Here is a 450,272-nt window from a genome sequence, read left to right as displayed (position 1 = left end):
GGCATGCAAAGCACCCTGTGAATCGTGCCGTTTACTTATTTATTTATTAGTTATAGTGGGTTTTTTGCGTTGATAGCTCCATAACCGGGGAACGCGTTTTAAGATCCGTCAGAGGGCGTTTTTGTACGCGACTTGGACGGGTTCTGTATTCTGTACAGGACTTGGGACAGGTTCTGTATTTTGTACAGGACGTGGGACAGGTTCTGTATTCTGTACAGGACTTGGGACGGGTTCTGTATTCTGTACAGGACTTGGGACGGATTCTGTATTCTGTAAAGGACTTGGGACAGGTTCTGTATTTCATACAGGACTTGGGACAGGTTCTGTATTTTGTACAGGACTTGGGACGGGTTCTGTATTCTGTACAGGACTTGGGACAGGTTCTGTATTTTGTACAAGACTTGGGACAGGTTCTGTATTTTATACAGGACATGAGACAGGTTCTGTATTTTGTACAAGAATTGGGACAGGTTCTGTATTCTGTACAGGACTTGGGACAGGTTCTGTATTCTGTACAGGAGTTGGGACAGGTTCTGTATTCTGTACAGGACTTGGGACAGGTTCTGTATTTTGTACAGGAATTGAGACAGGTTCTGTATTCTGTACAGGACTTGGGACAGGTTCTGTATTTTATACAGGACTTGGGACAGGTTCTGCATTTTATACAGGACTTGGGACAGGTTCTGTATTCTGTACAGGACTTGGGAAAGGTTCTGTTCTGTATTTTATACAGGACATGAGACAGGTTCTGTATTTTGTACAAGAATTGGGACAGGTTATGTATTCTGTACAGGACTTGGGACAGGTTCTGTATTCTGTACAGGACTTGGGACAGGTTCTGTATTCTGTACAGGACTTGGGACAGGTTCTGTATTCTGTACAGGACTTGGGACAGGTTCTGTATTCTGTACAGGACTTGAGACAGGTTCTGTATTCTGTACAGGACTTGGGACAGGTTCTGTATTTTATACAGGACTTGGGACAGGTTCTGTATTTTATACAGGACTTGAGACAGGCTCTGTATTCTGTAGAGGACTTGAGACAGATTCTGTATTTTGTACAGGACTTCGGACAGGTTCTGTATTTTGTACAGGAATTGAGACAGGTTTTGTATTCTATACAGGACTTGGAACAGGTTCTGTATTTTGTACAGGACTTGGGACAGGTTCTGTATTTCATACAGGACTTGGGACAGGTTCTGTATTTTATACAGGACTTGGGACAGGTTCTGTATTTCATACAGGACTTGGGACAGGTTCTGTATTCTGTACAGGACTTGGGACGGGTTCTGTATTCTGTACAGGACTTGGGACAGGTTCTGTATTTTGTGCAGAACTTGGGACAGGTTCTGTATTCTGTACATGACTTGGGACAGGTTCTGTATTATGTACAGGACTTGAGAGAGGTTCTGTATTCTGTACAGGATTTGGGACAGGTTCTGTATTTGTACAGGACTTCGGACAGGTCCTGTATTTTGTACAGAACTTGAGACAGGTTCTGTATTCTGTACAGGACTTGGGACAGGTTTTGTATTCTGTACAGGACTTGGGGCAGGTTCTGTATTCTGTACAGGACTTGGGACAGGTTCTGTATTTTGTACAGGATTTGGGACAGGTTCTGTATTTCATACAGGACTTGGGACAGGTTCTGTATTCTGTACAGGACTTGGGACAGGTCCTGTATTCTGTACAGGACTTGAGACAGGTTCTGTATTCTGTACAGGACTTGGGACAGGTTCTGTATTTTATACAGGACTTGGGACAGGTTCTGTATTCTGTACAGGACTTGGGAAAGGTTCTGTTCTGTATTTTATACAGGACATGAGACAGGTTCTGTATTTTGTACAAGAATTGGGACAGGTTATGTATTCTGTACAGGACTTGGGACAGGTTCTTTATTCTGTACAGGACTTGAGACAGGTTTTGTATTCTATACAGGACTTGGGACAGGTTCTGTATTTTGTACAGGACTTGGGACAGGTTCTGTATTTTATACAGGACTTGGGACAGGTTCTGTATTTCATACAGGACTTGGGACAGGTTCTGTATTTTGTACAGGACTTGGGACGGGTTCTGTATTCTGTACAGAACTTGGGACAGGTTCTATATTTTGTGCAGAACTTGGGACAGGTTCTGTATTCTGTACATGACTTGGGACAGGTTCTGTATTATGTACATGACTTGAGAGAGGTTCTGTATTCTGTACAGGATTTGGGACAGGTTCTGTATTTGTACAGGACTTCGGACAGGTCCTGTATTTTGTACAGAACTTGAGACAGGTTCTGTATTCTGTACAGGACTTGGGACAGGTTTTGTATTCTGTACAGGACTTGGGGCAGGTTCTGTATTCTGTACAGGACTTGGGACAGGTTCTGTATTCTGTACAGGACTTGGGACAGGTTCTGAATTTTGTACAGGATCTGGGACAGGTTCAGTATTTTGTACAGGACTTGAGACAGGTTCTGTATTCTGTACAGGACTTGGGACAGGTTCTGTATTTGTACAGGATTTGGGACAGGTTCTGTATTTTATACAGGACTTGGGTCAGGTTCTGTATTCTGTACAGGACTTGGGACAGGTTCTGTATTCTGTACAGGACTTGAGACAGGTTCTGTATTCTGTACAGGACTTGGGACAGGTTCTGTATTTTATACAGGACTTGGGACAGGTTCTGTATTTTATACAGGAATTGAGGCAGGTTCTGTTTCCTGTAGAGGACTTGAGACAGATTCTGTATTTTGTACAGGACTTGGGACAGGTTCTGTATTTTGTACAGGACTTGAGACAGGTTCTGTATTCTGTACTGGACTTGGGACAGGTTCTGTATTTTGTACAGGACTTGGGACAGGTTCTATATTTTGTGCAGAACTTGGGACAGGTTCTGTATTCTGTACAGGACTTGAGACAGGTTCTGTATTCTGTACAGGATTTGGGACAGGTTCTGTATTCTGTACAGGACTTGGGACAGGTTCTGTATTCTGTACAGGACTTGGGACAGGTTCTGTATTCTGTACAGGAATTGGGACAGGTTCTGTATTCAGTACAGGACTTGGGACAGGTTCTGTATTCTGTACAGGACTTGGGACGGGTTCTGTATTTTGTACAGGATTTGGGACAGGTTCTGTATTTTGTACAGGACTTGGGACAGGTCCTGTATTTTGTATAGAACTTGAGACAGGTTCTGTATTCTGTATAGGACTTGAGACAGGTTCTGTATTCTATACAGGACTTGGGACAGGTTCTGTATTCTGTACAGGACTTGGGACAGGTTCTGTATTCTGTACAGGAATTGGGACAGGTTCTGTATTATGTACAGGACTTGGGACAGGTTCTGTATTCTGTACAGGAATTGGGACAGGTTCTGTATTATGTACAGGATTTGGGACAGGTTCTGTATTCTGTACAGGACTTGGGACAGGCTCTGTATTCTGTACAGGACTTGGGACAGGTTCTGTATTTTGTACAGGATTTGGGACAGGTTCTGTATTTTGTACAGGACTTGAGACAGGTTCTGTATTCTGTGCAGGACTTGGGACAGGTTCTGTATTTTGTACAGGATTTGGGACAGGTTCTGTATTTTGTACAGGACTTGAGACAGGTTCTGTATTCTGTACAGGACTTGGGACAGATTCTGTATTTTGTACAGGACTTGGGACAGGTTCTGTATTTTGTACAGAACTTGAGACAGGTTCTGCATTCTGTACAGGACTTGAGACAGGTTCTGTATTCTGTACAGGACTTGGGACAGGTTCTGTATTCTGTACAGAACTTGGGACAGGTTCTGTATTTTGTACATGATTGGGACAGGTTATGTATTCTGTACATGACTTGGGACAGATTCTGTATTATGTACAGGACTTGGGATGGGTTCTCTCTTTATGAGCGGTGTGAAAAAGCCACCCTGGTTGTTGTCTGCGAGATTAAAATAAAACGAAATGAAATAATAAAAGCCTGCTCGATACCGAATTGGAATCCACGCGTTGGCGAGACGGCCCCTTCCCCACCAAGCTTGAAAATGAGAACTTCCTTATTTATCTATCTATAGGAGAGCCACAGTGAGTCGTATGACTCTTTTTACAGGAGGGTCCTGCCGCTGCTTTGTTGTTGTTTTTTAGTTTTAACAGAGAGAACCATAGACTCACATAGAGACCCATAGACTCACACAGAGACACATAGACTCACACAGAGACCCATCGACTCATACAGAGACCCATAACCTCACGCAGAGACACATAGACTCACACAGAGACCCATCGACTCACACAGAGACCCATCGACTCATAAAGAGACCCATAACCTCACGCAGAGACACATAGACTCACACAGAGACCCATCGACTCACACAGAGACCCATAGACTCACACAGAGACCCATAGACTCACACAGAGACCCATAGACTCATACAGAGACCCATCGACTCACACAGAGACCCATAGACTCACACAGAGACCCATAGACTCACACAGAGACCCATAGACTCACACAGAGACCCATAGACTCACACAGAGACCCATAGACTCACACAGAGACCCATCGACTCACACAGAAACACATAGACTCACACAGAGACCTATAGACTCACACAGAGACCCATAGACTCACACAGAGACCCATAGACTCATACAGAGACCCATCACCTCACGCAGAGACACATAGACTCACACAGAGACCCATAGACTCACACAGAGACCCATAGACTCACACAGAGACCCATCGACTCACACAGAAACACATAGACTCACACAGAGACCTATAGACTCACACAGAGACCCATAGACTCACACAGAGACCCATAGACTCACACAGAGACACATAGACTCATACAGAGACCCATCGACTCATACAGAGACCCATAGACTCATACAGAGACCCATCACCTCACGCAGAGACACATAGACTCACACAGAGACCCATCGACTCATACAGAGACCCATCACCTCACACAGAGACACATAGACTCACCAGAGACCCATCGACTCATACAGAGACCCATCACCTCACGCAGAGACACATAGATTCACACAGAGACCTATAGACTCATACAGAGAACCATAACCTCACGCAGAGACACATAGACACACGCAGAGACCCATCGACTCATACAGAGACCCATAACCTCACGCAGAGACACATAGACTCACACAGAGACACATAGACTCACACAGAGACCCATCGACTCATACAGAGACCCATAACCTCACGCAGAGACACATAGACTCACACAGAGACCCATCGACTCACACAGAGACCCATCGACTCATAACAGAGACCCATAACCTCACGCAGAGACACATAGACTCACACAGAGACCCATCGACTCACACAGAGACCCATAGACTCACACAGAGACCCATAGACTCACACAGAGACCCATAGACTCACACAGAGACCCATAGACTCACGCAGAGACCCATAGACTCACACAGAGACACATAGCCTCACACAGAGACCCATCGACTCATACAGAGACCCATAACCTCACGCAGAGACACATAGACTCACACAGAGCCCCATCGACTCATACAGAGACCCATAACCTCACGCAGAGACACATAGACTCACGCAGAGACCCATCGACTCATACACAGACACATAGACTCACGCAGATACACATAGACTCACGCAGAAACACATAGACTCACGCAGATACACATAGGCTAACGCAGAGACCCATAGACTCACACAAAGATCCATATACTCATACAGAGACCCATAGACTCACGCAGAGACCCATAGACTCACGCAGCGACCCATAGACTCACACAGAGACCCATAGACTCACACAGAGACCCCCACCACAGACTTATACGGAGATGATATGACCGATAAACCCACGTGGACTGCCTGAGTTTGAATCAAACCGGGATCTCAAGCTTAGCGAGTAGATGGTCGAAGTCCGGTCACCATTGGCATAGATAGAGAGACTCAGTCATACACGCAAAGGCCCACCGACTCACAACTAGACCTATCGACTCACACAGAGACCAACAAACTCACGTAGAGGCCCATCACAACCACCTCCTCGCCATTCATTTTGGCGAACCTTCCAAAAAGACGGTCACCGCATTGCGCGCTTCCAGGTGCGCTTCTGCGGCCGTCTGGAACGCTCTTTCCTTCCGATAGTCGGATGCCACTGGAGCTATGCACTTTTAAATCTTGTAGATTTAAAACTAATTTCTTTTGAACTATTTTTTGTGTTTAGTTTGTTGTCCTTCCCCCGCACCTCCGATTAGCGCGTTTGGCTACGTACGGTGTGAAAGAAGTTCAACGTACATACACTGCCCATCACTTTCCGGCCGGGTATTAATCCCATCCCACAGGTTGCGTCTCCTCGTCTGTGCCTCTCCATCTTGCACCATGCGCCCCATCCACCACAACCTCCTCCTCCGCATTACACCTCACACTGCTTTCCGGCCGCGATTCAATGCCCAGCCTCCAATCTGCCAACCCGGGGTTCTTCATTGCAAGGCCCTGCGTGCCCCTGGTGGCCCCTGTGGCCTTTAGTGCGCCCCCCCCCCCACGACAATACACAAAGAGTGAAAACGCCCCCCCCCCATCATCATCATCATCATCGTCGTGCTGCTGTGAAACCCCCACTGGTTTCAAATGGCGTGGCGGCCCTCGCACCGGCGATGTCTTATCGGCGAAGGTGGCTCCTGCCCTCTGAAAACGAGTGAAGAAAGCTGCGCGCTGAGCCCCTACCTTGCGCAGATTTGGATTGGCACGACGAGCAGAGTTCGTCGTGCCAATCCAAATCGGCGCAATCAGTCCGCGGGCCACGCCGATTGCGCACAGATAAGGACAGCCCGGAGGGTGTCCGCTGCAAATGTCTGCACGTGATGAATGTGGCGCGGAGAGCCGCGGCGTCCACTCGGATGTATGGGCGCCCGTCAATCGGCCGCTGTATCTCAACAACAACAACAACAACATCAGGAGGACCCAAAGGCGCAGGGTGCACGCTTGGTCGCGGCCGTTATAATAAATTATGCAGGGGAAAAAAAAAATGTATCGCCCTCCGCTAAAAGCCGCCTTATCTGCATTGACGTTCAACGAGCGAGACGGAGAGAGAGAGAAGAGGCGGCAGATGGGGGGAGGGGGGGAGGCTGAGTGCGCATTGAACGGCAGGCGGTGGCATCGCCGCGTAGATGCGGAGTGCGCTGGGGGTCCCAGGCACCCGGGGGGGGGGGGGGGGATGCAGTCGCCGGTGTCGGAGATGAAATTGGACAGAAGCCCCCTCACCCCTCCCCCATTGTATTCCTTGCACCAGGACCCATGCCACCCACGCTATTGCACTGGGGGGGGGGGGGGTGTCTTTGTGAGTCTGTCCGTCTCTCTGCGTGCGTGTGTGCGAGTGTCCCACACTCACACACGCGCACATAGAGAGAGACACGAAAAGGAACACGCAGACTCACATAGAGAGCTGCCGTGTCGTCATGGCTAGGTGGGCATGGATCTCGGTGCAAGGAATAATGAAATGGGGCCCCCCTCTCCAAATTCACCCCACCCCAGCCTCCACTCTTCATAGCCCGGCGCCTGAGTTCTTCCGGCGAGCTGTCGCCAGTTGCACCGGCGAGCTGTCGCCGGTGCAGTTGCACCGCCTGCACACTCGACAGCGGCGTCACCGGCCCGCAGCCGCCGTGGTGGGCCCTGTTCTTGTGGTCGCGGATTCGCAGGGCGTCAATGGAGGCAATCGCCAGTGGCTGGTGCAGATGAGCGGCCACCTGGGCTGGGTGCAATTTGTCTGCGTGGGAGGGGGAGGCGGGTGGAAGGTGGCTGGGGGGGGGGGGCAACACAGCTCCGTGATTAATACTCGAGGGGGGCTGTTCTCTGTGGTGCGAATGCCGTGATTATATGCGTGCGTGTGCATGCCTGTGTGTGCCTGTGTGTAGGGGAGCGGTCGTGTAGCGCTTGGCGCGCTGCGCTACGCACCCGGCCACCCGAGTTCGATTCCCACTCACGGCCAACACCCATCGACGATTGTCTGAGCGGTTGCTGGTCCTCTTCTAGGTCGACTGAGCCTCAAATAAGTACCTGGTGCGGTGTGTAAACATCGCCGCTGGGGAGACAAAGGCGGCCGGGCGTGGTTCTGGTCATCCTTCCCTTCGTGTGCCGTGCCGGCCTTCAAAGGTGCTCGCTAACAGCACTTGCCCCAACAGTCTATTAAGGCTGTACGGGGGATATTTGTGTCTGTGCCTACAATCCAGCATGGGTTTAACCAGACTGGATTGTGTGAGCAGCTCAAAGGTCCTTGAGAGATCTGGACACGGTACCATCGGTGAGCTCCTCCGGCATGTCCAAGCAGCTTCTGTATTGGCGGATAGAGGGGGCTTAACTGCAGCGGCACGGACCACACAGGAGATGGAGCTGATGCCATACAGAAGGATGTGGAGGTGAGTGGACTTGCCGATGACTGGTATCAGCGATGTCAAGCTCGGCCTCTGTAGAGGAGGTTCGTGAAGGGCACTACTGGGCACTTGGAGGCAGTCGCCCTCCGGCAACAACGGAGGGCAGAAGAGCGACTCTCACAACAACGAGCAGAGCGCCAGTCGGATAAAAAGAAGAAAGTTGGCATCGTGGGGAGCGCAGTTGGTGCATCTGCCATTTACCCCAGTCGGCTAACCCATGGCACCTGGGTCTGTTCCGTGACCTCCTTCCAGCCACTTCACGTGGCCTCAAAGTGCACCTTGCCTGGCACCCCCACTTAGTGGCGGCCGGCGGTAGATGTTATTGTTGTGTATGTGCTCAAGGCACTTGCCCTAAAATTCAAAGCCAATATGGGGGAGCTTTGTTTTGTCTTTGTATGTGTGGGGAGTGGTGGTGCAGTGGTTAGCGCGCTGCGCTACGAACGCTGTGACTCCCGAGTTTCTATTCCCGCTCTCCTGGGTCGAATCGACCTCAAATGTGGGTATATGAGTCTCTGTCATGTAAACATCAGCACGGGGAAGACAAAGGCGCCCGGGCGTGGTGTTGGCCACCCCCCCACCCCTCGCGTCGAGCCGTGCCCGGCCTTCATTAGCTGCTACTCGCTAACAGCACTTGCCCCAGCAGCCTACTCGGCCTATTCGGGGGATCTTTGTCTTTATTGTGTTGAAGGAGACAAGAGAAGTGGGGGGTGGGGTGGTGGTGGGTGGGGGGGGGGGGGGTTCGTTTGGTCTGAGCTACCAGCTCATCACAATAAGTGTTGGGGATGTTTCATCCGCCAATTTGCGGCCGGAACCTGGCTCCAGCGGAAACAAGAACACGCATCCGAACAAAATGCCCCGCAGAGGTGTAACCCTTTGTGATACCCACAAGTGGGGAGCCACGGTGGCTAGGAGATGTTAACTACCTCGCCCGGTATACAGGAAGGTCGTGGGTTCGATCCCGACCCTGACGACTGCTGCGTATTTGGAGATTGCGTGTCTCTCTCTCTCTCTCAGCCCCCCGTGGCCGTGTGGATTTCCTCCGGGTCCTTCGATTTTTTTACCCTCCACATTTACAATGTACATCACACTTTTAGAGTATTTGGCTGCTGTACATTTTCACGTGATAAGCCACTTCGTTGAGCTATAATTTGCATCCATGTCGCTTCTGAAAAAGAGCTTTGTAGCTAAGTGGGCCTTACCTGCTAAGATGAAAATTGTTGAATCGTTTGTTAATAGTTTATTACGTCCAACGCCACCACTGGTGCATTGATGGCTACGCAAGTGGCTTGTCATCCAGTACTGTGGAGGCTAGGGTTAGTGAATCACCACACAGATGTTGTGAATCTCTAGTCCCATGAGCGTCTAGAAGGTCCCATACCCTGGGCTCGCCAGGAGAAAGCAGTACAGTGAAGTGCGGACTAATCCCTGTCTGTGTCCATCTGTAGTGGGATTGAGCATTGCCCCCTCGCACAGGCACTCCACTTTCCTCCCACGTGTAGAATAATAATGATAAAAAAACGCATTATCAAAGGTCTCAGTGGGCCTTACCTGGTAAAATAAAAAAAATATATAGTTTTAGTTCTCAGTGGCCATCACATGGTAAGATATTTTTTGTAGTTTTTGGTCTACGAGGGACATTCGTCATCATCGACATCATCAGCCATGGTTTATCCACTGCTGAATGAAGGCCTACTGAACCCCGTCGCCATCCCGTCACGGTGCTGTGATGCAACAATCACGAGTTGATGATATTGCTCAATCTCTGCGATAGACGTCCGCTTACTGGGGCGAATTCCCCTCCTTTGGCTGCCGCTCCGTTGTTAGTCTCGACCACTGACCATTGTCCCTTCCAGAGTTCCAGTGACGTGTTTTTTCCAAGGCCGCGATATGTCAATTACCTCGCCTGGTCTACAGGAGGTCGTGGGTTCGATCCCGATCCAGACGCCTGCTATATATTTGGAGTTTGCGTGTCTCTCTCCCAGTGGTCGCGTGGATTTTTCTCCGGGTCCTCCGGTTTTTCCCTCCACGTTTAGAAACACGCGTTTAGAGTATTTGGCTGCTATAAATGTCCACGTGATGAGCCACTTCGCTGAGCTATCATTTGTGGCCAAGTCGATTCTGATAAAGAGCATAACTCAGCGGGCCTTGTCTGGCAATTTATTTATTTATTTTGGTTTCAAATAGTTTTTAGTTTACTTTTCTTAACAATCAATAGTCTTGATTTAAAGCTTTCGTGACTGCAGTAATTCATATTCTTAGTTTTTTCGGTAAAGTCACGTTGAAGAGAAACAACAAAATAACAAAATATATATAAAACAATAAAAAAAAAATTCTCACGACGTTTCGACCATAACTCAAACGGTCATCATCAGGTGTGTCGGTTTGCATAAATTTATTTTGAAAACGGCATATTTATTTATATATATAAAAATAACGTTTGCGTCACGCGCAACGATGGCAGTTTGCCAGGACTAGTCCATCTATTTTTTTTGAAAAGAGGAGGGGGGAGACGAAATTTGTTTTTATGTATGCTGTCTGAAAGGCACTGTAAGCGTGAACAATCAATCAAGAACTGAAATGATTTATCAAATCTTTCCAATGATTGCTAAGATAGAATCCATCTTCTCGGTTGAAATTGTCTCTGTGTTTGTATATGTGGATAGCCTCATGAACGAATCTCTCATGGAAGCCAGATGGCTTACAAAGAACCTCCGTCTTGGAAAAGTCAATGGCATGTGAGCCTACTGAATTAGAACAATGATCTGCTACGGCCGAGGTGTTGGTCCTACCGTGTTTAAGGTCTGCTTTATGTTCACGAATGCGGTCCGAGATATGGCGTTTGGTTTCTCCAATGTAACTACTACCACAGAGGCAACTTAGTTTGTAGACACCAGGGTATTGTATGTCCGGAATCACATCTTTTACAGACGGAACCAGATCACGGATTTTATGTAATGTGTTGAAACGGACCTGGATCTTGTGTTTATTCAAGATTTTGGAGATCTTTTTTGTGATCCCAGCAATGTAGGGTAAAGTGATGGTTTTGAAAGGCTCCTCAAGAGGGTTCTTCTTCATGGTTTGAGTGATAGCTTTGCGGATTGTATAGTCGGAGTAACCATTAGCCCTAAGAGCTTGGTGTACGTGCTTGAGTTCACTGCTTATGTGTTCCTGGTCGGATATGCATTGGGCTCTATGATACAGAGTCTTGATGAGAGAATTCTTCTGTGATGGATGGTGGTGGGAATCCGGTTTCAGATAAGCATCCGTATGGGTAGCTTTCCTGTAGACAGAGTGGCTCATTGAACCATCAGGTCTCTTTTTAATTAGGACATCCAAAAAAGGTATCTTGCCATCTATTTCGACTTCCATGGTAAATCTGATGGCTGGGTGTATGGAATTGATGTGGTCGAAGAATTTGTCTAGAGCAGGCCGGCCATGTGGCCAGATGACAAAAGTGTCATCCACGTACCTCTTCCATAAGGTTGGGCGCAGAGTGGCAGTCTGGATGGCGTCAGTCTCAAATTTCTCCATGAAAATGTTAGCTATAACTGGAGAAAGGGGGGAGCCCATTGGGGTGCCCTCAGTTTGTTTGTAGAAAGTTCCATTCCAAGTGAAGTATGTATTGGTTAAACAGTGTCTCACCAGGGGGGGTACCTCAGTGTTTAGTCCTTGATGAACCAAGTCTTCAATGATTGCAATGGTGTCAGGTACAGGAACCTTGGTGAATAAGGAAACTACATCAAAACTGACAAGCAGGTCGTCTGGGGACAGGGAAATACCCTTGATTGTTGATACCAGGTGAGTAGAATTTTGTACCGCAGAGGTGGTCTTTCCAGTGAAAGGACGCAGGATTTCAGACAAAAAACGAGCTAGTTTGTAGGTGGGGGAGCTGATAGTAGAGACTATGGGACGAAGAGGTGTATCAACTTTATGTATTTTTGGTAAGCCGTATAATCTTGGTGGCCTGGCAGCAGAAGGTTTCAACAAAAACTGTTTAGATTGATCAATTAATGCGGTTGAATCAGAAATTATTTTGTTGGTTTGTGTGACGAGGCTGTTGGTGGGATCTCTTTTTATTTTTGTATAACTACCATCGTCGAGTAATTCTTTAATTTTGTTGTTGTATTCTATTTTATCCATGATAACAGTAGCATTGCCTTTGTCAGCTGAGAGAACTACAATATCATTCCTCTTTTTTAATTTATATAATTCAAAACGCTCATCTTTGCTGAGGTTGCTAGCTGGCATCTTAGCGTTTTTGAGGGTTGCAGCGATTTCAGATCTTGCTACGTCTGCAGCGATGTGACCCAGGCCCCTGAGAGCAACGTCTACTTGGGCAATTATATCATTAACTGGTATGTGTTTAGGTGTGACTGCAAAGTTTAGACCTTTAGCTAAAACGGATTTCAGACCATCGGAAATAGAACTGTTACTGCGATTAATTACGACTTTATTAACGTCTAACTTTTTGGTGTGTGGGTCCGGTCTTTTGTTTAAGAGGAGGTTAAATTTGGAAATCAGGTTTTCCTTACATTTGGTCGACATAGTAGCAGCTGAAGAGGCAGTCATATTGTCTACATGTTCCCAATCCGATGTGGACATTATTGCCGTCAATGATAAGTGTGATTTGTAGAGTGTCTTGTCTAACTGATCTAGTTCTGTGCGTATAAGTCTGATTTTTTCTGAGATAAGAGCTAAGCTAGTTTTGAAAAGAATTCGTTTCGCATTAGAAGAAGTTACAGTAGCAGAGGTGAGTGTAAATGCGATTGGTATTACCCCAGAGTCGCGGCATCTCTTCAGGAAGGTGAGAGACTCGATCAGCTGAGCTTTCTTATCCCGGAGTTTGTTGAAAGATCTTCTATTTCCGATGGTCTGAAATCCGTTTTAGCTAAAGGTCTAAACTTTGCAGTCACACCTAAACACATACCAGTTAATGATATAATTGCCCAAGTAGACGTTGCTCTCAGGGGCCTGGGTCACATCGCTGCAGACGTAGCAAGATCTGAAATCGCTGCAACCCTCAAAAACGCTAAGATGCCAGCTAGCAACCTCAGCAAAGATGAGCGTTTTGAATTATATAAATTAAAAAAGAGGAATGATATTGTAGTTCTCTCAGCTGACAAAGGCAATGCTACTGTTATCATGGATAAAATAGAATACAACAACAAAATTAAAGAATTACTCGACGATGGTAGTTATACAAAAATAAAAAGAGATCCCACCAACAGCCTCGTCACACAAACCAACAAAATAATTTCTGATTCAACCGCATTAATTGATCAATCTAAACAGTTTTTGTTGAAACCTTCTGCTGCCAGGCCACCAAGATTATACGGCTTACCAAAAATACATAAAGTTGATACACCTCTTCGTCCCATAGTCTCTACTATCAGCTCCCCCACCTACAAACTAGCTCGTTTTTTGTCTGAAATCCTGCGTCCTTTCACTGGAAAGACCACCTCTGCGGTACAAAATTCTACTCACCTGGTATCAACAATCAAGGGTATTTCCCTGTCCCCAGACGACCTGCTTGTCAGTTTTGATGTAGTTTCCTTATTCACCAAGGTTCCTGTACCTGACACCATTGCAATCATTGAAGACTTGGTTCATCAAGGACTAAACACTGAGGTACCCCCCCTGGTGAGACACTGTTTAACCAATACATACTTCACTTGGAATGGAACTTTCTACAAACAAACTGAGGGCACCCCAATGGGCTCCCCCCTTTCTCCAGTTATAGCTAACATTTTCATGGAGAAATTTGAGACTGACGCCATCCAGACTGCCACTCTGCGCCCAACCTTATGGAAGAGGTACGTGGATGACACTTTTGTCATCTGGCCACATGGCCGGCCTGCTCTAGACAAATTCTTCGACCACATCAATTCCATACACCCAGCCATCAGATTTACCATGGAAGTCGAAATAGATGGCAAGATACCTTTTTTGGATGTCCTAATTAAAAAGAGACCTGATGGTTCAATGAGCCACTCTGTCTACAGGAAAGCTACCCATACGGATGCTTATCTGAAACCGGATTCCCACCACCATCCATCACAGAAGAATTCTCTCATCAAGACTCTGTATCATAGAGCCCAATGCATATCCGACCAGGAACACATAAGCAGTGAACTCAAGCACGTACACCAAGCTCTTAGGGCTAATGGTTACTCCGACTATACAATCCGCAAAGCTATCACTCAAACCATGAAGAAGAACCCTCTTGAGGAGCCTTTCAAAACCATCACTTTACCCTACATTGCTGGGATCACAAAAAAGATCTCCAAAATCTTGAATAAACACAAGATCCAGGTCCGTTTCAACACATTACATAAAATCCGTGATCTGGTTCCGTCTGTAAAAGATGTGATTCCGGACATACAATACCCTGGTGTCTACAAACTAAGTTGCCTCTGTGGTAGTAGTTACATTGGAGAAACCAAACGCCATATCTCGGACCGCATTCGTGAACATAAAGCAGACCTTAAACACGGTAGGACCAACACCTCGGCCGTAGCAGATCATTGTTCTAATTCAGTAGGCTCACATGCCATTGACTTTTCCAAGACGGAGGTTCTTTGTAAGCCATCTGGCTTCCATGAGAGATTCGTTCATGAGGCTATCCACATATACAAACACAGAGACAATTTCAACCGAGAAGATGGATTCTATCTTAGCAATCATTGGAAAGATTTGATAAATCATTTCAGTTCTTGATTGATTGTTCACGCTTACAGTGCCTTTCAGACAGCATACATAAAAACAAATTTCGTCTCCCCCCTCCTCTTTTCAAAAAAAATAGATGGACTAGTCCTGGCAAACTGCCATCGTTGCGCGTGACGCAAACGTTATTTTTATATATATAAATAAATATGCCGTTTTCAAAATAAATTTATGCAAACCGACACACCTGATGATGACCGTTTGAGTTATGGTCGAAACGTCGTGAGAATTTTTTATTGTTTTATATATATTTTGTTATTTTGTTGTTTCTCTTCAACGTGACTTTACCGAAAAAACTAAGAATATAATCAATAGTCTGTTTTGTGATCCACGTGTTCATCTTTCTGTCTTTCCGTGTAATGTCAGGCGTGCACATATCCCGTGCGGTTTTGCGTAAGTCTCCGCTTTTCTTCTATTACATCTGTCAGTGCCCATGTATTTGACCCATACATCATAGCGTGTAATATGCACTGATTGAAAACGTTGTCCTTTAGACACAGTGCTTTCTGCTTTTCATTGTCAGTGCCAGTTTTTCCCCCCTCCAAAGTATTTACAACCTGCTTGCGCTTCACTAAAATGTACGAAATAATTGTCAAGATATTCGTTGGGGTTAATGAAGACGAAAGATGACTGGTCTGGAAATACCACGGACTGATGGGCTGAAACATATTGCATTTATATATGGAGAGATGAACGGAGATAGTTTTTTTATTATTATACAATTATCTTCTCTGTTGCCAATTCTCTTCCTCTTGCCTCTCCTCGCACCTCCCAATAGTTCATAGTTCATTTATTTGGTATAGCCCTGTGAGCCATTCGGCTCTTGAATCGGGTGCAACCGCAACAAACAAAAAACATGAACAAGAAAACATCTTAAAGTGATTATGTGACTGTGCAAACAGAAAATACAGGAAAAAAATATCAAAATATTCCTGAAATAGCACCGTACACCAACGCTGTGTGCAAAAATCCCAGTGGGATGCAAGTCAAATAACAACAACAACCACAAGACAACTAAGATTAAAGCCATCAGTCTAACTCCGTACTACAATAAACAAAAACATGGACAAAACAAAAAAACTTTTCGAAATCACCAAAATAAAAGCCATAAATCCAATGTAACAGTGATCATAGGGACTGTGACCGAATTTTTAACAATAAACTACATAAATAAATTATAACACCAAAATCTAGAGCCATATTTTAGGCCACTGGATAGTAGTGGCAGCTAGGGTTGTACAACTCCTCTAGAGCAGTTTTGAGTGAAGATCTCATAGGTAGTGATTCAAGTTGCAGTTTACTGGCAATAGCATTCCAGACCCTGGGGGCATCAATAGCAAAGGCCCTTCCTCCAGTTTTTGTACGGCAATAGGGAATGTGAAGCTAGTAAATGAGCGAAGACCTGAGGTCAATGCCTCCCGTGCCTCCCCGAAAGCCCTTTCGTGATCCCTAAGTTCCTCGCAATTGCTGTCACTCGTTCCTCAATCATACACATACGCCATTGCCATCTAAATAATTCTACACTGTGAGCACGTTCTTTGTTGTTGTAAACTATGTCGATGCGATCACCACGGTTGGCTACGTGTACGGTGCGAAAGACGTTCAACATACATAGAGGCGTTCAGCATACACACGAGCTGCCTTGAGAGACGGCGCCCTCGAAATATAACATCGGATTCGATGAGAAGTGAGCATCCACGACAGCGCACAACGGGTTGTCTATCCGTCGACGGCGAATCGCAGTGACGCGCAGCGCGGCTGGCATGGTCGATGTAGCCCTGGTGCAAGGAATGAAATAGGGGGGGGCACCCGGGGGGGGGTAGATGGGGGGGGTCGGGGGGGTGCACCCCTTCGCAATGTCCTCCCCTCTCAGTGGCTCGGCGCCCCCCCCCCCCCTCCGGCTTCTCCGGCCCGCGGAACCCCCGGTGCAGTTGCACCGCCTGCACACTCTACAGCAGTGCTTCTTAACCTGGGGTGCGAGACGTGGGCAGATTGTTTTTTGAAGGTAAAATCAAATAAGGCACGGGCACGTAAGTACAACTTACTGCGTTTCATCAGACCCCTAGGTATTTCAGAATAAAGGTTTTTGGGTGAGATCGCGTTATTTATAAATGTGTCGCAACCCTCCACCACCCGACACGGCCAAACAGTAAACAATGTGTCACGTTTACAAAGGACAAAATAGTTCACTACCGTAGCCCACCGGTGTGTTGAAGAGTGAATCAACACCATTTTAAATTGAGCAAGACGTTTCGCTGGTAATTACATCCAGCATCATCGGGCAATTTGCCAGAATGAATAATATTGGTTCAAGCCCCTATGTATTTATGAACATTATATTTTTTTTACTCTTCAGAACCAAAGGGGTACAAGGCTGCAGGAAAGGTGAAGAACCACAGCTCCGTAGCTAGGCCACGGGTTCAGGTGAGTAATGCGAACTCACGGTGTTGATAACCAAGCCCTCGAGCCTGCATTCACTTCACTATAGCTCTGGACTGCGGAATGAAGGGTGAGGAGTGAATTAATATGCCGGGGTCTCGACACGCATTGTAGTACAGAGCCATGCGCGATGCCAGGAAACCACTTTCATCGGAGAGCGAGGAGACTTAATTAATTCAGAAACGGCCACACGTACAGAAAGTTGAGCATGGGGGCTTTTAAATCAGTGGGTGCCTCTCAGACGAACGAGGCAGACACACGCACACACGCGCGCACACACGCACGCACACACACGCACACACACGCACACACACACACGCATACACACACACGCGCCTGCAGCACGATAACAAAACGAATTCATGCCACGTGTGTCATTGACGCTGCCTCACAAAGCGGTGAGCCGTGACCAGGAATCGAATCGAGGTCGTTGTCGTCGTCGGGATTTGAGCGAAGGTGCGCTGAGCTGCCAAGCCAATCAGCGCTGCCGATCCGGACAATGGGCCTTTTGCACGGTCGAGAGAGCTGGCGAGGGATCGACTCACCGCTGGCACAATGTGCCCCATACCAGGGCGTTGCAGCCTTGAGCTGCGAGGTGGCCAGCAGGTTGGTTTCATCCCACACGAAGCCAACACACTCATTCGTAGAACTGACCAAACATCCCAATGCAGGGCCATTTGTATATATCAACACATCTGAATACTCGATGAGGATTTTTTTGTTAACGGGCAAATATGCATTTTTTATTGACCAGCGAAACATATTGGGGGTGGAGCGGTGGTGGAGTGGTTAGCGCGCTGCGCGATGAACTTGCCAGCCTGAGTGTGATTCCCAGCCGTAGCCACCTCCCACTCGCACTGACCAGCGTGCTGAAGTATGGTCAAACAACAACCTACTAGATAAACACAGATGGGGGTGGCCGTCATCCTGCAGTGGATTGACAAAAGGGGCTTATCTATAATTTTCCGTCCTTCCCCGCAGCTCCGATCAGCACGGTTGGCTACTTACGGTGCGAAAGAAGTTTAACGTACAGTACATACATTATAAACACCCAGAGAAACACGAGGCCGCAACTACGTGGACAAATAAAGAGCCATTGTGTCTCAATTCACACAGCCGCGCAGTGCACGTTACCGCCCCCATCTACCACGCCCACCCCCCATCAACTCATCACGGACCACATCATCACTCTCACCGTCTCATCTCTGCCTCGGAGATGTCGCTTGCAGCAGCCCTCCTCGCCACCCCGCCCCTGGCTTACCCCTCCCCTCCCCCCAGAGTCACTCAGCCCTCCCCCAGGGTGAAAAGGGACAAAGGAACAGATCCCCCCTCTAGCCTTAACTAAAACCGATGGGGCAAGTGCTGCTAGCGAGTAGTAGCACCTATGAAGGCCGGAACGGCACACGAGGGGGTGGGTGGCCAGAACCACGTCCGGCCGCCTTTGTCTCCCCAGTGGCGATGTTTACGACACACCGCGCCAGGGACTCATTTTTGAGTCGGCTCAGGACCGGGTTTAGATAATCGTCAATGAGTGTCCGCCGTGAGAGGGAATCGAACTCGGGTGGGCAGGGTTGGTCACCCATCATCAATTCACTCATCTCATTTCTGTCTTCGTTGATTCCACACGTCGTCACCACCACCATCACCACATTTCGCACAAATATGCCATCGACTCATCTCGTTTAATCTCGCCAACCATCTTGTACTATCATCGTTAGTTCCCAGTACATCGCCTTGGTTAAGGCGCTCTTTAAATGTATACGATGAGACAATCAGCGCAGCGCGCTAACCGATGCGCCACCGCTTCCCGTTGAAAGCACACGAAGCACCACCAGCAACCCCTCCCCCACAGCCACCTCCAGCCACCACCGCACAACACTCAGGGCGTCACCACAGCTTCCACTACCACCACCACCATCCCCTACGGCGACACAACAACCACCACCACCACCCCAGGGAGACTCCGCGTCCCAAAATTCAATCTCAACCACCCCCATCACCCCCCAACCTGACCCCCCCCCTCCCCCACCAAATGCCGCACCACCACCACGCCCCAGGCACATCAACATCTGCTCGCAAATGAGGCGAGCGAGCGAGCGAGCGATGGCGAAGCGTGGAGGTGAACCGCGCGACCGCCCATTACGAAGCCTTTTGAGCGCATTGGCGCGCTGCGTCATTGACCCAGACCCACCTGAGTTCGACTCCGCGCCACGGACGACGTCGACTGATGTGTGAACCGGTTCTGAGCGGAAGCCACCCCCCCCCCGCCGCTCGCGACACAAATTCACCAAACCCGGTAACTCTCGAGCGGTACTGAAGTGTGGACAAACAACCCCCCACGGTCTCGAGATGTTAACTCCCTCGCCTGGTATGCAAGGAGGTCGTCGGTTCGAACCCGACCCTGACGCCTGCTGTGTATGTTTGGAGTTTGCGTGTCTCTCTTTCTCTCCCCGTGGTCGCGTGGATTTTACTCCGGGTTTCCCGTCTTCATTTAGAATCAACACCACGCGTTTAGAGTATTCGGCTGCTGTGAATGTCCACACGATGATTTCAAGCCACTTCGTTGAGCTACCATTTGTGGCCAGGTTGCTTCTGTAAAAAGAGCTGCATCGCTCAGTGGGCCTTACCTGGTATAATAACAAACAACATTTTCCAAACGACACGGAGTGGGGAGGCCTTCATCCAACAAGATCAAGAAAATGTCGCCACCACACCCCGTCAAAGCCTTCCGTCCATCATTTAGCAGTCGACCTTATGTGCTCGCACTCGTTACACACGGAGTGCTCGCCACAAATCAACTGCAACACCTTGGCGATCTCGTCAAGGAGCGTCAACAATCACGCGACACTCCGGTCATCCTCGCAGCGGCGTCTTGTGGCTCGGCACCGGACAAAGACGGTGGCCACCACATCGCGCTGCGCTTTCCGATCCGCTTCTGTCGCCGTCTGAAATGTTCTTCCTTCCGATATTAATAGGGAGCTATGGACTTTTAAATCATCGAGATTGAAAACTCGTTTCTTTCGAACTGCTTTTTGTTTTTATGTTGTTGTCCTTTCTCCTACACCTCCGATGAGCGTGGTTGCCTTCGTACGGCGCGAAAGAAGTTCAACATACATAGCAGCCGTTGACAAATGGCTATTAATCATAATTTACGATGCCAATTATTTATCCACCAAATCCCCTCACCGAGTCTCAACACTATGCTTGCAGGAGTGTCCCGGGATGTTTGGCCAATGCCACGAATGAGAGTTTGGCTTCATGTGGAAGTTAATCGAAGAAACCCGGCCACCGCCTAGCCACGCATCGCAAGCCCCGCACCTGCGCAAGCCACAGTTGCCCACCCATTACGGCTCGCGAAGCGTGGATAGGAGGTGGCCGTTGCTGAAATTATTATCGTTTCCTCCTCCTCCTCCTCTCGCCGCCGCAAGAGAGTTTCCCCAAGTATCGTCGATTGTGGGCAAAAAAACGTATGGCGGGGTTTGTTTCGTGAAATATTAAAATAAAATGAGCCAGGCTGAAATCCGGCTTAGCTTCAGAGGTCTGTCGAGATCGGACGCATTCAAATGATGATTGGATTCGAGAGTGGACTTGAATCGACTCCCCCCCCACCCCCCAAGATTTGTTTTCTCCGATTCGATTCACGCGCCGAATATTTTGCCACTGAGATTTTAATGAACGGTGTTTGCGGGCTGCGGGATTTCCATGAACGTGTAGGAATGCCATGAAACAATCAGTTCTGTGCCGCGGCCGCCCCAAACCCTTACGATTCGCGGGTTGTGATTACTCATGGGGCAAGGTCAGCCTTAAGTTCTGGTTCAGTGAACAGAGTAATTTGCCTCCTGATGCTAACACTCAAGAACCTCAGGGCTGTAATTTTGGCGACCCGGTAATATAAATGTGATAGATTAATTGAAAGCGCATACTGGTTTATGGGAAACCATCACTAATTCATTATCACGCCATCCAATGCACAGATAGTCGTAATAATCAATTTCGATATTCATCTTGATATGCCTCCAGTACTTCACAAAGGTCAAGAATTGACCCACTGACTCACTGACAAAAATCCCCCGTATAGCCTCAATAGACGTTTGGGGCAAGTGCTGTTAGTGGCACACGCGGGGGTGGGTGGCCAGTACCACGCCCGGCCGCCTTTGTCTCCTCAGTGGCGATGTTTACACACCGCACCAGGTACTCATTGAAGGCCGAGTCGACCTAGGGGAGGCCCAGGACCGGCGAAGATAATCGTCACCGGCGTTGGTCGTCAGCGGGAATCGAACTCGGGTTACCGGGCTCGTCGCGAAGTGCGCTAACCACTACACCACCGCTCCCCGCTGATTCACCCACCCACTCGCTCACCCACACGCTCACCCACTCGCTCACCCACACGCTCACCCACTCGCTCACCCACACGCTCACCCACTCGCTCACCCACACGCTCACCCACTCGCTCACCCACACGCTCACCCACTCGCTCACCCACACGCTCACCCACTCGCTCACCCACACGCTCACCCACTCGCTCACCCACACGCTCACCCACTCGCTCACCCACACGCGCAAAATTACCAAAGACAAAGATCCCCCGTGTAGCCTTTCACCGCTCGTTGGGGGCAAGTGCAGTTAGCCAGCACCCATTAAGAGTAATGAGACTTAGTGAGGCCTTCCTGGGTAAACAAACAAAATAATAAAGTAATAAGGCGAGGTAGGCAGTGTGGCCAGCATCACGCCCGGCCGCCTTTGTCTCACCGATGTGCTGTTCTTTTCACGTGGAACCAAGGTGTTCATTGAAAAGACCGAGCCGATCTCGAGGAAGCTCGGAACCGAGGTCAGATATCGCACGCCACTGATGTTAGCCGTGACCGACCGGGGACTCGAACTCAGTGTGACGCCTGCATGGGATCCCGCAAGCGCTGTGCGCTAACCACTGCGCCACCGCTCCACCGCGGCGTGCAAACAGCGCGCTGGAACCAGACCATCATCCATCGGAGGCGACGGTGGTCATTTAAGTGAGCGCACCTCAATTAGGCGGCTATAAAAAGGCTCACCCCACAATTACACGCGCTGTGTCAGCCGCACAACGGCTGTTACGTTCATTGTCAATGTTGTTGTTGGTGGTGATGATGATGATGCGAGGGGAGCGGTGGTGCAGCGGTTAGCGCTGCGTTGCGCGATGAACCCGGCGACCCCGAGTTCGATTCCCGCTCACGGACAACGCGAGTGACGATTATCTGAACCGGTCCTGGGCGTCCCATAGGTCGACTCAGACTCAAATGAGTACCTGGTGCGGTGTGTAAAACATCGCCACTCGGGAGACAAAGGCGGTCGGGCGTGATGCTGGCCATCCACAGCCTTGTGTGCCGTGCCAGCCTTCATAGGTGCTGCTTGCTAACAGTGCTTGCCGCAACAGTCTTTTAAGGGGCAATGTGTGACGAGGGGGGGTGAGAAATGTGACGTCACATCAAAATGCGCAACTTTAAATAAATATAGAATTGTTATAACACTAATAAAATTTTGCTTTAAAGCTTTCGTGACTGCAGGGATTCATATTCTTGGTTATTTTGGTAAAGTCACGTAGAAGAGAATTTTATTGTTTTATATTTTTATATTGTTTCCCTTCTACGTGACTTTACCGAAAGAACCAAGAATACAACACTAATTGTTATAACACTCCTACAACATCAGAGTGCAGCGCCACATTAAAAGCGCACTACAATGACAATAGTTTAAAGCGATTTGAATCATGTATTATTTTCAAAATGCAAATATGGTTTGGGGGGTGGAGGGGGGTAGAGCTTTGTGACGTCATATTTGAGGGGGGTATGATTTTTTGTGAAGCCGTGACGAGGGGGGGTCAAAAATCGTCCAAAATCGCGTGACGTCATTTATGGACGGTCCCTAAGGCGACACGGGGAATCTTTGTCTGAGTGGTTTTGACGATGCGAAGGAGCTCCCGGTTAAACTGAGTGCTTCACAAAAATGTTAACACTTACATGGGACCATCGTTTTTATGGTAAAAGAATCGATAATACACTAACGTGATAACAAATGTAATTTTGATTTAAAGCTTTCGTGACTGCAGAGATTCATATTCTTGGTTCTTTCGGTAAAGTCACGTAGAAGGGAAACAATAAAATAATATAAAACAATAAAATTCTCACGACGTTTCGACTGCAACACAAGCAATCATCATCAGGTGTGAAAACCACTTTTTTCAAATTTTCTTGTGGTTTTCACACCTGATGACGATTGCTTGTGTTGCAGCCGACACGTCGTGAGAATTTAATTTTTTATATTTTTATTATTTTATTGTTTCCCTTCTACGTGACTTTACCGAAAGAACCAAGAATAACAAATGTAATGTTAATAGCTTCAAAAAGTCAGAGCCTCCACTTGTTCGCCATCGTTGTCAACAACACGTGGCCTGGAATCTTCTCTAGGTGGTCTCCAGGCACATCTCTTGTGTTATTGTTACAAATTCTCGGAAGTGTTAACATTTTTTGAAGCACCCTGTATAAATATATAAACACCCAGGTCTGTCATTGTGATTAACGCGGCACGGATTGGTTGAAGTGCGTTCCTCACTAACATGTACTTGCCAAGGGAGTGCCCAGCACCGTTTTCTTTCAGACGTCACTGAACACCGATTGTTAACCGTGGCTGGGAATTGAACTCGGGTTCGCTCGAGTTTGTACCGTAGGTGCAAGAACGCACTAAAAATATATATAATGTGATCGGCGTGACGTGAGTCAATTCGCGACTGGTCGCATTCAACATAAACATATAGATCTAGGCTTTTTTTTATTGGTTCCCTATCTGCCCGGTCTATGGAGGCTTCAAGGTGAAACGCATCTCGCAAAAACCACCGTGAACCCATCACCATCACGCAGCATTCGACGCTCTGGAACTTTGACAACGGAACAAAACGAATGATAATCACCACGAGATAACCTTCCGAGAACACCACACACGACTTGCGTATATATCTGATTGTCCCATAAAAAAATATGTATAAAAAAGTTCCTTCTTAGTTTAAAACATGTTTTGAACGCGACAACAAAACACTGCCAACGCCCCTCCCCCCATCCCCGAGTGATAACAAAAAACCGGTCGCGAGATTTTACCTCGCTTGCTTCATGACTTTACACGCAGTTGGCTGTGATGCAGACAGGCCCTGGGTACCGGGGGGGGGGGTCACAATGGCCTTGTCAGAAAGAGGTGACTGCTGCTGCCGCTGCTACAGCCCTCCCACTCGGCTGTGGTTCCTCCTCGCGCCTGAGTGGTGCTTTCTCGCTCCGAGTCATCCTCTCTCCGTCATCTCACACTCCCCGTGTCGTTCTCTCTTTGAGTCATCTCGCACTCCCCGTGTCGTTCTCTCTCTTCGAGTCATCTCGCACTCCCCGTGTCGTTCTCTCGAGTCGTCCTCTCTCAGTCGTCCCCTCTCTCCCCGAGTCATCTCGCTCTCTCAGAGTCGTCCTCTCTCTGTCGTTCTCTCTCCGAGAGCGAGCGAATTTCCGTGCTGTGCGGCGCCTTACAAGTTGAATCCAGCAATCAGCCGCAAGTGGTTGAACCGGGTTCGCAAGTTTTACCGAAATAACGGCAAATCTCAACACCGGTCAGCAACGAGTGCACCAACAACCACCCGTCGCATTAACGATTTGTGCTTGCCACTTACTCCTGCGGCTAAACTCGTGATAACGGGATGTCTTAAATTCAACGATCCCGCATGCAAATCCCATTGTGGGGGGCCGTTTTCTGCCCATCGGGGGTGGTGAGAATGATGCACCGGGAAGCTCCAAGGGTTTCCGAACAGGAGCGCACAACCTGGAATGACGGTGAACATTTAAGCAACAACGTTTTAATCGACTCCAATCACAACACAACGGGAGTTTACACAAAAAAATTCCTCCTTGCAGATGATGGCTCAAACCGCGGGCGATATGCGCCCGCCGCAATTACTAACACAGCAGCCTGCACTGTATATATTTTTACTCATTCGGCCGTAGCTGAAACTGGATAACGTTTAACTTGTTGGTAAATACTACCATTCATTCCTAAGCAACAAAGCAACCACCCGGATCCGTTTGACTTAGGTAAACAATGGAAACCAGGTAGACTAGACAAACACAATGGGTTTCCAATTACCCCGTTTTTAATTTAAATCAAAAACCGTCGTTTTTGTACAAGTATAAAAAGGGCTTTGGAAAATGTGTACACACATGTGCGTGCGTGCTGAACTTCATTCGCATCGTACGTAGCAAACCGTCCGAGCCGAGAGGTGCAGGGGAAGGACACCAGACCAAACAAACATCAAAAGAATGGATAGCATAATCCTTCTTCCAAAATACGATCACAAAGCCAGGACATATTTAAATGTACGGTATATATTTTCTTCTCCAATGCAGATGTGCGAGGGGGGGAGGAGTGGTGGCACAGTGGTTAACACGCCGCATTTTAAAAATCAGCAGCAAACGGTATTTGAAGCAGTTCTGCCCCCACCTGCACTGACCAGTGTGGTGAAGTATGGTCAAATATCCACGCCTGTTACCAGCACTTGGGGGAGGGGGGGGGGAGTGGGGCACTTCGACGATCGAATTGACAAAGAGGCCGTAAAAATGCACTTCAGGACGCAGCAAATGAGAATATATATTTTTTTTATTCTTAAAAGTGAAGAAATTTCTCATCATGGGTGGAAACCCAGCAAGAAAAGGTAACGACGATCGTGACAGCCTGAAAATCGCGTCAAGGCACAGCACACTCAACAGTCAACAATGTTATTCCACAACCGAGGCAGCACATTTAACTTACATCGTGTGCGCAGAGACTCGACTCCCGTAATAATAGTGCGAACAAGCGGGCCCCCCCCTCCGCATTGTGCGCTCCGTGTTTCCAAGATTCTCATCATCGTTCCCGAGATGTGCCGGTCGCAAGTTAGAAACCATGGATCCAGTGTGACATCAACATCATCGTCGTCATCGTCGCAATGAGTACAACGAAAAGGCTCATCACGTTTGAAAAGCGGCACGTGTGTACTCTACGTATTATTATGCCCGGGCAAAGATTGTAGATCACATGACATGAGGTGCTCATCATGACTACACAGACACGCGCATATAAATAAACTGTACAGATTTCATTGCCGCACTGCCTCTTACAGCCTCTATTAAAAAAAAATCGTCCGAACGCGGCGCAACGCCTGCTTGCTACATACGTGTGGGGTAATGCACTTACACAGTTGACCGCAATCACAATTGAAATTGATCGTTAAAATCGAGTCCACATCCCACCGCCCTGATGGAGTAACCAAGAGTGTTGCCGACTGGCAAAAGAAATAGAAATCGGCTTAAACATTTCAAGAGAAAAATCTACAGCGGGGGGGGGGGGGGGGGGTAGATGCTATGTTTTTTTTACTTTATCTGGGACTCACTCGTCTGACATATAAACTGGTGGCAAAGATTTGTACAGAGTAACAATAAACCCAGCCACGTGATGTGGGGCCACAGCAAATCACGGCGGCGATATTAACTGCCTCGCCTGGTATACAGGAGGTCGTGGGTTCAATCCCGACCCTGACGCTGCTGTATATTTCGGAGTTTGCGGTCTCTCCCCCCGCCCCCTCCCCTGTCGTCACGTGGATTTTTCTCCAAGCCCTCCGGTTTTCCCTCGACATTTAGAAACATGCGTTTATATTATTTGGCTGCTAATAAATTTCCATGTGAAAGGCCACTTAGTTGAGCTATCATTTGTGGCCAGGTCGCTTCTGAAAAAGGGCCGTATAGCTCAGTGGGCCTTACCTGGTAAAATAAAATATATTTTAAATCAGCTTTCGCTTGACACTTTCACGGGGAACCTTTGCAATGGGGTCCCAGAAGCCGTATTTTTGCACGAAAACTCGCGCGATCACACGGAGGTTGCCGAACTAGATTTGGGCTGCAAATGAATTTGAAAAAGTATAACGATCAATGGCAAAAAAAAAAAACGAGCAATATCTGGTTACCAGTTAAACAAGGAAGGCTTCATTAAACGGCAGACAAAGTGTGCAGGGTTGCTTCTCTTGACTGTCACTGGCGTACCCAAGTGTCTGCAAAGGCGTACTGATGAACGCGGACGGTACCATGCCGCCCCCTTGTGGACACGCATCTGCGGTGTGTAGAACCCTTTCGCACCGTACATGGCCAACCGTGCTCATCGGAGGCGCGATCTTTCACCAGCCCCCCGCCCCACTCTCGTCGTTACCCTCGCACACTGCCGCGGAATCCCTCCGACCTTTTGTGTGCGAGGAATCGACAAAAAGCGAGGGGGGCCCGCCGTTGCGTTCGCCGCGCACACCACGACGAGAAGTGGCAAGCGGCTCACAGAGCGGCACCCCCACCCGTCAGCCCAAGAAAGCCATGTAAACCCAAGACTGCCCCTTAACCCCCTACACACCTAAGGTTTTTACTTGATATTAGCAGGTCTCGCACGGAGCTGATTGAAAGCGATCGCCGTGTGTTCACAGCGAGCCCGTGCCCAGAAAGTCAATCAATCAATCACCCGTCGTGTCCGTCCTGGAAAATAAAGTGCACTGCAGCTAACGAGACTTTTGGAAAGCGACATCGGGACAGCAACTACTGTCCCGTAGTCAATGTGGCCGACCGCTTGACTTTGTATTTTTTAAAACGAATAACGACATTAACGAGTCGGTGTTAATTTGTCCGAGCATGACACAATCTTAAATATGATTAGGCTTTGTCGCAGCAAACTAATACAACACCATTTAAGCAATTAAGAGAAAGTTCTAGTAATGGATAACGTCATTATCTGTTGATGTAACACAACTTTACATTTCCTCTGGCAAATCTTGCTGATTCTTCGAGTGTACATATATATGAAATGTATTAACTGGAACGTTACTTTTTTAATCAATCGTCTGTAATCGTGTGCAGACACTTCTGAAATAAGTCCTGTGGTGGTGACAATATAAACCGCATCACGCCAAGGCATAAAGTAGGCCCAAACCACCGATGTTAGTTACTCCGAAACAACTGACGAATCAGACGAAACGACGAGCCCGTGCATTAACGTAGCAGCCTTCACACGCCACCGCTGTCCGTTACCTCCGTAAAGTAAAACAGAGAAACGTGTTCAAGATATGAGGTAATACCAAAGCTCGCATGCCACGGCCCACTTTTGCAAAATTAACATTCTAATTTAATTTTACAGTTCAATGCTTTTGTTAGTGGGGTGTATAGAGTTCCATTGCATTAGCAAGCAGGGATTGAAAAAAACATGCAACAAACATTTCCTGACAAACTAAATAACATGGCCTTCCCACTGTAAATGAAGCAAGGCTAGTAATGCATCGAGGCCAAATTATAATAGTGATCAACCATCGACAAAACGAAACTGTGGTTTAGTTTACAGTTTGCATGGTTTAGTGGACATCGCATATTTTAAGGTCAACCAAATCTTTACAACGCAATTTGGATTTACATAGTCGCATTTAAATGCGACCACATTCTCACGAGGCCGTAGAGAAACAGTGGGAACGTTAATTTGAAAGAGTATATAGAGGCGGTCTTAAACCTGAACTTTAACAGGTGCATGGAGCTCTTTAATGAGCTGCGAAGAGCTGGTGTGTACCACTTGCACCCACAGCGGTGGCAAACACTCTGGGAACCCCGTTTTATTTCGAGCGGGCAATGATGGGCACAGGTGGTGGCACAACTATCTCCTGTGCAGACGATGCAACTGCAACAGGGCACACGTGGCCAAGGAGGCCACGTGTAGACCGTTGCCCTTCTATAAAGGGCATAGGCTCCCAGCTAAAAAAACCCCTTAAAGTCACTCTTTAGCTTATGAAGATTGGTTGCCGACACTGTACCGACAATGTAATTTCTCACACTTGGTCAAAGGGCGCAACACAATTATCTTACAAAGCAACCGATTGGCCCGAGTTTTTCATGAACCCTGCTACACTTTGCACTTCACAACCTTGTCAGCTCCTCCTGCTACGAATTTGTTAAAGTTTACACATCGACCCAAAACAATTACTTTGTGAACAAAAGTAATTTTTTACATGTGGGCTTTCGCGACCAATATCATCCATAATAGTGGTTTTTGGGTTAGATCGCGTAAATATATAAATGTGTCGTTAAACCCGCCACCACCCGACATAGCCAACTAGTAAGGGTTGTCACGTAAACAGAACGTGGCCAATTCGTCACTAGTAGAGCACGCCGGTGTGTTGGAGAGCCAGCACACCGGTGTGCTGTACTAGTGACGAATTGGCATCTTGTGTTTACGTGACAACCCTTACTAGTTGGCTGTGTCGGGTGGTGGCCGGGTTTAACGACACATTTATATATTGACGCGATCTAACTCAAAAACCTCTATTATGTAAATAAAAGTAAAAATTCGAAATCCGTTTAATCAACAACACTGACCCCACAATCCTTCCACAATACTGTGAAAACGCCTCAAAAAGCAAAAAAAAACCCCTGAATAACAGCCCTAACGCACAAGACCAACTCAACACATCAAAGAGGAAACAGGTTATAGCAGCTGTTTATGTTTGACCCTGAGAATGATCATTACTCCCGTCACCTGTTCCTCATCCTGCAGACCATTGTACCCACGCCACCCACTGGCCTGGCCTGCCTATCGACTGAGTCGCTCACGTCACGACGCTGGAGGCACGGCCAGAGTCAATGGGCCGTATAATATGGGCAGGGTGATACAAGTCTGTAAAACACCCAACCAACCAACCAACACCAGGTGGGGCAGAGGTGGGCAAATGCATTCAAATTACAATTTCTCAGAGGAAATGTAACTACCGTGGAGATAACTTTAGAGGTGTCCAATGTGGACATTAATTACACATGTGTGAAATAAAATAACTGCAAATGATTTAGATACTGCCGATATTTTCCTTGAGGTAACCACCGTTAATGTAAGTGAATTACCAACGTTAATATTAATGGGAATAAGCAGGCGTCCTTATAGATCACAATTGGGCTACATCACGCTGCATATAATTACGCGTTGCATGTCGTCGTTGTGATCCAACTGTGAACGTGTAAAAAATAGGTGAAAATGTAATTACAATCAAATGATTGTTTGACCGTCATGTTAAGAACACAACATTCTCTATGGCAGAGTGGGTGTAGGAAAGTGCAGCCCCTCCCCCACCCCTACTAGCCTAGAGGTGACGTGAACAAGGGAATGTCGGGATGTAGTTTTGTGATATCCACTTCCATGAGCTGTCCTCTCACGTGAACGGGTTGTGCAAAGCTCTGCATGACATCCGATATAGACAGTCTTGTGACATGAGAGAGCTATAGCACGAGCAGAACAATATTTTTGTGTTTAGTTTGTTGTCAATCCCCACCCCCCACACCTCCGATTAGCAATGGTTGGCGACGTACGGTGCGAAAGAAGTTCAACATACATATGTAAATGAATACAAGAGAAAAAATATTTTTTTGGATGAAAAAAAAGGAATTGACAGAGGGGGGGGGGGGGTTGAAAGTAATGCAATTTACACGATTAGTAACCGTGCTTTGTCAGTGTCCCTTATCACCGGTCTCAAAGTATTGAAAATTCTATCATCATTGAGATCAGTTAATCGTTAACACTGGGTAAGCGGGCGGACGCATTTAAAAACTCGGGCATTCTGTAAACATGCACAAAACTGTGCTTTTCGTGTGAAGGCTTGTGTTAGGAGACCACGGGGGTTGTTCTTGCGAAGCAACTATGAACTTTGCGAGTAGGACTCGGGTTAAATTCGCGGCGGCATTGCAACGAACTGCAGCCACTCGAGCGTCGGATTTTCTGCTCACCGTTGCCACTTCAGAGACCGACAGACGGTCCAAGCCCGCAATATTTCGAGTGACATTTGGCACCTTTCTCACACGTTTACCAAAATGTTCACACTTTCCCCGACACCTGTTCCTTGCACCCCTCGGGACACGAGTGGCTGAAAAAAAGAATAATCTAATTTCATCTGCAGTAAATAATTTACCGCACTTTTAATCTTTCAAAACCATGCATTTCCTGAGGGCACTTATGCGGCGTGTAAATTTGTGTGCTCGCAATTGTGTGTAATGTCAATTTTATCACGACTCCCAATCAGCCACCATAGTAGCAAGTTGGGCAGCCACCAGAAAATGACACCCCACCCACCTTATCACAGTGCGGGGTCTCTCGCTCTCCTCTTGGTGTCAACCAGTTAACCCTGTAGGTCTCTTTGAAGTAACCAAAAGCACTGTCATTTCGCCCTCCCCTCCATATCTTTCCATAGGCACCTTCTATAAAAATAAGCAAAAAAAAAGGCCTTTTCAGACAAGAAAAACGTCATAAAACGCCAAGCGGCTCGTAAAACTGCAGGCCGCACCGCAAGCTGCCGGAAACGCCGTCGCTCGCTCTCGCGGAAGAATTTACAGAAGCACCACGCGTTTGTTGCATTCGCCAGCACTTACACCTGCTTGTCCGTTTTGGCAACACCGCAGCTACCGTCAAGCACGTGGCAAGCGGAGTGAGCAGCGGGGGACTTCCGCCGTCTCCTTTGCTATGCGTCGACCACCCACCCCATGCCCCCCTCCCCACACCCGGTTGTGAATGAGCGAGGCTGCTGCTTTGTCTTGCATCAGAGCAGGCTTCTGTCCTCCTGTGCCAGTTCCCAGGCAGAAATCTGCACTACAAGGTTATTATTTTTTCACCTGCTTCAGTTTTTGTTGAGGGTCTGTGTAAAAGTCGACATTTTTTTTCCCTCCCAACCAAAAGGCGATGAGGAAATGAGTGGTCTGCCTCGAGGAATATTAGCAGATTACAATGCCCTGCTTAAATAGGCCTGTCTTGATTTTTTTTAAAACCTTATTTGGAATAACAAAATATTGGAAGAGAATTATACCTACGCTAATGGCCATGAAGCATATAACTTGGCACAGAATTAAAGTGGTCAAACTGGAATTACAGGATGGTTAAGGTAACTTGTGATGTACAGTAAATGAAAAAGATCAAACATATTCGTATAGTTACATCAAACATGTCTAGTATTAATAATACTTGGGGAAACTTTTATAAAAAAATTAGAAAATAAAGTCACAGTACCATGGAAGGGCTGAAAAGAATTTACGCAGAATTTGTTTTGCAAGCTGCAAATTAGCGCGACGCCGATGCAACCCTTTCTCACAAACGGAGTGGCTACAACTTCTGCGAAACTACTTGTGCCACTTTGCGGGAGAGCTCCGCTCCCTTTACGGGCGATTGAAGATGACGCCCTTGATGTACTGGATGAGGTCCGCGCGGGACAGCATGCTGACGTGTTCCGCGCCGGGCAGCTCTCTCAGCAGGACGGGCTGTGGCTGGCGGCCGGCCCACTCCCGGCAGAGCAGCGCGCTGGCCAAGCTCACCGTGCCGTCGCCGTCCGCCGTGATGACGCGCGTTGGGTCGTGGTCCGGGAACGACTTGTCGTACACGAACGAGTCCGGGGTGGCCACGCCCGTGCCATAGAGGCAGTGCACCGGCACGCCTGCGCACAATCGAGCGGTGCGGGGCAAACCGCCGCAAGGACGCACGTGCACACAAAGACAAAGATCCCCAGTACAGGCTTAACAGACTGTTGGGGCAAGTGCTGTTAGCGAACACCTATGAAGGACGGCACGGCACACGAGGGGGTGGGTGGCCGGTATCACGCCCGGCCGGCTTTGTCTCCCGAGTGGCGATGTTTACACACCGCACCCAGGTACTTATTTGGGGCTCAGTTGACCTAGGGGAGACCCGGGACCGGTTCAGATAATCGTCACTGTGTTGATGGGTGAGCGGGGAACGAACCCAGGTTGTCGGGTTCATAGCGCAGAGCGCTAACCGCACACACACGGGATGGGATAACACACACACACACGGAAGGGAATGTGTTATTTTAATTCAGGTCATTATCACCGGCTTCATTATTTTCTGAGCGGCCCCACATCCTTCATGAATGGAAAATTAAAGACGAGTCAGAGCGTGCAATTGTGGCCACGCAACCCAAACTATGGACCGTACGGTAAACCACGTCTTCACTCCTTCAATGGCAGAGGACGAGCGAAACTACACAAGCTCTCTCCTGACGCCCTCTCGTGGCTTGCCTGGATAGTGCTTGGATGGATGACCAATGTGCACTGCAGGTTGTTATAGGCTGCTGTGGTGCTACATCGTGGGTAGCACAGGGCAGCCATGATCCACTGCTGGACTGTATTTATATGACCAATAGTGTGGAGCAGACTTTGTTCAGCGGCGGATTGATAGAATTCTGCAAGTTAATTGTTCGTTAATAATCAATATTCTTCATTGAATTGATGAATCGTTACACACCCCTGCTTTCTATAGTCTCAAGGTAAATCTTTAAAAAATATATATCAGAACTTAAACAAGAGGGGAATTTATTTATATATTAGTTTGGTAAAGTATATGCCTGAAACAGGATAAATAAAGATTCTGATTCTTAATAATAATAATCATAATTTCAGTTTTATATAACGTCATTTATGCAATTGCATCACAACGCTGTACAATATATACATGAAATTAAGGGCTAAATACAAGTTATAGCAATTATTAAGTAAATACCAATTTACAATGTTAATCTACTGCTAGAAGAAGAGGCCTCTCGATTCTGTGCCAGCCACGGGGTTGCTTTTGACAGCAATGGGTGAAGCTGCCACCTTGCCAACGATGTTAGCTGCGGTTGGAAACTGAACTTGGGGTCACTGCGCATAGTGTGCTGGGCTCATGGTGCAATAGGAGTTAGCTTAACATTTTTCAAACAAATAAATAAGTATAACATCAACCCCGCACCGCGGACATCACGGGATGTTGTGTCCGTACGAATGCGCAACTCGCAGTGACGGAGAGTTCCCTCTCCGGAGACGAAGACCGCAGGCGGTGACACGACACGCGGCTGAGGGGGTAACCGCGTTTGCCGCTCGTTGCAGAGACTCGCCGTTCAAGTCCAAAGGCCATCGAGGTTAATACTCCCGGCTGTGTAACCCGTGTAAAGAAAAAGGGAGCACACTATTCGCTTCACGCCGGGACGTAAACAAATCTTGTGAGATTCACCCAACGTTCCTGCTGTGGGTTTTTGTTCATGTGTAGAGCAAAAAAAAAAATCTAATGATAATTAAAAAACAAATCTTGTCAGATTCTTTTGGGAAAAAAAGGTCACAACACGTGCCGGCAACGTCTGCCAAATTTGAAAACTTAGTCGAAAATTGACTTGGCAACCGCCGCCTCCTTTCGCGCAAAACTTAGCAGGACCCTCTTATAACAAAAGCGTCTTGAGATTTGGGAGGCTTTCCTGGGTAAACAAACGCTGTAATCATATCAGTTCTGATAAATCTCCCTCCCATCTCCTCACCTGGCAGGGGCTGCCCGTACAAGTACGACTCCGTGTCCTGGCGCATCAGCCATCCCTCGGGGTAGCCGATGTCGTTGTAGAAGTCGCGGTAGTCACGGTTGGTGTAGTTGCGCTTGGGCGTGGACACCAGCACTTTGTCGGGAGGCCACGAGGTGTTGTAGGGCAGCAGCCAGCTGGTGGACACAGCCGTTCGCTGCTGAGCGCGGATCTTGAGCGTGCTGATCACAGGGATGCCGTTATTGTCTCCTGTTCGTGCGCGACAAAGACGAAGGTTCAGTGTTTACGATGCGAAACTCGGGTCTTGTACCGCGCCGTTAAGTTTTGGATGCCAGTTTAACCAAGCGTGGGTGGGTGCAGCCTGTACGTCAAGTCACGCTTTATACAGGTGCCGCAATAAATGTACTGCTCGAGGCAGTTTTTTACGGGTACACTCGTGTGCTTCGTTTACACGCGCCATGGGGTAGGGCAGTGTGGCATCTAAGGATTTACAAAACCAGACCCTCCACACAAGGCCCTTTAATTGTTTGCTCATGAGACCACTCACAAAAGGGCCGCCCTACTAGAGGGCGCTCCAGACAGCTCCCTCGTGGGCATTTTGGCCTACTCTTCCTTGGGAGAAGTGGGATTACCCCACACTTACACCCATCATACGCCACCTTCCAACTGATTAAATGTGGCATACCCATTCGTATTGATGGATGGAAAGAAGCGGCGGTGGCGGGGTGATTTAAGTAACTAACTGATTGATTCAACCGTCACGCTGGGAGATCGAACCGGCAACCTCTGCACCGCAAGTGCAGTGTGCTGCAAACCATTACCACCGATTAGCACGGTTGGCTACGTACGGCGCAAAAGAAGTTCAACAAACATACATGCTTTATACAATGGCAGCATCCTCCAGATCGCCCACACATCAACTAAAAACACCAAAACCTGAGATAAGCAAATGGGTCCCATCGCCCACTCCAAGGGGGTTCGAGCGGGGAGTCGTGGGGGCAGCGGTCACACACCGGACGTGAGCACACGTAGCGTCTTGGCGGCACCGCCCCAGGGTGGCCCCAGTGCTACGAAGCTGTGGATGAACTTGTCCTTCCACGCCTGGCTCTGCTGTCCGAGGAAGTAGCGCATGTAAGGGTTGCCCATGCTGTGAGCCACCAGGACGACAGGTGACCAGTAGGTGGCATACATCTCCTCGATCATGTTCTTCAGATTCGTCAAGTACTCCCCGTTCTCATCTGCGACACCGGACGACGCGGATAGGGTGGCGGACGCAAGGGAACGGGTGCCGTTGTTATTGCTATAAGATAAAAGTGGATTGATCAGTATGGCGGTGAGCAAACTGTACCGTTAACCCGAGACCTGAGTTTTACTCCGTGCCACATGTAATAATATCAGTTGTGAGTCAGATCCAAACTAATTCGCTGGGTCCTCCTCCCTTCGTCAACGGTTAAGGTCGCATAAACCCTTACCGTGACCGACACAGAAGTTTGGAGGTCTACTTGCAGCAACAATTTTCCAAAAGGTTCTATAATTTACTTATTTATTATGTAGTACGTACTTAATGCCGCAGTGACAGCTACAACATTGCTGAAAAAAATACTAGAAAGCCTTGTTACTCACGAATGAAGATTGAAATTAGTTTTGGACGACCCGGAACATAGCCCTCACACCTATCTACATGACGACAGATGGCTATTTTTTGGGCCGTACCATCATTTAAACTCCATCATGCACGAGACTTGACTTTCCCCCCCCCCCCCCCGTTGCAATGGACTCCACAAGCAACACCTGCGATGATTAGCACGGGTGGCTCATGTACGGTGTGAAAGAAGTCTCGACATACATACGTAAAGAACTACAGTACACGTAAGTTCAAACAAGGATTTCAGGCCGCAGCATCTGCACAGAAAAAAATGTGACGACTCCGTTCATTATGAAGGGGGGGGGGGGGCGGGATGAGTGGGCGCCACTCACTGGGGGCTTTTCTCCAGTCATAGGGGGCCCCGCGAATGTCCTGGTTTCTCTTGTAGCCCCATCCCTCCATGGCTTCCACCAGCGTGTGGAAGTAACTTCCTGTGAGGCGACAGCATAGAGCACGCGCGCTTAGCATCCACTCGAATGACGTCGACACCGGAGATTGTCTCTCCGATTGGTTAGGTAATAGATTAAACTCTTAAGGGTAAATGGATCGATTAGCGTAACTAATCGGACAGAGCGAAAATTATTCTCACCCCTTATTCCCACGTGTGCCGTTGTTACGGGGCTTGGTGATGTCATCGGCATCATCAGCCTTATCACGGTGGGCTTGGCTTGTAGGGGGGCTGGGTTTCCTGCCTTCATGAGGCAAGGTTGTAGCGTCAATTGGCATGTATTTTTTATTTCATTAAAGAGGAATGAGATACATTTTTCATAAAACCTTTTTAGCATAAATGCAAATTATTTGTGACCAGCAGGCATGTGTACCAAGTTACATGGGATCCACCAATGCATCGATGAATTTCCAAAATTGGGAATCACAACTCGATTGAAGAATCAATGTATTTTTCTCGTTTTTATCGTCTGATCTGTAATATTCTTCAACGTCTCTCATTCGTAGTTTTTTTTCGCTGCCATTGATATAAATGATCATATTAGCATAGCGTTTACACATAATTTAGATGACTTATTAAATTACATATTCCTACACGCAAGATTCCATGCGTGCATGAACATAAGCATCTATCGCAATATAACCTAAGCACTGTTACACGCCTACCTGGGATGAAACCCAAGTATGGACATCGTAAACTCCTTCAAGATTTCCACCATTCCCCTCCCCTTGTGCAACCAGGGCCAGTACTGTGGGTTTTCCATCAAGCAGCTGAGATGAAGTGGGTGCCGACCCCCAATCATCACACACTCCCCTTTACCTGAAGAGCTTTCATTTTGGAATTGCAGTATAGCGGTTGGACCACTAAGACCCCCCCCCCCCATTCACCAACCCGAACTGACCATTGTGGTGAAGTATGGTCAAACAACCCTGATGACCTACGCCACTTGAGGACATTTTCACCGGTGACGAAAGGCTGCGTGTGTGTAGTATAGTGCATGCGCAAGCTTATTTTAGTTTACAAATATGCATACGAATATTTCTGAGCTTGTTTTTGCTGACAAAGGCATTTTCATTCCATCAAAACGTGTGTTGTTCTCCTGCCTCTACGAGACGACACTCTAAAAATACTCGAGGCAAATGTTTCCTCAACCGCCCCCCCCCCAACAACAAAGGAACGTTGTATGATAGAGCAAGACGAACGTTACGAGGCATGCGGCAGAAAGCCAGAAATCGCTGACCCAGCAAATAGAATTTTGTACATGTACACTCTGCCGATTAACACAACACAATTTCACACAGGAACCCACAAACCGCCTGACCGAGCATCCAGAAACGGTTGTTTATACTTCACCGAAAAATTATTATCATGAGATTAAAGCGAGTTAAAGCATTCAGACGTATGCTTACCAACGGACACATTGCTGGGATCCAGGAATTCCACCGGGAATGTTTTTCCAAAGTCGGGAACTCGCACTTGGACCCCGTTGGGGCTGGATGTGGCGCGAGTGGTCAGGTTATACTCCAGCCTGCACCGGGTAGCAACACACCCAGGCAGTGAGTAGCCACACATACAAGCCGGAGCACTCAATTGGCACGACTGACATCCTGGTTTCAAATACTGGCAGCCGACTGTGATTGAACCTGGGTTCTCAAGTGTAGGGAGTTCTCAGCCTTGTTGCCAATGACTGTATATATAACAAAAAACACCACATCAGATTCGGTTTTGCACTTATTTTAGCTCAGTTCTAGCTCCTGATCATGAAAAATATTTGGTTTTACTACCCTTCCAAGAACAGTTCTCTCATATGGCAAAGCGGATGGGGATGTTCTGACAGCTTCTATTGGCAGCAGAGATCGCTTAAAGGGAAGTGACACTGCGATATTCACTTCAATTGGCTTTATATAACACTCAGGCGTTGCAACTGCTTTGCGAGATATCAGAGTGAATTCTTAAAACTCATGACGCGACTCGGATAGCACATTTGGGGGGAAAAACTGGGGAAAAATACAAATTATCAAGTAGCCGTACATAACAAGTCACATCGGTTCAAGGTTCCTCCTTGCAATGTCTCAACCGCCACGATAAACCCAAACTTTCAAAAAATATAATGACTTGGACAAATTCTGAAATTGCGACGTTTACAACCTGGCAGATAAGTCACGTAACACATGCCCCATGTTATAAAAGCAGGTGCGCATCGTTAAAAAAAAATAATCAGTATGCCAAGACATCCCATTAACACTCATGTTCATCGTAAAATATAGTCTTACATTTTATTGCATTGTGTTCAACTGCTTTGTTGTTAACAGATTACACGGGCTAACACGTAGGCTTTCGCGACCAATATTATTCATAATAAAGGTTTTTGGGTTAGATCGCGATGATGCTGGATTTAATTACTAGCGAAACGTGGTACTCAAAAATTGTAAATGCTGTGGATTCGCTGGTAATTACATCCAGCATCATCGGGAAATTCTGGCGAATCGCAATTCTGGCGAATTGCCCGATGATGCTGGATGTAATTACAAGCGAAATGTCGTACTCAAAAGTGGATTCACTCTTCAACACACCGGTGGGCTAAAGTAATGAACTATTTGTCTTTTGTCAACGTGACACATTTTTACTGTTTGGCCGTGTTGGGTGGTGTAAGGTTACAACACATTTATAAATAACGCGATCTAACCCAAAAACCTTTTATTATGAATATAGGGATAAATTGGTTTAGTTGGGCACACACTCTTGTTTATATTTTCATAAGATTTCTTTGGAAATAAGTTTCAAGCATCGACAGCACTTAAAACGGGAACATTCATTCACATTCATTACCCCCCCCCCCATAAAAAATGCAGTCAAACCGGACCTATTAACAAAGGCAAGAACAAAAACGTGCTAAGCCAAAAACATCAGGCCTCTTATCTCTTTTGGAAACCCCCCCTCCCAAAAAAATATATATCAGCGCTTTTTGTTCGAAAGCATCAGAAGCAGAAGTGGACAGATAAACACTAAGTTGCAACAAGCAAAGGAATGAAAAATAATAATAGGTTTTACCCTTTCTGGAAATAAAGCAGGTGTTAGATGTCCAAAAATAGAAACCTTTTGCAAGCAATTAAGTCCTGCACATACTTGTCGAGAACACGCAAACAAACTGTGATAATACAGTAAAACCTTGGATGGCGAGTAACTTGGTCTCTGCGAGTGTTTTGCAAGACGAGCAAAAATGTAAAATAAATATGAATTTGATAAACGAGCGAGAGTCTTGCAACACGAGTAGTACGTACGCGCTTTGTACTGCCGAGCGTCACGTGATCACAACTGATACACGAGTGCTTTGATATACGAGTGCTTTGGATCACAAACAAGGTTTTACTGTGTATGCATTGCCCTTGAAACGGATTTGCCTACGCCAGAGACAGTCTTCTTAATGGCCTAGTCTCACCAGTGTCAGACCACAGAACGACACCAAAAGGAAACTATCCAAATATTCCACTTTTTTTAAATCAGAAAAGAAACAATCATATCATATGCCACGGCCAAGGGAGGCCCTTCTCCCAGTTGTATTTTCACTTGATGTATAGCTGCTCACCCCGAGCTATAAATCCTCTAATACGTGCACTGTCTTTGTACAGTTCGTCTTTTGGCGTTCTCTGGTCTGGCACTGGTGAGACTAGGCCATCAAGAAGGCCGTCTCTAGCGTAGGCAAATCAGTTTAAAAGACAATGCCCATATATTATCAGCGTTTGTTTGCATGTTCACCACAGGCAAAAGAAGTGAAAAGCCCACTTCGGTAAAAACACGTGTTATGAACTTCAACATCAAATCGTGCTCAGTAACACACTGCTGTCACAACCAGCATCACCGTAAACTAGTCACGTAGGCTTGTTTAATAGTTCTCAAAGAATGTCACAACGAAACAGAAGCATAAGATCGTTCTTAGTTCGCGAATACACACTTAGGTCATGTTGAAGGCATGTGAAGATATGTCATAGATGCGAAAAAATGATTTAAAAGTTATGTTCAGGCATGCTGCAATGGCAGTTTAGTTACGCCACCACGGCAACGAATTAAAAGGTACACTAGCCACACAGCTAAAAAAGTCGCTAGTGCTCTGGTGGCACACTTGAAATTCAATTTAAGGTCTTCTTATTATTGATGATTCAATATCATGTTGGACAGTGTAGGACAAGCAGCATAGATAATACGAATCTCCAATGCCTACTTTTTTGTCTGGGGCTGCATTTCCAGTAAAAAAACTAAAACGTTACGAAATGTCACCGGCGTTTTGTCATTTGGTTATTTCCCGGCTGACGTGGTAGGGATACGTAAAGGAATATCCTGTTTCTCAATTGCCTTGCATTATTGTAAGCAAACGTGGACCACAATATCTTGGGCAACAAGGCTAAACTTCACACATATCGCTATTTATTGGCTAGCCTAGTGGTGACAGACTTAAGGTCCTTTAAAGTCGACTATATGAATAGGCTAATCGCGAAAGATGCCATGGATGAAATTTCACAAATGTTAAATTTAACTCAATTTCTTTTTTATAGATAAATATCTTTCCATAAGACAGAAAAAAAACATTATAAGATTGTCATGTGCATCAGACTATTCTGTCTATTCATCAGCATTCATTCTTATGACCAAATCAGACTGAACAGCTCCAATTATATACAATCTCAGCAGCTAAAGAAAATTGTATCTGGCTCGTACATGAATAGGCGACCGCTTGGAAATACCAAGTATTGTAGGATTTGGCTGCGCGGTGGGACCAGGAAATTGCAGGAAAGCAATGGATTCTTGAATCTATCTGTGAGGTTTAGGCGTTATTCCCACATATGCGTACTCCCGCACACCAAACACTCTATTAATTAACTCGATTAATTAACTCGATTAATTAACCAAATTGGTCAAATGTCCCAGTGCGGGACCCTCCTGAAACGACGCTTTGACTTTCAGTAAGCCTCTCCTGGTCAAATAAAGGCCGTTTTATTTGTATTATTTAAAATTCACCACTAAAATCTTGAGGAGATTTGATTCCTCATATCATTCGACTCTTCCCCACTTCCCAAACCGGCCTTAGATTCAGACTCGGATGCCCTGCAGATAGCGAATGTAGCAGGCTGAATGAAATTATCTTAATATTTACATTCCTACAGTTTCTCTCCCCCTGTCTACCCCCCCCCCCCCCAACACGATTAAAACAATTCTGTAACATCTCACCTAATGGCAGACATTAGTATTATTTGTTACGCGAGCAAACACAAACGCAGTGGCGTTTTCGGTGGTTCAGTGTATGATTTTATTCCAATGTTACGAGAAATATATTTTATATATCAGAAAAGATTCACTGATGGAAGTGCGACATATCGGCCCTCTGGGTACCGCATGTTGTCGATCCAGCAGTCGATCACCAGCGGGACGAGGAGCTCAAGGTTGAGCCACAGCGTGAAGTAGTAGTCGGTCTTTTTTGTGCACAGGTAGTGGACGACGGCAGGCTTATCCAGACGAGCCTCCAGCTGATTTCCCAGGTCACCTGGAACTGAAGACAGAGTGGGGGGGTGAGATGGGCAGGGTGTTGCAGTTGGTGGACGGCGCAGTTGTCTCTTACACCAATGGACTATCAAGAATAACCCACAGGGGCGACTGCGGCCACTAATCTCAAACCGTGGACCACGTCGTGAACAATATTCCACCTCTAGATTTAAAGCTTTCGTGACTGCTAGGATCCATACTCTTTGGTTCTATTGGGTAAAGTCACGTAGGTGAAAATAAAATAACAAAAAATCACGACGTTTCGGCCACAACACAAGCGGCCTTCATCAGGTGAAGGGACGAGACTGTCTGCGCTGTCCTCCAGACAGTCTCGTCCCTTCACCTGATGAAGGCTGCTTGTGTTGTGGCCGAAACGTTGTGATTTTTTGTTATTTTATTTTCACCTACGTGACTTTACCCAATAGAATCAAAGAGTATAATATTCCACCTCACAAAAAGTCAATGGAAAATGATCCAATTGGAATATACAAAGTAATTATCATCCCAAATACAAAAGCTTGGCAAGACCCTCCGGAAAAAAGAGTCACGAGACTCTGTGAGGCTTTCCTGGATAAACAAGCGTAATTACATTCAATTGTTCGCTGGCAGCATTTCCCATATTCATGGGTTTACACCTGCAGCTATCCACAGACTCGCCAACCTCAATACAAACATAAAATTGTAGCAGATCCATTGCCCCCACTGCACAAAACAAGTGGGAAAGAACACAAGCTGTGAGCATTTAACAGTCAACAGGTTGCACAATCAATTGAATCCCCACATCTTGGGCTGGGCACAATGAAAAATTGGTCACCATGGATATGTTTAAATCGCCTTCGGATGGGAGCCGGTAGGGCACGAGTCAACATGCGGAAGTGGGGGCTTACTCTTAACGACAGTGAACCATGTGACTGTGGTGAAACTCAGAGAGCATGGAGCATGTCTTGGACCATCAGCACCTCCAGGAGTTGTGCGCTACGGAGGACCTCTCAACAGGGGCTACAGACCGGGCCACGGCATCGTCACATGCCCGATACTGGATGAACATATGACTTGCGGTGCAGCAGGACAAGAGAAGAGGAAGAAGACGTGGCAGATCTGCCAACCCACCTTCATGAGTGGAAATTCACATAGAGCCCGAGTGGGATTTTGCAGAAGCACCGACCACAGCATATACCACAAAGTGAAGAAACGAACAATGACAATTCCAAAACAGCATTTTAAGAGATCCATTTCACAGAAACCAAAGTAATTTTACAGCTCAAACTCATAAGTTGACATTCTTCAAGCCACAGGCAAGAGAGAATGGCCACTGTGTGTTGTGTGTACACAACCTGTTGACAAAATGTGGTTTAGAGAGCATCTGACATTATAAAGCAAGTTAGAACCAAAGATAAGGGATATTTGAGGAACACACGTGGGTACAGAGGTCAGGGTACAAACAAACAGGGGAAATACATGCATAGAAAGGGAAATAAAAACAGGGGTGAAGAACAGATTGCTACAGGGTTAAAGGGGAGGCATGCAAGTGAGAACAGAAACAACATTGATATAATTCTCAGCATATCCCCGTTTAACTTACTAGTCCCTTGGAACTTAACGGTGCGTCGATTCGAGTAAATTATTATGCTCATGACATATACATTGAATTGTGTTTCTGTGTGTATGTTGAGGCTAATGGAGTTAACAAAACTGTACAATCAAGACAAACAAAATTAGAACCAATAACCATTAAGTCAGTTTAAAAAAATCATCATTGAAGAACATCGTCATCCTGATTTGTGACAATTTACTGAAACTACCGGGGGGGGGGAGGGGGATGAATGAAAACTTGCCTACTGATCACAATAATCACTTGCTTTTATAATCGAAATCTAATATCAAGAAACGAGCCCAGTACTCTATAAAAAAAACCGACATTCCAATCGATCCAACTGTGCCTTCCACACAACATTTGAAAGCGACAGAGGAATCAGGATGGAGGGTAGAGAGTGGGGAGCACACACATGGGCACGCACACCTTACGTGTTGTGGGTGTAGTGGCCTCTTTGAATGGGTGGGAGGCCTTTTGAGAAAGAAAAAACCTCAACACCAACGAATCGCCAAAGGCAACAAGACTTTTAAGTTCATGCATTTGGCAAAAGATAAAAACTGTATTTACAGAGAGTTTTGGATAAGGAACTGTAACGCACACAATGTAAAAAAGCACAATTCTGTTTAATTTGGCAAGATTTAAAAAGCGAGATTTGGCATTGCCAATTGGTGTAAGCCCTGCCAGACATTCATGGTTTGTGTCAATACAATCACGCTCAAAGAAGCTTTAATCTGAACGCTGTTCTATTTGAGTTACAAAAGACAGGTACCAATAGTATTGATGAAACGTTAATATTCATCTATTGAAATCGTTTACTTCCCAGTGAAATAAAATGGACGATTATGACACGGAACTGATAAAAGTATATCATTGATTGAAGTAATATCGTATGGTGTAAAACATAAACATATGTATCTGCACTTTGCATAGTCATGAGGAACTACTGTGGGTGAGACAATAAAAAAAATCCTGTTTTTAGATTACATTTAATTAATGCTAGGGTAGCAACTATTCAAATATTCCACTTTTTTATTGATCAGAAAGGAAAATAATCATATGCCACGGGCAAAGGAGGCCTTCTCCCAGTTGTATTCTCACTCTAACACTTTGTACAAAGACAACAATGTTCCGTAGCCTTCAACACACTGTTGGGGCAGGTGCTGTTTGAGAGCACATAATAAGGCCAACACAGTGCATGATGTGTGCGGGGTGGGTGACTAGCACCAGATACATGTACAAACGGCAGCTTGGCGTTGTTATGTTAACCGTTTATAATTCTTAGAAATGTGCACACCCCCCCCCATCCAATGATTAATCTCTTTACCGAGAAGGCGTTCACCTCATCATGGCAGCAAGCGCCAGGGGCTGCTGACATTATCAGCTGTTACAAAACCAGAGGATCATAAACCTGTCTTTCTCTGCTCTGTTTACTTTGAAGTGGGCAATAGGTGTGGATAATAGGAATGCCATAAAGGACATTATTATAGATTGCTTTTGGCTAAGAATGCTATTGGGCTTCTGGGCAGTGCAGTGTTGTTAACTGACCGAGTTCGAAATAGCCTGGCCATTCGCGTCCTACCTAATGCCTAGCAGCAATGAGTGAGTGGCAATTTTTTTGTCAAATAACCTGTGCGTCTTAAGTGTATCAAGAACACACCGCCGTGTACTTTTTACAATAGAACCACTGTCTGTACTATTTTATGAAAGTATAATCCACACATTCAGACCGTAACAATACAGTAATATATATAGCTTACTCAAAAGCTTAATAACAAACACGAGGTGTCATGTACCAGAAAGTTTTTTCATGTTACAATTTACACTCGTTAAAATGGTTTTGTGGGCAAGCATCCCAATACAGGAAGTTTCTGAAAAGAGTTCAGATATTTTCTTTCCTAGAACATACATTACGATAATGTGAATACTGTATTACCACATATTATTAAATGTACTTGGTTATATATTCCCGTACTATTACTCGCCAAATTGGCACTGCTCAGCGTGACGTATAGGCCACACTATGCCCATAGCCAAATAGGTGTGGGGATACTTTCATCATAGAGATCTGTAAATTAATAACCATCAGCAGCCATCATCTATCCACTGCTGGATGAAGGCTTCCCCAAGTTGTCACCATCCCTTAAATATGTAAGTTAAACTTCTTTCGCACCGTACGTAGCCAACCGTGCTAATCGGAGGTGCGCGGGGGGTGAAAGGACACCAAACTAAACACAAAAAGCAGTTTTAAATGAGTTTTAAATGTAGAGGTTACTTTGGCGACGTGTCCTGCCGAAGCACACTTAACTCTTAACAGTCGGAATTAAATCTCTAAGCATTCGCACCTTCTCCGATCCTCTGTCTCTTGGGGTCATTCCCGGCATACATATTCGCTGTGCTTAGTTGCGTGCTCGTCAGCTGTTCCATGTTGTCAGTGTCCATGTTCCCCCCAATGTGTTAAATGTGAGTAATGTTACGGCGATATTAACATTACCCTATTACCGTATCTACACTTACTGTGACACTAACGAAGAATTGCAATATTGGTATTAATATTGCTCTATTTCCCACAGGGCGCGGGGGAGGCCTTCATCCAGCAGTTTATCGACAAAGGGCTGTAATTTATCATTAATGTATCATATTAATACAATTACTGTTATACATTATCATGGCAATAGTACAACAGCAAGTGATGCATCACACCGAAAATTTAAATGTACCCTCGAGTTCTCATAACATGCATATCATATTTTCTCTTTCTCCTGCTACATGAGGGGCTCCCCACACAGCGCAGAACGTGGGGGGGGGGGGGGGTTACTCGACCATACTTCACCACGCCGGTCTGTGCGAGTTGATACAAGTCTCAAACATGGATATGACACATTCTAGAAGAGTTGGCCTTCGGCTGTTACTGTTGAAGTTAAATTAATTTTGCAAATAAAATACGGATACAACTATTGGTAATTGCAAGTAAATGATGAATGATGAAGAGATGATATGTATGCATAACTGGAGGAAATCCGATGAGCTATAAAGCTCTTTTTCACAGACATCCAATAGGGGCGAGTCAGAACGTTACGACAAACAAACCAACAAATACGATAGGAGTGCACGGTAATGGAAATATAAACAAATAACTTAAATATACAAAAAAAACTCAATTAAAAAATATATATACGATCGGGTAAAGCCAACCGAGAGCTATTAGCTTCTTTTTCAGAAGCAACCTTTCCGTAAACGATTAGCTCAACGATTGAAACATAATACAATTTACAGTCACAATCAGTAATACAGGTTTAGCGATATTTTGGGTGAGTTTAGTAGGTGTAAGTCTCCGACACAAGTACTCTGGTCACAAATTGGCCACGTCCTGTTTACGTGACAAACCTTACTACTACTACTGAGGCTCTGTCGGGTGGTGGAGGGTTTAACGACACATTTATATGTACGCGCCCTCACCCAACCCGCACCCCCCCCCCCCCACCACCCTGTATTATGGATGATATTGGTCGTGAAAGCCCTACACTACGTGTTAAACTAACTAAACTAACACGTAGTGTATAACTGTATACAGTATGTCGCGGGCGCTTTAACACTGAAAATTGGAAATCCAAAGTAACATTCGCGTCTTTTTAAACCGTAGCGCGGATAGGCGACTCGGCCACCTGAGCGCCCTCGCGTGATTGGCCACCGCGGCAGCCCCTGGCCACACCCCCTCTCGTCGGCAACCAATCGCCTCTCGCGGACGGTCGCCGGTGGGGGGGGGCGCGTTCCGGGCTACGAATTACAAAACGCCGACGCTATAACGCGAGAACAAAGGGGGGCTCGTGCCCCCCGCGGTCGCCTGCTCCTCCAGCTCCTCTCTTCCTCGGGGTTTGTATCCCGTCGGGCGAGGCGAGGGGCGGCGTGGCTCCGTCAAAGAGGCGCGGCCGCCCTTTTGCCTCCCTAGCACCGCGGGCGATGTTCTCTCTCAACACTGGACGGACACATTTTTAATGCGTCGAGTCACAAAGCCGAGACACCCCCCTCCTCCCCTCCCCCCCGAGAGCCCATGAGAACGTGGTCGTTATCCCTAATCGAACTCTGCTCACCGATGCGCCACCGCTCCCGAACAACAACAAACACCCAAACAACACCCGCCGTCCGTCCAGGCAGGCAGGCGACGACGTACCCAACACGACGGGGACGCCTCCGTGACTCGGCCCGTACCGCTGCTGCTGCCGCCTCTGCTGCTGCTGGGATTGCAGGGGCGTCGCGAAGGCGAGCAGGGCCACGAGGAGCGGCGTCAGTGGGGACGCCAAGGCCATCATCCTCGACGCGAGAGACAAACGACGAAAAGAGGAAGGGGGGGGGTTGGTGGAGCGCGAGAGAGTCGCTCCTCCCGCTCGCGAGCGTGAAACTTTCAGTCGTACTCAAAGCGACAAGAGAAAAAAATCCCACAACCACCACAACAAGCGCGCGCCTCCGCTATTTATCAACTTCTCCGCCGACGTCAGAGTTGCATTCCGTAGTCCGTATTAGGGCGGTGCCGGCAAAAATTTGTTGCCGCGCGATCCGATTGGATCAAGAGAGCTTCTCGACGGCGCTGGCTCGCGATCCGATTGGTCCAGAGAGCTTTTCGGCGGCGCTGGCTCGCGATCCGATTGGTCCAATCGCAACGCCTCCGCCTCTCGCGCGTCGCCGCCCACCCCACCCCGGCTGCTCATGCGCGCTATGAAATATGGAAGCGGTGGGAGTTCACGTGACCGCGTGTGGGCGTGGCGTTACGTAAGCATGGAGCACGTGGCTGTTTTTTTTACTCCAGAATCATAAGCAACTTGGTGTGAACAAAGGTCGTGGTCCGAAACGTCGCCTATTTATTTATTTAAAAGCTACAGTGATGTTGACGAATGTGCTGAGGTTTTATTTGTACTCATACCAAGTTGATTATTTGTGCTTGTGTGCCACTGCCAACGAACGGCGCATCTCCAAATAATGTTCAATTGTAAACAGAATCACAATATTTATTTTATACTGGAGGAATCCTATGAGCGATAAGCTCTTTTTTCACAGATGTTCAGTAGGGACACGGGGTCATAACGTCACAACAACAAATACTACAAAAACACGATAGGAGTGCAAAGTATAAAGTATATAAAGGTAAACAAAATGATTAAAATAAAACTAAACCACTTGTATCTTACTAGAAAACACGTGCGTTGTATGACCGTTGTTGCCATCGTTGATTTAAGTGCCTGATTAGCAATACTGCACATGGTTTCAATATATCAAACACATGTTCAACATTCAGACATTTAAGCAAACATACTAATCCACAAATATTCCAAATACGTCCACGTGTGGGCAATGTGGATATTAATATATTTAAAAAAAACATTCCTCTACACTGACTTAAAAAAAAACAATAGGCGACGTTTCGGGCAATGGCCCTTCGTGAATATAGTGTATATGTTAAGGCGAACGTGTTTCGGTGTTTTTTTTTGGCTGTGCCACACTGCCAACACGGTATCGCCAACCGATATGTACACGTGCAGCCCTTTTCTCAATCCACTGCTGGATGAGGGCCTCCCCATCCATGTCGTGTCGGCCGCCGTGGTGGGGTTATTGAGCGACACTTCATCCGGGTGAAGACGAACAGGACATAGGTGGAATCATAGTACAGTACAATTTCTTTTTTTCCGGCCTACCCTCTACTCCCCACCACTCGTTATATAAGCCGAATTGAGACAATATGCCTGACATGACCGTATTCTCTCGACTATGAAATGCCCCGGCAAGTTAGAAGCATCCCAAACTTGTGGCAAGTGTCAATAAAGTTATACACATCTTGTTATACGCACAGACACTAAGGGGCCGTCCATAAATGACGTCACGCAATTTTGGACGATTTTTTGACCCCCCCCCTTCGTCACACGGTGTCACAAAAAGTCAGACCCCCCCTCAAATATGACGTCACAAAGCTCTACCCCCCCCCACAAAATAAAACATGCTTCAAATCGCTTTAAACTAGTGTAATTGTCGTGCGTATTTAACGTGGCGCTGCACTCTGATGTTGTAGGAGAAAAATATATTAAAAAGTCTATTTAATTAAGTATAACGTATTCTTGGTTCTTTCGGTAAAGTCACGTAGAAGGGAAACAAAACAATAAAACAAATATATATAAAACAATAAAATTATCACGACGTTTCGACTGCAACCCAAGCAATCATCATCAGGTGTGCAAACCACAGCAAGAAAATTTGAAAAAAGTAGCGGTTCTTTTTAACGTTAGCACCACGGAGAGCGATTTGGCAGTTATTCAGATGGACGAGTCCATCTATGTTCGGAAAAGAGGAGGGGGGAGACGAAAATAATGGATGCGGTCTGAAAGCCACCGTAAGCGTGAACAACCAATTAAGACCCGAAATGGTTTATCAAATCCTTCCAATGATTGCTAAGCTTTAATCCATCTTCTCGGTTGAAATTGTCTCTGTGTTTGTATATGTGGATAGCCTCATGAACGAATCTCTCATGGTAGCCAGATGGCTTTTTATTGTTTCCCTTCTACGTGACTTTACCGAAAGAACCAAGAATATGAATCCCTGCAGTCACGAAAGCTTTAAATCAAATTTAAGTAGAACGTGTTGTCTATATTTATTTAAAGTTGCGCATTTTGATACGTCACATATCTAACCCCCCCCCCCCCCATCGTCACAAATGTCTGACCCCCCCCCCCCAGGTGCGTGACGTCATTTATGGACGGCCCCTAACGTATTATAGGATGCACTCTCAACTTTTGTCTTAAAATACTGTACACGGAAAAAGGTGGTCTTATAACCTGGATAATACGGAAAAATTAGACCTGCAGTTCTGAGAGTGATGGGAATTCCACGTTCCAATGCCCGGGAGAAGTATATCAACACGGCAAGACACGTGCTGATATCCCACAAATTACTACTTTTATCTACCCCTCTCGGGAAGATGTGCTGACCGTCTTGGGTCGCCCATCAAGGTTCACTGTACAGTAATTGAAGGCTTTAAATCACAAATGGCATTGATCTATCCACTGCTGAATGGACACCTCCCCAGCTTGGCGATAGTAAGATCCATCCGGCGCCTGTATCGAGCTGATCCCATCGCTCCATCTCTGTGGAAGACGAACTCTCGGCTGTGTTTTCTCCTTTGGCTGCCACTCCATGATTAGTATCGACCATCTGTCATCATCCCTTCCAGCGACGTGCCCTGCCCGGCATGTTTTTAAACATGACAAGAAAACGTTGCTATTTAATATTCTTATTTGTGCGTAAATTAAAAAAAATCTAAGTGTTACATGCTTTTTTCCACGTAAGGATATGTGGTTTTCTGCGCAATTAGGTCCTGGCTTTGGTTATTAAAGGTCATCTGTCTTGTACACGACCCAACGTTCTCGGAATGTAGAATTTCCACTGCTAACTTTGTGTTTTTGCCGAAAGAGATGGGCACCGCCCATCGTGTGTTTAAATGCGGAGACTGCTTGACGTGTCAGCGCATAAATTGCTTACACCAGAGGTTGCAAAAGTTTAGTGGTACCAATATTTGTCTTAAATAGTTCAAGACAATACTGCAATGAGAACCTTCTAATTTGGTCTTCATTGAAGCATCGATGTCAAAACGAAGTAAAAAAAATATCTCAATATTGTCCCGTCTATGGTAAGATAATCTAATATATACAGTAAAACCTTGGATTGCGAGCATAAATCGTTCCGGAAACGTGTTTGTAATCCAAAGCACTCGTATACCAGTTGTGATCACGTGACGCTCGGCAGTCAAAGCGTATACGTACACTACTCGTATTGCAATACCTCGCTCGTTTATCAAATTAATATTTATTTAAACATTTTGCTCGTCTTGCAAAACACTCGCAGACCAAGTTACTCGCAATCCAAGGTTTTACTGTATAACCCTTTGTCAAGACCGCTGCATTGAAGGCCTCCCCACTCAACGTGTCGTCCATGGAGATTAGTTTACCATACCTCACCACGCCGACCTGTGCGGGTTAGTGAATAGGAGGTCCCAGGACCTGTTCACATATCGCCTGTTAGTGACGTTAGTTGTGGCATGGAATCGAACCCAGGTATTCGGGCTGCATGGTTATCGGTCTCAAAAAATCTCACTGGCCAGATGTCTTCGGATACTTTGAGTTCATCAATGTTTTAAGATCTGATCTACAGTAGGTGGATTCATACTCTTAGTTTTTTCGGTAAAGTCACGTTGAAGAGAAACAACAAAATATATATAAAACAATAAAAAATTCTCACGACGTTTCGACCATAACTCAAACGGTCATCATCAGGTGATGACCGTATGGTCGAAACGTCGTGAGAATTTTTTATTGTTTTATATATATTTTGTTATTTTGTTGTTTCTCTTCAACGTGACTTTACCGAAAAAAACTAAGAGTATGAATTACTGCAGTCACGAAAGCTTTAAATCAAAAAAGTAGGTGGATTCTTATACTTTATTAATTGGCACACGTTTCGGTTTTATGCATTAAATTATATTCGTAAAGTTGTATTTCCCTTTGTCAATATTTTATTTCACAGCAGCAATAGCTTGATCTTTATAGTTTTCAGGATACATTTTAATTCTAAAACACCGTATAATCCAACGGAAAGTAGTTTGGTTCATTAACCGTGCGTACGTTCACTGTGTACTTTGTGTCGATTGCAGTGATCGGCAAACCAAAACACATTATTACGTCACGAAGCCACGTGGCTGCCGCCCCCTGGTCTATTGTCTCCAAGTAAAACAAAAAAGCCCCGCATTGACCAGTGTGGTGAAGTATGGTCAGAGAGCCCAGATGGCCGACACAAGCGTGGGGAGATCCTGATCGAGCGGTGGATTGTACGTGTGTACATTTTTTTAGTGCAGCCCTGAAAGTATTTGTTAACGCAGCTGCTGGTGGAAAAGGCTCCACTCGAAGGAGCTCTCGAGGGCATTCTGCCGACTCGTCCACACTGGCCAGACGTCTTGGAAGAGGTAGGAGTACACCCACAGTTTGCCCCACCGTTCACGACCTTCCTTTGCGACACGAAGCTACGTAGACAGCTGGTGGCGGTGGCATGAATAAACTCGCAGCATTGCTTCAACGACCACGCCGGGAGATAGGGATCGAACCAGCCAACCTCTGGGTTGCAAGTTGAATGTGCTTGTTAACCATTCATAATAGAGGTTTTGGGGTTAGATCGCGTAAGTGCAAATGTGTCGTAACCCCCACCACCCGACACAGCCAGTAAGGTGTGTCACGTAAACAAAACGTGCCAATTAGTTACTACTTCAGCCCACCGGTGTGTTGGAGAGTAAATCCTCAACATTTAATTGGCACGTTTTGTTTACGTGACAAACCTTGCTGTCTGTGTCGGGTGGTGAAGGGTTACGACACATTTTATACTAGCGCGATCTAACCCAAACATCTTAATTTATGAATAATATTGGTCGCGATAGCCGACGTGTTAAACTGGTTAACCATTACACCGGGGTTAGAATCCCAGCATTGTGTGTAAACTTTATGCTTCATGGGTGTTACTCATTTACATCGGATGTTTTTTTTTGTTTCTGCGAAGAGCGCATCAAAAGAGCAACAACAACGTCCATTTGATTGGCGCCAGGCCACAGTGAGCTCATCCACGGTGTCTGTTACAAATTACATTTCATTATGAACGCGTCACGGGACTCACTGCGCAGTTGACTCGCGTGTTGTTGTTGCTGGGCATATGAGCACTGGGGGGGGTCCCACAAGCTAAGACGTGAGGGGGGAAATTGGACAAGGTACCCCTCCTCCCTACCCATTTAATTTCCGACGTCTGCTGTATATTTGGAGTTTGTGTGTGTGTCTTCCTCTCCCGGTGGTCGCGTGGATTTTTCTCCGGATCCTCCGGGTTTTCCCCTCCACATTTAGAATCAACACGCGTTTTATAATTGTTTGGCTGCTATAAATATCCACGCGGTAAGCCACTTCATTGAGCTATCATTTGTGATAGCCAGGTCGCTTCTGAATTTTTTTTTAGCTCTACAGCTCAGTGGGCCTTACCTGTTGAAATAAAAACAAGTTTAAACAAATTCCATGCACCATGGGCCAGGCCAGCTATTGAACCAATGGTTACCCCGTGACCCTCTCCGCCCTCCAACCCCGCATACTACGTTGTTATGCGTATGTTTGTGTACATGTCTCCCGTGTGCTTGCGTGTTATCTATATGCACAGGTAAAGGTGCAGCACTGCAATTGCTTGCCCATGCCACTACCCGCGGAAGGGCCTCTACGAGAGGGAGCGCTAGAGATTCAGTAAACGTGGAACGTTGGGCCAACAGATTCCTCCAACGTTGGATCAACATTGGTGTGTTTACTGCGGAATTGAATGATGCTGTGATGCATCTCAGACAATCGACAGGAGGTACAAGAACAATGGGCTTGCATAATGTACGTTGAGTACCATTTAAATCACCCAAACGGCAATGAATACCCATCGTCATTTATATGCATTCATTAACCCCCCCCCACTTCTCGCAAGAAGGGCACACAAGTGACGTCATCACATCTCTCCCTCTATTTAAGGAACGAAACAGGAGGACTTCTCCACACATCTGGATGTCGCCTGATGAAGCAAGTTGTAATTACTGGCAAAACGTCGTACTCGGATTGTAAATGTTGTGGCTTGGCTCTCCAACACACCGGTGTGCAGTACTAGTAACGAATTGGCATGTTCTGTTCACGTGACAAACCTTACTAGTTGGCTGTGCTGGGTGGTGGCGGGTTTAATGACACTTTTATATATTTACGCGATCTAACCGCCCAAAAAACCCTGTATTATGGATACATCTCATGATCGTTTCAATTATGTTATAAATATGAATGCTGACAAAAATAGAAATCACAGTCCTCCGTCAATGCATTACTGGATGAAGGCCTTCCTCACTCTTGTTTTGACCATACTTCACCACGCAGGTTAGTGTGGGCAGGTGAAGTGGGAAGCAAGCCCAGGGACTGGTTGAGATATCACTCGCCACTGATGTTACCCCTGGCTGGGAAGCGAAATGTGGTAGTTGGGGTTTGAGTGCAGTGTGCTAACCACAAAAACCACCCACTTCTCTTACCTGCTCTCGAAAGGCGTGCGTGATAAACAAAACAACCCAGCAAACCAGTCCACCGAGAGAGCAAAATAAAACATTCGCAATCGCCACAGGCGCAAGCCGAAGGATGTAGACACATCAGTAGGGTCTGTCAAAGTGTGCCAAAAGTCACCACTCCAAAGAAGAGCTTGTAACCCCTGCTTGAGTCAAAACTTTGTCGTTTAAAAACACCCCCAAGAACCAGGAGGTAGGAGCGGTGGCACAGTGGTGAGTGCACTACGCTGTGAACCAGGCTATCTGAGTTATTTTACATGCCACGGCAAACATCATTGTTAAGTGAGATCTGGACCCAGCTCTGGGACTTCCCCTCTGCTCCAACCCCCCCCCCTCCATCCCTTCACAAACATGCGCCGACCCAGCGAGGTGAAGTATGGTTATACGTACACCAAGGCCGTAGCCATGGAGTCAACGTTGGGGGTGGACCAAATCTCCCAGGGGGTCTGGGGGTGTTCCCCCAGAAAAAAAGATCTAAATTTGAAAACGAATTTCCTGCCTAAAATATAAAAAAATCACTCACTTTTATTTTTACAATAATGTCTAATAGTGTATTGTATTACATTGCTCTGTTTTTACTGTTTTACCTTTTCTTGTTTCATTCTATGTAATGGCAGAGATTAATAAAGTACAACCATAACCACAATCATATAAACATAAAAATATTTTATAGCAATATATTAGGGGGGGCATTTTGAGCATATTTGAATATTGGGGGGATGTGTGGGGATGTGTTCCCCCCAATATATTATAATTACGGTCTTGACGTACACCACTGCCGATACGGCGCGGGGAGGCCTTCATCCAGCAGTGGATCGACAAGATGTTAAACCGTCGGTAGCGAGGGAAAGCGAATTTGAACGTCCGTGCGATGCGCGTGAACAGCCACCAGATGGCGACAATCACCAAGATTTGGGTGCCAAACATTAAATACAGGTTACTAAAATTTTTTTTTAACACTTATATGAGACTATCTTTTGTAATGGAAAAAGAACGGATAATACAACACCGTAACGTGATAACAAATGTAATGTTAATAGCTTCAAAAAGTCAAAGAGTCTCCACTTGTTCGCCATCGTTGTCAACACGTCGCCTGGAATCTTCTGCTGGTGGTCTCCAGAGCCCGGAGGCACGTTTCTTGTGGCGTTGTTGCAAATTCGCTGAAGTGTTAACATTTTTTGAAGCGCCCTGCACTTTGTTATTTGTGATACTGCGTTGGTGCTCAAAGTTCAAACAAACAAAAAAGAGACTGGTTCTCCTTTTTGTTTAATAACGCTGCTATCAATGGAGATATAAAATCGGTGAATTAAAAAAAAAGAATCGGTGATTTTATAAATGGAGATATAAAAACTCCATTTATAAATACAATCTACATTTATAAAATGCCCATTTATAAAATTTCAATTTTAAAACGGAGATATAACATTTTAAATGGAAATATAAAATCGGTGATTTATCGGGCAATGGTCCTTCTCCATAGCAGAGAGATGGAGAGGACCGTTGATGTTCGAAGTTGACCAAGAGACGTAGCCAAACACTGGTGCTCTTAATGGGACCCCGGTGGCAAGGTGAAACGCTTGTTGGATTATTCGATTAAAGAGGTAGGCTGCTGATATCTGACGTCTTTGACCAGAAGCCGATATCCAAACTGCGTCAAAAAGATTCCCTAATAGTTTTAAGCATTTCGATTCAGCTTAAAAAAAACAGGTACGGAGTAAAAATGGGTTTAAAAAGTAAGCAACCTATCACTCACTTCAGTCGGATTGGTAAGTATGTAAGGGACAATAACCGACTATGCACGTAACTATGGATCAGTTAATCGCTTCAAATCAATGTTTGCGATCGAAATACAAGCCTGGAAGCATGCGTGTGAGAAACGACTATTTACGATTGTCGCCGGTTATACGCGCGCGATGTGTCGACGTGACATTTTGGCTAATGAATCGTGCAAAGGCGTACGAGAGGGATGAATGAATTATAAACAATATGAACGAGCCGGTAAAATAAAAAAAACGAGGCGAGATTCTCGCATTGCATCGCAAACTGGCGCGTTCCCATCCACTCTGCTGCGAGATGGTCGCACAACAGCAAACGTTTAATCGTCAACGTTTAATCAGAACTGAAATGTAGCCACAGGTAAGTGACATTTTTTATACATTATTTGTTTTTGTTCCTCGTCCAATCGGTGGTAACTGGACTATGACCAACAAATCACGACGCTACTTCAGAACCCGGTTTAATCACGGGCGTCCGAGAGCCGGGATTCGAACCCAGGTGCGACTCAACGCTCTGACCTCTGGGCCACACGGCCGCTTCGGACCCCTGTTTTTCTTCTATCGCGTTCGACATTCTGAGAAAGAACGAGAGAGGTCATTGACAACTTGTGCTCAAAGCCAGTGGTGGTGGTGAGACGGCGGAACCTGTAGGCAGTGGCGTAAGCCATGGAGCGTGTAGGCGGCGCAACTGCAGAGGAACGGCAAACCGCACCACGGCTTCCTTTTTTGTAAGATTTAAACATTTCACTACACTTTCCATTCAGCATAACTTATTTATCTGTGTGGTTTACTGTTTGTAAGTGCCCTTTAGAGCCCACGAAAAGTGCCCTACATTTTGCCGCAAAATGTGTATAAATTAATAAAGTGGGACGAAATAAAAGAAAGGGACTGCTGGAGAAAAAGGAGGGGGGGGAGTGGTGGGGCGCACATGCACGCGCACGCGCGCGCACGCACGCGCGGGCACACGCACGCACACACAAAAAATATATTTTTTTCCGAAAAAGAGCAGACGGGGGCTTTCTAATGAGATGTGGCTCCATGCCACGTCCTGTGCACTCGGGTCCCGGAAACAATTCTGGTTCAGTAGCTGTCAGAGTCTTTGGGAGAAGACGTGTTTGTCTTGGAGAGCGAGCCGAGTGGGATCTTGTAGTGATCATCGTGCGGCATCGTCTTACCGGGCCGCAGCTGGCAGGCCGCCTCTCCGCCGCCCCCCCCCTCCCCAACTACTTAAACCCACCCTGGTGTCAACGTGAACACGCAGATGGGTTACGCGCACTTGTGACTCTGTCGCGCGCACGGGGGCGTGCGCGAGGCTCGTCGAGCCAGACGGTGGCCGCGCTCGCAGGGCCACTGGGGAAGAGGCAGAGGCCGGGCGGATTTTTGTTTGTTAGCGAATGGCTTAGTGGGCAGGACACGTGGCGAGGTGGGACGGCGACGGTCGATGAGAGAGACGGCGACGGAGGTGGCGGCCAAAGCGGACGCTTCCAAGAGAGCGACCGCCGTGGAAAAACGGAGCAATGAGATCAGGCTCACGCGCAAGGGTGAGATGGACGGGGCTGATGGCATGCGGAGGTCTACATCCAGCAGTGGATAGACAGTGGCTGATGACGACGATGACGATGTACGAGCGCTCGGCCCGAATTTCCACGGTAGCCTTCCCGGGGCAAAATAAAATAAAAACCCAGCACCAACTGTGCCGTGGAGTCCGCTTTTAAAGGGGCGCATGTGTCTCATTTGCGCAGGCACCCAACCACAATAGCGAACGTGTGGCCAGGATTTCGTTTGTTATGAAGCGTGGACGATGTGAATGGCATTGGTGTGGTGCACGTGCGAAGGCTGAACGACAACATATGAGAAGTGGATAACTTTCTCCCAGTCTTACGACGATCTGTTGCATGTGTGTCTATGTGTGTGTATCTATGTGTGTGTCTGTGTGTGTATCTATGTGTGTGTGTCTATGTGTGTGTGTCTATGTGTGTGTATCTATGTGTGTGTGTGTCTATGTGTGTGTATCTATGTGTGTGTGTCTATGTGTGTGTGTCTATGTATGCGTATCTATGTGTGTGTATCTATGTATGTGTGTATCTATGTGTGTGTGTGTGTCTATGTGTGCGTGTGTCTTCTGTGTGTCTGTCTGGTAGGACACTCCAGCGCTGGAGTGTCCTACCAGACAGTCTCGTCCCTTCACCTGATGAAGGCCGCTTGTGTTGTGGCCGAAACGTCGTGAGAATATTATTGTGTTATTTTATTTTATCAATTTATTATTTTATTCTCATTCTACGTGACTTTACCGAAAGAACCAAAGAAGATGAATCATTGTAGTCACGAAAGCTTTAAATTGAAATTTGACACCTTTTTTACAAGGAGTCATGTTTACATTGACCACAATACCTGCGGTCGGAACGCAAACAAAAAATAACAACTCTGATAATGCATGCACTATCCTTGAAATTGATTGGTCCACACCCGATACAGCTTGTTGCCAGATTCCCGCTCACGGCCAACACCAGTGACGATTATCTGAACCGGTCCTGGGCCTCCCCTAGGTCGACTCAGCCTCAAATGAGTACCTGGTGCGATGTGTCAACATCGTCACTAGGGAGACAAAGGCGGTCGGGCGTGGTGCTGGCCACCCTCCCCCTCGTGTGCCGTTCCGGTCTTCATAGGTGCTCGCTAACAGCACTTGCCCCAACAGTCTGTTAAGGCTATACGGGGGATCTTTGTCTTTGTATATAATGTTAAATAACAATAACCGATGTATGTCACGATCAGGATACTCGGGGAGCTCGGCTCATGGTGCGCTGCGTCAAGTTGCACTTCGTTGTTGCTGCACGACACGGACGCCTTCTTCTCTACCTAACGAGACGAGACAGAGAGCACAGCAGGCATGGAGGCAATGTTCTGCGGGGTTAGGGTTGGTGGGACACGCGCCAAGGCTGCCCCGAACCCAGCCACATGCACGCACGCACGCTGCAGTAACTCACTGCAGTAACTCCAAGTCACTGCAGTAACTCCAAACTCACTGCAGTAACTCCAAACTCACTGCAGTAACTCCAAACTCACTGCAGTAACTCCAAACTCACTGCAGTAACTCCAAACGCACTGCAGTAACTCCAAACGCACTGCAGTAACTCCAAACTCACTGCAGTAAGTCCAAACTCACTGCAGTAAGTCCAAACTCACTGCAGTAACTCCATACTCACTGCAGTAACTCCCAACTCACTGCAGTAAGTCCAAACTCACTGCAGTAACTCCAAACTCACTGCAGTAAGTCCAAACTCACTGCAGTAACTCCATACTCACTGCAGTAACTCCAAACGCACTGCAGTAACTCCAAACGCACTGCAGTATCTTCAAACTCACTGCAGTAACTCCAAACGCACTGCAGTAACTCCAACTCACTGCAGTAACTCCCAACTCACTGCAATAACTCCAAACTCACTGCAGTAACTCCAAACTCACTGCAGTAACTCCAACTCACTGCAGTAACTCCAAACTCACTGCAGTAACTCCAAACTCACTGCAGTAACTCCAAACGCACTGCAGTAACTCCAAGTCACTGCAGTAACTCCAAACTCACTGCAGTAACTCCAAACGCACTGCAGTAACTCCAAACGCACTGCAGTAACTCCAACTCACTGCAGTAACTCCCAACTCACTGCAATAACTCCAGACTCACTGCAGGAGTAATCACGCGCCCCCCCCCCTGCCCCGCGTGACAAGGTAGTGTACTGAACGGATCCCATCTGCCTGAAGCATTCTCCCCTTCCCATCGCGAATCCCTGGCGTGCGTGCGTGCTGCTGCTGCTGTGCACGGCTCAACTTCTCCACTTAGCGAGACGCCACCGCACAAGCCCCGGCCGTCTGCCTTTTGTCAAAACGGGAACCGCCGTCGCGAGCAATCTGCTGCATGCTCCGCTTGAGAAATGAGCAATGCCACGCGTGACTCGGGGAGTCTGGGATAATGAGTTGGTGTTTTAGGCCGACGGTCCTGCACCGTCGGAGTTTACCAGACGCTGTTGATGAACGCTGGATACCGACTCGTTAATAAAAATAATATAATCGTGATATACGGACGTTTGTCAACTCACTGCCGCAGGAAAGCCCCCCTAAGGGCGTGAGCCGTGGGGGTCCTTTGACCGCGTTTCACCAACACGGTTTTAGCGCGCGCTGGGGCGGGACGTAGCGAACCTGGACCGGCTCAAGACATCACACGCCACTTGGATGTTAACCGTGCCTGGGAATCTAACTCATTCCTTCTCGGGAGCGCCTTTGGCCCTGTCCCCACCGCGTGGAATCTCAATCTGGCTTCGCGGCGATGGGCACCGTGGGATTGCAGCGCAAATAAACAAATAATTAAACACGAGGGATGAGCGTCCCCGGCTCTCCGGGTCGCAATCGACATTCATGATTTCGGTGGTTATTTATCTTTTTTAAAAATGTACTTGGCGGCACATTAATTGGTAGGCTTAGGGGTGGCGGTGGTAGATTTATTGGCCTCCCTTCCTGCTTTACAGCTGAGTTGGGCGAAGATTGTGCCTCATTTCAGCCGCGTGTGTCCGCGTCTAGATCCTTGAATCCTCCACCGCCTCCACCGCCTCTCCCCACCCAGCAGTATACATGGATGCGTCGCAGTTCAGTTGATCGGCAGGTCGCGCGCCTGGTGGGGCAAAGTGTGGCTTACCCCCACCTCTTGCAACATCATTGAAGACGAGGTCAGAAATATCCTTTAGTTTAGAGGGGTTCTCTAGAACTGCCCCTGCCCCCCCCCCCCCCCCCCAGAGCGGAGGCCCTTCCGTCAGCAGTGGCGTGGGCAAGTAATTTCAGGGGCTGCGCCTTTACTTGTCTCGGACGGTGACCCGTAAAACACGTCCGCGCCCGGCACACCACGTCCAGCGCGAGCCTCTCACTACGACCGCCGTGGCTGCTAGTCACGTGGTGCTGCCCACTCTAGAATCTCGTGGCGAGCCGGGAAATATCGAGTGGGGAAATGAAGCCGTGGGGACGGCGGCGGGGGCGATTGGCACGTTTCACGCACCGAGCGAGATTAGGGCGAAAACGCTCGCCAGAAAAGTGTTTGGTTCGTCAGCATGTTTTTTTTTAGTTTTCTTGTTGTTGTTGTTGTTGTTGCGATAACAACAAAAATCGCGACGCATTCGCAAAATATTGCGGCTCTACGGTCCACGCGGCGCGTGAAACGCTTCGGCGCTATCAGCCCACCTCCGACGCGGCGATACGGTGGCTCATGCAATGGGAGCGCACGGGCGAGATTCACATTGTCACATAATCTTCCCCATCCAGGTGCGACGGGGATGATTTGGAGCTGGGCACGGCGGCGGTGCCGTATGCCTGCGGTGCGGCGCTCGGCAGGCGGGGAGGGCTGCTGGAGTCCAGCCAGCAATAGGCTCGGTGCTCCCATCGTGTCGTGCGTGATGCCTGTCGCGTCCGTCCAGTCGTGTCCGTCCGGTGCTCGCCGAGCTGCATTGCCTTCCGGTTGCCGAACGAATACATCGCTGTAAGGTCCGTCTCACGAAACACAACGTGCCTGCCACAAATTGACCACAGTACCACCGCTGATCTCGTCAAAGAGGATAAACCCATCACGCGAACTCCCGTCATCCTCGTTGCGGCTTCTGGCTGGCCATCGAACAAAGGCGACCACCGCATCGCGCGCTTCCAGATGCGCTTCTAGCGGCCGTCTGGAACGCTCTCCATTCCGATATTAGGAAGCTACTGGAGCGTTGCACTTTTGAATCATCAAGAACGGCTTTGTGTGTTTAGTTTGTTGTCCTTCGCCCGCAACTCCGATTAGCACGGTTGGCTATGTACGGTGCAAAACAAGTTCAATATACACACATACATACGCATGTTACTTAACATCATCATACCGGGTATGCGATAACGCACGCAGCCTTGAGTTCGACCAGCAATTCAAAAGAGGTCTAAACTGCGGCCGCGTTATTCCCGACTGCAGTAGGACAACGGAGACGACCTTGTTCCAATGTCATCCTCGTTAGAAATCATCGGTGCAGCACAGCCATCGCTGCAGTAGCACCCTGCTCTGCCCTGTCCCTCTGGGGGCCTCTGTGTGGACCTTGCTCATCGTGTGGGGGGGGGGGGTTGGCACTCGCTGCCCGAGGGCGACAATAAACCAACAAACCAACGAGAAACGCGTTACTCATTATTAGTTTCCAGGAGACAAGCACGTGTCTGCCATACGGGTTTCTAATTTTGTTTTACAGAAAGCGTTAAGAGCGTTGGTTGGTTGATGGTTGGTAGATTCCGCAGATTCATAAATAACTCATCAGCGACCACACAATCCTCCAACCAGGATCTGACCTACCCAAGAAGACGTGGTCCTCCTTGAACCGGATGCGGACACTCCATGGAAGATGTGGACATTTTATCCTCAAATTAGAAAGTTAACTAGAGTTCAGCTTGTGACTGTGGTGGTGCGACACATCGCGAACGACTGCCCAATCGGATCATCTAAAACAAGGCCGTAATTATAATATATATGGGGACACCCCCCCCCCAATATATACACATCCCCCCCCCAATATTCAAATATGCTCAAAATGCCCCCCCCCCCCAATAAATCGCTAGAAAATAAATGTCTGTTTATATGATTGTGGTTATGGTTGTACTTTATGAATCCCTAATCTCTGCCATTACATACAAAGAAAAGGTAAAAAAAGAAAAAAACAGAGCAATGTAATACAATACACTCTTAGACATTATTGTAAAAAATAAAAATCCCATGTGTTAGTGAATTTTGAAATATTTCAGGCAGGAAATTCGTTTTCAAATTTCGATTTTTTTCTGGGGGGGGGGACCCCCGGACTCCCTGGAAGAGTTGGTCCCCCCCAATGTTGACTCCATGGCTTTGGCCTTGATCTGAAACAAATCCACGCGGCTACTCATGAAGCAGTCGAAAGCAATATCAAATCTGGACATCAATTTGTCATCTGTTGCAATCCCCAAAAATTCCATACGAAAGAAGTTAAATAACTCTAAAAAAGTTGAGGCTGAGATGCGCAGGTGCAGTACAGCAAGATGGTTTTTGCAATACATCTGTGTGGAGCTATGAGTGTTGTGCGAGAGCTACCTCTGGGTTTCCTCCCACATGAATCCAAACACCGATAAATGAAGGTGATAAAACTTTCCGCAGTGATGCAGGACCCACATGAAAAAGTCTTAAGACTTTAGTGAGGCTTTTATTTTTGGGCAAAGTTTGTTCCTAAATGTCCAAACATGGTGTCATTAATATCTACTCGGGGTGGAGCGGTGGCGCAGTGGTTAGCTTCGTACGGCGCTATGAACCTGGCAGGCGGAGTTTGATTCCCGGCTACGGCAAACATCGGTGATGAGTGACCTGTCCTGGACTCTGTAAACGTTTTCCTGGATAAGCAACGGATATTATCATGTTTACCATTGTTCCTAAAATGTAGAAGTTTTGAAGGGTGAGTAGTCATGGGAGGCCAGTTTTGTTCAACCAAAGGGGTGAATGAAAGCTAAAGGGGGGCCTTTTGGGCTTGCCGAGGGGCTCAGATACCTATTTCAACGGGGGGGGGGGGGGGCGGGGCTATGCAAGATCCCACTGTGCCCCCCCCCCCCCGCTTTCTCCCGACTCACTTTTACTGAAATAGCTAAGGATGTTTTTTTAACCCCGTATACAATGTGTAGATTATAACATATATATAATATATAACTACATATATTGTTTTAAGTTGCACCGTGTACAGTATTGGATGCAGAGGAAGGCAGTCTCACAGTGACAGTATTAATAATAACAAAAATATTTAAAGATAACAGTACTCACAATGAAGTTACCGTGCATCTTGCTGTCATGCCGGCCCATCGGTCCAGGATTTCCTCAAAAGGGGGTGGGATCGCCCAACTTTATGCTGCTCGATTAATACGAAAGCCAGATGCGTTACTCGGGTTTGGTCCATGGCAGACCGCAGGTAATTTTTCATGAATACAAAAAAAACACGTGAATAATTTCTCTTACCATTTTTTAAAACTTGTTTATCCGTTTATTCGGGGCCCTCCTTTGTGGCCAACTGGGCCCCTATGGGTCGCATAATACTGCCACTTACACCCACCCATAGTTGCGCCCCTGGGCTTGCCACCCTGTCCAAGAGTTGGACGGCAAGTTTTGGCCATGCCCGCGGCAATGTCGTCTGCAGCGCACGCCATGATGACCGATGGTCAAGAACGATGGTAACTGTCTGCGCGCGGAACGTGACGGCATCCGAGGCGACGTCCACCCTATCGAGGAGATGTAATCGATGGAATGAGCTCGTGCGCAAGGCGCTCAGGCGGACTGTTGCATCGCAGGAGCACGAGGGATGGCGGCGGTGTGGGGAGGTCTTCATCCAGCAATGGATTGATCACGGCTGATGGTGATGATCGATGACAGGGGTAGGCTATACATTTTTGTGAAGCTCCTACTCAGTTCCTCTCGACGTGCCCTCAAATCCCGTCTCCATTTCCCCTCGCATGCCACGCGCGTTCATCCCCCACCCACCCCCCACCGGTTCGCAACCCATCCCAGTAATGTATCCCCCGTACATTTTGCTTAAATGTTTAGAATATTTTGGAGGAAAAAAAACCTTACGTTTCTTAAGAACAGTTTTAGCAATGCACAAAAATGACCCTTTAACTTCATGAATAATTAAAATAATAATTTACCGTCCTTAGTCAATTCATTACAGGACGAAGGCCTCCCTATGGGTGTGTGCCGAGGAGGTTATTCGACCACACTCTAACATGTAAGAAGTTCGTGCAAGTTGACGAAGGGGGGTGGGACGAACGGTACTGGTTCACATTTCAGACGCCACCGACGTTAACCGTGGCGAGGAATTAAACTTGGGTGGGTAGCAGCTGGGTTCGTAGCGCAGTGCGCTAACCACCACTCCAACACTGCGCCCCATAGCCATTAAGTTGAATCAAAACTTTGACGTATAGTAGCGAGTATTTGCCTCCCCCCCCCCCCAGATGGGGTCAAATGGGAGGAAACTAATTATTAAGAGGTGACCGTGTGCCAAGAGGAGCCCTCTGCTGTTCCCGTGAGGGTCCAACCTGCCACGCAGACCCGTCAAGCATTTCAAGAAATAGGTCACAAAGGTCACGCGGAAATTTACTGGAGGTACTTATTGAACTTCGGAAATCCTACGGAGACCTGCTTCTCCAGCCCCTTTAAGCCGTGCGGCGATCGGCCGGCATTTTTCTACAAATCCTGAGTTTATTTTCACGAGTGTACACTCATTATATATGGACATATACAGGGTGTCTCTAATGTCAGGATGCAGAGGGTTATTGAATGTATTTGAACACTTGTATATATTTTTTATTGTTCATTCTTTCAGTTAATATTTGTATCCATGATCATCATTATTTATCTATTTCTCATCTTCCTTATCAGATGACATTTACACAACTCGCCCAAGAACCCTGAATGAATTGAGACAAAACAGAATTGGCGAACGTCCAAATATTACATCTGAATTTTTTTTTTTACAAACGTCCTATGATTAATTTCAAAAGAGAATTCATGCGTGCATTAATGTGAATGCAAGTCAATTTGACGTTAAAATAAATTAAATAACCCTTCGTGATTAGTTTAAAAATAAGTAATATTTAAAAATACTTTTTTTTTTAAATACGCTTTAATGAAATGTACCGTACGAGTAGTGGCAGAATTTCACGACTCCAGGAAGTGGCCACGAAGCTTTCCATAACGTAAGGGACCGTGGTGATTTACAGCTAACGTGAGTTGAGCGTGGACAATTAGACCCAAACCGAAACATAAGATATAAAAAAGATTGCTTAAAAATATATATATTTATTATTAATGACAGAATATAGTATTGTCATGGGTATGACATACGTATACCAAGTTTGCAGTCGATACGACATTGGGAAGTGGGTTAAAATTGAGTTACAAGATTTTAGGATACAACAACAGAGTTGATACAACAGAGTGAGTTAAATTAAAGCGTGTAAATATAACCGACTTTTGGGCCACCCTGTACGAGTGTATACTCAAATATATGTACATGTGTGCGGCCGAGTTGGGGACATCCTCTCTTGAACCAACCACAACCCCGTACCCTGCAGTACTTTCTCCCAACACACTTCCTGTATTTTATGTTTTTCATGCGACGTCCGTAGACGTTTGTATGACCAAAACGGAGCTGTGAAAGCAGGATGAAGTACATTTTGCAATGCAGACTCTTAAGCAGGATGTCGATTGGAGGTGGTGGCGCACTATGCGATGAACCTGCCGACCCATGTCGCATTGGCGTGGCTAACGTTCGTGGCGAGTGATATCTGGACAGGGTCATGGGCCACCTCTTTCACTAACCAGACGGATTGAAATTAGTACATTTAGCTGGCGCTGTGCTTAAACATATAACTTGGGTCGCCGGGTTCGTAGCGCAGTGTGCTTAACACTGTGACCTCAACAATAACAACAGCCGCCATTCGCCACTAAGTAGTGGTGCCGTCACCACGGCGGCTGTGCCAGGCCAGGTGCACTTTGAGACCACGTGAAGTGTCGAAGGCTCGCTGACAGGAGGTCGCGGGGCAGACCCAGGTGCCATGGGTTGATTGAGATGACTGGCCGATGCACTACCTGTGCCCCCCTACTGTGCCAACTTGCTGCACTTTAGACGCTCCGCTTGTTGTTGTGAGCGTCATTCATCTGCCCCTACTCACAGACACACACACACCATACATACACGCGGCGTACATGTCAAAGGGTACGGGCACTCGCGTTCCAACACAGATCTCCACGTCTCTTCTGTGCTCAAAGTTAAAATGAAATATAATCATAACTGCATTCTGCGTCTCCACATGTCAATAAAATCTAGTTGAGTCCATTGGCCGACTGGCATTCCACACCAATATTATCCAGCCAGCAGCTTGTATGTTAAGCGATCAAACTCTGGACTGGTTTCCACCTTCCGGGTGTCATCAGCAGAGTTGTGTTTCACGAATGCTTTCCGCTGGGTTACCTACCTAATGTTATTGGCAAGAGTACCCCACCTAAACTCCGGGGCAGGGGCTCAAGTTAACGGGGGACTGCTCGTACGCAGGCTGCGAAAAATTGTGGGGGGTCAGCCTCTGACAGCAGATAGTATCCCCGCAGACTTCGGGTGCTGGCACGTGGCCAACGCGGCCTCCACTGGGGGAAATTAAACTTGTAGCTCCTTTGACTTCTCTTTCTGGAAATGTAATTTACACAAGACTGCAAATCCAACGGGCTAATAGAGAGAGTGGGAAGCTAGAGCGGTGGGGGCTCACCGGGCCGGGCAGCGCTTGCCGCTTGCTGTTGCCGTTAATGTGCGTCGAGTGTAGACCACGTGTAGACCACGCGTCGAGTGTAGACCGCGTGTAGACCACGCGACGTGTGTAGACCACGTGTAGAACGAGTGACGTGTGTAGACCACGTGTAGACCGAGTGACGTGTGTAGACCGAGTGACGTGTGTAGACCACGTGTAGACCGAGTGACGTGTGTAGACCGCGTGTAGATCACGCGTCATGTGTAGACTACGTGTAGACCGAGTGACGTGTGTAGACCATGTGTAGACCACGCGTCGTGTGTAGACTACGTGTAGACCACGCGTCGTGTGTAGACTACGTGTAGACCGAGTGACGTGTGTAGACCACGTGTAGATCACGCGTCATGTGTAGACCACGTGTAGATCACGCGTCATGTGTAGACCACGTGTAGACCGAGTGACGTGTGTTGACCACGTGTAGACCGAGTGACGTGTGTAGACCACGTGTAGACCACGCGTCGTGTGTAGATTACGTGTAGACCGAGTGACGTGTGTAGACCGCGTGTAGATCACGCGTCGTGTGTAGACCACGTGTAGACCACGCGTCGTGTGTAGACCACGTGTAGACCACGCGTCGTGTGTAGACCACGTGTAGACCGAGTGACGTGTGTAGACCACGTGTAGACCGAGTGACGTGTGTAGACCACGTGTAGACCGAGTGACGTGTGTAGACCACGTGTAGACCACGCGTCGTGTGTAGACCACGTGTAGACCGAGTGACGTGTGTAGACCACGTGTAGACCGAGTGACGTGTGTAGACCACGTGTAGACCGAGTGACGTGTGTAGACCACGTGTAGACCGAGTGACGTGTGTAGACCACGTGTAGACCGAGTGACGTGTGTAGACCACGTGTAGACCACGCGTCGTGTGTAGACTGCGTGTAGACCGGGCGTCATGTGTAGACTGGGTGTAGACCAGGCGTTGAGTGTAGACCACGTGTAGACCGGGTGTGGTGTGTAGACCACGTGTAGACCACGCGTCGTGTGTAGACCACGTGTTAACCGGGTGTGGTGTGTAGACCACGTGTAGACCGGGTGTGGTGTGTAGACCACGTGTAGACCTAGTGTGGTGTGTAGACCACGTGTAGACCGAGTGACGTGTGTAGACCACGTGTAGACCGAGTGTCGTGTGTAGACCACGTGTAGACCACGCGTCGTGTGTAGACTGCGTGTAGACCGAGTGACGTGTGTAGACCACGTGTAGACCGAGTGACGTGTGTAGACCACGTGTAGACCGAGTGACGTGTGTTGACCACGTGTAGACCACGCGTCGTGTGTAGACTGCGTGTAGACCGGGCGTCATGTGTAGACTGGGTGTAGACCAGGCGTTGAGTGTAGACCACGTGTAGACCGGGTGTGGTGTGTAGACCACGTGTAGACCGGCTGTGGTGTGTAGACCACGTGTTAACCGGGTGTGGTGTGTAGACCACGTGTAGACCGGGTGTGGTGTGTAGACCACGTGTAGACCTAGTGTGGTGTGTAGACCACGTGTAGACCGAGTGACGTGTGTAGACCACGTGTAGACCGAGTGTCGTGTGTAGACCACGTGTAGACCACGCGTCGTGTGTAGACTGCGTGTAGACCGGGTGTGGTGTTTAGACCACGTGTAGACCACGCGTCGTGTGTAGACCGGGCGTGGTGTGAAGACTGCGTGTAGACCGGGCGTGGTGTGTAGACCACGTGTAGACCGGGCGTGGTGTGTAGACTGCGTGTAGACCGGGCGTGGTGTGTAGACCACGTGTAGACCACGCGTCTTGTGTAGACCACGTGTAGGCCGGGCGTGGTGTGTAGACCACGTGTAGACCACGCGTCTTGTGTAGACCACGTGTAGACCGGGCGTGGTGTGTAGACTGCGTGTAGACCAGGCGTTGAGTGATGGCCATCTGGGCACGGCTCACGCCGGGCTCGGCAACTTTATGCTGGATACTGGCAAAAAGTATGGCAGCTCGATCCGAGCAATAAGTGTTCTGATACTTGCCGTTGTCTTTGTACTGTTCATCTTTTGGCGTTCTCCGGTCTAACTGGTGATTTGAGACAAGGCCAATCAGTTTCAAAGACAACGCATGCATTATTATCACATCATATTTGTTTGTATGTTTTTCCACAAGTATGTGTGGTTAATGCCTTGCAAAACGCGGCTATTTGGTGTTTGAGCATCTTAGCGCCTCCTGTTTTATTGCCAGAAAGGGTAAAACTTATTCTTGTGTTTCATCAGCTTCACGCTGCCGCATGCGGCCGGTGGCAGGGCCAGGATTTGTTATTTGTTCAGGAAGGGAGAGCTACGGGGTGGGTGGGGGGGGATCATGTGTTGCTCTTATAGTCGCCTATGGGATTGAACGCGTCCCGTAGGACGTCCGCCGTGGAGATGGAGCGACGAATCAGTGCGTGTGCAGGAGCCGAGCGGATTATTGCATCGTGGCGGTTTGGGTGGGGATGACCTTCATCCAGCATTAGATTGACCATGGCTGGTGATGATCATAGCCATGCATTGCCTACCATGTGAGTGTGGAAGAGTATGCCAATACACTTTCTTTTCTCTATAACTCCCTCTAGTGGAGACTCTTCCACGAGCAGTGGCGTGTGCAAGGAATTGCAGGGCTGCACCCAGTTTGGGCATCTCAGGACCGGCACGGCCTTCATCCAACAGCGGCTAGATCATGGCTGATAATGATGTCGATGACGGTTACGAACCACCAGTGGTTGGCTCAAGTAGTGGTGATGCAGAACAAGTGCATGTATACCAGAGAATATGACACAGTGTAGGTTTGTACGAAGTAAAACCCAATAACTTTAAAAGGGATAATAATTTGTATGTTTTCTGCGTGCAAGGACGAATGTTATTTGAAGGAGGTCACTCGGTCGAATCATCAAGGCTGATTTCCAATTCGCGAGCGAAATTATTTCTTGTATTTTGCTCTTAATTTATGTATTTTAATGAACCTATTCATAATCGCTGAGGCAGCAACCATTTAATTACGTGTCCACCGTTTACAGCTACACATACAAACACACATTTGCCTTGATGTAGCTCAGGTTGCCCTTGCAAAAGAAGAACCAATGCTCGGGAATAATATTTTACCTCCGGGTTAAATTAAGTGCACAATACAAAGCGGAGACCCGAGTTCAATTACCGCTCACGACCGACACCAGTGATGAATATCTGAACCGGTCCTGGGCCCCCTCCCGTAGGTCGACTCGGCTTCAAATGAGGATCTGGTGCGGGAGACAAAGGCGGCCGGGCGTGGTGTTGGCCACCCACCCCCTCGTGTGTACCATGCCGGCCTAACAGCACTTGTCCAAACAGGCTGTGAAGGCTATACGGGGGATCTTTGTCTTATGTATACGGTACCCAGGGTTGCCAATTCAGAGGAACAAACTCCCAGGTCATATTCATGGTAAAAATAACTCCTCACGGTTCCACGAGAAGGGAGTAACTACAGCGGAATGCGTAGTCTTGAGTGGTATACTGCATTGATTCGTCGTAACTGACAACACGCTGGGAATACTTTTTAAATTTTTAAATTTTACCAGGTAAGGCCCACTGAGCTATATATATAGTTATTTTTCAGAAGCGACCCGTCCATCACAAGTGATAGCTCAACGAAAGTGGCTTATCACGTGGACCTTTACAGCAGGAAATGTTACTCTAAAACGTGCGTTGACCACGGGGCGAGAGAGAGAGAAACATGAAAACTCCAAATATACAGCAGGCATCGTCAGAGTCGAGATCGATGCCCACGCTCTCCAGCATACCAGGCGAGGTAGTTAACATCTCGCCACCCTGGCTACATTGGCGATACTGCGTTGGCATCGGCGCACGAAGAACAGAAAATAAACTCAACGCATTCTTCAATAAGGCTGCCTTAAAATGATAAACGTACGGGCCGAGGATTCGGGCAATGTGCCACTTAAATCTAAACAACGTACATGTGCTAGTAACTATTCATGTGCCACGAAGTAGCGAGGCCATGGCCCAAAATGTCACCAATTTTTTGTTTGTTTCTCCCTTTGAGGGGAGTGTTATTGAGGAGTGTTAGCGTTATTGACGAGTGTGAAGGGAGTGTTATTGAGGAGTGTTAGGGGAGTGTTATTGACGATTGTGAAGGGAGTGTTATTGAGGAGTGTTAGGGGAGTGTTATTGAGGAGTGTGAGTGTTATTGACGAGTGTGAAGGGAGTGTTATTAAGGAGTGTGAGGGGAGTGTTATTGACGAGTGTGAGGGGAGTGTTATTGAGGAGTGTTAGGGGAGTGTTATTGACGAGTGTGAGGGGAGTGTTATTGACGAGTGTGAGGGGAGTGTTAGTTGTGTCATCATAACAATCATAATCACGCACCACTCACGACGATGCATTCCCATGCAGTTCTCTCCTCTTATGGTATTGTGAGATATTGTTCTCACCATGATATGTCCTGCTGTGCTTTTTTTTGTGTACAGGTGTTGCAACCCCTTGCCCAGCTTCGACACTGCATAGAAATCAACCATCGGCAATTTTTTTCTTTATTTAAGTAAATAAAAAAACATAATATATTCATGTTAATAATATAAATCAAACATATAATATGAATTATATATTTGATTAAAGCAAAAAAATACTTCCCACCAAATATTATCCCAAGTGTGCATGTGGAAGACTTCCATTCGAAAGTATCGCATCCTCGCAGAGAAGCGCAGCATCCCGCTTGCGTTCGCGAATGTTCCGCGGCAAATCGCAATCACCGAGGTTACTTCTGGAGATACCAAGGAGCCGATTTGCACCTAAATTAAGCGCAGAACCAATTTTTGTTTTGTTTTTACGTGATGCCTTTTTATCACGCGGTCATCACTGCTCACTGTGCCGAGACCCGCCGACTCGCTGCGCTCGAGAAACCTCGGCTTTTGAATCGTTTGTTGGCTGAAACATGGATTAGAACCGCAGGGCCCATGAGCGGTTGCCGGATCTTTGAGTCTCTCGGCCACATCCTGAGCCGGCAGTTTTCTGGTGAGGCTGTGGCTTCGTGGTGATGTGGCTGGCACAGCTTTGCTGTTATCTGGAGTTGCGCGGGACGAACGGCACCCCGGGGCCGGGATGGTTTTTGTCCTAGATTTGAAGCTTTCGTGGCTGCAAGGATCCATACTCTTTGGTTCTATTCGGTAAAGTCACGTAGGTAAAAATAAAATAACAAAAAAAATCACGACGTTTCGGCCACAATACAAGTGGCCTTCATCAGGTGAAGGGACCGGACTGTCCAGAGGACAGCGTTAGAGTGAAGACAGCCAAGCCCAGGTCGCGTCCTTTAAGCTTGTTGTCGAGGCATCTTTTGAGGAAGGTCAGCGTCTCGATGAGCTTTGACCTCTTGTCCCGTTGTCTGTTGAAAGCTCTAACAGATAGGTGAAAGCCCTCCCCGTAGAGGTTATCAATTCTAGATTTGAAGCTTTCGTGACTGCAAGGATCCATACTCTTTGGTTCGATTCGGTGTTGTGGCCGAAACGTCGTGATTTTTGTGTTATTTTATTTTTACCTACGTGACTTTACCGAATAAAACCAAAGTATGGTTTTAGTCCTCTGCTCCCAGCAGTCACTGTCCCGTGCCCATCAACCCGACAATTGATTTTGCAATGCGTTTTCACTATTATATTTTACAATAGCTCTCTCTCTCTCTCATTCTCTTTCGAGTCATGGCGCCTGCATCACACTTGTGTTCTCAAATAACTGGGCCATGAATGAGAAGCAGTGTCACGACGCTCGCGAGCAACCTCGCGATGAGATAATGCACAAGCCCCCCCCCCTCCCCGTAACAAACGATTTCTCCTCCCACCCCCCCACCCCTTCCCTTACAAAACGTTGAATGGAAATTACAAAACCATTTTTTGTTTCAACCTCATAATATAATGTGGAGAGGGGGACGACATGCGTTGAGAGAGAAGGAGAAGCAGCCCTTTAGAAACCAAACTCGCGTGACAACGGCCGCTTGAAGGTAAATATATTCACCCTCAGTCTGCATTTTGGAGTTTGAACAAAAGCAAAGCGCGTCTGGCTGTCGAACCCGGCGACCCGAGTTCGATTCCTGCTCACGGCCAAACACCAGGGATGATTTTTCGAACCGGTCCCTAGGTCGACTTAGCCTCAGATGAGTGCCTGATGCGGTGTGGAAACATCGCCGCTGGGGAGACAAAGGCGGTCGGGCGTGGTTCTGGCCACCCCCGCCCCCCCTCGTGTGTGCCGTGCCCGGCTTTCATGGGTGCTCGCTAACAGCACTTGCCCCAAAAGTCTGTGAAGGCTACACGGGGAATCTTTGTCTTACGTGTTGTCTTCGGGAACCTTTTCTACACACGGCCGGTCATCGTCCCACTTCTTGGACAAACATGCGCAATTTTTTTTATTGTGTCTCGGCTTCACTCAACAACAACAAACAACAATAAGCAAGCCAATTTCTGGCAGCCGTGACGTGCCGCCGCGCAGAATGCAACGGTGAGGCCCGGGGGCCCTTAACGCACAGCGGAGCCTTATCTCCCTGGCAGCCCGAGCAGACGGCTCAGGCGATTGGGCCCCTCCATCCCCGAAAGCCGCCGAGGTTGGAGTGACCCACGCATCGTCTCCTGGACGCGGTCCCACGCCGAGCACCCTCGCTTTTTGAGCGAGCACACGAGAGGGAGGAGGAGGCGGAGAGAACGCAGACAGAGAAAATGAGACTAATTTTTCTTCTGTCTTGGTTAAGGGGTGTTATTTTTTTCTATCACTTCCACCCCTCCCCCACAGCCGCCACCTCTTCCAATTTTATTACATTTTTCCTTTTAACGAAAATGTTTCCAGAATGATTTGGTACACCCCCCTCCCTCTTTTTGTTTGCCCAGTAACAGGCTGCCTTTGCTCGCGCGTGCAAGGAAGAGAGAGAGAGAGAGAGCGGTCATTATCTTTTTGCTGTTTTTTCCTGGATTTTTCTGTTTGCGTATAGTCACTTAAAGATGTTTTCTTGTTCATGTTTTTGTTTTGTTCTTTGTTGCCGATGCGAATGGCTCACAGGGATATACCAAATAAATGAAACTGAAAACTGAAATTCTCTGGGCCGACTCGTGCCTCCGCTGCTCAGGAGCCCAGCGGAGGCTACAGCGAGGAGGTTTTTGGGACCGTGTCTGTAACAGGGGGAGGGTTGCCGGGGTCGTGGGATGCGAGGTGGCGTGGTGCCATTGGGTTTGAGATAAGGAAGATGTTCCTCCCGTGGGTTGGAGTGATGATACTGGGGGGGGGGGGGGGGGGGGGGGGAGTGAGGGGGGTAGTGAAAATCGGGCCCTCGATAAGAATGTCAGGTCACATGAGGAGTGAGATTTGGAAATGGGGTGGGGTGGAGGGGTTTGTCAGTTTCAGAGTCAGGAGCCAGGTTTTCGGTTTGGCTTGGTGATCAGAGGAGAAGGTGATCTGGGGATTGAACAGCAGAGGACCTTAGGGGTAAAATTTTATCGTATATATAATTAAGCAAAGTGTGGAGCAGATAATTTGTGAACGAAACAAAAAAAGGAGTTGCCATTCGTCTCATTTACTGATAAACACGCATACAAATAATGCCAAACACTCAATCAGAATCTTGATTTACACTGGGGGAATCCGATGACCTATGAAGCATATTTTTTCACAGATGTCCATAAGGGGCGGATCAGCGAGTTACAACCACAAACAAAACAAATACACGATAGGAGTGCACAACAGAGACAATGTAAGCGAGTCACTATGGATAAATATAATTAATGGAATTGGCCAAAAACCTCAATGTAGGATGTTTGAAAATGAAAGCGGAGGGGGGGGGGCTATAAAAAGCAACGTCGCCAAGTCCACTCAGCCTTTTTTTGTTGATGCACAGCGGTGGGTGCACGAGACTCGGTCTTGAGATTTCACAATCGCAAAGTGACACCAAGGGACCTGCAATCGCAAACGTCCGGAAGGGATCGGTGGTGAGGGCGGGCACCGTCTTTGGCGCTGATGCACGGAGACGACCCCCCACGCCCCCACCTGCTGAACGCCCCCCCCTGTCCCCCCATCCCAAGTGTTTGGCTTCATGCGAGAGGAAACCAGAATAGCCAGAGAAACACCGCACATGCGAGGGGGGGGGGGGGAAACACCTGATGGTGTATTTTTCTGTTCTGCCATTTACTTGGCCACACAACAGCCCGAAACCGACAACAACAAACAACAACAACTTGGTATTCTGGAGCAGTCTCCCGACCAAGTGTTACCCCAGGCTCAATCGCTGCTTAGCTTCTCCCATCAAGACAATCGTACGCGCGACGTAAAGTTTGACACCGGCTTCACCGCCGACACGGCAAGACGCGCGCATCTCCCCCCCGACCGACCCCCACCCACCACCTCCCTATCCCCCCACCCACCCCCCACCACCTCCCTATCCCCCCACCACCGCACGCGTCGATGGAACTCAAAACGCCGCGCCGGCCGTGCTGGCGTCTCCCGCCCACGGGGTCCCACGTGTCGCCCACGCCACGCGTCTGGTCTCGCGGAGGGTCGCCACCGCACGCGGTGATGTCCTCACCACCCACGTGAGACCCACGCCGGCCCCTGGCCACGGCCATCTGCCGCCACTCGCCCGCCCGTCCGCTCGTTCGTCCGCCCGCTCGTGCTTTAATCATGCGCGCTCGACGCGCTGCTCTGCAAAAATGTTATTGAAAAAATTCAATTTTCAGTTTCATGCCAATCGAGGCCATCAACTGATTACACTTTAAGAACCCGGGTTTCTCCCTCCACGTTTAGAATCAACATGCGCTTAACAGTATTTGACTGCTATAAAATGTCCACGTGAAAGGCCACTTCGTTGAGCTGTAATTTGTGTTGGCCAGGTCGCTTCTGAAAAAGAGCTATGTAGCTCAGCGGGCCTTACCTGGTAAAATAAAAAAGTGTGTTTACAGTTTTTAATCATGGGGTGGCTGAAAACCTGGATTCAAAACTGGGATCCTAATGGTGCGAGCTCAGCGGTCTGTACATGTATGCATTTTGAACTTCCTTCGCACCGTACGTGGCCAACCGTGCTCATCGGAGGTGTAACGTGGCATCGAAGCGTCGTGCCCAGGAGCTGGGTGGATTATTTTTTCACCGCAGGACCGCGAGAGGCGAATGGAGGCGCGGGGAGGACTTCATCCAGCAGTGGACAGCTCCCAGCTGCATCAGTTAATCGTCGTTGTTTGTTGTTGTCTGGACACAACCCGGCCAAGGGAATGAAATGTACGAATGCGGTCTTCGTGGTGGCATGTCTCTGATGTGGGCTTCAGGAATACGAACAAAGGAGGCTGGCCCGGTCGACTCGGGATTGCAAGCCAGCAACCGTTGCGATTCCGAGTTCAAGTCTTGGGCCCAAAATTCCACTTGCAGATGCAGTTGTTTTTTTTTTGGGGGGGGGCCCTCTTTGTAAATACAAGACTCTTTTACCATCACCCATGCCCGATGATGAAGCTAAGCACTCCATTGTTATTCACCTTGGTTATTGCGATTATATGCGCTTAAATGTATTGTAGGTATTGCAACGCTGAATCAAAGTTACAAATAACAAAACTATGTCAATTTGGACACATACGTAGGTAGTAATACGCATAGCGACGCTCTGCCTTTGCGAACAATGACCTTCATTTACCAGTGAAGTCTCACTAAAATACTCTTTTTTCAGGAGCGTCCTGCATTAAGATGTTTGGCCAAAACCCATGAATGAGTGTTTGGCTTCGTGTGGGAAGACATCGGAACATTCACAGAAAACGCATGCATACGGGGGCATACAGACACGTGCATGTTGCTAGCAATGCTATGGCTGGCGAGGTTAAGCAATTCGGAAGTCTGGAAAAGGAAGATGATGTAGCGATGGGTGCTGTGTAGGTTGGAGGGTGGCAGGTTACCAAGAACCGGGATTGGAGTGGTACCCAGAGGCTGGCAACCAAGGGGACGACTTCAAAGCAGATGGTTGTGAAACGGTAAGAATGGTCCATCGGGGTGAGCCATTGATTGCAACATGTCGACGATGTGAAGCCACGTAGCGTGCCACCTGGCGTTGCAACAACTGCGACCGAGCAAATGTAAGGACGCAACAGGGCGAGGTGTGTCGCCATACCGTCTGCAACGATGACCCCCCTTGACCTTGGCCTTGAACAACAACGAAACGCTCACCGCTAGAGGCGACCATCTGAAGCAGCGGCGGTGGGTGAGCGGCAGAGCAAACGAATCCTTTTAGCCACGCGGCCGCCTCACGCCGGAGACAAACTCGCAGCCGTCAACGTCCAAGCGGGAAAACGACATTCTGCTTCCTCGTGCGAATTTGAACGATTCACCCAACTCACCCAACTCAACGACGACGGAGCAAACCCGCGGGCCCCCCCCCCAAACCTCCCCCTCCTCCCTCTTCTTCAGCAGCGACAAGTGGTGGGGGGACGGGGGGGGACGGGGGGAGACGGGGGGGACGGGGGGGCGGGGGGGACGGGGGGGGGACGGGGGGGTGACCCAACGGGGAACGGCACCAAGAGCTGACCCCCCTCCGCTCCCCCCGAGAGCTGACCCCCCCGCCCCCCACGAGTGCTGACCCCCCTCGCCCCCCACGAGAGCTGACCCCCCCACCCCCCACGACAGCTGACCCCCCTCCGCCCCCCACGAGAGCTGACCCCCCCTCACTCCCCCCCGCCCCCCCCCCCCGCCCCACTTCGGCGACACGGCGGCGAATCTGACTGGCGGGGCTTGCGAGTGTTATGGGGGGGGGGGGGAGGTGCAAGGCCGCTCCGGAGAGACGGGGCGAGCGATGGACGAGCGGAGGGAGGCTGACGGCTCATTTCAGCTCGGCGGCGGCGGCGGTGGCTCGCTCGGCTATCTCGTGACTATCTGTGGACACGGCGGGCGGGTACAGATACTTCCTACCCTGACCCCGTATCGACTTAAGGAATTAATCTTTATCCCCAGGTTAATTAAGCGGGTTAATCACGTATTAAATAATTAACTTTGCCTAGCATGCGTGCAGCTGATAGCCCAGACCCTTGTTAGTCGCCTCAGCAAGTTTCGCAGATGCCCCTCCCAAAAAGTGAAAAAAATATCGCTCCTCGACAATCGGGTTGGCTGTCAAGTGCCAAAACAAAGTCGTTCCGCGTTAACTTCAGAAAAAATATACGTCCCTGCGGCTTTGTGACTTAGATTCATCTAAACCTCCCTTACCTTGCCAAAAAAGACTGATTAAATGGCTCCAATGCTCTAATCAGTAGACCGGTCTTTTCAAGAACGATCTGCTAATTGTGTTCCCTTGATATTGGCCCGAGCAACAAAAAAACAAACTAAACCAGGCATTCAGGTATAAAGTCTGGGAGCACATTTATTCGAACTGCATTACAAACCTGGACTATTGCTGTGGCACGCACGTGCAAATTGCACGTGAATATGATATCAACATTACTGACAAACACATGATGATGATGATGATGATCGTCATGATCTTGAGTCGTAATATATCCACCGCTGGATGAAGACCTTCCAAAGCTGTCACCATCCCTCAAGGTCACCCAATTGAACAATTCATCCGGTTCCTGCACACGCGACGATCTCATCACTCCATCTCCCGGCCGGTCGGTCCTCTCTGGAGCATTCCCTCTGGACAACCGGCCGAGTTCATGCCGCCTTTATTGATACAGATACGTCCAACTTCTTTTTAAAAATGTAGATCAAAGGCTACAACATAAACACTCACTTTCGATTCGACAAATTGTCCCCTTCTCCAACACAATGTGGCCGATTCAATCTGTTCAGAGAAACTACACACGGATAGATGTACCACCGGCACTTCACGAGGACAGACGTACCAGCACTACATGCTTACGCATGGAGAGACCGTACCAGCATCACAGACTACACACAGACAGAAACACCAGCGCGACAGAGCAACTACACACAGACACGTGTTCCAGCGGTACAACAACACTCTCCCCTCCGCTCTCCGAGGAGAGAAGATTGCAAACAGCGGTTAACGAGGGGAGACTCGGGGCAGGCGAAGGGTTAATGACGGCTCGCCGAGGCTCAAGATACACGTGGAGTGTGGGGAGGAGGCGGGGGGGGGAGGGCTGCAGCGACGCGCCCGTCTCGGCCCGCGCTATATCTGGGGCTTGGCAGCAAATCTTTTGGGCCCCCCACAACCCCACCCCGGGTTGGCTTATCTTGTCACGGGTGGCACGGGTGTAATTTTCACGTTAATCTCGCGCGGCTCTCATCTAGCGCTGTAATGGAAGCTCGTAAGGAAAAGGGGCCGCTCCCGAACACTGATTAATTGGGCTGAGTGTGCAGGAATGTTGTTAGATATTAGCTACGTTTGTAATTGAGAGCTCACCAGGGGGTGGGTGTGTGGGGTAGTGGCTGTGGTGGCGGTGATGGAGGGGAGGTGGTGAATGAGAAAGCAGAGGGGGCGAGGGGGGGGGGTGGACCCCTTCCTATTGCTCCGTCTTCTCCTTTTTCTCTAGCCCCCCCCCACTTCCCCGTGGCTCCCCAGCATAATACCCCCCCCCACACCCCACCGTTCAGCCCTCCCAATGTCCCACTCGCAGCCAGACCCCCCCAAATCCTTTATCCTTTCTTGCACAATTCCCACCCCACCACACTCACCAACACCCCCCTCCACAGCCACAAACCCAATCATGCGGTCTATTAGCGGCAATACCGCACCAGTGCACCAGAATCTAGCAACGACGCGCGAGGTTCGTAGCGCGTGCGCACGCCACACACACACACACACGCCACACACACACACGCCACACACACACACGCCACACACACACACACACACGCCACGCACACACACACGCCACACACACACACACGCCACACACACGCCACACACACACACACGCCACACACACACGCCACACACGCCACACACACACGCCACACACACACGCCACACACACACACGCCACACACACACCCCACACACACACACGCCACACACACACACACGCCACACACACACGCACGCACGGGGGTATGCGATGTGGCTGTAAAGCACTGTGGCCTAAATGGCAATACGCGCAGCGCGACGCGACGCTTGGCAGGAATACCTCCTTGTAAACACGCTGCTCGCCGGTTAACTTAACGGGCTCACTTTGTAAGAGAGCTGTGCCGCTTTTAACTGTCGGTGTTCATGCGCGCGCACACGCACAACGCGCGGACAATAAAGCGTAACCAGCGGTAGCCTCCTGCGTCGAATTGGGACCTGTATCTAACGGAGCAGGACCCCCTCGGCATATCAACCTCTGCCAAGTTTGCCAGCGTTGGCTCAAGCAAGCCTGACTGCTCATGTGTGTGTGCATCGAACGTCTTTCGCACCGTACGTAGCTGACCGTGCTAATTGAGAGACGTTGAATGTCGAAAAGGGGGTCCAAGGGGGGTTTGCTTGCGTTGAGCCAATGCTGCTGACTGTTCGCACTCCCCAGAAAGGCCATGTGGCTGATGGGATGTGTAAAATAACGTATTTATTTTTACTTCCAGGGACAGATGTGAACAGGAGGGTTATTGCTCGCTTGTCTATTTTGTTGCAGTACCGTGATGCAGCTTTTTTTGTCCTCTTGTTTGACGATTGTGCCGCACCGCTCCGTGTTGTGAGTTTTCTGGTTTGCAGCGCATGAGGTTAGGGATGGCGTCAGACGTCAGGCGCTGGGAGAGAGACGGAACGACAACAACGCGATGCGCAACCCGAAATCACACACAAATAAACGACTAAACGATTTTTATTTTATTTTACCACGTAGGGCCCTACTGAGCTCTGTAGCTTTTTATCAGAAGCGACTTGGCCACAAATGACAGCTCAACGAAGTGGCTCATCGCGTGGCAATGTCCAGCAGCCAAATACCCCGAACGCGTGACGTTGATTCTAAATGTGGAGGGAAAAACCGGAGGACTCGGAGAAAAATCCACGCGACCACCGGAAAAAAAAATAAGACATGCAAACTCCAAATATACAGCATCCGTCAGAGTCGGGATCAAACCTACGACCTCCTGTGTACCAGGCGAGGTAGTTAGCATCTCTATCTGAGAATCAACGGCACCCAATGTTAAATTCAACTGCCGGGATTGCATGGGCAGCGGTGCTTGCGCGAGGAAAGAATGATGTTTGCTTGGCCAACCTCGAGCATAATGTGTTCACGTGGCGATCTGCTGCCACTAGAGGCCGCCCGCTATATTCACCAGCGTGGAGGGGGGGGGGGGGTGATTCTTGAATGGAATCGTGACAATTCACGGAATCATAATGTGGGGCGAGGAGGGGCATAATATTGTTACACACTTAATATTATTTTTACGAATAAAATTAACCCAAATTTCGCATCAGTGCGCACTATTTTATGTGACCAAGAGAGGAGATAACAAACCTATTAAGAAAATCACATCCAACAATATAACCCCCCCCCCCCCCCCAAACATTTCACAGTCTTCATAAATAAATTAAACGCCATCTCTTCTGCAAGGGGTGCTCAAAGATAGGCAGGCGTGTATTTACATTTCACATAAAATGCGGGGCATCAACCGAGTTAATGAATGGGAATAGATGCTTGTGTGCATCTTTAATGCTGCTTGCTTGTCTTATTTTAACCCTTTACAACGTATGTTGAAGGTTTATTATGCATTAATTGGATTTGTCCGTCCGTCCCTCCATCCGTCTGTAACGTGGCAGCACAACAACTCTGGGAAACGATGATCCGATACGAATTACACTTCAGTTTGAAGTTGTGTTGCCCTTACGGATGTCGTTTAAAAAAATAAAATGATCAAAGGCTTGCTCAGAAGTAGGAGACACACACCAGAGCAATAAACTTCTGGCAATTATTGCATTCGCGATTTGGCCCGACAGCTCCCCGCCGGCTTGCCGAACTGCGAATGAAACACACTTCCAAAAACAAGTGCACATTGGGGAGCGTTTCAGAATCCATGCGTACGCACGATTTTTCTCCGACTTGTTTATTACTTTCTTGGTGTCATCACGAGCATTGAGGCATTGGTGCTCATGTCCTGCTTACAGTGGTGTTCATTCCACATTCCTATGGCAGGGACGAGTATCTCCCTAGGGCAACCGTTGTTGACTTACTCTTTGGTTCTTTCGTTGCTGACTCCCCCACGAAGCGGTGCCTATTGTATCGGCCCCGTAAAGATTGAAGGCGCGAGTCAATCACCAACCTGGCTGGATCGCTTGCCATAAGATTATGGTTTACTGCAACTTTTTATCTGGGGACTAACTCCGTTCAAGATGAGCGTTTCACTCGGAAGCCTCGTGGGCAATGATAAGATAAAAAGTGAGATTAACTTCCCAGCAAATCACGTGATTTCATACCCACAACTTCGGTGTGCGAAAAACTGCTGCGTGAATGACTAAAACAACAATAGATCAACCCTCCACTGCCCCCCCCCCCCGCTATTCCACATGGGATTAGCAACAACATATTTACACATCTCACATCACTGGCCATTAAAAACGGGAGGGGGTGGGGGGGGGGGCAGCGGTGAGGTGCTCCGGGTGGCACAGAGCTGGCATCGCCGATATCGCGGATCCCAATCCAGGCAGCGGAATCCATACTCTTTGGTTCTTTCGGTAAAGTCACGTAGGTATAAAATAACATAAAGGTTTGTTATCTATCCCTTCATTTTTCCCTCCCCATATGAGCTGTCTTGTTCTCGCTCGAGGTCTCCACCTGGGTGGGGCAGAGAGCCCGAATGCACCACCCCCCTTCCGTCAGCTCTGGCGTCCCCGATCCCTGGGATTTGTTGCTCGGCAGAGTTGCCGCTCCCCCCTCGTCTGTTGTGATCGGTGCTTTGTACTGGGCTCGTGTAGATTCCCATTAATAATAAAAAGACCCGGTTCTCAAGCGTAGTGAGTTGATTATTATAATCTCAGCAGCTGTCGCCAAATGACTGTAAAAACAAAGATCCCACGTATAGCCTGAACAGACTGTAGGGGCAAGTGCTTTTAGTGAGCACCTATGAAGGCCGGCACGGCACACGAGGGGGTGGGTGGCCAGCACCACGCCCGGCCGCCTTTGTCTACATAGTGGCGATGAGTACCAAATACTCATTTGAGACTGAGTCGATCTAGAGGAGGCCCAGTGCCGGTTCAGATAATCGTCACTGGTGTTGGCCGTGAGCGCTAATCGAAATCGGGTCACCGGGTTCGTAACGCAGTGCGCTAAATGCTACACTACCGCTCGCCAAATGACTGCACACACACAAACAATATACAGCATTACTTTTGGTTCTACACTTAGATTGGATAAATTCCCTTCATTAAAGTTAAAACTTCCAGATTGACTGTCTATATGATGAACTTTACTTTGGAGTGGCAGTGCCGGTGGGTGAAGTGCTCCTCTCTTAGTTTATTGACCAGAGGTCACTTGAAGGGATTTCAGAGGCAGCTCTGTGAGTTTAACACGTGGGCTTTCACGACCAATATCATCCATAATACAGGTTTTTTTGGGTTGGATCACGTAAATATAAATGTGTCGTTAAAACCCGCCACCACCCGACACAGCCAATTAGTAAGGTTTGTCACGTAAACAGAACACGCCAATCCGTCACTAGTACAGCACACCAGTGTGTTGGAGAGCAAAGCCACAACATTTACAATCTGAGTACGACGTTTCACCAGTAATAACAACTAGCTTGATGAAGCTAGTTATAATTACTGGCGAAACTAGCTTGATGGTCAACGGGCAATCAGGAGGTCCGTACAAGATTTATTGAGAGTTCCGAAAAGACGAAACTGAGAATAAAGGAACGTTCACCAGCGCGCCGCCGAAAGGTCCAAAACTCGAGAGAGTTTGTGTGTCTTAAAGTGATACGAGGCGGCATGAACGCCGTCGTCGGGTGCAGACTCACAAGTCGGCCAAGCCCGGCAAATGTGAAGCGTTCGCGGCCAGAGTTACCGAGACGACGTTGAACGGCGTCGTCTCCAGCGGGGGCCGGCAGCCGCGTGAGCGTCGTCCTGTACCCTCGGGCTTGCCAGACTGCGGTGGTCAGCTTTGGCGAGGAGGGGACTAGGCGACACGTCGACTCGGCTGAATCCTGCCGAGTTTTGGAAAATTGGTTTTGATCAAAGTTCCCCCCGCTCGCGCGCGCGCGAGCGCGCGCGAGCGGGTTTTCCAAGTTTCAGCACCTCCGAAGGAGAGGCGATCCGCTTGCGAATTAAAATTAATAAACGCGAACCCGCTTCGGTCAGCTTAAATGCGTTTAATTGAAATGAATAATTAAGGAGATGTTTTTTTTTTTTTACCCGGCAATTATTGGCCCGTGCATCGCTTTGATTCTTTATTTTGCGTCAGCCGAGGACACGACATTTTTTTTTCTTTCGCTTCGCAACTTCCACGACGCATTAGCGCTTCGTGGGTTTCTAAAATCCCCCCGGTACGTTTTCAGGTCGTGCCGCACGTTGTTCGGCACGATGTTCCGACGTTTCGCTCCACCTGCTGGATGCTTCTTTGGGAAGTGCGATCCGTAGTGTAGTTCTTAGAAGAAGAAAACTTATAACACTGTGTGACATTCTTTTCGTTCCTGGGTAGTATTTCCTTAATCTAAGTTTTCTTGTTGCTGTTGTTGTTGTTTGACTTGCATCCCACTGGGATTTTTTTGCACACAGCGTTGGTGTACGGTGCTATTTCAGGAATATTTTGATGTTTTTTTTTTCCTGGATTTTCTGTTTGCACATGCACAAAGTCACTTTAAGATGTTTTCTTGTTCATGTTTTAGTTTTTTTGTTTGTTGCGGTTGCACCCGATTCAAGAGCCGAATGGCTCACAGGGCTATACCAAATAAATGAAACTATGAAACTAATTGCTTATGCCTAAAAAGTACAGAAAATGGCTATTAATTCCCCACAAACTTTGCTTTTGTGACCAGGACAGTGATATTTTGAAATGTACCTATTTTCCAGAACATTCCAGATAGATTCAGTGCTGAGTAAACTTGGAGTAACTTCTAGAACATTCTAGAACTTTTCAGTAATATAAATAGTAGTATAAATACAGGGGCCTTAAGCCCACTGGTTCAGTTTAGTTCCAGCTGCCTTTGTAAATACATATCTGCATTTTTCTGACACGGCATCAAGAGGCTGCAAGCATCCGGCAGACGCATTTTGCTCTGTCTGCAGCCAATTTATCAAGACAAGAGCGAAAAAAGTACTCTGTGGAAGCATCTGCTAAGATGTGTGAGGCCTACAAGGCATATTTCGGCATGCCTGTCGGGGACCAAGTCAAACCCTGGGCACCTTATTTCACCTGCAAGCAATGCAAAAAAAACTCTGGAAGGTAAGATGGACAATTGTTCCTCGGAATTTTATGTTATAAAATTTGTTACAACTTTTAATAAAAAAAATGTTTTACAATTTTGAAAGTTATTGCAAAAAATATATATAATAAATGAAAAATGTTGGGAGAATTTCTTGCACATTAGTTATGGGTGAAATTAATTGATTTTTTGTAGGATGGTACAGAGGGGAAAAGAGAGCCATGAAGTTCGCTATCCCAATAATTTGGGAGGAACTCACTGATCACTCAAGCAACTGCTACTTCTGCGTGGTGGACCCTTCCAAACGTCGGACTGGCAAGAATGCACCTGCTATCACGTATCTGGACCTTCCTTCATCCATCGCCCCGGTGCCACACTGCCATGAGCTCCCTGTACCCACTCCTCCAGAGAGAGAGCAGCCGTCTTTAGAAGAGAGCAGCAAGTCAGAGAGCGAGGAAGACGTTGTAGATCCAGATGACAATTTCAGAGGTGGAGCTGAGGAGAGAAACCCACACTACCCCAACCAAAAAGACCTCAACGACTTGATCAGAGATCTTGGTTTCACCAAATCCAATGCCGAGCTTTTGACGTCTAGGCTCAAGCAGTAGAACTTGTTGGATAAAAGTGTGCAAGTCGCAGATCAGAGGAAGCGTCACCAACCTTTTTGCAGCTTCTTCATCCGTCAAGATGGGCTCTGCTTCTGCCACAATGTGACCAGTCTGTTCAGAATCGCCTGTAACCATAATGAGTGTCGCCTCTTCATTGACAGCTCATCCAGGAGCCTCAAAGCCATGCTGCTGCATAATGGTAACAAGTACCCGTCTCTTCCCCTGGCTCACACGGTGCACCTCAAAGAGGATTACAACAGCATCAAGACCTTGCTGGACGCCTTGAAGTATTATGAGTACGGTTGGAAGGTCATCAGAGACTTAAAAATGGTGGCATTCCTGATGGGTCTCCAAGGCGGTTTTACCAAGTTTCCCTGCTATCTTTGAATTTGGGACAGCAGGGACACCAAGGCGCACTACCACAGGTGGGACTGGCCACAGCGGACTGAGTTCTCTGTGGGGAGCCACTGGTGGACCCCCAGAAGGTGCTGATGCCACCACTGCACGTAAAATTGGGCCTTATGAAACAATTTCTCAGAGCTGTAGATAAGGAGTCGGCAGCCTTCAAGTACCTTCAAGACTTTTTCCCAAAGCTGTCTGAGGCAAAGGTCAAAGTCGGTGTCTTCGTCAGACCACAGATATAGAAGATCTTGGAGTGCAATACATTCCCCAAGAAGCTCATTAGTAAGGAGAAAACGGCTTGGAACAACTTTGTCGCAGTGGTTCGTGGCTTCCTGGGCAATCACAAGGTCGAAAACTACGTGGAGCTGGTTGAGACTGGTTAAGAACTACGGCACAATGGGTTGTAAGATGTCCCTCAAAGTCCATATCCTTGATGCTCATCTTTATAAATTCAAGGAAAACATGGGAGCAAGGCGAGTGCTTCCACCAGGATATATTGGACTTTGAACGCCGCTACCAAGGACAATATAACGAGAACATGATGGGAGACGACATTTGGGGGCTGATTCGTGAAAGTGATTACAGTATAATCGTAAATCTCGAAAAACTACTCACTTATAAATCTTTTGTAGGCATTTTAGTATTACTTCAGTATAAATACATGGCAATTTTGATTCATATGTTGTTTTTTCTGACTTATGTGAGACAAATTCGCCAGTTTTCTCATTAAAAATAGGTACATTTCAAAATATCACTGTCCTGGTCACAAAAGCAAAGTTTGTGGGGAATAATAGCCATTTTCTATACTTTTTAGGCATACGCAAATTACAAAATAACACTTACTACCCAGGAACAAAAATTGTGTTACGTAGTGTTATAGGAATGCAAATTATAAATGCACACAATATCTCTCGGACAAAAGTGACCGCAACTCTTGGGTCGCGGTGCCAAGGAGCAGTGTTGCTTGAAAGCCAGGTGAAATAGGCGGGGCCTTTAAGAAAGACGTGGACCTTTAAGAAAGAGGTGGGGCAATTTAAGAAAGACGTGGACCTTTAAGAGACAGGGCCTTTAAGAAAGAGGTGGGGCCTTTAATAGAGAGGTGGGCCCTTAAGAGGTGGACCTTTAAAAGGTGGGCCTTTAAGAAAGAGGTGGAGTATTTAAGAAATGGGTGGAGCCTTTAAGAGGTGAGGACCTTTAAATAGGATGTGAACCTTTAAGAGGTGGACCTTTAAAAGGTGGGCCTTTAAGAAAGAAGTGAGGCCTTTAAGAAAGAGGTTGGCCTTTAAACGTCTCTCCAAAGTCAGTGTAGGTCGATGTGCAGCGCGATGGCGTTCCAGACAGCTGCACGGAGAGACGATGCCTCGCAGTGACCATGGTCTCCTGCTCCTCGATGTACAGAGGACGACGAGGAGGATGAGAAGGACGAGGAGGTTGTGAGTCGCTCTGCCTCTGTAGGAGAGTTCCACCGTGAGCTGTGCAGGGTGACAGCGGCGCAGAGAGATACGGTGGACGACACTAAATTTCGGCCTCCACGCACGTGGCTGCTCCAAGCCTATTTTGAAAGCAGTCAAAACTACGGTGCAAGTTCCCACCCAGGAGCCTGCTCGTAGTCGACTGGCAGATCGTCTGGCCAGCGTGTAGGCTATGTACACTCTTGAGGGGCTCTCTGGAGCTCCCTCGAGTGTAGGCCCTGATTAAACAAAACCCAAAGTGAGGCCGCTAAGATGCCGGCACAGGAGACGAGTGAACAGCTCAAATGACGGTTCATGGCCCATTGACGATACCTGCTGGGCCCTAAAAATGCTCATAGCACTCCCGGGGAGTGTGATTCGAGGAGGTTAAAAACCCACACTCCCCTGGTGGAAAATTACTCTTCAAAAAAAATCTAGTAATGGCAGAATAATTTTTCGAGGAGCACATTCGCTCAAAAAAAATGTTCACACAGCCAGCGGTTTGCCAATAGGAAGCCCCCTTCAATTGGCTGCTTGCATCGTAGGGGTTAAGGACATGCGAATGAAGCCCCCAGTTGTGTTTAATTTCCCCGCAAGAAGTGACAGATAAAAAAAAAATCTATTTGGAAATTTGCATTTGAGAGTCGAAAATAAACACGTTTACGCGGCAGTGTGCCGGGATCACTGACCCGGTTCCAACCTTTCAAATATTGGCTCACAGCGGTTGGGACGGTTCGCACCCCCCGCGGCAAATCTGGCATTTCGTTAATATATCAGCGGCGATATCGCGCTCAAATGTAAACACATAAAGAGCTAAACGACCATTAAATTCCCGCATTCATTTGCGGCGGGCGCGGCGATTTCCTCCCGTTCCGCGAGGAGCACGGGCGGGAAGCTAATCGTGGCGAGCGGCGATTATGATGAGCTCGAGTAATTAAATTCAGTTTCCGATGGGACGCGCGCGCGCGGACGCACGCAAGGCCCCGCTGGCCGGTAATGGCCTCGCTGTCGCTTGGGGGCGGCCGGCGGTGGTGGCCGTGGCGCGTGGGGGAGGCGATGGTGTTGGGGAGAGGGAGGGGCAGCCGTGAATGCGGCGGTGCGTCCATCGCGCCATTAAGGCCTCAATAAACTGGATCGGTCTCAGCGAGGGGTGCGCGCGTGGGAGTTATCCCCCGCCATTTCATACAGTCAGTAAAAAAAAAAACGGAATCTAAGTGAATGTAAGTGATTCTTGCGGGCATTAAATACCCGTTATTATGCGATTTGCCCAATAAAGCTTTATTGGGACAGCGGACGACCTTAGCTTTTAAAATGACGGATGCGTCGGGGTGCGCGGGTCTCTGTCCTCGATGATCTTCCCCGTGCGTGCTTTTGTCAGTGTTGTTGCTAAGTTATGCAAATGATTTGAGCGAATGTGTGGCATTAAAATGCACGCACAGGTATCACCTGCGCGTGTGGGGGGTGTTTGTTTTTATTTTTCACGCAGCGTTCCGCAAATGGCCAAATGACCCGATCTGGTCAGCTCTCGGAAGCTTAAGTGGCTAGGCTAGGCAAGCTCTTGAATGTGCGTACACCGGTGCACAACGCAGGCTGCCGTAGACGGCGAGCGGGCCTGCCGTTGCAGGCTGGAGGCGGCAGTGCAGCGAGTTTGTTGTTTGTTGTTGGACCGCACTGCGCTCCAATGCCTACGCTCCCCGCCTTCGCCAACACGCGCCGATCACCGGGGAGAAGTACGCTCAAATAACCTCCACCAGCTTCACGGCGTGTGTGCCGAGTGCCTCATCCAGCAGCGGATGGACGCAAGACGGCTCTGTACGTGTACATTCCTGCACCGTGCTAGGTGGCTGCGGTGGCGAGATGTTAACTACCTCGCCTGGTGCACAGGAGATTGTGGGATCGATCCCGACCCTGACGCCTGCTGTATATTTGGAGTTTGCGTGTCTCTCTCTCCCCGTGGTCACGTGGATTTGTGTTCGGGTCCTCCGGTTTTTCCCTCCTCATTTAGAATCGACGTGCACTGAAGAGCATTTGTTCACTATAAATTTCCACTTGATAAGCCACTTCGTTGAGCTATTGCATGCGATGGTCAGGTCTGCTTCTGATTAAAAAAAAAGCTACACAGAGCTCAGCGGGGCCTCACCTGGTAAAAGAAAATATTGTTGAGTAGTGGCATCATTTTTTTTCTCCCCCCAGCGCAGCCGCACGCACACTTGCTCCCAGTCTGCAGTCCGAGGTTCGTCTCGTGCTGGGGGGGGGGGGCAGGGAACTGACAAACCGTATGGGGCTAGGCGCTGGCACGTCTGCGCCACGGCATTTTAGAGCCTCACTGTTAAAGTTTTAGCGGCGCTTGGGGGCACTGGGAAAATGGGGCGGGGAGGGGGTAAGGTTACGGGAACAATGCTAACCGCGCGAACCGGCTATACAGTGTCAGCGCTAGACACAGCGCAAGCGCTATTGCGGAGGAGCCAGTGACGGCGATATAGGACGCGAGGTGGCAAGCCCTTCGGAGAGTGTGCGCTAAACAAAGCGGGCTGGTGGCTGCCGCTAACTGTACATCCGCGACTTATAAGTCCGGGATTTGAGGGCGTACGTTTGGTTGTTCGCTGGGTGAACACTCTCCAAGGTGCATTTGTTGTCCCCGTAAGTGCATTAACCCCTGGGACAGACCAAATATATGCACGTTAGAATGTGTATATATCTGGTTTATCGCGGGCTTAAAACGTGGAGGGGCTCATCTAATTGGTGAATTGGACGCGAAAAGCATTGCCGCACGTCCACGATTGAAGTCTAGCTTACGAGCGTCTCCTTTCTAATTTAATTTCTCGGATTTTTAACGCCGTAATCACTCTTGGTTTCAAATTTTTTTTTTTACCTTTTATTTGTATGCTTCAAAGTCGTTTGTTTCAGCCAAAGTGATTATGAAGGCACGCACACTTTACGAAACATTTTTTTCCCCCATATTTTCCCCGCCGCCTTTCAGCTGTCACTTCTTTTTTTTTAGGGGTAGCGCGTTTCTACAACGCGCGCAGCCAATTTAGCCGAAGTTATTCCGGAAGAACCACAACACCTAAATTAATATTTAAGAGCCCTGTTGGGAAGCCACAAACCAATCATCGAGTCCCTGACCATTTAAAAACAAACTTAGAAATTTCATCTCGAGGCGTTATATATTTTTTTCCTCCTCTCTCTCTCTCTCTCACTCGCAGTGGAATTACTCATCATTGTGCCATAACGCGCCAGCATCAATTTGGCTGCGTGCGCCGTGCGGGTCCCTTGACAAGCGCGAGCGGGCGGGCGCAAGCGCCGCTCTCATCCCGCCTCGTAAATTAGCCGGGGCGGCCGCAGTTTGTTATTTTATGTTTTTTTTTTTTGCTGCGAGCACGTTTATTGGCGGTCCCAGTCGTGCAATCGCGCTTTTAGTACGACAAAACGGCATACTTCGCCGGGAAACATTAAACCACCCCGCTCCTACCCCCCCCCCCCTTCCCCCCGGCTCTCTGGGCCATTCGTCAAGCGAGCCCCTTCTCACCGCCACTGCCGCCGCAGCCGCCACTGCCGCCGCTTGCAACTACCACAGAAAAACCTGCCTGCAGGTTAGGGCCGGGGCATTTCAATCAACTGCGGTTTGTTTCCAAGATGCGGTCTAAGGGGGCCTCGAGTCGCCCCCCCCCGCAAACTCACCCATTCCCAGGCCCGCCACCCCCTCGGCAGTGAGATTGGCTGGTGGGGGCCTCCAGCCGCCACGGTTCATACATTTCTAAAATATTTTGGTACGTACGCACGCGCGTGCACGCGCACGCACACACACACTCTCTCTCGCCCGCTCTCTCTTGCTCAACGTATGCGTGGCTTATGCGTGCAGTACAAACAACACCGCGGGTGAGATTTACGCCTTACCGAAAATCAGCCGGGATGCAGCGCCTTGGCGGTTTGCGCCGGCATCGGTGGCGATGGAGATGCGTCGGCGGGATTGTGCCAGGATTCTGATGGAAAGGGGACATTGGCCGCCAACACGTGAATTATTTTTTTGTGTTTGAAGCTTCTCATGCATGTGGATCATTGCCCAAATGAGTAACACATACCCTCAGAGGAGCACGTTTTCTGAAGGGCTAGTGGAGCTGACATTTTGCACAAATATCGGCGATGCTACGCTGACCAAAAACGTTCAAATCTTGGCGCCCAAACATTCCGGCGCGGAGTTCAATTGGTTTTCCTCTACACTGCTTTAGGTCTTGCACTGAACTATTAGTACAAAAATACGATCCCAATCATCAATGAACTAAGCAAGTCACCTCCCATGAAGTTAGACACTGGAGCAGATCAAAATCTGGCAAGGCCCACTGCAAGTTGTGAGTGTGAACGTACCACACTGCACGCGCATATGCACATCAATGCATAGCAATTTTGTTTTGCTGGCTGTAACTGTTTATTCCAACAACAATAAAAAACGACGGGCGAGTAAGATTCACGTCGGTATACACCTGTCCGTGCATAGGTCAACAAGCTCAGAGGGCCTCCCCCCTTGCACTAATGGCCACAGTCTTTGACAACGGTGGTGGTGGTGTGTGGCACAGTTCTCCACTTGGTCCTCATCCCCAGTGTTTACCCCCCCCCCCCTCTCGCACCATCACCACCACCACCATCATCATTACCACCACTATCATTACCATCATCATCATTATCATCACCATCATCACCACCGCCATCATTACCACCATCATCACCACCACCCTCACCATCATCACCACCATCATCACCAACACCACCACCGTCATCACCACCACCATCCCCGCCATCATCACCACCATTGTCATCAACATTACCATCACTACCATCACCACCACCACCATCATCACCGCCACCACCACCACCACCATCATCATGGCTACCATCACCACCACCACTGTCGTCACGAGCGCTAATTCGCGCGTCTCGTCTCGTCTCGTACGCCGGTCGTGCGCTCGCGGACGCGTGGCACGCTCCCGCGAGCGCACGCTGCAAACAGTCGCATCTCCGACGGGCGCCGCCCACGTCAACTCTGCACGCTGGAGGCCGTGCAGTGCTCGGCAGCTGAGTGAGTGAGCGAGCGAGCGCCAAATTCGAGGAGTGCACCGCTTCGCTAAATCACGGGAAACGTAACTAATTTCACCCGCGGTCGGGGCCGTGCCGTGCCGGCGGCCGGCGGCCGGAGATGTTCGAGGTGGCCGCGATCGTTTTCGCAGCCGCTCGTAACGCACCTGCGGCTCCGTCGTGTTGGGCCGCACCGTTCAGTTTCTCTTCGCCCCAGAAGCTTTCGCCGTGCACTGCTTGTGGCAAGCGTCTTCACGAGTCGAGTGAAGATCCTGTCAACCTACCGCCGATCGAGGACCTCCCCACACCGTGCAGGTCGTGGGGGCGGGCTCTGGAACATACTTCACCACGCTGGCCAGCGTGAGTTGATGAAGGCGGGGAGCGTAGAGGTAAAGTACAACACTCGAGTGCGCTGCACTTCCCTCTGCTGCCCGTAACGTAATCCCCGCGAGCTATCACAACCGGCGGTGCATGGTGGCATCGCGCAAGATTTCACCGCGGCGGGCATCTTCAGCTCGTGACAACGCCGGCAGTGGTGGTTCGCAGTCGTGACATTATCAGCGTGTGGCCTAACCCAGAGGACCGCACGTGGACATTAAGGACGGTTTGGATTTACCTCCGTAGCAGTGTCTCGCTCAAGCAAAGTGAGATAGGGGAAGTTGCCAGCGTACGAGATGCCGGGCTACGAGAGGAAAGGCCTTGTACGTACGTACGTACGTTGAACTTCTTTCGCACCCTACGTAGCGAACCGTGCTCATCGGAGGTGCGGAAAGCGGATGGGGGACCCGATTCCGTTGATTCCATCAGGGACCCTCGTCGCCAACCGCGTAGCCGGTCGGCAACCGCCGCCGCCAGGGTGCGCGATGACGCCCGGATGCGTGAACCGCCCCAACCTGCCCAATTAGCTCGGCGTGTAAAAAAATAAATATATATTGGTGAGCCCGCCGTTGTGCGTCGCTAAGGGGCCCACGCCACCTCGCGTCACGCAGGCACGGGGTTTTTATGGCAAGCTGAGCACCCGCCGTGGGGGTCATGGGTTAACCCCGGGTGCTGCACGCAGCCAGCTTCCGATGATGATGATGATTTACACAGCTCCCCATCCACCCCACCGTCAGATGAGGGCGTGCGTTCAATTTCCTTTCATCTTTTTTTCGCCGAGTAAAGATTTTTTAAATTTCTCGCGAGCCGTTTTCGCGCCCCGCAACCCCCGAGCAGACGGTCGAAAGGGGCTGCTGGTCTCCTGCGTACGTACCGAAGCTGAAAGGGTGCAAAAGAAGCGTGGCCGAAGGCACTACCACTAGAGTACAGGGTACACCTGTACATCAACAATCTCATACAACTGAATCCTATATTCGTATACTGAGAGACAGGGAGGGGAATGTGCGGATTAGAGAGCATACGTACGTGTGGCTTCTATGTAACAGCGATGATGACCATTGGATTGGCGCATACCTATCCATTGCTACCTCGCTCTCACAATACCTTCACAGGGCTCGGTCACGGTTGGTAAGCACGCGATACGTTGAACTCCCAGCGATTCGAAGCGTCGTCTCTGTTCAAGTAAAAATAATTATCGTCTCATTATTTTTTGCTGTACCATTAACATTGCTTCTTCTTTTCTTCTGTCTCCCTTACGGGGTTAGCTCTGCCACGTGAGCACAAATGGAACATCGGAGCACCGTTTGCCGACAGCTTGCACGCCGCTAACTGACTCGAGCTCCCTAAAGAAGCTCCCCACACGCGGACTGAAACGTCGGACAAGGTGCCGAACAACGCGCGTTACAGCCCGGAAACCCGTGGGGGGGGGGGGGGGGGGGCGGAGGTCATCATTTGCACGGATCGTGACGAATCTATTTCCAACGCGCACAACCCAACCGACTATGAGCGTCAGAATCCACTGCAATCGACCAATCGACGCATCGTCACACGCGTGAACGTGCCTGGGTCTCTTCATGCGGAAGTCCATTTTTCGTTTGGAACCCATCGCGTATTTTCTTCCCACAGTGGCGCCACAGTGCAGTGACCTGGCTGCCATCCCTCTGGCCTGCGCGTGCCCCCCACACTCACAACCGCCCCCCCACCTCCTCCCCCCCCCCCTCCCACAATGCCCGTTCTCGTCCCTCACTTCCCCTCCCCCCGGTAATCGCTGGGAATTTACTGCGCCGTGGACGCGCTCTGTCCAGCCCGCATTCCAAAACGAGAACTCCCAAGGCTGGGATTCATAACTCGGTGGAGAATTGCAAATGAAGGCTGCCGTTGAAAGTAAAAAAAAAAACACACAAAGGCCGAAAATATTAAATAAAACACAACAGCGTCGGCAAAGCGGTGGGGGGGGCGAGGGGAACGGTGTCTGTGGGTGGCCCTCCGTAGCCAGCGGGGCACCGGGCACCAACCACAGGCATCGCGTCGTAACAGCCCCCGTAACTGGATATCAAAACAGGATAGCTTTGTATAAATGAGCCTAATTTGCACCAGACTCGGTATCTGTTGTTGTAAATATACACACGAGCTCGCTCCACGCAGCGGCCGGACGGAAGTTCGGCGAAAACGCCCGCTGTGGCAGCGGCCGCAAAGTGTGCGATCTGGCTCCCTCGGGACACGGTGGGGGGGGGGGGCGGGTGGGAGCGGGGGGGGGGGCGCACCGCCGTGGGGGTCACCGAGGGCGATTGTGTGTGTTTTTATGAACAGATTCCTCACAAATTTGCTACCGTACATGGAATGCGCACACAGGGCTCGGTATCAATAACCCTGAAACATCATCGATTAATTTATCAAGCGCCGACAGCTCCAGCAGCCCCTTTTGACTGGATTTTAACTATCCTGCTCGGTATACAGGAGGTCGTGGGTTCGATCCCGACCCTGACGCCTGCTGTATATTTGGAGTTTTCATGTCTTTCTCCCCGTGGTCGCGTGGATTTTTCTCCGGGTCCTCCAGGTTCTTCCCTTCACATTTGGAATCAACGTCGCGCGTTTGGAGTATTTGGCTGCTATAAATGTGCGTGTGATGAGCCACTTCGTGGAGCTAACATTTGTGGCCAAGTCGCTTCTGAAAAAGAGCTACATCGCTCAGTGGGCATTACCTGGTAAAATAAAAAATAGTTTGACGAATGGTGCTGCAAGAAGCAGCTCCGTTGCCCCCGCGAGAAGTTCACTTCTATCGCGCCGTACATAGCCAACCGCGTTAATGGAAGGTGCGGTGGGGGGGGAGAAGGATAACAAACTAAACACAAAAAGCAGTCTAACACGTAGGCTTTCGCGACCAGTATCACCCATAACATAGCTTTTTGGGTTAGATCGCGTAAATAGGAGCTCTAAAGAAATGAGCTTGTCAATCTCGATGATTTAAAAGTGCACAGCTCCAGTGGCTTCCTAACATCGGGCGGAGGAGCGTTCCAGACGGCCGCAGAAGCGCACCCGGAGACTTGGCAGCACGCGGCGTCGGTCATAAACGCGCGGCGGGGAGCGCGACCGCGTAGAGTTTATATTCTTTTTTTTATCACCATTACCAATTGCTTACATTTTATTTGCGCTTAATTTTTATGGCGAAGAAGGAGAAGAAGGCGAACGAGAGGGAATAAAGTTGACGGTAATCTTTATCGCGGTGAGCGCGTGCGTCGGGCGCAAAAGGATAAACGAGCGATTAAATTTGTTACCGCGCTCGGGCCAATCTGCATTGCTCCGGCTTGTCAAGGGAAGAACCCCCTCCAAAACGCGCGCGAGAGCCATCTCTGCCCCCCTTCAGACGCGGGAATGACGTTGCTTGCCCTTGGACGCGTCCGCCCGAACGGGAGACAGAATTCTGCGATCCCGACACATGGGGACGGCTTCAAGGCACCTGCGTCAGGCACTGACCCGGACTCGTCGCACCAAAAGAGTAGCGCAAGAAGGTCAAAGTGATTTCTTGCTCAAATTCGAGCGCTGATCTTCCGGGCGCACGTTTCTTCTTCGCAGCCCCGAGCCAGTGTCGTTGGAAATTCCTAATTGAAGGGGGTGGGGGCAGCTGAGTCTCTTCGTACGACAACCCGCTGTTGACTTCCTCGCTTAATGCCGAGCTAAAATTGTTCGCTTGTTGCGAACCCTGGAGAAAGAGCCCCACATTTGAACCCGCGTGCAAATTGGCGCATTGCACAGTTTTCCCATCGGCGACGGGCACTCGCCGCCGGTCATCGCCGGTCATCGCCGTGCTTCGGGGCCACGCGCCGATCGCCGCGCACTGAAAATCGTGACCATCCATCGAATTTCCGGCGTGGCAAAGTACGGCGAGATTCCCCGTTTACTTTGCTGCTGTGGGAGACTATTTTGTGTGTGTGCGTGTGTGCATGTTGCTCTTTTGTGTGTGTGTGTGCGTGCGTGTGCACATGTTGTTAGTTTGTGTGTGTGCATGTTGCTATTGCTACAAGCCTAAAAGCTTGCGTAGCGTTGAGTCACTGCTCGAGCCAATCTGCCTCCCTGCTCATGTTCTTCCCGCCCGTTCTTGTAGCGCCCTCTCTCTCGACTGGATGCGCCCTCTCGGGCAGCTTCCTTGCCAGTGCCCGAGAAGGGGCATTGCGTCCTCACACTGAAGCTGATCGCAATTCAGTGCCGCTCCCTCGCTCTCATCTGCCTCGCTGCTGCGTTCTATCACCACAACAAAGACAAAGATCCCCCGTGTAGCCTTAGCGAGCACCTATGAAGGCCGGCACGGCAAACGAGAGGGGGGTGGGTGGCCAACGCCACGCCCGGCCGCCTTTGTCTCCCCGGTGGCGATGTTTACACACCGCACCAGGTACTCATTTGAGACTGAGTCGCCGAGGACTTGTTCAGATAATCGTCACCGGTGTTGATATCCGTGAGCGGGAATCGAACTCGGGTCGCCGGGTCCGTTGGCGCAGTGCCGCTAACCGTTACGCCACCGCTCCCCGACCGAACGACCGACAGACACACGCAAAACAAAACGTGGGGGCCACAGGACACAAAAACGAGTGTCCATGTTTCTCTTCGTCCGCAATAAAACATGGCAGCGTTGATCGTCGTCAGAACGAGATCAAAAGCAGAGACAATGGAACGAGAGGGAGAACTCCTCACGGGGCGACGCTGCGACAGATCATCGCTCCGCGAAAATAGGCAAAAGCTTACGAATGTGTTTCAATCTCGCCGTTCGCAATGCCCGCCGCTCGCATCGCTCGTAGCAGCACATTAAACTTACACCGCGTTTTATATATATGCTGTATATATGAAGGGGTTGCAGCCAGATTAAGCTGTACCCCAACACAATACTTGAATAAATACATTTGAGGTGACATGCCACCATCTTCTTCGCCTTCCTGGCATTATTCCCACTCGCACGGGGATCCGATTTTCCGGTCCATCTCTCTCCACTCACCCCTTGTCCCAGGTCATCATCTCCCCGTCCTTTCCACCAGTCTATTACATCCCTGGTTCGCCACCTCAACCCACCACTTTCTATGTGTGTATGTACAGTATGTTGAGCCTCTTACGCACCATACGTCGCCAACCGCGCAAATCGGGGGCCAAGGATGGGTACCACCACCACTCTCAACCTTCCTGCTCCACGTCTCTTCATTTGCGACCACGGTCAAGTCACGTGACCCCTGAGATCGAGCCACGTGACCCCTGAGAGTCCCAACGTTCAGATCCGTGTCTCAACACTCCGCTTGGCTTGCGCTCCACATGGCATGCCACTGTTTTTTTTTAAGAACGACAACAGTGAAAGTTACCCTCACGTAGCATATAATGTTCAAACAAATACAAACGTTCCGTTGTAGGTGTTATCCTCTCGTTGTCAATCACAAAGAAGATAGCCATGCCGCGTTCTCACAACCGCTGGGGAGCGAGCTGGTCCGGATTGAGAGTTAGCTAAGTGAGCAGTCCTAGGGTAAGTAAATCCAGTTAACTACCATAGTGTTTCTTTGTCTTCTTTTGACATTTTCTACCGGTTCCTTATTCCTGTAACAAGTAATACATGTACCGATACTTGTTGTTTGTATCGCGAGCAATGTAACGATGATTGCAAGCTAACATCTGTACTCTATAATATCTGTACTGTCGCAGAGTGCCCATGAAATAATAAGAGGCCAGCAGCATACTGGGCCCTGAAATAAATAAAATCTGAAACATGAAAAAAAAATCACACATTAGGTCTAATACTTCATGGCGGCGGCCTGCATGTACGTTGAACTTCTTTCACACCGTACATAAGCCAACTGCACTAATTGTAGGTGTGGTTCAAGGGCTGTTGGTAGAGGACATACTTCAGTAATGTGCAACTCGCGAGGGGTTGCGTGAGTGTTCGCGTCAACTTGGCTCACTCTGTCGCGAGCAACACAACGCAGCGCAGCACACGCAAATGCACGCGACAAACACGAGGTGCGTGCACTGCAGACGAACCAGCGACTCGCACCGAAACACCGCCCGCTGAACACAGTGATAACATCATTAGGGTTAAGGGTTGCTTCAGAACACACGCTAATCGTGTTATTACAAGTGGAAACACGTGAGTTTTTTTTGTAGATGGGTGGGAGGGGTCGTGATGGGGAGTGATAAAAAAAAACATTTTCTTTCAACTGCACCAGCGTGTGCATAACTTGCGAACGTGAGTTCGCGAGCGCACGCGTGCACGCGTGCGTGATAAATCAATCGCGCTGCCATCACCATCGCGTGCTCTTACGCTCGCACACCCCAGAGCTCTCCCGCCCCCACCCTCCCACCGCTCTGCCAGTGACCGACACCTTCAGCTCCGTCGCTCGGGCCCGCTGAGCGCAAGCCGCACACGAGTGTGCGCAACACGCCGGAACACTTCAGCGTTCAAACTCAGCCCGTGGGCCGCGCCGAGCGACATGTGACCGGCATCCATTAGGGGACCCCACACCACCAACCCCCCCCCCTACCCCCCTCTCGTTAACCCTCGCAGCCCAACCTGGGCCACATGGGGTAACGGCTGAGGAATAGCGGGAGGATGAGGGGGGGTGGGCGGGCGGGCGGGCGGGAGGGAGGGACGTGCCGATGACACGAAGCTGCGTACGTAGTACGAGCGCACGCGCGTTTGTGTGCGTTGTGGAATTTAAAAGAGAAGTGGAATGCAGCTAAAGTAGCAGTGGTAGTAGGGGGACTTTTTTATACCAATACCAGCCATGATCGATCCACTGCTGGTTGAAGGTCCTCCGCAACAAAATAAATTTAACACTTTTTATTTTATTTTACCAGGTAAGACCCACTTGAGCTATATGGCTTTTTTTTCCAGCCATATAGTCACAAATGATAGCTCAACAAAGTGTCTTATCACGAGGACATGTATAGCAGCCAAATACTCGAAACGCACGTTGATTCTAAATGTGGAGGGAAAAAGCGGAGGACCCAGAGAAAAATTCACGCGGCCAAGGGGAAACATGCAAACTCCAAATATACAGGTGCCAGGGTCGGGATGGAACCCACGACCACCTGCACACCAGGCAAGGTAGTTAACATCTCGCCACCGCAAGCCATCGCCATCTCTCATGGGCTTGCGACGTGACAGGCACATCTGGTACATGCACACGGGCTGTGATGCCGTAGCTCTGTCCGCATCACAGATGTCCTCCCAAGCATGCGCCTTCCATCGGTGGAGACTGTCTCTCTTTTGAAAGGCTGACCTAGACCAGTGGCCGGCAATAAAAAAAGGAGCATAGCCATTTGTTTTGTTATCGAATTCGATACGCGCAAAAAAAATATTAGCGACAATGCGGTGTGAATACGAGAGACGGTGGTCCTTAATAAATAACGTCATGAAGCGGTCTTTAAAAACGCCGCATGCGGCTCCGGAGGTGGAAGTAGCTGACCCCTGACCCAGGCCAAAAGATGACAACAAGTACAAACGCAACGATGACATTTCAGGGGAATAGGTGAACATCACGCAATTGAATGGCGACATTTGATGCTCTTTTTTCAAACGACAATAAGCATCGTCAGAAGCGGTCACATGTCGATGCCGCTTAAATCCACGTTGTACTGTACAGTACAGAGTCGCACAGAAAATCGCAGACTCACGTAAAGACCCACAGGCTAAGGGAGACCCACGGACTCACACAGAGACCCACATACATAAAAAAACCCACGGACTCGCAGAAACCCATAGACTCGCGGAAACCCACAGACTCACGTAGAGATCCATAGACTCGCATAAGAGACCCGCAGAGTGACCCAAAGAGTTCCCCGATTCTCTTCAGGTCCACGCTCAAAATGTTCCTTCCACCCGCCCTCTGCCTAAGACTGACTGCCTATCTCTGTAAGGCAAACATCGACTGCTTCTGTGCAGCGTCTCAAGGATGCGGCCACAATGCCGATGCCGTCGCACTGCGTTGCCCTGTGCCGTTTTTTTGTTTGTTTCTTCTACAATGCACGTTGGAGCCTCCCGAGGTGAGCGCGTCGGTCGTGACTGCGAGCGGAGGGCAACGCGGCCCGGGACGGGAGGACGCGGGGCGGCGGGCGGGGGGGGGGCAGGGGGGTGGGGTGGTGGGAGCAGGAACGCAGGGAGGGGATCTAACAGATGGGGGAGGGGGATAGGGAGGGGGGGGGGGTTTCCCTTTGGGACCGCGGCGTCCGGCGAGGACGGGGTTAATGGACCCCTCGTCGGGGGGGGGGGGGGGGGAAGACGCTCGGTTGCCGCTCCTGGGGGAAGAGTTCCCTAAATAAAACATGCCGCGTGCGATGTTTAAAAAGTTTTATTGCCACATTGAGAAGCTGCCATCGCTCAAGTGGCAGGCAGGAAGTGTACATATTTAATATACCGTGAATGCGGCGACAACACGTCAGCACGGTGCGTTAGGGGTGGCCGTTAAAGCCCGATGTTTTGAGCCCCCCCCCCCCACCGCCTTCCACCTCCACCCCTGCCGCGATATGCACAGAGCGGGGAGGGAGTGGGCACCTTCCCCACTGCTGCGTCGTCGTCGCCGTCGCCGCCGCCGCCGCCGCCGCCGCCGCCGCATTCAAACTCATTGGTGTCCGCGCGGCTCGGCACCCGCGGGGACCGCACGAGACGTACGGTGGACGCCCGCCTGCCCGCCTGCCTGCCCGCTTGCCCGCCCGCCCGCCCGTCCGTCCGCGGGCAGACGCGGGAAGTCGAGAGGTGGTGACAACCGCAGCTCTTTTCTGCGCTTGACATTTTGCTGTCGTCGTCGGCGACGTCGTCGCTTTCAAACTCCGTTTGCCCAACGTTGGCCTGATTGCAGCGCTATCGGCGTCGCGTCAATTGGAATGTCGAGAGGAGCAAGAGGCTGCAGGGGGGGGGGGGGGTGTGAGGGCAACGCTCGAGTTTGTTCAAGAAGTAGCCTCTTGTCTACAAAGAAGTGGGCAGCCCCCCCCCTCCGCCCTGTCATAGCGAGTAATGCTCGTCGCGCGACCGTCTATCCGATATTTTGAGTTCTCCGAGCCGCGATCGGAATCGCGTGAGGTGCGGAAACAAATTTCCACGCGGTCATCCGTGACTGAGCTGAGGACACCCAAGTCGCTACCGCACGTTTGAGAGTCCGGTGTCATCACGAGCGGCGGGCCTGGGATTCAAACCCAGGTGCTCAGATTGTGCCAGCTCAGCACTCTGACCTCTTGACCCACTTTGGCCACCTCGACGACGACCAGAATGTTAAACGCCAACCCGATTAAATGCAGAGGAATTCAGTACAGTGTTTTAATGACGAGTGTGCCGAAAATATTTCCACGCGAAATTTCTCTTCTTGTCAGTTGCTGATAAAGGGAGAAAAAATAAAATGTTTTTCGTCGGATTGGCCTCCTTCAAGGACAGAGGAGACAGCATTCCTGCATATTTTTTTTATTTAATTTGAGAACTTGTAACTTAATACCAATGTGCACTCGCAGTGGCAGATTGCCTGACGCACAATCTGCAGGTCAATAGTTTAAATTCCGCCTGAGGGTTGGATATCAGCCCATCATCCCCCCCTCCCGCCCCTCCTTCAGTATGGCTAAATTGAGCAAAACTTTGTTCCTACAGCAATTGTTCCCTGGTCCCCGACATGAAGCATAAAAAGAATGTGGAGTTACGCAACTGGATCATGTCGACCATTGGAGATGACGATATTGATGTATCCAGGAAAGCCTCAATTAAGTATATAGATTACATTGAGATGTTTTGGAACCGGTTTCATTCGTCAACGGCGTTTGGGGTGAGAGCAAACCGTGGTTACCCAGAGAAAAGCCACCGCGCACGTGAGGCGGTGGCGACACTCAAGTACTCCATACAGATGCATTCAATAAATCCACTGCTGCACTGCCATAGTTTTGTCACCTCGCAGCTTCATGGCCTACAAAACCGAGGGTTCCGAAGCAGCCTTCCCATCCAGGTGCAAACCGGGCTGCAAACCCTGCTTGGTTTCTGACATCCGACGCTGATCAGGTCATTCGGCGGACGGGGGGGGCGGGGGATAATCTGTACTTGGGCCTCTACGTATTAACATGATAATTATAGTCTTCATTCAGCCAGCAAGGAGAGAGCGAGCGGTCACACCACCTACGAAAATGCCACTGGAACATCAGCTGGGCGAGAACTGAACGTTCGGAACACAGCGTAGGGCTCTCTGGGGCCTGTGACGAGCCGACCACGGGAGAGAAACCGCAAACGCGCGCGCACGGGGTCAGCTACGTTGCACCGCGATCCGCGCGTCTCTCAAGCGCCGTTACGTAACGTCGGCCTCGGCAGCCCCGCACGTTGTGGCGTTCCTCCTTTGCTCTTACTTCTACGTACTCGTTCTGCCCGTTCGCGAATTAACGCTGTTAATTTCCGCAAGTTTTATATATATTTTCTGAAACTAGACCCAGGCCCGTTACAGAGACTCGTACGACTGCCAATGCAGCGGTACCATCCGACAGGTGTGGGGGGGGGAGGGGGTAGCTTAGAGTTAGGGGGCGCCGCCATCCCGTTCAGTAGGGAGCCTCGAGGAGGGGAGAGGGCGCAATTTGCAATTTATTTTTAAGGTCGGGAAGCGCTTTTCTTTGATGCCATATTTGCAAACCGTTTGAGATGGGCTTGCACGCACGAGCACGCGACTTGGGTCATTTGCCCAAAGTTGTACATTGATGGTGACCCTAAAAGACGGGAGGACGACAATGCAATTCTTCACGAATCAGCCGATTGGTTTCTTGCACGAAGCACAAAGGCCGAGAGTGATTTTGCACGCACGTCTGTGCGTCGTTGGAAACGTACGGGTTTTATGGCGTGCATTATTTTCCCGTTGGGATGAGTTTGTCGCACCGTTCACATATTTAAATTTGATTTGACGGTTCGGCTCATATTTTTTTGCCTTCCTCAAACCGCTGCACTGCTGGATGCAGGCCTTCCAAAGCAGTGTCGACCATGGGTGGTTGTTTGACCATGCCTCACCACGCCGGTCAGTGTAGGCTGGTGAACGTGGAGCGGGCCCGGAACGAGTTTCCGACATCACTTCCCACTAATCCCACCGCACGAGTTTTCACGGCTGTGCTGCGTAGCTCTCCCGAGTGTTTTCGGGTTGTTCCCCCCGTGTTGCTCGGGATGACGCCCACACACATTGGGGAGCTTCACCCAGAACCTCACTGAAGAAGTTCCCCAGCAGGGCGTGGCAGCGCGATGTGGGATACCGTGCGTGGAACGACGCAAATGCGCGGAGCAACCCACAGACACACGGGAGGACCCCTGCTCACCACCGATGTTGGCCACGGCCGGGAATCAAACTCGGCTCTCCAAGTTTACACTTGCATCGCATGAACCGCTGCGTCACCGCTCGTGCGTTTGTTTTGTTACGGAACATTGCCATTTCTGTTTCGCTTGCAGCTGGCGAACTTGGCTCCGAGAGCAGCGTCCGTGTGCCGGTTTACAGGGCCCGGTGCCCAGGCTCTTGACGTCAAGCAGCGGTACTTTTACTTTCACTACAAAGACGAATTATGAGCGTCGTTGTTATTAATTATAACAATAAACAGTGAGCGCAGCAAAGAGTGGAGCCGCGCGCGAAACGCAATACGGTTATGCGCTGCTGAGCCGCGGCTTCCTGCGGTCGCAGTCACAACTGGTTAATCAAACCCATGATGCCCGCGCTTCGTTTAGTTACGGTTTTAAGTTTTTTTTTTTTCAGATGGAATCACCTCCGGGCCACGGCCATATGTCCACGGTCAGGATGGGTTTTAGTCACTCCGCGCGACAAACCTTGCACCGCTGACCCGCCGCTTGCTGGCATCGCCTACTGCCTTTTCGCGCGTCAACCCTGCACATCTGGCGTGGGTGGCCAGTAATAATAATACGTAATATTAATCACAATAACGTGGTTTGTTTATTCGGGAAAAGCCACACCGAGCCCCCGCGATTATTTTGCGGGCTTTGGGTCGCGTTACCGCTTTGGGATGTTTGGCCGATTGCATCGAGGAGCGGTTCGGCTTCGTGACGTTAGGAAACCGAAGAACCCGGAGAAAATCCACCTTGCAAAGCGAGCTTCCTAAAAAAATGTCAAACCTCCACGCTCCGCACCGATGGATCCGGCAAAATCCATGAACGCACTGCCAACTATTGGCCACCTCACAATGCAAGCCCTGAAAACACCTCGTATTCCCAGACAGTCTCCCATACAAGTACTTACCAAGCTCTGAACTGCTTAACTTGCGATTAGAGGCACATCCCGTCCAACAACAGCAGCTTCCTGCAATCTTGGGCCCGGTGACCCGTGTTCGACTCTCTGCCGTGGCGAACCTAAAGTGGCGAGTGATATCTGAATCGGTCCTGGGCCACCCCCCTTTCACCAATACCAAGCCACGCTGACCCCAACGCGGTGAAGTAGGCCCTAAACAATGCCCAGAGCCGACATGGCAGGCGAGTTCCTCCCTTCCTTCCTCCAGCAGCGGACTGACAAAGAACTGTAACTTGACTAAACGAATTTTTATAATAACTACTCAGCCGTGCACTTCGCTTCGCGCGGCAGTAGCCCGGCTTTCTTCGGGGCTATAAAGCACGTGGAAGCTGCGCCGGCGTACACTGGTTCTCAGGACTCGCGCTTTGATGTTATCGTCACGCGGGCTTAGGAAATATGAATTCTGACAGTGGGGAGACACACAGCCCGAAGACAAATCGACTGGGACTCAACAGAGTCATCTGCTCCCCCCGGCGACTCTTTAGTTCCTGGTTAACAGCGTTTCCATCAACTTCCCCCGGCTGACACGCCCGCTCGCTCTCTCGCTCGCACACGCTCGCTCGTTCATCCTACTTCCAGGAGCTCAGGAATGTGTCGAGAGATCCATCACTTCCCTCCCCTGTGACGACAGCGAACACGGGAAGCAAGGCTCGCGATCGAGAGCGGCGCGACGGTTTTGATGTCGAACGACGCAAGCGCGGTACGGGGATGCCATGAAAGATGGGGGGTGCGTTTCTGAAAAATTTGCTTTGCTCGTGCCGCTGTTGGCGGAGGGGCCTCCTCCGGAGGGTACTTTTGGCCAACTCTTCCACGCTCGCCGGGCATCTTGGCGAGTGCCTACGTGTGTTGAACTGCTTTCGCACCGTACGTAGCCAACCGTGCTGATCGGAGCAGCGGACAAGGGCAACAACGCTAGACACGAAAAAGCAGTTCTAAAATAATTAGCGAGGTGGGAAATACCCACACTTTACTCCACCCCACGCGACTTGCCGACCGAGTAACCGTGCACACCCTTTGCAAACGAGTCGCTCCACCTCAAGGGATTTTTACGGGTAATAAAAATGTTTCATTCTTAAAACAAAAAGTCGACAACAACTGTGCGGTGGTGTCCACACGACACGCCGCTGGGTGGACAGAGGCGGGGGAGACATCGCCACTGTTTCAACTGCCTCGCCTGTCAATAACCAAGATCCCCCCGTGTAGCCATAACAGACTGTTGGGGCAAGTGCTGTTAGCGAGCACCTGTGAAGTGCGGCGCGGCACACACGGCCGCCTTTGTCTCCCTAGTGGCGATGTTAACACACTGCAACCAGTTAACTCATTTGAAGCTCAGTCGACCTAGGGGAGCCCCAGGACCGGTTCAGATATTCGTCACTGGTGTTATCCGTGAGCGGAAATCGAATTCGGGTCGCTGGGTTCCTAGCGCAGCGCGCTAACCGCTGCTCCGCCGCTCCCCACTACCGTGCAGACGTACACGCACAATCGCATATTCGCACGCGCACACGCGCGTATGTGTGTGTACACACGCGCGTATGTGTGTGTACAGACGCGTGTATGTGTGTGTACACACAGACGTATATACGCACACACGCACGCACATGGGAGAGAGGCCCCAGGCTCAGCGAGGAGGAGCTGGCAGCACAGCTGGCGCTGGATCAGGCGCCGTCACTGCTGTCTCGTCTAATTAACCCTCGCGTGTCCGGCCTGGCCCAGCCCCTCCCGGCCCCTCCCTGCCCCCGCACCCCCCCATGCCCTGCTCCACCGCGCTCACCTGGTGAGTCCCCCCAACTCCTTAACCCTCCCCTCCGTGCCCCTCAAGCAGAAAGTTTCGCCAATCCCTCTTCCCCGAGACGAACGGAGACGCAAGCCCATCGCCGCTCACCATTGACGAGCCGCGATCCATCCGCCGTCGGCACATCTGTGAAAAATAACTTCACAGCTCATCAGATTCCTCCAGTGTAATACATGTCCTGATTCCGATTCTTGGCCTCCTGAACACGCCTCCACCGATTAGCAGGGCTGGCTGCGTACGGTGCGAAATAAGTTCAACATACGTACGTGCATACAACACGAGCCCATGTCATTGGTCGCACAGGGCTTCCCTTACCACCTAAGTGGTGCAGGTGGCACGTGACTGACAGCGGCCATGGCCACGGCCGAGAGGTATACTGGACGCGGTGCGCGCTGGGTACATTTTTTGGTTCGCCAAACCCGAAGAGCCCCAGCCGAAATAAAAAGGCCCCCCTTTTTCCTCCGTTGCTCTCACACATGACCGAGACTCCGGCTCACTGGGAGGTGGTGGGGAGGTGGGGAGGGTGATGTTTCAGAAGGGCACGTGCGGACGATTGTGTTTCCGTAAAACGACCAGCGGTGCAACATGCGCCGCTCGAGCGCCGGACACGGAGGGGACGCGTGCGACGCGACTTGGGAGCACTACGAGAGCCGTCGCGCAATCGCCAAGTACTGCCCGTACTCAGCAAACACGCATCAACGAACGCCGGACCAAGTGACGGTGCGAGGGGGGGGGAGCTGACCGGGGGGTGGTGGCCTTTGGTCGTGGCCACTGAAACCTGCTGACTGTTCAAACGGTGCCAGGGCACCGGCCCAGACTTCTCCTCGCTCTCCCCGCGGTTTTAATTGTGGCTCTGTGTACGGAGGAGACCACTTTGCAGTCCCTGACTTTTGTTAAATCCCATGCTGGACAGACATCGGCGCATGTGACTGATTAGATCGCGAAAGTCGCATTACTTTTATACGGATTTTGTATTCCTTTTTTTCCCCCATTTGCTTCCATTTTAACGTTTTAATGCTGTTCAGGTTCAATCGTTACGTTACTTCAGTGCATTAGTGAGCTTCTACTCAGGGAGGCAGAAGAGATGCCAGTGCCTTCCATGCAAGCACAGCTCTGCTCAATCATCCATCGAGCTGCTCCCTTCATGCAGCAGTAAGAGCAGGGCCCAGTCAGCCAAGCATGAAGAGGATAAAGATTTATATTTATGAATGGCGGCGGCGAACGGGTGGTCGTGGTCCACTGCGGAGGCGATGGTTAGTCGATCCGCACCTCCCATTAGCACGGTTGGCGACGTACGGTGCGAAAGAAGTTTAACGTACATACACACGATCACGAACATGTTGTGAAACTCCTTTCCCGTGGGAGTGGAGGTGGTGCCAGATCCTGGATAATCTCCATCGGTGACGCCCCTATACAGGGATACAGTGTTGCCCCCTCGCACATGTGGGTCTTTTCCGGGTATTCCGGTTTCTTTCCACGTCTATCAGCACTCATTGGCAGGACCCTTCTGAAATATAGTCCTTGGAGTAAGCGTGGTTTCCCTGGATGAAGATAATTTTTCATTATTAGAATTATATATGCCAGAGGATGTCAAAGTGACTTATAAACATGTAGGAAATGCAATACGCATCAGAGAAAAAATAGGGGAAGAGATCGAGGGGAAAACAAAAGATAAGACAGATCAACGGCAGAGCAACAAGTCCGATGCAGGGAGACAAAAGTGATGCTTGCGCGTGGAGTTATCGTGAGTCTCAGTCTCACCGGTCCCAAGGCAGCCCAGGCAACATGACGTGTGCAGCTGTGTGCAGGAGCGAGATAGATATGCTGGATCGTAGGACCGCGAGATTTGGCCGCGGCTCCGTAAGGCCTTCATCCAGCAGTGCATAGATCACGGCTGACAATCACGACGATCACGAGGACGGTTCCCGGGCTTAAGGTTAGTTCCGTGAATTTTCTGCCCGCGTTGTGTTTTTTTAAAACGAATTGCAAACCGCGAAGGCCGAGGCCAACGTGAGCGAGGGGGATGCATTGCCAACCGCCGGGCATCTCCTCTCTCCGAGCCGTCACTGCGCGACGTCGAGGACGCCCCATGCGCCGAAAGCGGCGAGGCGAGTCACGACGACCCGCTAAGGGCAAGGCCCAGTAAGGGTTGACGCTGGAAACGAGGGCTTCGTCCACTCGCCCAGCCCACTATTTTTATTTTACCAAGTACTGCAAAGCCCACGGGACTGTATGGCTCTTTTTCTTTCCAGAAGGCCACAAATGATAGCTCAACGAAGTTGCTTATTGCGTGGAAATTTATAGCATCCAAATACTCTAAAGGCACGTTGATGTTAAACGTTGAGGGGACCCAGAGAATAATGCACGGAACCACAGAGCACACAAACATCAAATATACAGCCGGCATCAGGGTCGGGATCGAACCCACGGCCTCCTGCATACGAGGCGGGGCAGTTAATGTCTCGCCACCGTGGCGGCCAACTCTTCAGTGGTCACGCAGAGGTGGAATCGGAAAGTGCCGTTCGTGATCTGGTGGCAGACGACGGGAGAAGCTAACGAGCGTGTGAACATTCATTTATCTTTATGCAGGGGGCTCCCTGCCCTTCTCCTCCCCCGTACCCAGGACTTTAAGACACGGGCAGAATTTTTTTTTTACTTCGTTAGCGGGCGATATGTTGATCATATTAAAGCTATTTATCTTACGTGAGAAAAAATCTATTGCTTTTGATTTCCTGTGTCACTTTTATTTAAAGTCTCGTTTAAACTAACGCTGCAGCTGGGTTTGATGAATGGCTTGGGGTGCAAATCAACATTAATATAATACACGGCGAGGGCTTGGTAACAGCTGTGATAGAGTGGGCTGGGAGCTGGGTGTGGAGATTGCAGGGCACTGCAGACCGATGCTTGAAACATTGCCTTGTAAAAAAAGTAAATTTTATAAAAAAAATCGGGACAATATAAATATTGGGACAATAAAAAGTTGCTGTCTGCTCAAACATGAGCATCGTGTGTGGTCCTCACCTCCTCTTTACAGCCCTGAGCCAACTGGGGAAATTCCACATTCCTATGACAGGGGTGAGTCGTGAAAAAGGAAAACCACGGTTGATTTCCCCACAAAGTGCGATATATTTTATCGACCGCAAAAGGTTGATGGGATTAACCTCCGATCAGGATTTGAACTCATCGCCTTATGATTGCGAGCCCTTTACTCAACCGCTGGGTCACCTGACCAGATTTAGAAAAACCGACATAAAACACAACGGCAGGGTCGTTTTTTTGGCGGAGGGGGGAGGGTGTGGAAATGAAATAAAATATCTAAAGCTGTTCACCGTGAACTGTAAATTTAGCAGCACACAAAAGGAAAAGTGGAATGAAATGGATGCGAATGAAAAGAAAGCGCGTTTCTGAAATTAGCGGCAAATTGAAGATAATTAATCCTCGTTTAAAAAAATAAAAAAATTATCACCCGAGTCTGGGTTCTTCCGTTTAATGGCTGGGGTATTGATTTTGAACGCCTGCCCGCTGCGGCCCCCAGCTCTCCTCCCCCCCACACCACTCGAGATGTGCGGCGGTCTCCGTCGCCTCTTTTAATTTAGAGCCTTTTGCATTTTATCGGCGCGCCAGCAGAGAGTGAGGAATCTCTGCTTTCTCGGAAGCCCCCGACATCAAGATTGCCGCATCTCACCGTGCAGTGCCGGCGCTAATCGCAGGGAGAGCCTTCAGCTGAAACAACCTTCAAAGGTGCCCCGGCTCTACACAGCGACGGGGGTTTTCTCTATTCACGCCGCGTATAAAAACCCCTGTATACTCTTGGTCGGGGTGGAGGTGGGGGGTGGTTAGCCTGGGATTCAATCCCAGAATCCCATTGGTGTTGGCTCAGCGCTCTGGCGCAGACAAAAGCACCCACGATCATCCGACTAGCACGAGTGAAATCCTACAAGGCCTCTCTGCAGCAGGGGGTGGGACGATTCAGGCCACTGGTGGGTGATGCACCATTTTGTCACAATTCAGGTGTCGCGGCTCGACCGAAAAAGGGAATGTTCTATCGCGGTGAATGGGGTTGTGCCTCTAGGCCACCCCTTTGGTTCTCAATCGTAACAAAAAACATGTAAAAATGTGATAAATACATAGGTTTGATGAAAGAAAGTAGTTGGATTTTGATTTAAAGCTTTCGTGACTGCAGTAATTCATATTCTTAGCTCTTTCGCCGCATCTCACCGTGCAGTGAGATAAAATTGTTTTATATATATTTTATTATTTCCCTTCAACGTGACTTTACCGAAAGAGCTAAGAATATAAAGTAGTTGGACTTACGTGCCTGTGCTTAATTTGTGTTTCGATGATTTACCTTCTGAAAATAATCTGGCCATATCTCGCACCCCCAGAAAGGGCATCTTGAACCCCCTCAGGGTGTTTGTGAACCCCAGGTTAAGAAGCGCCACTGATCTAGTGTCTGCAGGGGTGACCTGAACCCATCGTATACAACATTTGTAACGATGTCCAGGCCTTTATCAATCCGCTGCTGGACGGGGCCCTCGGCACGCCGGTCATGGGGGGCTGCTTGAGCAATAGGTTAGCGCGTCGGTGACTGGCGTGGGAAGGACCGCGGTCCAATATCGCTCGCCACCCATGTCAGCCGTGGCCAGGAATCGCATTCAGTTGGCACGGGGTTCGTAGCGCGGCACGCTAACCACAGCGGCATCGCTCCCCGATACAAGACGTAGGAATGAAAATATATTGATTTCGTACACACTCCGCTCGATGAATGTTTCCTGAGATTAGGAATCAATGTTGGTTTATTTATGCATCGTTCTAGCCCTACTGTAGGGCACCGTTAACACCTCAACGGTTTTCGAAGAAATCCCCACCGGAGTTAAGCATTACATACTTAACTATATACACACATATGTATGTAAAAAATTACACCAGCATACTGCATTCAAATTACAGCGCAAGAAAACGCCGTCATCGCTGTGACTCATGTGCAAGACGGAGGGGGATAGGTCTCATAATGGGGCATGGCAGGAGACTGTGTGTGTGTGCGTTTAACTTATTTCGCACCATGCGTGGGCAACCGTGCTAGTCGGAGGCGCGTGGGAAGGACAACAAATTAAACACAAAAAAAGCAGTTCTAAAGTAATGACTTTTAAATTTCGATTATTTAAAAGTGCATCGCTCCAGTGGCTTCCTAATATCAGCAGAGTGGTCCAGACGGCCGCAGAAGCGCATCTGAAAGCGCGCGATGCGGTGACCGCCTTTGTTCGATGGCCAGCCAGAAGCCGCCGCTGCGAGGATGACCGGAGTTCACTTGATGGTGCATGATCTTTGACGAGATCATCACGGTACTGTGGTTCATTAGTGGCGTGCACTTTGCCTGTAACGAGCGCGACCTTCTACCGTATTCGTTCGGCGAACGGGAGGCAATGCTGCTCGGCGAGCACTGGACGGGACGCTGTCGGATCTTGCAGTGCCCAATCACGACACGTGCCAGAGAACGTTGCGCACGCTTCCTGCCTGGCGATGTGAATGGAGCATGGCAGGAAAGTGCTGCGAACGTGATCAGGGAGAGGAAGTGGGGAAGAGTGGAGCGGGTGAAGGAGGGCAGGCGAGCGAGGGACGGGCGTTGCTTGCGGTGGCGCCCGGAGACGAGCGGCCCAAGACCCTGAAGCCGTACGATGAAGGTGGCATCGCGCAGAGAGAATCTCGGGGCCAAGAGTCGCACGGAGGGACGTGACGGAGAGGGTCGTGGTGGCATCAACGAAGCGTCAGTCGCGGTGACCCTGGAGGTGAACGGAAACACACGTGGGGGGGGGGGGGGGGGGGGGGGTTCTTCCCTGCTCCTTTGTCCAAAACGTTGATGGCATCGCGCGGACTTTTAAACGAAGCGCCGCAATAACGCGGCAATAACGCGGCAATAACGCGTTCACGAACTTCTCCGGCGTTTCGCGGACGACGGAATGATGTTCACGACCAAAAAAAACAAACAGAAAGCTGCATCACAGGGAAAAAACTAAATAAATGTAAATGCAGAGTGATCCAGATTAGGTTGCAAAGCTAAACCCTATATCGCTTTTGCCGAGTGAATAGCATCACTGTCAGGCACATCATAATAATTTTATTTTAGCCTTTCCCACATCCTTCGAATTGTTTTCAAAAACCACAGAATTATTGCATTTGGACAAAATTTCTTATTTTATTCCATTTATTAAATGTCTTTTCTCCTTCAGATTCCCCCCCCCTCCCCCCCATCGCATTCACACTCTCTCCCTCACACTCTCTCCCTCACACTCTCTCCCTCACACTCTCCCTCACACTCTCTCTCCCTCACACTCTCTCCCTCACACTCTCCCTCTCCCTCACACTCTCTCCCTCACACTCACTCCCTCACACTCTCTCTCTCCCTCACACTCTCTCTCTCTCTCTCCCTCACACTCTCTCCCTCACACTCTCTCCCTCGCACTCTCTCCCTCGCACTCTCTCCCTCACACTCTCTCCCTCACACTCTCTCCCTCACACTCTCTCCCTCACACTCTCTCCCTCGCACTCTCTCTCCCTCACACTCACTCTCTCCCTCACACTCTCTCCCTCACACTCTCTCTCTCCCTCACACTCTCTCCCTCGCACTCTCTCCCTCGCACTCTCTCCCTCGCACTCTCTCCCTCACACACACTCTCTCCCTCACACTCTCTCCCTCACACCCTCTCTCTCTCCCTCACACTCTCTCCCTCACACTCTCTCTCCCTCACACTCTCTCTCCCTCACACTCTCTCCCTCACACTCTCTCCCTCACACTCTCTCCCTCACACTCACTCTCTCTCTCACACTCTCCCTCACACTCTCTCCCTCACACACACTCTCTCCCTCACACTCTCTCCCTCACTCTCTCTCTCCCTCACACTCTCTCCCTCACACTCTCTCCCTCACACTCTCTCTCTCTCTCTCCCTCACACTCTCTCCCTCACACTCTCTCCCTCACACTATCTCTCTCTCTCCCTCACACTCTCTCTCCCTCACACTCTCTCCCTCACACTCTCTCCCTCACACTCTCTCTCCCTCAGACTCTCTCCCTCACACTCTCTCCCTCACACTCTCTCTCTCTCTCCCTCACACTCTCTCCCTCACACTCTCTCCCTCACACTCTCTCCCTCACACTCTCTCTCCCTCAGACTCTCTCCCTCACACTCTCTCCCTCACACTCTCTCTCTCTCCCTCACACTCTCTCCCTCACACTCTCTCCCTCACACTCTCTCCCACTCCCTGCTACCATTCTGCGGTGCACTGCATGCCGATATCGCCCAGTCCACTATTGCAGGCCGACCCGCGATAAGGTTCCCTTATTTTGTTAGCGTTTAACCAAATGAGACAAAATAACTTGCCGCGCATTCCTCTCGCCGGCCTCCCATCAGTTCGCCGGCAAACGCAATAAAGCGCGCTTCGCCGGGGAGTAGATACGGCGAGCACTGCGCTTCATCTCCGGCGGGTTATCCCCTCCACGGCTCCCTTTAATCACCGATAACAAAAACGATTCGGGTGCGGATGACCAGCACACCGGACTTGCAATCCACGGGGCGTACGTACGTACGATGTTGAACTTCTTTCGCACCATACGCAGCCAACCGTGCTGATCGATTGGATCTCCCGGCATGGCAATATGAAACAAATTTTGATTTAAAGCTTTCGTTGACTGCAGGGATTCATATTCCTGCTTCTTTGGGTAAAGTCACCACGTAGAAGGGAAACAATAAAATAATAAAAAAATAATAAACATATATTTTTTTATTAAATGTATTCTTTCCCTTCTACGTGACTTTACCGAAAGAACCAAGAATATAATATGAAACAAGTTTATTAAATTCCCCCCCCCCACCCTCCTCTGCCCCCCCGAACCCCAACCCCCCCTTCCCCGCCAACTCTGTCCTCCCCACGGTATAATAAGCGAGTCACCGGTGTTTTCGGCCCTCGAGCGTGGGTACTGCCACCTCTTCAAAGGAGCATGGGCCAGTGCGGGAGAGTTGCTCAAAGCGCTAACGAGAGGGGACCTCTTCGAACTCCCTCGAGGGGAAGGACCTTTTGGCAGCAGTGGCGGGGGGGCAAAGCAATAGCAGGGCTGGCAACGTGACCTTGCAGCGTCCACGAACGAAATGCTGGGCGAATATTTCGGAATGGCGGCCTTGCGAATATCGAAGAACGGCATTGCCGCTATGCGCCTTCACCGGCGGGTTTTCCGGACCGTGACTGCGGACCTAACGCTGGCCGTTGAGGAACGACACACGCCAAAAGCAACTGGTTTGCAAGACTGTCGTCGGCTTGTTACCAAAACAGGCAACGTTGCCGCACTGATAACGAGGAATCTGGCACGAGTGGGGGGGTGTCGCGTGCGGAATATTAAGTGTCCGCAAGCGACGAAATTTCTCTCCCAAATGAACCTCCTCATCCTGCCTACTTCCCACTTCCCCACCTGCACCCCCCCCCACTCCCGCGCCCCCCCCCCTCCTCCCACTCATTTCACCCATGTAAAAATTACGTGCTGGAAACTGCTTTGATGTTCCAAAATTAACATTATCTGTAATTTTCATGTAAAAAGATGAAAATGAATTTGGATGTTTTAATATTCAAGGTACGGTGAGTACACTTCAAAATGTCACGAAAGTTGCAGCATCTGTTTTGCGGAGTGAATTTGAATAAAATACAAACTTGTAAAAGAAAAAAGAAACCCCTCAAAATAAAATAAAAACATGTAAGCGAAATAAATAAGTTAGCGCGCACACACCTCCGACCAGTTTTCGTTTGCTGTTCTACTGGCCGTTGCAAGATAAAAGGAGAATACAGGAACCTTTTTTCTCTCACTGTGATAAATATTAGATAGAAGCAAGGGGTTGCTATGGGTGGGTTTTGATACGGGAGCGAGTGATTACGGAAAATGCTGCAGTCGTGTAAATGATTTATGGAGCCCGTTCATCCTTTTCCTTTTCCGCTGTCTCTCCTGTCATCGTGCGCCCGTCACATGACAGAAAAATATTCGATACAAAATGGAAAAAAGCTCTCCGCTTTCTTGAATAAATGATGAGGCGTCAAAGGAGCCCTTTAGAAGTAAAACGGGGGAAAAATAATTTGTAGGAATAATGCGAACAGATAGATGTATGCCGGCTACGGGAGGGCATAACGGTTGCTTTGTTGGAGAGAGAAAAAAAATCTCATAATGATTTAACCCACGCAGCCCCAGAGCCCGCAAACAGGCGTTGCCGTGTTCACATAACAGCGGACCGGAACTTATCTTTCTCCCAAGCGTCACAACAATAAAAAAGAAAACCCAAGCCCGACGCAGATGCATCGACCGCAAGAAGCCCCCGTGCCGAAAAGAACGATGTAACCACCCCAAAAATCAAAATAAAAACGTTTGCCGTTAATTTTTTGCAAATTGGCGACCATTGCGTCAATCGCTGGCGGCAACGAAAAAAACGTGGGCATGCACGCGCGTGGCTGACGGGAGGGTTAAGTGCACGGAGTGCCATTCCTCCCGGTCGAAGTGATGTGATGTTTGAATCCATCCGGCGGCCGAGGCGTGCGACTGTCACGTTCGGCACACGCCGGTAATAAACCACGGGGCCTAATGTCTCGTTTGCATGCCCGTGTTTTTGCTTGATGCTTCACTCTCCCAGTGTTAGGGCCCCCAAGGGGGTTCCTGTGCGCGGTGGTGTGTAGGGGGGGCGATACGAGTGCAACACCACTCCCCCACTCTACCCATCGCCATGGAATTGACCCCTGACCTTTCCCCTCCTATCCCACAGGTACTGCCGCCACCTTCCAGAGTCCAGAGCGACTCGACCTCAACTCGAAGCCTCAACCGCCCCGGACCATAAAGTCTAAAAAATATCTCTTCATTAGCGCGAGCAACGAGGTGTCCTTCCATGCATTTAATTACGCAACATCCGATCGATAGGCAAGGGATGTCAGTCCTTTGGTGGAGCCCGAGGCTTACACTTTACGACAGGCGCCTCTCGGCGCCAACTCGAGGTGTCGTCTTTGGCCGCTCGACAACGACGATTAAAGGGGGTCTGCTGCGCTGGCTGTGCCGCCGTGCTCTCGTCGAGCCGACGCCGGTAATTCACCGGCGCGATCGCCGTTTTTTTTTTAACGCGGTTTCAGACCGCGGCACTCGAGGAATTTTTTTTCTCTTAACTTTTTTTCTTCACAGCCCAGGGTGCCCCTCGCCGGCCACCGAGACCCAGGGCACTGATCGCTCTGTTCCCGATCGCTCTGCTGGCTCAATGCTGGCATGTCTGAGCCAGGGGGGTTGCGTGGACCACCTTTACGGTTTGCTCCACAGAGTCGAGCGGCGCATCTTTGTACGTACGTACGTTGAACTTCTTTCGCACCGCACGTAGCCCATCGTGCTACTCGGAGGTGCGCGGGAAGGACAATAAACTAAACACAATAAAAGCAGTTCTAAAGAAATGGGTTTTCAATCGAGATGATTTCAAAGTGCACAACTCCAGCGGCTTCCTAATATCGGAAGGAAGAGCGTTTCGGATGGCCGCAGAAGTACATCTGAAAGCGTAGCGCTATGCGGCGACCGTCTTTGTCTGATGGCGAGCCTAAATCCGCTGCGAGGTGTTGCTGCTGACTGGGGTGGTGGTGGGGGGGTTGGTGTCTGTGGTGGTGGGGGCAGTAGTGCAATGGTTAGCATGCGCTGTTTCGGCAAACCCGGCGAGCCGAGTTCGATTCCCACTCACGACCAGCATCAGTGAAGATGATATGAAACGGTCCAGGGCCTCTCCCCTCGGTCGACTCAGCCTCAAATGAGTTTCTGGCGCGATGTACAAACATCGCTACTGTGGAGACAAAGGCTGCCGTGAGTGGAGTTGGCCACTCAACCCCTTCGCCAGGTTCTTGCTAACAGCACTTGCCCAAACAGTCTGCTAAGGCTGTACGGTGGATGTTTATCCTTGCGGATGTGTGTGCGTGAGTGGGGATGTGTGTGTGCGCGCGTGCGTGCGTGTGCGGTAGGGGACAGTCACACCCGCACGGCCTTGATTTTTTCACGAACACAGAACGTCGGATTGTATGACCGAGGAGAGTGCACTGTGCGTAAGGGAGGAGAGCGGTGGGGTAGGGGGGAGGTAGTGGGGAGGGGGGGGGGCGCGACGGGGTGGGGTGGGAAGTAAAAGAGCTTTGAAAGTGGGAGTGAGCGCAGCAGATTTCGTAGAGGCGGACATCTATTGGGCAAACATTGCCAAACGCTGACGCTCCATTCATTTTGTCTCACAGCCGCGCGCCACGTTGAAACCACATGTCGGTGGTGGTGGGATTAAGGGGCGAAAGTCCCCTTGTTTAATAATCCCCCCCGGATGAGCCACTGACGACAGTGACGAGTTTTCAATTTGCGGTGCGAATATTTTTTTCACGCCGCGCCCAGAATGGGATAACACTCGAAGCGCGCGACGCCAAAACGTGTTGGCACGTGCGAGTTAAATTGCGCGCGCGCGCGTGCTTCCTCTTAATTCATTTATTTAAAAAAAAAATCAACTAAATTCTTAGTTGGCCGTGGAGCACCGCAGCTATTATCACACGTGAGGCCAGGTGTGATTAGCCGTGTTCCGCCGCGCCGGCTGCGCGCGCAACGGAGCACGGCTGATATGTGCGCTGGTCACATGCAAGCTGCGGTATTAATAGCTCGGTGTGGATGAATGAATGAATGAGGCTCAATCGGCCGAAGGTGAAAACGGCGAAGGCGGCAATTTGCGCCCGACACTCACCACGCCGCTTGACCGTGCGAGCTGTTTCACACTTGCCATTTTGAGACTTTGGCCCTTGCGCTCGGCAAATGTGACGGTAACAAAGATAAAAGCAAAACCCACAATTCCGTCTGCGGCGAGCAACTCCTCGACAACTGCGCAATTCGTACACAACGCGCAAAACAACGTTTAAACAAAACACGCCGGACTGCTGCTCTCACACTCGGTCGTGGGATCTGCAGCGGGCGATGCGAACTTAAATTTCGCGCTGCAGATTAGCGCCGTTGAGCTGGAGGAACGTGGCGTCACGCACGCGCACGTGCTCGAGACGGTGACGCGGTCGTACGCTGCCTTGGGAGCGGGCCGTGCGTGTGGAACGTGGGCCGACCGGTGCCGGATTTATGCTAGGAGCAAAAGTAGCTACACATGCTACAGGCCCCGCACTTTCAAGGGCCCCGCGCTAAATGCTCTCAAGCTATCAATTCCGGTTCAGTGATTCTGCACTTGCTCTATTACTAGAGTACTATACCACCTTCAAATTTTATGAACGACTGGGTGTTTAAGGTTCGCGATTTGTCTTATTATCTGGCTGTATAGCAAATGAAAAAAGTAATTTTTTTGTGTTTTAATATGTACGTGTTTAGGGCCCCTTTATAACATAAGCTACAGGCCCCGCACTAGCTTAATCCGGCACTGGGTCCTACGCTGACCTGGGAGCGAGCCGTGCGTGTGGGACGCGGTCGTACGCTGCCCACGCGATGTGCTACCGCCGAGGGGTCGGAATCAGAATCTTTTATTTAGACTGGATTAAGCCGATGAGCTATGAATCTTTTGTTCGCAGTTGTCCAGCGAGCGTTATGTCCTCAGCTCGCCGCCCCTTATAGGGTTAAGCACAAGCACGCATTTGTTTTCTCCGAGCACGCTTTCGAAACAGAGCTGATAATAAGAGCATTATCTTTCACCAGAAACTATTTATTTCCACGCGTCAAGGTCTAGGGACGTGCATTTAAATATTTCCGCTCGAGCTTGGCCCAGATTGTTGGCGTTATCAAATGTAAAAAAAAAGTTTGTTTTCTACGCCTGTACAAGCGTCTGGCACTGTTTTTTTTGCGAAAATATGGCAAAAGGTATTGGAAGAAGCTGTGCAGTGTGATTTGTATGTATGTAGAACTTCTTTCGCACCCTACGTAGCCAACCGTGCTAAGGGGCCATCCATTTAGTACGTACGCATGGAGGGGGGAGGGGGGGTGGGGTGAAGCCTCGATAATAATTTGTCGACATTGGCCTTCTAATGAGTTAGACAGTCCGGCGGTGGACTATCTGTTTGCTTAAAACATTAAAATTATTATTAATCCTTGATCGTTTCTGCGTGGATTAAATATCGGATTCGGGGGGGGGGGTGCGTCCAGCGTACGTACGCAGGTGGGGGGGAGGGTGTAAAAATCCGCGTGCGTACAGGGAGGGGGGGAAGGGGTCAGGTTTTGACAGATTTTTGCGTACCTACTAAATGGATGGCCCCTAATCGGAGCGGATGAAGGAAAAAAATATATAACACAAAAAGCAGTTCAAAAGAAATGAAATTTTAAATCTGGATAATTTAAAGTGCATAGCTCCAGTGGCTTCTTAATATCGGAAGAAAGCGCTTTCCAGACGGCCGCATAAGCGCATCTGAAAGCGCGCGATGCGGTGACCACCGTCTTTGTTCGATGGCCAGCCAAAAGCCGCTGCTGCTAGGATGGCCAGAGCTCACGTGCTACTCGTGTATGCTACTTGACGAGATCAGCAAGGTATTGGGGTTCATTTGTGGCGTGCACTGTGTGCAATACGTGCGACGCGTCTGCCATTCAGCCGTCCTCCTCGGCACGCCGGGAGCTTCCGCACAGATCGAACCGAGCCGGACGGTCGAAGCTCCTGGTACGGGGGGGGGGGGGGGTGGGGGGGGGGGTTGGCGGGGGGGAGGGGAGACCAAAACGTCAGGGGGTACGCACGTGCCTAACAGCGCCACGGTGGGACCGTCGGCCAAGCCCCACGGCAAAACGGGAAGCTGCGCGGTCGGCGATCGGCCTCCCGTGCCGTCGTCACGTTACTCAGCCAAGCAGCTCGAAACAAATAAATAAATAAAAAAGGGAGCGATTTAAGGCGCACGGACATCGGAGACGGCGGCACAACTCGATGCCACGTCTGTACGGCGTGCTGCCACCGCAGGGGTCAGATTGTATTACCTGCATCTTGGGAGGTCGGCCGATGTGCCGCTCATGACGTGTAATCTGGCTCCTATGACGACGCGTGCACACCGATCAGTTTCTCCGCACGAGGCAGCCCGGCAGGGGCTCCTCGACAGGGGCACCGAGCCAGGGAACTGAACCACCTCGGACGGCGTGGACGAGTGGCGTCTATCAACTGTTCGCCAGTCCGTCTGTTCGTGCGAACAATGCACGGCCCTTCGTCAGGCAATGCTGCACGAAAGGCCTTCCTGTTCCGTGTCAGTCATCATGTGGATCGCTTGGCCGCACCTTCGCCGGTCCGGTTCATGAGGAAAGTGGAGAGCGCAGGTGTGGTGCGCCTGGAAGTACAGTTTCAACAATGGAATGTTCTGAAATTGCGCTCCGCTGCCCATAATGCAGCTCCACAGCAGCATATAACAACCTGATGTGTATGCTGGTCACCCGTGCGAGCCCTATCCAGGCTCAGCCCTGCTGATCTTGCGGGATCCGCCGAGCTCGGACGCTTTCTGGGCAATGTGGTCATCGGCGATGAACTTGACCGATCAGCCGTTCACGAATCAGACTGTTCTGTTTTCGCTGTATTGTACTATACGCATATTAACAACCACAATGACGACTTGTGATTGTCTAAATACAAGGACATATTAAGGGGCTGCACGAGGCAACCAAACAAACAAAATCAGTGGAGACAAACAAAAACATAAATCTCATCAAAAAAACACAAAACCCAATTCAACGTTATCAAGTGCAGACGGAATTCCGATTGGGCGGTGTTCTGAAAATGTCCAGAAGGATGAAACAACAAAATCATAAAATGTGAAATTTAACTGGCGAGTATTGGTAAATGACGTGTTCATTTTACAATGCACACACCAGTGCGGCTACAATAATCGATTATTTTACAATCCGCCCAAGCCGGTGATGACCAACACGATACGTGGATTGCGATCGCACGGTTGGACAATAGTAAAAGATGTTTTTTTAGATGTGGATCTCAGGACAGACCGGAACCAATGCTGACATTAGCCGACAACAATTTTCGTTCCGGCTGATGGAAAATAAAAAATCCGCGACCCAAAGAATTTGTGCGATAAAAAAAACCAACTTCTACCAACAGATGGCGGAATTACTTTATGTCTATACCCTACAGTGGTAACTGTTGGGGTCATTGCTTTTTTGGTGAATAGCGGACCTGGGGTTGAGATCCACCAGAATGGATGGAAGTGTGTGTTGGTGTATTGTGAAAGGCTAGGGACCGACTCCCGTTCTCTGCAATGCTTTCAAATGGCTCCTGCAGCCACTTGAGACGCGAAATGCATTACACAAAGGTAAAATTAAGAACAGATTCTTGAATCGAATCATGGTTCCAAATATTAAAATCCAACCACTCGCGAACAGCTACACGTCAAAATATACGGGGAAGGTACAACTGCAATCTAAATATGGAAAACACCCCGACAAACCTCTGTTAATCCCGTGGTGGATGAAGACCCCCCCACGTTTGACCGTACTTCACCACGCTTGCCAAGTTCGGGTTGAAGGGCGGTGGAGGCAGCGGTGGTGGCGGGGGAGTGGCAGCGCAGCAAATCAGCTCGACTTGAATCTGCAAATGGCGAGAGAACCCCATCATAACAGAATTTTTTTTGTTTAAATGACAGTAAAATAAGCTGCCGATAAAACGTGAAACTGGGTCACGCAGTCTCACACCGTCCGATCCTCAACCGTGAACCCTAGATGGCCTAGGGTGAACAGGCCAGGCACAGCCTGGCATGAACCTGAACTTTCCGCTCACAGGCTGGGATGAACCTGAACATGCCGGACACAGGCTGGCATGTACCTAAACAGGCAGGACACAGGCTGGGATGAACATGAACATGCCGGATACAGGCTGAGATGAACCTGAACATGCCGGACACAGGCTGAGATGAACCTGAACATGCCGGGCACAGGCTGGGATGAACATGAACATGCCGGATACAGGCTGAGATGAACCTGAACATGCCGGACACAGGCTGAGATGAACCTGAACAGGCAGGACACAGGCTGAGATGAACCTGAACATTCCGGACACAAGCTGAGATGAACCTGAACATGCCGGGCACAGGCTGGGATGAACCTGAACATGCCGGACACAGGCTGAGATGAACCTGAACAGGCAGGACACAGGCTCGGATGAACCTGAACATGCCGAACACAGGCTGGGATGAACCTGAACATGCCGGGCACAGGCTGGGATGAACATGAACATGCCGGATACAGGCTGAGATGAACCTGAACATGCCGGACACAGGCTGAGATGAACCTGAACAGGCAGGACACAGGCTGAGATGAACCTGAACATTCCGGACACAAGCTGGGATGAACCTGAACATGCCGGGCACAGGCTGGGATGAACCTGAACATGCCGGACACAGGCTGAGATGAACCTGAACAGGCAGGACACAGGCTCGGATGAACCTGAACATGCCGAACACAGGCTGGGATGAACCTGAACATACCGGACACAGGCTGAGATGAACCTGAACATGCCGGGCACAGGCTGGGATGAACCTGAACATGCCGGACACAGGCTGGGATAAACCTGAACATACCGGACACAGGCTGAGATGAACCTAAACTTATTGGGCACAGGCTGGGATGAACCTGAACATTCCGGACACAAGCTGGGATTAACCTGAACATGCCGGGCACAGGCTGGGATGAACCTGAACATGCCGGACACAGGCTGAGATGAACCTGAACAGGCAGGACACAGGCTCGGATGAACCTGAACATGCCGAACACAGGCTGGGATGAACCTGAACATGCCGGGCACAGGCTGGGATGAACATGAACATGCCGGATACAGGCTGAGATGAACCTGAACATGCCAGACACAGGCTGAGATGAACCTGAACAGGCAGGACACAGGCTGAGATGAACCTGAACATTCCGGACACAAGCTGGGATGAACCTGAACATGCCGGGCACAGGCTGGGATGAACCTGAACATGCCGGACACAGGCTGAGATGAACCTGAACAGGCAGGACACAGGCTCGGATGAACCTGAACATGCCGAACACAGGCTGGGATGAACCTGAACATACCGGACACAGGCTGAGATGAACCTGAACATGCCGGGCACAGGCTGGGATGAACCTGAACATGTCGGACACAGGCTGGGATAAACCTGAACATACCGGACACAGGCTGAGATGAACCTAAACTTATTGGGCACAGGCTGGGATGAACCTGAAAATTCCGGACACAAGTTGGGATGAACCTGAACATGCCGGGCACAGGCTGGGATGAACCTGAACATGCCAGACACAGGCTGAGATGAACCTGAACAGGCAGGACACAGGCTCGGATGAACCTGAACATGCCGAACACAGGCTGGGATGAACCTGAACATACCGGACACAGGCTGAGATGAACCTGAACATGCCGGGCACAGGCTGGGATGAACCTGAACATGCCGGACACAGGCTGGGATAAACCTGAACATACCGGACACAGGCTGAGATGAACCTAAACTTATTGGGCACAGGCTGGGATGAACCTGAACATTCCGGACACAGGCTGGCATGTACTTGAACATGCCGAACACAGGCTGGGATTAACCTGAACATGCTGGACACAGCATGACATGTACCTGAAAATTCCGGACACAGGCTGGCATGTACCTGAACATTCCGGACACAGGCTGAGATGAACCTGAACAGGCAGGACACAGGCTGGGATGAAACCTGAGCATTCCGGACACAGGCTGGCATGTACCTGAACATTCCGGACACAGGCTGAGATGAACCTGAACAGGCAGGACACAGGCTGGGATGAACCTGAACATTCCGGACACAGGCTGGGATGAACCTGAACATTCCAGACACATGCTGGCATGTACTTGAACATGCCGGACACAGGCTGGGATGAACCTGAACATTCCGGACACAGGATGAGATGAACCTGAACATTCCGGACACAGGCTGGGATGAACCTGGCCGGTGAGGGGCGTTGCCACCTCCAAGGTACAACAACAACAACATGAACCCGCACCAGGACACACCAGCGGACGAACAACGTCTCACGATGCCCGATTGATGAGTCGCGTCGAGCGGTGTGCATTACCGGACAGCTGACAAAAAAAAAAACTTGACACGTCCAACAACGTGACGGGGGAGACGTACGAAATTTCCCAGGACAGGGAAAGCTCTCGGTCGGTGCAAGAGGGTGAACTCGGGGGGGGGGGGGGAATCCATCAGGGCAGGTGGCAACCCCATCGGGCGAGCGATCCGTTCCACCGCCAACCCGCCCCCCCAGTGGGGGGCAAGGCTCGCCTCGCCGCCACCTCGCTCGGCATCAGCAGGTGGCGTAGTCTCGCTGCGGATGCGCCGCGGTTGGGAACCGCGCGTGTGGCGCGAGACAAGGACGAGGGCACGCTCGGCTACAGCACCAGCCCCCCCCATCTTTTGTGGGCACACAGAGGCAAGGGTGGTTGGGTTGGGGGGCAAAGGTTGAATGATAAACCAGCGGAAGAGACCGAACAGCAGGAACAACACCGCACCCACCACCCCCACTTCCCAGGCAGCGAGAGAAGCAAGCTCGAGCAATCGAGGAGAGGCGTCGACGCATCCCAAACACAACGACGGCGAGTCTCGTTTAGAAATTCGTTTCCGAACGTTTGTTTAGAAATGCCTCCGTGAAGAATGGATCTGCGCTTCAGGCCGTGCACACTGAACTCATACATTCATTATTATTTTGTCCTGTTTGCCCCCCACCCCCAACACCACCACCACCACCACCACCCCCTCTTCGGTTCCATCACATGGCCCCCTTCCAACGCTAATTGACGCGAGCCCAGACCCCCGACTTACCCACCCCGCCCCCACCACCACCACGGTCATCGCTTTCCCCCTGGCCCCACGCGAACAGTGCGATTACAATCCACGTGAGCACCCCCAACTGCAAAACTATTAATCCATCCATTAAAGCTATCGACCACGTGTCACGCAGGGACACTGGGAAAAGGGCCCAGCGTTGTGCCTCCCTCCGCCGTCCAATAGCACAGAAGTCTCGTGGGTTCGACAAATGGCCCTCGTTGTGGTGTAAACACTTAGCAGGGGATCTACGTACAAACGTTACGGGGGGGGGGTGTTTAACCATACTTCACCACACCGGTCAGTGTTGGGTTGCTGAGCAAGGTATAATTCCCTTTTGCGTAATTTTACTTTGCATATAAATGTTACGCATTGGTTACAAATTAAGTGCAGTCTCTCTACCCTATGCCCTATAAAAAGAAGGGTCATTGCCCGAAACGTCGTATTTTGTGTATATATTTTCTTCTATTAAGGCCACAAACTTTTTGCTTTATTGACGAATGTGTTGTTGAGTTAATTTCAGACCGAGCCCGTCAGAGGGAGCGCTGGCACAGTGGCTGGGATTGCTGCGTTGTGAATCCGGCGACCTAAGTTAAATTCCCAGCCAGGGCCAACATCAGTGGCGAGCGATATCTAAACCGGTCCTGGGCTCCCACCCTCTCTTGCCCCCATTCCACTTCACCATCTCGCACTGACCAGCGGCGTGGTGAAGTATGGTCAAACAACCGCCATGACGGACATGGCGTGGAGGAGGCCTTCATCCAGCAAGCGGATTGACAACGGGCCTGCCAATGATTGCTATTACGCAACACCTTTGGAAGGGATGAAAATCTAAGTGAGACGGGGGTTGAAAATGAATGCGCGATGGATGAACGTTCTGGAGTGGTTGTTCCAAGCGAGTTCAACGCTGCAACAGCGGACGGTCAGGATCGCAACGAATACAAACCAGCAAACTGCCTCGCGGCGAGATGATGGCAGCCCACGATGGTTCATCCCCCACCCCTCGTGTACGGCAGACGCAGGGAAGCTGCGGCCCCGTGGGGCCCAACTCGGCCCCGCGACTTCACTTCACCGAGCCTGCAGGCCAACACGAGGACCGCCCCCCCCCCGCCACTCACCCCGTTGAAGCGAACCCGCACGCAAACGATCACCTCCCTCTGTCACTGCGAACATCGTGGCCCTACTAATCGGGTAATAGAGGGGGCGGGAGGGGGGGGGTCATACTATATTGCAGACCTGGCGACAACTGTGTGCATAATCTTGAGCGCGTTCAGTCACTGCGAGGGCCTCGTTATACAGTGCCTGGTCGATACGCACGCCACGTCTCCCGCTGCTAATGGGCGCACTGCTGAAGGTGTTTCATGCGTGGCATGCCGAAGGCACCCAAGTCCTGTCCTGCCCTCGGTAAGGACAACGCTCCGTAACCCCCTAGCCTACTGGGTCCTTAAGAGTTAACGGCCGCTACCGTGGTGGTGACGGTAAGCGCGCCGGACTTGGAAGGGCCCATCACAGGACCCCTTCCAATGCCACCGTCCCTTTCTCAACACCCAAAACCGTGCAAGTCTATGGCAGCCTCCCTTGCCTTCTACAGAACACGTGTATGTACCCCCCCCCCCCCTTCCACCAGCTTTATCTCTGTTTGAAAAGCCACGCACGGCACCTCAGTGTGAAGGGTAAGAAAGGTTCCACGAACCCAGGTTTACGGGGGCTTTTTGTTGTTGTTGTTGTTGTTTTTACAAACTGAGCGCATTTCTCAAAAAAGCGCCGCACTACTCGAGAAGACTGAGGCAGCTTAACACTCGCAGGGCCCCATGGGGGACTGGGTTTGGCGGGTGGGGAGGGTGGCCGGGGAGTAGGCAGTGGGTTGGGGTGGCGGGTTAGGCCTGTGACTGATCGTTAGAGCCTTCCTTTGCACCCCCCCCCCCCCTCCCCACACTCCAAGCACTGCCGGAGGGAGGGGGGGGGAATGGGGGGCTGAACACCGTGGAGACGCAAAATCCATCAAGTAACTGCAACTCGTTTAGCAGCCGGCGCAGACACTCCACAGCTCCCGCGTTCGCCCGAATGGATCCGCAGGAATTTCTGAGCTCCACCGCTGAAGGAAAAAAAAATAACTTAAAAAAATAAAATCACATCACTCCCCAGGAAAATGACAGCGGCCCGGCCGAGACGAACCGATAACGACGATAAGAACGGACACCGATGATCGGCCACAGTTAGAGGTGAATTTACTACAATCTGGAGACATTCCTTGTTATATGTATAAAATTAAATTCAGAAACTCTTGGATAGAGTCGTGCACACACCCCCACCTGTGATCAAAAACGGCCTTGGAAAAAAATATTCACGGAACTACTACTCGTAAGCCACTGCCCTTGGCTTTGCTACCTATAGCAGGGGCACACCTCTGAATGCTCTGCCACGTGTTTGTTGCGTGTCAATTAAACAACATTTTCATTCTCAAAAAAGCTGGACTTTAGCCAATTTAGGTGAAAAAAATATATTCTTTTATGACATGGGATTGTTTTGCACGGGCATTGTTGGCCGGGCTGAGACTAGACTTCAGAACCCAGTTTAATCACGTGATGTGGATTTGAACCCAGGTTCTCAGTGGTTGCCGGCTGAGCGTCTCTGATCCCAAGAACCACCGGGCAATCCTCAAGATTGCCAAACGTCCCACTTTTCAACTGACCGCAAAAACACGACAAGCCGACGGGCATATCGGCAGCAACCTTCAACGAGACAAACACAATGAGTGGTCGAAGAGAAGTGATCCATCTGGCACAGAAAGAGAAATGATCCATCTGACACAGAAAGAGAAGTGATCCATCTGACACAGAAAGCAACGTGCCCCCTCCACCCGTCCCCCGTGGAGGGGGGGGGGGCAGGGTATAGAATGGCAGCCCAGGACCCGGCGGGGCCACGCAAAGTGAGTGGCTGTGCAGGTGTCTCTGCTGATTAATTCACCTTTGGGGAATCCGCGCAGGTGTCGGAGCAACGTGACCACTGGGACTCTGCGTTGTCGTCAACTCCGCCGTGGACCCGCGAATGCTTTGCGTGCACATTTGCCGCCCCCCACCACGGCCCTTCTCCATCCCCAATGGATTATTACACCCCACACACACCGCTCACATCTTGCATTGGCACCCCCCCCCCCCTTTAGGTGAAGCCCTTACCCCCACTATGCCGCCCATTGCCTGACGGTCCCCAGGCACCCCACCCATCACCACCGCCCCCCCCCCCCCCCCTGTGGCATTGAGAGGGCTTGTGGATTTCAGCTGGTGGCATGCATCATGTCAGACTGCACCCCTTATTCGCTGGCCCAAAGCGGTGTTGTTTTTTAAATGTTTCTCCGCCATGCTGCACGCAGGTGTTCTCGGTAATCTAAAACAAAAGGAAATGCTGGCTGTGGCCGGTTGATTTTGTTATAGTGTGTTGAGGGGGGGGGGGTAAGGTGGGGGATGGGGGGCGTGTAGGGGGTGGGGGCCTGGGAGCAGGGTGGGGGGCTGGGTGGGAGATGTGCAGAACAAAAAAGAATTGGCCGCTGCTCAGAAACTTCCAGAGAAGAATATCGCGGACAAAACGCTGCACGGGCCGGATTGGTATTTCAGTTGAGACTAATTTAATGTGTTTTATGTGACGTTTGACATTTCGCAACATATTTATGGATAATGGAGCCGAGTTGGTAGGGTAAATGGTAAATTCACACGAGCGTGTTTTATGTAATACCCAGAGCTGCAAACTCGGAGAAGAGAATTAGGAGAGTGCAACCCAGCACAAAAAAATGCTAATGATGTATCTGTAACATTTCAGAAACCTGGCTGAATAAATATGAAGTCCTTTCACGAGGCTTTATAGTTCTTGGGCAGTGCCCACTTTTACGAGAGCGCGATTCCACACGCAAGCGACGGTGCACTAATCCGGTCACGTGCCACCGCTACGGTCCCGATCGTCACCCGACTCGGCAAATGCAGCAACGTGGATGCAAGAAAAAACGCCGCCGCCAATGCAGCCGGGAGCAAAGGTGCTACGCTAGGTTGGGACATTCAATAATACGCTTGGGGGTGGGGGGGGGTGATCAGTGACACAGCGGTCAGCGCGCTGCACCTATGAACCCTGTGACCCCGACTGATTTCCACCAGATCTGGAGGGGGCAGAGCAAGCGTGTACATGGAAACGACGTGCCAGGCATTCACCAGCAAACACTCACATGAGCATTAATAAAAAAAATGCCTTTATCTCATCCAGGAAAGCCTCACTGAGCCTCGAGGCTCTTTTTTTCACGAGCGTCCTGCTAAATTGGAACATTTCATCGATTCCCATCGTGAGCGTTTGGCGCGCGCGCGAGGACACCGGAGGAGACGGGAGGGGAGCTCGTCGCGTGCAGAGTGGGGTGACCGCGCAAAAAGCTCCACACGGCCTAGAAGAGATTTGGAAAAGTCGCGGAGAAGCAAACCGTCGAGTCCTGACCGCCGCGACGTCAGGCGGTCTCTCATCCGTCCGAGCGCTTAACCAGGCTCCGAAACCCGCTTAGCTTGCGAGATCCGGGGCGAGCTCTTCACGAGCGTCCGCGCTTCGCAGCGACCGCTCGTTCCGTCGCGGTCCCGGCCCCGGCCCCGTCGACCGGCCTCCGCGTGACCGGGAATCTCCGTTCGGCCGAGAGGTCATCGGCCCTTTGTGATTCCACTCCCGAGTTCGCGAGGCACTTTCCTGCTGTCAGTTACACCGCACAGACCCACCGCAGCATCGGCAGAAGCAAGGGTATCCTATGCCCCGTTATAGTCATCCCCCTGCTCTGGTGTGGTACATAATGGTCAGAAGCGTTGCCCCATGGGGCTCGATGCAGGCTAGAGGCACTCACTGCCTTATAAGAACCCATTCCGGTTAAATCCCATGGGAATCTATGTCAGAGGTACCATCCCGTAAGAATACATAACAAATGGCGGCATTGCCCTATGTAATGTACACTGGTTGGCGACACTTCCCTATGGAATTTAGACTGGTTAGCAGCATTGCCCTATGGAATCCATAGTCACATTGTTCTATAGAATCTGAACTGGTTAGTATTATTTTATATTGTCATATGGAAACTATACTGACTTGCACAATTGTGTTGCATATTGCTTTACGGAATGTACACTGGTCAGCAGCACTAAATATTATTGAATGGAATCTATTCTGGTTATCTGTACTACATACTATTTTATGGAATTAATGCTGGTTGGCAGTTAGTGTATGGTATCACATATATTCCTATGAGATCTATGCTGATAGCACCAGCGCCCTGTTGAATCTCTAACGATTAGTGGTATTGTCCTATGGAATCTGTACCAATTAGCGGCGCACGCTCCAATGCTGGTGGGAATTTTGGAATTTCCGTAGGCCGCCCACAAAATCCTTGCAGGCCCGTTCTTGGCAATCCGGCGAGAGACAAATAATCCGTTTGTGCCGTACGGAAACGTGATTATACTCGGGACAGAACCACAGTCGTGCATTAACTTGTTACGGAGAAATTTTTGTTCCTAATAGGGTTTTTGCGCGAATTTGATCCACCCTAGTGCTTTTATTGAATCTTTCAGCTGTTTAGGCCACCGTGCCCACGGAGTATTTAAACAATGTCAATATTTCAGCTGGACATAATGTCGCATAACAGTCTCGCGTTGCTCGGGGCACAGCCGCATTAGTATCGTCTCGAAGACATTTCAAGAAGCGGATAATGAAAGAGGAATGGGGTGGGTGGGGGGGGGTGGGGTGGGGAGAGAACAAATAAATATAAAATAAAAGGAAATAAAGTGGAAGGAGCCACCGCTCGGGAAATTGGCAGATTAAACCCTCACCGTGTTTGGCGTTGGGCGCAGTGTGCGCGTTAAAATTTGCCGACGCGCCATCAATCATTCAGCGGCTGCCTTCGGGCGCTCGGGCTGGCGCTCGGTTCGTTGCGAGCGCTCTGCGCGTCGCACCCCCGCGACGGAGAACGAGCCGGGCAAGGGTAACGCGCGTGTGCTCGCTCGCTCGCTCGTTCGCTCACGCGCACGCACGCGCAAAATATGCAACTTTCATGCGACAGCAAACAAACACGCGCCAGCCTGCTAATGTTTATGTACAAAAAAAAAAACAATTACACGCCGATTTTCTTTTTGGGAAGGGGGGGGGGGAGGATTGTGGGGGGGCAAACAGGTAAAGGTGCAGCCCCTTAAATTTCTTGCTCATGCTACCGCTGGTGGAAGGGCCTCCAACCTGTCGAGGGTATTTTTAGTCTGCCCTTGCACGCTGACGTGGCATTGCGGAAGAGCTGCGAGCGGAGTGCTCACACTTTACCCCACCACGCGCGACCTGCTGGTCGGCTAACTGCAGTGCGCCCGTTTATACTGCGGTGGTGGGGGGGGGGGGGCAGGGAGGATTTAAGAAACGAGTTGCCATTGTTCGAATCGAACTGGCGACCTCTGGACTTGCAAGTCCAGCGCGCTGACCATTTAAAAAAGGACAGAGCATTCCTTCTGTCAAAACGTGTGGACCGGCGGCGGGGAACCCTTTTTCTGACCGGGGGGGGACAACAGGGCGTTCAAAAACCGTTAGCGCGCACAACCACAGATGAACCACAGGTGAACGCGCTCACACCTCAGCGTTGTACAACGACGACCACTCCGCGGCTAAAGACGCGTGGGTGTCAAAAACTGCTCCGCGCGATTCTTTGCTCGGCGATTACGTTTTTTTTTTTGTCGTCGTCATCGTTTGTTTGCTTGTGCCGGCGTCTCGCGTTCCGTGAGGCTGCTCGTGTTTGCAGGGGCGCTTTGCCCGAGACATCGGTCGCCTCTGACGGCGCAATCTGCCCAGCGGCGGTGCTGGCACGGACGGACGGATGGACGTCGGGGCATTACGCCCGCCCGCCCGCCCGCCCGCCCGCCCTGCCACGGATGTGTCGAGTGAAGTGCCCCGCCGTGGAGCGCGACGTTCCATCTTTATTAGTCCCGGCGCGTTTTTTTTTTTTACCACCACCAAGCACCCGCGTTCCGCCTCACGTGAGTGCAGAGCGACGGGAAAAGTCGCGCGCTGATGTATCGCTTTATGTGGCGGATTGGGCGTGACATAAACATACACTTTTTACATGCGCACATATATTATGCTTGAGCGGGGGGGGGGAAGGAGGAAAATCCAAAGGACACACCTGAATTATTTAGTATCTTGTTTAAACATATTTTTTGGGTATCTCAGCCAGCCCTAATTTTAAACCAGGGTAAGAAGCCACCTTTGTGTTGGTTCAAGAACACTGCCCTGTTTCTGCTGAGTGAGATGTTAAAACGAGCCTCGCTCTGCTGATGAGTTTCACAAAAGTGGAAACCCGGTCCCAGGCTTCAACACCTTTCTTCTCAAAATACGTAAAATTGCATTTGTTCACCTCTGCTTGCTCCAGTCATGCACGTGTCCTGCTGCATCGTACACCGTGTCGAGAAGCTGTTTCATTTGGGATGCTCTAATATGAATCCACACCCCGCTCTGCACGTTGCTTTCGATTACGTAAAACCATACGTTGGTCAAAGCTGTTAAACGTGATGTGGAAATGCTACGTTTTTAAAGGCAAGGCTTTGGAAAGCTGTCCACTCGACGGGCAGCTTCCACGCTTCTGGCTTTTAATGGCAAGGCATGGGGAGTAAAAAAAAAATGTATTCAAATATGTGGCATTCACAGAGACGTGCTGGGAACGAGAGAGAGAGAGAAGGAGCGTGCGTATGGACCCAAAAACACGGGCGACACATATGACATGACGGTCAACATTTTTGCTTGACGTGTTTCACTCACCCGGAATGTGCCCAATCTCATCAGATCTCAGAAGCTAAGCAGGACTGAGATGACAATTTTCACTCTAAGCCAAGGGCGTGGTGGTGGTGGTAGTACTGGTTGGGGAGGCAACTTTTATTGAACCGAGGGTCGAACGGAGCTCTCCACCAGCGTTGGGCGGGCCACCCGTCAGCACAAGCCTCGGCGTTTCTCCGACACGGACGCGAAGTGTCGACCGAGGGCAATGGGGCCCTTGTGGTGGCGGAAAACGGCTGAGCGTGCTAAATTAGACACACGTACGTACGCACGTACGCCTGTTGAACTTCTTTCGCACCGTACGTCGCCAACCGTGCCAATCGGAGGTGCGGGCAAGGACGAGAGTGTCGTTGGACGGAAATACTCCCCCCGTCTAGTGCCTGATTAGTGTGGCTAAGATGCTCGGGGTGACGGCTATACATATATGTCTAAAAAAATAAATATAATTTGCGGGCCTTTTCGAAGAGGTAGGCCTCGTGCTGCCAACGGACCGTTCGAAATCAAGTGGACGGACCCCATCCGGCCCACCGTCCTTGCTCTACGAGGTTTTGCTAAACGGACCGTCGCGCTTTCTCAGGGCGAAGGAGTTTTGCCGGCGACAAATTGCCGGCAAACGCTTTGTCGTAAAATTGCCCCGACCGAGACGGGGGTCGCACGCGGCGTCAGCCTCTCCCTTCAAGGGCACGGGCTCGAAGTGCCGCGCTGTGGGGCAAAATTAATAACCACCCGCAGTAAAGACGTAATGTACCCAGAGGGTAATTATTATTAGAAAACGGAGATACCTAATAAGTAAGGAAGCGGGAGCGAGCGAAAGCGAAAATATAGAGGGGAGGAAAGGGAGAAAAAAAACCTGAGCCAGACTAATGGAGATGTTCTATTTATATATTACTAAATAATAAATTGTACCCTTGCCAAAGCCACAGTTCCCTGCTCCCAAGTTCGACTCAAGATTCATCTTTAATGAACGGGTTAAGCCCAAGGGTACGAAGTTTAGCGGATTTCCGGCTCCGACTTTGGCAAGGAGCAAAACCGCGACAACGTGTAAACAAAATTAACAATGATAGCACTTAGGCGCGAGTCACGGGGGGACGCTTTAAATTGAGCGCTATCATCCAGGAACCTGTGGAAAGCTGGGCCACTGTGGACCGAACACCTGTCAATTATACCTCCTGCTTGCACGGCACGTCGACGGAGCGGGCTGTGCAGTATGGCCACACGCACGTGCACATGCACACACCAGCACGCACATGTATGCACACACATGCGTGTACGCACATCCACCACAAGCACATGCGTGTACGCACATCCACCACACGTACGCACATGCAACGCACATGCGTGTACGCACATCCACCACACGCACGTGAACACGCACGAATGCATGTTCACGGTGCAGCCACAAACTCAAAGATCCTGCGTTATGGTGTTGGCACAAGTGCTGTTAGCGAGCGCCTATGAAGGCCAACATGGCACACGAGATGGTGTGGCCAGGACCACACCCGGGTCGCCCTCGTCTCCCTAGTGGCGATGTTGACACTTCGCTACCATTTTAGACTGAGTCGACCTAGGGGAGGCCCAGGACCGGTTCAGATAATCGTCACTGCTGTTGGCCATGAGCGGGAATTGAACTCGGGTCGCCGGGTTCGTGGCGCATCCCGCTAACCGCTTCACTGCCGCTCCCCACATACAAAACCTCACACACACTGACAACCACCCCAATTTCCCCCAATATACACACGTGCAGTGAATCTTGAGAAGACTGATATGACAATGAAAACAGAAAAGAGACTTTGCTAATTTGAGTGGCCAGCACCACACCCCGGGCGCCTTTGTCTCCCTCGTAGCGATGTTGACACATCTTACCAGGTACTCATTTGATGCTGAGTCGACCTAGGGGAGGCCCAGGAGCGGTTCAGATTATCGTCCACTGGTGTCGGCCCGTGAACAGGAATCGAACTGGGGCCGCCGGGTTCGTAGCGTGGCGCGCCGACCACTGCGCCACCGCTCCCCGCGCACACGGTGGCGGCGACGGCGACGGCCCCCCGCAAGGTCTCACCCCGTCAAAGCGCCCTTACAAAACCAAGCGGGCAGCACCAAAGCACAAAAAACATCGGGATCAATAAGTCCTCCCAATACGAGGGTGGCAATCAAGAAGCTGGCGCACGCCGGCTGGGGTTTTGAGCGAGAGCGAGCAGAAAAAGAAAAGGAGATTGAGAGAGAAAATGAATCGTGCCACCAGAGTGACGGTGGCGGTGCCACCCAGTCCACCTGCGGAAATAATTCGTCACGTGACTACGTACGTGGGCATGCTGAACTTCTTTCGCGCCGTACGTAGCTAGCCGCGCTCGTCAGAGTTGCGGGGGAAGGACAACAAACTAAACGCAAAAAGCAGTTTTAAAGAAATGAGTTTTCAATCGAGATGATTTAAAAGCGCACAGCTCCAGCGGCTTCATAATATCGGAAGGAAGAGGGCGTTCCAGACGGCCGCCAAAGCGCATCCGAAAGCACGCGATGCGGTAACCGTCGCTTTGTTCGTTGGCCAACCAAAAGAAATAAATCTTATACGATGGACGTGCGCTGGCATGACTTAATCGCAACTCGGATCGCGTGAGAGGATTAAGGGAATACAAATTATGTCGCGGCAAGCGCGTTAGCAGTGGGGCACGTGCGCAAACAATAACAAACAAAAAGCATCACGTTGGTCACCGCAACATTGCCCTGGACGGATAAAATATACAAGAGGCAACAGTGTGGGCGGGCAGTGTTGCCCTTTCGTTACAGCGGAGAGATTGAATCGAATTATTTTAATCCTACCTATGGGAGATTTTTTTTTTTTGCAGTATCACAACGATGCTACGAGGGCAATGTGATTTATTTATTTTTTGATAAGGATCTGCGTTGAAGCTGATATTCGGCGCGTGTCGCTGTATATTTTTACTTACGAATCTGTGGCCCATCGACTGCTTTGGGGGGGGGGGTGGGAGGCTGAACCTTTTTGCTTCCGTTTGCTTTGTTCCATCACCCGTCGATACCTCAACTATCACGCAACGTTGGCGGGGAGGAACGCGGGAGGCCAATCGCGGAACGGGATGCCCACCGCGGAACGGGATGCCGTCCCCGCGGTGTCGAGTACAGCGCGAGCGGCGTCCTCGCTTCGAGTAAACAAAAAAACTCGTGATTGTGCCTTCACCCCCCCCCCCCCCCCCCCCCCCGGCCACACTCGCAGCAACCGCCCCCTCGAAAACAAAAACAAGACTCGATTGTTAGCAGATGTTCAATTAAGCCAAACAAAGGAGGCAGGGGTTCCAGCGGTCAAGTGGAGAAATGAGCGACGCCGTTATTAATAAGCCACGCGGGTCGTCGCCCGCTCGCTCTCTCGCTCGCTCTCTCTCGCGTGCACCCCGGCTGGAGGTTGTGAATTGAGGAATCGACGTCGCTCTGAGAGAGGTGGGGGAGAGTTGGCGGGGGGGGGGGGGCGGCAGGTGGCCGCAGAGGTCGGAGCGCTGAGACGGCACCGCCGAGATCCTGGGTTCCAATCCGGGTTTCGGTCACCCACAGCCACGGCGATCACGCCGGGTTCTCGAGTGCAGCGAGGTTTCATTTTTGGCAAACATTTCTTAGGGACGAAACTAATTTCCTCGCGACCAAATTCCATCTCTGAGAACGTTAAACACCGGTTCTATTGCCGCGCGACGAACGACGCTCTGCAAGCGGCGCAGCGGGTGGGAAGGTGCTGCCCTCAACTGTGGAGCATAAACCATCACGCGAAACCCGGTCATCGTCGCAGCAGCGGCGGCGGCGGCTTTCGGCCAGCCCCATCGAACAGAGACGGTGGTCACCGCATCGCGCGACGCTTCCAGATGCGCTCCTGCGGCCGTCTGGAACGCTCTTCCTTCCGATATTAGGAAGTCACTGGGAGCTGCGCACTTTTAAATCATCGTCTAGATGGGAAAACTAATTTATTTAGAACTCTGATTAGCACGGTTGGCTTTGCAGTTCAACGTAAATGCATACATAGAGGTCACTTGAGAAATCCGCTTCCACGTGTCGTTCTCTAACACGAAAGGGTCGTACCGCCCTGCCAGATGTCCCATGGGGTTCTTGGTCTAATGGGCTTGATGCCAATAGCAAGTCGTAGAAAAATAAAAAAAAATTACGAGAAAAACGACCATGGTTATTAAACGGGAACTGTCAAACCAGAAACCGTTTCAAGAATTGATTACCGATTCTCAAAGCCAGGAACGAGTAAATAAATTTCAGTTAAATATTCGTTGGAAGAGGCGGTCGTACCCACACTTAATCCCACAACACACGAACCTGCTGATTACAGACGAACTGCGGTGTACCCATATATACTACTGGGTGGACAGAGGCGGTGGTGTGGATTTAAAAAACTTGCCCCATTGTTTCAACTCGCCATGCTGGGAGATGGAATCGAACTTGTGATCCTCTGGATTGCAAGTCCAGTGCGCCAACCATCACGGAATGGCAACTCCCTTCGTTTGTCAAGTTAACATGGTAAACAATCGCTTGATTTAATGGTCGAGACATTTCCTTATACGTGGGAAACTTGTAACCATTTTTGTCGTCCTTCCCCAGCATCTCCGATTTGCGCGGTTGGCTACATTACAGTGCGAAAGAATTGCAACATATGTACGCACATATGTACCGGTTTTCCCGTGCGGTTACCGATAATGCAAATATACAAAAAAATAGAGGCAGGTGAGATTTGAGATACTGCACTTATCCTGATCCATAATTATTGTCCGACAGCGGTGGCAGATCCTGGGAGACAACGCACGTGTGTGAGTTGAACTTCTTTGGCACCGTTCTCGTTCAACACGCGGCGGTGACTCGTCGGCCAAATTATTGCCAAGGGAACCAAACTGGGGTTACTGGGTTCATATCGCACTGAGCTACCCGCCGTGTACTTTAACGTACGATACGTTTTGTATTCTTAGCTCTTTCGGTAAAGTCACGTTGAAGGGAAACAATAAAATAATAAAATATATAAAACAATAAAAATTCTCACGACGTTTCGACCATAACACAAAAGGTCGTCATCAGGTGTGTCGGTTTGCATTAATTTTTTTTTTAAACGGTGTATTTGTTTATAAAAAACGACACACCTGATGACGACCGTTTGTGTTATGGTCGAAACGTCGTGAGAATTTTTATTGTTTTATATATATTTTATTATTTTATTGTTTCCCTTCAACGTGACTTTACCGAAAGAGCTAAGAATATGAATTACTGCAGTCACGAAAGCTTTAAATCAAAATTTGATACGTTTTGTGTTTAATAGCAGCAATAATAATGGGATCTTTTAAATATATTGTACGTTAAAGTCTCCAGATGTCGTATAGCATCAACTATTCATGTCAAATAATAATCACTGAAACATCAAGTGTCATGGAAACTTGCTACAGCGATCTGGGGCACAAATGACAGTAAAACGTAAAATGATATCGAGATAGACTGGAAAAAATATCAAAACCAAAACCAACTATGGGCATGAACGATTCAAATACCATCAAATAACATCCAGCACAATTACAAGAAAAATAACAGCCTGTTGAGGCAAGTGCTGTTAGCGAGCACCTATGAAGGCCAACAAGGCACATGAGGGGGTGGGTGGCCAACACCACAGTGCTGATGTTTCACACTGCACCAGGTACTCATTGAGGCTGATTCGACCAAGAGGAGGCCCAGGACCGGTTCAGATAATCGTCACTGGTGTTGGCCGTGAGCGGGAATCGAACTCGGGTCGCTGGGTTCGTAGCACAGCACGCTAACCGCTACACTACCGCTCCCCACAATAACAGGCACCCACACGCGCGGCAGGCATAGCTCTTACTGTTAAGATTAAGTCCACTGGTTCCCTTCTATCCGCGATAATCATTTTAGCGGCGGCTAAAAATTTGCAATCGGATTGATCCTGAAGTAAATCACTGAAGGGTGGGCATCAGGGGTGATGATGTGCAGTAGGAAGCCTGGTTTTTGAAATATTTAAATAACTACATACACAAGGAAACGAAATAAAACATTCATTCCTCCCACCCCATGTCCGCCGAGAACTCTTTAATTATCCCCTGCCTACCCCCTCCCCCCCACTAAGTTACTGCAAATAATATTTTTTTTGTTAAATTTGTATATGCTCTGGAAACATTGGCAAATATAAAAAAAAATGCGTCCGATTCAATAAAAATTACTATTTACGGAATTAATTTGGTTACAACGAAGTAGAAAAAAGTAAAACGTCGCTGTTTGGCCGGCACCGCGTGGGACGCTCCGACAACCCCCTGGCACTCCGCCGTCGATGCCGACCGTCTTGTTTTACGTCGTTACCTTTCAATCTTCACGTCGTTATGGTTTTCACGAGATCCTTAGGCCGTCGTGGCCCGGTCGCGCAAAGGCCAACATGTTGACGTGTCTAGGCAGTGAATCCTCACGCCGAGTGCCAGGGCCGCGATCAATCCTTCACGCCTGCCGCCCGCGCTGGCGCAATGTAAATCTGAACGGAACGGGGGAAATTAAATTTATTGGCGGTGTTCTCAAGTGCGGACAGAGTTGAAGGCGTCAGCCCGGCTAAGCGTTGACTGCACGCGGGAAAAAAATAAAAATATCTCACCCATCAAATTCAATTTGCGTTTTCACTTCATCGTCACCATCGCGTTATCCTCATCCGCGAGCAATCCGCTGCTGGATGGGAGGCCTTCCTGAGCCGCAGTCGCCGCCTCTCACGATTCCGCGATTAGGACGATCCACCCGAGCCCCGTTAACACGGGCTGATTTCATCGCTCCATCTCCTCGGTGGGTTTTCGCTTAATTTGTATAAAAGGCGCCCCTCGGGATTAAAATGATCAGTTTAGCTGCCACGCGACGGGCATTTCTCTCCGTGGTGGGGGGTTGCGAGCACGTGCATTAAAAAAAAATCATTTGAAGGTATCTCAGAAGCAGTTCTTGAATAATCTATACCTCGACGGGCCATTCTGTAGCACACTGCTTGGTGAAAGTTCTGAATGCATTCGCTGTCTCATGACGTGATATCGATAGCACATTCGAAACAGAATTGTGGATAAAGAGTCCCAATTATTGATGGTGGAGGAATCAAACCATGAAGAAGGACCCTCTTGAGGAGCCTTTCAAAACCATCACTTTACCCTACATTGCAGGGATCACAAAAAAAATCTCCAAAATATTGAATAAACACAAGTTCCAGGTCCGTTTCAACACATTACATAAAATCCGTGATCTGGTTCCATCTGTAAAATATGTGATTCCGGACATACAGTACCCTGCTGTCTACAAACTAAGTTGCCTCTGTGGTAGTAGTTACATTGGAGAAACCAAACGCCATGTCTCGGACCGCATTCGTGAACACAAAGCAGACCTTAAACACGGTAGGACCAACACCTCGGCCGTGGCAGATCATTGTTATAATTCAGTAGGCTCACATGACATTGACTTTTCCAAGACAGAGGTTCTTTGTAAGCCATCTGGCTACCATGAGAGATTCGTTCATGAGGCTATCCACATATACAAGCACAGAAACAATTTCAACCGAGAAGATGGATTCTGGCTTAGCAATCATTGGAAGGATTTGATAAACCATTTCAGGTCTTAATTGATTGTTCATGCTTACGGTGGCTTTCAGACAGCATACATTAATTTTTCGTCTCCCCCCTCCTCTTTTCAGAACATAGATGGACTAGTCCTTCTAAATAAACTGCCAAATCGCTGCGCGTGGCGCTGACGTTTTTTTTAATAAATAAATACACTGTTTAAAAATAAATAAATTAGTGCAAACCGACACTTCTTTCAAATGTTTCTTGCCGTTGCTTTTCACACCTGATGACGACCGTTTGTGTTATGGTCGAAACGTCGTGAGAAATTTTTTAAACATATTTTATTATTTTATTGTTTCCCTTCAACGTGACTTTACCGAAAGAGCTAAGAATACGTGTGTGTCTGTGCGTGTGGTGGGGAGCGGTGGCGCAGTGGTCAGCACGTTACGCTGCGAACACGGCAACCCGAGTTCGATTCCCGCACACGGCCAACATCAGCGATGATTATCCGAGCCAGTCCTAGGCATCCCGTAGATTGACCCACCCTTAAATGCGTAGCTGGTGAGGTGTGTAACATTCACTACTTGGTAGTCTTAGTCCCGTGTAATGCCGCAGGAGCACCAATTCAGATGAATTATTTTCTCTACGTCAGTTGGGATGTGCTTAACAATCATCAACAACTTCATCTGCCATCGGTGAACACCGGCGAACACGGGTAGACCAATCACGCTGGGCCGCGAGGACTGGAGTTTGGCGAAGCGTGCTCCGTAGAAACTCGAACGATCTTTGTCTCCCGTTATGCGTTCTGCGCAATTGACGTCGTTATGGTGCCTGAGATTCCACTTCCACGGAGCTCGCAGGATTGCCTCGGATCAGGCCCTGATTTACCTCTGCCGTGTGTTTTCCGGGTTGCACCGACCGACATTTCCCCCTTGACGCGCCGTGGAGCCTCAACGAGAACTCGGAAGCTCCCCCCCCCCCTGGCACGCGCGGGGTGAGCGGACAACGTCGGCACGCCGTGCCGTACGACGAGCGTAAATGAGCCAGGGAGCCGCACAGCAGCGTGGCCGCGATGAACCTCCTCGGAGCGGTGCGGCCGGTTTGGTTACGCCCCCTCCGTGTGACTGCCCTGCCGGCCACCAAACAGCCGTCCACATTAAACGCAACTAAAAAAACTAAACGCATTTTATTTTACCAGGTAAGGCCCACTGAGCTATACAGCTTCTTTTTCAGAAGTGACCTGGCTCTCGTAAACGATAGCTCAACGAAGTGGCTTATCGTCGTTTGGAAATTTTTAGCAGCCAAATACTCTTAAGCGCACGTTGATTCTGAAGGTGGATTGAAAAACCGGAGGATCTGAAGAAAAATCCACGTGACCACAGAGAGACGCGCAAACTCACAAATATACATCAGTCGGGATCAAACCCACGACCTCCTGTGTACCAGGCGAGGAAGTTAACATCTCGCCACCGTGGCGCCCGCGTGGTTGAGGACCCAACTTTAAGGTGGGCTGCTCGTGGGGCGGGTGAACCGAAGTCGTTGATTGAACTCAACGACGCGGCCATCAGGGCGGTTGAGCAATTTCGACATCGACCCGCGACAGCGAACGCTCAAAACCATGTGGCAGCAGCAGATTACGCGGTTAAACTTGACGCCGACGTCGATGCGCCGACGGGAAAACTAAAAAAAACCTGGAAGGAAAGCGCGCGGAGACTGTGGTCACCACCCAGGACAGACCACGTGACTTAAAACAATGACTCGATGCCCGATTCACGTGTACACGATCCGTGACGCAGATCACTCCTGACGCGATGATCCGGCTCAGTGCGAAATTACAGCTGTTGCTCTTCGTCAACAACTCGGCGATACGAAGCAGGGAGAAGAATCAAACACGGGAAGAAGTTCGGCTCGCCGAGCCTTGCCAACGAATCCTGAGGATCGCGAGAAGCGGTGAGGGGGGGGGGGGCGGGGGGGGGAGGGGGGGCAGGGGGGGGCGGGGGCGGAAGGCTTGACGCAAGCTCCGGGGAAACCGGGTCGCAGGCTTTACGGCTCTCGCTTCAGGACCCAAAGAGACAGCGCGGAACGGCGCGCGCGAAGTTTACAACGCCAGTGGCCGTTTTGGTGCCAAAAGCACATTTTTTAACAGCACCCTTAACATTGGGGCACATTTAATGTCCTTTTTATGTTTTGCTTACCTTGGCATTTAATCGACTGCGTTACGCGGCTGGCATCATTAGGATCAGTGTCTGCCCGTAATAATGGTCCCTTAATTAGGTTCGCAGTGGGAAGCCCGAGATTTCCCAGCCAACTAATGCCGCCGCTTTCCCGCGATTAAACCTCAATGATCCTGCCTCTTGAATTTATCCCTCGCGAACATTTCTCCCGTACAAGCAGTTTGGCAACGGGGGGGGGGGGGGGGGGCGTTTCGCTGGCACCGATCGGAATGCGAGAGTGTGGGTGGGAAAGAAGACGAAAACAAAAGACAAAATGTAAAAAACGAGAAACGGGGATGGGCCAATGACGTTGATTTTACATAAATACAGGCGCGTCGTTGTTCCAGGCCGAGCTTTTTCGTTCCGCGCTTTGGTACCACGTAAAAAAAAAACACAAAAAATTCAGAACTCCCGTTGTCGGAGCGGTTGGCTGGGATTAGGCGGGATCACGGGGAATCTTATGACAATGCTTAACGGGCTCACGATCGTTACCTGCAATTAGGTTGGCGAGCGGTGATGGCCGATTCATTGGAAGGTGTCATTCTTAATCGTCTCCGGCAATTAATAATGTCTAAAAATAACAAAAAGTAAAAAAAAAATGTCCACGAGCCCGAATGTGTTACATCCAGTGGCGGCGCTGGGCATACACAAAGCAGACAAGCAAAGGCTTGTGGTGCCTAAGTAGCTCAAGGGGCCCTGGCTTCATGAAAAGAAATGCGCACGAAACAAGATCAGATTCAAAACTCAACAAAACAAGCTACTTAACGTTAATCAACATTAAAAGGCAATTAATCTAATCACGATCTTACCTGCCTCTTGTCACCACACCACCGTCTCTACGTCACTCCACATTTCTCTAATCTCACTACATCTCGATCTCTTGTGCACGGCTCTTCTTTCATCTCAGCAGGATTCCATAATTTAAAGGGGGGCACCACCACCACCCCTGCCTCCCCCCTTGCTCGCACAAAAAAAATACATTCTGCTTAGAGCCCCCCAGTGAAATAGCACCAGCACCGGCTCCATCATTGGCCCTGTGAGGACTCGCACGCTACTCACGTAGGAAAATCTAGTGCGGCGGGAGGGGGGGGGGGGGCGCACCCCCACATAATATAATCTCTTTCCCACGCTCAAGTGGGTGTGGGGTTTACGCAGTAATACGCAGCGCCTGACTGTAACGGTGGTGACGTCTCTATTCAGCAGGTTTTTTTTTGTTACTATTCATTTTTGAAATTTACGTAAAAAAAAAAATCCAATTCCGCCCACGCTCTGGAGGATGAAGAGACAACAAGCCTCGCTGGTCAGCGCGGACGCGCGGTGCGACAGATCAGGGAACGCTCCCCGCCCGCATCGACAGACGGGCAAGTTTAGCGTCACAGATAAATTCCTGTCATCCCCCGGCCGCGATACATCACACTGCCCGGGCTCACACCGTGGCGGAGTCCATTGATTTCTCCGCTTCCCGGGGGTCGCGCACGCGCGTCCGTGTGTGAGCGTGCGCGCGACGATGCGAGTGAGTGCGGGCGCGAGTTGGCGCGCACGCGTGCACACTCGCTCGCACTCGCTCACGACGACAGCAGCGGCCGCCATTCACCACTAAGCGATGACGCTTGTATTCAGGCGAGATGCGCCTCTCAGGGCTGCGTGAAGTGTCAAAGGCTCGCGGGCAGGAGGTGACGGGGCAGACCCGAGTGTCATGGGTTGACTGAGATGACTGGCAGATGCACACCACCTGTGATCTCCACTGCGTGTTGATGCACATACACTCAACGACAAAGATTATCCTCATATAGCCAACACAGGGTGTTGGGGAAGTGCTGTTAACAAGCGCATATGAAGGCAGGCATGACGCACGACGGAGTGGTGTGGCGAGCTCCACTCCCAGCCACCTTTGTCTCCCCGCTGCGGATGCTCAAACACGGCACCAGGTGCTCATTTAAGAGTGTGCTGGCCCATGGGAGGTGCAGAACCGGTGCAGTTAATCACCACTGATGTTATCGGTCGATGGAAAACGAACTTGATGCGCGAGCCACTATGCCACCGCTCCCCACCCACAAACACACGCACAGACACATACGCACGCGCACATGAAGCATGTTCGAACAAGCTGGGCCTGTACAAACAGACACTCGCGTTGTTCAGACGAAGCAAAAGCAACTGGGCACCAACAATTATGATAACACGCAAACGCACACACAGAGCGGCACACGGGGGTCACGACGCACGCGATCCAATGATGCACGCGTGCGGCACTCCGTGGTGGGGATGGGGTGGTGAGGGTGAGGGGGGGGGTGCATACGAGACAATGGGGGGGGGGGGCACAACGTGGGTCAACGTGAAACAAACTTTAAATAAACCTTCTACGCTAACGAGAACGGGTGACGACGCGACTCTGCCCTTGCGTCCATCACGAATTCTGCTCGCGCCCTCGCCGCCTCTGCCCATGAGTGGACGTCCGCAATGGCCGCACACCGAATTGACGACGATAATTTGATCTGGGGGGTGCTAGAGATGGACACTGCTACACAATTGCTGCTGAGCCTACAATGGGAACTCCTTCTCTCGTCCCTTGCCCCTCTCCCCTCTCCGCTGTCTCCGCACAAAGACAAAGGTCTCCCCCTGTACTGACTGTCGGGGCAAGTGCTGTTAGCGAGCACCTATGAAGGCCGGCGCGGCACACGACGGGGTGGGTAGTGAACACCAAGCCCGGCCAACACCACGCCCGGCCGCCTTTGTCTCCCCCAGTGGCGATGTTGATACACCGCAGTGGGTACAGCACTCATTTGAGGCTGAGTCGACGGAGGGAAGGCCAACCAAGAACCGGTTCAGATAATCGCCACCGGTGAGCAGGAATCGAACTCGGGTTTGTCGGGTTCAGCTGTGCCTCACCGCCCCCTTACCATCGCCACACCCACCACACCACATTCACCACACCAAACCAACTCCACCACACCAACCCCACCACCCTCCACCACACCAACCCCACCACACCACACCCCAGCCTAGCCTGCTCTGAACCACCCTCCCCGCTCTCCCCCTCCCATTGGTGCGTTTCACTGTTGGGTCACGTTATTACAGCCCTTTAAGTTTCGTCTTCCAGATTTAATTAAAGCTGCAGCACTGGCAGTTTTGTTGCTGTTGCTGCTGCTGCAGTAGATTGCCTCGCAGTTCCCTGGCCGCAACGCGTACCTGGTATCGCCACGCGACGAGCATGCCCCGCACTATGCAAATTCAAGGGGAGCTTATTAAAGTTAAATAATTTACCACTTGTAATGATGAATTTCACTTTTTCTAATTACACCCGCAGATACACAGCTTCCCCCCCCCCCTTCTTTTCTCCTATTACTCGTCGCATTCCATTGCTTTTAAACATTCACACTTTGCTTGCAGGGGGTGAAGCATTATCCCCCTCCCCCCCCCGGTCGATTCGAGATTAAATTAATTGTGGCGATTCAACGTCGTGATTCAATTCAAGAACTAATCATTTTTCAAATAAATAATACGCTGAATGGTAGCGCCTCTGGCGGCCGCAAGGATCGTATAAACACACTGCGTAGAACATATCTGGATATCTAAATCAGCTCAAGCCTGCAGCGATTCACGTGACTTGTGTGTGACCACCACCTACTCTGAAACCCTCCCCTCTCCCCGCCCCCTTTGAAAACAGACGCCGCTCCATGCGGCAGCAGCAACACCGAGGCCCTGATGCAGCCTCTTCCTCTCGATCCTCGTCTCTCCTCGCCACGTTTCTCTCCTTTCTCGGTTCCTTTTCCTCTGACTTCCAATTCTTGTTTTCGTCTCTCCTTCCTTTCCCATTCCTTTGTCTCTCCTCCACACAATACATCATTGACTGTGCTCCCCTACCCGATGGTTTCACGGGTAAAATACTCCTAGTCACACGGAACGAATAGAAACGAAGCAAACATTGATGATTGCACGCACAATTCTCTACAGGTACCGTGAAGGTAATTGTCGAGAATGATCAATGTTCATCGACGGTCGTCGTCGTCCTTGTGCAACTGCTTCATTTGCGTTCTTCGTCCCGACTTGCACGCCAATTTACCAGCCCGGGGGGAGAGATTCTCTCAAAGGTTGGGGAGAGAACGTTGCGTTAGGTGGATTACGCTGTGCTAATGGACAGTTGATGACATTTTTGGGAGGTGCTCTCCCATTCCCAGAGTGCCACGTGTGATTGCCGTGCGTGCACGAGAAGAGCTCTTTGTCCTAGTGTGGAAAAGCACGGAATGCGCTTGAAATATGAAGGCGCGCATTACACGGATCGAATTTTGGTGCATTAAAGAGTTACCGTTAAGGAAATATAACCGTTTGAAAGAATCGATGCCTTTACAAAGTTGTACAAATCTTATAATAATTTTTTTCAGAGATAAAAAAAACATCTAAAGCCTGAGTAAAAGTTATTTAATGTACCATCACGGGATTACTACATTAATATGAAATACATTTTTCTCCATAAAAATGTCCCAACCGAGGAAAAAAAAAGTCGAACCCTCCCCCCTCCTCCCCCTGCACTTCCAATAATTTGTGGAGTTTGCGTCAGCCGCTGATGTATCGTTTAGCTGCGTGCCATTTTTATAAGAGTCTGTTATCGTTTTAAAATTCATTAGTCCTAAAGCTGTCTGCAAGGTACCCCGACCAAATGCTGCCACAAATTTTGGAGGGACTCAGAACCTGCCCATCCATCACTCCAACGCCGGTAATAGCTGCAGCAATTAAGAGCTTCAAGCGCACGAAGATTCAAACGGCACAATAAATTAACTGGCACGAGCGCGGGGGCCGCTTTTGTCTCAAACTCTTTTTTTTTTAGATCTCATCTGCCCAACGGTCTGCCTCTCACCTTTTCACGTCGACGCTGGGTTTAATGCGCGCGGAGTAAATTAGCGGGGATTGCACGCTAAAAGAAGGGGGGCCAGACTGGAGGCAATGAATAACCATCCACAACACCCACTATCCCAGCTCCACAACTCCATCACACGCAACCCCCCCCCACCATCCCGTTAAAACCCCTCGGCCGACACAAAATCTGCCATCTGGGCTGGAATACTGACCGAGAAGCCGGTTTCCTGAAAATCATAATTTTTTGGCCACGCGAACATACATAATAGCGCCGTTATTTATTACCGCTGTAATGTTATTACTATTGCTATTATGTTTTTTTTTTTACCTGACTATACATTACCTAACACCGAGGTTGTTAGAGAAAAGGTTATATCTCAGGTCGTGGTGTAATGAAACATCTTAATGTTTTTAATTCGCAAGCTCACAGATTTGCACGCAGTAGCATTTTGTTACTCGTGCGTATATATATATATTTCGTCCGGGCTCCAAGTAGGAGGCGTGGGAGTTTGTGAACATCGCACGGATTTTTGGGGTAGTGGGAGGTCAGAGGTCATCCGCGTGGGATGGCATGGGGGCCCCATAATGTACGGGATCGAGGTGGCGGTGTCCATCCATCGCCTGTCACACCCTCAGTGCATGTTTAACAACTGCCTTGAAATGCCGACGTTACGTCCCAAACGTAAATAGACGATTTGCAAAGTGTTCCATCTACCACTGCGCTGCCACGATATTGCATCTCGCCAACGTTTACCGGACATCTGTGAAAAAGAGCTGCAAAGCTCATCGGATTCCTCCAGTACAAATATTCTGATGCTGTTTACGTTCACGCACCGTTCCCTCACTGCTGTGTCGACCGCTCGAGGTCCCTTGAAGGTTCTGCATTTGCGAAGTAGCTATGTGGTATCTGCTTCCTGCGAACTGTTCTGCAGCAAAGGGTCGCGCTGTTCTGCGAGCGAGAGCCGAGCGGATTCTCCATCTCATCACTTTGACACCGACAGCACAATTGGGATAGGATTGGGGGAAAACACGATTTAGAAACCACATTCTCTCCCGGGTGGGGTTTAATGGGCCAGTGGAATCACTGCTTCGACAATATGAACACGCAAGTGCATTTGAACAATAATTCGCAGCTCGCCAAAATGTTCAGTTCTCATTGAAACTTGAAACCGCCTCGTTTTGTTTTCATGCTTAGTGTTATGCACGAGTTTCAGGGGCAGCTTTGCAAAGTCTGCAACCACCGCAGTCGAAATTAAAACAACATCTGAGCAACATAAAGAGTCCTCAACAGTTGTCAGCATGCGCACGCCACGAGACATTCATAGCGGACAATGATGGTTTAATAGCAGACAATGATAGTTTGTTGTTGATAAGGGTTTGGTTGTGACGCAGAGTTGGCGATAGCGACAACATCGACAACACAGAGCCTTTACGTGTACGTGGCCTTGTTTAAATGTGGGGGCGGAGGGGGGGCACAACACAGTCAACATTAAACAAAGTTTAGAAAAAAAATTGTTAAACGCTAAACAGACTGAGTAACGATGCGATCTGCTGCCTGTGTTTGTCGTGCATTTGCGTCCGGAAACCTCTCCAAAGATTGCGGGCAAATTCGTGTGTCAAATTGAAGAGCCGGCCTACTCTTTAGCAGGGGAAGAGAGGGGGTGCGGTGGTGGGGGGGTCAGCCCCCTGTAGCCAAAGGGGGCGACATTCATGGTTTTAGATGGGGGGTTGCCCCTTCTTTAATAGCACTGTGGGAGCCATGGTGGGGAGATGTTAACTACCTCGCCTGGTACGCAAGGGGTCGTGGGTTCGATCCCGACCCTGACGCCTGCTCTATATTTGGAGTTTGCGTGTCTCTCTCTCCCCGCGGTCGCGTGGATTTCCCTCCGGGTCCTCCGGTTTTTCCCTCCACAGAGTATTTGGCTGCTATACATTTCCACAGGATAAGCAACTTAATTGAGCTATCATTTGTGGCGGCCAGGTTTGCTTCTGAAAAAGAGCTGTACAGCTTAGCGGGCGCCTTACCTGGTAAAATAAAATTGTGGAAATTTTTGTTGTTGTTGTGCCACTGCTTACTCGGCTCCCCACCCCACCGGTCCACGCCCCCCCCCACCCCCACACGCTATGGGGCTGCAACGACGGTGGCAAAGCTCATGCAAGGGGGTGCAGCTATCGCACGCGCCACCGCTCCATTTCAGCGACGCACTCGGGAAACTGGCGGTATTCCTTATTCCGAGTCGCTTCTCCACCACACGCCCGCCCGCCTCCCTCTGGCAACCTCCCCTCCCCCCGCTAGCCTAAAAAATGTGATAGATTGCACCTATTAAAGAGTCTGCAATTGTACTAACTGAGCATATGTTTTGGCGATAAGGGCTCATTATGTGCGAGGCTCCAGATCGACCGATGCGTTAGTGTCTGTGCGAGTAGCTGCGAGCTCTCGTCACGGCGCTCCCAGCTGTTTGTCATAATTAATATTGTAACGAATGCCATACATAAATGTGCTAATGCGCAAACGGAAGAGGGGGAGGGGGGGTAGCGTAGCGCGGCACGTGGAACCCCCCCGCCCCCCCCCCACGTGCCCCCCCCCTCCCCACGTGCGGAAGAAAGAATGACTGCGCGGGACCAACGACAACCGCGTATCTCGCGCCCGCGCTCATACCCACGGGTACCCCCGGTGCGATGGCATTGGGAAGCTGCGGCGGTGCAATGGTTTGTCGAAGGCGAGTCCAACAGACTGGGCTTGGGACCCAGTGGCAGGCCAGTTCGATGCGGTCCCCTGCTGCGGTAGTTTGAAACAATGGGGCACAGTACGTTCCTAAACCCACCCCACTCACCCCCTTCCACACTGGTCAATGGGGGGGGCGGGGGGGGGGGAGGTTGCCAGTGGCTAGTGTGGAAGATTAGGCCAAACACCCTCTAGAGGAGCTCTCGAGAACTCCCTCTCACGGAGGGACCTTCCGTACGCAGCGGTAACGGGCTGCTGCGGCTTTACCGGTGGCGCCTCTCGCCCCAGCTGTTGTTAAACAGAGGGGCAAGCCCACACCGTCAAGCCCTCTTCCCGCTTATGATGTCTCGTGAAATTTTAACAACGGGTTAGAGAAACCACTTAGGCAATGTGTGTGTGTGTGTGTGGATTTTATATTGCGCGGCGAGTGAGTTAAGGCTCACGTTGAGGCGGGATGAAAGGGACACAGATTGAGTGAGGCAGGGATTTGAAGAGCCACACATCGGGGGGGGGGTCTGACGGGAGGTTTGGTCAGTCCCGAGGTGGCCGCTTGGCTCAGCTGGACACAGCAGCATTGAGCTGAGATCCTGGATTCGAAATTGGTCAGTCCGCGTGTGATTAAGGCTGAACTCTCAAGTGTAGCGAGTCGATGGCTTTTAGCCACATCAACGGTGCCTGCGCACACGCAAAAAAAAATATAAAGATGCCATCATGTTACAGCTCTGACAATTGACAATATTAATCGTAGTAGTAATAATCATGAACTCGGTTTCATAAGGCACCTTCCACAAGAGCAACCGGCGCGTGGCGATGTCAGCGCGGAGTGTGTGGGAAAGCGTGACCCCTTGCTGCGTCAAAGAGGCCGCTTGAAGGATTTGCCTTCGGGAGAAATGTACGTACGTTGAACTTCTTTCGCACCGTACGTAGCCAACCGTGCACATCGGAGGTGCGGGGGAAAGGACAACAAACCAAAATCCCGTGAGCAGTCCCTTTCTCCCGCGGCCTTTCGCTTCACGGCCACACTCTGCGCGATTTTTTCCCGAATGGATACGTCAACACGCGACGCGACACTGGTTACCCACCGCTCGAGTAAATGGGCATGCAGTCAGTTCCCATGTAACGCCACATGTAGTTCTCATGGCGCGAATTGGATATGTAACGCGACGACTCTATTAGGGAACACGTTTTTTTTTACAACGCGGAATTCGAATTGGATACATAACGCGATCGAGTTAACGGAAACTCCGCCGTGCGAGTGGGAACGAGCGGTCGTGCGGCTGCCTCCGCGTAGCGTCGTCGCACGAGGCATCGGGATGCTGCTGGATGCTTCTAGACGTCGCCCACGCGCCTCGGTCATTGTTCGTCCTGCGGTACGCATCTCACAGTGTTATCGCGGACTGTGCTTTACCCCTACGTTATTTATTATAAACACAATTTTTCCAATACGCGGTGTTCTTGAGGAACGCAACTACTACCGCATTATAACTAAAGAGGTGGGTCAGTCCCAACACCGACCTCCATCGCTGGCAGCGGGTTTGGTGGTCATCGTTACTCGCAAAGGCCGTTTGGAACAAGGCAACGTTCCGTTCTCCTATAACACGGTGGTAGTCACGTTCCCGAAAAACACCGCACTGTGTAAACATTGCGTTATAATAAATAGTAAATAACAGAGGGTAAAGCACAGTCCGTGATAACGCGCGAGATGCGTAACACAGGCCGAAACAAAAGACCGATTGCCCATGGGTAGCGTCTAGAAGCATCCAGCAGCATCCCGCCTCGTGCGATGATGCTACGCAGAGGGCAGCCGCACGACCGCCTGTGCGCGGACGTTGTTCCGTTCACTCAATCACGTGATGTGTCCGATTCGCATTCCGCGTTATATATAAAAAAAAACGCGTCCCCCAGTACATTCATCATTGCGTTGTGTATCCAATTCGCGTTGTTGAAAACAGCGCGGGGCGTTGTAGTACAACGGACCGGAGTGACACGGACCGTGCTGACACGGCCGCGCCGGGAGAGCGCAGGCCGAGCGCGAACGCCGGCCCCGCGGTTCCCCCTCCCCCGCGTCGCCTGCTGGCAACTTCCGGGGGATCTTTTTTTTTGTATGCCGGCGCCGCGACCCGCCCGGCAAAGGGGTTCCCCACCGGCTCGCGCGCGCGTCCCGTTGGGAGGGAGCGACAAATCGAGCGTGTCGCGTCAATTTCACAGCTCCGCCTCGGGGCCCCCGCCGTGCCACTCCCGTGGGGGTTGAGCCCGTCCCTCCCCCGGTCCCGGTGCCGGATTCCGGGGCACCCTTCCTAACCCCCCCCCCACCCCCCCCCCCCCCGGTTCTCTCTCGACGCGCGGCGCCGGGAGCACGGTGCGTTCGTTTTGCAACCTTTTAAAATCGCCGCTTATTTTTTTGTCGCGTGAGCATTCCTATACACGTGGGTGTCTGTGCGCGTGCCGTGCGGAGCTGGCGGAAGCGGTGGCACAGCGGTTAGCACGCCGCGCTACGAATCCGGCGTCTCGAGTTCCACGGCCAACACCGTTGGCGGTTATCTGAACCAGGTCGTAGGCCTCCCCGCAGGTCGACTCAGCCTAAAAAAAAAGTGTACCAGGTGCGGTTCGCAATCCTCGCCACTCGGGAGACAAAGGCGACATGGCGTGGTGCTGGCCGCCCACCCCCGTCGTGTGCCGTGCCGGCGTTCAAAGGCGCTCGCTAACAGCACTTCTTTTGATGTGGGGCTGGGCGCTCATCAACAGCGCCTCTGCCCCAGCAGCCCGTGTAGGCTATATGGGAGATATTTGTCTTTATAGCGGGCAGTGGTGGTGCAGCGGTCAGTGCACTGTGCTATGACCTCTGAGTTTGATTCCTGCCCGCGGCTAACATCAGTTGGGGCGAAGATGTCCACCACGGAGACGGAGCGACGATACCAAATCGCGCGCAGGAGTTGGACGGATGGTTGCATCACAAGACCGGAAAAGATTATATAATGGCTTGGGGAGGCTTTCATCCAGCAGTGGAGAGATCACGGGGCCGGCGACGATGATTAATGGCGCGAACTTGTATTTCAATACAAAATAGCTTTTTAAAACGATTTCTGCGGTAGACGACGCACACAAAAATATCCCAACACTCCACCGTATTCCACGGACGCGGCATTGGTGCAATGACACAATGAGCAGCTCCCTGGATCGGCCACATGCTTGGGCACCGGTGCACGAATGGGGAGAAAACTCAGCCAACGGCTAAACGGCACCGAACTTCTAAATACCTCGCACGTCTTTGAGAAAAGAGTTCCATAGATCATGACACGGACCGTAAAATTGTAAAAAGATCGCTCGTGATAACAGACTAATGTTAGCAGCGACCGGGATAAAAAAAAAAACGCTTTTCAAAATATATATATTTTTTAACTCAGCGTGCCTGATGTCATTGGTAAAACAAGCATGTGCATTGGCGTTGCCTTAGCCAAATTAATTTCCCCGATGACACGTAATCAGTTTCTGATTAATAGCAGCCTCACGTTGCAGAAAATTCAAGTCCCGGGGCCATGCAGTCGCGCGGCGGAGTTCGTTAAAGGGGACGGTCCTTGGACAGAGCCCCAGCGAAACGGAGCCAGCAACGCAGCGTGACACTCACAACATTTGCAGCGCTCCCCAGAAAACTTGGGCCACGGCTGCCCTGCCGACGCGCCCCCCCCCAATCTCCCAAACTCCGTTCCCATTCGCTCCCGGTCAAACGATCTAACAACAAGGGCGGGGGGGGGGTAGGCACGAGATGTGATAAACTGCCCACCCATAACTACCACCACCAGGGTCCGAACGACGACGCTGACGACGACAGCGGCAACCATTTTGTTTTCATCATTGCAAAATGAGACGATCCCAGTCTCTTGCGTTCTCACCTCGTTACAGAAAATAAACTCACAGACGGAGTTTCACTCATATATTTGAGGGAAGGGGGTTCGCTGTGTCCCTTATATTAGGAAGCATGGGTTCATATAATTGATTAAATGTTCATATTAATTGTAAATTACTGCAAATAAATCAGTGAAGGCGTCTAGTTTGGCGTTGCCCCCCCCCCCCCACAAACTCCACCCATGAATCAACTCAAATCAAAACCAGAGCGTCTGTACAAAGCCAGCGAAGGGCCAAGAATTCGAACCCGCCACCATTCCTCCTCTCCACAATGTGGATGGGCCACACCTGTCACACAGATTGCCAGAGCAAATTTGAATGTCCTCACAACAACAACAACAAAACGTATTGTGCTCACGCCCATAAATGCCGAGTCCCTGAAACTTATTAGTTTTCCGAAGTCAAGGTCGAGATCAGGGTCAGCTCCCAAGGATGTCATCGTGACTTAATAATCTAACGCTCCGATCTAATGATACACTCGCGGGAAATGATGGGCATGACCGAATGTTCCCAAAAAGGTGGAGGAAAAACCTCTCCGGGGGGCCGTGTTTCGGAACACAACAAAATAGATCTCTCCACTTTATTTTGTCTTTCTCCGTATTTTTAAAGTTTCGTCACCGGTCTCCGACCGTCTCTCCGCCGTATATTCTGTTCGTACACGAGGATCGTCCTCGCAGGAGCGGCATTTTGGCCGGCCATCAAACAAAGACGGTCGCCGCATCACGCGTTTTTTCACGTGCGCTTCTGCGGCCGTCTGGAACGCTCTTCCTTCCGACATTAGGAAACCACTGGGAGCTGCGCATTTTGAAATCATCAAGATTGAAGACTCATTTCTTTAGAGCTGCTTTTTTTGTGTTTAGTTTGTTGTCCATACCCCGCACCTCCGATTAGAACGGTTGGCTATGTACGGTGGGAAACATGTTCAACATACATACACACGTGAGCAGTTACTTTCTCCATTTGCTTTTCTCTGCAGTCAGCCAATTACTGACCTTGGCGTGGCATGACGAGGGTAGGCCCTCCGCGCGCCGTGGGACATCGGCTGCGTGGGCGCACGTACGCACGCGGTCAAGCCGACAGACGAGCCCGGCTGGGTGAGCCTTGAGCGAGCATTCACGTGGAGTGGAGCGGACGTGCCCTCCATCTAACAAGCGAGCGGCAAGATCCTCCTGAAATCTTCGCTCAGGCAGGCCTCCAACGGCTATATTGGGTCTAACCGATACGCAGTTGGTATACAGGAGGTCGTGGGTTCGATCCCGACCCTGACGACGCCTGCTGTATATTTGGAGTTTGCGTGTCTCTCTCGCTCTCTCCCCGTGGATCGTGTGGATTTTTCTCTGGGTCCTCCGGTTTTTCCCTCCGCATTTAGAATCGACAACATCGCGCCTTTGGGGTCATTTGGCTGCTGCAAAAAATGTCCGCGTCATCAGCCGCTACATTGAGCTGTCATCTGCGATGGTCACGTCGCTTCTGAAAGAAGAGCTACATCGTGGGGGCTTACCTGGCACGATAAAACATTTAGCTTTTTGTAGTTTTATGTTGTTATATATATTAAAATGTGATTCGCGTTAAAAAGGAAATGCTGCTGCGATCACTTTGCTCGCGACGCTGGTGGCGGAAGGGACTCCGCTCGAGCGAGCTCCAGAGGGTACTTGGTCTACCCTTCCACGTTGATGAGATACGAGACATCGACCAACGGTGCCGTACCCACTTACACTGCAAGGCGCACAGAGGTTGGGGGGGGGGCGCCGGGGGAAGGGGATTTGAAAAAATCTTGGCAATGGTTTCAACGGCTTCTTCTTCTTCTTTCCTATGGCCTAGGGAGAGCAACTATTTGAGCGAGATTCAGCTGCGAGTGATTTAGCCGTTCGATTGCTTTGTTTCATCTGCTCTACCGGTAGGTGAGCGCGCGCTGAACTTGCAATCCAGAGGTCGCGAGTTCGGTTCCATCTGCCAACTGCTGTCACGGCAGACGGAATCGAACCGACGACCTCTGAATTTCAAGTACGGTGTGTTAACCATCAGACCATGTACGTATGTAGGTTTTTTTTATTATCCTGATGGTATTCTAGTTGTCGGCTGTAAAGGGTGAGCTTTTGCGAGCGGAAGAGCTTCGAAGATGTGCCGAGAGAGAGGGAATGGCCCCAAGCAGGAAACGGTGAAAAGTCTGACGAGAAGGAAGGTGGATTGTGTTGGACACATCCAAAGGGGGAGATAGACCAGGGGTGGAGATTTCACGAAGATGATTCTGCATGGGAGGAAAGAAGAGGAGGAGGAAGTAAACGGATCGGCTGGTGGGACACTGTGAGACGTTGGACAGGACTCTCTCTCTCGCGCGAGTGAGAGAGAGAGACGCCCAAGATCGTAAGAGGTGGAAAGCATCTGTCACGCGCATCAACCCTCTGTTATGAGGATGACACTCGACAGATATAATCCAGTTGTGCTGTCAGCGTCATGCGATGGGACAAAGGAATCTACGTGAGGAACGCTGTAGGAAAGGGACCCGGAAGATGATGTCACCAGAACCGCTGCTGAAGTCACCTCGAATCAACCTCTTCATCCACACGAGGGAAATACACGTTATAATCCAAGCAAAGAATATTTGTCACGTGCCAATCAAGCTGGACTTTTCGACTATCATCGCTGATAGGCGAAGAAGCAAACTGTAATCTGCGACGAGGCTGATTTCACACGCTCAATTGCACTTGGGAACCCCGCATACTCACGGGTGGCATTGTGACCGCCAGATTCAAACCCAATGCTTTTGGCAGCGCCAGCTTAGCACGATGGACCTCCCGAGTCACTCGGCCCACCTCTTGGCATACAGACGCAGTTAATAAAGCAGTAGACGCCCAGACAGACAGACAGGGATATGAACCGCACGTGTAGGGACTCATACTTCACCGAAATCCCAGCCAGCGCGAGCCCACGAGTGGCGGACCAAAAGGAGTCCAACGGCGGCGCTGCCAACGTCAAAAATGCAAAATAAAACAAAATCATAAATTAGCTGACAGACTGACGGGTCTCATGGCATAGCGACCCCCCGGGGGGGGGGGTCGTCGGGTGCGTTGGGACGGGGGCAGGCGGCCAGATTCCGGCCACTTGCCCCCCCCCCGCCCCCCCTCAATCGGTGGGGGCGAACCGAGCGTGCGGGCCCAACTTGGCACCACGACGGCGAGACACGGGACACAGCTTTAAATCAGTTTGCGGGCTGTAAATCAACTCATCCCCCGTAAATACACGCGGCACAAAGAGCTCCACAGGAACACTCCCCCCCCCCTCCAAACTGCCATCGAGCGGCGCGCACGTCGCCAATGATGATGGAAGCCGGGGCGGATGGTGTGCCCGGGAGAAAAATAGCCGGTAATGCATTGCCGTAATAATCAAATGTGATCGGAAGAACCTGTATCGGATGGTCATCCTTATTTCATTACCATGCAAAGTGCACATAGTGCGCATTACAAAACTGTTGACCAGGCACGCGCAGCAGAGGTAGCATTTACAAATAAATGGAATGTGGGCCGATGGCTGCGGGTTGTATATTTACCCCTCGGTGGGACACTTTTTTTTCTTTCTATATTTCGCTTTTGATTTAGGCTCACCTGAAGGATATTCCGCAGATCCGTCCCCAAACCTACCACGGAGGTGCGCGGCGTTTCCGCGTGACCCCCACGCAAACTTCCCCCAGGCCTTGGGCCGCAATGCACCCCCCGCCACCCCCCCAAACCAACTCTCGCCGCTGTTCTTTCCCAACCAAAGCACTCCCCCCCCAACCCACCACCCGCCTCCCAGGCTCTCATTCACCCCTGTCCATCGCCACAGCCAATAATCGGCGGCACGCCTGGCCCGGATTTTACCCACAAACGCCTACCGCCCCCCATCACTCCCCCCCCCCCCCACCCAGTCCGCCTCCCCTTTACTTATTCGCAAGCCACCTCCATTCCAAAGAAAATCAAATTTAACAGACCCAGCGGAATGCTGCTCATTCCGTTTCGGAAATCGCATAACGCCACAGCGCCACACCGGCACTTGCTGCCTTACTGACACGCGTCAGACTGCATCAAGTCAATGAGGAAAAGGGGCCTGATTTAATTTTAGTTCTGGTATTTTGAATAGATGGCTTTCGTTACATTTTATGGTATCATTATTTTATATATTTATTGTTACTATTATTTCTATTTATCTAGGTTTTTTTGTATCTCTTTGATATCCTTAGCTTTATTTATTTTTTCTTGTTTATACCGGCACATACGGAAAAAAAAAGTTTGCAATACATCTTTTTCTATATATATACATTATGTTTGCATGTTCTGAAATTGCTGGCTTTTATTGAGTCAGAGAAAGGCTACTGGGAAATCTGTGCGGATGCTGATTGGATTCAATTTTTCGTGTTGACTTTCAGTGTCATCCGCTGCATTCAGATTCGACTTCCGACCAGCCACAGACGTGCCACGGAGTAATTTACCTGAGAGTGCTCCGTAATTATTCATTACGGAATATAATAATGGAGCGGGGGAGGGGGGAGAAAAAAAGTTCAATCGCGAGATGGAATTTAGTCAGGGAGCCAGAGAGGACGTACATTTGTTTCATGGTTAAATCAAGGAACGTTAATAACCAGCTCATCGCTTCGTAAAATTGCGGAAAATATTACGGGTGGCGGCAGCGGTGTTGTTTTAAAGCGAGCTCCGAGAACACGAACGGTTTTATTTTATTTATTTCGCGAGTAATTGTCACCACGACCCGGACTGCAGGTGAAACATTATATGAAAAGTAAGGAAGCTCTCCTGCAGTCGCTTAGCAACAGCCACGGGCCTGCGCAGGGATTCGTACCTCCAGGGCCCCGGCTCCCAGACGATGCCGGTAACCCACGTGGGCCGGCCGGCCAGCTGGCCGGCCGGCTGGTCGGCCGGCCACGAGACCGCGTCGAGAGTTAACGGACAAAACCGCGAGATTATTTTAGGCCCCGTTTCCTTTATTGCGTTTCCCTTCCGAGAGGCACAATGGCGCAAGCCACTGTTGCATTCATCCCCCGACACAAATTGACGGAAATGGAAAGACCCGAGTGTCCAGAGACATCCGCCAAAAGCGGTAATTGTTATGACGTGGGCCTTTATTGACAGCGGCCCGTTGGCAGTTATGATATTCCTGCCAGATTTTGAGGTGCCCCGGCACTCAGCACCTACATTAAAAAAGGTAAAAGGTGCAGCCCTGAAATTTCTTCCACACTCCGCTGCTAATCGGTGGCGTCAAGGTTTCGAGATGTTGACTACCTCACCTGGTATACAGGAGGTCGTGGTTTCGATCCCGACCCTGATGCATGTACATTTGGAATTTGCATGTTCTCCCTGTGATTGCATGAATTTTCCCCTGGGTCCTCCAGTTTTTCCCTCCACATTTAGAAGCATGCGTTTAGAGTATTTGGCTGCTTTAAATTTCCACATGATACTTTGTTCAGCTAAAATGTGTGGCCAGGTCTCTTTAAAAAATAATAATAGTAAGCTCAGTGGGCTTAACCTGTGCTCAGCACGGTTGGCTATGTACGGTGCGAAAGAAGTTCAACGTACTGTACACACATATATATACAATGACCTCCGTAAGACACAGCTGCAGATAGCTCCTCTCAAGACGGAGTTTGGCCTAAACTCCCACGCTGCCAAGACATCTCGGACGAGGTGACAGTGCTCACACCATTATCCACGGTTCACGCAACCTGCCGATCGACCAACCGGTGTACCCATGTATACTGCCGCATGCACAGGCGGGTGGAGATAAAAAAAAAATCGCCAATTGTTACAACTGCCACGCCGGGAGATTGAATCAAACCGGCGACCTCCGAGCTGCAATGCCCGGAGCGCCAACTTTTACACCGCGGCAACATCGCAATTGATGCGAGGTGGCCATTACTGACCGAGCCTTCGTCGGCGATGATATTACTGACTTAAAACTTTCGTGACTGCAGGAATTCGTATTATTGGTTTCTTTCGGTGAAGTCACGTAGATAGAAAATAAAAATATAAGTAAAATAAAATAGAAAAATTAATTAAAACTTAAAATAAAAGCAAAAAACCACAACGTTTACGATCGCAACACAAGCGATCTTTATTTTTTATTTTCTATCAACTTGACTTTACCGAAAGAACCAAGAAGATGATATTACTGCCAGGTTTGAGGTGCCCTGGCACCCCTAACCCAACATGTGCTTACGTACACAGCGTGTTTCGGTGGAACACAATGGGCGCCCATCTCTTCCCTCCCCGGGAAACGCACGGCAATCCTCACCCAAGGCAGACGGTGATGCATTAGCAGAGAGAGAAAGAGAAAAAAACCGAAAAAAATTACGTGCCTCATCAGTTTTCACCCCAGTTTATTGAAATCGACTTGGGCGCAGCGCCGCAATTTCCTGCTCACGCCACTGCTAGCGGAAGGGCCTCCCGCTGGAGGTGGCCCGAGAAGGTATTTTATGTTCAGAGTCGTTGGCTTGCTGCTGTAAATTTCCACATGGTAAGCCATTTCGTTCAGCTATCATTTGTGGCCAGGTTACTTCTGAAAAATAACTAATATCTTATTGTGATTTGCTTACCTTTCCTACACTGTGCACTCCTATCGTGTTTCTGTATTGTTTGTTGTTATTGTAACTTTCTGGACATCTGTGAAAAAGAGCTTCCTATTTTTGTTTCGATCTACGTGACTTTACCGAATGACCCAAAGAATAGAGCTTCACAGCTCATCGGATTTCTCCAGGATAATCAAGGATTTGGGCCACTTTCCCATGCTGGACAGACGTCTTGGAAGAGATCGTTCATCGACCCACACTTTGCCCCACCACATGTGACCTGCCGATCTACTTAACCATGGTGAACCTGTTGATGTTGCTGCTGGGTGGACAGAGGCAGAGGGATTTGGTAAACTTACACACCAGGAGATCAAATCGAACCGCCGACCTCTGGATTACAAGTCCAGTGTTGCTCACCATTACATCATAGCAGCGTCACCAATTGCCACGACATGGCCATTAGTTATTGACGGGCCTTTGGCAGTTAAAAGTGAGGGAAAAAAGTATTTGATCCCCTTCTGATTTTGTACGTTTGCCCACACACAAAGAAATGATCAGTCTATAATTTTAATGGTAGGTATATTTGAACAGTGAGAGACAGAATAACAACAACAAAATCCAGAAAAACGCATGTCAAAAATGTTATAAATTGATTTGCATTTTAATGAGGGAAATAAGTATTTGACCCCCTCTCAATCAGAAAGATTTCTGGCTCCCAGGTGTCTTTTATACAGGTAACGAGCTGAGATTAGGAGCACACTCTAAAAGGGAGTGCTCCTGTCCACAGAAGCAATCAATCAATCAGATTCCAAACTCTCCACCATGGCCAAGACCAAAGAACTCTCCAAGGATGTCAGGGACAAGATTGTAGACCTACACAAGGCTGGAATGGGCTACAAGACCATTGCCAAGCAGCTTGTGAGAAGGTGACAACAGTTGGTGCGATTATTCGCAAATGGAAGAAACACAAAATAACTGTCAAACTCCCTCGGTCTGGGCTCCATGCAAGATCTCACATCGTGGAGTTGCAATGATCATGAGAACGGTGAGGAATCAGCCCAGAACTACACGGGAGGATCTTGTCAATGATCTCAAGGCAGCTGGGACCATAGTCACCAAGAAAAAATTGGTAACACACTACGCCGTGAAGGACTGAAATCCCGCAGCGCCCGCAAGGTCCCTCTGCTCAAGAAAGCACATATACATACCCGTCTGAAGTTTTCCAATGAACATCTGAATGATTCAGAGGACAACTGGGTGAAAGTGTTGTGGTCAGATGAGACCAAAATGGAGCTCTATGGCATCAACTCAACTCGCCGTGTTTGGAGGAGGAGGAATGCTGCCTATGACCCCAAGAACACCATCCCCACCGTCAAACATGGAGGTGGAAACATTATGCTTTGGGGGTGTTTTTCTGCTAAGGGGATAGGCCAACTTCACCTCATCAAAGGGACGATGGACGGGACCATGTACCACCAAATCTTGAGTGAGAACCTCCTTCCCTCAGCCAGGGCATTGAAAATGGGTCATGGATGGGTATTCCAGCATGACAATGACCTATAACACACGGCGAAGGCAACAAAGGAGTGGCTCAAGAAGAAGCACATTAAGGTCCTGGAGTAGCCCAGCCAGTCTCCAGACCTTAATCCCATAGAAAATCTGTGGAGGGAGCTGAAGGTTCGAGTTGCAAAACGTCAGCCTCGAAACCTTAATGACTTGGAGAAGATCTGCAAAGAGGAGTGGGACAAAATCCCTCCTGAGATGTGTGCAAACCTGGTGGCCAATTTCAAGAAACGTCTGACCTCTGTGATTGCCAACCAGGGTTTTGCCACCAAGTACTAAGTCATGTTTTGCAGAGGGGTCAAATACTTATTTCCCTCATTAAAATGCAAATCAATTTATAACATTTTTGACATGCGTTTTTCTGGATTTTTTTGTTGTTATTCTGTCTCTCACAGTTGAAATAAACCTACCATTAAAATTATAGACTGATCATTTCTTTGTCAGTGGACAAACGTACAAAATCAGCAGGGGATCAAATACTTTTTTTCCCTCACTGTATATTACTTCCAGATGTGTGGTGCCCCAGCACTGCACCCACGTGTAAATATGCATGTATACAAGGCTTGATTTCCTCATTAAACATTTTCTGGAGCTCAGCCCGGTCACCAGCTCCGGCCGTAATCGAGCCCTCTCTATACGCAGCGTGTCGGGGAGGGACGCAACGGACGCCCATCTCGTCACTCATCAGGAATCGCGCGATAATCCTCACCCAAGGCAAGGCCGCGGTGCGTTCCCGTGAAAGTGAAAAAAAAAGAGGTGCCTCATCAGTTTCCATCCCGGTTTATTGAAATCAACTTAATTTAAAACAAATTACGCCAATATGTCCACTCGACAGAGCTTCCTGAGCCACATACAACCGAGCTCGCCGCCAGCCTCAAATGAGCCAGACGGCATTGTGTAGCAGGCTGTGCTCGCCTTTGTAGGCTACTGATCCGAAGCTGAAACAGACTGCAATAAACAACTTTCCCTCCTGGATACTGCCGCAAAAATCTGACCCGCTCCACCCCCACCCCGTTCCACCCACACTACCTCCCCACACACACACACACACCCGCTCTTATTTTAAAAGGCGCCACAGTAATTAATCTGGGCACGAAATATTTGATATACGACTGTTGTCAAAACAAAACCCTCTGCCATTAATTTTCGGCGTAATTACCCAAGAAATATGGAAGCGCGCCCACTGACACGACAGAGACAGGTGTGAAATACGACGATAATTGGATCTTCACATGAGTGACCACGGCTAGAGTGTGCTCGCGAGTGTGTGCGATCAGCAAATGTCGTGCAGAACGTGTGCAGATGCGAGCGCGGAAGGTGGAGGAGGGGGGGGGGTGTGGTGAAGGGGGTTGGGGGGGGGGCATCTGCTTAACCCCAACGTGGGTCTGGTACAACCTCGCCGTGAACCTGCGAAGCTTAACCCTTTGTGCGACGCGTTCCCCCGCCCCCACCGCAGCCCCCTGAGGTCGGGAGATGTTAATTGGCGCGGCGAGAAAGTTACGGGATGGAGTCCTCCGCCCGGCGCGGCCGTACGGCGGGCTGGGCGGCCCCGGCTTACACCGCGGTGTCATATTTTATCCGCGCGCAGTGGACTGCGTGACGGCTTTATATTTTTTCTACTTACTTTAATGACTTAAATTGTGGGGGGGGGGGGGGGGAGAGTGGTTGGGCAATTGTTCCCTTAATTAATGATATTATTTAACGATAAATTGTTTAGGTGGTGGTGGTGGTGGGGGGGGGCGTGCGAGTAAACGCGTGTTTTCGTCTTTTTTTTAACGCAGGCTCTGAGTGCGACTTCAGCCCTCGTGGGCCCTGCACAGTCGAGCCTCCTCGCCTTGGCCAATATTTCCCGCACGTCCCGCACGGACCGACTGCCCAGCGGTTTCCAACGACGCAGCCGCTTGGATTTCTTGATTTATTTTATTTAAATCGCGGTCGCTGAGCACAGGGCCCAAAGGCCACAAAACGCCACCGGCCAGCAACAAACAGCACCATTCAAGGCGAGACCTTGTCATAGTGAACTCCAATTGTATGCTGGTGTCAATAACAAAAATAGTGTGCGGCTGCTTGTCAATCCACTGCAAGACGAGGGCTCTCGCTAACAGGCTCATAGGTGCCGCTACTCGCTAATAGCACTTGCCTCTAGAGGCGTTACCATTCACCGTACTATTTCATAAAATAATGCAATCAACGCGGCAAATCGTCGAATCGTTTGGGAGTGGATGCGGGGGGCGGCGGCTAAATCGTTACACGCCCATCGATTAAAATCCCCCTCTCTCGGCAATTATATTTTTTGCGCGACTTTTCTCAAATACATTTAATTGAATTCCCATGCGAGTGGTGGACCTGGGGGGGGGGGGGGACCGAGGTGGCGGAGTTTGGCCGCCGTCCAGGAGCGAGATCCGTCCGGAGCATCGAGGACGGAGCCTTTCGTGCGGCGGGAGGTGGCGAGGATTTGTCTTTTTTCGTTACTTTAACCTCGCTCTGAGCTCCCCTGCCACCCCCGCCCCCGCCACCGCCCCCATCACCAACCGCCCGGCCTCGACTCCACACGCTCGGTCGGGCAAATCCGCGGGCGAACCGAAATCCACCAGCAAGGAGTTGGCACAGCAGCATCGGTGGCGGCGTCCAATTTGCCAGGCACACAACGTAAGCCCTGGCAGAGTGAGGCTGGCGCAGTCCCAGGTGCACTTTGACCTTTGCGATGTTTGTTTGATGCCAGGCACCCCCCCTAACCCCCAAACACCCCGCCCCTCCAACGCCCCCCCCACCACCACCACCACCACCCCCTCCTCAGCCAAAACTTTTCTCTCCGCCTGATGAAGACCGCTTGTGTTGCAATCGAAACGTCGTGGGGTTTTTTTGCAAAATTTTTATTATTGGAAATTTATTTATTTATTTTTATTTTCCATCTACGTGACTTTACCACTCGTGACTGGTGGCAAGAAACTCGCCCGCGACAGGGGGAATGGCAAGCGATGTGGGCATGAGCCAGATGATGAAGCCTGGCGGTGCGCTGCGCTTCTATGCTAGCGAAAACGCATGCAATAATCCGTCGATGGCATCCGTAAAAAAAGAAAGAGACCGATTAATTCGCTCGCGATGCATGCATCGGATCGTGCGTGTCCGAAAAGTGGTTTTCCGCGTGTTATGCAGATTATGATGTCCGGCCAAATCGACCGATCTCGTCAGATCTTAGAAACCAAAAATGCGCTGCACCTGCTTACGTGCCTCAGTTGGGTTGCTACCATGCACAGACAGGTGAGCCGTAGGGCCGCGGGGCGTACCTCGTGGGCAGAGGGAGACAGAGCAATGTGCACAAGGCAGACACCGCAAGACTGTGGGGGAATGGTGACAGCGGTGGAGAGGGCTTCATCCAGCAGCTGATAGAGCGTGGCTGATGATGACATAGAGTATGCGCTGGATATGAAAGTCAGAAACTTTGAAATGCGTGAAAATTTAAAATACAGTAAAACCTTGGATTGCGAGCATAATTCGTTCCGTAAACGTGTTTGTAATTCAAAGCACTCGTATATCAAAGCACTCGTACATCAGTTGTGAACACGTGACGCTCGGCAGACAGAGCATATACGTGCTCCTCGTATTGCAAGACCTATCAAATTAGTATTTATTTAAAATTTTTGCTCGTCTTGCAAAACACTCGCAGACCAAGTTACTCGCAATCCAAGGTTTTACTGTAATTCTGTATAAACAGACGCAATCTTAATTACGATAATCATTGAAAGCCCTAAGTTAATATGAGACTAACTGAAGGCATCTCAATGCCATATCAGCCATAGGGGTTGTTTGACCATACTTCACCACACTGGTGAGTATGGGTTTGTGAATGGGGGTCTGGGACAGGTACAGACATCACACGCTACTGATGTTAACCATGGCCAGGAATTCAACCCAGGCCGGTGCCGGGTTCGAAGTGCAGTGCCCAATGCACTGCGCCACCACGACCCCCACACAAAAGACAACGCCTCCCCTATCGAGCCTTTAAAGACTGTTGGGGCAAGTGTCAGGAGCGAGAGCCTATCGAGATCAGGACGGCACACGAGGCAGTGGGTGGCCAGCACCACGCCCGGCCACCTTTGTCTCCCCTGTGGTGATGTTTACACACCGCACCAGGTACTCATTTCAGGCTGAGTCGACCTAGGGGATGCCCAGGACCAGTTCAGATAATCGTCGCTGGTATTGGCCATGAGCGGGCATCGATCTCTGGACGCCAGGTTCGTAGCCGCAACGCGATAACCGCTGCACTACCGCTCCCCACAAGTGTACCAATACGCACGCGAACACGCAGTCACCTCGGAAAACATTGACAAAGGTTCACCGTAAAATCACAGACAGACTGTCGGGGCAAGTGCTGTAAAGCGAGCGCCTACGAAGGCCGGCACGGCACACGAGTGGTGTGGCCAGTAACCGTGCCTGGCCTCTTTTGTCTCCCCCCCAAGCGCTAATGAGCGCGTGTGCGTGCGGCAGGAATAACGCGCGCGCAACGCGCGACAATGCCCGTGTCGTATTTCACCCCCACGACTGTGACACGGCAGGCGTGGGTCAGCTCGATCCTGAGCGGGCCGTGGGTGGCTCGCGCAGGCACAGACGATTCGTATCAGCACACAGACAGTTTACATTCTGTTATTTACTTGACCAGAAAAAAATATTTCTAGCGGCAAATTTACAAGCGCTGGAGAATGGTGTTTCGCAAGTCACCGGGACAAACAAAGATAATGGCCTTGCCGCAGCCAGCCCTGGTTCACGAATAACCCAGCGGTTAACGACCAGCGTGGGAGTCACTCACTAGACATTACCAGCAAGATAGCTCAACCTGCAAGTGTAGAAGTCACCCACTAGACACTAACAGCAAGATAGCTCAGCCTAAAAGTGTGGAAGTCACCCACTACACACTACCAGCAAGATAGCTCAACCTGCCAGTGTGGAAGTCACCCACTACACACTACCAGCAAGATAGCTCAACCTGCCAGTGTGGAAGTCACCCACTAGACACTACCAGCAAGATAGCTCAGCCTGCCAGTGTGAAAGTCACCCACTAGACAATACCAGCAAGATACCTCAACCTGCCAGTGTGGAAGTCACCCACTACACACGTACAGCAAGATAGCTCAGCCTGCAAGTGTGAAAGGCATCCACTAGACACTACTAGCAAGATAGCTCATCCTGCCAGTGTGGAAGTCACCCACTACACACGTACAGCAAGATAGCTCAACCTGCCAGCCCTCTAAGAGCTGGGCTGGTTGTAGGTCACCTCGTGCCCTAGTTGTCTGCAGAAATATCGTTGTAATAATATTCATGCCGTTTGTTTGCTCAGGACGAGCCTCTTTGTCCGGAGGTTCCTATATTGTAAGTTTGGATAATAACATTGATCTTGTGCGTTGAGTCTTTCAGCTCACCGTCCACCCTAAACCGCATCCACTGCACAAACCATGACACTAGATGCTGATACCTGATGCACAAATAGGTTTAATTAAAAACGCTCCAGTCGTAGTGGTGCTACTGTGGTCATCCAGAGCAGACCGTAACAACGTATAACGACGGAATGCCCGATCCACAAATACGAAGGAGACATCGCAGCGACGATGCAACTCCGCTGCTCCCGACGCGGTTATCTGTGGCTTGACCACCTGCATGTGACATTGCAGTCGTCGCTGTGCGTCTACATGAGCAGTACGAAAGAAGAGGATTACATTGATGAGTGTCTGGGATACGAGGGGATGACAAAGCTCCGTGCAGATAGATTCAAGAATCCATTGATACCCTTGATTCTCCTGGCCACCTCACAGTTCACGACTACAATAATTGGTATTCCCCAGGCAGTCTCCCATCCAAGTACTCACCGGGTTCAAATCTGCTTAGCTTCAAAGATCTGACAATTTCAGGCAGTTAACCTATATCACCGACTCCTGATGCTGAGCTGCCTTTCAAGCATCTGGTAGAAAGAGGCAGCCTTTGCGGAAGCTATCAAAACAACCGGTGAAATAGCGAAGCCGACAAACAAGAAAACGATTCAATCTGCAAACTGCGGGCTATGTGGAGACCAGGAGATGACAGTACGTCTATGGATTATTCAATGCATTGGCGTGGAATTTTGTTTTCCACCCGTATCGACAGTATATTGCTCGCCTCCCAGAAGCCAAACCCTTACGTGAATGGACTCGGCCAAACATCCCAGTGCAGGACCCCCATGGCACGGAGGCTTGAGACGCTTTTTTGTTGAAATTTTTTTTGGAACAATAAAGGAAATGTTTGCTGTTAAAAATCGGCATATTTGTTTACGCTGGATGGCCAGTCAAGCTCTTTATCACAGATGTCCATTATAATCCAAACAACAGCACGGGCAGTGAACTCTGCCAAAAGGAGTTCACCCATAGCACTCGCAAATCGCACGGATAAGCGCGTACACTGTATACCACGATACATTTACAGTTACTTTTTTTTGCTTTGCAGCCCGTTGTCAATCCACAGCTAGATGAAGGCCTGCCCACGCCATGTCTGCCAGGTGGGTGTTCAACCGCAGTTCATCAGGCCTGGTTCAGGTAAATCTCTCCGCGGGCATTGGCCGTGGCCAATAATTGAACTGGTAGCCGATTTGAACTCACGAAGCCGATGATTCCTACGTGTGCGTAAAAGCGTGGACAGCCGTACGAATGGATGCGCGGATAATTGGTCGATGTGTTAGCGCCAGATAACGGGAAGAGCGGATGACCGAGTTTTCACTGTAAAGCCAGACGTACGTTAAACTATGAACACTAATAAAAAATGTTTTACCAGGTAAGGCACACCGAGCTATATAGTTATATTGCAGAAGCGACCTGGCCACAAATGATAGCTCAACAAAGTGGCTTATCACGTGGAAATTTAAAGCAGCCAAATACTCTAAACGCATGTTTCTAAATGTGGAGGGAAAAACCGGAGGAACCGGAAAAAGTCCACGCGACCACGGTCAGAAAATGCGAACTGCAAATATACAGCAGCAGACGTTAGTCGGGATCGAACCCACGACCTCCTGTATACCAGGCGAGGCAGTTAACATCTCCCCACCGCGGCGCATAGCAGCAGCAGTGCTGGGTGAACGAAGCTGACTTGTAACCCGCTGGCTGAGAGAGAGACAGACAGACAGACAGGACTTGGTTGGCAGCACGTCTAAGCAGGCTCAATGTTGCCACATTAAAAACCTTTCACCACAATTTCCTAAATCTCGGCAGAGGAGGGCCCCTCTGGGAACACCGAAGACCCCTGGAGTGCGGGGGGCGTGCGGAGCCCGACGCGAAATAAAAAAAAAACACCCCAGAAACGCCGTTGCCACAACACGGGACCCTGCTCAGCACCTGCTCAGCTCCCCCCCCCCCCAGAAAACTACAAGGGAATACAAAATTACACTCAAAAGAGAGAAACCCCCCCAAAAAAATATATGAAAAAGGGGGGCGGGGGGGAGGAGAGAAAAATAATCATGACGAGGCAGCGTTGTGGCCGATATGCTCTTCATCAGAACTTGAAAAGCTAATTAAATCACGGTGGGGGAAAAAAACAAACTCCATTTCCTGAGCATGCCACCCCCACGCCCCCGGTTCTCTCTGCAGTGTTGTACTGCAGAACTTGGCTCAGAATGTAACACGTACTTTTTAGTAATCGGCGTATTGTATTTATTTTTTTTTAAACGGGGGGGGGGGAGGGGGGGGGCATTGATTGCTGTAGACTTGCATTCCTTTTGTGTTGCCGGTTCGTTTAAAAAAAAAATGTTTAAAACATTTTTACTCATATATTTTTGCATCTCGGCAGCAGTAGCGCCGCACTGTACCGAACTCATTTCGAAGTGGCTCACGGCCATTTCTGCAATGAAGCATTTAAACATTGGGGCTGCGCAATCCTAAGTGAATTACGCCCTACGCTGTATCTCGCGTGCGTACGGTAAACACATCTATACTTTTCGCAAAGCGCGCTCACACGCACGTATTTGACGAGTGTGTTAGCAGCGGTGACAACGGATTGATTAATTGATTCGCATCGATTTTTCTCCAATTATATTCCCATCGTGTTGTCTATCGGCATCGTGTCACGAGCCGAAGCAATTTCAGACGAGAGCAGTCCACCCCCTCCCCCCCACCCTGACGTGTCCCTGAAGAAGATGGCACAGCAAGTATTTCCGAAGTCACAAATCATCACCACGATCATCGTCACCCTCTGACACGTGTCAGAGGGTGACGATGATCACACATTCGCGCGCGCGGGCGTGCACGTTTTAAAACCAAAATAATTCTCCCACTTGTGATACCGGGTTCTCCAATGGAGTCGGCTGATAGGGGCCGTCCATAAATGACGTCACGCGATTTTGGACAATTTTTGACCCCCCCCCTCGTCACACGGCGTCACAAAGTCAGACCCCCCCCTCAAATATGCGTCATAAAGGTCTGCCCCCCCCCCACTCTGAAGTGGTAGGAGAAAATATTTATTAAAAAGTATATTTAATCAAGTAGAACTTGTCTATATTTATTTAAAGTTGCGCATTTTGATGTGACGTCACATTTCTCAAACCCCCCCCCTCTCGTCACACATCGTCACAAATGTCTTACCCCTCCACCCCCCCCCCCCCTAGGTGCGTGACGTCATTTATGGACGGCCCCACACCTCATTCTGGTCAACAATGACTGCACACAATATACCCATCACATTGGATTGTATTAACTTAATATGACCCTTTAACAATCGACGTCTGCCCGGATTGCAATCCAGCATCCCAACTGTGCCAGCTCAGTGCTCCGGCTGCTGATGTTTTGACACGCTGCGCCAGGTACTCATTTAAGGCTGAGTCAGCCTAGGAGAAGGCCAAGCACACGGTATGGATATCGCTTGCCGGTGATGCTCTTCATGGCTGCCGTTCACAGCACGGTGAGCGACTTCTGTGCAACTGCACAAAGACAAAGATCCCCCGTATAGCGTTAAATGGCTGTTGGGGCAAGTGGTGTTAGCGAGTAGCACCTGTGAAGGCCGGTGACGGCACACGAGGAGGTGGTTGGCCAGCAGCACCACGACTGACCGCCTTTGTCTCCCCGGTGGCGATGTTTACACACCGCACCAGGGACTTATTTGAGGCTGAATCGACCTAGGGGAGGCCCAGGACCGGTTCAGATAATCGTCGCTGGTCTTGGCCGTGAGCGGAAAGCGAACTCGGGTCGCTGGGTTCGTAGTGCAGCGCGCTAACCATTGCACTGCCGCTCCCCCACACACATTTCAACGTAGAGAATTGTATATATACACACACAAAACAGATTGGATTCTCAACTTCATTTACACTCGCAGGCCTAAGACATCCTATCTCAGCGCCCATGCTGCTTGCGACACTCAGTTTTTGTTACAGCTCATCAGCTTACACAATCATCTCATATCCGGCCCGGGTTCTGTCCTGTTCCATTTAGATTCTGCCCGAGTTCTGCGGGGTTATTTTGATTTTTGTGTGTGTGTGTATTATGCCGTGCGTCTGAGCTCTGAAACTTCCGTCGGAAAGTTTCCTTTGCCTGTTCTCTTGCCGGCAATGCGAGTGTGTGTGTGTGTGCGCGCCTCTCCAACGAACCGGCCACGGCTCGCAGGTAAATTAAGCCAAGTCGGTTTCACCAGCCAGGCTGACTAAACCTGGGCAACGACGCTCTGCGGGCATTTCGTGTGACGCGTGCGACCTCCACGAGACGGCGTCTCAACGACGCCGCGAGGAGGTCACAGTGGGTGCGGCACGTTTGTTTTACAGAGAGAACGAGAGGCCAAGTCGGTGAGCGGCAGCGGACACGAGGAAGGCGTCGAGCTTGGACCTAAGCAGGGAGTGGGGACGCGACAGCACGAACTGCTGGCCGAAGACGAAAGGGGCTCAGCAGAGAAGAAGAATGAGCGGCCTCCCAAACGAGTTCAAGGTTGACCTCGGGGCTTCGACAGAAGACCTCGGGTTTGCTGGAGCAGAGAGAGTGTGTGGCAATTAAACCAGCAACCTTTGCCTAGCCAGGATGGCAGTCAGTCATCTCACACGACTGAAATCCAGCCAGCGGGTTACCCGTCACCGCCCCGAGTCGGAGTTAGGCCGGTTAAACGAGCCAGATATGTCTACCCGGGCTGGCCAAATCTAGCCAGCTATGTACCATCCATAATGACTAAATCAGCTCGCGATGGCTAGCGATGCAAACTAAACAAGCTGGCTACACTGCTTAGCAATGCTGACAAGTCACCCCCGTACAAGTGCAGTCCAGCTAGCCATCCGTCCCTTCCATCTGAGAGCAAAGTTCAAGCTGACAAAATCAGCTGACCGCTGGACCAGACTGGCCAAACAAGGCAGCTATGACTAGCCTGAAAAGCCATGACTAACCTGCAGACCGGCCAGACACCCATCTCTGGGTCGCTGGCTGGACTGCTGACTAAACCAGCTTGCTGTGCCTAGCCAAACTGACTATGCAAGCTACGGCTATCCATGCCGACTAATAAACGTGGCTATGCTTAGCCAGAATGATGGGAAGGTAAGCGGGCTACATCTAGTCATGTTGACTACACCACAAGCTCACAATGTATACCTTAAACTAGCGAAGAAGACGCCCACAATACCCAGGCAGTCCCGGAAAGTCACTGCGTGCGCGACCGCAATCCGGGCCGGCGCCTAGTCCATCACTGCAGCCAGCGAGAATCGCAAGGCTAGCTCACCGGTCGGATAGCCGTGCTGGCTAAACCGGTGAGCCATACCTAGCCATGTCGGCAAGTCACTGCGAGTCATCGCGATCCAGGCCGGCGCCTAGCCTGTCCCGGCTGCCAGCGAGCTGCGCCTAGTACACGCGCGAGCTCTCGCCGTGCACCAGCGCGCGGGAAGCCATGGAGGGGAGTGTTTCTTGGCTCGGCTTGTTAAAAATCATACATCCCTGGGCAAATAGATCTAAAGCATGATGGATGAGAGAGAGGGCCCTGCACCAGATGCTCCGCACATGATCCGCCTCTCCAGCTCAGCGTCACCATATGGGCATGAGCCTCGGCGTTCCATCATCCCTGACACAGCCTGCGCAGCTTTTTGTTTTGCTGGAGAAGGCAAAGGAGGGACCCCGTGTATAAATATATACGTGCGTGTGTATATGTATGTACTAATATACACACACATATGCATATATATGCATAGTGTACGCTCTTTATAAAGAAATCGGTTGTTTTTTCTCCATTTTTTCGACGTTCCGCGCTCTTAAGCGTCGTCAACGTATATACAAAAAAGCATTTTAGAAATTTGGAAATAATTTCGTGCCGTTCTGCCCCACTCCCTCCTCCCCCGTGCCCCCCCCCACCCGACAGCGTCCCCCCACCCGACAGTGCCCCCCCCCCACCCGACAGTGCCCCCACCGCGTTCCCTTTTAACGAATGGAGATTTTGTTGCTAGTGCAGTGGATTTTAATTATTTAATGAAGAGGTTATGCAGCTTACTGTGATTACCATGATATATTGTGTCAGCCTGTAATTTCACATGAAACTTTTTTATTTGCGTGTATTTACGTGTGCGGGGGGGGGGGGGGGGGGAGTGGTGGGGGAGCGGTTAGCGTGTTGTACCATGAAACCCGGTGACATGAGTTCGATTTACAGGCACGGCCAACATCGGTATTGAGTGATATGCAAACCAGCCCTGGCCTCTTTCTGTCACCATCTGCAACAACCCAAGTGGTGAAGTATGGTCAAACAACCCCCGTAACTGACACGGCACAGTGCAGGCCTTCAGTCAGTAGTGGATTGGACAAGGGCTGTAAATTATCATTATATTATTAATTATTACACACACACACGCGCATTTCATACATGCTATCATTTTAAAAATATACCTTGTATATTATTGTGGTTCGCCAGACGACCCAATGCAGGACCATCCTGAAAGGTGTCCCCCCGACTCTCCGCCTTTCCTGGGTAAACATTTGACAATATCATGAACATTCATCGCGTCAATGTATAAGTATAACACACATGCGTTTTGTTTGCATGCATGCACGTATGTATTTGTGTACGGACATATTACAGACAACGTATTTGTGCAGACTAATGTCAGAGTGACAGCCGATAGAACAAACACACCCCAGAGGACATCATCCGTGGAGATGGAGCAATTCAATCATCTCGTGTGCCGGCACGAGATGGATTTGTTGCATCACAATATTGTGGAATCCCAAAAAAAAAATTCGATGACTTGGAGAAGCCTTCATCCAGCAGCAGATGGACCACTGCCGATAATCTCTCTGTGAAGTGTTGTGTTTGTGCATCGATGGCGATGCGGTGGAAGGGGGCGGGAAAGTGGTTAGCGCATCGCACCACGAACCCGGTCACCCGAGTTCGAGTCTGGCTCGCGTGCATCACGGCGGTGAATACTTCCTGGTGCCGTGTGTAAACATCAGCCCTGGGAAAGACAAAGGTGGCCGAGGGTGGCAGTTCCCACCCACCCCCTCCGTGTGTCGTGCTGGCTTTCAAAGGTGCTCGCTAACAGCACTTGCCCCTACAGCCCGTTAACGGCTAGGGGGGGGGAGCAATCTTTTTTGTTTAACATGTAGCAGGCTTTCACGACCAATATTATTCATAATAAAGGTTTTTGGGTTAGATCGCGTTATTTATAATGTGTCGTAACCCTCCTGCCCGATGATGCTGGATGTAATTACCAGCGAAACGTCGTACTAAAAAATTGTAAATGTTGTGGATTCACTCTTCAACTCACCGGTGGGCTAAAGTAGTGAACTATTTGTCTTTTGTCAACGTGACACATTTTTTAATGATTGGCCGTGTCGGGTGATGGAGGGTTACGACACATTTATAAATAACGCGATCTAACCCAACAACCTTTATATTCTTGGTTATTTCGGTAAAGTCACGTAGAAGGGAAATAATAAAATAATAAAAATAAAACAATACAATTCTCACGACGTTTCGATTGCAACACAAGCAATCATCATCAGGTGTGAAACCCACTTATTTTTATGATTTTATTATTTCCCTTCTACGTAACTTTACTAAGAATATGAATCCCTGCAGTCACGAAAGCTTTAAATCAAAACCAACAACCTTTATTATGAATCTTTGTTGTCTTCACGAAACAGGTATAACGCTCGATAACCGCATCCCCCCCCCCCCCCCCCATTTGTTCACTCATCCCCCATTTGCCACGGACGCAACTGACGGTGGGAACGCTCGGAAAGAAGTTGGCAACGAGAGGAGGAGGGGGGGGAGGGAGCACGCACAGATGTGTGACCTGGCCTCGCTCGCACATCTTGTTTTGCGTCTTCCTCCGCGGTTGTAATTGAGCGCTGCGATTGTTCCGCGCGTAAACACGCGCTGCGCAGGATCCTATTTGCGTTTGGCACCGGAATGCATTTCCTGCTCCACAAGACATAACTCCTGCACTGGTGAAAACCTCCTCCAGTGGGAAGTGGTGGTGGTGGTGGTGGTCAGAGGGGAGTGGCGGTCTAGCGCGCTGCTCTACAAACCCCGGCGACCCAAGTTCGATTCCCGCTTACGGCCGCCGCCAACGCCGGTGACGATTATCCGATTCCCGATCCTGGGCTTCTCCTAGGTCGACTCGGCCTTAAGCGAGCCCCAGTAGCGGTGTGTAAACATCGCCACTGAGGAGGACAAAGGCGGCCTAGGCGTGGTGCCACTCCTGGCACTTGCCCCAACTTGCCCCAAGAAGTTTGATAAGGCTATACGGTGGGGGGGGGGTCTTCGTCTTTGGTGGTAGTGCTGGCGATGGTGGTGATGGTGGAGGTAGTGGCGGCAGTTGTGGTGGCAGTGGCAGGGATTTGCACTGAATGTACATTTGCTGAACTTCTTTCACACCGTACGTACGTAGCCAACTGCGCTAATCGGAGGTGGCGGAGAGTGATTGGGAAGCCACTGTGACGATGTCGTGAAAGGAGGTGACAATCGCTGTACCCACAAAAACATCTCGACTCTCTTTTACAATACTTCATTCGCGGGGCGTGGTTCTTTTTGTACTAGTGACGAATTGGCACGTTCTGTTTACGCGACAACCCTTACTAGTTGGCTGTGTCGGGTGGTGGCGGGTTTAACGACACATTTATATATTTACACGATCTAACAAGAAAAAAACACTGTTATGGATGGTTCTTTTTGTCTCAGCAAAGGACGGTTTTAACACGGGCAGATGTGCGCGGATTATTTTGTCTTCCCCGTACGCGTCTGTGTGGAGTGGGGGGGGGGGAAAGAGTCACCATGCTCGAGACTCGAGCTGCGCTACTACACAAGCGATGGATTCATAGCCACGATGGCACGGACGAAAATCCATACAGGCACCCGTCAGAGTGTAGTGCGTAAATGCAACTCATTTATTTTTTACTTGATTACACGCGGGGATACAAAAAAAATGAAAATAAACAAATTGGCGCCACAGGAAGCCATAATGCCTTTTGTGCTCCTGTGCCAATAATCTTAAAAACAGCAGGGGTGAGATTTTCAAAAAAACTCTTTAAATAAACTTGCACAAAATATGTTAACGGAGAGATTGCTAGGGTAAAGAAGACATTAGCTCGCCAGATTGAGGTCCACACTCGCGTCAGTGGCTGTGATGAGCCCAAAAGACCTGGCTCGCCGGAGAGAATTTACACGCTCTGTATTCACCCATGAAACCCTTGGTGAGTCTCAAGAATCATCCAGGAGGGTCCTGCATTTTGAATTTTTGGCTATTTCCATCAATCAGAATGTTTATTTAGACTGGACGCATCCGATGAACTCACATACAGTATGTCCAGAGTAATGAGGGTTGAGACATCACGTGCGGCAGTGGGGGTGGGTATTTGGAGAAAATGGAGTATCTGGAAATAAAACCCACACGTAAAAAGAGGGGTATAAGTAACATTCAAAGCTCCGCACAGATGGATCAATAACATTGCTGTGCTGCTGCATCCTGGCCACATCACAGCCCCAGCCTTTAACAATACCCTGGTATTCTCAGGCAGTGTAGCATCCGAAGTATTCACCAGGCTCAGGCCAGCTTAGCCTCCAAGATCGGATGGCATTGGCCGCATGCAAGTGGATAAATCGTGGGCGAATTACTAACCGCTCAGGAAAACATTTTCTGCAGGTAGTTTCTAAATCATGTCGTCTGCTGCGAAGAGGCCATTAAACACCCTGTGAGATCATCACTCGCAAGATTAAGTCGCCGTCGGAGTCATAAGCCGAAAATTACCCGCGACTAAATTATACGTAAATAAATGGCCCTGACACAAATTCAGCTCCGCTCAGGTCTCCCTCGAAAATTTCACGGTAAATTTCAATCGACTCTCATCTGGTTAAATAAAGGACGGAGACCTGAATTGAGGCCTCGCATAAACCGATGTGGCAGCCGGGTAATGAATGTTGTAAATGTCCATTAATTGGCAGACGCGCGGGCTCGAAGATCAGCAGCTGACCCGGGGTTAGCTGTGCTCGCAAGCCCCACGCGCTCCGGATTATTACGCAACCCCATCACCCCCCCGTGTATCAGCATTACTGTAAATCTCTTTTCAATTAGCCCTCACTTTGATGCATATTTTACTGCAGATAGTCAGAATGAAACTTCTTGCGTATGCCATAGGCTATACGGAGGTTTTTTGTTTGTTTGTTGCAACAAAACTGTAGGCCCTACTGCATCGGTGGTTTTCCGGGTTGTGCAGTACGGCTCTTGACGACGTGTTTTTCGGGTTGCAGCGCATGCCCTTTGGCATGATGTCCGATGCCGAGAGCTCTCTTCGGTTTCTGAATATTCTTTAAATCTTCAAACTAAACAATCTTTTATTTTACCAGTTAAAAACCACTGAGGTAAATAGCTCGTTATGAGAAGCGGCCAGGTCACAAATTATTGTTCAATGAAGTGGCTTATAGAGTTGAAATTTGTAGCAGCCAAATACTCTAAAACACGTGACATTGTTTCTAAATGTGGTGGGAAAAAACGGAGGATCCAGAGAAAAATCAACGTGACTACGGGGAGAGAGACATGCAAACTCCAAATATACAGCAGGCGTCAAGGGTTGGGATCGAACCCACGCACTCCTGCATACTAGGCGAGGTAGTTAACATCTCGCCAGGGAAACGTTGGACACTGCGCCAAACAACACATCGGAGAAGCATTAAAAGGTAGTAGCGTGGTCCACGAATGCGATACCTCTTAATTTTCTCACCGTCGTCGCCGCAAAACAGGTTTCGCACAGTTTTAACCGTGCGTTTTTATTTTTTTGGGGCGACTGGATTAGGCCAAGCCGCCGGGGCGAGAGAATGATCCGCTACGCACGCCGCAAACGGCGCCGGGGGTTTGTTTTGCGTCGCAAAGCGGACACGACCACTATGGGCGCGCCGCCCCCCGTTGTCGAAGTGGAGCAGACGGTCAGATTGGCAATTACATTCTGGCTGCGGCGCGTCTGACCTCGCCGCATGCAAACCGAGTCGGGAAACGGCGACAATCTGGGACTCGGGATTCCGTGGCGTGCCAGCTGCAAGGCGATCGTCGCACTGCTGCACGGACGCCGGCTGGTTCACGTACGCGCTGGACCGTCGGATTGGAGCACGCGCAATGTTTGTGAGCCCCAGAGTGCCGCTAACAAACAAAACGAACTCAACACGTTGGACAGCAACAATGTGCCCTTAAAAGGAATTAGTTTGTGTAAATGATAAGGCGATGTTTTGGGAAATGGCTCTTCATCGTATGTATTGACAGATGAGTTGAGGCTTTTGTTAACTGTGCTGGGGCACCACTGCCAATGCAGCAGCAGCATCGATAAATAATTTGCCGCCACGGAGGCCATCTCAATCATGTGTAGTACATCTTTTGTCTGGCATTTCCTGTTTTTCTTTGTCTTCATGCCTTCATTTCGGGACTAAATACTGAAGGGGGCGGGGGGGGGGGTGCTGTAAGGGAGGTGGGAGTGAGGGGGGAAGGAGAGAGAGGGAGGAGGGGGGGGATGCTGTAAGGGAGGTGGGAGTGAGGGGGGAAGGAGAGAGAGGGAGGAGGGGGGGGTGCAGAGTCAAATTTACGACAGCGATGTGAACCGATTGGCTCTGATCGCCGCCTCCGCGGAGCGAAATAAAAAGTGCTTCCCCCGTCGAGTCAAAAGTTCAACGTTATCATTGCACTCCCTCTTAACCTTCTGGTGGATCTTTAACGAGCACTGTGTCGCGGGCTAATAGTTAATTTAGCAGATTCTAATGAAGAGCGGCACTGCAACGCGTGCCGCACAGCAGGGGGAGTGATTGCCACCAGCATCGGTCCGCACGACTTAAGCACTGCAGCTAAGACACACACACACACAAAAAGTAGATTTAAAAACCCAAACAAACAAAATGTAATGAGCCAAAACTTTTGCCCAGGCCAGCACATTATAGGATTGGGGGCTTAAGAGCGAGTTCAATTACCATGAAACCATGGCACTTGTTCAGGACACTACTGACAGAAGCAGGAGGAAAATGGACCTAAATGTTTGTTAATTTCCATTTGGGATTAATTTTTGATTAGCGATAAGTATTATTGTGGTTCGGTCTGATGGTCCCGCCGTTGCGCATTTTCATGCAGGCAAGCAAGTTTTCGAAAGTCGAAGCGATTGAAACTATGACGAAAGTAATAACAGCCGACTTAACGGTGGCCATGTTCACATGATTTTTTTGAAATATGAAGCGAATTAACAATAAAAACGTTCTGAATAGCGTCAACTCTCTATCCGCTGTGCATTGCGCACTTCAGCGTTTGTCGTTTAGTGACGTTAAATCCAGTTCAGCGGTTTGAGAGGCCCCCCCCCCTCCCGCGGAAGGGAAAAAAAGTATTTGGTAAAAGTCATACTTGTTTCAGTAAGCATATGCACAAACGTGTAACAACTGCCTGCGTCACATTTGTTTACATGAGCTGACTCGTACATTTCATTTGAAAAGTGACCTCATCCATACACGTGACAGCGGGTTAATATATGCACAGATTTGAAAGTGTACTTCTGTGCGCACATTCTGGTGTGTTGCATTTAATGATCAAGTTCAGTTTTCCAAAGGCACTCCGGATATAAAAAAAAATAACTGATATGGTTCCTCATTGTAAGCATGGCCCACCTGCACCATCTTCCCTGGGTACACACATTCTACTGCGTTTTCCAGTTGTGCCCCTGCTTCAGATATCTCCAGGTGTTTATCGCGCTTTTTGTACGCGACTTTTGCTTTTGCTCCCATTTAACAGGGAGCTCGACTTTGCAACCTTCTTTGACCCGAGTTCTTCAATGATGACAATGATGACAACGATGACAGTGACATGACCTCGCCTTGCAACTCCTCTCATCCACACGGCCACGAGCGAACGGAGGGGGCAAGACAGCACAGCTCACGGCGGCAATATTAGCCTCACCCTGCTCACACAGATGCTCAGCACTCCGCCGTGCCGATTGTACCGCGCGCCGCCGAGCACGCGTGACCTTGCCCTACCTTGTTTTTGGACGGTAACCGTCTTATTTTAATTGTACCTACGTATGCATACCGCATGCTGAACATCTTTCGCACCGGGCGTCGCCGACCGTGCTAATCGGAGGTGCGGGGGAAGGACAACAAACCTTATTGCGGGGGTTCATTGATTGCGTACGTCTACCGTGTGACCTTGTGCTCTCTCGATTTTTTGGACAAAGCCTAAATGCAATAATTAATTCAAAAATTAATTTCACCACCACCACCACCACCACCCCACCACCCCCCCCCACCGCCCCAACAAAATGTTATTGCAGCCGCAGCAAAAGGAAGGGTACCGTGTAGGTGTGTTTGGCGATTGCGCTGCGTAGCTCTCCGCTGTTGTTGTATGGGACGGGACCGCGTGCCGTCCGGCAAACCCGCGTCCGACGTTTTCGCTCCGCCTGCTCCGGCGCTAAAGCATCGGGCGCTGTGCCGCGAGAAAACACGCGGAGACAAACCTGCGACACGCGCCGGAGCGGTGTGACGCACGCCGGAGCGGTGTGACGCACCCTGGAGCGGTGTGACGCGCCCTGGAGCAGTGTGACGCACTCCGGAGCGGTGTGACGCGCGCCGGAGCGGTGTGACGCGCGCCAGAGCGGTGTGACGCACCCCAGAGCGGTGTGACGCGCGCCAGAGCGGTGTGACGCACCCTGGAGCGGTGTGACGCACCCTGGAGCGGTGTGACGTGCGCCGGAGCAGTGTGACGCACCCCGGGGTGGTGTGACGCACCCTGGAGCGGTGTGACGCATCCTGGAGCGGTGTGACGCGCCCCAGAGTGGTGTGACGTGCGCCGGAGCGGTGTGACGCACCCTGGAGCGGTGTGACGCACCCTGGAGCGGTGTGACGCACGCCGGAGCGGTGTGACGCGCCCCAGAGCGGTGTGACGCACGCCAGGGCGGTGAGCGGCAGTCACCGCGGGAGCTTCGGGCGGCGGCAGACGCTCGATTCTCTCGCACGACTCTCCGGTTTCTCTCACAATGCCACGTGCGCCCTCCATGCACCTCTCGGTGGGTGACATTTGAGACGGGCATTCTGCGCCGTGGCCATGGAGAGCGCTTAAGGGCCAGACGACAAGCACAGATTGATCCAGCCTTCGACTGTACAGGTGTAGACCAGCATATTTGTTTTCTATTGCGTACTCTTCCACGCCGGGTAGATGTCTAAGGGGTGACGTGGAAGTTACCCACACTTTACCCCCCCCCCATCCCCTATCACCTGCCCCCACCCCCCACATGCGACACGACGATTAGCACGGTTGGCTACGTACGGTGCGAAAGAATTTCCACATGTACGTACGTATGACGTTCGATGGTCCGTGGTGAACCCATTTTCTTTTTTTCTTTCAAGAGCCCAACAGTACGGCCCTTCGAGTGGTATAACACGGGGGACAAAAAACGCGCAGCGGCCCAGGGTATCACGTCCTAGGGTAGGTAGGGGAGCCATAGGGGACGGTGCTGGATGAAGGCCTTCCCCATCTCCTGTAAGGCATGGGTTTTTTTTTGTTTGTTGACCGTACTTCACCACGGTGGTTAGTGCGCGTTCGTGAGGGTCGTAACTAGTAATAGTTACATTCAATTATTTCTTAATTAAATAATACGTTTGTTGGCTCCACCACGCGCCCGTGTGCAGTGCACGAAAATGCAGTACACTTCTGGGAGAGAAGAGAGATAAGGGGGCTCACTTTAAATACTCGGGCATTGTTTGAGCGCTTCATCTTTTACAATCTTACGATTGGTCCAAGCTCAGAATCTCCCCTTGGCCACGCGGTGTGCTTGGACCAATTACAAGGCCGTAAAAGTAACAGCACCAGAAATTACGACGCTGCCCGTTTGTAAAAAGTTTTACATCCACATAAAACAAAAATATATATGAGATTTACAAGAGTGCTGGAACATTCGCATTACTAATGTTGGGTGAAGGGCTGTAAAGTTAATGGCTTTTAAATGGGCGATTTGATTATTTTTTATCATCCATTTCCACCAAAGAGGGAATTCTGTTTTGTATGTACGTATACAGAAATCCTGTACACTATAAAGTATAAAGTACGACTCGTATCTCAAGCCTGCTTATCGGCGAGCGGACATTCGTGTTGAAATATCATTGGGAGGATTTATTTTTCCCCTCCCCTTTGGCTGCCACTCGATCATTAGCCTCCACCACCGGCCCCCATCATTTCCAGCGCGTGCCCTGCCCAAGCCTGCTGTCCCGAAGTTACATTATGCACTCTGATCGACACGCTCTGCTCTCTGTCTCTCGACCTACGCGTGCGCGTGTGTGCGTACATAAGTCGACCGTGTTTCGCGCCATACGTAGCCAACCGTGCCAATCAGAGGTATGGGGAAGGAAAACAACACTGAACAACAACGAAAACCCAATGCTAATCGTGCCTTCTCCATGCTTGGTTTGCAATACTCAGCATGAAATGAACTCCAGTCACTTGTTCAACCAGTGGTAATTTCACTCCCCTTATCACTCTTCTATCGTTACTACTGCGGTTGATGCTGCTCCGCCAAAGAGGACTCGGTCTGCCAGGCAGATTTTCTCGTGTCGCCTGCACTGTGTTCAAGCACCACACTGCAGGTCACAACGAGACAAAGACGCCCCGTACAGCCTTAGGATGTTTTTTGGCGCAAGTGCTGTTAGCGAGCATCTATGAAGGCCGGCACGACACACGAGGGGGTCGGAGGTCGACCACCACGCCCGGCCGGCTTCGTCTCCCCAGTGTTGATGTTTGCACACCGCACCGGGTACTCACTGAAGGCTGAGTCGACATCGCCAAGGCCCACGACAGGTTAAAATCATCTCCACTGTTATTGGGCACGGGCGGGAATCGAACTCACGCCGCCGGGTTTGTGGCGCGCTGGACAGCAGCGGTTGACCTTCACCGCGTACGCACGCACGCACATTTCAATTTGTATACTGATGGAAATGCTGTGTGCGTATGTATGAACCAGCTGTGCCTTATGCATTAAATATTGATGGGCAGCTTACGATCGATATATCACTTATCAATAGATTTTTATTGCTCTACAAATGTGGATTTAAAATCCAGCGACGTAAATATAAATACCAGGCCTTCATTGGATGTGGGTAATGTCGCACAGCAACCATGCACACATCATAAAGACATCTTTACCTGGTCTGTGCACACCACGCTCCGCACTGCACGTGGAACGTGCAGGGCTCAGTACAAATGAGACGTGTGGTACAATAAAAAAAAATACATAATGAAATTATTCCACAGTAATCTTCAGCCCTTTGTTAATCCACTATCGAATGATAACATTCCCACACCGAGTTGCGCGCTGGTGAAGCGGAGGCTGAGGATCGGTTTTGGGTTTCACTCGCCACCAAAAGCTAGCCGTGGCCGGGAATCGAACTCAGGTCGCCGGGTTCATCGCGCTAACCGCCGCCGCTTTGGGAGCCAATGCTGCACCTCCCAACCTTTGGTTTGCGATGTATGTATGTGCGTGTGTATGTACGCATGTTGAACTTCTTTCAAAACACCTGATGTGTCTCTGGTTATTGTTGTGCGCGAGAAGACACAGGCAGCGCCAGCGAGCATCACGTGGCCTGCATGAAGCCGTCGGACGAAGCCTGCAATCCCGCCTCAGGAAAAATGCGTATCCCGTGAGCTTCCTTACTTCTTCATGCCATCCGGCCCCTTAATGGAGGCTGCTGCTGCTGGCTCCACAAATCTCCAGCAGTAGCTGCGGGCCCTCCACCGTTTGGCGACCGTCATCAGTGTGCGTGTGCGCGTGTGCTTTGAACTTATTTCACCACCGGACGTAGCTAACAGTGCCAATCGGAGGTGCGGGATGCGAGAGAAGGACAAAGCATCGCAGGAGAGCGTTCACGAAACGGCAAAATTTGTGCTCGGCCATCTGCTCGCCAACTACAAGAGAAGGGAGCTGCCGGGGTGGCGTGGTGGTGCGGGGGGGGGGGGCAGTAGCCAGCTCACGCAGTATTTTCGCCGCCGCCTTAGAGCGACGTTTTTCAAAAACGACTTAAAATAAGGACAAAGCGTTCGGTTGCAAAGCGTTCGGTTGCAAGCACCCGCACCTAGGTGGGACCCATATGCAGCGCAGCGCGATACAATTTGTATTTACAAAGCGGCGACTCGGTGTGTCCGTGTCCCGGGACGTCTGGCTTGGGAGGTTAAATAATAAGGGGGGGAGGGGGGAGAATGGTGGGCTTCGATATGGGGAATTTGTTTCATAATCGAGCCGCTGTAATGGTACGTCATCACAGCGCTGTGCTCGCGTTACTGCGACATCGCTTCAATTTCCATTGACATTATTTAGTTGGTTTCTTTGGCTGCTGATATGAATTCCCACTTGATCAGCCGCTTCGTTGACCTATCATTTGTGGCCAGGTCACATCTGAAAAATGATCTTAATAGCTCAGTGGGCCTTACTTGGTAAGATATTTTTTCATGATTTGCTTACTTTTCCTTGTCTTGATTTAACACTTAGGCTTTCGCGACCAATATCCATAATCAAGATTTTTTTTGGATTAGATCGCGTAAATATGTGTCTTTATGAGACCTCCTTTGCCAGTAACAAGATATAGTAATAGGTTCTACCCTTTGAACTGGCACAAAAAACTGACACCTTTATTCAAGGCATCATGTCTGCAATAACCACAACACAAGCAGTCAAAATGCAAACAAAAAGACAACTCTGATAATAATATGCATTGCCCTTGAATTTGATTGGTCCACACCCGAGACGGCTTTCTTTAGAGCCTAGTCTCCACTGGTGTTGGACCAGAAGACGCCTTTTGACTGCTTGTGTTGTGGTTATTGCAGACATGATGCCTTGAATAAAGGTGTCAGTTTTTTGTGCCAGTTAAAAGGGTAAAACCTATTACTATAAATGTGTCGTTAAACCCACCACCACCCGACACAGCCAATTAGTAAACAAAACGTGCCAATTCGTTACTAGTTCAGCACAACAGGTGTGTTGGAGAGTAAACTCACAACATTCACAATTCGAGCATGACGTTTCGCCGGTAATTGCAACCAGCGTCATCAGGCGAGAGCCAGAGTTGTGGAGAAATCCTCCTTGTCGGTCTTAAATAGAGGGATCGATACGATGTCGTCACGTGTGATCCAATCAGGTGCGAAGACCAGAGGACGGGGGGGGGGGGGCGTTAACGTATTCGTATAAATTACAATGGATATCCATGATTGGTTGGGTTATGCACAGTTAATACTTTGCACTCCTATCATGTTGTTGCATTCTTTGTTGTTGCAAATTTCTGACCCCGTGCCTCCCACAGGACATCTGTGAAAGTGAAAAAAAAAAACCATTAAGTTTCATAGCTCATCGGATTCCTCCTCCAGTCGTGTAAAAAAAAAAAGATTCTGATTCTGACATCACTTGAAGGGAGCTGTGGCAACTCGTGTCACTCCGACTCGGGCGTTCAAAATCGGCCAACGTCTTGAGCTCTCGCCCGCCTCGCCCCGCCGGCGCTTTCAAACCGCGCGCGCAACACGCCACCACGGCGGCAGCAGCAGCAGCAGCAGCAGCAAACGGACGGCAATTTAGAGCGAACAAATAGAGTGCCACCGAAATGCGCGCGCCGTTGAAATCATTAAACTGCACATCAGAAGTTACCTCGGGGGCAAAAAAACTGTATGCTTTACGCTAATGCCGGCGCGCGCTGCGCATTTTCCTGTTTATCGCGTTCACTTTACACACCGTGACAGTCAAGATTAATGGTTTCTGAAGTGGCTTAACGTGTGAGAAAAATTAAATTTCCACATTTTCTTGCGCCGCTTAAGCCTACGGTGCAGAATCTGGCACAGCTGAGAGGTGAGATGCCGTTTCCCGTCCTCTCTCTCTCTTTTTCTCCCACCCGCATGGGGGAATTAACCCTTGCACGGCTGCATCGCTGCTATCAACGGGCCCCGCTTTGCCATCAGCTGCACGCTGTCGGCATCGAAGAAGGGGCAGCCCTAGCTTTCTGCACTCGATCCCTTTGAGGACAGTCCTTCACGATCCGATGGTAGGGTGGACCACCTCGCACGCAAACACTGAGCTGATCCAATTGCTCCGTCTTCATGGTGAACGGACAAGCTCGAAGGGATGGCCGACTAATTAAATTACTTGACGTACGCCATATTCTACATTTAATGTCTAAAGTAGAAATATAATGAATAATAATCATTTACAGTCCACTAAATCCACCGTTGGAGGAAGACCTCCTCAGACTGTGGGGTCATGGGGATATATTCCCTTTCCCGTTCCGATGACGTACTTGTACGTACGTGTACGTCATCGGAACGAAGAAAAACTAAAATAAACAAAAACAAAATAACTTTATCAGTACCGAGGCTCCCACAAGGGCATGCGGGAGGGTGTGTGGCACAGTTTTGGCGGCAGCTATCATAGAGTGCGGTCGTGTCGCTACGTTTCTCTGCGGTGAGTACAATGTTTTTAAAAACAACGGCGCTACGCCTGTCGAAGCGAAATTAACACTGAGCCGCCTGCGTGTTCCGGGGTTCGGAGGTGAACGGGACACCCGCCCTCCACATTGCAGACGTTTCGGAACGGGAAAGGAGTTAAACTTCACCGAGCTGGACGGTGCGGGTCGGTGGAGGGTTGGCGGCCCAGGGCCAGTTTGGATATCACTCGCCACTTACGTCAGCTGTGGCTGGCAATTGAACTCAGGTAGCCAGGTTCACAGGCTCTGCAGGGCTTTAAAACAGGAGATGAGCACCGCCTAGAAGGAAATCAACGCGGCTTTATTTTATTTGACTGGATAACATGAATTTGCTCGTAGGTACGACGGGGCAATTCGTGTTTTCCCGTTCCAGGCTACGGTCAACTAGAGTGTCCACGAGGATGATACGTGTGAAGAGTTTAGTAGTCAGGCACGGGGACAGAGAAGCGAGATAACCACGGCTTCTACATCGGGCGGCATCTTCGCACGTGGATTGGTGCTGGGTGTTGTGACAGGGTCAGGGCTTAAAGAAACCTCCCACTGGCCCACAACAGGTGTAGTTCGCGCAGGTAAATAAACAGAGAGTGCTGTCCATTGTCTGCTTATAAGAAGTACTGAACCGTGTTAACGTTTGGACAATCGCGGCATACGGTTGAGTGAATGTAATTTTTTTTAAAGCACAAGGAAGAAAAATCACGCATACGCATGGATTCTCTCACACTTTCCGACCGCGCGTTTTATCCTTGGGAAGTCATTAATCAGGGACGTTGCCTTTCCGAGTGGCAAAACATAGACGATGTCGCACGCAGTGGTGTCAAGGGGAGGCAAGCACACACGTGACGTGTGATGTCACACGCCACGCGTAACGCCTCGGCCGAAGAGGCTTAACTATTATCGCTAGAAATCCACCTCTCCATTTTTAGGAAACCCTATAAACAATTTGCCCATTTTTTTTATATTCGGCAAGTGCTTAACAGCGAACGCGACTTCATACTATTTTTATTTATTTATATTTGATCATCTTTACAACAGTTACGGTGGACCGCATGTTCCCGAAAGACAGCGTTGACGTGTTAACGCTTTCAACCTCATCGGGGAAGCGTTCGTAAAGAGCCCGAGTTGCTGCGTGGTGGATGCGACCAAAATTTAAAAGCTCTGCGTGGTGGAAATTCCTTGCGACCCAGCACCTTGGGGGCGAGGGTTGGGAGATCACACGCACTCTGAAAGTCGTCGGGATGCGTGGTGGCCATAAGATGGTAGCACAGCAAGTGGGATTGAATCCATCTTTGTGGAGCTTTCAGTGTTATCCCCTCGTGTGCACGTAAATGATTCTCCGGTACATTGCATTCCTCTCTCCTACATGGAATTAGCCATACAGTGAGGGAAAAAAGTATTTGATCCCCTGCTGATTTTGTACGTTTGCCCACTGACAAAGAAATGATCAGTCTATAATTTTAATGGTAGGTATATTTGAACAGTGAGAGACAGAATAACAACAACAAAATCCAGAAAAACGCATGTCAAAAATGTTATAAATTGATTTGCATTTTAATGAGGGAAATATGTATTTAACCCCCTCTCAATTAGAAAGATTTCTGGCTCCAGGTGTCTTTTATACAGGTAACGAGCTGAGATTAGGAGCCCACTCTTAAAGGGAGTGCTCCTAATCTCAACCTAATCTCATCTTGTTACCTGTATAAAAGACTCTTAAAGGGAGTGCTCCTAATCTCAGCTTGTTACCTGTATAAAAGACATCTGTCCACAGAAGCAATCAATCAATCAGATTCCAAACTCTCCACCATGGCCAAGACCAAAGAGCTCTCCAAGAATGTCAAGGACAAGATTGTAGACCTACACAAGGCTGGAATGGGCAACAAGACCATTGCCAAGTAGCTTGGTGAGAAGGTGACAACAGTTGGTGCAATTATTCGCAAATGGAAGAAACACAAAAGAACTGTCAATCTCCCTCGGCCTGGGGCTCCATGCAAGATCTCACCTCGTGGAGTTGCAATGATCATGAGAACGGTGAGGAATCAACCCAGAACTACACGGGAGGATCTTGTCAATGATCTCAAGGCAGCTGGGACCATAGTCACCAAGAAAACAATTGGTAACACACTACGCCGTGAAGGACTGAAATCCTGCAGCGCCCGCAAGGTCCCCCTGCTCAAGAAAGCACATATACATACCCGTCTGAAGTTTGCCAATGAACATCTGAATGATTCAGAGGACAACTGGGTGAAAGTGTTGTGGTCAGATGAGACCAAAATGGAGCTCTTTGGCATCAACTCAACTCGCCGTGTTTGGAGGAGGAATGCTGCCTATGACCCCAAGAACACCATCCCCACCGTCAAACATGGAGGTGGAAACATTATGCTTTGGGGGTGTTTTTCTGCTAAGGGGACAGGACAACTTCACCGCATTAAAGGGACGATGGACGGGACCATGTACCATCAAATCTTGGGTGAGAACCTCCTTCCCTCAGCCAGGGCATTGAAAATGGGTCGTGGATGGGTATTCCAGCATGACAATGACCTAAAACACACGGCCAAGGCAACAAAGGAGTGGCTCAAGAAGAAGCACATTAAGGTCCTGGAGTGGCCTAGCTAGTCTCCAGACCTTGATCCCATAGAAAATCTGTGGAGGGAGCTGAAGGTTCGAGTTGCCAAACGTCAGCCTCGAAACCTTAATGACTTGGAGAAGATCTGCAAAGAGGAGTGGGACAAAATCCCTCCTGAGATGTGTGCAAACCTGGTGGCCAACTACAAGAAACGTCTGACCTCTGTGATTGCCAACAAGGGTTTTGCCACCAAGTACTAAGTCATGTTTTGCAGAGGGGTCAAATACTTATTTCCCTCATTAAAATGCAAATCAATTTATAACATTTTTGACATGCGTTTTTCTGGATTTTGTTGTTGTTATTGTCTCTCACTGTTCAAATAAACCTACCATTAAAATTATAGACTGATCATTTCTTTGTCAGTGGGCAAACGTACAAAATCAGCAGGGGATCAAATACTTTTTCCCTCACTGTACGTGCTAAGGCAGGATGCTCCTTAAGTGAGTCTTAACATTCAATGACGGTTTTCTGCGTAAATAATTGTAATTTTTTTTTAATGACGAAGCGTCCTACAAAACATATCATGATATTGAAAACATTTGGTTTCATAACAGCTGATCTATATTATTATTATCACTTCATTAAGAGCCGTACATCACCTAATCTCGATTATTAATTATGGAAAGGAATATGAATCTTCGTGTCGATGTTATGGGTCTCATGAAAATTAATGTAATAAAAGTAATCCCCCTCGATATTTCGAATATTCCTTTTCACCTTCCAAAAAAAATTGGACCATCCCTTGTGAGAGATATATACATATAGAGACACACACAATCCTGAGATTATGTATACATTTTAAATATGTATGTTGATAGTTTATGTTACACAGCCGAGTAATATATATGTATAATACATATATACGATGTGTACAGGGTATATGTATATAAATGAGACATGTATGCATTTATAGTTGCTGTGTCAGCTTTCCCTGCCAAGGTTACCAAAAATGCAAAGGAATTTGAATAGCACCTAAGCAGGGAGCAAATGATATACTTTAACCCATCCTGTCACTTTACTGCCCTTGCATTTTCACTACTTACTGCCTAAACTGCAGCCCTTTTACGCGCACACTTGTAAGCTTGTGTACTCGTAAGCGATGTGCTGCATTACGGAGTCACAACAATGCGACGCACGGGCCGGATTTACAAGGCCATTCCGACTCAAACGCCTGCAGTTCGGGGTTGTTTCGGGGAGCGCACGATGCACATTAATACCGAGATTCGCTCAGCTCACTATACCGGCAAATCGTATCGCTTGTGTAATACTTACTTTCGATTTTGTTCGTGCACGTATACGATGCATGTCATGCGTTCTCGTGCGACCTGCTCGGCTGCTTACATTCACCACGATGAGGACGAATACGTTAAGAGGTCGGGCTCATTGCACACAAAGTGGTCGCCACAAATGAACCACAATACCTTGCTGATCTCGTCAAGGAACGTAAACAATCGCGTCAACTCCGGTCATACTCGCAGCGGCTCCTGGCTAGCCATCGAACAAACATGGTCACAGCATCGCGCGCGTTCAGATACGCGTTTCTGCGACCGTCTGGAATGCTCTTCCTTCCGATATTAGGAAGCCACTGGGAGCCATGCACTTTCGAATCATCATCCAGATTGAAAACTCATTTCTTTAGAACCGCTTGTCGTTGTGTTTAGTTCGTTGTCCTTCCCCCGCACCTCCGATTAGCACGGTCGGCTACGTACGGTGGGGTAGAAGTTCAACGTGAACGCGTCGCAGAGCGCAGAGGTGCAGAACTTAACGCGACGGTGGGGGGGGGGGGGGGGGGGGGCTCCCGGCCCATGAACGAAATGCCGCCCCCCTCCCCCCCCCCCGCAACATTCACCGTCCTGCACGCTCGACGGCTACGCCACTTGCTTGCAAGGCACCGTGGGTAATTCTCACGACGCCACGCGGTGCAAACGCCTCTCGCCCGCGCGCGTCTTGACAGGCGCCTCGGGCCCGCGACTTCAACGAGAGAATCCTCGTTGGCAAGGGCGTCCGTCGTTGTAAGCCGGGCGCATGCACAAGCGCGCGACGACGGGCCAACGGCTGATCGGTCCGAGCACTCGCGACTGCACCAGTGGTGTGGACGGGGTCCCGACAATTCGCCCCCAGCTCAAGCTCCATCCATTATTTATTTAACACCGAGTGTTACTCATTTAGATCCTCTTGTCAATCCACTGCTGGTTGGAAGGCCTGTTGGTCATTGGAGCTGTTGGCCACACTGCACCATGCTGGTCAGTGCAGGCTGGCGAAGGGGAACCCCCTCGGGATCGGTTCGGATATCACTTGCCGCTGATGTTAGCTGCGGCCGGGGATTCGTACTCAGGTTGCCAGTTCCAAGGCGGAGCGCGGAAACCATATAAGAAATAAAACTATTATTATACATCCCATCAGCCAGACAGCGCCTTCTGGGAGTGAATCATTGCAACTGGAATTGGTTCAACGCAAGCAAACTATGGACGAGTTGCTACATTCGGTGTCTCGTCAGCTTGCTTGAACCAATGCTGGTGAAGCTGACAGATGTTGATAGGCAAAGGACCCGAATCTGTCAGATATGGGTTCGGGTTCTACGCAAAAAGAACTACGTACGTTCAACTTCTTTTGCACCCCACGTAGCCAACCGTGCTAATCGGAGATGCCGATGATTTTATTGATGCCAACGATGATATTTTCCCGTGTATATATACAGGATAACACAATCACTGGGCGTCGTTGTGGAGAACGGCATCGTGGTGAAATGACTGAGCAGACTATGCGTCCCCCTCTCCTTCATTCTCGCCGATTCCCACAGCCACTCGGCAATTGTATTTCGGGGGGCCCTGCGTTACCGATGTTGACCATCTGCTGCAAAAGTGAACGGCAAAGCCCCGAGTGGCATAGACGGTCACTGCGCGTCAGCTTCACGCCTCCAAAAATTCTACAATTTAAATAAATCACAGCTCAATTGCAATTGTTTTATATAAGTAACGGCCACCCCCCTGTTGTGCCAACAGCAGTTACCTTGAATCGTAATTGATTTTGTTTTTCTCTTCGGTGAGCCCACGAAAAGATCCGGTCGCATTTGTGCTGTTAAGACATTCCTCCGCCACATTGACACGACCAGACAATACGCCATCATCACGTGCACACACGCCTTGAACGCACCGATCGGAGTGCGATTGCTGTCGGCTCACCGGTAATTTGGGGTGCAATTCCCACGATCAAATTTAGCAAACACGAGACACGCGACGTGAAGACTTTGGGAATTAAAAATCAAAATCCAGGAAATCCAAAATGCTTTGGGGCCCAGATTGTTGCGGTGACCGAACCCAAAGATCAATGAAGTGTTAACAGTCACGTTGCCTTTCGGTAGGAGCGGGATTACCAATGGCACCGGGCTCTCACACACTTAAGTGGAGATATTGATCCATTGATTGATTTACTGATTGAGACAAATGAATATACAGGCCGGCTGAGAGACGGAACGCAACAAAGGAACCACCTGGGTGGGGTACAGCGTTCCTTTTAATGAACAAGTTAAACATTTTGACTACACTAGGGCTGGGGAACCTTATACCGAGGGCCCAACTGGACGTTCTAATACCTTTGGATCGTGGGGGTGAGGGAATGCACACGTTAACATTTTCAAGGGTGGGGGGGGGGTAGTTGGGCGGTCACTTTCGCCCACCAGGGACCAACAGTGGCCCGCGGGCCTCGCAATGAAGAACGCCTGCTGCGTAAACACGCAACTCGGTCTCTTGCCGTGACAAGAGGTGACTCGGGCTCACTGAAATAAAAAAAATTTAAGAAGAAAAAAAACTGCGTTGGTGGTCCGTTCAGAAGTGGGTAGGCTTCATGTGGCGCGGTGAGCTGCTTGAAGCGGAGTGTCGCATCTGGTCCATGGGCCGCAGGTTTGGTACAGCTGGACTAGGCACGGCAAGGTGGATCCTAGTCATCAGAACTCTCTCGCCTCTCTCTACCCTTCCGTCTCCATCCCGATCATCAGCCCTGCCCCCTCTCCTTCCCTGGTTGGTGTCCACCCATTGGTGAACAATATTTCTAGGTGTTGTCAGGATGAATTAGAATGGAATTATTTAGACTGGAGGATATCCGCTGAGCTATAAAGCTCTTTTTCACAGATGTCCAGCAGGGGTGGATCAGAACGTTACAGCAACAAACAGTACAACAAACACGATAGGAGTGCAAAGTATAGGAAAGGTGAGCAAATCACAAAACAATTACAAATAAAACTAAACTTTTTTTTGTTATTTTACCAGGTAAAGCCCACTAAGCTATTTCACTCTTTTTCAGAAGCGACCTGGCGACAAATGATGGCTCAACGAAGTGGCTTATCACGTGGAAATTTACATCAGCCAAAATAATAAAACAATAATCTAAACCCTTTATCATTATCAGTAGTACTACTACGTAATTCGAAGACAGGTTAACGCGACCGTTGTGAGAAACGCGATTTCCCTGAGTTCACCGCTTTCATCGCACGCGCCAAACGCCCACAAAATGTCCCAATTGTAGGGGGGGACCCCTCCTGGTGTAATCAGTCGCCAGAGTCGGACAGGCTTTCCGAAATACATAATTAGCATGATTATTAATTTAATAAAAATGTGCATTATTAAGTTTATAATTTTAATTATTCGTACAATCCCCATTGTCGTGGGGGTTAAGGGCTGAGACGACAAGCACATGTTGTGTCACACTCTCTGTATTGTTTACTTTTCTTTGACCAATAAAAAAACAATCATCTGTTTTTGTCTATTGTCTACTTGTTGTCCAAGTCGCTAAAGCAGCCGCAGATGCACGTTTTCTTAATAATTTGGTCTATCGCCAACATCAGCCATAGCCTACCCACTGCTGAATTAAGGGCGCTCTCTTTCACGCCGACACAAATCCCTCGCGGTCCTGCGAAGCCGCAATCCATCTGACTGCAGCACCAGACCCGTTCTCACCGCTCCACCGCTGCAGGAGCTGTCCGCCACCCGCCCAACCCCCCCCCCCCCCCCTGGCACGTCGCACGGCACGAAGGGGAGGAGGTGCCACTCGCCATCCAGCAGCGGAATTAAACAAAACGAAACAAAACGCCCGCTCGCATACACAATTCTGACGCAGTCGTCCGCCCGACATGTCACCCCTTCTCCACATCCCCCCCAAGCGAAGCAGCGGACAGACGCCGGCAACAAGACCCCACTGACAGGCTTGCGGCTTGCTTGCGGCATCGCTTTGGTTTTTAAATAAAAATAAATAAATAACTGTGAAACGCGAGCAAAAGGGCCCCGGCGACGAAGGGGTTAAGTGCTCGAGCGGCGCAGTCTGTCCGGCCATCTCTGCCAGGCCATCTGCCTTGCGCAGTAGATCATCAATCGGAGCGAGCAGCGTCCGTAAGTGCCGTCGCGCGCTTCACACATTGGGACACCGCGAGCCGTCGCCGCCGCCGCCGCCGCCGCAAATGGATGGTGTGATGCCACGTGCTATTACCCACGTAATAAAGCAGCCATCCGCTGGCCCTGGACAAACAAACATCACTCCCCTCCCCCCCGCCCTCCCCGACAGCATCACCTCTGACACACATACCTCTCTCTCTCTATCTGTCTGCTCGGCCAAGCGGGCCAAAGAAACGGCGCCACCCCACCCCCAATCCCTTCTCGCAGATAGAGCTGCACTTGAGATCTACAGCAAAACGGAGACATGGGGAGAAACTATCAATGTACATCGTGATTTACAGCGTGCTTCAAAAAAACGTTAACACTTACACGTGACTATCGTTTTTTTTAATGTAAAAGGAACGGATAATACACTGTTAACATGATAACAAATGTAATGTTAATAGCTTCAAAAAAGTCAAAGAGTCTCCCACTTGTTCGCCATCGTTGTCAACACGTGGCCTGGAATATTCTCCAGGTGGTCTCCGGAGCCCGGAGGCAGCATCACATTTCTTGTGGTGTTGTTGCAATTTCTCAGAAGCGTTCACATTTTTTTTTTAAAGAACCCTGTTGTATATAGATGTGTACGCGTACAGGAGCATCGTGAGCGGCAGTGGTGCAGTAGCTGGCGCACTCCCGCTGCGAGTCCAAACGATGACCCGAGTTCGATTCCTGGCCATGTCCTGGGTCTCTCTCCTAGGTCGACTCAGCCTTAAGCCAGTACTTTGGTGTGATGTGAAAGCATCAGCAATGTGGAGACGGAGATGGTCGGGGTGTGTTTTTTTTTTGCTGGTCACACCACTCCCTCATGTGCTACGCCTGCCTTTATCGAGTATTTGGCTGCTATAAATGTCCACGTGATAAGCCACTTTCGTTGTGCTATGATTTGTCGAATAGAACCAACCAAAGAGTACAGCTATGATTTGTGTTAGCCAGGTCGCTTCTGAAAAAAGAGCTACATAGCTCAGTGGGCCTTGCCTGGTCAAAAAAAAACAAACATATTTAGTGAGTTACTCGTTAGTTAATAGGTGATGACTAACATCACCTCCCACAGCAGTCTTTATGATGCTATACGGGGGATATTTGTCACTGTATATACATTGTGGGTCTGATTAATGCGTTGGCGAACGTGCAATTGTGTCCAGTCCTCTTGGTGAACGTGCCAATGTCTCCATCACATACAATGGGGCAAATCGCCAAATGTGTTTGCGTGGCCGTTTCGTTAAAGATTTTACTCTGCCACTGTCTGTCCGTTCGTGTGTTCTACAGATGCGCGTGTGCGCGCGAGTGCAAGGTGTGCACTTACATCCTCCGTAAATTGAAAGCTCAAGCCCACCGGCGCAATCAAATATCAATTGCAGTAAATTTGTAAGGATTTATTTTAATTATCATTGGATGTATGCGGCGGCACCACGGTGCGAGCCGCGGAAAATGTTGGCACACGTCCATTTACGGGAATTAGGCAAATATGTTCAATGTGCTGCGTTATGATTTGAACTTTTCCCAGCGGCACAGGATGTCAGCAGCCCGTGGAGATGAAGGCCGACCGTCGCTGCGTGCAAACAGAGAGGCATCCGGTGCACATACAATAAACAGCGGCGACAGTTTTAGCTGATCGGCAGCTCGGTTGTGGAGAGGTAAAGCGTGGGTGCGTGCCCTTCTTCCGAGACGCCTGACCAGCGTGAAATAGTTGGCCAAAATTCCCCCGGGGAAGGGGTTTTCTCTCTCTCTCTCTCGAGTATCCCTCGAAGAGCAGGGCAGTTCGGAAAACCAAAATAACAAGAAGAGACATTTTTGTTGCCGTTTATTTTCAAATTCTGTAAAAAAAAAAAGCAACTCAATATTTCAAGAGCCGCAACGCACGTGGGTGAACACGAGACGGTGAGGGTCCTTAATAAAAAAAAATTACGTCTCACGAAGAGTCGCAACATCCCGGGGGCTCCCGAGCTGCAGGTTGCCGACCCCTGCTCTGGAGGGGAGGTCCCCTTCCATCAGCAGTCGCACGATCGAGCAATTGCAGTGCTGCACCTGTACCTCTCTTTTTACAATACCGTCCAGAGTATTCTATGTACGCGAGACAGACGGCATTTGATTGGCCTTCTCGAAGCCACAACGGCATTATGGCACGTGCGCACGCGCAACACACGCATGCACACAATCTCTCCAGCTCTCATGATTACGGCCACCATCTATTTCCCAAACTGCACGTTGGAAGCGTGCAAATATATATATAAAAATACGGAAGAGAAAAAAAAGGGACAGAGAGATGGAATGGGAGCGAGAGAAGAGAACTCGCCCAGAGAGCTCAATGATTTACATCGGGCACGGCAAGCGAGCATGCCGAGAGGAATACGGTTGTGCTTCTGACCACACTTAATAATTAGCAGTAAAACCTGGCCACCTGAAAAATACATGAAGGAAGAGCCATTAAGTGGCCCTCCGCATGGGCATTAGTTTGTTCTCACGCTTCACTTGATTTTACATCAAAAAATGTTCCCGTGTTTCACCTGCGGGCTGCGCACGGTTATTTTGATGCAAAAGCATAAAGCGGACTCTTTGCGTTCAGAAGTGCTAATGTTTATGCATCATGCCTGCGAGCATCCACGGAAAAGGGGGAAAAAAAACACACGCAACACGCCGCTCTCTGTAAGAGAGAAAGAGTTGCTTCTGGTTTGTTTGGGTTTTTTTGTTGTTGTTGTTGTTGTTGCCGCCACGCAAAGGGATTGCGAGGAACGGCGTTCACAACCGGCTCGCTGCTGCTGCTGCTATCATCGCACCAACACAGACCCGCGACACCCCAATCGCGACACCAGCAGGTGGATACACGGTAAATATAACGCGTCGCAGGCGCGCAGTGCTTAGCGCGCGTTGCGAACCCGCACACCCGAGTTTGATTCCTGGCTAAAACACGGACGAGAGGGGCCGAGTGTTAAATTCATCCTGTCATCCGCTATTTGAGGGCGGAAAAACAAGACGACCCTTATCGTGCTGTTGATACTGCCGCTGCTGCTGCAGCTGATCATGATAATGATGGCCATCATCATCATTGTACCATTGCTGCTACTGGCGACGCTAATGATAATCGATTATGACCATCATCATCTGGTAACGGGAACGTGATTAAGTGGTTGCTGCAAGCGCTACATTCATCGTATTGCCCACGTACAAAAAAAAGACGCGGACACGAGGGACTGAGCGGGACAATATGCGTCGTATTATTCCTGGAACACCGCAGAATCAGAGATATCACTCGCTTTAGCCGCGCTCTCCCTCTGCAAGATAAGAGGAGTGATTTCCGTGGATAACAGGACCCGCATCATCACTTCGGATCACGGGTTCTGCGTGCACGCTAACAAACACTCGGGGAGAGGAGGCGGGGGGGGGTGTTTCATGCAGACCGGTCGATCGCTGCCCCTTGGGTCGGCGCACGGGGGGTCGGGAGGGGGGGTCGGGGGGGGCGACGCGAGTGGGGGGCGGGGGGAGGAGTCGGGGGGTGAGTCGAATGCAGAATCTCAAAGGGGGTGGCGGGCGCGTCACTCCCTGACGTACAGCTCTCAAGACCACGAAGTGCAATCGCGGAGGACCATCCGCCACCACGTGCCTCACTCCCTCTCTCCCTCTCTCGACGGGCCCGGCACGTCGCGCTCATCCCGGCGGGGCCACGGCGGCGGCGAGGGGACATCGACCTTTCCGTTGTCGCCATGGCCATCGTACTTGATAGCCGTCACTGTCGTTATCGTCATCATCGTTATCATCAGCCGTGATCGATCCACTGCTGGATGAAGGCCTCATTCGTCCCTCCCCAGCACCACGTCTCACGCAAGCTGTAACCATCTTTCGTGATCCTGTGATGTAGTAGCACCCGCACACGAGTTGGCTTTGTCGTTAAATCTCCAAAATAATGATGAATAATACATCGCAGTCCTTTGTCACATTCACTTCTGAAAAAAGAGAAAGGTGGCCAGTATCGGTTAGAATAAATGACTCAATAATTATTTGAGGCAAATTCAGGAATCGAACTCGCCGGGTGCACGCTGCAACACCGCGCCCACAACTCCCCACCATTAATAATTCATACGTTACACAATGGTTGAAATGTTAATAATTAATAATAATTAATACATTACACAATGGTAGCATTGTGTAATATTTAATTACTCTATGACCATTCAATTATTATATTCCAATTATACTTTAATTAACTCTGCAAGGGCCCCATAGAGATGCATTAGCAATGTAAACCTACGCTGAAATAACGATGGTTCTTGGTGTGGTTCCGTTGACGAGGTGCGAACCCCGTGGCGTGACTATTTTTATCAATCCACCGCTGGACAAGGGCCTCACCCCACGCTCTGCGTGGGGGAAATGCAGGGGCCATATCACGATCCTCGACCACGTTGATCGGCAAAAGCGGAGAGCCAAGGATGTGGACGCATAGAAGCGCGGTGCAACAGCGCACTTCGCAGCACTGGCTGCCGCTGCCATGGGAAGTCCGTTTTACCATGGAAGTCCAGTTTACCGTGGTGAACTGGATCAAATTGGACTCCCATGGTAAAATGGCCTTCCATGATGAACTGAATTTCGTCGCCCAAAGGAGCCTATGACACCTGTTATGCACGGTGGTCACGCATCAAAACAACAAAAGCACTATTCCAGGCTCAACGTCTGCTTGGCTTGCGAGCTCTAACGAGATCAGGTGCATTTTCTGGGGCGATGCAGTTACCGTTACCCACGCGATTTGACTGCGGGAATGTTTGCTGTCCGTCACATTGGCTTCGTTTCCCCACCCTCCTCGGATGAACGTTTTGTCACTCAAGGACAGATCGGTAGAATAGGTCTGTGGCAAGGCGCGTTGGCAACCTGTGTAAAGGGGAGATGCCCATCCAGAATCAGAATATGTATTTATACTTGAGGAATCCGATGAGCTTTCAAGCTATTTTGTCACAGATCCTCGCCCACCTACCCCCCCCCCCACGGCTGCGGTACCAACGCCACCTCGCCAAATATTTGAGCCACTGCTCTTCGCTTTGTCTCAACATTTCGGCTACAGATTTTGGGTGCTGGGAGTGGTGCCCGGGGCAGCCTGCCAACTCGCCCCATCCCACCCCATTCGCCCGTCCCTGCCCATACCCACCCCTTGCTGTGGGACCTGGCTGTGGGTGCGGTGTTGAGTAATCGTCCAGTGTCCTTTTTGTCTCCGGTCATCCACTGCTACCAAGTCGGAACGTACTGCCCCACCTACCCATTAGTGGTTGATTGTGGGGGGGGGGGGCTTCCAACGTGGCTTCCGCGCATCTCCTGCCAACTTGGGTGAGCGGACCTCCTCCCTGACCGTGTCACAAGTTCCGGCGGGAGGCGACCCGGGGGTGGGCGAGGTGGGGCCGGGAGGGGTGTGTGTGTGTGAGTGACGCCAGTGGCAGCTTCAGGCACAAGTGCAAAAAGTACTAAAACGAGCAAAAAAAGCTTTGGGGGCCCCAAAGCGGCTCATGGGGGCCGCAGATTTTAACGCGCAAGGAATGCGGGCGACGTCAAATGTCAGATCAAATTTAAATGCTCGTAAGCGGCTGATTAACACAAACGTAAATTTATATCTCTCTCTCTCTCTCGTCTGCATCTCCCTCTTCTCGCATGTCACTACATCTCTATCTTGTCGACGCTTCTCCTATGTCACTGCATCTCTCGTCAACATCGCTTCTGAATGGGTGGGTGGGGGGGAGGCACAATATAATTTCCGCTTTCCCCAATGAGCCAGTACCACCGCTGCTTGACGTGCACATTGCGACACCAACCCCGGGGCTATCTTTGGGTTTGCATCCAAATCCATGCTCCTTCTACGATGTCAGAGTGTCCACGCTCACAATAACTTTGCCACCTGTCCCCTGGTTTGTTTCCCCGGTTCGTTCCTTGTGTTTGGACGCAACCGCCCTGGTGAAGTCGGCAAGTCTTCCGGGACGTTAAGATTTTTGCCAGTTGCGTCGATAATCTGCTGTTCAAGACGACGCGTGGAACACGCAGCTCTTTCCCCGTACGACACCGTCCCGGTATTCATCTTCCCCATGACGTGTCCCCCCCCCCCCGGCGTTTGTACCTCAAGAGGTGGCAACCCAAGGGGGGCCCCCCCCCACACACTCGTCAACTTTGTCTGCGGGCTGCCTCCACGGGGAATTCCGTCGATCCGGCGATTCTGGCTCGCGCCCAGTTTCTATCCGCTTCACGTGCACGGTCGTGGCAATGCCTGGCAATTTTTTTTGTTCATTCTAAAAGAAGTGATCGGATTAAAAATTTCCGCTTTTTCTTCGCCGCAGGGTAATTGTGCTGGCCTGTCCCGCTTGCAACCATTAAAGAACCCCCCCCCCCACCACCACCACCAATGTTGTCACGTCCCGCAGCTCCACCGACCGGTCTGCTTTTTGTCCGTCGGTCTACCGAGACTCACGGGTTGTTGTAGGGGCCGGAAAGAGAGAAGCCCAAATTGTCAAACATTTAACTTCCAAACCGGAACGATATTTGGTGGAGCCTGCACGCTGTTACTCACGGGGCACGGAAAAAAAGAAAAATAAATTATTGACTGTGCTTGCCCCTAGCAGAGGTCCCTTGGCAAACGGCAGCCAGGCCTCTAGGGGGGAAATATAATAATATTTTTACCACTATGATGGATGGTGTTTACAAGGCATAGGAATGCAGCACTCAATGGGACCTGTCGTTTCTCCCTCCAACTTGCCTCCTGCACAAATCCTTCTTGTTTAAACATGTACATGGCACACACATGGACACCCTGAACCCCCCCCCCCCGTCTCCATCCCCGCCAGTACCTATCAACACCGTCCTCCTCCTCCTCGATCCCCCAACCACGCAACCACCCAACCCACCCACCCACGCAACCACCCCACCCACCCCCGCAACCACCCACCCCACCCACCCACGCAACCACCCACCCCACCCAGCCACGCAACCACCCACCCCACTCACCCACGCAACCACCCCACCCACCCACGCAACCACCCACCCACGCAACCACCCACCCCACCCACGCAACCACCCACCCCACCCACCCACGCAACCACCCACCCCACCCAGCCACGCAACCACCCACCCCACCCACCCACGCAACCACCCCACCCACCCACCCACGCAACCACCCAACCCACCCACCCACCCCACCCACCCACCCACGCAACCACCCACCCCACCCACGCAACCACCAGTCCGCCCACCGCACCCCACGGAAGCCCGGATACATCCCTTGCAACCTCCGTGTCTCCTCCCCATCTCAATCCCAGCTCCCCGGACCCTCGCCCGGTAATGAGGGCGACGAAGACCACGTTTCCACATTTCGTTTTACTTCATTCTTGGGGGGCGGGGGCGGTGGGTGGAGGGTGGTTACCACTCCTACCCACTGCAGAAGCAAGCTACCAGGGGGAGCTGGAGTTATAGGCCTGCAGGTTGAACAATATTTGTGTTGTAAGCTATACAGTTCAAGCTCCGCCACATTTGCGAAAGGGGTTAAGGTAATGTAATTAGCATAACACATAGGCTTTTAAAGCAGTATTTTTTATTCCAACCACTGGTGTGTACTTGTAGCTTCAGCCTGCAGGGATGAAAGTTAAACTGTGCTCTTGTAAGTCCAGGAAGTCTAGTGAATAATTACTTTGTTGGCTTTTCAGAAATCTGGCTTAAAGTTTAAGGTTTGAGCCAACTTGTAAAAAAATAATCAGTTAGAAATAAAAAATAATAATAAAATATACAAGATCTTTACGAATGTTTGCCGAGTGTTTTGGTCATGTGCATCTACTCCGTGCTGTCTCATAATGGCCCGGTTAGTGGTCATGAGGGTACCTCAGTTTGGGCCTCTGAGCTTGAGATACTTGATTGGCTAAAACCCAGGCTGGTCATCGGGAAATGTAAACAAAAACACGTGACCCATCAACCAGGCCTTTACGGTTTGGTTTTTATGGCTCAATGGCATCAATACGCAAATTATGCGTGCGAGAGTAGAACGAGCGAACAATGCAGGGGTACGGCGGAAAATTTAACGGGCAAATTTAGTTTTTTTGTTTATCAGAAGGGAAGAAAAAAACCATCGCAAATAAGATAGCAGCAGCGGCAGGAGCACGCGGAGCGAAACGTCGGGACATCGTACCGAACGATTGCGTGGCGCCAACCGGGCAGACGCATCGGAGGGCCATACATCAGCAGCACCAATTGTAAAAAATCCACGCAGTGGTGCCTCAAAAATGCAAATGGAGATTGTACAGTGAGGTAAAAAAGTATTTGATCCCCTGCTGATTTTGTACGTTTGCCCACTAACAAACAAATGATCAGTCTATAATTTTAATGGTAGGTTTATTTGAACAGTGAGAGGCAGAATAACAACACAATCCAGAAAAACGCATGCCAAAATTTGTATAAATTGATTTGCATTTTAATGAGGGAAATAAGTATTTGACCCCCTCTCAATCAGAAAGATTTCTGGCTCCCAGGTGTCTTTTATACAGGTAACGAGCTGAGATTAGGAGCACACTCTTCAAGGGAGTGCTCCTAATCTCAGCTTTTTACCTGTATAAAAGACACCTGTCCACAGAAGCAATCAATCAATCAGATTCCAAACTCTCCACCATGGCCAAGACCAAAGATCTCTCCAAGGATGTCAGGGACAAGATTGTAGACCTACACAAGGCTGGAATGGGCTACAAGACCATTGCCAAGCAGCTTGGTAAGAAGGTGACAACAGTTGGTGCGATTATTCGCAAATGGAAGAAACACAAAAGAGCTGTCAATCTCCCTCGGCCTGAAGCTCCATGCAAGATCTCACCTCGTGGAGTTGCAATGATCATGAGAACGGTGGGGAATCAGCCCAGATCTACACGGGAGGATCTTGTCAATGATCTCAAGGCAGCTGGGACCATAGTCACCAAGAAAACAATTGGTAACACACTACGCCGTGAAGGACTGAAATCCTGCAGCGCTCGCAAGGTCCCTCTGCTCAAGAAAGCACATATACATGCCCGTCTGAAGTTTGCCAATGAACATCTGAATGATTCAGAGGACAACTGGGTGAAAGTGTTGTGGTCAGATGAGACCAAAATGGAGCTCTTTGGCATCAACTCAACTCGCCGTGTTTGGAGGAGGAGGAATGCTGCCTATGACCCCAAGAACACCATGCCCACCGTCAAACATGGAGGTGGAAACATTATGCTTTGGGGGTGTTTTTCTGCTAAGGGGAAATGACAACTTCACCGCATCAAAGGGACGATGGACGGGGCCATGTACCGTCAAATCTTGAGTGAGAACCTCCTTCCCTCAACCAGGGCATTGAAAATGGGTCGTGGATGGGTATTCCAGCATGACAATGACCCAAAACACATGGCCAAGGCAACAAAGGAGTGGCTTAAGAAGAAACACATTAAGGTGCTGGAGTGGCCTAGCCAGTCTCCAGACCTTAATCCCATAGACAATCTGTGGAGGGAGCTGAAGGTTCGAGTTGCCAAACGTCAGCCTCGAAACCTTAATGACTTGGAGAAGATCTGCAAAGAGGAGTGGGACAAAATCCCTCCTGAGATGTGTGCAAACCTGGTGGCCAACTACAAGAAACGTCTGACATCTGTGATTGCCAACAAGGGTTTTGCCACCAAGTACTAAGTCATGTTTTGCAGAGGGGCCAAATACTTATTTCCCTCATTAAAATGCAAATAAATTTATAACATTTAGACATGCGTTTTTCTGGATTTTTTTGTTGTTATTCTGTCTCTCACTGTTCAAATAAACCTACCATTAAAATTATAGACTGATCATTTCTTCGTCAGTGGGCAAACGTACAAAATCAGCAGGGGATCAAATACTTTTTTCCCTCACTGTATGCGCAGCCACAGTTAACGGTCTTGATGTATCATACCATTTTACGACGACAAACAGGCTTCACGTAAATCAACAGGCTTATTGACAAATTTTAAATTCTACGAGCAAATCTTACGTTGTATGTTATATACAGCGCTGTTAACCAGGAGCAGACGTCGCCCCGCGTTACATCGCCTTCAATGTCCATACTCCGTGGGAGACGAATTGACTGGGGGTCGCTTCCGGGCACCGTGTATTTGTAAGTATTCAGCACGAGGTTTGAAAGCAATGATCCAGCCCCACGAGTGAAAGCAAGGAACCTGCGGGCTGCAGTCTTGGCGGACAAGAGGAGGGGGAAGATTGCGCCCCGAACGGATGATCACGGCGGAGATGGAGGGGGTTAAAAGATCGGTCCGCGTGCAGGAGCAAGACGGGCGGTCGCGCTGCTGTACAGTGAGGGGTGGTGCTGGCGTGGACGGGCCTTCATCCAGCAGTGGAGAGACAGCGGCTGTTAACGACGATGAAATTCTAACATTTCGGTCTTCTGATTTTTAATAGGTAAAAGGACAGCGGCGACGTCATTCGTCACAAATTTCAGCAAATCTCTCCCTTTTAGGATGTCGCCAGAATACACGGCAGCCACTCGGGCATTTAGCAGGCGATTTCCCGCACGCGCATATTGCGAACTTTTTAAAAGCAACAACTAAATGCTCCTCGCCTTCGTATGCAGGCACCAAAAGACGACTCTCTCGCGACAAGTGCCGCTGTCAGACCGCACACCGCGCGATGACGCGACGGTCGACAACAGGGCTCTTATCGTCCATCCCGAGTCCACTCCCCTCCCCGCGCACAAGCCATTACACCAACCCTCAGGCCCTGGATCGTGGTGCACAAAGCAAAACGTGTAAAAAAAATAAAACCCCAAAAAACCAAACAAACGCCAATGACCGCACAATCTGTCTCTGAAATAAATGGAAGGGAACAACGTCCAATGGAGGGGGGGGGGGGGGTGGGTACGTCCACCAGAGGAGACTGAGCGATTAGATCATATCGCGTTCAGGTGCAAGGCGAATTATCGCGTCGCTGGATCGTGACAGATGTCTCTTTTTTTGTTGATGTTGCGGCTTGGGCGAGTGCCTTCATCCAGCGTCGGATCGACCATGACCGGAGGTCGCTTAAAATTAGAACTCGCTTGACGGCGGAACGCCTCTGCGCAGCCAAGAGCACGACCGAGGCTCCGCAAACCCGAAACCGAGGCCGGACGTACGAATCCGCTGGACTCACTGTATATAGTCTTGCAGACGGAGAGCGGGAGAGCGAGAGAGAGAGAGACTTGAGCGGTAAAGTAAAAAAAAAAGATACCGATCTTGCCAGGGAATAACCTTGAGGCGTGGAGTATGATTAAATCAGCAGCGGCGCGTATTAGATTATCGGTCCGATCAATGTAATCGCTGGCCACACCGGACGCAGCCGGTCTCCCCACTCTAATTACTGCCCGGCGTGATTTACACTGGGGTGAAACGGGCAATATTAGCAGTAATTCCAGTCTCTTAGCTGTGGCCGTGCAATTAATCCTCAGCGACTGCGCGCGCTCGCGATCCCTCTTCTCCCACCGCCCCCCCCTCCCCCCCCCCCCTTATTTTACACCCGAGCGCGCGCGCACGCAACAAAGACAAAGATCCCCCGTATAGCCTCGACAGGGTTGTTGGGGCAAGTGCTGTTGGCGAGCGCCTATTAAGGTCGGCGCGGCGCACGAAGGGGGTTGACAACACCACGCCCCGCCGCCTTTGTCTCTCCCAGCGGCGATGTTCGCACGCACCGCACCGGGTGCTCATTGGATGGCTGAGTTGATCTCGGGGAGGCCCAGGACCGGTTCTGATAATCGTCACCGGTGTTGTTGGCCGTAAGCGGGAAGCGAACCCGTGTCGCCGCCAGGCTCGTAGCGCAGCGCTCACCGCTACGCTGCACCCGAGCACACGGCAGGCACGCATGGACACACACACACACACATGGCAAAAGACAAAGATCCCCCGTATAGCCTTAACAGACTGTAGGGGCAAGTGGTGTTAGCGAGCACCTATGAAGGCCGGAACGGTACAAGAGGGAGTGGGTGGCCAGCACCACGCACGACCGCCTTTGTCTCCCCAGTGGCGATGTTTACACGCCGCACCAGGCACTCGTTTGAGGCTGAGTCGACCTAGGGGAGGCCCAGGACCTGTTCAAGTAATCGTCACTGGTGTTGGCCGTGAGCGGGAATCGAACCCGGGTCGCCGGGTTCATAGCGCGGCTCGCTAACAGCTCCACTACCGGACACACACACACACGGCACGCACGCACGGATACGCACGGACACACTCGGACGAGCTTGCATTTCGTATAATTCTCTCGCGGTCTCGGTGGCTGCACGACAACACGTGCGCGATCGTTTTACTTTCGGGCAATTATTCCACAAATATGTTGCATCAATTAAGGGGCAACGCACAACAGCACACGTACGGTTTTGCTAATGGAGAATGTGTGGATAACGGGATGTGTGTTTGTCATCCCTTGGAAGTTATTTGTTGCGTGAAAGCCTGGCATCATTGGTTGCCTCTTCTGCCCGGGTGGAAGGGGGGGCACACAGACATGGATAAGAGACAAAATACATGTGCAGAGAGAGAGAGAAAGACAGACTCCAGGAGACATGGAGACACAAACACAGAGAGATACGGAGACACAAAAAGAGACACGAGAAGTTGACAGAAAACGAGAGATTGGAGACATTGAGAGACAGACACAGAGGACGACAGATATGAAGAGACACAGAGAGACACAGATGAGAGACACAGACACAAATCCTTCCCTATTCTACCTCTCCCTCTCCCTCCATCCCTCCCTTCCTCCACCTGGCCCCTCCCCCCGCACTCCCATCCCATGATGGCCCCCAAACATAGATTTGGGACCTAATAAGCCCCAAATTGTTATTGTGAAGATAAAAACCGTCAATGCTTTGGAAAAATAATGAACTCTTCACTCGTTTCTGCTGAAACTGCGTAAAATGTTTGTGAAATTTACTCTTTCATCCATGCATCCATCATTATAGCCACCCACCTACCCATCCATCCGGCCACCTACCCATTGATCCATCTGATCATCTGATTACCTACCTATCCATCTGATTACCTACCTATCCATCTACCCGTCTGCCCACCCACCCACGCACTCACCCACCCACTCACCCACCCACTCAACCCACCCACCCATCCACCCGGTTCACCTATCCCACCCACCTATCCACCCATCCATTCATCTTTCCGCACACCTTTTTTCACCACGCTCTTTCCACTTTGTTGCGTGCGCCAAGTGCGCGCACCTTGGGAGTAGAGCAGCAGAAGCCTACTAATGTCACGTCCATTAGTCACAGCTAAACGCAGGATATGTATATTAATTTTCTCAGCTTGCTTAGGAGGAAGGAAAAGAAAAACACCGAGCCACACATCTCGCCAAGCGTGGCGTTGGGCCCCCCCCCCCCCACGCTGCACGCTGACCACGCTGTCCTCCTTCATTTTATTCTTCGATCCGTAGTTCATGAGCGCGCATTCCAAAGGCCCAAATGGCCAAACGGCCAGCAACAAGCTGCACTATCGTTTTTTTTGTTCCCCCCTCCCGGAAGCTTTGGACATATTTTCGGCAGTTTTTCACGGCTGCTAAAGTAGCCTCCCCCAACACCGCAAGCCCCAAAATCTCCGTCCACCTTCCCTGCTGCTCCTGCTTTCTTCCCAGCAGCGCACCCAAGAAATCGGATTCATGGTGTTTTTTTTTCTTTCTCTCCCACCGTACGCGGGAGTACAGGAGAGGAAGAGGGCCCTTCGTCTGCTGCGACGTAAGCTTCCTGCAAACGGCGTGGCTCAGGATTTTAATTTCTCGCCGAACGTTTTACCGCTTCATCGGTGGACCAATGCGGGAGGGGCACGTGACCAGCAGGCGCGGAGACACCAAGAGGTATACTGGATGCCGTGTGCCGGGCGCTGAATATATAGTTCTGGGTCGCATGGTCCAGACAGACTTAGCTGAAATGAACGCCTGCGGCATCACAAATGTAGGCCGTGTGGAGACGCTCTGCCGAGTGCGTACCGCAAGCTACGGCTAGGGTTGGACACAAGTGTGGGTGGGGTGTGACAGGCGCACGCACGCACGCACACAACGTGCGTGCGCGTGATCACGTGTGTGAAATTAGCTGCGTGCATTTGAATGCAGAGGCCGTGTGTGTGTGTAGGCATACCGAAGTATGTGTACAAACTTTTTTTGCAATCACTTTGCATGAGTGTACACGTCTGGGGGCTTAAAACCGCATGCTTAATCTGCTATGCAGCAATGCGTCATGCATGTATGCATGAAGCATTGCTGCCCATATATTTTATGAGGCAGTGTGTAAATATGCCTGCACAGCGATAATCGTGGCTTCATCCAGGGAAGCCTTAATGAGTCTGAAGACTTTGTCGGGAGGGTCCTGCCACAATTGGGATGTTTGGCCAACTCTATCCGTGAAGCGCCCGTCCACGTGGGCGCAAGACGTCAGTTGTCTTGGAAAAAAAAAACATTCACACATACGAGGGAATAACGCTCAAAGCTCCGCACAGATGGATCTAAGAAGCCCATAACTCTCCTGCCACCTCATGGCCGCCTCACAGCTCTGGTGCGTAAAACACCTGGGTGCGATCCCAGGCAGTCTCCCTGCTTCTTGTGCGACGAGCGAGTCTCACGGCGTTTTCAGATCCGACGCGGGTCCGCTGTGCATTCACGGCCGAATCGGTCGTGGGCTTACCACGGGGGCGCCCCTCTCTGAGCGAGGCACAAAGCGCGGGGCCGCTCGCTGCGACCGCTGCATTTAAACGCCACACAATCACGCAATTAAAAACCGGAGGGAGGGCTGGGGTACTTGACGGGATGAGAAGGGGTGGGGGGGGGTGCGTTTGTGGGGGAAAGCAAGGCGCTCGCTATTTTGAAGGCGTCTATAAGACGGCACGTAGCAGCGGTACTTTGTTTGTCAAATTTCCCCCTGAAAAGCTCTGTGGAGGCTCTGCACCGTTTAGTGCACAATGTTCGGAGTGCCTGTCAGTCAATAAGCTGCCTATGGGATTGGAGCAATTACCGGGGCTTGCCAGCCAAACCCAATAAACATGCAGAACACCGCTCTTCTGGAGGTCACATGGAGTCTGTCTTCACATTGTTTATAAAAAGTTTAACCTACCATCAAACCCAATTATGAGTTCTCTCTGTTGCTGGATTTAATAAGTAAATAAATTATAAAGGCGCATTTTCGAGGAGCGGAGACGAATTACAATGACGGAGCAGAGGGAAACAGAGAGAGAGAGAGGGACGCGGCGGGAGAAGCGGGATTTTTGCGTTTTGTTTTAATAACTTTAAACAAAAAAGCCTTCTAATTTGATCAAGATTGCGCTATATTTGGCGTCACGTGATAAGACGAACCATCTTGCGAAGGGGGAATCGAGGTCCTTTGGTGTTCGAGATCACTCAGTAGGGAAGCCGATCTTACGGAACTACGGTCGGGAGATGCCTTCAAGTGACCTCAGGTCAACACTGCAGGGAGCAGCACTTTCCCACCCACCCTGCCACATACAGACAGTTCCAACCAGAGGTATACACGGACAACACTGCGTACACTTTCATTGCCGCAAGAGAGAGATCTGCCAAGCTAAGTTCGGAACCACATTTTCTGGTTACGAGTTGTTGCCGGTGCAGTCGGCGTTAACCGGGGCTGAGACCATAAACTGTCTCCACTCGAGAACCCAGCTTAATCCTAAGCGGCTGAAAACCTGGATTTGAACAATTTCCAGGCTGTGCCCCCACCCCGCACCCCCCCCCCCCTCTCTATTTTACGCTGTCGCGAGGCCAAGACGAATTAGCCGAGTTGGACGTGCGAGGGCTCTGCGTGTTCCCACGCGGGTTTGGTGGTCACATTGTGTGCTGCCCAGCAAGGCCCAGGCAAGTGAATACATTCTGATAGATATCCATTGTCTGGACCACAGCATTGTCTGGACCACATAGCTGTGGTCTGATAGATATCCATTGTCTGGACCACAGCAATGTCTGGACCACATAGCTGTGGTATAAAAGATAGCCATTGTCTGGACCACAGCTATGATATCTATCAGACCATGGCTGTGGTCCAGAAATGGATATCTATCAGACAATATATATCGATCAGAATTCTGCCATGAAGGGAAATCTACAAATCAAATATCTAAACGAACAGAAATATGATGAAACGCACGGATAATACGCGAACCTAGTATAAAGTATTATCTGAATGCGACTAAATCTCAAGAGACCACCAGCTATAGATGGAGCAATGGCATCAAATCATGGGAAAGAGCTCAGCGGATTAGTACGTCATAGAATGATGAGAGATAGTGGGCAACTTGGGGAAGCCTTCATCCAGCAGTGGACTGGCCATGGCTGATGATGATGAAGAAACATCAGAAAAACGACACGTGCAAGCTGGTGAGCTAAGTGGGACTTCTACCAGATAAATGTTTAAACATTTTAAAATTGTATGTCCTGTGTTATGGGGATGCATGGGTGCTCGCTTAAATAATTATACATGCAGAACATTTTTTTTTTTTAATTTTACCTAATCCATAAAATTAAATGCGTAAATTACACAAACTAATTACGTGCAGTATCTTCCATTGAATGAAATATCAATTATGCACGTAAAAAAATACTGTAACCAGATTATCGCAGATTATAAGCGTACAGCTATATACCAACTGACAGCACAATTTTCCGTCCGACACTCGTTTTTGTGATACATCATTGACGATGGTGTGTGACCGCAAATAACACAAACTCTTAATATAGGTTTTTGTTGCGTTATATCGTGTAAATGTCCTCAAACCCGCCACCACCTGACATAGCCAACTAGTAAGGTTTGTCACGGAAACAGAACATGCCAATTTGTTACTAGTACAGCACACTGGTGTGTTGGAGAGCAAATCCACAACATTTACAATGTTATGGATTTGCGTTTGTCGCATAGGGCCCTGTGGTGGCGAGATGTTAACTACCTCGCCTGGAAGACAAGAGCATGTAGGTTCGATCCCGACCCTGACGCCTGCTGTATATTTGGAGTTTGCATATTCTATCTCCCCATCGTCACGTAGATTTGTATTTGCCTTCTATACATTTCCACGTGATAAGCCACTACATTGGGCTATCATTTGTGGCAAGGTCGCTTCTGAAAAGAGCTGTATACCTCAGTTGGCCTTACCTGCTAAATTAAAAAGTGAAAGTTTAGTTAACATAGCCCAGTGGGAGCTCCTTCAAGCGCATGTTGTCGAGGTTCGCGGTTCGCGAACCTCGACAGGCTGCCCTGGTTAATACCTGCATGGGTGCAATAATCATAATATGTGCGCCATCTGTTTCACAGTGGATGATAAAAGAACCCGTGACATCATTCGAAATGAGCGGGCCAATGTGTGCCGGCGTCAAATTAGTCAAAATTGTAAAAATTACTTGCAGGCCAGGTGTTGAGTTACCTTGTGCCCCACGGGGACAGCTGCCACTGGGGGAGCCCTTCGAACGTTCGAGATGCAACGTAAAGTGCTTTGAGTAGCTCAGGTACCGTACAAACGCACAAGATACATTTTTTTAAAGATTATTAAAACGCCATCATTAGTATTATTGCCCAAAACGTTACCCTGTTATTATATACGCACATTTTCCTTTAATGGCAGTGTTATTGATGGGTTTTGTGTTTGAATAGCTTTATATCGCCGGGCCCTGCTGTGTTCCAACACCACAGTTACTTTATCGATGAAGCCCACTGATCAGCACTCTCCAATAACCAGCGAGGAATTTCATTATTAGTACATTTCCATCCGTCTGATAAGACGCACAGTGGCTTATTATAATAAAATAGAGCCCAGTAGTACCCCACCCATCCCCCTACTCCTTACGAATTGCTTTATCTAATCAATATTAAGTAGATGGCCGTCTTAATCACTGCTACAAATTGGTAGTCTTAAATTGTAAAAAAAAATATATAATAATTGAAAATTAGGGAGGACATCATTATCATTTAGGCGCTACGTATTTCATATTACAAAAGTAAGTGTGTGTATTCCCGGGACATTGCCTGTGCCCCTTTACAGAGGGCACACTTAACATGCCAGAAACACACCCTAATTACGGCAGACCTTGGACCTGACATTGTATGCAACAGAGTGGGGGGGGGAGGTTCGTGTTTGGATAGAAGTGGGGGGGGGGGGTCCCTGATATTTTAATGCAAATTAGGCAGCGACAGATCCATTAATTAAGGCAAGGCAGGATTGATGTCTTAAGCAGTGTGGAGGTGGTGGTGGGGGGGTGGTGCTGAATGCTTCGTCTGCACGCGTGTGTCTGTCTGTGTGTGTCTGTCTCTGTCTGTGTGTGTCGGTGTGGTGGAGTGTGTCCACTTGCCCCGACAGTCTAAGGCTATACGGGGGGCGGTGTGTAAATGTTGTGAGCAGAATGAAGCCGTGGAGTGTCACATTGGAGCGGAAGGAGGGCATGGCTCGGATCGGCTCTAAGTCGGACGATGGGGACGGCGGTGTTCCGTGTCTGCGTGTGTCCGTGCGCGCGGTTGGCCATGTAGGGGGAGGGGGTACGGGGGATGGGGGGAGGGGGTGCGGGGGATGGGGGGAGGGGGTTCGGGGGATGGGGTGCGGGGGATGGGGGGAGGGGGTGCGGGGGATGGGGGGAGGGATGGGGGAGAGATGCGGGAGTGGGGGGATACGGGGGATGGGGGAGAGGTGTGGGGAATGGGGGGGAGGGGGTGTGGGGGAGGGGTGTGGGGGATGGGGGGAGGGGTACGATTCCATCGAGGCGTATTGGGATGGCGAGCGGCTGGATGATAGGGACCGAGTGATGCGGGAGGGATTGTGGCAGGCGGTGTGACGAGAAGAGGGGATGGGACGGGTGGGGGGTTGGGAGAGGGTGGAAGGAACGAGGGGTAAGATCCGCATCTCGATAAACCCGCCGATCATGATCATGTAAAACCACTGGGACCTTACAGGGCCAATCAGCATCAAACGCTCCTCATTCCAGGAATCTCATTTTTATTGATTCCTCACCCTGCCCCCCCACTAGTTTCTCCCCACCTCCACCCCGGCACACCCGCCCGCCCACCCACTCACCCACCACTTCTTTCTTTAAAAAACAAACTACCACCGCTTGCTTTGCGTTCGCTTCAGCCACCCGTTTGGCGACGGTCACTGCGGGCAATTCGCGTCGATTTGCCGTCGCGTTAACCTGCGGCAGTGCGCGGTGATGCAAATCTCCGCCACTTTTGCCCCGGGACATCTGCGACCTGGGGGAGGGGGGAGGCGGGGTGAGAAACTGGAAAGCACAAAGCCCCCCCCCGCCCCCCCGTGGCTCGTGCGGCAAAGATCGCGACCAGCCCACGAGTCGACGTAACGAAGTTCACGCACAAGCAACCGAGGAGAGTCGGCCGCGTACACTCCTCTCTCTCTGCCACGCGCGTGCTCTCTCTCTCTGCCACGCGCGTGCTCTCTCTCTCTCTGCCACGCGCGTGCTCTCTCTCTCTGCCACGCGCGTGCTCTCTCTCTGCCACGCGCGTGCTCTCTCTCTGCCACGCGCGTGCTCTCTCTCTGTCACGCGCGTGCGCGCTCTGTCGAAGGCGGCATAAACGACGAGTCCGTCCGTCCGTCGATTTCAAATATCGATTCACGAAGGTCAAGGTCGAGATGTCACCAAAAACATCGTCAACGCACTCCCCCCCCCCCATCTACCTCTACATTTGTCTGTGGGACCCTGTTTGCCAGTGTGAAGATAACAATTAAAACACGTGTTCAGATATTCGTATTCATATTCTTGGTTCTTTCGGTAAAGTCACGTGACTAGAATATGAATCCCTGCAGTCTCGAAAGCTTTAAATCTAAATTTGAAGGTGTTCAGATGTTAAAAACACCAATTAGACACGTATTTTGTTAAATTATGCAAACCAATATACTCTGACAAGGTGTGCACTGACCTTCAAACTGTTTGGGCCGCGCCAGAAACAGCCTACAGTATTTTAATCCAGTGGACGACCAATGGCTGCCAAAAGGCGAACATTAAAAGGGCAACGCGGATGCCGAAGCATTAACAGCTCAGGTCAAACAGTTACAGTGAGGGAAAAAAGTATTTGATCCCCTGCTGATTTAGTACGTTTGCCCACTGACAAAGAAATGATCAGTCTATAATTTTAATGGTAGGTTTATAACATTTTTGACATGCGTTTTTCCGGATTTTGTTGTTGTTATTCTGTCTCTCACTGTTCAAATAAACCTACCATTAAAATGATAGACTGATCATTTCTTTGTCAGTGGGCAAACGTACAAAATCAGCAGGGGATCAAATACTTTTTTCCCTCACTGTACACCAGATCCCTCCACCAGATCCTGCGAGTATTGTTCCGTTGATAAGTGACCTATCTACGTTCCTCCTCTTTTACTCTTTGTGTCAGTAACCGTGCTGTCTGTATGTATAACTTCTTTATGTATGTATGTTGAACTTCTCGCGCACCGTACGTAGCCAACCGTGCTAATCAGAGGTACGGGGGAAAGGACAACAAACTAGACATTAAAAAAACAGTTGGAAAGAAATTATTTTTCAATCTCGATGATTTAAAAGTGAATGGCTCCCAGCGGCTTCATAACATGGGACGGAAGAGCGTTCCAGACGGCCGCAGAAGCCGCACCTGAAAGCGCGCGATGCGGTGACCGTCTTTGTTCAATGGCTAGGGCCAAAAGCCGCTGCTGTAAGGATGACCGGAGTTTGCGTGGCGGTGGTTCATGCTCCTTGACGAGATCATGAATGCCCCGTCTGCAGCTGATGTTTCACCATCATTCCTCGCGGTTCGAGAACCTTCTACCACCTGCACACTCCCCCCCCCATCGGTCAACCTTTATTTTTTTGTTCTCGGCCGTCCTCTCTACTTCTGTTACCTTCCACTGACGTTGCAATTGCTTTTCGCCAGGATCCTGTTTGGCGGCAAGCCAGCAAACGTCGCAACGTTGGCCCCGCAACGTCGGCGGTGTGGTTGGAACCGGCGGGGACCCAACCCTGGCCCAAAGTTGTGTCCCAACGTCCTGCGTTCGCCGGCGATTCTTCTGACACAACTCTAGCACAGCGGGCGCGTGCCTTCTGTCGAATTCGTTCCATCGCCCCTCGCTCCTTCAGTTCTACTAACTCTCTCGAACGTCGCGATTCCTCGCTCCATTTAACCTTTTTTTGGAACGCTCTCTCTTCTACACGAAGAACCCGCCGCGCGGGGGCCCCCGTTAGCAGATGCCCGGAGCGCCGCGCCATGCGCTTTCACTTACAGGGCTCTGCGCGGTGGGCACGTTTTAAAAAACACGCGGCGTCCTATCACGAGCACTGGCAATCGCCCCCCCCCCCTCCCCCCAACCAACTCCTCTCTCTCCTTGCCCCCCTCCTGCGGCAGGGTGCGAGCGTGAGATTTTTCCGAGCCAAAAAAAAAAGTCCGCGGACACGAAGCGACGCATACGAATCGCACTAAATCTGTTGTGAAAACCGGCGCGGCCAATATCGCCGTGGCCTGGAAAGTGTCGAACCTCATCTGCTCCACTGAAAGGTTGTGCCTAAGCTCCTTTTAACGAGGCACTTTACCCCCCCCCCCCGCCTGCCTCTCCACCACCACCCCCCACCACCACCAACCCAGTTTTCGCTTCTCGTGACGAGGATCGCATGCCTCTGCGAGGGCAACGCAAGCCATTTATTCTGCCGTTCTGCCACCGAGTACAGCTGTTGCGTATAAAAAGAAAAAGTCGGAACTTGTAAATATTTTCTTTTATTTGGCAATAAAACACGATCACGTTGCCTTTTTGTTTACGTCTGTTTAGCGCGCGGGTCCGATGCGGGGACGGTGAGCGAGAGGGCCCCGCTCGCGGATCTTTACGCTTCTTCGTTCTTTGCACCGGTCCTCCCAACACATGGTCTTCGTTTTTTTTTGACCGAAAAACTGTCGAGGCAATTACAATAAACCCTGCAGAAAACGGACGTGATCCCACAGCGGAGAGATGCATGTTTTGAATTAAGGCCTCCCCGAATGCTTCTCTCGTGTATATGTAAAAATGCCTGCCATTCCTGCTCCGTTGTTTAACCCACGCCTCCCCCTGATTTCATGCAAAATAAATAAATAAGGCTAAACAAATAATAATTAAAGAAAGAATCACTTAGCTGTCTAGAAGCTTTTCTGTAATTTACATTACAGCCAGAACTGTTTATTTTAATAAAAAATAAATACTTCTAGCATTTTGTAACAGACCGCAGGCCAAGTTTTCTGAAGATTGAAAAGATTGGACAGAAGTAATAATGTATTTTTTTCCCCTCTTTTAATAATAACACAACTTATGAATTATGATTATTATATAATTTTTTTCTCCATCCCGCCTCTGAACACGTGTGAATTTACTTACGCCCCGGCGCAGCCCAACGCGGGGAATCGAGGGGTAACACGAGCAGCGGACGCAAGCGGCGACTCGCACGGCGACTCACGCCGTCCCCGCTAAGTTCCGTGACCAAACCAGATGGCACGCGGCCCCCCCCACCACCCCCACCCGATCTCGTCACATCGCGGAAGCCAAGCGGGTGTCAGCCTGGCGAACACTCCGATGAGCGACCGCCCAACACCACCCTCCCCCCTCCTCCACCGGACGTCATCATAGGCAGCGGTCCAAGTTGTGGGCAGTGCAGCAATGATCCATCGTATTATCAGGGCGTAATGTCTCGCTGTAGGTCTATACTCCCGCATCTGTGTTCCCCACCTTCACCGACCCTCACGAACCAGCGCGGTTGCAGTATGGAATGATAAAGAGGCCTTTTTGTTATCGAAAGCTAAATCCTTTTGTAATCATTCAGTATCTTGATACCTGGCAAAAAAGGGTCCCATAGTAACAGGTGAAGTACGGTCAAATAACCACCACGACCCACACGGTGTAGGATAGGCACTCATCCTAGCGGCGGACTTACAAAGCGGGCGAACGTTAATGAGCAAGTGAAATTTTAACGATAAGAACTTACAAAGGCAGGCCTGCCTTTCACATCAAGCCTCACTTCGTATTACAGGGCTTAATTTCTCACTGGATATTTTCTCGGGACCCTGGTAGACTGAACAAGGTTGGCACAGGACTACGACGAGGAGCCATAACCACACTCACAGCAAGTGAGAGGTAGACTAAATGTTGTGTGCCGGGTGAGCAAATATTATCCGGGTCACCAGACCCGGCTGAAATGAAGCCGTGAGTTGCGTCTCTGTGCAACTTCCATTTCTGGGTCATTTCCTTAAAAGCCCTGCCCCCCCCCCCCTCCTTGAAAAGGCCACTGCAGTGGCATTCACCCGTTCAGTGGGAGCCGGGGAAAAAAAATCTCCCAAGAAACCACGCGACTGGGCCAAATATCTGCGCTAAAGCGTACGAGCTGGCACACCGTGTTAAGTCTCTACGCACGGGAGGTTGAAGGAGACCAAGAAGTTCGGAACATTATTTTATTAGCCCACTTTTATTTTTAAACCTTTCTTCGGTTGCCGACAATTTAGACTGATTACAATTTGTGGGTCTCATGAGAAAATTCCTCTTATTCTTGACATTTAGGAGCGGGTGAGGGCGGTGTGGGTGGGTGGGGAGTGGGGGGAGCCGGTAACATTCGGCACAAATTGCGTTATGTAAGAGAGAGCGCGAATGCACCCTCGTTGGATTCCAGCAACGGCGAGCAACGTAGCAACCGCCCCCCCCCCCCTCCACCACCTCTTCAGCCCCCCATCTCTCCACTTCACATGTGCCAACCCCATAGCACGGGTTACGACGACATATACGTAGGAGAAAAAAGGACTCGTGGTGTGATCCCATTCCATTTTTGCCGTTATCTTCGGGCGCGGAAGTTGAAATTGATGGAGCCAGTTTCAAAAATCGTCCCCCCGGTCCTCCTATGCCCGCACGGCAGCGTGAAGGGCCACTCCCACTGTTAGTCGATCGCCATGTCGCGACTGGTGGGGTAAGAAGGTATGGGTATAAATCATTGTTTTTATTTAAAACTTTCGTGACTGCACGAATGAATATTCTTTGGTTCTTTCGTTAAAGTCACGGAGGTAGAAAATAATAAAATATTAAAAGTAAAATCAGGCGCCTGATGACGACCGCTTGTGTTGCGATCGAAACGTCGTTAGTTTTTGGTTTAATTTATTTATTTTATTATTGTTTTATTTTCTACATACGTGACTTTACCGAAATAACCAAATAATATGCATTTTTATTTATTTTAACCAGGTACGTCCCACTGAGCTGTATGGCTCTTTTTCAGAAACGACCTGCCCGCAAATGATAAGCTCAACGAAGTGGCTTATCGCGTGGAAATTTAAAGTAGCCAAATACTATGAATGCGTGATGTTGATTCTAAACGCGGAGGGGAAAAACCGGAGAGATACACGCAAACTCCACATATACAGCAGGCATCAGGGTCGGGGTTGAACCCGCGACCTCCTGTATACCAGTCAAGGTAGTTAACATCTCTCCACCGTGGCGCCCCCTGCTCTCACAAGACGTCTGACCAGCGTGGAGGAGTAGGCCAAAAACACCTTCTGAGAGGGGGCGCCCTGAGGACGTCTCTAGTTGGGGGGGGGGGGGGGGGGGGCCTTCCGCCAGAAGTGGCGTGAGCGAGATACTGGGGGACTGTGCCGCTGTACCCAGCGGAAGGTGGCTACTGCGGTCATGAACCCAACTCTAACCTTAACACTTTTAGTATGGGTGGAATTATTCCCCCCCCCCCTCTGCCCCTCCCCCCCATTCTTGCACCCTTCCCTAACAACGCTTTCCCCTGCCTGCCCCCCTCAATCCTGCCAATTCAATAAATTGTTACGATTCAGGGTTTCAATTTGATTTAAGAATAAATGATTTTCTCCACACCACGATTCCAGAAAAAAAATCCCCTCTTATTTTAACACTGCGGTGATTTTAGCAGCCTCTGGTGGCTGCAGAAGTAACCCAACATGTAAAAATTGAACCAGAAAAAACGTCGATTTTTTTTCAATGCACGTACACATCGCGAGCTTGAGAATCGACATTCGCCGATGAATCTGCGCGGCCATCAATTTTTGCAAGCTTCCGATGCAATCGTGGAACGCCATCCACAATCATAAACCCCGACACTCGAACTGTAACCGTAACCCATTTAACCCCAGATTTATACGCCATCTGAAACGCACGTCAATGCACAACTGCTCCAACTCCAACCGCACCGCAATCCGTCATCCGTGCCGCGACGTGGGCGTTTCGAGTTTGGCCCACGCCGAAGCTGCAACGGACGCGTGGGCAGGGCGAGCGCTGTTTGCGTGACTCTCACGGATTGGGGGTGCACAGCGAGCAAAGCGAGCGGCGTCAACCATCACACGGCGACTCCGGTCATCCTCGCCAGCGGCGGCTTTCGGCTAAAGCCGGTGGGGACAGAGACGGTCGCCGCATCGCGCGCTTTCGTGTGCGCTTCTGCGGCCGTCTGGAACGCCCTTCCTTCCGCTATTAGGACGCCACCGGAGCCGTGCACTTTTTAATCTAGATTTAAAAGTAATTTCTTGAGAGCTGTCTTTTCATGTTTAGTTTGGTGTCCTTCCGCACACCTCCGATTAGCGTGGTTGGCCATGTACAGTGAAAAATAAATTCAACAAAAATACAATCCAGATGTGTTTGCAATTCCCGAATGGTTTAATCTTCGACTGCTCTCCGATTCTGAACCCACACTCTAACGTCATATTCATCACTATTTGTTTCCATTCCTATAAACGCAGAACCCTGCTCACTTCAACAAACACGAAAGCTCTGCTATAATATCATCATGGGATCTCCTTTGCCAGTACCAAAATATGAGAATAGGTTTTCTCCTCTGCCATAATACAGGTTTTTTTGGGTTAGATCGCGTAAATATAAATGTGTCCTTAAACCCGCCACCACTCGACACAGCCAACTAGTAAGGTTTGTCACGTAAACAGAACATGACAATTCGTTACTAGTACAGCACGCCGGTGTCTTGGAGAGTAAATCTGTAACATTTACAATCTTCGTTCTTCGTGTTAAACTGACGTAGGCTCTTGTTTTATACTGCTTCGCTGGGGGTGGAACGCCAACGCAATGGTTAACTCGCATCGCTGCGATTTCGGCAGGCCTGAGTTCGGTTCCCGGCCACGGCTAACATCAGTGGCGAGTGACAGCTGAACCGGACATGGGTGACCACCCTTTCCCCCCTCCCCCCCCCCACAGCAGTGACCATCGTGATTGACAACACGGCAAGGGGGAGGCCTTCATCCAGCAATGAGTTGACCAAGTGGCTAAAAACACAAATATATTTTTGCAATTGACGTATTGTTAGCGTTCTTAGTTGTTGAGCTGCTTTGCATTATAGGCATTCGGGACTGCATTCAGCAGCTATGTAAAAAAATATATATATAAATCGTGTACACCATATTGCAGCCTAAGTTCGTCCAGGTTCTTGCACTGAGTTATTGTGCTCCTTTGCTGCTGGCGTGGTGGCGGTGGGGGTGGGGGCACTGTGGTGTGATCCCCGTCTGTGTGATGAGGCCTTGCTTGTGAGCGTGTGCGTGTCTGTGCGCGGTAGGGTAGCGGTTAGCGCGCTGCGTTACGAACCCGGCGAGGCGAGTTTGGTTCCCGCTCACGGCCAACACCAGTGACGATTATTTTTACCGGTCCTGGGCCTCCCTTAGGTCGACTCAGCCTCAAATGAGTACCTGGTGCGGTGTGTAAACGTCGCCACTAGGGAGACAAAGGCGGCCGGACGTGGTGCTGGACACCCACCCCCTCGTGTGCCGTGCCGGCCTTCATAGGTGCTCGCTAACAGAAATTGGCCCAAGTCTTTTACAGGTTATACGGGGAGCTTTGTCTTTGCTTGTTCGTGTTTGCGTGTGTGCGTGCGTGCATGCGTGCATGTGTGCGCGCGCGTGTGTGCGTGTATGTGCGTGCGTGCATGTGCGTACGTGCGTGTGTATGTGTGTGCGTGTGTGTGTGTGCGTGCGTGTGTGTATGTGCGTGTGTGGGTGTGGAGGCAGTCATTGGCCATTCACACGGAGACGCCACTCGCTCGCGAGGCCGAGGGTGGGAGTGCGCGCTCAGAGCACGAGGGTTTCAATTGGACGGAGACCAGCAAAGTTGTATTTTGTACTGCGGGGCAGCAGTTGAGGTCATTGGTAAAGAGGTGAACTTTTGGGTCGTGGAGCCCTTATTCAAACACAGATAGTGGTGCGCGCGCGCGCGTGTGTTTGTGTCCGCGCGACTATTTGCCTGCGTCACGACGCCACGTCTGGTCTCTGGCAGCACGACGCCGTCAGAAGAAGAGACTCACAGACGGGAAAACAAAGAATTGCTCGACACGTGAGACACGATGATTCGAGCGCAGCACCCCTTGCCAGACAAAAGAGACACCCCACTGCTCGTACTGACACGAGCTGGCTTGAGGGTGGAGCGGCCGGCGCAGCTGCTTTAGCGCACTGCGTCGTGTATACCCGGCGACCTGAGTTTGAGTCCTGGCCACGGCTGACATCAAGAGTGCGAGCGATATCCGAACGGGTTCTGCCGAGGCGAAGTACGGTGAAGTACGGAGAACCCTTCCCCGCGACGACTGCCAACAACCTACGGAGGCCTTCATGCAGCAGCGGAACGACAAAGGGCTGAGATAATGCCTCCGAATGCGCATCGACAAAACAACAAAAAACAAAACGTGCCCTACGAGTGGCACGTGACCGTTGGTGGACTGGCGCTGAGCCCACGTCAGGCAACGCGAGGACCTCTCGCGTGCCAAAGTCAAACGGGCGTCTTGCTCCACCAGACCAGCGGTCCCCACTTATCTCCTCCTTAGAGCACCGAGCCAACTGGAGAATGCCCCCCCCACCCCCCGCATTTCTACGACAGGGGCAAAGCTAGGACGGCAACACCCGCTTGTGGATTTCCCGCAGAGTGGTACCGATTTTATCGACCTCGGGAGGGATTATGAGCTGAGACCATCCCCGACTGCGATGTCTGTGCTGCGTGCTTCTAACTCGAGATTAGAATGCGGTATTGTATTTATACAGATATCCTTCGTATGGGCTAAAGTCTGCTGGGGCAAGTGCTGTTCGCGAACAAGGGGGTTGGATGTGCCCAGCACCATGCCTGGCCACCTTTGTCTTCCTAATTGCTGATATTTCTAAACTGCATCTTTTCATGCTAAGTTGACCTACAGGAGGCCCAACTTACGTTCAGATATCCCTCACCACCAATGTGAGCCGTAGCTGGGAATCGAACTTGGGTCAATTCGATCTTAGCGTGGTGTTCCAACCAGTACACAATCGCTCCCCACATTGAATATATACAAAGACACCCTGTATAGCATTAACATAATGTTGGGCCAAGTGCTGTCAGCGAGCACCTATGAAGGCCGGCACGGCACACGAGGGGGTAGTTGGCCAGCACCACGCCCGGCCGCCTTTGTCTCCCCAGTGGCGATGTTTACACACCGCACCAGGTACTCATTTGAGGCTGAGTCGACCTAGGGGAGGCCCAGGACCGGTTCAGAGAATCGTCGCCGGTGTTGACCGTGAGCGGGAATCGAATCCGGGTGGCCGGGTGGCCGGGTTCGATTCCCGCACAGCGCAGCGCGTCAACCGCTACACTACCGCTCTCCACAAATACACACGCACGCACACACACAGAGACCCACAGACTCACCACGCACGCACACAGACAGACACGCGATACTTCTGCGTTCGTTCATATGTGCATAACACACAGCGTGTGTAATGCATCACGCACAGTGTACGCAATGCATCAATGTATTTTACTGGCACGCTCGTGAGCCGGGCACGCAATTTTTCACGATGCCTCCCGCATCACGAAAACCATTATGACAGAGCTGGCGGGGGGGGGGGGGGCACGGGGCGTTTGCGAGTAATGTGGTAAATACATCTGTGTATCAATAGCTTCGCCGGCCACAATAGATCACAGAAGCCCCGGGGCCTGTTAGGATCAATTATCGCACACATCACCGGGGCCGCTCCACTTTGCCGTGCGATTGGTTAACGCCGCGCGCCCGCGTAAAGCTCCTCTGACAGGACTGCACAGCTGTTAAGTATTGTTATATTGTACTCGTTTGGTGTTTTTTTTGAGGGGCATAAATTGTTGGCAGTAAAAAAAAAACACAAAAAAGTAAATAAATTAACAACATTGAAACGAGAGAGAGAGAGAAAAAATATATATTCACGGTTCCCATATGGGAAAGGCAATTTATGTGCGTGCTATATTAGAACTATACCAGGGTGGGGGTGGGGGCAGTATAGCGAAGAAGTTTGTTACAAAAAGTGGCCTCGTAATTTCTTGAGCATTTTCCAATTTTACGTTCGTGTTATTGTTGCCCATTCGGAGCGGCCGCCGCATTGGAAGTGACGCTGAGTAATACCGCGGCGCGCATCTATTACTGGCATCCCCCTCGGCGAAGGATCGGGGGGGGGGTGGGGGGCAGAGGGAGGGGGGGCGGGCGGGTTCAACTCCTCGCCGGTGACAATTCCCGCACTCGTCATGCGCGCACCGCTGTAAAACAATCAGCTGTCACTTATGGAGCATTTTCGGCACACACGGAAAGGAGCCCCCTCTAGAGACATATTGAGTTGCACAAACCCCCCCCCCCCACCACCACCTCCTCCTCTCTCTCCGCACCCCCCCCCACCATCCCCGCTGCACCCCCCCCCCAAGCCCAGCCGTTATTGCATTGCCCCCCTCCTTCCTAATATTTCCATCTCCACCTGTGGCCGATTAAGGAGCCGTGGCAGGGCCTGACAGCAGGAGTGCCGACTGGTCCCACCGGAGGGCCTTGGAACGTCCCTAGGCCACAGCGAGACTCTCTCTTTCTCGACGCCATTCTGCGTGGCCGTCTCTCTCTATCTCCATCTCCTTGTCTCTGTCCGTCTCTCTCTGTCTCCGTCTCCTTGTCTCTGTCCGTCTCTCTCTCTCTCCTTCTCCGTCTCCTTGTCTCTGTCTGTCTCTCTCTCCGTCTCCTTGTCTCTGTCCGTCTCTCTCTCTCTCCGTCTCCTTGTCTCTGTCCGTCTCTCTCTCTCCGTCTTCTTGTCTCTGTCCGTCTCTCTCTCTCTCTCCATCTCCTTGTCTCTGTCCGTCTCTCTCTCTCTCCGTTTCCTTGTCTCTGTCCGTCTCTCTCTCTCTCCGTCTCTTTGTCTCTGTCCGTCTCTCTCTCTCTCCGTCTCCTTGTCTCTGTCCGTCTCTCTCTCTATCTCCATCTCTTTGTCTCTGTCCGTCTCTCTCTGTCTCCTTGTCTCTGTCCGTCTCTCTCTCTCTCCGTCTCCTTGTCTCTGTCCGTCTCTCTCTCTCTCCCCGTCTCCTTGTCTCTGTCCGTCTCTCTCTCTCTCTCCGTCTCCTTGTCTCTGTCCGTCTCTTTCTCTCCCCGTCTCCTTGTCTCTGTCCGTCTCTCTCTCTCCGTCTCCTTGTCTCTGTCCGTCTCTCTCTCTCCGTCTCTTTGTCTCTGTCCGTCTCTCTCTCTCTCTCCATCTCCTTGTCTCTGTCTGTCTCTCTCTTTTTTACGATCAGAGGAAACAAGAAGTTGCTCGGTGTAATCAGCACTTTGCTTCGTTCATCCTTTCGTTTTTTATTTTTTTTTATGCTTTGCTTTATGTAACCACCCACCTTTTAAATGAAAGACCCAACAAAATATATATTTTTAACTACGACAAGTGCTGCATCTGCACGCATTCCTTCCCACAGTCAAACGGCCTTCGACGGGTAGTTTATATCTGCATGTAGAGCTCTCCGTCATCTGCCACCGAGCACACGGCCTCCTCCAGTGCCCACTGCTCCTTGAAGGCCGGCACGGCGTGGGTCAGCCACGCATGGTGGAACTCCAGCCACACCCTGGCTCTGACCAGAGCGCGGAAGATGCCCAGGCTGCTGGCTGGACGTTGCCCCTCCAGGGCTACCTTCCTCGCCCTGTATATGGTGAGCTTGGCGTAGCCGACGAGCACGTTGACCAGCCCCTGAAGATGTTGGGGTCCGTCGCACTTCGGGTATCCAAAGATGAGGACCGTCAGGGAGAAGTGGAGGCTGAACCTTAGGAGAATGTTTCTCAGGACCTTGAACAGCGAGTCCAGGCTCTTGCACTCCACGTATTGGTGCGCCACCGTCTCCACTTTACCGCAGAACCGGCACTCCGTGGACGTGTCGGTGAAGCGCGCCAGGGAGGCATTGGTGGTGACGGTGCCGTGGGCGATGCCCCAGCTGAGGTCACCGATGCGGTTGTACGTCGGGCTGGAGTAGAGTTGCCTCCAGCGAGGCCTCTCCGGAGAGATGCAGGGCAGGGCTTTCTCCAGGCATGGTCCTCGTGGCTCCTCAGGGTGTCCTGTTGGTGGAACCGGACCATGTAGGAGTAGAGCACCTTCCTCTTTACATTTGCGAAGGCCACCTCCGGTAGGTCTTCCAGCCGGCACAGGTTGTGATCCACCTTCGTTTGTCGGCATTGGTGATGCAGTGGCACGACTGAGCGCTCCAGTGGAGGGGGACCGAGAGGGGCCTCGTCATCCCCAACGCCGATGGGGGGCGTTCTTCCCGCTGCCGCTGAGAAGGCCCCCTTGGCTTCGGCCAGGATCCGGGCAGCCACCCGGAGCGACTGCAGCCCTGTCTTTGCGGCCATGTCTGCTGGTCCGAGCCACCAGCCCCGTGTTTCAGGCTCCACCAGATCTCCTATCCTGGTGAGCCGCGCGTTGGCGAGGCACCTCTCCATGCCTGGGGTGGCGGTGGTGGATGGCAGCTTTTTCTGTGAGTTCCTGAGGATCGGTTCGAAGACCAGATCCTCGGCCGATCGCGGTTGTTTCAGCCTCCTGACAGCGGGGGAGCTCCATGTCTGCAGGACGCTTCTGTAGAAGGGTGGTAGCTGTCCCAGTGGGAGGCCCTGCAGGTCCATGTAGAATAGTTGTTTGGAGCACTGCAGATCCCCCAGCTGTTTCAGGAGGAAGGAGGTCGTGACGCTCCAGGCCGGTGCCGGGGCGGCGTGCAGGAACTTTTGCGCGGCGTGCAGTCGGAAGGTGGCCAGCTGACTCCGCACACACACCAGCCCATGACCGCCCTCGTCCAGTGGCAGGGCCAGGACCCCAGCTGCGACCCGGTGTCCTCCACCCGACCAAAAGAAGTTGAGGACTCGCTTCTGAAGTGCGTTGACGAGGCTCATGGGTGCAGAGAGAAAAGCCGGTGCCACAGCATGGACGTCACCAGCTGGTTCACCACCAACGTCTTTGTCCTGAAGGTGAGGAACTTGCACAGGCGACTTCCAGGTGCCCAGCCGCTCCTTCACCTTCTCCTCCAGCTCGACCCAGTTCCTCTGCGGTGGTTCCTCCTCTGGTCCGAGGAACACCCCCAGGTGGTGCAGCGATGTTGTGCTCCAATTGATAGCTTTTGCCTTCTAGGGACACTCGGTCATGTCCCACGCTCCAACCAGCAGGCCGCTGCACTTTTGCTAGTTTATTTTTGATGAGGAGGCTTTCGAAAACACCTCCTGGCACTCATGCAGCAGGGCGACATCATCCAGGGAGTGCAGGATGAGGAGGACGTCGTCGGCGTATGCCGTCAGGACCAACTTGACACTTGGTTCCCTGAGCACCAGGCCGCTGAGTCTCCACCTTATGAGACTCAGGAAAGGCTCTAATGCCAGGGCACAAATTTGGCCCGACAATGGGCATCCCTGTCTCACTCCTTGCTCGAATTTGACCGGGGACGTGAGGGCGCCATTGATCTTGATCATGCACTCCGCCTTGGTGTAGAGTAGGCGGATCGTTCGGACAAAGGCATCCCCAAAACCAAAGGTCTTGAGGGTTCACAGCAGGTATTTGTGGTCCACTCTGTCAAAAGCCTTTTCCTGGTCAAGGGCCAGAAACGCGATTGGGATGCCCAACCTCTGGGACACCGCGATGAGGTCCCTGACCAGGAAGATGCCGTCGTGGATGGTTCGTCCCGGGATGGTGTAGGACTGGTCCCTGTTTACGACTTGTGCAATCACCTCTTTCAGTCGCAGGGAGAGAGCCTTCGTAAATATTTTGTAGTCTGTGTTCAGGAGGGACACCGGACGCCAGTTTTGTAGGTGCCTCAGGTCTCCGTTCTTGGGAAGCAGAGTGAGCACCGCCCTCCTCCAAGACTGAGGCATCACCCCAGTGACAGAGGCTTCCTCCAGCACCTCTCTGTAGTCCTCCCGTAGGGATGGCCAAAAAGCGGCGTAAAACTCCCCTGTTAGGCCGTCTAACCCTGGGGATTTATTTGGGGCCAGTCCTCTTACAGCTGCGTCAAGGTCATTCCTGGTGAGCTTTTGCTCTAGCAGCTCTTTCCCGTCTTCCCTCAGGGTGGGTAGACCACTCCATACCTCCGCCTGGGCCGCTTCAGATGTTTCTTCAGGAGAGAACAGGCTGCCGTAGAAGTCTCTGATGATGGTCGACTTCTGCTGGAGTTTGTGCACCAGGACACCGTCACCATAAAAGAGGCACTCCATGGATTTGCGTCTCCCGTTCTGCCTCCCGAGGGAGTAGAAAAGCGGGGATACCGTGTCGAGGTCCGTGATGAGCTTCACCTGGGATTGCACAAACGCTCCCCTTGTCTGCTCCTCCTGTAGCCATTTGATACGCTCCCTATTCTCCTCGTACTCTCGAAGAAGAGCAGGGTTGCTGTTCTCGGCAAGGCGACCCTCCAAATCGAGGACTCGGGCTTCCATGTCGGTGATGTCCGCATTCTTCAGTCTGGTGCTCCCCCAGGTGTATTGTTGGCACAACAGCCTGGTGTGCACTTTTCCCATATGCCACCACTGGGCCAGAGAGTCGAACTGCGTTTTGGTTTTTCGCCACTCTTCCCAGAAGTCCTCGAACATTTCTATGAAGGCGCCATCCTCCAGCAGCGAGTTGTTAAAGTGCCAGTGGGACGCGCCCTCACGGGCCCTCTCCAGCCTGACAGGGAGCACAATGAGGTTGTGGTCCGTTAAGGGTGCCGCCCTGATGCCAGACGTCATGGCGCACGTCACAAAGCTCTTAGAGATGTAAAATCTGTCGAGCCTGGACTGTGTCACCGAACCATCGCGCCTCGTCCTCGTTTATGTGAACTGGCGTTGGCCCGGGTGATGTATGCGCCACACATCCACCAAGGCGGCTTCCTCCAGGAGTCCCTGCATTTCCCTCTTTGGCCCAACTTCCCCCGGCTGCCCCCCCCCAAATGATCCAGGGCGCCGAGTGTGCAGTTTTGGTCGCCACCCACAATCACGCACTTGTCGTCCGGGATTCCGGCCAGGTGCCTCCTCAGGAGGTGCAGAAACGGGATCTTCTCCTTGTTGGTCACCGGCGCGTACACGTTCAGTAGGTGGGCGGTGACATCGCCCACCCTGACCGTTACCGCGAGCATCCTTCCCTTCACCACTTCGGTCTGGGTGATGAGCTTGGGATGAAACCCTTTAGCAAACAGGGTCGCGACTCCACAGGAGGTGTTGTCAAGGTGGCTGTAGAAGGAGTCCCCTCCCCACTCCTTCCTCCAGTCATCCTCGTCCTCGACCATGAGATGCGTCTCCTGAATGAAGAAGACAGAGGCAGCGTGTTTCCTTGCAAGAGACATTGCGGAAAACCTCCGCACTGCCTCCCTGCACCCGTTCACGTTCAGGGAGCCGGTGTACATAGACATTGCTTGTTCCTTGCCTCCGTGGCCTCCCACCTTGTAATTTGTTTGCGGAAATATCTCAGCTTTGCCCTCTCTTTGCCCCGGGACTCGAGTCCCTGTTTGGAGAGGAGTCTCTCTGCTTGAGTCACAGAGGCCTTTATTGCCTTGCTGTCCTTCCATCGAGCCAAGGCAATGTCCGCTCTGCCCTTCCTCACGTTGGTCTCGTCGAGGAAGTGCCAGAGATGTTCCGGGGAGACCAGGGGAGTCTGAGGGTCAAGGAGTGTAGATCCCTGGCTGCTCTCGCTCCCCACGCTGAAGCAGTCGTCCCGATCCGAGTCGATTTCCCCGGCATCCGGCTCCGCTGGAAGAGCTGCAGCGGCTGGGCTGGCACATGGCCCAGCGGCGTCCTCTCCCCCAGTGTCAGGGATGGCCTGGGATGGCTCCTGCTCAGGCTCTTCGGGTGGATGGCCCGGTGTCTCTTCCGCTGGTTTTGGGTCAGCAGTGTGACGGGGACCTTCCTCCTCATTCCCATCCATTTCGTCGTCGCCCTTGGTGAGCATGCTCGATGTCTCTCTGCCGACTTCTTCCTCTTGGCAAATATAATTTGTCGTCGCTTCATGTATAGCTGGTGGGGATTGAGTCTCTATGACCACAGTAGACGGGTCGATTTCCGTGGCGATGTCGCCTTCATCGTCCACGGTCTCCTGCTGTGGAAATCCTTCCCCAGACGCACGCTGCTTCTTCCTCTTGGCGGGTTTCTTCCTCGCCGCCCGGGCGTCACTCGGCGTGGCGTCCGGGAAGGCAAAAACCACGTCTTCGGCGTCTGGGAGCTGTTCTGCTTCCTCCCCTGGTGTGGGGGGTTTCACCGCTTCTTCCTGTTCGAGGTCTGGGAGAGGTTCTTCCTCTGAATTTGACCCTTGAGATCCGGGTCCTTCTGTATTTTTCCTCTTGCGATTTGTCGCTTGAGGCAGCGAAGTTGGGGCCACGACCTCAGGTGTTGGAGGCTGCGTGGCTGGCGGGTCCGGTGTGGGCTGTTGGGGGCCTTGTTGCAATGGGGGCTCTTGCTGCTTTGCCCCCTTTGCTCTGCCTCCCTCCTCCCCGCTCTTTTCTCCGACCCTCGCCGTCATCGGTTTAGGGCAATCCCTTCGGAAGTGCCCCTCTTCTTTGCAAAGATTGCATCTGATGCAATCCTTGGCATAAAACAGTCTATGGGCAATTCCTGCATAGACAGTGACAAAAGAGCCCTCTTCCTGCTGTCTGGGAGTCAGCAGGACGTGCACCTGCCTCTTGAAAGATAAAATGTGATTCAGAGTAGGGTTTCTGCACCCCAGTGACAGGGCACGTACTGGCGCCATGATCTTTCTCTCGCTCCGTCTCCTTGTGTCTGTCCGTCTCTCTCTCTCCCTCTCCGTCTCCTTGTCTCTGTCCGTCTCTCCGTCTCCGTCTCCTTGTCTCTGTCCGTCTCTCTCTCTCCGTCTCCTTGTCTCTGTCCATCTCTCTCTCTGTCTCCTTGTCTTTGCCCGTCTCTCCGTCTCCGTCTCCTTGTCTCTGTCCGTCTCTCTCTCTCTCCGTCTCCTTGTCTCTGTCCGTCTCTCTCCCTCTCTCCGTCTCCTTGTCTCTGTCCGTCTCTCTCTCTCCTTGTCTCTGTCCGTCTCTCCGTCTCCGTCTCCTTGTCTCTGTCCGTCTTTCTCTCTCCGTCTCCTTGTCTCTGTCCATCTCTCTCTCTCTCTGTCTCCTTGTCTCTGCCCGTCTCTCTCTCTCTCTCTCCGTCTCCTTGTCTCTGTCCGTCTCTCTCTCCCTCTCCGTCTCCTTGTCTCTGTCCGTCTCTCTCTCCCTCTCCGTCTCCTTGTCTCTGTCTCTCTCTCTCTCTCCGTCTCCTTGTCTCTGTCCACCTCGCTCTCGCCCCGCACTCTTTGTGTCCGTTTGCATCTGTCTCTCACTTTCTCTCTTTCTCTCGTTCCGCAGGGCCGCGTCACGTGGAACCGTTCTCACCGCCGCTTCTCGTCTCTCGAGCCGCCCTTTTAACTTCCTGCCTGTCCTTATTTATAATTGTTATAACACCGTCTTTTTCTGTGCTCTATCTACTGCGACCGCCCCCCCATTCCCTTTGTCAGTCTCTCTCTTCCTCCCTTTGTCACAATAGCTCACTCTCTCTCTCTGCTCCCTTTTGTGCACGCACGCAAGCACAAAGCCTCTCATAGTACCCTTTCACGGCTGACGTCTAATACATTTCAGGTGTGCTCGCTAGACATGCCAGGACTGAAGCCTCAAATCGGAAAATGTGATGTTTGGCACAGTTTTTCGAGGAAAAAAAAATTCCCCCATGCCCCCCCCCCACCCCTCCAACCACAAACCTCCTCTACAATTTATTTCTTTTTTTTAAGATGTGCATACTTTTTTTTGTTTCAACTGAACCTCTTCAAATCATCGACACATCGTTTGGCGGAAAAAAGTTGGGGCGATTCCCACCGACGTCACATTTCAATGAATTGCGGGAATGCTTAATATAATAGCCTACAAAAACGAACATTACGAGGCAATTTAGAGTCGTTGAGTTTGTTTTCGGCTTCATTATGAGCAATGCGGTGCATTTTAAGCGGAGACAATTACTTCTGTAAATATTATTATTGCCGCTACTGCCACAACCCGCTGTATTCGTTTATGCGCAAATTGTGGCAACAACAACACGACACGTTTCGGGACCGTCAACAACTCGCGGCCTTGCCATCTTGACCCGTCCCCCACGGAAATGCGAGACAAATCCGCGAGACGTCCCTGTTGAACGTTTCGGCATTGAAAGCCGCCTCGCTTGAACGTCGCCCAGGTGAACGAGGTCGGGACCTAAAGGCCAAAACTGAGCTCATCTCACTCTTTGCATTTCCGCGAGTCTCCAAGCAAGGCGTTTGCAAATGGCCTTTACTCCATTTTTCATTTAGGTTTTTTTTCTTCATGTTATTATTATTAGCCGTGTTATTTTTTTTTACGTGTTGGTTTATATAACTTTTACATGGGACAAGCTGACCATGCAGGTGTTCATCAACAAAAGAAATTCAATGAAACACTAATACTCACGGTGCCTATTTGTGTAACCGTACAGTAACGTTTGGCAGACCGCGGCAATGAGGGTGTAACCCAAACCCACCCGGCCAATGTTCCAATGTCCTAATTATTATTTATATAATAATAACTTGTTTTTTTGAGTCCTACCATGTTGCGTTGAGCGCTACACTTTGGTGGTCTCCGGGTCCAGGCGCTTGCCATTAGCTCGCATAATTTTCCGTCGATATTTTAATAAATGCGAATTATTATTGCGCAGAATAATTTTTACCCAGGAAAGCCTCGCCGGGTTCTCAAGGCTCTCTCTTTCAGGTGGGTTCTGCTACATCGAGAGGATGGGGGGGGGGGGGCTCGGGGGGTCAATGCGAACCAGAAATTAACATTTTCTGGTTCGCGTGGCAGGAAACCGGAGGCACCCAGAGAAAACCCTACGCAGGTGTGGGGTGTAATACTCATAAGCTGCCCACGTCCTGGCCATGCACCGCCGGTCCTGCGCCTGCACCACCTGGGCGAGCCCCCCGCGGTGTCATCCCATCCAAAGTACTCACCGGGCGCAAACTCTGCCCCCCTTCCAGCTTTCAAGAACCAACGAGATTGGGGCACATTTTTTGGGGTGAATTTTTTGTTGTGGGCCTTGCGGTTTTTTTTTTGGTCTTTGCGGGCAATTTAAGCTACTCGAAAGCAAATTTGCGGCCCTAATTTTTTGTGCGTGGACAAAAGCCCTCACTATCTGAAATATAGACTAGGGAGGCTTAAGGCCTCACGTGGGCCACACCGAGTCAGGATCTGGTTTGAGTACGTCGCCATCATTACCACAGTGGAAGAAGCGTCCCTGTGTGGGGGCAAAAGGGCTCTGTGAGGATGCACAAATGGTGCTGCATGGCTTACAAGCTGTATTCCAATAGTGTTGCGCGGCTCATATTCTGTACGAAGTAAGCGTCGTACGGGCTCACGTGCTGTACCAACGGTGCTGGCCTGCACCGCGGGAGCGTGAACTGTGACAAAAAAAAGCGAGAAGGATCAAAACGCAGGCAGCGTCATCAATCGCGAAGCACTGGAGGGGACCCCGAGCGAACGGTGGCTCGGGGGAACGGCCGGCAGGTCGAGGATATTTTACAACAGCAAAATAGGGAACGGGAGCGGGGGGGGGGGGCAAGACTGAACAATCGGTTGCCAAGAGGGGGTGAATCAAATGTGACTACATGGCAACAGGAGGGGGGGGGGGGTGCGTCCAAGAAAGAGACGGAGTGAAACACGTGACGGAAAAAGACGTGGAAGACAAAAGGTGAGGACAGGTGAGTGGTGGCGGCAGGGGGTGGAGGGGAGACGCAAGGATGAAGAGAGAGCGGAAAAGCACCTCAACGACCCGCCGCTGGAGTGGAGGAAGGAAGGACGAGAATGATGACGGCGATGACGACGGTGGTGGTGAAGGTGACGATGATGACGAGTGCATCACCGGATGTGGTTAACCTGGCTAAAGGAGCGTATCGAGGTTCAAGGGGGGCAGAGCTAGGGCGCGCGGCGATGATCTCTCCTGGCAATTCGGTAAAACTGTCGCGATTTGACTCGAGAATTGAATACTTTACGTCTCGTATGAGAAATGAGAGGAGGTTTTACCCTTTCTGGCAATAAAACAACAGGTGTTAAGATGTTCAAACACCAAATAGAAACCTTTTGCAAGGTATCAAGTAACTGCATTAACCACACGCGGTACTTGTGGTGAACATGCGAACAAAACATGCTCTGCTAATAGAAGGATTGTCTTTGAAACTGATTGGCCTACACCAGAGACGAAAGGCGTACAAACACAATGCCACACGTTTCAGAGCATTGATAGCTCAAAGGGTGAGCAGCTCTATATCGTGGGACCCTTTTGCCAGTATCAAAGTATGAACACACACAAAAAAAGGCGTTGTCTCGTTGTGTACCGTTCCCGTTTGGGCGACACGAACGTAGTTCCACTTCCACGCACGGCGGACCACGAGTCGCGAAGAACTGCTTCTTGCGCGCACGCGCGCGACGCGTGAGATAAGGCGACCGATTGGCGAGGCCTTCATCCAGCAGTGGATGGATCGCGGCTGACATTGATGCAATAATTCATGATATTTGGTGGAATCGATGCATCCTCGCATACCCAGCCCCCCCCCCCTCCCCTTATCTGCCCAGGATAACTCCATTAGCGCGAGTAGATTACTAAATGTAACCTTGTAGGATGTGAGAATTCTGCAAATGTCAATTACTTACTCAGGAAAGGCTCACTTAAGTCTTAAGGCTCTTTTTTCAGGAGGGTCCTGCCGCATGGGAATGTTTGACCAATGCTACTAAACTTTTTATTTTACCAGATAAAGCCCACTGAGCTATACAGCTCTTTTTCAGAATGGACCCGGCCACAAATGATATCTCAACGAAGTGGCTTGTCACGTTGAAATTTATAGCACGTCGATTCGAAATGTGGAGGGGAAAATCCGGAGGACCCGGAGAAAAATCCACGCAACCACGGGAAGAACATGCAAACTCCAGGGTCAGGAGCGAACCCACGACCTCCTTGCATACTAGGCGAGGTAGTTAACATCTCGGCCACCGTGGCACCCCTGGTTGGCTTCAAGTGAGAGAGACAAATGGAGATTCCGGAGAAACCACGGCACACACAAGAAGGGGTGACCCTCAGCACCGCCATCTCCTGGCCACACCTCGCAGCACCCACCCTGCCACGACGATAGCACCTTGGGATGTTTGGCCATGAATGCCATCACTCATGTGAATTTGGCTTCGTGTGGGAAAGAAGAAATGAGAGAGAACACGGAGAAAACCCAGCACTGTGCCCTCTGCAAGGGGGTGGCGCTCCACACCGCCACCTTCTGGTTACACCTCAAAGCCCCGTGACTATAACACCTCGCAAGCCCTGGTGGTGGTATGTATCTATGTACATTGAACTTCTTTCGCACCATACGTAGCCAACCATGCTAATCGGAGGTGGCAGTGGTCATCTATCCACGCACTAACCAGGCTCAAGCCTGCAAAGCTCCTGAGATCAGATGAGTCCGCTCACGTTAAGGGCGATTTGGCAGCAGGTTGTGCTTTGGCTCTGTGCAGTTTCAGTGTCATCAAGAGGGTGACTGGAAGGAGAGGCACTTTGGCAAGACCTTTATAGAAGTCCCATGACATCTCCTTCCATGGCCATTCACAATCAGATTTGTGTTACATTCCTCTTTCAATTCAGATACAACATTACCAATTACTTTGTGTCATGTAGATACTAATTACACATTTAAATTTCCTTATTCTCCGGATTATAAAACCCCACTTTTTTCTCCCCGTATTTGCAAGGACACGTTTTATGATGCGTCTTACTTAATCCAGAGAATTCGTAACATCAACGTTAGACACTGGCCATCATCTATCAGCTCTCTGCTGTCAGAAAATAATTCTAGGTATAATGGAGCTTTGTTTTGAAAGGATGCCAGTCGCGAAAAGTAATGAAAAGTAAAAAAATAAAAACAACCTGAACAAAAAATGAATACAACTCAGAAGCATTGATCCATCAAAAAGCAGTATAGTGCTCCATCTGGAAATATAAGCACTCTTTCCGTGGGGCCACACATCCTTGGCCAATGTTATTTTGTGGTTAGAAACTGAAGGCCTACTCAAAATGCTCCCACAAGCCACAATTGTGCAATTTGGACAACGAGAGAAGTGTTAAAAAAATATCATTCTGCACGGCGTACTCCCGGTCACAACACAATTGAGAGTTTTCCAATTGTCTTTCATCAGGTGTTGAGTACGCAGATTGATTCATGACAGGGTGTTTATTTTCGAATCATAATAATAATGATTTACAGCCCTTTGTCAATCCACTATTGGATGGCCTTCATCCATCTATCGATCAACCAACCCCCGTGCTCTTTTGGTCACGAGGCGGGGGTCGATTGACCATACTTCACCATGCTGGACAGCGTGGATCGGTCCAGAACCGGTTCAGGTATCACGCTCCACCGATGTTAGCCAGTGCCGGGAACCAGACTCGGTTCGCTGGGTTCATTGCGGACTGCGCTAACCACTCCGCCACCACTCCACACCCAAACCCACGCATGCTAATATATATACACCAATGTGCTGGCCATACCAAAACATGTGCTCACACGCACTGTACATTTTTTGCAGATATATCACTAACCACTGCATAGAAACAGCTAAACAAAAATAAAACATAGGGACAGTATCGCTCAAGAATTATTTTCGCAAAAAGCCAAGGTTCACTTCACCGAGAAAAAAAAAAAGGCAGCTCTTTTATTTATACTGTTGCACAAGTGCCTTGGCTGGAATATAGCAAATATTTACAAGTTTGACGGTCGTCACGACGGCCCTCCAAACAAAAAGTGGCCATCTGGACATGGTCTGTGCGCTCCTTGAGTGCGTGAACACAGGCTCACTCGAGGCTTATTTATTTCCTTTTACCAAGTCCCTGCAAAGTGTCCGGTTTTTATTTTTTCAACACCCAAATCAAAACAATGCAATAAAGTTTTGGATTTTAAAGCAGCTAAAAATATACAAATGTGAGATGAAGGGCGCAAGATAGTTCGGAACCAACTGGGTAAAAGTCGGCGTGTGCAATGCACATCGTAGGCTTTTCGCGACCAATATCATCCATAACAGGGTTTTTTTTGGGTTAGATCGCGTAAATGTATAAATGTGTCGTTAAACCCGCCACCACCCGACACAGCCAACTAGTAAGGGTTGTCACGTGAACAGAACGTGGCCAATTCGTCACTAGTACAGCACACCGGTGTGTTGGAGAGCCAAGCCACAACATTTACAATCTGAGTACGACGTTTCGCCAGTAATTATAACTAGCTTCATCAGGCGACAGACAGATTGCGAGTTCTCTTCTGCGTCTTATTGAGGTCACCTCCGAGTCGGTTTGATGGTGCCACAGACGTTCAACTGTTCGTTACGCAGAAGCGGCCAAACATCCACGATGTAGGAGCCTACCAAAAAAATTGTCCCGAGGGTGGATCGGTTCAAAGCAATACGTTCGAATCCCTAGGAACAATGAAACGGCTGCAGCCATTCTGACCGATGGAATAAACGATGGCATTGTAATGGACAGTGTTCTTAAATGCGTAGGGACATTAACAAGGAAAGAGAGTTTCAAGTTAAAAAAAGGTAAAAAAAAATGAGTTAAACCATAAAATTCGGGATGAAGCAAAGCAGAGATATGAAAAATCGTGAAAAATTGCAAACATAAGATATCATACACAGAACCGTTCGGACAAGAATGAAAGTCGAAATCGGAGGACATAACACACGAGCGATTGAAAATGTTATAATAAACAATGGGCAGCTCGAGAGGAGTGGAGAGGATGTTGATAGAAGCCGCGAAAGCAAGATGGAACAATAACAATCAGAGGCGGAATTATAATAAAAACTAGTGGTGGAATTTTATGCACATCTCTTTCGCACAAAATAAATAAATAAAATTTGGCAGCCCAGGAGAATACTCGCATGTCAGATGAGCAAGAAAAAAAAGTTCCAGGTGTCACGCGCTGGAAGAGCAAACCACTGCCCTTTCCAGCACGCGAAGAAGGGAAAACTCCCGGACCAGATGGAGTAACTGTGGGCATCACTCACGCAGGAGCAGCATCCGTGAAATAGAAATGACCCGACGCAATGTTCATACAGAAATCAAATACCCCAATCCCGCTCGTCGTCAACAAAGAGGTGCGACAGGAAAAGGTGCAGCCACCCTGCAACTACCTTCTCACGCCACTGCCGGCGCAAGGGCATTTGGCCTACTCTTCCACGCCGGCTGGACACCTCGCTACCGGGGGGTAAAAGAGGTGGGGGGGGGGGGCGCCAGGCGAGTTAACAAGAAACTCGCAACCGTTGAGCTGCCTCGCCGGGAGGTGGAATCGAGCCGGCGACGTTCGGATCAAACAAATCGGTGCCACGCGACCGACCGCACCGCGGCGGCGTCGCGCGAGCGGGCACATCGATGTCGACCGACGAACCGCCGCGTCGCGGCTCACTCTGGCAGTGGGCGCGGCGGGGAGAGTGGTGGGGCAGTTTCAGCTGCAGAGAGCACACCTGTGATTTAACACAGCGTGCCAATATGTCCCCCCCCGTTAAATGAGCTCGGAGCGCGCGAGACCGCCCCGCGTAAATGAACGGCGCGCGCCAGTACGGCTCGCGAAACAGGGCCCCCCCTTGTGTCGTGGGAGCACAATGGAACGGTTCAAAAGTGTTTCACGAGGGCCTTTCGCGGCTCTTAAACAGCTACAGCCCAGGCTCCATTCAAATGTTTGCCGAGACGTGGGCGTGATATCCACGGCACCCTTGGCCGGAGACTAAAAAACAACGGGCTGACCCGCCCGCCGCCGCTGCCAATGCGAGGGAAGCGACGCGCAAAAGCGCCGCTCGGATCGGAGGTGGGGGGGGGGGCTCAGAGGGCAAGAAGCGGACAACGGCCCGCACGCGAGCGTGAATTTTCACGCTCGCGCGCGAGTTTTGACAAGGGCGCGAGCGGGTACGCGGCAGTGCGCGCGCACGCGCTTGACGTGCACACGTGCACAAAACAACTGGTGTGCACACGAACAAAGACAAAGGTCCCCCTGTGTAGCCTTAACAGACTGTTGGGGCAAGTGCTGTTAGCGAGCACCTGCTGAAGGCCGTCAACGGCACACGAGGGGGTGGGTAGCCAGCACCACGCCCGGCCGCCTTTGTCTCCCCACTGGCGACGTTTACACACCGCAGCAAGTACTCGTTTGAGGCCGAGTCGACTGAGGGGAGAGCCAAGACCGGTTCAGATAATCGTCACTTGTGTTGGCCGTGAGTGGAAATCGAACTCGGGTCGCCAGGTTTGTAGCGCATTGCGCTAACCGCTACACCACCGCTCCCCACCTACATACATACCAATACCCCCGCCATTCGCCACTAAGTGACGGTGACGTCGCCACGTCGCTGGGCCAGGCTAGGTGCACTTGGAGGCCACGCAAAGTGTCGAAGGCTCGCTGGCAGGAGGTCTCGGGACAGACCCAGGTGCCATGGGTTGCCTGACTGAGAGGGAGATGCACCAGCTGTACCCCCTACTGTGCCAACTTGTTGAATTTTAGCCAGCGCTCCGCTCACTATTGTGAGCGTTGCTCCTCTGCTCTCCGCTGTTGCTGGAGGGCGACTGCCTCGAACTGCCCAGTAGCGTCCTTCACGAGCCTCCTCCAGAGGCCGATATTGCCACCGCTGGTATCAGTCATTGGCAAGTCCACTCAGCTCCACGTCCTCCCTTACCGCATCAGTTAATCTCTTCTCCAGACCATGTCGTGCCCATTTAGCCCCCTCTATGCAGCCAAACAGAAGCTGCCTGGGCATGCGGTGGCTGGGCACGCGGGCTACATGACCCAGCCAACGCAGCCTTGCCTGCCGGTGATGGGACTTTGTCCAGATCTTTCAAGGATTTGTGAGCTCCTCACACAATCCAGCCTGGTTAAACCCAGGATGGATCGTAGGCAGGCCAGCCTAAATGTTTCTAACCAGCGAAGATGTTCTATTAGTGGGGGTCCACGCTTCACAAACATAGAAAAGGGAGGGTATGACTGTGACTGAGAAAACCCAACGCTTTGTGCGAAGCGACAGACCAGGTATCTTCCACACAGTGTTATGCAGCCGCTGGAAAGATAATGCCGCCCGACTGATTCAGAGTGAGACCTCGGCTGTAAAACAGGAGCGGGGCATAAGTACACTGCCCAGGTATGGGAAACTTTCAACTCTCTCTATAACAGCCCCGTCACCAATTGGGAGTTGTGGGGGTGGAGTGTCTGATGATACAAAATACCCAGGCAGGTGCTTAGTTTTGGTGGGGCTGAGGGTAAGGCCCCACCTCTTAGTGGCACGCTCGAGGTTCAGCAGCAGCACCTCCAACTCCTCTTCTGACTGAGCGGCAATCACCAGATCATCAGCATACATAACGTGGTTGACCAACAGGGAGCCATCCCTCGACCGCACCCGGGCATCGATCAGCATCCCATTGTATCTGTACCAGATGTAAATTCCTCCGGTAGAGCCATTGAAAGCTTCTCGAACGACGTGGTCAAAGATTATGTTAAATAATGTGGGAGCCAGAGGTCATCCCTGTCACACCCTAAGGTGAACTGGGAATTGCTCCGACTCATGGCCACGTAGCTTAACCCAGGCTTGCCCACCATCATGAAGGCCCTTAATGATTGTGAGCAGAGAATCATGGACTCCGAAAGCAGAAAAAATAACTGCTCAGATACATACACGCGTGTGCGCACAAACCCACAAGTGTGCACACAGACACGTACACACGTGCACATGCATGAGCGTGCACACATATGAGCACATATACACAATGACAAAGATTTCCCCGTACAGCCTTAACAAGCTAGCACAGCACGCTAACCGCTGCTCGAGCGCTCCCCACCATTTCACACATGCCCACAAATGCACGAGGACCCAAGCACACGTGCACGCACACACGCACGCACACACCACACACACACACGTATGTACACGCGCGTGCGCGCGCACACACGCACACCTGTGCTAACAGTTTTTAGGGCAGTCCTTTTTGGAACGAAGTGAAACCAAACTACACCCTCTCCACGCCAAGCTTTTTCATTTATTCACAACTTCCACGTACAGCCCCTCCACGCGCAGCCAGTATACTGAGGAGGCCCGTTCTCCATCACGTGCAATGTGCACAGCATTATCCCGAGTCAGATCCCACTGAGAGTCATCATCTCTTTTTGCCAGGGAGATCTGGTTCAGTTGTTATGTTTTTTTTACAATTTGGTTGTGGGACTTTGGGGCACGCTTCCTGACAACGCTTCGGCAGAGATGGCTTCATCTTTAATCGACGGCGGAGAAGCATGGGCTACGATGTCGCTTGTCCTGTACTTTTCCCTCCCACCGGGCAACCATTTCTCGCCTCCCCCTTCTTATTTTCCTTTCTTTTTGTTCCGCTCAAACTATTCAACAGCGCCGATGCGCCGCGGAGGAAGGAGTGCGCTGGAGCCGCACGTGCGTTAGCTCGAGCGTAGCATCCCACCAAACGCGGCACACCCCGGGGGGGCCCGCGACCGCGGGAGCTCGGCGCATCACTCGCGAGTCCTCGCCCGGAGCCACGTTTTGATTTTCTTAATGGAAATACGATTCACTCTCGCGGTACGGCTACCAAACGTCCCGGTTTCTGTGGAGCAGGACCTGGCGCGTTCAGAAAGTTTGTCCCCATGTCCACCCACCCGCGACCCGACGTTCCGCTCACCCCCCCCCAAGGCTCCCACGCCCCGCCCCCCCACCCTCCCACTCCCGTCGCTACCACGACGAAGAAGCTCTTAGAAGACGTGTTAATTCGTCCTCGGTTTCATAGTTTCTAGCCTCATGCTCGTATCAAGGGCGGAGCTATCTGAGCAGTGGGTGGGGTTGCCCGAGCAGTGGGCGAGGCTACCTGAGCAGTGGGCGGGGGCTACCTGAGCAGTGGGCGGGGTTGTGAATGGGGAGTAGGCGGGGCCTCGATGAGGAGACCTCCCAGCCGGGAGGTGGTAGCGGTGGAGTGAGAGTGGCTGTGAGAAGTGGGCAGGGCTGATGGAGAGATGCTGCTGCCCGGCTCTCCATGTGCCCTGGATGAGCGTCCCAGATCCGTGGTCGCCTTGCTGGATGGCCTAGTGGAGGGCAGCCCATAAACGGTGTTTACTCGTGCCAGTGAGGGGAGGGGTTGCAACAGATCTTTGATGGCAGAATCCCAGTTTGAATCCTGTTCAAATCGACAGATTTTTTTAATATATATATTGCAAACGCTCACAGACGGACCACGATTCCTGCAGGAATCATCCAGCTCTTAACGACCACCCAAATCGCTCGGAATGCGCCTGGCCTCGTCAGGCCTCATCCCATCTCTGCAGCTAAGCAGCTTTCGAGCCTGGATAGCGCCTGGATGGGCAACCGCCAGGCATAAAAACAGGCGTTGTACGCTGCTGCTACGTTATTGGCAAGCAGTCGGCAGTGCAGCAAAATCCACTGTGGTACTGCACTATGGGCCTACTGGCTACTGCTGCTCGCCTTCGTCATTCCATCCTCACCGGCGTGATGAAGTACGCTCAAACAACCCCCACGACCAGGCGATTAATTTCGCACTGAATATTTCCCTGCTCGCAGGCAGACACGTGACTTGTAGTCGCAGCCGTAGCGCGAGGTATGTACATTGGATGTGCACGTACGTATGGAGGCAGTCGCCCTCCAACAACAACGGAGGGCAGAGGAGCGACGCTCACAACAACGAGGGGAGCGCCGAGTGGCTAAAATGCAGCAAAGCTTGCACAGTAGGGGCCACAGCTGGTGGATCTGCCAGTCGTCTAAGTCAGTCAACCGATGGCACCTGGGTCTGTCCCGTGACCTCCTGTCCAGCGAGCCTTCGACACTTCACGTGGCCTCAAAGTGCACCTGGCCTGGCACGGGCGCCGTGGTGACGTCACCGTCACTTAGTGGCGGATGGCGGCTGTGTTGGTATCGGTGGGTGTATGCATGTCGAACTTCTTTCGCACCGTGCGTAGCGAACCGTGCTGATCGGAGGTGCGGGTGGTGCGCCGGGTGCAGAAAAATGTATCAGGTCGCCGAGCCAGACCGACCAGGCCCTTGTCGTGTGGTAGAAGCCGTCGTTCCAGGAGTGCGCTGACAAAAGAGTCGAAGGCGAACAAACAGGGCAATTGCCTCCGCCAACAACACAACAGGGGCCTTCGTCCCGCCGTAGCGGTGGGGGCCACGGTTCCACCCGGAGATGAACGCACAAGTCAAATCAAATCGTATCTGTGGCCATTCTCGTAGCACGAGGCTGTCACCGAAGGCGCTGTGTTTCACAGGACACAAGCCTGCGGTGGGTTTCACAGCGCGGTGGTGGTGGTGGGGGGGGGGGGGGGCGAAGTTGCCGCGTGATTTATATCCAATCAAAACATTTGCAAGCATTCTTCAAATGTGGCATATCTGAACCGTTACGACTGCGGATCGACTGCAGACCGACGACCGTGGTCGTTTTGCGGTTGAAACGCCCCGGGCGGGGGGGGGGTGATTTGGCCAGGGAGGGCAGCCGAAGCTCAAAACCGCTAAACCTCTGCAACGAGCGGCAGGACGAGCGCTGCTGCTGCCAACCCTCGGACCGTATCTCGCCTGCGACCACCGCCACCGCCTGCGACGGGTCGAGACGCGGCCGACGGCCGCGAGCGGAGGACTTGCACACGCGCGCGCAACGACGAGAGAGAGAGAGACAGAGAGAGCGAGAAAGCGTTTCACGTCAAAAGTCTTATTTACAATAACCCAAGCGGAACGGTTTCGGGGGAGGGGAGGCGGGGGGGCGGCTTTCACGCGGAATCCGACCGGGCTGCGTTTTATCGCTCCCAGAGCACGGGGGGGGGGGGGGGTGGGCTGGCAGCGTGGACAACGGCACGTCATCTGTGAAGCCAGCAGCCCTCGTTCAAGCAGCTGCATGCGCGCGCGCGCCAACGGCTGACCTCAACTTTTCATGTCTGCAGGACGTATATTGAAGAAACATTAGAAAAAAGCGGTGAAAACGTCACACTTTAAGGCCATCGTCCTCCCCACCAACTCCCCTCCCCCTCCTCGCCCCACCCAGAGATACATAAATTGTCTCCCCACGTGTTATGAGGATTTTGTTTAACTTCACAAAACTATTGTTGAATCTCAAAAATATATATAATTGGTATGTTGAACTCATTTTGTACCGTACGTGGCCAACAGTGATAATTGGAGGTGCGGGGGAAGGACAACAAACTAAACACCCACATCAGTTCTCACGAGAAGCTTAAGATATTTCATTTGTAAAATCCCTTACTGTCAGCAAAGGTGAAAATATTAAATCGCAATCTTTTGGGCCTAAGCCCAAGATCACAGACCACACCTAACTCATCATCACAACTCATCGTGCGCCTGGTTCTCTCCGGCCAGAATGAGCTCCCACTTGTCTCTCTGAGAGGTGAATAACATCATCAATTTGTGTGACTGGCAGACCAACTCGAAGACAAATTCAGATTGTCGTCACGTACACATGTTTATTTTAGAAAAAGGTTCACCAACACAATTAGGAGTTATTAACCACCTACACATAAAAAGGAAATTAAGGTTGCATCCAACAAGAGTTGGGATATCAGTTGTGGACATGGACAACAATACTGGAACAGGGACATTTATCAGGGTCATAAAAAAGTCACCATCAGCCATGATCTATCCGCTGATGGTTGAAGGCCTCTGGCACCTTTCACGATCCTGCGATGAAGTAATCCACCCAGCACCTGCCCGTGAATGATTTCATCGCTCCATCTCCCCGGTGAACAACCCTTTCGGGACGCGTTCCATTCTGTGGCCGATACTCCATCAACATTATAATTCTCTATTCATCGTCCACCGTCCCTTTTAAGCGATATACAGCGCATAAACAAACGTGCGTGCATATACACACACAACAAAAAAATCATCGATGCCCAGAGTTGAACAGACGTGTGTCGGTGTTGTTTCAGCAACGCCACGCACCCGTGTGGATAAACGCGCCCCGCGAGCTTTTGAACGGAATCCGAAAACTGTCAGCGAAGAAATCTGTTTGCCGTCACGCTCCGAGCAACGCGTGGTCATTTATGACTTTACGATTGCCGCCCCCTCCGTGCGCGCTCTCTCTCTCCACCCGCCGCTGGCACACCGGCCTTGGCACGCAACGGCATTGGCGCTCTCGGGTTGTTCGCGAGGCTTGATGCCCCCCCTCCTTCCACGTGGGACAACGAGCGAGCGGGCGAGCGAGCGGGCGGGCGTTGAGAAGCTTCGTGCGGATTCGTGGGCGACCAGAGGTCCCCGCGGAAGCCTGGCAGCCTTTTAAAGATGACACCACTTTTGGTTTCAAACGCAGAAATAAAAATACATACAAATTTTAATGAATTTGGAAAACGCAAATGTCACGAGCAATATCGTAGCAATGCCATTGGGCTGATATAGCTGTCATTTCAAAAAAATATAAAAGAGAAGTTTCTATGAATGATCACCACGCATTCCTCCCTGCATAGATTTTATTAAAAGCACGTGGGCTCCTTGATATAAAAACAGAGTTTTTACTGCAGCGGAAACGGCTTATAGGAAGAGAGAGAGAGAAGCGCGCCTCAAAGGCCTGTTACACGATTTGCCATGGCGACAGTGAAAAAAAACAAATATCCTCCGCCGGGCTGATAGATTTCACTCACAATTAGTGCGGACTTGGTACAGGAGGCAAAGCGGGCTGACGTGCAAAGGCCGCGGACGTTAAAGATGCACTCTAAACTAAATTATTTCTAAAGTTTTTTTGTTTTAGCAGGTAAGGCCCACTGAGCTACGAATCTTTTATTGAGAAGCGATCTGGCCAAAAGTGATAGAGCTCAACGAAGTGGCTTACCGCGTGGAAATTTTAATCAGCCAAACACTCTAAACGCAAGTCGATTTTAAATGTGGAGGGGGAAAAACCGGAGATCTCGGAGAAAAATCCACGGCAGAGGGAGAGCAAGACAACGCAAACTCCAATTACGCAGCGAGCATCGTGGTCGGGATCGAACCTACGCTCTCCTGTATACCAGGCGAGGGAGTTAACATCTCGCCACGGCGGCGGCACCGCCTCCTCCCGCGCCGCTCGCAGGAATCTGGAGGGTAGGTGCGCTCTTTGTCGGACAACTTGGCAGGGCAGCGGTGGGCCCTCCGACGCAACTTTCATGTCGTGCCGCGCGTCGCTCGGCACGACGCCCGAAGGCTGCGCTTCCGCGTCGTGACGGGGAGCTTCTTCAGCGAGCGGACCTGAAATCAAGAAGCTCCCGGCCAAATTAATCGATTCGGATCGCGAAGGAGTTGCTGCCGGGAACGCGGAGCGTGCAACGCCGGGCGCGCGGTTCGACCGGAACAAAAACAAAAACGTGCCGGTGGAGCAGCGCAGCTAAAAAAAAACGCGATAGCCCTACGCTGGCGCGGTAAAGCGAGCGCAGATTTTTCTCTGGCTCTGCCTCGTTTTGTCCGCTCTTCACGGAGAGGTGCGCGGGGAGGGGGGGGGTAACGTCACCGGCCCATCGCACCTCGCACGCGAATGCCGACTCCAGAACCGCATGGAACAATTCATTCAAACCAACTACAAAGAGAGAGAGCGAAGAGAGCGACATAAAAGCTGCCAAAGCCAGTCTAATAAGCCAGCCCCCTTCTCTGCATCAATAAATCCTTTGCATCGCGCGTGCGCGCGGATATAAACCGCTCTTCGCCCACAGAAGGACGGCGACCGGCAGGACCCACGGAGCCGTGGGTCCGCAAAGCACGCTTGGAAGCGCACAAATAGCAAGACAAATAATAAAAAGGCAATATTTAAAACATGATCCCTGTCAAAAAAATAAACCACCCCACCACGAAGCTATCTTGTATCAATATTTCCCTACCTAGCCGGTTTCATGGGGGGGGGGGGAAGCGGTTAAAATCGGCGGGTTTTTTGTTCTTTTTCCATTGCATCAAGTCACCGTGTGCCAGAGGGGCCTGGATGCGTGCACGCAGTGCGAGCGAAGCGTACGAACGATCTTAAAACACCGCCACTCTTAGATGTGTGGCTTTTAACTGCGCGGGCTGCTCCCTCGGGGCAGCCTTTCAGCTCCGATTTTGAAGTTACATTTTGAGGAAAATTTAAATTAAACAGACTGTGGCACGCGAGGATGGGTTGGTGGCTCGGGCAAGAGCTCTGACAAAAAATAGCTCTGGTACCACACGGCGCCGGAACCCGCGCGTGTACCGCACAGTGCCCGGCCTTTGTCGTGCCCACTTCGTTGTTGCAGGATTACACTGGGTTGCAACGGTAGCGGTGGTGGCGGTGATGGCGGCGGTGGTGGTAGTGAGGAAGTGTGGTTAGCAAACTGTGCTACGAACCCGCCGATCTGAGTTCGATTCCCGGACAGGGGCTAAAGTCAGCAGAGAGCGATATCTGAACCGGTTCTGCGCAAACACCTCCCCGCTCGCCCGAACCACTCACCCCGTTTCTCTAATCTGCACTGACCGGGGTGGTGAAGTACGATCGAACAACCGTCAAGGCTGACACGCGCTGGCTGATCTGAAACTCCACGCACGTTCCGTCAACGTCACTGAAGTCTGAAAAGGAAAAAAAGAATCGGGGACATTTTAAGCAATAGCGGATGTGCTATAATGAAGGTGCCAGATCACGGTAGAAATATTCTGGCCTTACCTGGTAAAATAAAAATAAAATTGTTCGATAGTTTAATCTGGCCGCGTATATCATTCCTAAACGATTGCACAATGCCGCTGGCGGCGTAGAGAATCGCGGCGGGGGCGGCGGCAGCTTAAGAAGGCGACGCGGGCGATGCGGGCGATGCGGGCACGTGCGGGCGATGCGGGCACATGCGGGCGGCGCCCGCGGATAAACGGAGCGGGGGAACTCGGGCCGCTCGCCGGCAGGTGCCCTGGGAGAGAGCGTCGACACGTCGCAGGACCGCGGGAGGTGGCGGCCCCACGGGGAGGGCCTTCGTTCAGCAGCGGGACAGACCGCGGCCACGATGATCCAACACCGTACACGATTGTGCCCAACCGGGCACAACGCCTTTCACGCTCAGCGGCTCCGCGCTTGTGCGGAGTACGCGATCGAGTTTTTTGCCGAACGGTCGTTTCGGTTCCGTTCGCAGGCGAGGACGGCGGTGCACTGGCGCGGGACGATGGGCAAACACAAGTTGTTTGAGCGAGATCTCGTAAACTCGGCACGGCTAAAACTTGGCGAAAACAAAACTCAACCTTCCCATTCCCCCGCCCCCGCTACCTACCAGGTAAGGCCCACTGAGCTACACATTTATTTTTTTAGAAGCAATCTGGCCACAAGTGATAGCTCAACTAAGTGGCTTGTCACGTGGAAATATAAACAGCCAAATACCCCCCCCACTCCCCGCCCCCCCTGCCGCCTCCCCTCCCCCCCCCCCAGTAATATTAAACCCAACCCAGGTGAGGAGTGCTTTGTTTTGCTTTATTCAGCAGTGGCACTGACATGGCTCTTTGCGACGGTGGAAAACAAACGTGAGATGCACGCAGCGTGCCTGCTGTCGTCGGACATTTGGTGGACAACCCACAAAACGAATCGGAGTTTTTTTGTGCTGCGAAGAGGGCCTACAAAGAGCACACGCGGCCTCAGGAAACATCGCCTGCTCGAGGAGGCCGCTTGGCCGAGAGCTGTTTAAGCTTAGAAACAAAACATACTGGTAATTTTTTACCAGGTAAGGCCAACTGAGCTATGTGGCTCTTTTTCAGGAGCGACCTGGCCACAAATGATAACTCAACGACAATTTATAGCAGCCAAATACTCGAAACGCAATGTTGTTTCCAAATGGAGGGGATAAACCGGAGGACCTCGGATAAAATTCCACAGCGAGAGTTCCCGAACGGACTCCTCCTTCGTTTCGCTTCGGGTGGTGGGACGAACTTAAATAAAATAAAGAACGAAGAACTAAACTGCGCCGTGGACGTACACCATTGAACAAACAACTCTGTGATGCCGCCGCGTTGGCAGCGGTGCGAAAGCACAACACGAAAAAAGACTCAACACATTCGTCAAGATCACATTGGCCTCATGAGGATAACAAAAAAAAAACGAATAATAGGCGACATTTTGGGTAATAGCAGCGTGCGCTATGATGGAGGGCCATATAATAATGGTCGAAAGAGTCTGGCTCCACAGCTCAGCCGACAACACGTGTTGCGTTTGACTTGCCTGCGCATCGAAGTTAGTTCACTTTAGGGACATGCTTACATTGTATGACATCACAAGACCCCCAACAACACTCCGAGACAGGCACGCTTATGGAGTAGAGTCAGAATCAGAAAATTGAATTAATATACTGCGGAAATCTGATGAGCTATCAAGCGCTATTTCAAAGATGTCCAGTCAGGGCACGGGGTAAGAACGTTCACAACAACAAAGAGTACAAAAACACGATAGCAGTGAAAAGTACAAACTCACCCAAGCACATCAAAATAAAACTAAACCATCCCCATCCTACCAGGCAAAGCCCACTGAGGTAGGCACCACGAACGGGCGATATTTAATCTCGCCGGGCGCTCCCTCCTCAACCTGCGATTCTGAACAGGAGGGGCTTGGAATCGAATTAATTAGCCAAATAATTCGCTTCGGCTGAACACAGGGCCGTGGCCGCGCGCGAATGAAATAGATCGTGCAAGTAAACACACAAAAAAATAACAAAAACAAAATAAACCAAAAATAAACAAAAACAAAATAAACAAAAACAAAATAAACAAAAACGGCGTCACCGCGGAATACGGCGCTCCCTTTTCTGCAAATCTGGGAGGGCTGGCGCGTGAGCCAATGTCGGAACCTTCAGTGAGCCATGCACAGTTTCGGATATATATCGCCCTCGGCCAGCTGTGTCAACACGGCCAGCTGACCCCGCTCAGAGTCCGCGCAAACATTGTACGAGCGTGCTCGTGCGTGCCTGCGGCCTGAGTTGTGCAAACGCGTGCAGAGATTGATCCGGCCCGGACCGACCGACCAAAAAGCATAGAAATCCAAGTGATCCGTCTAGCGTCATCGCCGTGACCGAAGAGTTGCCGTCCGCGTCGGATGCTTCCCACCTCTCGCGATAATTTGGCGTCCATCACAGAGAGAGTTATCGTCCCGACCGCTCGCCGATCCGTTTCAATTCCACTTACTTCTCGTCGTCCCCCTCTCCTCAATTCCGTCAAAGCCTCAACTGAAACGGGGCAAGTGTTAGCGAAGTGCGCGTGCGATGTGTGCCCGTGCAGCCCGTGCAGCCCGTGCCAATGTGGAGTCAAGGATGGGAAAAAAATCTGGTTGCGTCAAAACAGAGGGGGAGGGGGGGGGAGGATTAGCTCAGGGGTTAGAGGAATGATCCAGCAGCTCGGCAATTTTTTGGTTTTTAGCCACCACTGGTTAAGCAGGGTTCGAAACGTGTAACGACCCAGCGGCATCAGCCTGGTACTATAAAACTATAAATATTATTTTTTTATTTCACCAGGTAAGGCTCACTGAGCGATGAAGCTCTTTTTCAAAAGCAACCGGACATCCACAAATGAGGGCTCAACAAAAGTGACTTATCATCGTGCGGAAATTTATAGCGGCCGAATAACCCTCAAACGCTTGACGTTGATTCTAAATGTGGAGGGAAAAAGCCGGAGGACCCGGAGACCACACGACCACGCGGAGAGAGACGCGCAAACACGGGAGAGAGACGTGGAGTCAGGGTTTGGGATCGAACCCACGAACCTCCTGCATACCGGGCAAAGGAAGATAAACGACTCGCCACCGGTGGCTGCACAAAAATAAAAAGCCCATCCGCATTCAGTATGGGCTTTCAATTAATGTGGCTGAATTCCAGCTCTCAGAAATAAAAGAAGTGTGTACATCGGTTCGACTGCCATGCGCCAAACGTTGCTCAGGAGGAGGGAGGAGTGGGAAAGTTAACCCCCCCTCCACCCACCCCCCCCAACCAGTGTATTTTATCCACGCGTGTCAATTTGCTGGGATCTCAGAAGGAGATCCGTGGCATCCGCTGCTGCGGGCCGTTCGCTAAACGTCGGGGCGACGAGTTGGTTGTTCACTCCCGAGAGCTCCGGACAGAAACGTCCTCTCATGCCACGATCCCATTAGCATGACCGATAAAACATTTGTGGGGGAGGGGGGGGACGGCAAAGCCCAACATTTTTGGAACAATTTAACCCTTCCCGTGAGACGTGAGAAGGAGCAGAGCAGGTTTAGCGGTGAATGCTACCACTGCTAAGTAATGATTTAACTCAATGAACAGGTCTCCCGTGCAAAACGTTCGTGCATCTTAAGAGGGCTTTAGAACTGCAAACTGTCAAAGGATGATTGAACAATTGTTGTTTTAAATTTACCAACTTTAAGATGAGCATTCGCGCGCATATTTAAACAATGTCCACACACGATGATCAAAACGCGTGTTTTTAAGTGCTGGATTTAGCAGCATTGTCGACCTTATCATCATCAATGCCACTGATAAAATCATCATAATCTGCAATCGTCACTGCGCGGTCGAGTTTCCTGAATGATTAAGGCTGGACGACCGGCAATCGATTATTCTAAAGTCGCGACGATTAATCAATTGTAAAATAAACAATCGATTCATTAGTGTCACTCGATTAACCATTCCCCCCCCCCCCCCGTTTAACTGGGCTGCTCACGTAAACAGATTGATTGAATGGCCGCACCGCTGCCGGCCGCTCTCAAGGAGATGGGGCTCGCCGCAGCAAACGGTTTTGGACAACTGATGGAGCTATTTCTGTCATCCATCGGGCTCCCTCGATCGGCTGGAAGAGGGCTCATAATGTGAACACGGCTCAACTTGTCTGGAGACCTCAGGGCATCAGAGCTGAGGCTTGGAAGCTGGTAAGACGCCACAATCTCAATCTCTCTCTCTTCCCTGCATTTCTCTTCCATTGGCTCAGCATCTCTCTCTCTCTCTCTCGCGTCCCTTCCCGTGTATCCCCTCTTAATCTCTCTCGCTCCGCGACTATTTTGCTTCCATTCTTACTATCGCTCTCCAACCTCCCGCTCTCACATACTCCACACTCGCACACTCGCGCACATGCCTTGGCGCACGCACGCACGCACGCGGCTGGCGCTCTCTCCCGCGCGCGTGTGCACGCACGCAGATGTGTAAGAAATACAGCAACCCCTGAACAAAAACAAACCCTGGCAGCGCCTCGACTGCGTTGCCGGAGCGTGGCCAGCCCCCAGCACGTGTGTGTGCGTGCGTATGCGAGATCGCAGTGCTCTATTTTATGTTTTTAAACGATTCAACAATTTTTGGGGGGGTTTTCTTTTTTTACCAGGTAAGGCCCCAACCGAGCTATTAAGCTCTTTTTGTTTCAGAAACTGGCCACAGGTGATAGCTCAATGAAGTGGCTTATCATCGTGTGCACATTTACAGCAGCCAAATGCTCTGAACGCGTGATGTCGACTCTAAATGTGGAGGGAACAACCGGAGGACCTGGAGAAAAATCCACGCGACCACGGGGAGAGAGACACGCAAACTCCAAATATACAGCAGCAGCAGGCTTCAGGGTCGGGATCGAACCCACGACCTCCTGCATATCAGGCGAGGTAGTTAACATCTCTCGCCACCGCGGCGCCAACTCATGCGGCTCCCGTCCACTGCCCGTTCCACACAGCAGCCGCGCGGGAACATTGTTGTGATTGTTACAGGATAGCGGGGCACGTGATTTATTCACTCCAGGGTATCCACACCGCCCGTGACAACCAACTCGAACACGCCGCCTCTGGGTGTTCAGCGGTCCAAAGCACTGTCCACCACCCTCAACCGTGCTTAGCTTCTTCTGAGATCTGGCGAGATCCATCTGGCGCGATTTGGTCACAGGGATTTAGAACGAGCAGCCCGCAAACGGTAAGGCTGCGAGTATGATAATCCTCGTTGGGGGTTGACTCAGCCCATCATCCCTTGAGATCGATTAAACGAGTCTATCAACAAAAAAAAACCGTGGCTGTCCTGTGGATAGACTCGTACCTGTCATAGGAATGCGGAGTTTGCACCACTTGCTCAGGGTTGTGAAACAGAAGATGAGCACCACATAATTGCCCGGAAATCACGTTGGCTACAGACCAGGTGTGGGACACGAATAGGATCTCTGATAGGCCACACATTGACACACAAACACGAACACCTCCGTCATTTCTGTCACTGCACGAGGGTCTTGCTCTGACAGGCCGTGACCAAACACACGGCGTTGGCAGGCCAAAAATATTTCTCCTCCAGTACCCGATTAGCGCGGCTGACTTTGTGAGATGCTTGCATTGAAGGGTACCCAAAATTTTGCGGTAGGCCCACTCAGTTTCAGAAGAAGCTCCCAGCACGTGCGGCGAAACGTCAAGACATCCCCGTGTCAGGCAACACGAAGCAGAATCGGGGGAAAAAGACACGTCCGACAGCGACACAGCACGATGGCAACGACCTATGCAGCGGTTCGGCCTTATTCGGGCCGCGGGACATATGAAATGAACTCTTGGGCCGCGTCTAGCCCACGAGCTGTAGGCCCCCTGACAGGAGTCAATCGTCCACCAGTCAGGGGCACGGCCACGGTGTACTTTGGCCAGGCGTTAAAAACGCGCTTTCACATTCGCCCGTTTTTTTGTGTGTGAATCTTTTTTTTGTTTTTGCTCGAACACTCGGGGCAATTTGTGAGATTTTGTTAAACAACAAAGGGCTCTTGAATTAAACAAAGAACTAATTTTTAATAACTCGGCTCAAGCCAGGTTTTTGTGTGTGTCCACGTGTGTTCGAGGGGTCTTTTTGAAGGTTGCTCCAAGACAAACCCCATTTTTCTCAAATCCGCCTCCACTGACCTTCCAAGTATGTCCTGCCCACCATGCGCACCCTGCCCCACCACGCGCGATCTGCCCCACGTCCGCCCTGAACCACGCACACAGTGCCATAGCACATCGTTAGGACACACGCGAAGATAGCAAAAGCAGCGCAGACGCACGCATCGGAAAATGTTTACCCCAAGCACGGTCTGCTCCGACCTATCACAAGAGCACATTGCTCGATAAGCACCAGCTGCACGATTTCGCAGAATGCAAACACAACGCGCTTCGAGCACAGTTTATGCAATTTGTAATCTGCCCGTCTTGATGCTACTCCGCTGCCGCGTAAACACGGCCCCCACAACAAGCCGATGTTGTGTCCCCCCGTAATAAATAATGATCCTCGTGAAAACTCCGCTCTCCACCAAAGATGCTCCGCGCGCGTTGAACGATATCGCGTCTCTTCTACTTTAAGGGTTAAAGCCCCGTCTCGGTGAAATTATATATATATATTTTTTATGGGAAATTGGACTTCTTGCTCAGTACGCACAGACGCCTCGAGTGAATGAAACCTTTACACCTCGCGCCAAAATGTATCGCCTCGAAATCCGACGCTCCCCGCTAAATACGCACGTTCGGTATTCTTTTCGTCGCTTTAATGGTCTCAATATTTATTTGGGGGTCGCGGTCCCTGGCGCTTGGCATGGTGAAGTGCGGTCAGCACGACGTCCACGACCAGCACGGTGCGGGGCAGGGTCCCCATTATACTACGGCGGTGGATTGACGGGGGGGGGGGGGGGGGGGGGCTGTTGCAGGCACTCCGCCGTCGTGAATCAGAATATTTATTTGTACCGGAGGAATCCGATGAGCTAGAAGCTCTTTTTGAGAGATGTCCAGTCATGTTTTCCCTTCACCAGTAGCTCGTTGGTCTATTTTTTTTTTTTTACCAGGTAAGGCACCACTAAGCGTTATAGTTATTTGTTTCAGAAGCGGACCTGGCCAACACAAATGATAGCTCAACGAAGTTGGTTATCATCACGTGGACATTTATAGCGGCAGCCAAAACCGGAGGACCCGGAGAAAAATTCCACACGACCACAGGGAGAGAGAGACACGCAAACTCCAAGTATACAGCAGCAGGACTCGGGGGTCGGGGTCGAACCCACGACCTACTGCATGCCAGGCGAGGGAGTTAACATCTCCTAGCCACCGCGGCGCCCCCCAAGGGGGCTCTCACCGTGGGACACGAACGAGCAAACCATCCGAGCCTTTAATGGAAGAGGCATTAAAAAAAAACCGCTCCAACTTTTGCCCTTCCACGCCGTAACCCTCGCCGCCATCGTCCTCGTCCGGGCCGCCGCGCGATGTATCCAGCGGCATCGGCAAACGCCAGGACGACACCTGCGAAAACGGACCGGTTGGTTTATGTGTTGTTGTTGTTATTGTTATTCTAGTTGTTGTTACAGTGCATGCACTGTAATAAGGGCAGTTTATAAGCTCCTATTTTTAGTCCCCGTCGCAGTAGGGTGCAAGGGGTGGTGCTGCTGCTGCAGGGGATGGCTGGCTGGCTGGCTGAAAGGTGGTGGTGGGGGTGGTTGTGGGGGGGGGTCAGGGGCTGGTAAGGTTGGGAGTGCAGGGGGGATGTGGAGAGGAGAGAGGAGCAGGTGTGGAAGGTGACTGACAACCATGGGAAACGATCGAGTAGAGGAGAGGGCGTGATGGCAACTGGCAGCGCTGCGATCGCCGCTCCGAGGTCTCGGGCGAGCGTGTCGCTCGACGAGATGCCCCGGCAACAACAACAACAACAGCAACAACAACAACCACCACAACAAGAACAACGCGCCGGGACGCGCCAACGTCGAAAACAAAAATCACACTTTTGTGAAAAATCGGCGTCAGTCTCGCATCGTAAAATTCATCCGCGATGGTTCAGGACGAAGCTCCGAGGGTTTTTTGGAGCGAAACGTCGGGACGGCGAGTGCGCACGAGGCGATGCCGAAGCTCCCATCTCCGCCGCTGCAGGTCGTTTCCTTGGGCCGTCGCCCTCCACCCTAGCTGCCGTTCCACCACCAGTCTCGTCCATCTGATATGGTCCCTTGCTGGTAACATTTCCGCACGCAGGCCCATTACTTTTTTTCAAACGGCCAATGTCGTCTCTGATGTACGATGGCTCTCAGATCCACTTTTTTTTTCCCATTTCTGCGCCTCTCAGTGCAATTCTCCCGGTAGGCGTCTCTCCACGCTCCACGTTCTCCGTCAGGGGGTCCGCGAGTCCGACGCGCGCGTCACCGTTGAAAATGGCCCGCTTTCGGCCGGGCCGGTGTGTCGCGCGTCACCTCTCGCCGACCTCTGTGGAGTTCATCGTCTTGACCCCGTTTAAACCGGGCCGCCGTTTTAAGAGAGCTCCGTGCGCTCAGTGGGCCTTCATCCGAAGGAAACTCATCTCGGTCCGCTTTCAATACCCGACCTGGATGTTGGGCAAGCTCGCTGTAGCGTGACTCGTTTCGCTCCTTACAGTTTCGCTATGGTCACGTTCATCAAATATCACCTGCTATGACATATGGATCAGATACGTGGATGTTGACAAAGTAAGTGTTAATGTTTTTAGATGTGTGCGTGTGTGTGGGAAGCGGTGGCGCAGTGGACAGCGCACTGCGCTACAAAAAGCCGGCGATCTGGGTTTGATGCCCGCTTATGTTCCAGGCCTCCCTTAATAGGTTGACTCAGCCTTACACGAGTACCTGGTGCGGTGTGTAAACATCGCCACTGGGGAGACAAAGGCGGCCGGGGGTGGTGCTGCCCGCATCACCTCCCCGTGTGCCGTGCTAACGGCACTTGCCCAACAGTCTGTTAATGCTATACGGGGGATCTCTGTGTTGCCTTTGTCTGCGAGTGTGCACGAGTATTCATCTGTGTATGTGTACACGGTTATACGTGTGCAGGGATTGTATGTTATTACATGAATGGGACAAATATAACCCTCGGGGGTGGGGGTGGGAGGGGTGGACTTAAACCAAGACATTTCACCAGCATTTCATGGCAACATCATATACATTTAATTGGTCCCTATTTTTTTTTTTTTACGGTTTGCACCCGGCACCAAAATTTACCGCCGCCGTCGATTGCCCCGCATCCATCCATCGCTCGCGTGAACCGCGACCCCCGCATCCCGAGCCTTCAGTCGTGCAGCCACGGGTGGGCGGACTCTCAGCAACAACAAAAAACAGTGCCAAAAAAACACGCCAAGCAGGCCAGCGATTACTAAAGGGAGACGGCGTGGGGAGGATGGAGCGAACGCCGCCCCCCCCCCACCGAGCGCTATCGCCCCGCGCGATTGAACAGAAGGTGCCGATACTTCCCCGTTAGCGTTGAACCCCACGGGCCGCCGGCGGGAGCGCGCGTGCGATATTGAAGTCGGTGCTTAGGACAGATCCATGCTATTGATTTTAATGGTCTGCAGTAAGCAGCCCTCTATTTGCATGGCAGATGACTTCCACCCCTCCCACCCCCACCACCCCTTATCGCGGGTGCCCGTGTCCTTTATGAATTATTATGCAAGTCGGGGATCGGTTACAGTCCTCCTCTCCCCGGGACGGCGGAGGGGGGGGGCGGAAAACCATGGGGGAACATGTTCACATGCTTTGCATTTGCACGTTGAATCTGGCTTTCATTTGGACCAAAAAATTTAATCTGTTGACTCGAACCTCCCTCCCCCCCCCCTTAAAACTGCCACCCCACAAACACGCCGCACTGTACAGTAGCCTGCAGCAAACAACAGCTCGGGAGAGGGAAAGGAAGAAAAAAGAGAAATCGCGGACAATGCTTAGCCTCAGAAATCGGAAAATGACAGGAAAGAATGCGCGAATTAAAAAAAACAACCAATTTAGGTGATGTCCACCGAGAGTGATGGAAAATAAAGACAAAACCCGCTGGCCAAAAATACGGCAGGCGGACCCGGCCGAGCTTCTCCTGCTCCATCGCAGCGCCAGAGTTTGCAAAGGAGTCAAACGGTTCCATTCCCGACTGTCGGCCAGTAACTCCGGCGGCAAAGGGAAATCGCCTAAACCCACTGTCTACTTTAATGAGACATCAAAGATTCTGTCGCGTGATTTGCGAGAGACGGCGGGCGGCGGGGGCATTGGTAGGCGCTGCTTTGGCGAGATGTTAACTCCCTCGCCGCCTGGTACGCGGGAGGCCGTGGGTTCGATCCCGACCCTGACGTCTGTATGTTTCTCTCTCCCCGTGGTCACGTGGATTTTTCTCTGGGTACTTGGGATTTGCTATACATTTCCACGTGATGAGCCACTTAGTTTAGCGAACATTTGTGGCCAGGTTGCTTCTGAAAAAAAGATGTATAGCTCAGTGGGCCTTACCTAGCAAAAAACGTGTTTAGTTTAAATAGCTGTATAGCTTCATCCAGCAGTGGATTGGTCATGGACACCGTTGCTGCTGCTAAAGATGATTCATGGGCAAGAACATGCCATCGTGCTGCCGTGTCATACTTCACAATCTCAAACGTTTAAAACATTTTCCGGTGGACGAACTCGTTCGAAGAAAATCGCCGTCATTATGTAACGGCTGTTGTCCACTTCTCCTTGCAAAATAGATCGTGAATCTCTATATCCTCTCACCTGCTTAAACAAAGAACACCCGATTGATTGACGATCGATTAAAATGGCTTCGCTGCTGTCATTAACTACGCACCAGCATCGCCCAACACAAAGATGTAAGCGGCAAACAAACATCCGAGCTGTGGACCTAAGGTCAAAGCGGAAAAGAGACGCGGTAAACCAATAATAACAGGACTGCGCGGAGAGGACCCGCCGCAACTAGACCAAATCAAATCAGCGGTGCACTTGGCGTTTGTGCCACCCTTGACGGTTACGCGTGGCTGTCACTAAGGAAGGCCCCTGACGTGTCGCCCACGAGCAAGGTCCTGCAGCAGTTTCATTTCACAGGGAGCAGGCAATTTCACCGTGTCGTTTTACCCCAATTAACTCCTGCACCCGTTTACGAGACTAAAAGCTAAACAATGTTTTTTTATTTTTTTACCAGGTAAAGCCCTCTGAAGCGACCTGGTCACAAATGATAGCTCAACTAAGTGGCCTATCACGTGGAAATTGATGGCAGCCAAATACCCTAAACGCGTTTCTAAATGTGGAGGGAAAAACCGGAGGACCCAGAGAAATATCCACACGACCACACGGAGAGGGAGAGACGCGCAAATTCCAAATACACAACAGGCGTCAGGGTCGGGATCGAACCCACGGCCTGCTGTATACCAAGCGAGGTAATCAACATCTCACTACCCTGGCACCCCAAGATGCCGGGTGGGTGCCGTTCACTGCTGAATGTCGGAACGCGAAAGCGGTTCGGCGTTAATTTGATTTAGACAGGCATACCGCCGCTGTTTGAGAGACATTGCACTGCACTCACCACATTGAACCGTAACAATAAGAGGAACGCACTCTACGGTAGCTGGTGCCAAACTGTGCCAACATGCCCTCCCGCGTGTCCTTGTGGGAGCCTCGGTACCGATAAAGCATTTTTTTTTCTTCCGGTTCCATTCCGACGACACACGTGCACGTACGTCGTTGAGAACGGAATCGCAAGAAACGGATGTGTAAAAACAGATGACGTACACGTGTGTCATTGTACGTCATCGAAACGGAAAAGAGTTAAGATAAACGCTCGAACAATTTTCAAATTTTGGAGAGAAAATTTGCACCGTGACGCCGGGAACGCATGGCCCACAACACCTCGCTTTCGACGAACGTGACGGGATTTCGAACGTCCGCTTTGAAGCAGCCCCGCGCGTCTTTCCCAGGCCATTGTTTACGCTTAGCTAACATCGGTACACGGGGGAAAGAAACTGCGTCAAACAAAGAGAGGAGGAGGGCTCGCTTTTCCGCCTTGCAGTATTTAAACAAACAAACAAAAAAACGCCATTCGCGTTCACGAACTAACGTCGCTCTTCGGTGTGTTTCCGGCGTTCATCAGGGGGGAAGCCACTGAAGTGACAGCGAGCGAGTTAATCCTGTAGAAACGTTGGCTGACAAATGCCCATGAACCCTGCGCCTTAATGTCCCCTCCCTGGAGAGAGACACTCTTACAAACGCTCTTTCGTAAGCACACACTGCAACCCCAAACTCCCGAGGGGTAAAACCATTTTGTTCAGACCGACGTCACAATGCGGCTGCCGACTCCGTGGACGTTCAACCATTGATGACATTTTTTTTGAGCCGAGTTCCCCCCCACCCCCACCACGTCCGCAAGGCTCAAATTAAAACACAAGTAGCTGAAAACGTGCGTGGCCGGCACCGCGCACGTTGGGCTGCCGGGGCTCGCGGATTCACCCACGACCGTGCCCGGGACAAAAGAAAGGCCTCGCGCCGCTTGATTGCGGGGGAAAAAAGTGAATCTCTCCGTCCTCGCCGGAGATGCCGTTCGCACCTACCACCGTTGCCGTTTGCACCCTCCACCGTTGCCGCCACCGTAGGCCGCCGCACGCTCGCAAAAAATCCGTTTTGCGAGTGCCGACGATGAATGGCAGAAGTGCAGGGGGGGGGGAAGTCTCTAAACGAGCAGGTGCAAAAAACCTTTGAATAACTTTCCCAAAAGGGCTGCTGCTGTTTGCAGCCAGAGCCGAACACCGTGACCACGTACGTGAAGGGACAGGGTGGGGGGGGGGGGAACTGGCATATTTACAAACGCGCAGTGCGCTCGACGCCAAAGTTCAAAGTTCATCGTTTTGGCTCAGGGTTTTCGGGGCTGCCATATTCTCCGGTCATACGGTGGCGGGAGATGTTTGAGTAGAGTTTTCGCGGTTGTGCCGTATCATATTCTGAATCTTTTTGCGCTTGTACTGTGCGTCCGATGCCCGACCGTTTTTCTCCCCGCTCTGAGAGCTTCTTCAAGAACCGCTTTAGTCCCCCGAACTCGCTCCCTTGAATAAACTCCCTCGATTTTGGAGCCCCCCCCCACCCAAGATATATGTGAGAGAGTGTGACGATCGTGTGGATGGTTTCTTGAGGACGAACCTGGTGAATTTGTGAACCTTTTCATCTCGAGCGGCAAGTGGCGTTCCCCTACGTGGTCCGTGGTTTGGGTGCCACAGTGGTGAAATGTTAACTGCCTCACCGGATTTGCAGGAGGTTCGTGGGTTCGTTCCCAACCCTGACTCCTGTTTATTTGGAGTTTGCATGTTCTCCCTGTAGTCGCGTGGATTTTTCTGCGGGTCCTCTGGTTTTCATGTCCACATTTAAAATCAACGTTGCGTTAAGAGTATTTGGCTAATGTTCACGTTATAAGCCACTTGTCGAGCGATTCTTTGTGAGCAGGCCACTTCTGAAAAAAAGGGCTGGAAAACTCAGCGGTGCCTTACCTTGAAAAAAAATAGTTTGAGATTGGCCACCGCAACTGAGAAGGGCACCGTAGGCACCCAGGGACATCAAGTCGGTGGGTGCCTACGGCGATCGCGTGAGCAACTGGCAAAAACGTTGCAGAATTAATTTGTTCTAGTCTCGTGGAGGACCGGGTCTTAGCGGAGGGCTCTTACCTAAGAATATCAGGAGCACCCAGCAGCATTTGTTCATCGGGTTTTGCTGCGATGATAAGGTTCTGAAATTCAAAATCTGTTCAGAGTTTTCCCGCTTCATGGGCTAACAGGACTAAAAACGCTGCTATTTTATCTCCGTTTGTTCATTGAGGGTGGAGCGGCCGTTCACCCGCTGCAATCTGAGCCTGGCAAGCCTGAGATGCGCGTGGAGAGTCATAGCCGAACCAGTCCTGGGCACATCGCCTTTCACTAACCCACGCTGACGAGTGTGGTGAAGTATGGTGAAACAGCCACCACCCCCCCACCCCGCCATGACTGACCTGGCACGGGGTGCTCATCTTTCAGATGTGGATTGACTAAGGGCTGCACAAATGATCGATAATGATCATTTGTGATTAATTTGTTAGCACCCAGCAGTCGTGGAAGGCCATGTTCGCCACGGCACACAAACTCTCCTTGTGGTTTGTGTGATGGACGGGCGAGCGTACCGCACACACATGCAATTTATTACCGCAGTGTTGGTTTTCAAACCATCGTGATATAATTTGGGCATTCAGCGGTGGTAAGGGCTGCAGCGGTGGCCATTATCGGGGCAAACTAATCTCAAACTATTTTAGTATTTTACAAGGTAAAGCCCACTGAGCTACATAGCTCTTTTCATAAGCTACCTCACCGCAAATTATATCACGTGGAAATGTATATCAGCCAAATACTCTAAACGCGTGATGTTGATTCTAAATGTGGAGGGTAAATCCGGAGGACCCAGAAAAAAATCCCCACGACCACGGGGGAGAGAGATAGAGAACGTGCAATATCAAGATATACAATCGTCAGGGTCGGGATCGAAAGCACGACCTCCTGCATACCAGGCGAGGTAGTTGACATTTCGTCACCTTTGCACCTTCTGTAAATCGGACGTGCGGATATGAGCAATGATGAATGCTATGCCCCTGAGCAAAGCTTCCGCTGTTGTAGTCGGGCATAGCATACGATGTGGAGGGTTGTGCCCATTGGGACCTCCTTTGTAAACACACAAACGATGACCCGCGATGACGCTGTCCAGATTTGCCATTCAACTAATTGTCCCGTCCACGCGATGAGCCATCTTTACGTCTCACTGGGAGGATAGACGTCCAAAACGACGCGGTTAATTCATAGCACGTCTGCGAACAAATTCAAATTAACCACCAGGACACATTTCTCCCAGAAAGGGGCCTTGCCAATAAACAGCGGGCAGCTCGCCAGCATTGCTTCAAGCCAGCCTGGCTGATATTCAGTGTCTTATCAGACATTGAATGTCAAGACCGGCCCGAATTTTTGCTCGTATTGAACCAATGGCGCTTGATAAGATGCGGCTCCCAGAAGGCTGTGCGGCCAACGGTTTGTGGGAAAAAAAAACATACTTCGAGATTTAACGGGACAAACATTTGCTCCGAAATCTTCGGAGTCCTGCGCCACCCACCTCCGACCCCACCTCCCTCGACGTCCACGTGCCTCCTTCTCACCGAGCAACCTTCCTCCCTCCACCTACACTTGCACGCGAGCCCATGTCATTGCTGCGCACCTGCCGACTGGCACGGTTGGCTACGTACGGCGCGAAAGAAGTTCAACATACATACATCCATACTACTTGCACAGAGACCCATAGACCCACACAGGAGACCCACATTGTCTGTTGTCCTTCACCCCGCACCTCCGATTTGCACGGCTGGCTAAGTACGGCGCGAAAGAAGTTCAACATACGTACATCCATACTACTCGCACAGAGACCCATAGACCCACATAGGAGACCCATTGTCTGTTGTCCTTCACCCCGCACCTCCGATTTGCACGGCTGGCTATGTACGGCGCGAAAGAAGTTCAAGTACCCGTACCCGAACGCAGCTTTACGATCGCGCCACAGCCGTCGTCGTTTTTGGGGGGCTCACGTTTTTTGGATCGAGCTCCACTAGAGGGCAGCCAGCGCCAAGACTTCGCTGGCATGGCTCCCTTCAGCAAGCCCGCAGACAGGCAGCCAAGGGGGGGGGAGCTTCCGTCGGTCAGCACCGCCACCGCAGCAGCAGCACGGGACCACGGCACGGCGGTCAGCGGAACTTGCGCTTGCCAACGATCGCCGGAGACCGATTCCCGGGCCACGGCTGACATCAGTGGCGAGCGATTTGTGGCGAGTGGAACCTTGCGCGCCCGCCCGCTTGATACCCTCCACTAAACCCAGCGATTAGTTTAATAGTTTTTAGTTTAATCCCCGGCATTGCGAAGCGTGCTCAGACGCACCGCCCTACGACCGCACGTCCTGGGGAAGGATTACATCCAGAAGCGGATTGACATTGGTGGGCATTGTTATCATATATACGGTCCTGATGCCATCCCACACGTTGTAGCTTTCATTTTGTGTAAAATCACGTGTTGAGGATTATTATTACCTCATCTTGGTGGTGCAAAACAACCAACAGGAGATAGTGGCCACAATGGGTCAGATCTAGCCACAGGCAAACAGATACATCTCTTTAAGAAGCTCCAATCACGTGCAGAGAAACGTCTCCTTGACGAATCTCCCAGCACGTGGATAGAAACATCTTCTTGAAGAAGCTCCTAAGACTTGGAGCGAAAGGTCTTCTTGATGAAGCTCCTAACACTTGGAGCGAAAGGTCTTCTTGAAGAAGCTCCCAACACGTGGAGCGAAACGTTTTCTTGAAGACGCTCCCGGCACGTGGAGCCAAACGTCTTCTTGAAGAAGCTCCCAACACGTGGAGCGAAACGTTTTCTTGAAGAAGCTCCCAGCACGTGGAGCGAAACGTCTTCTTGAAGAAGCTCCCAGCACGTGGAATGAAACGTCTTCTTGAATAAACTCCCAGCACGTGGAGCGAAACGTCTTCTTGAAGAAGCTCCCAGCACGTGGAATGAAACGTCTCCTTGAAGCTCCCAGAACGTGGAATTAAACGTCTTCTTTAAGAAGCTCCCAGCACGTGGAATGAAACGTCTTCTTGAAGAAACTCCCAGCACGTGGAGCGACATGTCTTCTTGAAGAAGCTCCCAGCACGTGGAATGAAACGTCTTCTTGAAGAAGCTCCCAGCACGTGGAATGCAACGTCTCCTTGAAGCTTCCAGCACGTGGAATGAAACGACTTCTTGAAGAAGCTCCCAGCACGTGGAATGAAACGTCTTCTTGAAGAAACTCCCAGCACGTAGAGCGACATGTCTTCTTGAAGAAGCTCCCAGCACGTGGAATGAAACGTCTCCTTGAAGCTTCCAGCACGTGGAATGAAACGTCTTCTTGAAGAAGCTCCCAGCACGTGGAATGAAACGTCTTCTTGAAGAAGCTCCCAGCACGTGGAATGAAACGTCTCCTTGAAGCTTCCAGCACGTGGAATGAAACGTCTTCTTGAAGAAGCTCCCAGCACGTGGAATGAAACGTCTTCTTGAAGAAACTCCCAGCACGTGGAGCGACATGTCTTCTTGAAGAAGCTTCCAGCACGTGGAATGAAACGTCTTCTTGAAGAAGCTCCCAGCACGTGGAATGAAACGTCTTCTTGAAGAAGCTCCCAGCACGTGGAATGAAACGTCTCCTTGAAGAAGCTCCCAGCATGTGGAATGAAACATCTTCTTGAAGAAGCTCCCAGCACGTGGAATGAAGCGTCTTCTTGAAGAAGCTCCCAACATGTGTAGCTAAACGTCTTCTTCAACATGTGGAGCGAAATGTCTTCTTGAAGAAGCTCCCAGTATGTGGAGAAAAACGTCGGATATTTTGCCGACAAACGCACTGTACAACTCGAAAACACATCAAGCGGCTATACTTGCTCATTGTATTTTGTTATACTTTATTCCAACAAATGCTTATTATTATTTCAATATATTTTTTTCACTGCATGTCTCTGAACTACTGCCAGTGGGTCCTCTGTATCAGCGGTCAGTTGTTGGTTCGTGCGGCTGCTCATGCCCCGCATAAACCACAAAGCAAACAAATAACCCCGGGGAAACTCTGGCATGCCGTGCCATCAAGGCCGTGTATGTATGCACGTATGGGGTGCCACGGTGGCTAGGAGATGTTAACCACCTCGCCTGGTATTCAGGATGGTCGTGGGTTCGATCCCAACCCTGACTGACGCCTGTATATTTAGAGTTTGCATGTTCTCCCCGTTGTCGTTTGGATTTTTCTCCGGGTTCTCCGGTTTTCCCCTCCATGTTTAGAGTCGACATGCGTTCAGAGTATTTGGCTGCTAGAAAATGTCCACGCGATAAGCCAATTTCGTTGAGCTATCATTTGTGATTGCCGGGTTGCTTCTGAAACAGAGCTACGAGGCAGCCCAGTGGGCCTTACCTGTTAAAATAATAATAGCAAAATAGTAAAAAAAAATTACTTCTTCTCTAAGCAGGGGGGGGGGGGTGGTCCGGACACCCCCAACGTTTTTCGACAGAGCGACGAGGGACGTCAACAATATTTTGGCCAAAGAGCCACCGCGTTTCTTTGAGTCCTCGCGCTCTTCTCCAAGTCAACAACAAAGGCGACATCCACGCCGTTTGTGCCGACGACGGAACCTTGAAGCGCACGGGGCAAAAGCCACCGGACAGTCGGCTCGGTACTAAATCTGCGCACAACCAGTGGTTGCGCAGATTCAATACGACCAACTAGAGTTCCTATCCGTGTCAAAGCAAGGGTTGGGGGGAAGTAGGGGAGGTTGTGAACATCAAGGATCCTGTCTGTAATCTCACCGATAACCGCCACGAATCATAATGTCAGTAAGACACCACAAACTTCCAACCAAATGATTTGCTGCTTTCCCAAGAGAAGGAAGAAGACCAGCGCTCCATCTATCAGGGCGGAGTTTGGACGGCTCCCGAACTTGATCCCTCCACTAAAACAGCGATGTTGCGGCGTTCCCATGAGTGGGGAAGTGAGCCGGCCGGGTTCACGAAACCGGGGCAAGGTGGGCTCGCGCTCCTTCGATTTTTCACGGCCAAGGCAACAAGATATTTTTAGTGGGCCGAGTGGCTCCCCCTTTGCTTAAGGGGGCTTCAAGGCTTCAGACCCGGGGCCGCCCTTGGAAACGGCGATGATGATGTCACGAGTATCAACGGCGATGAGAAACATTGGGGTCCATTGCAACTTTCGCTTTAGCGAACTTCAGGGTGGTATTTTTGTAAAAAAAAGAACATTGGAAAATTACAAAATAGCAACGGACTACGGGACAGGGGTGACGTAGCACAAGCACAAGTTAAAAACCTGTAAAAAAGATTTCTAAACATTACTAATTGCTTCCCCGTAGAGGAAGATGGGGTGAGAGGAGAGGTGCGGAGTGGCGAAGGACCGACGGCGAGGGCTGGAGCTCGTAGGAAGTGCCACCACAAGAAATAAGCATAACAGTTCGATGACAGTGCCGGATTAAGCGAGCGCGGGGCCTGTAGCATATGTTATAAAGGGATCCTAAGTAAAAAAATACATGTACATATTAAAACACACATTTCTAACTTGCAAAGTAAACTAATTGTATTTTTTCATTTGCTATACAGCCAGATAATACGACAAATCGCTAACCTTAAACACCCAGTCGTTCATAAAAGTTGAAGGCAGTATAGGACTATAGTAATAGAGCAAGTGCAGAATGACTGAACTGGAATTGATAGCTTGAAAGCGTTTAGCGCGGGGGCCTTGAAAGTGTGGGGCCCGTAGCGTATGTAGCTACTTTTGCAACTAGGATAATCTACTGTAGCAGTGATTGAGATTGATATTTGCTCCTTCACGAGCATCCACTGAAGGCGTTTAAAAAGATGAAGGAACAGCACGTACAAAAGGGAGCATTCTTCTGAATGTACAGCATACAGGTCCCTGTCAATCCACTGCTGGATGAAGACCTCTCGCGAGCCATGCATTTTTTTTTATTCTCAGTGCAGGCAGAAAAAAAAATTGAAGAGTCGGTAAAAAATAATAATCTCTAAGCGTAAAAATATCCCCTAGCGTGTGCATTTCAAGAACACCGGATTAAAATGTACTCGGCACGCACCCATCATCCCATTACATAAGTACGGAAGAGGAGGGAAATAAAAAAATGTATAATAAGCAACACATGAATAAATAAATAAGCAATCGAATTCCAACTAAGAGCAGAGATCGCAACCAATCCACCAGAGCTATCCTCCAAGGTCGCTGCCAAGATGTTATCGGCCTCGCCTGGTACGCAGGAGGTCGTGGGTTCGATCCGGACCCTGACGCCTGCTGTATATATTTGGAGTTTGCGTGTCTCTCTCCCCGTGGTCGCGTGGATTTTTCTCCAGGTCCTCCGGTTTTTTCTCTCCACATTTTTAGAATTTTGCTGCTGTACCATTTCCACACGATAAGCCACACTTCGTTGAGCTATGATTTGTGGCCAGGTCGCTTCTGAAAGAGCCTTTACCTGATCAAATAAAAAAGTGTTTTTATTGTATTTTCATTAAAGTGGCAGAGACAGGGGTGGTCGTAGGGGGGGTGGGGGTGGCGGTCGCGGTGGGGGGGGGGGGGGCACTTCACGACGCTCAGTCGCGTCAAAGTCCTGTCGTGCGTGGCCCTGCAAGGTCTTCCCTCTGGCTACTCAACAACCCAGCGTCCGTCCGTCCGCGATCGTGACTCGAAACGCGAGCGCGCTCACCGAACCCACTGCACGTACGTTGAACTTCTTTAGCGCCGTACGTAGCCAACCACGCGAGTCGGAGGTGCGGGGGAAGGACTACAACGACACTAAACCACAAGGCTGCCCACCTCGTCTCGTCCGCGCCGTGCGCAACGACCGAACGCGGCGGCTTCGCAACGGCTTCTCTCTTCCGCTGCACCGCACGACCCTCGAACTCCCTTCCGAGCATCTATCTTCTCGTTCACGACTTTGCTCAATTCACGATATCGCATGAACTCTATTCCATTCAACCTGGGGTAAAGTGTGGGTATACTCCCGCCTCTTGCGATGTGTCCGACCAGCGTGGAAGAGGACGCTAAATAACCCTCGAGCATCGCTCTCCAGAGTGCCCTCTCGTGGAAGCCCTTCTGCCGGCAGGGACGTGAGATAGATATTTCAGGGCCGCACCATTACCTTTTCGGCTACACCTATTAGCGCTCTTTGTTGCCTGGCCACGTGGCGTATTGGTCCTTTGGCAAGGTGGAGCTGGGGGGCAGGGGGGCTGTGCCCAACAGCAAGCGAACCCCCACAGAGACGGAGGCGGCAGCCCTCACCGACCAGAGCAGTCGACAGCTGCGTTGCCGCTACGAACCCCGTACGACTGCGTATGAACCCCGTACGACTGCGTATGAACCCCGTACGACTGCGTATGAACCCCGTATGACTGCGTATGAACCCCGTACGACTGCCTATGAACCCCGTACGACTGCCTATGAACCCCGTACGACTGCCTATGAACCCCGTACGACATCGTATGAACCCCGTACGACTGCGTATGAACCCCGTACGACTGCGTATGAACCCCGTACGACTGCCTATGAACCCCGTACGACTGCCTAAGAACCACGTACGACTGTGTATGAACCCCGTACGACTGCGCGTGAACCACGGACGACTGCCTAAGAACCACGTACGACTGTGTATGAACCCCGTACGACTGCGTATGAACCCCGTACGACTGCATATGAACCCCGTACGACTGCGCGTGAACCACGGACGACTGCGTATGAACGGCGTATGAACCGCGGGGCTCCAACCGGGGCGGCGTTTGAAACACGCGGCCGGCGTACGTGCCGGCACCGTGACGCTCATCGCCACTGTTTAATGTCTTTACCCCGGGGTCGAAGTTCAAGGCTGCGGTACTCACTGTAAAAAAACACTCCGCTGCTGTACACCCACAGCAGAGGGGGGGGGGGCGTGGGGGGGGAGGGGAGTCTCTGGGCAGAGATAGAAAGAAAAAAATCGTCCGTCACATCGATGGAGGTGTAATGGCTTTGCACCTTGGCCCGTGCGCACCCCCTGTGCCATTTGCCGCCGATTTAATTATATTGGAGTGCACGTGTGGGTTAAAAGAGATACATAATTTACGGGCCTCTGGTTAATCCGCTGCTGGATGAGGGCCACCTCGCGGTACTCGCAACACCCCCCCCCACGCCTCCCCTGCGTGTCGTGCCGGTTTTTAACAGGAGCTCGCAAACCAACGCTCGCCCCAACAGCCCGTTAAGGCTACAACGCGGTGGTTTGCGGCTCTCGTGTCCGTACACGCGCGAATGCAGTCGCAGCAGCCTCTCTCTCCACCTTTGCTTCGACTGGGGGGGGGAGGAGGCTACTTATTCGATTACATAATCTGAATATTTATCCCGGAGGAATCCGATGAGCTATGAAGCTCTTTTTCACAGATGTTCAGTAGGGGTGGGTCAGAAAATTATAACAATACAAAAAAAACGATCGGAAGAACGTGACAACAACAATACAAGCACAGGAAAGGCAAAGCGATCGCCCAAAAAGAACATACAAATACAACTCAACTATGCCCATAGCCCACTGAGGTACCAGAGAATGTTTCCCCGTGGTTATTGGGGACGAAGTTGCACCCCCCCCCACCACCTACTCACCACCCCGCCCAATCCTGTCGCAGAGCACCAGCGTTGAATTAACTCCACGCAACTACCGGCTACCCGACTCAACGCCGGTCCCCGCTGTTTGGGCGCTTCCCGTGTGTTTCCAAGGTTCCTTCATCGGCGTAATCAGCATTTAAGACACCTTGCAGTACGCACGCTGAACTTTCTTTCGCACGGTACGTGGCCAACCGTGCCAATCGGAGGTGCGATTACATATCCGACCGTGCCGAAGGTGGTTTCAGAAACACCACGACGTTTGTCAAAAAATGTTGCGGGTGTCTCTTGGCCATTATCTGCCCAACCTCCCCCCTCCTCCCTCCCGCCGGCGCTCCATGGCAGCCACGTCCGTCTGCGTCGGTGACCCGGAGGAATTTTCGCCGCCCGGCACACCACATCCAGTCCACCATCCTCCACCGTCGCGACGGCTGTGCCGTTTAACCAGTCACGTGCCGCCCGCTCCAGTCTACTGGCGGCCCGGGGAAATATTCAGTGATGAATGAAGACCTGCCTTCCGAGTAAACAGGGCTGCACCTTGACTGCTTGACGTGGCCGATAGGAATCAATGCTTATCAATGACCATCGATCCCACTCATTGATTTTGAGCCGTGCCTTTTTTTTTGTCTAATGTAAGGTTTAATTGTTACCGAGCGTGATCAGATATATCCAGCGGACCTGCTCCATATATGCTCATTGCCACGGTGGAGAGGAAATGTTATCTGGCCTTGCCTGGTACGCAGGAGGTCGTGGGTTCAATCCCCGACCATGACGATGCCTGTTGTATATTTTGGAGTTCGCGTCTTCTCTCTCCCTATGGTGGTTGCGTGGATTTTTTTAAATCTGGGTTCTCCGGTTTTTCGTTCCACATGTAGAAACAACACGCGTTTCGATAATTTGGCTGCAACTATCAATTCCCACGTGTGATGATGATATCAGGCACTTAGGTGCGCTACAATGTGTGGGGCCAGGTCACCACTAAAAAATAGCTCATAGCTTAGTGGGCTTTACCTGATAAATACAATTGTTTCGTTTATTGCGGAGAGTGTGGCATGATGGAACAATAGCAATTGTATAATTCATATGATGCCCTTATTTAAATCCAGGGAAGCCTCACTGAATGTCAAACTTGTTATCATCAGGACAGTCCTGCTTTGGAATGCTGGGCCAATTCCACACGCATGCGAGTGGAAAACCCTGCACAAATAGCTTCAAGAATGCGCTTTAAGTACTGCCGTCATGTTGGCCACATCAGAGTTTGGGAATTTTTCAATTAATACTAACATTTTATTTTTATTTTACCAGGTAAGGTCCACTGAGCTATACAGCTCTTTTTTTCAGAAGCGACCTGGCTTTCACAAATGTTATAGCTCAACCAAGTGGCTTATCACGTGGACATTTATAGCAGCCAAATAATAATCTAAGAGCAAGTTTCTAAATGTGGAGGGATGAAAGCCGGTGGACGCTGAGAAAAATCCACGTGACCATGGGGGGAGAAATGCAGACATGCAAACTCCAAATATATAGACGTCAGGGTAAGGATCGAACCCACAACACCTCCTGTATACCAGGCGACCACCAACTCTCATCTCCAAAGCACTGGATCACAGGCAGAAAAATATGACACTACGACGATGCACTGTGGAATCCAGACACCCCAATAACTAAATTAGATTGTTTATTTTTTTGCTCTGATTGCTATTTCATTGTATCGTTTATTCGTTTAGCTTTTTTACTCATTTTGGCGAGCCCGGTCACTGTTGCAAATCAAGACTCAATCCTGGTCTCGGGGAATTCTCACCTTGGTAAACAAACTAAATTCGACTTGACTCAGGGTCTGCTGAATCTGATTATAAAACAATTGTCCGGCTAAACCCCAAGATTTAGGAATTTCAACGCGTCCACTGTTTATTTGCACGGATTTACAAGTGAAACCAATTGCCAAAATAACGCGCAAAATCAAAGATCAGATATTAGCGAAAGGCGTCGCATTTCATTGAGCGGAGAGCGCCGAGATCTTGCGAGAACCCACACGACGACAAATTAATCACAGCGACTCCCACGAGCAGCGTCGGCGCACGCAACCGCCCCGGGTCCATCACCAACCGCACGCATCGCCGGCTCCTCCCCCGCGTTCCAAGGCCTCCGCGGTGCGTGCATTCTCCCCGCAGAATCGTTTTGACACAGATGCAACGCTCGCTCGCTGGCCCGGTCCTTTCACTTACACACGCAATCGCTCACTCACTCAACCATCTGGCTCGTCCACTCGCTCGCTCTCTCAATCGCTCGCTCGCCTGCCGTAGAGGAGGCCGCGCGACGCGAGGGGCCTGAATGTGCTTAATGTTGGGGCGTAACGGGCGGTGACAGACACCCGCCTGCCGTGGCTGAGAGCACGGTGGTCAGTGCTCACCGCTCACTCAATCTGTCTGCCTTTACCGGCATAAATTTATTGAGCCACTCGAGAGATCCAATTCGGGGCAATGGCGAAGTGTAACCTCTTCATAAGCACGCGTGTGCACGCGCAAGTACTCTCGATAGAGGGATGGTATTTAATTGCAAACAAAGTGTCCGTGAATTAGTTTTTTTTTTAAACATATTTCACATTTTTTCTTGTTGTTTTATCAGTCGACTCTCGTTCGTTTAAAACGGAGAGCCGGAGGATGAGAAGGCGGCGAGAGTGGTGAGGAGCTGAGGAGGCGGGCGAAGGACATGGGGGAGGGGGGAGCCGAGGGGATGGGTAGTCGAGTGAATGAGGGAGAAGAACTCACGGAAGAACAAACCGCATCGTCAATCAGGAAGAAACCACGTTCTCTTCCTTCCAATTGCAACCACTTGACTTTGAGCGCACTGAGCCTCCTTTCAAAGTGCTTTGTAAATATGTGCTTGAGTTTAATTTCAGACGAAGATATATAGACTCTAACGGACTGTGGGGGCAAGTGCTGTTAGCGAGCACCTATCAAGGTGGGCACGGGTGGGGATGGGTGGCCAACACCACGCCCGGCTACCTTAGTCTCTCCTGCGGTGATTTCTACGCACCGCAACCAGGTACTCATTTGAGGCCGAGTTAATATCAGACACACAAACACACAACTCTGTACGTAAAATGAAATACGGGACTGCATTGGCAGTGGCACAAAAATAAAAACGGATAAAATACACAGCAGCTAGACGTTCCAGGCAACCACCCCTTCTTCGGAGCAGAGAGACTTGCGTTTTCAAAAACTGGACGACACACACACGCGGTTGTTGCTCGGGGAATAACGTGACGTATATTAACAACAACACGCTCAATTGATATGGTGTCTATATTTGGAGATAATGAGCAGCCAAAGATACCCTTGCAACAACAACAGTTTTAATGGCTGAAAATAACAATAATTAGACGTTTACTAATTTGCTTCTTCAAATATTTATTTTTATATTGACGCCACATTAAATGTGTACGAACATTCCCCCCCCCCCCCAAAAAAAATACTTTACGGCTTTTGGTAAAACCCAAAGCTAAATCTGTAAACATCATTTATAAGTTAACGTGGCCACGTGGAGAGTTACGTGACCACGGGACACAAACAATTGTGGCCAAAGGCTGCTCGACACCGCGCGCGCGCACGTCATTTATCTTAGCTCTGAGATCATATCGGAGTGCCGCGTAAAAGCTCTGCCCCCCACCCCCTTCATGGAGGAGAAGTTGGCGAACAATGGGGGTGTTGTTTTCAAGACGTTCGTCCAAAGCGGCATCAGCAATCATCGTGATTTCACGTGCACATAGCAATCGCACACGTGTACAAGACAAAGATGCACCTCCCCACGCCGCCTCGGATAGCCTTAACAGACTGTTGGGGCAAGTGCTGTTAGCGAGCAGCACCTATGAAGGCCGGCACGGTACACAAGGGGGTGGGTGGCCAGCATCACGCCCGGCCGCTTTTGTCTCCCCAGTGACGATGTTTACACACCGCACCAGGTGCTCATTTGAGGGTGAATCGAACAAGGACCGGTTCAGATAATCGTCAATGATGTTGGCCGTTAGCGGGAATCGAACTCGGGTCGCTGGGTTTGTAGCCCAATAAGCTAACCGCTGCGCCACCGCTCCCCCTTATGCAAAGATCCCCCGTATAGCATCAACAGACTGTTGGGGCAAGTGCTGTGGGAATGAGGTTGGGAATGAGGTTCGAACAAATGCGTCCGGCCACATTATCCGACAATCCTCCACGAGTATTTGCCGGGCGGCCAACGTCGCACAACGGTGACTGGAAGCCTGGTGCCAGCGTCCGGGATGGATTGGGGATGGGGTAAAGGCTTCTCTCGGTGCCCGCTCCTGGTGCTCGCCGCCTCCTCCTCCTCCTCTCGGCTCCTCGCTCACGCCCCCCCTTCTCTTTCACCAGCACGGAAGCGTTCGGTTGTGCAAGTCTTGTCCGAGCTCGGTTTGACCAACCGTGAGGCGCTGCGCCGACTTGTCATTGTTATGTTCGTGTGGCGAGATGTTAACCGCTTCGCCTGATGTACAGGAGGGTCCGTGGGTTCGAAACCGACCCTGACGCCTGCCGCTGTATATTTGCAGTTCGTGTCTCTCTCTCCCCGTGGTCGCGTGGATTTTTCTCCGCGTCTCCCGGTTCTTCCCTCCATGTTAACAAATACATTTCCACGTGACGAGAAGCCACTTCGTTGAGCTATCGCTTGCCACCAGGCTGCTTCTGAAAAAGAGGCAGCGATGTAACCTCAGTGGGTCCTCACTTGGCAATATAAAAAAAAATAGTTTTTAGTTTTCAATCTGCGCCGAGAGTGGCGCATAAGCGGAAAAATAACTCACGTGAAAAAAAAACGCCCAAGTTTTTTTTCAATTGCCCTTCTGCACAGCTGCGGTCTCTCTGCTATGAAGAGGAGCCATTGCCTAAAACGTCATCTCACGTTGTTGTTTGTTTCCGTCTAATTGCCACAGTGTTAATGCGTACAGTTTATTACCATTCCCAGATATTTCGTAACTTCTCACCGAGTGGTCCGCATGAAGACCGGAATTGCTCCGAAAGACTGGCCAGGCTCCAGCACTATGCCGAGTGCCCTGTGCAAACTGGATTGGATTCAGCCGCATTGGAACTGGCTGCGACCAGGTTAAGTGCAGTGTTAGAGCATAGTTCAAATGAAGTGGAGCGTTCGTAGCCACGACACGATTCCACGGACGATCTTACCGACCCAAGCCACGGGACGAAAACGCACGCACGTACACGCACGCACGACACACGTGCAGAAACAAACGAAAACACACGCTCGCACACACACACACACACCGCACCCATCCCGCTCTTACATTTAGCCTTTGTCTAACGAGTAAGGTGATTAAAAACATCGCGGGGGCGCGGGCATGTCGAAAGAACACGGCTGCCATTTATTTTTAATACAGCTGCACTTAAATAAAACATGACGGGCAACCCTTTGACATTGATCACTTTGCAGTACAAAGGGGGTGAGAGCAATCGCTCTCGTATTGAGTGTTACTCGAGTTGGGAAGATTGTGTGTCTGTTTGTTAATTATTGTTTGACATGCGAGATGCCCCGGAGCCCGTGGGGGATGTCCAGGTTATTTGCCTGCATGAATATTTGATGCGCGGGGGGGGGGGGGGGGGGTGTTGAGCCGGCGAGTCAAAACAAGAAACGATCGTCACTAAAACGCCACGCAGATATTCGTGTCGGCGGCGTGTCGGCAGCGGCTCGGCACTTAACCCCCTCAGCCCCGCGGCGACGATGCGAAGCAGCCTCCTCGCGGAGTAGCGGGGGGGGGGGGGGGGGGGGGGTTGCGGGCGCGGGATGAGCGGCGCTCCCAGTGGGCGCTCGTTTGTCCCAAAACGCCGTTCTGCGGAGCGTCCACGGCCAGCCCGAACGCTGTGTGGCCGATGTGCGCACCATTCGGGTGAAGGCCAAGCGCTGTCGCCTGCGTTCGCGCGAGGACGGCGTCGTCACCGCGAACAGCGCCGCGTTCCGCTCTTTTGTTCCGAGGAGCGGGCGCGCGCTCGTTGCGGCGGGGAGGAGGAGGAGGGAAAAAAAGGGCAGCGCTGCCACGTCTCCGAATAAAAAATGCAAGAGAACGGCGAAAGGGTTAACGTAGCGTTAGGAGGTCTCAAACCAATACAAAAGCAATTCCGCAGTGCACGTCGCATACGCCACGCTTTAAAACCTTGCCGAGGCTTTAAAAAAAACACACACGCACACACACGCACAATTACAGAGAAATAAGAAACAATCCCCCGTTCAGAACAGTGCAAGGGCTGTCAGCAAAACACCTATTAACGGAGGCACGGGATGGTGGCATGGGCACAGCCAGCACCCACGGCTGACCACCTATGCCTCCTTCCCCAGTGATAGCCGTACGATGTAGCAGGTACGGTACTCATTCGAGGCCGGGTTGACCGAAGGGAGTGGCCCAGGGTAAGTTCCAATTTCAGTCATTACCAGACATCAGCCGCGGCGGGGGAATCGAATGCGGTGCCGCCGCGGTGCTCTGTGTAATGAACCCAACCCTGGCGAATGTAGGTTCGATTCCTGGACGTGGCTGACATCGGTTGAGGGTTAGAACTGTATCAGTAGTCCTTGGATCTATTCGGTAAAGTCACGTAAAAACAACAAAAAATTTAAAAATTCACGACGTTTCGGCCACAACACAAGTGGCCTTCATCAGGTGAATGGACCAGACTGTCTAGAGGACAGCGCTGGAGTGAACACAGCCAAGCTCAGACCGCGACCTTTAAGCTGTGTGAGAGGACTTTACCGAATAGAACCAAAGAGTATGGATCCTTGCAGTCACGAAAGCTTTAAATCTAGATCTGTATCAGTAGCCCTGACACGACCGACACACCACGTGGGGATGCCTTGACCCAACAGCAGATTGACAAAGGGCTGTAAATTTGTCACAACCTTTATACACAACAACCACATTGATGCATCAACAAATTAAACACACGCATATATATGTATAAAAAAACATACGCAATTCTATTGGGATGCATGCAGAGTAAAGCTGCTTCCCGGCTTAGTACGGAGTTCAGAATTCCAAGAACATTGACACTCTAACATCAAACCTCCTATGTATGTTGAACTTCTTTCGCACCGTAAGTGGCCAACCGTGGTGCCAATCAGCCAGGCCCTCCCGATTGCGTTTTCAGGGGTGTACCGCGCGTCGCTCAGCGCAATGTCCGACGTTCCGCTCCACGTCCTGGGAGATTCTTCTTCAGATACACCACCCCGGCGTGAAGACATCGTCACAGAGCTACACACAGCACAACACCCATGTGGCACCAGCCGGGTTTGTTCCATATCCTCTCTCAAAACTGCCCTCATTTTCCGGCAGAGCCCCATCCCCCCCCCCTCCCCCCCCCCCCGTTTATTTAAGTCCTCGACAAAAGAATCTCTATTTAGCGGCACTCATTAAGTCTCAATTCAAATGTTGCTTCGGGTATTTTTTCTCTCTCTTTGCCTTACTAAAAATACAGGAATCCCTCAGAGGTGAGGCGCGCTCGTTAGTTTGTATATAAACGCGGGGCATTGAATAACTTCCAGAAACACAAGCGTTGATGTAAATTACAACTGCCGGCGCTATTTATTAATTTTTATTTATTTTAAAGCCAGACTCTGGCACCGAAACGCAGGTGTGCTTTTTTCAGACACTCGAACCCTTGTGCCACTCTGCACACGCACACGCACACACACACGCACACACACGCACACTTAAGACACCCTTCATGCGCACGCGCGCGTACGCGCAGGCAACACACGTGAAGGCGCCCCCCCATGCGCTCTCACGCACGGATGGTCAACCGCAGACACCAGAAGCCGTGGGAATGCGAGGCACGAGGTGGAACCCGCAACGCCGACCAACCAATCGGGGTTCACCCTCGCGTTCAGCTCCAGCAACCTCCTTCTCCTCGCTGCGTATTCGAGCGAGCGCTGGAATACGCAGGAACAAAAATGTACATTACGCCGCCTTGAGCAATCCGCTGCTGGATGATGCCCACACACCTCCCCCTGCCGCTCCCCGCCCCATAGTGCGAGAGTTTCCTGATGGCACGAACAGAAAAATCAACACGTCCGTCAACTACAGTGGCGCTTAAAGAGGAAATGGGGGAGGAGGGCCTTTGCCCGAAACGTCGGCTGCGACATTTCGTATCCAGTTTGGGGCAGCGATGTTCATCATTTGCCCCGCCGGCACAGACCACCGCCCCCTTCGTTGTTTAACTCTGGACGTGGCAGGTTGGTGAAATTGGGAGCCGGAGTGGCCGGGGGCCGGTGTCAGCCGTGTCGAGTGTCAGTCGTCACCCGCCGACGCTTAGTCAGGACCAGGGATCGAACCCTCGGGTGGCCAAGGATTCGCGGCAGCGCAGAGCGAGAAGCGTAACCGCCACGGCACCGCTCCACGCACGCGCTCACGAGACGCCAACATCGCTACTCCGCTGCACCCAGGCACCGCGTGTTCAGGTTCGTGTGGTGGAGTGGGGTGGGCGATGGAAGGAGTAGTAGCATGGGGATGGGCAGGGGGGGGAGGGAGATGGCTGGGAGGTTGCGAGGGCACCAAATGAAAAAACAAACACAGAGTCCAAGCAAAAAAATAATATATGAAATAACCATTTTGGCACTTGGCAGGCTTTAGCATATGTGATCAAGGCATGCTCACTAGCCTCTCAGCCACCACAACGCATGTCAGAAATTGAATCTGGCAGGGATAAATTATTCAGAAACGGCCCTGCCTACCGATATTACTATCTTGCATATTAGTTTCGCTCTGGTCTCTTTTATCCATTTATTTGCCGAAGGGAGTTTGATGTGTCACGAAAGAATAGCACACCCAAGCGGGGGCCCGATCACACATTTGTTTCGGTGATGGTAAAATAAAGCCGTTCATAAATAAAACATTCATAAGCGCAGTCATTCGCGGTACGTGAACACACTCCATCTGCTGCAATCAGTTACCTGCCACGGTTAAATACGATTCCCCTTTAGCCTCCGCGCCGTGCGTTACGGGGAGGGGGGGGGGGGGGGGCTGCGGGTGGACGCGATCGCTCCCATGGCCCAGGCAATTCCCACAATCCCAAGCGATGATCGTGACGGCAAAGTAAAAACCTCGTTGTGCTGTACTTCTACGCTGCCGGGGTGGGGGGGGGGGGTGGTCTACGCTCTCGTCACCTTCAAAGTTGGTCGGGAAATATTCTGGGATGCGCCAGGTCGCGGACGCTAAAGCTGGGCGCGGATCCTGTAGTGCACTTGGACAGACGGGTAACCGCCACGCTTCGCCATCGGGCTGAGTGGTGCCACGTGTCGGGCGGCTTGAAGGGGAAAGAGCGTGCAGCAAAAATTGCGAGCGTTGTACTCAGATTCACTGATCCACCAACCCCCCCACCCCCGCCCCCCGACGTTTCAAGCTCGCTCTCGGCCTTCGCCGACACGGCAGCGGCCGGGCAGCCCCCACGACCGGCGCGGCGTGGGGGTGCCGAGGGGCGAGCGGCGTGCATCGCATCGCGCCGTGTACGATGCGATGCACGCCGGGGGCGAAAAATGCGCCTCCGTTTTTGTCGCGTGGCGACGACGCAAACGCCACTCTCACGGCGAACAGATGACCGCTTTGAGAGGGCGCCGCTGCGGTGGCGAGATGTTAACTCCCTTGCCTCGGTCGTGGGTTCGATTCCGACTCCGATGCCTGCTATATATTTGGAGTTTGCAGGGTGTGTGTCTCTCTCTCTCTCTCTACGTGGTCGTCTAAATTTTTCTCTGGGTCCTCCGGTAATTTCCCTACACATTCAGCATCAACAATGATTTAGAGTTTTTGGCCACTATAAATTTCCCACGTGATGATAAGACGTGATGATAAGCCACTCACGTCGAGCTATTAATTTGTGATAGCCAGGTGGCTTCTAAAAAAAGAGCTACATGGCGCTCAGCGGGGCCTTACCTGATAAAATACAAAAGTAGTTTTAGTTTGGTTTATTAGCAAACGGCTCTCACACACCCCGCAACCCACCTGCGGGCCGGCCGTAAAAACGCACGGCGCCCCTAGAATTTACGCCGATAAATGCACACAACGGGGCAGCGCTCCACTCTATCGCGGAGTAGCGCACGTGAGTGGGGGGTTGGGGTGGAAGCGGGAAAACCGCGCGCGTTTGCGAGACGTCGCACGTCTTTCGACGGAAGGCATTACGACGCCGGGAAAGAAACGAGTCGATCCCATCTCTTCCTCGTCTTCCTCGTCTTCTTGCTGTCGTACGGCTGTTGACGCAGAGCAACGACTACAATTTCACGTTCAGGTGGTCGAGGCCAGACAACCACGTCACGAGTAAAGCGGAGTGGTGCATAGTCGCCGTGTTGTCTCATTCGTATATATTTTTCGGGATCGGGTCCATTGCGTCGTTTATACGTTGCTGTTGTTGTTGCTGCGGTGTGTTCTGGATGACCACAGTCGCGTTCTGGATGACCACAGTGGCACTCTGGCGACCACAAAACAGTCAGTTCCATCACTGAACGCCAGGAAGTCCCTCTCCATATTTAGGAGGGTGCTCCGTGCCTACGTTGGGTGACCGCCAGCGTCATGGGTCACACAGCTCAGGGGCACGGTTACCCCGACCCCTGACCCCAAGTCTGACCCTCCCGCAGTATAAACCCTTTCTGACCCGAGGTTTAAAACGCATAATTGCGTTAGTCCGCCTGTCTGCAACGAGAGGTGATGACAACTGCGGTAAGGAAGATCCATAATCAACGAAACGTTGTGGGATGCCGTTGGCATGAATGACGCAATATAAAATGAAAGTATTACGATTAGAAATTTGTGTTGCCATTAGGTACGACGCACCCTCTATCGACAAGCGGCCTAATAAATAAAAGGATGATTGCCTTGTCGACCAGGGAAACTGGCACCGCACACTCGCCTCGCCACGCGACGTCATCTCGCCGTGCGGCAGGGAGGGGAACGTATCGTCGTTACGACTAATCACTTCCCAAGACAAACCGAGCACACGTTGGGAAGCCGTGAGAGACTCCACGCGTACGCATGAAATAATCTTCCTCGTTTAAAAACAATTGTGGCTTTCTTCTCCACCCCTTAGATCTCGGCTCGGATAACCAGTCCCTTATGAATATTGATTATGATCGCTCAAGTACGTTCTATCAAATGACGGCCTCAGGTGTCAAGTCCCTACCAACCCAACCCCACGGGGGGCGTCACAGCGGCGAGATGTCAACTCCCTCGCCCGGTATACAGGAGGTCGTGGGTTCGATCCCAACCCCCGGCGCCTCCTGTATATTTGGAGTCTGTGTGTCTCTTTCTCTCTCTCAACCGTGGCCACGTGGATTTTTCTCCGGCTCCTCCGGTTGTTGTTCCCTCCACATTTAGAATCGACATCACGCGTTTAGAGAGTTTTTTTTTGTGGCAGCTGTAAATTTCCAGGTGATGATTAAGCCACTGTGGGCCTTACCTGGTAAAGCAAAACATATAATAGCCGATGGTGATGATGACCACCGTGCGTGAGTGTGTGTGTTTGCGCGTTTTGATTATATCTTTCGCACCGTACGCAGCCAACCGTGCCAAATGGGAGGCGCGATAACCGTGACCTCGGTAGCACGGACCCCCCCCCCCCCCAGTCGACGCGCTAATGCGACGTCGTGCGCGGTGGCCACGACCACGGTGGCGGCAGCGGTGAACCTGGGGCCGTCCCAAAGAAAACAGGAGCGCCCCCCCCCGCGCCCTACCCCCCCCCCCCCACCCCTAATTACGGCCGGGGGTGGCAGCCGAGACCCGGTGCCACTGACGAACGGCGGGGGAGCACCGGTAGCCATCCGCCCGTGCACAGTCGCGGCACTGTTCTGCTCTTTCCGCTCTCGCCCCCGTCTCCCGAGTTGAGGCACGGGGGGGGGGGGGGGGGGGGGGGCACGCTCACCAAACCGGCGGCTGCCCCGGGGTTGTTTTTTTTTTTATCCTTGAGCCGCGGAATGGAAACAGATTCTCGGGGCACACAGGAGCCGCCCTCCTGCGTGCGTCTGCGTGCGTCTGCGTGCGTCTGCGTGCACTTCGATGGCTTTGCACCGATCCCGATGGCGCGGATTCCGTTCCCGGGCCGAGCTGCCGAGCCATCGCTTCGGGTAGAGCCGGCCAAAACAAACACAAAAAATTGGGGGGGGGGGCGGGCGGGGGGAGTACCTGCAGTAGGCGAATCTGCGCGTGCGTGCGAGAGAGAGAACGTACGCCATCGCCGGGGAGCCAAAAGTTGCTTTGGCGCAGAACCACCGCCACACCCAACGCAGCCACGCACGTGTGTGCATCCCCGTAACCCGGGGGGGGGTGGGGGGGGGTGGGCGTGCGTGGGGCGAGGGTAGAGGCTCTGCTGCGGCGGGAGCCGCCGCGTGCTCGCGTCTCGATCCAAAGTTCACGAGTTCACAACCCCGAGCCTGGCAGCGTTTCCACGCGGCGGGCAAAGGCTTCGTTCGCGGGGGCGGTGCGAGAGTCGGGGGGGGGGGGGGGTGGTAGCCGCAGTCAGATTCTGAGCACGCGCCGCTGCCGCTGTCAAAGCGACGCCCCCCTTGCCCCCCCGCTCGCGGGCACCGCCGACGTACGATGCAAAGTGCCGCCGCATACGCGTCTCCCGCCGCACGTGGGCGGAGGTTCTGCAGCGGGGTTATAATTGAGCGCCGTGCTGTGGCGTAGGCCGTCGGGTGGCAGGGTGCGATTCGGGCGCTTTCTGAAAAATATCTACGAAGTTAGGGTAATGGGTGAGTGAGGGGCGTGAGTGAGAGGGGCGGGGGGGGGGGGAGTAAAGATGCACAGCCCTGCAAATTATTGCTTGTGGGCCACTGCCGCTGGAAGGGCATCCTTGAGAGGCAATCGTGGGAGGTTACTTTGGCCTACTCTTTCACGCCGGGCTAAACGTCTTGGCGGAGGTGGGGAGTACCCACAATTTACCCCCCCACCACCACCACCACCACCACACGCAACCTTCCGATCGACTTAACTGTGGCGGTGCTCGAGTTTATGCTGGTGGCTGCAGCGCCGTCATTTGAAAGGCCGCGACGGGAGATCGAAAGCGAAACCGCTGACCTCCGGGTCGCAGGTTCAGCGGTGCGGAAATCTTACGAGTAATTCTGCGGTTTAAATCGCTGCCAGTTCGTTTATTAGCGTGCGATTAAATATATATATCTGTGTGAGTCTGCATCATTTCCCCCCCCCCCTGTGCTCTTTTTAGAAGGGATCAATTCAGTGTCCTTTTAGAACGGGCTGATATTCATGAGACATTGACATTCATTATCTATTTCACTAAGGCGGCATTGAGCAAACTACAGTTACAAGGGCACAACTCTCAGGCTGCAATTTAGCAGGAGGAGGGTGATCGCAAGTGGAATCTAAGTGCAAGTGGAGGCTAGCACGCCATCGGCTTAACTTCACATATAGGAAGACCAATGTCACCCTGCAGTACTTGTTCAGGAAAGCAAATTCGGGCCTGGTTTTGACATTGTGGGTCTCACCAGCAGTCAAGCTTGGTTAACTAATTCTGCCGGATTACCAGAGGTTATTGGGCAAGAATATTCCATATGCTCTATGGGAGCCCATTCAAACGTAAAATAGCAATGCTGATTGAGTTATGGATAACTTTGCTAAATAATGTTGAAAGGTTTTTGGATGTTCACGATCCAGCTTCGGTTGCCACCTGTCCTGATTTTCCCGGGATCGCCATTTTTTTCTGGTACCCGTCCTGGAAAATCTGGAAGTCTCTCCGGGACGTAAAAAGTCCGGGATATTGTCGGTTACATGATGATATAACAGTAATAATACACCACTAAAGAAGACAAATTAACAATGCAGTTCTCCCCTATACCGGTATTGTGAGAAATTATTCCTACCTCGATGTGTTGTCCCAGTTTTATGCACCACGTCGGTGGCAACCCTGTCCACAGCAGATGGCAAGTTTCAGCAAATCCCCGCAGAGCGTCACTGGGCAGTGGTGGGAATTGAACCTTTGACTTTTGTCTAAAACTGGTTCCGTGCCAAATGTATCACCCACACGGCCATCCAACCACTTATCTTCACCATGTCTCATCAGCACGCACGTGTATGCGTGGTGTGTGTGTGTGATGTGTGTGTGATGTGATGCGTGTGATGTGATGCGTGTGATGTGTGCACCCACGTCCCTCTCCGAGTGGCAGTGCAACGATTAGCGCGCTGCGTCCACGAACCCGCCGACCCGAGTTCGATGCCCGCTCGCCAGTGACGATTATCTGAATAGGTCCTGGGCCTCCCCTAGGTCGACTCAGCCTTAAACGAGTACCCGGTGTGATGTGTAAACATCGCCACTCGGGAGACAAAGGCGGCCGGGCGTGGTCCTGGCCACCCACCCCCTCGTGTGCCAACGTGCCATCCTTCATAGGTGCTACTCGCTAACAACACTTGCCCCAACAGTCTATTAAAGGCTATGCGGGGGATCTTTATCTCTGTGTACGTATGTAGATATGTGCCCGCGCGTACATATGCGCGTGCGTGCGTGCGTACGTTGTCACTGGCAGGTCACACCAGAGGCTACCCTGGCAGTTTCACGACTCGGGGCTCCTGTTTCTGCTTCTCTGGTTACATGTGGGTCTGTTTTTTTTAAATCAGTACAACCTGCCAGTCTGTTTAAGTTTTCCCCTTCGGTGGGGTGGTGGTGGTTTGGTGGTGGTGGTGGGGGGGGAGCGCCACTAAACAGGTGTTTCAGCCAGAGCGAGCGCGCGTGTGTGTGTGTGTTTGTGCACGTGCATTTTTATAGAACGCACTGTGTGCCGCACAGAAAGAAGTACACACGCACACTTACACACGCAACACTCCACACTAACACTGTAACGCGACACACGTTCGGCCTATTTGTAGTATTTTTTCTTTCTTTCTGGGCGTTATCTGGGTTTCAGCCCATCGCACCTCGCTGCATGGGGTCAATAAAATTAGCACGGCATTGTGGGGGAAGCGAAGAGGGGCCCGGCCCCCCGCCTCGCCATAGTAACGTGGAATTTCTGCCATTGGATCAGGGTTGTGAATAGTAGAGGAGTTACAGCGTCAATGCTCGTTGGGCAACAAATCACTTCGGCTTCCTGGCTTTAAGCGACTAAAACTATGAATTGGAGTAAACACGCACGAGCCGTGCCTATCCGATCGTTTAAGCAATCGACGACCCCCGCCGATGATTATATCGTTCAGATCGCTCGACTGACTTCACGACGCGAAAATAGTTGGGAGGAAAATAAAAACACCAGTCCCGCACGGGTTCCCCACGTGCGTGCAGCCGGACGGGAGGTGACGGCCGGGAATGGTTACCGTCGTCACCACCGTCAGCCGCGTCACACCACGCACGCACCGATTGTCGGCGCGGGGTTTTTCCTGTCATCGGGAGGGGTTAGGTAATGGGGTGACCAACCAACGCAGGTGCTCTCCGGGCTCAGCACTGTTCAGGCTCAGCCCTGCTTGGCTTTCCGAAATCCACCGAGATCGGGCCAATTCCTCCCGCTCATGGGACTCATAGGTGGCTCCAAAATGCTCGCTCACCGTTGTTCGTCCGATTCGACATTACGGTTTGGAAAGATTAAAAAATGGGTTCACGAGACGTTACGTGTCACATTGTTTCGACCGCCGCACCGAGGAGGTGGAACCGGTGAACTCCGGGTTGCAAGTCCGGTGGGCCGATGACCTTTACGCCACTGCGGAGGTGGCAGCATCCCGGGTTCTGGCGGTGTGGGGCTGAAAGGGAAAGGGGAAACGGGACGACATCTCCCCATTCAGAAAAGCTTCCCCTTGTTAAATATTTAAAGCGTGGCCTTGCTGTGCTCAATTCTCTTTTGTTTGCCGCACGGAAACGGCCTCTGCCTGAATGTCTCGGCTGTGGATCCCTAACCCCCTAGCGTCGGGGGGGTCTGTAAGGGGTCTGAACAACCCCCCCCCCCCCCGCCCCCCCCCCCCATTCCCTGCCTCTAAATCCTTACAGACAAATAAAATGTATATATATAAAATCTGTGTATATATGTTAAACTTCTTTCGTACGTAGCCAAACGTGCTAATTTGGAGGTGCGATGTTGGAATGACTGCAAAGACAAAGATTCCCACACCCCTCTCATAGCCTCAACCGACTCTTGGGGCAAGTGCTGCGAGCGAGCACTTTATGAAAGCTGGCACGGCACACGGAGGGAGGGGAGGAGGGGGGTGGCCGGCAACGTGCGCTGGCACCGCCATGGCTTCTCGGGTGGCGATGTTGAGACGCGCCGCACCAGGCCACTCATTTGACCACTTCAAACATTCGTCATTGGTGTTGGGCCGGCCGCGAGGGTGAAACCGCACTCGGGTCACCGGGTTTCGGCAGCCAGCGTTCCCCGCGTGACTGCTCGCACGCCGCAGACAAGACGCACGTCGACCGATCTCCCGCGGTATCCTTCTTGGTTACCGGCAAAGTTTAATCTGACTAGTTGCTATTGCCCGCAAGAGTCGGCGGCGGGCCGATGATGACGAACGAGTTCAATTTAGGCAATGGGCGTCACAGCCGTTCCTCTGTTCCTCGCACACACGGGGGGTGGGGGGGGGGGGTAGGGGGCTGCCAGAGGAGGATGCACGATGGACACCGGTAGATCGCATTGTCACTCTATTCTGTTCTTCCGTTTAGTGTTTCACGTTACGTGAAGGTACGTTTAACATCGACTGCACCGTGTTCCCCCCTGAGTTTTGCTCCACCCCCTCTCTCCCTCCCCATCCCTTTAAACGAGGTCACACTACAGGGGTTGCCGCTCGCTTCCCAGTCCAGGGCTCAACGCGTTACGGAGTGCGCACCCCGCCATCTGCGTCGTCGACAGCCCAGTTTGCACGAGAGCAACGCGAGACCCCGACGCTGGCTACAGAGTGGCGTGAACTCAACGCCTCTCCGTCAACGGAGATGCGCGACCATACTTCAACACCCTGGTCAGCGGAGGGGGGAAGCCCAGGGCCGGCTCGCTGTATCTCTCGCCCCCCCGATGTTAGCCGTGCCCCCACAACCGAACCGAGGTTGCTGTGTTCGTTAGTGCAATGCACTGTTCACCGTGCCGCTGCTCTGCCACCGGGTAGTGGGAGACGCCAGCCTTCATCACCGTCATCGGTCACGATCAATCCACTGCTGCATGAAGGCCACGAGGCGTGCGACGACTTGCTTCCCTAGCAATTCAATTACTAGGTGTCACAATTTGAGGTCCCGCTTTGATTCAATCCTCCCTTTGCAAACGGTGGTCAATTTACTGCCTCCAGTAAGTGCAGAAATAAGGCAGGACAATTAACGTGCAACATAGATGAATATAAAACAATTGTTTCCTCACAAGCATGATCCAATGCTTGAATTATCATAAACTTAACAATGTATTTCAATCGACGAATCAATGCATCGTCACGTGCCTCAACAACATCTACAACTGAGCTACTAAACTGGCCTGAAATCTAGTTCCAAGCTTTACAATCCCAAATTTGTTTAGCTTTTTTTGGTAATTGGCATCGCGTGCCCACGGTTTTTCCATTCACTGCTGCGTTCGGAAGAAAAAGCCCACAATTTTTTCCCACCTGTGCCTGCTACTGCTGTAGCGGGGGGGGGGGGGGGGGGGGCGGGCGATACAACAGTTGTAGTCACCCTACAACAACAACAACAACAAAAACACGCACCACCACCCACCGTGGGCGGACCGGTCCATCGAGGCCCCAGTGTGCACGCGCAACTGGCCCAGACAAAACAAGCCCCCCCCCCCCCACCTCGTCCGTCCATCCTGTCGTTGTCGTCGTCATCGCCAGACTTGTGCGCTCGCGGGGTTTGTCAAGGTGGGGCAAAGATTGAATGTTTCCCCCCCCCGTCGCCTCTCACGACCGCTACAATACTTCTGTTGAACCTTTCGCAATTGTCGCACTTGTTAAGTTTGCGCTGCCCGTGGCTGTCGTTGCACTTGTTTGCATTTGGAACCGAAGGCTTCCTTGAAGAAATAAAAACAGAGGTTTTTTTTTTTAGATTCGACGGACTCATTATTCATCGTCATCAGAAATCAGACTACTGGAGGAGCAATCTGATGAGCTATGAAGCTCTTTTTTTTTTTACAGATGTCCAGTAGCGGCGGGTCGGAATGTCACAACAAGAAACAATACAACAAGCACGATAGGAGTGCAAAGTACAGGGAAGGCAATCAAATCACACAAAAACACACGCAAAAAAAACCAAACCATTTCCATCCTTAGCCATCACTTAACTATCCACTGCTGGACAAAGGCCTTCCCCCAAGCCTCCGCCATCTGTCACGGTCTCGCGAGGCAACAAACCAGTTGGTTCCTGCACGCGAACTTCCCGCTCCGTCTCCACGGCGATGGTTGCGCGCTCTGGGGCTGCAACTCCATGATGAAGTTCTCGAACACAGGCCCAATATTCCTTCTGGCGTCGCGTCCACTCCAAGCCCGCTTACTTTTACTGAACACTCAATGTGATGTCCCTAAACGGGCATTCTGTTCTCCGACGTAGTCCCCTCTCTCTCTCTCTCTCTCGCTCCGTCTCCCAATGCAATGTCAGACGCTGTTCCATTTTCTTGATCGACATCCGTGTGTTTCTGAAGCGCGTCTCACCGAATGAGCTTTCATTAACTGTTGGAAATTGAGCACAATAAAATGATGACATTTACCAAGTGCAGAGCGAGGCATCTACACTTCACTCATGAAAACCATCTTCGTTTTTACTTCTTTAGAACCGGTTACTTACACGGGGAGACAGGTGCGAGGAATTATTTGAAAATGCTCGACGTGAAAATCAATATAATGATTCAAATCTACGACAGCCAAATTCACCGTGGATGCATCCGATCTAAGTAAGGCTCGAGCCTGGGGTTGCTCCTTGCAGGAGTGACCCAACAGGGAGGTCAGAATCACGATGTTTATTTATCCTGGAGAAATCCGATAAGCTATGGAGCTCTTTTTCACAGATGTCCAGCAGGGGCACGGGGTAAGAAGGTTACAACCAGAAACTATACAAACAACACGATAGTATAGGAACGGCAAGCAAATAGCTACAAATATAAATATGTAAAGTAGATCTCTATATATATAAAAGGGAAATGTGTGAATATGTGTGTCTGTTCGAAATGTTTGGCATACTTCCAGACTGTACACAATGCAAAAAGTATAAAAATAGACTTTTGTATATTTTTTTTGGGGGGGGGGGCGCAATGATGGCTATGATGCATTGCACGGCAAGTGAGCGGTGACGTCACATCTGTGACGTCACATCTGTGATGTCACCCGCATGTGGCAGCGTCACGCAGTGTGCCTGCTGACGTCACGCACCCCCCCCCCCCCACCCTCCGCGTAAGCCGTGTATTAATCCAAGACAAGAATCCAAGCCGGGTATTAAAGCTATTAAAGCATATATGTTCCCAAGCTTGGTGGTGGTGGGGGGGGGGGGGGCAAGGCAGCAACACAACAGCGACGACAGTGCCAGACCACAAATCGCTGCTGGCTACGGCCAACGGCGATTTGTGCCGGGCGTCAACCCCCAGTCGCTCGTGTCCACGCTGGGTTTTGCTCCGAATTCTCCCGACTTTCGGTCACACGAAGCCAAGCTCTCGTCGACAGAATCGGCCCAACAACCCAGTTCAACAGGTGAATAAGCCTCACAAGGCGCGCGTTGAGGGGTTCACGTCCACAGAGGAGGCCCCCCACCCCCCAGCTTGGGGGGTGGGGGGCCTTCATCCAGCAGTGGATCGATCACGGCCGGTTACGATCACCGCTTCCAAATCACGGACACTGATGTTAACCATGTCCCCACAACATACCGTGAGCACCCGCAATGCAGAAACTGCTACCGGTAAAAGTATCAAAGCCAACACGGCCGGAGAGAATCACGCGCAGAGGGAATCGTAAGTGAACACAGGTTGTCACATTTTTGTGTTTGCTCTGAAAGACGATCTTCCCAAAAAAAAAACATGCATTTCAGGGAAATGTAAAAGCGCATTGGCCATTGTTCTGGGAATACTCTGAACTCACACCCATCGAGAAGGGAGTGCGTGCACGCGGGAGGAGATTGGGGGGGGGGGTAGTGGCGGTGGTGGTGGGGGTCACTTTTTATTGGCCCATTGTTTCTCGACGGCCTTTGTTGAAGCGAGAGATTCAGATCAGTTGCTTACACGAGTGGAAACAAAAGCGAGCGCGAGGGCTTTCAAAAAGACGAAAAACAAAAACAAAATTAAGCGAGCAGGCGTCACGTGGCTGATGCTGCTGCTGTTTGCTGCTGGACATTTCATCTGTCCGTCGCACTCCCCATTTACGAGGCGTCCGCGCTGCGGACAGACGTTTCCTGCTGCCAGCGATGGTCACCGGGAACTTTGGCAGGAGGGGCGGTGGGAGGAGCGGGGGGGGGGCATGGGGGGGGGGAAGGGATGTTCAATTGTGCTGGGAGTCAGGGATGAGGATCGTCGTCCGCTGGAGTTCATGGGAATGTGCGTACGTTCAACTTCTTTCGCACCATACGTAGCCGTGATATCGGAGGCGCGGGGGGGGGGGGGGGGGAAGGACAACAAACTGCGGCCAAGGAATCGGACTCGCGTTCACACGAGGGGACCTCCCCATGGCGTGCGGGTCGCGAGGGTTTGTGTGTCCATACTTCACTGCGTCGGTCAGTGCGGTGGGGGGGGGGGGGTGTAACACTGAATGCTACTACACCGCCGGCTGCCGTCCGCCACGTGGCCCCCCTCTCAACCTTGAGACCGGACATCGAGGACGTCTCGGCAGAGTGTGAGTGCGATGAAACATGGAAACAGAAAGGCACCGTGCGAAAGAAAACGCTAAAGATGCCCTCCCCTCCACGCAGGATTTTACAGGGTGCTCGGCCAAGTGCCGCTCGCGAGCAGCGCCTATAAAGGCCGGTACTGCACATGGCGGGGTGGTGTGGCCAACACCACGCCCGTTCCGCCTACGTCTCCCCAGTGGCGACATTTGCACGTCGCACCAGGCACGAATTAAGGCCGAGTCGACCTAGGGGAGGGCCCAGGACCGGTTCAGATATTCGTCACTGCTATTGGCAGCATATATACTCAAAGTGGAACGACACAGTGAAGATTGGCGTGGCCTCGGCGCAAGGATGACACGCAAATGTGCATAGACGCCACACTCACAGCCACGAATGCATATCCCAAGAGTACACGGAGCTTCTTAGCTTCATCCAGGATAAATGAAGATTTTGATTCTGATATAGCCACTATGTATCAACAAACGAGGAAAAACTCCTTCCATTCATGTTCCAATTGTGTGACGGTAATCGTGAAATTTTAATTTGAGACTCTGCAGCTCGTAGTGCATCACCGTGTGCCAGAGAACAGCACTGGAAGAGGTCACAGAACTACTGCAACAAGTCCCTTGGATTTACATCTTTATCCACATTTGGGGTACACCGGTTCATCAAATGGATACGCTGAAGTGCCAGAGCTGGATCAAACAAAAGTGAAAAACAAAAGTGAATGTGGCGGGGGGGGGGGGGTTGTTACAATATTTGTATATTCATTGACAAACTTTCGTTGAAATAAGAGCAAAAAATCGGATTTGACAAATGGGATATTTGTCAAGGCCACCAACACTTTACACTTGGGAATACGTCTCAATCGGATGAGACCGGAACCCAGGCTTGAACCCAGGTTCTCGGCAGTGCTGGGCTGAGGGTTCCCCGACCACAGAAGATGACAACACACACCGGCCACTTCAACAAGAAGACGTTCAAGCAACATACCAATGTTGGAGGGTGAGCGCTTCTCAGGAACGCAGTATCAATGTCTGGGGCAACGTCAAGCAACGCAATCGCAAGTCGAGCATTCTGACAATTATTATACACCGAGCGTTCTGTTCCCACACTGCAAGACTGTGGAATTCTTTACCCAAGGCTATCAGACACTCGCATGTTGTGGGTAATTAAAAAAAAAATCTCAACCCAAAACATATTTTTTTATTCGCTGGCCTTTTTAAACGATGCGCTTCGTCTTCCCCTGTCACATGATAGTAATTATTTGTTCCGCGTTTTGTAATTTTATTCTGGTCTTGATCGCACAGCGCTTTGGGACCATTTGTTTGACTTTTGAAGGCACTGCTACGCAATTCATATTATCATCCATAATAAAGGGATTATCTTGGGTTAGATCGCGCAAAAATAAATGTGCCGTTAAACCCGCCACCACCCGACACAAACAATTAGTAAAACTTGTCACGTAAAAACAAAACGTGCCAATTAGTTACTATTTCAGCACACTTGTGTGTTGGAGAGTAAACCCACGATATATACAATTGGAGTACGACCTTTTCACTGGCGATAACAGCCAGGTTCATCGGGCGATATCCGGCATTGTGGATAATATTGGTCGTGAAAGCCTATGTGTTAAACTGAGCAGTGTCATACGGTTATATTGTCACTGAAGCTGTTCTTTCTTCGTGAAAAGGCAGAGTGGCAGCTCGTTAACGGAGGCCCTTGGGGCTGCGTGTGCACAGACACACGCGCGCACAAGTGCACACACACCAGTGAAACATGGAAAACCTGAACAAGACTTTCAAGTCCAAGTGATTTCTTGCGCCAATCAGCAGTTGAGGGTTTTCGGTGCTCATCTCTTTGCTTACGGCCATGCACAGAGAGCCAGAGGTTGGAATTTCACTTTCCTATGGCGGGGGCGAGTCTGTTTCATAGGGCAGCCACTGTTGAATTCCCCCCCCCCCCCGTCCCAAAGGTTGTACCGGGGAGATCCAGGGCCAAGTTAACCCAAAACCAGAATTTGAAATTCCAAACCTGTGATTGTGAGCTGCCGCCCTCTGCGACTGAGTCACTTGGCTGGCTCATTATGATATTTACTTTATGTGTATACGTTTGTTGCACTTCTTTTGCACCGTACGTAGCCAACCGTGTTGATCGGTGGTGCGGGGGAAGAACAACAACAACAAACCAAACGCAACAAACAGTTCTAAAGAATCCATAAGAGGTTTTTTTGGGTTAAATTGCATAAATATATACGTGTGTCGTTAAAACCCTCCATCACCCGACACAACCAACTAGTAAGGGTTGTCACGTAAACAGAACGTGGCAATTCGTCACTAGTACAGCACTAGTGTATAGTAGTGTAGTGTATAGTAGTGTATAGTGTAGTGTATAGTTGTGTAGTGTATAGTAGTGTAGTGTATAGTAGTGTGGTGTATAGTAGTGTAGTGTATAGTAGTGTGGTGTATAGTAGTGTAGTGTATAGTAGTGTAGTGTATAGTAGTGTAGTGTATAGTAGTGTATAGTGAAGTATATAATCGTGTAGTGTATAGTGAAGTATATAGTAGTGTAGTGTATAGTGTAGTATATTATTAGTACAGCACTACACCGGTGTGTTGGAGAACCAGCACGACGCTTTGCCAGTAATTACACCTAGCTTCATCAGGCGACAGACAGATTTGTGGAGAAGTCTAACTGTTTCGTTCCTTATATAAAGGCGTAGATGTGGTGACCAGGCTCCTGCTCTCTTGCGCAAAGAGGGGTGGGGGATTATTGAGTCAAGGTACATGATGCACGTGCATTATACGAGCCCTTTGATCTTGTCCTTCCTCCTATTGTGTGTATTAAAATAGCCGTACCAACGGTAATCCCTATTGAAGTATGGTGGCCTGTATAGTCATGCGTTTAAACAATGTATTATTTGATGATTCGCTTCCACGCATCACTAAGTTGGTAGCTATCCGAACGGTAAAAAAAATATTTTAAAAATTATCTTTATTTTAACCGTCGGGTGGTGGCGGGTTTTAACGGCACATTTATGTATTTTTGCGCGATGTAACTCAAAAACCCTCTATTATGGTTGATATTGGTCACGAAAGCCTACGTGTTAAACAGTTCCAAAGAAATTAGTTTTCAATCTAGTGCTGTATAAACTTCTTACACCCTCCCCCCCTTCCCGCCGCCCCGCCAGCCCCCCTTCTTCCTTCCCCCATGGACTTCCGTGCCCCACCAATATATGCATTTGGCCACCAGCCAGCCACTGCACAGGACAACTATATGCGACGCGGTCAAACGCGACAACAACGAATGAACCGCAATAACTTGCCGATCACGTCAAGGAGCGTGAACCATGACGCGACCTCTGGTCAACCATCGCAGCGCCCCTTGGGTTTGGCCGTCGAACAAAGACGGCCATCGCGCGGCGCTTTCAGACGAGCTTCTGTGGCCGTCTGGAACGCTCTTCCTTCCGATATTAGGAAACCACTGGGAGCTAAGCCACTTTTAAATCGAGATTGAAAAATCTAATTTGTTTAGAACTACTTTTTGCGTCTGTTAGTTTGTCGTCCTTCCCCCTGCACCTCCGATTAGCACGGCTGGCTACGTACGGTGGGCGGAAGTTCAACATACATGCATACAGACAATGATGAACTAAATCAGTCTGCGCCTATAAATCAACCGTGGTACTTTTCCACTGCATTCTATCGTGCGACGCCTGTAATTCGGATGTCAGCATTCAACAGCTGATTGACAACAATGTCGCCAAACTGCCCCAAGAAAACTGTCTGGAGCGTGCACATTAAAACGGCAAAAGTCAAAGTGATTTGTCACTCAAACCAGCTCGGGGCGGCGCTCACTTTTTTTTGTTACTGCCGTCCCTGACCCAGTAGTGGACGCTCCACATTCCTATGACAAGGGGCGAGTCTATATCCATAGGAGGACCGCTTAAAAATGGCCGCTTCGTTTCGTCAACATCAGAGGAGGGAGTTGTGGAGGGGTTCGATTCGGAGGGTGCGGGACACTTGTAGGAACGAGCGCGGATTTAAAACGCGCGCAAACGTAACGTCCGCACCGTTGAAAACCGTCGCACGGCACGCCGCCGGAGACCAGCCGCCGGTGGCATCCGCTCGAGAAGCTCGACCAAACGAGGGCGACTCAACCCCCCTCGTCATTGCGTATCCCTCCGCATGGACACACGGGCGGGTCAGAATTAACGCATGAACTCTACAAAGATTCTCGCCCCCCCCCTCCGTATAGCCTGTAACAGACCGTTGGGGCAAGTGCTATTAGCGAGCACCTTCGATTATACACACGGACAGGGAGCTCCTGAGAATAACAAGACAACCCCTCCCCCCTCCCCCCAGTCCTCCCCCTTTTTCTCCCCATCTCCCGCACCGGTGGCAACCCGGCACCAACCCGGCACCACGGCGAGAAAGGAGGTCGTGCACCGGATTGGTTCAGGCCGCACAAGGTGGCAGGGCGTGTGGCAATCTTTGTTGTAAAAATGTCTGCGCCTGATAAAGAAGGCGCCCCCGCAAAACCCCCACCCCTTCCGACCAATTCCCAGCTCCCCCCCCCCCCCAACTCAGCCCCCTTCCCCACCAACCACTAACCTCCTCCTCTTGCTCCCCCTGTGCCTCCCGCCTCCCCGGGCTGCTCCCCCCCCCACCCCCCCCCCCCCCCCGTACTGAGTGATGCATCATTGTTCTTCTGCGAGCGCTCCTCCTGTTTTTTCTTCCTGCTTGGCGAGAGCCTTTGATGTCGTGTGGAAGTCTCCAAAGCCCAGACACAAGAGCACTTGCTCCCATCATCATCATCATTAAAGCAGGACCGCTCCTCTTTGGCGGGGGAGGGGAAGGGGGTTTGAGAAGTAAAAAAATAAATATTCTTCAAATCTTTTAGCACCTTTTGTTTTTGGGCAGATAGCGTCAAAAGAAATAAATAAGCGAATTAATTCATCAAATGTGCCCGCCCATGCATTAAGGACATTAGATGGATTTTTTTGCCGATGTTGTTTTGTTCTTTTTGTTGCTTCCAATCACTCAGTTGGGGGGGGGGAGTCTTATCGGCAATAAATTACGAACGCGCATCCATCTATTGTTGCAGTGCTGTTGTCGACGGACTGTGGGGCCTGCTAATTAAAGGATCGTCGAACACCGGGGGAGGTGTGGAGTTCTTTCAAACTTAACAAAAAATACAAACTTCGAATCCTAAGGGTCATGAAATAATAATCCTACAGCTAAGCCCCCCCCCCCTAATGGAAAGATTAAAGAACAAATGTACGAACCTATTTCGCAGCAATAATTATTGAGCAACACGAGGGACCCAACAGTTTGAAACGGGGCTTCGCGCAAAACTGCGCCTTGCATTTTCCAGCGTTGGGCGATTCGTAAAAAAAAAACAACATGTTGACAGCGCTACGAGGACGACGGGGTGCTGGATCGCGCTGAGCGACCCGCGGAACGATGCGTGCGTGGGAAGTGGCAACGTCTACCCCAAGCGTCGGCCAGCCGGCCCCGTGCGCACCCCCCCCCCCCCCCCCCCCGTCGCCTGCCGAGCCTTCCGATGCGGGGCCGGGCCCGGCTTTATCTCGCGCGCGTCATCTCCACGACGTCGCTCGCCGCCTCCACGTCTGCCTCACTCATCTGTGGGTTACCCGAGCACAGATTTGCGCTCCCCACCTCGAGCGGTGGGGAGTGGAGGGTGGCACCTCGTGATCTCAGGGAGGGTGGCACAGCCCTTTGAATCTCCCTCCCCCCCCCCCCCCCTACTCATCCGTCTCTTTGTCGGCTGCCCCTCGTTCACCTCTCCCCCCTCTGCCACTCACCTACCCTGCCACTCACCTACCCGCAAACCCCTTATGCACTCACTCAATTACCCGTCCCACCCATCAATCCACACAACCACCGTCCGACTCTCACCCCCCTAATGCCTCACCCACCTCATCCACCCACATTTCACTCACGAAATACCCATTCATCCACTCGCCCAACCATCCACTCGCTCACCTACCTCACGGAATTATCCCCCCTCACTCATTGAATTATCCATCCACCCTTCCACTCACCCATCCACTCACTGAATTATCCATGCACTCACCCACCCACTCACCCATCCACTCACTGAATTACCCATCCTCCCCCTTCCACCCACCCACCTACCCACTTTGCGGTTTAACGCTATTGTTTCACGGTCGGGTTGGCTGTGGTCATGTCCATGATGGGGGTGGGGGGCAGCCAAGCGCGAGCCAGGCACCACCATGCTGGTCTGTCACGTGCACTGGACGGGGCAGGCGTAGGGTTGCGATTCTATTTCACAAGGCAAGTTTGGCAAAAGAAAAAAAATACATGTAAGTGACGCAACAGTTTTTTTTTAATATAATAGACCTGTAAAACTGGCGAGGGTACATTTTAGCAGAAAAAACACAGGGAAAATGTAGAAACAATGAGGCCGCGATGTGATTCATCACCGATGTTGTACTGGCGTTTACACACCTCTTTGGCAGGCCCTGTCGAAATCTGCAGATGGCTTACGTTGGCTTTGTCTGAGCTCCCAACGAAATCGGAGAATAACCCACGCTGGAGAATGGTCTGCGAAGGGAGCGATCACAGAACTGTTTCTGAAATCTGTTCAAGTGACCTCGGCGCTACACAGGGATGGGATGGAGGGGGCACTTTCCCACCTGCTACTACAGATACACAAATAGAGAGATGTTAAGTGCATAACAAATAAAATTCGTATTTTTCATTCTCAGCACTGAAATTCAGTCAGCGCTTGACCAAATATGAGGCTTTTTTTTTGGGGGGGGGGAGGGGAGTGGGCTGCCAATTCGGTACAGGAACCAGAAATCTTCCAGTCTCTGGGAAATACATTTCTGGGAAAGGCCTGCCCGACTCCCGTGACCATCCAAGTATATCACAAAATCATGCAAATGTGTATTTATTCATTTTAGCACCTCAAGCGGTCAGTCAACCCAACTTTAGAAACATGCTTTCAGAGTATTTGGCTGCTTATAAATTGCCACGCGATAAGCCACTTCGTTGAGCAAACATTTGTGGCCAGGTCCCTTCTGAAAAAGAGCTATATTAGCTCAGTTCGCCTTACCTGGTAAAATAAAAATAGTTTTTCGCTCAACTTGTGGGAGAATTCAGGTCAACTCGAGTTTACTGCCCATGTAAAACGAAACACTGGAGTCAGTGGTTGTTAAAAAAAAAATATTTTTTATTCTACAAGGTAAGGCCCCCTTAGCTATTTCGCTCTTTTTCAGAAGCGACCTGGCCACAAATGATAGCTCAACGAAGTGGCTTATCACGTAGAAATTTAGAGCAGCCAAATACTCTCAACGCGTGATGTTGATTCTCAATGCAAAGGGAAAAACCGGAGGACCAGGAGAAAAATCCACGCGACCACGGAGAGAGAGACATGCAAACTCCAAATAAACAGCAGGACTCAGGGTTGGGATCGAACCGACGACCTCCTGTATACCACGCAAGGCAGTTAACATCTCCTCGCTACCGTGGCACGCAAGATCTGGAGCTTTATAGGGGCACGACTGGCAGACACTGACAAATTCTACTGGGACCACCCACCTATGGGCACCCCTCCGCACCCCTTTCAACTTGAACAGATTTTGTGTTCTTACATCTTGATTTTTATTTATGGAACCGGGAGCTTTATTTAGCACTGCGGGGCAGGGGGTATACGTGACGCCATGCAAATACAGCGGAGCCTGTCTGCGTCGAGATCCCAATCTTGTTGAAGGAAATTCTCAAGCCCGCGTGTACTTGCACTGGAGAAGTTAAGCTTATCGACGTTTGTAACCTGCCCGCGCTTTCACAGGTGCCCGCGTGTAGCGCTCGGGGCTTTAAGAAAGAATACAATCAAAAGAAAATCACTTAATCTTCTTACAGATACGGGCATGCCGAACAAGAAAAAGCAGAAATACAGCCTCGCCTGGATCTATTATATATATAATTTTTTTTCAAGTCAGCTGACTGCTGCTAAACAGATGTAGATCCAGATCAGGAGGAACAAGGCATCGCTCCTTTAAGGAATGAGTTCCTTCCACAATCGGCTCTCACCCTGCGTGCCCCCGGGTGCCGCGTGTCAGCCGAGGTTGAGTCGTCACGTACGCGAGGTGGCCAATGCCCTCGGCGTCCTGTGACTGGCGTCACCACTCCCACGATGCGAGTCGGCTTGTTCCTTCGGTAACGCAACAATCTACGCGCATGTGCAGAGTCTTAACGAAATGAGCATCTCCAGATGCTGCACAGGAAACATCAACTCATAATTTCACTCGATACAAATTGGATGATTCGTCATGCGGACGGAACATCGAATGGCGTAGAGACGACATGCACGATGGCCTAGCGCAGATAGCAGGAAAACTTAATGTGAAATTGAGTCAAAATAACATAAATGTTCACACAAATTCCGGTCGTCCTCACAGCGGCTTTTGGCTACAGCCATCGAACAAAGACGGTGGTCACGGCGTCGCGCGCTTTCAGGTGCGCTTCTGTGGCCGTCTGGAACGCTCTTCCTTCCGGTATTAGGAAGCCACTGGGAGCTATGCACTTTCAAATCATCATCTAGATGGAAAGCTCATTTCTTTACAAGTGGTTGTTGTGTTTAGTTTGCTGTCCTTCCTCCGCACCTCCGATAATTAGCAACGGTCGGCTACGTACAGCACGAAAGAAGTTCAACATACATAAATACAAATCGGATGAATGATTAAAACCAAAAGACACAATTTGGCCAGACGTATAACATACTAGATACCTTACGACATCACGGGTACCCAGAGCAAATTATAATTTCACTCAATACAAATGAGTTAACGTGTGACTTTTGAAGGGTCCATCTATCTTGTTATTAAATATCTACTCATGGGAAATGATGCACATGCCACCATAGAAGTGTTAATTTAGAGAGAAAAAAAATATATACTGACAATTATATCAGAAAATATCAGGGCCCCGTGGTGTCTATTGCAGTCTCCCGCCAGTACTAGAACAGACCGTACAACACAAGACAACATAAAGCCCGATATAAAAATACAAAAGAGAAATTAACAACGATACACTCCGCACGGTTGCCCGGCTAGACCACCTGAATGTGAAATTGCAGTTGTTGCTCTGCGACTACATCAGCAGCCGTACGACAACAGAAGACTACTATCATTATTATTATTCACTTAATGTCTGTGGCCTCGATATCTCTCTGATATGGAAAATAGTCGTTGTCCCGGACGTTATTATTACCACCATAGCCTCTGGTTTATAAGACCACCTTTTACCCCCCCGTATATGAGAGCAAAGGTTGAGGGGTGTGCTTCAGAATCATCTTCCAGAAGACATCTCTCGCCATTACAAAGTAGCACGTGCGTCGTCATCATCAACCATATTCTGGAAGACGTCGTACCGTATTCTCCAGATGTTAAAACACAATGATTTTGTTTTCACAAAACAGCTCCAAAGTTTTGGGGCGCCTCATGCTTTCGTTTTATATTTCGGTGAATACGGTCCTCTTTAAGGGCGGCGTCCCTGGAAAACGCGTCGATGTTAAGCCGAGCGGGTGCGATCGTTGTCACATTTTTATCATCTCGAATTTTACGCCGAGAATGAGATGTGCGTGGGCGATCCTGTTGCTGCGACAGCGGTGATATTTTCCGCGGGAGATCCCAAATCCCCACGGAGGGAATAGCGCGGCAGGGCGTACACGCGAGTCGCTCTGAGGCTTGTAAAAAAATTAAAATAAAGAGCGCTTCTTTTGAACATTAAAACAGATGGTAAATGTGCAGCCCTGTACAACTGCCCGCTCACACCACCGCTGGCAGACGGGCCCTCCACCAGAGGTAGCCCTCGAGAGTCCCCCGAGGGGCTTTTTGGCCTACTCTTACACACTGGTCAGACATCTTCAAGGAGGCGCCCACCACAATTTACCCACAATGCACGCGGAGTGTTAATCCACTTAACTCTGCGTCCGCCCATTCACACTGCTGGCTGGACAAGAGTTTGGATTTTCTCGTCACATCACGGATGTGATTAAGCTCAGTGCGCTAACCGTGAACCCAGCGCGATACACACCCCCCACCCCCCGCCACGTATAAATACACACCGTTACATACGAAGGGGCTCTGAAATAATTTTAGAAACGTTAAAAGAACGCACGGAAACACTCCTCGTATTGTGCAGGATTCAAGTTGACTTTAAATCCACTTTACTTCTCACCGTAATTGACCGTCGCCTGCGAGCGTATTCACAGCACCCCCCCCCCTCAAGGTATTCATCACCGTCTCTCTTCCGTCGTCGCAACAAAAAAAAAGCTTCGCTCTATTTCAGCGGCTCCCCCCCCCACCCTCGCGCGGTTTCACACGCGTTTAAAGATGTAATTTACTCAAGCGCAATCGCACTTCGCGGATTAAACGCAGCTAAGAGGGCCCCCCCCCGCGAACCCTACGATTCAACAAACCAGCAAACTGATGAAGGGGTGGGGGGGGTAACTGTTTGAAAGAGATACATTAACTTGGTGTTTAAACGGTCTGACAATCAGATGTTGTCAAGCTATTCAGTGCCCCCACCGCCCCCTCTAATGATATGAAACGTTTCCGCCGATGTATTACAACGGGGACAATGCATCGGCGCGCGCGTGCCGACGATTTAACTCGCCGTGCCACACCTGGGCCGCTCTCACCACAAAAAAGGTAACGCGACCGCAGCGGTGGGGGCAGCCAGCAAAAAAATAACAATCCCACGTGAGCAGAATACAACAGGCCCAACAGCGGAGGTGTTCAACGCGCAAAGGGCCCCACCGTCGTCGCTGCCAATAACAACAAGCGGCTCTCTTCCCGCCGCGTGACCCCCCCCCAGCCCCCTCCCAGCTGCTCTGTTGACAAAGACCCTCGCCGTCGTCTGCGCATCGCCCCCCCCACCCCTCCCTCCGAAACCCTCCGTGCGAAAACTTCGCCCAGCAGCCTGGCCCAATCGGTTGCGCTCGCTCTCACGCGCAGCGCTGAACTGCTGCTGCTGCGGCTGCCTGTTGCGTTTCGTTCGTTGTCCGTAACCCCGCGCCTTCCGATTGAGCGCGGCTGGCTACGTAACGGTGCGAAAGAAGTTCGCCGTGCGTGCGTGCCGCTGCCAGCCTCTCGGTTGAGATGCGCCAGCCAGGCCGGTGGGCAAAATAACGATCAAATATCGCGGGGCCCCGCGGCGTTTCGATTAATTTTCGATTGACGCTCGATGCGTCGTTGCGCATCGAACAGCAGGAACCGTAACGCAAGTAACAACAACAACAACAAAACTACTTATCAGAGTGCAGAATTACCAAGGAGGGAATGGGAGGGGTTTTGCTGACTGGATAGGCAAAGGAAATAAAAAGGGCAAGTTGAGGGCCTCTCAAAGAACCGTGGGTGCCTTTTACGAGACACCTCAAGAGCCAGAGAGCGTTTGAGATGAATTTGTTAGGCGGTCGACGGTTCCCGTGTAGCCAACTGCCCAGATATTTTACGCGGGAGATCCGTGGCGCTGCGCAAGCCGCCGCAGCAGCAGCAGCAGCATGAAACAAAGACGGAGACATCAAGATTCCAGAGAACGAGCACATCAGGGCCGCTTAAGAACCAGCAGGGGATTGCCTGGAGAGGAGGTTTTAGAAAGGACTGCATCCCCTCGTAAGCATATGACGGCTCCTCAAAATCATCTAATGAAATCGTTTCTTAACGCTCACAATGCACGCTCCCGAGTCCAGCACGTGTGACAAATCGATCGTTCGCAATCCGCACGAATTATCTGCCGGCCGTACGTCAGCGTCAAAATTCTGGGGAATGGAACAAGAAAAGAAAACCGCGCAAAAAACTGGAAAAATCCCAGAACGGAGGTGGAAAAAAAACGACACTGATTTTTTTTTTTTACCGATTCTTGCATCAAATCGCCACCACGAATCGTTACAATCCGTAGAATCTCCGTGGGAGGTAAATATTTGTATGGCTTAGCAGTCGGTCAGCCTTGGGTGGAAGTCGCGGGGGGGTGGGGGGGGCAGGCAGGGATTCGGCTGACCAGGGTGCTGGGGTGAGTGACACTGCCCTTCTCGACAGGGCCTCCCAGGAGCAATTGGCCACACTTGGGTCTCACGCAAAAAGTGGGATCTCCCCACCACAACTGACTCTTGGATGGTCGAATGATGGTAATTCACTCCCTTGCACTCATGCGATAAGTGGGATCTCCCCACCACAACCGACACGTGGACGGTGGAATAATTGGGAGGAGAAACTTTGCCACATTGTCACCGGAAACCGCTGGGCGTCCCTGATCCTCGACGTGAGGGACAGCAACGCTCCGGGAGGGGGGGGGGGGTGGGCAGGGGGGGGGCTGAGACGTTGCCCGGTGGAGTGAGGAGGAACTAAAATGGACCTGCACTCCGAACGGTGCCGGCGTGACACTGGTCGCTGGTTTTTTTCTTCCCCCCCTACCTTAAAGGAATGCTTCAAACGCAATCGTTGAACGTAACCGTGACCGCGCAAAACAATCGTTGTGATTCGTCAAAATTTTGCTGGGAGGGCTCGGGTTGCTAGATGCCTGCAAGTCCCTGTCGGCATCTTGCCATGACGAACAAAGAGAACGACGCTTCATGGTTAGTGTGCCTGTGGTTTGCGTGTCAGAGTGAATAGCCTTCACGACGACGACGCTCGGAGCAAGACTGACGTGCAGGTTTGATGAACTAATTAACACTTTGGGGAACAACAGGCGAACACGTGCGAGTGAACCGATGCGCACAGTGCAAAATTAATGGAAATACGATCGGATGATTGAACACGTTAATGAATGAGTCAGCACGTTCGAGAACGAATGAAAACATCACGCTAATAAACTAACGCGGCGAATTCATAAACACGTGACCAAACTGAAGGACGCACATGTGAACGAGTGAATGAACTTGCCTGCAAATGAATGACCTGAGCACGTCGGCGAAAATGATGAACATGCTCAATGAATAAACACGTTAGCAAACAAACACATTGGTGGATAAAAGCAAAGAACGTTTGAGCGAATGGGCACTTGGGCGAATGACCGAGCACAGGAGGGAATGAAGGGGCGTGCTTGCGCGCGAATGAATGAACACATTCGCGAGCGAGCCAACACAACAAGGGAGGCCAGGGAGAGAAGGAACAACCTCACTCGCCAGTCTAAACTATAAACTAAACAATTTTTTGTATTTTACCAGGCCCACTGAGTTACATATCTTTTTTTCATAAGCGACCTGGCCATCACAAATGATAGCTCAACGAAGTGGCTTATCACGTGGACATTTATAGCAGCCAAATACATGAAAACGCGTGATGTTGATTCTACATGTGGATGGAAAAACCGGAGGACCCTGAGAAATATCCACGTGAGCACGGGGAGAGAGACAGAGAGAGACACGCAAACTCCAAATATTCACCGGGCGTCAGGGTCGGCATCGAACCCACGAGGGCAAGCTAGTTAACATCTCGTAGCCACCGCGGTGCCCCAGTCACGGGACAGACCGTGCGCGTACGCGTGGGATTTTATTTATCACGTGTCGCCCCTGCCCCGTCCGTGTAACACGAACCCACTTACACCGCGTCATCTCGCAGCGTGTCGGCGAGCGTGCGGGCCGGAGATGGTTTCGCAGGATAGTGGGGCGAGCAATTTAACGCGCTGCAAGCCGAGGGTCTGCCACGCATGCACACGCGCGTAAATATGTTCGTTTAAGCGCACGCATGCGTGCACCCTCATACGCGCACACGCACGCGCAACCTAGCGATGTATTATATGTATGCCCATGTAAACATATCACACTTCACGTCACTTAAATATAAAGTACTGGACTATCATTTATATTAAGCAAGGTTATCCGCAATGAAAATTGCCCCAGGTAGTCATGCGCACATTACTGTGTGTGTGTGTTTATATAAAAATATAAGTAAAACAAAACTACTGTAAGGAATGGTGGTAGAATGGTGGCGATGTGAACCGGGCGATCTAAGTGGCCAGGCACACATATCTGAGCCAATCCTGGGGACACACCCACGGCCACCTTCATAAACCCATATCAACGATCGCGATGATGAATCATGTGTTCCAACAACAACCGCCCAGGACTGACACAACTTGGGGAGGCCTTCATCCGGCAGCTTGATTGACAAGGGGCTGCGAAATTTTGATTTTGTCACGCTAAATAATGTGGGAGCTATTTCAGCTGACCCTAGAGCGTTGTGCCTTTGGGCAGGGAGTAGTTGCTACCTGTTGCCGATTTAGAAACGCGAGTCTGAAAATTCATGGGTTTGGTCGTGATGCATCCCGTGCAGATCGATCGTAGGGCACGCAACAGCAGAGATGAACACCTCGCGATTAACAAGGTTGGCTACGTACGGTGCGAAATAAATTCAACATACATACATAGACGTATTTTGAAATTATTTCGATTGGCACGGCTGGCTACGTACGCTGCGAAAGAAGTTCAACGTACTGTTGAACTTCTTTTGCACCGTACGTAGCCAACCGTGTTAATTGGGGGTTGTGGGGGGAAGGACTACAAACTAAACGCACACAAAAAGCAGAAAACCCTTCTCACAGGCGACGCACGCGCTGGGTCCAGATGGAACCTTGGATCACAGCCGTGATTTAACGACATTATAATGCTCAAGAAAAAAAAGAAGAGTTGAGAATTTGAACTTGCGTTCAGGAATATGGGCACAATTCATCGTGAAAGGTTATCGCCGTTGTGCTGTACATCTCACCGATGTACTTTGCAGTTGTGCCGAAAGCACGATACCGCATTCACGGCAAACCTCAATCCACCGCCGGTTGAAGGTCTTTCCCGCGCCGCGGCGGTCTTTGGGGTTTCACCGCGTGAGCTGGAAGCTTCTTCAGGAATTCAGTTACTGAAGAAGCTCCCAGCGTGCGGAGTGAAACGTCGGACATGGTGCACACCGATATGCGGTACAGCCTGATAACACTACAGAGAAGACGACAGCCGAGCTAAAGTTGTTCAACACTGCAGAGAGAGGGAGTTGAATCTGCACATCCAAAGAGATGCATGTTTTTTTTCTTATCTTGCGCTAGCCTCAATTTTGTTAGAACTTGGCGAGTGTGTGTTGTCAGTGTGTTAGGCGGAGCGGTAGTGTAGGGATCAGCGTACTGCGATACGAACCCGGTGACCCGAGTAAATTCTCCACTCGCGGCCATCGGACGCTTCCGTGGTGAATATCGTCCTAGGCCTCCCCGAAATTGGCTCGGCCTTAACAAACAGGAAAAGAGACCCCCAGGTGTGTTGTGTAAACATCAGCACTCATACTCTTTGATTATCCCGGTAAAGTCACGTAGGTATAAAATAAAATAAATCACGACGTTTCGGGCGCACAACACAAGCGTCCGTCATCAGGTGGGAAAGGGATGGACGCTTGTGTTGTGCGCCCGAAACGTCGTGATTTATTTTATTTTCCACCTACGTGACTTTACCGAAAGAACCAAAGAGCACGGATTCCTGCAGTCGCGAAAGCTTCAAATCAAGATCAGCACTCGTGTGTGCCGAGCCGGCATTTAACAGGCGCTCGCTAACAGCACTTTCCCCAACAGCCTGTCTGCACTACACGGGGGATCTTTGCCTATGCCTCTGTGTGGTGTTAATGTAATTGGCTTAACGCTGTGGGCAGACAGCGATGGCATTATTTTTTATTTTAAGAGTGAGTCGGCTGCCTGGGGGCCCACTGGTAGCACACACGGCAGCGCGCGCTTCCTCCATTTTACATTTAAACAGACGCCACGGCTGACGGACGTCCTCAGAACCGCCGCCTTCGTCCGAACGAACCAAAACTTCGTCTCAAATACCCCTCCCCCATATGGCTCGCAGGAAGAAGCACGCAATTTACGTCGGTACCCACGCGGACGCGTCTCACAATCCGGCAAAAGTTTTTGTTACGATGATAATCCCAAAGCGGACGCTCAAAAGAGTAGCGCGCGGCACCGGAGATCAACTCGGCAAAACTCCAGGCGTCAATTTAGTTTTCGTTAAATCATGAAAACAAAATTTGCATCTATGTACAGCCCTTCAACAATCCACTGGAATCCCCGTGAAGGCGGCGCCATGGGACCTGTGTCACCATACTCTCACAGCCACAACTTGCTTTTATGAATCACGTTCTTAAAGTGTATAGAATTATATTCTTGGTTCTTTCGGTAAAGTCACCACGTAGAAGGGAAACAATAAAATAATAAAAATGTAAAACAATAAAATTCCCGCGACGTTTCGACTGCAACACAAGCAATCGTCATCAGGTGTGAAAACCACAGCAATAAAATTTTTTTTTTCAAATTTTCTTGCCGCGGTTTCATTCACGCGGGTTCGGTTTGTGCGATTTCGCGCCGTACGCGCGGCTACCCTTTGTCTACCCAAAATTCGCAACATTATGCAGCAGAAATTCACTCTACACGCGGCTAATGCGGTCAGACACGGGACAACGTTGCGTTTGTGTGCATGTACTGTGTGCGTTACTCGGCAGGCAGCTGTCTCACACACACACACAGAGATACACACAGAGCTACAACACTGTGCAGTGTGCTGTGTGTGCTGCTCGTCTTGTGCAGTGGGGCTTTGTGTATTCCTTTTTCTTGCAACGCATCTACTGCCGTACGAAGCGAGGGAACGCCTGGCATAGTGGTGAAGTGGCTTGTTTAAAAGTTGGGCATAGGGCATCCAACAGATTATGACGATCATTGAAAACGACATTATTTGTCCGCATTTCATGGTCGTGGAGAATGTCTCATCAAAGACCACGGCGCTGGAGGTACTCGAACTGACTTTGTCACCCACACCGGGATGGTGAGGGTCTATTCAGCTTCATGTCTGTATCAAACCATTGACTTTTGCCAGAAGCCATATATTCAAAAACAATAGACGATTCGGTGCAAATGTACACCCCCCCATACATAATATCTGTAAAAAAACTCACATTTGTCAATAATACCGTGGCCTTAAAAATATTTGTTTTACAACAGACGTTTCAGGCAATGGCCCTTTTTCACAGCACATGCAATGGCACACATTTATCTTTTACCTGTGCTTGTGTACCACTGCCAATGCAGCGTAACCAGATAATGACTTTAACTTTCAACACCTCTAGGATTATTAGCAAAATGCTGACGATGATTTTGCCTCATCCGTGAAACTGCCCTGAAGAAGCCAAGAATATTTTATCCGTCTGACATTTATCGTTCCGATGTTTAACGAGACATTTCAAATTATACAAGGGGGTGTGGGAGGCGGGAGTGAGTAGCAGAACCAGTTCAGATATCGCCCGCCACTGATGCTAGTCGCGTGCGGTACTCAAACCCAGGAAGCTGGATTCGTAGTGCAGTGCGGCACGTGACAACCACCGCGTCCACAACTCCACCCGTGGGCATTACGTTTTTAGCATAAAACAGAGAAACCTCGCGAAGATTCCAGTGACCCTGTTCCCCACCACCTTCTATGGCTTCAAACTCCCCCCCCCTCTGCCTGCCGCTCGGTGCATTTTAAAAAATATATATATCAATGTTTTTATTTTATCCGAGATGTGAAAACTCGTGTTTGCCCAAAATGGGAACAATGTCCCTTTCGCTGGGGGATGCGGCGAGGCTGGGGACGGCGGGCGTTCAAAAGGAACTGCGCGGAGTACAAAAAAACCCGAAAAAGTCACGGCAATGCTTGTGACACAGACAGATCACACCCCACTTGAGAATTAAAGTATGCTACGGCCAAGGTTGACATTTAAAGAATTGTGTATATAAAATGAAATAATGCGCGATAAATAAAAACGTAAACTTTTCACATTTTCAATTGCGGTGCCTTCTAACCTCCCTGTTTTTGATTTTCCACTGCTTGTCTCAGAGTAAAGTGCTGATCAGCGCAACTCACTGGTGGTGAAATTCAGAATCGGAATATTTATTTACACTCCAGGAGGAATCCAATGAGCTATAAAGCTCTTTCTCCACAGAGGTCCAGTAGTAGGGGCGGTTCAGAAAGTTACAACAGTACAAAAACACGAAAGGAGTGCGAAATACAGAAAAGTTAAGCAAATCACAAAAAAATTCAAGTAAAAATAACTTTTTTTTACTTCACCAGGTAAAGCCCACTGAGCTATTAGCTTCTTTTTCAGAAGCGACCTGGCCACAAATATGAGAGCTCAAAGTGGTTCATCACGTAGAAATTTATAACAGAAGCCAAATAATTCACCAACCCCGGTGGTACAAATCCAGTGGCACCCTTTGATTTGAATCATGGGATGTATTCGTGTTAAACTTCTTTCGCACCGTACGTAGCCAACCGCGCTAATCGGAGGTGCGGTGGAAGGACAACAAACTAAACACAAAAAGAAATTCTAAAGAAATTCGTTTTCAATCTAGACGACTTAAAAGTGCACAGCTCCAGTGGCTTCCTAACATCAGAGGAGCGTTGCAGACGGCCGCAGAAGTGCACCTGTAAGCGCCGCTCGATGCGGTGACCACCGCTCGATACGGTGACTACCCAAAAAAGCCGCTCCCCCCCCCCCCCCGCTGCTGCGAGGATGACCGGAGTTTGCGTGACGGTTTATGCTCCTCCTTGGCGTCATCAGCAGGATCAGCAAGGGTGTTGTGGTCCCGTTTGTGGCAAGCTCTTTGTGCGGCCATCTGCCTCAAGTTAAAGCTGTTCAATACCTTTTCATCCACTTTATCTGCACACTCTCAGCAAAAGCCGACTACGTTCTGGGCAATGATATGTTGAGGTTGTTACCAAGTTCCCCAAGGCGTGCGGCATTATTTATTTATTATCCAGGATACCTTCGCTGAGTCATAGGACTCTTTTACAGGAGGGTCCTGCCAGCACGCATTGGGTTTTTATTTTAAGATGTTTTCAGCCAATTGATGTGATGACACGTTGTGTTGATTTTCTATACACGTGTGGGGATGAAGCCGGAGCACCTGGAGAAAACCCCACGCCATGCGCCAGGGGGCAACGCTCAATCCCTATACAGATGGAAACAGATGGCAATTAGTCCATGCGCCATAACGCCTTCTTCTGGCGAGCCAGGGGTACGGTCCCTCCACCGACGCCCACGGGAGGGGGTAGTCGCTTCACAACGCCTGAGTGCGACACACCAACCCCCTCATCGCTGGACTACAGACAGCCAGGTGCAGCAGCGGCGAAGCCGTTGCCCGGCTCCTCATTTGGGAAGACCGCAATCGAGGCAATAAGAGAGCCGTAGATTCTGGCGCACGCGGACGAGACGATTCGAGGGAATAGCAATCGGCCAGCAACTTTACAGCCGGTGGGGGGGGAAGACGCGCCCGCGTTGTTAGAAGGATGCGGAGAAAATAAAAAGAGCAGCAGCATCATCAAAAAAAATTGAAAGCACTTTTCATTTAGGAGGCTAGATCTGTGCGCACAAGCTTTTAATTCATCAGCGGGTCTTCTTTCCCACCAGCACTCAAGCGAGAGACGGAGAGATTGGAGGAGGGAAATGATTGTTGGTTTGACGGTCGGAGAAGAGTTAAAACTTGGCAGCATTAAATACGGCGCGGCACAGCCTTACTTTTCATATCGTGATCAGTGGTGTGTGGAGCGAGAGAGAGCAGAGGTATAGCCAGCGCCGTGTACTTGGGTTCAATGAAGGAAAAAAACATCCCAGTTATTTTTTTCCCCACTTGTACACAAGTGGAAATGGCAGATGTGCTCTGAGATTTCCCATTGTATTTTTCTCACATCTCTCTCTCTCTCTGCATCATATTGCCACGAAGAAATACATCATGCCCACCGCTGCACTTTGAAAATGAAACAATGCATGTTGTTTTTTTTATAATATGTACTTTTATATATAATATATTTTTTAAGTTATGGTCTGAAAGCTATAATGATATTCTTTCGAGAGCTACACATGAGCGCATATGCCGTAAACATAAATAGGATGAGGTACCGAACTAAAGAAGTAAAATATATAATTTTTTATATTTTAAAGCCCAACATTGATGTACTCATCGTATAATGGTATGCGGGTATTCGTGTGAGGCATTAACGTTATGTATTGGTTATTATTGTTGTTATGCTTGTTTACCCAGGAAAGCCTAACTGGGTCTCAAAAGTAGTTTTCAGGAGGGTCCGCATCCGCACAAACCATGGCCGACGCGGGTACCTGATGCACCAACGTAAAACTAAAAGACTCTCCCCCAGTAGCGTGCCACTGTGCTCATCCAGAACAGAGACCGCCCGACGTGTAACGGACGCCAAGCGCCGATCAGCGAATGCGACGGAGGCACCAACGGCGACTCGCTCCGCTTACTCCTGACGCGGTTTTCTCGGCTTGACCACCTGAATGTGAAGTTGTAGCTGTTGGGCTCCGCATCTACATCAGCAGCCGTACGACGGGAGGAGGAGGAGGAGGGGGTCCTGCCACGTTTTCATTCCAATGGGGTGATTTGCAGGTGAATTTCCGCATCAGGATGCTTCACCAATACCGGTAACATTGTGTGTGTGCATATATACAGGGTGGCCCATAAGTCTGGAATTATGGGGAAAAATTAATAAAATAAAATAACTCGCTGGTATACTGCTTCAAAGGAACAAGGTGTTGCTCGAGTGATGGTATGGTGTGGCATCTGGAAAGACCGCATCATTAGGCCCCTTCTTTTTTGATGGTAATGTCACTGGAGACGCCTACTTAGGTACGCTCAACGAGCAAGCATTCCCCAGTGTCTTGGACGAGGAATGCAGATTTCCTAACGTGGTTCCAGCAAGACGGTGCTCCTGCACATCACTGTATCAATGTAAGGGAGTTCCTGCACCGACAATTCCCCGGTCATTGGACGGGACGTCGAGTTGTCGTGTGGGAATGGCCAGCGAGAAGCCCCGATCGCACGCCACTGGATTTTTTTTTAATCTCTGGTGTCACTTGAAGGCGCTTGGTCAACGCGGAGAAAATTCAGAGTGTTGAAACATTTTGCGGCGGCGCATTATTGACGCAGGTGCCACCGTTACCCCCTGCCACCATTTGCCGTGTGCTTGCTGACCGGGTATCTCGTCTGGAGTTGTGTATCAGAAACAAGGGTGGACACATTGAGCACGTTCTGTGAGTAAAAGCGTTATTTGCCTTTTTTGCATTATTTTCCTGTGACTTATAGGACACCCTGTATATATATTTTTTTAACTGTGAGAGCAAAACGGAGAACCAAGAGGAAACCCAACTAGAGGAGAACATACAGACGCCATGCAGGAAGGCGCCCGGGTCATGAATCGAACCCAGGCCCTTTTGGCTGCGAGGCGCCTAGTGTACCACTGCGCCACCTTGCCAGACTGTGGTGAAAGATAAAACACGTGCGAGTCCGTGTTCACGTTTGATATCCTGCTTTTAAAAAAAAACCTTTTGACCGCCCCTTGCAGATGCGTGCAGTCGGCTTCAAAATGGATAGAGCCACAGGCAATGTTGTTTTAAGTGTGCGCACTTACTAAACAACAACAGCCGCCATTCACCACTGACAGTGTCATCACCAGCACTTGCCGTCATGGCCAAACGCATTGTCGTATCTGCAGATAAGAGTCCTTTTTTGCTCGCGTTTGTGTCTTCAAGTTTTGAGCAAAACCCTTCGATTAATTTGTTTGGCTTTCTCCAAATAATATCAACACAAATCTGACTATCCGCCTGATGATGCTGGTTGTTATTAATGGCGAAATGTCGTACTCAGATTGTAAATGTTACGGAATTGCTCTCCAACGCACCAGTGGTGGCGGGTTTAACGACACATTCATACAGTTACGCGAACTAACCCCAAAAAAACCCATGTTACGAGTAGCACCACAACTTTATAGTGAAGATCAATTCATATTGGATCATCGTTACACAAGTTATTGTGACCCCCTCCCCCCCGCTCCCTCCCCCGTTACAGCCAGACAGTCATGTGATGCATAAACGTTTTCACGGCCTCACTTAAGACAACGTAAAACAATCGTCAAAGTGACGGAAGGGATAAAAAAAAAACCGCAACAACCAATTGTAGAAGTGCGTGCAAAGGAGCCACACTGCTCCTGAAAACCTCCAACGGGCGACGATGGCGAACCTCGTCGCCCGCTGCTGCACCCTTCATTCCTTTGCCTGGGACACAGGGCCATCGCCGAGACCCGAAGGCTCCTCCTTTAGCCCTCAGGCTCGCCCTCGCGCGCTCGGAGCCCCGTGAGGTCCGCGCGGAGGCGCTGAAAACGATGAGTGATTACTTATCGATCCGGCGAGTACCGGTCCCGGTCACGGAGAAGGGCGGCTGTCACTTTCTGCCACACCTCCGTGTGCGCCCGCGTGCGTTTGCTTGTGCATCCCCTTTTGTCTGTCCGTGCGCGAGCGGTGGCGCAGTGGTCAGCGGGCTGCGGCACGCACACGGCAAAGCCGGCGTTCGTTGTCGCGCTCGGGTGAAACAGCGGTGACGCTTATCTGAACCGGTCCTGGGCCTCCCCTCGGTAGACTCGGCCTCAAACGAGTACCTGGTGCGGTGTACAAACATCGCCACTCGGGAGACAAAGGCGGTCGGGCGTGGTGCTGGCCAGCCATCTCTCCGTGCGCCGTGGCCGGCCTTCATAGGTGGCGCTTGCGAACAGCACTTGCCCCCAACAGCCTGTTAAGGTTGTACGGTGGATCTATGTCTTTGTAGTGGTTAGCACACCGCAACGTAATCCCGACAAAGCCGTGCTCTATTCCCAGCTACGGTACGGAACATCCGCAACCGACGGAATCTGAGAACCCGAGCCGATCCGAGCCTCTCTGTGGTCGACTCGGCCTACGACGACGGGCCCACCTGGTGCACCCTGCGTGCACGCGCGCGTGTGTGCATGTGTGTGTGCATGTGTGTGTGCATGTGTGTGTGTATGTGTGTGTGTGCATCTGTGTGTGCATGTGTGTGTACGTGTGTGAGTGTAAGGGCTACGCTACGCTACGAACCCGGCGGCCCGGGTTCGATTCCCGCTCACGGCCAACACCAGTGACGATTATCTGAACCGGTCCTGGGCCTCCCCTAGGTCGACTCAGCTTCAAATGAGTACCTGGTGCGGTGCGTACACATCGCCACTAGGGAGACAAAAGCGGCTGGGCGTGGTGTTGGCCACCCACCCCCTCGTGTGCTGAGCTGGCCTTCATAGGTGCTGCTCGCTAACAGCACTTGCCCCAACAGTCTGCTAAGGCTATACGGGGGTTCTTTGTCCCTTTTTTTGTGTGCGTGTAAACACCAGCACGAGGGAGACGGCCAGGTGCATGACGCAGCCCTGGCTACACCACCACCACCACGCGTACCTCGTTGGCCTCAATAAGCGCTCCCGAACAGCACTTCCTACAACAATCCATAACGCTGCTGCAGGTGCGGGCGCCCATGTGGGTTTGTGGGTGTTGCTCCGCGCGTTCCTATGTACACGCGCTTTCTGCCAGCGACCGTGTGTGTGTGTGTGCGCGTGTGGAGGAGCAGTAGCGTAGTGGTCAGCGCGCTGCCCTACGAACCCTGCGAACCGAGTTCGATTCCCGCTCACGGGCAACGCCAGTGACGATTATCTGAACCGGTCCTGGGCCTCCCCTTAGGTCGACTCAGCCTCAAATGAGTACCTGGTGCGATGTATAAACATCGACACTGGGGGACACAAAGGCGTCCGGGCGTGGCGCTGGCCACCCACCCCATCGTGTGCCGCGCCGGCCTACATAGGTGCTGCTCGCTAACGGCACTTGCCCCAACAGTCTGCTAAGGCCGTACGGGGGGGATCTTTGGGTGCGCGCGTGCGTGTGTACAAATGCACCCCTGAGCCCACGCACCTGTGCGCTTGGTCGCGCGTCGGGGGAGTGCACCTGGCGCTCGGCGAGAACGGGGTGGGCTTAGCGGCGCCCGGTGACACTTTTAAAAAATTGGAGCACTCAAGAGGCCGCTTCCCCACCTGCGTGGCCTCAAGAGAACCACTGTTTGGTGTGTGCAAGCGGCGCTCGGGCATTCAATTACGGTGTGTTCACCAGTTCACAAGGGCCAGTCAATGTGTTTATAGTCCCCCGGGTGCGATCGCCGGACAAACGCGTGCGTGCGTGCGTGCACGCGCGCGACCACGTGCGTTGCGCTCACGCCACGTGTGAATGCGCAGCAGCAGCAACCGTGCGGCAATGCCCGCCTAACGCCGAAGTGATACGGCCGGCTCTCGTGCCAACACAACAACTCAGAGAGGTCTAACGACTCAACCTGGCACCTGAACCGAGCGACCGATGGCATTTATACTGCCGTCCTGACAAGGGCAAGATAATTTGGCCTGTGCATAATTGAGGATACGCTTTTAACGAGTTGAGCGTGCCGCAAGCAACTTTTTTTGAATCTTCGCCTCAAAAATGTTGGCCCGAATGGTTAATTGGTTTCGCTCATAGGGCAGGGGGGGGTCTAGCCTCATGCTCTGTACTGCTGTACAACTCGCACTAAACAAACGATTTATATTCGACGCCCTAAAGCCGAAAGAGAGAACAATTCTTGGCAACGTTGAGCGCTCGTCTTTTTTTTCTCTCTCTCTCTCGCTCTCTCTCTCGTTATTTCCGCCACCTTCTTGGTCGTCGTAGCCTTGTTCGACGAAGTCGAGTGACGAGCGAGGTGTTGACGCGCGGCGTTCCTTTCCGTAGGACGGAGCCCCCCGGGGTCACGCGCGCTGCCATGCGCTTCTTGCCTTAGCGCTGAACCCGTTCACGTGCAGGATGGGCGAAGGCGAAGACTCCGGTTTAACCCGGTTTCTACGTGTCGGATTTCTTCCGATGCAATCTTCTCGTTTCCCACGAAATCAACGCCGATCGCGTACCGACGCGTGGTGGAGGGGAACGGGAATACTTGCAACTTCGGACATTACCCGGGAGAGGGCTGTGGAGGGGGAAGTATAAGACGCCTCCCCCACCCAATCTCAGCGCCACAATGCGGACGACGAAGCCACTGGGAGCGATGCACTTTGAAAGCATCGAGATTGAAAAGTCATTTCTTAGAACCGCTTTTTTGTGTCGAGCTTGTTGTCCCTCCCCCCCCCACCCACACCTCCGATTGGCTACGTACGGTGCAAAAGAAGTTCAACGTACGTGCGTGCGTGCACACGTACGTACCCACGCGGCCATTGTCAAACCGCTGCTGGACGAGGGCCTCCGCACGCCATGGAGGCCGTGGCGGTTGTCTGACCGCACAGTCTCCTAGAACGCGGGGTGGTAGTCGCGTTCCGGAGGAAAACTCCGCGCGGCGTCACTGGAGAACCGGCTGTAGCTGGTTCCGCTCGACGGTGCGGGTTCGTGGTGAGGAGCAGCGAGGGGGGTTTCGTGAGTGAAGGGAGGGACGGGGGGAGCAGAGGTGTTGCTTGAGAGCATAGACGCGCAGTACGACACTTGGATTTCGCCACGCCGCCCCTCCGCCTCAACGGCGTAGGCCCGCAGCAACCTACGCCACCCCTGTTACATCGTGCACCTGCGGTGATCACCCGTCCAAGCACTATCCGGGCTCAATTCCAGCCGAGCTTCCGAGATCCGACAAGCTGAAATACGACAGGCCAAATACGTAGGATTTAACAAGCAAAAAAATACAACTACGTGACGATAACATTACGTGTCTGTGTTAACACAACAACCACAACTAAGGAAATTATTTACGACAAAGATTCGAAGAGAAAGTTACGCGGTGATGAGTCACAGGCCCCAGTCCCATCCTGGGACAAGTAACCCACCCCAGCGTGCTGTCCCATTGCATCACGGGGAGGACACCTTAACTGCCCTTCGCTCACCAAGGGCAACAGAACCCTACAACCCGGCGCAGAGGGCGGTGTGAGGAGATGGAGAGGGGAGGAGTGGGCCCCGATGGGGATGAAAAGAAGCCTCGTACGGTGCGCACCTTGCCCTCACGGCGGAGAACTTAACGCAGATTACGCCGCCCTATTCAAAAACTAAAGACGTTACGACGCCTTTCAATTCTTCAAATTGTTCGAACGCAGTACAGCGACATCGTCGTGTTTACCGCTTAGCAAAGCGGGCTCGGGGCGTGAATCGTCACCACAAAGGGTTGGAGGCCGATGGTCAAGACCAGGGGGTCCGGCGACCTTCGCTTCCGGAGCCGCACGCGGCTCTTCAAGGACCGCTTCGTGACCGTGCAAAGCGCGCCTCTTGAAATATGGGGAGGTTGTTTTTATTTTCTTTCACCGAATTCGAAAAAAAAAATTCGCCTCCTCTTGTTGTTTTGGTTTTCCGAGACCCTGGCCAAGACCGACGGCTGGAGGTGGCAGCCGAAAGAGGGCACATGTCCGGGAGGACGTCCACCACGTAGATGGAGCGGCAGGCATCCCACAGCTGCACGGGTCGCTGCATTGTGGGAGCACGAGGGATGGCTGCAGCTTGGGCGGGGGGGAAGCCCTTCATCCAGCAGTGAATGGATCATAGACAGATGTAAATTGGGCAATTACAATAATTATTATAAATGAAGGAGGCATCTTCTGATTTATGTTTCAGTTTTTTTGGGGGGGGGGGGTGGGGGTTGATTACATTTATTCGATAGCGCCATCTCCAAACATGAATTATTAGTTGATGCTAATGATTTTGTGAACTGAATGATTTTCCCCCTGATGTTCCGTTTCCATCAGCCGTCAGTGCCTGCCGATATATCGTTTATCATTTATCACGCGGCTTTTCGGCCATCAGTAACCTGCTCCGTTACTGTCCAGTTCTGAAGCTAGCTTACCACGTTATCACCCCCCCCCCCAATCCTGCCGATAATTGCCGCCACCCAATACAAAATACAAAACAATTTGGTGCAGAGCGCTGAAATACATTTCAGGGTACAGGTGCAGCCCTGGAATTCCACGCTCACGCCACTGCTGGCAGAAGAGGCCTCCACGAGAGCGAACGACTACAAGTCGCCTCTGGAGGATTTTTGGCCTACTCTTCCACACTGGCCAAACATCTTCGAAGGAGGTGCAAGTTACCCCACATTCTATCCCCACTCCAAGTGACCTGCTGATTGACCGACTGCGGGGAACCCATCTTATACTCATGGGCGGACAGAGGTGGTGGTGGCGCGTTATAAGAAACACGCACCATTGTTTCACGTACGCACGTTCAACTTCTTTCGCAACGCAAGTAAACCAACCACGCTAATTGGATTTGTGCGGAGGAAGGGCAACAGACTAAACACAAAAAGCAGTTATACAGAAATGAGTTTTCAATCCGGATGACGTAAAAGTGCAGCTCCAGTGGAAGAGAGCATTTCAGATGGTCGCAGGCGCGCATCTGAAAGCGCGCGATGCAAGCGACCGTCTTTGTTCGACGGCGATAGCCAAAAGCCGCCGCTGCTACCGCGAGGATGACGGGAGTTCGCGTGATGATGGTTCATGCCCCTTGACGACAGCAAGCGAGTGCAGCGCCCTCAGGACGCTGCCCAAACACAGCGGGACCGTGTGTACCGCGCGGCACACGCGTCCGCAAGGAAATCACCATGAATGGCGCCCGATCTCGATATCAGAACCTTCGTTTAAGACCGATGGAGGAATCCGATGAGCTGTGAAGCTCTTTTTCACAGAGTGTCCAGTCCAGTATGAGCACGGGGTCAGCGAGTTACCAAAAGCAAACAATCTAAAAATTAAACTGAGAGGAGTGCAAAATAGAGAAAAAGTTTAGCAAGTCAAAAAATGCAAATAATGGATTTCAATTATGATTAAATTAATTTATATAAGTCAGATGTTATCAAGCTTGGGCAAGGCAGCAAAAACAACAACAACAACAAAACAGTCCCAGAGCACACCAAGATGCTGGTGTATGTTGGACGGTCGATCCGTAGGGGCTTGCCAGGTGTTGTAGGCGTGGAACTGCGAGGTGGCCGGACGGCAGGCCCGAGCGTCGCCCCCCTCGTTTTGCGTGGCGACTTCTCTCCGAGACCTCCCGTAATTTCTCCGACACCAAAACATGAAGTCATTCGTAGAATTGGCCAAACGCAAATGCGAGATGCACCCGAAAATGGCCTTGAGGCTCAGCGAGGCTTTTGACGGGATTGCAAATCCAGTGTGCTAACCGTTATAACACCATGGCAGCATTCGCATCTCTCACTGGCAATATTAAATAGCCCGTTACGACTCTTGCCGTCACACTCATTCCTCCCAGTTTCACCAAACGTGTCGGCTCGCAGACACGTTCGAAGTTGCTCCCGCGCCAACTCGCACAAACTGAACAGCAGCAAAATTCGACCTGCAAGACAAACTGCCGCAGGATATTCCACGAGACCCAAAGCGACTTACAGAGACTCTCTCATAAACGCCACTCATTTCCGTATAATGCGCACATCTTGATGGTCAAAATCCCAGAGCGCATTTTTATTAAAATTACATACATACAAAAACAATCCTGGCACTCATTTTGCCGGCAGACAAACAACATTTACAACGTGCGTGTTTTTTTTACATTTTATATTTCGGTGGGGGAACAAGATGAGAGAGATCGGGGGTACGGTGGGGGGGGGTGGAGGTGGACTTGCGATAATCGTGCCTATTGACGATTCGTCCGATAAGCGGGAAAGGGGTCTGCCGCCGCGCAATAGTGCGGCGCGTGCTCTGGATAGCGATGGGATCTCGTGGTCGGCATTGCCGGCCGGCCGGCCAAACCGTCGCTCACCGCTGTCAGCGCTCGCCGGGGGATGCGAGGCTGAAAGGGGGGCCAAGTCCGCCCGTGACCATTAAAAGATCCTTCCACATCCGTCGCGGAGAGAGAGGCGCCCATTGTGTTGTAATGTCGCGGCCAAATTAACCACCTGCGAAACCAATATATCCCCGCTCCGCTTAAAAAGCGATCTTCGATTGAGTGCTATACTGCGGCAGTGTGCATCCCTGTGAATTCAATACAGTAGTTAGGAAAAGTTAACAAATAATAAATCAATTTCTTGAGGTTGGGGCCGGGAAGGCAGGGAAGGACGGGGGGGGGGGCGAGGGGATGCCACCGAAGCATCAACTGGTTTGTCCTTGAAGAGCTGTCCTTTAGACCCAAGTTTCGAGCCTCAGTGCGGGGCTTTTGAGAACCATGTGCGAATGAACCAGTCGAATAAAAACTTGGCTTATAAATCTTGGGAACGAGTCGAAATAAAAAAAAAACACACATATTTTGTTGACTATTTTTTCACGGGCAAAAAACAAAATTAACCTACACAGTAAGAATTGTCCGTTTGTGGTATCATACTTTGCATGCGAGCTTGGCCATTAATTCATCTTGATATAGATTTCAAGGTCGGTTAAGAAAGCGTTATTCGTAAAAAATAAAAAAAGTTAGTGTTTTTTTTTCATATTATTTTAAAGCTCTTCATCTTTTGAACTCCGAGCTTTCAAACACGTCCAAAGCAGCCGAAGAAGAAGACAAAATATATTCTTTTACGAATCTTTAGTAGTGATTTTTCTGCGCCGAGAAATTTCGCGGCACTCGGGGGAATGCGATTCCGTGTCGACGCGTCCGTACGCCATTCATCCTCCCCGACATTCAAATGCAGAGTTAAAAACTTGACATCAACTCGGAAACTCTACCCAGCCGCCCCCACCCCCCTCACCCCCACAGGAGCCCCCCCCACCCACCTGCCCCGCCCCCACCCACCCCCACCACACACCAATTCTCATCCCCTTCCACGACGTCGCCTTCCCTTCACTCAAAAGTCACGCATTGAACGGTCACGATGCAATCTGCAACAGCATCCATCACACGACCATTCAGCTCCTGGGTACCGGCGTTAAGTACGCGGGCGTGTGCTTGTGTGCGTGCGTGAGCGTGTGTGTGTGTACGTGCCTCAAATGAGTACCTGGTGCGATGTGTAAACATCGCCAATGGGGAGACAAAGGCGGCCGGGCGTAGTGTTGGCCACCCACCCACCCCCTCGTGTGCCATGCCGGCCTTCATAGGTGCTCGCTAACAGCACTTGCCCCTACAGTCTGTTACAGGCTATATGGGGGATCTTTGTCTTTGTGTGCGTGTACACGTCATCATCATCATCACAATCCAGGGGCAGAGTAGTCCGTAGTCGGTGTCCACTGCACATTTTGTCATTTGTGTCCACTTTCCTCTGCCTTGTCCCAATATGCTCAAATAGCGTGCATATCTTTTTTGGCACCAATCTCTTATGTCGTCATCAAGCCATTTCCTGATAGGTCTTCCTCTCTTTCAGGTTCCTTCCATCTTTCCCGAACAACGCACTTCAAATTTTCCTGTTGCTGCTCATCCTACGTGTGTTAAATAAGATATATTCCAGCAATTCTCAATCCATCAATTAATGATGGCCTTCTCACACCAGGTCAGTCATGGGCATTTTTTCTTCTCCTGACCGTACTTCACCACACGCTGGTCAGTGCGAGATGGTGAATGGAGAGCAGCACCAGTTCTGATGTCACTCGCCACTCACGATAGCTGTGGCCGGGGGAAAAAAAATCGAACTGGGGTCGCGCGGCGTCCACGGCGCCACGCGCTAACCGCTGCACCACCGCTTCTCCCGCATACACTACACACTCTATGCACTACCGTACAACTGCGCACACCTCGTTTCACCGAGGTCGGTGGGACACGTTTGCCGCGACAGCCCACTGGGTACGATTCGCGCCTTTGGCGAATGTTTCCCCCCCTGGCCTGTCGAAAAATGTACGCTGCTGCCAAAAGCGCGTCAGAATCTGGGGCAGATTGCCAGTGCGTTTCGTTAAAGATGTGAGACAGCCTCTAACTCAGCGATCCGCCAGTGGATTGTGACCTGAGGATGGGGCGGCCCGCGGGCATTCGCAAGGGCCAGTCGGCTACCAGGGTGGGTTAATGGCTGAGCCACTTGCCCTGCTCGTTCAGATTAAGTAGATTATTTGGCTGCTATAAATGTGCACGTAATAAGCCCACTTCGTTGAGATACTGTACCACTTGTGGCCAGGTCGCTTCTGAAAAATAACCCAATTGCCCAGTGGGGCTTTATACCTGGAAAAATATAAATAATTCAATTAAAACAATGTTTTTTTTTTTAGATTTGCTTATCTTTCCTATACTTTGCACTCCTAGCGTGTTTTCGTACTGTTTGTCATTGCAACTTTCTGAACCACCCCGACTGGACATGTGTGAAAAAGAGCTTTATAGCTCATCGGATTCCTCCAGTGTAAATAAATATTCAGATTCTGACAAAGCGGGGGCAATCCACATCGGCCTTTCACTGTATGGATCATCCTCGTCATCGTCAGCCGTTTTATCAATCCACTACTGGATGAAGGCCTCCCGAAGCTGGTGGGCCATCTCTCACGATCTCACGATGCAACTGCCCACCGAGCAACGACACGCAAGCCGCTTTTTGATCGCTCCATCTCGGCAGCAGACATACTGTCAGGCGGTAAAGTCACGTAGGTAAAAAAACAAAACAAAAATCACGACGTTTCGGCCACAACACAAGTGGCCTTCTTCAGGTGAAGGAACAGAACTGTCGTCCCAGGAACAGAACTGTTGTCCCGACAGTTCCTTCACCTGAAGAAGGCCACTTGTGTTGTGGCTGGAACGTCGTGATTTTTGTTGTTTTATATTTTACCTACGTGACTTTACCGAATAGAACCAAAGAGTATGGATCCTTGCAGTCACGAAAGCTTCAAATCTAGAATACTGTCAGGCGTTCGCGCTCCTTTAGCTGCCACCACTACGAGTCTTTCCAACACGCCGTCCCGTCATCCCTTCGAGCAAAATGTCCCCCGCCCAAGCCCAACTTGGTTTTCCCAACGTACGGGGGCGACGTTCAACACCCTTGACCAAACGGGGCGAAAACAACCCGCAGCACCGCGCCGATTCGCTGCACTGTCGGGGGACGGGAGGGGATTTTTTAAATTTTCGCCACAATCTGACGGTCGGAAACAATCTGTGAAGTTGGCCCGAGGTCTATTTAGGTTGTGTGGATCAGCCTTACGCACGGCTCCTTTCGCTCGCTCGCTCGTCCATCCGCCCGTCCGCCCGCGCCCACCGGCCGTGCCGTTTAGGAGCGCTCCTAATGGAGTCGGATACCCACGCAGTCCCCCGCGGGGCCACACCGGACATCAGCGCCTCGTTGCGCTCCATCAACGCTGCAGCGCGCCACTTCTGCCCGTGCGCTTTTATCACGAAACGCGGATAAATAATTAAGGCGTTCTGCGTTGTCGTGCGACGTCTTCTCGAGCCACGGCGGCAGACGGCGAGGTGCGATTTTATAGTTCGCCTCCTCTGTTCCTCCAATTCCTCCCACGCGCCCACACGCCTGCATGCACACACCCACACACACCCACACACACCCACGCACGCCTACACGCCCACATGCACCCACACACACCCACGCACGCCTACACGCCCACATGCACCCACACACACACACACGCACACCCACACACCCACACACATACGCATGCGCCCACATACACACCCACGCACGCCTACACGCCCACATGCACCCACACAGAGACAAAGATCCCCCATATAGCCTGTAACAGACTGTAGGGGCAAGTGCTGTTAGCGAGCATCTATGAAGGCCGGAACGGTACACGAGGGGGTGGGTGGCCAGCACCACGCCCGACCGCCTTTGTCTCCCTAGTGGCGATGTTTACACACCGCACCAGGTACTCATTTGAGGCTGAGTCGACCTAGGGGAGGCCCGGGACCGGTTCAGATAATCGTCACTGGTGTTGGCCGTGAGCGCGAATCGAACCCGGGTCGCCAGGTTCATAGCGCAGCGCGCTAACCGCTACACTACCGCTCCCCACTGCACCCACACACACACACCCACACACACACCCACGCACGCCTACACGCCCACATGCACCCACACACGCACACACCCACGCACGCCTACACGCACCCACGCACGTACATCCCCCCCCCACCTCCGCCGCGCCCCCCCTACTCCCAAACCCCCGGCATCCTCCCGAATTTATATTTACCCGTGATGAATATTAATTGTCGTGCTTATTTATTTATTTGCGTTCATTACACAGGAGACAGCTGTACAAGGACAACACCCGGGGCTACGGGGGGGGGCAGAACTCATCCCGCGTTGCAAACCACCGCTCGCTCAGACGCACCACGCGCGTGGTCAAGCCCGCGGCGCGTTGCCACCGCTCCGCCGGCGACCCGGGTCACTCGAGCGTTCTCAAGCCGCACGACACGGAGCGAACGACGAGTGATGTCAACAAGACGGCGACGCCAATTAGGGAGCCGCTGGTGCTGTGCACTTGTAAAGAATCTCGATTGAAAACTCACTTCTTCAGAACTGATTTTTGCGTTGAGTTTGTTGCCCTTCCTCCAGCAACTCCCCCACCCCCCCCCTCCCCCCGCCCGCACCTTCGATAAGCCGCGGTCGGCTACGTACGATGCAAAAGAAGTTCAACATACGCACGTGCAAATGCCAATGTCACGGCCACGTCGTCGCGGCCGTTACCGCAGGGTATGAGCTTTTACACTGAATGTGAGCAGGTGGCCGCAGCCTTAGAGAGAGAGGAGGTGGGGGGGGGCATATTGGACGTGGTGAACCTGGCGGGGATTTAATTTTTAGTTTTTTCCCCGGGTCGCTCGCTGGTAGACTGGGAGTAGGTGCCACATGACGAGTAGCAGCCGCAGCAGGTAGCGAGGGCATACCGGACCTGGTGTGCCGGGCGCGTCTCAAAACAAAGCCCTGGTTATAGCGCAATCGTGTATGTGGTGCTGCTGTCAATACACGCACATGGCGTGAGAACGACCGCTCACTGCTAATGCCACCGCTCTCGTAACGACGACGTTGCATCGGCAGTAATCGTCGCAGTCGCGCTGTGAACTCGCACAATGATAACGCCGCTACCGCGGGGGCCTTTTGGCACGTTCACGTGCTTGCCGGTTGTGGCCACAGTTTGACCACCGTCAAACAAATTACGAATATCGAGGCTGGGCGGCACAGCGGTTGACAGCCCGAGGGCTCGCAGTCGCAAGGCTGCGAATTCCCACAAAATCCTTGTCGGTGGTCGAACTCGGCGCTTCATCCTCCGCCCTGGGGTTGACGATAGAAGAAAAAAAATTGGATAAACTCACACGCGCTCCCCACCTAAAGGAGCGCGGAATTTCTGCCACCGACTCCAAAGCCGTGAAGAGAGGATACGAGCGGAAGCCCAGGCCCATTCGAGCAAGAGGGCACTCTGGGCGTTCTAACTCCAAGCCAACGGGCACAATTGCTCGCGAGCTGACCCCGCGGTGACCCTTTGCGTGGAAACGAAAGCTCCCCCCCCGCTGCCCGTGGGGGTTAGGTCGGCGACGCCACTGCCCTTCGTGCTCGGCACCAACAGCTGGCCGAGCACAGCCCCCGCAAACCCCCCCCCCCCCGACGGCCCTCGTGTCCATCAGTCCACTGCTTGACGTCGGCTTGCCCCCCCCCCTGCGTGGGGGTTTTATTATTTGACCGCAATGGTCTGTGCGGGTCGGTCAAGGCGGACGGCACGGTGCATTGGAGCACAGTGCGGTACAACAATAGATTTTGCCGCACTGCTAATTGCTGATAACATAAACTAAACTTTTTTTTTTACCGGCCACAAATGAATGCCAAATGAAGTCGCTTATCACGTGGAAATTGATAGCAGCCAAATGACCTCCTGCATACCAGGTGAGCTAGTTAACATCTCACCACCGTGGCGCTCATAGCCCGAAAAGCAGCCTACAACACCTGTTTTATAAAGCACGCCGCTTGCAGCGCTGACGTTGATTATCGGTGGAGAGTTGTTAACTCCCTCGCCAGGTATACAGGAGGTCCTGGGTTCAATCCCAACCCTGACGCCTGTATATTTGGAGTTTGCAAGTTCTCCCCGTGGTAGCGTGAATTTTTCTCCGGGTCCTTACGGCATTATTTCCCTCCACGTTTCGAATCAAAATGCATTCATGGATTATTTGCCTGCTATAAATTTCCACGCGACGATAAGCCACTCCGTTGAGCCGTCATCATTTGTGATAGCCAGAACGCTTCTGAAAAATGAGCTGGTCAAATTAAAAAAAAAGTAAGTAGTTTCATAGTTGGGCCGACGTGGGCTACCCACGGCGGCCCTGCTCGGCCTGCCAGATCCCTCCTGACGTGGCCACGCGGCACCACCAGAGTCCCCGCGGCGGCCTCCCGCTGTCCGCAGCACGGCCGCCACCCTCGGAGTTGAAGAGAGCGAGGAAACTCTACTTCCGAGTTTTACTCTGCCCCCCCCCCCCTGCACCCGCACCCCCGTGCCCTTGGCTGTTTTGTTGGGGGAGACGGGCGTGATAGTAAAAGTTTCGGTGCCAAATCAATAAAGTAATTTGTTACGTTAACCTTGTAATGTGTACGCCGCCCTGATTGGTGTTAATTTATGCAGTCCTTGATATCGCCCAACAGAAATCCCTTTAATTTAGTGCTCCGTGACACACTGGGTCATTTCTTTCGCAGGTATTGATTTTTACATTTTTAATTGCTCCATACTAAATATAAAGTGCCCAATCAATCGATGCGGCAGGAGAAAGGAAGGAAAGATTAGAACTCATAACAGAAAATGAGTAATAACTTCAAAAAGTGTAGACGCTGGGGATTGGGGGGGAATGTAAAAATTACACACGGCAGTGCCCGAGAGCGCGCGCGTTTGTGTTTGTAAGGCGTGCGCGCCGCTGCCCAGGCGATTCTCGCACAGATTGGAACATTTCTGGTAATTAACCCTCAAGTGGCCTTATTGTGTCGTTTTAATAGAACCCACTGAACCTTTGGCCCGAAAACCAAATGGACCGCTGTGAAAACAGGGCGACTTGTTTCGCCCCCCCCCAGCTCCCCCCCCTTAGCCTTCCCTAACCCTCCCTCCCCCCCCCCCGAAACACTGTCCCAGCTCTTTATTAAAAGTTTTAACAAGAAAGAGACAACAGTGAGCTCACATCACCCGAGTGTGAAGTGGGTGGGGGGGGGGTGTTGAGAAGACAAAGTCCGCTCAAGAAGCAGCAGCGTGGGGTGGCAGCAGTAGGCAGGGATTGAAGGAAAGCGAGAAAGAAAGAAGAGTCGGAAGGAACGCAAAGCAAAACGAACAACTCACGGCTAACGCGGCCCCCCCATTGGCAGGTCGACAAGAATTCCGGTATCCAATTAACGAAAAGTGTTGCTCGCTCATGGTTGCCTCCTGGCTCTCGCTCTCTCTCTCTCTGTCCCTCCCTCTCTCCCGTGCCGGTGTTTGTTGTTGTTGTCGCTGTTGTCGCTGCTGCTGCTGCTGCAGAGAAGCTGCACCATGTTTGGGAAAATTCGGGTAATTGCAACGATTCAAAACATGAATTGCTCTCGCTCATCGTGGTAGTCAACACACGAGCTACGTCGCTTTGGAAGTCAATGGTGACGGGAAAACAACGACTAATATTCTTGGTTCTTTTGGTAAAGTCACGTAGAAGGGGAAACAATAAAAATAATAAAAATATAAAACAATAAAATTCTCACGACGTTTCGACTGCAACACAAGCAATCATCATCAGGTGTGAAAACCACAGCAAGAAAATTTGATGATTGCTTGTGTTGCAGTCGAAACGTCGTGAGAATTTTATTGTTTTATATTTTTATTATTTTTACTATTTTACTGTTTCCCTTCTACGTGGTGACTTTACCGAAAGAACCAAGAATATTAATCCCTGCAGTCACGAAAGCTAGAAATCAAGACTAAACAATACTCAACAATCTTTATTTTATCAGGTAAGGTCCCTACCAACTTGAACTAAGCAGCTCTTTTTCAGAAGCGGGCCCGGCCATAGATGATAGCTCAACGAAGTGCCTCATCGTCGTGTGGAATGTTATAAGCAGCCAAATACTCTAAGCGCACGTTCATTCTAAGTCCCGAGGGGAAAACAAACGGAGGACCCGTAGAAAAATCCACGCGACCGCGGGGGAGAACACGCAAACTCCGCATATACACGAGGCCTCAGGCTTGAGATCGAACCCACGACCTCCTGTACACCAGGCGAGGTAGTTAACATCTCGCCACTGCGGCACCCAAAATAACAACAATCGACACCACACTGCTGTGCCTCACAATTACTTAAACAATTACGAACCAACGCACGCTGAAAACGGGAAATCGCCATCATCGTCAGCCTTGGTTCTATCCACTGCTGGATGAAGGCCTCCCCCAAAGCCACCCGCCATCCATCGCGGTCCCGCGATGCTATATCGAGAAATGGCCACGACAACCACGGGCGTGCTGCGGCGGTTCTCCGCCGTGGTTTGGGGTCGTGCCGCGTGCCGTTCGGCGTGGCGTCCGACGTTTCGCTCCGCGTGCTGGAAGGCGATTCGGAAAAAAAAAACCTCCAGGAGATCAACGGCAACGGTCGTTTCGGCCATTCATACTGAACTCACTCGGCTTGCCCTAAAAACAAAGATCCCCCGTATAGTCTTATCAGACTGTTGGGGAAAGTGCTGTTGGCGAGCACCTATGAATGCCGGAGCGGCACGCGACGGGGGTGGGGTGGACAGCACCACGCCCGGCCGCCTTTGTCTCCCCAGTGGCGATGTTTACTACACACCGCACCAGGTACTCATTTGAGGCTGAGTCGACCTTGGTGAGGCCCAGAACCAATTCAAATAATCGTCTCACACACACACACAAAATAATAATCGTCACACAATAAAGTAATCTCTCGAATCGTGCAAAACAGCCACAGATGTGACCAGAGGATGCACATCACTGTGGGTTGCAGGGGATTGATCCACTTCTCCATCGCCCGTGGAAAATTTTTGGTTTAAAAGTTTTCAAATCTGTTATCAGATTTGACGGTGGCGGTGTGCATTTGCTGCGGCGATGTGTCATTTTGTCATCGTCATCATCATCAGCAGCCATGATCAGTCCACTGCGAGATGAAGAATTTCCCCAAGCCTTTCACGATTCTGCCATTCATTAGAAATAGCCACGAAAAAAATGTCAAGAAACATTGGCAATTCACACGCGATTTTTCCTTAACGTGGCCACAAAGACCTGTGGAGGCCAGAACGGCACACGAGGTGCGCGGGGTGGGGGGGCTAGCACCATATTCGGCTGCCTTGATCTCCCTAGTGGCGACATTTACACATCGCATTTACACGTACTGTATGTTGAACTTCTTTTGCACTGCGCGTAGCCAACCATCCCAATCAGAGGCGCGGGGGAAGGACAACAAACCAAACACAAAAAGCAGCTCTAACGAAATTAACTTTTCAACCCAAATTCAAAACTGCATTTGAGGCCGAGTCGACCTTGCGGAGGTCCAAGACCGGTTCCGATAATCATCACTGGTCTTGGCCTTGGGGGGGGGGGGGGGGTGCCGCTGGGGTTGTCGCGCGTTGGGCAGACTGCTACGTTAGCGCTCCCCCCAGACGCAGCCACACGTGCACGCTCTGACGCTCGTTCTCACGCTCTCACACACGCTCGCTCTCTCTGACGCTCGCTCTCACGCTCTCATGCTCGTACGTGCGCACGCTCGCTCTCACGCTCGCTCTCACGCTCTCACGCACACTCTCACGCTCTCACGCTCGCTCTCACGCTCTCACGCTCGCTCTCACGCTCGCTCTCACGCTCTCACGCTCGCTCTCACGCTCGCTCTCACGCTCTCACGCTCGCTCTCACGCTCGCTCTCACGCTCGCACGTGCGCACGCTCGCTCTCACGCACGCTCTCACGCTCGCTCTCACGCTCTCACGCTCTCACGCTCTCACGCTCGCTCTCACGCTCTCACGCTCTCACGCTCTCACACTCGCTCTCACGCTCGCACGCTCGCTCTCACGCTCGCTCTCACGCTCGCTCAACTGGAAGGAAAGGGAGTGCGAAGGCGGAGGGCGGTTTTGGGCCGGGCTCTCGACGGGCGTGAGGGTCTGCGGGGAGAAGGTGCAGAGGCAGGGTGTTCATCCTTTAAAGGGCAGAGGGGGACTCCGCCTGACGTGCAAGTCCCGTGGGGAGCCCACCCCCCCAACCACCCACTGAGGATAAAGCAAACACGAATGTTTAAACAACCGCCCAGGCCAGGCTCTGCCCCTGCACTGCTTCAACAACAACAACAGCAGCAGCACGGCGATTGTCCCCGCAGTTTGCGGCAGACTGGACACCCAGCAGCACCCAGCGTCGTTGTTTGCGAGCTGAAAGAAAAACAATAACACCTATTTCGAAACCCCACACGGCACAAACATAATAATAATAGTAATGTCCGGCGATCTTGACCTGTCGTCTCGGCCACGCGTTTGGAGGTGGGAGGGGGGCAGGGGGCTAGCTGGGGGGGGGGCGAGGTTGGGGGGGCGAGATTGGGGGGGGGCGTGGGCTAGCTGGGGGGGCGAGGATGGGGAGGGGCGAGGTTGGGGGGGTGTGGGATATCTAGGGGGGCGAGGTGGGGGGGAGGGGAGGTGGGGGCGTGGGCTAACTTTGGGGGGTGCGAGGGGGGGGGCGAGGTGGGGGAGCTACCTTGGTGAGGGGAGGGGGCGAGGACTGTCCCTGGATGACTGTGGCCTTCACCCCGGCTGTTCACGAGCGCTCTGCCCACACTGCCGTCTCACGTCCCGCGTGCAGGAGGACAGACACACAGCGCGGTGCCGAGTCGTCTCAAGTGAGAGAGAAATGTTGAAGGACTATGCAAACATTTTGTTTTTACCAGGTAAGGCCCCATCGAGCTATTTAGAGAGAACATGCAAACTCCAAATAAACAGGCGTCAGAGTTAGGATTGATACCCACGACCTACTGTGTACATGGCGAGGGAGTTAACATCTCGCCACCATGGCACCCATGCAACGTACGGAAGTTGAACTTCTTTAGCACCGTACGTGCTAATCGGTTGGCCAGTCCTCGAGACGATTGAAAAGTGGCACAGCTCCGGTGGGCATCGGCTTTACCCCCCCCCCGACCCCCACCAGTGCCCGCCGTGCGCCGACGCTGCCAACGAGCATCATCATCGTCATCATCGTCATCATCGTCATCATCGGCCACGGTCAATCCTCGACCGGACGAAGGCCTCCACCCCCCCCCCCGCCTACCTCTCGCGAGCCTGAGGTGTCGCAAGCCATCGGGAGCATTTGGTCATAACCGAGGAGGTTTTTGTTGGGTCAGATCGTGTAAATATCAGTGTCGTGAAGCCACCACCACCACGCCCCACAGCCAATTAGTAAGGTTTGTCACGTAAACACGAACGTGCCAATTTGTTACTACTTCAGCACACCCGGTGTGCTGGAGAGTAAACCCACAAATGTTTACAATTTGAGTAGCGTGACGTTTCTCTGGTGATTACAACAACAACCAGCTCCATCAGGCGATTTGCCAGAGTTGTGGCAAGCCGTCAAACGAGAGATTCATGTTTACGCCCTCGAACCCAGAATGCGTTCATTGCGGATGATATTGGTCGCGAAAGCCTACGACTCTACTACTGTGCTCATCTGAAGCACTTGCACATAATCGTTTGCTGGTTGTGTACCCCCGCTGAAAGGAGGCCTAGAAACTGTCCCCGCACATCGCCCCCCGACAAGCCCGAATGTTTAGAATGGATAACGGAGCAATTTTAATGAAGCAATCTTCATATCCGGGGTGACCTTAATTGCAAGGTGGTAATATTAAGACCATGATAGCAACAGCAGTAGTCGTGTGTGTGTGTAATTATTTTAATCGGCTGAATGTAAGTAGAAATAGTGGACTGCTGCCTTATAAAAATGGGCAAAAAAATTACTTGAGGTAATTAAGCAATTAAGATGTTTTTGTTATCAAATTCTAGATTCTCTGATAGAGCACAAGTTTGTACGATGGCATGGAGGCTACCAAAACGCTGCAAAAAAAAAAACCACACACTTAGCCTGCCAGAACGAAGTATAAATACAAATATAAATACAGCCGGTTTGTCAATCAACTGCTGGATGAAGACACCCCCCACCCCGCCAGGCCATGTTGGTTGTTCAGAATGAGAATCTTTACAGGGTGCTTCAAAAAAATGTTAACACTTCCGAGAATATTGCGACAATACCACGTGACATGTGCTGCTGCCTCCGGGCTCTGGAGACCACCGGGAGAAGAAGCCAGGCCACGCGTTGACAACGATGGCGAACAAGTGGAGACTCTGACTTTTTGAAGCTATTAACATTACATTTGTTATCACGTTACAGTGCATTACCCGTTCTTTTTCCATTAAAACCGGTCGTCCCATGTAAGTGTTACCATTGTTTTGAAGCACCCTGTATTCCGACTAGAGGAATCCGATGAGCCATGAAGCTCTTTGATCACAGACGTCCGCGTGCGACCACGTTCCACCAGGCTGGAGGGCGTGGCGGGGGGGGTTTCGGTACACGCGGAGTGCCCTGGGTTTGGGTTTGCGAATCCCGAGCCGCCGATGTTAGTCGTGGACCGGGCATCGAAACGCAAGTCGCCAGGTGGGAAGCACAGCGAGGTAACCAGACTGCGCCACCGCTCCGCTCTGCCAAAACATAAATGCGTGAAATTAAAAGGGCGAGAAATGACAAATGCGCTCGCGTTTAAAAACGCGCGTTGGCATTCTCAGCGACAGTCTGGTCGTGCTCTACGTAACGAAGAGCGAGGATTAATAAAGGGAAGAGTAGGTATATTTTGTCTAACCTTTACTAAATATAACACGCGCCATTCATCAGGATTCGTGACAAATAGCAATCGCTCGTACCTCTGGGACAGCACACACACACGCACGCCCCCCCCCCCCCCGTCACCCTTAACAATTGCGTTAATTGTTGATTTATTCCAATAAATTATTAATTGAACCATTTAAACATAAATAAAGCATCCAGATAGCGGGCTCACCATTCCGAGATCCTTCAGTGCGGCGATCACTTTCATAGTTTAGTAATGAAGCCGTTGCGTAGTTAATAAGGTTAATAACGGTGTCCTCTGGGAGGTTCGGTGGGTGGCGCGTGGGGAGGGCGGTGGTGGCCGGGCGCTGCTGGGAGGGAGATGGAGAAAATCCGCTCCTTCCTCGTCTCAAAACGCCACCGCCACCGCCGCCTCCGCTTCTGCCCCGCCGGTGGAAGAGGGGGGGGGCTCACTAATGGTCAATTCTGGATGGATCTTTTTCTATGCGTGTGTGCATAATTTAGAAGTCTCCATAAATGTCCCGCATGATCAATATTCTGCAGGGGCTGAATTCTGGATTGCTACGCTGCGGAGCTCCTGATCTATAAAGAATAAACGACCTTTGGCGGGAGTTTTTTTCCCTCCCCCCCCCCCCCCCGCACAAAGGGCCCCCCGTGCCAAAGATGAGCCTTTTGAAACATACTGCTTGTCTTCGCAGTTTTTGCCAATTACCCACAAGTCACCTTGGTCCATCAAACTGAGTCCCCAAGACAAGACAGCAGAAGGGCCCCAATAAGGCTCCCTCGATTTTTTTGTGCTCCTTTTATTGTGTTTCATTTTTTTTCTCTTTCTCTCTCTCTCTCTCGCCCTACTCTCTCTCCTTTTTACCCAGCGCTGTCTCACGAAGGTGAGCAGCTGCTTGTAACTACGCACACCAGGAAAAACGCGGACATGGTGACCGGTTGTTGCAGTCACAAAAACAGGGGTTTGTTTTTTTGCAAGTTCTAGGATACCGGCCATCGTGTGTATACGTGTGTGTACGTGTGTATACGTGTGTGTACGTGTGTGTACGTGTGGGGGCGTGTGGGGGCGTGTGGGGAGCAGTTAGCGCGCTGCGATGTGAACCCGCCAACCCCGAGTTCCATGCCCGCTCACGGGCAACACCAGTGACAATTATCTGAACCGGTAGTGGGCCTCAAATAAACTCCTGGTGTGATGAGTGAACATCGCCACCCACCCCCTCCTCGTGTGCCGTGCCGACCTTCATAGGTGCTCGCTAACAGCACTTGCTCCTAACAATCTATTAAGGCTATATGAGAGATCTTTCCTGTCTGTCTTGTATGCGACATTTACAAATGGGGTTAATTTCCAGCCTGACTATTCAGAGTTGTGTCACAACTCTGGAGGATCGCCTGATGAAGCTAGTTGTAATTACCGGCGAAACGTCGTACTCGAATTGTAAATGTTGTGGGTTTACTCTGCACACCGGTGTGCTGTACTAGTGACGAATTGGCATGTTTTGTTCACGTGACAAACCTTCCTAAATTGGCTGTGTCGGGTGGTGGCGGGTTTAACGACACATTTATATATTTACGCAATCTTGCCCAAAAAACTCTATTATGGATACTATTGGTCGCGGAAGCCTCCTACGTGTTAATTTTTATTTTACCATGCAGGGCCCACTGAGCTGTATGGCTCTTTTTCAGCAGTGATCTGGCCACAAATGATAGCTGATAATGAAGTGGCTTATCACGTGGACATTTCCAAATGCTCTCAATGCACGTTTCTAAATGTGGAGGGAAAAACCGGAGGACCCACAGAAAAATCCACACGACCACTAAGAGAACACGCAAACTCCAACTATACAGCAGGCATCAGGGTCGGGACCGGACCCACCACCTTCTCCATACCAGGCGAGGTAGTTAACATCTCGCCACCGTGGCCATCATGAACGACGTCGAGGCATCGCGTGGACACTGCGGACACTTTACGCGCAAACGACGCCCGGCCCCACAGCGCGGACGAGCCGGACGAACGGCGTCGCACGATGCAACGTCGAGTGAACAACCGTCCCCACCATGTTATTCGCTCCCCGAGAAACATCTCCGCATCTCCCGAAGCCCTCGACCCCGATATCCAAACGCAACACGAGCCGGTTAAATGTCGCTGGGCGTCATCATCATCATCAATCATCAGAAGTAAAGCATCCACGGATGCCACGACGCGGAGAGCAACAACCCCGCGCAGCGTGGGACGGCCAGCGCCACGACCGTGGCCCCGTCACTCGATCCCCGGGAGTATTTCTGACATCCACCCCGCGACCAGAAACGTCGCTTCGCAACCACGTGGTCAGCGTCGCTGCTCCTCCACGCGACGCCACCGCCGGCGCGCGCCGAGGGCCGAAGGCTGCGGCGCGACACTCATCGCAGCGACGCGAGGTGCCCGAGCATTCGAATGAGACGGGAGGCTGTGTAACCACCCTACTCGCTCCTCTCTCTCCACCCTCCCTCTATGCCTCCCTCCCTCTCACGTGGTCTCTCGTGATCCCACGGTGCTCTTTACGAGAGCGGGCGGGTCACTGTGCGTCCGACACGAGACGAGTCTTACCACGTGCATTCGGTTGCCTCGTGTACCCCCCCACCACCTCGCGCGTACCCTCGCCCCTCGCATACCTCCCCCCCTCGGATACCCTAAGATTTGGTATTTGCGTTGAAGGGGGTCTCATAGTTTAGATGGAGTGCGGTTGATGTACTTATGCAATTTGAACTTGTCAGTGAATCGCTTACCTTCCCTATACTTCACACCCCTATCTTTTTTTCGCAGCATTTGCCGTTGTGTTAACTTTCTGACGCACACCCCCGCTGGCTCATCCGTGGACAAAAAAGAAAGAAAGAAAAGGAGCTTCGTGGTTCCATCGAATTTCTCCACGACAAATAAACGGTCCGCTTCCCACCGTCTGGAAACCCCAGCAGGGCTTGTTCCACAAGTCCGGCTCCGCTGACGAGTCCCAGGCGGGGGGGGTCCGGGGAGGTCCAGCGTTTCCTCGCTTAAGCAAACGCCACTTGGACGATATCAGGCCTGGAAGGCCCAATGGGGGACTACGCGATGCTTGGTATTCACACGATGAAAATTGGTTGGCTCATGACGAGCACCGCACGCGATTGACGAGCGCCGAACCGCTCTCCGCGCGACGTGGACCGCCGATGCAGACAAAAAAGGCGCACGTCTCGTGCACGCGCGTACGTTTGCGCCCCGCGTCTTTCGCAATCATCAGGCGCGTGCAGCACGCAACGACGTCATTGGCATTTTGGGCGGGGGAAGCTCGGCAAACGCAGAGTGGGTGGACCGTGGCGGTGCTCGTGGTGGTGCTGCTGCTGGTTGTGCTGCCAGGGACTGGGACATTGGGGGGGAAAAAAAACTGCCCATAATTCATTCCTGCATTGTTTTAAAACGTTGCGTTGACGTTGTTGCCGCGATAACTGCGGTGCGAAGAAGGCCCGGCCGATCGCAGTGATTGTGCACGAACGCTAGTGATCGGCTGTAATTAACGTGAGGCGTAATGCAATGCAACAAGGGATTTATGAGCTTTTGAGGCATTGTGAGTTGAAGACTGTGCAGATGCTGTTTCAGCCACAGCAATCTGCTGGTGCGACACTGAAGCCCTAATCTGCGCGCGTTCGTGCCCAACGTAGCAGTTGGGGAGCGGCTTTGCAGTGCAGCGTTCTAACCGCTGCGCTACGAACTCGACCGCCCGAGTTCAATTCCCGCTCATGGCCAACACCAGCGACGAATGTCTGAGCCAGTCCTGGGCATCATGCCAAGGCGGCTTGGCATGGTGCTGGCCACCCACGCCCTCGTGTGCCGTGCCACCCTTAAGGTGCTGGTGAACAGCACTTGCCCCAATAGTTCATTAACACTATACGGGGGATCTCTGTCTTATCCAACAATCCGAGTTCGATTCCGGGCCACGGCTAACATCAGTGGCGACGAATATCCGAACCGGACCCAGGCCTCCGCTACATCTATAGGTAAAAAGTGCATCCTAGCAATTGCTTATTCATGCTACTGCTGGCAGAACGGTCTCCCACAGAGAGTCTCTATAACGGGTGTTTGGCCTACTATTCCATGCTGGCCAATGTCTTCGAAGAAGTGGCAGTCGCCAAACATTACCCCAACTAGTTGTGCGGGCAGACGTGGCGGAGATTTTTAAAGTCAACGCCGGTGTTTCAGGTGGCGTGCCGACGGATCGAATTGAGCCGGCGAACCTGCAGATTTGTAAGTCCAGCATCCTAACCACCACACCAAGGCAGTAGGCCTCTCCCATCAACTCAGCCTTACGCGAGCACGGTCAGTTCCTCCTCTGCCGCCGTGTGTTTTTCACAACACCAATTGGATGTGACGCGATGAGTGTATTCGGGAACACGTTTTTTTTTTTAACAACGCGGATGCGAATTGGATAGAACGCGAATGAGCGCATGGAACTTTGTCGCGCGAGAAGGAATAAGCGGTCGTACGGCTGCCTCGACGTAGCATCACACACGGCGGGATACTGCTGGATGCTTCTAGATGCTACCCGCTCCGCCTCGGCCTTTGTTCAGCCTGCGTACGCATCTCTCGTGTGATCGCGGACTGTGCTTTACCCAACATTATATATTATTCATAACTACGCGATATTTCCACAATGCGGCGTTATTCAGGCACACTACTACTGCCGCCGCGTTGCAGGCGAACACGAGACCGCACCTGGGGCAACGTGTAAACAGCAGCGGCGGCGAGACAAGCACGGCGTGCATGGCGATGGTCACAACACCTCTGGCCCTCTCTTCGTGCCAGTCCGGCCGTAACAAGTGCCCGCTCAAAAAAGCACTTGCCCCGCAAGCAGTTGAGGGCTATACAACGGCGGTGGGTTGGGGGCGGCTTTGCCTATGCGTGCTGGGGGGGACCGAGAGAGAAGGCGGGGAAGCTTGTGGGAATGCTGCCGAGCGACGTGGAAGACCGTCGGATTAAACAAACATAAAATCCTCGCTCACATTCGCGCGTAACGTTTACACGTTTAATATGTACCCCGCAAAGTGTAAGTGCTAGTAAAAAGAGTTTAAAGAATCTCATCTGAAAAGTGCGTAATGGCACGTTTTTATACAACGCATTAGCCCCGAACAAAAATGGACGTGAGTATATAATCAGGAACAAAAATAATTGGTGCTTTAAAATGAAATTCAACGGGGTATCTCTTTAATGTTTTTTCTCGTACTGCCCCACATATCTGCCAGTAGCGGTCAGCCTCATCGTGTTGACCTTTGCCTCGCCTGAGATTCGATGAGGGGAGAGAGGTAGCACAGTGCCTAGAGGGGAGCAGAGTGACATGAGAGGGGCAAGGTAGGAGAGTGTGTGGAGGGGAGTGGAGTGAGAGGAGAGGCAGGAGAGTGAGTGGGGGGGAGTAGAGTGAGATGAGAGGGGAGAAGTAGGGGAGAGCAGAGTGAGATGAGAGGGACGAGCCCACAGATGATCTTGCAGGCGGTGAGTGCGGTCTCGTAGTCGATTTGGGTCGGAAGCGATGTGGAGGGATCCGAGGACTGGGGCGACGTGGTCCAGGCACGGGCGGGTGTGACGTCCCAGCTGCGATTGACGCGGCTGTCCAAGGCGAGCGGCCCTCTCGTACGTCACAAAACTCCCCTCCCCGACCCCCTGACCCCCCCCCTCCAACCCCACCTCCCCTTGTTGTAAAACATGCGGCAATGCCCAGCCATCACGGTTCGCGCGCTCCAGTCCTTCATTTGAGCCCCCTGTGCAATTTTTAATCACGGGTACCCATACCGTGAAAACTCAATTTCCCTGTCCGGGGATATGGTTCACTCCGCATTCCTGTACAGGGAAATCGAGTTTGCAGGTCCAAAGGGCGTACAGCCGTTTAAATACGGGCAAACTTTGTTTTGTCTTTTTGTTTGTGTTTTTCTCCCTCGTGATGGGACTTTGTAGGATGGACGTTGAGATTCTTAAGGGGCACGGGTTGACCAATAAGGCCTGAATTTGGTCCGTCATAAGGGTCATAAGGGTCGGGTACCCAGCGACGCCGTTGCAACGGGCCACGCGTCGTCCCGTTCAACGGGCGCTGCAGCGTCCGCAACGACGCATCAGAGGAGGGCCGCGACGTCTATAAACGTCTCCCGTCCGGACTCCCGCCGGCGCGTCAGGTCACTTCCTCGAAAGCAAAACGGAATGCGTTATAAAAGGACGTCCGGCGTAAACAACGCCCGTTGCAAATGAAGCCAGCGCTTGGGAAGAGGGAACGAGGAGATATTGATGGGAACCCTTGAAAAATTACATTTGACGCCACCGCTGACGTACGCGTTTGTAAGCGTCGGCAGCACGACCGCCTGCACAACGCGACGTCGGTGAGCGTCCTCCTCTGCACCATTCACGTGTGACGCGAGATTCTGGCACCCCCCCCAGCCCCCCCCCCCTTACCCTCGTGTGGTGGGGGTTAAGTGTGGGGTAGTGCCACCCGATGCAGAGACGTCCGGCCGGCGTGGAGCAGTTGGCCAACAAAGATCTCCTCTCGAGGGGCCCTCTCTCTAGAGCTCATCGCTCTGGTGGGGGCCCTTTCGCCAGCAGTTGCGCGATGCGGGCAATTGCAGGGGCTGCACCCTTCTTCACCTTGCACCTCCGATTAGCGCGGTTGGCTACGTACACGGGTGCTGAAGAAGTTCAATGTACGCGCACGCACGCACGCACACGCGCCTATAAACCCGTACGTGACACAAACGCTCGCTTATGTAAGCTTACCGAGTGGGACACATGCGTGCGTGCGTGCAGCAGCGATTGCTTTTTCTTAAAAAATGTTTTTTTTTTTTATTGAACAAGAGCCCGGTACAAAGTGAGAGCGGTAAGGGTGGGGGGTACAGATATACTGTGTATACAGTGCCGGATTAAGCTCGTGCGGGGCCTGTAGTATATGTTATAAAGGGGCCCTAAATAAAAAAAAAAGCACGTAAATATTAAAACAACAAATTTTGAACTTGTATAGTAAAGTATTTGTATTTTTTCATTTGCTATACAGCCAGATAATACAACAAATCGCTAACCTTAAACACCCAGTCGTTCATAAAAGTTGAAGGCAGTAGAGTACTATAATAATAGAGCAAGTGCAGAATCACTGAAGCGGAATTGAGAGCTTGAAAGCATTTAGCGCGGGGCCCTTGAAAGTGCGGGGCCTGCAGCTACTACTACATATGTAGTAGTAGCTACTACTACTACATATGTAGTAGCTACTACTACATATGTAGCTACTTTTGCTACTAGGATCATCCGGCACTGCGTGGACGAAAGCCCGAGTGAGGCCACGTGCTCACGGGGCAGGAGAAAGGGAAAAGGGGGTGGCTCTCTGAGCAGCAGCGACCGTGCGTGTCGGTGAGAAATGTACCAAAAACCCGGCACAACCAAGCGTTACGCGCAGAGGCGGTGTGTGCCGTACGTACGTATGTACGCATGTTGCACTTGTTTTGCACCTAACGGAGCCGAATGTGCTAATCGGAGGAATGCGTGCATGTTCAACTTCTTTCGCACCGTTCGTAGCCAACCGCGCTAATCGGGGGTGCGGGGGAAAGGACATCAACACTAAGCACAAAAAGCGGTTCCAAAGTTTTCAATCTCGATGATTTCAAAGCGCACAGCTCCGGCGTCTTCCTGAATACGGGCAGCAGACGCGTCTTCTCGACAACGAGCACGGGACAGCCGTCATCGCCGTCAATTGCATTTATGTTTGCACCCTTCGCGTGGAACGCACGCATCAGCCAACCCAGGGCTGAAGATATCTATCTGCTCGTACTTGCTGCTCAGTTGTGAAATGAATGCACTCATGCGTGGTTGCATATCTATACGACATGTCTCAAAGTTCTCTAGAAGCCGCCACTCAAGGATCAGCAAGCGTCGTGTCTCGTGAGCCGGTGGTGGCAATTGCACATTCGGTCGGTGCCAGTTTATTCAGTGGGTAATCTCTGTTGGTTTACTACCAGCTAGTGCACTTCGTAGCTACTTGCTGCACTACCATATTACCCGCTCTACCCCCCCCCCCTCCTCCACACACTCTCCTACCTCTCCCCTCTCATCTCACTACTCCCCTCCCCGCCGTCTCTGCTCCAGAAACCATGGCTTTCCGTCCAAGCTCCAGGTCACCCTTCGCTCAGTGGGCGGGATGAAAATCCGGCCACACCACCCCTCCCTGTACGCACATCGCGGCCTTAATAGGCGCTTTCCTCCCCTCCTCCCCCGCGCCCACAGCCCGTGTAGGCGATACGGGAGGACCGGGCCTCTTGTGCCGCGCGTGATGGGGACATCGCTTCAAATGAATTAGCGTCACGCGACGTCACGTCGGGACACGTTCACGGCGGCGGTGTGTGCAGGGAGGCCGCGGTGACTTCATCCGCATTCGTACGCAGGGAGATTCGCACTCTTGAAAAGGTAAAGCTTGCGAAGACCGGCGATTCGAGAAACCTGCACGAGCGGGTGGGAGGGGGGGGTGTGGGGAGGGCGTTCGTGCACGAACAAAGTCAGGCTGGCAGTCCGCGTGCTAATGTGCATCCAGGCGTGCACCTCAATGGGCTGTGTAACTTTTATTTTCCACCCCAAGCGCTCCACTGCGCTTCTCTCCCTCTCTCCCCCTCTCCGTTCTGTCCCATTCACGCGTCTCTCCCACCCCCCCCCCACCAAACCCCACCCCCCCCCCCCATTCTCCTGTTTCTTCAGCGCGAAAGAAAAGGGTGGAGATCCTGACCCGTGGCCCGCTCTGTGGCGCGGTTTATAATTAGCGGCCTCTGTTTTCCCTTCACCTGTCAAAGCGCCAAAGGACAAACAAGGGGTTTTAAGCGCGGAGGAAAAAAGGTGGCAGGGTTGGCAAGGTCGCGCGCGCGCTCGTGCTCATCCGCGGCGCGCTGCGATGGAGCGCGTGCGAGCGTTAAGTACGCACACATGCTGCCCCCTTTGTTCACTCGAAAACCGGGGGGGGGGGGGAGGTTTTGGAGGAGCAGTGTGTGTGGAGGTGGGGGGCAGACGTGGTTAAAGAGGAGAGAGCGACGGAGAGAGAGTGACGGAGAGAGAGAGAGAGAGAACAGCCCTTTATTTTCTTTGTGGACTTTTCACAGACCATAAAAGATGTATTAAATGCTCAAACAGAAACGAGTAAAAGAGGGTGATTTTTTTTCTTACTCTGCCAGAAGAGTGAAAAGAGTTGTTACAGATAGATTTTTGTGGCTTTGTACTTGTGTATAGACCGAAACGTAACCTATAAACCCGGGCGAGTTGAACATTGTTATTTTTTTTTGGGGGGGGGAGTGGGGGGGGGAACGAGGAGGCCAAACATAAAATAAATCTGTTGATGTTAAAAGATTAATGACATAATTACCGCGTTCCAATTCTAGAGAGAGAAAGAGAGCAACAACAACAACAAAAATGAACACGACCCCTTTCTCGTGAAGCCACTTTGTAATAACCGTTGTGAATTGTTCCTGTAAAGGGCACGATCCCAAATGAAGAGACATTGTAATAATTGTTTCCAATCGTTCTTGGTGGGAGGCCACGCACCCAAAAATAATTAATCGTCTGAGTAATCGAAGACAAAGCCAAAGATCCCCCAAGTAGTCTACACAGGCTGTTGGGGCAAGTGCTGTTAAGAAGCAAATATGAAGGGCGGCATTGTGCATAAGGGTGTGGTGTGGTCAAAATTAAGCCCAGCCACCTTTGTCTCCCCAATGCTGATGATATTTGTTCTCACATCACTGAGTCGATCTCGGCAAGGCCCGGGAATGGTTCGGATAATCACCACCGACGGTAGCCATGGCCGAGAAGTTGAACTCGGGTCTCCGGGTTCATAGCACACACACACTCAGTAGGGGTGTATAAGAATGCATCAATTAATATCGTGCTGAAACCCACACCCATCCCATGGCTTCCTGTTCTGGTCAACATATCTGGAGACTTGCAAACTACACAGGAGTTCACAAGTATGTATGTTGAACCTCTTTCGAACTGTACATAAGCCAACCATGCTAATCGGAGCTTAGGGTGAAGGACAACAAACTAAACACAAAAAAACTACAACTACAATGACCACCACCTCACCATCAACCAAGACCTCACCAACGTCCCTCGCCACCACCAACTCAAGTCCCGATACCCCCTTTCTGGGATTGATGGCACTGCTGTCACCATCCCAAGAATCTCACCCAGATGCGGAGGAACGCCGGGCAACGAACAAAGAGTGGAAACAACGCGCACGTCTGGAATAATAAATACCTCCACTCGAGACGCAAACATCATCGCAACTCCAGGCTTTGATATTCCTCCTCCACCTCGAAGACACCGGAGTTACCATCAACTGCATCAGAACATCAACAGGCCAATGCACACATCTCCTACATACATCCAAAAAAAATTAAGACACGAGACATAGGATAGTGGCCAAGCAACCCAAACTATGGACCATATAGTTAAACCCACAGTATGTCTGCACTGTTTCAAGGGAGGAATCACAAAACTACACGAACATTCCGCTCCTGAAGCGCCCTCTCGTAGTGACTAGCAGATCTCAACATTGGCAATTAGCTCCTGAACCATATTGCTGTCACACGCAAGAATACAATGTTTTTTTTTATATACAAGGTATGCCACACTGAGCTATATAGCTCTTTTTTTCAGAAGCTACCTAGCCATCACAAATGATGGCTCAACGAGGTGGCTTATATCACGCGCAAATGTGCCGCAGCCAAACACTCTGAACGCGTGTTGATTCTAGATATGGGGGGGGGGGGAAACCGGAGGTCCAGGATAAAAATCTACGCGACTACGGGGAGAGAGATAGAACTTGCAAACTCCAAATATAGTTTCTTCGAGCACCGATACATGCACCAAATAGCTGTGTAAGAATGTTTTTTTTAACTTCTCTCTCATTTGTTGCGTGTGCGTTGAATTCATGCGACAAACCCCCGCAAGCCACTGAAACGCTGCTACGTTCACAATGGTAAATTAAAAAAGGAGTTCGATTCTGGACTCGACGAAACCACAGCGCCAATTGACTGACCGGTGCGCGGAGGTGACGAGGGGCGAAGGAGCGGGGGGTTACCTTCTGCACGTCCTTTCGTCAAAGCCAGGCGATGGCCGAGAAGAGGCTAAACCAGTCTCTTGCCTTCAAGGGAGACCTGGAACATAAGTGGAGCAAGACAAAAAAATCTAAATGCTCGACAGAATCCACAATTTTAAAAAATGTTTTAAGATTTTTTTTTATTAACAATCTATGGGACCTTTTTTGTCAGTATTATCAGAGCATGTGTGTTTGCATGTTTTGCCACAAGTATGTGTGGTTATTGCACATGTTTTGCCACAAGGATGTGTGGTTATTGCACATTTGATGCCTTGGAAATTGGATCTATTTGGTGTTTGAATATCTTAACACCTCCCCCGTTTTATTTCCAGAAAGGTTAAAACCTATTCTTATATTTTTCCATCATTAAGAAAACATGTTATCATTTGGATGCCTTAGAATGAGGGCACTTATTTGTTTTTAACCCTTTGCCAATCCACTGCTGGATGGTCATGGTGAGTTTGTTTTTTTAACCATATTTCACTATGCCGGTCGGTCAGGGTGAGTTGTATGAGATGATGGTGATGATGGTGTTGTGGGGGTGGGGTCCAGGACTGGTTTAGATTTTATTCATCACTGAAATTAGCCAAGGCCAGGAATCGAACTGGTCACAGGGTTCCATTTACCAGAACGCCACTTCCCAAAATTATATATACAGTGCAGTAGTATATAAAGCATTGACGTGAACAGTGAATCAAATAACACTCCAGTGTTAAACAAGTACGTGTTATAATCTAATCCTAAAGTATATATCATGGCACGTATGTATGCTGAACTTTTTTCGCACCGTACGTAGCCAACCGCGCCGAGTTTTCATTCTAGATTATTTAAAAGTACACGGCTCCAGTGGTTTTGTGGCGCGAAGTGTGGTCAAGTGTGTATTCTATTGATCGAGAACATCGAAAGGCAGCATAGTCATACGTTTGATAATTGAACACGTTAAATAACGCTTCATTTGATGCTTTCATGTTGTTGATAAGCGAGGGCTCGTTGGATACGTTATCGAACGTTGCCGATCGTCGACGATATACAGCACTTGAATGCGTTTCTGAAACGCATTGCCGACAATTGAACATATAGAGTACAGTACAACAAAAGCAAGCCGAGCAATACGTGTTACGTACACGGGCTCGCATCTCCTACATACGTACCTCGGCTTTGTTGTGTCGGGCTGACGTGAGTTTACATTAGTATTAATGAGAACTCCCGGCACGTCCATCTCTCTATTTTTAATTACCAATGGACCCATTTAGAAGGCCCGCCACGTGGGAGCTGGGCCCCCCTCCTCGTCACGTGGGAGACTGGGCCCCCCTCCTCGTCACGTGGGAGACTGGGCCCCCCTCCTCGTCACGTGGGAGACTGGGCCCCCCTCCTCGTCACGTGGGAGACTGGGCCCTCCTCCTCGTCACGTGGGAGACTGGGCCCTCCTCTCCTCGTCACGTGGGAGACTGGGGCCCATAGATTTTTAAATCGTCGACCAACCAATAAGAAGTGAGCAGACGGGCGCGTGATTCCCCCCCCTCTTCCGGGGGGGGGGGGGGGTTAGGGCGAGGGGGCCAATCGGCGTGCGTGGGGATAGTCACGTGGGGTTGTCACAGCTGTGAGAATAATTCGCCAATAGTCCAGTGGACTTAGAGCACGTGGGCTTGCTTATAGGCGGCATAAATGCACACGCACTGTTGGTTATACATCTCACGTCGTTTTAATCGTTTTTGTCATTCCGTTTAACTCGGTTGGAATTTGTATACGTTCGTGCCGACGTTTATCGGTACGTTCATTATTGTAATTAAATTATTACATCATATTCTTGGTTCTTTCGGTAAAGTCACGTAGAAGGGAAACAATTAAATAATAAAAATATAAAAATAAAATTGTATTTTTTTTATAAATAACCAATAAAATAATACAAAAATATAAAACAATAAAATTGTATTTTTCTTATTTTATTGTTTCCCTTCTAGATGACTTTACCGAAAGAACCAAGAATATGAATCCCTGCTGTCACGAAAGCTTTAAATAAAAATGTATTACATCATGTTTCACAGTTTATCCATACCATACTTAATTACGGTCTGTGATAACAATACACAAATCAAACAGTACGTGTATATACTAAACAAATCAAGACGTCACCGAGTCTCGAGTGGGTCCTGCTGGGACATTTGTGACGAGAGAGATCGGGGGGGTGAGAAATGTGACGTCAAATCAAAATGCGCAACTTTAAATAAATATCGACAACACGTTCTACTTAATTAAATAGACTAAATAAATGTTTTCTCCTACAACATCAGAGTGCAGCGCCACATTAAATACGCACTACAATGACAATAGTTTAAAGCGATTTGAAGCATGTTTTATTTTCAAAATGGAAATGTGTTTTTTTTGGGGGGTGGCAGAGCTTTGTGACGTCATATTTGAGGGGGGGGGTCTGACTTTTTGTGATGCCGTGTGACGAGGGGGGGGGGTCAAAAATCGTCCAAAATCGCGTGATGTCATTTATGGACGGCCCCTGATACAAAAAAAGCAGCAATGTACGGAATGTGCCCGAAGAGGAACATTTTCAATCGGCGCCAATTCCCATTGCATGGATCTGAACCACAGATTTGAACTTGAGAAAATGGAGCAAAAGGTAATGGGGGGTGGGGGTGGTCGAGGAAGAGGGAAAGCATGGGGATTGATGCATCCTGGGAATTACACTGTCAAAAAGAACACGTGGGCTCATAAGACTGCACAGAGACGTCGACTTAACAAGCACACGTGCGCTTGCGGTGCGGGTTGTTGAAGGCAGGGCAGTAGAGAACCCGGGAGCATAGAAGTACCGTACAGCCGATGGATGTCGCTGCAATAGCCACCCGCTGGCTACCTGCGGTGGTGCCAACACGGCAGCCGCCCGTCGGAGGGGGACAATCGAGACTCAACGCTGCTGAGCTTCGGAGATCTGACGAAGCCGCGCGCATTCCGAGGTTACCAATCTCAATCTTTTGTCGAACAACAAGGTCGAGTTATCTCTCACCCTCACTCGCTCTCTCTCCCCCCACTCTTGTTTCCGTATCGCAACGTTAGGGACGAGGAGGGGCGGGGTGGAGGGGTGGTGGAGGTTGCCGCCACTGGAGATGAAACGTCGACAGTTCTCAGCGCCGACGCTCATGCACGCAGCCCGTGATTGCGCGATGGCAAATTACCAAAGTTCCCTTCTCACGTGTCCTCGCATCTCACCCCACTCACCCCCCCCCCCCCCCAACTGTTATCACGCGCTGCACCGCGACACCCGGCGACCCGGGTTCGATTCCCGCTCACGGCCAACACCAGTGACGATTATCTGAACCGGTCATGGGACTCCCCGTAGGTCGACTCGGCCTCAAGTGAGTACCCGGTGCGGTGTGTAAACATCGCCACTGGGGGAGACAAAGGCGGCCGGGCGCGATTGCTGGCCACCCACCCCCTCGTGTGCCGTTCTGGCTTTCATAGGTGCTCGCTAACAGCACTTGTCCCAACAGTCTGTACATGCTATACGGGGGATCTTTGCCTGTGTTTTTCAAAGTGCACCTAGCCTGGCACAGGCGCCGTGGCGGCGTCACCGGCACGTAAGTGGCGAACGGGGTTTGAGAAATGTGACGCACATCAAAATGCGCAGCTTTAAATAAATATAAACACGTTCTACTTGATTAAATATACTTTTTAATATTTTTTTCTCCTACAACATCAGAGTGCAGCGCCACATTACGCACTACAATGACAATAGTTTAAAGCGATTTGAAGCATGTTTTATTTTGGGGGGGGGGGGGCGAGCTTTGTGACGTCATATTTGACTTTTCGTGACGCCGTGTGACGAGGGGGGGGGTCCAAAATCGCGTGACGTCATTTATGGACGGCCCCTAAGTAACTGGTTCGGTGGTGTTGTCCGCCCACCCCCTCGTCTGCCGTGCCGACCTTAATAGCTGCAGCTAACACCACTTGCCCCAACAGTATGTGCATGCTATACGGGAGGGGGGGATCCTTTGTCTTTGTTTAACACATGCTTAGCCACAGGCTTAAAACGTCAAGCAGCCAGCAACCGCACTACCAAAGGTTGCAACGACACTTCAAAAAATCTAAATTGAAAACTCATTTCTTTTGGAACCCTGTTTGTGTGTGTGTGTGTCTTCAGTATGTTGTCCTTCCCCCGCACCTCCGATGAGCACGGTTGGCTTACGTCCGGTGCGAACGAAGTTCAACACGCATGGAGTGGTGGTTCTCTCGTGTCCTCATCTAACACTCGCCAGCCGGCTATAAAACACAAAACAAAATGCCATTCCTTCGCATCCACTCAACAGACTCTCCCCCCCCCCCCCCACCACGCTGGGTGGGGAGAGCGCAAAGGAGGCACAAATCGTGCGCGTCCGGCCAGCAGCCCCGCGTCAGAGTTAAACATCATCAGAATGAACTCTCATTAAAAGCGCGTGCGTGTGTGCGTGTGTGCGCGCCGCGCGCGAGGTTCAACCCCGCTCATCGGCGGCTCTCCTGCAACACAACGAAAGGTCGTCGTCGTTTGAAGGTTATCGTGGCCGGTCCCGTGTCTCCATTACTATCACAGATGGCGACAGGGGGGGTGGTGAGCGGACAAGGGGTGGTGGCGGAGACATTGGGCTCAGAGGCTGTTCACGCAGCTGCTGCTGCTGCTGCTCTTACAGAAAAAAATAGCAGCAGAGTTCTCACCCCGTGTCCCTTTTCCACCGCTCAAACGAGCTACGCTGGGACCGGTACCGAGCCAGCCCAGTGCTGCTCAGGGAGCGCTAGTTTTTTTTTCTTCCCCAAACACGTGCCACTGACGGATTTAGATGATGCGATGATGTCATGTCGTTCATCTTCCTCACATGATACCGACTGCCGTCAGTCACATCAAGGTCGTGGCCCTGGCCGTGCAAATAGGCAGTGGAAAAAAACCCCACCCGTGCCATGAGAGGCCTGGCTCGGCTCAGATGTGCCAGTGGAAATGGAGTATCATCCTGGGGCTTGTTCATTCATTAATTAAATCGATGGCGGGTAACCATTGTTTTTCCCTTACGAAACGAATGGGAAGAGAGCCTTAGCGGAGGTCACCGATATTCTTGAGGAGGTGGAGGAGATGCTGGCGCAGAGCAGGAGTGGAGGAAGGCCGAGGGTGAAAGAAAGGTGGGGGGGGGGGGAAACGAGACACGAGGACAGTGGATGCGTAATGGGAGGAGAGGCAGGGGAGTCGGGAAGCACACGGGGAGAGACAATTTCCATGCAGTTGAATACATTGGAACAATGAGAGGTTTTGACGGCGGCAAAGAATACGTTTGGGGGGGGGGCACACGCGAACACACAGTTGTCCAATAATAATAATAACACGAACAATAATTAAGGCTCGCCTTTGCCGAGCCCGCTGGAATTTAGAATCCCACTCTTTTTCAAGGCCAAACAATATCGCTCCTCGAGTACTAACCCTGATCAGCGAGGTTAAGGTGCTGGGAGCGACGGATCAGTGTCGATTGTGAGGTCGCTTTCAAGTGGTGAGCGTCACACGGCCAGCTCCATGCCGCACAAAATAAAGTCGCGAGGCCCTGGGTCCCCCACGCCTGCACTCAGCCAAGTGCTTAGATCGTTTGTTTATCTATACAGTCTGTGTGTGTGTGTGGCGCGGACAGTTTTTTATTCACATATTAATTTTCCCAGTGTTTATGTGGTGCTGTATGTGTACATTATTCAACTGTGTTATCGTTTAATTTTGTGTAATACTTTTCCACTTTTTTTTTGTAAACGCAGCGCCCGCAGCCTCATTGCTCACATTTTTTTGGTTTTACAAACGAGGGGGGGGGGGCTTGCTTTCAACGCGCTCCATCTCACTCTGAAAGCGTTTACGCATTTGGCTTCCATCATCCGGTCCGTAACGGGGGGGAGGGGGAGGGGTGCACACGATAACTCTCATAAGGAATGGTCCAAGAATGAACCCCAACCTTTATTGTACGTTGGCGTTGCTGTTAGGAACTCGCGCTAAATGAAAACCCGGCCAACTTGATCGAAGCTTTGGCCAAAACGTCGGAGACACAATCCAGAGCGTTGCCCACCGACAGCTGCCCGTTGGCTTCCGTAGCCGCTGAACATTTCCGACGACAAACGCTCCGCTGGAAAGCATTTCGTGTAGGTACAAGCAAGCATGAATTTATTTTCTCTCCCCCTCCCCTTTTTTTTTAAAACTCTTCTTTTATTTTCATAATCCGAACGCGGCGGAGCTTTGGCTTCCGAGCCCGCCGCCCCCCCCCCCCCCTGCGAGAACGTTTTTTAGCACGCGGGCCGACCGACACCTTTCTCGTGAAATAAAAAAAAAGTCGCCGCCGCATCGAGGCGGCTCGGCTCAATGTCCCGGATTGAAGGACGACGAGCGCGCGATGCATTCCCGTTGCTGACTCTCAGCAGCACCCAGCTGTGACTACGTCCTGAGCCTCAGCACCCCCAAAGCCACAACCCACTGGCCCACCACCCCCCAACCACTGTCCACCACCCCCCACCCACTGCCCACCATCCCAAACCCACTGCCCACCATCCCCCACCCACTGCCCACCACCCCCCACCCACTGTCCACCATCCCCACCCACTGCCCACCCACTGCCCACCATCCCCCACCCACTGTCCACCACCTCCCACCCACTGCCCACCATCCCCCACCCACTTCCCACCATCCCCACCCACTGACCACCACCCCCCACCCACTGCCCACCACCCCCACTCACTGCCCACCACCCCCACCATCCCCACCCACTGCCCACCATCCCCACCCACTGCCCACCACCTCAACCCACTGCCCACCACCCCCCACCCACTGCCCACCACCCCCCACCCACTGCCCACCACCCCCACCCACTGCCCATCACCCCCACCATCCCCACCCACTGCCCACCACCCCCACCCACTGCCCACCACCCCCCACCCACTGCCCACCACCCCCCACCCACTGCCCACCACCCCCCACCCACTGCCCACCACCCCCCACCCACTGTCCACCATCCCAAACCCACCACCCCCCACCCACTGCCCACCACCCCCCACCCACTGTCCACCATCCCCACCCACTGCCCACCACCGCCCTTCCCTGCGCCATCCCTCCGGAGTGACAGGCGACCCGTGCCACCTCGCAGCCGACCCAGCGGGTTGTGCCCTGTGGACCTGGCACTTGTCAATGAATTCTCAGATTGACCTCTCTCCTTTCGCCGGAGCAAGAGCGCGCGCTGCTAAGGAAGGTGAGTGCAGCATGGGCAGGACGCGTCACCACGAAGGGGCTGGAGTCGGTGTTTCTTAAGAGTCTAGACCAGGGGCTCGGCAACCTGCACCTCTGCAGCAGAATGCGCCTCTTTAGGGACCGCTTCGTAGCGTTAGCTATTAGAGACCTCTGTCTCTCGTATTCACACTGCATTGCGGCTCTTAAAATTGTCTTTTGCCGAATTCGACAAAAAATGGCTCTTCTTGTTATTTTGATTTGCCGAGCCCCGAAGTGGAAGACAAAGGAAGGGAATGCGCCAGAGAGGATGTCCATTGCGGAGATGGAGCGATGAAATCAACATGCGTTAAGGTGCCAGGTGGATCGCTATATATCGCAGGAGGGTGAGAGAGAGAGCGATGCAAGGACTTTCATCAGCAGTAGATTGATCATGGCTGACGATGACGAGTGTGTGCACCACCACCACCACCAAGTCGGTCAAGTCGATCGGCAGGTCACGTGAATGGGCTAAAGTGGATGCCGTGATCTCACCTCCAAGACGTTTGGTCAAGTTGTAGAAGAGGCAGGCCAACTACCCTCTTAGAGGGGGCTCACTGGAGTCTCCAATTCTCGTGGAGGCCCTGTAGCTGTGTGGTGATGCGAACAATCGCCAGGGATGCCCCTTCACACCTTTGATGTTTCCTCAAAAATCTAAGTTTACCGAGCACGTGTGGTGCCTTCGTGTACGCAGGCCACAGGGCAACATTCGACACTCGCCCCTTCGCGATTCGATGAAACCGCCACAATTCAGTGTCACGATTCGATACGAGAATATTTTTGTTGGTTCTTTCATTGCATTTAGAATAATGTGTTTAAGGTCATTTTTCTGCTGCTATAAATGTCCCACGTGATAAGCCACTAAGACGAGCTATCACGTGTGGCCAGGTCGCTTCTGAAAAAGAGATCATGTATAGAGGTTCAGTGGGCCTTACCTGGTAAGATAAAAAATGATATAATATTATTTATATATTGTTTCAGAGATTTATTTACCTCTCCTACACTCTGCACTCCAAGTGTTTTTTGTATTGTTGATTTAATCCTACTGGTTTCCTCCAGCGCTAAATAAATCCACCTGACGATTGTGAATGTGGTGTGCCGGTTGCGGAAACATTTTGCAGATGACAGACCCGGGGACTCGCTGGGCACAAAGCACACGTCCGCGGATCTTGCCTTTGCCATCGAGAGCTCTGAACGACGAGAGAAGCCCCAACTGTGGACATTCCGGCCACTGCCCCATCTAGCACGGACGGAATCGACAGCAGCTGTCGCGGTGCTCAGCCGTGTGTGTCTAAGTAGGGGGCATAGGTATTGCATCGGCCAGTCATCTCAGTCAGTCGACCCGTGGCACCTGGGGTACCTAGTGAGGCACCTCGTGGGGAAGCGGTAGTGGAGCGGTTAGCGCTACGGCCAAAATTAGTGACGATTGTCTGAACCGGTCCTGGGCCTCCCCTAGGTCGGCTCAGCCTCAAATGAGTACTTGGTGGGGTGTGTAAACATCGCCACTGGGGAGACAAAGGCGGCCGGGCGTGGTGCTGGCCACCCACCCCCTCGTGAGCCGTTCTGGTTTTCATAGGTGCTCGCTAACAAAACTTGCCCCAACAGTCTGTTAAGGCTGTACGGGGGATCTTTGTCTAAGTAGGGGGCACCGGTGGTGCATCTGCTAGTCATCTCAGTCAGTCGACCCATGGCACCTTCTGGGTCTGCCCCGTGACCTCCTGCCAGTGGGCGTTCGACACTTCACGTGGCCTCAACGTGCACCTAGCCTGGCACGAGCGCCGTGGTGACGTCACCGCCACTTAGTGGCGAATGGCGGTTGTTATTGTTTGTCTAAAGAACAAAAAAGCAATTTTTGTTTGTTTTGCGTACGAGCAGATAGATCTCTTCAGCGCTGACCCTGGTTGACTGATGCGTGTGTTCCACGCGAAGGGTTCAAAAATAAATACAATTGACGGCGATGACGGCTGTCTCGTGCTCGTTGTCGAGAAGACGCGTCTGCTGCCCGTATTCAGGAAGACGCCGGAGCTGTGCGCTTTTAAATTATCGAGATTGAAAACTAATTTCTTTGGAACCCCTCTTTGTGTTGAGTGTTGTTCTCCTTTTCCCCGCACCTCCGAATAGCGCGGTTGGGCTACGTACGGTGCGACAGAAGTTCAACCCACATACATATTCGTGGGACCCCCCGATTCACACACGATCCACTCTGTCCCATTGCACTCCCACCATAACCCCTCTCCCCTCCTCTCCCCTCCCCCTCACACCCTCCCCGCTCCCCCCTCCCCTCCCCCCGCTCCCCCCTCCCCTCTTCCCCTCCCCTCTCTCCGCTGCCCCTCCCTTGGGGCTCGGGTCAACGACTGCTATATGGGTGGTTTGCACATCCCATGCCGGGTGCCCAATTAGACGTGGGAGACATTTACTCGACGTTAAGGAATTGTTGTTGCTGCTAATCCAGTTCTCATTCACTACGTCTGCAAGGTATTTAAACTGTAAAACAATAATCATTTATCGCATTGCCACTCTAATGCAGGGTAAAGACTTCATCACGTTGTGCCGGTCACGGCGATTGCTTGACTATGCTTCACCGCGCTGGTCTCTGCAGATTAAAAAAAATGCTTCTTAGCTCAGTGGTCTAAGGTTGGTTAAAGTGGGGGGGGGGAGGCCAAGGACCAGTGAAGTTATCAACTGCTCGCTGATAGCAGTCGCAAGCCAGAAAATTCAACTCGAGTCCACCGGCTACTTCACAGCGCACTCTGCACCACTTCGCTCGTCAGCACCGCGTCACACTGCCGGGTGGACAGAGGAAGTTGGGATTCAGCGACCTGCAGCGTAAATTCAACTGCCGCGCCAGGAGATAGGACCGGCGACCTCTTGACTGCGAGTCCAGCTGGATAGCCATTACCCAATGGCTGGCATACGGCTTTTGTTGGTAACTTTTCAAAGTAAAGTAAAAAAAAAAATAGCTACATAAAATTTATTTTTTTCGGCCAACCCATGCCTGCATATAAGTCTCGTCCCCCCCCGCATCTTCCACCCCCACCCCACTCCCTGCGGTAGATAAAGGCACAGTGGATGCAGGTTGTAACAACGTGATCATGGCAGGCTGGCCCTCAACAATGTTTTCCGGCTTGCAAAAAAAAAATCCCATGCCCTCGAGCTCTATGGTTTTGCAATGGAAAGTCTTGACCTGAGGTGTGCTTTAAAAGTATCGGCATCGTGCTAAACGTCTATCTGATCTGTGCACCGTGTCAAAAAAACACGCTCCAGATGCAAAACATACGGGCAGGCGTTGCACAAATACGGCATGTTCTGGCGCTCTGACCTGTCGTCTTGGGTCAACGTGAATCTCGAGATCATATCCATCCGAGTGTTAGGTAACAGCAGTGGCATACGGGACGTTCCTGTATTGTATTATGCGCTCACGCGCGCTATTTTTACACCACGCGTGTTCCTGCGCTATCCAGTTAGCGCAGCTTTGGACAAAAAAAAATTCCAACCCACCCACCAACCCCCCCCTCCCCCCTCGAATCTGCTCTGATCCATTCAACCGCACAACCCATTGTTGTGAAACGGGCTTTGCGATGCTGATGAGACCCCGAAGGTTGAAAGCGGTCCAGAGTTTGTCCGCTCGAGAACAATTGTTACGACGGAATGCAACACGCGGTTTGGATTTATTTTTTGGTAAAGTGGCCCCAAATGTGCGGCGCGTGTCTTGACTCTGGACAATATATAGCGACCGGCGCATCGTAGTTTTAAAGCAATCGCGCCCACTCGATTTAACAGGCTGCTGTTACCCTACACGAGCCATATATAGCTCTTTGAGACGATATAAAAAACTAACGATTTGGCTCTAGATTCGAAGTTTGTAACACAGCGTTGTCTATACAGTGAGCATTCACAATGCATTCATTCGGCACTGTGTGCGATCGGTACACTCATCGCTGGAACCTGTTTGATAAAATACTTTCAAATAATTTGTCCTCATCAGACGAAACTGCCACGGGACAACACTTAGCGCAAAAATATAATCACCGAATAAATCCCAGCAACCCTCCTTCTTGCACAAGGTGCACACACGCAATATTTTCCCTTCGCTTGGAGTCTCACACACACACTGACATAAGCTGATTTTTTTTTAATTGTCGCTAAATTAACGTGGGTCTTGTGAGCCTCCTTTGTCGTAAATCGCTGCACAGCACCACTGCACGGGTGGATGCTCTGGCGGTTTGTCCGTTGAGGGTTTTTTTTTAATTCCCCCACCCCGCCACCCACGATTGCCTCCCCGGGTTTATCCGGGCCCCCCAGCTCACCACCCCCCCCCCCCCCCCCAGCGAACCACGGCTACCTGGACCACGCGCCACGAGGCTCCGTAGTTAAATTAGACATCCACGCGTATATCTGCGGAATATATGAATATACACGTGGGGAGGGTGGCGCGGGGGGGTGGGTTAACGCCTTGATATACGGGGCAGCCTCTCAAACGCCGGTCCTTGCACTTTTCCCTGCCCCGCCACAAAGAATCTCGCACACCATCCCAAGGTGCAGATGTTCCACGGTCACCGTGGTTGATTTTTTTTTTGTTAGCGTTGCCTTGCCTTTACAGGCCCTTTGCGATCGTTATCATTGTCCATAACACAGGGTTGTTTTTTTTTGTTTGTTTTTGTTTCGATCGCGTAAATATATAAACGCGTCGTTAAAACCCACCACCACCCGACACAGCCAATCGGTAAAGTTTGTCACGTGATCGTTGTGTGCCGGTGACGATCTGTCCACCGCTAGATGAAGGCATCCCCAGGCCACTGCAATCTGTCACGGTCTCGTGAGACGCAACGACCCCGCGGGGTGCACCTGTGCACACACGAGACGCGTTCGATCGCGCTCCGTCTCAGCGGTGGGGTTGTCCACCCTCTCGGGCGCGCCGTCGCCTTTCGGCCCGGCCACTCCATCATTGGTCTCGACCGCCCGCCATCGTCATCCTCTCGAGCAACGTGCGCGCCACCGCCACGGCACACTTAATTTCACCAACGGTCAATAGATTGTCTCCAACTTGCATTTGCTCCTCTGATCCACGTGTTCCTTCCTCCCCACCATCCCCCCCCACTCCCCCACGCGTCCACCTCTCCGTCCTTCTCTGCTCACTGTTGACCTTTTGTTCGATTTTCTTCGCCGGCGTCTGAGTTTATGACGCAGGCCATCGGATGTAATACCCACCGATTGAAGCTCGTTATTCGAGGCGCGTAATCGTTTCACCCCCTGCCAAGCGATTCGATGCATTGTGACAATTCAGGGTGGCCGTTTAATGCAAGGACTGATCCGCATTCTTCCTGTGCTCATAATCTCAGTTGCACTGTTTCTCAGTTCGTATCCATCTCGTCGGGACGGTTGCCTATAACAAATCGGACAAAATGTGACATCGGCAACCATTTGCGCAATAACTTGCATTGATTCTGAATATTAAATTGTCACGTACACTACCCAATCCGATCCATCTGACATAAGTGTACAAATCGATTGTCGTCGATGAATTGATTTTTGTCTTTTCATGGCAAACCTCTTACTTTCCCAGCATGCAGACTTCCTTTATTTAGTAAATTTAAACTTTTTTTATTCTACCAGGTAAGGCCCAACGAGCTATATAGCTCATTTTCAGATGCGACCTGGCCATCACAAGTGATTTCTCAACGAAGTGGCTTATCGCGTGTAAATTAATAGAAGCCACATACTCGGAATGCGTGTTTCTAAATGTGGAGGGAAAAACCGGAGGACCCGTCGAAAAATTCACTCCAAGCACGGGGAGAGAGACACACCCAAACTCCAAATACACAGCAGGCGTCAGGGGTCGGGATCGAACCCATGACATTCCTGCATACTTGGCAAGGGAGTTAAGATCTCACCATGCACCGTGACGCCCCATCAACACCAGCCTACACCACACAGTTGCAATGCTAGGTAGCTCCCAGTGTGGATTGATTACTGGAGTTCATCCCGGTTTGTAGAAAACATGAACGTGTGCGTGCTTGCACTCAAACACAAAGATCCCCCCGTATAGCCTTTAGCGGACTGTTGGGGCAAGTGCTGTTAGTGAGTAACACCTATGAGGGACGCTGCGGCAGACGGAGGGAATTGGCTGGTCAACACCGTGCCCGGCCGCCTTTGTCTCCGCCGTGGTGGTGTTTACACACCGCGCCAGGTACGAATTCAGGCCGAACCGACCTAGGGACATGCCGGGATCGTTTCCAATATTGTACCACTGCTCTTGGTCGTGAGCGGGAATCGAACGCGCAGTGCACTTACCGCAACACTACCGCACAAGCGCGCACAACGGAGATGCACGCAGCAAAGGCTCAAGCGACAAATATAGAATTTCTTCACCCACCGCTAAATCTCTACTTCTCAGCCGGGCAGCCTTTCCTCGGGACCTCGTGTGTGCGCGCTTGCTGAAGCTGCAACAACTCAACTTATTATACATGTGTACGTGCATGTACCGGTGAGCTTCTGCACTTTCTCGATCCTCCCCTGGGATATACATATATGCAGGGCCGACCCGTGCTTTAATTTTCACGCGGCCGCGTAACATGCACGATGTATACGCGATGTCAGGAGAGGGGAAGGCAACGTGCGCACGAGTGCGCTGGTGATGAGCCCCGAGGTGTGTCGGCCACCTCTTAACTACAGCGCAGAAGAGGCGAAGCGCGCGCGCAAGAGAGAGGAAGGAGGCGACAACGAAAACTACACAGGCCGACGGCAAACAGAAATTAGAGCAGACAACCGCACAGGGTCCTCAGACGCCGTCAATCGCGCGACCTTGCTCGGAATGTCTATCGATACGCTTTCTTCTCTTCCCCGTTCCATCCATCCAACCCGCTCACCCACACACACACACAACCGCCCCGGAATATACCCCCCCCCACCACCACCACCACCATCACTGCCGCCAACCCCCCCAACCCCCCCCCACCGCCCCCCTCCCCCAACCCGGCTGTGCGGAGGATGCGCAGAGGAAGCCGCTTTAAAATTTAAATAGGGACGGGGCGTACTGATACGATCAAGGTGAACGGGAGCAGGGGAGCTGATAGATTGCACCCGAGGGGCTTTGCAAACCCATAAGGGCGAGATGAAGGTCGATAGACGCCGCGGTGCAGCGAGCGCGGCCCAACGTGCGGAATTCATTACCTCGCTCCCCTGCGAGCGACCCCTGCTCTGCCACTCGCAACGAGTCGCGGCAAAAAGGAGTTTGACGGGACGGCGACAAATCTCTCCGCTCGCTTGCTTCGGCCGCGAAGCCCGCTCCGACTCCGTTCCGATCGCTCGCTCACTCGGCATCGGTTGTCGCGCTCCGACGACGTCCAGCGGCGGTGCCGTGATGGCGATGTCGTTCGGGAGGCGACCAGCGAGAAGCGGAGAGGGGGGCGTCCGGGTGGACGGGAAGGGTTTGTCGTTCGGGAGGCGTCGGGGAGAAAGGCGGAGGACGCGACGCCAAGCAGCCTCGTCTCTGCGACGCGAGTAGACGGGAGCGCGGCCGCCGATTGCGGCCCAAGGACCCGGCAGCCTCTGCGGAGGCTGGAAGAGAACGAACAATGGGAAGAGCGATGCGTGCTCGGCTTTGTTGAAAAAAAAAGAGCTTCATAGCTCATCGGATTTCTCCCGGATAAATGAAACAATTCCGATTCTGTTTGTGAATCCGATGGCAACGCTTCCTTTCGGACGGCAGCCCTTTTTTTTCTTTCTTTCTGGTTTGTTTTAAACGCGTGGATCTAAATTGCGTTAATGTTTCCCATCTGATTTAGGCGGTTATTGCGCTGACTGATGGGTGTTAGTTTTCAGCTAAATGAAAAAAGGCGGGGGGGGGGGGAAAGAAAAGATTAATTGCCCGTATCTCATTGTGCCGCTGCTTATGCGCTGTTATTCCTAATGGTTGGCATCTGTTGCAGTCACGGGTGATTGATGCCAGCCCGTGTCTGCACCCGACACGGGCTGAGCCACACCTTGCCGCCCCTCGCTGCAGGACACCTTCCTGATCAGTAATTATACATACGCATAGAAGTACATCGCACGGGCATATCTCCTCCCACGTGACTGACAGGCTCTGTCACTTCAGGAGTGTCTTCATTTGCTCTCCTTCGCTCGAAGTCACCCGTCCTCGAGGCACCATAGTTGTATTATTTGGGCGAACGCTTTTCGCGAGCGACTTTACACGCAGAGCACCGGATACACGAGAGAACAAAAAATAAAAAAAACGCCAAATGAGCGTCGCAATCATCCTCCCCTTTCATGCGTCACCCCTATTTGCGCGGCGTTTTCAGATGTGGCCGCATTCGGACCCTTTATAAACCCACGTTCAGTTGCAGTGCGCGGCTATAATAAGTCGCCGAGCCGTCGGATTTTTGCTTTTTTGCAACGGAACAAAAGTGCCACTTGATAGTGAAATGTGTAAGGGTCATGCACAATGTAAAACGACTGGGCACTGGAGATATACCACACTTAAGAGATGATTTATAAAGGAACTCAATGCAATAGCAACACATTCAGTGTTGCACTGCATGTACACGTTGTTGTCTGTCTGATAGTCGCCTTTTAAAGTCCACAAACAAATGAAATGCTATTGCATTTAACGTCAAATAGTATTGTTCAATGGCTTCCTTATCTCCACAAATAATTTTTGAATCAGGACAACATCATATTTTCACCATCACCTCCATCAATTTGAAGTTATCCACACTTCACATATCATCAGTGCATTCAACATTTTTGTTGCCATGTGAACCAAACGCCCACAAATCTAGAAACACAACAACAACAACGCACACACAGACAAACAAGTGCAATATAACAAAATCAATTATATCACAAATCTGCCCATTTCATCTTACGGACGTACAACAGCCATTAATCCACGTCTAAAATAAAAACCAAAAAAAGCATGGTGAATCTTGCCGCTGCTCGTGAGCTTCAGTGGGCTCGCGAGAACAGCCGACGGACTCTCTTGCTGTGGTTTTCACACCTGATGATGATTGCTTGTGTTGCAGTCGAAACGTCGTGAGAATTGTATTGTTTTACATTTGTATTATTTTATTGTTTCCCTTCTACGTGACTTTACCGAAAGAACCAAGAATATGGCCTCTCCACCGTGGAGCAATGTAGGGCTTCTCCACCGGCCACCGCGCTCACAGATGGCGTGCTCATTAATTCATGGTGTGGGGCTCCAGGACCTTAGATGAATGTGGACCGCGAAGGTGGCGGGGCTCGTGGACGCGAGGAAATTGCCCCCGCGCACACCTCTCTCTCTCTCTCTCTCGCTCGTGAGCGAGCGAGCGAGCGCGCGTTCACTGCGGCGGGATGAACACGTTCCGTCCTGCAACCCTCCACGATGGTCTACGCGTCGTCTCCAACACTCTGCAAGGAGTTGACGAGTCTCCTCCCGTTGCCTGCAGCGTGAACGCACATTGTTTTGTAAAGCAACTGGGCGAGAACCCGTTGCCCTGCAAAGGGAATATAAGAGGCTGCTGTCGTTTTTCTACTCTTCTCACTAATCCTATACTCAAAGCCGACCCTAAAAACTCCGATTGGCACGGATGGCTATATACGGTGCGAAAGAAGTTCAACACACGTAAAAAGTAATCCGCTTTTTTACGTACTAAAATGGCAAGATAATATGCATTGTGAGATATATATGGTCTAGGTTTTAAATAATATTCTTATGTATTTTGTTACACCCACCTCTTCAGTGTTGCTATCTATTAATTGTCTTCCAAACGTCATCTTCTTCTGCAATTTCAACGCTAATCAATGTCTATGTGTTACACGGTAAATCCCGTGTAACCAGTTACCCAGATAGTTTCGGTGGCAACGGGCCCGAAGCAGCCACTAACAACAGAGTTACTTCATAATAGAGGCTTTTTTTTAATTAGATGGCATGAATAAAAATGCGTCGTCTAATGAGGCTGGTTGTAATTACCGGTGAAACGTTGTACTCGAATGGTAAATGTTGTGGGTTTACTCTCCAAGAACACCGGTGTGCTGAACAAGTAACTAATTGGCAATGCTTTGTTTACGTAAAAACCTTACTAATTGGCTGTGTCGGGTGGTGCCGGGTTTAAAGATACAATTATATTCACGCCATCTAACCCAAAACAAGTCTTATGGATAATACTGGTCACGAAAGTCTCCTACTACAAGTTAAACAGAGTTACTGATGGGGTGGACAGGAGCCCAGCAAGCAGCCAGCCAGAAAACTCGAGGCATCGATTTTTTTTTATCGTAGTACGATTCTAGAACTACTACTCTGCGTGGGGTTTTCGCTGTTGTTAATGTGCTGTATCTCGGGTCGTACCGCGCACTGCTCAACACGACGTCCGACGTTTCGCCCTGCGTGCTGTGGAGCTACGTCAGGAGTTGAAGCGAAACGTGGGACATCGAGCACTTGGCGCGAATTCGAACACTCTTTCTAAATGGATGGGAAACTTAACCGACGGAATGGCGTGTGTGTGTCTGTAAGCTGAAAACAAACGTAAATGTAATGCAACTAAAAGGTGATTTCTATTCAGCAAAAGGTGTGACTGTGACCCATTGGCTTCGTCCTCCTGATCTACTGGGTCAAAATCGTGGCAAAAAATAGCGTGGCCACAATTTTGCCCCTTTTGTTGAGTTGGCGATTAAAAGCACAACGTCGTGCGTGCCTTTAATACACGCGGGTGCGGCGACGTCACGTGACACGCAGGGCATGATGATACAACCGATGTTATGGTCACGGGCGCTCCACTTGCCGTTTAAAAGTAACCTGGTGCGTGCATTGTCACTATTGTTTAGTTCTCCTGTTGCTGTGCGGGTGGGGCCTACCTAATCAGTCGTTTCATTGCCGCGAACTTATCTGCCTATAAAAAAATACATGTATATAATATATATTTCATTTTACCAGGCAAGGCCCACCGAGCTATGTAGCTCTTTTTCAGGAGCTACCTGGCCACAAATGACAACTCAACGAAGTGGCTCATCACGTGGAAATGTATAGCAGACAAATATTCTAAACGGACAAGGGCCTGGAACAAAAATCCACGCAACCACGGAGAAAAGATGCAAAACTCCAAATGTACAGGTATTGTCAGGGTCGGGATCGTATCCACGACCTCCTGTATACCAGGCGAGGGAGTTAACATCTCACCACTGCGGCGTCTATCTGCGTGAGTTTGCAAAATCCTTACATGTACTGTGGACATATATCTGCGTGTGTGAGATCTACACCAATGGGGAGGAGGCTGCAATGTTAAATAAATTCAATCGAAACTTCTCGGCGCGGAGAAGCCTGATGAGAAATGGATCAAGTATTCAGTTTAAAGTCGGATAGATTTATGATAATGCTGGAGCAAACCCGGGCGAGCTGACCTTCGGCATAAAGCCACGAGCATTACGTTCGCCGATCGCTAGTGTGGCCCAGGGAATTAAGGACAAGCTGATGTTTCCCCCACTCCGATTCACGTAAAATATTTAACCGAGAAGAATCCTACGCACACTCCCAGAGATGGCATCGGGGCCATTTTCGAATGGGATAAAACTTTAAAAAAATTCTCCCAAAAAATATTAAATGTCCAAAAATGTACCGCTGTGTATATGTCGTCTGAAATCCCCCCCCCCGCCGCCAGAAAAAAAAATGTTTTGGAACCGCAGTCTATTAAAAGTAACCACCATTTATGATCTCACGCTTCAGGTGGTTATTTATTTTTCCGTCGGCTGCGAAGTTGATGTTTAGCGCGCTACCAAAAAAGAAAATGCTCGCTGTATTTTTGCGTTAATGTGGAGCTTGACGGTGACAGATGCATTTACAGCGTGCAGTTTAGATTCCGGGAAGTAATCCGCTGATTTAACCAACTTGGGTGGCTTGTTAATAGACTAAAAGGACAAGTGAAAAAACACAAGAGAGGAAATATATGACATTATTATTGCACGCGTGTGTGTGTGTGTGTAATCGAGCGTGCAAATTGAGTTTTCGCAGAGTTAAGAAAACAGAAGAGGTGTTTTACAAACTCGTGCCAGCGCAGTGCTCTATTACCTGTTACGACTCAGATCAAAAACCATGGACAACTGGCAAATAATGTGACACGAACGCTGAAGAGTGCACAGAGAATGGAAAACTGCACGCTTGGAATTGCACTGTGGGACTGAGAGAGGAACACGCGGATCAGAGAGCATACGCAAGTTCGAATGTCCGTATCATACTGAATGTTGGAAGAAGTGAGTGGCCTTGGGTAGGACACGGCTCCGGCAATTTATTATTTATTTACTTTACGAGGCAAGGCCCCACTGTGGCTACGTAGCTCCTTTTCAAAAGAGACCTGGCTATCACAAATGATATAGCTCAACGAAGTGCCTTACCACTAACTGGGAATTTGTAGCAGCCGAATACTCTGAACGCACGTCAATTCTAAATGCGGAGGGGAAAAAAACCGGACGACTCCTGGAGAAAAAAATCCACGCGACCACGGGGAGAGAGAGACATGCAAAGCCCAAATGTACAACAGGCGTCTGGGTCGGGATCGAGCTGACGACCTCCTGTGTACCAGGTGAGGCGCTACCCCAACAAGAGTTGATGGCCAGTGGTCGAGACTAACGACGGACCGGCGGGCAGTGGAGGCGACACGCCGGAGAGCGTGACAGCGGGGCCCCGTCGGGACGAGCTCGTGCGCGAGGACCCCGAATGGGATTGTGGCATTGCGAGACCGTTGAGGGACGGCGGAGGATTGGGGGGAGGCTTTCATCCAGCGGCGGACAGATCGTGCCCGACAGATGACGATGAACGCCACGCGACGACGACGCCCCGTTGGGAGGCGAGCGTGTGAATCGACGCCGCGTGCAGCGGAGCGTCCTTCCTGTCACCTGCCCTTCTCTTACGCTGCACCTGCCGGTGCGCTATCCCAAAACCGCCAATCACAACAAACCGCCAATCACCCACGTGCCCCCCCCCCTCTCCACCGCCACCCCCCAAACGCCGCCGCCACCACCACCGCATTACCAGAAACCTCCTTCAAACTTAGCCACGTCCGGGTGTTCATTTCCTGCTGCTGCTGCTGCTGACGATGACAAGAAAACTAAAATTAAACGCAGACATGTTAATGATTCAACATTTAAAGCCCAGTAACCCACTGGTGATGGCACCTGAAACAAATGGCAAGTTTATTGAATCCCGCGCACCTCTGCCTACCCAGCAGCATGAATGGGTACAGAGTACCACGGTTAGTCGGTCGGCAGGACATCTGTGAAAAGAGCTTCATAGCTCATCGGATTACGCCAGGATAAATAAAGATTCTCCTACCTCCGGTTAGCACGGCTGGTTACGTACGGTGTGAAAGAAGTGTAAACATACAATCGACGTTCTGATTTCGATTCCGCGTGGAGTCGGATGAGCGTTAGGTAGCCACCATCTTTCAGGTCGTGCTGCCAGCGTGGAAGAGTAGGCCAACGGTGCCCTCCGGAGGGGCCGTCTACAGCTCACCGATGGTGGAGGCTCTTCATCCAGCAGTGGTGTAGGAAAGTAACCGTGGGGCTGCATCGGTTACCGTCATCACACAAACGACAACTGGAATTTAGAGTCTAAAGGAAGGACGTGGATCGCAGAACATACACACGGCAGAGACACAGTGACAACATACACACAGCAGAGACACAGTGACAACATACACACAGCAGAGACACAGTGACAACATACACACGGCAGAGACACAGTGACAACATACACACGGCAGAGACACAGTGACAAAATACACACGGCAGAGACACAGTGACAACATACACACGGCAGAGACACGGTGACAACATACACACGGCAGAGACACGGTGACAACATACACACGGCAGAGACACGGTGACAAAATACACACGGCAGAGACACGGTGACAACAAACACACGGCAGAGACACAGTGACAACATACACACGGCAGAGACACGGTGACAACATACACACGGCAGAGACACAGTGACAACATACACACGGCAGAGACACGGTGACAACATACACACAGCAGAGACACGGTGACAACATACACACGGCAGAGACACAGTGACAACATACACACGGCAGAGACACGGTGACAACATACACACGGCAGAGACACAGTGACAACATACACACGGCAGAGACACGGTGACAACATACACACAGCAGAGACACAGTGACAACATACACACGGCAGAGACATGGTGACAACATACACACGGCAGAGACACAGTGACAACATACACACGGCAGAGACACAGTGATACCATACACACGGCAGAGACACAGTGACAACATACACACGGCAGAGACACAGTGACAACATACACACGGCAGAGACACAGTGACAACATACACACGGCAGAGACACAGTGACAACATACACACGGCAGAGACACAGTGACAACATACACACGGCAGAGACACAGTGACAACATACACACGGCAGAGGCACAGTGACAACATACACACGGCAGAGACACAGTGACAACATACACACGGCAGAGACACGGTGACAACATACACACGGCAGAGACACGGTGACAACATACACACGGCAGAGACACGGTGACAACATACACACAGCAGAGACACAGTGACAACATACACACAGCAGAGACACAGTGACAACATACACACGGCAGAGACACAGTCACAACACTGACACGGCAGATACATGGTGAGAAGGGATGATGGCCGGTGGATTGGGTAGCCTGATGAAAGAACAACATCAATAACAGCAAGCACGGTGGCGAGATGCAAACTCCATCGCCTGGTGTACAGGAGGTCGTGACGCCTGCTGTATATTTGGAGTTTGCGTGTCTCTCTCTCTCTCTGTCTCTCTCTCCGTGGTCGTGTGGATTTTCCTCCCGGATCCTGCGGTGTTTCCCTCCACGTTTAGAAACACGCGTTTAGAGTATGTGGCCGCTATACATTTCCACGTGACCAGCCACTTCGTTGAGCTATCATTTCGTGGCCACGTCGCTTCTGAAAAAGAGCTACGTCGCAAAGTGGGCCCTGCCCGGTAAAATAATAATAATAATAAATAGTTTTAACAACCGCCGTTTAACATAACAGTCGCTTGGTGCCACGCGAGGTGCCTGTCGATGAGTGCGCACACCCCGACGGGAGATGGAAGCTCCTCTTTTCACCGCCGCCGCTAGACACTCGAGCGCGTGGCAGGGACAGGCGGACCACGGCCGTGGGAGGCCTTCATTCGGCAGCGGATAGACCGCGGCTGACGATGACGACAACGAGGATGACAATGAATTCATGAATGAATGAATGCATAAATCAGAGGGGACGAACGATTGAATGAATGAGTGAGTGGGGCCGTGCCCGTGGCGACGTGTCCCCGCGCACGAGAGGGCCCAGGGCGTCGCTTCGAGTTGTCAAACAGCCCATTGATTGCTTTAATAGGAATTAATCAATTCTTCGTCCGTGACTGAAGGGAAACGAGCCGGTCGGGCCCATCCAATAAGTGGGCCTTCAACATTTAAATTTAAAGTCAATATTTTGAATGCATTGCGGGCAAACGGGCAGTGTTATTCAAACCGGCCGCCCAGGCTTAAAAAGTAAATTAACTCTTTCGAGTTGGTCTCCGGCCGTTGTTGAACCAAGTGGCAAGCTCTATTATTAATACCCCATCGTTTAACGCGAAAATGCCCCAGCTGTGGCCGGATTTACAATTCAGACCTCCCGGAGTGGCAGTTGAAACAATTGGCAATTTTCTTTTTTTTTAATTAAGTCCGCCCGCCTCTGTCCACCCCCATCAGCAGCAGTCGATCGCCAGGTCACGTGCGGCGGGGTAAAGTGTGGGTACTCGCATCTCCTCCGATACGTCAGGCCAGCGTGCAAAAGTCGATCAGATGCCCCTCGTGATGGGGGCTCTGCGGAGCTCTCTCTGAAGCTCTGCTGAGCGGGGGCAGCGTGGCACGAGGCGGCAATTGCGGGGCTGCGCTTTTATTTATTTATTTAAAACTTCACTTGCATTCACAGACGCAGCATTATCATTGTCAAAGAGTTCACCGTCCTGTGTGGAACCGCCCACAGTGAGCAACCCGAATGAAATAATACACTCTTCAAACTGAAAACAAAACGGGGGCTTTGCCACGGCCGAGCGGTTGCCCGAATCTACGCTCCCAAACGTTCCACCTTTCAATCAACGTGCACAAGACGAACCGGAGCGAGGCTTGGTCCCATTTTTTCACGGTTGGCCTACGTGCGGTGTGAAAGAAGTTCAACACACACACTCACACAATGCCTTGATGCTCTGCCACCACGTAGCCCAGGAGTCGGCAATCGTAATAACAAGAAGAGGTCTTTTTTTTCGAATTCGGTAAAAAAAACTACCCATCAAATATTTCAAGAGACGCAATGCACTGTGGTGAATACGAGACGGTGGGTCTGAAATACGAGACGGTCAGCCTCTCACCCTTCCCCTTTCAGATTAGCGCGGTTGCCTACGTGCGGTGCGAAAGAAGTTCAACAAATGTACACAAACGTCAAACAACCACGGCGTTAGGGGTGGTGGGGGTGGTGGTGGGGGGGGGCCGATGAAGGGGGTCACCTCATCCAGCAGTGGATCGTCAAAATGGACCGCGCATCCCACTCGTGCAGCCGAACGGCGGACCGTCGCTGGGAGGAAACGGCCGCACGCGGACGTCACAATGAGCGCACGGACAACATCAACGTTCCGTGATCCACCACCACCGTTCTACAACACAAGCCGCCTGCACCTGGCTCGCTCACATGAAACCAATATTCACAATCGTTCTTTTGGTGTCTGTTGTTCTTGCTTTTGGCCGACAGAGATTTCTCCCCCCAAACCCGCCTTCACCACCACCACCGCTCACCGCATCCCCACCCCAACCTTCAAGAAATGTACGTGTACGAAATAAATAAACTAATAAAAATGAAAAGAAAGTGCGTAGTTCTCTGACGGCGGGGAGCCGGTGTCCGCCCTGTGATGACTATTTCATGTGCACGAGCCATGCTGACTCCCCTGTGGGCGGTATCGATCGCGTTCGGTGATTGAGAGCGAGCGAGCGGTGCTCATCCGGCGAGCGAACAGAGCAGCACCACCACAGTTAGCCCCACCACCACAGTTAGCCCCACCACCACCACCACAGCTAGCCCCACCACCACAGCTAGCCCCACCACCACAGTTAGCCCCACCACCACAGCTAGCCCCACCACCACCACCACAGCTAGCCCCACCACCACCACAGCTAGCCCCACCACCACCACCGCAGTTAGCCCCACCACCACACCACCACAGTTAGCCCCACCACCACAGCTAGCCCCACCACCACACCACCACAGTTAGCCCCACTACCACAGCTAGCCCCACCACCACCACAGTTAGCCCCATCACCACCACCACCACCACCACAGCTAGCCCCACCACCACCACCACAGCTAGCCCCACCACCACCACAGCTAGCCCCACCACCACACCACCACAGTTAGCCCCACCACCACAGCTAGCCCCACCACCACCACAGTTAGCCCCACCACCACCACCACCACAGCTAGCCCCACCACCACCACCACCACCACAGCTAGCCCCACCACCACCACCACCACCACCACAGCTAGCCCCACCACCACAGCTAGCCCCACCACTACCACCACAGCTAACCCCACCACCACAGCTAGCCCCACCACTACCACCACAGCTAGCCCCACCACCACCACGGATAGCCCCACCACAGCTAGCCCCACCACCAACACCACCACAGCTATCCCCACCACCAACACCACCACAGCTATCCCCACCAACACCACCACAGCTATCCCCACCAACACCACCACAGCTATCCCCACCAACACCACCACAGCTATCCCCACCAACACCACCACAGCTATCCCCACCAACACCACCACAGCTATCCCCACCACCACCACCACCACAGCTATCCCCACCGCAGGGGTGATGCGTGCTGACCTCCGGCGCGCACCGCCCCTGCTCCTGTCACCTCCTCGCGATGCGGCCGTCGCGCATTTGTAACCTTTGAGATTCTCACGTCGGAAACAAAAAATCTCCCAGTCTCTCGTCTACTCCCAAAATACTAAGGCTGCTTCGGGAACAAGAGACCCCCTCCAACCCCCCCACCCCCCCAAACCCCCCCAAACCCCTCCACCCCCCAACCCCTAGACCCCCCCAAACCCCTCCACCCCCCAACCCCTAGACCCCCCCAAACCCCTCCACCCCCCAACCCCTAGACCCCCCCAAACCCCTAGAACCCCCCAAACCCCTCCACCCCCCAACCCCTCCACCCCCCCTCCACCTCCACCAACCCCTCCACCCCCCAACCCCTCCACCCCCCCCACCCCCCAACCCCTCCACCCCCCCTCCACCCCTCCCCCCCATGCCCGTTCAAACCACAGCTTGGCGCGTCGACTCTTCCTCCAGAGGCGCCTTCCACGCGCGCCACATCGACCCGGAGCGCGCCGCGTGGCTCGCGTCGACACGGGAGGGGCGACCCCCCCCCCGGCTCGCGGCCACGTGGTCGGTGAGACCGAAGCGTAAGTCGTCGCATTAGGCCGGCCATTCGATTAAACAATCGATTCGGGGGAGGGGGGGTGTTGACACTGTCTCATTTGTCCAGTTTCTTTCGCTCCGTCTCTACTAAAAGCATTTCGGGCAACATTTGCGCGCTGTTGGTACAAAATGATACATAATAGATATGCTTACAACAGAGGTCATTCGGCGCAAACACCGCGTGCGTGCCAATCGAGTTCAGGCAGGGTTTAAGTTTCACCCAGGTCTGTCTGGGTCAGCGACCCTGAACAACATTTACCACGCCCGGCACACCACATCCCACATTCTTCTTTTTGTGCTTCCTGTGTTGTTCTTCGCCCCCCCCCCTCCCCGGCACCTCCGATTAGCACGGTTGGCTTTACGTACGGCGCGCACGAAAGTTCAAAGTACCGTGCACGAGGGTTTGCAGCTGTGGCAAAAAGAGTCAAGTGCTAACCTGACGATCTGGACACAAAATATAAACATTGAGCGAGGGAACCCAAGCGCTGATTTTTACATCGACGGATCCTCGACCCATCGTCGCGCGGCTTCGAAGGGGCTCTCGCCCTTTTACGCAATTCTAGCAGTCGTGTTGGAGAGTTTCTCAACCCAGGTGTCCTCTCCCCCCCCCCCCCCCGCGGGTCTACACCGAGGACAATGGATCCCGGGGCGCTTTTAATTCAAAGGAGGCACCATCATCATCATCTGCTCGCTGACGCAGATGAAAAGCTCCTGGGACGCGTTCTGTGAGAGCCAGAGGACCGGTCGAGTGAGCGCGCGCACACACACACGCACACACACACACAGACGCACACACACACGCGCACACACACACAGACACACACACAGACACACACACGCACACACACAGAACACACACACACACGCACAGACAGAGACGTCGATTGAGCTTCATAGCTCATCGGATTCCTACTCCGGTGTAGATAAATATTCTGATTCTCATCGGGCGGGCCGCGTGTGAATCGCGGGGACGCGAGGCTGCATCGAGCAGGGAAGAATCTTCGGCCGGTTACGTGTGGCGCAAAGGGCTCTCCCCCCGCCCCCCCCCCTCCGCTCCCCCCCCCCCCCACAAACTCGGAATTCCTGTGGAGCCCCCCACCCCCTAACCAACTACCACCCCCCCCTTCCCAGACTCCCCCCTCATTTTCTCTCATAGGCACAAAATGTAACCGGCAACGCACCACCACGGCACCAAGACAAAAAGGTTCCCCGCAACAGCCACATCGATGTCTGGGGGACTGGGGTTGCTGGTGAGCACATTCCGAAGGTCGGCGTAGGGGACGAGCGGGGGGGGGGGGGTGTCTCGCCGTCTTTGTCTCTCTAGTGTTGATGTTTGCGGCTGAGTTGACTTAGGGGAAGCCCAGAACAGGTGCCACCACATCACTCGCCGCTAACATTAGCGGTGGCCGGGAGTCGAACTCAGGTCGTCGGGGTCGTGGCTCGGAGAGCTAACTGCTGCGTCACACCGTTCCCCACCAACACAGACACACAAATACAACGATCCCCCGTCTAGCCTGAACAGACTGTTGGGGCAAGTGCTGTTAGCGAGCGCCTATGAAGGTCGACACGGCACACGAGGGGGTGAGTGGTCATCACCACGCCGGGCCGCCTTTGTATCCCCAGTCGCCATATTTACAAATACGCACAGAGACAAATACGCACACAGACAAACACACACACACAGACAAATACGCACAGAGACAAATACGCACAAAGACAAATACGCACAGAGACAAACACACACAGAGACAAATACACACAGAGACAAACACACAGAGACAAATACGCACAGAGACAAATACACACAGAGACAAATACGCACAGAGACAAACACACGCACGAAGACAAACACACACAGAGACAAACACACACAGAGACAAACACACACATAGACAAATACACACACAGAGACAAATACGCACAGAGACAAACACACACAGAGACAAACACACAGAGACAAACACACACAAAGACAAACACACACACAGAGACAAATACACACAAAGACAAACGCACACAGAGACAAACACACGCAAAGACAAATACACACAAAGACAAACACACACAAAGACAAACACACACAAAGACAAACATACACAAGGACAAACACACACAAAGACAAACACACACAAAGACAAACACACACAGAGACAAACACACACAAAGACAAACACATACAAAGACAAACACACACACAGAGACAAATACACACAAAGACAAATACACACAAAGACAAACACACACACAGAGACAAATACACACAGAGACAAACACACACACAGAGACAAATACACACAAAGACAAACATACACAGAGACAAACACACACACAAAGACAAACACACACGCACTTTGTGTCCAACTGATATCCGCCGCTGGGATGGAGGAGGCGTTGCTTTGGCGCCGCAACCGCCGTTTTAAAATAAACGGCCGCATAATTCGATGCAAAAAGGCGCGCACCTATTTTGTAACGGGGATACGCTCCCCCAAAATCAGATTAGAAAAAGGGGGGTGTGAGGAGGGTGGTGGAATTAAATCAGTAGCCCCTAAGCGTGCTGTACACACACACACAAATGCAAATGTCCAAACGAACTTAGCCGCGGAAGCGGCAGTTGCCGTTGGAGGCTTTGGTCGAGGTTACGATGATGTGTATATGTATGTAAAACTAAAAAAAACCCGATGAATATTATACAATCGGCCACGTTTAAGGCAGTAAGCCCACCCCCCCCCTTTTCTTCACTCGCGAGCAGAGAGGGTCATTGCCTCGAAACGTCGCCAATGATGGAGTCCCTTCCTCTTAAGGGCAGAGTGCGACCGATGAAAAGCGTTGGGGTGATGTTGGAGTTATTTGTGTCCGCCAATGCGATTGTCACCACAAAACTAACGTCTCGTAATTTTCTCTTAAAGTGCTAAATTAATAAAAGGATGCAAAAAGAAAGGCAAGCGTCAATTTTCCAGCACTTGACCTCGCTGTTACGAACAAAACAACAACAAAAAATCCGCCTTTATTTTTTTTCTTGGTTCCGGTTTGAGGTACCCTTTAATGTGTTTTATCACCAACAGATGTGGAGCAAACGCACACCAACAAAAAAAAACCCGCTGTCATCTGGCGGCTTGGCTGCTCCCAGGAGCCTAGGCGGCAACTGAAGTGGAAGAAGAGCGGCGTGGGTTGGTTCTGTTGTGTTGGGGGTGGGTGCAGCGGTGGGTTTCAGTGCGAGAGGAGAGGCTCCTGTTGTCTATATGCCATTTTTTTCGGGTCAATATTTCGTACGGGTCAAACCCTCCCCCATCCCCATCTCCCCGAAGTTGGGAAAACACTCTCATGCTGGGTTTGTTCCAAAGTAACGCGCCCTTGCTGGACACTTCGAAATTTGTTTTCTATTGACCCCCCCCCAACCCAGCTGGGCGCACGGGTGCCATGCAGGTTGTGGTGCCCTCGCTGCGTCTTACATGTCACGGGGCATCGCCACCGTGAGCGCGCACTCACTCACTCACACTCATTCACTCACACTCACTCACTCACCCACTCACTCGCTCACTCACACTCACTCACACTCACTCACTCACCCACTCACTCACTCACACTCACTCGCACTCACTCATCCACTCACTCACACTCACTCACTCACACTCACTCACACTCACTCACTCACACTCACTCACACTCACTCACTCACACTCACTCACTCACCCACTCACTCACACTCACTCACACTCACTCATCCACTCACTCACACTCACTCACTCACCCACTCGGTCACTCTCACTCACTCACACTCACTCACTCACACTCGCTCACTCACCCACTCACTCACTCACTCACACTCACTCACCCACTCACTCACTCACACTCACTCACTCACCTACTCAATCACTCACTCACTCACTCTCTCACTCACTCACTCATCCACTCACTCACACTCACTCACTCACTCACACTCACTCACACTCACTCACTCACACTCACTCACTCACTCGCACTCACTCACTCACTCACCCACTCACTCACTCACACTCACTCACCTACTCACTCACTCACCCACTCACTCACTCACACTCACTCACTCACCCACTCACTCACTCATACTCACTCACTCACTCACCCACTCACTCACTCACCCACTCACTCACACTCACTCATCCACTCACTCACACTCACTCACACTCACCCACTCACTCACTCACACACCCACTCACCCACTCACCCACTCACTCACTCACCCACTCACTCGCGCCGTGAATCCACTCGGAGGTGTGGAGCCGGGTGAGGGTGAGGCAGCTTCTCCCCCCCCACCCCCATACCCCCCACCCCCCATACCCCCCACCCCCCACCCACCCCCCGTCCGCGTTGCCCGAGCCAGGTGTAGCCAATTGCGTTAATTGACACCTCAATGTGAACTGCTGTGTTTTTTTATATTTTATCTTCTATATAAAACTCAATTGGCCGCACCTGATGAGGTGAATGTTGAGAACACAGACGGAGATCGTGAGGTCCATGGGCTGTCTATGTCCAGCCGTGGTCCACAATCAGCGAAGGTCAGCAGCCCTCCCCCCCGATTTGTTGAACTGATTTATTGGCCAAGTCTTCTCAGACGTCTGGTCAGCATGGAAGAGTAGGCCAACGTGCCTTCTCCTCCACTCCCTCCAGTGGAGATTCCTTCTGACAGCAGTGGCGTGAGCGAGCAATTGCAGGGCTGCGCCTTTAGCCTTTCCTGCCCAGTTTGCCACACTTCTGCTGTATAGCTCTCCCGTGTGTTTTGCTCGGCACGACGTTTCGCTGCACGCGCCTCACGTGTTCCGTCAGGAACTCAGGTAAAGCGTTCAACTAACGTCCTCAAGAGGCTCCCTGCTCGAGCTTCGAAACGTCGGACGTTGTGCCAAACAACGCGCGGCAGGAATCGAAACACGCATCTGACAGCTGTTCACACCTTGATTTAAATGCCCTTAAACACTTCGATGCAAGGTGCGAAAATTATACCTTTGTCATGCGCGTATAATTTTATTTAAGACCCCCAAAAAACCAGGCAAAGCATGTACCACACCCACCTCTAAAAAAAATGACACTTATTTTTGTTTTTTATGTGTAGGTGCATTATGGGCACGTCGAGAAAATTCCATCAATGCCCCCAAAGGCTCAGAAGCCTTTTCTTCAGTTGTTTTTTAAAATTATATATGTGTGCATAATTAGTAAAAAAAAAATGGTAATGCATGTACGTTCAACTTCTTTGGCACCGCACGTAGCCATCCGTGCTAATCTGTATCGAAATGCACATGCAGAGGTTGTGGTCCACGCACGTCTTGTCAGTGCTTCCGTGGAAAAATCCAAAACATTTTCGAAAAATAACAACGCTGCCCGAGGGAGAGGGGGGGAGTTGAGGCAACGTTTAGGGCAATGACCCAAAACGTTGCCTATTATATATACAATGTCGTTGACTTTTTTGTTATCTCGTGCGCAACTGCGAAATGCAGCGTCATAATAAAAAAAAATCAACCCAATGTGGAGCATTCAACAACAACGCAAGATAATTGCATCCTTGCTTACTGGGTTTCCTGCCTTCCTGCCTTCCATCCCTCCCCTTTGTTTCATTTCCTCCTTTGATTGTCAGCTAACGATCCCAATTACCAGAATACGATCAACGATGCTAATTTCAATTCCATAGGCCGCCGATTGCCGCCCTGCCGCCGCACGCTGCGTCCAACTTGCCGAGCCTCATTCGTTAAAATACGAGATTGTCCGGGCGGATAGTGCGGGGGGTGGGTGGGCAGCCGTGGGATAAAGAATAAAAAAAGTATTGATCGTTTCTCTTCAAACGCCACGGCGGTTCTGGGCAACGCGGCCCGTGCAGATCTCTCGCTCGCTCGCAACTCTGGACCCTGAATAATTGGGCGCGCAATACAAACGAGATTCCATCGCTCCCGGGCAGAAGCAAATAATTAAAGCCGCTTGCATGCGAAATGAAATAGGAGGTCGCTACGAGCGTGACAAGGGAAGCGAGAAGGCGCGGGGAGGAGAGGAGAGGCCGTCGTAATTGGGAGACTTCCCGAGGAGCAGGAGCAGGCAGAGTGAACTTATTTCACAGAGGCATAACCGTGGTTAGGGCTGCGTCCTGGTGCAAGGAAAGTCATAGGGAAGGGGGAGGCGTCCCTGTTTAAATTTACCCTCCTCGTAAAACGAACGCCTTGGTTCTTACTGCTCATAGGCCACATGCAGGAGGCCGTGGGTTCGATCCACTGTATATTTTGCGTTTGTGTGTCTCTTTCTCTCTCCCCGTGGTCGCGTGGATTTTTCTCCGGGTCCTCCGCTTTTCCCAGCCACATTTAGAATCAGCATCACGCGTTCAGAGCATTCGCCTGCTATGAATTGTCCACTTGACACGTCGTTTAGCCATCATTTGCGGCCAGATCGCTTCTGAAAAGACAGAGCTATACAGCTCAGTGAGCCTTACCTGGTAACATAAATAAATAGAATAGCCTGCACAATCGACAGCCACGCGCCACCGTTCTCTCACGAGATCCATCCGCGGGCATCGCTGCACGCAGGGGCCCTTGGTGCGCTTACATCAGTTTGGCGTCCTCTGGTCTAACACCGTTTGAGACGAGGCTCAAAAGAAAGCTGTCTCTGGTATGGACCAATAAGTTTCAGGAACAATGCATCGTATATTTTCACAGTGTGTTTTGTGTTTGCATTCTGACCACAAGCATTGTGGTTCATGCAGACATGATTCCTTGTTAAAGGTTTCAGTTTGGTGTTTTAACACCTTAACACAGCTGCTTTGTTGCCAGAAGAAAGGGGAAAACCCTATTATCCTCTGAGTGAATGTTTTCCGGGTCGCTGTTCGAATGCCGCCGGCATTTGACGGGCGGTCAACAGCCAGGGGGAGAGAGGCGCGCACTGGGGGTGTGGTGAGCAGGGAGGAGGTGGGTGGTGGTGGGGTGCGGAAATATTTTCCGGGTCGGTGACCCTGAGAGTGCCGACTGAAATGAGCCCTGGGAACACCGTCGAAGCCCCAAGCTTTCTCGACTTTAAAACAAAAAAAAGCTTAGAAATGTTGCTCGGGACGGGCACGGGGCCACAAAAAAATGCACCTGCGTAATTATGACAAACTGCTGTCACACTGGTCACGTGTGAGAAGCGCAGGGTGCAGTGTGGCAGCAAGGCGGGGCGGGGGGGTGCTGGAGACCCCGAAGAAGAGCCTTGGGCTTTGTCCCCCCCCCCCCCTGCGCTTTGCGGAATTGTTCCTTGAACGTCACATTTCGGTTCGGTGTCTCCGCCCTTACTCCCCCTCGCTCCCCACTCAATCTAGCGTCGTGAGACAATCGCCCACGCCCTGAGTTGTCAATGGCGCATTGATGACGGCGATTGATTTGCTGGGGTCGTTTGTCTGCAGCTATGCCACCTCCGGGTATGAACTCTTCGAACCCTGAGAATCCGAAACGTGTCTTGCTCCGGGTTCTGTGAGCCCTACAATGCTGATGATCCCTAAGAGTACGAAAATAGTTGCCTCCTGGCGCTGTGAGGCTCACGCAATGAAAGTCATCTGGTTTTAGAGCTCTGTGAGATATCGTGTCAATCAGTGTGTGCGCGCGTGTGTGTGTCTTGTGTAATTGTATAGAATGGACATTAAATACGTACGAATGATTCGAGTAATACTCAGATTTTTTTAAAATCCACTGCTGGACGAAGACCATCGGATGACACCGGTGCCGTCCAGAGGAGATGCGACACTCGGGGTAATTCCCATTCCCCCCCCCCCCCCTTGGGGCTCCTTCAAACTAAGCCGGGAGTATTACATCTGACACCGTGACATCGAAGCGCCCCCCTCCCCCCCCCAATAGTGGGGCCCGGGGCAGTCGCCCCGGTTCGTCGTACCCTAGGGACGGCTCTGCATGCCACGTCAGTCTTGGGGATTGGTTGACCAGTGCAGCTTGGTGACAAGGGGTGTGGGTGGGAGGCCCAGGAGCGGTTCAAATATAACTCGCCACTGATGTTAGCCGCGCGTGGGTTCGATCCCGACCCTGACACTTGCTGTGCATTTTGAGTTTGTGTGACTCTCTCCCCGTGGTGGCGTGGATTTTCCTCCGGGTCCTCCGGTTTTCCCGTCCAGTCTAATTAGAGCAGTAACGTGATAAGCCACTTCGTTGAGCTATCACTTGTGGCCAAATCGCTTCTGAAAAAGAGCTACATTGCTCAGTGAGCCTTACCTGGTAAAAATAAAAAATAATACTTTTTTGTTGAGTATGGGAATCGAACGCGGGTCACTGGCTTCACGGCAGAGTGTGTTAACCATTGCGCCACCAATCTGCGTCATGAAATAAACATAGCATACACAAAGGAAAAAAACAACGTTAATATTTGCGTGGATGAACAAATAGCCTCCGCTGAAACATTGCTACCATTTTCCATTAACTTTCTGGTGGCAAATGCAGCTTACTAATATAGAGAGAAAGACCACTACTACCACTGGTACTCTTGTACGTCTACAACAACCATCAATTTTAGTTTAATTAGAGCGGTAACGTATTGCAAAGAGGTACTAGGGAGCTGTAGTGGCTGCATTTTGCGAAGACGGAGCGCCCCTACAGCGTTATTTGTTCGAGACCGTGAGCGTACCGACGACGTGAGTCGGGCAAGAGGAGCCTCGATATGTAAAGAGCCTCGAGGTGCGACCGTGCGAGACGAATACAAAAGTTGGGGCCCAAGCTGACTGATTACCACACCCCCTGAGGTTTATAATGTAGCTACCACACCACTGATGATGTAGCTACTACACCACTGATAATGTAGTTACTACACCACTGATAATGTAGTCACTACGCCACTGATAATGTAGCTACTACACCACTGATAATGTAGTTACTACACCACTGATAATGTAGTTACTACACCACTGATCATGTAGTTACTACACCACTGATAATGTAGTTACTACACCACTGATAATGTAGCCACTGCACCACTGATAATGTAGTTACTACACCACTGATAATGTAGTCACTACGCCACTGATAATGTAGCTACTACACCACTGATAATGTAGTTACTACACCACTGATAATGTAGTTACTACACCACTGATAATGTAGTTACTACACCACTGATAATGTAGTTACTACACCACTGATAATGTAGTTACTACACCACTGATAATGTAGTTACTACACCACTGATAATGTAGTCACTACGCCACTGATAATGTAGCTACTACACCACTGATAATGTAGTTACTACACCACTGATAATGTAGTTACTACACCACTGATAATGTAGTTACTACACCACTGATAATGTAGTTACTACACCACTGATAATGTAGCTACTACACCACTGATAATGTAGTTACTACACCACTGATAATGTAGTCACTACGCCACTGATAATGTAGCTACTACACCACTGATAATGTAGTTACTACACCACTGATAATGTAGTTACTACACCACTGATAATGTAGTTACTACACCACTGATAATGTAGTTACTACACCACTGATAATGTAGTCACTACACCACTGATAATGTAGTTACTACACCACTGATAATGTAGTTACTACACCACTGATAATGTAGTTACTACACCACTGATAATGTAGTTACTATACCACTGATAATGTAGTTACTACACCACTGATAATGTAGTCACTACACCACTGATAATGTAGCTACCACACCACTGATAATGTAGTTACTACACCACTGATAATGTAGTTACTACACCACTGATAATGTAGTTACTACACCACTGATAATGTAGTTACTACACCACTGATAATGTAGTTACTACACCACTGATAATGTAGTTACTACACCACTGATAATGTAGTTACTACACCACTGATAATGTAGCTACTACACCACTGATAATTTAGTTACTACGCCACTGATAATGTAGCTACTACACCACTGATAATGTAGCTACTACACCACTGATAATGTAGTTACTACACCACTGATAATGTAGTTACTACACCACTGATAATGTAGTTACTACACCACTGATAATGTAGTTACTACACCACTGATAATGTAGTCACTACACCACTGATAATGTAGTTACTACACCACTGATAATGTAGTTACTACACCACTGATAATGTAGTTACTACACCACTGATAATGTAGTTACTACACCACTGATAATGTAGTTACTACACCACTGATAATGTAGTCACTACACCACTGATAATGTAGCTACCACACCACTGATAATGTAGTTACTACACCACTGATAATGTAGTTACTACACCACTGATAATGTAGTTACTACACCACTGATAATGTAGTTACTACACCACTGATAATGTAGTTACTACACCACTGATAATGTAGCTACTACACCACTGATAATGTAGTTACTACACCACTGATAATGTAGCTACTACACCACTGATAATGTAGTTACTACACCACTGATAATGTAGTTACTACACCACTGATAATGTAGTCACTACGCCACTGATAATGTAGTTACTACACCACTGATAATGTAGTTACTACGCCACTGATAATGTAGTTACTACACCACTGATAATGTAGCTACTACACCACTGATAATGTAGTTACTACACCACTGATAATGTAGTTACTACACCACTGATAATGTAGTTACTACACCACTGATAATGTAGTTACTACACCACTGATAATGTAGTCACTACACCACTGATAATGTAGTTACTACGCCACTGATAATGTAGTTACTACGCCACTGATAATGTAGTTACTACACCACCGATAATGTAGTTACTACGCCACTGATAATGTAGTTACTACGCCACTGATAATGTAGTCACTACACCACTGATAATGTAGTTACTACACCACTGATAATGTAGTTACTACACCACCGATAATGTAGTTACTACACCACTGATAATGTAGTTACTACATCACTGATAATGTAGTTACTACGCCACTGATAATGTAGTCACTACACCACTGATAATGTAGTTACTACACCACTGATAATGTAGTTACTACACCACTGATAATGTAGTTACTACGCCACTGATAATGTAGTTACTACACCACTGATAATGTAGCTACTACACCACTGATAATGTAGTTACTACACCACTGATAATGTAGTTACTACACCACTGATAATGTAGTTACTACACCACTGATAATGTAGTTACTACACCACTGATAATGTAGTCACTACACCACTGATAATGTAGTTACTACGCCACTGATAATGTAGTTACTACGCCACTGATAATGTAGTTACTACACCACTGATAATGTAGTTACTACACCACTGATAATGTAGTTACTACACCACCGATAATGTAGTTACTACGCCACTGATAATGTAGTTACTACATCACTGATAATGTAGTTACTACACCACTGATAATGTAGTCACTACACCACTGACAATGTAGTTACTAGGCCACTGATAATGTAGTCACTACGCCACCGACCAGCGATATCACAGCAACCGCGACTTCTGGGCGCGCCATCCCATGGGGCAGAGGCAAATTTGACGGCACCAATGAATGAATGGGTGGAGGAGAGACGGAGAGAGAGCGCGGACGCGCCGCACAGAGAGGCAGAGTCTCACGCGAGCACGACAGTGCCGGATTAAGCAAGTGCCGGGCCTCTAGCACATGCTATCAAGGAGCCCTGGATATTAATACACACATTTTTAACTTGTATAGTAAAGTAATTGTATTTTTTTTCATTTGCTATCCGCCCAGATAATATGACAAATCGCTAACCTTAAACACCCAGTCGTTCATAAAAGTCGAAGGCGGTATAGTACTATAGTAATAGAGCAAGTGCAGAGTCACTGAACCGGAATTGATAGCTTGAAAGCATTTAGCGCGGGGCCCTTAAAAGTGCGGGGCCCGTAGCTACTACATAAATAGTAGTAGCTGTAGTAGTAGCTACTACTACATATGTAGTAGTAGCTACTACATATGTAGCTACTACACATGCAGTAGCTACTGCACATGTAGCTACTGCACATGTAGTAGCTACTGCACATGCAGCTACTACACATGTAGCTACTGCACATGTAGCTACTACACATGCAGCTACTACACATGCAGCTACTACACATGTAGCTACTGCACATGTAGCTACTACATATGTAGCTACTACACGTGTAGCTACTACACATGCAGTAGCTACTGCACATGTGTAGTAGCTACTACACATGCAGCTACTACACATGTAGCTACTACACATGCAGTAGCTACTACACATGTAGCTACTACACATGTAGCTACTACACATGCAGTAGCTACTACACATGTAGCTACAACACATGTAGCTACTGCACATGTAGCTACTACACATATAGCTACTACACATGTAACTACTACACATGTAGCTACTACACATGTAGCTACTACACATGCAGTAGCTACTACACATGTAGCTACTACACATGCAGTAGCTACTACACATGTAGCTACTACACATGCAGTAGCTACTACACATGTAGCTACTACACATGCAGTAGCTACTACACATGTAGCTACTACACATGTAGCTACTACACATGTAGCTACTACACATGTAGCTACTGCATATGTAGCTACTTTTGCTACTAGGATCATCGAGCACTGGGACGACTTCTCGGGACGCCGGCGATCAGAGCGAGCGCCGTGGTGCCACCCACGGCGGTGCGGCGACGTTGAAATATGTCGCAAATAAAAAAACACAGCACGGAACGCGCCGCGCGCAAGTAGACCGACAGATCGACAGACAGACACACAGACAGACACACAGACAGACACACAGACAGACACACAGACAGACACACACACAGACAGACACACAGACAGATACACAGACAGACACACAGACAGACACACAAACAGACAGACACACAGACAGACACACAAACAGACAGACACACAGACAGACACACAGACAGACACACAAACAGACAGACACACACAGACACACAGACAGACACACACACAGACAGACACACAGACAGACACACACACAGACAGACACACAGAAAGATACACAGACAGACACACAGACAGACACACAAACAGACAGACACACAGACAGACACACAGACACACAAACAGACAGACACACACAGACACACAGACAGACACACAGACAGACACACAAACAGACAGACACACAGACAGACACACACACAGACAGACACACAGACAGACACACAGACAGACACACACACAGACAGACACACAGACAGATACACGGACAGACACACAGACAGACACACAGACAGACACACAGACAGACAGACACACACAGACACACAGACAGACACACACACAGACAGACACACAGACCCCACTCTAGCATTGACGGAGAGGGGCTGTTCAGTTGCCGCTCTCAATCACGCACAAGTGAGCCCCGCTTGTCTGCCGCGTTCGTCGCTCATCCGCGGAGTGAAGATGCTTACGGGGAAAGGTCAAGCGCGTGTGAGTGCGTGTGAGTGTGTGAGAGTGCGTGTGTGAGTGTGTAAGTGAGTGTGTGAGTGCGTGAGTGAGTGTGCGTGAGTGAGTGAGTGTGAGTGTGTGAGTGAGTGCGTGTGTGAGTGCGTGTGTGAGTGTGTGAGTGAGTGTGTGAGTGAGTGTGTGTGTGAGGGGGGGGGGGCTGACTTTTTGTGACGCCGTGGGACGGGGGGGGGGGCAAAAATCGTCCAAAATCGCGTGACGTCATTTATGGACGGCCCCTTGCCCCAAAAGTCTGCTGAGGCCATGCCGTACAAGGGGACCTTTGTCTGCGAGCGAGCATCATAAGGGGGCACGGTGCTGTAGCGGTGTTTGCGCACTGAGCTCGGGACCTGCCTCGCTCAGTTCGATTCCCGTTCAGGGCCAACAGCAGGTGACGAGTATCTGAACCGGTCCTGGGCCTCCCCTAGGTCGACTCGGCCTCAAACGAGTACCTGGTGCGGTGTGTAAACAAAACATCGCACGCTGGGGAGACAAAGGCGGCCGGGCGTGGCGCTGGCTCCACGCGCTCGGAGTGCCGTGCCGCTACTTGCCCCCCTCCCCCCAGTGAGAGGAGAGAGAGAGATACATAGTATGTACATAGAAAACAGGTGGAACCTAGAGTAGAGAGAGAGGGGGTAGAGAGAGGGGGTAGAGAGAGAGCGGGGTAGAGAGAGAGGGGGGTAGAGAGAGAGGGGTAGAGAGAGAGGGGGGGGGGGTAGAGAGAGAGGGGGTAGAGAGAAAGGGGGTAGAGAGAGAGGGGGTAGAGAGAGAGGGGGGTAGAGAGAGAGGGGGTAGAGAGAGAGGGGGTAGAGAGAGAGAGGGGGGTAGAGAGAGAGAGGGGTAGAGAGAGAGGGGGTAGAGAGAGAGGGGGTAGAGAGAGAGGGGGGTAGAGAGAGAGGGGGTAGAGAGAGAGAGAGGGAAGGGGTAAGAAGAAGGAGCAGAGCTTGAAATATTTCGTGAAATCTTTCATTTAAACGGGGGGGGGGGTCACATAAAGCAAAGCATTGAAAAAACAAACAAACAAACAAAACCCGAAATGATCGTAAAAAAGAGGGAGAGAGACGAGAGAGAGGGGGGGGGGAGAGCTTCAAGCACCCATCTCGAGTGCGCGCGCACGTGTTTCAGAGGCACGTGTTTCAGAGGCACGTGTTTCAGAGGCACTTGTCCACCTTCAGGGAACGAGGTGCCTCGCGCCGTCGTTTCCCAACTTATTTGGCCTCTTGTCAACGGCGACGTCGCTCCGTGTCGCGTCTCGCAGACTCCTCGAACGGTCGGAAAATTGGCGAATGTGATTTGTGTGTGCCTTGCACTGCCGTGGGGAGCGGTGGTGCAGCGGTTAGCGCACTGCGCTACGAACCCAGCGACCCGAGTTCGATTCCCCGCTCACGGACACCAACAGCACGGTTGACGATTCTCTGAACCGGCCGTGGGCAAATGAGTACCTGGTGTGGTGTGTTAAACATTTGCCGCTAGGGAGACAAAGGCGGCCGGGCGTGGTGCTGGCCACCCACTCACCCCTCGTGTGTCGTTCCGGCCTTCATAGGTGCTCGCTAACAGCACTTGCCACAAAAAGTCTATTGCATTTGTGCATATATATTTTAAACAGATGGTTGTTTATCCACTTGTTCACGCAGGTCACCCTGAATGTGCCCGATCCCGTAAGATCTTGGGGGCTAAGCAGAGATTATCCCAGTTCGTACTGGGATGGGGAGCTGCATGTTCAAACGCCGAGGCTGAAGTTGCAAAGCGGAGAAGAGATGCACATCCAGATGAAGAGATGCACATCCAGATGAAGAGATGCACATCCAGATAAATAAATGCACAACCAGATGAAGAGATGCACATCCAGATGAAGAGATGCACATCCAGATGAAGAGATGCACATACAGATGAAGAGATGCACATCCAGATGAAGAGATGCACATCCAGATAAATAAATGCACAACCAGATGAAGAGATGCACATCCAGATGAAGAGATGTACATCCAGATGACGAGATGCACATCCAGATGAAGAGATGCACGTACAGATGAATAGATGCACATCCAGATGAAGAGATGCACATCCAGATGACGAGATGCACATCCAGATGAAGAAATGCACATACAGATGACGATATGTACATACGTCGATTCTTAAACCTGTTCGTGCAGATCTTTGGATGTGAGCTGTGGGTCTTGGGAACGTTCGGTGTTCAGATTTTCTCTGGGTGCTCTGATTGGCTAAACCCACGGCAGTGCAGCAGCCTCCTGCAGAGAGTTCCTTGAGACTCAGTGAGACTGCCCTGGGTAAACGATTGGCATTCCTTGCATTATAATTAACGTAGTATTGGTCGGTGATCATTAACCTTTCGTAGCTCACGCAGGGATCATCACTGCGGGCGAATTAAAGGCGAGCAAGTTATGATGAGTCATTATTGCAGGAATCGAACCCACCCACCACCGCTTTGAGTGACGCAGTCGCGCACTCTCAATAAAATGACGGAACGCAACTGCCGCGTGATCTCTCCTTGAGGGCAGATCCACACGTGAGGCAGCCCCCCCCCCCCCAAGTCGAACCGTTCAGGTCATCCCAGTCGTACAAATGAGGCGTTGCTTGAAAGGTAGGCGCGCGCAGTGCGCCCTCATCTTAAAGCGGCGGTAGACGCGTTCCTGAAAAGTGGCGCGTTCAGCGAAACATGGCGTTCGCCGAAAACAATTGCCCAGGTGAAGAGTAAGAACGTAGCAACGGCAACGTTTGGCGAGGTGCGACGCGCTGCGACGCACACGCGCAGTGCGATGGCGCTCAGCCGCGCAGCTCAAGAAAGCAGTTAGCATGAGAACGGTGCGAGTTCCGAGTGATAACGATTGCGAGTTCCGAGTGATAACGGTGCGCCTTGCACGAAAAGTGTTCCCGAATTGAAGAACCGCGTCATAGCGAAACCGCGTTGTGTGAAGAACGCGCGTTATTTGCAATGTTGGTAAACATTGGGGCATTATGGTTATTCGGTGAAAAGCTGTATGTAAGCACACCTAATGTCAGCAAAGTTCGGGTATTAAACTCCACATGCTTACTTTAGAATGGTCATGGGGAAGGCGGCAAGTAACGTCTGATAAAAGCACACTTAGTGTATAAGCACGCCAACTCTTGCTTCTCGAGGGCCGTGCTTAAATCCATCGTTTGCCGTCTTGCAATGAAAACAAAAAAAATGTACGGACACCGCAACTGTTGCACCGCTCCGGCAACTAAAAAGTCGAGTGGTCGTTTCGTATATTTGTTTGTCTCCTCTTCTAAAAATAAAACACCGATGCCTGAGCGTTAAAGGGGATTCCACTCCGGGCACGGTGGGGGGGGGGGGGGGGATGAGCAGCCCCTCGATTCCCAGCCACGATCACAACTCAGACACCCGGCGAGAGCGAGCGGCGTGGTGTTCTCCAGATAAACCCTGAAACGGAGCCGCGTTAGATCATCTTGTGTTATATCGCTTTCACTGCGGGGCACGTGGTTCTTTTTTTTTTCTCTCTCTCTCTCTTCTACCCTTCCCCTGCCGCCGCCAATGCTCGCGGATGAAATGGGCCAGAAAACATGATTAGGCGATATCACCGCAGAACACGACCGAAATCAGCCGATGCGAGCGCGCTCGTCTCGGGAGCTGAATCAAATCACCGTGCCGCCAATATCCCGCCACTGAAGGGTTTATCTGCGGCGTTTTTTTTTTTACTTACACCGATATCGAGGTGTTTGGTGCACACATTGTACAACGCCGGATTTTAATGATGATATAAACATGGGTAATGCTCTTTATCTATCCAGGAAAGGATCACTGAGCCTCAAGACTGTTGCTTTACTGGGAGAGGTGGGGGGGGAGGGGGTGGTCCTGCATTAATTGGGATGGCTGGCCAATCCCCATTTAACAACGAGGGCATTGATCGTGAGAAAAACACGACCGCGTGTATCAGGGGTTTACACTCAAAGGACCGCACAGATAGGTTGAACAATCCATCATTGCACTGCCATCGGTTGGTCAAAGTCTGCAGCACAGGCTATTGCCATTCAGTCTCTGATAAAATGATTTGGTCATGCTATGGATTTACTGGGCCGGTTACCTGCTGGCTATGCCACCCCGGGTCCGAAACCCTTACGACGCTTAGAATTCTAAAGGTGCCTTAGTTTGGAGCTCTGCGAGGTAGCGCAATCTCCTGGTGCTCGTGCCCTGCGTGTGCACGTACACACAGTGGGGAGCGGTGGTCACAACTATCGGAATATTTATTTGTACTGGAGGAATCCGATGAGCTATGAAGCTCTTTTCCACAGATGTCCAGTCGGGGGAGAGGTCGCCGGTTTAATCTGTCGGCGTGGCAGTTGAAACGACGGTGCAAGTTTCTTGAATCCCACCACAATTAGTCACGCAAGCGGGACGAAGCGTGGGTACTCCGACCTCTCCAAAAGGCGCATGGGCGCCGTGGAGAAGTGGGCGACGACAAAAACAATGCCTCCCAGAGAGCTTCGCTGGAGCCCGTCCTTCTTATTGCATCACAGCGTGAAGATAAAAAGAAAAAAACGAAGGGGCTCCCTGGAGCGCCTTCTGCCAAGTTGTGGCGCGAGAGCGCGAAATTGCAGGGGCTGCGCCTCTGCGTTCAACCGCCACCCGCGAGATGTTAACTACCTCGCCTGGTATACAGGAGATCGTGGGTTCGATCCCGATACTGATCTTCTTCTTCTTCTTGCACGCGTTTGTCCCACTCGCGTGCGGTGTGTCCGCTGTCCTTGCCAACCTTCTCCACGCTGCCCTGTCCTGCGCCCATCTCTCTTCCCACTCCTCGGGCCACCGTGTTCCATCGCCCCACATCGCCCCACATCGCCCCCCCACCCCCACATCTTCTTCTGCTGCCTTCCTCCTGATCTTTTTCCTTCCACTTGCATCACTTGCCACCTTCTGACCCACGTAATTTTCCTGCTGTCCCTCCACACCGGCCTTTCCTCTCTCGTCTTCTCTGTGATTCTACCACCTTGAGTCTTCTCCTCGCTTCTTCAATTCTCACCCTGCCCTTCCTTGTTACACTGACGGTGCCTGTATATTTGGAGTTTGCATGGTCTCTCTCCTCGTGGTCGCGTGGATTTTTCTCCGGGTCCTCTGGTTTTTCCCTCCACATTTAGAGTCAACGTGCGCTTAGAGTATTTGGCTGCTACTATACATCTCTATATTATGATAAGCCACGTCGTTGGGCTATCATTTGTGATAGCCAGGTCGCTTCTGAAAAAGAGTGGTATAGCTCAGTGGGGCCTTACCTGGTAAAATAAACAATAGTTTTACTTTTGATAATAGGTTCATCCCTTTTTTCTGGCAACAAAACACGGTGTTAAGATGTTAAAATACCAAACGGAAACCTTTTACAAGGAATCATGTCTGCATTAACCACAATACTTGTGGTCAATATGCAAACAAAGAACACACTGATAATATATGGGACCTCTTTTGCCAGTACCAAAATATAATAATAGGGGTTTTCCCCTTTTTTTCTGGCAACAAAACTGCAAACAAAAAACACACTGATAATATATGATGCATTGTCCTTGACACTGATTGGTCCACACCAGAGACGGCTTTCTTTTGAGCCTCGTCTTTTGGCGTCCTCTGGTCTAGCACCAATTGAGACGAGGCTCAAAATAAAGTCGTCTCTGGTGTGGCCCAATCAGTGTCAAGGACAATGCATCATATATTATCAGTGTGTTTTTTGTTTGCAGTTTTGTTGCCAGAAAAAAAGGGGAAAAAAACCCTATTATTATTATTATTATTATATTTTGGTACTGGCAAAAGAGGTCCCATGAGGTTTTCGTTTTTGTTTCAGCATTACAGGCCGCGTCAGAAGGCGCGCTGGCACGCACGGAGAGAGTCCTAACGGCTCTTGGGCCCCCAGCGACCACACTCACCGCGGCGTATCCCCCCGCGTTATTGACACCCTGGGGCACCGGGTCACGGTAACGCAATGCCGCCGTTCACACGAGAAGAGCTTCTCCACGAACGGCGGGGGACCGTGGGGGACGGAGGGGGGGGGGGCAGCGGTGGGGGGTGACGGTGGGGGGGGGGTCTTCACTCCCAAGGGCAAGTTCGTCCGGCGAAACCTCAGACAAGGTGGGCGAGGAGAGAGCGGCGCGCACTCCGTGCTCCTTAACTGGACATCTGCGAACAAAACAAAAATTTGCTTTGCAGCTCATCCACGATTCCTTTTCCCTGCCTGTGAACCTAGCCACCTGAGTTAAATCCCCAGCTGCGGCTAACATTAGCGACGAGTGATATCGGAACCGGTCCGTGGCCCCTTCCTCGTCACCAACCAACACTGCCCAGCGTGGTGAAGTATGGTCGACCCACCGGTTGTAGCTGGCCTTCATCCACACGCTTACTCAGCGAGCTCCCGTGACCCACGCATCATGGGGAGGCCTCCATCCAGCAGTGGAGTGACCAAGGACTGTAACTTATTTGATTTTGGAGCCGATGCCCCGTTTGTCGCGTGCAAAATTCAGCGCGTCCGTGTTTCACGCGGCAAACTTCATCAATTCCCACGCCGACGTTATTCTCTCGCAGGGTTCCCCAAAAAAGACTCCAAATTAACACCAGAGAACCCCTGAAAAGCAATAAAGCGCTGGGCGGGAAGGGAGAATGGTGTACGTGGGTGTACAGAACGTGAAAAATCGTCTTGTAATGAACGTATTCCAGTTAAGAACCCGTGTACAGGCGGTGCAAAGCACTCTTTAAAAAAGGACATTACAGCAATACATTACCATTCTTAACCACCCTTCGTACATCAATTCCATGTATCCACAAAAGCGGTGACTTTTCTCCTGAATTCATCTACTGTGTCTCCCCAAGCACTTAGGCAATCAATGTCTCACTGTTTAATACATTACTAACATTACTGCACACGTGTATTTGTGTGTGCGTGCGTACGTGCATACATGCGTACGTGTGTCTGCGAGGGGAGCGGTGGTGCAGCGGTTGGCGCTACTCTGCATTACGAACCCGGCGTCCCGAGTTCGATTCCAGCTCACGGCCAACGCCCAGTGACGATTATCTGAACCGGTTCCGGTCCTCCCCTAGGTCGACTCAGCTTCAAATTATTTGTAAACATCGCCACTGGGGAGACAAAGGTGGACTGGCGTGGTGCTGGCCACCACCCCCTCGTGTGCCGTGCCGGGCTTCATAGGTGCTCGCTAACAGCACTTGCCCCAACAGTCTGTTAAGGCTACACGGGGGATCTTTGTCTTTGTCACATCTATTCTCTCCAAATTGGTCTCAATAAACTGGACTCTATTTGGAAAGATTAAGTGAAATTGCTTCTAATATTATTTCAACTTATTTGATTTAACCTACATTCTGTTTGTGATATTATTATAGATATTATATTCTCATTCGTTAGTGCTTGAAAAATATGTTTTTCATAGGGTTGGAGCGGTGGCTAGCGCACATTGCCCTATAACCCTCGCAGTTTGAGTTGGATTCCCAGCCATGGCCAACATCATTGGTGAGTGACATCGACAACGACCCTGGGCCTCTCGCCTCCTCTTCCTCCGAACCAGACTGACCAGCAGAGTGGAGTATGGTCAAACCTCACCCATGACTGACACGCCACAGTGAGGCCTGCATCTGGGAGTCGAGTGCCCGAGGCCTGTAAATAGATCTGCGTGCGTAGAAAATGTGCGTTTGGTACGCAATTGAATTTCTCTTGGCCGAACTCTCTAAGTTAGATTTTAATTCGAGCCTTTATTGCTCTGCGCTGCCTGCACTTGTATCGCACAGGTCTCCTTTGTAAACGAGACCCACTTGAGTTGCCACCTGGTGAGATGATAAAACAAATTGGTGATGATAATAATAATAATAGTGATGATGATCATGATGATTCGTTTGCGCGTGTCGTGATGGTTGCTGCAAGATCCAATCGTGTTCATCCGGTGCTCGCCGAACTGCATTGGCTTCCGCTTGTTGCATGAACGCGTTATAAGGTCACACTCATTGCACACAAATTGCTTGCCACAGATATAACCACAATACCTTGGTGATGTCGTCAGTGAGCGTGAAAGATCACGCGAACTCCGGACACCCTCGTAGCGGCTTTTAGCAAGCCATCGCACAAAGGCGGTCACCGCATCGCGCGCTTTGCGACGCCCTTCTGCGGCCATCTGGAAAGCTCTTCCTTTTGCGTTTTGTCCGTTGTCCTTCCCCACCGCACCTCCAAATAGCACGGACGGCTACGTACGGTGCGAAAGAAGTTCAACGTACGAATGAGGGTCACGACGACGCAGAAGGAGTATCGATGTGATCTGCTTGTGTCCGTCGCGTAATCTCCTCCGGCTGTGACGCCCGTCGCTGTACACACCGCTCCAAGTTCTACGCACGTGCATACACGAAGGGGTTTGTTTTTTATGTTTTGGGTTAGATCGCGTAAATATATAAATGTGTCGTTAAAACCCGCCACCACCCGGCACAGCCAACTAGTAAGGGTTGTCACGTAAACAGAACGTGGCCTATTCGTCACTAGTACAGCACTAGTGCAGAGTAGTGTAGTGTATAGTAGTGTATAGTAGTGTAGTGCATAGTAGTGTAGTGTATAGTGTAGTGTATATTAGTGTAGTGTATAGTAGTGCAGTGTATAGTAGTGTAGTGTATAGTAGTGTAGTGTATAGTAGTGTAGTGTATAGTGAAGTATATAGTGATGTAGTGTATAGTGTAGTATATTATTAGTACAGAACACCGGTGTGTTGGAGAGCCAAGCCACGACATTCACAATCCTAGTACGACGCTTCGCCAGTAATTACACCAAGCGTCATCAGGCGACAGCCAAACAACCCCCCCCCCCCCCATATTATGGATGATATTGGTCGCGAAAGCCTACGTGTTAAACATACACGAAGAATAAGAAGAAGAGGAGGAGGAGGAGGAAGACGACGACGCAGCGTTACTTTCAGAAGCACTGGGGATTTAAAAAACAAAACTTCGCCACACCTGCGCACATCATCGCAGCCTGACGCCAACAACTCCCGTTAGTGTCGCTCCTCTTCCGCCCCCACCGTGACCACCGTGCGGCCAGGGTTCCTCCGCGTGCAATTGCAGTCTGGGCTGTTTAGCTCTTCCCCTTCAATCTGTCCGGCAGGAGCCGGAGAGGGATTGATGCATAATCAAACCGTCTGCGAAGCTACGTGGCCTCCCCCCCCCCCCGAGGGGGTTGACCCTGGCTCCAAAAGGTCAACACTGAGGGATTCACCAGCGATTCCAATCGATGCTCGGGATATTAACCCCGTCCATGCCCCCCCTCCCCCCCGCATCCCAAATCTCCCCTCCCCACTCCCCCCTGAGCCCCTTGGGGCCCTGCTATCAGGTGCGTAATGGAATTACCGCCGTCCCGGGATGAATTCCGCTCAAGCGGCGAGACTCCCCGGTTTGACTCCCCTCTTTGGCACCGGCGGCGAGGGGGAGGAGAACGCCGCTCCTGTGTCGAAGGAGGGGACGGCGCGGTCCGGTGTCGCGGCGTTACGACGCCGAGGGAGGCCTGCGGTTAAGGTGTTTCAGGTGTTTAAGGTGTTTGTAAATAGCGCACGGAGCTAAGGGGCGGAGGGGGTGGGGGAGCAAAGCGCAGGTTCGGAAATCAATGCAGATCATACCTCTTGAACTCGGGAGGAAAGATAGCCACCACTTGAGACGGTTCGGCTGTTCTCTTTGTGTGTGAGTGTGTGCACGTGCGCGTGTTGTGTGTGTGTGTGCACACGAGTGTGTGTGTTTGTGTACGTGTGTGTACGGGGAGCGGTAGTGTAGCGGTGACCGCTACGCTGCGCTACGAACCTGGCAAGCAGAGTTCGAGTCCCGCTCACGGTCAACACCGGCGACGATTATCTGAACCGGGCCTGGACCTCACCTAGGTCGACTCAGCCTCAAATGAGTACCTAGTGCTGTGTGTAAACATCGCCACTGGGGAGACAAAGGTGGCCGGGTGTGGTGTTGGTCACCCACCTCCTCGTGTGCCGTGCCGGCCTTAAGATCTGTTCGCTCACAGCACTTACCCCAACAGTCCGTGCAGGCTACACGGGGAATCTTTGTATTTGTTATTTGCAAGTGTACGAGTGTACGAGGTAAAGGTGCAGCCCTGCAATTGCTTGATCACGCCACTGCTGTTGGAAGGGCCTCCACAAGAGCAAGGTCGAGAGAGCTAATCTAGAGAGTTTTTTGTTTGTTTTGGGCCTACCTTCCACACTCGCCAGATCGACAAACTACGGTCGACTCATTTGTGCTGCTGGACGGACAGAGGCGATGTGGGGGGAGGTGGGGGTGGGGAGAGGATTTAAGAAACATGCACCCCATCCTGTTCATCTTTCGCGCAGGGAGATCGAATCACCCGGGCGACCTCTGGATTGCAAGTCCAGCCTGCCGAACTTTGCGCCGCGGTGGTAGGGCCCGTTGGGTCAAGTCGGACTCAAGTGCAGCCCGTAAAGAGAGACGCCGATGTCGTGACCCAACGGGGATCCCTCGAGGCCAGGGGTGGGAAACCCGCGGCTCCGGAGTCGTGCGCGGTGGCCCCTTCAATGGCCGCAGTGCGGTTCTTGAAATTCGTGGGGGGAGGAGGGTGGGGAAGGCTCTTCTTGTTATTTTGCATGCCGATCCCTGACCATGGAAACCCAGTTTACCAAGGGAGTTCACCATGGAAGTCCAGTTTACCATGGAAGTCCAGTTCACCATGGAAGTCCAGTTCACCATGGAAGTCCAGTTTACCATGGGAGTCCAGTTTACCATGGGAGTTCACCATAGAAGTACAGTTTACCATGGAAGTCCAGTTTACCATGGAAGCCCAGTTCACAATGGAAGTCCAGTTTACCATGGAAGTCCAGTTCACCATGGAAGTCCAGTTTACCATGGGAGTCCAGTTTACCATGGGAGTTCACCATGGAAGTCCAGTTTACCATGGAAGTCCAGTTTACCATGGGAGTCCAGTTCACCATGGAAGTCCAGTTTACCATGGAAGTCCAGTTTACCATGGGAGTTCAGTTCACAATGGAAGTCAAGTTTACCATGGGAGTTCAGTTCACCATGGAAGTCCAGTTTACCATGGGAGTCCAGTTTACCATGGGAGTTCACCATGGAAGTCCAGTTTACCATGGAAGTCCAGTTTACCATGGGAGTCCAGTTTACCATGGACGTCCAGTTCACCATGGAAGTCCAATTCACCATGGAAGTCCAGTTTACCATGGGAGTTCCGTTCACCATGGAAGTCCAGTTTACCATGGGAGTTCACCATGGAAGTCCAGTTTACCATGGGAGTCCAGTTTACCATGGGAGTCCAGTTTACCATGGGAGTTCACCATGGTAGTCCAGTTTACCATGGAAGTCCAGTTTACCATGGAAGTCCAGTTTACCATGGAAGTCCAGTTCACCATGGAAGTCCAGTTTACCATGGGAGTTCCGTTCACCATGGAAGTCCAGTTTACCATGGGAGTCTAGTTTACCATGGAAGTCCAGTTTACCATGGAAGTCCAGTTCACCATGGAAGCCCAGTTTACCATGGGAGTCCAGTTCACCATGGAAGCCCAGTTCACCATGGAAGTCCAGTTTACCATGGAAGTCCAGTTTACCATGGGAGTCCAGTTTTCTATGGGAGTTCAGTTTACCATGGAAGTCCAGTTTACCATGGGAGTCTAGTTTACCATGGGTGTCCAGTTTACCAAGGAGTTTACCATGGGAGTCCAGTTTACCATGGAAGTCCAGTTTACCATGGAAGTCCAGTTCACCATGGAAGTCCAGTTTACCATGGGAGTCCAGTTTACTTTGGGAGTTCAGTTCACCATGGAAGTCCAGTTTACCATGGGAGTCCAGTTTACCATGGGAGTACAGTTCACCATGGAAGTCCAGCTTACCATGGAAGTCCAGTTTACCATGGGAGTCCAGTTTACCATGGAAGTCCAGTTTACCATGGGAGTTCAGTTCACCATGGAAGTCCAGTTTACCATGGGAGTCCAGTTTACCATGGGAGTCCAGTTTACCATGGGAGTTCACCATGGAAGTCCAGTTTACCATGGGAGTCTAGTTTACCATGGAAGTCCAGTTTACCATGGAAGTCCAGTTCACCATGGAAGCCCAGTTTACCATGGGAGTCCAGTTCACCATGGAAGCCCAGTTCACCATGGAAGTCCAGTTTACCATGGAAGTCCAGTTTACCATGGGAGTCCAGTTTTCTATGGGAGTTCAGTTTACCATGGAAGTCCAGTTTACCATGGGAGTCTAGTTTACCATGGGTGTCCAGTTTACCAAGGAGTTAAGTTCACCATCGAAGTCCAGTTTACCATGGAAGTCCAGTTTACCATGGAAGTCCAGTTTACCATGGGAGTTTACCATGGAAGTCCAGTTTACCATGGAAGTCCAGTTTACCATGGGAGTTTACCATGGGAGTCCAGTTTACCATGGAAGTCCAGTTTACCATGGAAGTCCAGTTTACCATGGGAGTCCAGTTTACTATGGGAGTTCAGTTCACCATGGAAGTCCAGTTTACCATGGAAGTCCAGCTTACCATGGAAGTCCAGTTTACCATGGGAGTCCAGTTTACCATGGAAGTCCAGTTTACCATGGGTGTTCAGTTCACCATGGAAGTCCAGTTTACCATGGGAGTCCAGTTTACCATGGACGTCCAGTTCACCATGGAAGTCCAGTTCACCATGGAAGTCCAATTTACCATGGGAGTTCCGTTCACCATGGAAGTCCAGTTTACCATGGAAGTCCAGTTCACCATGGAAGTCCAGTTTACCATGGGAGTCCAGTTTACCATGGAAGTCCAGTTCACCATGGAAGTCCAGTTTACCATGGGAGTTCCGTTCACCATGGAAGTCCAGTTTACCATGGGAGTTCACCATGGAAGTCCAGTTTACCATGGGAGTCTAGTTTACCATGGAAGTCCAGTTTACCATGGAAGTCCAGTTCACCAAGGAAGCCCAGTTTACCATGGGAGTCCAGTTCACCATGGAAGCCCAGTTCACCATGGAAGTCCAGTTTACCATGGAAGTCCAGTTTACCATGGGAGTCCAGTTTTCTATGGGAGTTCAGTTTACCATGGAAGTCCAGTTTACCATGGGAGTCTAGTTTACCATGGGTGTCCAGTTTACCAAGGAGTTAAGTTCACCATCGAAGTCCAGTTTACCATGGAAGTCCAGTTTACCATGGAAGTCCAGTTTACCATGGGAGTTTACCATGGAAGTCCAGTTTACCATGGAAGTCCAGTTTACCATGGGAGTCCAGTTTACTATGGGAGTTCAGTTCACCATGGAAGTCCAGTTTACCATGGGAGTCCAGTTTACCATGGGAGTCCAGTTCACCATGGAAGTCCAGCTTACCATGGAAGTCCAGTTTACCATGGGAGTCCAGTTTACCATGGAAGTCCAGTTTACCATGGAAGTCCAGTTTACCATGGGAGTCCAGTTTACCATGGGAGTTCACCATGGAAGTCCAGTTTACCATGGGAGTCTAGTTTACCATGGAAGTCCAGTTTACCATGGAAGTCCAGTTCACCAAGGAAGCCCAGTTTACCATGGGAGTCCAGTTCACCATGGAAGCCCAGTTCACCATGGAAGTCCAGTTTACCATGGAAGTCCAGTTTACCATGGGAGTCCAGTTTTCTATGGGAGTTCAGTTTACCATGGAAGTCCAGTTTACCATGGGAGTCTAGTTTACCATGGGTGTCCAGTTTACCAAGGAGTTAAGTTCACCATCGAAGTCCAGTTTACCATGGAAGTCCAGTTTACCATGGAAGTCCAGTTTACCATGGGAGTTTACCATGGAAGTCCAGTTTACCATGGAAGTCCAGTTTACCATGGGAGTTTACCATGGGAGTCCAGTTTACCATGGAAGTCCAGTTTACCATGGAAGTCCAGTTTACCATGGAAGTACAGTTTACCATGGGAGTCCAGTTTACTATGGGAGTCCAGTTTACCATGGGAGTCCAGTTTACCATGGGAGTCCAGTTCACCATGGAAGTCCAGCTTACCATGGAAGTCCAGTTTACCATGGGAGTCCAGTTTACCATGGAAGTCCAGTTTACCATGGGTGTTCAGTTCACCATGGAAGTCCAGTTTCACATGGGAGTCCAGTTTACCATGGACGTCCAGTTCACCATGGAAGTCCAGTTCACCATGGAAGTCCAATTTACCATGGGAGTTCCGTTCACCATGAAAGTCCAGTTTACCATGGAAGTCCAGTTCACCATGGAAGTCCAGTTTACCATGGGAGTCCAGTTTACCATGGAAGTCCAGTTCACCATGGAAGTCCAGTTTACCATGGGAGTTCCGTTCACCATGGAAGTCCAGTTTACCATGGGAGTTCACCATGGAAGTCCAGTTTACCATGGGAGTCTAGTTTACCATGGAAGTCCAGTTTACCATGGAAGTCCAGTTCACCAAGGAAGCCCAGTTTACCATGGGAGTCCAGTTCACCATGGAAGCCCAGTTCACCATGGAAGTCCAGTTTACCATGGAAGTCCAGTTTACCATGGAAGTCCAGTTCACCATGGAAGTCCAGTTTACCATGGGAGTCCAGTTTACTTTGGGAGTTCAGTTCACCATGGAAGTCCAGTTTACCATGGGAGTCCAGTTTACCATGGGAGTACAGTTCACCATGGAAGTCCAGCTTACCATGGAAGTCCAGTTTACCATGGGAGTCCAGTTTACCATGGAAGTCCAGTTTACCATGGGAGTTCAGTTCACCATGGAAGTCCAGTTTACCATGGGAGTCCAGTTTACCATGGGAGTCCAGTTTACCATGGGAGTTCACCATGGAAGTCCAGTTTACCATGGGAGTCTAGTTTACCATGGAAGTCCAGTTTACCATGGAAGTCCAGTTCACCATGGAAGCCCAGTTTACCATGGGAGTCCAGTTCACCATGGAAGCCCAGTTCACCATGGAAGTCCAGTTTACCATGGAAGTCCAGTTTACCATGGGAGTCCAGTTTTCTATGGGAGTTCAGTTTACCATGGAAGTCCAGTTTACCATGGGAGTCTAGTTTACCATGGGTGTCCAGTTTACCAAGGAGTTAAGTTCACCATCGAAGTCCAGTTTACCATGGAAGTCCAGTTTACCATGGAAGTCCAGTTTACCATGGGAGTTTACCATGGAAGTCCAGTTTACCATGGAAGTCCAGTTTACCATGGGAGTTTACCATGGGAGTCCAGTTTACCATGGAAGTCCAGTTTACCATGGAAGTCCAGTTTACCATGGAAGTACAGTTTACCATGGGAGTCCAGTTTACTATGGGAGTTCAGTTCACCATGGAAGTCCAGTTTACCATGGAAGTCCAGCTTACCATGGAAGTCCAGTTTACCATGGGAGTCCAGTTTACCATGGAAGTCCAGTTTACCATGGGTGTTCAGTTCACCATGGAAGTCCAGTTTACCATGGGAGTCCAGTTTACCATAGACGTCCAGTTCACCATGGAAGTCCAGTTCACCATGGAAGTCCAATTTACCATGGGAGTTCCGTTCACCATGGAAGTCCAGTTTACCATGGAAGTCCAGTTCACCATGGAAGTCCAGTTTACCATGGGAGTCCAGTTTACCATGGAAGTCCAGTTCACCATGGAAGTCCAGTTTACCATGGGAGTTCCGTTCACCATGGAAGTCCAGTTTACCATGGGAGTTCACCATGGAAGTCCAGTTTACCATGGGAGTCTAGTTTACCATGGAAGTCCAGTTTACCATGGAAGTCCAGTTCACCAAGGAAGCCCAGTTTACCATGGGAGTCCAGTTCACCATGGAAGCCCAGTTCACCATGGAAGTCCAGTTTACCATGGAAGTCCAGTTTACCATGGGAGTCCAGTTTTCTATGGGAGTTCAGTTTACCATGGAAGTCCAGTTTACCATGGGAGTCTAGTTTACCATGGGTGTCCAGTTTACCAAGGAGTTAAGTTCACCATCGAAGTCCAGTTTACCATGGAAGTCCAGTTTACCATGGAAGTCCAGTTTACCATGGGAGTTTACCATGGAAGTCCAGTTTACCATGGAAGTCCAGTTTACCATGGGAGTCCAGTTTACTATGGGAGTTCAGTTCACCATGGAAGTCCAGTTTACCATGGGAGTCCAGTTTACCATGGGAGTCCAGTTCACCATGGAAGTCCAGCTTACCATGGAAGTCCAGTTTACCATGGTAGTCCAGTTTACCATGGAAGTCCAGTTTACCATGGAAGTCCAGTTTACCATGGGAGTCCAGTTTACCATGGGAGTTCACCATGGAAGTCCAGTTTACCATGGGAGTCTAGTTTACCATGGAAGTCCAGTTTACCATGGAAGTCCAGTTCACCAAGGAAGCCCAGTTTACCATGGGAGTCCAGTTCACCATGGAAGCCCAGTTCACCATGGAAGTCCAGTTTACCATGGAAGTCCAGTTTACCATGGGAGTCCAGTTTTCTATGGGAGTTCAGTTTACCATGGAAGTCCAGTTTACCATGGGAGTCTAGTTTACCATGGGTGTCCAGTTTACCAAGGAGTTAAGTTCACCATCGAAGTCCAGTTTACCATGGAAGTCCAGTTTACCATGGAAGTCCAGTTTACCATGGGAGTTTACCATGGAAGTCCAGTTTACCATGGAAGTCCAGTTTACCATGGGAGTTTACCATGGGAGTCCAGTTTACCATGGAAGTCCAGTTTACCATGGAAGTCCAGTTTACCATGGAAGTACAGTTTACCATGGGAGTCCAGTTTACTATGGGAGTCCAGTTTACCATGGGAGTCCAGTTTACCATGGGAGTCCAGTTCACCATGGAAGTCCAGCTTACCATGGAAGTCCAGTTTACCATGGGAGTCCAGTTTACCATGGAAGTCCAGTTTACCATGGGTGTTCAGTTCACCATGGAAGTCCAGTTTACCATGGGAGTCCAGTTTACCATGGACGTCCAGTTCACCATGGAAGTCCAGTTCACCATGGAAGTCCAATTTACCATGGGAGTTCCGTTCACCATGAAAGTCCAGTTTACCATGGAAGTCCAGTTCACCATGGAAGTCCAGTTTACCATGGGAGTCCAGTTTACCATGGAAGTCCAGTTCACCATGGAAGTCCAGTTTACCATGGGAGTTCCGTTCACCATGGAAGTCCAGTTTACCATGGGAGTTCACCATGGAAGTCCAGTTTACCATGGGAGTCTAGTTTACCATAGAAGTCCAGTTTACCATGGAAGTCCAGTTCACCAAGGAAGCCCAGTTTACCATGGGAGTCCAGTTCACCATGGAAGCCCAGTTCACCATGGAAGTCCAGTTTACCATGGAAGTCCAGTTTACCATGGGAGTCCAGTTTTCTATGGGAGTTCAGTTTACCATGGAAGTCCAGTTTACCATGGGAGTCTAGTTTACCATGGGTGTCCAGTTTACCAAGGAGTTAAGTTCACCATCGAAGTCCAGTTTACCATGGAAGTCCAGTTTACCATGGAAGTCCAGTTTACCATGGGAGTTTACCATGGAAGTCCAGTTTACCATGGAAGTCCAGTTTACCATGGGAGTCCAGTTTACTATGGGAGTTCAGTTCACCATGGAAGTCCAGTTTACCATGGGAGTCCAGTTTACCATGGGAGTCCAGTTCACCATGGAAGTCCAGCTTACCATGGAAGTCCAGTTTACCATGGGAGTCCAGTTTACCATGGAAGTCCAGTTTACCATGGAAGTCCAGTTTACCATGGGAGTTCACCATGGAAGTCCAGTTTACCATGGGAGTCCAGTTCACCATGGAAGTCCAGCTTACCATGGAAGTCCAGTTTACCATGGAAGTCCAGTTTACCATGGAAGTCCAGTTTACCATGGGAGTCCAGTTTACCATGGGAGTTCACCATGGAAGTCCAGTTTACCATGGGAGTCTAGTTTACCATGGAAGTCCAGTTTACCATGGAAGTCCAGTTCACCAAGGAAGTCCAGTTTACCATGGAAGTCCAGTTTACCATGGGAGTCCAGTTTACTATGGGAGTTCAGTTCACCATGGAAGTCCAGTTTACCATGGGAGTCCAGTTTACCATGGGAGTCCAGTTCACCATGGAAGTCCAGCTTACCATGGAAGTCCAGTTTACCATGGGAGTCCAGTTTACCATGGAAGTCCAGTTTACCATGGAAGTCCAGTTTACCATGGGAGTTCACCATGGAAGTCCAGTTTACCATGGGAGTCCAGTTCACCATGGAAGTCCAGCTTACCATGGAAGTCCAGTTTACCATGGAAGTCCAGTTTACCATGGGAGTCCAGTTTACCATGGGAGTTCACCATGGAAGTCCAGTTTACCATGGGAGTCTAGTTTACCATGGAAGTCCAGTTTACCATGGAAGTCCAGTTCACCAAGGAAGCCCAGTTTACCATGGGAGGCCAGTTCAACATGGAAGCCCAGTTCACCATGGGAGTCTAGTTTACCATGGAAGTCCAGTTTACCTTGGAAGTCCAGTTCACCATGGAAGCCCAGTTTACCATGGGAGTCCAGTTCACCATGGAAGCCCAGTTCACCATGGAAGTCCAGTTTACCATGGAAGTCCAGTTTACCATGGGAGTCCAGTTTTCTATGGGAGTTCAGTTTACCATGGAAGTCCAGTTTACCATGGAAGTCCAGTTTACCATGGGAGTCCAGTTTACTATGGGAGTTCAGTTCACCATGGAAGTCCAGTTTACCATGGGAGTCCAGTTTACCATGGGAGTCCAGTTCACCATGGAAGTCCAGCTTACCATGGAAGTCCAGTTTACCATGGGAGTCCAGTTTACCATGGAAGTCCAGTTTACCATGGAAGTCCAGTTTACCATGGGAGTCCAGTTTACCATGGGAGTTCACCATGGAAGTCCAGTTTACCATGGGAGTCTAGTTTACCATGGAAGTCCAGTTTACCATGGAAGTCCAGTTCACCAAGGAAGCCCAGTTTACCATGGGAGTCCAGTTTACCATGGGAGTTTACCATGGGAGTCCAGTTTACCATGGAAGTCCAGTTTACCATGGAAGTCCAGTTTACCATGGAAGTACAGTTTACCATGGGAGTCCAGTTTACTATGGGAGTCCAGTTTACCATGGGAGTCCAGTTTACCATGGGAGTCCAGCTTACCATGGAAGTCCAGTTTACCATGGGAGTCCAGTTTACCATGGAAGTCCAGTTTACCATGGGTGTTCAGTTCACCATGGAAGTCCAGTTTACCATGGGAGTCCAGTTTACCATGGACGTCCAGTTCACCATGGAAGTCCAGTTCACCATGGAAGTCCAATTTACCATGGGAGTTCCGTTCACCATGAAAGTCCAGTTTACCATGGAAGTCCAGTTCACCATGGAAGTCCAGTTTACCATGGGAGTCCAGTTTACCATGGAAGTCCAGTTCACCATGGAAGTCCAGTTTACCATGGGAGTTCCGTTCACCATGGAAGTCCAGTTTACCATGGGAGTTCACCATGGAAGTCCAGTTTACCATGGGAGTCTAGTTTACCATGGAAGTCCAGTTTACCATGGAAGTCCAGTTCACCAAGGAAGCCCAGTTTACCATGGGAGTCCAGTTCACCATGGAAGCCCAGTTCACCATGGAAGTCCAGTTTACCATGGAAGTCCAGTTTACCATGGGAGTCCAGTTTTCTATGGGAGTTCAGTTTACCATGGAAGTCCAGTTTACCATGGGAGTCTAGTTTACCATGGGTGTCCAGTTTACCAAGGAGTTAAGTTCACCATCGAAGTCCAGTTTACCATGGAAGTCCAGTTTACCATGGAAGTCCAGTTTACCATGGGAGTTTACCATGGAAGTCCAGTTTACCATGGAAGTCCAGTTTACCATGGGAGTCCAGTTTACTATGGGAGTTCAGTTCACCATGGAAGTCCAGTTTACCATGGGAGTCCAGTTTACCATGGGAGTCCAGTTCACCATGGAAGTCCAGCTTACCATGGAAGTCCAGTTTACCATGGGAGTCCAGTTTACCATGGAAGTCCAGTTTACCATGGAAGTCCAGTTTACCATGGGAGTTCACCATGGAAGTCCAGTTTACCATGGGAGTCCAGTTCACCATGGAAGTCCAGCTTACCATGGAAGTCCAGTTTACCATGGAAGTCCAGTTTACCATGGAAGTCCAGTTCACCATGGAAGTCCAGTTCACCATGGAAGTCCAATTTACCATGGGAGTTCCGTTCACCATGAAAGTCCAGTTTACCATGGAAGTCCAGTTCACCATGGAAGTCCAGTTTACCATGGGAGTCCAGTTTACCATGGAAGTCCAGTTCACCATGGAAGTCCAGTTTACCATGGGAGTTCCGTTCACCATGGAAGTCCAGTTTACCATGGGAGTTCACCATGGAAGTCCAGTTTACCATGGGAGTCTAGTTTACCATGGAAGTCCAGTTTACCATGGAAGTCCAGTTCACCAAGGAAGCCCAGTTTACCATGGGAGTCCAGTTCACCATGGAAGCCCAGTTCACCATGGAAGTCCAGTTTACCATGGAAGTCCAGTTTACCATGGGAGTCCAGTTTTCTATGGGAGTTCAGTTTACCATGGAAGTCCAGTTTACCATGGGAGTCTAGTTTACCATGGGTGTCCAGTTTACCAAGGAGTTAAGTTCACCATCGAAGTCCAGTTTACCATGGAAGTCCAGTTTACCATGGAAGTCCAGTTTACCATGGGAGTTTACCATGGAAGTCCAGTTTACCATGGAAGTCCAGTTTACCATGGGAGTCCAGTTTACTATGGGAGTTCAGTTCACCATGGAAGTCCAGTTTACCATGGGAGTCCAGTTTACCATGGGAGTCCAGTTCACCATGGAAGTCCAGCTTACCATGGAAGTCCAGTTTACCATGGGAGTCCAGTTTACCATGGAAGTCCAGTTTACCATGGAAGTCCAGTTTACCATGGGAGTTCACCATGGAAGTCCAGTTTACCATGGGAGTCCAGTTCACCATGGAAGTCCAGCTTACCATGGAAGTCCAGTTTACCATGGAAGTCCAGTTTACCATGGAAGTCCAGTTTACCATGGGAGTCCAGTTTACCATGGGAGTTCACCATGGAAGTCCAGTTTACCATGGGAGTCTAGTTTACCATGGAAGTCCAGTTTACCATGGAAGTCCAGTTCACCAAGGAAGCCCAGTTTACCATGGGAGGCCAGTTCACCATGGAAGCCCAGTTCACCATGGGAGTCTAGTTTACCATGGAAGTCCAGTTTACCATGGAAGTCCAGTTCACCATGGAAGCCCAGTTTACCATGGGAGTCCAGTTCACCATGGAAGCCCAGTTCACCATGGAAGTCCAGTTTACCATGGAAGTCCAGTTTACCATGGGAGTCCAGTTTTCTATGGGAGTTCAGTTTACCATGGAAGTCCAGTTTACCATGGAAGTCCAGTTTACCATGGGAGTCCAGTTTACTATGGGAGTTCAGTTCACCATGGAAGTCCAGTTTACCATGGGAGTCCAGTTTACCATGGGAGTCCAGTTCACCATGGAAGTCCAGCTTACCATGGAAGTCCAGTTTACCATGGGAGTCCAGTTTACCATGGAAGTCCAGTTTACCATGGAAGTCCAGTTTACCATGGGAGTCCAGTTTACCATGGGAGTCCAGTTTACCATGGGAGTTCACCATGGAAGTCCAGTTTACCATGGGAGTCTAGTTTACCATGGAAGTCCAGTTTACCATGGAAGTCCAGTTCACCAAGGAAGCCCAGTTTACCATGGGAGTCCAGTTCACCATGGAAGCCCAGTTCACCATGGAAGTCCAGTTTACCATGGAAGTCCAGTTTACCATGGGAGTCCAGTTTTCTATGGGAGTTCAGTTTACCATGGAAGTCCAGTTTACCATGGGAGTCTAGTTTACCATGTGTGTCCAGTTTACCAAGGAGTTAAGTTCACCATCGAAGTCCAGTTTACCATGGAAGTCCAGTTTACCATGGAAGTCCAGTTTACCATGGGAGTTTACCATGGGAGTCCAGTTTACCATGGAAGTCCAGTTTACCATGGGAGTTCAGTTCACCATGGAAGTCCAGTTTACCATGGGAGTCCAGTTTACTATGGAAGTCCAGTTTACCATGGGAGTCCAGTTTACCATGGGAGTCCAGTTCACCATGGAAGTCCAGCTTACCATGGAAGTCCAGTTTACCATGGGAGTCCAGTCTACCATGGAAGTCCAGTTTACCATGGGAGTTCAGTTCACCATGGAAGTCCAGTTTTCCATGGGAGTCCAGTTTACCATGGGAGTCCAGTTTACCATGGGAGTTCACCATGGAAGTCCAGTTTACCATGGGAGTCTAGTTTACCATGGAAGTCCAGTTTACCATGGAAGTCCAGTTCACCAAGGAAGCCCAGTTTACCATGGGAGTCCAGTTCACCATGGAAGCCCAGTTCACCATGGAAGTCCAGTTTACCATGGAAGTCCAGTTTACCATGGGAGTCCAGTTTTCTATGGGAGTTCAGTTTACCATGGAAGTCCAGTTTACCATGGGAGTCTAGTTTACCATGGGTGTCCAGTTTACCAAGGAGTTAAGTTCACCATCGAAGTCCAGTTTACCATGGAAGTCCAGTTTACCATGGAAGTCCAGTTTACCATGGGAGTTTACCATGGGAGTCCAGTTTACCATGGAAGTCCAGTTTACCATGGAAGTCCAGTTTACCATGGAAGTCCAGTTTACCATGGGAGTCCAGTTTACTATGGAAGTCCAGTTTACCATGGGAGTTCAGTTTACCATGGAAGTCCAGTTTACCATGGGAGTCTAGTTTACCATGGGTGTCCAGTTTACCAAGGAGTTAAGTTCACCATCGAAGTCCAGTTTACCATGGAAGTCCAGTTTACCATGGAAGTCCAGTTTACCATGGGAGTTTACCATGGGAGTCCAGTTTACCATGGAAGTCCAGTTTACCATGGAAGTCCAGTTTACCATGGAAGTCCAGTTTATTATGGAAGTCCAGTTTACCATGGGAGTTCAGTTTACCATGGAAGTCCAGTTTACCATGGGAGTCTAGTTTACCATGGGTGTCCAGTTTACCAAGGAGTTAAGTTCACCATCGAAGTCCAGTTTACCATGGAAGTCCAGTTTACCATGGAAGTCCAGTTTACCATGGGAGTTTACCATGGGAGTCCAGTTTACCATGGAAGTCCAGTTTACCATGGAAGTCCAGTTTACCATGGGAGTTCAGTTCACCATGGAAGTCCAGTTTACCATGGGAGTCCAGTTTACTATGGAAGTCCAGTTTACCATGGGAGTCCAGTTTACCATGGGAGTCCAGTTCACCATGGAAGTCCAGCTTACCATGGAAGTCCAGTTTACCATGGGAGTCCAGTCTACCATGGAAGTCCAGTTTACCATGGGAGTTCAGTTCACCATGGAAGTCCAGTTTTCCATGGGAGTCCAGTTTACCATGGGAGTCCAGTTTACCATGGGAGTTCACCATGGAAGTCCAGTTTACCATGGGAGTCTAGTTTACCATGGAAGTCCAGTTTACCATGGAAGTCCAGTTCACCAAGGAAGCCCAGTTTACCATGGGAGTCCAGTTCACCATGGAAGCCCAGTTCACCATGGAAGTCCAGTTTACCATGGAAGTCCAGTTTACCATGGGAGTCCAGTTTTCTATGGGAGTTCAGTTTGCCATGGAAGTCCAGTTTACCATGGGAGTCTAGTTTACCATGGGTGTCCAGTTTACCAAGGAGTTAAGTTCACCATCGAAGTCCAGTTTACCATGGAAGTCCAGTTTACCATGGAAGTCCAGTTTACCATGGGAGTTTACCATGGGAGTCCAGTTTACCATGGAAGTCCAGTTTACCATGGAAGTCCAGTTTACCATGGAAGTCCAGTTTACTATGGAAGTCCAGTTTACCATGGGAGTCCAGTTTACCATGGGAGTCCAGTTCACCATGGAAGTCCAGCTTACCATGGAAGTCCAGTTTACCATGGGAGTCCAGTCTACCATGGAAGTCCAGTTTACCATGGGAGTTCAGTTCACCATGGAAGTCCAGTTTTCCATGGGAGTCCAGTTTACCATGGGAGTCCAGTTTACCATGGGAGTTCACCATGGAAGTCCAGTTTACCATGGGAGTCTAGTTTACCATGGAAGTCCAGTTTACCATGGAAGTCCAGTTCACCATGGAAGCCCAGTTTACCATGGGAGTCCAGTTCACCATGGAAGCCCAGTTCACCATGGAAGTCCAGTTTACCATGGAAGTCCAGTTTACCATGGGAGTCCAGTTTTCTATGGGAGTTCAGTTTACCATGGAAGTCCAGTTTACCATGGGAGTCTAGTTTACCATGGGTGTCCAGTTTACCAAGGAGTTAAGTTCACCATCGAAGTCCAGTTTACCATGGAAGTCCAGTTTACCATGGAAGTCCAGTTTACCATGGGAGTTTACCATGGGAGTCCAGTTTACCATGGAAGTCCAGTTTACCATGGAAGTCCAGTTTACCATGGGAGTTCAGTTCACCATGGAAGTCCAGTTTACCATGGGAGTCCAGTTTACTATGGGAGTTCAGTTCACCATGGAAGTCCAGTTTACCATGGGAGTCCAGTTTACCATGGGAGTCCAGTTCACCATGGAAGTCCAGCTTACCATGGAAGTCCAGTTTACCATGGGAGTCCAGTTTACCATGGAAGTCCAGTTTACCATGGGAGTTCAGTTCACCATGGAAGTCCAGTTTACCATGGGAGTCCAGTTTACCATGGGAGTCCAGTTTACCATGGGAGTTCACCATGGAAGTCCAGTTTACCATGGGAGTCCAGTTTACCATGGGAGTCCAGTTTACCATGGAAGTCCAGTTTACCATGGGAGTTCAGTTCACCATGGAAGTCCAGTTTACCATGGGAGTCCAGTTTACTATGGGAGTTCAGTTCACCATGGAAGTCCAGTTTACCATGGGAGTCCAGTTTACCATGGGAGTCCAGTTTACCATGGGAGTTCACCATGGAACTCCAGTTTACCATGGAAGTCTAGTTTACCATGGGAGTTCAGTTCACCATGGAAATCCAGTTTACCATGGGAGTCCAGTTCACCATGGAAGTCCAGCTTACCATGGAAGTCCAGTTTACCATGGGAGTCCAGTTCACCATGGGAGTCCCGATCGCATCGGACCTTCAAAGCTAAGCAGGGTGAAACTGGCTAGCACTTGGATGGGTGACCGGCACCACCACCAGCACCACCAAGGGGCTGTCCGGGTGTTGTAGGCGTGGGCTGCGAGGTGTGGCCAGGAGAGGGAGTGTTGAGTGTCACTCCCCACCCCACCATGGCATGCTTGGTAGATTTTCTCCGGGTACTCTGATTTCCACTCACATGAAGGCAGACACAGATTGAAGGGGCCCTGGCTATACAGGCTAATGCAAGGACATCGCATAAGTAGGGACACTGTGGTGGCGAGATGTTAACTACCTCGCCTGGTGTACAGGAGGTCGTGGGTTCGACCCAGAGGCCTGCTGTATATTTGGAGTTTGCGTGTCTCTCTCTCACCGTGGTCGCGTGGATTTTTCTCGGGGTCCTCCGGTTTCTCCTTTCCACATTTAGAATCAACATCAGGCGTTTAGAGTATTTGGCTGCGATAAATTTTCACGTCATGAGCCACTTCGTTGAGCTATCATTGGTGGCCAGGTCGCTTCTGAAAAAGATCTATGGGCCATACAACAATTCACAACATTTAACGGTGAATTCTAAGTGCGCTTCCAGATGTTCTTTCAAGAGGGTTCTTTATTAGGGACGTTTAACGAATCCCATTAGTAAGTGTTTTTACTCCATGTGGGCGGAAAACAGAGCAACAAGAGAAGACCCACACCAGGTGGGGGGGGGGGGGGGTGACATGCAAAGCTCTGCACAGATAGATTCAATAATCAATCGCTGTCCTGCAATCTGCCGTCTACCTTGCCAGCAGTCCACTTTCTAATAATAACGTGAGATTTGTTCAATTGCTTTCAAGTGATGAAGCAGCAACTCGTCTTTAATCATCTGCCGGAGGATGTAAAATGTCACTTTGGAGAATGGTTTTCCATCCATTGTTGTCTGGGAGGAAAGACCCTGCTGCTTAATGCAATTGAAGCGCGGCACACATTTTCTACTGGGGTTTCCAGTGGGCTTATTTGCTTGCATAAGTGTCAATTCCTTCAATTAAAACCGTTAGGGGGGGGGAGTAGACTGTATAGCCTTCTAAACAAAACGATCCTACTCACAAACAGGATAAATACCTATCAGCATTACGAGAATATAGTATCACGCATTCTCATTTTATGATGCATCATCATTAGTCAGGGTCGATCAATTGCAAGATAATGGCCTCCCAAGACATCATCCTTTGTAACACATGCGTTATTAATATTGTATATGTGATTATAATAGTAATAATAATGCACATATTTACATAGCGTTAGTCATACAACTGCGGATCACAATGCGTAAACATCACATTAAGAGGGTTTCAGACAGTTAATGAGTGTTTACACATGTAGGATGCAACAGGGGCAGCCAGACAACAACCCATGGGTGCGAGGGTGCAACACTCGATCCCAAACAGAAGAGACAAGATGACATTCATATTCTTGGTTCTTTCGGTAAAGTCACGTAGAAGGGAAACAATAAAATAATAAAAATATAAAACAATAAAATTCTCACGACGTTTCGACTGCAACACAAGCAATCATCATCAGGTGTGAAAACCACAGCAAGAACATTTGAAAAAAATCGTGATAATTTTATTGTTTTATATTTTTATTATTTTATTGTTTCCCTTCTACGTGACTTTACCGAAAGAAACAAGAATATGAATCCCTGCAGTCACGAAAGCTTTAAATCAAAATTTAAGATGACATTCGTTCGCATTTTTCTGGACCGTCTTCACCTCTAACTTTATCTCGGACCCAGTGGGTGAATTTAAAGTAGTTTGACCAGAGCTTAATTTCAACTGGGTCTGCCTGGATCGACGACCTGGACAGCAATTTTTGTACCCGGCACACCGCATCCATATCACCTGTCCTCAGGGGCTGTGGATAACTAGTTACATGCCCACTCTAGTCTACCGGAGACCCAGAACACACACACACATATATTCGGTGATAAATTAATGTGTGATGGATTCTATCTCATCGCAAACAAGTTATCATCACGCCGCAACTTTCAGAAACAACGCGTAAATCACAGCACACGGCGCCAAAAAGTGGCCGCTGAAAAAGCAGCAAATCCCCTTTGGAAAACGGTAAAAAATAAAAATAAATTACTCATTCGGATAAGTTAATCAGCTTATTACGAACAAAAGGGGCAATTCTTATTTGAATGAACAGTTATTGCGAGTCATATTAACTGAAGGATATCCACACGCAAAAAAAATTCGACCTTCTTAACCACATGCATTTGTACAGCTCCACCGTTGGAACCCCAGCAACAGGTCATCTCCGTAGTATCCTGACCACACGATGGGGGGAAGGGGGAATTACCCCTCGACAGTGATGGAATCAGCACCGCCTCGGTGGTGCAGTTCCCTCCCCGTGTCCGCGCACGTTGAATAGATCGCGCGCGCGCGTGCGTCGTAGCGATGCTGTGAGCACACGCCTCTGGCTGGCACCTGCGTTTCACGTGTTTGCTGCACATGCTGGCAGTGAACTCGTGCACACACACACACCCATGCATGAACGCACGCGCAACACAAATGTTCGTCTTTGTGCAACAGGCATACGAAGACGAACATCCTCCCGCCACCCCGTATAGCCTTTACAGGCTGTTGGAGCAAGTGCTGAGTAGCACTTATAGAGGTCGGAACGGTACACGAAGAGGTGATGTGACTAATGCCAAGCACGGCCGCCTTTGTCTCCCTAGTGACGATGTTTACACACCACACCAGATTCCCATTTGAGGCCGAGTCAACCTAGGGGAGGCCCAGGACCAGTTCAGATAATTTGTCTGTGGTGTTGCCTGTGAACGGGAATCAAACCCTTGTCGCCAGATGCATAGTGCAGCGCGCTAACCGCTACAATACCGCTTCCCACACAGACACACACACAGACACACACACAGGCACACAAACACACTACACCGTGAACTGGCAGAATGTGATTTTCAGTGCCACTTCCTCATATTTATATTTATTTCAAATATAGACAAGAAAATAAGACATTAAAATGACATTCGTACTCATTGAGTATGTAGACATTAAATTAAGCACACAGCTACAAAGATGGAAACTGATAGATAATCATACAAAGACCGAGATACCACACATATGGGTATTCAAGGAGGTATGTGAGCAGTTAGTCTGGTCTTTTTTAAATGGGAAAACTGTTAATTATTCATCACTATTATCAGCATCAGCCACGGTCAATCCGCGGCTGGAGCAAGGCCTTGCTGATGCCGATCCCTCAAGCCGAACCGTGCCACAAGCCACCAAGCCACCATTCGCGCGATCCCATTCCATCGCTCCGTCTCCTGAACGAACGCCTTCACCGACGAGTCCCTGTCTTCGGCTGCCACTCCGCTGTTCTGAGCCGCCGGCTGTCAACCTCCCTCCCCCGTGACTCGTCCTGCACGAGGCCACCGACGAGCCGGTGGTCAACGCGACGCCTCCCACGTCTCTGTGTGATATCCCATCAGCGAGCTTGCGTCTCGTTGTGCCTCTCAATGTCGTTCCAAGCGCGATGTTCGTCGATTATGAAACGCATTGAAGCGCGTTGCAAATTGGGACTTTCCCAATTTGGGACTTTCCCACAATCCGTTTATCCTTGGGTCATCCTCATGAGGGTTATCGTGACTCCCCCCGCGTTACAGATGGACGAATGCTTATCAACTTCAGCAGATGAAAAAAAAATCGCGGGCGATGATGATGGTGGTGGCTGCGGCTTTTCCGGATGCAACGCTAATAACCGTTCACAACTTGTCTTGTGCAGATTGTGCAACTGCTAAATGCTACAATTTGTAATTGCAGAACGGCCAAAATGAATATCACGCATCGGTCGTAAACAGACTCCACATGGGCAGTTCCACACCCCATGAAGCAACCTCACAAGTATCACCTCCATGCGCATGAACATATTTACGATTTTTTAACGCGTCTCATGCCATCATCGCCGCTTAAAAGTCCACACTTTTCCTCCCTTAAACATCTCCGTAGCCGGTCGTGGCTTTAGCTGTGATGGGCATTTCGCCTCCGACCCTGTTAGAGGACCCCCCCCCCCCGCTCGCTCTGCCTTAACGAGCAGTCTACGACGCGCAGGAGGAACGAGGAAGGCGAACGGTACAGGGACAGATGCGGTCACAAGTGCAAACACGACCCCAGAGCCATAAATCTCCACGATGATGGCCCCGGGCCTTCGCCTATCCTGGACGGGAGATCCCCTGTCAGGGTCTTAACCCTGCCCACGTTTGAAGCCGCCTATATTTAAACCTCCCGTTTTTCAAAGTCGCGTATATATGTAGTGGAGTACGAAAGTGTGTTGTGGAAACTGCGCGATTGCATGATCACACGGACAGTATGGGGTTATCTTGGGTCAGCCTGTGGAGAAGGCGACAACAGTGTGGGTCGTGTTAGGACAGCCAGGTGCAAAGGCTGGGATGATGAGGTAACGGTTGGGCCAATTAAGCCAGAGGATCAGCAACGGCTGTGATTGGTTGGTACTGTTGCCGGGGCTGGAGAGGCGTCGAGAAGTCTGGCGAGAAACTGGTGCGATGGTCACGCAGAGTGCCGGTTGAGACGCGGGTTAATTAATTGGGGGTGTAATGAGAGCGGGTATAAGAGCGGGAGTCGGAGTCAACAGAGGGAGGTGTTTGAATGGTGAAGAGCTTGGAGATGGGTTGAAGTTGAAGAGCTTAGGGGAGCTGGAGTGAGGAGTTGGAGTTGGGAGCTGGACGAGGAAGACGTGGAGTTTGGAAACAGAGTTTGGAGACAGAGTGGGAAACGGAGTTGGAACAGAGTGTGAAGCAAGACGAAGTGGTTAGCAGTGGAGTGAGCGTAGCGATAGCGAAGCTGAAGCAAGATGAAGTAGTTAGCAGTGGAGTGAGCGTAGCGATAGCAAAGCTGAAGCAAGACGAAGTAGTTAGCAGTGGAGTGAGCGTAGCGATAGCGGAGTTGAAGACGCTGTGTGCGGGGTGTGCAAAGTCGCTGTGTGCAAAGACGCTGTGTGCGGAGTTGCTGAACGGGGAGTCGCTGAGTGCAAAGCAAGTGAAGTGATAGTGGGGAGACAAAGGTGGTGAGCGAGACGAGCGGAGCACGGCGAGCGAGCCGTGGTGACCAGGATACTGTGGAGTGTGGAGGACATGTTGAATGTTGTAAATAAAGCGGTGTTCGAAGAAAGACAGAAGTTGTCCGCGTGAAGTCGAACACTACACATATATATTTTAAAAAGGAATCGTTCTACATTTTTCACTGAGGATTTTTGTCGCTACGATAAAGCGAGGCTTACGAGAACGAATTTCTGAAGGGTATCAACGGACTCAGTCGGCTCGCCGAACTTTACAGTCCAGGTGGCGGGTCGCCAGTTTCGATTCGATTTTTTGGCACGGCAGTTGACATGACGTGGTCATCTGTCTTAAGTCTCCTCCACCCCCTCCACCTCCCCCCGCGACTGTCCACCAAGTTAGCGCCGCACGGTGGCTAGGAGATGTTAACTACCTCGCCCGGTATACAGGAAGTCGTGGGTTCGATCCCGACCCTGACGACGTCTGCTCTATATTTGGAGTGTGCATGTTCTGTCTCCGCGTGGTCGTGTAGATTTTTCTCCGTGTCTTCGGGTTTTCCCTCCACATTTAGAACGTGTGTATGCTGAACTTCTTTCGCACCGTACGTAGCCAGGTGAGCGATCGTTTGTGGCCAGGTGGCTCCTGAAAAAAGAGGTACATAGCTCAGCGTGCCACTAAGGGGGGTGGGTGAGGTGGGGGGGACTTTCTGAAATCTCTGGGACTCTCCCAGTTAAACCAGAACGTTTGGGAGCCTAAATAGACAGACTCTCGCAATCCACTCAAATTATCTGCACACGTTTGGGCTCGCACTCTAAGCTACGGGTGCACACTCAGCCACGTGTGGGGTAGCGTGGGTTGTGAAGAGGCGGTAGATTCAGACCACCGCGTGAGAAACATCTCGCTCGCCCTAACAACGCAAGAGGCGGGGAGAACTGCCCGCGTCTCTCTGGGCTTGCGACGAGCATGGGAGGATCCTACGGGGCTGCTTTGCTCGGCGGGCTCGGAGGCAGGAGCACGGGTACGTTCAAAGCTTGTCGGCCACCGATCGCGGCCCTCCTGTGGATCACAGTCATCACACGTAGCGGTGACGCTCCCTCTACAGCCCCCCCCCCCTCCGCACAAATCGATACAGCGCACGCGGGGAGCGCTACCTCTATGGCCGGCAACTTGCGGCCACTTTAAAGAGGGGGGGGGGGGGTGGGGTAAACAGGCAAAAGCGCGACCAAGCAATGTGACAACAACAACAACAACAAAAGCCGTGTTTGGGACGTGTGTATGGTGAACTTTTTTTCGCACCATACGGAGGAGCCAACCGTGCTAATCGGATGCCACGGGGTCAAGGATAGAAAATTTAAAAAAGCGCAGCTTTAAATCCGAACACAGATTTCAAAAGTACACAGTTTTGTGCGAGTAAAAAGGTTCAGCCTGAAAACTTGTTCACACAGAGGCCAGCACTCAAGGGAGGTCTCGGAAGCCCCCTGTCAAAGTTATTTTGGTTTCCTCTTCCACGTTAGTCAGGCGTCACGTGGGGTGCCACTGTGGCGAAATGTTAACTACCTTGCCTGGTATACAGGATGTCGTGGGTTATATCCCAATCCTGACGCCTGTATATTGGGCGCTTGCATGTTCTCCCCGTAGTCACGTGGATTTATTTCCGGCTCCTCCGGTTTATCCCTCCATATTTAGAATCAATGTGTGTTTACAGCATTTGGCTACCTTAAATTTTCATATGACCAACCACTTCGTTGAGCTATCATTTGTGGCCAGGTCGCTTCTGAAAAAGAGCTATATAATAGCTCAGTGGGCCGTACCTGGTTGAATTTTTTCATTTTAGTTTCATACTCTTTGGTTCTTTCGGTAAAGTCACGTAGGTAGAAACAAAAACAAAATCCTGAGGATGATTGCTTCTGTGGCGATAGAAACGTCGTGATCTATTTGTTTTTCTACCTACGTGACTTTACCGAAAGAACCAAAGAGTATGGATCCTTGCAGTCACGAAAGCTTTAAATCTAGATTGTTTTCGTTTCGTTTTAGGTAAGAAATTAGAGGAGGCAGTACCCACACTTTACCCTACCACACACGACCTGCCGCTTAACTTGCTGTGGCAAGATCCATTGTGACCGCTGGATGGACAATTTGAGAAACTTGTCGTAATTTCAACTCCCACACTGGGAGAACAAATTGGAAGTGCGTATCCATGAAGCGATCTTCTCCGAGATGTAAGTGCCATGTTTGATATTTTGTTCAGCATACGATTTACACACACGGCGAAAACAAACATAAAAACCCATCAACTCGAATCTGCGGTAGATTTTTTTTTGTTGGGTTCATTTCCTAAAGATTTCTTGGACATTCTGTGTTAGAAAAATAAATAAAAACAAATTTAACACACCAATTACTTACACAGAAGCCCCCCTTGTAAACAATCTGCTGGAGACCCTAATGGAGTCACCGAGTATAAATAAATGCAATAAAACAAGGCCCTCTTGAAAACAAGCTGCACCCAGCTTAATGAAGCCACCATTATTAAAATGCTGGGAATAAATAATTTAATTCCTCTCGATGGCCTTCCTACCCTCTACCACCAACCCCCATGTTCAGTTCACCCCCCGCCCCTCTCCCCCGCTGTGTCTTCTCTAATGCCCCCCCTCCTCCCCCGCTTCTGTCCCACCTCATAAAATATTAGCAACACAATGAAAAGAAAATCCCGACAATACACCTTCACCTTTCTGCCTTTCCACGTGTAAAATTATTTTTTTCACATCCTATCAGCCTCACAAAAAAAAACCCATCGCACCTCCGATTAGCATGGTTGGCTGCGTACGGTGTGAACAAAGTTCAACATACACACACCAGAAGCTCCGCGCATCCTATACTCATTAAGAAATCTAAAATGTCATTAATTACCCATAATGCACCACTTCGATGCTCCCAAATCTATAATGAATGATATCCGAGCCAGTCCTGGACACCCGCCTTCACCAACCCATGCTCACGGTGTGGTGAAGTATGGTCAAATAACCCCCACAATCAGTGGGCCGTGGTGCGGGTGGGGGGGGGACATCCAGTGGTCGATTGACAACGGCCTGTCCATGTGCAGCCCTGGAGTTTTCTTGCCAACAAGTCTGACCTTGAAGGTTGAAAGTTGAAGCAAGAGAACAGTCGTAACAAACGCTGCTGGATAGTGAAGGCTCAACGACTGATGGACTACATTTTTAAAAACATTTCTTTTTTACTTCGAGATGAGAACGAAAATATATTTATAGCATACTCATCAGCCATAATCAATTGGAATAAAAATTGAATTGGAGAAAGAAAAACATAAATCTTAACGGAGAACGCATTCACCGTCTCAGATTTGCTGACGAAATAATCATTATAACATCTATTGGGAATGCACTTGCAGGGTAATGTTAGACAAAGGCTGCACTGTTGCGGCTGAGAATGGAGATGCGAGCAAGCACAAGGACCATGCACCACACGTCTGCTCATCAACTGGAGATATATAGCAGACAAAGATCCCCCGTGTAGCTTTAACAGACGGTCGGGGCAAGTGCTGTTAGCGAGTTGCGCCTGTGAAGGCCGTCACGGTGCACCAAGGGGTGGGTGGCCAGGACCGCGCCCGACCGCCACGTCTCCCTAGTGGTGATGTGTACACATCGCACCAGGTACCCATTCGAGGCTGAGTCGACCTAGGGGAGGCCCAGGACCAGTTCAAATATTCGCCACTCTTATTGGTCGTGAGCGCGAATCGATTCTGGGGTCGCCGGGTTTGTAGCGGAGCGACGCTTGCCGCTGCCACCGCGATCTAACAGAGATGCTACAACTGACAAGCACCAGCAGCACAACATGTAAAGCCAGAACAGCAATTGAAAATCAGCGCTGACTTTATCGTACATCGCCTTCACCCAACAGCGCATACCGAGTGTTGACACCGTTGCTGCGAAGGACCTTCAAGCATCCAATAAATGCTACAGCTGTTATGAAGGAATTCGGGCGTGGAAGGGGGTGGATAGATCATACAGAGTCGGGAGAAGAAGCCCCAACCCAAAGAACAAACCCTTGTGGCCGGCCGGCCTTTGTTTTTTGTTGTTGTTGTACACTCTGTTTTTTTTTTAACTCGAAGAACCACAATTTTATTTGAGCGATTATGTATTTAAAGGCAGGCTGTTTTAGCATTAGCTATCGGCGCGTTGTGCCGTCAATAGTTGGCAGCCGCTTGGAGCTTGTTTAGTGTGGCTGGCCGGCACATGCCGTTAGATATGAAGATCAGAACCTGTATCGTTTGAAAAATCAATGATGCAGTCTGCACATGGGAGGCTCTGGGAGGGTTACGCCGATCGTGCATGCGGATGCCTCTTGCCAAGTTGATTTTTTCTCCCCGTGGATTGTCGACGACGTGAACCCTCGCGACTCTGGCCGTCGCCTGAACATGGCTGGTTGTTGTAATCACCGGCGAAACGTCACGGGTACTCGAATCGTGAACGGCGCGGGTTTACTCTCCAACACAAAACCGGTGCGTGGAACTCGGAGCGAATTGGCGCGTTTTCTTTACGGGACCAAACCTCACCAATTGGTTGCGCTGGCGGGTTTAACCACACGTTTATAGTCACGGCGATGTAATGCAAAAAGGAACCGCCGCCTATTATGAACGTAAACCTACTGTGCGAGTGAGATGAAGGCTCAAAGGTGCAGCCCTGCAATGTCTCGCTCGATACACTGCTGGCGTTGGGCCGAAGAAGCCTCCGGTTAGACGGAGCTCCACGGAGCCCCAAACGCCCCCGCAACCCAAGAGGGTATTTCTGTCTACTCTCCTACGCTGGCCGGACGTCTCGAATGAGAACGTGCGAATGACCCCCACTTGACCCCACCGCAAACGACCTGTCGTTCGACTCACCGTGGTTGTACCCCATCCGTACTGATGGAGGGGGAAACAGGGGTGGTTGGCGCGGTTGGATACCTGCGGTGTGAAAGAAGTTCAACGTACGTACATACATAGGTGGTGGGAAATTTTGGGGGGGGGGGGGGATTTAAGAAACGTGCACCATTGTTTCAACTGCGGTGGCGGGATATTGAGCTGGCTCCGCTCTGTATCGCAGTTCTCTCACAGTTACACCACATAATAATTCATCATAAAGTTTTTTTTGGGGTTAGATCGCGTAAATATAAATGTGTCGTTAACCCGCCACCACCCGACACAGCCAATTAGTAAGGTTTGTCACGTGAACCAAACGTGCCAATTTAGTCACTGCTTCAGCACACCGGTGTGTTGGAGAGTAAACCCACAACATTTACCATTTGAGCACCGTCACGTTCCGCCAGAATTACCTTACTAATTGGCTGTGTCGGGTGGTGGCGGGCTCACGACACATTTACACTTACGCGATCTAACCCTGAAAAAATATCTTTATTCATGAATATTATTGGTCGCGAAAGCCTACGTGTCAAACTCGCACCACAGCAGCATAACCCCGTGTGTGACAAAAACAAAATACACCCCAACATCCTTCCAATGCATATACCTTCAAAATCAGTTGCCTTTGAGAAGCCATTCAGATGATGAAGCTGACCAGCGTTGTGCCGGCATCACGGACGTGACGGCCTTCATGGGTTCACGATGAGACAGGAGGTCAAACTGGCATTGCTATTTTACGTTCTACCTTGAGAGCAAACCTCAAGCCTAGCACCACACGGCAGCGTGGGCACGGCGTAAGCACTGCAGTGTGGCGAGCTGCGCTTATTGCGGTGTGGGGTATAAACACATTCCTTGCCCAGACAGTTTCATAACGAAAAAATAAAAACAAAGCTGTAACAAATATCCCTTGCTTTCTGTTGCTTCTCAAGCAGCAACAATTGTTCAAACACATTCCATTATTATGTAAACCTTCGTCTTATTTAAACATTAGCTCTTAATAATGATGACTGCCGGTGATTTGTTTTTCTCAGCCAAAGTTCAGAAAGTCTTTCAGCAGCGGCAGCGGCGGCAGGAATACCGCAGCCTATTTTAGAAAGTCTTTGAAGGTCGCTCGTAGGCTCACAACTAAGGCTGTGACTTTACTTCCCATTGTCATGGTCAGACGCGGTCTTATCCACTGCTGGTGGAAGCCCTCCCCATGCTGTAGCACATCCCCATGCCGTTCCGACGATGCCACACGATCCAACCTCGCTCCTGACAGGTGATCTCATCTCATCGATGCCATTCCATCAGCGGTCCCGTCCACGGGCCATTTATCGTCAGAAAAAAAATGCGAATTCAAATTAATGAAACGTAAATAACTTGCTATGATTTACATTCGATTTTAGATTGTACTTATTTCAGCAAGAAGGCCCAAATCCGCCTCTAGGTTCTATTATTTGATGAGCGTCCTGCGGCTGCACAGATGTTATACAGTACAGTACATATCATGTTACGCAGTACAGCAAACAACACGCGGTGCCTACGATGTTTCAAAGATGTTGTTGGTCTTCTGTTTACAAATTGTACAAATTGTGCTTTAGGCGTCACGTCACCAGAACGACCAATCCGTTCAGAAATCTCTCACAGGGCAGAGCAATGCCTGCAGAAGAAATTTTTTCCACGGGACATATTCCAAAAATTACTTTCGAGCGGTATTTTTTTTATTCTGTACACGGCAGTGGTACGCACTTAACCACGAACTCCGCATCGAGTTTGTCGCATTCCAGTCCAAACAATTACAGTCTTCTCCTATAATGCGTGCATCTTCATAACATGAATTGGATATTACGCCATTGAGTGAACGGAACTACGTCGCGCGAGTACAAATAAGCAGTTGTAGCGGCTGCCTTGGCGTAGCATCACACACGGTGGGATGCTGCTGGGTGCTTCTAGATGCTACCCACGCACCTCAGCCTGCATGCGCATCTCACGTGTTGTAGCGGACTGTGCTTTACCCCAATATTGTATATTATTTATTATAACGCGATGTTTCCATAACGCGGTGAAATGCCAAAATTTAGTTTTGTGGGCTCGCCACATTTGAGAACCCGGCTTGACCACGGGCAGTCGCCCCAATCAGAACCCGGATTTTGGAACCCTCAGTGGTGCCAGCTCGGAGCCCTGACCTCTGACCTCTCCCGCCACCTGAACATCTCCAGTGGCAGCAATTGATCACACGCAAATAATTGCAGAATAATAAATTCTAACAGAATACTGACACTGGAATGGGATGTAAGGGATCCTAAATGTAACATGAAATAACAATAGCAATCACAATTTCACGTGTGATAGGCATCGTATATGAAGCATGCACAACAGTTGAATAAAGAGGATGGGCAGCAGCGTCTTCTGTTTTTTTGTGCGTGCACCCCGTAAATAGGGAATCTCTGGAAATGCACGCTACATGATGTACAACTGTAATTAGTTATTCGTATACTTTAATTAGAACCACATTGGACGGGGGGGGGGGGGGTCCAAATGTGGCCTGGTTCTGCTAACGAGTCGTGCACATGGTACAGCCAACTAATTGACCTTCACCCCCCCCCCCCCCACCGTACCTCAGCCCCTGCCACTAAAGGTCAAACCGCAGGTACTTAATCCGTTACACGTAAAGATGGGACAAACAATATAATCTTTCACCAATGGACTATTTCACAACCGCGGTTACTTACACAAGCCGCCCATAGGCACTCTAACCTCGTTAATAATTGCAAACCCCTATCCAGCGGGGTCCTGCCAGTACACAGAGAGCAGTGGTGCTCCACACATAAATATTGATCCGGCGATATAATTTATGAAAAAGAGGAGAAGGTAGGAAATGGAGGGAAAGGACTATAAAATGTAAGCATTATTTTTTCCGTTTTAATATTTCGCCCGCGATGGCGCAGGGGCCGCGCGATATGCACGCGCGAAAAAAGGGCTCGCGGATGAAACACGGCGGCAATCTTTATCATGCTGTGCATGTCAAGATGACATCATTGTCCTTGCTCGTTATTCTGTACACAGCCTTTGCGATAGCCACCACCACCACCGCCGCCGCCACCACCACCACCCCCACCTCCAAACAAAACCAAGACTGTGGACTGTTAAAGTTGAAGCGGCGAAGGGTCCAATAAGGCAACCATCTGCCAGTTTATTCATCATGAGTACTCATCAGTACAGTATAGCCATAATCACCTCTCGACAGCTTTTTTTTTCCGGACCGAAGGGATCGATGCCTCGGCATCCCAAGGATGGGGGCACCACGAGACGGCGGAGCCACGACATTGACCGACACGCTGGGCGCGGGACAGACCGTTGTTTTCGCGAGACTGTGAGAGGCCGCGATGGCCGAGTGGAGGGGCCTTCGCCCAGCGGTGGAAACGTCGAATCTGATGATGACGATGACGAATGTATGCACATAATGTAGCGGAATCAGTGGGGGATGAAAGAAGATGCATTGAAAGATAATGTCCTTTTCTTAACTTGGCAAGCACACACCGAGATTAAATGATCTGTAGTGCAGGGGAGACCTGAACATCTGAATGAAAAGATCCCCCATGTAGCCTTTAACATATTATGAGGGCAACACACGCACTAAAGAGTAGGAATTACAGCATTGCATATAAACCGTTTGAAGTGGCGAGTAATGTTCACACTTGGGACATTATGAGCTATAATAAGACAGTGACTCCGACCTCCACACCCCTGCACTCTTACAGAACGATATCACGGGAGTTGTTAACATACCCCTTTACAAGTAAACACGAAATAATTGGGCCAACCGTGGCTCAATGTTGGCTCAACGTTGGTCCATGACAGTTCCACGAACCACATTCCCACGGTTGGCTCAACGTTGTTCCACCACGGTTCCAACAACCACATTCCCACGGTTGGCTCAACGTTGTTCCACCACGGTTAAACCAACCACATTCCCACGGTTGGCTCAACGTTGTTCCACTACGGTTCCAACAACCACATTCCCACGGTTGGCTCAACGTTGTTCCACTACGGTTCCAACAACCACATTCCCACGGTTGGCTCAACGTTGTTCCACCACGGTTCCAACAACCACATTCCCACGGTTGGCCCAACGCTGTTCCACCACGGTTCCAACAACCACATTCCCACGGTTGGCCCAACGCTGTTCCACCACGGTTCCAACAACCACATTCCCACGGTTGGCTCAACGTTGTTCCACCACGGTTCCAACAACCACATTCCCACGGTTGGCTCAACGTTGTTCCACCACGGTTCAAACAACCACATTCCCACGGTTGGCCCAACGTTGGTCCACCACGGTTCCACCAACCACATTCCCACGGTTGGCCCAGCGTTGTTCCACCACGGTTCAAACAACCACATTCCCACGGTTGGCTCAACGTTGTTCCACCACGGTTCCACCAACCACATTCCCACGATTGGCCCAACGCTGTTCCACCACGGTTCCAACAACCACATTCCTACGGTTGGCTCAACGTTGTTCCACCACGGTTCCACCAACCACATTCCCACGGTTGGCCCAGCGTTGTTCCACCACGGTTCAAACAACCACATTCCCACGGTTGGCTCAACGCTGTTCCACCACGGTTCCACCAACCACATTCCCACGGTTGGCTCAACGCTGTTCCACCACGGTTCCACCAACCACATTCCCACGGTTGGCCCAGCGTTGCACGTTTATTCGGTTGCTCGTTGGTGAATAAACCATGGCACTTTGTAATTTCCCTGGGGCTAATTGATGCTGCCCAAGCCGCCCCCCCCCTCATTGGTGCTACCTCAGCTGCCCCCAATTAGTACTGCCCCAGCTGCCCCCCATTGGTGCTGCCTCAGCTGCCCTCCTTGAGTACTGTCCCCAGCTGCCCCCCCCCCATTGGTGTTGCCCCGGCTGCCCCTCATTAATACTGCAGCACCAGCTGCCCCTCATTGGTGCTGCCCCGGCTGCTTTGTCCCGCGCTGTTTTACGGTGTCACTCTGTCTCTCTGCATCCACACTCCCTCTCTCCCGAATGGAGCTGTGTACACGTGTGTGTGTGCTTTCTGATCGCGTTGAGATGCGATCGTATTTAGCCACTACACGGACTGAAATTGCCGCTGCTGCTGTTGTCGTCGTCGTTGTAGAATGTGCCCTGTCACAATCTTCTCACGGGCAGCATTGGGAATCCAACCGTCACCGCCATGGACAAGCTGGATCGGTGGCGAGACGACACACAAAGGAAGCCACTGGGAGCTGTGGCACTTTGAAATCGAAATTTATTGTTGTTGTGTGTAGTTTGTTGAACGTGCCCCACGCCTCCGATTAGCACGGTTGGCTATGTACGGCGAGAAAAAAGTTCAAACATACACACATAAAGGCTCACCGAGCTGTGTGAACAGCTAAACGGCCACTTTTTCCAAGGCCCTATTTTAACTATTGCTCCTGTTATCTTGTCCTTCAAAACGATCCGGAAAAACTGCCTTACCTGCAGATATATCCTTCCTATTAATCGCAATTATTCACAGATAATACGAGTCACCTAGAAGTGGAATCAAATTCATCCCGACTGTCCGAGTTTAACCGAGGATTTGTCATGCAGAAATGGTTTCTGGGAAACGCTGTACTAATCTCATTCTCCGTGGCTTTTTAGCCGTGGCCGGGAAAGGAACTCGGGTCACAATTTTTACAGCAACAGTGCTCAAATTTTCTTGTTGTGGTTTTCACACCTGATTATGATTGCTTGTGTTGCAGTCGAAACGTCGTGAGAATTTTATTGTTTTAAATTTTTATTATTTTATTGTTTCCCTTCTACGTGACTTTACCGAAAGAACCAAGACTATAGTGCCCTAACCGTTGCGCAACCACTCCCCCCCTCCACTTTACACGCATTGGACACATCCATTCGTAATGCTAATGAAGCTGTATTGTGCACAACTTTTGGACTGGTTCCTCCAGCACTTTATTGCTGGAGGAATGGCATTTAATTATCAACACTACGCTTGCTACGTATGCAGACGTGTTGTATATTTTAAAGTTTAAGAAATAAAACGTGTAAATAACGAGAATGAGCAATGCGGCAAGCATGGAAAAAGCACAATTATTTCTCGCCGATGGTCATAGCCCTTAGCTAAGGCCAGGAATCGAACTCGGGGAACAGCTACACAGCGGCAGTGTAACAATCAATGCTCCACCACTCCAGAAATTGAGGTATTCCTCGTCATCATCAACCTTGGTCAATCCACTGCTAGATACACTAAAACATTTTTTTATTTTATTTTATCAGGTAAGGTTCACTCACCTATACAGCTCTTTTTCAGAAGCTACCTGGCCACAAATGAAAGCTCGACGAACGTGGCTTATCACGTGGAAGTTTATTCCAGCCAAGTACTCGAAACATATGTTGATTTTAAATGTGGGGGAAAAAAACAGTAGGACCTGGAGAAAAATCCACGCGACCACTGGGAGAGAGACACGCAAACTCCATATACAGTGAGGGAAAAAACGTATTTGATCCCCTGCTCATTTTGTACGTTTGCCCACTGACAAAGAAATGATCAGTCTATAATTTTAATGGTAGGTTTATTTGAACAGTGAGAGACAGAAAAACAACGAAAAAATCCAGAAAAACGCATGTAAAAAATTGTATAAATTGATTTGCATTTTAATGAGGGAAATAAGTATTTGATCCCCTCTCAATCAGAACGATTTCTGGCGCCCAGGTGTCTTTTATACAGGTAACGAGCTGAGATTAGGAGCACACTCTTAAAGGGAGTGCTCCTAATCTCAGCTTGTTACCTGTATAAAAGGCACCTGTCCACAGAAGCAATCAATCAATCAGATTCCAAACTCTCCACCATGGCCAAGACCAAAGAGCTCTCCAAGGATGTCAGGGACAAGATTGTAGACCTACACAAGGCTGGAATGGGCAACAAGACCATTGCCAAGCAGCTTGGTGAGAAGGTGACAAGAGTTGGTGCGATTATTCGCAAATGGAAGAAACACAAAAGAACTGTCAATCTCCCTCGGCCTGGGGCTCCATGCAAGATCTCACCTCGTGGAGATGCAATGATCATGAGAACGGTGAGGAATCAGCCCAGAACTACACGGGAGGATCTTGTCAATGATATCAAGGCAGCTGGGACCAAAGTCACCAAGAAAACAATTGGGGTAACACACTACGCCGTGAAGGACTGAAATCCTGCAGCGCCCGCAAGGTCCCCCTGCTCAAGAAAGCACATATACATGCCCGTCTGAAGTTTGCCAATGAACATCTGAATGATTCAGAGGACAACTGGGTGAAAGTGTCGTGGTCAGATGAGACCAAAATTGAGCTCTTTGGCATCAACTCAACTCGCCGTGTTTGGAGGAGGAATGCTGCCTATGACCCCAAGAACACCATCCCCACCGTCAAACATGGAGGTGCAAACATTATGCTTTGGGGGTGTTTTTCTGCTAAGGGACAGGACAACTTCACCGCATCAAAGGGACGATGGACGGGGCCATGTACCGTCAAATCTTTGGTGAGAACCTCCTTCCCTCAGCCAGGGCATTGAAAATGGGTCGTGGATGGGTATTCCAGCATGACAATGACCCAAACACACGGCCAAGTCAACAAAGGAGTGGCTCAAGAAGAAGCACATTCAGGTCATGGAGTGGCCTAGCCAGTCTTCAGACCTTAATCCCATAGAAAATCTGTCGAGGGAGCTGAAGGTTCGAGTTGCCAAACGTCAGCCTCGAAACCTTAATGACTTGGAGAAGATCTGCAAAAAGGAGTGGGACAAAATCCCTCCTGAGATGTGTGCAAATCTGGTGGCCAACTACAAGAAACGTCTGACCTCTGTGATTGCCAACAAGGGTTTTGCCACCAAGTACTAAGTCATGTTTTGCAGAGGGGTCAAATACTTATTTCCCTCATTAAAATGCCAATCAATGTATAACATTTTTGACATGCGTTTTTCTGGATTTTTGAGTTGTTATTCTGTCTCTCACTGTTCAAATAAACCTACCATTAAAATTATAGACTGATAATTTATTTGTCAGTGTGCAAACGTACAAAATCAGCAGGGGATCAAATACTTTTTTCCCTCACTGTATACAGCAGGCGTCAGGGTCGGGATCGAACCCACAACCGCCTGTATACCAGGCGAGGGAGTTAACATCTCCTAGCCACCTTTTTCAGTTTCAGTTTAATTTATTAGGTTTAACCCTGTGAGCCATGCGGCTCTTGACTCGGGTGCAACCGCAACAAAAACAAACATGAACAAGAAACATCTTAAAAGTGACTGCGCGCAACAGAAAAATCCAGGAAAAAAACAGTAAAGCCTTCCAGAAAAAAAACACCGCATTTCAACGCTGTGTGCAAACATCCCAGTGGGATGCAAGTCAAACAATAACAACCATAAGACAATGTAGATTAAAGTTATCAGGCTAACTCTGTACTACAACACACAAACATGGCTAAACGAAAACGTGATGATGATGATGAGAGAGAGACACACACACAAACTTCAAATATACAGCAGGCGTCAGGGTCGGGATCGAACCCACAACCGCCTGTATACCAGGCGAGGGAGTTAACATCTCCTAGCCACCGACTTTCTCCCACGACCCCGCACTTGTGGTGGGCACAGTTGCGCCTCATCGTTGAGGTGTGCTGTGGGGGGCCAGTGGCGGTGTGTGTGGGGGGGGGGAGGCGGTGGTGGCACGGCGGGCGGTGGGGAGGATTTAACGAGGGTTGCTCGGTGGTGGTTTGGTGGCAATTAAAGGGCGTGCGGCCACGGTGGGGGCAGAGGGCGGTTCTATTTCGGTGGGTTATGTAAGGCGCTGTCACGCAACGCGGCGCGGGGCGCAGAGTGCGCGCGACGCGGACGGGTCTCGTCTCGTGTTTGTCATGCAGGGCCGAAGTTCAAGCTCAGGGCTGCCATCAGGTTGAGGGCGGGGAGAGATGGGAGCGAGGGAGGGTGGGGGGCAGTCTACTGAACTTGGTCTGTGGTGACGTGATGTGATAATCAGTGCCGGATTAACGCAGCGGCTTTAGAGGCTGCAGGAGCCCGAGGCCTCTGATTTTAAAGGCACCGCCCCCGCCCCCGCCCCCCGCCGCTACGGCCTGCCGTTTCCCAACAAATACAACAGCAACAAAAATGTGCATCATAACGATTGAAACGCAATGCTACGGGCGCGCGATGGTGACTCGTGGAGGTATATAAGTCCTTCAGGTGAGATGCGCTCCCTCGTCGATGCTCCAATGAGCACCGAGGCAGTGTGGGCATCCCCGTTTACAGCCCCCAGCCTGTGGTGGAAATTCGGTATTCCTAGGACAAGCACTGTCTGACTTACGCACAAAGCGGTCTCTCCACTCATTGCGCTTCAACAATTATTTACAGCGGTCGAAGCCATCGCATTATTATGTTGATACTCCTACTGATGCTCCTGCTGTTGTGGAGTGACTCATGCAGCCAGCTATGGCTACAGGGTTTGGTGGTACATGTTGTTCATGTCGTTTATTGTGAAATTTCGGTCACAGTTCCTATGATCACTGTTACATTTTGGTGATTTCGAAAACGTTTTTTGGTTTGGCCATGTTTGTTTGTTGTAGTACGGAGTTAGACTGATGGCTTTAATCTAAGTTGTCTTGTGGTTGTTGTTGTTGTTGTTTGACTTGCATCACACTGGGATTTTTGCACACAGCGCTGGTGCACGGTGCTTTTTCTGGAAGATTTTGCTGTTTTTCCTGGATTTTTCTGTTTGCGCAAAGTCACTTTAAGATGTTTTCTTGTTACATGTTTTTGTTTTTTGTTTGTTGCGGTTGGACCCGATTCAAGAGCCGAATGGCTCACAGGGCTATACTACATAAATGAAACTGAAACATGTTCATTGCTTCCTGTCACGTGCCATAATGATTTTATTCATTTTAACGTGAATAACGACGGCGCGTTTGGCATCGTGCATGGGTGGTGGTGGTTGAACAGTCGAGGGAAGGCGATTAATTTACGAATAGGGCCCCCACCAAAACTAGAACAGCCCTGGGCCCCCATCAAACATCATCCGGCCCTGGTTATAATAACTGCGGGGGGGCTGTCTATGTGGGTGGGTGAGTGGATGGGTGGGTGGGTGAGTAGATGGGTGCATGGATGGGTGGTGGCAAATTTTGACGAAACTAAACTATTTTAACTTTTACCAGGGGAAAACTCGCAAACTCCAAATATATGGGCTTTCAGGGTCGGGATCGAACCCACGCCCTCCTGCATACCAGGCGAGGTAGTTAACATCTCGCCATCGCGGCGCCCCTGTTGTCAAGGCTGACAACAGAGTGACAGCCCAAAGAGAGGGCGTTGACTGCGGAGATGGATTTATGAAATCGGTGCACGTGCTCGGTGCTCGGTGGATTCTTGCAGCCCCGGACCGCGAGAGATGTTTTCAGCTTTGGGAGGCCTCCATCGAGCAGCGGATTAATCGTGGCCGCAGATCACGGTCGACAATTCTGTACATCTGAGCTGTGCGCAGCGAACGGCAAGACCAAAACAAGAACAAAAAAACCGTACAAATGTCCCCGCGAGCTCCAATCGCGGAGATGCTATTTGGGGAGGGGGGTAGGGGTGGTTGGAGTGTCCCTTCTCCGCGCCCACGCCCACTGCCACCTCTCACCTCGCGTTACCGAAAACGAAGACGGAATGAGACGTCCTGTTCCTCGACGTGCCCCCCCCCCCCCGGGCGATGGGGCAGGGGGCGAGCGAGCGGCTTTGAGAGAGAGGGGGAGAGAGAGGAGAAGGACTCTGACCCCCGACCCCCACGACGACTCTCGCGTTCGCGGTGACGACGTCATGCGTGCGGGCACAAACCGGTCGCAACCAGAGTGCGGCTCCTATAGATTTTTCAAATAATTAAAAGCCACGGTCTTCCCCCCCACCCCCCGGAGTGGCCCCAGTCAACCTCATATATAAAAAAAACCCACCAGCTCCACTCGTTCGCTCGCTGGCTCAAACCACCAACCAAACATGCGCACCTCCGATTAGCACGGTTGGCTACGTACGGTGCAAAAGAAGTTCAACGTACGTAAGTGCAACCAACCCCCGTGCTTATCCTACATACGCCGAGTTCAGTATACTGTTGCAGTGTGACAATAGTCTTGTGCAATCTGACTTGAACCAACCTTCAGCCTGTGCTCAAGCACGGCGGCCCAGCAAAGGCAGGTCCTTATTCACTCCAAAGTATACGTTTTAATCGACCGTTATTGTTTGGTGATTCCGCACAAGTTCGTATGATAAAAAAAATAACTCAACCCAATCGTCAATAACACTGCCTGGAAATAAAAAAAAAATGGCAAAGTTTTGGGGTTATCTGCCCCAAGGTGCCGTCCCCCATAGGACTGGGGTTCAAAAAGTATCGGGGCTGGTCTTCTGTTCACCACGAGAATGAGAAATCTTCATCTTCTGGGCCAAAAGTCCAAATCGGTGCATGCAGTCAGCCGCTCGTCTTAACTTTAGCCCGTGCTATGCCATTCCGTGCCTCTTCTCTCGTCGCATTCCCTCTCCTCGGATAGCAACCAGGTTCATGGCACACTCCCTGAACCGGTGTTCCATTCGCCTTACCCCAAATAATGATTACTTTAAAAAATATATTTACAATTAACCGATACCGAATGGATGAGCCCCATTCATTTGCGTGGGCGTCTCTTCTCTTTTTGTCCGCAGCACCTCTCTGATTTTAAATACAAACGACGTTCAATTGCTTGAGTACTCACCAAGCCCTGGCTAACCCCTGCTGCACCGGCACCACAACGGTGTCTGGCTTGGGCCCTGGTGCGAGGAACGAAATGCGGGGGGACCCCCTTGTCCGATTGCCGTCCATCCTTCGAAGCCCGGCGCCTGGGCCCGACGAGTGAGCGTCGGTGCTCTTCCGAATGGGAATATTTATTTAGACTATTGCAGGAATTCGACGAGTTGTGAAGCTCTTTGTCACTCATGTCCAGTTGCACCGGTGGCACACTCAAAAGCTACACAACCGCGCCATTTGCCACCACCCACCCACCATGTAGGGGCACCACGGTGGTGAGATGTTAACTATGTTGCCTGGCATACGGGAGGTCGTGGGTTCGATCCCAACCCTGATGGCTGTATGTATTTGGAGTTTTGCGGTGTCTCTCTCCCCGTAGTCGCGGGGGATTTTTCTCCGGATCCTTCAGTTTCTGCCTCCACATTTAGAATCAACGTGCGTTGAGGGTATTTGGCAACAATACGTTTCTACGTGATAAGCCACTTCGTTGAGCTATCACTTGTGGCCAGGTCGCAGATGAAAAAGAGCGATGGCGCTCAGTGGGCCTTACCTGGTAGAATAAAATAAAACTCGTTTAATAGTTTTAACAGACTATTAAACGTACTGCCTGCGCCGGTGTGCAAATCCGTCCCTGCATTTTGTCCCAAATTAATTTTGACCTTGCAAAATTAGGGGGTGGGGTGAGGGGAGTGCCATGTAAAAACTTGGTAATACACATGGATGTAAGGTAACCAAATTTACCATCCACTTGCGATGGCTTTTATACATTTCCCCACCACACGTGGTTGCACAATGAACTTAATAATGAACCTTTTTTCATTCCATCCACTCAAATCCACCGACATCTCCAGAAAAAAAAATGCTACTTACTGGATAATGAGATTTTGTGGGGTTATCAAGTTTTTATAGGACACCATTTTTCATTTATAAGGCAACACTAATGATGGACGTGGTAGTTTTTTTTTATTCTTCTTCTCAAAACGTTGGGCCTCCACCCCACTGCCAACGCGGTTATTCGTATTGTTGTTTAACCAAGCACGCCGAGTGTAAGATGCCAGCGGCCTTATGCGTGGCCCACTCTTGTCAAGTGAGAAATCACGACCAATGCCCATCATCAACCCGGTGATCACCGAACATCGATGGAACGATTTCCCCACCCCCCCTCCTCGATCGGTCGCCAGAGAAATAACTAAACCGAGCACGTGCTGCCACGTGCTGGAGGGCCCCGAGCTTCGATGATCGCTCAGCAACGAGAGCCGAACCTAAATTATTTATTATTTATTTTCTCACTCAAAACCCACGGTCGAAACAAGCAGTGTCTGCGGGGCGGCCAGGTCCACGTGATTCACGCGGATCTCGCCGCCGTTGTTGTCAAGGGTTGCGACGCAGATTTCCCTCCGCCACGCGGGTCACACACACGCACGCGCGCACACAACAGAGTCAAACATTAATGCTGCTAACTTACAGGAGATCGACAAACAGATCGCGCAGACGTTACCCATGAAAGTGCCGAGAGAGCGAGAGAGTGGGGGGGTCTCTACTTGAAGCGAAGGAGACTACAAACAAGCCACCCACGTAAGATATGGGGCCATTACACAATGCCAATTTTTATAGCGCAAAGGACAAGCCAGGGCAAATTGGAGGGTGTGGTGGCGGCGTTGGGAGAGCCCCGCGCTCTGGACTCACCTGTCTGCTGGGGGCTGAGAGACTCACCTGTACAGGTGGCCGACTATTTGCGCAGTTATAATTCGAATCATTCGAGGGTTGTAAGGGCACTGAGGGCTATTTCTGAGGGCCTGCTTTGCAAAGATAAGCCGCTATCTAATTGGAGGAGTGCCACAGTTCAATGGAGGTGGGCTGGGTGGAAGGTTACGTACCACCAGAGCACCCCCTTCGCTGATATGCCATGAATGGGCGACCTCCAATAATTAAAGGTTACGCCACGGCCATTGCCTTAAATTATAGTTTATCCTGTTCTCCGAGAAGAAAGACATTATTTAGGGCCATCGAGGTGTCGCGTAATGCTTTTCTTTTGGGGTTTTTCTTTCTTTATGTCCAGCCTGCGTTTGTGACCATCAGATCACATTTAGATATGGTATCGCAATTGCCAGGGGATGGGAGACACTTGCACTCGTGGTGGGATCAGTAACTTACGCCTGCAGATTAAAGCTTCACCCGGTGTTATATTTTCCACCATTAAACCGCACGACGCACACACATAAAGTATCGATAGAGCTGACGTAAAATTATTAAATGATAATTCGCAGCCTTTTGTCAATCGCCTGTTGGATGACGGCCTCCCCCATGCCATGTCAGTCATGTTCGACCATACTTCACCATTATGGGGCGGAGGGTGGGGGCCGGATCGGTTCAGATATAGTTCGCTAACGATGTGAGCAATGGCGAGATATCGAACACAGGGCATTATATTCGTAGTGCAGTGTGCTAACCACTGCACCACCGCTCCAAGCCCTACCCCGTCAAGAAGCGATGTCATTCATGGATAATAATGGTAAATAATAGAATGAGCTAAGACAAGAATAATTAAAATAAATAAAAAGACGTCTATATTTTGTCTATGCCTGGGTGGGCACGTGACGAAAAGAAATCTCCATTAATGTTCGGCCAGTTCCTCTGATCCTCCAGCCCCCCCCCACCCCTCTGCAACCCCACCCCCGTCTCTCCGTAGGGTTCAGCGCTTAAACATTAATGAGCCATTTGCGCCCACGCTCTGTGGCGTCCGGGAAAATATTAACGCGTGCAACCCATCCGATCATCCACCACCCCATGGGAGCAGCCGCGCCAGGGCCGCTCACGTCAGACTCAGCTCAGAATCGGAATCTTTATTTATTCATAATAAAGGTTTTTGGGTTAGATCGCGTTATTTATAAATGTGTCGTAACCCTCCACCACCCGACACGGCCAAACAGTAAACAATGTGTCACGTCACCGTGCTGCTCGATTTAACACCGGGAGCAAGTGGAGGGCTTTACCATTCTGGCAAATTGCCCGATGATGCTGGATGTAATTACCAGCGAAACGTCGTAGTCAAAATTTTAAATGGTGTTGATTCACTCTTCAACACACCGGTGGGCTAAAGTAGTGAACTATTTGTCTTTTGTAAACGTGACACTTGTTTTACTGTTTGGCCGTGTCGGGAGGTGGAGGGTTACGACACATTTATGAATAGCGCTATCTCACCCAAAAACCTTTGTTATGAATAATATTGGTCGCGAAAACCTACGTGTTAAACTGATCTTTATTTATACCGGAGGAATTCAATGAGCTATAACGGTCTTTTTGCTTCACAGATGTCAACTCCACGGTTAGCCTCCTCTCTAACCGAGTCGCCTCTCGCCATTCCGATTATCAAATCAGTTTATTTTTTGAAACAATCTTTTTTAGTTACTCTCCCTTCCCATCTCTCGTCCCCTCCACCCCCCAACCCCATCAATGTTACCACGACTGTGGTATTGGCATCTCACGCAGAGCAGCACAACCCCTGCGTGTTAGAGAACGGTCCACAGAAGCGGATGTCACAGAGTTGACTCTGAGACCTCTGATTTACAATTCTGGCTGTCGCCTGATGAAGCTGGTTGTAAATTACGTGCGGAACATCGCACTCGAATTGTAAATGTTGTGGGTATACTTTCCACCACACCGGTGTGCTGAACTAGTAACTAATTAGCATGTGTCTTTTTAGGTGACAACCATTACTAATTGGCTGTGTCGGGTGGTGGCGGGTTTAACGGCACATTTATATTTACGCGATCTAACCCAATACACCTACATTTTGGAGCGGGAAGAAATGTTACCGCCCACGTGGACACTTTCGAGTAATCTTCGTCACGTGATTTCAATGCCGATATTTTTATTCTTAGAAAAACAACTTACTTTTAAAATAACAACTTCGTTTTAAAATAACAATTTTCGTTTCAAGTCGATGGCCAATGCTAACCCGAATGCACGTGATATTTCATATCTCGGAGGCGAAGCTGGATGGAGCCTTGAAAGTGCTTGGATGGGCGACTGCCACGCATTAAACAGGTGTTGTAAGCTTCTGCCAGACTATGCAAGAGGGCAGTGCAGCAGCATACTCTGTTGTACTGCATTGTTCTGCAACATCTACAGTGAGGGAAAAAAGTATTTGATCCCCTGCTGATTTTGTATGTTTGCCCACTGACAAAGAAATGATCAGTCTATAATTTTAATGGTAGGTTTATTTGAACAGTGAGAGGCAGAATAACAACAAAAAAATCTAGAAAAACGCATGTCAAAAATGTTATAAATTGATTTGCTTTTTAATGAGGGAAATAAGTATTTGACCCCTCTGCAAAACATGACTTAGTACTTGGTGGCAAAACCCTTGTTGGCAATCACAGAGGTCAGACGTTTCTTGTAGTGGGCCACCAGGTTTGCACACATCTCAGGAGGGATTTTGTCCCACTCCTCTTTGCAGATCTTCTCCAAGTTATTAAGGTTTCGAGGCTGACGTTTGGCAACTCGAACCTTCAGCTCCTTCCACAGATTTTCTATGGGATTAAGGTCTGGAGACTGGCTAGGCCACTCCAGGACCTTAATGTGTTTCTTCTTAAGCCACTCCTTTGTTGTCTTGGCCGTGTGTTTTTGGTCATTGTCATGCTGGAATACCCATCCACGACCCATTTTCAATGCCCTAACTGAGGGAAGGAGGTTCTCACCCAAGATTTGACGGTACATGGCCCTGTCCATCGTCCCTTCGATGTGGTGAAGTTGTCCTGTCCCCCTAGCAGAAAAACACCCCCAAAACATAATGTTTCCACCTCCATGTTTGACAGTGGGAATGGTGTTCTTGGGGTCATAGGCAGCATTCCTCCTCCTCCAAACACGGCGAGTTGAGTTGATGCCAAAGAGCTCCATTTTGGTCTCATCTGACCAAAACACTTTCACCCAGTTGTCCTCTGAATCATTCAGATGTTCATTGGCAAACTTCAGACGGGCATGTATATGTGCTTTCTTGAGCAGAGGAACCTTGCGGGCGCTGCAGGATTTCAGTCCTTCACGGCGTAGTGTGTTACCAATTGTTTTCTTGGTGACTATGGTCCCAGCTGCCTTGAGATCATTGATAAGATCCTCCTATGTAGTTCTGGGCTGATTCCTCACCGTTCTCATGATCATTGCAACTCCACGAGGTGAGATCGTGCATGGAGCCCCAGGCCGAGGGAGATTGACTGTTCTTTTGTGTTTCTTCCATTTGCGAATAATCGCACCAACTGTTGTCACCTTCTCACGAAGCTGCTTGGCAATGGCCTTGTAGCCCATTCCAGCCTTGGGTAGGTCTACAATCTTGTCCCTGACATCCTTGGAGAGCTCTTTGGTCTTGGCCATGGTGGAGAGTTTGGAATATGATTGATTGATAGATTGCTTCTGTGGACAGGTGTCTTTTATACAGGTAACAAGCTGAGATTAGGAGCACTCCCTTTAAGAGTGTGCTCCTAATCTCAGCTCGTTACCTGTATAAAAGACACCTGGGAGCCAGAAATCTTTCTGATTGAGAGGGGATCAAATACTTATTTGCCTCATTAAAATGCAAATCAATTTATAATATTTTTGACATGCGTTTTTCTGGATTTTGTTGTTGTTATTCTGTCTCTCACTGTTCAAATAAACCTACCATTAAAATTATAGACTGATCATTTATTTGTCAGTGGGCAAACGTTCAAAATCAGCAGGGGATCAAATACTTTTTTCCCTCACTGTATGCACCAGGCGTTCATCAACCCAGTGTACTGATGTACGGTCAAACAGCCCCCCCACGATGGCCCGCATGGAGCGGGGAGGCTCTCATCCAGCAGTGGAGTGACAGAACGGTGTGTGCAAGTATGAGTCGTGCTGACACAACTCCAACGGGACGATTTAATTCCTTCGCATCGAGACCGTGTGACACCTTCCTCTCTCTTGCTCAAAGAATAAATTTGACCTCAGGTCTTCGCTCATTTACCAGCTTCACATTCCCTATTGCCGTACAAAAACTGGAGGAAGGGCCTTTGCTATTGATGCCCCCAGAGTCTGGAATGCTATTGCCAATAAACTGCAACTTAAATCGCTACCAATGAGTCATCTCTCAAAACTGCTCTAGAGGAGTTGTACACCCCTAGCTGCCACTGCTATTCATTGGCGTAAAATAAAATAAAATGTTTCGCTCCGGATGACGCTGCAAAGTATTATCTGTATTTTGATTTAGCGTGCTGATCTTAAAGGTGCATTGAAAAATTTGATACTCCGACCGATGCTTCTGTTGTTGTGGAGTAACTCATGCAGCCAGCTATGGCTCTAGGATTTGGTGTTACATGTTATTTACGTAGTTTATTGTAAAAATTCGGTCACAGTCCTTGTGATCACTGTTACGTTGCAATTATGGCTTTATTTTTTGGTGATTTGGAAAGCGTTTTTTGGTTTGGACATGTTTGTTTTGTTGTAGTACGGAGTTAGACTGATGGCCTTAATCTAAGTTTTTGTGGTTGTTGTTGTTTGACTTGCATCCCACTGGGATTTTTTTGCACACAGCGTTGGTGTACGGTGCTTTTTCAGTAATATTTTTGCAGTTTTTTTTCCCATGGCTTTTCTGTTTGCACAGTCACATAGTCACTTCAAGATGTTTTTCTTGTTCGTGTTTTTGTTTTTTTTGTTTGCTGCGGTTGCACCCGATTCAAGAGCCGAATGGCTCGCGGGCCTATACCAAAATGAACTGAAACTGAACTGAACTTAATTTCTCTATTTCTGTAATTAGCATTATTTTTGCTTGCCGCCAAAGGCCCTCGTAGAGAGATTAGCGAGACGCGGCCGAGTTAAACAACAAAAAAGCAGCGACGATGCGGCAAGTGAACTGCGAGCGGAGTCCCGAGCGTCAAACGCGAACGTGCCCAGCCAAAAGCGCCGTGCGTCCCGCTTGGGTTAACAGCACGTGGATCACTTCCCACAGGTCGCGCCGCCACGAGCACGAGACTCCAAATGTCGTCTGCGCATCCTGGAAAGTATTTTCTAATGAGCCATGGCCCACACGCCTCCCACGAAGCAGGGGTGCATCTCCGCTCGCTCTCTCCGTGCTCTCTCTCTCCGCTTTCTCTCTGCGAACTCTCTCTCTCTCTCCGCTCTCTCTCTCTCTATTTCTCTCCGCACTCTCTATCCGCTCTCTCACGCCTGCTGTCGCTGCACGTTGTGTGTTTGTCGCCCGCGCGTTGAACATGTTCTACGCGTGTGGGCATCGTTCCGTTGAAAAAAAAATGCGTGATTTTTTTTTTTTACCGTGGCATGGCTCTCATCCCACGTTTACGGCAATGAGTTGTTGGCCGACATTCGACATTGCCATGGCAGGGGGCGAGCCTTCCTCCTTAGGTCAGCCACTGTTGACCTCCACACTCGGGGGGCTATTTTTTCTGCAAACTCTCAAAAGCAAAACGCCCCCAATTATATTCACGCGTTTGAATTGCGTCACGAACCCTGCAACCCGAGTTCTATTCCTGGCCACTGCTAATAACCTTACAGCAAGTAATATCTGAAGCCGTCCCAAACAGCAGCCCGCACAGGTCAGCTTGGCGAGGTATGGTCAGCTTGGCGAGAAACCCTCATCCAGCAGCGACATTACAAAGTTCTGTACGTGACATATTCATATTATCACGCTAAAGCTGCGACAAAAGGCTCGTAATAATGTAGGTGACTTCTTGACCTGAAGCATATCTGAATAAATAATGCAATATTTATTTTAACCGGTAAGACCCCACTTGGCTACATAGCTCTTTTCCAGATGCGACCTGACTACAAATGATAGCCAAACTTAGTGGCTTATCCCGTGGACATTTATAAGAGCCAAATACTCTAAACGCACGATGATTATAAATGTGGAGGGAAAAACCGGAGGACCTGGAGAAAAATCTACGCGACCACGGAGAGAGAGACACGCGCAAACTCCAAATATACAGCAGGCGCCAGAGATTGGGAACGAACCCACGCTCTCCCGTGTCGCTGGCGAGGTATTTAACCTCTCACAGCCACCGCTATGCCCACTGTTGCGTCACGCCTGCTCATCCCGTCTCTTCTAAGCCGCTCGAAGCCCACTGCACCGAGTCAACAACGCGGTGGGAGCACAATCAATGAACGCGCAGCGGCCCAGTCACGGCACAGGCAGGGCCGTGGCACCGGCTCAAGTGGCCGTCACCGGCGTGCCAGCGGTTATTGGTGCGATGGGTGGAGGGGACTCAAGATTTTTTTTTTTGGCTGACGTACAGAACTGCGCATTAAGGCGCCGCAGCAACTCCGCAGGACACCGCGGTTGAGAATATTTCTCACCCGCTCGCTCGCTGGCCCTGGCTCGGGCTCACGTGTTTTGAAAAGATAAAAAAAAAATTTTACTCCACAGTCGCGAGCTCTGAAACTGGAGAAGTTTTTTTTGCTCTGCTGCTTCTGCTGCGCGGCGGAACAATATGTCATAATATTTTCACAAATTCAACTCGTACATGTCAGGCGTAATGCCGGCTCCGTGAGTGGCGGTCGCGCCGGGGAGCGGAGAGCAGAAAGCTCAGCGGTGGCGAAAGTAATTGCACCTGGCAGAAAAACCACGCGTTTCCACCGCTACTAACAAGCAGCGCTCAGCTCCCACCTCCCCTCCCCTCTCTCTCGCATTCTCGTTTTTTTAGGAGGGGGGGGAGCGGTGGAGGTGTGTGTGTGTGTAATAGGCAGCCAAATGTAAATGTGTTGGTGTGTATGCCTGTCGGTTATTGTGGGGGGCTTTTGTGTGTGTGTGTGTATTATACAGCGCCACGTTTCTGCAGTGTGGCCATGCTGCTACACTCAGTGGTGGGATGGTTAAGGCACGCCGCTGGACTTGCAATCCAGAGGTCGCCGGTTTCAACCTCCAGGCGCGGCACTTGAAGCAATGGTGCACGTTTATTAACACCCCGCACCCCGCCACCTCTGCCCACCCAGCAGTTGTGCATGGGTTCACCACGGTTCTAGTCGATCGGAAGGTCGCGTGTGGTGGGGTAAAGTGTGGGTTACTCCCACCGGTGCTGGATCTGTGAAAAATAAACAGTGGACATCGATGAAAAAGAGCTTCCTAGCTCATCGGATTCCTCCGGTGTATTATAAATAGTCTATCACATTCGATGACGTCTGACCCAGCGGGGAAGAGTAGGCCCAACATACTCTCTGGAGGGGTTCCCTATAGAACGTCCTCTTGTGGAGGCCTTCCACCAACAGTTGCGTATGCAAGTCACTGCAGGGTCTGCGCCTTTACCTTTTAATAAAGCTGCCAAGTTTAAACGCGTGTATATGTGTGGAGGTAATTGTGTTTTTGTATGGACTTTTATGTACGTGAATCGGTAGTGTAGCGGTTATCGCGCTGCGCTACGAACCTGGCAACCTGGGTTCGATTCACGGTTAACACCAGTGACGATTATCTGAACCGGTCCTAGGCCTTCCCTAGGTAGACTCAGCCTCAAATGCGTACCTGGTGCAGTGTGTAAACATCGCCACTGGGGAGACAAAGGCGGCCGGGCGTGGTGCTGGGCACCCACCCACTCGTGTGCCGTGCGGGCCTTCATAGGCGCTCGCTAACAGCACTTGCACTATACGGGGGATCTTTGTCTTTTTCTAGGGTATTATTTCTCACTCGATATTTCCCGGGTCGCTGGTAGACTGGAGTAGAGGTGGCAACGTGGCAATTTGTGGCCAGAGCCGTAGCGAGAGAGGTATGCTCGATGTGGTGCGCTGAATGTGTCAATATTTTCCACGTTGCTGACCTGAACAAACCGGTCTGAAATTAATCGGTTCGTGTACGTATTTGTGTTTTTTTTTCTTTGCATTGCCTTACAGGATTACACACGACTCACAATGACGCAATATATTGTTTTGAAATCTACTGTGTACGAAGCTTAGCCACCATCTTTTTGGGGGGTCAGTTTTCACCCTTGGGTCGCTGACCTCTGGACGCCACTCATCCGATGGCGGTTTCGGTCTCCTGCCTTTCTCTTCCTACACGCTGCACGCGTGTCCCACCTATCGCTAACCCCCCCCCCCCCTCTCATGGATATATACTCCAGCAAACGCCTTCCTTGAGCCACGTTCTCTTCAAAGACATCCCAGCAGTTGCATTCTCCTATCCTGACTCTTGCACAAACGCACGATATGTACCGTATGTTGAACTTCTTTGCATCGTACGTAACCGACCGTGCTAATCGGAGATAATAATGTCTAACACGACGTAGGAGGGTTTCGCGAACAATTTTATCCACAACGGAGGTTTCTTTGGGGTTAGATCGCGTGAAAGTGCGTTGTTAAACGCACCACCACCCGACACAGCTAAATCAGTAAACAAAACATGCCAGTTCGTTACTAGTACAGCACACCGGTGTGTTGGAGGCGACAGCCTGATGAAGCTGGTTGTAATTACTGGCGAAACGTCGCACTCGAATTGTAAATGTTGTGGATTTACTCCCCAACATACCGGCGTGCTGTCCATGTAACGAATTGGCACGTTCTGTTGACGTGGCAAACCTTACTGATGGGCTGTGTCGGGTGGCGGCGGGTTTAACGACACATTTCTATTTACGCGATGAAACCCCAAATAAACCTCTATTATGGAGATAATAATAAGAAGAAGCATTGAAGTTTATATAACACCTTTCACAATATCTCAAGGCACATGTATTTTAGATGCCAGCTTCTCTTCATGACTCGTTCAGCTCTCTGGTAAGAAAAAAAAGAGAAAGATCCCCCGTATAGCCTACGTAGGCCGTTTGCGGCAAGTGCTCTCGCACGGGAGCACAAGACATTACACCCCGCCTCAAACATCCATCTCCGAACATTAGCGGCGAGAGTAAGCTCCGGTTTTCTACCGTAACTAACGATCGGTGATCGATGTGCGTGCCGGCCGGCTGTACGGTGCGCAAACGTGGCGAGCTCGCGCGCCCGTGTTCGAATGGAGCGGCGGCGGCGGCGGCGGGGGGGGATTTCTGAAAACAGTTCGGGGATTCTTCCGGATTCCAGCGCTCGCTTGCGCAAATGACGCGGTCAGTTCCACGGCTAAGCAATAACAGCATCGTGGGGACGCAGAACCCGATATTCGCAACATGTAACTTAAGTTCCGTGCTGACTTTAACGAGTGTACAAAGCTGCTCCGTTTTATTTTTTTGGGCGCAATATTTTTTTTGTTGAAAACAATTTTTACCCACCGCCCCCCCCCTCCCCTACCCCGATCGTGCTATCGGCGCGATGCTCAATGAGACGAGGAAAAAAAAGAAAAACAAAATCCGTTGGGAGCTCTGGCACAGGAGTGCTTCACCACGTGGTGTGTTCGAGAGTTGCCCTCCCCCATCCCCCGGGGAAGTGGACGTCACGGAGCTACATCTGAGATCCAGTGAACCCTGGTCCAGGCAGCAGCGAGCAGCGCAATTTTTTTCCCCTTCCGCTCAACCGGCCGAGAGTAATGTACGTCACGTTCGCGCGCAAGTCAAACGGGGCATTTGTAATTCTCCCCGCTGGAATTTAGCCAATGTCAGTGCAGAACCACTGTGGCGAGATGTTAACTACCTCGCCTGGTATACAGGAGTGCGTTGGTTCGATCCCGACCCTGATGTTTGTATATTTGGAGTTTAGCGCGTCTATCTCTCCGGGTCCTCCAGTTCTCCCTCCACATTTAGAATCTACGTCGTGCGTTTAGAGTATTTGACTGCTTTAAATTTCCACATGATATGCCATTCCTTTGAACTATCATTTGTGGGCAGTTCGCTCGTGAAAAAGAGCTATATATGTAGTTAAATGGGCCTTACCTGGTTAAAATAAACATAGTATAACAGTGCTACTGGCAGCTACGCTCCACCCACTCACTGGACCTGAGAACCCGGACCGAACCCAGCGTCTCAGCGGCACCAACACAGCACTGACCTACGAGTCAGCCGGCCACCTCGAGTTTAAACTGCTCCCATAACTCCGTTACCGAGGACTTTGTGATACATACTTTGGTGGTGGTGGGGGTCATTTTGCCTTCGCTCTCTAAGCCTCTGCAGCCCGCCCACCTATCCCCCAAAGATCAACTTCTCAATCCCTGGGTGATACCCCCCCCCCCGCCTACTCTATCATCCCCCCCTCCCACTTCACCCCACCCCCCTCCTTCCCTTCCACACGTGCCGGCACGCCGTGTCCCTGGTGTGAACCTCGCAAGCTGCGGTGGCGGTGGTGGGGTCCGTGGCACGGCTAGACGGGTGTTGTTTGTCGCAGCACGCGGCTACGTGCGCGTTTTATCGCCCCTGCGGATGACTTTTATGAGCACAGACCTTCAGATAGCTTGGCTGCCTTTTTGTCCTCCTTATCACGCTACCTTTATTACGCGGCGCGCTATATTACGCCATTCACCAATGCGAGCGCTCCGTTATCTCTGCAGGTCCCCCCTTCCCCCATCTCGTGAACAAACCAAGGGGGCCCCGCATTCGACGAAGCTAACTCGCCCAGGCCAGCTCAGCCCAGGCCAGCCCAGGCCAGGCCAGCCCAGCCCATGCCAGGCTAGGCCAGCCCAGCCCAGCCCAGCCAAGGCCAGGCCAGCCCAGCCCATCCCAGGCCAGGCCAGCCCAGCCCAGGCCAGGCCAGGCCAGCCCAGGCCAGGCCAACCCAGCCCAGCCCGCACGCCAGGATGGTGGCGTCTCTCAAACGCGTCAATAGTTTTTTAGTCGCCAGAGACTTGTGTATGTACGTTGTACTTCTTTCGCATCGAGCAGAGGAGCCAACCGTGCAAATCGGAGGTATGGGGATGGGTGAAGAACAACGGCAACTCAGCCATTCATGAAAGCGAGCACTTTGTGTATAGCACGTAAGGCAGTGTTCTTCACTAAATTTTAGAGGGTATGTTGGCCACTTTAGCCGATAAGACATCATCAGTGTGAGGGCCACCACACCATTTGAAACCATTGATGGTTTTGACAGTAGAACTATGATAATGGGGGCTGTTTTCACTATTTGTGTCTTCCATAATACAGGTTTTTAGTAGGGTTTGTCACGTAAACAGAACATGCTAATTCGTTACAAGTACAGCAACACCAGTGTGTTGGAGAGCAAAGCCACAGCCATGTATAATGCGATTGTAATGAATTGCCATGTTCCGTTTCCGTGACAAACCTTACTAATCGGCTGTGTCGGGTGGCGGCGGGTTTAACGACACACTTATACATTTACGCGATCTACCCCCCAAAAAAACCGTATTACGGATGATATTGGTCGCTAAAGCCTCCTACCACGTGTTAAACTATTTGTGTCTTGTCGGGGGGGGGGTGGGCGCACTGAAGGCCACGTCGGGGCGGCCAGTGTCCGCAGAGCCTGGCTATGAAGAACTCTCCAGCAGTGCCGGATTATGCTAGGAGCAAAAGTAGCTACACATGTAGTAGTAGTAGCTACTACTACATGTGTAGTATATGTAGTAGTAGCTACTACTACATGTGTAGTATATGTAGTAGTCGCTACTACTAAATGCTTTCAAGCTATCAATTCCGGTTCAGTCATTCTGCACTTGCTCTATTACCATAGTACTATACCACCTTCAACTTTTATGAACGACTGATTGTTTAAGGTTCGCGGTTTGTCGCATTATTTGGCTGTATAGCAAAATGAACAAATACGATTACTTTACCATGCAAGTAAAAAAATGCGTGTTTTAATATTTACGTATTTTTAAATTTTATTTAGCGCGCCTTTATAACACATTCCACAGGTCCCGCACTAGCTTAGTCCGGCACTGCTCTCCAGATGACGACTCTCCAGGTTTACGAAGGCACCGTCCCCCCCCCCCCCTACCTGCCTCCTTCTCTCGTATCGTCAAGCAAAACGTCGAGGGGGGTTTCGTCTCGGTGCAGTGCGGTGCGGATGTCGCCTCTTCATTGGCGTTCGTTGAGTCCAGCAAGATCGCAAAGAGGAGGGTCCTGCCAAGTGGATGCAGGTCCGGAGGCAACGTTGCTTTGTGCAGGCAATGTTTCAGTCATTTGGATGTTTGGCCAATACCAGTTGCAAATGTACTTTCCTTGTTGTTGTTGCCACGTATGTTGTATGTGTTATGACCAGATTTGCACAGTTTTGTTGATGCCGGGGCACAAGGTTGGCGCGCGTCTTGCTTCCTGTCTATCCGGAACGTCTTACAATCTGCAGCATGATATCGAAGTGTTATCCATAACTCGTCAAACACCGGCGCTGCCGAAACATTCGCCTCTTGATCTCCATTTTCCACAGCCCCGTGCATCAAGCGCGTTACTTGCCTGTGTACGCAAAGTCCTCACTTTGGGGGTTGTATGGGTGGGTTGGTGGATGGGTGGAGAGAATTGGATTTGGTGTAAAATACAGGTTATATTTCGATGATCATATACTCACTCTATTCATGGGCAACGTTCCACTTGTTTAAGCAACGAAAAGCAAGTGGCAAATCTCTCCCAACTCCTCCTGAAACTTCGCGGCTTCGTGACTCAGAGACTTTCGGTGTAGATGGTCGTGGCTTTGTGGCCATCGGCCTGTCTCTCCGCTTCACGAGTATGCCAGACCTCATCGAGATTAGACGGAATTATCACCGCGAGGGATTGTAGATGTTACACCGGCAACAAAACAAAGTCGTAAATGCTGTAACAAATTAACGAGTCTAAGGGGGGGTTGGTGGTTATTTCTGCAGAGGAGAGCTGCTATGCAAGGGGTTGGCTCAAACGCGGAGGGCATCGCGCACAATCACAAAGGGTGCTTGTAATCACAGCGAGCAGAACGTTATGTGGCGCTGCACTTTGAAATAAAAGTCAACGATCCGTCTTCGTGCGGTTTTTTTTAAATACTTTTTGCCAAAGAGTTCCATCGCCGTCGAGCACACAGTCCCCCCCCCCCCCCCCCCAAAGATTTAAAACGCCAAGCGGTCAGTGACAAAGAGACGACGCCACTAGAAGGTGTGATGAGACGAGAGTTGAACACGCGTCGTTCTTGAATCGAGCGAGGTTACCAGACCTTGAGAATTCCAGAGATGAGCAGTTGCCAGGGCAGAACGGAGAAAGAGCATCGTTGTGATCTTCAGCGTGGTAGTCAAGCAAAGCGTGCAGGATGAGACAGCGTACTACAACATGAGTGTAGGAAGTTCACGGGAAGGGTACCCCTGGTAGTAGTCGCAGTAGCGATAGAAGAGTGATAAGGCGATGACTGACCGTCGGTGAGTGAGCGGGTAACTGGAGCGAATCAATGAGTCCTGGATCATCATTCACTCTTGCTGCTACTTCACTCTGAATGCGACCAGGCGGATTGGCGAGTGGGTGACTGGGTGAATGAGTGAGCGAAGTGAGTGGGTGAGTGAGTGCGTGAGTGGAGTGAGCCATTGAGAGCTCGATTATCAATCACCCCGACCTGCTGTTTTACGTTTAATTATGTCAATTAGAGCCAAGTGACAACTGGGTCCTCATACACAGATATGCCAACAAACTCCCGCACAGATGTACTGCTGTGGTATGAACTAAAAAACTAAACACATTTTTTTTACCAGGTAAGGCCCACTGTGCTGTGTCGCTCTTTTTTCGAAGCCACCTGGCCACAAATGATAACTCAACGAAGTGGCTTATCACGTGTAAATGTATATCAGCCATACACTCTGAACGCCTGACATTGACTCTAAATGTGGAGGGAAACACCGGAGGGCCCGGAAAAGAATCCTCGCGACCACGGGGAGAGAGAGAGAGAGACACCGCAAACTCCAAATATACAGCAGACGTCAGGGTTGGGATCGAACCCACGACCTCCTGCATACCAGGCGAGGTAGTTGGGAGGGGGGTGGGGTCTGCATCACGCTACATCTCCTCGCCTCCTCGGAACGTCCGTCGGCGCGGTGAAGCAGCTTCTCCATCTCCTTTCCCAGTTTCCATCTCGGTGACCGCCAACATTTTGCACATTCACGTTCGCACGTGCGAACCAGTACGTGACTTCGCTTAAAGTATATATATATGTGTGTGTGTCTTCCCCGCAGCATACTCCCCACTACCGCCGCCACCGCCTCCTAAAAAAAAACCCAAAAGGAATGAAACACGGGAAAAAATAGTTCCCCCCCCCCCAAACCCCCAAACGCATTGCGATAGTTTGGGTTCGGCCTTACTTGGTCAAACGATTGCAGAAGGATGGCCGTAATTTCTGAGGCCTAAGGGAGCAGGGCAGCCCATTCGTCATAATTACACGCGCGCTCCATGGCCCACGGTAAGCCACGCAATAACTTAATTACTCCATTTATCAGGACGGCGACGGTGTGAGCCCGCCAGGGGAATACGGCACGGGGCTGCACACGCACATGATCTTTGCATCGGCGGGCACTGAGCAAGACTAATGGCTTTTATTAATGGACTAAGCAGGTCACAAACATTGGCCGTGCCACAGTTCCAGGTCGCTTCCATTTACTCTCCTCTCCCTCTCCCTCCCGCTCGCTCGCTCCCTCCCTGCCCCATCTTCATCTTCCTCTCCCGTCTCGATCGCCGTCTCTGTTCCTTCCCATCTACGACGGTCGCCTCGTCGCGTCTCGCTCTCTCTGCTTCTCAGTTCGAGCGCCCTCTCCCACTCTCGTTCAAACCCCGCATCCATTTATCTCTCGCTGCCTCTCTAATTCGCGTCGGTGTCGGGTGTGCGTCCGTCTCAATCGCTCTTCCCTTCTCTCATTCCCCATCACCCTCCCTCCCTCCCTCTCCCCACTTCCTCGCTTCAACCTTCCTCGTCCACAGCCACCGGTGGTCTCAGACTCTCACGGTTCTCAGCGTCTCGTGTCGCCGACTCTGGCCCACGGTTTTAGCGTCTCACTGAATATTTTCCTGGGTCACTGGGCAGACGCGGAGGTGGCACGCGACTCGGAACAACAGCCCTGTCGACGGGTATACTGGATGCGGTGTGCCGGGTGCGGCAGTGTCTTCTTTTTTCCTGGTCGCCAGCCCCCCTCCACCCCCCCACGCTGGGAAACAAGAGCCGGTCGAAATGAAACACCCTGCCCCCCCCCCCTCCCCCCCCGGCTACCTGTGAAACCGATTTACCGAAGCCAAAATCCATCGTTCTGTGGCCTCCTAACACCACAAGGCTGAGGACAAATTGTGGAATTTGCACCTCGTGTTTGTTGCGTCGGGGTCTCTTTGCCCGGATCAAGTCGGCTGAGATGGTGCTCTTGATACCCGGTTGACGTCAATGCGAGAGATTATTCCACCCACCCACCAACAACAACAGAAAGTCGCGTTGATAACGTGTGTCATCACGTGCTGAATCCCCGATAATCAGCGTGCGACTGGAAAATAAATGAGCAAGGTGGTTGGCAGTGGAGTTTTAAGGACAGGCCAAAAAAAACATTCATCACGTCCATCATTAACACCCTGTTAAAGCAGAAACACAAAGTCAGATAAAGTTACTTTGAAATAGGGCCGTTGCCCGAAACGTTGCCTTATTATAAATATTTCATGTTCTCCGTGTTAATAATAACTACTTTGGTTGTATCTTTTTTTATTCCGTGCCCAATATCTACTTCCTGCATTATATTCGCATTTCTGATATTTTTGTTTCCCGAGATATTTCGTCAGTTTGCTGTAATGCTGGATATTAATCATAAAAACTACATTTGTAGTTTTAAGGAGTATGAAATCTGTGGTGGAAAAAATAGAATTCCGGAGCGTGGAGCGGTGGTGCAGTGGTAATGCGCACTGCACTACGAACCTCACGTTCCGAGTTTGATTCCCTGCTGCGGCTAACATCAGTGGCCAGTGTTACCTGAACCGCTCCTGGGCCCTCTCCTTTATTCACCAAAGCGGCGTTGACCAGCGTGGTTAGGTATGTAACAAAAACCCCAAAAAACGAATACGCATACGGCGTAGGGAGGCCTTCATCCAGCCAGCAGTGGAGTGACAAAGGGCTGAAAATTATTTAAAAAAATTGCAACAATGTAATAACTTATGCAATTGCTCCATTGAAGCGACGATCAGTAGGAGAGGGCATTTTATGAAAACAGACAAGGCAATTTGCGCGTAAATAATGGAGCAATACGCCCATGTATATTTTAAATCCCAAAGTATAGATAAAATAATCCATTGTATCGACCGCAGTGTATCAATACCAGAACATGCGCTATCACTAATCACAGGCACTGACTCTCATGGCCTCTCTTCCCCATCCCCCCTCTGGTTTGCCCCAGCACTCCGGAGTTAACGAGCCTGCGTGTAGGTTAGACGTG

At 50.6% G+C, this 450,272-nt stretch overlaps 1 protein-coding gene, 1 long non-coding RNA gene and 1 other non-coding gene across 10 annotated transcripts; 1 reads left to right on the top strand and 2 right to left on the bottom strand.

The window, feature by feature from the left end:
- Positions 1-26,203: 26,203 nt before the first annotated feature.
- On the bottom strand, positions 26,204-48,787 carry PLA2G15 (phospholipase A2 group XV). Its single transcript, XM_032957747.2, has 7 exons — positions 48,331-48,787; positions 42,419-42,575; positions 38,443-38,561; positions 36,918-37,016; positions 35,954-36,178; positions 34,944-35,189; positions 26,204-33,077 (listed from the first exon to the last, which is right to left on the bottom strand). Exons 1-7 carry the CDS (start codon positions 48,467-48,469, stop codon positions 32,803-32,805), a joined length of 1,260 nt encoding a protein of 419 aa, XP_032813638.1. The 5' UTR covers positions 48,470-48,787; the 3' UTR covers positions 26,204-32,802.
- Positions 48,788-79,723: 30,936 nt separating this feature from the next.
- LOC116944231 (uncharacterized) lies at positions 79,724-362,566 on the bottom strand. Of its 8 annotated transcripts, none has more exons than XR_012942318.1 (7): positions 347,218-347,537; positions 346,049-346,124; positions 124,061-124,200; positions 93,035-93,120; positions 91,278-91,382; positions 85,273-89,158; positions 79,724-82,065 (listed from the first exon to the last, which is right to left on the bottom strand). It is a non-coding gene; the product is annotated as an uncharacterized LOC116944231 (long non-coding RNA). The 8 variants fall into 8 exon arrangements; XR_012942322.1 differs by having other exon boundaries at positions 85,320-89,158; XR_012942319.1 differs by lacking the exon at positions 85,273-89,158 and adding an exon at positions 197,761-197,856 and having other exon boundaries at positions 347,218-347,522.
- LOC116944301 (U6 spliceosomal RNA) lies at positions 293,710-293,814 on the top strand. Its single transcript, XR_004403080.1, has one exon. It is a non-coding gene; the product is annotated as a U6 spliceosomal RNA (small nuclear RNA).
- Positions 362,567-450,272: the final 87,706 nt, after the last annotated feature.

The sequence above is a fragment of the Petromyzon marinus genome, chromosome 20 (genome assembly GCF_048934315.1).
Source record: "Petromyzon marinus isolate PM22_M1 ecotype Great Lakes invasive population chromosome 20, UKy_Petmar_22M1.pri1.0, whole genome shotgun sequence".
NCBI classification, from domain to species: Eukaryota; Metazoa; Chordata; class Hyperoartia; order Petromyzontiformes; family Petromyzontidae; genus Petromyzon; species Petromyzon marinus.
This window is presented reverse-complemented; position numbering and strand designations above follow the sequence as displayed.

Excerpts from the sequence above, each read along its gene's own strand:
- PLA2G15 (XM_032957747.2), bottom strand. The coding sequence starts at position 48,469 with ATGATGGCCTTGGCGTCCCCACTGACGCCGCTCCTCGTGGCCCTGCTC. Across the intron at positions 37,017-38,442 it reads TCCCAGCAATGTGTCCGTTG|GAAGTTACTTCCACACGCTG; the intron begins GTAAGCATACGT and ends GTCGCCTCACAG. Across the intron at positions 36,179-36,917 it reads TGACTGGAGAAAAGCCCCCA|ATGAGAACGGGGAGTACTTG; the intron begins GTGAGTGGCGCC and ends CCGGTGTCGCAG.